The 576,716-nt window shown below is 48.5% G+C and overlaps 1 protein-coding gene across 1 annotated transcript; it reads right to left on the bottom strand.

Annotated features, from left to right (window-relative positions):
• Nucleotides 1-899: 899 nt before the first annotated feature.
• Nucleotides 900-358,788, bottom strand: NAV2 (neuron navigator 2). The gene is made up of 38 exons (XM_081100068.1): nt 357,712-358,788; nt 242,436-242,553; nt 234,268-234,320; nt 213,419-213,491; nt 204,751-205,009; nt 193,624-193,784; nt 154,003-155,104; nt 148,934-149,046; nt 143,657-143,765; nt 141,408-141,797; nt 112,136-112,258; nt 67,978-68,116; nt 60,333-60,624; nt 58,644-59,346; nt 55,638-56,096; nt 54,951-55,016; nt 53,496-53,540; nt 50,868-51,028; nt 49,148-49,336; nt 43,565-43,617; nt 40,494-40,517; nt 40,305-40,379; nt 35,675-35,758; nt 34,955-35,066; nt 33,565-33,710; nt 30,723-30,895; nt 24,060-24,213; nt 22,881-23,043; nt 22,060-22,160; nt 19,790-19,885; nt 17,644-17,812; nt 15,296-15,531; nt 12,961-13,115; nt 12,690-12,761; nt 10,905-11,101; nt 9,860-9,978; nt 5,224-5,427; nt 900-2,563 (listed from the first exon to the last, which is right to left on the bottom strand). Exons 1-38 carry the CDS (start codon nt 357,967-357,969, stop codon nt 2,438-2,440), a joined length of 7,272 nt encoding a protein of 2,423 aa, XP_080956194.1. The 5' UTR covers nt 357,970-358,788; the 3' UTR covers nt 900-2,437.
• Nucleotides 358,789-576,716: the final 217,928 nt, after the last annotated feature.

Below are 576,716 nucleotides of genomic sequence, written 5' to 3' on the forward strand. Positions count from 1 at the left end.
ATCACTTTCACTAGTCAGGCAGCACCAGGGACGGAGGTCTCGGTTCTGAGCCTGGACCCAGTGGGAGGGAAGTCTGTGGGACAGGGGAGAAGAAAAGAGGTGTCAGAGAGAGAGAGAGAGAGAGAGAGAGAGAGAGAGAGAGAGAGAGAGAGAGAGAGAGAGAGAGGGAATCTCAAACAATACTGGCAGGTGTCTACTCACAAGGTGACTGGGAAAACTGCCCATGAGGAACAGTCAATTCTACCTCTTCCCAAATTCACAGTATGAGCGTAAGGTCATCACTGGGAGATACATTGAGAAGGACCACTCTTCGGTTGCCCAGAAGGCTCAGGGTTTGGCCTGTGGTCACAGGCTAACTATATGGTTTAAGGGTTTTATGAAAAACAGAACAGAACAAGACACACTCACACACCCAGATGATTGATGAAAGCTTAGCAGACGAGAGTCCGAGTTTGCTGAGATTAAAACCGGGACAGTGTTGAGAGGTTTGTCCATGCACCAGTTAGTGGGAAAAATTCCCCTTTTCCTTTCGAGGAGGGAGAAAATGGTTCTCCAATGCAGTGTGAGCAGTGTCAGGTCAAGCTCTTGTGGTAAAATGAAAACACAGAGAGATGGACCTTCAGAAATAGAAATCTAAAGATGGAATAAAAACCCTGATCATTGACAGAGATGCCCCCACTGGGGTGGAATATTGATTCTCCTTATAAAACAGAAACAAACAACTGAAAGGTTTACCACACTCTGTAAGGAAGATACCAGTATGTTGAAGACACGTACTAGCATGGCATGTACCCAGCAACATCACGTAGACCTGGAGGAACTTCTGCCTACGTGTTAGCTGGAGACTGTTAAGAACCTAAAAAAATGGATCTTTTTTTTTCTTTTTTCTTTTCTTTTTTCCCATAGTCACACACCCATACAAATGAGTCTTTTGGATGAGATAAAAGTCACAGCAACGTGAGTTCTCCTACTGAGTGGGATGACTTGTTAGCCCTGTTTGCTCTGATGGGGAAAATAAAAAAACGGACCCCAGGCAGGCACGACACTCACCCATGAACACGGTTAGTACAAAACCAGTAAGGCATCGCTTTGGGAAGGTCAGCACCGAAGGTCAGGCAAGGCCGTCCGACGAAGCCCGAGGCTGGGGCACCCAGGAGGGAGGGGCCGGGCTGCCAGTCCCTCGTTGAGTTGCATCACGTTTGTTCTGAGAAAAGTGCAAGTCTTTCGAGAGGTGACCTCACCACCCACCTGAGGTTGGAGCTGGCACGCTGGAGGGGTCGACGTGCGTTCCGAAGCCTCGAGGACAAGAAGGAAAGGCAAGGTCCCGGCTCCCCCACGTGCTGAGGATGGGGTCCCGGTCCACTCCACAGGACGTGGTGACCCAGGCCCCAGTGGGAGGCGAGTGTGTGGAACTGTGAGGATGGGCAACTGAAAACCAAGACTCAACTCCAGCGGTTCTCACGTTCACCAAAGGACTGATTCTGACGACGGGTGGACGGGGTGGGGGGTGGGGTGAGAGGGTGGAGAAGGGAAGGAGACAAATCTTCAAAATCAAAGAGTCAGAAAGGGAGAAACTCAACCTCATTCTCAAAGGGGTCATCAGTTCTCCAAAGGAGACCAATTCTCACCGGACACAGTGTTTGCAGAAAAGAAACCTGATTCATTTCTAAGGAGACAGACACATGCTGTCTGCCCTGGCAGGTCCGCTCGGGCACATTCTCACTCCTGCACGCACACGCGTGGGCTCACCGGAGGTGACGGGGGGAGGTGTGGCTGGACTGGGACAGGCAAAATACCTCTCGGGGAAGGAGAGCACCATTTAGGAAACAGAACAGAGCAGAGAGCACGAGGTGTTTTCTCCTAAGGTTTCCCTGTGCGTAGCTCTGACGTTTGTTGTGTGACAAAGCAAGTGCCTCGTTAGCACCAGTTCTCTGTGGCCGGTTGGGTGAGTTGGCATGGACATGAGGGTGCTGGCGGCCAGACCCACTTGGCAGGGTCTGAGTGAGGGGAAGCCGTGCTGTCGGGGTTTCAAGATTTGCTCCAGTCTCTCTGTCTCTGGGCAGCTCGTGGCAGGATGCTGTTTGGTTTCAGAACTTCAAGTGGGGTTCCCATGTTTAACCCTTTTCGTTTCAACGGTGATGGTCCTTTCCCGAGAAGTATCTTCAGTGACTTGGGGAGGTCACAGCAACAAGGCAAGAGCAATGATTTAAATGAAACCGAAGATAGTGCATTTCTCACTGTGGAAGGAAGCAGCCCCAGGGGGCTGGCCCGGGATGGCTGCACCCAGGTCTGGGCGGGAGGACCGGGGGGTTGGTGTTCCTGCAGCGCTCATGCCGGCCGGGCTGGCTCAGGAGGGCATCTTCAGGATGGTGCAGAGGAAGGAGGCGAAGTGGGGCGAGGCGAGGAGGAGGTGGGCAGGCGCCATGGCTGGACCCTGTCACAGAGTTGACTCCAGGGACGAGTCCAGGATGTCGTCGTGATGGCTGTTGCTGTTGGAGTCGCTGTCGTAGCTCTGGGGGCTGGAGTAGTTGGCTGCCTCCTGCAGCCTCATCAGCATGTTCATCTGAAAAAGGCAGAAAGCATGAGCAGCTTTCTGGCCAGTCCGCCACCACCCGCCCTGGCCTCCTGCGAGCTCACGCCTGCTCCGCTAGACTCACCTTGGGACTGCAGCCCACATGGGCTCTGGACCAGGCTTCCAGGGTTCAAATCCCGGTTGCACCACTTATAGCTGCGTGACCTTGGACAAGTACCTTAACCTCTTTTGTGTCTCGGTTTCTTTATTGGTCAAATGTGAGTAATAATCACACCTGCCCTTTAACGTTATGGTGTGGATTGAGTTAACATATGTAGAGCACTGAGAACAAAATGGAAAGTCCCCCATCAATCTGACACTTATTTTTATTTGGGAGGGGCACATCTTACTCAAGTCTGGGTAAAGGGGCCAGTCATGCATCCCTGCTTCTGGAACATGCTCATCAGTGCCGCTGACTTCCAAAGCATGGAATGCCCCCTTCGACGAGCCTCAAGCTCATCTGTGCCCCACCGGCTGTCACGGCCTTCACGGGGAGCGGGAGGGCAGCGCCAGGAACAAGCAGAGCCACGGAAAACAGAGAGACCTGGATTCCAATTCCGGAATCTTTGGACAAATTACCTCATCTATCTGAGCCACCAGTGCCTGGTCTATAGATTGGAGAGAACAGCAGCTCCTATCCCCAAGGACTCAAATAGGGAACAGAATGACATAATGTGATGGGGCCCTGAGACTAGGGCCTCGCACATAGTAAGTGCTCAATGAACGTGATATGCCGTCACCACCACCATCACCACCACCACCACCATCATCTTAAAGATAACAGTTTCAAGGTAGTGTTCTTAAATCTTCCCTGACAGATCGTCTTTATTGTTTTTTGTTTGGGAGTGGAGGTGTAGAGTGAACAACTACTTTTATTTTCCTTATAACTATAAATTGTGTGTGTGTGTATTTTACATTTTGCTTAGAAAGTAAGGTAGGAAGGCAGGGTTTCTCTGAGCTGAGGCCAAGACTTGGTGCTGCTGGGCATGACATCCAGTTGCCTCCAGCCAGCGGCCCCAGGATGCCTAGCAGTTTCCCTGGGTGAGTCTGGCCACAGACAAACCATGGGCTGGTGTCCACAGTCATCCCTGGGAGCAGGGAGTGGGGGTGGAGGTCAAATGCAGTCAACCACCCTTTGCAGCTGAGATTACTTATTCACTCATCACTTCTACCCACAGCACGTGGTCCCGCATACACACAGGTGTGGCCTGTGCTCTCGGAGGTCTCAGTCCCCTGAGAAGAGAGACTAGTAAACAAGATGGATAGCCTGGGCAGAGGGCATGGGCTTGGGAGGAACACCCATATCTAACTTGTCACTCTGGGAGCCTGGGGTTGGAGGGAGCCCTCAGGTGTCACCTAGACACCCTCTGTGTTCAATCAGTGATACAGAGAGTTCTGGCTGAGCAAAGGATGTCTGGGAGCGAGCCGCCATTCTTCCCTCCAGCCACCGCGCATTCTATTTTTACGTAAGACCTCATGAGCTCGCACCCACAAAAATGTCCCCGTGACTCTGGATTTGAGCAACGGTTAACGTTAGAAATGGCTTCTTAAAGTTTGATCTTTTTCTCTGTAAAACAGTTACATCCACTTAAAGTATAGTTCCTGTTAAAAAAAGCCTCAGCAGGACCAGAGCTCCACCCCTCCAGTCTGGAAGATGGCAGATGACCCAAAGCACCGTTCTTTTTTAAATCCAGCAAATCAATTAGTCAGCACTGGTTGTCTTTCCATCCTGCCGCATCACTTCTGAACATTTCCTTTCACTAGGTAATGCGAGCTATTTCTCTGATGTGCTTCTCCCTTTGCTTTAGCTGCCACAGGCGCGCAGGGCTCCCGGCAAGGCATGAGAACGGTATTTCACCAGGGCAGGCTCTGGCACATTTGCTTTCACCACATTTCATGGGGCAGTTGCTTCTTTAGGTCTCATTCTGCAGGATGACTATGCAGGCGTCTCATATTGGCAGAGTGACTACAGCAAGTCCTCGAATAACACCCTTTCCTTATGCTATAGATGAGAGGCCCCAGGACCCTGATTCTTACTTATATCAATTAGCCTGTGGTAACTGATAGACGTGGTTCTATTCCATGTGGTTTCACTTAAAGTCACAGGACCTACTGAGGAGGTTAAGTGAGAACTTAGCTGAACTGCAGCGTTACCACCAGGGGCCCAGGTTCTGCTTAAAGGATCTTTATGGCTTCAGCAATGACAGCGTCAATAAGCAGCTCAGACAGTGTTAAGACCTAACTCACCTCGCTGGCCACGGGGCCCATGGTCAGGCCTCCTGCCTGCGCGACTGCTGGCCTGGGCTTCTGCTCCTCACCCAGCTCTGCCCCTGCTGTTACTGGGGGGGAGGTCGCTGGAGCAGGACGGCACATGATAAAGGTGGCACTGAACCCAGAGGGCAGAGTGGCACAGGGACAAGTAAATTCTCACCTTTGACCTTCTGCCACAGACCATTTCAGAGGGGTTCAAGACATTAGCGAAAAGCTAAAACCATAGAAGAAAATCCTGGCAGACGTGTCCCTAATCTTGGGATGGGCCCAGTCACCCAAAGCAAGGCTGGGGCTCAGTCGCCTGTTTCCAGCGGGCCTTGCTCCCAGGAGACAGTAAGTGCTCGGTGACGGCTGAGCTGCTCCGGGAGCTGAGAACTCACCAGCGGGTCTCCTTCAGCGTCGCTGGGGGGCATCTGCTTGCTGGCCGAGCCCTCCCGAGGCATGGAGTAGCCGTCGAAGCCGACATCCTCGGGCCGGAGCTGCAGCAGGGGAGGCCACTCATGCTGCTGCGGGCTGGCTGCCCAGGGGTAGGTGTCCATCACCCACTTGGCAGGGTCCTCCCAGGGGGCCCGCCTTCCGTAGAGCTACGGGGAGGCCAGGAAGGAATGGTTAGGAGGGGCTCAGACCTCCTCTGCAGCCCTGTTTTTCAGCTTTCTGAAAAGTTCCCTGAATGCAGTGTTATGCCTCCCCTGACAGGGTAATTCTACTTCCAGAATGCTACTGTAAGGGAGTCATCCAAGGTGCAGAGTGGATGTGCTAGGACCGAAGGCAGCATGACTCCGGTGTCAGAAACACCGGCTCTGGAGTCAGGTTGACGGGCTCACGCCTCAGCTCTGCCACTGACTCACTGTTACCCTAACTGAGTCTGGCTGATCTACCTGAATGGTGGCCAGCTTCCGTGGTAGAAACAGTCCCAGCACAGCCAATGCCAGACTACCAACACGACCTCACTGAATGTGGAGCTGGAAAGAGGGGCCGGCTATCAGCTCCAGCGCCCTCCTGCGTTACTGCCAGATCTAGCACCCTACTGCGTTACCGCTAGCTCCAGCACCCCCCTGCATTACCACCAGCTCCAGCACCCCCCTGCATTACCACCAGCTCCAGCACCCTCCTGCATTACCACCAGCTCCAGCACCTCCCTGCATTACCACCAGCTCCAGCACCTCCCTGCATTACCACCAGCTCCAGCACCCCCCTGCATTACCACCAGCTCCAGCACCTCCCTGAATTACCACCAGCTCCAGCACCCTCCTGCATTACCTCCAGCTCCAGCACCCTCCTGCATTACCACCAGCTCCAGCACCCTCCTGCATTACCTCCAGCTCCAGCACCCTCCTGCATTACCACCAGCTCCAGCACCCTCCTGCATTACCACCAGCTCCAGCACCCCCCTGCATTACCACCAGCTCCAGCACCCTCCTGCATTACCACCAGCTCCAGCACCCCCCTGCATTACCACCAGCTCCAGCACCCCCCTGCATTACCACCAGCTCCAGCACCCCCCTGCATTACCACCAGCTCCAGCACCCTCCTGCATTATCACCAGCTCCAGCACCCCCTGCATTACCACCAGCTCCAGCACCCCCCTGCATTACCACCAGCTCCAGCACCCTCCTGCATTACCACCAGCTCCAGCACCCCCCTGCATTACCACCAGCTCCAGCACCCCCCTGCATTACCACCAGCTCCAGCACCCTCCTGCATTACCACCAGCTCCAGCACCCCCCTGCATTACCACCAGCTCCAGCACCCTCCTGCATACAACCACCTGGAGAATTCCTTCTGCTGGCCACCAACACCACAGGCAGAGGTCACAAATGACCCTGTTCTGGTAAAACCTCATTTCTTGAGGAGGGTCTGACTCTCATAGTCCCTCTGTAAACTTTCCAAACAGCAGACTGTTAACAGAGGTTACATGTGGGTGGTGCTTCTCCCCGCCCATATATTTCTCAATTTTTTCCATATTAACTAATTTGCTCTTAAAAGGGAAAACGATATTATCACTTAATTTTGTAAAACTGCTACCATGCCTCCACACTCCTTTCTTTAAGCTTTAATGATAACACGATTTCAGCGGTGAGTCTCAGACAGGATTCTGTGAAGGGGGCCTGTGCGAGTGCGTACGCATCTGTGTCAGAGAGAAAGGGAACACAAACATGTGGGGACATCTGGGATCGAAAAAGGCTGTTCCAGAGTAGGAACATTCCTGCAATTTTTAGAAACTTCCCCCTCCAAGGGCCTTCGCCGTGGAACTGGCCTGCTTTGCCCGGGCCAGACTTCACGTGGGTGAGGCTGCACCCAAGCCCCATTTCTGACCGCTCCTGCTTCTGTCTCCGCCCTCCCGCCTGGAGGAGACGCTCAGGGCGGCAGGACCACAGAGGCTGGAAGGGGGAGGTCAGCCAGTCCTCAGAGGGGTCTGGCCTGGTGGTTTTCAAATATGTGCCCTTCTCCCCTGACCCCATCACTGAAGAATCTGAGGAACTTTTGGGCTCCACAGAAGACAGCCTGAAAAACACTCTTTGGGCCCAAACTTTTCAGAGCACAGATGGGTACCCTAGAGAAGGGAGACTTGCCCCGGTCTCAGAGCAACCGGTAATCTGATAAAGCGCCCGCGACTCCCTCCGGGAGGTGGGGGGAGACAATGACGACACAAAGACCTTTCGAGTTACTCTGTAGACGAGACACTTTGGCAAGTGTTTACAGTGACAACTCCAGAGGGGAACAGGGCCGGGGCCTGACTCATCGGACAAATGTGCAGCTGGCAAATGCGAGCAGCATCGGCAAGAACAGGAAGTATTTTACAAGCCTCCCCACTTGCCGCTGGACATGTTCCAGTCCGGGTGGTGAATGGCTGGGTAAGGACCGTGGCAAGTACAGGAAACACTGTGAAGCGTCTTGGCCCCCGTGCAGAGCCTGTGGCAGCGCTAAGCAGCAGCAGAGACAGTGGATAGACAGGCAGGCAAATAGGACATTTGCTTTCACCACGGCACACATTCGGGAAGAGCCTCCAGGCAGTTACACACTCACACCCCACTGGGAAAAGACTCCCGAGTCAAGACTTGCAAAGGTGTCTGGTATCCACTAGGGGGCGATGCCACAATTCCTCTGGGAGAGGATGTGTCTGGTGGAGGGACTGTCTAGCGGTCAGTGGTGGGCCTGATCTCAGCAGGAGCTCTGGTCCCCCTCCCTCCACCACAGGCAGCCCTGCCAGAGTCCACCCTGGGGCCTCGACCTCTTCTTAGCTTATAACCTCGGCCAAGAGCTCACCTACTCTGAACCAATGTGCTGCCTTCATGGCCTCTCTACTCACCTAGCAGGGCCAGGTGAGGACTAAATGGTCCCGTCCGGTGCTCAGCACATAGTGAGCATGGAATCAAGGTGACACGGAGGAGAGTAAGGAATTTAAAACTTTTTAAAATAGAGGAATCCTTTTGTCAAGTGAAATCTGACGCAGAACTCCACTACCTGAACCACAGTACTTGGCTCCCCGAACCAACTGAGGCTTCTGGGAAGTTTGGACAGTACGCAAGTCAGGGAAGTAACCGAGGAGTCAGCTAGACTGGGCTCCAACGCTGGCTCATCACACCCCAGAGTCAACTTGGGGTAAAGCTCCCGGGGCCGTGGATTCCTCACCTGTCAGGTGCTCTGAGCTGTTAAAGCTACACGAGAGGCATGTCAGGCCGCCAGCAGCGTGCCCGGCAAGTAGCAAACCCTCAAAAAACAGTCAGCAAACTTTCCTTCCCAACTAGAGGCATAAGAACACACCAGGTTTCCCGTGAATCAGCAGGTTCCCTGGGGCCTCCAAGGCTCAGCAGGGAGATGAGGTCGGAGGGCTGAGACCAGGGGCTCATTTCTGAGCAGAATGGTAAAATGCTAACTCCAGCCGCCTCCCCTGGTGGCTCCCAGGCTCTGGAAAGATTGTTCTTCAAATGACCTCCCAGCACCAGGAAGGGATGACTTTTCCTGTCCGTATGTCTTATGAGATGGAGGCATGGCTCTGGTTTCCTGCCCTTTTCAAGTTCTTGTCTGAGTGCCTCTGAAGACCCTCAGTGTGGCTACATGTTACCGACAAGCAATCAGACACTCGCTAGGCTCAGCCAAATGCATGGAAATGACACACAGCCCTTGTACTGTCACACGCACGCGTGGGGCACGCACCCTCCGTGACCTCCACAGGCCTACGGCAGCGTCTTGTGTCTCCCAGGACCGAGGAACAGAGAAGCCCTGGGAACCGGCTGCTAAACTGGTTGCTGACTGTTCAGCTGTGCGTGACACATGCTCATCACGGAACCCTGGGGGCCAAGCCCAGAGCTTCTCAGGCTGCCTCCAGGCTCCACAGTAAAACTTCCATCTATGGCTGAGCTCCTGGAGCTGACCCTGGGCTGAGTGAGATGGGACGTGCTGCCTCATGAGCCCACGGTCACCGGGGAGGGGTCCCAGGCAGGGAGGGAGTGCCATGGCCGCCCGAGGGCGGAGAGTCTGGGATTCCAGCCAGAGGCATGGACTCAAATCCCAGATTTTTCAAGGTTGACTCTTATGACCCCTTGGCAAGTCACTTATTCTCCTTTGAGACTCAACTCTTCTCCTTTGAAAAATGGAGATAAAAATATCTCTATATTCCAGGACAAATGCAGGGCTTGAACCAAATAGCAGATATGAGAGGACTTCGTAAACCGTTTCTTTGCACTCACTATGCTGAGGGCATCACAGCCAGGATGAATTTACTCTTTGCAACAAGTCTTTGTGGCACAGGACTGTCATTCTCCTTTTCTATCCACGAGGGCACCGTGGCACAGAGAGGCTGAACGACTTGCGTGGGGTCACACAGCTTACAAGAGGCAGAGCCAGGACTTACAGCCAAGTGTGTCCCTGCACTGTGCCAGACTGCTGGCCTCACAGGTGAGGGAGGGGCTGTCACCTCATGTCAGTCAGAATCCCGGAGGGAGGAGATAAAGCCCCCTCATCCGGACACTAGAACAGTCCCCCTTCCTCCCCCCTCATTTTGCCGTGTCTCACCTGGAGTCCTTCCCTGACAGCTTCCAGGAGATAGGGGATAATTGAGTAGTTCCACAAGTCGGTGAACCACACCCTGGAGCCATCCACGTCGATGGGGCATGACAGGAAGAGCCGGGGGCCTGGGGACCAAACAAAAATCCATCAGAGCTGAGTTGGGGAGAAGCCAGGAGAAGCCATGATCTAAGCATCCCTCCCAATTTCTGAGTGACAGCAGAAATTCCACCTGCCGGTGGCGGGCACAGAGCAGGACACGTGGGCTCTCCAACACCCCTCCTCCCGACCCCCAGGATCTCTCTGCCCCAGGAAATCACCCAAAAGAGAGGAAAGGCTTTATGGAGAAAGATGTTCCTCGTGGTATTATTAGTCCTGAGCTTTGAAAATGCAAACACACTAAATGTCCAAGAAAACAGAAATGGTGCCGCGAGTGATGGCGTACCCGCACGTGAGTCTTTTCCAGCCTTTAAAAATAATTCTAAAACTGGAGCAGCAACTCAGGACGCTTACGAGACAATGTGAGGTGAAAAAGAAATGAACGTGCTGTAGGTATACTCTGATGGCAACTAAGTAAAATATCTATGTGTGGACAAGGGCAAAAAATCAGCTCAAATTAAAATAATCCTGTCAGGAGGGTGGGATGATCAATGACTTTTTCCCTCTGTTCTAAATTCTTAAGCTCCAGGAATGTTGGTAACGTTTTACTTTATTTTTAAAGCAAAGCCTTCGGGGTTGGGCACTTCACTGAGCTGGCAGTTTCCACATCGGCCCTGGCTGGACCATCTCTTGCTGCTGATCAGCCCTAGGGCATTGGGCAAGGCAAGAGGGGCAGAGACACAGCAAGGGATGTGGGCGAGGCAGTCGGGGTCTGCCTTGGGCTGGGACTGTCCCCTCGGCCTCCTTCTCTGTCCACATGAACAGAACAGAATCCAGCTGACTTGGGCCTGCAGGGTGCTGCCCTGGCCAGGGCCCCCGGACAGTCTCCGAGGAGCCGAGCTCAGCGCCGCCCTGAGCCAGCCCACCCACCGTTCTCGCCTGGCTGCCCACCTACCTATGGTGACGTCTGAGGAGCTGTGAGCCTCCAGGAAGCGGTTGAGGTGATGCCAGACCTTGGGAATCCAGTCGATGATTTTCACCAGCTCCACATTCCGCACCCGCCCACTGATCTCCGTCTCCATGAGCTTCCGCCTCAGGAACCGGCCAAGGAAACCCTTCACGGGCTCCGTGTGGTTGGCACAAAGCACCCACCTGGGGGACATCAGGTTTTCAATGATTACGACAGTGAAGAAACGAGGGCTAACCTCAAGACTCAACGTGCACAAGAACTAGACAGATGGTGTGTATGCTGACTCCCTGTGCAAACACTGCATGTATATTAATTCACCTTTCCTCACAGCAACCCCATGACACAGATATTATCGCCATCCCCATTTTACAGATGGAAATGTGAAGGCGCAGAGAGGTTATGTCCAAGATCAAAGAAGCAAGTTAATGAAGAGCTAAGGTTAGAACCAAGACAGTGCAGCTGCAAAGTCTGAGCTCTAACCACTGAGTCTGCTGCCTCTTGTGCTTGTGTCACTGTGCTGGGCCACAGAGCTGTAAGAATGACTGAGACACATTCGTCCCTGTTCCCAGGAGCTCACAGTCTTGTCGAGGAAGTAGATAAGCAAACAGAGGAATTGAGGCATGATGAAGCCCAGGGAATCAGGGAAGGCTTCTCAGAGGAGGGGCTGTCTGGGCTGGGACTGGGAGAATGGATGGAGCAGCCACATAAGCAAAGGCAGGAGCAGGGGGGAGGATGGCAGGTGGGAGAGCTCGCTGAAGCATTTGCAGAGACATGGGAAAAGGGGTGGGTATTTGGGGAAACTGCCAGAGGCCATGTAACCAGACTTTAGACTTGACCTGACAACCCAACGAACCTGGATGCATTCTGGAGGCGATGAGGAACCACTAAAGCACTTCAGGGGGGAGGATTTATGGTCAGATTTGAATACTAGGACGCTCATGCCACTGCCACTGGCACGGAGGATGAGGCCACTCTGCAGGCAGTAGTGCCCAGGGATATGATGTGGCGTGGCAGTGGCGGGGGAAGGAGGAGGAGGAAGGACTTGAAGCATCTTTAGGAGAAAGCGTGGACAAGACCGGGACAGCCTGGATGCGGAGGGGAGCCACGATCTCATGGGCCTGGAGGAGGTCACATTTCCCAGGGAATGACAATTGAGGCCCACTTCCCAGAGATCTCCCTTAGGGATGCCTGCAGAGTGGCCAGTGAGAATTGGCGAGGGTGCCATCCCAGGACACAATTCTCATCCTCATCTAAGGGCCAGCAGGAGGCGAGGAGCGCTGGGGTCACCAAGGGGTCAAAGTAGGGCAAAGGGCGTTTAGCGATGGCACCACAAGGCAAGTGGCAACCCACGTAGGCAGGACAGTGCAGCAGCTCTTCCCACACCCAGCAGGGAGCCCCGCGTGGTGCTGGGGCAGAGGGCACATGGCAGCTGGAGGCAAAGGCCCACAGACCCCCAGACAGCTCTTGGGGACAAAGCAAGGGCTTTCATTGCTCATGTTCACCTGGGCCCCCTAGAGACGTGCCCCTGATGTGCCGGGGAGGCGAGTGGCCTGCTGTCCCTGCCCGAAGCTGCCTCCCTGTCTCTGCTACCCCAGGACTTCGTGACCTCACACGAGTCATCTAATTCTCCCAGCCTCAGTCTCCCCATTTGCAAGCTGCGAATGAGAAATGTAACTACGTGGGGCTATCGTGAGAATGAAGAGTGAAGCTGGAAAAAATGCTCCACACGATGCCTGGCACAGATCTGGTACTCAGAGGGTGACACCTTACCTGAAGTTGTGATGGAGCTGCAGGTTGGGAGTAGAAGAGGTAGCCTGGTTCATTGTGCCGATTATGTAAGGGCTGTGGGGGACACAGAGGAAAGAAGAGGATTTTGTGAGGCAAGCCCAGCTCCGGACGGGCCTACAGGGTCCGTCCAGGAAGCTGGCTGGCTGCCTCCCAGCCCCCCACGCTGACCCCGGCCATGTATGGGCACAGGTCTGTGCAGCACGCCTCCCCTGTGGCCGTTCTCCCGGGGCCAGGGCCTGGAGCTGGCCTTTACCATCTGTGGTCCTTGCAGCTGAGCAGCCCATTGAAGATCTCGCCCAGGGAGCTGACATGGTGCAGGTTGTCCAGGATGATGACGAGAGGCATGTCCGCAGCGTTGTTCTCACTGGCGCACTGGTCGGCAAGGTTGGACAGGTACTGGCGCAATTCCTGCATGGGCCAGGGAAGGGCGGGATGCAGCCGATGAAGAGCACACGCTCAGAGCCTGCACGTCGCCCAGGCCAATGCAAGGGGCAGGCCCTCCATGGGCAGCATGCCTGCCTGCTGCAGGGGTCAGCTTGGGTGATGCGGGGAGGACAGAGTGGGGAAGGCCTGCGTCTTTCCTTCTGGCTTTCACTAGGTAACAGAACTCCTTCAGCTGAGGGCCAGAGCACAGCAGCGTGGAGGTGCCCAGGCCCGGTCTGTATCCCTGCTCTACCACTTCTCTATATGTGTCGCCATTTTTCTTGGGTAGTTCTGATTGTGCCAACCTCCCAGGAAGCTCCAAAGGGCTCCAGAGGTGCCTTACACACCTCTGTGTGAGCTGCATACGTTCCGTATAAGGTGCTCTTCCACGGCGCCTGCCTGAGGGCCATGTATGCAGAGCCCTCCATGAATAATATCACACAGCATCCCCGTAAGTGCCGCTGAGAAGCGCTGTAGCAGACAGACATCCAACAGTGCAGGGGGAGGTGGGTCTGCATGCACAGGGGCCTTGGGAGGCCTGGGTGAAAGGGTGAGATCTGAATTGAACTGTGAAGAATGGCTGGGGGATTGGCTGGAGCTGGGGCCAGAACACAGCTCAGTGTGCCCGGGGAAGGCCTGTGCTCTAAGAAGGAAGAGAAGAATAATGGTGCAGAAGAGGAAAGGGCTGAAATGGAGAGTTAAGGACCGGCCAGAGGACCCAGGATGACTGCCTGGTGATGTCACCATCATGCTGGCATGACCTAGAGCGGGGCACAGCTGAGGGCCTCACACAGCCGAACTTCTATAGCCCACAACCCTCTGGGGTGGGTACTATGCGTAGCTCCCGTTTACAGAGAGGGAAACTGAGGCACACCCAAGTCAGGTGACTGCCCTGAGATTGCAGAGAGGGCAAGCGGCGGGCTGGATTCAGACTCGGTGCCTGTTCAGTGTGCTCCTCACACCCGGCACTCCGGCATGCCAGCCGCCGCCTCCTACGAACACACACATGCCCACGTCTCCCTCATAAGTCACAATGCAGCTTCGGCCCAACTTTTTGAGTTACTAGTAATTTTTCCTTCTTTGAACTCCTTTCCATCTGGGTTCTTGGCCTCAGCCTTACAATGACAGGGCTCCTGGGCCTCCCACCCCTACTCAGGCCTTCGTGATACAGAGGGTGAGATGCCTTCTGCACGAGGTGCCCAGCCGGGGTCCTTCATTCACTGGTCCTCAGCTCACACCGAAGCTTTTGACTCGGAAGCTCGGACCACTTCTCTCCAGTCCTGTCCCCACATCCAAGTCACCTGGAAACCTGTGAATGGCCCAGGTTCCCGGCCCACACAACCTATTGGAACAGGGCACCAGGGAATGAGGGTGAGGAAGCCCCATCGGCAGGGATGCCAGGTGATTCCTAAGATGGAAGAGTCCTTTCCAGTTCACCTTGGACTCTGGCCCCTTTGCAGAGGGCCAGCCAGAGGGAACTATCATTAACTCCACTGTGCGAATAGCAAACAAGTGTGAGAAACCCCTTCCCAACCCGCGGCTGGGACTCAGTCAGACCGTCCAGTGTCTCCATTGCTCCCTGTGAGGCAGGGCCAAGCCTATTTGCTGGCTCTGGAGTCCAAGGCTTTGACTTGCGCTCCAGTCCACTTCTCAGTACCGCCTGAGTGACCTCAGACACATGACCACCTGCCTCAGGCCTCAGTTTCCTCCTCTGGGAAGTGGGGACAGCAGCAACTGGTCCCTTCATGGCGAACAGCTGTGAGCTGTGAGGCGGCCAGCTTGCGGTCACGGGGCAGTCTGTCAATAAGAACTATCATTCTTGTTCCAAAAAGGGTTTTGTTTTGGAAAAACAATAGCATCACCAGGCACATGATAAATTCTTGGTAAATTGAAGTGGACTTAAGGAACTATTAGCACTGAACATGTGGCTCATAGTGGGGAAGCAAGAAATGAACTAGATTGACTTACAGGTGAAATTTAGTGGGAAGTTTTGGGTCAAAGCCTTACTTCCTAGCCCCATCCTGACCTTCACTGGGCTCTCATAACCACCAAAGTGAGTGCACAGAAAATGCTGCTTTCCCATCAGGGTGGGGTGACATCAACAGTTCTGAAAGGGCCCAAAGGTGAGCCCTGGCTGGGCAGCAGCTTCGGAAAGCTCTCCTCACCTTGCTGGACTTGTGGTCCACGTTGAAGGTGGCGATGACCCCGTCTGTCAGCTCTCGTCCCTCCCGAAGCACCAGGTACTCGGACAGCCGGTTGGCCAGGTAGGTCTTCCCGGTGCCGCTGGGGCCGGAGAGAATGATGCGCCGGTGCTCCACCAGCAGGGAGACGTAGCGCTGCAGGATGGGCTTGGGGATCAGGGACTCGAACGCCAGCGAGTCCAGGCTGTTCTCCGCGAGCCCTGTGTGGGAGAGGAAGTGTCTCAAGTCCTGCAGAAAGGGGAGCTCTGTGTTTGCCCAGCTGGCCCTGCCATGACCGGAGGCCACCCCTTTCCTGGGCAGTCCACTCACTGAGGCCCTGGTGCAAACTGCCGCCGCCTCCTGCTCAGGAGCAGCCTGGGCGCGGGCTCTGGCCCTGGCTTGGCTGACTTTCGCTCACCTTTCAGACCTGGGCCCCTGGCCTTTGTCTGTTCTCTGCAGAATTCCTAAGACTCTGGGCTCGGCTTGTCTGTCTGGATTTGCCAATCGATGGCGTTTGCGTTTGCCCAAACCTTTGCCTCCCCTGTCTGCCAGCACCTTAGGGTTCCTTCCTCACCCTGCTCTCTCCTGAGTGCCAGGCGCCACTGCTTCCCACACTCAGGTGCACCATGAAGGTAACAACAGTTTTATTTTAAAAACAAGCAAATGCAAAGTAGGACCATCTGATTTGGGGATGTGAACCCTGGCTGTTCCGGTGTGTAATGGGGGCTGTTGTGTGTATGGGGGGGCTGTTCCGGTGTGTAGTGGGTGCTGTTGTGTGTGTAGTGGGGGCTGTTCTGTGTGTAGGGGCGGCTGTTCCAGTGTGTAGTGGGAGGGGTTTTGGTGTGCCTGGTACCCTTTCTACCTTCTCCTATAGAACTCTTTCCTCTTATGGGGAGCTCAGTAAGATGGTTTAAGTATGGCTTGCCCAGCCCCTGCACCCACACAGGTGTGGGCTTATGATTAAGTTGAACCAAAGCCTCTCCCGGTCACAAGGACGGATTCAGTGATGAGTGTCTGACTCACGGTGGGGCAGAACCACCCCGAAGAATTTTTTGTCTCACTATTCCAAAAAGACAACCGCTTTCTTCTAGGTTTCTAAGTTAGAAAAATGAATCAGGGCCATGGGGGCCATGCTATGTGCAGAGAGCTCAAAAAATACAAGAAACTGAGGCAGCGTGGTCCTGGTGCACTGTGGGAACACTGGAACCCAGCTGTGTGGGAAGTGTGCCCTGGGCTTTCCAGGTAAAGAGCCTTTACGTTTCCGTTTTTGCTAAAGCTGGTTTGAGTACGTCTCTGTCACTAGCAGCCCAAGCCCCGACTGTGGAATTCCACTCGCCAACAAGGTGAGGCTGCCTGTGAGGTTCAAGCAGTGCCTCACTGCTTGGCACCAGCAGGACCAGGTCTGCGCTCCCAGGTCTAGGATAAGCAATGCCGGGATACCTTAGGAAAACCTACTGATCGGGAAACAAAACTTGCACCAAACACCCCCGAAACTGCACTGTTAAACTACAGGCAAGGTCAACTGCCCTCGAGGGAAGCAAGAAACAGGACAACCTGCAGGTTGCACTTAGTACCGTGTTGATTGGTCTATTCTTTTAGGTGGGTCATCAAATATAGGAAAAAGGGGTTTTGCAGTCAGATACATTTGTGTCAGCCTGGATTAAACAGCCTTGTGAATGCCCAGAGATAGGACATGAAAGGATAGAGCCTTGAGTGTATCAGGACGCTCCTGTCCCCTGCCCCCCAGATCCAGATGGGGATAATGATGCAGTTTCCCAGAGTTATTTGGACATGAAATTCCCTCTCCTCCCCCCAAATACTCTGTGGGCCTGGAGTTCCATGGAACACTCTTTGGCTTGGGGCTCAACATCTCTGGGTGATGAGGCCATCGGAAGCCCCGGCAGCATCGTGCGTGGGCTCAGGGTGCCCAGAGCGAGTCCTCTCTAGCCTACAGCAATGCGTGGCTTCCCCATCTGTAGGATGGGACCCCATCCAAGGCTTGCTGGCAAGAGTAATTCCTTGGCGTTGGTGGAGCCCCATTTCCACAAGGTTATTAAGATTCCATCATCTCAGAGTCATCAGGCTAATGGGAACGTTTATTCTATAATTTCAGCAGTCAACTAAATTATTTGTTTCCGATGGTGGTTGAAAAAGCTAAGGACGGTTTAACTTGCTTAGGTAAGAATAACTGTGGTCAAAGGGAGAAAAAACACAGCAACCCACATCCATATGCACAAACAGCATTGTGGCCACAGTATGCCGAGCCAAGTCTCAAAATGAAGAGACACACACGCAATTCCTGAAAGCTCCGGCCCCTGCATCCGGGGAGTTACCTTTGACGGTCACGGAGATGGTGGTGTTCTCTCCCACCAGGTAGCCACAGGGCAGCAGCTCGGGCGTCTCGGAGGTGTTGCTGCGCTTGACTTCCCCGATGCTGTAGCCCAGCACACTGTCCGAATTCAGCCCGAGCTGACTCACTGGGTCGACGTGAATGATGTATTCCTGGAAAAAGTAAAACAAAGTCTCCATCAAAGATGTGGCTAAAAATCTGCCCATGACTCATGTTTTCATTGGGTGATTTACAATCATCTGCTCTTCTTTCTCAGCTGAAGCCTGAGTTGAAATGGGCTGTGGAGCGAGGGCAGAAGGGCTCACGTTCTACGGCGTCAGTGCCTCACTGTCACGGGCACTGTGAACGTTTAGTCTGGGTCAACCGAGCACGGAAAAGTCAGGCTGCTTTTCCTGAGCTCAAGTCTCAAAGGCATCGAGACCTGTGAATGGTGCTGGGAAATTTCTGACAAGAAATCTCTCCACCAGCCCCACCTTTTGGCTCAGAGCAAAGGCCATACTGATGACAAAGGGAGCAGAACCCAGGGCTGCTAGAAAAAAAGCAGCTCCTGGAGCTTTAAACAGGAAAATGTGTTCTTCATTGGGAGAATTCCCTCTTAGGTGAGTGACCCAAAGGTTTAATTTAGATCCACGAACTTGGAACGAAGAGCCATGGGCTGCGGGCTCTGAGATGGCCAGACGATGGCCAAGGTGGAAGCCCAATAACAGACCTCCACCTTCAATGGTCTCTTTCCTCACATGTGACACCCACACGTTCTTCTCAGCCCAATGTGTTGTATTTCTAACCAAGGATGTCTCACTGCCCGTCATCAGACATACGGTTTTGGCCCAGGTAACAGGATTGGGCTGCCCTTGGCCTTGAACACCTGCCTACTCACATTTCTATGGACTGGCCTGTGAAGAGGATATGCAATTTTTGGTCAAAGAACAGAGTTTTCTCTGTATGAAGTCACCTGACTAGATGCTAGAAAGAGGCCAGAGTGAACTAGTTAAGTCAGAAGCAAGACCAGCCGAAACCGGTTTGGCTCAGTGGATAGAGCGTCGGCCTCTGGACTGAAAGGTCCTAGGTTCGATTCCGGTCAAGGGCATGTACCTGGGTTGCGGGCACATCCCCAGTAGGAGATGTGCAGGAGGCGGCTGATTGATGTTTCTCTCTCATTGATGTTTCTAACTCTCTATCTCTCTCCCTTCCTCTCTGTAAAAAATCAATAAAATATATTTTTTTTAAAAAAAGAAGAAGCAAGACCAACTCAACTGGACCAACAGAATCTGATTTTAGATCCATGACTTTGGGCAAGTGACCCAACCTGAGCCCAACCTTCTTCGCCTTTAAATGGGAAAATAATAGAACCTTCTTTACAGGCCTGAAAATAAATCGGGGTGATGTAAGGAAAGTGCTTGGTAGGGTCTCAGGCACAGAAAACGTGGGTCATTAGTACTTCCCTGGGGAGATGACTAATGAACACTTATGGCTGTTGACTTGCTTCAGGACAATAGAAAGAAGTGTGCTGAAAGCTTCCTTCAAACCACACTGAATTTCAAGGCTCACTTCAGTACTCTTTGCTCATTTCTCTTGTGGTAAAACCCACTCCAATGATGTGATTGGAATAAATACAAAAATAACTATGCCAACATCCTTGACACTGGCCATTGACCAGATGTTAATGTCTGTGTAGCACTAATCACAGAATGAAGTGTAGGCAAGGACGTGGGCAAGTCGATCAAATAGCTGGAAATAAAGAATGGAAATCTGATGTTTTAGCCACAGCCAATGAACACACACTCCAAAGCAGATGCAATCGGACGAGTCTAAGGTGAAGGTAGATTTGGACAAGAGCAGTTCCCTGTCAGGGGTTCAAACAATTGCTCACTGCTGGAGAAATGACCCTCTGGCTCACCAGTGACGGCCAAGGGCCGTTGGAACAGTCTGGTACGTCAGCAGTCTATACTTACCATCTTCCTTCTGATCATTTGAGTGCCAGGGGACAAGTCCCAGCAACATAAGGATGTGGGAGAGGGGACAGGCCTGAGAAATGGCCGGGTTCAGGACATGAACCATCCTTCCCTCCCTAAGCCCAGGCCCCGCTTCAGGCAGACTGCCATAGCCGTCTGTCTCCTTGAAACACTTACTTTGAACAGCCGTCTAACCACCCCATCGAGCACATCCCACTTCGTCTTGCCACTCACTCCAATGCAGCCAATAAGAAAGATGTGTGGCCTGGAATCCTAAGGGTAAGAAAACGTATGCAGGTGAAAAACAGGTGGACCTTTTCTGACACGGGTTAGCAAGGACCCAGGCTGTCCCAGAGCTCCACCAAAGGTCCGAGAGGGGAATACCAGTCCTATTTGTTTTAACATCAGGTATAATTTAGACTGAATGCAATAGTCTTAACACCTTCCCCTGCTCTATTGCTAAAAATGCAATCTGTGGGGCAGGAAGGGAAGCTCTCCTTTCTGGAATCTAGAACCTTCTACTGAATGCAAACCTTGTCCAGTACGCAGGTCACATCCCTTGCTTGGCATGCTCTCCCCTCTCCTGTCTGCCATTTTTCCTTTCCCAAACATTGGTGATAAACTCACCTCTTCCAGGAAGCTTTCAATGATTGATTTACCGGGCTCAGAGCTCACATTACTTTAATGATTCTGTATACAACTTATATAATGGCATAGTCTGTATTGTTTATTTTTAGGTATTTCTGTCTCATTTGTAAATTAAGTTTGTTGTCTTGCTAGCTCTTAAACTCCCTCAGGATAGACTATGTTTCTATTTTTTTTGTTTGTTTGTTTCTTAAATAATGTGCATTGCCTTTCTTTTAATTAAAAGTGAAAACATAATTGAGAAAACTTTAATAAAACTCTGGGAAATTACAGAAAAATCATCTCTGCCCACAGGGCTCTGCATAGTGGAGGCTAAGTAATTATATTGATTACAAAGAAGCTAATAGAACATTCCATTCGGTTGGGTTTAAAAATATCTGACATGCTCATAAGGATGTAGAATTACGTGAGTGGCAGGGGGCAGGGACGGGTGTATCTGGCAGTTAAGCACAATCAGCAGAGAACAGAGCACCAGTCTGCAGCGAGATGACCTGGCCCCATCGCTTGCTTTGTAGCCTTCAGTAAGCGATGCTTGGGCCTCAGGATTCTCAATTATTAAATGGAGCTAATTACATCTGGTCAACCAACCTCATCTGGCTTCTGCGCTGATCCAGAGCCATACAATTTTTTAAAGTGACTCACAAACTTTTATAAAACATGAAATCTATATGTTCATGCCGGTAATCACTAGAATACAACACATTCGCAGCTATCACCTGCATGTGTTCTAAGAATGAACTCCCCCCGTTGGCAGTCCATCGCTCCACCAGTGAGGCTCTGAAACTGGAGTTCGCTATTGGAGCTTTCTGGGCTGAAATGATGTGAGAGCCGCTGGCAGCCCTCAAATTCCCTGAGACTAGAGAGCCAGCATCAAGTGGAACCCCTGGCGAAGGCAGGTCTGGCTGCAGACACTTTGCTTGGGTGGGAACGACAGGTTCCCCGGCTCTCAGAGACTAAAAGAGACACATTGGCTGGAATGCTAAGAACTAACACAAAAAAACTGAAGGGGACTCAGTGACTCATGCAGCCTCGGCCCACTTATCTGTGAGATGGTCATTCACAGCATGACTTGGATTTAATCAATGGGTGCTTTACGGTATCTTCCCTTCTTTTTCAGCCGAAGCCCAAGTTGAAATGGGCTGTGGAGCGAGGGGGAAAAGAGCTGACCTTCCTTGGGGTCTCTGCCTCACTGTCACAGGCCTGTGAACGATTAGCCTGGCTAAACACCAACGTTGATGTTCAACCCCACTTCTACCCCAGAATAGTCCCTGCTGGGGACATGGCCTCCTGAGGCTCTGGAAGAGAACGAAAGTACTCAGAAAACTCAGATTCCACATCCCAGCCTTGGTGAGTCCGGATATCCCACCCTTCACTCTTAGCCACCTGTGTGCTCCCTGCACTCGCCCTGTGTCCCTGGATGTCTGCTCCACTGCATAAACTGGTGCTCTCAGTCAGCTTACTTCTGTACCTTCTGTGCTAAGTGTGCTTAGCGGCCTTTGCCCAGCTTTGAAGACATATTACATCCAGGAAAGCCATTGCGGAGTGATGTTAGTGATTAGTGAGCTGCGTGAAAGTGAAGGTGGGACCACTCTTTATTAGGCTTTCCAAACGAGAGAGGGCAGGGCTATTCTCTCACGTCAATTGTGTCAATATGCTGCTGGGATTCTGGTTAGTTAAGGAAAGCATTAGTGTTTCCACATCCCCTTAGGTGCTGAGGTCATAGGGTTTGATGAAGAAATCGCTAAGCTAGGTAGTGCTACCTGGGGAAAGGCAGGCAGAGCGGGGAAAGGGATCCAACTAACCTCCTTCCACTTCATTTCCTCCTGAAAGCTGACAACTATCTTAACATGCCTGCCTCCTTCCTTCCGAGCCGAGCATTCACCAGTGTCATCCAGCAACATGTCTGCGAATGGAAAACATCAACAGCCTTAGGCACATGGGCAGCAAAGCCGGCCTCCCGACACCCCCGCTGCCTGTCGGCACAGCAGCGGGACAAACCAGGTGTCGGGGTGTGGGGGATGTAGGGGTGGCGAGGAGGGGAGGGGGCGCAATGAGAATGCAACCACAGAAACCAACGGTGGACCAACCAAGGAATCAGCGGGCTGACGATGTGCCTTGCCAAATGGAAGTGCGAGGGAGACTCAACCAAAAGAGCAACAGCAGCGTCATGGATAAGAAATCAAAGCGTCAGCCTCCATATGCTTACAGAGAAAACCCAGACCATGTCCAATAATTACTGCGCCAGCCTGGAATCCAGCCCGCAGGCCGGAAGATCACAGACCAAGCCATGCCCCAAGTGGGCGCTGCTGCCGTGGGGTTTGTATGCAGCGTTCAACTCGCAGGTCAGCCTCTTAAAATGGATCAAACAGAAGTCAGCATGGTGGGCGGGGGGAGCCAAGCTCATGGCTTGGAGCACTTGAGGTGCCGGAGCAAAGCATGACAGCAGTCTAACGGCTGGGCTCATGTTGGTAGCAGACGCACGCCTAGACACACACACACCCCGAGTGCACGCACGCCTGCTGCCTCCCCATTTGATCTGTTGAGCTGCTTATCTTGGGGCTCTGGCTTAGAGACCGGGTGCCGGCTGCAGGCCTGTCCTGCCCCAGCCCTGTGACCCACTCACCCAGGCTGGTTGACTCAGTGAGGTTCAGGCTGTGCTGGGAGAGGCCCATGGACTGCCTCGGGGAGGCCGAGAGGGACACCTGGGAGGGCGCTCGGCTGCAGCCGCTGCCTTGAGACTCTGACTTTAGCCGGTCATTCTCAGCTTTCAGCTTCTCTATTTCACTCTGCAAAGTGTAAAAGAGAAGCTCATTGACTGGGTGGAGAGAATGCGGGCAAGCCTTTTCTGGAGGAGGGGTTTGGAAGTCCCCTGCAGGGATTCAGTGGGTAGCTCGGCCGAGGCAGAGTCAGTTACACCATCAGGGAGATTCCGCAGTGTTTGCTGCCTTTGCTGCATACACAGACCTGTGGGCAGGGCAGGGTCCATCCTTTCAGAGAGCTGGCCTTTGAAAGGCCTCAGAAATGTTTCCCAAAGTCTGAGTGGTAAGTGAAAAGGAGTCATATCTAAGTTTGAGCAATTCTAGGTTTGACACATTTGCTCTCCGGGATGGCGGTGTGTGTGTGTGTGTGTGTGTGTGTGTGTGTGTGTGTCCCATTTAGAAGAACCCGCAGAGATCTTTCATTCTATGAATATTTATGAAGAACCTATTATGTGCTAAGCATTCCCAGAGAAAGGGATGCAAAAAAGAATAGCTCAGAAGACCCAAATGCCTTCAACCTGCGGCAGAAGATGAGAAGGTTGTAAGAACAGACCTACAGGACCTGGAATGGCTTTGCAGAGGAAGAGGCCTCAGGCTGAGCCTTAAGGGAAGGGTCCATGTGATTGTGCAGAAAGATATCCCGGTGGAGGGACACCATAAGACAGAACTTCCTGGCATGCAAAGGGGGCAGAGACTGGCTCCCTCTGGCTGGTGAGAAGAGTCTGGAGAGTAGAGCTGGTGATGGTGAGTGGGGGTTTGAGAGTGACAAGATGCTGTAGAAGGCCTTGAAGGCCAGGTGAAGGAGACTGCGACTCACCCAGGAGGCAACAGCAGAGCCACTGGAAGTCTCACACGAAGGAGGGATAGGGTTCTCTGATATTTTTTAGCAATATGTGGGAGGAACTGACTGTAAAGAGAAAGGGACTAGGAGAGCAGAGGGCTGCCTCCAGATGCTGATGTGGCTTTGGGGTGTCGCAGGAAGCAGACACCTGCCAATCCTTCCCAGATAGCCTTAGGCTCCGTCAGTGCTCCTGGGTGCTCACCTGCATCCTGTTCATGGCCTCCCGGAGCTGGTCGAGCTGGTGTGCAGAGCTGAGGGCTTCAAGGCGGATGTCCGTCAGTTTCATCTCCTTGTCTCTCAGCTCATTCCGGAGCTGCATGACCGTCTCCGCCTCACTATCCATGCACTCCGAAATGCTAGGGAAAGAAGGATGTTACTGACAAAGGTGCCCTGAGTTCACCTCCTTCCTGGCCTCCACTGACCCCTGGCCCATGCCCGTAACCAGCGGCCCCATGCTTCCTGGAGATGACAATACCAAAAGCCCCTGAAATTCACAGATTTTATGGCTTCTCTACTTTCTTATCTTTGTGGAGCTCTGGCAATCAGAACGGTTTTGTGTGTTTCTTTTAGCAAAATTCCAATAATCTAAGGATAAACAGAGCCAGCAAAGGGGAGTAGTAACCTTGCGAGTTTGACTCCCCACCCCTGCCAATATGTACACAGCTGGGCCCCTATAATGACACCACATGGCCCTTGAGATCTAAACCCACTCAGAGAAACGAGGTCAACTGTCTGTTTTAAAGATTAGATACTCCAGGGTCAGGCAGCTGACGGGTGATTTTTATTTGCCATAAAAAGGAAGAAACCGAAAGATACCGGTGGATGGAGTTAGTTCTTTTAGCCACTAAACCCCCCCACTATGTGTCTAGAGAGCAACATTCTTTCATTCCCCTGCCCCCAATGCTGCTTAACAAGCTCCTGGCAAGGAAGAGCAGCATCTCAGGGGGTTAGAGAGCAGAGAGGACCATGTGACATGGAAGTCAAAGCTGTATCTGAAACGTATGCAGCAGTGTGGCTGTCTTTCCCAGATACACCCCCTTCAAGGGAGGTGGGACCCTGTGGAGTCCCTCTTTTTTAAAAGGTGGTCCTTCTAGGCTGGGCTCCTTATTTGATTTAGTTAAGTTTGCTCTTCAGATACCTGGCAAGTCATCCCAGAGTGGAAGATCATAAAAGTCAAGAGGAATTGTAATGCTAGAAAAGATGGTTCTATTAAAAACAAGCTCTGTTGATTTCAAAGATCAGAGGGTTTGGAGTGAGGGGCGATCCAGAATAGAAAGCTTTGACTTTTTTGGACAGAAGAAGAAAACAAAACAAAACAAAAAACCCAACAAAACCAAACAACCCCAAGTTCATACAGTTACAAAGCTGAAGCTGATTATCTCTGAAAGGCATGGGGAACATGTGGTCTCTGCAGAAACAATCCCGCAGCCCGTCCATAAAACACAGGGAAGGGATCTGGGGCCAAGCAAAACCTGACCTGTAAGAGTGGTTGAGGGTGTGGAAATGCTAATTGCCAAAGAAAAACCATTTATAATCGTTAAAGAGATATAACTGTACTTCGGGGGCAGAAAGGCTAGAAGGAAAATTAACACCTGAACAGCCAAATCTTTTTGTTACTGGTTTCTTGGCCTGTCCCTGAACTATTTTGATTGGAGAGATACAAAGAGAGTAAAACCACCTCCCATTTTTAAGCGTTGTCAGCAGCCAAGGAAACTTCTCCGCTTCTAAATCTACTGAAACCTCCAAAGAACTCCTGAAAATGTTATAATTATTCCCTACGAGAGACTCAAGGCCAACAGATTTGGGACTAATGGGGCTAGAGAGACAAAAATATCTTTAGAATTCAGACCATCGCTTCCCACCTAAGCTCTGTGCTGTGAATAGCTGGGGTTTGTAAGTAAGACTTAACTATAGTCATGCTTTTTTTTTTTTTTTTGGTTTGGGAGTTTTGCAGGGGGAACTATAGTTTTCGATGCAAATGGAGTATAAAGTCTGAACTCAACTCCACTGGGACACTGGTCTCAGCCAGACCATGCACAGATCTCGAAGGCTCCCATTCACGGCAGAGAGCAGTCGGCCTTGGTTCACGCTGGGTCAGTCTGGTCCGCCTGTACCCACAGCCAGGCACTCTGCCCCAGTCTCCTCCACATGGTCTGTACCTTTTCCCTAGAAAGCTGTCCCAGCAAGAGAGACAGTCATTCCTCAGCACCCACCCGACTCTGTGGAATATAGAGCATGGGTAACTGCGAAGCTCGGACAACGATTCTGCAAAGGGCAGCAAACCAAAGTGAAGGTCTGCACAAGGCCCTCCCATGCTCCCTCCACAAGGGGCCGGTTCTCAGAAACACACACTGCACGGCCACAGGGAGCGATGGCCTGCAACACAGAGATGATGGTGAAAACAAGGTCTGCAGCAGCTCCGAGAGTGGCCCCTGTCCCCACTGCTCGAGGCGGAGCCCTGCCGCCTCGGTTCCTTCTCACACTAGCGCCGTGGGGTCACTCCCGGCACTCAGTACAAGTTTGTTCACTTCAGGAACCACTTCCTGAAGCTACCAGATGTATATCGTTTCCACACGTTGTTCCAGCACATTCCTGCTGTTGTCCGGAAGGCAGGCTGTTGGCAGGCCTAATTTTAAACGCCTCGAGTGTGGGAAACTGCCTTCCCACAGCGCCATTCCTGTCACCCACGGGGTAGGGCCTTTGCTGAGTGCCGACTCCTCCGCGTTTGGTTTCTTCTTTGAACCCCCTCTCATGCCTAGATTTGCACATTCTTACAAACCCTTCAAGGTTGGAGAAAGCATTTGTTTCTGCCCAGCCTTTGGAAAAGTAAACAAAACAAACAAACCTCTCCTTGTGCATGGATGCTGTGGGGTGTCCGAAAGCGCCGGAGAGCCGAGTCTGCCCCGCCCAATCCCCGTGGGAAAGTGGTTTGGAGCGCGAGTTCTCCAGATGGTCTGGGGGCCCTGCAGGGCCGAGGGCATCATTGCCACTCGCCTTCATCTTCTTGGCCGCCCAGCAGCACTGGACCCAGTTAGTGCTCCTGCTTCCAAACAGCTTCTTCTCTCTGCTCCTGGGTTTCCTCCCACCTCACTGGCTGCTCTACTTTCTCTTCTTCAAATGTCAGTGAGCCAGAGCTCAGCCCTGGTCCTGCTCTTCTCCATCTCCATTCAACCCCTTGGAGAACCCCTCCAGTTTCCCAGCTTTCAACACCAGCGAGGAGCCTACATCTCCGGAGTCTCTACCTCCACGAACTCTCAGCTGGTTGACATCTCCAGGTGACTGTCTCCTGGGCATCTCAAACATCTCCATGTGCTTCCAACTCCTCTTCCAGAATATATCCTAAATCCACCCAGGACTCCCACTAGCATCAGTCACTCATTCATTCCACCGAATATTTGAATGTCTGCAAAACCAACCATGGAGCTTAGCCTGTAGATTTTTGGGTGGTGGTGGAGGGATGGTGGGGGACAAAGCAATATAACCAAGAAGAATGTACATAACAGGTTGGTGATATTTGCAATGGTAATAAATGAAATGGGAGCGGGGAGAGAGGATGGCGGTGGGGGTGTTGTTTTTTGCAAGGTGCATAGGCAAGGCCTTATGATAACACTGAGCAGACACCTGCAGGAAAGGAGTCTCTTGGGGACAAGTGCACCAGCAGAGGGCACAGGAAGGGCACAGGCTAGCGGTGGGGAGGGTGACTGGAGAGTTCACAGGAGAGGAAGGGACGAGGGGGAGTGCACTCTCAGCCTCTTATGTGATCTCCCTTCCTCCACTCTTGCCCCCTATATATTCCTTATTCACAAAGCAGAGACTGATCTTTGCAAAACACTATTTCAGATCTCACGTTCTTGCTTAAAACTCTCCAACATCTACCCATCACATGAAATCAGATGCAAACTTCAAAGCCTCACATGCAAGAGGCCCCACCTACCTCTGTGGCCTTGGTTCCCTGCCCATCATGTGGCAGCCACGCTTGCCATCCCCCTGATTTTCAGACCTCCAGGCCTGTTTCCACCATAGGCTCCTTGTGCTACTTATTTATCAGGTCAGGAAGGCTGCCCTGCCCGTTCCCTCTCCCTCCCGGCACACCAGTTTCTCATCCTCCTTTGCAGGTGGCTGACCCCGAGCCCTGTCCAGTGGACTGTGGGACGAGGTGACATGTGTCTCTTCCAGACATGGCCCATAAAACCCTCCTGCACCCTCCTCCCCCTCCTGCACAGCTGGAAGCACACAGCACCCAGCCGAGGACTCCGGCCCCATGGGACAGCCAGCCCCAAGTGGAAGAGACCCGGTGCCTGCATTGCCTTGGCAGGCCACCTGCTGACTACGAACATTTGCACTGAGCTTGGAGGGAACCAGAGACAAACATTCAGATGTGCCCTCTGAGCTTTGGGACTGAGTCTGTTACAGCAGCTCGTGTTCCTGACCAGATTGCACCAGCGGTTGCTCCTGCCATGCAGGTCTCAGCTGAAATGCCATCTCTGCAGAGGCCCTCTCCTGACCACGCTGTCATGATGCTCTGTATCCCAACACACTGTTTTCATCCCAGCATTAACCCTCAGCACTGTCTGATTTTCCTAATTTGCTCAGAGTGATGTGTTGAATGTCTATCTCTCCCACTGGTACATGGATCCACCGGAGCAGGAATGTACCTGTCCTGTACATGGTTGTAACCGGAGCCAGGAAAAGTGCCAGGCGCAGACAGAAGCTCGGAAGTGAAGTGTACTGTGTCCTGTCCCTACTACCCCCTGATCCCCAGGGGTGGGAATCTGGTTAGCATCCGCCTTGGTCTCTGTGGAACATCTGGAGTAGTGCCCTGCTGACACAGGTTGTTCTATACAAAGTTTAAATCCAGAAAGAAAGCAGAGGTGAGGAGCTCCTTTCCTTTCTGCTCCGGAACGATGGCATATGTGGCAGCCAGACAAATGGTCCTTTACCTCTTAGGCACTCAGCAGCTCAGAAAGGACTGGCATTCTCAACCACTGGTCTCATCCTTCGCACAGGAGCACAGAGCCCTGGATGGTGGGGGTGGGGGGTGCTGGAGTCCAGGCCTCAGTGCCCCTCCCACGCCCCCTGCTCAGGTTTACCCTCACCCATGACAGAAGTGCATGTGTCTGCAGCCACCCTCAGACCAGGTGCTCCCCAGGGACAGGGCTACTAATCTACTTAAGTAAGATGAAGGCCCCTGAAGGGCCCTGCTTCACTGCTGGGCGGGCCCATGCGGAGTTTCCTCCTCCACGTGGTCTGTGCAGCTGGCGAGCTACAAAGCCTGGCCCATCCTCTTGCCCACATTTCCTGCACCCACCGGGGAAGCTGGCCTTGGGACCCTTGTGTAGTTGCTGTCTCCAGGGGGCTGGCTGGGTGAGGGGCCTCAGGGACGGCTCCACAAACCTGGCCTCCTCAGGTTGGAGGACGGAACAGGAAGAAGGAAGCCCTTCACGCACGGTGTCCGACTTGGCCCCCACAAGAATCCAGTGAGGTAGATGTAACGAATCCCATTTTCATCAATGAAGAATCTAAGGTGTCTCACTTCAGCTCAGTGGCCATTCGAACCCAGGTTCAGTGGCTCTCTTCTCGTAGGCACTGTCTCATCTTGTGGACAACTGTCTTTGCAGATGACCTGAGCTTCATTCAATTCTTTCTCTCCTAACCAGGTCTCTAACAAAAGTCAGCCCCCAGGGGCAAGGGCATCTTCCTCACTGCTGCAGGAAGCCAACTGCGCCACCTTCTAAGGGGATACCTCGGTCTCCCACCTGGCTCTGTCCCATGCCATTCCTGACCTGCTCTTGCCCTTAGCATCTGGGCTTATGCTTTTAGATGGGGCACAGGATGTTTTTAGATGGACTATGACCAGTGAGTGCTCAGTGGAAATCATGGGAGGCTGGTTGGGCGAGAGCAGCTGACTGGTCCCTTCTATGTAACCAGTCACCCAGTGGAGCAGTGCCTAAACCAAGGCTGAGCGAGCAAACACGCGTCTCACTTAACAGAACCAGCTGTGTTCCCAAAGAGCTCGGAACAAATGCACTCATTTTAAACTCACGAGGGGAGTTCAGGGTGATGAGTCATTTTACAAAATACAGGTCCTTTGGTAAAGAGAACTGCCACTGAACCTCTCCATTTTTTTAAACTTCCAATTTCTGAGTGCTGACCTCTGAGAGTCAACACCAAATTACGGTCAAAGAAGAAAAGGGTAGCCCTAACTGGTTTGGCTCAGTGGATAGAGCGTCGGCCTGGGGACTGAAAGGTCCCAGGTTTGATTCCAGTCAAGGGCATGTATCTTGGTTGTGGGTACATCCCCAGTGGGGGCTATGCAGGAAGCAGCTGGTTGATGTTTCTCTCTCATCGATGTTTCTAACTCTCTATCCCTCTCCCTTCCTCTCTGTAAAAATCAATAAAATATATTTTAAAAGAAAAAGAAGAAAAGGGTAATCACGCTAAGCCTTGTCACCCTAAAGAACCAGAACTTCAGCTAACACTGCCAATGCTTATAACACCATCTCCTCATCACAGCAAGATGGTTGTAGCTCTTTTATATCCATTTATCTTGTTCAATCCTTAGGGTGAGTAGACAACTATTTACCCCAATTTGATAAATAAATGGAAACAAAATGAGGTTAAGCAACTCGCCCAAGGCCAACCTACTAATTACCCACAGTGATGTGGCCACCAGAACAAAAACCCGTTTCTTTTCTCTTTCAGCCTCTCCAGTCTTAAATCACTGAAGGGACATGCCTAGTCCTATGAAGGCAAGACATCAAGGATCCCAAGGAGCAGAGGTATCACAGCCAGTCTGCCAGTCACTCCTATTTGAGAAGGTTCCGAAGGGCCAAAGACATCGTCTGACTCCGACAGACAGACTTACAGGGAGTTGGAGTGGGAGGTCCTGAGCAGTGGCGTGGAACCCGAGGAGCCGTTGTGCGGTAACTTTGGTGAGGAAGGCAAAGAAGAGTCCGTCATCTCCTCGATGTCTGAATGAGAGGACGCCGACTTGGGGGACTTCTTCTTCCCGAACGCTTGCTTGAAGGAGCTGCGTAACTGAATAGACAAGACCATCAGCCTGGCAGGGGCCGCGGCCAACACTCAGGCCTACGCAAAACGGGGACATGCAGACCAAAGAGCCATTCGTTCTCCCATGTTTTCCTCCCACTGTGAAAAAGGTCCCCAACAGCTCTCTCCAATCAGTGCATTAGGGGAAGAAGAGTTATCTGGTGTGGACAGCTCGAAGGACTGGCCCTGTGGGTAACATTCCATGCCTACTCTCAGGTCAAGACTAGATGCCAACAGCAAGACAGAGCCTGGCTCAGCAGGTGAGGTCGGGAGGATGAGGGTACACAGCAACGAAGCCGGATGCTCAGACAGGGTGACGGATGCGGATGAGGTTAGTCATATCAATGGATGGGTTAGCTTGGTATCTGGTATTAACAGTCTTGCTTACCTCATTGACCTGCCAGAGAAAATGCAAGCAAAAAATGGGGAAGGGGAAGGAAAAAAGACAATTTTTAACAGAGAAAGCCAGTGACAGGGAAAGCTTTGGACTTTTCAGACACGACATGGCTAATTATAAACACCACACACAGAGGAGGTTTCCAGTAAGATCACAGATCTTTCAAAGCATAAGGGGCACCTTCCTCCATTATGCAAGGAAAAGGATAGCGAGTCTGGAAGTCCCTACAATCCGAGTTCTTCCAGCTTCTCTGTCTGGTTGAAATGACTGCCCCCACCTTCTTGTGCTGATCATTGTTTTGCCTCTCATCAGTCATCTCTCTAATGCCTTAATTTTTCTGGGGGGGGGGGGGGGCATGTCTTGTCTTTTCCCTCAGCAACAAAGGGTGGTTGTACTACTGCACTGGTCCCAACATGGCTGTATATCTCTCTGATATATGTACTTAGGAGCTCCTGCTGTCCTTATATATACATGAGATAACATAATAGCTGGGAATTAGACATCCCACTGTGTTACTAAAAATGGATATTTTAACCATATTGGAAAAAAGAAGCTGGTATATCACAAATTCTCCAAACCATGAGGTGGATCTGAGAATTCTAATGGGAACATAAGGAATTAAAGTGCAATGTTTTCTCTGAGAGCCATGGTAAGCATGTAATTTTCTAGGCCCAAAATAAGATCTTTTAAAAAGTAATCTCCTTTTCAGAAAGTCCCCTTTCCTTCTGAAAACATAGTCTGGGGGCTTTCTTGGCCATTGAGAAATTCAGAAATGGGCCATTCTGAAACAATTAATGGAATTTTTCTTCCATTAATGTTTCATTTATAACAAACTATATGTCCAGGTTGGGGGTGAATCAACATCCCATTCCCCTCTTATTCTTACTTCTGGTCATATTTCCAGAGAGTAGTTATGGAAGCAGAAGGATTTGGCACATAAGCCATCAACCTAAGCCTTTGCCTCTACTTCTGGTGAAATGCCAGATGGAAGAGGAGATTACAAAATTTACACAGAGGTAAGCTCGGGGATTATCTGAGGATGCAAATTATCCATCCTCCTCAATGGCAAGGATAACCAAGAGTAATAACTTTTAAAGCAAAATAAGTAAGTTTTATTTCTTAAACTGAAGAAAACGAGTAGTCACGATTTTTCATAGAAAAGAATCCTCCCTCACCACTTTGATAATCAAATCAGACCATATTTCTCAATAGCATATTGGAAACAGCAACATGAACTACTTCTATTTGTTTAACTCATAACAAATGAGTTGACCAAAAGCCATTAGTAACTTAAAAAAAAATTCCATCAGAATGATGAGAGGGTCACACTAAACCAGCCTTTTAGCTTGGAGCACAAGTCATCAGTAACCAAAGTGATTATTAAATCTTTAACTATTCTATTCCTAGACCTTGCCAACCATCCAAGATGACACAAAATGAGTGAGAAGTGTATGGAGTGAATGAGGACACCAAAGCTACTGTGAAAACACGATGATGTCAGCATGGACAGATGGGGCCCTCTGAGTACTGGCCAATGTCAGGTCAACTTGGGCTGAAGACAGGAACTCTGCTGCCTCAACAGCAGAACTAAAGACTGAGTTGGGAGAGCAGAGTGGGACTTCCCCAGGAGAATGGGAGAAACTGTTCAAGATGCCTCTATACAGACAGTCAAGGAGCTCATTGGGACCGTGGAAACACGGAGAATCGCTGCATGGGGACCCTTCTATTATACTTGACATTTTGAGGTATAAACCCCAAGATCAGAACCATTCACTTACTGCTAACATCACTGTTATGCAACTTTCACTTACAGGCCATGGTCAAAATTTCTCAAAGAGAAGGGTGGTTTAAAGCTACCATGAGCAATTGTATAAATAAATAGATAAGGATTATGATTAACAATGGATAATTAGTGGTAACACTCCAAAAAATACATTGGAACTAAGAAACCACTTAAGAGTAAATTTGCTCTAGTACCTGCAGGTTTCTGGCCAACACGTGATGAGGAAGAAATGACACATATGAAATGAGAGGTGAGTACTTCACATAAAGTCTCATGAACACAGTAAGACTACAAGGTGGTGGTGATTTCGTAAATCCTAGTGTTTGGCTGAGCACAACACTGATTTTAGTAGAAACCTATCCACAAACCACTCCTTCGGATCTACTCCCAAAGGTCGACGTTCTGAAGTTAAGAGCAAGCCTGGGTTGAGACTGGCTCTGATAGTCAGTGCATGAGAGTCTTTGGATGTACACTCACCCAATTCTTTCTCTTCTTTTTCTTTGAATCACTTTCTATGTTGCTGCCCACGCTGGAGTGGCTGGTGGCGCTATTGATGCTGGACACGCTGTCGGAGGAGTGCTGCCTGCGGATGCGGAGGTCTGCAGACTGGGAGGTACCATTTCCTGCAGACCCAAGGTGGGATATCAGCAGCTGCTGCCTCGAGCCCATTCCATTTCCCAGGGAATAACCTCACACCGAAATCCACACACCTGAGGACCACTAGGTGATTCTGTTAGATATCACCTTCTTTTCCTCATGGATAGTATTAAGGCCCTTGAGCAGGTAGGTGCTATACCGTTTGGTCAATTGAGCGGGGGCATACTCTCTCTCCACTTTACCTAAATATGGGGAGGCTCAGAGAGAATCCCCCCAACACCAGCTCTATTAAGCTTTAGACAGGCATAGAAATGAGTTTGTGAATTGCAGCGGTAGTCACCTATGTTTTTAGCGCCCCTCTGCTCACTGCACTAGCCTCCTTTCCTCTCAGGGACATTCCATACGCAATTTCCTCTTCCTGGAATGCTCTTTTCCCTCCACTCTGCCTGGCCAGCTCCTCCTAACCTTCCCATATCAACTCTATCATCAAGTTCTCAGGAAGCCTGATGTCTGAAACACCAGTGGTACCAGGAATACCATTGCCTGAAGTGTCAGTGATTCCAAAATTAAGTCCGCAGACAGTTTTCCTCATGAGCACAGAACTACACATGCAGCCTGGTTTTTAAGAGCACCGTTTCAGAGTCAGACAGACGGGTCTAGTCCCACTTCTGCTTCTAACTACTCCAGGATCACCTCTCGCCTCTGAAACAGTGTTCCCATCAGCACCATATGGAGAGGACCAGGGTAGCACTCATGTGGGTTGTGGGAAAAAAATGAGATCATTCATTATATAACTGAAGCACTGAGCGCAACGCTCAGAACACAGTTCGCCTTCACTATGACTTCTACTATTACTGTTAATGCCATTACTGCAGGAGGGAACTCATCCTCACGTCCACATTGCCCTCCAACTAGGAGACACACAGACAAAGCAATTCACTCAGAAATATTTTCCTGGACAAACATGAGATGAACTCATTTCAGGTTGCCCCACATCAGTATGGAAATATCAAAGCATTAGTGAAGATAAGGGCTATGAAATATTGTGACACTTTGCCAAAAGAAATACATTTTCTCCCATTTTTGAGATATATCAGAGAATAGGATGAGATGGAACAGCTACCTCCCCAGAGGGCAAAAGTCACCTGATGAAGTATCTGCCTCCCAGGACCTGTCCATGGACAGGACACCCAGCCCCGGGTAGAGAGCTGCATCACTCACTGTTAGGGGAGGGCTCCTAGGGGCAGGCAGGCAGTGTTTCTGTACCTACCTTTGCAGTTGAGCTCCGGAGTGTTAATTACTCCATTAATGGCAGCCTGGGCAGCTGCATTCTGTTTCTTTAGCAACTCAATGGTTTTTCTTAACTCATTCAGTTCGGAATCCTGAGGAGCAGAGAAAAAAATACTGGTTGTTCTAAGATCATTCTCTGTAGCCTTAGCTGGTTTGGCTCAGTAGATAGAACATCGGCCTGCAGACTGAAGGTTCCCAGGTTTGATTCCGGTCAAGGGCACATGCCTGGGTTGCGGGCTCGATCCCCAGTGTGGGTTATGAAGGAGGCAGCCAATCGATAATTCTCTCTCTTCATTGATGTTTCTCTCTCTTTCTTCCCTCCCTTCCTCTCTGAAATCAATAAAAAATATATTAAAAAATCATTCACTGTATAGAGTTCAACTGAAGTGCAAGTTTCAACAGAGGATGATAAGGAATACAGGAGTTCTAAAAAAACCTTTGTCTCAAACAGGAGGTTGGGCCAGTTTTCAGCATAGGTATCTGAGCCAAGAAACCAGCAGGAATAGGACCATGACAATCTGCCCTGATACATGTACCACCTCTCCATCTAGGTCGTATTTTCACTCAACATGACTACTCTTTAACAACTAAAGAAGTACACTAAAATCTATACAATTATCCGGAATGAAAGAGAATACTATTTTTAGGTGTGTTGTTCACTCCAAGTAGGGAGGGGGGGAAAGCATCCTTTCTGCTTTACCTTCTGCTCAGCCGTCATGGTCAAACTCTGGAGCCTGATTGTCATGTTTCCAAGACTCTGTTCAAAGGCTGCCACGAGGTGAGCCTGGAGGGAGAGACACAGCCCTGTTACATTACCTTATAAGGTGAGCGTGCCTAAACAGTGCCAGCCTTACAGACTGAAACCCTCAGAGCACCACATGAGTTATCCCCTGCCCAATTCTTCAGCCTATTGAGCCCCACTGCCCAGTACCCTTTGGGATACAGTTATTCTAGCTTTTGTGTCTCAAACGCCTCATGGTTCTTCCCACCTCAGGGCCTTTTTCCATGCTTTGCCCTCTGCCTGGGATGCTCTAGCCCCACTGCCTCCTGTCTAACAAGTTTTGCATATCCTTCTCAAGAGATCTCAGCTCACGCTGTCATGACACCCCCGATGGGGTTGGTTCCTTCAGACTCAATCTCAAAGGCACAATGGACGGTAGTATCACAGTCAAAAATACACATGCTCTTGTGACTGCTGCTTCACGTCTCTACACAGCAGGACAACCTTCTGTTCATCAAACACCAAGCTCACCGCAGAGGCTCACACTGAGCATGTTTGCAGAACGAATGGACAAAGTGGTTGGCATATTTTGCCCGTTATAATCTTCGTTAATTAAAAGCCACAGAAAGGCCCATCTGCTACCTCCTTAGTTAGAGAGCCCTTCCCCTGCTCCCCCAGGGAATTATGCCCTTCTCCTGAGCTCCCCTGCACTCTTATATACCTCAATTAGAGGAATATAATGGCATCAGTTGCATCATTATTTTCTATATTACTAAGACAGTCTTAAAAATGCTACCAATTATAATTAAAATATGCATCCAATTTTCAAAGATGTTAAAATGTTTAAAAAAAAGTGTATGTTAGAATTGAGAAATGTGATGTTTTCCTATCTTCCCCCTTCTCCGCAACCCTCTTCAAGGGGAAGATGTGACTTTGTGTTCCAACACCAAACCTTCTTCCTTTTCCACAGGGCAGCAGGTGATACACTGACTGGCTGACTGAGGATCCTGATAATATTGTTAAAACAAAGAATAAAGAATGGACAAGTCATGTAATTCTATTGGCCTCAGTTTATTCATCCATAAAATGGGAGCTATAGCTTCTTCCCAGCGTTATTATGAGCATTAAATGAAACAATGTAAGTGAAAATGGTCTATAAACTATTAAGGAAGTGTGAAACACAGGAATAAATGGACCGGGGGGGGGGGAGGGGTGAGAAAGGAAGAGGCCTGGGAATGAGAAAACGGCAAAAAATGCTATCAGAATATAGGAATAGGGAGATCAAGAAAGGGTCCTCGGAGAGGGGTGGGTGGACACACAGAGGGACACAGAGGGTTACAGAAGGAATGAGAAGGATACTTGAGAGTCTTGGGAGAAGTTAATACTTGATCAGTTGGAAAATTCTAGAAGAAAAGATGGGTGATGCACACTGTGAAGAGTAAGAGCTGGATACAGCTTTGTGGGGGAGGAGTCATTGCCCTAGGCTGGGAAGAGGGCCTGTGGACACTGCAATTTAAGGAGGAGAGATTTGAGGAGTGAGTCAGAGGCCTCTATCACCAGACCTCATCAAGCGAAAACCATGGTGAGAGATAAGATCGTCTCTAAGATCACCGCTGAATCTTTTTTCCAACAGCCATAGGGTCTGGCAGGGAGCAGGGCTATTGGTAATAGAAATGCTAAGTGGACTAGCCAGTTTCTTTCTGATTATATGCTCTCTGTCTTAAAAACCAAGAAAATGCCTTTGCATTTTAAAATAAAGAGATGTACTTTAGTTTGCCCTGGAGAATGTGGCAAAACCAAAGCCAATTTAATTCAAGACAGTCACACAGTGGATGAAGGAAGCCGTCCAGGACATGGACGTACTAGTAAAAAGAAAATGAGTGTTATCCATGCATTTCAAAAGAATGTCAAGATCACATTTCAATGACTGGATTTCCATTTATTTCAAAACTTTGTTTGATTGCCACCCATGATTCTATTCATGGGCATTTATATCTTCTATCCAATAAAAACCAAAACCTGACCCCATGAAGACTGCCAGAGAGAAAGTGTTTCTGCAAAGCTCAGGAAGAAACCGCATTTGCTCTGAGGAACCAGAGGACTGTTTTGCTGGGGAACGGAAGGACCGACTTTGTGTCATGAATGCAACTATGAAAATACGGGCTGAGGTTGTTGCGAGCCTGGTTCAGCACCTTCTCATCCAGCACCGTCTCACATTCCCGGGAAAACAAACACAAGCGATATAAAAACACCCAAGAAGGTGGCTCTGAGTAGTTTGCCCTAGAAAAACAAACACAGTTTGGCCTGTGGGAGAGATGGCAGACAATAAAACACCCTGGTGGTGTGTGGTAAGGCTAAATATTTACTTTAAAACAATACTGGATTCACTGGCCTTGCGAGGAGCAACACACACTTTTAGAATAATAGTAATGTCAGGGCTCTCACGCTGACTCCTCTGAAACAGAGAGCAGGGTTTCAGTGGCCCAAAGCAAGGTCCCGTGGAGCATGAGGTCATTGGAAGAGTGAACCCAAGTTCATTATAAGTAAACTAGAGGCCTGGTGCACGAATTTGTGCACAGGTGGGGTCCAGCCAGCCCCACCCCCGATTGGGGTGGGGGAGGATCAGGGGTGTGGCCATCCATGGGAGGGGCCCTGGACGGTTGGTGGGCCGGCCCTGTCCCCTCTGGTCGAACTCCCAGTTGAGGGGACAATTTGCATATTACCCTTTTATTATATAGGATTACTATCTTTTGACGATTAAGGGTCAGTAATTGACAGCTGTAATTCTTACCTAAGGGAGCAGTTCTGAACTTAGGAGGGGGGCTGCTGTTAAATCTCACATATTTGGATTATACCAGGAGATCCTGGCTTGCTGGGTCAGAGGTCGGTTCTGGATTCAAATGGTGACCCACATAAAGAGTCCACCCTCAGAAAAAGACTTCTGCTGTTTTTCTGAATAGGATCTAAGCCTCAAAACCCAGATCTCACATCAATTTCCGAAGTTCTTTTGAAAGCATTACTCATGGTGGATGATGTAAAAAAGATAAAGAAGGATTACAAAGCACACAATGGCCTAGTATGTTAGGGTTTTGAAAGAAAATTGAAGATTTCTAGAAATGTAAGAGAGCTAAAAAAAAAAAAAAAAAAAAAGAGCATAAGTGACCACAATCACCAAATACTGAGCTTGTAATCAAGGCCCAGCACTGTGTGAGGCACCATGTGCAGACTTTAAAGAGCAATAGTTTCCTTGAGCAGCCTCAGGCTTGAGCCAGGAATTACCTGGGCTAAAACTCCAGCTAAATATTAATTCCGGGTACTGACTCAGCTTCTTGGTCCAAGGAAGACAACCTTTTGAAACTACTTTTTACTTAACGGCATGCCATGGGGTCATACAGGTTGCTTTCTGACCGGCGCGTACACATGTATTTGTGGTCTCAGGCTGGGCTGTGCATTCCTGGGTAGGAAGTACCTTCCAAACCTCAGGCTCTGCCTTCTGAGCTTCAGCCCTGCAGCAGGAGTCCTGTACAGACTGGTCTGATGGGGTAGGAGATCTCTGTGTCTATTCTAACTCCCATAATTCTATAACCCCATACAGGGAAGTTTTCTAGGAGTAAACCTGACCACCTCACAGCTCTGCTTAGAACTCACTGAGAAGGCTCCACTAACAGCTGAGAGCCTTTGTGATGTGCCCTGACCATTGCCTTTCATTGATGCCTCCTTTCTTCCCCCCTTTTCCTCCCCTCCACCTGCCTCTTACCCCTATCCAAGCCATAGATTCTAATTACACAAAACAACTTATATAATCTCCAAATGCACCAAGATCTTTCACCTTGGGCTTTTGCACAAATTATTCTTTCAGCATAATGGTTAGTATGCTGTCCTCCCCATGCACCCTCCCCTATACAGTATCCATCAGATGTCACCTCCTCCAGGAAGCCTTCCTGGATCTCCTCCTGCCCCATAGAGAATGCGTTATGTGCTTCTCCCACATATTCCCACAACCTTTTCTCTTTATCTCAATCATAACACTTATCATGTCATAGCAAAAGTGTTTTGTCTTTCTGCTGTACCAGACAAAGAACACTGAGATGACAGTGACTTGCTTGCTTTGCTGTTGAACCCACAGTGCTTGGGGCATAGTTGGCACTTAAACAATTGCTGAATTGAATGCCGGTTGGCAGTGCCCCCTGAACACGTAATTGTGTATGTTATAATTACAGAGCAGTCAGCTATTTACTTGGGAGCCTTAGATCCCTCCACCTTTTTTTCCTTAGATGAGAATTTTCAGAAAGAGGAAGGGAAGAAAATGAACATTTCTGACCACTTAATATATCCCAGGTACTGGTCACATGACAACCCTGAGAGGTATTATCATCACCCATCATTGAGAACAGCAAATCCAAGCGCAGAGGGTAAAGAATTTTCCCAAAGCACAGAGCCTGCAAGTGTCAGCGCCGACATTCACACTCATGATGCTAAAGTCTGCATCCTATTTATTACACCACACTGGTTCCATGGTTCTCCGGGGCAGGAGGCCTTGAGGTAATGCTCAGAAGCGGGCAGGGGCCACCTCCCCTCCCGATGGCTGCTGCCCTGGGTCTATACTCACATTTGCTGTCAGCTGGGTGGTCAAAGCTGAAACCTTTTCCTGGGAGGCATCCAGCTCCCGCCGCAGTTTGCGAATCTAAAGGGGACAGGGGACAGGGTTACTTGCTTTGGGAGTCCGTTTCCAGGTTGAGCTGGGTAAGAGAATTGATGGCAGTGAAAGTGGGAATCCAACCAGCAAACTGTTCCTTACCTCTGACTGGCATTTTTCTTCTGGCTGTAAAGAAAACACAGGGAGGTTAGAGGATCAAATCTAATCGGAGGAACAAAGAGCTGCGCAGTCCAGCCTGCGGGGACCGCATTTAGATGAGCCCAGCAGTCTGGAAGATTTATTCGTTGCTTTCCTGGGGTATTTTTCTGGCTAGACTGGTTCGATCAATTTGACTATCTGAAAAGGCCAAAAACAAACGGCATATTATTTTAAGAAATTAGGAAGAATTGGAACACGCTCATTGTTGTGAGGAGCCCCTGTCCCCGTGTGGAGACAGTGACAGGGTCAGGGGCTCAGGACAGGGTGTGGTGAGAAGGGGATGAGTCAGGGCAGGGTTTGCCGGATTTAACAAATAAAATATCGGACAACCAGTTAAATTCTATTACTATTATTATTGTTAATTATTATTATTTTTAGTTTAAGTATGCCTCATGTCATCTTGGGACATACTTATGCTAAAAAATTATTTGTTGTTCACCTGCATTTCAAATTTAACTGGGTGCTCTGTATTTTACCTGGCAAACCCCACCTGGGAGTAGGGAGGCCTGCACATAAGTTAACTCTGCCCCAGTTCATCCTCCCTCTCATCTCCCCAGGGCACTGCAGACAGGAAGACGCCTAGACTTAAGGGAGGCCAGGAGCCCCTGCCAGCCAGCCTGTGGACATCCCAGATTATAAGGATAAATGTGACCTTTACCTTCCTGCTGCCCCACCTCGAGTTCCCCAGTCACCTATGACCCTGAGGAGTAAAGGTGAAGCCTGTGGGTCCTCTTACTGGCAGAACCTTCCATGCTGGGCCCCATGTCTGAGGTGACACGGCTGTGCCAGTGGGAGAACAAAACAACCTCCCTCCTCCCGCCGGGGGACCCCGCTGCAGGTGGAACCTTCCTTTCCCTCTCCCTGGGTTCCCAAGGGGCCCAGGAAAGAAGCTCCCCTACCCCTTCCTGCCCTTCTCACCACCCCCACTCACACGTCTCCAGGGGAAGCAGGGACTTGGAAGCCAGGCAGGCGAGTGAGAATCACTAAGGATCCTATTTTGTCCTTGGGTCCTCCCTGTATGTCCTAATCCAAATTTATTAGTGATAAACCCATTATTTTTTCAAAAACAGCATCTGACTCTGGTGCCTACTTCTCTATTCAGAATACAAATGGGGAGGATTCATTAGACCCCGAAGACCCCACACCCATCAGCTGGGGCAGGTTCCTGTCAGTCTCCCTTCACTCCCTGCTCCCCACTGCCCTCGCCCCTGACCCTGCCCAAGAGCCCCCGCCCTCCCGGCTGGCTCCTACAACAGCAACTAATTTTTAGGCACCAAACTGTCTAATCCTTGCAGTAACTCCATAAAGTAGGTTAGTTTGTATTCCCTCTGGGGCTCAGATAGGTTTGGTATTCTGCCTACGTCACATAGCTCATCTTAGAAACACTTTCAGGAGAAGGTCTGGAGATGTCCTCAGGGTCCACTTTTTCCTCCCAGATAATATTTCCTTATCCTTCTTTGCCTGTCTGCCCATCCATCCATCCCCATCCTCCTGCCTAATGAATATTTATTGATTTCCTACATGCACCAGGCACTGTTTAAGAACCTAGGTAACAGCTGTGAGTGAACATGAACAAGTCCCCTACCTCATGTTACTTACTTTCTGGTACTAATAACTAGCATTTACTCATTAGTGCCACACGTCAGCAATTGTTCCAAGCACTTTATATTCAGTATTCATTTAACCCTCATAGCAACCCTTGGAGTAGGTAGTAATACTAGCACCTCCTGTTTGGCAGATGAGGAGAATTAGGCACAAAGAGGTTAAATAATCTACCCATGGTCACAGCTGGTAAGTGGTAGAGCTGGGATTAGACCCAAGAGTTTCATAGTAGAATGAAGTGTTTGCACTGCCTGGCAGTTGGAAGGCCATCCCTAGGCTTTCCTAGTAGATGATGGCTTAGACAACCCTTCCCAACGTTACTATACAGAAAGCCTTTAAATTGAAAGCCGGGACTCTGTGGTGAAACTTCAGACAAGACAATCAGCTGAAGAAAGAGGTACTTTGGAGTTGGAGGGGTGAGGTGGGTAGGAGCAGAAGAGAGTATCTCTAGTTCCTTCGAATCAAACCATGTCAACAACCACAGAAGTCTTTGCTTGCCATAGGCCTAAGAAAGAACAGTCAGGCCGTGGTCTCTTTAATTTGATTCTGAGATGGCCTTTTACTTACAAGGGGCTATATATAGTTTGTCTTGCTCTGTAGCCCAGAAATCTAGCCTTACCAAACATAGAATTATTAAGCAAACAAACAAACAAAAACCAGCACACCTGTCCTCCACAGAATTAAGGGCTAAAGAACTGTCAATTCTCAATTAAAGAAAATATTTTTTCCCTATAGGAATTCCCAAATATTTATGTGCATGGCTATAAAAAGTAAGCACCACAGAACAGAACCAATCTAGCACCATATTTGATTACATTTGGCTTCGGTCACTAACAGTCTCATTGATGGTGAACATGTAGGAGTGCTTACTCTGTGCTCTGTGCATTGTATTTATTGCTTTACATGCATTTTCTTATTTTATGGAAGCCTATTTTTATGAACACCTATTGGGCACCAGGAATAAAAACAGAAAAATTTCTTGTCCTCAAGGAATTTATATTGTAGCAAAATATAATCTTCAGAACATTTAATCCTCATTACAACTCCAGAAAGTAGGGACAGTTCTTCTTTCTATTTTACAGATAAAGAAACCGAGGCAGGTAGATTAATATACTGTTCAAGGACTTTCTTTTCAAATTCTACCAGCAGGTGGCTAAGGCTTTTCACACATTCTAACTCGTCACCACGCACAGCACAATGCCACTAACAAAGCAGCCGATTCCTGATTTATTGATTGGCACGTTATAGTCAATAGCTGTTTGTAAATTTCAAATCTTGTTCCCTAATTAATTGGTTCCCTTATAATGGAAATACTCTCTCCAGGAAAAATGCTGATATTTTATCCTTGACATATTTGATAAAGGAACCCCAGCTCGTATGATCATAGCTACACAGCATGGATTTATACTCACTGTTGAATAAATGGACGATGTGCTGGAAACCAAGGAGAGCGAGGATCCATGAACTATTTTTAAAAAAGGAAAGAAAAGATGAATTACATAGCTGGCTGCTATGAAACCAAAAAAGGGGGGAGGGAAGGAGAAACAGCATCATAGGGCACTACCAGGCTCAGAGCAACTTGACCTCACCTTGACCTGACCTTTCCTGGTTTGGCTATAGGTCAGCGTCAAATAAGGAATAGTTTGTTAGGAGACTCAGTCAATTTTCTGTTACCACATTTTTTCTACAACCTTCTAAATACTTTTGCCCCCTGACTATCAAAATAATACATGATTACTTCATGAAAATTTTCAAGGACAGAGAAGTGCTAAGAAACAAATCCAGTAGAGCAGGAGTTCTCAAACTATGGCCTGCGGGCCAGATGCAAATACAAATATTATATTTGTTCCCGTTTTGTTTTTTTACTTCAAAATAAGATATGTGCAGTGTGCATAGGAATTTGCTCATAGGTTGTTTTTTTCTGTTTTTTTTAAAAAAATATATTTTATTGATTTTTTACAGAGAGGAAGGGAGAGAGATAGTCAGAAACATCGATGAGAGAGAAACATCGATCAGCTGCCTCCTGCACATCTCCCACTGGGGATGTGCCCGCAACCCAGGTACATGCCCTTGACCGGAATCGAACCCGGGACCCTTCAGTCTGCAGGCCGACGCTCTATCCACTGAGCCAAACCGGTTTCAGCCATAGTTTTTTTTTAAACTATAGTCCGGCCCTCCAACAGTCTGAGGGACAGTGATCTGGCCCCCTGTTTAAAAAGTTTGAGGACCCCTGCACTAGAGTAACCAGCATGGTTCATAATTCTATTAGCCAGGGGCAACCTGTTACGATTCCTTTCTTTTTCTCATGTATTCATTTAGGGTTGAGATTGTGGTGCTTGTGTAGTTTATACCCTGCTAGCACCTGCTACTTGTATTTGAAGAAGAGGAGCTGATTATGGCCATAGCGAAACCATTCTAGAAGAATACTTGCTTACAAACATATGTCTAGAAAACACAATCCAGTGAAATATAGATTCTGTGTTAGATTTCTATCATGTCCACCAAGGGACAAGCAAGTGGTGTCGTCTTTTCCGTTTCTGACTGACACTTTTTGACGTAGGACCATCCTCATACCCCCTTAGCACCCTGCCTGCCCTCGGCCCAGGGGAGACATCCTAGTAGCCACTTTCATGACATTTTACAGCCTGGTCTTTTCTAGGACAAGGCATTCTGGCTGACGTCTCTGGTGGGAAACCAGTCTTTAATGACATTTTCTTGGTTCTCTCTCCACAACTTGTTTGAAAGAGAGAACTAGGCATGTGGCGACATCTCGGACCTTTTCATTGGGCGAAGCTTTCCTGGCCAGGGTGGAATGCTCTGCCACAGCGCCATCGCCTTCGGCCAGAGAGTGGGAGGCTCGGGAGTAACTTTCCACGTGTGCTCAGCGGCTTTCACGTACCAGGATTGAACTCAACTTGAATCAGCAGGTGCAGAAGCTACTTGCCCACAAGATACCCGAGGAACAGCTCAGGGTGCACTCAGGTGCCTCCTCCAAGTGGTTCGGAGACTCTGAGTCCTGCACGTGGCTCTCAGCATGCCCGGGAGAGTGCTTGGCCTCCTCAGAGGCTCTGCCCATACCTTCCCTTTGTTCAGGATGCACCTCATTTCTATCTGTCCAAACCTTCACGATCAGCGCAAACCCCTTCTCCATGAAGACTTTCCTTATTGCCCTGACTGCCACCTGGATGGGCCCTCTCCTTCTGAACCCACAATGCTCTGGGCTTGCCCTACCTGCCCCCTTCTCTCTTAGCAGGTGCCTTCACACTGAGGTTGCCCCTGCACCACCACTCACAGCCACCTTTCTTAGAGTTCTAGATCTTTGCCTCCGTTCTCCCTCCATCCAGGACTCATCTGACTCATACCCCATAAAAAATCAGTTAAGGTGTTAAAGGCCAATAATGGCTTTCAGTGTTAATACGTCCACACATTAACAGAAGTTTCTCATATCCTAATTTAGGGACCTAATTGTTCCAGAGGGTAACCTACTTCAGCCCCACGGCACAAGCAGCAGCAGTAGCAGCAGCAGCAGCAGCAGCGGGAGATTATACTGGAGGTCACGCTGGGGGCAGAGATGCAAGTAACATAACCCCTTAATCACACCTTTCAGTCACACTGCCCCGCCAGACACCTGCTCCAGAAGCCTGCACAGGGCTGCTGAATGGCCTCTGGCTGCTGGAAAATGGAAGTTTTCCTCTTATATTTCTCCACCTCATGGACTCGCTGACAGCCTGCAGCCATATCTCCATGGAAGCTGGGGCTACAGGCAGAGAAGAGCACATCTGGCAGGGTTCGGGCGGAGGTACTTACTTTCCTCTGTAATTAACCCCTCTCACTTGGTCAGACGCAACAGCAAAGCTGTGGTCGAGAGAAAGACTTTTGCCTTCCAGAGTCAACCACAAACTGAATGTGGCTGCCCTGGACCACTGCAGCTGGCCCTCCTCTAAGTGAACTGGGCCCACAAGTCGGAGCCCACATTGTGCGGCCTGGATACTCTGGGACAAAAGGCCTGTGAAAGTCACAAAGCCGAAACGGCAAAAGCAGGCCATGCATTTCCTCTCTAAACTTGTACCGCCAACATTTTAAAGCTACAGGGAACCTCAGGTCATCTCTGCCATTGTGCAATCTGAAACTGAGAGAGACTGTCAACTGCTCAAGGTCACACAGCATTCAGGGACAGGATCTGCTTGCATTGCCCTTAAGTGACCTGTTGTTTTTTTTCCACTCCAAAGACATCCATTTTCAAATGCCGCCCGCCTCTCCCTAAATGTAGGCTATTAAAGTTGACTTTATATGTGCACAATGCGTCTGATGGAAATGAATTTACCTGAAATAACTTTGAAAGGCTGTATGTGGGCCATACCTATATCTAATCCACAGGGTTATCATACCCACTTCCTTCAAAATGAATGATGGTTAGTAAATCCCACAAAATCATTGCACAAGTACTTGTGCTAATTCTTCCTAAATTTCTTTCCTGCTTTCTGGCATGTGATATACCTACTGACACTCTTATAATGAGGTTCTAAAGTGAGATGTGAATTTTTTTCCAACTGTTTCTGCAACACTGTTAAAAACTCAAAAGAGAGGAAAAAAGTCTCTCCCCAGTGAAATTCAAAACGTAATTGCACTCAGGTGGAATCTAAAAGTAAAAATAAATGAATAAACAAAAGAAAAAACATAGATATAGAGAACAAACTGATGGTTGCCAGGGGAAAGGGAGGTTGGGGGGCAAAGAGGTTAAGATGTACTCGTACAAATTGGCAACGGAATGTGACCTACAACATGGGGATTATAGTCAATATATTGACTTGGGGGGGGACACTTTGTAAGTTATATAAATGTCTAACCACTATGCGGTACACCTGAAACTAATATTAAATGCCAACAAATTAAAAATAAATTCTAAAAAAAGAGATATAAAGAAAAAAACACCATCTACTTGTACAAGTCTTATTTTGTTGTTGTTTTTTAACAACTGTGGAAGGGATAAAATCAATCTGGTGCCAAATTTCCCCAAAGATGGAAGTGCTATGTGTTTAAAGCACATCAACAGCAGTTTCTTCCTCTTCCTCACAACTTTGACTTTCCCCTCTGCATTCAGTTCCACGTCACCATGAATCATGGGATTTACAAAAGTCTAGACATTGCTCGTGGGCAAGCACCCGTTGTCAATGCCACTTTGCCATGCAGATGTTCCACAGTTCTGCTGTCTGACTCCAGATGGAATAAATAAAAGCGATCTGATGAGGATGCCGTAATGGTCCTAGACTTTTATGAGGCGACGTGTGCTTGTTTGGACAAGTTTCGGTGCTGCACACGCGTTCACTCAGGTACACACACAGCAGAGAAGATGAATACAGCACAGGACACACTCCACCTGCAAGTCGTCATCAGGAGGGCTGGGGATGCTCCGTGGCCACGTGTGGCCAGCACACTCAATATTATAGGAGTTCAAGACAAACTGCCTCCTCTACACCTTACGGTCAACATATCCTCCAGTATTGCTGCTCTGAGTGGTTACAGCACCCATTTCTAGCTCTTAAATCCAGCGAAACTCCCTCAGCCCCCCATCCTCTGTTCCAGTAGGTTCCCATGTATGATTTACAGACTTGCACCTGCTCAATGAATGTCCCTGGATGCAACCGATACATAAATGAGGGTGGGTGCATAAATGAGGGGTGAGAGAATTAAGTTGCTAAAGGGATTAATAGGCAAAACAGAAGCCAACATCTTGCATTTCCCTCTTGACCTGTTAGGGATTTCTGAAACAATCACAGGTTTGTTTGAGCTTTCCTACCAAGAGGATGCTGGGCACATATCCCTACTCTCATGGAACTGGGAGCAGAGGGAAGTGCCTATGGCTCTCCTCCCACATTCTGTTCTGTCACTGACAAGACAAAAAAGGGCACAACCAGAGACATAGCCCTCAGCTGGGGCTGGACTGCCAGCTGCCAGGACACTGGTGCAGAAGCCGAGTCTACAGGCTGTGACGTGCAATAACATCATTGGGTTAACATTTGTGTATATCATCTCATTAATCTCATAATTCTGTGGGCTGAGTACTATTAGTACTCCCACATTATCAGTGAAAAAACAGAGGCAAAGAGAGGTGAAGTAATTGCCCAAGATCATACACCTAATAAATAGTGAAACTGGAATTCAAACCCTGGTAGTCTTACTACACACTCTTAACCATTCATTAGTAGTGAGTCCTGCCTCCAGTGTCTGACCAGTTCACCCTGGGGAAGCATTGGGGGGAGTGGGTGATGCCCCCCCCCAAAGCATTTTGATAGCTGTTTCCCTAACTCACACCTTGAGTGAAGGAACAAAGGGAAAGAAATAGGAATCGCTGGCAAAGTTGCCCACAGTATTTTAATCTTAAAATTCTGATTTAAATGATTTTAAGATAAAAATCTAATCCAAAATATTCCCACTTGGCAAGCAAAGAATGAAAAAGGCATCACTGAATGCAATAAACTTGAACCACTGATGCCTGAATAACAAAGCAGAGAATTCTTGAGAGCAGCAGAGAGGCATAGCTGCCCGGAGCCCCCCAAAGTCATAAGGGTCGTTCGACCGCCAAAGGGGTCGCGACCTACAGGTTGAGAACCACTGTCATAAGGGGCCATCAGCTCTGGGAAACAAACTCTCCAGGAATGCGCTCCTCCAAGATGGGGAGCCAGTGGCTGAACCTCAAGATGAGGGTGCATGCCAAGAAGCTATGGCCCATGTCCAAGAACGAGAAACCTAGAGCAAAACTCAGTCAGCTCTAAGGTTCACAGTGATTTTTTAGTAGCATCTTCCCTCGAGTCCTGAGAGTTCAATTAAGAGTCAGACCCTACTATTCAGTTCTCCAGCACGAACCCCCCCAGTAAGTGGGGGAGCTGGAAGCACTCACAGGTGGACTCTTAGGCCAACGAAATGAACTTGACATAGAGGAGAATTAACTATACACCCCCTAACCTGGGAGACGGATGGCCAGTCTCCTTGCTTACCTTCTTCAAACCCATCCCGGAAGGAGCCTGAGCGGCTCATGGTTCTGCTCTTCTCATCCAGGGACATGGAGCTATTCCGGAAGCGGCTGTCGGTGTACGGGTCATACTGCCCATCGGCATTGGAGAGGCTGTGGGTCCTCAGCATGGTTGGGTTGGACAAGCTCATCTGGGTGACAGTGGTGGGACTCGCTGGAACAAAAGGAATGGAATCAAAAGGTTGGGAATTCATGTCTTTGTTCAAATCCTGGACGGGGATGACGAGGAGACTGCTCGTTATCAGCCATATCCGTCCCCGCCAACTTCTCTCTCTTGTCTATTTTCTAAAAGGTGGTCACATCAGCATTTGAGTTACACACCGAGAGCTAAAAATAAGGGAGGGGAGGTGGGTCAGTTCCAAAGCAGGGCTCTGGGCCTCAGCTTTCCAACTTGGCACGTTCAGACAGGCTCGTGTCACCTTCCAGGCATGAGCTAATTACTCCCTGGGCTCATCTGGAACAATTCTCTCCAAAGCCCAAAGCCCGAAATAGCCCCAGCGGGCTTTTGATCAGATGGGAAGCGTTTGTGCATGACAAGAAACTCCTGCCTCAAAGAGTTATGGCTGGGAAAGAACAGTATGAACACGGGTCTCGTCGCCTCGGATGGGGAACACTGAATAAGGGAGCCTCAAGAGCTTCGGTGCAGAGGCGGCACATTTACCTTAGCCGAAGATAGCTTTCTTATTAAAATCCAGTCATTTTAGTAATGTCCAATATTTCAGAAGTATCCCTTCAGTTAACTGAGAATGCAGAGTTAAATCAGACTTGATTCCAAGCCACACCTGTCCTTAAAGACTGAGTTTATTGCTCACAATAGTACTCAGGAAAGGCAGGGCGGCCTCTCAAAGGAAGGCCCCTCCTCCCTCCCATCAGCCTTCCAAGGCTCAGCTCCCATCCTGCCACCTTCATGCGACCTTCCCTGTAATTCCCGCCAGGACTGACCTTTCCTTTTCCTAACTGTAAGTGGTACTTGCTACCTGATCATATTCCGTTTCTACATGGTTTCCTATAAACAGAATCCCCTGACTTGTCAGCAGGGACCGTGTCACACATTCTTTTCCTTTCCCCACTGTGCCCGTCAAAGCATCATGTCAGGAGTGGGCACTTCCAAGAATACTTGTTCAATCAAAACATGGTTTTTATCTCTAGCTTAAGAAAGCATGAGGATGACCAAACATGGGACACGTTCTTTTGTTTTTTTAAAATATATATTTTTATTGATTTCAGAGAGGAAGGAAGGGAAATAGAAACATCAATGATGAGAGAATCATTGATTGGCTGCCTCCTGCACGCGCCACACTGGGGATCGAGCCCACAACCTGGGCATGTGCCCTTGACCAGAATCAAACATGGGACCCGTCAGTCCGCAGGCCGACGCTCTATCCACCAAGCCAAACTGGCTAGGGCTACAACCTACTTCTTTAGGTCTTAGAAATAGGGTACATATTTCTCAAAAATGGGATCAACCACAGAAAGACTATTACTGATTAGAGTATCAGAAACTTTTCCATTTCCTCTAGTTCCTTTGCTGTCAATCTCCTGTAATCAAACTGCATTGCGGAGGGCTGGCCAGACCCTGAGCGGGAGGAGATCACACGTCTATGATCAACAGCTCCCTTCCAAGCACAAGCTGACCTCTGCTCCAGGGAGCCGATCAACACAGCTAACGACAAGCGGCTACTCACCAAGCTGAGAGAAGTTGAACCTCGTTCCGGAGGGAGAAGTGACGCTGGAGCCGGAGGAGAAAGGGGAATTGGCAGCCGTGTCCTGCAGGCCTCCTGCAGAGTGGGACCGTAACCATTCTTTTGCGTCTTCTTGTGTGCGGAGCTGGGAGGTGGGGGTGTACCTGGACAGACGGAAATCAGGCTGGATTAACTATGAACGACGCTTATAGATAATGAACTCCGGGGAGCTGACGAGGAACACATATCCAAAGTTGATGTTTAAAAAAGTCCGATCACTATATATTCCCGAAACCTACCAAGTTTTTTTGCTACTTGGCCTCCTTTAGGGAAAATTGCAATTCCTGTCAGTTTGAAGGGAACACATAAAAGGAGCAAGGCCGGTGAACGCTCAGAAGAGCCGTCACGGGGCGTATCTGTAACATGTTGATTCATGACAGTGTCATGTCCAAGCCCCCACCCTGACGGCACCGAAGCAACCAAACAAGCTGCGGTTCGAGCTTGGAGGATTTTAGTTAGAGAGCTCAGGGCATCAGCCTTCTAGAGCACACACAGGTGGCCATGAATCACGGCACGTCAGAAACCAGACACGAAAAAGTGTGAGGACAGTGATGCCACCGCAATCTAGCATCAACACGTCTTCACAAAAGGAACCCCAGTCGTTGGGTTTCACACAGGGGAGGGGCTGCAGAAGTCCCGCAGTCCCCCTCCTCATTGACATTTTTGGTAATAGTTTATCAAATGTCTCCAATGGGCTGAGTGCCTTCACAGACGTGATCTAAAATCACAGAATTTCGCCCTAACCAGTTTGGCTCAGTGGATAGAGCGTCGGCCTGCGGACTGAAGGGTCCCAGGTTCGATTCTGGTCAAGGGCATGTACCTTGGTTGCGGGCACATCCCCAGTAGGGGGTGTGCAGGAGGCAGCTGATCGATGTTTCTCTCTCATCGATGTTTCTAACTCTGTATCCCTCTCCCTTCCTCTCTGTGAAAAATCAATAAAAATATATTTAAAAATAAATAAATAAAATCACAGAATTTCTAAATCACTCAAGTGGCCACAGAAACCTTAGATTTACAAACAGATTGCCATGAGGTAGCTACTGATTAAGTCAACCCCGGGATTCTTTTGGCTTACGAGAGGAGTTGTAGGTGTGTTGGGGTTGGATGTGTGTGAATGGAGGGAGGGAGCTAGAAAGGGAAAGTCAGAGTGAGAGGGAATATAAAATGTGTCTTCCTTCATGTTTTCACTCTAGTTGATGGACATGTAACTTTCTAGGTCCCATCAGTTGCTTGTAGACAGCCTGCCACATATCCCTATTCTAATTAAAAAAAAAACAAACACAATTTTAGAAATCCAGAGCTACATAATTTTCATAGGATAGGTCTGCTCTAGAAAGAAATATATCCAGCATTCTGAAATGTCAATATTTAGAGAGGTTGGCGTCCTCTGGGGGCAACAGTGGGGCATCAAATCCAACTCATATTAAAAGTGGCTGAAACGGAAGCATCTAGATCGGTTGCCAACAATCTGCCCCGCCCAGCATGATGCACCCTGTTAGGTACAAAAGGCCTTGCCAGCTCCCCTTTCTCAGGCCACACTGGTGAGCCCCCTCCCACAGGACGTCTGCTGGGGGATTTTCCAGTACTGTGATTTTTAGATTCCTAAAATTGGCTTTACTCGGAGCTCCTATAGAAAGGAAGCATTGATACCTACCTCACATTACTGTTCAAAATGCTCTCAGCCTTACGAGCTACAGGTTATCAACTACAGACAGACATGACAGTGTTGAAACATTTCATCTCACGTTCCATTTTTTGCAAAAGCACGTAATGCTCAGTGCAGGGTGAAGCTGATGCTACAAAGAAGGAGGCATTTAGAGAGCAGGAGAAATGACAGCTGCAACCACGAGATGTTTAGACCACGCGGCAGGCGTCAGAACTGAAGTTCCTTCGATTGGCAGAGTGAAGTAGATGGTGGAAGCCATGGTGACTTATAGCATCTTGTTTTATCAGGACTAGCATCCAACTGAGCCCAAGCCATGACTTACAATGAACGAGGGGACATTACTTCCTCATAGACTTTTCCTTCTCTCACCAAAAGCTGATCATACCGATGTCTTGTTGGGCACCGGAAACTGACGCGAATTTTGATTATTATTCAGATGAGTGCAAAGTATCCGTCCTTAGTAATTTTCTATGGGCCGAAAGCTAAATATTTTTAAGCTTGAGGGTGATATTTCCTTCCTCCTTGGCTCGCGTCCTGGCTAACAAATCAACATGCTACAAGTCAAGTCCTTTGTCTCAGAAGGCAGCCTGTGAACTGCATGGTCATGGTGACATGCTCAACGATTAGACCCCCTGGCCCCGGAAACAGCAGGAACTGCTCTCTGGGCTTCACGGGGATGTTGTTCATGACACGGTTTCACCACATTAAGCCCCCAAAAGCACAGCCTCTGCTCAAGCAAATAAACCAACGAATGGACAGATGAGAATGAGAGGGTGTGAGGGCAGCGTTCATCCAAGGTCTGACTGCGGTGGCCAAAGCGGGGACCCCAGCCCAGCCCGAACCCCCACCAGCCAAGCCCCAAAGCCACACCACATGGCATGGATGCAAGGAGGAAACACAGATACCTGAGTCCTTTCTTAGGCAAAGTGTTCCTATCAAGGTGCGGGTCACTGTAGGAAAGTTAAAACAAAAATGAGAACTTCAGAGAAGCACAGAAAAAGCAGGCGGTGTGAGGAGGGAAAGGCTGAGACGGGGCTGACGAGATCTGTGGAAAGAGACTCACTTCACCAGAGGCGCTCCCTTCTCCACTGGCCATGCAGCACCTCCACGGGAAACCAAAGAACCCCAGCCCTGGCCTGCGCTGACCCAGTGCAGACCTTACCCCCAGAGGCCTGAGGCACTCAACCCCACAGGTTCAAAGCCACACTCGGGGGCTGCCGCACCTTGAAGCAGAGCCCGTGCCTTCCGCCGCCCCGTCGCCCATCTCTGCACCATCACTACTGCTTCGCGGAGAGAGAGATGCCAGCTTCTCTGCGCCCCTAACTCGGGGCCACGCCCAGTGCCACCGGCAGTGACTTCAGTGAGAGAAGGGACTTGTAGGAGGGTTTCAAGAGGCCTGCCGTCTGCATATTTGGAATTCACTCATGAATTCCAGGTCCCTCTCCGTTCCTGCAGTCCTTATTGGACGTAGCTAGGAGCTGAGCCCTGGGCCCGAGTCGGGGCGTGTTACAACTTGCTGGCTGATAAAGTCAAGGCATTCAGATTTCCAAAGAACCAGGGTTTAAAGGCTTGGTCTGTGAGTCTGACAACAACAAAGTTTTTGCTGTTGATGGGGTGAAGGGGGTTTTCATTAATTTTTTTTTCCTAGCACGAAACAACATCTGTTTGTTATGTTTGGCTAAGCCATGCCTCCCCCACAAATTTCAGGTCAATATCCATCTCTGAGGCCCACCCACAGGGCAGCTGGGGGCAAACAAGCCTCTTCATTTATAAAGTCTCAGCGCGCCACAGATTCTTTTTCATTATCGTTACAGGAAATGGGCACAGGGAACACAGCAGCCTGCAAAACAGACGGAGCCAAACTGCAGCAAAGGACTTGGAAAGGGAGAAGAGCCAGCTGCGTGGGGAGCGAGGGGAGCGAGGGGAGCGAGGGGAGCGAGGGGGTGGGAGACAAAGGTGAGGGCCAAGCTGCGCGGTGGGTGGTAGATCATTTCTGGACTCGGAGGGGAGGGGAGGGGAGGGGAGGGGAGGGGAGGGGAGGGGAGGGAAGGGCGGGAAGCAGGAGCATGCCACAGGAAGGCTGAGATGCAAGTGAGAGCTTCTGCCGCCCCAGTTCAAGTGCAGGTTTGCGGTTCCTTCCCAAGCTGGGAAGGGAGGGGCCAGCCCAGCCCGCCTCTGGGGGCTTCAGTGGACAGCTGAACAGACCCTCACTGGCATGTCCGGGGGTCACGTACTACACCGGAGCCACGAGCACAAGCGGAAGCCTCAGGCCAACAGCCTCACACAAAACGTTTGGCTTAACACAGAGGGGCAGAGGGACCTGGAGGCTCGGTGGGGTCCCGGGCCTATGATGTCATTACCTGTCCTGTTTCCTGGGCAAAGTACTTCTGCAGAACTTAGGGCTAGCGGCAGGGGAGGAGAGAGGGCTAGAAGTCCAGGCAGGTAGAAAACAAGAGAAGGAGCATTAGACCGGAAGAAAGGGGAGGAGTCGTTATATACAGTGATTTTTCTCATACCCAGGGAGGCAATGGACACACCACGTGGCAGCGGGACCCGCAGCTCTGGGGCGCTTCTGGTTTCCTGATCTCCTCTCACTGGCCAGCAGCCCCTCAGTAGGAGGGTGTCTGCCATGAGGACCGCGAAATCGAGCCCACTGCCTAAAGAACATCCTGCCACACCCCCCGTGGCTGCAGCCGGCCACCCACTCTGCCTACACAATTACAGAGGGAGGAAAGAGAACAAACAGAATAGGATGGAAGGATTTCAAAGGTGGAATGCCATTTCGGATGGATGCATTAAATCTGCCCCCACGAGACTTCCAGTGGCTCCAAACACTGAGAATAACCACAATGAGAAAGGTAACAGGAAGCAGAGCCGAGTTTCATTCTACCCCAAACTGGCTTTCCTACAGGAAGACATCGGTGATAAGAAAGAGGGCCGTCTCCCAGGCAAAGGGGACTTGCCACTTGGGATTCCTGACATAATCCTTTGCCTCCTGAAAGGGTGTCTTTCTGAGAGATACAGGCAGCCAGACGCACGCCACCAACCTTTCGGACAGTGTGGTCTTCACACTGTTGGTTCGCACAAAGGGAGCCAGGGAGTCGTCCTTAGAGGAGGCGAGGAGGCCCGAGGAGGAGTTGTGGCTCGGCCCGCCTCCGCTGCTGAGGGAGATGTCGATGGACTCACAGCTGGTGTGCAGGCTGCTGACGGACTGGAAGCCCTTGCTAACTGCTGAGGAGCTGCTGGCGTTCGTGCCCCAGGTGAGGCTGTTGGAGGGGCCTGAGTGTGCTGAGCTGGGGCTGGAGGCTAGCGGAGACGGGTTGATGTCCACATTCTTACTGTAGAGCGGACTGCTGCTCCCGCTGCTCAGGGCGCCGCTGCCCGAGGGGGACTCTAAGTTACCTGGCTGGGTCAAGGTGGCATGAGGATTGGAGAGGACCACCGCGTTTTTCATGTTTTCAGCTGTGGCCATGGGCACTTGCTTGCTAGGCTTCCCACCAAAGAGTCTGTGAAGAGACAAAGGGTTGTTTGGGTTGAACACCCAGAGCCAAGGGGCTGCGAGCTACTGGAGTCGGGGGCACAGGGACAGGAGCCTGGGAGTCCCTGGGGGAGGGCACCGTCGTTTCTACTGAAATGGCTCCAGGCATCCAGGGGACAGGGCTCGGTGCATCACGTGAGTCTAGCCTCCAGTTCTACCTGCAGCTGAGACCTGGGGAACAGTTTTCTGCAGGACTATGCATGTTCATCCAAGATCTCGCTTCCCTTTCTTTCCAAGGGTAGCTAGAAAACTGCCCTGGCCCGGGAAACATCTAGAAGGAAAAGAGCTGCCTTCATCATCTTTGCATCCATGACCCCAGGGCAGTTTAACTCCGGGGATTTGGCCGATTAGATCTCTAAGCACAGCATGCAGAGTCAAGAACCTGAGTCTAGATCTGGATGGGGCCGGGGGAAAGCATCTTCACAGGCGAGCCCCGTCTGAAAGATGTGCTCTGAGGGCCCGAGTGCTAGCACCACAGAAACCTTGCCGAGTTCACAGGGCGCTAGACCAGACTCTGAGTGTGAACTGTGTCTCTGCGACAGACACACAGAAATGCCATTCCATGTCACGCCCCTGCTGGTGACCAAAACAGTGCTGTTAGAACACAGGCAATGGCACACACGTCTCCCTCTTCCATTGGCGGAGGGATACCTGGTAGAGGGGCAGAGTTGCTTTAAGTCAGGGGGACGGTACACGCTCCAGTAACGCAAGTAATTCCATCCACTCAAACTCTGCCTTTCCCCAAGCTCCTCAGTGCGGTGAGTTTGTTCTCTGTTTTCTCCAAACAGTTCTTACAATTCTCAATTATTGTGAAAACAAACAACCGACAGACCATGTAACCAGTCCTCCCTGCAATATCTGGTGACAGATGAGAAACACTTTGGCCTGGTGACCATCAGAGAATGAAATATCCGACTGCACAATCGTGGCTTTAGGATGCTTACACACTTCCAGCAATGGCGACCTCACTATGTCAAGGCGTGGCTCATCCCAGGGCCAAGCACTTCCAACAAGAAAACCAAAATAGGATCCATCTTCACGTTTGCTCATTGCTCCTCATCCTGCTCCGTGTAACTACACAGAAGAAGGCTGCGTTTTCCTTGAAGAGAGTTATCACACTCCACCTAAGGCCTACCTTCTCCAAACCAAGGCACAATGAGAGCCCTGAGAGCGCCTTCAGGAGTTAGTAAACAATGAAACTGCCAGGCATTGGCTGAAAGGTGTTCTGTGTTGAACCTAAGAAGCTGCTGCATTCTCAAGCATTCTATTACACTAGCCTAAGGGTCTAGTAAAATGCCTTTGTAGTCAGTCACTAAAGGAAATCTATAATACCAAAGAGCGAATATTACATAGAATACTTGAGGCAAGAAGCAGAGAAAAATTTCATTTACAAGGCAATCTGTTAAAAGAACAAAGAGCAGCCCAATAGAACCTTCCCCTGGAAAAAAAAAAAAAAGTAATCATTACTGAAATTCTAATAATCAAGTCTAGACAAAGAACTGAGCTGCCTCATTATACCTTTCATGTGGAATGCTGCTTCTGAAGTCTCTTCAAACATTCCGATCCATCCCCAAATATGTACATGTGCACATAATTTTTGTTTTTTTCACTGCTCGGTTTTCTGTCCTTGAGACTTACTCTTTCCTACGACAAGAAATTCCCTGGGAAGGTAGAATAAGCCCTGTCCTATGCATATGCAGTTTGAGGATGGTCCAGTGGACATGGATATTATAAGGAGATACTATGAACAGGCAACAACCGCACACATTTAAAAGAAAGTTTAAGAAAAAAACAGCAAATCATATTTTCATGCAAAAATTTCCATCCAGGGTGGAAATGTGAGAAAATGTCTTATTCCTATTACCTTAAAAGGCAATAGGAAACCAATTTCTCCTTTTTAGAAACACTTCTGCTTTAAGAGGCTTTTTATTTTAAGGAAACTAAAATTTCAGAGACTAATGCGGAATTATACATGCAGTTATAAATAAGTATGCGGAGAATATTGGACTATTTGAGTGAAGGATCTGGCCAAGATCACTGTCTAGCATAATGATGAGGAATCTCAGCCACAGAATTAACAAGACAAGAACTTTCTGCTTCCCTGAGCTACCCATCCAGATATGGATGGTAGCTAACTTTTATTGAGTACTTACTAGGGGCCAGTATTGCTACACAAGATTAATCTCCACAAGAACTCTCAGGTGGGTATTGGTACCCCCATTTTACAGATGAGAAAACTGAGGCATTAACTGCTAAGAAAGCTTACGTGGCGGCTAATTAAGGTGAACCCAAGATGTGAACCCAGGATGATTGATTGCAGGGGCTTATGATTTTCAACCTAACATAGAAAACTAGTTGACTGCAAAGCTGCTAGAAGCATCTGACCAAACAAGTTTATCCTAGGACTGATAAAGTGGAGAAAACAGAGGTTGCTTTAACTGAGAAACAGGAAATTATGAATCCAGGACACCATTCCATATATTCCAGTTCTGCTCAGGGCCACTTCCCCACCTACCTGCGGAGTGTGGGAGAGGCCACGTCAGGGTACTTGGCGCCCGGCTGGAGAGTGGCCTGAGCCGCACTGGACACAGGCTGGGCTGCTGGGTTCACCTTCACTGAGTTACAGGAAGCCACGCTCTCATTGTCAGATGAGATGCCTTTCTCTTTGTCCGTCTGGTTGACCAGACCCGGCAGAGAGCTGCCCAGGGCTGTTTTGCAAGGCTCCCTCAGCTTGGGCACCGGCAGGCCTGCGGACTTGCTGCTGATGTTGGAATCGATGCTGCTGGTACTAGACCTGTTCCCAGCCCCGTTGCGGCTGGTGGACTTACTGGGCCGCGGCAAACTCCGGTACTGCAAGTTTGTCCGGGAGCTTAGGGACAGGTACCCGTCGTCCTGGTTCTGAGCCCCGTCCATGCTCGTCTTCCGGCCAGTGGACCGACCCACAAGCGCCGATGACTTTGGGATTTTGCCCAGGGTGGCTGACCTGCTGGTGACAGTGGCTCCACTGGCTGTGATCATGGCCAGACCGGCGGCCGAGCCACTCTGCTTCTTGAACCCAAAGCTGTTGGCATTGGCAGTGGGCGTCCTGGCGCTGCCGGGGAGGGGCTTTTTGGATTCGTCCCCACTGCTGCGGCCGGCGTCGGACGGGGAGCGCTTCACCTGGGAGGCTTTGGGAGAGAGCCTTCCTTTCTCGGACACCTTCGCATCGTCAGTTTTTCCTGAGAGAGAAATTGGCAAAGTTAACCTGCAAACCGAGAAGCCAGCTCATCAGCTCAGTCTGTTTAAAATCCTCCCCTTCTTCAAAGAACTGGCTCACTTTCCTCTTGGGGAGAGCAGCGCCTTGGGAGGCAGAAGACAGCTTTTTAGAAAGACAATCTAGTCTACCACTGTCACTGGGAGCCTTTTAGGAGATGTCAGAGATTCTACTCACTTGCAAAGCATCTGAATTTACCCAGAGCAAAGCCAAGCCAGCCAATCACCGCTGTGTCTGGGGAAGAGACCCTGACTTTTACTGAACTTTCTCCCTCTGTCCATTAAAACGATGTTCCTAACACTTCCAGGAGGCACTCCTGACTTCCTGCAAAAACACTTCCCCCGTTTACACACACCCTTCAGTCATGGACAATATCAACTCCGCATACCAACTGTTTATAAACACTTGACCGTGTGCCCTTGAGGGTTAGCTCCTGCCCAGCACACGGTCACACTCGTTCACTGTGGCCTCAGCCAGGAAACCATTTGCAGACTTAAGCCCTCACACTCACATATTTCCATCTGGAAAGAGGAAGAGCTGTGAACCTGTTTGAAAGAGGATTATTAGCAGAGTCTACACCAGTGATGGCGAACCTATGACACGCGTGCCAGAGGTGACACGCGAACTCATTTTTTTGGTTGCTTTTTCTTTGTTAAATGGCATTTAAATATATAAAATAAATATCAAAAATATAAGTCTTTGTTTTACTATGGTTGCAAATATCAAAAAATTTCTATATGTGACACGGCACCAGAGTTAAATTAGGGTTTTTCAAAATGCTGACACGCCGAGCTCAAAAGGTTCGCCATCACTGGCCTACACCCAGAGAACAAATACCTGAGCATGTACAGGGACTTAAAACCACACACACAATTCCTTGCTAGAGTGACTGCGGTTTTGGTTTTCAAACTGACACCTGTGGATGCCAGACAGCGTCTGCCTCTCACTCACCGGTTCCCGGCGTCTTGAGCGTGCCCGCCGGGGCAGCCGGCTTTGTCCTCGGCATGGTGATGCCCACCTGGGCGGTCATGCCTCGCCGCCACGAGCCCGTCTGGGAAATGACGGGGTTCTTCTTGCCCGACGTGCTTTTGTCAGACTCATCAGACACGTCCGAGGGATTCCGCCGCCACTTGGACCCCGGCTCCATCTTTATGCCGCTATCTGACCCTCCGTCGGACTTCTTGACATCATCGCCCGACCAGAGGGAGTTCCTCTCCACCTGCGAGTGCTTCTCCGCGTCGGTCTGTGGGTGAGACTCCGAGTTAGTCCCTCCCAAGCCCCAGGTTAGAGTGACCCTCACCACAGAGCAGAGATGCCAGTACACAGGACTAATTAAGGGGAGAATAGTAACCCCTTGAAAATGATCGGGCCTTGGTACTCTGGCTATCTTATTAGAAAGCCTGATTTTTGGGGTCCAAGGAAAGTAAAGAATGTAAATGTCCTACAGGGATGTGAGGAAGGAGAGTACAAGGGGCCAGAAGATCACGAGGGAAAGAGCCCCATAGAGAGCCGTGAGCAGACGGAGATGTGGCGAGAATTCAGCCACCAACTCTGCCACTTTGGCGACAGACCTCCTCTCAGTGGGGCAGCCTGATCTCTAGCCAGCATCCAGCCTCCTGGCTGTTTCCCTTTGTTCTGCCGGCTCCCTATCACTCCCCTGGCAGCGAGAGCTTTGAAGCTCGCGAAGCGCCTGCCTGCCTAACGCTCTGAGCCAGTGAGCGAGCAGGCGAGCAGGCGAGTGTGGCTGCTACTTCTACAGGGAGGGAGAGGGGCTGAGAGGAAACACATCCTCCAAAGCCATTCCCCCCAAGCTCACAGCCGGCGGTGCTTGCTCCTATCCCAGCTCCATGTCTGTGCCCCATCGCCTTGCTCCTCCTGTGGGATTCTCAGACCGGGGATATGATTCGCCAGCTTTCTTTGGAAGAGCCCTGAACTGCTGGCATGGAACCCAGGAGCGGGCAGAAGTGTGATGTCAATGATTCACTGGGTGAAAAGGCAGGAGCTAAACAGATCGCCTTGGGGGCCTCCCTCAGGGTGGGGCCAGGCCAAGGAGATGCTGGTGGGAGAAGCCATGCAGAGAATGGGGACGGGAGGTCAGCCACACTTTAGGGGGGCCATACTAAGACAGAAGTCCCAGAGAGTGGGCACCATCAGCAAGGCAGGAAATCAAAATGATCACCTGGCCAGAATCTGGCCTAATGCCTGGGATCCAAGAGTACACCTTCCTCCACAAAATACACTGGCTGGGAGGGATAAAGTGTAAATACAGACGAGCAGCCCACACTCAATTGTCTCTCTGTCGCCACCACGGACTCCTCTCTCTCAACCCCTTCACTCCCTATGAATTCCACTCATCCATGACAGCCACATGACGAGTGCGTTCGGTCATTCCTCAGCACATACTGAGTTCCTGCTGCTGGCACCAGGCACCAGAGACATGAAGAGGGTGAAAACCTCTCCAACTGTGGGGAGCCCCGCTGTGGCGAGGGACAGAGGGAGACTTCCGCCCTGAGCACAGAGCAGGAGCTCCCAGGAGGCTGGGTGAGGAAAGGTGCGAACAGGCGAACACAGGCCTTCCAAGCCACTGCGCGCTGTAACAAAAAGATGTCATCTGATCCCGGCGATTACCTGGTGCAATAGGGTAAGTAGGTAAGGAGTGCTGTCTTCATCTCAGTTTTACAGGTGCGTGGAAACTAAAGCCACGCACGCCCTGTCCCCCCGCGCTCCTTCCTCGGAACAATTCCAGGATACCCATTCAACCAGGATCTCAGTGCCCGCTGCTTGCAGGCACCCACCGCACAGGGCCTGAGGATCTGTGGGTAAGACTGGTTCCACACTCCTGGAGCATACAATCCAGTGAAAGAGGCAGAGATTGCACAAATAACACAAGCAAATGACTAGTTGTGAATTATGAAGGCTGTTATAAGGATGAGGTGTCTGAGAGAGAAATACAGGCATTGTCGTAATTTAGATTATGAGAGCAGGGACAATGTTCAGGTAAGGCCTGTCTGAAGAAGTGCCCTAAAGAATGAAAAGAAACTTGCTAAGAGAAGTGTTTAGGGAAGAGCATGAGCAAAGGCCCTGGGCATGAAAGTGTGGCTCAGGAAGCATTCACCTAAAATGTTTGCCCGGGGCCACTCCCTCCCAGGCAAGCTCTGGGGCACTGGGAATACTACAATGACCAAGGTCAAGTAGAAATCATTGCTACCTTGTTCAGATACATTGTAACACTTTCCAATATATTCTAAGAGGTACCGAAAGCTTAGCATGTACCACATCCTGGGGTTCTGCATTTGTTCTTTTAATAGTCATTCCTATGCCTTATTTTCCCTAATAAAATTGTAGCAGTAACAGTAACAACACATTTTATTAAGCACGTACTGTGTGTTGGGCACTGGGCTAAGGTGCTTTACATGTGTCATTTAATTTAATCCTCACCAAAAATCTCTGAGGAAGTTACAGTTCGGTCTCAACTTGACATAAGACAATTGAGGCGCAGAGTGGAAACGTGTCCAAGATGACACAGTGAGGAAGTGGAGGTGCAAGGATTGATTCCACAGAGTCCACGTTTTATGCCTTTATGCCATGCTGCCTTCCTGGAGAATAAGCCCAAGGACACGAGGCATTTCTGCTTGCCCAGCGGCTCCTAACACCATCCCAGCACGCAGTGGATTCTCTTTCCATACTGGCTCGCTAGTTGTTCCCAGCCCCGCCTCCTGAGATGCTCCAGCCTAGCCTCTCGGGTGGGACCCCCCAGAACCCCGATTCCGCCAGTGGCACAGAGAGTGCTCGTAGCCCTGGCTCAGGGCTGTGGCTAGAGTCCCCCTCTGTAAAAAACGATCACCCCATCACCACACCCTCATAACTCGGGCCTGGCGGCAGCCTCCCCAACACTGCTCTGCACACTGGGCGTCTGCCTGGGACACTGCTGCCTTCAAGTTCCTATCTGCTTAGCAAGCCCTCCCTGAGCCACACGCCAGACCGTCTGGTGGCTCCACTAGGGATCAAAAGATGAAACGGTCCCAGCCTTTCTGTTCCCAAGGCTTCCAACACAAGCCAGCTGTATCCCCACCCCTAACCGCCCCCGCCCTCCAGCCCCGGCCCCAACCTCTCCATGCCTTTGTCAGCTGTTCCCATCTTGAGTGGCACCTAATGTTGGAAGGATTTTCCTATGGCCCCTACCTGGAAATCCATTTAGTCACTCAACATCCAGGTGGGGAAACAGCCATACAGGAGAGGGGAGAGGCCTGAAGACTGGAGAGTTCGTGACCCAGGGCCCACAGCGGGGAGGCCGATCCTCAGACTGACAGGGTGGAACCAAGGTGGGGCTGAGCAGTGAAGGTGGGGGGACGGGGTGTGGGGGGGAGGTGGGGGGGAGGCCCGGGGCACAGTCGGGGGGAGCACATGGGCTGGAGTCGGGCAGACTTGAGGTTCAAGGACTGGATGCTGCCACTCCTTTGCTGTGTGTGATCCTGCAGGAGGTGGCTTACCTTCCCCAAGATCATTACCTTGCATATAAAACAGGGGGCAAGTAATCCAGAGGAAATTAAGAAAGAAACAAGATAACTTTGAGCAGCTACCGAGAGCCAGGCACCGAGCGAGAGAGGTCAGGTAAAGCGTTTCCAGGGCACCCCCACTCTCGCCCTGCAGGATGGATCTATTTACTGTCATTTCATGGGAGAGGAGCAGAGGCTTGGAGAGGTTGGTTAGCTTGTCCAAGGATGTCCACACTTTTTCCCTGACCCACAACCTGGTCTGGCTGCCCAGCTCTCCCGGAGGAAGTCAGTCAAGGGGCTGTGGCATCTCGGAGGGGAGTGTCTGCCCAGGCGCTGAGAAGCAGCGCACGATGCCCGAGGCGGATACCTGGGCAGGAGTGCCTTGGCAGCGCACACTCAGGGCTCAACATCCTGGAGGAAAAGTCACTTAGACAGGGCCTCCACCTGCCAGGATCGCTCCTCCCCATGCGCCTCCTGTGCTTCCAGCAGCTAAATGAGGCCGATCTCAAGCTTTCCAGACCACACCGTCCTGTTCCTTAGATGTCCTTCCTCTTAGCTATTCCTCAGAGGCTTTTGAACCTGAAAACCTAGAGAAACCTGCTTTCCCTGGGACACGCTGAGCTGCTTCTCCCTGACTCTCCCCGCCTTGCCTGGGATACTGTGCTGCCCACCCACCCAGGGAACCAGTATGTGCAGAACCGGAGTGAGCCCTGGGGAAGGCCGGCCAGGCACATCTGCCCGCTGCCTGCTGCTGAGGGGGAGGAGTAATGGCCCTTCGCATCCCCCCGAGTGGTGCAGAGAGGATGGGGAGGCTGCATCTACATGGATTCAAATATTTGGAGATGCTCCCTGGGCAGGAACAAAGGGGTGCCACTAAAAATCCACTTACAGAGACCATTGCAATAGGAATCTTAGTAACTATTGGTGCTTTATTGGTGCAAGTCGGTGCTTTATTTCAATTCCTATTTGCTGGGCTTTTATTTAAATACTAGAGGCCTGGTGCACAAAATTTGTGCACAGCGGGGGAGGGGGGGTGCGGGCGTGTCTCAGCCCGGCCTGCACCCTCTCTAATCCAGGACCCTTTGGGCGACATCCTTCTCACAATCTGGGACCGCTGGCACCTAACCGCTCGCCTGCCTGCCTGCTTGATCGTCCCAAACCACCTCTGCCTGCCAGCCTGATGCCTCTAACTGCTTCCCTGCCAGCCTGATCACCCCTAACTGCCTCTGCCTCGGCCTCTGCCACTTTGGCTTTGTCCGGAAGGACATCCAGTCTAATTAGCATATTATCCTTTTATTAGTATAGATTTTAAACACAGGTCATTTTAAGCAAAAACAACCCAGTGGATATTAAACCCTTTATTTATTTATATTTTTAATTTTTTTATAAAAATATATTTTATTGATTTTTTACAGAGAGGAAGGGAGAGGGATAGAGAGTTAGAAACATCGATGAGAAAGAAACATCGATCAGCTGCCTCCTGCACACCCCCTACTGGGGATGTGCCTGCAACCAAGGTACATGCCCTTGGCCGAAATCGAACCCGGGACCCTTCAGTCTGCAGGTCAACACTCTATCCACTGAGCCAAACTGGTTAGGGCAAGGATATTAAACCCTTTAAGTCCCTTGTAATTAACTCTCTGATCATGATCAAGGGTCATGTATTTTTGAACCTGTTCTGATGTGACCTGAGCTCGATGAAAGCAAAAAGCCGGTCAAAGAGGGGAGAGGCCTGGCATGAACTGGATTCAAGTGCACCTGACAGGAAAGCATTTGTGGGTCCCAGATGCTAACTCTGTGTTGCTGTGGAAAATAGATTCCACCCCGGCTTTGTGCAGAGGGAACACAGACCAGGAGCTTCCTCCAACAGTTTTTTGTTGCTTAGTGTGCGTCTTAGGAGCAAGCCTGTTCCCAGCTGGCGAGTAAATAAAAGAGAAACTACTGATTTCCTGATCCTCCTTGCCTCTCTCCCTCCTTCAGTCCCCTCCTCTCTGCCTCCCTCCCTCTCTCCTCTCAAGTATCCCCCACAGCCTGCCTGCCCCTGAATGCAGACACCCGGGGGTCAATTCCTTGGTTCTCCATTTTAGTATCTAAGGATGCGTGGAAGCGGTTGTTATTTATGTTATGTATGTTATGAAATTAGGATGAATATCAAAGAAAAAACTGGTGTCCACAAGGAAAGGAGAACCAGGGGACACTGTGACGTTTGGCAAGTGGAGGCGGGAGGGACACAGGTGGTCTGGGAGCTTGTAACATGTCTAATCACTGATTGAACAGTGATCACTCTGAGGCAGTGTGACTTAGGGTTTTTTGGGGGGTTTTTTTGAGGTATAAGACTCATATAATGAAGTTTGAAATCATAAGTATACAGGTTGAATAAATTTTATCAGTTTAACTTACATAACTACGACTCAGAAATCAAGCTACAGAAAGAACATTATCAGCACCCCCAAATCTTTGTGCTTCTTTCATCTGGATAGTTCCCCCCACCCCTGCTAACAACCACTAAAACCCATCCTCACTCTCCAACAATAATTAGAAATTCTGGCTAAACTGAAAACTCAAGAAGTCACAGGCAAACTACTTAGAGCAGCGGTTCTCAACCTGTGGGTCACGACCCCTTCACAGGGGTCGCCTAAATACATCCTGCATATCAGATATTTACATTACGATTCCTAACAGTAGCAAAATTACAGTTATGAAGTAGCAACGAAAATAATTTTATGGTTGGGGGTCACCACAACATGAGGAACTGTATTAAAGGGCATTAGGAAGGTTGAGAACCACAGACTTAGAGGCTACACCTAATACATGGCATCAGGCAGTGAACACTCCTTTCTGTGGGGCCGAATTACTCCCACACTCTGACACATCTGCAAAGAAAAGATGCCTTTGAGAGCAAAGAGATTCCAAAGCAGTCCCTATCTGTACAGAGTGAGAAATGCCGAGAAAGAAAGCAGATGAGGAAGGGAGTGAACAGACACGGAAGGGAGTGAGCGGAGGGGGCAGGTCAGCTCTGCCCTCCCAAGGTCCCTCTGGGAGACTCTGTCTGGATCAGACCTTCCACGGGTTCCCCAGAAGCAGTGGCTGCGGGTGAGGAGACCCATCATGGAAAAGATTACAGCCCCCATATGCCAGGGCCATGACTGACCAGACCTTGTGCTGCTCAGGCCCACCTTGGGGACCAGGCGTGAGGATGGCACTTGGCTTCGCAGTAGTGAAATGGGCCGACTAGGCCCAAACCCTCCCTCCGACCACTCAGGAATGCGATGAGGGTGAGTGAATGGACCCCTGGGAAACTGCTTGCAAAGCAAAGACAAGGTGGCACTGTATTCAAAACAGAACAGCTGAGCGTGTCAGGTAGGGGTTGAAAACGCAAGTGTCTCAGGGTGAGGCAGCTGTGCACCCTGGGGCCTGGGTGCAGGGGCAGAGGGGGGCACACCTAGGCATCGCTGATGGTTGCCATTGGAGAACCTAGTTTCAAAGAGGTAATATCTTCTAATTTTTTTTTTCCAAGAGAAAAGTTGTGTTAAAATAACACAATTTATAAAATTTGACATGGAATTCAGTTTCAAAGAAAAATAATACCGTGGGCCCAATAAACCACATCATCAGGAGGATGTGACCTACACCCGGACAGTGCCCAAGCTCCGGTCGGGACGTCCTGGTCCTCCCATCCGGGGCTTTCAATCTTTGTTCCCACCTCATCATTCTCAAGGGATCAGACACATGCCTGTGGACGGCTAAGAGGGGACACACACTCCAGGTTAAGAATGGCCACTGAGTCAGCGTCCTATCGTTTTAAAAACAGATTATGAAACTGAGGTCCAGGAAGGAAACATGATTTTACCAAGGCCACCACAGTGAGAGTGGTGAGGTCTCCCCACTCCCATCTCCAGTGCCCTGAGCCTGACCCCCTCCCCTGCAGGCAGAGGCCACCGTTGGGGGACCAATACACAGGCAGTGAGCAGGAGATTGGGCCCTGTCTCATGAATCTGGGGATTCTGCTCACCCCTGATGGCCCCCTGGGCCCACAAGACCAAGGCTCTCTGCTGGCAGGGCCTTTGGGGGAGCTTGGGGGTGGGGAACCTGGTCCTTACCTGCACATCCAGGTTTTTGCGAGAAGAGGCAGGTGTGTTGGCATAGGAGCTGATGGAGGAGCTGGTGTTGATGTCATCAGTGCTGAGGTTGTCTATGGTGTCGCTGATCCCGCTGCTGACGGAGCTGCTGTCATCCCAGCTGCCAAGACAAACACATACTGAGCATCAGAACCTCCCGCTGCGCCAGCTCAGGCTGCCGGTGCCAACATACGCACACCATCCCCAGGCTCCCTTCGCCAGCTCAGGCTGCCGGTGCCAACATATGCACACCATCCCCGAGGCTCCATGTGTCATGAAGCCCCAGACAAAGCTCTTTGCTTCTGATGTGACTCATCTTCATGGGAGCCACCATTCTTGCTGTTTTGAATGGGCAGCTGGGTCCAGTGGCTGATACAGACCTTCCCCGAAGGGCTGGGTGCTTCCCTGAGCAGAGGTGGCTAAAGACAGTACCCAGTTCCTATCCTCAATTTCGTCTCGGGAACATTGTAAAAGCCAATGGCCACTTCCCAGGCCTCTCGGCGGAGCAGGAGCCGTGGCTTTGGAGACTAGAGCCGAGAGCGGTGCAGAGAAAGATGCAGTAGCAGCACTCTCTTTGGGCATCAGAGTCAGTACGAATACTCTGGACTCCACTCCTGCCTTTCACTCCAAGGCAACGAAAGGCAGCAGGAGCCTGAGAGCTCTACTTGTAGCTCTGCCTCTAATCATATCCCAGGGTACATCTAAAATAGAATCCTTCACTGCCTACCTCTCAAGTCCATCGAGACCACCCGCACCCCTGCCCAAGGCAAGTGTCTGGGAAACGATTCTTCTATTTCGTCCTTGCCATCTCCCACACCATCATGACATCTAATCCCCCGCCTGGTCCTGCCGTCTCGGCTGCAATGTGCACCTGCCACCCCACAGTTCAAGCTGCTACCGACTCTGCCTAGGTTACGGCCAACAGGTCGCTGGGCTCTGTGCCCACTTCTAAACACGCCATTCTCCCCATGGCAGCCAACTGAAACGTAAGTCAGGTCCTGCTGCCCCACTTTCGCATCCTCCAGTGGCTTCTTGGGCACTGAAAACCCACACGCCTGCTCCGGCCCTCAAGACCCTCTGCCTGCCTCCCTCTTTAGTCCTGCCCCCACCAGCCTCTCCATCACTCTCTGGCTCTGACCACATGGGCTCTACTCCCTCTAAGCCAACAGGGTTCTTGTATTCAGGGCTTTCCACTTGTTGTCCCTCTTCCTGGGCACTTGCTGCTGCCTCCTTCTCATCTGAAGTGTCACCCTCAGAAAGGCCTCTTTCCTGTCTGTCTAGGTACAGCCCCCCCCCATGTCCCCCAATCCACCAAGCCTGCTGCATTTTCTCCTCTGGTTGCAGGTGCATCGCAGGTGATTTAAACTCATGGGGCTATAAAAAAGCCTCCAACACTGCTCTACTTGATCTAGAGAAAATAAAAGCAAGCACTATGGTTTCCTATCGTACAGGTAGAGAACCTGAGGCTCAGAAAGGCCGGACCACTAGTCAGTGGCGGAGCAAGACCAGGATCTGGCCATTATGACTCTGAAGTCAACCTCTTTCCTGTGACACCAGGCAGCATTCCTTTTTTTTTTTTTTTTTTTTTTGAGAATTGTTCCTTAATTTATTTTTTATCCTCACCCAAGGATATTTTTCCATTGCCTATTTTTTTAGAGGGAGTGGAAGAGAGAGGGAAAGACAGAGAAAAACATCAATGTGAGAGAAACACATTGATTGGTTGCCTCCTGCACAAGCCCTGACCAGGGCCTGGGCCAGGAAGGAGCCTGCAACCGAGGTACGTGCCCTTGACCGGAACCGAACCTGGGACCCTTTGGTCTGCAGGCCGACGCTCTATCCACTGAGCCAAACCTGCTAGGCCAGGCAGCATTCCTTATGGTAATCTTCAGGGCACACAGGCACACGGCACGGCTCACTTCCCGGGAGGAAGCCAAGGCTTACGGGGTGAGGCACCAGGTTCACCTTCATACAGCAGGCATGGTGAGCCAGCAACTACTCCTGTTCTGTCTGATAGCAAAGCGCTGACTTAGCCACTGTACCCACCACTCAGGCCTCCACTCGTGTCTTGCCTCGGAAATGCCGGGTGGGTGAGGCCCACCCCCAATAACTCAGAAGTTCTAGTTCATTCCAGCAGCTTACTAGTACAAGGTGCCTCCCTGAGCTCTAAGGGGCAGGCAGGATGACAGAGGCTTAGTGAAAATCTCTTTTCATTGCCTTTCCCTCCAGCACTCCTATTTGGCTTCCAAAAGCCCACCCGGAGGGTCCCACAGAAATGAGGGGAAAATGTGTGCCTGGGCCCCAAGTAGAAGGATAAAGGTAGGAAGCCTGAGGGCTCAGAAGGCGCTGTATTGTGAAGTCACAGGGTCCAGGAGGTCCCAGGCTCCAGGGTCTTAGTAAATGCCACGCATGTGATTCCACTGCTTTGGTCTGGCCTCCATTTGGTTCCAAATCCTCCTTCGAGACCTTCTCCAAATCCCCAAGCCCACCCTCACTTCCCTGAACTCTGAATTCCCAATCTCACACATTTGGATTCATTTCTATACACTCACACCATTTTCTAGTTTTTTCCCTACGGAAAGGCCAGCCCTACCTTCCAAATCTGTGCAGAGGCTGCCCGGGGATGGCAGCTGAGTGCCTCTCAGGTGTCAGGCATAGCACAGGGCACTTTGCATATATTATACATCTCTCTCCAGTCCCCATATCATTCCTGCAAGGCACCTATTATCCTCCCCACTTAACAGATGAAGAAATCAAGGCTGAAAGAATAAGTATCCTGACCAGTGCTTTTCAGCCAATGTTGCTTTGGGTTTAAAATGCAGAACTGTCTATCGATTTCAGAACATGTGCTCCTCTGGCCTGGGTCACGCCTTTCACAACAAGGCCAATCACGGAGCACCTGCCATGTGCCAACCAGCCAACATTTGCACGAATTCTCGCCAACTCTCCTGTATACTCAGAGGTGGCCTTGCCTCATAATGAGGAAACTGAGGGTGTGAGAATCATCGTCCAAGGTCACTCTGCAAAGGTAGGGCAGGGCTGGGGGTGAAACGTTACCTGACCCCAGACCACCTCTTCCCCTGCCAGCACCTGCAGGGTGACGCTGCAGCGAGGTCAACCTCGCCTTGTGAGTCACCTCTCCTCCATCTCCAGGCACTAGTAGGTGCTTCTTAAATGCCTCTTTACTGAACTCATGTGCAGAGAAGAGATGGGGCACGTTCTGATGCAAACTCACCACCAGGACTGGATTGGGAGCCCAGGTCCCTCACCACTTCATTCTTTCACAAATCACAACTCTGTGCCTCAGTTTCCTTAGGGGTGACACGTGTATGATACCACCTAGGCTGGGGAAAGCATGACATAACAGATGGAAAAGGCCTCAAATCTGCTCTCACGATTAAATGAAAACCCCGAGTCTTTCACTGCACCGGCTCTGCAATTAGGAATCTAATGCATGAAAAATTCCTGTACTCTGATGAAGAAGGACTGGTGGGAGAGGTGTGTGGCTGGTGAGGAGGCAGGACAGAAGTTGGTAACAGGTGCCCATGAACCCATCCCCAGATTTTTTTGCTTTGAAATTGTACCTGCTCTTCCTCTGTGGCCTTTCAACACCAGGATATTATTCCAGTGGGGCCCGGGGCACTGATCACACACCTGACTCTTCCCCCTCAGGACCAGAGCATCATGAGGCTTATCCTTGTAACCGAGCTGGCCCTGAAAGGTAGATGTCAGTGATCTGCCCCACAGAAGAGTGGGAGAGGGGCGACTGCTGATGCGATGACGGGGCAGTGACACCCAGGGAAGCCCATGCTGGGCAGAGCGGCTTCAGTGTCCCCTGAGCTGCCCGCATGTCAGAAACCAGAGCCGTCCCCACCCTCGGAAAGCCAGCCATGTCTCCTTCACTTCTGGGTCTTTGGGACACTGCGAAGCCTGTCTAGATATAAAACCACTTAGTTTCAACTTGTCTTTCCGCCCCAAATTCAGGGTATAAATGGTCACGAGCCACCAAGGGTAGGTCAGTGAGTCCCGAGATGTATTTTAAGGAAAACTAGCTCCATGAGATGCTCTGTGGTGAGGATGCTGCCTTAACGAGGGGACGTGGGCACGCTGGCTCTTCTGTGCTCCTCGTAGAGATCCACATTGTACGTGTACCTCTTACTGGCTATGAAGTCCTGGAATGATCTCTTTAATGTCATCTACAATAGTATTGCCCAAACTTATATGACCACACAGGAGACGCTGAGAAGAATGAAAACACAACTCTGGAAAAAGTGCACTTATAGCCAAGAGCTGTCAGCCGTCAGACACTCCATCCTCAGCAGCCCGGAAGGCAGCGAGCAGAGGGAAGCAGCATCTAGAGGAATGGCGCCCGTGGGCTCCTGCGTCCAGCTGTACCTAAAGCAGGAGCACCCCTGGGAGACCAAGCTGTGAGAACTAGTCCTTTCTTTTGCTCAGAACTGGTTTGCTTAGTTTTTTTACCACTTGGTACACCCATGCCAACTAGTGGGGAATTGCAATTTGTTTGTAAAGTGGCTCCAGACGTGTGGCCAAGAGTCAGACAGGAAAAATGTGGAAGGCATGCAGAACCCATTCAGGCAGCAAAGACATTAGTGGAATCCAGTCAAGTGGCAAAGGAAATTAGGTGCAACCCAGAATGGGGAACGAAAGTCCATTGACCCAAGTCAGGCGATAAATGTTGAAAGAGGTACAAAAAACTGATTACAACTTCAACTTGAAAGAAACCCAGAGGGTGTGTGTTTACTGTGTGGTGAAATGAGACTCCAGCCCAGAGGCCGGAGGGACCCCAATGACACAGCAGAAACAATGGCTGTGTTTCCAGGTATGGCTCTCAAGCGGTCATTCTGGAATACGAGTTGGCCATTCCTGCCTCATGGTCTTCAATCTGACGGAGCAAAACCATAGGCCGGTCCTGGGCCCACCTGAGATGATAAACCTACTACTCTTAGTTAGGAGAAATGATGTTAAATCCTGGAAAGGTTTAAAAGGATGAAGAGAGATGATGAAGTAAACCACAACATTAATACTTAACTTTTGGATGAAAGTTTTCTGGTCATTGGGATAATCTCTGTATATTTATAATATTTAAAGGGGTATAAGACATACTAGAGAATTTGAAAAACAGTCTTGTGATGGCAATTTTAAATGAGTACTGATTTCTGATGAGATTTTTAAGATAAAAGATTTGAAATATGCATTCAGACTGTAAAAAGAATGGGAGTGTTTGAGATAATGTATGACATTTGTGACTGTGATGGATCTGTAAGAGTTGGCTAAGTGCTTAGAAAGATTTTGCTTGTTAGGCTGGTAAGTCCACTCTGTCAGACATATGAAGAGCCCGCGCAAACCAGGTTAGCTAAATTTGTGAACACAGCCTGAATTATTGAAGAAAACGATGCAAGTTTGCACACAGTACTAATTGTTTAGATTCAATTTGTTCAATCTGAATGGATAATCAAATAAGAAGTGGCCATCCTCTTAGTTTGTGCAAAACCACTGGATTTATAGGTGATATTTACAAGAGAGCATTGGTTTAAAAATTAAAACTTCAATAAACCATATAGTAAAACCTGATTAACTCTAAGAAGCTCTTTTTGAGCACCAAGCATTCCGCAAGACGTGTGGGAAGATGTTAAATGAGCTTTCACTTTCAAAATGGATGGCTTTTGCATGAAGGACCACAGGAATCGATGAACCCAAGAAAGCATCTCCCCTCTTCACTTCCCCCAACTCTGGCTCACCTTCGCTCTGCACTTGAAGACTGCCAAGGCTACTCCAAAGACCTTAGTGGAAAAAGCCTTGTGCTCCACAGCCTTGAGAAACAAGCAGAAGACCCCAGGGCCTGTGCCAGATCAGGCTCCATCAGAGGAGACTGAAAGGGCTGTGGGACACACAGCTGCTCTCCCTGTCTTCTTGTTCTTTTTTTAAATTTTGAGACAGCATGTCATGGATATGCCCTACAAATTCGTTGGCTGAGGTATTTGGAGAAACGGCAAGAAGATGCATCCACTGATTCCTCACAATCATCAACACAAGAGCACCATTTCCCAGGCAGGCAGATCACAGTCATGAACCTTTTTCTCTACTCAGTAAAGTGTCCTCCATCGGTCCAACAGACAACGGCACAAATGGAGTTATAAGCAATCAGATCTGAAAATGACGTCACCTCCCTTTAGCCAATGGTGGGAAGAAGGAATTCCATCAAATGTTTGCTATTTTTCCTCAAGACTCGGAAACTCAGTATTTTGGATCCTGAGGCAGGGTCCTTGAATGGAGGGATTGAGCCAGTAACCAAGGTACGTGCCCTTGACTGGAATCGAATCCGAAACCCTTCAGTCCAAGGACCAATACTTTAACCACTGAGCAAACCGGCTAGGGTGGACAAGTCAATGTTTTTTATTTATTATTTTAATAGACTTGTAGAGATTTCAGATAGGAAGGGAGATGGAGAGAGAGAGAGACTGAAACATCAATGAGAGAGAATCATTGATCTGCTGCACCTTGCACGCCCCCTACTGGGGATTGAGCCCACAACCTGGGCGTGTGCCCTGACTGGAATCCAACCTGGGACCCTTCAGTCCGCAGGTCTTCGCTCTATCCACTGAACCAAACCAGCCAGGGCGCAAGACAACATTTTAACCAGAAGCAAGGCTCTCAATTTGTCTACTCCTCTTGGAAAAATACAGATGAGAAGAGAAAAAAAAAAAAGTGACCAGGAAATCCATCCAAAACGGGAAAGGCCCATAAAACCAGGAGAACCAGTTTCAGAGTCTTCCAAGGGATGCTGACATCACTGCGTCAGGAATTCAAATGCCACTCAGAGGGCTTAAAGCACAACGGGAACAGTCCAAACACAAGCTAGCTGCTACGGAAGCACAGGTGAAAGAGTCATAAATTATTCCGGCTTCTCACACCACACTCCCTGTTTGCCTCACTGCTGCGGGAGCCAGCATTCCACAGAACTGAGCAGGGATTCCACAGGACTGAGCAGGGAAACGTGCTTTCGCCAGGCCCCCCGAAGCACCACCTTTTTTAAATCTCAAACTCTTCTGGGAGTAGGTGGATGCAGCAGGAATCCGTAATGGTCTTGAGTGAGTGTGGTATTACATTGATAATTTCATCTCCCATGAAGCAAAAAGGCAAAACAGAACCCCAAGGTTAGAGGGATGATTAAACGGATTTTTCCACTAGGATTTACACGCCCAGCCGCAAAGATTCTGGCTTTTCTGGGAACAGGAGTGAGTGAAGGTTCTGGAGGGTCATTACACTTCTCAGATGGACTCCCCGCGAGATAATGTTGTTTATTCAAAGGAAAAACACGCTAAACGATGTTGTAAAAAAGTCCGATGGCAGATATCGATTGGTTCTCTGCTCACTAATAAGCCGCAGCAGGTCAGTAGAGATGCAGTACTGTAACTATGGTTCTGAAAAGCAATCTTCACAAAGCAGAGCCCCCACACCCCCACCCCCACCCCCCTCTCCTGCTCCAAAGACTCCATGTGCTTCCAGGAGGCCCTAGTGTCCTCAGAAACAGTCTGGGCCACCCCGTCCCCTTTCTGCCTCTTTTCTGGCAACCAAACGCACTGCAGAGCCAAGGGCTGTGTCCAGGCCTTACCTGCTCACTTTCCCAGTTCTGCGCCAGAATCCCAGTAGAGCCCATTTACACCGCTGTCCGTGCCCCCTGCCAGACAGTTGTATTCAGCTGCAAAAGCCCAGACTGGTGGAACTTGTTTTCTGGCTATTGTTCAAGGCAATTGTTCCTTCCAAACCCCAGGGCCCAGGCTGGAATGAGATCCTTCAGTGTGGATGAGTGAGCAAGCCCAACCACAGGCTCAGCAGTAACCCAGAGGAAGGGAAAGGGTTTGGCTACCTACAGTTCCCACCAGACAGGTATGTTAACTATTTCCTCCCCAGAAGGTTCTCTCCAGAGCATCATCTCTAACCACTGCTGGGCCTATTAGGAAAACTCACTTTCAAAGAATGCAACAGGGCTCCTGCAGAGGCCCACCTTTCACTGTCTCTCTGGGAATGATAATCATATCATAGCCAACTTTAACTGAAGTTCAAAGTTGTGCCAGACTCTGCTAATTAGATGCCTTGCATTATTTCATTTAATCCTCACAACTCGATGATAAAAATAATGACGCTCAATGTGCCAGGCCCTGCCACTTTAGTTTCTCCCAGGTACTGTCAGGCTAATACTATATCCATTCTACAGATGAGATGGCTGAGGCTTGGAAAGACAGGCCCGAAGGCCACACAAGTAGGAAATGCTGAAGCTGGGACTCAAACATAAAACCAAGAGTATTCAACTGTTGGGGGCAGAAATAGAATGTTGGGACCAACTATAATTATAAGAAATATTAACCGTGATTGTTTTGTTCTGATAAAAAAAAAAAAAAAAAAAAAAAAAAAAAAAACCACATTCCAACCTGGCTGGGAGTTGCAAGCGGGACCTGGGAGCTAACCTGGAAATTTGGCAAAGATTAACAACCTTGTTGCAGAAACCAGAGGCCTCGGGCCTTTGCAAATCCCCAGCCCTTTGCCTTGCATATAAAGTGCCCATTTTGCATACCTATTCTTATTCCTGCAGCTGGCTTATGGTGGGGCAGAGCAGATTTTTGTGGATGACCTGCTGCTCTCCCATACTGCCAGCATTATCCGAATAAATGCTCATACAGGATTCAATCCTGTCTCTGCTGAATTGGCTCAAGTAGTGACAGGTAGACAATTGATAGTCTGGTTATTTATTCATTTGACATATTTTAATGAACACCAAAAGAAAAAAAGATACAGTTACTCAAATAAAGCCACCACTCTCCAGGGTTCACCTCTGGGATCAGCCTACATGACTTGCAGTTCTGGTGCAAAATGACTCAGGACCTGAGCTCAAATTAAACCATGGGCCAGAGGTAGACACTAATCCCAGTACATGGAGTCTCCTCTAGCAGGGCCAGGGTACCTCAGAGCCCCAGAGGCTCTGGATCAGTGGTTCTCAACCTTCCTAATGCCACGACCCTTTAATACAATTCCTCATGTTGTGGTGATCCCCAATTTCATTGTTACAAATTGAACATAATTAAAGCATAGTGATTAATCACAAAAACAATATGTAAGTATCTATGTGTTTTCCGATGGTCTTAGGCGACCCCTGTGAAAGGGTCATTCGACCCCCAAAGGGGTCGCGACCCACAGATTGAGAACCGCTGCTCTGGATGGAGGCGGCACAGGCTCTGGAGAGAAGAGTAAAGCAGATCTGTGTCTGAACTCTGGCTCTGTCACCTACTGTTATGACAACAGCCTCTCCTCCAGGCTCAGGGCTCCTTCTGGGTGATATGGTGCTAGTAACACCCAGCCCTCGTAGCCTTTTGTTGGGACCAAATCAGAATTCCAGGCACACAGGAGATAACCGGCTCCTGTCAGCTGCAGTCCAGGACCCAGGGGACCCACAGGGACTGCAGGAAGGAGACGCAGGCCACACTGTGAAATAGATGATATCGTTCAAGTGCAAAAACTTGCTTCTTTCTGCCATAAATGGACAATGTCCCAGGGGAGAGGCAGCTTCTACAGACGGTGCCAGGTGCAAGGCTGATCGTTTGGGGAGGAGAGAGGGACCCCCGGCCCCATAAAGAGGACTGGAAGGGGATTTAGCAGCACTCAGAACGCCTGGGTTGAGTTTCACCCCAAGGCACCTTTGTCCCATTTTGGTAACTCATTCCTTGAGCAAGTAGGTGGTCCCCTGAGTAAGCGTGAAATTCCTCCCTTTGGCTTGGTTGGGATGGAAACCCCAGCAGCGCTGGTCCAGATGCCTTAGACCCTCATTGTTACAATAGGCACCAGCCAGTCTGCTGACCTCAGTTACACAAAGCCCTCCTCCTCCCCGGCTCCTTGAGGGCTCTCCTCCGGAGAGGGCTGCTGACATTCGGGCCACTGCCTGACGCTTTTGCCAAAGATCTCCACAAACCCACCCTGGTGCCCTGTTTACCAGAAGATACACGGACCCTCGGCATCCACAGAATTCGTCGTATTTTATATAGCTAATGAAAATAACAGGCAACATTTACACAAGGTGAAACCTTTTAACAGGCACCTTGCTAAGTACATTACATACATAATCCCACACACTCCTCCTCTCCATGACCCCGTAAGGCATAAACTATGAATGTTCCCTTTTCATAGATGTGGAAACTGAGACTTACAGAGGCTAGGTGACCTGCCCAAGGTGTCAGAGCTAATAAATGGAGCTGGATTTGAACCTGGATCTGCCAGATTCCGAAACCCAAGCTCTTCTTAACCTCATTCATTCAACCTAAGAGCAGAGGGAACGATGCTTTTAAATAGATCCTGGTCATAAAAGAACGCAGAACTCCCACTTGTTATCCAAAAAGCCCAGGGTATTTTTTAATGCAATCATTATTCTTAAAACATCCCCAATTAGTTAAAAGGCAAGGGGTAGGGGAGAAGAATTCCAGACAGGGCACTGGCTGGCTGGCTTAGTCTGGACAGATGGAGGGGGGTGTGGAGCCCCAGCACTCCCATTAACTCTCTCCCCTGCCGCCCCTTACCCCCCAATACATTTTAGGGGGTCTGGTAACCTGAATGCACAAAACAAAATGCAACAGCCTCAGGGCAGCCGACAGAGGTGGCTGTACCCCAAAACCAATCTGGCCTCACTTTGCAGTTCGACAGGGGCCTGCCCCTTCTGGGGCAATGGGGTAGGGCAGTGGTCGGCAAGCCACGGCTCGTGAGCCACATGTGGCTCTTTGGCCCTTTGAGTGTGGCTCTTCCACAAAATACCACGTGCGGACGCACATGTACAGTGCGATTGAAACTTCGTGGCCCATGTGCAGAAGTCGGTATTTTGTGGAAAAGCCACACTCAAGGGGTCAAAGAGCCGCATGTGGCTCGTGAGCTGCAGTTTGCCGACCACGGGGTAGGGGAAGGAACTCAGATCAAGAAACAACCACTCAAACTTAGTGTCACAACCCGAGAGCAGCTCAGCCCTAGCTAATTAGCCACCCCCAGCACACGTGAGCAGCCGGTGCCAAGTGTGGGTCAGCATGAACATGCTGGGTGTACAACCTCTCCCTCCAGGACGCCTTAAGTCCAGTTTTTCAGGAGGCAGCCCCAGAGTCCAGGGCACAATCCCAGCCAGCCCCAAGGCTATGAACTTTCCCAGATTTGATTTCCGCTTTAGGCTTCCACCCCCTCTGAACTGGGTATAAGCACAAACCCAGCCACAGAGCTATCCATCTGCCCAGGAGCCTCAAAGAGCTCAGAGACACCCAGGTAGGTACTGTTGCCAGAGTAGAGTTGCTTCTTAATATACACCCGCCTCCCACCCAGAAACCAGCAGAGTCTGAGCAGCCGGGGCTGGTGAACTTTGGTGAGTTCTTCACAACAAATAGTGCCTTCACCCAGCTGACCCACATTTAAACTCGCAGATTAAACCATCCCAGCCAACTCCCATGCCCAACAAGGAAGGCAGAGTGGTGGAGGGGACCTGGGTTCAACCCCTGTGCCGCTTATTAGCTGTGTGACCTTGAGAAAGTTACTTAACCTCTCTTAGTTCCAACTGCCTCACCTCAAAATTAAGGATAATATTGCCGGTTGTGCAACAAAAATTAACTGAGACATTGTCTGTTGGATGCCTGGCAAGTAGTTAAGTGGTAAAGAACATTGTTTTCTCCTCCCCTTGTCTGGGCTAAAAATAAAGTTCCTCTTTGGGCAGTTTTATAGCAGCCCTAACAAACAAGTACTCATATTTAAATCTCCCATGCCATCTCTCCTGGAGCCTAGTTTCCAGAAAATACCCACCCAGTCATTTGTAGTATTAGTAAAATCAACCACAAGTTCTTAGAGTCCAAACAAAACCTCCAACTGCAAGTCATTTTAATCAGGGTACTGGGAACCACTAGCAGTTCTTGTGTGGCAGAGGGAGGGGGAATGTGGGGGCGGACAATGCCTCTGTCCAGCTCCCCCTCCCCCGAAAACCTGAAATAAGGACCTAAAACAGCTGGGTGATCAACACTCACTTTTTCTGTATCAGTAGCCTAAGTTGATAAGATGGTCTGGGAAATATTGGCGTCACCCAAGTGACCAGGTGGACCAAGGGCATTTGGGTCATGGTCCAGCTCCCTCTAAAACTATAAAGGTAAGAATGAAAGGGGATGGGGGTGGGGGAGAAGGGTGCTGAATTTCCTGACTTCCCCAGCACTGAGCCCCCGGGGACTTCAGCAGCTGCAGCCACTGACTGCTCTGCCCGGCTTTCTAATGCCCTTCGGCTTTCTAATACCATTCAAGGAGCGACAAGACAGGACATGCACCATACCCACCCTCAAGCCCCAGAGTTTAGGAAATCGTCCTACCTTGTAAGGTTCCTAGGCCAGAGCATTTCACTACATTGTGGTCCTTGGAGAAAGTGGACAAAGACGCTGAATGAATCTCAGGATGGCAGCTCGTCAGCGAGCTGAGCCAGCCCACTTCACGCCAGGGAGTCCCAGGCACCCAGCTACTCTGCTACGAAAGAACCAGCTAGGAGGGGGATCACCATTCTGCAGCCCAGGAAAGAAACCCGACCCACCAACAAAATTAACCCATAAAATGCTGAGGGATCCAGAGGTCAGGCCCCCGTGGTAGTATCAAGTCAGCTGTGAAAAGTTTCAGCAAAGCAAAAGCTAACACCAAGCTCTGAAACTGTTACCGTAAAGCACTGAGTACAAGGGCCCTCCATATGGTCCCAGGGAGTCTGCAAGGGCAGATCAAGTTGAATAAAATCTAAATGTGAGAAAATATTTTAAATCCCCTTGGACTGTACCAAAAGGTTGGAAAAGTCTTCTCAGTCAAAAGTGCTACTTTTAATAATGAGACAAACATCACTAATGACAACATTTCTTAGCTCATGACATCAACAACTGAATGCAAAGCATCTGATTGAAACGATTAGCCTACAGAGATGCCTTCTGGATCCCAAGGAGAAAGACACCTACTTGCACAGTTACGATGACATACGTTTCTTCCTGGTGATGTCAATTTTGATGCAGTGCCAACAAAAATGTGCATTAATTCCTCATGCTACTTATTCACTTTTTCTTTCTTCTTTTTTTTTAAAAAGAAGCTCAGTCTAGGCATAGCTACTTTAAACATTATGGTACAGAGGCTGAGAGGGGAGTTGGGACAGGACATAGTCCCAGTGCTGGGATGGGAAGGGGTTGCACCAACTAATCCCCTATTAAAACCTGTAATCAAGGAATTCAAAAGGAACTATGTAAACAGATGCCATGAACAATGAACAACTGTTTTACTACTGAGAACTCAGAAGCAAAATTATGTTATAGCCACAAGCTTTTATTTCAAAATGAAGAAGGATTAAGATGCTCTCCAACAAACCTATCCCTCTCTCCCAAAATCCTACCAGTTGGCTCCTGGCAGCTTTCAAAGACTTTCCCTGAGAAAGGCTCTCCCCCTGGCCTGGGCCACCTCTCTGGTAGGCTGGGGAGTAGGGTGTTGGGTGTGCATGAGTGTGTGCGAGTGTGTGTGTGTGAGTGCCTGTGTGACCTGTTTGGGGAGGGAAGCAATAACTGGTTCCAAGCAGGGTCTCTGTGTGGTCAGCGTTTGCTCAGCAAACAGAAGCCTCTCAAAGGGAATGTAGAGCCATTCCTCCCCCACCCAAAGGGGAGGAAGTAAAAGGTCAGCGGTCAGCTCAGAGAGGAAACAGGGTCGAGTGGTGTGGCGCTTCCCAGGTGAATGCAAAAGCAAACGTGTCCAGGAGCAGAGATTGTAATCTTAAAGGAGTCCCAAGGGAAGTTAATCATTCATATCTCGTCCCTGGGGCCCTCCCCTACTTGAAAAAAGTGCTGCAGCATCTGCAGTAGGGAGTGGGGGGCAGAGGCCAGGGGGTGAGGAGGGGTGAGTTCAGGGGAGGCAGGTACAGTCCAGATTTATTGAGATAAAAGAGTCAGGACAGACCCAAGTCTGGCTGACAAAGATGCTTTAAACCATTCCTCTTACCTTCTACATGTCTCTGGAACTGAATTTATTTTTGCAAAATGACTAGTTTGAGAATCTGACTGACCTCTGGGTCAATTTGGGTGGAACAGGATAGTAACTATGTATGTGAAGACATATATATAAACACACACATATACACAATATACATAGTAAAAAATTCCCACTGTTTGCTACAATTATTCCTTGGTTTAAGCAAATATCTATATATATGAAAGGCTAAGTGACCCTCTATCCATCCATCTGTCTGACTGACCGACCGGGTACATATGACACGCACTGGCAATTTAAAGATAAATGTTGACTCACGCATGCACGATACATACAAATTTCTCGCTGGCACCAACCGCATGCGTGTTTTAATTTTATATACACACTACAATATACATACTATTTTGACATGTAATTTTTAGCAGTAATGTAATTATCGCATGAATCTTTCTTCTAATTAATTTCCTTTTGATGTGCACAAATCCGTGCACTGGGCCCCTAGTAGTATATAACCATCCAGATTAATTGAGAATCTAAGAATTAATTAAAAGAGAATCTAAGAAATGTCTGTCCATTCATTTATTCATTCATTTAACTAACTGATGTTGACTGGGCACCTGCGATGTGCCAATCACTGTTCTCAGTGATGAGAATAGAGACATGAACAAAACAGACAAAAAATTCCCTACTCTAATCAAATTTATCATTTAGTGGTAGAATTATAAAATAAATGAGATGAAATGTCAATTATACAGTATGATAGTGATAAATGCTAAGGAGAAAAAATAATATAGGTAAGAGGATATGATTTGTCAAGGGTGGGGAGGTGGTGTCTGAAATTTTCCATAGGGTGACTTGGGAGCTGGTGTTTTGAATATGTGAGGTTCGAGCCTACCAAGAAAGGAACCAATCAGTGCAAAGGTCCTGAGACAGGATACAACTTGCACATTCAACCTGAGAACCCGGAGCCAAGTGTGGCTGGAGCAGAGTGAGCAGTGAAGCACAGGGGAGCCTAGGAGGTCAGGTCAGAGAGGCTGGGGGAGACAGGAAGATGCCTGAGGAGAGCCTGGCAAACCCCTGTAAGACTTTCAGAGAGGATGCACCTGGGTGAATACATGGAGTTTATTCTTGTATAAAAGTTCATGGAAACCTCCTACAACACTACATATATAATCTTTTTAATGCACATTTTTACAAGAGGGGGCTTGATTGCACAAGACAGTATACTTTGAAGGTCTCAGCCCTCTTGATGTGGTTAAAAGTAAGAGTCACACATCTGCAATGGGAAATGCTCTAAATTCTTTGAGCTACAGGTTCATGGCGCTGGGGCTTTTCCACGCTATGAAAGGTAACACTCAGTGTGACTAAGAGATGATGCAATGGGAGGAAAGAAGAAGGAAGGGAGGTCACCAGCTCTATGAGAGAAGATGCCCTTTGGCCCTTTTCAAAGAGCCAATCTTCACCTGTCCTTTAGGACCCTGGCTTCTACACAGGCTGAAGACTTTCTAGAACTCATAACATTTTTCTCCATAGAAGCAAAGTTATTGAGGATATTAAAAGTCCCAGGTTAACTCATAGAGCCATTTTTTAAAACCAAAAAGTAACTGATAGACTCTACCCAGGTATCAAAGAGTAGAAGAAAACTTTATAAACAGAAAACTACTGAAATTAGTCTAAGAAAATGTCCACTTATTTCTAATGAATACTTTTATCAGAACGACACTAATGAGGATACTTTGCTCCTTCTCCTCCAACACTACCAGCTTCTCCCTTTTTTATCAGCCAAAAACCACATCAACCCTTTCATAAAATAAAGTTGTATGTCCATGTTCTGCACGACCCTGCTGCTCTTTGCTCCATGTCACAGCAAAACACCGGAAAGTCCTGTGCCCCATTCTCACGTCAACCCACCAGACTTGGGTCCTCACTATTCCACTAAAACCACCTTTAATTTCTCCCAAGAACATCAGTGGCTTATTTCTTGCCCAGGCCAATGGTCAGTTCTCTATTCTTACTCTGAGTTTTCATCAGATGCAGTGCCCAGGGCTTCTTGCTTCTTGAATGGGTTCCTTCTTGGGCTTCCATGCCTTCATCTGTACTTGGTGTCTTCCTCCCCCCTGTTGGGCCTCTCGCGTTCCTTTGCTCACCTCCCCTCACCTCTCCTCTCCAGACCTCTAGGGTTCTGTCCCTAATCCCTTCTCGCCTCTACCTAGTCTTTTCCTAGGGGATCTCATCCATGGCTTCAAATACTAGATATAGACGAACAACTCTCAAGTTGGTTTCTCTGGCCTGGCCCCCATCATGTACTCAACACATCTAAAACGTAATATACCTTATACTAAACTACTGCTTCTGTCTACTGGTCTCTTCACATTTCATGGGCCCTGTGCTGTGGTTCCCTCTGCCTGGATACCCTTCCCCACATATCCTCACGGCTGCCTTCTTCTCATGCTTCAGGTCTGGTTGGAATGTCACCTCCTCAGGAATTTCTCCCTAGACTCTGGTCCAGTTACTTTCCATCACAGGATACTAACTTCAAGGTACTTACCAGTCAACACATTACCTTGTTTTTTAATTATTATTAGGGGAAGGAGGGTATTTATTGTATTTTCCCAAAACTAAGCAAGCTCCTTGAAGACAGGAGTGCTGTCTGCTTTTGTTCTGAGCAATCTCCTCCCAGTGCCCAGGGCCCCTCTGGCCGACTGGGCACAGCAGGACAGAACGGGGATGCGAACATCCTGCGCAGTCTCCCGGGGACTCTGGACTGAAGGACTTTAGCTCAATGGTCCTCAGGCTTTTTATTTGGGCACAGACCCATTTGAGAATCTAATACTTCCTGGCTTGGCCCAATTTAGATAGACTCTCGGGTCTGTCTCCCTATAAAAACAACGTGTACAGACAACATTTTGCACACAGTTTAGGGGGATCCTTGGTCTCCCTGAAGCCTGGTGAAGGGCAGCTGCTTCTGTCTTATGGCACTGACTTCACACAAGGGCTAGTTTCACTTTGATACTGAGATCCTTCGTTTCCTTAATTTGAGAGTCAGTCTTACACGCACATGGACGGCTTTCTCCTGGCTGGCTAACAACAGGCCAACGAGAAAAGAAGTGTGTGCCTGCGTCTCCTGCCCTTTCTCCGTCTCCTCAGCTCCTCCCTGGGCTCAGGACTGACAGCGGAAGTGAGAAGCCCATGCTCCTGTGAGGTGATGTGAAGACTCTCTGCTCCCCCTGGTCCTGCCCAGCTCATTCTTTGCACTGACACAGATCCCGGGGCCTGCCCAGCATTTCCAGGGAGGAGGTGGCACTGTCCTGGCCTGGATGGATGAAGAAGAAGGGGAAGGAGCTAAATGATGTGGGAAAATGAGAAGCATCGCACTGCGGGCTGTGGAGTTCTCCTGATCGTGGTCTGCAGGAGACAGTGGGAAGGGCAGAGATACTCCCGGACCTTTGGCAAAGTCTTCAAGTACAGGCATGAACACCAGGGAGTTTGTGTTTCTAACAATTGTTAGAAACTTGGCAGCTTCAGGGTAGAAAATGAATGAGATTCAACACAACAGCCACTTGGAGCCTGACCTGTGCTGGACATTGGCAAAAAGGGGGCAATGGAAGACCAGGCCCAGCCCCGGTGGAGCTGGGTCCTCAGAGGAGACGGGCGAGTAAGTCATGCTGGATGCTATGGTAACAGTGACGAAGGAAATAAGCGGCGCTAGGAAAGGTCTCGGGGGGCACTTCCTTTAGGGAGACTGGTCACAAGAGCACCCGAGGGAGTGGCATTTACGCTAAGAAGACAGAAAGAGATGCGTTTCAGCTCCGAGTGCTTTATCCTGGGAAGCTGCGGGTTCTGTTACCTTCAACGGGTCAATTCTTGGGATTGCCTGGAGCCCACACTTGTGGGTTCTCACGCGGGAAAGCACACACACTCCTCCACCTCTAAACAAAAGGCTTCATTCACCGCCAGGAGGAGTAGCCACGCTATTATCCATGTTGACTCCCCTCCCGTCCTGACCTGAAATCGGAGGCTTGTGAACAAAACCCTGGACAGAGGGGCTGGAGGCCGTGGCCACGTCTTCTGCCTAAACTCAGCTCCTCTGCCCCCAGCCCAGCACCAGACGCCTTTCCTCACAGGGTGCCAGTCGACGCCAACGTTTCCAACCAAGGACACGAGGCCAAAGTTACTTTCAACGATAACAATAATCCAGACGTAGAGGCTTTAATGCCTATAACTCTTATTTAATTCTCAGGCTGTGCTAATATCATCATTATTCTTAGGTTGTAGAAAACCAAATTGGAACCCAGAGAAGTGAGATGATATCCTCACGGTCACAGGACTGCCAAGGAACAGACCGAAGCCCATGCCTTCCGGGTCCCAGCCCCTGTTTTCCAGGAGCCCACAGGGCTTAGTAGCGAACAGCTCCAGGTCCCTGTGCCAGCAGATGACCCGGAGACATTAAGGGGGCCTGGGGCCATGAAGAGGTTATCCCCACACCCTGCAGCTACTTCTACTGCTTCTGGGCGTGGTCCAATTTAGATCTACCCTTTTACCAAATGCCAGGATATTATGGCCTCTCCTAGATTTGCAGTGACTGTTTTCTTTAAAACACTGGCTGGGTGTTGACTTTTGTGTGCCAGGCATTGTGCTGGGGAAACAGTGATGGGCAAAAGAGAAAAGGTCTCTCTGTCCCCTCAAGGTGTGTATGTGGGGGGAGATGAGTAGGGGGGAGGGGGAAGTGGGGAGAGTAACAGGCAGTCAAATGAAAACAAACGCATTTCATTCCAGACCATGATACACACCATGAGAGAAAAGGATGGTGAGCTGTGGAGCACACTGCAGGGGAGAAGAGAAGATGACTGTCCGTGCAGTGAGAACAATCTGTGCCCCGCGGCCTGTGCAGGAACGCTGTGCAGGGCTGAGAGTTGGTAATCTGGTGAGAATGTACAACTTTGTGCCGAGATGTAGCTTTTTACACAGTGAGAGCTACATTATCTCATAAAACCCTATCTCAAACAGCTTTGGCTGACAATAGCAGCCGCAAAGATTCCCGTGTCATTGTCCCCATGGCCAGTTAGGAGTAACAGCAGATTAGAAAGTTCATCTGGTATTTAGGGAACAAGTGAGAGCTGGGCCTTCCTGCATCTTTGATCATGGTAACAAACCTGGTGATTTAGAAGAAAATAGAAAAAAAAAACCACAGAAAAACAAAAGAGGCAAATCCACATGGTAATCTGCTCTTTAAAAAAGCAAAAAAGAAAAGAAAAAGCAAATTGAAACTAACAGCATGGATATCAGGAGCTCTATTTTTGTAATGGTGTCATGTGTGCATAGGGAGAATCATAGAGTTCAAATATTTATTTCCGAAGCTGGAGTATTATCTCTATTGAGATGGGTGGGTAATGAATAAAATATTTCTAAGACATTCTTTGGTTTCTTCTAAATGTGGCTCTAGCTGCAAGTGTCCTGGGCAGGGTGAGATAATGGAGGCGGGGGAGGCGGGGCGGGGTGGGGAGGGGAAGCATGTACTAGTAGGTGCTACTCACGGGCAGCCTTGAGCAGATGTGACCTAAGCCAGCAGTCTGGGGACTCCGGTCTCCCATGGGCCCCGGTCAGCAGCTCTCATGCCCTCTCACGCCGTTGAGCATGCCGCAGAGCACTGACAGGGCGTCGGTTTGGCCAAGTCACTTCCAAAGTCTGGCTCTCAGATTGCCTGCCTGCGCAACGAGTGCCAGCCCAGAGGTTCTCTAAGACCCCTCCAAGCATGCAGGTTTTAAACCCTTCCCACTGAAGTCCTTTTTCAAGAGGAAATTCATTTGCCCTATGAATGTGACTCCTGGTCCATGAGTCCCCTGCTGGGGGCTGCCCTTGAGTTTACTGTGGACTTTCTAGGTGTCAGGTGTTGTGTCAGATCTTGTAATGCCTCCTCCCACAGAACTCTTCCTACAACCCTACGAGGCTCAAAATCTGTTCTGTACCGTAGCTTTGATATTTCAGTGTTTCCCTTCTGAGTCTAAAGGGACTATAAAATAGGTTCGCAAAACCTTCCACAATCTCTAAACCTCAATCTTGTCTAAGTCAAAAGAAAAGAACTGTTAGTTTGGCAAAGAGCCCACCAACTCTGTTTGCCTAGTGGGGAGGGTAGCTGCAAAGTTACAGACTCGTTAAGAATTAAACTCCTTCCAAAAAACAGAATTCAAGTCCTTCCACTTGACCATTAGTCTCTAAGAGAAACCTGTTTTGAATGGAGGAAGAAATGTTGCTCTGGGTATTGAAAACCAATTGTGTGCCAGAATGTACAATCAAAACTCATAATACCCCAGTAAAATAGATTTTATTATTCCCAACTCACAGGTGACCTACAACTCTGAGAGGTTATGTAAATTGCTCAAGGTCACATGGCTAATGAGTGCTAAAGAATAAGTCTGCCTGATTTACAAATCAGAATCCTTCTTGGGTTTTTTTAAGCTCTCATTTTTAAAATATATATTTAAAATGTTTTTATTGCTTTCAGGGAGAGAAAAGGAGAAGGAAAGAGAGAGAGAAACATCAATGACGAAAGAGAATCATTGATCAGCTGCCTTCTGCACGTCCCCTACTGTCATGGGCTCTGCTTCGTGAATCAAAACTCTGCAGGGATCAAATCTGCAACCCGGGCATGTGCCTTGACCAGGAATTGAACTGTGACCTCCTGGTTCATAGGTCGATACTCAATCAACCACTGAGCCACACTGGCCAGGGCAAGCTCTCATTTTTATTGAGTTTTTATCATGCCATCTTCTATGCTAAATTCTCCGATCTTATTTAATCCTCTGACAAGTCCTATGTAGTGGGTATTATTATCCCGATGCATATGAGAATATTAAGAAGCAGTGGGGTAAATAACTTGTCGAAGGCACACTGCTAGTGAGACCCCACGAAGTGGAATCCATGACTGAAACCAGCTGAAGCACCTCTGAATTTTTGCCTTGAGTCTGGTCCTTGGCACATGGAGGATAGTTTCCTTCACTTTGCCAATAGCCACCTGACCAGTCAAGTATTGAGAGTGCACTGGCAACCATCTTTACCTAGGGGCCCCTTTCTTCTTCCCTTCCCCTCTCCCTCTCTACAACAGTAGGTGACGCCATGGGTAGGTAACATCCTGGTAGTTCCTAGTTCTGTAAATTCATTTAAATGCAGAGAGAAAAACTCTCATTCAATTCACAGCACAGTACAAACAAACACTACATGTGTAGGTTCAGTTGCAGGCAGCTAGCTGGACCCAGACAGAATCTCCATTCTTCAGCCAACCTTCTCCCAAACGTGGCACCAGGAACAGTGCAGTATGGATTCAAAAGTGTGTGTATGGCGCCAGGCAGCCCCATCACCAGTAGTGAAATCATACTCAAGGCTCTGTGCTTCTACAGGGACTCAGGGCATCATCTGTACACACAGACGTCAGAATTAGAAGGAAAATGTAGAATACGGGCTTTGTGTGCAGCCCACACTAGTGTGCATGCATTTAGCTCCAAGAACGGTCTTTGCATTGCTGTTTATAAGCACAAAAGGGCTGGAATTCACGGAACATCCATCCATAGGGAAAAAGTTCATCAAATTGTGGCTCTTCTATAGAATGGAGTACTGTGTAGCCATTAAAAACGATGTTGATAAATCCTGTTATAAAAACCATGCTTGTGCTGTCGTGTCAAATTACAACAGTAGATTAGAAAACACTTCTCATTTTTTAGAGGGTGTATAACGTAGCAGCGAAAATTGGGGACTATCGGGTACACTCCCTGGCTCTGCCACGTCTAGGTGCCTGGCTCTGCACATGTGGCTTAACCAGTGTGCATCTGCTTCACCTTCTGAATAGTGGGTTCTTACTCCTAGAGTTATTGTAAAAATTAAATGAATCAATACACGTGAACAGCTTAGAACAGTACCTGGTTCATAGTGAATGGTCAAGAATTTGGGTCTTTCATTTTATTTATTTTTTAAATATCCATCCAAGGATTTGTTTCTACTGATTTGAGAGAGGGAGAGAGAGAGAAACATTGATTGGCTGCTTCCCATATGCATCCTGACTGGGGTTCGAACCTGCAACATGTGGGGTGCATGAGACAACACTCTAACCAAGGGAGCCACCAGCAAGGGCCCAAGAACATTTGGTCTTTTAGAAAATAAATTGTGCTTACACGAATAGGAAAAAGTCTAGCAGTCACCAAATTGTTAAGGGTTGTATGGCATCATAGCCTTTTACTTTCCCCCCTACTGTTTGCTTATCAGCATTTTCTAGTTTTCCATAAGAAAACAAATGTTTGGCTTTGTCTTTAATGAGGAAGAAAATCACAATTAATTAAAAAAAAAACACCCCTACGTTCTAATGAGAAACAGAAACCTCACCAGCCCTTGTTTATTAGAAAAGCAGTGGGTCAGGCCAGGTAGTTACAAACCGTATAGCGTTTCCTGGTCTTTTCTAGTTCAGTGCCCTAATAGCAAGAAAGAATCTGCACCCCAGCCCCGTGGTCCTGAAGATTCAGAGGCAGGGCTGGGGAGAGGAAGAGAGCAGAGAGATGGGAAAGCCTGATTTTATTCACAGCAATCCACTTGGTTTAAAATGTCAGGAAGTTTAGAGGATTAAGGGTATTACAGCCGCTATTCATAAAGGTGTTTTGTTAGAGCGTCCAAATAGCAATCTGGTGAAATAAGCCTTGCACAGCCTTAAATGAAAGCCTGCTACAGTACTTAAAGTTTCCTAGAGAAGGAAAAAGACCCCCAGGTATTCATTTACCTCAAGAGCAGCTGCCTGGAAGATACTGTAATGTATCCTTGTGCAGCCAATGCTACAAAACAGCTTACCCGTCGCCCAGTGAGGAAGTTCGAGCCCAGATCACCGCGGGGAGAGCTGCAATTAGCAGTAATGAGAGGCATGTCTGCATTCTGATAAGAGCCACAGCTGTACACATATTATAGGCTCGGGCCTCTTGCCACAGAATCCAAGGACACTTAAAACTGCTGGAGTCTAAGAGGCAGAAGGCATGTTCGATTTCAAAATTCACAAATTAAACAAGCAGGAGTGCCTGCTACACTTATCTCACAACACATCTGGGATGGGAAGGTCATGGGAAACTCTGGGGACCAGAGGGGAGTCGCTGTTACAGAGCTGGAATGAGCACACAGGCGCTGTGCCGTGTAAGTCCATGGACACGTGTTCCCATGTTCGCTCTCACACGCGGGGCAGACAGTCTTGTAAATGAGGCTCTAAATCAAATGTCTGAGGCACAGATTCCACTCCCCCCTCCCAGTTTCTCATGAGATCATGGAAAGTGTCTCAAGAGAGAAGACTTCTTCACCATTAGGGACGACGATGGGGTCAATGTGAGAAGTGTTAGGGTGGAGAACAGGTGGGGTTTGGAGATAGGCTGAGCGAATTCTGGTTCCTCGAACCGGCTGAGCTGTACGAACGGGGGCTCGTCTACCTGTCTGAGCAGTTTTCTCATTTGGTGGTGGTGACTACACAGGTCCTTTGCCCCTCAATATGTTTAGAGGGTAGAAACGGTGGCAGGTGTGTATAACGTGTGTGGTGCTCTGATAAAATTCAGGGTACTATGGAAGCAAACAGGAGGGTCAGCTGGCCTGGTCTTGGGGGTTGGGGCGGTTAGGGCAGGCCTCCTGGAGGAGGTGACACAATGAGACCTCTGAAGGATCTGAACCAAACTGCAGGTGGGATGGAGTCGAGATGGAGGGAACATCGTAGACACAGGAACCAGTCTCCGCAAAGGCTGTAAAGCGAGAGAGAGGATAGTTTCGGAGAAACGGCAAGGAGTTCAGTGCGGTTGCAGTGAGGGGGAAAAAGAGGTAGGAAATAATGAGGCCAGATTTCATAAGCCCAGTAACAGAGTTTGAACTTGACCCTGGGGGGCATCAGGGAGGTCAGATGCATTCACTGCTGCTGTGAAAGCCATGGGAAGCCAGGGTGCAGATCTGCCAAAGAAAAATCACCCCAGCTCTGTTCACTCCCAGGTCAGAATCTCCCTCTCTTGCTTGCATTTATCTAATTTCTCTGACAAACAGCATTTTGAAAATTATTTGCACCGCAGGGAAAGCTCCAGGTCACAGCAGGGTCTACCTCATGCTCGTCTGTGCAGGTTCTAGGGACTCTGTTCAGACACCACCGAGTTTCCCAGCACCCACCTCCATGCAGTTTACTTTCAGTAACCAAGTCCCAAATCTTACACACGGCTGGCTGGCTGGTGAACTGAGGTGCCCTTGAAATCTGATCTGAAAAGGAACTGAGGGGCCACATGGCTCAATCCCCTCATTTTATGGGTGAGCTCAGATGAAAAGCAAGTCCTTTGCATGAGGTCACAGAGTTTGCTGACAGGTGAGACCTCAGACCTCCAACCCCCAACCCATGCTTTTGCTTCACCCCCCCCACCCCCCGCCCCTCCGTTATGGGCCAGGACTTCCACATTCCCACCCCGCTGTCAGGATCTCACAGAGGCCTGTCCAGCCACGAGGGGACAGGGAGTCTCATTTGTCAGCAAACTCTGCAGGAAGGAAGGGAAGAGATGGTCCGAGAGGATGAATGTGATAAGAAGGGAAGTAGTGAGAGTGATCTTATCTATTAAAAAAATGCAGCAACATCACAGCAGGTCGAGGAAAAGAATCAACTCTATTTACGCGAGGTGCTTCAAGGTAATGAAAAGTGCTCCCAGCGTTACCCTATTTGGAAACAGTTATCAGATGCCAGGGGATGAAGCGTGTGCAGACACACACACACTATTCCGTGCAAATGGTCTAGCTAGCAAAATAACCAGAGGGGGAAAAAGATCTGAGCAACTTCAATTTTCCACTGCTACGTGGATCAAAGTCACGGCAGCAGCAGAAGAAACACACACGTCTAAATTTAGGCATCGCCCACTCCGGGGAATTTCTTCCCAGGGGCTGCTGTGTGGACACAGCCCCGGTGTGAATGATTTTCCTCTGAGCCTCTCTATCTGGGCCTGAGCAGGGCCTGAGGGTCAGGCGGGAGGTGCCGGCTGCCAGCCTGCTCTTGCTCATGTCCCTGAGGTCTCGCCTAGCTGTCAGGGGGCAGCGAAAGCTCTGGGAGTTTTTGGACCTCAAGAGGTAGCTGAGGAGAGGACAATGAAGATGAAAGGGGAAAAAAGACAGACACACATGAAGACAGAAAGATACACACACACACACACACATTTTAGTGGAAATGAAAACTCACTGTGAGAGCAAACAGAGAATTTCAGTGTAAATGTAAAGAAGGAGGCCTACACTTTGTAATAATCTATTAGTTTTGGTCGATTGGTTTCGTGTGTACCGTCCCCACTGTGATGTGAGCACACTGAGAGCGGAGACCACATCTGTCGTGCTCACCACTGTATCCTCAGCACCTTGTTAACTGCAACCCCACAGTAACTAGTGAATAAATATGAGAAAAGTAAATGAGGAGGCCTAGTAACGGAAAAGCAGACCGACCGACTTAAGCTTACAATACACAGGTTGCGAGTTCCGAACTCCTGTGCTGTTCCCTTGTCTCCGCTGACCGTCCCACAAGACTGGCAGCGCGGTAAAGCATAGTGATGCTCTCTCCCCATGCTGCAGACACGAAATATTCTGACAGATTCTGAACAGCAGAGTAAAACAAAGGGTCCAAGGTGAGGGGCGGGTGTGGCAGACAGTTGCTCTGGCCCAGGCTGATCTTGGAAGACCATCACAGCAGGAGCCCCAGCACCCTGGTGGCCACCACTCCAGGCACCTGTTACAGCTGCTGATCAGCGGGCTCTCACACCAGGCCCGATGTAGATAAGAACCAAATGTGCCTTACCTTTCAAAGGAGAACTGATTTCCCCAAGGACTGGCTTTTGTCGTCCAGCCAACCTGTCACACCTATCTCCTCCTGGTGACCGTGAATACACTCTGCTGGCTAAATTTAGACGCGGAGGGCCTTTTCTGAGCTGTCATGTCACTGCAGAGAAGGGCAGATCAGTTTCCTCGGTGCAAACAATACCACTCACCCGACCGATGCGGAGAGATGAGGCCGGGCGACAAGGGGCTCACAGGCGCTCTCATCATGGCCCTACCCCTCCAGGAAAACTTCCACATCCTGGGCATATGGGCAGCGGGTCTCAGTTATTTATTTATTTATTTAAATGTATTTTTCTATTGATTTTAGAGAGGAAAGGAGAGGAAGAGAGAGGAACAGAAACATCAATGATGAGAGAGAATCATTGATCAGCTGCCTCCAGCACGCCCCCTCCCGAGGATTGAGCCCACACCCCAGGCATGTACCCTTGACAGGAATCGAATTTGGTACCTTTCAGTCCACAGGTTGATGCTCTATCCACTGAGCCAAACCAGCCAGGGTGCGAGTCTGACTTTAAAGACTTCTAGGAAAGGATGTGCCAGCATGTCACTGAGTAACCTAGTTCCTCTGTTTCAGAAAGCTTGCTCCTACAGAGACCTTACCAACACTTCCTGTGAGACAAAAAGTAACTGCTCTTTGGAGACCAGGGTTCTAGTCTCAGAGGCACCTCCAAACACGTGCAAATTCTTTTAGGTTTTTGTAGCTCAAACCCCTCAGCTGTAAAATGAGGATGCCTGGCTGGGTTGTCATGAGGATTAAATGAGTACATTTTGATACAGTGCCTGGTCATAGTAAGTACTACATAGATCAGGGGTCCTCAAACCACGGCCCGCGGGCCACATGCAAATACAAATATTGTATTTGCTCCCGTTTTGTTTTTTTACTTCAAAATAAGATATGTGCAGTGTGCATAGGAATTTGTTCATAGTTTTTTTTTTAAACTATAGTCCGGCCCTCCAACGGTCTGAGGGACAGTGAACTGGCCCCCTGTTTAAAAAGTTTGAGGACCCCTGATAGATGTTAGTATTATTACATCAGCTCCTCCAGCTGTCTCACCTCCGGCAAGTGCACTTCTCCAAGCCTCACTTTAGGTCCCTGATGTGAAACATAAAGCTCACACTGACTCCATTTACAGGAGTTTGTCAGGATGGACTGAGGCAAAATCCTTGGAGCGTTGAGCCCACTGCTGGGCACACAGGATGTGCTTTCCGTGCTCCTCTCTCCCTATTGAAAACCTGCCGCTCCGGGTGGGAATCCTTCCCCCTCGTTCCGTTGTTACAGAGCGAGTAAAAAGAAGCAAGCCACTTGAGACGGAAATCATTCCCAAATATTTACTGGGCTTCCAGTATGACAGTTCCTCCCCAGGTCCTGGCTGTGAAAGTGTTAAGGCAGACAGAGGGTCTCTGTTGTCTGAGAGCTCAGGGTCTAGAGAGAATGAACCAGAGGCACATCGGTTCCTGCCCTGCCTGGGAGTGGATTCTTCCTTCCGAATAACAGCTATCATTTATGGGGATTACCACAGGTGGGCCTCACACCGACTCCACCAGGCAGGGCCTCTTATTATCTGCATTTCCTTACTCTGGGCCATTTATTTGGTTGGTAAGTGGCTGAGCTGTGATCTGGCTCTCCCGGATTATTTAGGTAAGAGGGTATTCCACAGCCTCGGCTCTTCACCACGGCATCACAGTGCCTCGGGTTTAAGGTCTTACAGCAAAAGAAGCATGCGAAAGCCCTGGCTGATTTGTCTCAGTGGTTAGAGCGTCAGTCAAAACACACCATTGGACACCTAGGCTCACCATGACCGGGGAGAATTCTAGAGGATAAAAAAAAGCATGAGAGAAAAGAAAGGCAGATGAGAAACCCCGACTGCCTAAAGCCCATCTGGTGGCATCCAGAACAGAAGCCATGGCCAGTGCAGGCCAGGATGGGGGCTAATGCCCATAATTTGAAAGGCAACCTAGTGGATTTAGATGCTATCTTGTTACGGCACCACCTTAAGTTACACCGAGGCAGCGGCAGGGAGAGGGGATTTATGAGAACAGCAAGAGGGAGCCACTCTTGGAAGGAGGTTCTGAAAGAATTAACTGTAACCTGATCAGAACATCAAAACACCCAGCGTTTGAGCCCATTGTTTTATGTTCCATTAGCGCGGGTGGTCATTTCCTCGATGGCAGCCGGAGAGCCCTGGCCACGGTGCTGCCAGGCTGGGGTGGGGTGGGGGGGCGGGGGGGGGGGGTTGCAGCAAGCTTCATGGGAGGAAAGGCCAGGGCTTTACGTGTGTGAGTCACAGGAGGGAAACTGAAGCACAGAGAATGCTTAGGTGACACTGAAACATGGATTCTGAAACTCAAGGTTCCTCCTAAGAACACGTTAGCTGGGCAGGCTCATGCTTGGGCACCTAAAAAGAACAAATGCAGCCTAACCGGTTTGGCTCAGTGGATAGAGCGTCGGCCTGCGGACTCAAGGGTTCCAGGTTCGATTCCGGTCAAGGGCATGTACCTTGGTTGTGGGCACATCCCCAGTAGAGGGTGTGCAGGAGGCAGCTGATCGATGTTTCTCTCTCATCGATGTTTCTAACTCTCTGTCCCTCTCCCTTCCTCTCTGTAAAAAATCAATAAAATATATTTTAAAAAAAGAAAGAACAAATGCAGCCTTTCAGGTGCTTTGCAGGAGGATGTAGTGACAGCTGTTTCTGGGAGTTCCAGGGGAGCTTCTGGATGGGGCTCCCTCCCTGCAGTTCAAAGAGCCCTGGGGTTTGAGAACCACTTTTCAGGGTCCGGGAGGCCTGCCAGCGAGGAGGGCTAGAGGCTCACCATGACCGGGGAGAATTGTAGATGTCTTCTCTTCAAGCTCTCCCGACACCCCACGGGCCCTGCATGCCTTCTAGTAGCTATTAGATGTTATTAACAATAGGACAAAACCAGAAGCTAGAAAGCCCAGATCCAATAAATTGAACGGTTGTTTTTCTCACTGAAGAATGGAAGCAGTGGATCCTAATCATTCAAGATGGTCGGTGACAATCGAGAGCTCTGATCGCCTCCCTGGCCCTCGGAGGCGAGTGCGGAGCCACTTTCCACCACAGCCCTGGCGCGTCCCTCCACCAGGAGGAGCGTGTGCGGGCAGGTGGGGATGAGCCCCTCGCCTCTCCCACCAGGAGGGCCCAGCTGCCTCCTCCTTGGAGAGGCACAGGCAGAAACAGGTGTGATTCTTTTCCCGGTTGGACTCACGTGGAGCTACTGCAGAGATGGAGGGGGATGGCTCAGGTAGAACAGGAGAGGCCGTGTCCCACACCTGGCCCCGTGTGTCACTAGGGAGGAATGCAGTCATTTAAGAATATGGAGAGGGCTTGAGTGGGGGCCAGAGGAGCTGGGTTCTAGTCCTGCTTGCTGTGTGACTCCGGACAAACGATCCAGCTGCTTTCTGGCAGCCGCATCATCCAACATGAGGGGGAGGTGCGAGTTTCCCCTCACAGGTGGGCATCATGTGATATGAAACATCAATACGGGTCTCGTTTGAATCTAGTCCCATCAATGACCAGCTGTTCCCCCAGCTGTGATACTAACCTCACCGGGTGATGGATGGTGTGGACGGATGCACAGCACACGAGAGCACGGGGCACAGGGAGGCCAGGGCTTGTCCTTGTCCACTCTGGGTGACCTCAGAACCCTCTCTCCCGGTGGCAGTCAACATCTGGGCCTGCTCTCTTGGTGCCTACTGGAGGGCTGGTTGCTTAGGGCAGAAGGCATTTCCCAGCTCACTTCCTCCCAGCTGCCCTCCAGTTTACAGCCCATCTATGGGGACACCCGGGCCCCTGGGTGTTTGTGTAGTGTTTAATCATTAGGAGGTGGCCTGTTCTAATACCATGAGCCCAGGGCATCGACAAATAAGTCAGCTATTTGCCTCAGTCTATCAGAGTCTGTTTTCAGAAGGCTTTTCTCCAAGGACATAGGGGTGACCCCTGACGTGGCTGGGAGCCGGGAGCCGGTGACTTCCTAAGGGTGAGGTGTTAAGTATCAGAGTGAAACATCTGCCAGCCTGGAAAACACACCCTGGGCCTTCAGAGAGCACCCCCATCTGGCCCCCGCTTTCCTCCTTCCCTCCCTGCCAAACCCGGGCTACGCATTCTCCTCACCACTGAAATCCCACTTGTTTTCCAAGATCCATGGACAGTGCCCTCCTTCAGGAATCCTTCCCAGACTACCCTGTGCCAGACTCTCTGACCTCTGGACCCAGGGCACTGATATCCCGGCCCGCACTGCCCTTTCCCTCAGCTACTCGTGACCTGGTGAGGACACCAGTGTCTATGAAGAAGGCTCTACTCTAGGTCCCTAGGTCCCCAGAGCACGACCACAGTACCCACAAGTCCCCCGTGGGTGCTATGCCGAACCACAGGTCACCTCAGGCAGGCCTGCCTCTTATCTTTATTGAAGAGCTACCGTGCTAAGGGTGGAACCAGTGCTGAGAGTGAGAAAAACCAGTGTTCACAGTGAGAAATCCAAGGCCTTGCCTGGGGAAACATAACTGAAACTGAAGTTTAGCTCAACAAGTCTTAACTGCTCATTGATAAATAAGATAACCCACGCCTTCAACTTAACATAGAGAAAAGAGTCACGGTTTTGTTAGGAGTTAAAATAAAGGCTCGCACAGGGTCCTTCCGGAGCTCCAAGGAAGGAAACTTACTGAGATGCCTTGCAAGGTGGCATTGGAGCTGAATGCTGGGCGGTGTGTGTTGGCCTCGCAAAACAAGGCCAGGGGCGGGCATCCCACGGGTAAAGCAAGCAGACCCGGAACACGGCAGCACGTGCGGGAGAGTGAGACGAGTTAGGTGCTGTGGCTAATGAAGAGGAAGGTGGGGCTGGTGTGGCAGCAGGGGCCAAGCCTGGGCGGGCGACGCCAGAGGTTTGCACTTTATCCTGCCTCTGACTGGGGTCACGGGATTTTAAGCAGGAAAGCGATGCCCAGGGTCGGAGCGATATTTGGGGAGGGTCACTGTGGCTGTGCTGGAGATGACATGTGGGGGGAGCAACAGGAGAGTGGCAGCGAGAGCAGGGGACCAGTGCCAGGATCATGGGCCGTGAAGCAGATGGATGGAGAGAGAAAGGAACAGCTCTGGGCTCCAGGGGAGCTCCAATCTGTAAGGGGGGACTGACCTCCTGGGCACCAGAGTGGCTGGGTCATTAGCATGACAAGTGCTGCCTGTGGACGCAGGGCTCCCCTGCAGACTTCCTGCAGGGACATTCAAGGCCAGGGCCCACATTAGCTCTACCAGCTTCGGCTTTGCTCTCTAGCCCTTTATTCCAGATCATTAAGAGCACAGCCCTTTGTTTAAAGTGCGAGGCAAGGCCATTTAATTGTCCTAGCTAGACACCCTGCTTTACTCCCCTCTGTGCACCCCTCCGCACCCCGGCACAACCCCTGCAAGGTCAGTACCCCAGGCCCTCCCACGGCAGCTTCTTCATCCCAGAGCATGAAACATAATCAGTGCACGCTCTGCGGCCCCCTCCAATTATGCCTCTGATCTTGACTTCCAAAAGCAGAGCTGAAATTATAGCCTGGCTCAGAGAGACCTACGAATCCACAGGGTCATAAACCCTTTCAAGTCCCTTTTCAGGACCTCTGCGGGGGATTTTAACAGGTTTGCACCTCTGAGGCTGTTACAGGAGGTTTGCTGGCCAATTCCAAAGAGTGGGACCTCCTGCCAAGACGCGGACTGTGTTGACTATCCCAGCTTTTGCCAGTTACTCACTGGGGTCTCAGGACTTGAATGATATTGTCTACTTCTTCTCCCACCAGAGTTCCCCAGGAACTGGAGAAGCAGAGGTACAAGAGCTAATGAGACCCCCCCCCTCCCCCCCGCAAAGCAGAATCACAAAGAGAAGGGTACCTTGAGGCATGGAAACGATGCAGGAAGTGGCCACAGCGCCTGACCTGGGCTGAAAGGACCCAGCCTTACATCCAGGCTCCCCAGGCCTCCCTTCCCATCTGCAACCAGCATTCTAACCACTCACAAATAAAACTTGCTGCCACTAACAGGGTATTCAGGGGGCCCAGGCACTGAGCTAACAGGGTCCGTACACTGTCCTCATTCACTGTCACAGCAGCTCTATGAAGTGGGCTCATTTTTACGTTACAGATGAAGACATGGGGAGAGTATGGGGGTCAGAGATTTGAAATAATTTCCCCCCAAAAGGTAGTGGGCTGGGTCAAACCATTCAGTCTCCCACAGGAAAAGCTCCTGGATACCGCCAATCCCATATCTGAAGGCAGGCTGGGGTCACAGTTAACTTACTTTGAGGACTTTATGAGGACTGAGTGCGATGGTTCGCCATAAACCACGGCACCAGGGTTGGTCTGTGTCAGCCATAGGAGTTGTTGATTGCCACAGACGCCCCATTCTGATTGGTCAGTGTGCTGTTCTGATCGCTAAGTGCCCTGTTCTGGTTGGTTGGGGCCTGCATTGCAGAGCGGGACAGTCATTCCTCATTCATGGTGTATGTAGTGCGTACCCCTCAAAGCCAGGCACAGTCTAGAAAGGAGATTCACCTGTTTTACTGATACTGATAGTCCAGTGGGGAGACATAACAAAAAATAAATAAAATAAAAAATAAACACAAATGCAAACAAGGATGTGAAATAAACAGACTAAATGCTCTAAAAGACACCACGGGGAGAACTTCGTTAGTCAGAGTGGTCAGGGAAGGCGGCTCTGAGCGGTGGCAGATGTTTGAATTGAGACCCGAAGGAGGAGGGGTGGGAAGAACATCCCTGGCAGGCGGAATAGCGAAGGAGTTTCCTGTGGGAGACTGAATGGTTTGACCCAGCCCACTACCCTTTTTGGGGAAAACGGTTCTGAAGGGAGACAGGGTCTGGCAGGTTCAAGAGACTGAAGGGAAGCATGAGTCGGGGTGGATAGGGATTAGGACATGCCCTGCCTTGGAGGCCATGGCAAGGAGCCTGCATTTCAGTCTATAAACAGTGGGAATCCACTGGGGTGAAGGGTTAGGCAGGGGGCAGGGGATCAGATACCCGGGGAGAGATGGGGAGAAGATCACAGGGGCTGCTGGGCGGAGAATGTACACATGATGCCACGGAGGGGACCGTGGGCCCAGTCAGGAGGCCACAGTGGGATCTCAACAAGAGACAGCGCGGCCTGGGCCCCATGATGGCAGGTGAGAGAGCAAAAAGGGAAGAGGCTGGAGAGAGCATTCGAAGGAACTATGCCCGAGACTTCCTAATGGACTGGAAAAGGAGAAAAAACCTAAATATCCAGTATGTCTCATTAAACATTCTTAGGATAATAATAATAATAATAATAATAATAATAATAAATTATTATGCTATCAGCCATAGCTGGTTTGGCTCAGTGGATAGAGCGTGGGCCTTCGGACCGACCGACGGGTACTGGGTTTGATTCTGGTCAAGGGCACATACCTCAGTTGCAGGCTCAATCCCCAGCCTTGGTCAGGGCGCATGTGGGAGACAACCAATGTGTCTCTCTTACATTGATGTTTCTCTCTGCCTCTCCCCCTCCCTTCCACTCTCTAAAAATCAATGGAAAAATACCCTTGAGTAAGGATTAACAACAACAACAAAAACGCAACCAGAGAACAAAGCAGAAGTTAAAGGGAAACCCTGGAGGGATGAGAGGCCCCCAGCCCCCAGGACCCAGTCTGGGGTAGGGCCGGAGGGAGCAGGGCAGGGAGGTTTCCCAGAAAAGGCAGGGCAGGGGCCTGTCCTGGAGCTGAGTGGGCGTCACTCAGATAAGGAGAGCCAGGAGGTTATTCCTGCTTGTTCCTAGAGAGAGCTAGATCCGTGGACTATTCACCACGGACTTACCTGCCCTTTAGGAGACAGGCAGCACGTGTCCTGGAGAGAATGCTGGCTCTGGAGTCAGACAGACCTGGTTGAAACTGGAGCTCTGCCACTCACTGCCTGTGCCCCCAGCAAGCAATGTGGACTCCCTGGCCCAGGGCTCCTGCCTGGCTGAGTCCTTTGGGAGGTTAAAGCCAATATGCAGAGTATCCAGGAGAATCCTGGGACACAGCAGGTGCTCACGAAGTCAGAACTGTTGTTGCTGACGATGAGTGAGTCTCAGACTGGGACCCCAGATGGCAAACTGCCCAAAGTCCGGGAGGACTGCCGGCAGCCTCCCAAGCGACCGCATCTCTGGTGCACCCAGGGCCCTCAGGAGTTGCTCCCACACGATAAGAAAACATGGACCCCTGCAGCAGAAGGCAGGGCAAACCTGGAGATCCACCCTCATCTCCCCACAGAGTGCTCCGCCAGCAAAGCCAGCTCTGGCTGACCAGACAGCACCCAATGTGCTCCCACACTCCCCTTCTTGAGTCCACCCGCGCCCCCGTAAAAGGTGCCGTGACCGACTCCCACCCCAACCCAGATGCCCTGTGGTTCTGCAGCCCATCTCTCCAGGCCTTCCCCACATCCACGTCCCAACACCCCAAAGCAGCAGCCAGGGAGGATGCTTTTTAAGCCTCATTTTGCCACTGGGGAAACCGGAGGGCTGTGCGTCCCTCTCCCCCAAACTCAGGGCAAGCTAACGGAGAGGCAGCGATAGAAGTCCTGGAGCCATGCAACCCGTTTAATCTCTCCCACACAGTCTTGCACCATCCCTCAGAACATCCGTCTCCCTTCAGATCTCCCTTCAGGCAATTTCACAGGACTGAGCACCGTGGGGTAATGAGGAAGATAAATCAAAGCGCACAGCACAGCAGACGAGGAGAAACAAGGAGAAACAACGGGGCAGCAGCCCAGCAGACAAAGCCGTCTCCTAAAGCCGCCTCCTCTGGGATGGTACAGAGACGGAGAAATGCCAGGGGCCGCCAGGGAGGCCACTCCTCACTCCCCCGGGGGAAGGGGGCTGGAGGGGGAGCCTGCAGGTCACCAGGTGTGATCAGTGTGACAAAGGCAACTCCTAGCCTTTCCTGAAGGCTGTGGCACTGAAGTAGTTAAATGTTCTTAAGAGAAAAACATGACACTCCTTGCTTCAAGCTTCCCTACTCTTCTCCTAAGTCAGGGTTCCCTCAACAACGCAGGGCCTGGCTGGAGCCGGAGCCTGGGGAGTCAGACCTGAGAAGAGGGGTCTTACGGGTCAGTGGTCCTGATGCCATCGCCTGTGTAAGCGAGGTTCCCATCTAGAAGGATGGCACCCATCGAGCCCTGAAGACAAGGAAGGCAAGCGCAATGGTGGAGGGCAAAGGCTGTGTCCAGAGAGAGGCAAATTCAAATCCTAACTTCACACGGAAGCTTTGGGGAAGGGATGTCACCTTTCAGAGTCTGTTCCTTTATACGTATCACTCATGGTTTCCTTGTATAAACCCAAGTGCTGTTTTGTGGTGCAGAAGTCTGGTGTTGCCAACTGCATGAAAAATCGCAGGACAGGGAAGTCCCTCCAAGCCCCCCACCGCTGCCCGGTCCCCAGGCTGACCGCCCTGTCCCGGGACAGGCTGTACTGATTTAAGAAGCGATGTATATCCAAGTCCAATTAAATCCTGAGTCAAAACACCCACCCGAATAAATGCAATTCACTGCTCATCAGTCACTTGGAATTTTATCTTGATGCAAATGAGACCACAATTGCACGTGCTTCCACTCCTAGTATAGTTATGGTGACACTCCACGTTAGAGCAAGAGCCTCTGCAGTGAATGAAGGAAGACCTCCTGCCAGGCATCGGAGGGTCCCGGCCCCGCACTCTCATTCGCGGCTCTGTCCGCCTGGGACTCCCCCTTTTGGAAGATTTCATCTGGTCCTTCAGCTCTGGGCATTCTCAGCCCCTGCCCCAGCACCCTCCTTTCTCGCCCTCCTCTGGGGGCAGTGAGGCTGAGAGCAGGCTTAGCTCCGAGGTGCAACGAGGATGGACACCCATGTCTCAGAGAGGTCTGCCACGCGCAGTAGTGGGGGCCCTTGGTCTGGGTCTGCACACACCAGAGGTCTTGGGTGAGAACACCACTCCTGACAGAACCAGCACAGGGTGCCACCTGTCACTGCACATACCAGAGGCAAAAGTTCCTGGGGTCCCTGCGCTGCATGGATGAGCTACATTTGTGAGCCACTCCGTTTACTCTGCCCTCCAGTGTCAGACAAGACCACTGACTCACCAGAACTCAGGGACCTTAGGATCAGCTGGTCTGACCCCACAGATGAAGAAATGAGGGGAGGGGGGACATCGAAACCAAGATGTTCGATGGGGCAGAGCCAGATCTAGGACAAGGTCTCTTGGGTCCCAGAGCACTGCCTCCCTTATTACATGGGCTGCATCCATAATAATCACCAAAGAGATCACGTGTGCTCTTATGCAAGCTACTGGGCTTCATGCTTTCCAAACACTGCGATGACCTTGCTCCCCGAAGCCTGGAGGACAGCGAGTGGTCCCTGGGCCACTAGCTATCTCCTGGGCCTTGATGTCCTCATTGGCAAAGTGAGAAGGCTGCCCCTCATGATTCTGAAGGCCTCTCCCCCCGCCTTGCATCCTCAGCTTCCCACCGGACTGCCTTGGGAGAGGCCGCCTTGGGAAAACACTCTCCCAGGCGCGGTGACCTTGAACAGAAACTTCGGCTGGCATAGCTGTGCAGCAGGACAATCTTCTAAAGGTTACACTGTAACCAGGACACCTCTCCACAGGCCCGTGTGAGGGCCGCCTTACACACCGGGCTCATTTCAATCAGCTCTTACATTTCAGCAACAGAAATCCGGGCTAGGCTGCTCTTCAGAAGTGACAAAGGATATTAAAGGAAACAAAAGAAAATCCCAAAGGGATGATGAGATAAGCAGGCCTATTTGGACACTTGGGTAATGTTTCCAAAGGATCTTTCAAATCATCACCGACAGGAAAGGAAACCGCCTGCGTTTTATTATGACAACAGGTTCCCAATGTAGGGCTGCAGTTAGCCCCCAGGGGTACTCCCCGTCCTTCCGGCTCTCAGGGCACCGGTGAAAGTCTCCAGAGAGCTGGCACCTCGAGTTGTGAGGGCTTATTTAGGGCTTCTCTCCCCTCTATTTGACTTCAAGTTTCTTGAGAGCAGGGAGCAGGGACTACTTCCTATTCATCTTTGGATCCCCAGAGCCTACGCATAGTAGGTGCTCAGTAAATATCGGCATTTTCTATTTCTGTCACATATCAACTCTCAGTCCAAATGTTGAAATAAAACTGACCCATAGGACTGTTTAAAAATTCCTTAACCTATTCAGTCACTATCTGCTCACTCTCCCCCCAGAGGAGCTACTAGAGCCCATCAGTCAGATTGGGTGGCACAGCTCCTGGCATCCGAGAGGTATATAGGAAATATGTAATAAATTACATGATACAGAGTTGGCTAAATAATGGGGGCTTGGCATTAAGTATGTCATAAAATGATAGTCACTAATGCAATTCATATATTTTCTGCTGTCATACCATACGGGCATATGGTAGAATTGTATATACTTCTCTTCAGTTTTGAATTTAAGTGTAGCCATGGGACTTCCTTTGGCCAATGACAAACAGATGGAAGTTACAGGGGCCATTCCAGCAGGAGCTTTAGGAGACAGTGTGTGGCTGACCATTCACCCTTTCTCTTTGCCATGGGGATTGTCAATGCTTTAAACAGAAGCCCCTCTGACACCTGGGTCCTAGAGTGAAAATGATGAACATACAACACTGCCTTCTACTAGTCTGCAGTGGACATTCATGGTGGGTTTTTTTTTTTTTTTTGGAATGTTTGTTACACAGCACAACGTATTCTACCCTGACTGAAGCAAAGACTTGCCCAGGTACCTGGATTGAAACACATGATGTTCTTTTCTGTTGCAGGGCACAGGTGCAGTCAGAGTCTGACTTGGGCGTGGGAGCCTATGGTTTGGGTTGCTGGGGGAGAAGCACCCCATTTTGGCTTTCTTCTTTGACCTCTCATTCTTGCTTTCATACTGCTAGACATCTTCTCACCCATACTTTGAACAGCCACCAAGCCTACAGATTACTTTGAAACAATTATTGAAAAGGCTACATTTTTTGGAAAATGTACTTTGGAGAGTTGGGGGAGTGGCTGTGCTCCCTGCCCCCCAACTGACCACCCCCCTCTCTCCTCTGCGTATCCCAGCAGGGGCTCTGCCAAAAAAAAAAAAAAATAACTGGGTTAGGGACCTGCTGCCTCAGCTGTGGCTCTAGAGCAGCGGTTCTCAACCTGTGGGTCGCGATCCCTTCGGGGAGGGGGGGGGGGTCAAACGACCCTTTCACAGGGGTCGCCTAAATGCACCTTGCATATCAGATATTTACATTACTATTCATAACAGTAGCAAAATTACAGTTATGAAGTAGCAACGAAAATAATTTTATGGTTTGGGGTCACCACAACATGAGGAACTGTATTAAAGGGTCGCGGCATTAGGAAGGTTGAGAACCACTGCTCCAGAGTGTAACCTGGAACAAAGTTATCAAGTTGGGCAACATTAGGAAGTGGACGCTCCTGATCCTCGTGGGGCCACTACACTGCTTTCTTTCTTTCTTTTCTTTTTTTAAGTGAAAACACTGAATGGACAAGAAAGGAGACTCCACCGACTGTTCTTTCTCTTTTCTTTACAAGCCCCTAGGAGAATTCCTTTGTGGCTGAAGGTGCAGCTGGTTTGCTTCCTGTCAGCACCGGCCCTCTGTTCAGCACAGGTGGCCCCTGCCCACCCAGTCCACAGGAAGCAGCTCTTACTTTAAAAGGAAGCCAGCAATTCCAGCAGAAAAGAGGCCCCTGGGAAAGGCCAATGCAGTAATTATTACCCTGTTACCTCGGAAATAGAGATTTGCCTCTAAGGTTCCTTTTATGAGCTTTAAATGAAAGGGACGTTCACTCCCGCCTGCTTTGCTCCACACAAGCAGGAGGGGAAAGAGAAAAGGTGGGGAAAGAAAACAGAATGGAGATCACTGGTGCTGGGTACCATGCTAGAGGCATTTCTCTGTCCCCAGAAAATGAGTATAACCCTTGAGTGCAGGACTAAGAAAATGCAAATGCAAGGAGAATGAGAGAGGAAGGACCCAAGCAAGGAAAGATGAAGACAAAATAGTGTGGGAGAGATCAGGACGGGGTGGGGGAAATAAGGCAAAGTTCATTTTCACTTAGGTCAGTAGGAAGCTCAATGCTCAAATATCCAACCATGTAGCACCTATGGCTAGTTTATCTGTATTCTCAGTTTCCTCCCTTTTCTACATGTCATATTCTAACTCACACTTCCCCGGGTTCTTGTGCTTTCCTTTAATACACAATTATTCTTTCATTACATGTGGTTACTCTAAGCTGTTATGGAAAGGAGAGGGCTTGTTAATTAATTGACTGTAAAGAAAAGAGAGGCCAGGGGATCGAACCCAGGGAGCCCTGGATGACTTGCAGGTCCGAGGAATCATCAGAATGTTTTATTTTTATTCAGTACTTTACAGAATAGGCTCACCACCTTCACCTCGTGCACATCTCACTGTGGTCCCGTGTCCCCCTGGCCAGGTAGCAGAGTGTATCCACGGGTTTTGGAGACCAAGCCATGGACATTCAGGGGGGGTGGGGGGTGGGTCATTATTCTGCCCACCACAGGTTTGGCAGGGAGGCGAGGGGAGAGGTCATTCCCCCTGGGGTTCCATCCCGCCTGTACATTCCAGCAGGGGCTCTGCCTAAGAAATGACCGGACTGGGGACGTACTACCTGGTAGGGGAGTGAGCTCCACCTGCAGCCCGGGAACTCTGGCCTGGATTCATCTCCTCTCTGCGGGTCGGGCCTGAATCTGTGGCTGCACTGCTTGGTGCCAGGAGGCCGCCTTGTTCCACACAAATCACAGTCCTGGCTAGGAAGGAGGGCTCAGCTTGGCAGGCTGGCCAAATACCAGGCTGCATAGTTACATCCTCACACCGTGGGACTCCTGATTCGAGCTGAAAGTGGGACAGCTCTGGGTGCCATTGCCAGGGCTCCACATGCCAACAGAAAGGCAGTGCGGTGACTCCTACTGTGAGCACAGTCTCTACACCTAGAACGTTCAGGGTTTGGGGGCAAGGAAACCCAGTAACAAGAGGGAAAAACAGTTTCTCCGTCCCGCATGGCATCATGGGTGTCTTGGCATCATGGAGGGCAATTTATATTTTTTAAATTTTTGGTTATTTTTTGTTAATCCTCACAGGAGGATTTTTTTTTTTTTTTTTTTTTTTTTTTTAAGAGAGAGAGAATGGAAGGGAGGGGGAGAGGCAGAGAAAGAGCAACATCCATTTGTTGCCTCCCGCATGTACCCGGACCAGGACCTGGGATGGAGCCTGTAACTGAGGTACTTGCCCTTGGATCGGAATTGAACCTGGGACCTTCAGTTGTGGGTCGACGCTCTAGCCACTGAGTCAAACCAGCTAGGGCACAATTTACATTTTGTTCAGGTCTCAGGTTGAAGCTTCACCATGCAGCACTAGTTATTTTGTTATTTTTATCATTACCCAAAGTCAATAGAAGCCACTGGCTTTCAGTAAGAGTTCTCACGGTTCAGGAGGAAGGTACCAAGCAATTCCAAAGTGCCCCTGCTCCAGCGCATGCGACAGCCTAGTTTCTGGCTTTCTAGTGCTTTCAATGACAGTTCCATGACCCAGGGGTGCCATTTAGGGGGAGCGTCTAGCTGCCTGTGCCCACTGCAGGCGGAAGCAGGAGGGGATGACAGAAAGGGCGTGAGCACAGCCATGACTTGCAAGAACAAAGGAAGAGACCGGAAGTGGAAACTTCCCCAAGGCTGTGCTTGAAGCTGTGAAAGTACCAACTCGCTGGAGTTCAAGAACTTCTGAGGGTGCTGAGGGGACAGACAGCGGTGCATGTAGGAGCTGGCAGGAGTCCAACAACGCTTTTGCTTGTCTGGGATCCCAGCCCTTCGGTGTTCCTGGGGTGTATTTCTTCTTCTTGCCAGGCTGCCTGGCCAGAGACCTCCACACCCAAGTTCTCTTTGCTTGTTATCTAGGGCCCCTGACGTGTAATAAGCCACCTCTATGGGTCCCCTTTGATCCTCCCTTCTCAGCTGCTGGCTCTTGTTGGCTGGAAGTAGCCACTGATGACTGTCGGGTGAAAAGTGGAGCCCCGGGTGGCAGCCCTGAGGGAGTGACAGGAGATCAAGGGCAGACGGGCCTTCCGCCATTCGAGTTTACTTTCGTCCTTTGCTGTTTCTCAGAAGCTGCTGGTGACATCGAGACTCAGAGACTCACAGCTGACCTGGTCTCTATCTCCCAGGCACCGAAGGTACACACTGCTATCAGTTACTTTTAATAACCCTGAAGGTACCCCGGCCACATCCTACTGCAAACAGCTGAGGTCAGGGGGGTAGGTCAGCGCCCTTCAGGCTGTTCTGCAGAGCAGCGCGGCTCAGGTTAATGGTTTTCCTGTTCCACGGGAGGTGACCTGCCCTTCGGATGCTTGTCTTCCCTTGGCTCAAGTCTAACTGGGCCTCATCGCCAGTACTTTTCCTACTTCCTCTGTAGAAGCAATCTGTTGCTTGTGTGTGAATCCTTAAGGACTGGGCTCTTTTTATAAATAACTTCCTGGAAATCTCTCAGCTCTGGGACCTTCTTGTTTCAGGTTAAAAGGAAAGGATTCTGGAAAGGTGCTGGGTTCTCTGCATTTTCCCACTCATCTAATTTATTTAAATAACATATTTCCAATTGCGGGGACAAGAATAGGCTTGCCTAATCTGCAGCCAGCCATTTCCATACGACCTTTTAAAAGAATAATATATCTGCACACCATCTGTGATAGTCTACCTTGATATTTCACATGAAATAGCCCACACTATCCTTACCCTAAGCAATATTTGTAAAATCATGGTTTGATGTGATAGGTATAAGTTTGTTTTTTTAATCCTCACCTGAGGATATGTTTTTATTGATTTTATTCTACTACTAGAGGCCGGAAGGATGTCCGGTCTAATTAGCATATTATGCTTTTATTATTGTAGTTTTTTTTGTTGTTGTTGATTTGAGAGGGAGGGAGGGAAGGAGGGAAGGAGGGAGAAAGGTAAAAAGGGAGAGAGAGCACGAGAGTGAGAGGGAGGGAGGGAGAGAGTGAGAGGGAGGGAGGGAGAGAGAGAGAGAGAGAGAGAGAGAGAGAGAGAGAGAGCGGAACATCGATTGGTTGCCTCCCAACAGGTATCAAGCCTGAAACCTTTGAACCACCCGACCAGGGCATAGTGATAAGTGTAATTATTAAAAATACTTCCCTGTCTGCCATCTACAATTATTTCCTATCCTACCAATGTGAGCCTCCCATGTTGGGGGACACTCATCTAGAATACAGTTTGGGGAAGAGATTTACATGAAGAACTTTGCAGAAACAAATCTAACACCATTTCAACTGAGCCAAAGGTGAAATAATAATTTATCATTATTCTGTTCACAATAATTTTGGAGAGTAAGGAAACTTAACTTATTCTAGAATAATGCAAAATATTTCAGTGCCTAAAGGTCAATACTTATATGAGACAGAAAATTTATAAGCATTATTAAATTCCATTTTTTAAAAGCCACCTGAGTTCTTTCTTTAAAAGTTGGTCAGTTAGCCACTTAGTCTCACATCTGGGGAGAACCAGAAGACATTGCTGTCCGCATGGTCCCAGCACATAGAGGTTGGACTAGAAAAACATAACAGGCGCTATCATCTTTCCAGCCCCCACCCAAACCCTCCACTCCAAAAGCAGAACCAAGCTCAGCTGTGATCTGTGATAATTCCATTAGCCCTGCAATGAAGCATTAAATTAAACTGCCTAGTGCAGATTCTTCTTTTGCTACAAGGGGAGACGTACCTTGTAAGGCCTGCACTTCATGCTAATGGATTTACTAACCAATTGCGTGTTTACAGCAGAGCACAAACAAGCAAAATAATTTGGCGAGATTGTGAAATCTCCAGTGGGAGTGTCACAACAGCTGATTTCCCCGCCGATAATATTTACTCTAAAGATTTTATTTCTAGAGAGCTTTACCTTTAGAAAGAACCCTCCCATGGTTCATCTTTCTGTGGAATCTCCAAACCACTCCTTAAAAAAAAAGTAATTACAGGAACACAACTGACTCGAGCTGGCACTGGCGTGGAAAGCCTTTTGTCATCTCTGGTACAAATCACCACCCTGGACCCTTGGGGATGGGGTGGAGGGGGGGCCGTTAGACTCTGAGAAGCACAGACTCCAGTCAGCGGCAGAGCGCGGGCCAAGTCCCCATTCCCCACACTAATGCAGCGCTCTCTCCATCAGCCGAAGCTTCCCAGCCTTCCCGAGAGAATGTGAGGACTTTCCTTCAGCAGATCCCCTTTCTGGGGGTGCCTTCGGTGTCTGCCTCTTTAGTTCGCTGCCCTAGTCCTCTGAAGCCAGAGAACCACAAAGTCCCCTTGCAAACAGTATGCTCTGCTAAGAGAATGACAAGAAGCTGGGCTTGTGCTGCAAATACTTGGCTTTCCAACACCTGGGGGTTAGCACCCCTCACATCTAAATTCCACGGTATGTCTCACCAGCCCAGGTGTGGAAAGAGGTTGAGTACGCCAGAAAAATCCTGGCACAGACAGGTCACTGAAGGTGCTGACATCTAGAGGTACAGCACAGCGGCCCTCGAAGGGGTCTTGGGAATCACAACGGCCCAAACCTCTTCTTTAATAATTGCTCACGGTCACAGAATAGGTTTGCGTCAGAGTAAGGACTAGAAACTTGGATGCCAAATATCCCTCTTTCTCTTTTCTAGTGTTTTCTGAAGCTCTTTTCGTCTCTGACGGTAGCAGCAATGAAGACCGGTGACGCCCTATAACCTCAACTGCTCAGGCTCTAACCTCAGGGCAGGTGTGTAAATCTGAACACTTAAGCCTTACCTCCCATTACCAGACAACAGGAGACTGACGGTGAGGCCAGCTCAGCCGAGGCCGAAGCTCCCGTCTGCACACACACCTGTGCATCCCGAGGGACCCTGTTCCAAGCTGCAATGCCTAGAAAGCTGCCAAACAGAGGAAGGAAAGCAGATCCCGGGGGCCTGCTGAGCTGACAAAGAGGCATAGCAACAGTCAAAACAACAACGAAGGACTCCAGCCTGAACTCCCTGCGCTCTCGCTCTCAGAAGCACCATCTGATGCAGAGCAGAGCTGGAGCACCCGTCAGCCCTCTCCTTCCTGCTGTGCCCGCTGCTCACCCCAGGCACGGCTTCGGGCCTCCAACCTCCACGTGGGTGAAGCAGTACCCATTCGCTCTTGATGTCACCACCCTCATTTCTCGGGCCGCTGTGGAAGGACCCCTGCACCTGGCCAACCCCAAGTGGAGCCGCTTACCTGTCAGCGTCTCCGAGGCCCAGGGAGGTGTTTCTTTGCAGGGTCTCCCGCACTACAGCCATCCCATCCGGGAGCCGGTTCAGGCGGCGGGTGTAGAGGCCAAGTCCGCCATCGGTCATGTACCTTTAAAAGAAGAGGAGGATGCAAACGTATGGTCAAAAGCAAGTCTCGTACAGTCTCATCGCTCATATCCAGGGAAGGCACTGAGGCTTCATTGAGGCTCCGTCACTGATTGCAGCCCAGGGCTCACGCGGCCGCCGAGTCAGCCCAAAGGATCACCAGCTCGCTCGCAAAAATAGAACTCAGCTTAATTAACCCAGACTCACAGGAATCCATGAAGCAGAAGGGAACTAGTGAATAAAATTAACTGCCAGATGTGTTCATGACATTCTTTTTAATGTCAGCTATTATACAAGCAGGTTTTATTTTTTTACCCAAGTACTGTGAATGAAACTGACAAGTCATAAGTACATCATAGGAAACAGTACAGAACAGGGCCCTGGAGAATGCAGGCAAGCTTTTGAGAGAGGCGGAAAGAAAGGATAGAGGATAAGAGAGGCACCTCTGCCATCACAGGCAAATCGCTTCTCTGGGATTTTCCTTTAAAGGATGGGGGATATCACAGCCTTCCCGCCTCACAAGGCAAAGGTGGGGATTAGTGAGATGAGGCCTATGAAAGTGCTCTGTAATGTGCAGTGGAACCTACAAAGGAAAGACATCATCAGGGTTCTCATCATCTGGAAGTATCTACGATGGTGCATTCACCTTTGACGCTGATGTCTTCAGGTGATTGTCACAAAGCTCTCTGAATAACACGAATGCTAATGGACTGCTCTCCAGATCTCTCGGTGATGCCACAACACTATCTTCTGATGAAATCGGTGTTGTCCAGGGAAGGAGGGTGACCCCTGGGACTTTCTGTATAGATGGATGACTGTCCATAGACTAGACCAGTTCCTGAGTCATCAGTAGGAGGTGGTTCAGGTCCGAAGCAGCTTTACACCTCTACCTTGGCTCCCTCACAGAATCTAACACACACACACACACACACACACACATTTTGTTGTTGTTAATCCTCACCTGAGGATATCTTTCCATTGATTTTTAGGGAGAGAGGGAGAGCGAGGGAAAGACAGAGTAACATCAATGTGAGAGAAACACATCTATTGGTTGCCTCCTGCACATGCCAGACCAGGGCCCGGGCTGGGGAGGAGCCTGCAACCAAGGTACATGCCCTTGACAGGAATTGAACCCGAAGGCCCACGCTCTATCCACTGAGCCAAACTGGTTAAGGCCACAACATCTAATATTTTAGCTTTAGAATATACAGGTTAGATCAGCCATGGGCAAACTACGGCCCGCGGGCCTGATCCGGCCCGTTTGAAATGAATAAAACTAAAAAAAAAAAAAAAAAAAAAAAAAGACCATACCCTTTTATGTAATGATGTTTACTTTGAATTTATATTAGTTCACACAAACACTCCATCCACGCTTTTGTTCCGGCCCTCTGGTCCAGTTTAAGAACCCATTATGGCCCTCGAGTCAAAAAGTTTGCCCATCCCTGGGTTAGATCCTAATGGTTTTCAATTCGTGTTTGGGAACTTCTTGTGACATATTCTTAGAAAACGGAATTATAAGGTGCTACGGGGGTTGCCCAGAACCAGGAAGTTCAAGTTAGGGGCAGAGAAGAGAGTGCTCAAGGGAGCCATCTGGGGCGAGAAGGAACTCCCAGGACAGGACAGAGAACTTCCCGTAGCGCAGCGTCCACAACACCCTGCCTGAATTGAACTCCGATGTCTCCCCTTGCCCCCAGTTATGACATTAAAGACCACAGACAATGCAACGCCAACGTAATGGAAACTGTAGGAGTCAGTCAAACCAATCGTTTGTGGTTGTGCCAACCACACAACAGGACAGACTGAGCTTTTCATTCAACTGTTTCATATTAACGACAAACAGCACTCTGTGAATAGACTAAAAACCACCGAAACTGCCCTCCCAGTCCACTGTCCTCCTAATTTTGTTCTTCTCAGGGAGGGTGAGAGGGCCATGAATCTTGACTAGTCTAAGCCAATCATAGGCCTTCTATACGCCTTGCCACTGACTAGTTTAGAAATGGGTTGTATGATATAAATTTGGCTAGTGAAGTCATGTCTGCTGGAGACTTCTGGGAAAGTTTTTCCACTCTTAAAAATGACATAAGAGCCCAGGTGGATGGCTCAGTTGGTTGAGCATCATCCTGTGCACCAAATGGTCACCGGTTCACTTCCCAGTCAGGGCACATACCTGGGTTGTGGGTTTGGTCCCTGGTCGGGTGTGTAAGGAAGGCAACTGATCAACTTTTCTCTCTCACATCGATGTTTCTCTCTCTCTCCCCCCTCTCTCCTTCTATCTCTCTCTCCCTCTCTCCCGAGGAAATAGCAAAAAGATGGCTGTCTGCAAGCCAGGAGGGCGCCCTCACCATGAATCGAATCTTCAGACACCTTGATTTGTAAACTTCCCAGATGCCAATAGTGTCTGAAATAAATGTTTGTTGTTTAAGCCTAAATAAACAAATACCACTTAATTTTGTACTTTAAATGGTGAATTTTATAGTATATAAATTATATGTTAATTTTAAAAAAGTGATGACAGCTAGAATTAACTAATTCTTTGTGTAATTACTTTTTAATGCTTGCCTCTCCCATACAAGATAGTAACTTCCTTGAAGTCAGGGACTATTCTTATTTTGTTCAACTCTGTATCCCATGTGCCTAGCACATCCTCAGTGCCTATTAAATACTGTTTTTGTTGAATGAGTGAAGCCCCAAAACATAGTCATTGGGTGGGGTTTAGCAAGAACTTGTTGGAAGGACACCAGGTTTTCCTTCTTAAATGTCAGCAAACTTGATATCTAAGACACATGGCAAGGCAAAGTAAATGACCTGTCAGTCTGTCCACCTGTCTGTCCATCCTTCCACCCACCCATCCAACAGAGGTAGTGACTCGTGGTCCAGCGGTGGGCTACATGCACACATCCTACAACTCGCACATGCAGAGAAAACCACCTACACCCAGATGCAGTAACTTTGCCAGAGGCTAGACTTGCTAGGGCAAATGTCCTTTCAAGGACAATTCAGTGGAAGCTCTTCAAAACACAATCTTGCACCATTAAGCAAGGCAGTTAATTTGATGTCAGTAAAATCCTTTCAAGCATATAGATAAACAAAAAATTTTCAACTGGGGAGATCTTGTCAAAGGACAAGCTAACTTTAGCATTCACTTCCCTGCCGGATTTTTATTGCCGGTGAAACAACACACACAGTTGGGCAATTACACGTACCCGGGCATGTAGACGAGGCCCACACACAACACCCCTGGCTTTCTGTGAAGGGCAGAGCACAGAGCCTGGTCAGCATTTCCGAGATGGGACATGGAGACGTGCTGCAGCCCAGCCCGGCAACACCCAGTTGCAATATAGTTTGGTTGAAAAATGACCACCAATGACAGTGGGAGGGCCCTGGAGGGTGGGACTGATGTGATAACTTGGCTTGTCAACTGAGGCTGGGAATTCCAATTTTGTTTAGACAGAGATGAAGGGAAATGGAAGGCTAAATCCAGATCCTCTACCTTCTTAAATGCACCTGAAAGCTAGGGAGCTGAATGCAACTCATCTGATAATAATTCAGTTTTACTGCAAATCTATTTCATTCATTCATGAATGTGTGTGTGTGTGTGTGTGTGTGTGAGAGAGAGAGAGAGAGAGAGAGAGAGAGAGAGAGAGAGAAGAGAGAGAGAGACAGAGAGAGAGAGAGGAAGAGAGAATTTACTTCCAGAGGTTTGTAGAAATATATTCAATATATTAAATCCTATATTTTTTATAATACTATTCAAAATAAATTCTGTTGAGTGTTCTCATTAGCAGACGGCATAGCACTGGGGATAGCTGTCACTAGAACCAGCCTCACATTCAATAATCTAATTAGACATACTTATTTCTAAGTTATTATCCACCGATTACAACAGTCTGATTCACAAAAAAGCTTGGAACATATTTTTCAGTAACCCTCCAGCCTCAATACAAAGATACATTTTTTTGTTCAACCCAAGTTTGCATAGGAATTGTCTACAGAACAATGTAAACTGTGTTAATATAAACTGCCGTGATCAAGTTAATCATAATTTACAGGGGAAAGAAAGCATAATTTACAAGGGAAGCCATCACTGGCATGTTCCTCTGAAACACCAGCCCTTGCCCAGCAGTTAGAAAGGCTGGTGTTTCTGAAGGCTGAGGGGGAGAGGAGGGCGGGAGTGATGGCTGCACCCCATCTTGGGGAGCTTTTGGGAGGCGCACGTAGAGTGGAGATGAAATAACTTGCCTGAGATCACAAGGAAAAGAACCAGCCGATCCAGGGACTGAATCCTGAGCCCTGTGCTGGCTTCCTTCTCTTTGGGGGAAATAAATAACTAGTGCTGGAGCCTAACGAGGTGCTGGTAACATCCTAGAATTTGCTCGACAGGGTCCTGCCTGAGCGGCCAAGCAACTGAAGGATTCCATATTCTCCTCCGGATTTCGGCAGCGATGGACGGAGGGGGCTCGCTGCCTTGCCTTCCACCGCTTCCACCAGGGCTGGGATGGAGAGCAGGAGCTTCTGCTAAAGACACAAGGTGTCTGTGGGGTGTTTCCCTTGCTGCTCGAGGCTGGGGTGCTCCGGGTTGGCCAACGAACATCAGAGCTAGAAACGGGGCTCTGTGGTCAGACAGACCTGGGTTCCACGTCTCCTCTGCTCCTTGCCAGCAACGTGACCTCACACAGGTCACTACGACCATGAACTAATGGATACTGACGCTTGCTGGGCACTGAGCAAAGGGCTTCTCGTAAATCATGGTATTTGAGCTTCAAAAGAATCCTCTCAAGTGTATTATTCTCTCTAGTTTTCTGATGAGGAAAATGAAACTGGGGTCAAGATCACAGGGCAAGCAGGTGGGTTCAAATCTCAGCTCTGTCACTTTCTGGGTATATTTTCTTTGAATTCCAGTTTCCACATCTGCAAGATGGGTGGAACTACAGACTGGCCTCACAGGGCTGTGGTGGGGGAAAGACACAGTGCGCAGACAGCCCAGTGCCGGGCACGTCGGGAACGCTTATCACAGGGCAGGGACTGCATTCCCGTCTCCCTCTTTAGTTCCATCAACACCAGGCTCTGCGCCAGGTACAGGGATGGAAAGACCCGGTTCTAGCCCTGCTCTGGCATAGCTCAAAGCCTACAAGGGGCTCAATCACAGAACAGGTAACCACTCCTAGGTGAAGAGCAGTATTAGAGATGATGTACACCAGGCCCTGAGCACATGGGGAAGGTGCCACAGAGGGGTTCGCCAGCCAGAGGAGAAGCATCCATCTAGGTACCTGGATAAGATGGACAAAAGCAAAGAGAAAGGGAGGGGAGGGTAAGTTGGGGGAAGGGTAAGCAGTTCACCGTGGCTGGAACATCAGGAGCAAAGACACAGCTGGGCTGCGTGGGGACTGGGGCACAGTCAGGAAGGGCTTGCATGCCAGCTGGGGTGGAGACCTCTGCCTGCAAACCTGGGGCACGATGAAGGTACTAAGCCAATGAGTAGCAGGATCTGGCTTCTGTTTCAAAGGGAACCCTCACTCATGTCTCCATTTTTGGTGAGCATCTTCTCACTGCTCTTCCCTTCTACAGATTTTTCAGGATGTACCATCTGCCCGAGTCCTCCCTGAGTCACCCCAGGCCTCTGGGGAATGATCAGACTTGCAGGGTAGACCTCACCATCCCTCCAGCCAAGAGAGGTCTGTGGGGGTGACGTACCTATGACAAGACATTTCTCAACAAAATAGGTGCCTCCCCTGTGACTGACACTCGCTACAAAGGAGTTCTCGCATCTCATAGGACCTGTTAGAACAAATGCACTAGATTCTGAGTCCAACGTTCAGTTCATAGATCTCTCCTCTTCTTTAAATTTAATGGGGCAACAATGAGAAACCAGTGGGGCTGGCCTTGTGCCTCACCTTGGGAAGGAGGGACAGGCGGCTCCTTGTTTTCAGGGTTCACAGTTCAACACGGCCTGCGAAGGTGACAAATGGACCTTCACTGACCTCAAAAGAAACCACCTTCCTTCAGTCGGGAACTGGGAAGGTGAGAGGGGACGGGAGGGTGAGAAACACGTACTGCCCTGATCTAGTTCAGCGCATTGCTAACAGAGCATGACCTTAAAAAAATCTAAGAATCCCTCGGATGCGAGAAATGAAAGCAGTGCAAACAGGAGAAAGAAAAACATCAAGCCTAGACGAATGCTTTTCTTTAAAGACACGTCAGCCTGTCTATGTTTTCTGGACACACTTTTGGTTCAACTGTGAACATTGTAAAGAAAATAGAATGAAAGAAATATGTAAAATTTCCCTTGCCAATATCAATATAAAAAGTGAACACTTATATCAACACATACTTTGTGACGCGAGGTTGAAAGAAACAATGTGGGCTGACGAAAGCCTTGAAGTTGAGCCTCTCACCAACATCCAAGTCCCCAAACAACACCAGCTCTCACAGTGCTGCCCTCTACTCCTCACAATGCGGCCTGACATTCATTCTCCAAGTTCATTAGGATGTAAATTGAGTTTCCAGACAAACCTGTAAAAGGATCCCTTTGGTTTAGGGCCTCTTGGAAGTCAGATGAGCAAACTTCACTCTGGGTCACAGAAGGACAAATGGACAAGCTAGTCTAACAAAGCCGCCTGAATCTTTGTGAAGAAAGCAGATCTTTATGACGGAAAAGAAGCTGCTATGTTTGACTCAAGGGTAGAAGAGAATGCATTTAAAATGCAAAAGATGATCGGGGCAAAACTGGACTTGATTTGTCAGTGCTAATTATAGAACCACCACACTCCAATTTAGGTGAACACTTAAAATTTTATCAAGGAAACACTTGGGAAAACCTCAACATTTTTAGGCACAAGAACTTGTGCAAATATGGCATATTTCATTTACCCCTGTCCACTGCCTCCACCCCCAATGACAAGGACAGAGACCCATTGCAGAGTGATTCTCATACCCTCCTCTAGGATATACTTAATATTTTTAATCCAAATAAAGGTGAATTGTGATCAGAGAACATGGTGCTGCTTCTCTGCGATGGGTCATCCCAAACGTATACACAATGAAACAAAACCAACAGCAGCCTTTGGAGAGAAAGCCCAAGTTGGCAGGTCTTTCCCTGTAACAACAGGACTTTAACATAAATAACCTGGGATGGACAATACAGATACTCGAGAAACATTTGTTTTCACGTCTCTGGGGACTCCGCCGGCAGAGGGGAGACGGGCCTAGCGAACCTGAGCAGTTTCCTACCTTTCTGCTGGATGCAGAGCTGGGGCGCCTGGCAGCCCTGCTGGCTCTTCAGTTCATCACCACGCTGGGATCTACTCCTTTTAGGAGGATGTGGGAGCTCAATTCTCATCTCTAGCAGGCGCTTCCCTTATTTGCTCAAGCCTGGAACTTCCCCCCGTGGCCATGCCAGGAGCCACCTTGGCCCAAAGCACAGACCAGGACCATGGCAAACGCTGTCACTGCAGGGGAGCTCCTCCAATGGCCCTGAGCCACCAACCGGGAATATCCACAGCTCAGGGGACAGCGGCCCCTGCCCTGGCTGGTCTGCACCTCCTTTCCATCTCACGGAGTCCTGGCTGGAAGCAACCAGGTGGCAGGGAAAACCCGGAGTGTTCGCTGATCCCGGTGTGGCAGGAAGTCAAGCTGCCACAGAAGGGACCGGGCTCAGGAGGTCTGGAGCCTACTCCAGCCAGCCAGTGACAGAGCACACAGAGCACGCCTCCCAGGGGAGCACTGCACCGACTGACTGTTGCTAAGCTAGTCAGACAAGAGCCCAGCTCCGGCAGGCCATGGGGACAGAGGCAGCTGCAGGAGAAGGCAAGCCTGAGTGAAGGAGGTGTCACAGTGTCTCAGGGCCTCCTTGATGCCTCACTGGGAGGTGGGATGTGTGCCACAGACTTCATTTCCTAAAGGTAAGTGCTGCAAAGGTACACTGCTGGGGTCACGTGCCTGGCCCTCTACCTGCCACTCAAAATCTGGACCAGGGGCCAGCAGCTTCAGCATCGCCTGGCAACCTTGGAGAAGTGCAGTATCCCGACCTCCTGAATCAGATGCTTCAGTGCAACAAGCTCTGAGTACACGCAGAAAGTGGGAAGCGCTGGGCTCTGTATGGGGAGCAGATGACCCACAGGGGAAACTGAAGTTCTTCTGTGTAAACTTACCGTGTCCCCTTTCATTCCTATGTTTTATGTAGATGTCATAGTTTACACAATATTTCCGTAGCATGGCAGGTCTTGTATTTAAAAACACGTCCAATAGAGGAACAAGCTCCTTATACGACCCAAACTGTTTTGTGACCGTTATCTAAAGCAGAAATTCTAAATCTTAAGGTAGGGGCCCTTTTGGGAAACCCCTGAAAGCGATGGAAACCATCTCACATATTGTCTGAAACATGCATCCAGTGTGAGTCAGGTTCACAGACCCCTCCCCAAACTCCATACTCGGGGGACCCTCTCCTGAGCTAGGGCAGATGGTAGTCCTGGCTGAGATGGGCCTTTCAACACTTTCTGTGAGTTTCCACACCCCAAGGCTCTGGGCTGTTTGCTCTGAGCTGACTCAGCCGTGCCCAGGGCATTGCTGTAACTCACACGTCACCCTGAATTTTTGCACACAGGCTCAACCTCACCACCCAACCTCACCACCGCTTTGGGTTTGGGCTTGCTCTCTCGCCAAACTGCTTGCGGAGGAGGGATTGAGCAAGTGGGGAAATTCCTGCCTGGTGATGAAACACGCTGCCAGGGTCTGTGTGACTTCCACAAAATACCAGGTGGAATTTCACACGTTTAACAAAATCCCACATGGCACTCATTTCCATAGCATTTCGGTTTATCCTCCTTAAGTGTCTATGCACCTATCAACTCCAAAAGTGTTTTAATGTAAAAAAAATCCACCATGTTTACTAATAAAACACACAATCACACAGAGAGCCAGGGATTATAACAAGAGTGGATTGATCATTCCTATTTGGATCGATACACACGCACACTTTTCAGACGAGTCTGTCACTACGCCTGCTTGAAATGGGAGCGACAGAGGCTGCACACGCGGGGAATCTGACAGCCCCGCGTCTGGAATGTGGTCTGGCCCCGATTTTCTTTATTGTGGCTCCACTGTCAGCGTGGCGTTGCAGCCGCGCCTCTCGCACCAGCACAGGAAGCTTTTTGTCCACCCACTGAAAGATGAAACACATGCTAACACACAGGAGACAGTTCTCCAGACAAAGCCCCTTTAAGCTCCTTCCTGGAATGAAATAGATGGTGAAAGGAGGCTGATGGCCGGCCAGGAATTCCCAAACCTCTGGAACACACCTGAGTCACCTGGGGAACCCGAGGAAGAGAGGGCACACTTCCAGGCCCCAGCTTCACAGAGGCCGGATGTTATTAGGGCGCCCAGACCCTGCTCTATTTTTTTTTTTTAGAGCTTTTGAGGTTTATAGAGAAATTGCCCAGAAAGTAGAGCTCCCTTATACTCCCTCTCTCCTACCACCAGTCTCCCCTATTAACATCTTGCATTAGTGTGATGCATTTGCTAAAATTGATGAACTGATATTGATGCATTATTTGATATGAATGACTACATTAATTATTAGTAATGTCATTAATAATATTCATACCTTATTATCAACCAAAGTCCATGGTTTAGATTAGGGTTCACTGTGTGTTGTATGCGTTTTGGCAAATGCATATTATGTATCCACCATCACGGTATCATACAGATAGAATTTTATTACCCTAAAAATGCCATCCTCCCCCTATTCATCCCTTCCCCCAAACCTGCATTTTCCCTCCACTGATTTTTAGAGCAAGTTGAAGAGAGGGAGGGAAGGAAAGAGCGAGAGCGAGAGAGAGAGAGAGAAAGAGAGAAAGAGAGAAACATCACTGTGAGAGAGACACATTGATTGGTTGCCCCCCCCCCCCCCACATCCATGGGGTGTGGATTAAACCTGCAGGCCAGGTACGTGCCCTTGACCTGAAATCTAAACTGTGACCCTTCGGTTACTGACACTCTTAACCACTGAGCACCACCGGCCAGGGCCAAACCAGCATTTTGACAGACGTGCAAATAATTCCTTGCAGGTAGTGAGGATCAGAAATGCTGACTTAAATCTTGAGACCTGGATGGAGGAACTGTGAGCCAGACTGGCCTCAGTTTCCCTAACAGCCAAATAGTCACCATAACATAATTTTAAATTTCAAATCCTCACCATGACTAGTCTTGGCCCTCTATTTAAGGGGACAATGTGCATGTTAACAGCACCTGATCTCTGAGGGCCCCTCCATTTCACATTAAGGCTTGAGAAGCATTGTGAGGATTCCAAGGTTTGTTCTAAAATATCAATGAATTCATGGTCTCACACATACAAGCCTACAGGCCTCAGAAGAGTGCAGCTGTGGACGCCCAGATGAGGAAGCATGAGTGGGCAGCGCCCGGCACGCTGAATGCAGAGACTGGGCAATGTGTGGGCGGCGCAGCAGGGGCGTCATGAGATGCCAGTCCCCTGGAAAAGCCCCCCCCCCCCACTTTGTCAAAATATCCTTCCTTTCAGGCACTTCTCATCCACGGAGACGTGCTCACCGGCCGGCCGGACGCTGCTGCACCTTATCATTCCTGTGACTCCAGACGCGCCTTCCCAACCCCAAAGTGCTCTAGGACACAAGTCCACGTTCCCCATGAGGTCAGCGGAATTTATGATGGTTTTTAGGATTGTGTGTTACCTTTCATGGATGACAAGCACCCCAGGGGCGGGAGCCAGACACCCAGTGTCTCCTCGTCTGGTTTCATGGAGACACCCCCAGGTCACAACCATAGTCACGACCCGACTGGCGAGAAGCCAGCTGGCGCTCCGGTTTGGGCCCCTGCAAGTTCCGCCTTGTCCTCTCAGGGCTGCGGCTGAAGGAACCGTCAAGATGCACGGAGAACATTGGGCAGGAAGGTGACTAACCCCTTCTGCAAACTGAGGTGCAGAGCGGCCTCGGGGGCATCTCCCAACCCCAGCCCGGGTTTCTGGAAGCAGCCGAGGGGCTGCACTAGCGCCACATGCAGGCTGTTGCCCTCCAGATGGTGCCTGTTTTGAGGCATTTGTTCAGTAAACATTTATGCAGCCCCTACTGTGAGGCAGGCCCTGACTCTGTGCTGGGAATGAGAATCAGACTAAGTCCTTGACCTCGAGGCGGGCTCAGTGTCTGGGTGTGGGAAACAGGCCTGCAGATGTTGCATGGGGTTCAGCAAGGGGCAGAGCAGGGCGAGGCCAGAAAGGGCTGCTTCGAGGAAGGAACCCTCAAGTGGCACCTGGAAGGGTGAGCAGGTGCCCCTGGGGTCGGGGCAAGGAAATTAGAGAGGTCACACAAACATGCCAATGCAGAGGACCTACAATGCACAGTGAATTCACCGTGTGGCCTTAGATGCTAAATTTCTGCCAGGTAACATTTTCATTAAGAATATCATTATTCTGAAAAAAAAAAAATGAGTATCATTATGCAGGACACTCATTCTAAATGGGATTCAATGCACCTACTACTAAAGATACTAAAGAAATATATAGGCCTCTGCCTTCAAGCATGGGGGCTAAGCAAAATTGGGTGACCCCAGGATGCTCAAATTCCCTGCCACTAAATGCACAGACACAACAGCTGACGACACAGGAGGCCTGACCCTGCGCGCTTTCCCACGTGTTCACGTGCCCGGGGCTCAGAAACAGAACCCAGGGGCCTGGGGCCTTGGCTCTCCGCGGGAGTGGGCCCAGCTCCAGGGTGGAGCTGGAGTTTGAAAGAGCACATTTGATGTTATAAATTTACCTTTTAAACCAAAGGTAAAAACTGTTTCCTCCTAGAATCCCAACATGTATGGGCCTGGATGGTGCCACTGGCGTTTTTGAAACAGGGGCAGGCGCAGCGCCGACTGCGAGGACGAGCATGTCCCTCCTCACAGCACGACGGCTGCTGGAGGTGACTTGGGCATGAGACACCCAGAAGCCACGTGGCCAAGCACCCAGGCCCAACAGCTCACTTGTGCACAAAGAGCAGCACAGGGTGGTGTCACCGGGAGCGACAGGGCCCCCCCCCTCCCCCCGCACCCCCCACCCCCCTCCTGGCGGCAGCTGCCCCACTCTGGTGGGAAGGGCAGGTTAACGGGGACCTGAGCACAGGCCAGTGGCCTCGAGAGCAGGAAGGAAGAAACCGGTTGCCTACAGGCTACTCAAATTACCTTCCACCAGTGCAGTAGGAACTGCAGTCACAACAGCTGTCTGGTGTTCACAGACAAAAAGAACAGGGTTCCTGACACGTTTCCTCACTGTTCAACTTATTCAAATGCTTGTACTTGCACAAGGATGGGATTCCGGGCAGCTGACGTCGTCCTTCAAATGGGGCTGGGCACAGCTGGATTTCCCAGACCCTGCACAGCTGGAGTGAGCACATGCAATACTGTAACGCTTTTACTCTTTAAATAACTACCGTTTGCACTACACGACCTACAGAGTGTGACTTCCACGAACAGCCTGGGTGGTGTGCAGATGCTGAGCTCATAGCGATTCTCAATTGCCACAGTCCACTCTGCCTCCCACTCCTGTACCTTCCACGTCAGAACCTGCAGCAGGGAAAGGAGGTGTGCACAATTTCTGTGTTTATTTTTTAATTGATTCTAATTTTTATTTATTTTTGTATTAATCCTCACCCAAGGATATTTTTCTCCCCATTGGTTTTTTGAGAGAGTGGAAGGGAGGGAGAGAGACACACAGAGAGAAACATTGATGTGAGAGAGACACACTAATTGGTTGCCTCCTGCACGCGCCCCAACTGGGGCCGGGGATCGAGCCTGCAACCGAGGTACATGCCCTTGACCAGAATCACACCTCAACCCTTCAGTCCACAGGCTGACGCTCCAACCACGGAGCCAAACTGACTAGGGCAGGTTTTTGTGTTTTTAAAAAGGGGATGTGGGTGAGATAATTTTCAGAATGAACAGCTTTGATGCCCTGCGACCACACCCAGCCTGGCGCGACCTAGGAAAGCCTGACTTGTCCAAGAGACCTCTTTCTCCTGAACACAACACCCAGCTCTGCTCCATCAGCGTCGGAGCCTCGGTGGTTCCTATGGGAACCTGGATACCCTGAATCTTAGACCAGGAAGAACTTTTAAAGGTCAAGACTCAGCCTTGCACCTCACACAGAAATCGCTTCTGCAACATGTGGACACAGGTTCCCAGATTCTACTTGATTACTCTCAGGAACAGGAGGCTCATGCCCTTGCAAGAACAGCCCAGCCTGCTTTGGACAGGTCTGCTTTTCAGCATGTTTTCCTTTCACTGGTTAACGGTCATCCCTGTGTTTAGGAAATGAAAAACTGAAGTCTAACCTCCACCTGCTGTTCAGGTTTGGCCTCTGGGATCTGCCCTCTTCTAAGAGTTTTCCACATCAAGCAGACTTGTTTCTACAAATATTTCTATTATGTTTTGGGTTTTGAACCCTTCACCTTCCTTGTTCCCTTTCCTCAAACAAACCTCTGCCTGACTCTGCTCCCCTTAAAACCTGGCACAGAGAACAAAACAGACTTTGTCTAACTTGTAGATAGTCTGTTGTTTCCCACATTATTATCCATTAATCCGGTTAAAGGTTAGGATTTCTAGAGCTCTCTAGGACCTAGCTACAGTACATCTTTGGGTCTCAGAACCTAAAACCCAGCAGGGGGCAGCACCCAAAGGAAAGGAGCTTGGACCTCAATGGCTGAGTCCTCAAGTTTCCCCAAACTGGCTGCACCCTGCAGCAGCTGTATGACCTTGGACAAGTGACTTCTCTCATCCTCAGTGTCTACGTCTGTACAGTGGGGGTGATAACATGTTATAGGCCTCCTAGGGTTTCTGTAAGGATTCAGTGAGATAATACTTGAAGGTACCTGCCATGTGAAAAGCCCTCGACAAATACTGGCTGCCATTATGGCTATGAAACACTACTCTCCCTCTCCCTTCATTCTACACTCTCTACAGAGCATACGCAGTACATCTGGCAGGAGTTAGAAATGCAGGGGTAAATTACACCATCCCCCTGCTCAAGGGTATCTTGGTCTCGGGGACTGTTATACAAACAGACAAGGCCAAAAAGAACTGGGAGTATGAGCAGGTGTTTGGGAACCCAGAGGAGGGAGCCCCATGTCTGCTGGGGTCGCCCGGGAAGGCTTCCTAGCCTCGGCAGATCCTTAAAGGACTGTGACAGGTGGATGGCAACTGAGTGCAGAGTGGTTGATAGAGAACAGATGCATGTACAGGCACAGAGTTATAAGAACATGGTTCTGCATCAAGGAAGATGTCAGTGGTCCAGAGTGGCAGGACTAGGATGCCGGGGGGAGGGGGGGGTTCTGGGCCGTGAGGGGAGGAGGAGATAAACAGAAATGAGCCTTGGCAAGTGGATCCATCACTCATTAGTCCCTCAAATAAAAGGGAGGGCCTACTTTGTGCTGGGCACAGGAGATAGTGGTCAGAAGACAGACAAGGTCTGTGCCTCCATGGAGCTTTCACACCAACGTGGCCTTGTATGTCATGCTGAGCAACAGAGGGTTAGGACATAGCAGGCTGTATGTTCCAAAGATGACCACAGCAATATCTCCTGCTCCATCCACATGATCTTCAAGGTGACCTTGCCACCCTCCCATTGAGAAAGAGGATCTGTGTCCCCTCCTCCTGAATCTGGAGAGCTGACTGCTTTGATGAACCCAGTCTGGTGATAGTGACACTTGGTGAGGTCTGAGGGTGGGTGATAAAAGGTGATGGAGCTTCACTTTGCTCACTGTAACACTCACCTTTGGGAGCTCTGAGGTCCCAGGTAAGAAATCTACCCTTCCTAGGGCCTCCATGCTGTGAAGAAGCCACGTGGAGAGGTCATGAGTGTCCTAGCTTTAATTTGTCTCAGGCCAAGGGTCAGTTATGTGAGTTGACAAGCTCTGGAATGACCTGGACCCCCAGGCATCAAGCCAGCACCAGCCCTGGTGGCTCCCAGCTGAGGCTCTAGATGAGGTAGAGCAGAGACCAGCCCTCTCATTGTACCTGTCCTAATTCCTGATGCAAAGACCCCATGAGCATGCGAACATGGTGGATTCAAGCAGCTAGGTTTTGGAGTCATTTGTTAATCAGCAATAGAAAATAAAACAGAGTTTATACGGAGAAGGCAATGTGGAGCCAGGTGATAATGTGATCAGGTCTACACTCTAGAAAGAATTTTCTCACCGAAAGGTGGGACAGATCTGTTGGATGGGCATTGATATCAGAGGCAAGGAAAGCAAGGAAGGCTTGACTGCAGTCCTATGGGGAGAAATATGGGACTAGAAAACATGGCAGGAAACGCCAAACAGACAGGATCAGCCAACTTAGTGCCGGCCTTCCAGGGACAAGGGAATGAAAGGTCTGAGAGCCTTCCAGGTTCCGGCTGTGGAAGAGAAAAGGATGTGGAAACACAGGAGGAGAAACGAGTTTGGGGGTAAGACGAGGAGCAGATTTTTAACATGATTACACAGCTTTAGTGAGAACCCTGAAACACGGTGGCTACGCTCCTGTGTGGTGGTCAGCCTGCTGCCTAACCCACCCGCTCCATGACCTCGGGCGGGTTACTGCCCTCTGGCGGTGTCCTTGTCCGGAGAACAGATGGAAGACCACACAGGTTAGTTAGCGAGGCTGAACTGAGACAATGCATACAAAGTGCTGCAGACAGGGTTTGGCATTCAGAAATGCCCAGAAACGGTAGCTGTTCCTATTCCTCCGATCACAATGATCGTGATTACTAACTAGCTTGCAGATGTGGTCAGAGGCTAGGCAGGTTCTTTGAATCCAGAGGGCCCGGCTGCAGGATATTAATGAAAGCTGTTCCCACGGAACCACACACGTATCCCTGGTGAATGGTTTATTCAACCGTAAAGTCTGTGTCAACTTCCACAATAGCTGCACCAGCTTGCAGAGGCGTGAGGGAAGCCAATCTGTGAGCGGTCCTCAATTTCGTTCTCCCTCCCTCTCTCCCAACGCCATGGCTGAGTGGTTTTAATTAACAACTCCCACAGAGTTAAAGCAAAAGTCACTCGATTAATAAAGCTCTCACTCGCCACGCATGGTTCTCAGGTCTCCAGGTGGCGCTGAGCTTGTAATTGTGTGTTTTGTTTGGGTTCGCAGTGGGTGGGGGGCTCTTGAGAGTAGAATTTCCTCGGAGAAGTTCAGGTTCCCCATCTGCAGAGGCTGGAAGCGCAGGTGGCGGACACACCCAGCTCCACGAGCTTTAACAGCAAAAGCCGTGCTGTGTGTGTGTGGGGGGGGGGCGGGGGGGGCGGCGGGGGGGGGAGGCTCCTTGGTCAGGCACCATGCGAAACGGGCTCCAGAGCAGAACCTTCCTGCCTCCGACCACATCACTGGTTCTCATTTCCGACATCCAAGGAACCGGTTTTGCCCCCATTTACTTTCTGCACAGGCACCCAGGGAATGTTGACACAAGTGTTTCTCAGGCTGCAGTAGAGACCTGGGGTGTTTAATTGAAATGAAACACATAATAATGCTTTCGAGGCAAAGAAAAGTATCCGCCTTGGCCGCGGCCCCGCCAGCCTGGCCATCCTGTGGTCCTTGTGCAAGCATTTCCCAAGCATTTTCAAGCTGCCATGCGACGCAGCCCTCTGCGCCTCACCCTTCGGAGCGCCTCCTTTTAGCTCTCGTTACGGCTCCTTAAGATGGCACGGGGTTTAGCCAGGGCCTCCGACGTCCAGAAGGCGCCCATTCTTCCTTTCTGGCCTTGCCTCCCACCCATCAGAGCATGGGGTCTAGCTACAGTGAAAAGCCGCACTGCAGAGTTCTTGGAGCAAGGGCTATGAATTCTGCCCGGTTGAACACGTGGTTCTAGCACAAGGGTGGGCAAACTTTTTGACTCGAGGGCCACAATGGGTTCTTAAACTGGAACGGAGGGCCGGAACAAAAGCATGGATGGAGTGTTTGTGTGAACTAATATAAATTCAAAGTAAACATCATTACATAAAAGGGTACGGTCTTTTTTTTGTTTGTTTTATTCATTTCAAACAGGCCGGATCCAGCCCGCGGGCTGTAGTTTGCCCACGGCTGCTAGCAGTTACTACCTGTGTGACCTGTTCAAGCAACGTAACCTCTCTGATCTTGGTCTCCCAACTGCAGAAGGAGAACGAAAAACTGCCCCTCTCTCAAAGAGCTGGTCTGAAGAATGAGTGAGACATTACACGTGAAGAGTTCAGGCCGGGGCCTAGCATATAACAGGGACTGCAATGCAGTTTCGCTGCCAGGAATCACAGGACGGCTGCTGCGGGCCAGGCCGAAGGGAGGGCCTGTGTTAGCAGGCACTGCTGGGCCACTTCTTCCTTCAGAGCCAACACCACATTTATTCTCATCCCGTGTCTCTGACAACTTCACCCTTTAAACTTCGCTGCTCAAGTATGCGAGATTTCTGGTTTCAAAACTGATGACCGGGCGATTACAAGCACAAGGCTCTGGGGCCTGGGACCCGGATTCCGACGACACAGCAGAGGGAAACACAGACCCCCGTCTCCCACGCGTCCCAAGATCAAGAAATGAATGGGGGCTTGATTTACAGCTAGAAGACTCTGGGGACAGACGTGGGCCTCTCCTTAGACTGGGACTCTCATTTCACTTGGGGTCTCGAAAATCCTCAGCCCTCCAGAGCTGTCCATGCCGGGGTGTCTGTCTCATTCCTTAGCTAATTCGGGATTAAGAGGAAAGCTGGAAACCTCCATTTCTCAGGGAGATTTCTTATCAGGACCCTGGGGATTCTGGAAGGGATGCCATGGTTCCTGCAAGGCTGCACAGAGTTTTGCTTTGTGGTCACAGCCCAGGCAGGATGCGGCAGCTGCAGCCCTCGCAGATGTTTCTAGGGGCTGATGTGCTGCTCTTCGTCTCTGGGCCGCAGGTCAGCTCCCTCCTGACCCAGATGACTCATCCCCACCGATCATCCTGTAAGGCCTGCTTGCAGACGGTGATGGTTGATTTTATGTGTCAGTGTGCTAGGCCATGGTACTGGATATTTGGGCAAACACTAGTCTAGATGTCTCTGTGAAGGTACTTTTTAGAGGAGATGAACCTTTAATTCAATAGACTTTAAGGAAAACAGATTATCCTCTACCAAGTGGGTGGGCCACATCCAATCACTTGAAGGAAAGAATATCAGTTGATATTCCCCAGGGAAGAGGGAATTCTACCTCCAGGCTGCCTTTGGACTCAAGTTGTAAAATTTCCCTCTGGAGAACCCCAATACACAGACCAATTCGGGCCCAGTTGGCAGACTTGTGGTCACTGTACTCAGGACTAAGAAATAGCATGAGATCATCTCAGTGAATATTCTAAGTACAGTGAAGGATTGGGAAGGCAAGTGGATGCAATAACTCTGAGAAGCTGAAGGGACTACCATTCTCTGTGTCAAACTATCTCCTTTCTTCCTCACCACACACCTGAGGAGAAGGTTACCATTTAACAGGTGGAAAACAGGCTCAGAAAAGGCAGCGACTTCCCCAGGACACACAGATGGCAAGCAAGGACGGCAAGGCCAGGTCTTCTGACTCCACTTCTGTCTTCCATGACCCCACGACCCCCGAGCAGCATCATGGGAGGATCTTGAGTGCTCAACAAAACTGCAGTTTCTTATCTTGATCTGAGCACAGGCACATATGGCCTATTATTATTTTTTTTGAGTCTTTCAACATGGGCTTACTGTCCCAGGGCCAAATCCTCCCAACCTCATCCAAATGTTTCTTCTCATATTCACCTCAACTCGAACTTGGTATCCTCCAACCTTGCCATCATAAATCTGTTGAGCGGCTCTGTAGCTGCTGCCCCTTGAAAAATAACTGGGAAGGGTATTTTTTCCCAGTGATTTATATGCTTATGATAAAAATTGATATATATGGACTGGGAACTACAGGAAAACTTAACAAAACTGTGCAAAAGCTTCCCAGGGCAAGGGGACCTCAGGGTCCCACCGTGACACCTCGGTTCTCCCCATTCCTGGCACATCTGCGAAGCACTGGGCAGAGAAAGAGGAGCCTGCAGACAACAACAGGTCTGCAAGGGGTTGGTCCTGAAGGAGGCGACAGACTAGCCAATTAATGTCCAGCAAAGTGACAGAGGCACCGAGTCACACTGAAATTCCAGGGCGCCAAGAGAAAGCAGCAACAGAATGCCAGAGCACCTTCTTCATCTCTTCCATGGGCTTAAAACCATTACGTAACAATTTTCCTTATTCGTAAAGTGTAAACAATGTCATGAAAAGCTAGGGTCTGGGGGTTACGATGCTCAGCGTACGGAAGGGGTGCCATACGCCCCCGCCACCCACCGAGAGCTACAGAGCTGGAGGATGTTTCTCCTGTCTGTGCAACTACTTCTCAATAAATGCGAGCTCACAGGTCCCAAGTTTATCTTGAGGAGAACCTGTAAGGACCAAAAGTGAACCCCCAAAATAACGAGAACCAGATGGGGCAGCCCTAAGAACAAGTTTCGTCTGTCCTACCCCAGAGCACAGCCTGGGGCCAAGGAGATATTCGTTAAATGTTTGTTGATTTGAAATAACTAAAATACAGAGTCTCTCCATAGCGTTGATTAATGAACCCAAGGTGGAATCTCCCTGTTAAACACCCAGGGCCAGCCTGAGTCATGCCCACATGTCCCCATGTTGACGTTGCTTACCAATGAAGAGCCCTGCGAAGGGCAGGAAGTCTACCTCGACAGGCAGCAGGCAGTCCAGAGGGTGGGAAGGAAAGGAAGGAGTGCCTTGCTCAGTCTGACTCAGCACAGCAGGGTTTGCAAACCCAGCGCAGCGACTGTCTGTCGTCTGTCTGTCTGTCGGCTGGAGTGTTTAGGGGTATTCGTATTTGTCATGTGAGTGTCAGTTACAGTCTCATCTCAAACCCCATCCACTGTAAGGACAGGGTGCCCCGGGGCTGGCAATGAGAAAGGGTGGAAGAGAATGAAATACACCGAGTGCTCTCACTCGCACCTGGCACTGAACTAGGTTGTATGCGTACGCCGTGTCCCATTTAATCTTGGCGGCATCATCTTATCATGAGGATGAGTGGAAGGAGCTATAACACCCAGGCACGGTACCAGCACTTCGCATGTGTTCGTTATCTCATGATAGCAACTCCAGGCATGTTATTCTCATGTGCAGATCGGGGAAGCTGGCTTTCCAGAAGGAGGAAGTGAGGACATAAAAGGCCCCCGCTGGCTTGCTCTATTCTCAGGTCCCCCCTGGACCCCCCACATCATGCCTCTCAATGCTAACATTTATTGCCACCCACCTTGTGTTAGAATTAAGTGCTGACGCACAGGGAGCCTCCCCCACTGGGCCCCATGCTCCTCCGGGGCAAGTCTAGGAAGGCTGTGGGATTGGGGTTTTCCCCAAACCCCCGGAATTACAGTCCACAGGCTGCTCTGCTTAAACATTCAGCCAGCCCTGGTCTGGGGCTGGGCTGGGCGGTCCCTGAGGCCTGAGACAGTCAGAGGGACTGGGTGGGTGTCAACAGGCAAGAGGGAACACCGGAAACGGACTGAGGGTGCTGAGGACAAAGGTCAACTACTTCCCAGCTGGTTTCAGCAGAGGCTGCAACCCGGGAATTGTCCTTGTCTCTCTGACACCTTCATGCTCCTTGTCAAATGACCCCATGTCAGGCTGAATCAATGTGAAAAGTCCCTCGAACCCTCTGTTCCCAGGGCCTTGGCCTTACATAGAGCCACGTCCCCGCTCTGTGGACCCTGATAGCTGCTGACTGAGCTCACCGGCTCCCGTCGTGATTCTCCAATCCTTCCCAGGCACCATTCTCGGGAAAACATGCCCCATGTCCACATGTTCTCACGCCCTTGCTCTTGACCTTGGTCAGCCTGGCCACTTGTTCACCTTTCAAGATGCTGTTGCTGCTAGTGGACCTTATGGTAGTGACATCCACCGAGGGCTCCATCCAGGCACAATCTCACAGGAGCCCCACAATGCCCTGTGAGAGGGGCCCGGGGTATTTAATAGCTTGCTCCCGCACACAGGCTAGGAGTGGTGTTGCCAGCCCCAGAATCCAGCTTGGGCTCCACAACCACACTCTTCCCACTGCCCCTACCACACATTAGGCTCTTTATTTTCTGTCAGTTCTCCCTACAGAATTCACTGATTTCCCCACTGATCCCTGCAGCTCAGCACTCCTGTCGTGAAAGACATACTTCCTTTCCATGAGCTCCTGTCCAAGGTATTAGAACTTGGGGACTGGGTCTTGTTCATTCCCCTTGGGCTCAGTGCCTTTGGCATAGTCTCTAGTACACAACAAACTCAATAAATACTTTCAGATGGAATTTTACTGCCTTTTGCCTGGAGCCTCCTCGGAAGGCAGGCCAAAGGAATGGCTGCCAGGTCCCAGGAGAGCCCACGCTTTGGAGAGCTTTAGGACCAGGAGGGTGTTGGCAAGGATCGGAGGGTGAGCAGCCCCTTCAGGGCCCACTTCATTTCTCCATGGGGCTGTTGGCCAATAAGTCTTTTTCTCAGCCCCAGTCTCTGCCTGCTGAATCCACAGTCACCACCAGCGGTGAGGGCAAGTGAGAGAATGCTGGACACTCTCTCCACTTTCAGGCATGTTGTTAGTTCCGTTGCTCTTTCTCCTCTGATAGAAGTGCCTCTCCAGCTGCCGATAAAGGCCAATAGATTCCTCACACTCTGTAAGTCACGGGGGCCCACTGTGGACGCAAGAAGAAGCGGACCACTGATGCCTCCCCAGCCGTCGGGGACGACCGAGAACTGGTAGCCGGAGCCATTACTCTGCCACACTGCCCATGTCTCACGACATCACAACCACGCAGGGAGAGCTGCCACTGGCTGGGCAACACTTGGAGAAATCAATCCTGCCCCATGCATGACTCCCTATTCTTGCTTACTCTCCCCCCAGAGCTGTCTGTGAAAACAGGGCTCATTGTATTTGCCTGGGATATTTAACACCAAGGAAAATATCGGACAGGAAGTGGTGTTTATGGTTTCTGTGAATTCGCACATTGGTAAGACCTGTCAGTGAGAAACCACTGAGGAGAGAAGAGGGAAATAGAAAGACCCCTTGACTAGGGCCTGGCCCAACCCCATCTCCAAAGTACTGGGCTACTCTGGGCCTAGAGGCTTCTTATTGGAGAGAGAGAGAAAAAGAGAGAGGGAGAGAGAGAGAGAGAAAGAGAGAGAAGGAGAGACTTTGAAGAGGATGGCAGTGCATTAGGGCCAAGTGACTTGCCCAAGGCCCTAAAGATGTGTCTTCAGTGCTGAGTCTTTACCCTCCCACATCAGGTAAACCTTTCTAACCCCAGAGGCCCACCCGGCAGTTGGCTGACTGGCAACCTGGAGTTCATAAGCCTTCCCAGAGCTGCACAAGCCAAGACCACTTCAGAGGAAACCACCCAGAGAAACAAGAGCCCCTTCTGTCAAATCCCAGAGCTGCCCGCCACGCCCTGCGGAACCCGCCGTGACCTGACGCCTTCCAGGACGGCCTTGCCTAAAATCATTTGTCTTGGCTCCCGGGTGCATTTTTGGCTGTTAAGGAGTTTCTGGCTTCCTCTCCTTCCTATCAATTTGCCAGGAACAACAGACTGTCAAGGTCGTTTCAGGTCTGGCCTGGGAAGGCCATGAGAAACAGTCACCAGATAAGAAAGCCTTTCGTGCTAGCGGTGCCGCACGTTTGATTCACAGGCTGCCTGCTGTGTGCTCTGCTGAGTTGGTGACAAACACCTCGCACATCTGTCCCATCGCAGTCAACGGATGAAGAACAGAGGCACTTCCGTCTCCATGACCCCATGGAACATGGTCCACTCTCCGAGCTGCCTCTTTTCTCCTGTACTGTCACTGTCGGGCTCATTGGGACTGAGGTGGTCCAAGGTCTGGAATAATGGGACAGTATAAGACAGGGCCAAGGAGAGGAAGAGTATGTGGCTGGGCCCCAAGCTCAAGGGGCTTCCACCTTAGGCACATATTCATCCAGAGGCAGGCGACTGGTCTTGGTCTGCTGAAGGCCAGGTGTAGCGTTCATTCAGCAAATATCTGTTGACTACTAATTAAGGAACAGGCAGGCACTGGGCCAGCCAATGATGATACGCAAGCATCTAAGATAGATTTGACTTAACCTTTAAGAGTTTGTAATGGGTATGGGCTCCTTTCCTCATAATCAGTGCACTGAGACCGTCTGAAAATGCTGTATGGGTGCCTTGTTTGATTTTAAACACACACACACACACACACACACACACACACAGATGTTTATAATAATGCTGAGATAGTGCTACCAGTGCTAATGATGGGCATGTTAAGTGCCACAGGAGCCCAGAGGAAAAAATCGCTGCCTCTACTTGGACAGAATGAGGAAAGGCCTCCGCAAGGAGGTGACCTGATAGGCAGTCATGAAAAGGCAACCCAAGCACAGAGTGCTGCACATGTAAGTGATGTCTGGAAGCATGAAACGCCTTGCTATGGATTAAGCATCATGTGTTGAAGCCCCAACCTCCAATATGATGGTTTTAGGAGGTGGGGTTTCTGGGAGGTGATTGGGTTTGATGATGTCATGATGGGATTGGTGCCCTCATAAGAAGAGGAAGACACACCAGAGCCCCTCTCTCCGCCACGTGAGGACAGAGCAGGCCGGGAAGGAGGCTCTCTGTGGAGCCCCACCGTGCTGCATGGCGATCCTGGACTTCCCGCCTCTAGAATTGTGAGAAATGAGTCTGCTCTGAGCCCGCAGGCTATGGTACGTATTTCGCTAGGGCAGCCCAAGCTGATAAAGACATACCCTGACATGTTTATGAGCTACCAGAACTTCAGCAAGGATGGGTTCCTCAGCTGCTAAGGCACTGAGTCTCCCAGCAGGCACCAGTGTACACACGGTCCCCGTTGACACAGGAATCCCTGCCATGCGGCAGGGACGACGTCAGCCATTACAATGTCAGCATTGAAGCCCAACTTGTTCAAAACCCCACTTTCTCTCCCACACCAGACTACTCAGCAGGCTACGTTCGGAAGACAAGCCAACTATTACAATGTCCATTTCCTCGGCCCGCAGTCGTAAACCGATGTAAGGACTCTTAGAGTTAAAAGCAATCAAAACCACAGCGTCACATCCTATATTGGCCACTAGGTGGAGCTATGTGTCGAACCAAAAGACACCAGAGGTGAAGCTGATTTCCCCAAGAGTTCTGCAAATAGAACCATTGGGTGTCACAGCTGGTGGTGGCAAGTGATGTAAGCCCAAGGTCCTGTGAGGGTAGGGCTGCAGAACAGAGCATTCACAAAATAATTATTAGACACCCATTTGTTCTAGTCTCTGAGTTTAGAAAAATAATGGGTACTGTTTGCCTTCTAGGACCTACATGTTTGGAGTAGGAAACATACGTGCACCCACATGTGTGCACACACACTGCACATTTCTTGAGCATCTCAGGCTCTGTCAGGTGCTTTTCAGGTCTTATCTCTAATTCCCAAAGATTAAGAACTTGTTCCAGTTCGGGTGGCAGAGCCAGGACTAAAACTCAAACCTGTTTGCCTCTAAGGCCACGCTCTTTCCTCAACACCATCCAGCCCCTCTCAAACAGTTTCCCACACAAAGTGAAAGGCTCACCCACAGGGTTGGCTGTAAACCAAAGCCACCAGGAACGCACGAGGCAGAGCTAACTCTGACTGGAAAAGTCAGGAGGCCATCACAGAGGTGGTGTTTATTTTAGGGTTAATCCGATGGGCTTGATGGGAAAGGAATTCCAGGAAGGAAGTGGCATGTCCTGATGGCACAGAGCTTTGCAAATGCAGGGAAGAGCCTTCTGTGATGGATAGCAGGCAGCCTAGAGCAGTGGGGCGTGTGGGGGTGTGAAGAGGGATGTGGCCAGGGCTAAGGCAGAGAGGGTGGCTGAGGGAAGGATCATAAAGAGCCTCCCGCGTTCCGTTAAGACGTTGAGATGTGTTCTCACAGGCAATGGGAAGCCATCAAAGGGGCTTGGACAATTATCTGGTGCTAAATGTAAATGGTCATTTTTTTCCCAGGAGGGGATGTATATTCATACTTTAGAAGATTATACAGCTCAGTGCCTCCTTGGAAAAGAAAAACAATCATCTCTCCAAACATATGGGTGCTAAGTCTGTCCCCTTCATTTTATTCTGCACCATATGTCACCCTGAATGCTTAGAAGATGAGTAGATGGGTTGACTTCACAGATCAAAACTTAGTAAGAAATATCTTCATCTGTTATTTTAAACTTTTTCCCACTCACTACAGCCAAAGCCCAATTTACTGATCTAATAAAGGTGGCAACTTGTAAAGTACTTAGACACGACTGGCACACACCGGGAGTTAATTTACACACACGTGCACACATTCCGCACTAGGTTCTTATTAATGTCATTTCAGCCCCACCACTGGTAGACCTGAATGATACAGACAGACATACGTGCGTACTGTACAGTGGAGACAATGCACTACAAAAAATAGCTGTTACCCCAAGTGGAAGTATGGTACTATTTTAAAAACAAAGGTCATAGGTTTTCAGAAACTAGAATTTACTTCCACACCAGGCTTTCTAAATAAACTTGCTGTAAACTTTTACAAGAACTCCTTTCAAAGACCCTCCTCAGGGGTTTATATATTACTCATACATCAAGGCTGTCTCCACTAAGCCAAACACATATCTGGATGAAGACTTGAATCATTTCATTGTTTCCAAGTGCCTGGCTGTTTGAGGTTGATAAGATACCTAGACCCTGTCTGAGACTCTGTGGCTTTATCAGATTCTATAGGCCTGGTGCACGAAATTTGAGCATGGGGGTGGGAGGGTGTATGTGTTGGGGGGTAGCGGGGTCCCTCAGCCTGGCCTGCACCCTCTCTAATCCGGGACCCCTCGGGGGATGTCGGTGTAGGCCCGATCCCTGTGGGATCTCTCTCGCAATCTGGGACTGCTGGCTCCTAACCACTCACAGGCCTGCCTGCCTGATCACCCCTAACCCCTCTGCCTGCCTGCCTGCCTGATCACCCCTAACTGCCTCTGCCTGCCTGCCTGATGCCCCTAACTGCTCCCCTGCCGGCCAGATCACGCCTAACTGCTCTGCCTGCCTGCCTGATTGTCCCTAACCACCTCTGCCTCGGCCCTGCCACCATGGCTTTGTCCAGAAGGATTTAAGGAAGGACGTCTAGAAGACATCCAGTCTATCTGGTCTAATTAGCATATTACCCTTTTATTTGTATAGATTTGCCATTAATCAGATGCAACCTCACAGAGAAACCTAACTATAGAAGGTTAAGGACCTTGTTAATGACAGTGCTTCCGGGCACAGTGAAGCGAATGGTGTGCCCCGGGCCACAGAGCTCACAAGGGGCTGAGCGGGCTTTAAGCTCTCAGTGTCTGACATCTCAGGCTGTTTTCTTTCCACTACACTGATTGCCTAGGTCAGCGGTTCTCAACCTGTGGGTCGCGACCCCTTTGACGGCCGAACGACCCTTTCACAGGGGTCGCCTAAGACCATCCTGCATATCAGATATTTACATTACGATTCATAACAGTAGCAACATTACAGTTATGAAGAGGCAATGAAAATAATTTTATGGTTGGGTCACAACATGAGGAACTGTACTTAAAGGTCCAGAAGGTTGAGAACCACTGGCCTACGTACTATGACTTATTTCGCAGATTCTGAAGCAGAGTCTAAATGACCAGTCCCTCAATATCTACAACCCTGTCATAGTTATCAAAGGAAAAAGGAATGAGTCCAAAGGACATTCAATGACTTGCCCTGGACTCAGCATGTGAAGCAAACTGATAACGTAGCCCCCAGAGCAAACACTAGCATGCATTCCCGCAGAGTGGAGTCATGCTTAGCTCACATTCTGGAAGGTTACAACCAGGAGGAGCTTTAAGTGCCATCTGGGCCATCTCTCCTCCTTTGGGCGGTAAATTTCCACATTAAGAGAATGCGAGAGGAAAAACCAGACCGGAGTTCTCTAGTTTCAGTAATCGGGTGGTTTGCTTACATGTCCGCACTGTTATCTACGCTTGCTCTGAGAGCTAGCTCACTTGGTGAAAAAATGTAAGCTTCCCAGAGCAGGAGCTGAAAGGTAAACATCCCTGCCTGTTAGCAGGAGTGAAGGCTCTGGTTTGAGTAGCCAAGGAAACTAGGACTTTCTCACCAAGGGTCAAGCTTTGCGTGCTTCAATGTCGCCACCTTGTGGAAACTGTCAATACTACATCAAAATCAACACTGACCATCTATTGGAGCGTCAGAGACAGATCCAACAGTAAAATAAACTCTATTACAGGATACAAAAATCGCAAAGTAACCTGAAAACTCCTTGGTCATATATGACAGTGAGATGTGATAATGATAACCTTGAGGCCATGCTGTATTCCAAAAGTCTTCTAATTATAATGAAAAGATTAAATCACAGGCAGCTTAATTTTAGTAATAGGCATAGGTTATTGTTGGTTTACAAAAAACTAGAAACACAAAACGATGCTCTACAGTTAACGCGATCATTTCATAGAAGTCCATCAACCTTCCCAGCCATTCTAGATGGCAGAAACTTGTTAGGTTATAAGGGTTTGGTGGCTCCTGTCATCCAAATTTTCACTACAGGATGGTTCTAAAGTAACAGGCAGAAAGCCAAAGCACCTCTATGTCTAAACTTTTAATTAACTCAAAGAACATTTCTAGTCAGATCAGTAGAGCTAAGCAAAAGTAAATTAATTTTGAAATAAATTCCAGTTGTGCTATTTCAATACAGCAATGAGATACTGGGCACGATGGTGCGGCACAGTGGCTAAGGAGCAGGACCTGGGCTCTGCCTCTGAACTACTACAGGGCCTTGGGCAAGTTAATTAACTTTCCCGAGTCTCAGTTTACTCATCTATAAAATGGGGATTGTGATATCACCTACCTCAAAGGATTGCTGTGAAGACAGAAGAAGGTAATATACATAAAGCACCTAGCACAGGGCTTGGTACATAGTGGGAGAATGAACTATTATTCAATTATGCAACTACTGACTCAACCATGGGTTCTTGATCACTGTTCATGGAAATCAGTGGCACAAGTGTTATGCCTGATTTTTACTGTCAATCATTTTGGCTGCTAGAATGCTAGAAGAGGGAAAGATCTTGGAAAACTTCCGTGCAAGTGAGGGGGACAGATTAAGTCTCAGGCGAGTGGAATACACAGATGCATCTTCGGTTCACACAGCGATCGGGGAGTAGAGCCAAGAACAAGGGGAGGCCTAGGACTGCACATGGTCATAGCGCGGCTCAGGCAGCAAGCAGCTCATTACAGAGAGGCTGGGTCTGTTCTGTCGCCCATGAATCCATGTGCTCTTCAACTCAGCAATATCTATAAGCTCCCAGATGTACAATGCACTGTGCATTTGGCAGTGCACAGGCCAGACAATGTCCTTGCTTCCTGGAGCTTATTATTGCAAGCAGGAGGGGATGGGGAGACCATAAAATCTAAACAAATAATCAGGATAATTTGGAACAGTGATAAGGTTTCAGAGGAACATAAGACGGGGTGATGGAGAGGACAGGGTAAGGGGCAAAGCTACATAAACTACTTCAAGTTGAATGGTCCAGGTGGGCTCCTGCAAAGAGATGCCCGTTGAGCAACAAGAAGGAACCGGCCATGCAAAGATGTGGGGAACCGAATCCAGGCAGAGAAAGAGAGGGTGCAAAGGCACTGTGGCAGGAAAGAGCTTGATGAGACTGAGGACTGGGAGGAACAGCTACAGCAGGGGAAGCAGCGGGTGGGGAGGGTGGAGAACCGTGCGATCTAAGAGTCAGGTAAGAGCCAGATCCCGTAGGACCAGGTAGGCCATGCTGAGGAGGCTGGACTCCACCCTGAGTGCCAGGTTTTGATTAAAGAACTGACACCGTGTGGTTTGTTGTCAAGTGTCACTCTGGCTACAGGTGGAGCCTTGCTAGAGCCTCCCAGTGAGGACTGCCAAGCCTGGACCACGGCCCAAGTCACGTGATTCTTCCCAGAAGGTTCCCCTCTGCACCACACAGCCTTGGACGTGGACCGCAGAAAGTGAAGTAGGCAGTTTGATGGGCTCCAGAGAACTTAAAGTGCTGCCAACACAAATAAACAAACACACACTAGGTGCCAAGCCTTCTCCCGCTCTGTGAAGAGAGAAACCCCAAGGACTCACCCGCTGGTGATGTCATCCGTCCGGATGTTCTTGCTCAGGACGTCCCCATCGCTCATGTAGCCGGGGGCGTCCACGCTGAGGCCTTCCAGGTCCATCTCGTCTCCGGCCTTGTCGGAGATGTCCACGTGGCACACGCTGCTGCCCCTGGACGCCAGCTGCCTCCTCAGAGGGGCAGGGTACACGTAGCGGCCCGACTCGGTGTTGATGAACCGGCTGGCGTTGGCTCGAGGCGGGTACCCGTTGCCCATGGAGGGGGCATCTCCTGCTTGGAGCCGAGGGCTGGACTGGCCGAGTCTCCAGGACAGAGGCGTGGGCCTGCCCGTCAAGCTGAGGATACTGCGCCCGCTGACCTCCGTGGTGACGTTGGTGTCAAATGTGGTTTCTAATGTGCTGAACACATAAAAGCCGCCTTGGGTTAGACCCACTGCGCCTAGAATCCTTTGCAGTTTATATGCTCTTTAATGTTTTTAAAATCACGAACGATCCCCCGTACACAAGACAGGATCAAACACCAGGTGCCCGTGGACCACACTCTGTGAGAACGGAACAGCGGAAGAGGTGCACCCACACCGCATTCGGGAAAGCCCGGTGTAGGCTGTTCCCACCAAAACACGGCACAAGGCACTCATGACCATGACCTTGGTTCAGTTACCGTAGCTACTGGAATCGTCTTTCTAACCCAGGAAGGGACATGGAAAATGCTGCCCTGACAGCAATGGGCACAGAGGTCCCCCGCTGGGATGCCGCCTCACAGCTCCCCCTTCCAAGGGCAGGACGCACCTGCCCCCGTGCAGCTCCTAACACCAGACCTCCTTCCGTCAGCCCCTCCTGACCGAGCAGGCAGGGGCAGCCTTGACCTTCTAACTCTCTCAGGTTCATTTCCCCACACATTGGCTTCTACATTTTGCCCCAAATGACAACTGAACCTGGGGCAAAAGGCTGGAAAGAGTGGTACGTGCTTAGGCTTGAGATCACATCACTTGGGGAATATACCAAAGTGCAAGGGTCCCTGGCACCGGGAAGACTCTTTTGCAGTCCCCTGTGCTTCAGCCCCAACACGGTCAAGGCAGGCGGGGCACCTCCTCAGAGCTGCGTGGGGTCTCCCACTGCGCAGAGCGAGCGGGAGTCTTGCCGGCAGGAGAAACCACCGAGCCGTCCCTTCTGTCATCATCATCCTAGTCCACGCCAAGGAACCCACAGTCAGTCTGTTTCAGTGATTATGGTGGAAACTTAGGGGCGTTTCGTATCTAATCACAGAGTCCCAGGGTCCAATGCGTGGCCCCATGCAATCAGAAAGCTAAAGGCTTAAGGGGCCCCCCACCAACGCCAAGTTCACTCTCCTCTGGAAGAATCAAGTTGTTTGGTGTCTCCGCTGCATTTGTTTCCCTCCGATCCTGCCCTGCAAGCAGCCTCACTATTTGTAGGCTGGGGTCCCCCTAAAGATTGGGCCCTGGTCTTACTTAAGATGGAACCCACGGTGCTTCATCTCGAGCTGCCAAAACAGCGGGCAGCAGGGAAGCCCTGCTGTCTCCTTGCTAGTTCACTTATCAAAGCGACTGAAGCTGAGAAGCAAAGGAGAGCCTGGGAGATGAGGCGGCAGTGGGGCGGCAGTGGGGCGGGGGGGCGTTACCTAGGACATGGCCTTGATTACCAAAGCCAGACACAGGCCGTAAATCGCCATCCTGCCAAAAGCTTGAAGGGTGTCCTAGGGTTGCATCCTTTTCAGCTTCTTGCTCAGCAATGAAAGCAACCTGATAAATGTTTCCAAGGTAATGCTAGATTTCATCCAACAAAATCACTGTTCAAACACGACCATGCATTTTTATAAAGGTGACCTTACATGTCTTATACGCGTGCATGACTAACAACATTACAGAGTAACGACTATCAGAAGACGGGGCAGGAATTCGAGTTATTCACTTTATCGCTCAGGTCAAATGCAGTTCACCTGCTCGTTTCGACAGCACAGCGTAGTTTTGGGAAATGCACGCAAAGTGGAATTTAAATGGAGCTGGCTGAATGGACTTAGCAGCCTCCTACTTTGGGGAGGAATCTGTCCATACTAATTCTTGCTACTTACACTTCCCTTCTGCCCGCTGCATGGCATTCTTTGTCAATTCCAGCACATCTGGCAATCAACGTTATTTATTCCGTTATTAGCCAACTCAGTGGCACGAACAAACACAGGAGAAACCGTGTGACCATCAAATTACCAGCTAGTTCAGTAAAGCAATTCACACTTCAGATACCTGTGTGTAACCTGAGTTCCCCGTAAACTGGACATGGTCTCCTCCAAATTCTGCCGCAGATCGGCGATGTTCTTCACTGTCCGCAGTCGCCGTGCCTCGGGGTCTTCCCCTGGAAAGATGAGGGTTAGGACTGCTTTAATTCCCCGCTAGATGGTGAACGTCATGGGAGCAGGAATTGTGTCCATGATGTAACCGTGGCCCACGCTCAGGGCCTGGCTCACCACGGGTGCTTCAGAAGGATTTGAGAAAGAAAGAAAGAATGAATGAATGAATGCACGCATGCCCAAAGGAGAGTGTTAAATCCAAGGAGAGAAGTGCTGCTTCTCCCTCTAAATCCCTCCTAAAATAAGTGATGTCTAGCTCGTGGGAGAAGCATAGAAACTAGTCTGAGACGTAAATACACTGCCACACTGATTCCCATACAGACCCGCGCACATGAGGCCCGATTCCCAGGAGCGTTTTCAGCCCAGGTGAAAGTGGGTGAGACATTTTGTTTTCTCGTCCATCGGTGACACACACTGCTGTCTACCGGCCCTACATGACAAAGGGACTTGGCGAGGCTAAGAGATCTGTGCTTATTCATCCCATGTCTACCGAGAGATGTCTGTCTTTTCTTTATTATGTCGTCTTAAATTCTGGCTCTTCTACTCACCGGCTGTGGTATCATGGGGAAGGTGCCGACCCTCTGCATCCTCCTGATGCCGCCACCCTACAGTGAGGACAGTAACAGAACTGACTTTGAAGGACCACTGTGGGGACTAAATGGCACAGGGCTGGGGATCCCAGGGCACAGTGCCCACCACCAGCTTCAACTCATGCCCATGCCCATTGGTGCTGCAGAGCAGGCAGCCACCAGGTAGACTCAGGGCCTCGCTTTGGGAGACAAGGGACTTCCGTTCTCTGGGCACGATTTTCCACAAAGTACGTGGCCCCGGAGGGGTCAAGCTGGCACGGATGTCCCAGGAGATGCAGGCCACACAAGGCAGAAGCCATGTGCTCTCTCACAGTAAGCAGCCTTGCTTCGGCGCTCTGGCTGTTATAATTTGTTTGGGAAAGAGGAACAGGGGAATGACCACATAACAACGAGAGGGACCAAACATCTTTCCCCCAGAGAAACCTCAGGGGCCGCTGAGAAGACGGAAGAGCCACGATCAAGGGTCTTTAAACACCTGTGACCATTTCAAGTGTGAAGCAACATTTTTAAAGAAATCTCCATAGAGAACATGATCTACAGGGGCAGCAGCAAGTGGAATCTACATCAGATGCTAAGTAGGACTTCCAGCGTTGTCATTAGCAGAACAATAGGCAGCTAAGAAATGTCATAGGATTAACCTTCTTTCTGAGACAGATGACAAACTCCTTCAGTTGTTCTTAGCACGGTGGTGCCCGGAGGCTGGGGAATGGATTAAATAACAGTTATGTGACTTTTTGGAGGAAATTTGCTTTAGCAAACTCTGTATACTTGGATATGCAAGTGTTTTCAATTTTCTCCCTCTTTTTAACCAAGAAAAATTTGGAAGGCATTTTTTTCCCTACTCTTATCTGAAAAGTGGTCAGACGTATACTTCCCACCCAATTCTTTAAAATACATCTATGTAGGTATGTGTTTTTGAATGAAAGCAGTGATGGAATGGCCCTGGAGGAATGTAATTGCATCGATCTCCCGGGCCATAGTGAAACATCTGCTGCTGCCGGCGTGGCCACATTTCATCTAAGCAAGGCTGCCAACAAAGGTAAGATCCTACGGACAGCTCTAGGCCCTGCAGCCAACATTTATTATGAAACTAATGACCTTCATTAATTAGCTTAATCACACACAATAAGTCTAATAATTATTGATCCATGTCCCTATTAATGACATGGTTACTTGTGCTAACTCTCCTTCAGAAATTCAAAGATCTTTGAGATGGGATGGCATTTCCCCTTTGCATTCAGTAGCCCCCACACATATCTATTGATGCCCAAGAAATATTTATTGTCCAAAAGATGTTTGGCCAGTGCAGGGCTGAAGAAAGAGCGTGGGCTTTGCATTCCAAGAGATAAAGGTCTGAACCGTGGCATGGCTGCAGATTAGCCACTTGACCTTGGACAAGTCACCTATTCTCTCCAAAGGACATCTGTGAAATGGAGATAAAATCCTTCCTTTCGAAGGGTAGGAGGGGGATCAGATGAGATGACACATAAGATATGCCTGGCACAAAATGAGGGCTTGTTGGATTCTACTGTCCTGTCAATTCTGCCTCCTTGTGTGTATAGGCAAATGAGACAGAAGACAAACTCCTTCGATTGTTCTCAGCATGGTGGTGCCCGGAGACTGGGGAATGGATTAAATAACAGTTATTTTATAACTGTTTATAACTGTTACTTTATAACTCGCACATTTGCATCCTGGGAAGATGCCTGAGTGTAAGATTCTCCCCAGCTCTCAGACCAAACAAAGTAATAATACACCTGGTAGCCATGCTCTAGTGTAGAGAGCAGGATCCTTTCAGCTCACGTAAAGAGATCATACAAATTAAGCTATTCCACGTCTACCTGTGCCTTTCGCGTCTGCCAAGGGCAGCCCTCCCTCCAGCCATTGGCCATGATGGAGAGAACACCGCACATTCTGACCCAATAGGGCTGTGGTTAGAGATGTCGGGTGAGGGTGTTGAACATGGAAGGAACCTGGGATTCTTACTTGGAAGAGGAAGGCTTAAGGGACAAGCTGCTACATGGCAAAGATCGTCATTGTCTGTGGGCTTTAGGAAGCTGGATTCTATCCAGGGATTAGAAATGTAAGAATAAAGAACCCTGTTACCCATTAAAGCCACAAAATATGGAAAGGCTGCTTTAGGAAGGAATAATCTTCCCGTCACAGGAAATACCCAAGCAGAACCTGAAAGAGGAGTCATCAGTGAGTGACAGAAGGGATTCACAGGCTGGATAGTAAACAAACAGGAGCGTGTGGTTCCTCCAAACTCTGCAATCCAAGATGCGGTCTTAACTGTAAGGCTATGTACCTGACAAAGCACCTCGGGAAAATCCACCCATTTGCATAAGCATGGGGAAGGACTAAGCAACTGATCAAACAGCCTCATAAAAGTCCATTCCTAAATAAACGCACCGTTCGTTTTCATTTCAAAGGATCAGTTATGGAAAAGTTAAGTTCAACCCTGTTGCCACCATGCAGCGTCTCCACAAAATAATTCACCCCATAGTCACACACGCGAGGAGTCCTACTGCTTGGATGTAAAGACCCATGAAGAACTGTTCATTAGCCACCAGCACCATTTCACTGAACGGGGGAGAGGCTTGCTCAGGCCCGACTGGCTGCACAGGGCTGTTCCCCGAAGCAGCCGACAGCACTCAGGATCTCTGAGCTCTCGGCTGGTTTCACAGGCCCGAGGCAGCGGAGCCCTGGGCAGAATAAAAGCTAGTGATCACAGGCTGCTATTGGATCACATGCTCCAGAATGTGTTATGCAGAATGTTCTCTGGTGGCTGCTTTTCCAAATGTGACTTTTGCTGAACCGCATGCCTGACACGCATCCACACTGCTCCTCGGGACACACATCTGATCCACGCGGGGCTCTGAAGCCTGGCCTCGCTCTCTTGATGTGTGCACATAAGAACACGAGCTGGGATGTGTGTGGAGACCTGAGCAGGCATCTGAGCTCCACACCTTCCCTTGGTCCTTTTCCTGGGCTATCTGTGCTCACCCGTGCATGCAAGGGAGCTACAAACCCCAGAGAAAAGCAAGCAGAATCCATCCCGCATGTGGGGCCCCAAATGATTGGAGGATGGATCGCTCACAAACGGCTTGAGCACTCTCTGCCCCATTGCTGTGCCCAGCTGGCAAAACCAGAAGGAAATAGTTACATCATTCAGATGATCGCTGGAAATTAATCCTCGGAGCTACTGGTGAGATGGGTAAGATTCGATCATATGGGCTGCAGACCAATGCTGCAGCTGGAGTGGCTATTTAAATGATGTGGTCAGGACAATGAGTCTAATAAATGGATTTCAAACACAGATTCAATAACACAGATTGAATAACACAGATTCAATTTTCAGTGCAACTCTGGAAGTGGTAAGATAGGAGAATAACAGTCCCTGCTAAAAGTGTTTACCACTCATTTCCCTGGTTAGAAGTGGCTGGAACCCAGCGCACAGTGGTCGGGAAGAGAGACAGAGGTGGACACCCAGAATGCACTGCAGCAGGCATTCTAACTCAGATGCTAACTTTTCTCCTTTAAATGAAGACTGAAGGTGTAGCGTTAATGTTTGTGGAATTAATTCCATGACAACTGTGGATTCTATGTTTTTATAGAATGCCCCTTTAATCATCATGGCCCGTGGTCGGCAAACTGCGGCTCGCGAGCCCCATGCGGCTCTTTGGCCCCTTGAGTGTGGCTCTTTCTAAGCCTTAGGAGTACCCTAATTAAGTTAATAACAATGTACCTACCTATATAGTTTAAGTTTAAAAAATTTGGCTCTCAAAAGAAATTTCAATCGTTGTACTGTTGATATTTGGCTCTGTTGACTAATGAGTTTGCTGACCACTGGTCTAGGCTATAGTTAAATAATTTTTTTTTTTGGTTTTGGTAAAAGCAGCATACTGTAATCTTTCCAGTTAATAGAGGATGCTGAGAACAATGTTCAATCGGTGTTTCCATACAGGAAAGAAAAAAAAGGGCAGTATTTTGAGTCCCAACTTTTGTTGGAAAGAGATTTTCAGAGTAAACAAGGTGCTTCAGAGTTCAGTGTCAGAGCAGCCCAGTGCCCCCACACGCATGAAATGGGACGTATCTTAAAAGATGCTTTGCCAACAGGTAAGAGACTTATGTGCAGTTCTAAGGAGGAGGGAACAGACTGTGTGAGAGACAGAACTGGAAAGAAAGAGAAGAAAAATAATAATAAAAATTATAAATTTGTTTAGCTCCGTGGTCAGCAAACCACGGCTCACGAGCCACATGCGGCTCTTTGGCCCCTTGACTGTGGCTCTTCCACAAAATACCACGTGCGGGCGCGCACGTACAGTGCGATGGAAACTTCGTGGCCCATGCGCAGAAATCGGTATTTTGTGGAAGAGCCACACTCAAGGGGCCAAAGAGCCGCATGTGGCTTGCGAGCCGCGGTTTGCCAAGCGGCAGTTTGCGGACCACTGGTTTAGCTCATCGATCAATGCCACAGCAAACCAACTTCGAACCATGCTGGGTTCATGCCCTCCCAGCAGGCGGTCCCACAGGAGGCCGCGCCGCCGAGGGACACAGAGTTTCTGGGGCTCCACACTCACCGGTGAGTTCTTCCAGGGCAGGCTGTCCACTCTTGGAGTAGTGGCTGGGCTCCGTGCTCACCCCCGCGGAGCTGGACTCGGCGGTGACATTCCCTTCGGTGTCTGTCTGGGACCTTCACATGCAAACCAAAGCAGAGATGCTTGTCACGAGCGGTAACTCCCAGGTCTGGACCCCTGCGCTCTTTCCACAGCCCCTCCCCTCCTCCCCAGCCCCTCCTGCAGCAAGAAGCGTTAGGATGGAGCAGACCAGCAGACTGACGCTAAATAATTCATTTGCGCATGTGGAGCAATGTCCTAGAAACAGAGAGAGCCACCAAACTGGAAAAGATGAAATATTCATCGCCCAAATGGAGGGTCTGCTCTCCTGCACTGGGGAACACTCCTCTGTGTCCCCATCGGGGCGCTGGGTCTGGCAGGGAAAACGCTGGAGAGTACTGGGTGGTTCGGACCATTTAGTCAAAGCCAGACAGCGACTTCCACGTCACCAGCAACACCAGCAAGTCAAGCATAAGATGACTCCACCGGCAGCCCCCTTCCTCACCCCACCCCACCCCACCCCACTCCTCCTGGCATGGGCTCTCTGGAAAGGTGACGGTGACACACCAGTCAGGACTTCGTGCCAAGCAGGTGTGTTTGCCCTCCAGGTGCCTGATTCACAGCTCTGATCTGCTGACATGAAAGGTCTCATTGATCATTCTTTCAACATTTGACTGAAATGTGTACTTCCCCAAACCTTCTCCAGGCCCTTATTTGTCAAGACAATTGAGGCAACGGCTTCATGCAATGTGTGCTTGCCCTGACTGCCCCTGTTCATTTAGGGCATGCAAATGTATAGCGGCACTCAGATGCATAACCCCGGGTGTAACATTATTAATTCATTAGCACCCTGAGCTAATTCACAACCAGGCTTCACTGTCTATGAAGAAAGCGTTTGCCAAGAACGAGAACTGTCTTAAATGTGGGGGACGTGCTGATAACCCTCAAGTCATCTATCTAGTCCTCCTCCCTTTGGCCTGGAGCCATCGGTTCCCAGTTCTGGTCATCTCTACCTTTAAAGAGTTTTCATATTCCCAGCGTTCCTCTCCATCCGCTGGCCAGAGTCCCAGCTCTCTTCATCTCTGCCTCGGCCCCATGAGGGCTTTGTAAACAGGTACGCTGCCTCCAGCCTGGGGGCTGTACATGGCAGCCAGGTGTAGAAACCAACCCACAGATTATGTTCTCATTGGTATGCACACTATTTGAAAGCTTTTGAATTAGTTTCAACATTAAAAAATTGGGAGATTTCACAAGAAATAGCTGGAATTCTGCCTTCTCCAGTAGAAATAAGGAACTCTGGATTGAATGAGCTCCCCCTGCCGGTGACACGTGGTGGCTGCTCCATCCAGAGGCCTGGAGTTCCCTCCGCCACAGCCCGGCTCATCCGGAGACTCCCGTCTTTTTATACTGCCTTTGGGGCCCAAGCAGGAGACTGGCTCTCTCCTAGGCTGTCCCTAGGCCTGCTCCTCTCCCACACCATCTCCACTGTTCTCTGTGGTCCTGATGTGACCACATCACCCTCTGATCAAAGGCCACCAATGGTTCCCGTTTCCCACAGAATAAGGTCTACACTCCTTACTGCGGCAGAAGGTGCCCTACGCCATGGAAGTCTTCCTTCACTCCCAGCCCCATCTCCTGCCACTCCTGCCCTGTGCACACGGGCCTGCCCTCTGCCCCACCCACCCGTGGCTCCTCTCCGTCCCCAGATCCTGCCATGTCTTTGGCGGTGTTGCCTCTGTAGTTGTTGTGAGCTCTGCCTAAAGGCCCCGCTCCTCTTTCTTCTTTAGTTTGCTCCTAATCTGCCTTTAAGATGTAGTCCCGAGTCATCTTGAGCTGGAAGCCCTCCCTGGCTTAGCCATCAGCCAGATGATCACGCCACCCCGTGTGCGTGCCTACAGCACGCCTTATTCTCCTGAGGCCTGCTCGTTACACTCTGATGTAATTAATAAATCTTTCCTCAACTAGATGGACAGCTCTGCAGGCGAAGACTGGCTCTTTGACATGTGCCCATAAGAACACCACTTGTTAAGTTCACACTCTGAGCAGGCACTCAAGGCAGGACAAATGCATTGACTGAATGAATGAGAAACGTTTAAGTCTAGGACGGTGCTGGGCAGCGGGAAGAACATCACACTTGGGGCCTGACCCTGTAGCTGGCTTCAGGTCTGGAGTCCGTAACTTGACAGCCATGCACAGGGGAGTAAGTCACTTCACCTCTGAATCCCCGGGCCTGCATCCGTATAGTGGGAACAACGGCAACCTCTCCTGGCTACTACAAAAACCACATGTGGGACGACATAGAAGTGATAGAGGCGTTCACTGTTGCTTCTACATTGATAAACCAAATTCATTCTGAGTGATTCCTAAAATGATTTATCTTCCTTTCATCCCCTGGTAAAATCACTAACATGGAGAGGATATGGGGAGAGCCCTGTAGGTTACATACAGCGAGCCATCAAGTGCAGAGAAGGATTTAACACATAAAGGAAGTCTGCACCATTTTAAAAACCTCCTTGATCGAGTCTCTCACTCTAGAGATGGAGACAATCAGTCGCAGAGATGCGTGATCTGCAGAGCGGAGACAGTGCAGTGGCCAGCAATGTTCTCTCTCACTGAGCTGAGGAGTTAAACACTAGCTCCCCTGGCTACTAGCTCTGTAACTGAGGGCAAGTTATCTAATTCCTCTAAGCCTCCGCTTGTTCAGCTATAGAACGGGGATTTCAAAAAAAGGTAGGCAGCTCATAGAAACGTGGGGATGAAGAAATGAGCCGAGGCATGAAGAGCTCTTAGCTGGGTCTCTGCGCACACGTGGTGCTCGCTCAGCGGTGGTTCCTGCGGCCAGTCCCAGGACCACACAGGGTGCTGCAGGAGGGACAGAGGCCAGGGGTCCTGGTTCCATCTCAGCGCTTTCCTTCCCAGCCTCTGCCTGGCTCACCTAAAGAGCAAAGGCACCTCGAGGGGCAGAGGGACATCAGACAGGGGAAGCTTAACGTGAGGCTTGACAGATACACAAGGAACACAAGGAATTTTCTCCTTCCTCCTACTTTTCAGACGCTTGCTCTTTACCATTAAGAGTGTTTCCTCTCATAAAAAAGCTTGAAATGTTTGCCCTGGACAGTGTTCTCAGTGGTGAGAGTGCCAGCCTGTGCACTGCAGGGTAAAGGGTTCGATTCTTGGTCAAGGGCACGTGCCTCGGTTGCAGGTTCAATCCCTGGCCCCAGTCGGGTGCATGCAGGGAACAATCAATTGATGTGACTCTCTCATGTCGGTATTTCTTTCCCTCTTTCTCTCTCTCCTGCCCTCCTCCCCGCCCATCTCTCCTTCCCTTCCACTCTAAAACCCAATGGGAAAAATATCCTCAGGTGAGAATTAACAAAAACAAAACAAAAAAGCTTTACATTTTTAAAGAAAGGTTAGCTATTTTATAAACTTGTAAATGATTCCAGACCCAAAAACAGGGGGGATAGGACTGATGGTGATCAAAGACTGCCATATATTTTAATTTTGAAAACTGTTCAGAGAACAACTGTATTAAAAGCTGTGCGTGCAGACGAGTGCTGAGTCGTTATCTAAGCCTTGGCCCTCTTCTCTGGACTGTTAGCTGAGCTGATGACGTGATTTAATAAAAAGATGACTAGCTCCCAGTTACAAGGTTCGGGCGTGACCCTCAGGCCTGACATTGCCTCACTGGCTGGACCCAGCTGGCTTTACTCTGAAACCACTCCAGGCAGTCTTGCCAGCAGCTATTGGCAGGAGTGCTAACAATCTCCTAGGACACCACTCAGGCAGGGAGACGGGAATGGGCACGAGTCTAAGCCTATGAACGGCCATGTACACACGTGTGCATCTGTGCACTGGCATTTTATATACAAATATGTGCCTGTGCTCACACTTACATGTGACTGTTGATGTACTTCCACATACCTATGGGCGTATGAGTGTGTGTGTACAGCGGTGTATGTGTATGTACTTAGGGTGGAAACTATAAAATGAGAGCCTAGGATATGGCATTCAATCATTCAATCCTTAGTCCCCTTTGGTATGTAGAGGTATCGGTTATCATCCAGCTGTGCAGTGTGGTCAAGGACACGACACGTCCGAAGCTCAAGATCGATCAACTGACTACTGTGAGCACAGCTCTGGAGCTTCCTTAGGATCAGGGCTAGGGGAGCTGCCAGCCGCTGGAGAGGACTCCTCCACATGCACCAAGTAGTGCCTGGCCAGTGTCTGCATCGCGCAAAGGCGTGTGGTGGAGCTGGGCAGCCAGAGGCTCTCACGGGGCCAGAGCCACACAGAGCAGAGCGAGCAGCGCCTGGCTCCACGCATGTTTCTATGGGTGTGTTGCCATCAGAGTCAGAGACCGAGGGACAGATAACAGACAGAAGGACGGTCGGATGCAAACACCCAGGCTTGTCTCCTCAGTACACCCTGGTTCTTTCCTTCCAGAATTGGCCCCGCTCGCCGCTCCCCGTCTCCCTCTTCCTGCTCTCTCCCCCGACACCCCAGCACACAGCAGGGACCGGAAACGTGCGTACTCTGTGTGCTGTGGTGAGAAACGGCATCCAGGACCACACCTCTGTGAGGAGAAGCCTCAGCTACTCAGCAGGGTGGCTTCTGGGTTTTTCATTTTTAAAGTACATTCAGGATGAGCTGATGTTGAAGCCTGCTGCATGACACCAAACCACCCCTCACGCATCTGCTCATGCTGCTCCTGCTTCTGAAATGCACCCCCACACACACACCCCTATCCCCACTCTCCATCCCCACAGGCCTGGTGCACTCCTACTCATCCTGGGTCAGCTCAAATTTGACCTCCTCTCTTTAGCTTTCTCTGACCCTCCCCAAGCCCTGCTGTATTCATTGTTCGCTCAAGCGCACTGCCTGTACCTCTGTGAGAGCTTATCCCTGGTACCTCAGCTGTGGACCTAAATGTTCCCAGAGGGCAGTCCTGGTTCCTGCCCTCGGTCACCTAGAAGCCACCAGAAAGGCCCCCTTTGTCCATGGCCCGGGGAGGGCGTGGCGGCTGCTCCTACCTGTACAGGAACGGCGCGACCGTGGCAGTGTTGGGGTGGCTGTACTGCTGCTGGGGCTGAGGTAGCTGAACACTGACGGTGTTGCTTCCTGTGGTCTGGGTGGTCCCGACGGAGCCGCTGACAGTCTGGCTGCTGATGCTGTGGTTCAGGGTGGTCCCGCCGGGGCCTTTGCCTTCCGAGGACGCCAGGCTGGAGGAGGAGCTGGAGTGTCTGCCGTCCAGCTGGGGCTTCTGCTGGGGCAGCCCCGAGCTCGGCTTCCCACCCCGGCTCCGCTCCCCGTCCTTGGAAGGGGCAGGGGCACTTGGGGACTTCCCGGGCATGCTCTTCATCCCTGGTTTTGGTATTCCACTGAGGGAAGGGGCCGCGGCCTCCTTCTTGGCACTGCTGAGCTTGCCCCCTTTGGGGATGAAGCTGGCGATCTTGGAGGACTTTTTTGGCATCTCGGTCGCGGCTGCCCCGCTGGGGTCTTCTCTGGGCCCCTCTTTGAGCTCCGGCCTCTCCGTCACAGAGGCTCTCTTGGCAAGGTCCTTGCTTTTCTCCTTGTCCTTCTCCCGCTGCTGTTTCTCCTTCTCCTTCTCGTTGCCTTTCGGGGAACTCTTCTTGGCGGTCAGCGCCCGGCTGAACGTTCTCTGGGCAATGCCCTTGAGTGCGATCTTGGGGCTGCTGGACGCGGGGCCCGCCGTGGAGGGCGTGCGGCCGGTGGTCTCCATCTCTTCGCTCTCTTCGACGCTGGACAGAACCTCCAGCCGCTCACAGCTCGTGTCCCGAGACCCTGGGCCCTCCCCTGCCTTGGAGCCCCCTTTGCTGTTGAAGAGTTTCAGCTTTTCCAGCATGGACTTCTGGGTGTTGGGCGCTGGCTTCAAGGCTTCGGGGCTGGGCCTGGGGGCCTCGGGCACGGGCTGCTTGACCGAGAGCATGGACGACGTGGCGCTGTGCTTCACGCTGATGGACTTGCTGCGCCAGGGCTTGGTGGCCGCGCCGGGCTGGGGGATGGCCGAGGAGACACCGCAGTTAGCAAGGGTGGAGCTGCTGCCACTCTCGAAAGAAGCAGGTGCACTTTCGCTCATCCCGGGGTGGGAGGAGGCGGGGCTGGCCAAGGGCTCTGCGGAGATGGGAGAGAGAAGGGAGACTGAGTTACACTGGTGGGCCTGCCTCACTGACGGCGCGGAGGGTCGGCCATGGTGCCTCAGCCGCTCACTCCCGGCCCAAGTGCCTCAGAGCCCCACTCCCTGCTCTGTGCGTTACCTGAGGCTAATTTCAAATCCTTCCTCGACTTCCTCCTGCTCTCCATCACTCACAGTTCACATTTCCGCACGTGCTGTGCAAAGGCACGCTGATCTTAACATCAAATGTGCATGCACAAAGCACAATTAACACTTATATTTATGGACAAAGAAACAAACTCACACCTGCACCCCCACTGTGGTGTTGTAGGAAGGATGCAGGAAATGTCTACCGCTTTGGAGTTATTCAGCCCACAGCACCATTTCCCAGTTACGAGAAACAATTGAGCATTATCTAACCCAACTTTAAGAAAACAATATAGCAGATACATTAACACAGAACAGGCAAAAAAAGAAGAAAAAGAAAAGCCCTGGCCAGTGTGGCTAGTTGGTTAGGCACCCTCCTGTCCTACACATCAAAGGGCTGCCGGTTTGATTCTGGGTCAGGGCAAATGGCCAATACACAGGGGGCATGCAGGAGGCACTCAATTGATGTTTCACTCTCACATCAATGTTTCTCTCTCCCTCTCCCTTCCTCTCTCTGAAAATCAATCAAAAAAATAAAAATATTTTTTTGGAGGGAAAAAAGGAGTAGAAGAAAACCAAGCATCATCTTCACAGAAGGATGATTACCCACAGAAGTTGCTAAGTCCCATGACAGCAGATCCGTTTTCCCTATGTTTGGCACTTTTAAAGAGTTACAAACACGATTCAGACTAGACTTAAAATAGGAAAGACTTTTCAGCTTAGCGTATAAGCTGTGCACAGGGCTTCATTGTCGCGGGTTATCTGAAAGTCAAGGCTTCCCCCTTGGCGCTCAGGGGGGATGTCCCCAGCCAGACTCTGCTCAGAAAAGCCTCAGCATATTTCCAAACTGGAACTGGAATTTATTCTGGGAAGGGCGGGTTCCCAACTGGAGTCCTGCTCACCACCAAGGGGGCCCATATCACGGACATGAGCAGCGCCCTCCTCAGGAACAGCCAGCACCACGCAGCCCTGGCTGTGAGCAAGGGGGGCGTCAGAGCCAAGGCAGCAGGAAGGTTCGTGGCAGCTGAACCCCGTGCCCACCCGCACCCGCTGCGCCTGCCCGCCCGCCTGCCCGGTGCACGGAGCAGATGGATGCGGCACTTCAGACCCCAGAGCGCACATCCCTGTTTGCAGTCAGAGTGACAGGACTTACCGAGCGGCAGCCACTTTCTCCCGAAACAACTCCCTGTGAAAAGCTCTCCTACCAGAGAAGCTGTCCTTCCAATTGTCACAAGTGTTTTTGGTTAAACTGCTCATGTTTCTAATTAGCTTTTGTCATCCGTAACTGCTCCGGTGCCCAGAAGCCGGCGGGATTAACGGCTGCTTCTTCTGCTCTTTCTTTCCTTCTTTTCTTTCTCTCTCTCTCTCTCTCTCTCTCTCTCTCTCTCTCTCTCTCTCTCTAATACCTATCTTCCGCTGCCTTCTAGCAACAGAGTAAACTGTGTACAGAGCGGCTTTTTATGATTTAAAAGTCAACGGCCGCCCAAGAGGAGTGAAGGCAGCCCCTGTGTGGGACACGCGCAGTGCGGGGGGGTGAGGGGGGGGTGTGGGGGTGTGTGTGTGGGGGGGGAGTGCTGGGGCAGGGGAACGGCTTCCCTCGCTCTCAGCTGCTCAGGGAAGCCACAGCCCAGGGTGATCCAAAGCAGACCTCCCAATGTTTTAAAACACATACATCTTCCTGACTTACTGGGGATTTGGGTTGGGATGGGGAGTGGGGGTGGGGTGCTGCACAATCCTCCCTAAGAAAACTCACGGGGCGGTGCTGGATCTTTTCCTGGGGAGGCCGGAGACTGGCTCAGAGACAGGCTCATGGCACCCACCCACACTGCCTGCCTTCCGAGCTCTCGCAGCCTGGCGCTGCTTCCAGAGGGCCTCGGGGTGTCGGGACACAGTGTTTGGCACACAAGCGCGCGGTGAAGAGGGGGTAACTGCCCAACTTTAGGGATGAGGAGACTGAGGCTCAGGGAGGGCTAACGACAGACCCTAACTCATGCAGCTGGAAGCGAACGTCCCAGGAATGGGAGCCCAGGGCTCCTGACACAGTGCTCCTGTGGGACCATATCACGGCGACCTCCTTTGAGGAAGAATACATTTCAACAACAGCACGTGAAGGACGAGAGTGCTTTCCAGGCACCGCCTTTTCTATTGCTTAGGTGTGTTTATGACATCTGAGGTGAGGCCTGAGCCAGCCCAGACACTGGAAAGGAGGCAGCCTGTACCCCAGAGGCCGGCTCTCTGGAGGAAATCCTAATGCCCTTCCAATGCCCAATTCTATTTCTCTTAGGACAGCTGTTCTACCTTTATCAGGGGAGGCTGAGACCTGGGCAGAGCATTCATTCATTCATTCATTCATTCATTCATTCAATATATCCATTCATATCAATAGTTACTCATTCAATGAGCACCTTAGTATGTGCAGACACGGTTCTAGGCACTTGGGATACAACGATGACAAACAAAGATCCCTGCCCTCCTGGAGCATACATCCTAGCGGGAGGAACAAATGACAGTCAACGCCATTCATGAATCCATTGTATCATCTGTTAGGAAATAAGTGCTCAGGAGAAGGGCACTTTGGGAGCAGGTTGCAACAGTCTTACAGGAATGACGACGTCACATCTAGAGGCACACCGCTCTTCCCCAAAGAAGTTTTAGGCATATTCCCCGCCGACCATGCACTGACCATACACACATGAATCACTGGGCCGTCTCTGCTCCCACGCATTCCTTGGAACTCATAAGGCTCGTTGGAAATGGTTTCGATGAGAAATGCCCTGACCTAGCATCTCTGTGTATTTTTTAAAAAATGTTTTTATTGATTTTTAGAGAAGAGGAAAGGAGAGGGAGAGAGGGGAGGGGAGAGAAACATCGTTGAGAGAGAAACATTCATAGGCTGCCTCCTGCACGCCATCTACTGGGGATTAAGCCCAAAACTTGGGCATGTGCCCTGAATGGGAGTCGAAACAATGACCTCTCAGTGCATGAGGCGATGCTCAACCAAATGAGCCACACCAGCGGGGCAACATATCCATCTGGAAATTAGCCAATAACTAACTAGCTAAGGACTGACCCAGAGTTAAACAGACCCCGGGTTTGTCTAAGTGAAATGTGCAAACTAACTGAAGATGCTCGTCTCCCTCAGGAAAGATGTGTGATGGAGGGAAAGGGCTCACACAATGTAGGCGGGACAGGCACTCACAGAGTCACTTCTCAGGCCCTGGTGAGACAGCTCCCAGAAACTCCTACTTGTCTTTCAGACCCCAGCTCAGTGCCTTCTCCTCTGCCACTGTCTGAGACCCTCCAGCTGAAGGAACTGTCTGGCTTGCATCACATGGAACTGCTCCCTACTCTGTGTTTTCCTAGGAGACTGCCCATACCTCCCCATAAAAGGATTCTGGAGGGCCACCTACTTACACCAGGCACTGGAAATACAGAGTTGCACAAAGTGCAGCTGCTGCCCTCTACGAATTCACTGTCCAAAGGGGCAACAGACCTCAAAACAGAACACAGCAATCACATAAAGGGCTGTGAGGGCTGTACAAGACCCAAGGACCGGGATCCACCAATTCTTCCTGGAGGGTTTGGGAACCCCTCACAGAGGAGGTGACTCGAGTTTGTCATGCTATGGGCTGGTTTCTTATTCCACTGGTCTGTGAGTTCCTCCAGGACAGACACCCCCGCCCCCTTCCCGATTCATCTTTGTGTCCCAACACCTGCCAGAGCCCCGGAAATGGTTATACAGTTAACCCTAGAAAAACAGCTGAATTTCATGTATAATTTTGACTCCCCCAAAACGTAACTACTAACAACCTACTACTGAGGGGAAGCCTTACCAACAATGTAAAGTCCATGAACACATATTCTGTATGTTTTATGTATTATATACTGTGTTTTTACAATAAAATAAGCTAGAGAAAAGAAAATGTTATTAAGAAAATCACAAGGAAGAGAAAATACGTTTATAGTATTTATTGGGGGAAATCTATGTATCAGTGGGCCTGCACAGTTCAAATCCGGATTGTTCAAGGGTCAACTATACATGGTTTCTGAATTATTGGTTGGTAGTTTTGACATTTGCAAGTTATAGTTAACGCAATGGGAGACACAAGATTTGTGATTAGTCATTAGGGTTTTATTAAAACTTCTCAGTCTAAACTCAGAAAAAAAACAAAACCCCACACCCCAGGATCAGGGCTTGGAGCTTCAGAACCCCCCCTTCCTCCCCCCATTGGCCTTTAGCCTGGGCTCCCCTGGTTGTGAGATCCTGGGGGCATCTGAAGGACACTCATTACTGCTATAAAGGGAAGCACCTGGAGATGCCTGTGCACTTGCTTTCCAGAAGTTCCCTAAGCAGGACGACAAGGCAGCTGAGGTTCAGATCAATACTGTCGCTTGTGTCATGGCCTAAATCGCCGTAATCGTGAAGGGGGCTCGGGGTCCTGTGTGGTCTGCCCAGGTTTACTTGACACGACTCTGTCACTCACTTTAGATGCTGGTGAAGTGGCTGGTGGGGCCTGCTCCTCTACCTTTGGAAAGCAGCCATCTTTAATACCAGGTGCTGAGATTCTGAGCACAAGTTTTCTTACCAAGCTTCAGAGTTTGTCATCAACAAAGGGTGTGACCCTAGATATGCCATTTTGCCCCTCTGTGCCCCAATCGCCCCACTAGTAAGAAAGAGGATGAGCTGTTTCCCTAGAGTCCTTTCAGCTCTATTTCTATCCCATCTCAGCAGGTCTCCACGCGGCTCTGTGCGGCGGGGCCACAGCCAGGCCTGTCCCTCTGGCCCATGAACGCAGACCACTCACCAAGTTCTACCATCACCCTGAGCTGTGACACACAGGGCTTCTCCACCTCCAAACAGTCCCCTCCACAGTCCTCTCAGGATGTTTACTATAAATGGAGAAACCTGGTCCAGGTATAGTCAACCTTGGAGGAATTGCTAGTGAATTCAGAAATGCTAGTATTGTATGAAAGCAAGCATGGAAAAGAGAGGGTGGGATGAGTCCTTTAAAATTAAGAGCACTTCTCTCTCTAATGATGGAAAGCTCATTTCTTTTCTCATGTCTGGGAACCTTTGTTAAAGCAAAGGCATCGAAGAGGGAGGAAGGAGAAAAGCCTGAAAGAACATCAGTATTTCCCCAACACTGCCATGTGGGCCTCTGACGGAGGTGACCTTGTTTTACAGGGCACATGGGTGAGCACTTTTAGATTTTAAAAGTTACATATTTATCTTATTGCATATTAGGAAAGATAAATAGCCATCTATAAAGTTGCAGTTTCATGAATATTAAATGTAGATTAAATTTGAGTTGATTTAAGGAAAATAGGAAACAAACAAATACAAGTGGTTCACAGATTTGGCAAAAATTACATGGAAGGTTTGTGAAAGACTAAAGTTGGGGAAGCACTTTTCCATTAAACAAGAAATATTTATGTTATATTAAATCTTTTTAAATGTAATCAACCAAATAGAAATCAAATCAGGAGGCCCAAATAAAGGAGAGGTACAAAACTAATCTAAGATGGCTACTTTTAGAACTTTATACATATTTAAGCATGACATTTTGCTGAGAATGGCCAGATAAGGCAACATGACTGGGCTTTATTTAGCCAAAGGTAATTTTTAAAATAATTCCTTTCACAAGTTTTTGATTACTAAACATAGTAAGAATGACAGTTTACATCACACCCAACAAGTCTCAAAATACCATAAGACAAACTGATAAATACCAAGACACCCTCTTAGGATGTACAATGAACTCTGATAGGTGCTGATCACAGGGCCCCAGACAGACTTTAAGTCCCATTAACGGACCTGCAGGCTGCACATCTCGGCCTGAAAAGACCAGCTTACAAGATCCACCCACCACCAACTGACAAACCACAGCAAGAAGAAAAAGTCTCATTTGAAATATTACAGACAGGATGCCTTTGAAGAAAGGCTTTTATTTTGCTAATTTTTTAAGGGTTTAGGGAGAGCGTGAATCCTCCTTTAGGAAGGGGAACAGCTTGGTTTTTCTGGCAACCAGCCTTCACCTTCCCAGACAGTAACCGAAATACTTTGCAAATGAAAATACTGTCCACCACAGATAAACAAGCGTGTCTTCCTCTCTCCCTCCACGAGGGCCAACACTGGCCCTGGATCCCTCTGTCCCCAGCATCTTAGTTCAGATCTGAGTTAGGGAGATGTTGGTGGTCTGGTCCCAATGCCAGCAGGTACTAAGGAGGGGTACTCTAAACCTGCGGATCCCACCTCCCATCACCCTACTGTGATTGCAAACCTGCCTGGGGAGGTTTCCCTGCCTAAGTCTTCCCTGTAATCTTCAGGAAAAGGCCTGATAATTGGGCCTTGGAAAATGTTTGCAATTTCCTATAATTTGTTAAGGTGTCAATCTTGAGCATTCGAATGTGTTAGGGTAATTGAAACCAGTTGTGTGTGTGTGCGCACACGTGTGTGTGTGTATGTGTGTGTGTGTGTGTGTGTGTATAAGTACATAGACTCCAGGCACATAGACTAGAGACTGTTTTCAGAGCTGCTTAAGTCAATTTCTTTCCAACCCTGTTAGCCACCAGACCACAGAGCCTCCCTCGATCCACTCAGTGGTGCTGCAGGATGCCCTGAGCCTGGTTGGAGAAGCTTTCTCAGAGCTGTTGTGACCAATGTCTACTATTAAGGGCACAGGCTTCAACACAGTCTTCTCTCCAATTCCTTCTTGGAGAGAACCCTTGGAGGTAGGAAGAGAGAGAAGGAAGGCATGAGAATCACAAGGACAGTGAGAGGGCATGGAGTGAGAAGAAGCTGGGCTCTGGGTCCATATGCTCCGAATCTTCTTGTGTCTACAATTCCACAAGCTCCTGGAACAACCGAGTTAGAATAAAGATAGTGATTTATACAACCAAATCTTTTCTTTGTAAGTTGTTGTTAATTCAACCCCTGCCAAAATCCCAATGATTGTGGGTTGTTTTGTGTGTGTGTTTTTGCAGAAATAGAAAAATCCACCCTAAAATTCATACAGAATTTCAAGTGACTCCAAATAACCAAAACAATCTTGAAAAAGAACAAAATTGGAGATCGCATAAGTCCAGATTTCAAACGTACTACAAAACTACAATAATCAAGTTTGTGTGATACTGGCATAAAGACAGACATATAGACCAATGGAGTAGACTAGAGAGCCCAGAAATAAACCTTTGCATATATGGTCAAATGATTTTCAAGACTATTCAATGGGGTAAGGAGAGTATATTCAGGAAGTGGTGCTGGGAAAACTGGATATTCACAGGCAAAAAAAAATGAAGTTGGATTAATACCTTATACCACATAAAAAATAACTCAAAATGGATCACAGACTTAAAGAGCTAAAAGTATAACGCTTTTAGAAGAAAAGAGAGGACAAAAGCTTCATGACACTGGACTTGGCAGTGATTTCTTGGACATGACTCCAAAAGCAGAGGCAACAAAAGAAAAATAGATAAGTTAAACTTCCAAAAATTAAAAACATTTGTGCATCAAAGGGCACTATGAACAGAGTGAAAAGGCAACCTATGAAATGGGAGAAAATACTTGCAAATCACATATATAATAAGGAATTGATATCCAGAATACAAAAAGAGCCCCTGTAACTCAACAACACAACAAACTGATTAAAAATGGGCAAAGGACTTGAATAGACTTTTCTCCAAAGACGATATCCAAACAGCCAATATACACATGGCAAGATATTCACATCGTCAATCATCAGGGAACGCAAAACAAAACCACTATGATATACCACTTCATACCCATTAAGATGGCTATTAAAAAAACAAAAACAGAAAATAAGTGTTACTGTGGGAATATAAGGTGGCACAGCCATTGTGGAAAACACAATGGCAGTTCCTGAAAAAAATTAAACAGAATATGATTCAGCAATTTCAATCCTGGGTAAATACCCTAAACAAAGTAAAAGCAGGGACTTGAACAGATATTTGTACACCTACGTTCACAGCAGCATTACGCACCACAGCCAAAAGGTAAAAGCAACCCAAGTGTCCATCAATGGATAAACAATAAATATTGTTTGGATAAATGAATGGATAAACTAAATGTGGTATGTACATACAATGCAATGTTAATTCAGCCTTCAAAAGGAGGGAAGTTCTGACATGTGCTATATCATGGATGAACTTCAAAGACATGCAAACTGAAATGGACCAATCATGAAAGGACAAATACTACGTAATTCCACTGGTAAGAGGTACCTAAAGTAGTCAAATTCATAGAGACAGAAAGTAGAATGGTGGTTGCCAGGGACTGGGGGAGGATGGAATGGGGAGTTATTGTTCAATGGGTACAGAGTTTCAGTTGGAGAACAACAAGTTTGGGAGATAGATGGTGTAATGTTGTACTACAGTGTGAATGTACTTAATGTTTCTAATGATTCTGAGAGAGAGAAACATTGATGTGAGAGAGGAACATCGATTAGTTGCCTCTCATATGTGCCCCAATCGGAATCAAACCCGCACACAACCTTTTGGTGTACGGGACGATGCTCCAACCAACTGAGCCACCTGGCCGGGGCCAGGACATTGTATTTTTAAATGGCTAACATGGACAATATTATATGAGATATATTTTATTACAATAAAAAATAAGAGTTGTATTTGGCTGCAGGTAACAGAATTCTGACCACCATGGCCTACACAGGTGAAGGGTTCACTACTTTATGTCCAGTGTTTAGCATGGGTGTTGCATATACAAAGGGCTCAATAAATGCTGGTTAATTCTTTTTAAAGTTTCTCTGTTAGTTTGATGGTTAATGAATCACATGAAATTGTAAAGTTTTCAGTGCTATTTCATTCTAGCTTGAAAAACAATTGCATTAACGGACTAGTAGTCCTCTAATAAATCCTGGCAGGCACATAAATTACACCACTTGGCTTTTTCTCCATAACTTGGCTGTCATTAACTCTTTGGTAGAGCTCTTTCCTCGATTGGGATGCCTCACTGCCCCCCTCATCGCTTCACACCCATATCCAACCTTTGCCCCCAGCCCCCCTTCCCTGCTATTTCCTCTGGGAAACCAGAAGCCATGCCTTTTCATCTAAAGAGCCACAAGGCCCTGTGGGGCTTCTCTGGGGTCCCTGACCCTTGCTGCCCCGCACAGTGGTTAGCAGTTGCACTCAGCTTACTTACAAGAAGGGCTAATGCACTAATAGGTGCCCAGAAATGGCTGTTGAAAAAAAAATCAAACAACTAAAATCTATTACTCACACTGGACTCCTCCATATGGTTCAAAATTAAAATCAGGTGTGCCTGGCTTTCCCCTCTTGGCTAACCGTGCCAGCTGTTCTCTTTAAAGCTAAATGAACTCAGAAGACTAGAAACCTTGGTGATGTTTGTGATGCTTTCAATGATCTTTTTTTTTTTCTATGTATGGTGGAAATCTTGCTACACCGGCCACTGCAAATGTCATGTACGAGTACTCCAGTGTCTGTGCAGGTGTGACCCATATCAATGTGCAGGTTGTAGAAGCGTGTTATCATAACAATGAAGCTGCCTCTTTCTGCACAACCGCAAATTTCCCTGCTCTCCTGGCGACTTTCACCCAGGAGGCAGTGGGAAAGAGGCCCTCGACAGCTGGGGCCATGGTGGTGGTATTTCTTTTTAATACATGACAAGGTAATTCTTTTCCTTCAGTGGCTTATTTTGGAGAAAACCAAGGGAAACGAGGGGTAATGAGGTCACTCGCTTCCCTGTTGGTAACCAAAGAGCCGTAAAAGAACATAAGGAAGTATCATTTTCCTACACAATTTCCACTGCCTTTCCTCCAGTTTCACGGGGCACGTTTTCAAACCCCTCTAACTGGCATAAAGAACCGGTAAAGTTGAGCAAAGGCTAGACTTGCTGGAAGCATTCGTACACAGCCGGGCTTATGTTTCACCTTGCAATAGCAGCTTAGAAAGAGAATACATTCTTAAAATCTCCCCCTCCCTCCCACACACCCTGTACCTCAAAAGGTGCCCTACACATATTTTTGAAATCTTCCCACTCAGCTGGATAAGGAGACATTGTCCAACTGCTGACATTTCAAGGAAGATAACTTAAAAAAAGTGTTCCTGTTCTTTATCTTTCATTTCTTGAAGCCAGATCACCCATGAAACACCTCCTTCCTCTCTTTTGAACTTATTTGCTCAAAATCCCAAGCAATGTTTCAGGAGAAAGCTTTTGTTCTAATTGGTCGAGCCATTTCTCTATCTTGTACCATATATGGCTGTGAAAAAGTACAAAACTGGCTGCAGAAAACCTTCTCCCTTTTTTCAAGGGTATATGAAATTTCAGAGATTACAAACACTTTTCAGGGGGCCGGGCTCATTCTTGCAGGAGGTCACTGTCCACGCTAACAGCTCTTTGGCAGGGCGCAGCGGTTGCACACTATTGCCAATCCATCCCTCTAAGACACAGTGAGCTAAGGAGTTCTGCAGGCCCCTCATCTCAGATCCCAGCCCAACCTTCCTGCTTTCTCCTGGGGCAAAGGCCTGACGCTGCGAGATAGGAGCCTCCAAACCAATGTTAAACCAAAATGCTTTCCACTGAACAACACAAGTAATAGAGAGAAGGGACTCTAGGGTCATACATGTTTGGAAGACAGAGAGCTAAATAGAGGCGTACCTTGTTTTATTGTGCTTCACAGATTTTGCTTTTTTATTTTTTTCCAAGTTGAAGGTAATACCCTCTCCTCCCCATCAAAAGAATTATGATTGCCTTATTGCAGTACTCTCTCTACTGCAGTGGTCTGGAAGGGAACCCACAGTATCTCCACGATAGGTCTGTAGTAGTCAAACAGTGTCCTTGCCTGCAGGACTTCTCAGAGTCTTTAATGTGCTTGCTTACACTGGAAATATCCAAGATGAGAATGGGATGGTGTGATTCCTTAAGTGTATTTTTGCTGCCATAGAACTGATGTTATGGAAGAGCTTAAGGAAATAGCCTATTATGGGACGCAATTTGGTAAACATGGTCCTAATGGAGAAAATGGGCACAAAACTCAAATGAGAGAAGACAGCTGTTCAACAGGCTACAGCCACTAACCAGGAGAGCTATGCACGGGAGAAGGAAGAGGACCATCCCCTGTTACTTCCCGAGAAGTTACAATCTAATAGACTGTGGAAGGATTTCATGATATGCACTCTGGGCATTAAACATCCTTAATGTGTACCTGTTCTCTTTTATTTCAAAAGCATTCATGGGAGGCTCTTCACTGAAGCCCATGACTGCATGAAAACAGGAAGCAGGCGTCTGGCTGCACCATGATATGCCCAAAGAAGAGATTTCTATCAACAGTTAGGCTCACTGCGACTCAGCCCTGGGACATGGCAGCCACAAACACTGATGTGTTCTTGGCCTGTATTAATAGAAGAATCACATTCGGAACAAGGGAAGTGAGCTCTTACCCAGCTGTGCACAGCTCGGATATGGGCTGGAATAGTGAAATCTTCAGAATTTTGGACATGGGAAGGCTTCTTAGAGATCTGCTATAAACTCACTCATTTCCCAAAACAGGGACAGAGCCTTAGGCAGGTAATGCCTTCTCTGGGGTCTTGCAGTTTGTAAATGGCATAGCTGTTGTTGAACTTGGGACTCTGCAGCTGGTTAAAGAAAGTAGCTTTGCTGGTCCTACTCCCCAACTCACCAATTCAGAGTGTCTGGGAGGGACCCAAGTGGCTGGAGTGCTAGCTGATCCCCAGGGGACTGTCGTCCCTGTGGAAGTGCAAAAACCAGGTATTTAAGAATTTCAGTCTTCCTACAACACTGAGAAATGGTAGCTTGCCCAGGACCAGAACTAGAATCTGAGCATGACCCTAATCACTCTCAATAAGGAGCAGCCAAAATGATTGAGACATTCAGTGTGGAGAAGAGAACTTAGGATAAGGCAAGTGTTCCAGGAACTCATATCACCAAGGTGGCTTTCCTGTCTCTTTGATTTTTCTGCCCGCTGACCCTGAACAGAAGTAAAAAAAAAAATGGGCCCATGGTTCATGTCGGCTCTGAACAAGCGTTTGTGGATAGTGAGAGGCCAGGGATCCATGACAGCAATGGGGGTGGGGGTCGAGGGTTCCACGGAGAGACGCAGGGACAGCCAAGGAGGAGCCAGAGCTGGGGAAGGCAGTGTTCATAGCAACTGTGGAAAAGGGGAGCAGGGCCAATCTGTTTTTATATGTTCTCTGCTTCACTTCTACCAGAGCAGCTCTCTTTACATGCAAGATTTTATTTGACATAAGGTTTCCATAGGAAAAAACCTATAACAATATTAATAATTATATGTTAATAAGAATAATAGCCAACATATATGGAGCCTGCACTTTGTGCCAGACACTGTGCTAGAAAGCATTTTCAAAAATATGTTTTTATTGATTTTTAGAGAGAGCAAAAGGGAGAGGGAGGGAGTGAAGGAGGGAGAGAGAGAGAAACATTGATGGGCTGCTTCCCACACGCACCCTGACCAGGGATGGAACTTGCAACCTGGGCATGTGCCCTGACTTGGAATCAAACCGATGACCTTTAGGTGCACAGATGGTACTCAATCAACTGAGCCACAGCAGCCAGGGCTAGAAAGCATTTTTATTGTATTGACTTTTCATCAGCAAGATAAATCCAGTGAGGGAGGTAATAATGATGGTTCCATTTCACCAATGAGGAAACTGAGTCATGGGGCTTTAGCAGGTTACCCAAGATCAAACAGATTAGGGCCAGCCAACTTTAATTCAAGTCCACACTCTAGCTGCTCTCCTAGTCTGCTCTGCCTTCAGAGGAGACAATGAACTGGACTCTCAATGCATGGGCTCCTCTCTTGGTACAAGATACAGCATTTTCATCAAGTCTTCTGTCAATGGTTTTCAGAGACTCGACAGCAAAGTTCTCTGACCTTTAACTCCATCCCTGAGGAAAAAGAGAATTTTTCCCTCCAGGAGGTTCTTTTAAAAAATGGGGCTGTCAAACACTAAGCAATAATTTAAGTATGGTTTTTGTTCTTCAAAATGTAGAATGCTGGCAAAATGTAATCTTTCTGCTATTATTTTTTCTGCCAATCAAAATCAGAAGCCAACCAAAGACCTAACTTACTAGATTTCTCGGGGGGAATCAATGCAGAAACTGAGAGTTGAATTGGACTATTATTCACTATCTGTGATTGTATTATGCCAAATGTGCAGAAACAGAAAGAAAAAGAACAGTCATTTATCTGGATTCTGCCAAGAGTGCAGACACTCAGTATCAGATAGATCAAATGATTTCGGGCCTTCGTGGATGTCACTGATCCACACAGCGCTCTCCCAGACTTCTGAGCCTTTTCACCTGACAGTTGTCTTCTTAATGAAAAAACAGAATTTTTCTTCTGAAGAAACAAAATACAGCGAGGTAGAAAGTGCCCCTGGAGACTGCTCACAGGCTTGATTCACCCAAATCGGGAAGCAATTTCCTCCAGGTGTCTGCTTTGTTTTATGCAACAGGCCTGGCTGTGACAAGCTGAGGGTAGACTGTGATTCCGTAAATGGCGCACTCATCCTAGTAACTCTTCTGTGAGGCTAAGACATCTTTTAAAAACGAGACAATTGTGATGAGGCGGGAAGCACGCCAAGGTCACTGCCATATTTTGCATGGTGCTCCTCGCACCACCTGGAGAAGTATGCAACAGCAGCACTTTGTGGATGAGTTCAAGTCCAACTGAATAGCTTGGTACCCTGGAGTGGGTTACCTGGGCTAGCTGAGCTCAGTTTATTCATAAGTGAAAATAAAACTAACACCAGTGACGATCACTTACTGAGTGCTGATCAGGTGGCAGGTACTACTGTACTGTGCTAAGTGCTTTAAATTATTTCATTTAACGAATTCATTTAATTAGTGATTTCATTCATTCAAACATAAGCAAGCTATGAAATGGATTTATTGCAGCTCAGACACGTTAGCAGCTTGCCTGATGCCATGACTAGCGATTGGTAGAGCGAGGCTTTAAACACGAAGGCCTGTGCTCCTCATCCATGGACTGCACTGCGGGGCGATGGTGACCAGAGCGTTCTGCCTTCCCCATGAGGAGCAGAGCAGCAATGATGGGAGAGCACCCTGCAGAAAGCCTACACACAGATCTTCAATCCCCTACAAACATTGAGCTTTCTCAGAGTGAGGTACAGCTGTGGCAAATGTTGGTGGAATTGTCTCCCATAAGCAGAGGGGGACCAGGGGACCCCCTAAAAGCCCTCTCTGACCCAACTCTATAGAGGAAGAGACAAGTGTCCTTTCCATGGCCCCGTGCAGTCTAAACTCCCCAAATTTTGCAAGGAGCTCCCCACAGCACTGCCCAGGCAAACTGCAATCACTGGCAAGCTCCCTGCTCCTCTCCCCAACAGGGCCCCGTGTGCCTCGTCCACCTCACCAGGCTCGCTGGAGGCAGCCCAGTTCACACACAGCTCCGCTGTCTGCCGTGATGACTCAGACACTCCTGGCAACATCTGCTCTGTTTCCGTAAGACTCAAAGGGCTCTTCACATGAGTGCGGGTGAAAGGGATTCAAGGGGCTTCTCACCCATGCGCAGGGCTCTGAGACGTAATGTGGAAACCAGGCTCGCTCGAGAACCAGCTTGGAGGATTTAATGTGCACTTACTCATGCCAAAGCTCATTACACGCTGTACCAGGGGATCTCTGTCATCTTGAATAAAAAATTCTGGAGGTACAGTAACCAAGGGTATGATTCGGGCTCAAAGTGATTTGGAGATGTTTCTCCTCGGAATCTTAAAAGAACCACAACATGCAGTGTTTGTTCCTCCATCCATCCTACCCCATCCCAGCCCTCCAACATTGTGGACACGTCCATTCCAGGAACTTTCCCAGATGCTGGAGATACAGCAAAGAATGCATGGTCTACGCCTTTAAGGGGTTCTAAGTCTTGGAGGTGAGAGAGACCATCAAGCAGAAGTAACAGCGAAGTGTGAAACTGTTGTGATGGGGGATGTTCATGGAGCTGTGGATCACAAAGTGGTGACTTAACCCTGGGAGTCAAGAAAGCCATTTGAGCCAGGGTTTCCCACCTCTGCATAGAACATTTAGAATGTAATTCTTCACAAAGCATTAAAAGGAAATGAAGTGTCTAGAGACCCAAAACTAGTGATTCCAATCAAACTCCGAAGGACAAAATCCCCAGATTCTCCACTTGATCAGGGTAAAATCTGGTCAGCCAAATGCTTCCCTGGTACTAATCACAATCAGTAACTTCAGGGGCATATCCACGGTACCCAGGCACAATGAAAAACGGGACACACATGCAGTCAGAATGTTGTTCCTCCTGCTCACCCAGCATACACATACTCTCTTCATTCAGCACCCTAACTGAATTTATCTCCACACTGAAGGATCAATACTTACAGTCCCAGTCCAGGCTGGAGAAAACGGGACTACAGACTTGACTCTCATTCTTTCCCAACTCTAGCTGACAAGCCAAAAGCAATGTTGATGATTTCAAATAATATCACTGACTACTGATCTAGTCTCTCCCTGCTATCAATCCAGACAACACAAGTTCAGGGCAAATGGCTAAACTTCCTCTATCAAGAGACACATATCGCCGTGACAAAGATGAGAATGAGTGACAGAGACCCCAATGCAATTTTATACTCTCAATTTGGGACTTAAAGGAGGAAATGAAGGCAGGAAAAAACTAATATGAGCTCCACACTGGCCAGGACTGAGCTTGGTATCTGGTTTCTGTCCTTAATCTTCACAACCGCCTCCTGAGGAGGGCAGCATCAAGCCTGTTTCACAGAACAGTGAACTCAGGCTCAGGAAGGTTAAGTCACTGGCCTGACAGCACACAGCTGGTGAGGGCCAAGGTGAGATTCAAGCTGAGTTCTGTGCAACATGGAGGCTAACAGTTCGTTGCCCTAACCGGTTTGGCTCAGTGGATAGAGCGTTGGCCTTCGGACTGAAGGGTCCCAGGTTCGATTCCAGGGCATGTACCTTGGTTGTGGGCACATCCCCAGTAGAGGGTGTGCAGGAGGCAGCTGATCCATGTTTCTCTCTCATCGATGTTTCTAACTCTCTATCCCTCTCCCTTCCTCTCTGTAAAAAATCAATAAAATATATTTTTTAAAAATAGGAACTGAGTGCTATAAATGGCCATTCCTTGGAAACTAACAAGAAAGTAGGCTTCTGTGTTTGGGGTATCGGGGTGGAATGGAGAAAACCTTCACAGAGAGCAGCTGGGGAAACAGTTCATGGATCTCCCAGAAATCCTGAGCGAGGTTACAGGCAGACATCGATCAGATCTCCCAAGAGCAGGAAGGTCTTTGCAAGGACCACTTACCTCTCAGTTACCCAGGCATTGCCTCTGTCTGCATCAAGGGCAGCCCTGCATCTGCTCCTCCCTGCCTTAGTCTGCTCTCCTTTACCTCACATCACCCCGACTTCCCTCCCCAACTTCTCCCTGTGAGGGTCGCAGCCCAGCTCATCCTCCTCTCATCTCCTCATCCTCTGCCCTTACAGGTATTAGCCCTCTGTGCCCACCACAAGCCTGAAACAGACTCAGCTTACCGTAAATGATTTTCTTCTCTAGGACAGAGGTCAACAAACCAGGGCCCAAAGGCCAAATCTGGCCCACCATTAATTTTTGTAAATACAGTTTTATTGGAACACAGCCATGCTCATTCATTTACATATTGCTTATAGTTGCTTTCTCACTATAATGGTAGAACTGAGCAGTTGCAACAGAGGCCCTATGACCCGCAAAGCCCAAAATATTTATCATCTGGTTATTTAAGAGAATGTTTGCTAAGCCTGGCTCAAGAATATGAATTCCTTCAGGCCAGAGATCCTGTTTCATTCATCCTTTTATCTCCAGCACCTGATAAGAATAAATGTTACTTAAGTGGGTGAATGTATGCATGAGGGTTAGAGGAGCGTCATTAGGTCAGGAACCTAATACAGTGATTATTGCAAAAAGGATAATCAGAAATGCTCTCAACAACCAAGAAGAGAGAAGCTAGCTAACTGTGTTTTCTAGTTAAGCCAGTTAACAGCAATAACAAAAGCCTTTTATGTTTTAATGTTCATTGATTTGTTTTGTTTATTTTCCCTCAAAAGCATGTTATTCCATTTGCCTTCCTCAGTAAACTTGGATCTAATTGAAAACTCCATGTGATGCTTCAGGCTGCATTTCTGAACATCAGTGTCCATTACTGAAAATCAAAGATGTAGCTTTTAGATGTACGGTGATCCATCTTCCAGTTAAATGCAGAGTTATTGTTTTTTTATATATATTCCAAAAATATAAACTTATTTCTCCATCATTTTAATTAGTAATAACAGCTCAATAACTTATTGAGCATATATTGTGTAAAACTCACTGTGCTAAGTACTTTACTTGGATTGCCTAATTTGCTCCTCACAATATCAAAGAAGTAGATACTGCTACATCCCCAATTTATAGATGGGAAAATGGAGGCCTGGAAAGATTAAGTAGCTTGTCCAGTGTCAAAGGTCAGGTACACATCTTCTGGCTTTAGTGTCTGAGCTTAAATAATCACTCTATAGCTCATTCACTCATTCATTCACTCTACCAACAAATGTTGATTTGAAGTCTCTACATACCAAGTTCTGTGATGGCAATAGAGAGAGGAGAACAAGGCCCAGTCCTCGCTCTCAAGGAGCTCACCTGCTTATGGAGGACAGACAAGATAACGATAAGGCATGGGGAGGATGACTGGGGATTAAGGTCAGGGTGCCATGGGAACTCAGAGAAGGAGTTTCACACCCAGTCCCAGGGGTCAGGAAAAGCTTTCTAGAGGAAACAGTCTAACCTGGAACACAGGAGAGGAATTAGAAACTTGGTGGGAAGAATGAGGAATGAGGAGAGCAGAGTACATTTCCAACAGAGAGCAGATATGTGAGATATGTGAGAGCATACGTGCCCTGCACGAAACTGTTCACTGCTCCACGTGGCGGAAACTTCACATGAGAAGGCAGGCCAGCTCACAGGGGCTTTGTAGGCCAAGGTGGCAAGTCTCCACCCTCCAAATGGTCAAACAGAGAGGAGAATGGTAATAGAGTGTTCCAAGGTCCCTTCTAGAGCAGGATAGGGAGCATCCGGCCCGTGGGCTGTATCATTTGGTCTGACCCTGCCAAGGCAGCCACAGGCGTGTCTCAAAATTCAATAAATCTAGCAGCTTTTTTCATAGAAACATAATTTTTAAGTTGACAATTTTGTATGGCCAGCGAATAATGTTATAAATATCCAAAAGGCCCTTGGCAGAAAAAAGGTTCCCCACCCCTGCTCTAGAGGTTCTCTTGACTACAATTTTTCCCCTCTCAAGAAAAATCATTTTCTTCTTTATGAAAATAAGACAATTTCTTATTTGGGATTTCCCCCTACCTGTACCCTGCCAAAAACTAACCCTTGAGGGACTCCATGAAACCATTAGACTAGTTGTGCCCCAAATTTAAAGCACTGAATTGGTGCAGCAAATCTGTGTCCTATCTTTGAGTTAAATTAAATTATTCACTGGAGGGACTCAGCTACCAAGCTTTGGAGAGGGAGGAATGTGAAAAAAAAATATGATTTTAACAGCTGGTACCAGAGTTCCTCTTAGAAGCTTTGTTTGGGAAATACCTTGGATCTAGGCCACTCCAACTGTAGAAGATGAGGCGGTCGGGGTGGGGTTTGGAAGGAGACAAGAAGACAGAGATAAATTGCTCTGTATAAGGAAGGGGAGGGAGAGATGGACACTGAACAATGCAGTAGGTCCAATATTCCATTATAATCTGTTTGTATTGCAGCACTGTAACCCCTCCATGGCCCTAAACCTCCAGGAAAAATCTACTATGCGCCCAAAGCTTTATGTCATTCTTTTGAGGATCGAGTGAGTTGGGTTGGTTCCAATGGGCAAGAGAGGGATATTGTACATGGAATGGTAAGATACATGATCTACAAGCTCAAGTATTTCAGCAAAATAGGAACTAGGAACAGATACTAACCAATAGCGTGCTTACTGCTCAAGATCATTCTTCAAATTAGGAGCAGACCTGGGACCAGAGCTGGGGGTGCGTGCCTCCCTCCCTCATGCCTCCAAGTCCTTCTCTCAGGGAAGGACAGGCACAGACTCGGCTGGCACTGGGCATGGGCTCCCACAGGCAGCTCTGGCTAAACATTCACATCTGACCAGCTTACCATTTGGAGAGATTCTGACTCTCCCTGCAAGAAAGGGAAGAGCTCCACCAGGATGTGTGTGAGCGTGAGAAAGCCAGTCACAGACCCAGCCAACAAGAGAAGATTCACCTGGGGTGGTCAGCAGCAAAGCAACAAGAGGAGGAACAGAATTCTCCAAGAATTGCCAAGGACATGGATGGAAACAGCATGCTGATGGCATATTCCTAACTGAAAGGAGCCCCCACACCCACGTTGATGGGCAGAGAATAAGAAGAGCAGAGAAAGGAGGCCCTTTTAGGTTCTTAATACATCTCCAAACACAAAAATACAAAGTGTACAAAAGTGATGCTTCCTTTCATTGCAATAAAGATCAAATTAGGCATCCAGGGCAGGGTGATTCAAACCTGCTGTCCATAACAGAGGGAAGGAGAGAAATGCCAGTGATTCTGCAGCTGCCTGGCCGGAGTCCTGGAGAAGCCACTGTCGCAGCAATGCTGATGCGGAAACAAGCCAACTTCCAGAGCAGGACTTAAACCAAATAAACCCGAAGGCTATCGATTTAGGAGGTGAGCCTTAAAATAGCAGTCAGGAATGCGTGGGTTCCATGGGACAACTCAGATGACATGCCCCATCCCCGCCTTTAGTAAAACTGTGCACTGAAAGTGTCTGTTTAGTTGAGTTTCTGAGTTGCCAATATGTTTTCAGGTCAAGGAAGTCCATCTGGATGCAAACATACTTGGTGAGCAAATGCACAAAGGGATGCACTTGGAGGGGCAGGTAGGGTACCCAGAGAAGTCAGACAAAATTTGGGTCCCCAGGAAAACCATTCCAGAGTTAGGAAGAGGAGTACCCACAGTATCATGCCCCCAAGGTGAGGATTTCCAGTGAAACTAATGGGATGGTCTTCATGAAGATGGGTATTTGAAATGGACTCTGAAGGATGCATTTTCTTTTAAAAATATATATTTTTTTATTGATTTCAGGGAGAGGGAGAGAGGATAGAAACATCAATGATGAGAGAATCATTGATTGGCTGCCTCCTGCATGCCCCCTACTGGGGATCGAGCCAACAACCATGGCATGCACTCTCCTTACTGGGAATCAAAGGAACCGTGATCTCCTGGTTCAAAGGTCGACACTCAACCACTGAGCCATGCCAGCTGGGCCTTTATTTTAAGGAGTGTCTATTCGGTGACGGGTTATGGGACACAGCCATGAGCAGTGACCAGTCTCATGGGGGGATAAGGAGAGTCAGGCATTCTGAAATATTACAGTTAAACGCTGTTTTGTTTTGTTTTCTGTTTCGTTTAATTAACATTTTAGTAACCAGCAGCACAGACGGTAAAGTCCAAATGTGATTGATTAGGTGGAATGTAAATATTTGCTCAAAGCTGCGGGTATTTGAAAGCAGAGCAGCCCTTCTCAAGAGATACAGAAATGCATGAAAATCACTTTTTTTTCCCCCCTTTTTGCAGTTCTTCCCTCTACACGTTAAGAGGGGGGGGAAACATCCTAGGGTCCAGATCTCAATTTCATTTCCATTCTTTTTTTTTTAATTACAAAACCAATTGACCCTAGCCCAACTTGCCCTTGAGAGTTCACTAATCAAAACACACACACACACACACACACACACACACACAGTTCACTAATCTTTATTTAATGAGATAAAATTCAGAATCACTGCCAAATGGACATTTTGTTTAAAAATTAGAATGTAAGCACCAAAACAAGTTCCTCAGTGGAGCTCTACCTTGGCAGAGGCTCAGTGATGAAGACTCTGCAGCCCACCATCTCACCAAGGAGATCTGGCTGCCACAGTGGCTGCAGGAGTCATCACGTGCTCACGAAGGCAGAGCTGCCTTTTGCTAAGAGCCATTGAAACTCCCTGGGGTGCAGCTGGTCCAGGTCTACGTCACCAGAGCTCCATCAGGGCCCTTGTGTCCACAAGTACACTTGTCACTGGATCCTGGTGGGCCTTCCCTTCTACTGTGAGCCCACCACCATGTCAGCAAAGCTCCTTGGGCAGAACTGTGTGTATCTCTCCTATCCCAGGCTGGGATTTCTCACTCCACAGTGCTGGGAAAATGTATTTCTACCCTGACTGGCCTGTGTGGGTCCACTGGGTCATTAAAAAGATTCTAGTACCAATTCCCATGTGTGAGTGTATGTGTGGGGGAGATGTTCTCCACCTATCTAAGCAATTCTCCATCATCAACTGGGTATCCTACAATTCAACTCAATTCTGACACTATCTGCCTGGAGATAGCATCAGATCCCACAGGTGAAGGGCTCCCACAAGACTGCCCCTTCCCTCAACCTCAGACACCAGCTGCCAACCCAGATTGCCACCTGTGCTTCTGACTGACTGGCAATAGATTGCAAGTTCCCATGATCCTCTTTCTTGGATTTAATTAATTTGCTAGAGCAGCTCACGGAACTCAGAGAAACATTTTACTCACTAGGTTACCAATCTACATATATAAAAGCCTAACATGCAAAGTGTCCCCTCGGGAGTTCAACCGACTGGGAGTTTGATTGCTTGCTCTGATGTGTGCTGACCACCAGGGAGTGATGCAGAATGAAGAAAGGCCCCGGCTGGCAGCTGGCAGCTGCTAGGGACCGTACCCTTGCACGAATTTCGTTCACTGGGCCTCTAGTTTATTATAACAGGAACAGCCAGATGGAACAGATGTGTATGGCAAGCTCTCTAAACCAAACGCTCCATTACATAGGCATGACTGATTAAGTCATTGGCCATTGGTGATCGAACACAACGTCTAGCCCCCCACGTCCCTTTGAAGCCAGGGGGTAGGACTTAAAGTTATAACCCTCTAATCACAAGGTTGGCTCCACTGGCAACCAGTCCCGTCCTTAAGGGCCTTCTCAAAGTCATTAACCCAATAAGACTCCTCTATGCCACTCATCACTTAGGACATTCCAAGGGTTTTAGAACCACTATGCCAGAAAAGGGAATACAGACCAAATATATACCCATTATAGATCACAATATCACAAACATCCACTGTCCAAGACAGATTTGGAATTGTCCAGGAGTTTGCACAGTGAGATGACAGTGCAGAGCACTAAATAGACTGAGGAAACCTGGGTCCTAATCCCATTCCAGCCACCATCTATTTTTTCAATAAGGATTTATTGAACATGGCAAAATGTTACCTCCCCTCAGAGAACTCAGAGTCTAGCACTGATTTGCTGGGTGGAACTGAGAAAGTCATTTTGGCTGCTTCAGACAGACACATGCCCACACTCATCTTTCATTTCCTTGACCACGCCATGCTCTCTCTCACACCCTAGTCACTGGGCCTGTTCTCTCAGTCTGGATACTCTCCCTCTATGCAGTTAAGTCGCCATACATCTAGTGTCTGCTGGTTCTGGCCAGAGCTGCCCCTCCAGCGATTAGTACAACCCCTCACCCACAAGAGGGGCTCAGTGAGGGGTGAACTTACTCAAAAGTAGCTTCTATGCTAGTATGCCGGTTAAAACCAAAACACCAACTTTGGAATCAGATATCCTAGTTGAAATCGGAAATCTGGCCCTTGCCAGCTCTATGATGTAGGCGACTTGTTTAATCACACTGAGCCTGTTTTTGCATCTGTAAAATGGAGAAGATACCTCTGACACCTCCTGGTAATGGTAGGAAGGATTCAGTGAAGCTATGTATGCGAAGTACCTAACACATAAGAATTCCTCAAAACCAGCCGCTCCCGTCACCATGATCTTCATTATTATTGTAGCAATGACTTCCTGGTCACAGTCTGTGGCCTCACCTACACTAAAAGCAGGTCCTCAATCATTCACAAGGCAGACATTTATAACATCTGCTTGTTGACACACATAGGGCTTTATGACCGTGATAAAGAGTGGGAAGAAGAAGGTGATGGTAGCAATTACTTCCTCTGATGCCATGATCTGTGACCCTTTGATGGAAACCCATAGAGGAGCCGGAGAGGGGGATACCCGCTCAAGCCTGCTCCTGAAGGAATGCACTTCCCAGAGGCTCCACGGGATCCCCTGACCACAAACCACCAAGACCTGCAAGACATTTTACAGCCAAGAACCTCCGCCCTGCCCCCCGGGAACCCGCTGGCTGAGGGGATGGAGAGCCGCTCCTGTGCATTATATCCACTGGCAACTCAGAGTCACAATTGGTTTTTATCTGGATCAAAGGCAAAAAGATACACATCTCAGCTGTCATTTGAAATTCCCAAACCTGCACCAAAGGCTCTCTCCACTGAGGTTCCTGCCTCAAAGCTGCTGGCTGCCTGGGGCTCTCCTGGAACTGGGGCAGCTTCTGATTTTGGGTTCCCAGAAAGAGGCGGCTCATTCTCCACCCCAGGGACCATCCCATCGGAACTGGATGGAAGTAAAGGGAGAGGAGGACCAGAAATTCTCTTCTCTGCTGCCTTTGCCGCAAAGGCAACACCTTCATTTTAATCGAGGGGAAACTGAGGCCCAGGGAGAGGGAGGCACGTGACCAGGAGCACTGGGCAGGGGCGGGGCTGAGGTCAGCACACTGGCTTGACTATGGCATGAAAGCGGCGGTTTGTTTCAACCACTTTAAGATATAATCCACATGCCCTAACCCTCACCCACTCACAGTGTATGATTCCATGGTTTTGGTACAAACCAGCACCACCATCTAATTCTTAAAAATTACAGAAGAAAAAAAAAAACAACACAAAACCTTCGTACTCATTAGCAGTCACCTCTTCCGCACACATACCCAGCCCAACTGCTACCCCTGGCAACCACACATCATCTACTTTCTGTTGACATAGATTTGCCTTTTCTGGACATTTCATATAAATGGATTCAAAATAATTGGTCTTTTGTGACTAGAAAGCCACTCTTAATATATTCATTCTTATTGATTTCAGAGAGGGAGGGAGAGGAACATCAATGATGAGAAAGAATCATTGATCGACTGCCTCCTACACACCCCACAGTGGGGATTGAGCCCACAACCCTGGCATGTGCCCTGACAGAAATTGAACTGTGCCCTCCTGGTTCATAGCTCGATGCTCAATCACTGAGCCACATCAACTGGGCTAGGAAGCCACTTTTTAATGGCAGACTCAACAGCAGACCCTCTGGTTGCTCACTAAACTACTACCCAGAGCTGTGCTGTCAGATACTGTAGCCACTACCTGTGTGTGACCATTTACATGAATTAACATAGCATATATTAAACGTCTGTTATCAGTTCCTCCTGTCACCAGCCACATGTCAAGTGCTTAAGAGCCACCCAGAGCTAGTGGCGGTCACATTAGACAGCACAGATATGGGATACTGCCTTCCCTGCAGACAGTACCTAAGTCCAGATGTGCTCCCTGCTCCTCCTGGAGTTGGGAAGTTACCCTCACAGGAGAGAGTGAGAGCCAGGAACAGCTCTTGGGAGGGGGAGGGAGAGAAGAAGGGAGGGAGTTAGAGCTAACCCCTCCTCCTGCCCTGGCCACCCCCACCTCAGTGCTGCTCTCAGTGCCAGGGAGCTCCCCCCAACTCTCCCCTCCAGGCCTGAAAAGCGCTCTGTTTAGTTAAGCTCATCCAAAAGGCAGATATGCCAAAGCCTTTGGACGCACTTCAAGGAATCCAGCCTCTACCTCAGCCCTTTGATGATTTCTGGAGCGTTTCATGCCAGAAGGTGATCTGAGGGGCTCCTTAATGAGGCTGAACAGTCCTAACCAGTTTCCGGCCAGCAGTGGCTACTTCATGTGCCAAGACATGACCACTAAGGCTGACGACACCCCAAGGCCAGAGCCGTGGCACCCTGGCATGCTCAGGCAGAAGGGGACGCAGAAACCGCCACCCCCGCATCACTCCAGGCCTTTCCTGGGGTTGTTCGTCGGTTCAGCTGCCGTGCCTTTCCTCTATTGACCAAAGATGCTTCAGTCACCAGCTCCCACAAACCGGGCAGCAGGTTGTTTTAAATTGTGGGTTTGGGTGGATTAAGATGATCAGAGAGCCCAGACTAAAAGATGACTGACGGACAAACAACAAAAAAAGGAATTACATTCAGAAAAAAAAAACCCTTCACTAATCAAAGGGCCTTTTGTTCCAAAAACACTGTGCAAAAGTCATCAATCATGACCTTTTAAAGTTGTTTTAAAGGAATATAATTAAGTTGGCTAATATCCTTTGGTTTAAAACTCTGCTGAACGGTATATCTGCTTTCTTCTACTTTAGTAGCCAATTTATTTAAAAAGAAAGACAACCTAACAAATGCTTCTTCCGATATGTTTGCTTGTCTAAATCAATGCTTTTGTCTTGAACTCCCCCTTCTCAATGAGTGGCAATAGGGGGATTTCAAGAATCAATAGGCTACATTTCTAAGATACAGGAACAAAAGATAACCAGGTGGATGGATATTTACTAAACTCTGATAAATGTTCACTTGCTAACAAGCTGTTCTTTTAGTGAGGGTCACTGTGTTTTTCGGTCCCTTGGTTTTCAAAACCATCCTTCAACCAACATTGCCCAGAAGAGATGCAGCAAAGCAAGATGTGGTTAGGTGGTTGCTTTAGACATTTGATCTGAGGCAACACACCAGGAGTGGAGAAGTGGCTCTTTGGGGTTCCCAGTTCAGCTGTTCATATGTTCTATCTCATGTCATCCTCACGATAGCTTTATGAGGTTGGTGCTATTCTCATGTCTATTTTGGAGCGGAGGAACTGGAAGTTGAGAGATGTCAAATAATTCATCAAATTTACATGGCCATCAAGCGGAATTGCTGGGACTAGACCCCTGGGGTCCTGACCATTTTCATCACATGACAACTTGTGCCAGTTGGTATGAAAAAAAAAAGTAAAAGAGCCTGGGTATCTGAGGGTCAATGATCCCAAAGGCCTGAGAACAGGCTTAAGCAGAGCCGGGCCTGTTTTGCAAGATGTTACTTTCATAGGTAGTTCCTACCTTGGCCAAAGGGACCTCATAAAGCAAGCAGAGGTTGTGTCCCCTCGATGAATGGATTATATTTGCTAGTCAGAGAGACCTTCTGTGAGACTAGAGTAGCCAAGGATGTTTCAGCCACTCTCCTACTGAGAGCTCTCAGAGCCACACACCCTCATATTTGTAGGGAACTATAAGTGTGTCTTAGCTTATCTTTTACGAGCTTAGAGTATTCCCATTTTCATGCGACCGCAGTGACTACAGACTATTAGTTTGATAAGTGAAATCAATCCATAATATATATTTATTGGCCCCAACTTAAATACGGTATAGTGGTAGATTGACTGCAAAACCAGCCCAAGTCTCTGTCCCTCTCTGCCTCACATATGCTTTGTAATGCGACTTTGCAGCACCTCCCTCAATAGGCAGAATTTTTGCCACCCCTATGCATCTGGGCAGGCCATGCGACGTGCCTTGGCCAGCAGAATAAAGCAACAAGAACTGAAGCCCCTTTTCAGAGCTTAGACCTCAGGGCCTTGTACACTTTAACCCTCTACCTTGGAACTTATCCACCACCAAGAGAAGAGCCTCGACTAGAGTACTGGAGGATGAAAGATCAGGTAGAAAAAACTGGGTTATCTCAGTACAGACCAGCCAGCATCCAGTCAACCACCCAGACAACCTCTGACGCGTGAGCAAGGCCAACCAAGATCACCGGAGCCTGGCACACCTCGGCAGAGCTGTCCCGTCAACCTATAGCCTTTCAAGAACTAACAAATGGCTACTATTTTTTAAACTATATTTTAATTGATTTCAGAGAGGAAAGGAGAAAGTGAGATAGAAACATCAATGATGAGAGAGAATCATTGATCAGTGCCTTCTGCACACCCCACACTGGGGATCGAGCCCATAATGCAGGCATGTGTCCTGCCTGGGAATCGAACCATGACCTCCTGGTTCATAGGTCGATGTTCAACTATGGAGCTATGCTGGCTGGGCCAAATGAATACCTGAAACCATAATGTTTAGGGCCTGGGGAGATAGGTGTCAACAAGCCAACTGTATCAAGGTTGGAGGGTCCAAAAAAAGATTAACTACCACAAGCTTCACTATTACTTACCGTTTCCTAGGCAGTAACAGGTTCCATGATGCACTTGGGAAAATAATCGCTATTTCTGAAGAAAGGGCTTGAGACAGAAATGGCTCAGAATCGGCTAACAGAGCAACAGCTTGGAGGCAGGCGGCCCTGGTTACAACCCTGGTCCCAGCATGTATGTCTACATGGAAAAGTCACTCTCCTTCACAGGTACCCACTGGTATTGACTCAGAACCAGATGCATTTAATATTAGGCCCCTGGTTCCCTAAGCAGGTTTATTACAAAAGTGCCAGAGCCTGGTTTCTTCCCTGTAAGGTGGGCTCTCTCCCTGGTTTTCCCTAATGAAGGAATGCTGCCCCCTTCAGCATGTATGTGAAATAGGTTTTTGGGAAAAAAAATCCTGCATGGAGAACTGCCTGTAGTTATTTATAGCTGGCTCTTCTTAGGAGAGGGCAAGGAAATGAATCCAAGTGTTAAATGGCTGCAACCAGCCATGAATAACTCCTCCCTCAGTAGTCATGGCTGCTTCCACATGGCGGGGATCCTAGCCGGTGGCCTTTCTGATGGTCTCGGAGCATAAGCTTGGCAAATTCAAGACAACTTATCTGAAATTAAGGGAGAAGTCTTCCCTAAGTGCGTACATGGAGTCAAAGAAGTCACCACAAACTGTACACAGCCCACTATCTGCATGAACTGCAGCACAATCAAGAATCAAGGGCATTTTTGGAATGAATGAAGACCTTCAAAGGAGCCAATCCGAAGGCAGAGCGTTGGGAACTTTAATAAACTGTGGGGGATACAGGCCAGTATCAGGCCTTCCCAGGACCTACGAAGACCACACAAACTCTATCCTGTGCTTGAGACCATCAATCCTCTATGTGCAAGGGATCTTAGAGTCTATTTACTCTGACATACCTACTGATATAAAACTTTACCTCTAGTAACCTCAGCAAGTGATGAGCTAGCCTCTGCTCGGTTCCTCTGGGCTCAGGGAACTCCCTACTCCCACAACAGCCTGTTCAGCTGTGAGGAAGGTGAAATGGTTACTATTACCATCATCATTATTATTATTGATGGAGCCAATGTTTGTCTCCTTGTAATTTTTTTTAGTTCTACCCTCTGAGGCCAGAGACCAAAAAACACTGGCCCAGGATACAGACCTTCATTTGAAAAGGAAATTGTTTTTTCTCCATAAAACTGTTCCAAAGACATCCTTTGTTTCTAACCACTGGGTGGGAGAGTGGTGTTCTGAGCACCGAGGACCCCTGCAAACTTGGTCCCTGGGTCTCACTTGATGAGGTTCTACCTAATCCAGACAATCGAGTCCATCCCTCCTTTACCCTCCCTCAGGGCACCTAACCTTCCTGCTAAGCAGTTACCACAAAGCGTAATGAGACTATCTGCGTTTTGTCTAATATCTGTCTCTCCCACCAGACTGTAAGTCCCACGAGGACAGAGACCATTATCTCGTTTTCATTTTTGAATATTTAGTGACTAGTATGATGCCTGAGACATAGAAGGCCCCCAAAGTGTGCTGAATAGATGACAGATTGAGTCTGGAGGACACGATGCATAATCAAGAGGGGAGACTCATTGACTGCATGCCATTCAGTCTGGTTGAAATGAGGTGCCTCTTGAAAATGAAGCCAAGTGTGTGTAGCTTTCCTCACAGCAAAACTCTCCCAGTTTAAAAGAAAAAACTCTCCCAGTACCTCCAAGGACCCTCCTCCTCCGAGCCAGACCCGATTCTTGAATCCCCCAGCTGGCAGCGCTGAGGGGAGGGGTGGGAGCCTTGTGAAGACCACACGTAGCTCTGGCTTCCTCACCACCCGGAAGTTTTCCACCATGCCACAAGAACCTGACCACGCCCACAGTGTGGGCTTCTTCAGGCCACAGGCATTGTGACAAACTGAGGAAACAAATGTGGGGAAGGCCCTGTCTGGAAGAAAAATATTTAGAGTGTGAAGTCTTTTATTTTCTGAAACAGAGTGCCCTGAGAAAGCCGGGTTGGACACCAAGGCTCTGGTCAGAGGTGTGATACAAAACCTGGGCAGTAGAGGGCAGCAGAGACTCACAACGTGGACACGCTGTGACCACTCACTCTCTTGGTGATGAATATTCTCTTACCCCTCCTCTGACATCCTCATCAGAAGATGGGTCCCTGGTACATGAGTTAGAATTCCTGGTATTGGATTCCTAATGAATGGCACATATTGAGAGAATCATAGAGGCACGCGGCAGCTGAAAACCTGGCATTTTATCATTTAAAGGTTCATTTAAGCCCGAGGAGCCATGTCCTCAGCACAGAGGCAGCCATGTATGTGCTCACAGGAAACTCCTCACTGAGTTGTTGCAGCTACAGACCTGTTCGGCTGTGTGGTTCTGGAGTCTCTCTAGTTCTGACCAGCATCCTGTTCTTGTACTTTGCATTGTGAAAAGGTAATTCCTAAAACATGTTTACCTTCTCATGCTGATGAACACTGTCACATACCTCACTTGGAAAAGAAAATTACTTTTTAAAAAGAACATTTAAATCAATGACTAAACTCAGCCCAGACTGCAGATGACACCTGGATAAAAATGACTAGGAGAGCATGCAGAGATGTAAATACTTCCCCTACCAATGGGCCTTGAAATTAAACTGAATCCGTGTATCTGTGACGCTTCTCATAGCAGACGGAAGCAAATGAAATGCTCTATCAGATTTATCACCTGGAGATCGGAGGAGCATCAACTAGTCATCTTCCTGACACAAGACAAATCAAAATAGATTTCATCTTCCTAAATGATGTATTTTCTCTCTTTCTCCCTAACATAAAAAGCCAGAGAAAGAATATATGGCAGAACCACAGCTCGCACATTGGCTGGGAAACACACCTGTAGTTACAGAAAGGCAACCATGGTTATATCCTTCTCATCCGGAGCTAAGGATGGCATTGCTATACAGGTTATTAATTTCACACATTAAAGGGATTGATGAGTCTCCTCTCACGGCTCTTCTGAATTACACAGGAGATCAAGAAAATGGTTTTCAAAGGTGCCCAGAGAGACTGTCCCAGATACAACTGCTTTTGCCTTCATGGACTTTAGTGTAATGGTAGAGGTTAAGGACAAGGTCTAGGATGGAGTATCGGAAGAAGGGTGCACCCCTCGGGCTCCTCTCTAGGTACTTTCCTAGGGCTCACCCTTCCTCTGAATGAGAGAGTCTTCTCATACCGAGTTAACACCAAGCTCTTCAAGGGATAAGTAGGGCAAGAGCCAGAAGACGACTGTCCAATCAGGGGAAAGTGAGCTGACCCTCTCCCTGGGAGCACCCCCTTGCATTGTATTCCTTCTGCTACCGTCTCTAAACCCCACAAGGATACTCTCTTTTCTGTATTTTCGGCATGGAATCAAAATCCTTTTCCTTATTTACTATCACCTCAACAAAAACAAGGCAGCCTTGACATTTTAAAAAACTAAAATCAGAACTTCACTAAAGATTCGTGAGGCAAGAGGACAAAACCACATGAAGACATGAAGACCTATGGAAGTCAAGTTCAGTTTACAGTAGAAGTTGCTAGTTCTGAGGGTGAATTTAAATACACGTACAGAAAAATTTACATGCAAATATAAATGGTTTCCTATTTACTCAGCTCCTGCTATATACCAGGTAGTAGTCTGGGTGTCTTCCATTCCCCAACACAACACACTGCATGGGAGAGCTGAGGACCGAAGGGCAGTTAGAAGGCGGCCAAGCAGCCCTTCCCAGGAGAGGGGTTCTCAACCTTCAGTGCTTTGAGAATGACAGGGGTGTGAGAGCAGCCTGCGGGCTCTCACTCAGAAATCTGAATTAGGACAATGTTTGCAAAGCCTCAGGATTTGGGATTTTAGCAATGACCTCAAGAGAAGATGGTGTCGATGGTCCATCAGTCATACTTTGAGAAACAACAGTCTAGAATCCCAAATTGACTGTCGCCCCAGGTCATAGGACTGGAGCTTCAGACTTAACAGAGACCTACCACTCTGGACCTGTTCCCTCTGAGGTCACATGTAGGCAGACTGCATATACTGTGGGAGTGGGAAAACGCGACTGTTGAGGCATTATTTTGGAGAGCGGGGCCGTGTGTTTTGGGTCTTTTCATCTATTCAGCCAGACAAAGTGAATAATTTATTACAAAAGGAAAATGGTATGACATGCAAACTAGAACAATGAAACCTGCCTTTACTCAGGAGGCATTGAGCTCCACCCACTCAGTGAAAGGGCGCCATCCACAGAAAGCAAACGAAGTGAGGATACAACATCTCAAAAGATCAGAACTTGGCAACTTTTTCATGCCACGCCAAGGAAACCCACAATGTCATCAACTCCAGCTATCAGCAAAAAGTTACCCCCTTCATGGAAATGTCTATGAGCAACAGAGGTGACAGATACAGAAAACTTGAATTGGGCTATAAAAAAAATTAGAAAGCATCACATCTAATTTTCTCCCATCACATGGACTACATCAGCCTGTTGCCACTTCACAGGGAAATGCACTGAATCTGAGAAGTGAGCTGACTCGTGTTGGAAAAGGATGAACAGAAAGAAGCTTTTCCCCTTCTGCATGAGAATTTGACCTTGGGCTAACCTGGCAACACTGTTCCTCTGGAAACTTGATAAAGACAGAATGCCTGCTGTTACTAAGCAACATTGCTCCTGGAGAGTGAAACCCATCTGGACTTGGGAGAGCTATAACTGAAGTCTAAGTCCTTCTTGGGGAACACATCATCATTTGTGACTCTACTAATCGGGCTAGGCCTTTGGGAAACCCTGGAAGCTATGCATATGGAGCTGTTATAAGAGGTCCTGGCTCCTGTGGGCATGTGGGTTTTAAGCTAAAGTGACTCCTGCACCTGCCCTATGACAGTCTGGTACCCTCACACCTGAGCTGTCACCTGAGGTGGGAGGGGGCAGCAATATCACCTGGACGGCGGTGCGGGCTGCTGCAAGGACCACTCCAGTGGAACAGAAACACCTGCCCTGCCCTGCCAGCTACCTATGATTCCTACCTATGTCCTCTGGTGGAACAGAGCTGTGTGTAGCCTGGAATGCTCTTCCCGGGTGACTGAGCAGATGTCCTGGTGAGCATTACATTTGCCCAAAGCCACACCCCTGGGAAATGGCAGGGCCAGAACTCACTCAGTTAGTTGTCTGCCTACAAGCTAAATACTTTTTTTTTAACTAAAGGACCATAAACCTTTTCTCCCTGGATAACTATTCTGGCTCAAAAGATGGGTGCAACTTCTCACACATACTAGGCTTTTTTTCCCTCCTATGTCATGTGAGGTCCCTAAGTTTGGTAGCTTCTAATTCATCCTGCCTGCCTGGCCTCAACAGCTTGCCTAGTGGTTCACTGAGTTCCATTTCCAGACAATCCCCCAGAGACTTCTTCAGGTTCAACGCTACCCCCTAGCTCAAACGTCTAGGCTGGCTTTCTAAGTCCTCAGGCTCCAAGGGCCTCTGGTTGGAGGGTATGGTGACTCCACAGCTGATACCTACAGAGATGATCACCTGCTGAGCTCTGACGGGCACCATGCTCTCCCTGGCCTGGTGCACAGCTCTGGAATGGCAGAGGTCTCCTGATGACCAAGGGAGGCCCTACCCCAACAATGAAATGATCTTGCAGAAGTTTCCCCTTGACAGGCCCTGCATAGGACAAGAGTTTATTAATAGAGTGACCTCAGCAGATGTCCTCTCAGATTAGCTCCTGGACCAGAGCAGCAGGATGAGTCATTCCTCCCAGCCTTCCCTTCCTTTTCTATCATCAAAACTCTGGAGAGAGAAATCATCGCAAATGACATCACTTCTCTGAAGCCCTCCCCAAGCCTTCCGGTCTATGTTCATCTCTTTCCTCGCAACTTTGAGCGTGTCCCTATTACAGAGCACCACCACCCCCTCCTCCCTCCCACCCCCTGAGGCTATGAGACCCTGAAAAGCAGTCTCAGTTCTCTCTGTCACTACAACAAGCAAAATGCTGGACATAAAGAGTGACAAAATGAACAGATGAAACAACAAGAAACAGAGGCACCCCAACCCATAGTCTTTTCTGTATGATTCGGACCACTGAATTCATTCCATCTCATCTAAATTTATGTCAGGATCCTGGCTAATGGCAGGGCAAGGCAGCTTAGTCATGGTTACATCTCCCGATCACTAACTCAGATAAATCACTTGGTTCACCAACCACAAAGTGACAAGTTTATAGAGATTCTAGATCAGTGGGCCTAATGTGGCTCGGACATGACATCGTGCTGAAGGCTGTAAAACTCCGTCTCCAGCCATGTCTGACTCTCCCCTTCCCAGTGACAGGCCAGAGTGAGCAAAGAGGAAGGGAGGGCACAGAATGAAGACCGGAGGAAGAAACCTACCAGGAAGCACCAAAGGGGTGCACATCTGACAAGGCTTTGTGGCCAGTGAAACCTGAAGACGTCACTCACACTTCACAGTGACATGGTGACGGATAACCCCAGGCTCACTTTACAGAAGGAGAAACCAAGGCCGGAGAAGGAGAAGGTGAGTGCCTTGAGTGAGGCCATGGTAGCCAGCAGAGAGAGAGCTTGATCTCAAGTTCAAGAGCTTTCGTGCCCTGCCAAGGTCACTGGTTGTAACTCATAGCACAGGTCAGTAAAAATGGCCAGTGATCTTGTCTGAAATTCAAATAGCTTCTTAAAATAATTTACTTCATTTCAAGGAGTATTTTCTGCCCAAGGGAACGAAAATAAAAGTGGTGTCAAGTGTGTACAGAAACAAGTCCCCTCATACACTGTTGATGGGAATTAAAAATAGATATAACCTTTTGGGAGGGAAATTTGGCAATGTTAAAACAACTGTAAAATGTGCATATCCTTTAATGCAGCAATTCCACTAAAACTGTTGTATACATGCAAAAGAAATCTACAAGGATGTTAATTTTAGTACTATTTACAATATCAAAAAAATAGAAGCGACCTAAACCAAGTACTACAAATATTAAGGTAAATTCATATGGTTGAGCACCATGCAACTATTATGAAGAAAGAATGACCTGTGAAAAGCTTATCCTTGATTTGTTGATTTTACTTATAAGATTTTAAAAGTCATATGCACATGTGTGTGAGAGTATGTATGTATGCAAGTGTATATTACTCCTGTAATAATTAAAGAAACTGTTACTTATAATGCACTTAGAATAGTACCTGGCAAATAGTTAACATTAGGAAAAATTTAACTACCAAAAGATGATAATATAGACATGAAGAAATACATGTCTATAGACATGTATATATGTCTATAGACATGAAGAAGCTACAGTGGCTATTTCTGAAAGGTGGGATTATGTAGGTTTCTTTTTCTTTTAATAAATTTGCGGTTTGAATATTATTAAATAATTTTTATAACGAAAATATAATATATAATAAAGATACACTTTCTATAAGATGAAGAAAACCATATTCTTCAGAAGAAAACATCTTCCACATGCACAGAATTCAGTCTAGGAAGACGATACATTTCAAACCCACCTGGCGGACCACCTAGTTCCGCAACGTATTTGCTATCTGGCAGCGTTAAACCATTCAGAGGATGTGAGGAAAGAAGAGGAAGAGAAAACAGATAACATCACAAATACTGAAAAAGACAGGTAATTCCTCTCCCCTGAAAATCTGCGATTCTGGTCTGAAGCCCAGAGCCACTCGGAGCCAACAGAGGAAGAGAACGGCCACCGGGCGTCCGGCATTCCTCGACCTGCTCTGCAGCGCGACCCGCTGACACCTCCCCAGGCCAGGCAAGGCTGAGCCTGCTCGTGCCTGCGGGAGCGAGGGGTGGAAACCACCGGGGGGCCTCACCGGGAGACCCAAAATGACAACCAGGGAAATTGCCGGGCTGTCGTGCTATACAGGAACATTTCTGGTTTTTATGTCTCGGCTGTGTGCTTGGTCACTTCATGGAACGAGCTAAGGAATTTTGGGTGAAGTATGGCTTTTCTTCCATCTCCCATTTCAGGTGACAGTTTGCTGTAATCAGAACTAAATTTATAGATGATGACAAGAGGGGGACTTACATGTCTGGACAAGAAGTCTTGGGGAATCCTTTAACATTTCCCCACAAAGTATAAAGCACTCCAGGGCTTTAAAAAATTGCCTGTTACAATGTCCTTTTATTCCTCTCAGTTCCTTTTAAAAAATGTGACTGTGTGTTGAAATATTTTTGTCATTTATTAACAGAATATTTGAAATTCTCACTTGACTTACTTATGCGATTAGATCAACTGGTAGGCGTGGAATTCCCGGGTCAATGGGTTACATATAAAATCTGTGAGTTGGTTCACCTAGGAGTGGAATGCCAGAACAATGCACCCAGGGCCTGACTGACTCACATGAGGGACAGGTGAAGAGATTATATCACAAACCTCATCTGAAAGTGGTCCGGACCTCAACTGCAGCACCAGCCACAATGAAACGCAATTTCTCTGCTCACAAGTGTGTGTCTCTCTCCAAGTGAAGGATGCTCTCTTATGGCCAGGTGGCTGAGTTATTTCTGTTCCCTCGTCATGCACTATATTTTGTGTGTATGCTGGCTACCTCATAAGCTGTGATCAAGATCGGATTCAAGGGAGAACAGGGGACCATGAAGAAAGGAGGAGGAAATACAACAATCACACTGACTTTTCACCCCAGGATGGTGAAAAAGTTTCAGTATAAAAATATCCAGATCGTCCCTAAGCCTGCTTTATCCCAGATCCCTCACACCTGGAACCATGGTCAATTGTTTTTATCCTTCGGAATCCTTAAAAGGACTTTGTGAGCGTCAAAGCTCACCAAACTTTCTCACATGAATTACCCCACTGCATCCTCATTACAGAGATCCAAGGGCTCGGGTCAGAGCCAGAGGTCAAATCAGAGTTGAACCTGGATATGAATTCTAGGGCTCAATGACCAGGAAAGACAAGTTACTAAATTAGTCTTTTATCTGTAAAATTGGATGAGTGATATTTACGTCACAGCATGTTTATGATGACCAAGTAAGAAAGTGAACATCCAAGTCCCTGGGAAATAGTATGTGCTCAATAATTAGGTATGACTTCTGACACCAAAGTCCACCCCTCGGGCAATGCCTAGTCACAGCCACAGTCCTTTAAGGGGCCTCCCGGCTCTCTGGCTTGGTGCATACATGGCAACCCCTGCCCAGGACAGAGGTAGGTTGGTGGCTGTCTCATCACTGATGGATAGCAACTGGGCGGGCTGCCTCAGTGGCCCTGGGTATGTGGTAGGGACTGGGACACGGTTCCAGCCACCAACTCTGCATCCTCCCACACCTGTTCCATCCACAGGACTTTCTCTTTATTTCCTCCATTTCTTGGACTATGGTTTCACAACCATCCTTCATATTTTTACATGACAGTTTCTCCTTAAATGATCATGAGACAAGGGTAGGTTGGCCCAACAAAGGGTACAGGTTTCCCTAACATCTTCCCAACTCTCCCTCTAGCTCAACCTGAACTTCTCAAACTAAACTTTACTGGGTCAGGCCTCCAGCCTTTCCTTTCTGCTTCCATGAAAAGCACAGTATTGATCATGATTCTGGAATCAAAGTGCCTGGGCTCACTTCCCACTACACCTCTCACTATCTCTGGGTGACCTCAGCAAGTACTTAACTTCTCTCTGCCTTGGTTTCATCCTTTGTAAAATAGGAATCAACTTAGCTGGTTTGGGGGGAATTCAGTGAGGCACATAGTAGGTACTCATAAAATGCAGCTATTTATTTATATATAAAAACCAAAACCTTTCTATATATTTTATATGTGTGTACACACACCGAGACATAATATATGGTGAGCATTCTGAAGGGTACGCATAGGGCGGTTTATATTAGAATCCCTCAGGGAGCGTATAAAGGAGAACTTTTATTTGATACATACTTGTACCAGTTTAAAAGCATATATTATTTTTGTAATTTAAACACACTTTTAAAAAGAACACACTTTTAAAAAGAACACTCTTGGGCATTGTGAAGAAAGGAGGGAGGGGAGGGGAGGAGAGGTTGCGGGGAAGAGAGAAAAGAAGAAAAATGGTTTGCTTGCGGCAGAAGCCAAGGGCTGGATCACAGCCTTGACTGGGTGAGACAAGACTGGTTATAGCTTCACTGCTAGTTGCAGATTTCCCAATGCCGTGTCTGGGAAACTCCTGCCGTGTGTCCCTGTCAGCCTTAGAGAAATTCCCTGTGCATTCTCTCGGGTGTTCTGGGAGGAGGGACACCCAGCTCCACTAACCAAGTCATCCTGACTGGAGGGGGGCGGGGGGTGAGGATGTTCTGATTTCATCCACAGTCGGAGGGCTGCCCAGGCACCAGGGGCACTTCAGGCAGTGGGAGGAAGCTCTCCTGGGTCTCAGGAGAAGAGGGGCACATCCTGGACAAACCGTAGGAAGCAACCATGAGGTAGGAAATGCTTGTAAGAGCCCTGAGCATGTCCTCCCAGCGAGTCTAGACCATGCTGCCTGGGAGAAATGAAGGAGAGCCCTGCCTAGTGAGAAAAATCTTCTAAGCTGCCTCAGTTTCTCTGTTTCTCCCATGCCTAACGAGACACACACTGAAGCAAGCAAAACTTTGTTTCCCTGGCTCTGTGCAAGAGCCCCCACCGGGCCACTCACGTTTTATCTCCATTCTACAAGCTCAGTGCTATGTATAGTAAAAATCATCCCCTTTTTTGGTAAACGTTCCATCATCAGAACACTAAGAGCAATGCTGCCTACTCCTTATATGTAGTCAAGATCTTCATTAAGCCAATCCACATTTCTGACTTTTCTCAAAGGGTGAAAACTCCTTGCAACTCCCCTCACATCACTCCTGACGGGTAAAAAGCTTTATTAGCTCACAAAATGCACAGCCCAAGAAGCTTGCCCTTCTGTACAACCACCAACTCTACAGAGCATGCTCTAGGAAACTTTATTTTTAAGTTGCAAATCTGCATTGCTTTTATCTGTAGCCAGGTTTCTTAAGGGCCCCACCCAGACCAATACAGCTATTCTCGCTGGCAGTGATGTCTCTTAATGTCTTTGCTAACAAAGTTCCTGCCAGGCAAATATGCCCTATGACCTGTGCCCACCACCCTATCAGCAACCCTGCCCCAACTCAACTCCCCCAAAGGAACTGGATCTGCTCTAAGAAAGATGACAAAAAGGACCCCAAAGAAGGTGACTCACCTTTCTCATGGCTGCTTGGCAGTGGGGGTGGGGAGGTGACTGGCTTGGACTTGTCATAGTTGTTAAAGCTCTGACTGCGTCGGTTGTTAGCAGCGGCCGCCCCTCCACGTGTTTTGGCGTCGCTGCCTGCAGCGGATACCCTTGTGGTAGGACCTGGAAGTCTAAAATGCAAAAGCAACAGAGTCACAGGTTCAGTCTCAGAAGAACAGAAGTGTCCCAGGAGAAGGAACCGCAACCATGCGGGAGGCAGAAGAAACTATTCAAGATGCGCGGGTCTGTGGAAGTTTGCCGATCAAAGGATTTAGCGGAACCACTACAAATCAACAACGAGGCCAATAGGGACCCCAGGAAACTCCAACAGCAAAACGAGAGCAGTTTTCCTTTTTCCTTGAAGCAAAGGGAGACAATTTGAAGGGGAAAAAATAACTACACGAATATACTTGCTGATTAAAAGTACAAAGCTCATCTTCCCTTTTTTCTTGAATGCATATTTGTACTTTATAATGGGGCCAATCCATGCCCTCTCTAATTCTATCAAGCGTGGAACGCAAAGGCCCATGAAGGCTCCAAACTGTTGGCCTTGCGTGTGTATCGCTTCTGGGAGGTGCTGAAAAGGGTGTTTGCCATAATCCAGACATATATTAAGCAAAATATAATTTATAATAATTAGAAAGGAAACTGCTACCACTCAGAACCCAACACGTCTGCAATGAAAATGTACAGCCTGGCTGGGAACACTGTTCAGACACACATTTTCCTTCAACACCTGACGACCTGTCTCCATTGGCATTACTCTGGGGCTGAGGCCCGGCTTCTCTGTGCAGTGGATGGAGCAAATCATATGTTCTTTCTGTGAAACCAGGAGGAATCTGTTAGTCTAAAGACGCACACACACACTTTCCCTTTAAATAAAACACCTCATTTTGGGAGGTTCGGGGAATAAACTCAGCAGGCCTTTCTGCAGTGTGTTTAAAGATATTGTGGCCCATTCCCCAAAGAGTTAAGGGTAAGACCCCACGTCAGAATTTTGGTTGAGGGACCACTAAACAGGCTGTTTCCAATCATCAAAGCTGAAAGATGAATAAATGGTGAAATATTTAGTTCTATCTTTCTGGTAAAGCCCACTTAGCTGTGTCTAAAAGCCACTGGAACCCCAGCCGACTAGCATTAGATCTAGTGATAAGTCTGAATTTTCAACTCATAAAACTTTCAGCTTTCTCTTTCCATGCAAGTCTGCAAGCACCAAAGAAGTCTGCAGTCTGGAAGCATTTTAGATAGAAGCAGGCAATCACTTGAAACTTTTCCTTGTTGGCCAAGCAAGAAAGATGGTTGGGGGCAAATGGAGAACATGAGCTGGTGTGAGAGGACTATAAATCTGTACAGTTAAGAAGCTGGCCCAGTGCCCTGCCTGGGAGCTGGGAGAGAAGGAAGGGGCTGAGCTCTTCCCCCAGACGCATCACTTCCCACTGCACTAGGAGGGCTTGCCCCTCTGTTCATTTCCCCTCTCTTGTTTGGAGAAGATATTCACCCATAAAGACAGGCCTGGAGTGGGCTGCAAGACCAGCAGTGCCAGTGCCTGTGCTTGGGAACCAGATGTGGCCAGCACAACTGATCGAGGCCTTGGTAGCTCTTGGTTCTGCTTCCAATGCAAGCAGCATCCTGCAAGTCCTCCACGTCAGTGCAGAGTAGACACAGCCGAAGGTAGAGCTTCTGTAGGTACAGACGTGGGCTCCTTTGGGCTGGACTCTGGAGGAGTCTTTATGCCCAGATAGGCCATCACTTGTTCCAGGAGGATGACACAGCAACGGTATTAAGTGGCGCTGGGTACCACGGGTCACAGCATTCTACTCCAGTGTGGAATTTGCAAAGAGCGGGGAAGCAAGAAGCAGCGAGGAGGGAAAAGGTGCTTTCCTTTCAGAATTGTTGGGGAGTCCCCACTGCCCTAACCTGGGGCTGAACTGCAGGTTTTTCATGGCAGCACAGGGCCTTTGGAGAGGCAGGAAATCAAAGTATTGGATGGGATGGGTACAACCTAGAGTTAGGTAGGCAGTCTGGTCCTCTGTGAGGCAGCATGGAGAATAGATAGAACATGGGCTTCTGACATCGGACCAGTCTTTTAACCTCTCTGAGATCTGTGTTTCGTGTCTGTAACTTTGGAATGATAATAAACTACCTGATGGGAATAGTTGTAAACTTGAAATGGGATTTACTGTCCAGCCTGTTGTCAGGACTCAATGCATGTTGGTTCCCCGAGACCCATCTTTCCAGCCGAGCATCCAGATTCATAAAGGAATTGGGCATTGCCATAAAGGACACATGCTATGGTACAAAAAAGGATCAGACAAATTAAGGAAATAGAGGAGTCTGGGTTAAAGTATCAGAAGAGAGCTAGACAAAAATCATCGTAAAGAGTCCGAGATCAACATTTCCAACGAGCAGGATAGGCTTGGGCAGGCAGGACTTGCCATCTCCCTAGGGGACATTCCAGAAGAGAATCTGCTTCATCAAATGTCCGTGACTGACTGAGACCTTATACTTGGGATATCTCTGACCCATCTGTGGGCCCCACTCCCCAGAGCGAAGCATTCCTGGCTTTGGATAACAAATACAGCTTTGGTAAGGGGAAGAGATCAACCGAAGGACTTGTATACATGTATATAAGCCAAACCAATGGACATGGACAACAGGGGGATGGGAGCATGAGTTTGTGTGTGGGGGGGAGGTTGGGGGTTAATGGGGGGGGTGAGGACACATTTGTAATACCTTAACTAATAATAATAATAATAATAATAATAATAATAATAATAAAAAAGTTAACCCAGAAAAACAAAAAAAACAAATACAGCTTTGGTTTTTCCATGGGACAGGGGTGGGTGGTGGTCATCACCAGGTGCTCTTCACTGAGTCAGGGCTTACAGGCACCCCTTTGATGGGAGCTGCATACCCTTTGAATGGCTGCAGAGTTGTGCTAAGGGTACTGAGACATGGAGAAGGAGGTTTTGAAGGCCTCGAGGGCAGCTGATATAGCAAATCAAGGATGGTTGGCACATATTTAGCCATAGAAAGCCACAAAGCTCAGGCCAATGTGTCACCGTCTGCCCCCATCACCACTGCACCCTAGTCAGGACAGCTCCCTGAGCTTCACCAACTGGAAAACTGCGATGAAGACCTAGTAATTTCTTCCACGTTTCAGAGGAAATCGATGTCAACAATGAGCTTAACAACTCGGGTTCGGCTGTGAATGGGTTTGGACAGTTGCTGCTCCAAAATAAGCCTCCTCCACCTCTGAAATGTTTAGTAACGTCCACCTCACACACACAAGCCACGAATGAAGGTGTGGTGAATGGAAAGTACAGAAAAGGGCTTAGATGGATTACCCCCGAGGGAACCTAAACATTCTTTGGGTTTGAGTCCATTTACAAACCAAATTAACTCAGACTGAATTATCAGTCCACGACTTCAAATACAGGCTTTTAAAGCCAAAGGTGACCGTGAGAACCTAAGATACCTGAGCAATCACAGGGAGGGTACTAGACTTTCTACAAATTGAAGAATGGGTTTGCTATGGTCTGATTGTTTGTGTTCCCCAAAACTCATCTGTTGAAATCTACTGACCAATGTGATGCTATTAGGACCTGGGGCCTTTGGGAGGAGGTGATTAGGTCATTAGGTGGAGCCCTCATGAATGATATCATGCCTTTATGAAAGAGGATCCAGAGAACTAACTTGCCCCTTTCACTACATGAGGACACAGGGAGAAGTCAGCAGTCTGCAACCCGGGAGAGGGCTTTCACCAGAATCCACCTTGCTGGTGTCCTGCTCTCGGATGTCCAGATGCCAGTACTGTGAGCAATGCATTTCTGTTGTCTATAAGCTACTCAGTCTGTGGCATTTTGTTATAGTAGCCCAACAGACTAAGACAGGGTTCTGGCTCCATCTTGTCCAGACCTTAAGGAGTTAATTGGCCACAGCTGACATCTAAATTACATGCATATTGATAAAAGAATATACAAAGTTCAGAAGCAACTTCAAAGGAAAATGATAACCTTGGAGGTTGGTGGATGGCTAGGAAAGGTTCCAAACAAAAGCAACCCGAGAGAAGATGTGGCACCTGGACTGGGAATGTGAGTAGAGGGCAAGAATGTAGGGAGTCAAGGTGAGACGCAGTGGTGTTATGCAGAGAGACGCCTGTAAAAGGGAGAGGAAAGAAAGGTCGGGTCCTAGCCAGTTTGGCTCAGTGGATAGAGCGTTGGCCTGTGGACTGAAGGGTCCCAGGTTCGATTCTGGTCAAGGGCACATGCCCAGGTTATGGGCTCGATCCCCAGTAGGGGGTGTGCAAGAGAGAGCCAATCAATGATTCTCTCTCATCATTGATGTTTCTATCTCTCTCTTCCTCTTCCTTCCTCTCTGAAATCAATAAAAATATGTTAAAAAAAAGAAAAGAAAAAAAAGAAAGGTCTGCTGTGTGTTGGGGCTTGGGGAACAGAGTGGGAGGAAGTGAGGCTGGAGAAGCAGGCGGGGCCAGAGTATGTCAGTAGGAATCCTGGACTTTGTCCTGCCCCCCAGCAATGAGGCATTAATTATGGAGTCTGAGAGTGGAGTGGAATCACTGTCTTCTAGTTCACAGTGACGGGAGCCTGAGCCTCTGGCTAGCATTTTGAAATTCATTACTGTGAGCATCCTTATGCGCCAGGAGAACTCCTACCAAGCCCCAGCCCGGAAGCAGCCGCTGTCTGCACGTTAGATTCCCTCTGTGCTGAAGAGCTGGGTCCCGCTCCTGTGGAACAGCTGCAGGTACCCCAGCAGATGCTGCCAGGGTGCCCGCCTGGCTGACGCGAAGCAGAGAGAGAGGAGCATGGCCAGCCAACCCTGTGTCATTTACTCCCCGCAGCGGTGATAGTGCCAGCAGGTTCCAGTGGCTCCTCGGGAAGAGCAACTCCAAACCTCATGATCATTCCATGTCCAAACACAGGTCCAAAGTGACAGAGGATACAGATGGGTTCTTTCAAACATACACATGTGGCTTTTTTAGAAAAAAATTAAGTGTAAAGGAAGTGGTGGAACAAAGAGGCGGAAGAAAGACCCTGCTGCTATCGGAGCCGTGGTCAATTTCTGCAACATGTGCAGAGCCCAGCAGGCAGGGCGGTAAAGCCAGGGTTCCTGGCACGTAACCTGCGAGTGCATCCCGGCTCCTCGCGCTGTACGTGCCGATGAGAAGAAAGCTGTTCTTCCCCCCAAAACCACTTCAAAGGCCGGGAGCAGAAGATGGCCCTCCCAGGAAGGATGGCAGCTTGTGTGCACATGCTCGGGGCCGTGGGGGAACTGGGGGTCATAATCAGAGATGCTTTGTGCTAGACAAGATGATTAAATGCTAAATCTCTCATCTCCATGGCATCTGCTTTTCAGCAGCCAGGCCGAACTTCTAGCAGCCCAGATTCCTCTCTGTAAGACTGTCGTGTAGAGATCAGCTCCATGGGACTTGCTGGAAGTGGCCTGGTTGCCTTACCTACCCCAGGTCGACCCCAAACACCAGCATCAACACATCTGCTAGCTATGGTGCACTGACTGCATCCAAATGTTAAAGGTTAGAAATGACTCTGTAAACCACAGTGCAGCGTGAGGCAGGATTATCCCACGTCACCAATAAGGAAACACGGGTCATGGAGAGTCAATGATCGGCCTGGGCACCGCAGGCAGTGGTGAGCATGAGCTTTCTCTCAGTTGAAATGAAAAGGTGCACTCAAGCCACTATGCTTCTCTGCCTCCCACAGGTAGAATGAGCCCAAATATCTGATGCTCACCAGGGGTGCCGAGAGACGGTAACAGTGGTCAAAGGCAGGACTACATGGAAACCCTTCCCTCCTGAACCAGTTCCCTCCCTAGGCCCTTCCCTGCATCCAGATTTAAGGATGCAATGATAGGACAGCAAGCACTGAGTCCAGAGAACTAGCTAATGAGCAAGCCCCCTTGTTATTTCAGAAGAACGAGGTGCTATCTCCATGGTACACAGGGCATCTAGAATCAAAAATGAGATACAGCTGCCTTATTGCTTTGTCTCCTCTGACCAGTTGGAGTCATGCTTCAGGTCTTTGTAACTCAAGAGAAAACCAATTGCACATTAGTAGTTTTAACAACAACAAAAAGCACAACACACATAAATGAGATGCAGGTCAGGTGGGATCAGGGTGAGGACAGAGCAGGGAGCCAAACTCATCATAAAACCACTGCAAAAACCACCTAGACACTTGCCTCTCCCTAAGTCAGAATGGATTTTGATGATCAAGCAATCAGCCCAAACCAATGAAATGCAGAAACATTACACACTCAACCTCATTTACACTCTGTCCCTCCCCACCCCACCCCTTCACACACATACACACATACACACACACACCCCAATGACCCCGCACCCACTCTCAGAACTCTCCCAACATTAGCCAAAGCATGTTTGGTTTTCTTGAACTGCAAACATGAAGTGGGGAGAGGGGCCAACAGGAAACATAGCAGGAACAAAGGAAACAGTGGGTTGGGTTGAAACCATGCTTTGCAGGACACAGAGGAAGTCTAACCTAGAGATCTTTTTCTGACCCAGAGTGAAGCGGATGATTTTGCTTTGAGATGAATCCTTGGATGATGCACTGCATGATGGGAAAAGAAAAAAGTGGAAGAGCTGAGTGAGGGGAGAGAAGATACATTAGACACACAAATAAAGGACGGCAGTCTTAGAATAATGCAATGCTCTGGGTTTTTCCACTGCCCGCCTTTCCCACAATATGCAACTTTCTTTCTAGGTCTAACTTTCCTGATTCCATGAATTTCCAATGTGAAGAAACTGCTACCAAAATTACCAAAAAACTTTTGAGGTTTTCTTTCTTCTTCTTTTCTCTTTTAAACACCAAATACCTTTTTCTGCTACCAGTCATGATAAGGCACTTTTCTCACAATGAGATGCTAAAGCAAGGGGTCTCTGACAGGTAAAAAACAAACAAAACAAAAAAAACCAAAACAAACTTTTCACTTTTCTAAAGTGGTTAGATGCTTCTACTTCACAGGCTTTTCTGGGGGCTTTTCTGATGAATGTCCTGAATGTCCCATAAAGTTGACCCCCCCCCCCCGCGAAAAAAAAAAAAAGGGTATAGATGTTTGCAAGTTTTGCCAATCTTGAAAACTTTTGCTCTCATTGGCGTAAAAATGATCATTTAAAGTATTATGAGTGTACGAAGTTTTGGGCTATGGGCCATATATTTGTACATCTGAAGAATCTTGGTTGGGATTAGTAAAAGGAAAAGTTAAACTTATGTACTACCTTATGAAAGATGGAAATACTTACCTTTTTTGAATTCATGTTCCTAAAAGGATCTGAGGTGAGAAATACAATGTTGGTGCCATTAGAAATACAATGTTGGCTCTATCAATTAAGGAGAGTTCTGTGGCCAAGTTTGAAGAATACTTTCTAGACTCCCTTCTGAAGTGAAGGGAGAGACAGAAGAGAATAGACAAAAATGAAGGAAGGAAGGGAGGGTGGGAGGGATTTTCTGGATTTTCCCTGAACAGCTGAATACTGATACTATGCAAGGTAGACACAGATGGAGAGAGAAGCAAGTCCTGGGTACTAGGCTCCTCTCCTGGCCTCTAGACTATAGAGGAGCTTTGACAGGTAGAATGTGGATCAAGTCCTCAGCCACCACATAGAGTAATGAGAAGAGCTGTGGTAGACAGGCAAAAGTGTCTCCATGTGGCCATCATTGAAACTTTGCTCTGATTCCTTCCTGCTAATGTTGCATATGTCCCTGGCCAGCTAAAACAACTCCTCTTCGCAAACATCATAGTAAAGTTGCCTAGTTTTAGTATTTCTTATCCAAAGAGGTACAGTATGTAGGCATGTTCATATGTGGCAAAATTCGAACACGGGACCAATAGAAACCTAGCATTGGGGGCTCACATATGACATTGATGATCAGGGACTCAAGCCATTACCCCTGGGATTTTGGTTACTACAGGCAGAATTTGGGGAGAGTAAGACAATGGAACTGAGCCAATGAAGCAATTTTACTATTTTTTACACTTATAGCCAGAGGGCTCGCATGGGCTGCCATGTCCCTAGGACTAGAAAAGAAGATTAGAGGAATGATCAGTATATAACGATGAAACCAGTCATATGCAGAAGTAACTCAATTGGGACAGGACAAAGGATGAGCGAGGAAGGATAGCAACTCCAAGACCAGCCCCTGTCACCACCATGATGGCAGGAACCCTCTGCAATAAATGGATATGAAAACCTGGCTTCAGTGAGTTTGGCTCGTCATTAGGTAAAGCATTTATTAATAGTAGGATGTTTTTCCTTCCTGGGAGGTGGGTGACCTAACTGGAACATCTGGTTCTTTTAAGAAAACAAACGCCTACCATGGAAATGGCTGCCTCAGGCTGGCCAGGTGACACAAGCCCAGTGTTTCTCCAGCCGTGTGCCTTGTAACCCTAGGCTGTGAGATGCATTATGAAATAAGAGTTCTGTGGCCACGTTTGAGGAATGCTTCCTATGCCCTCTTCTGAAGATTCACAGAGCACACATGTCCCTCTCTCCAGCTACCTCATCTCAATCAGTGCCACCATTTCCCTTGATGCTCAAGCCAGAAATCTAGGCTTTATCTGTGAATCTTCCCTCATTCGCTCCATAGTCACTCTATCTGTGGTCCCATTGGCTCAGCCTCCAAAATATGACGAGTTGGTTCATCTCTTTATGTGTCCCAACACCTTGACCCCAGCCACTATTCTTACTCCCCATGATGGGTGGCCTCCCCCACTTCTTCCCCCTGCAGCCTCACTCTCCAAAGATAAGCAAGGTGGCTTTTTTAAACACTGCGAATGAAGTCAAGTCTCTCTCCTGCTCAAGACTCTCCCGTGGCTTCCTGCCCCCTTTAGAATGAAGTACAGACTTCTTGCCCAGCTTAGCCAGCACTGTGTGACCCGTCCTCGGGGCCATAGCACTGCTCAACTCCAGGGGCCACCACTCACACGTCCTCCACATGAACAGTGGCAGGCCTCTGCCACCTGTAACTTCCCACCTCCCGGCACCCATTGCACTCCAGCCACACCAGCCTCCTTTCTGCTCCTCCACCTGCCAAGCTTCTATCACAGGGCCTTTGTGCCAGCTGCTCCCTCTGCCTGATCTATTCTACACCCATGCTCTGCGAGGCTCACTCCTTGCCAGTCATATTTCAACTTCGGTGTCATGTCCTCAGAGAGACCCTCCTATCAACCTAACCAAAGTTACCGACCCAGTCCGTCTGAATCCAATCATCTCGTTGTAACACCACCATCTGATATTTTTCTTCCCCCATTTATGTGCCTGCTTCCTCCCATAGAATGTAGAGAGCAGGCACCCTGGCTATCTCACTCACCCTTGACCTCCCAAGTGCCTGGAACAGTGGCTGGCACACAGAAGTCATTCAAATACTAACTAAATAAAGGTATGTTCCACATTCAAGGATCTGAGAACCTCAATAACAGTTACAACAACTTAACCCAAATTATTTCCCAATTTCTTCTCCCATAGGACCCTTCCCCCAGCAAGTCATCACCCAGGTAATAAGCACCCTGCAGAATCAGTCCTGCTTATGCGGTCATCCAGCTCAGCTGGGAATCTCTGATCTGAGAATGGTCCCCAGGGCAGGGTGCAGAGGCTGGCTGCCTGGCTGGCTAGTCTTCCTTGGGAGTCTAGGCATCTCTGCTAGCTCACAAATCCCCATAACATGAATTGGACACAATTAGATAATTCATGAGGGGGTCTGATGTCCATCACATCCCGCACTGCTGGTTTTAACAGCACAATCGGGAACCAGCACTTCTCATGGGAGCATGAAACCGTCTGTGAGGTACCTGTTGTGTGTGAACTGCTCTGTGCTCTGCCTAACTTCAATGGGCAGCTGAGGGTGTGAAGGTGCGGGAAGCCCTGCGCTTATGAATGCTAGTACTGGGGCCTGGAAGCAAAGGCCTATGCTCTTTAGCACAAATTAAATGAGATCAAGTAATCAATTTGATTGGTGACACTGAGGTTTGATAAAGGTTTACGACTTAAAAACAATCATTAAAGGACTTTTCTCTAACTTTACTATGAGTTAAAAAAACTTTCTAACTCCTAATCTCCTCTTTTTTTTTTTTTTTGCCATTAAAACAAATGCTCCACAAGGTGATTTGCAGAACTGTTTAGGAATACGCTTTCCCACTGTAACACCCTATACGGAAACTCCCCTGACCCTCAGCTTGTACGTCACTCTATGGTGAGTTTCACCGGCAAGCATCAGTCCCTAAAATCCGGGACCTAGTCCTACAGAGCAAAGGGCCACAGCCGACATGAGTACTACCACTCTAGGGTCAACAAAACCCAGCACATTCTATGGGAACTGCTCCCAGCGGGGATGCTGGTCCCCAGGAAAGGGCTGTTGCTGAGGACCACTTGCCATCTTTCTTCTTCGTTCCTGACATGTCTCTCCTGGCAAAGCAGAGCTATCTGCTGGAGAACTATGGCCTCCAACAGGGAATATTACTTATACATATAACACCGAACACCCAGCGTGTAGGGCAGCCATGGGCAAACTACCGCCCACGGGCCGGATCTGGCCCATTTGAAATGAATGAAACTAAAAAAAAAAAAAAAAAAAAGACCGTACCCTTTTATGTAATGATGTTTCCTTTGAATTTATATTAGTTCACACAAACACTCCATCCATGCTTTTGTTCCGGCCCTCCGGTCCAGTTTAAGAACCCATTGTGGCCCTCGAGTCAAAAAGTTTGCCCACCCCTGGTGTAGGCAAACACGCAAGAGAAGTTTGAAGTCTATTTTAGGGGCTGTTTACTGCAGACAAGCGAGTGTGTCACAGGCCAGAGTGAAGGCAGGAGCAGCTACTTAGCTTTGGCTGCTGGCGATTCTGACTTTAAAACAGTACACGTCACCGCCAGGCCCAGGAGGCCGCCTCCGTCTCAAGGTCGTGCTAACTCCTCACTAACTATCAGTAGTTCTCAGCAGGAAGAAGCTCACATAAATACTATGTGCAGCACAGGCTAGAATTTGGTCGGTGGGAAGGAGGAGCCCTGGAAAAACAGAATTATCAGTTGGCAAGGAGCCCCCACCTGGACTGCATTTCGGCTTGTGCTTTTGACTGCTGATGTGGTGCTGGCTGGTGAGGCTGGCACAGGGCTTGGGGAGTGGCTGGCACCTGTTGCTGAGGAGTGCCAGCCTGGCACTGGAAGGGGGCCCCGGCCGCCTGGGACACAGCTGGAGGCAGTGGCGAGGAGAGGTGCTGCTTCTGGGGCTGCTGCTGCTGCTGCTTGTACCGGGAGAGGCTGAAGAAGAGGCCTAGGATGGCCTTGAGGTTCCCATTCCTGATTTCTGCGGGACAACAGAGAGAGCGGTTAGAGGAGGAGTCCTTTCTTACTCCGACCCAGTGGGCTGCCTCAGCCCTCACCTGAGTGGCATTCCTCTAGGTCTAGGATATGACAGATTTCCTGAACACTTGTGTCATTGGCATCAAAGTCAATTAAAACCAGGCCTAAACCACAAAGAAATTAGCTTATTTTCCTGCTGGCATTAGAGTGGATACATGAGGCAAGTTGCAACTGGATGCCTGCAAGTGCCAGGCGGAAACTCTCAGTAAGGGCGGAGCCTAAAAGGTAAGCGTCCCCAGCAAGCCTATGCTTGTTCCAGGGGCTGGGCGATGATCGGGGACACAGAAGCCCTCCGGCAGTGGGGAAAACTCACTGGTCTTTGCAGGGCACTGCCAAGTCCGTGTTCTGCACTTTGAGCCGGTGCTGAGCTGCCAAGTGGCTGCTGCCTCACTCCCAAGTCCTCCCACTGCTCTACCTGGTCACCCTGCCCTCCAACACATGGCTCTGGGTCTCTCTTGTCCACCGAATAAACAACTTCAATTTGGGATGAATGGGGGGGATAGGCTACAGGACATACTTCTATGAAGAACTCGTGCAAAAACACTCCTCTATTAAAAGAAATTAGAGCGCAGTGTGGAGATAAGACAATTTTTATTCCAGATGGAGTTTTTCAGATGTTAAAATGCATTTGACTCAAGACATGAATAAAGAGCTGCAGAGAAGGAATGACATACTTATTCACAGGCAGAGGCTGTGGGTGTGAGGGTGTTTCTCCCAGGGCAATCTCTTCTTGTATGCAGGGCCTTTAACACCAGATGCAACAGCCAGGGTCTAAACGGACACTGAGGGAGAAGGAAGAACTCTGGGGGCTCCCTCTGCTTTGCTTTGACCCTAAGCTGAGGGAGTGGGGCTGGAGGAAGGGAAGCCTCACCGCATAGGGAACGCCTTCCCCCCAGGTTAGCGGCAGGCTGGGGAAGTGGCTGCTGATAGAGAAATAGAGTTTCCTCCAAGGACCAGTTGAAGAGCAGTTGAAGAGGCCTCCCATCCCACTGAGCCAAACCGGCTAGGGCCAAAACTTATTTATGACAAGAACTACTACTAATTAGCATGTCTTGGGTTAAGCTTTCTGGGAGCAATCTCATTCAACCCCTACAACCTGGGAAGTGAGTATTACCACTCCTCTCTTACTTAAGGGACGCAGCTCAGGGAGGTTTTATGATCTCCCGAGGTAATAACTGCTGGAGCTGGGATTTGAATCCAGGTTTTTCTGCCTTGAAGCGTGGACTCCTAACACTGCAGAACTTGGCTTGCTTGTATACTCATCATGTGTGGTGAATTGAAAGGCACGCCAGACAATGTTTTAGTAAGCTAGCTGGTGGTCATGTAAGTACTCTTTATTCTTCTTCTGTAAGTATTCTTTTGTTATGGAATGTGTCAAACATTCCATAATACATTTTTTAAACCCTACAAGCAAAACAAAGAAGAGAGGAACTTGCAAATCAGCATATCCAGGGCTCAGAGGTTGTTCGCTGCAAAAGGTTGGCGTGTCCACGTCAGCATCCTCATAACCTACCAACCCAGCCCATGGTGGACCAGGGGCCAGCTTTGTCACATTCTCCGCCTGCCGTGGTCCTTAAGGCATTTATTCTGCATAATGGTTTGTTGCATTATTCCCTAAAACATCTTTTTACTTGTCGAAGAGCACAATGGCCCATAAACACACTGTTTTGGGGAGTCAGAAAGACCTGGGTTTAAATCCCCACAGTCTCGCATTTATAGACTGACTGACTATTCACAAGATTCAACTCTGAGCCCCAGTTTCATCTTTAAAATGGGCGGATGGGTGCTGCACCTCTCGCACCAGGTTGTTAGGAGAAATAAATGAAGAATAAATAAGGAAATGAGGGCACAGCACCCAGGACACTGCCTGGCTCATCCTTCCCTCTTTGGCTCAGAAAACAGAGTCACTCTACCTGCAGCCTCCTCAGAACTCAGCACAGGAGCCACTGAAGGAAGCCGGGACCGCTGCCCATCCCCCTGTGCCACGCACAGGGGCCAAGAAGGAAGCCAGCCACGAATAACCTCATGTTAGAGAAAACTCAATGGGGAGCTTCTATCTGCTTTTTTTTTTTTTAAACAGTCTTTTCATTGAGGTATAATTCACATCCAAAAAATAAAATAGACAATGACTTTTAGTAACATTCTAGTTTTAAACTATATCCATTACCCTGCAAAGAGTCCTCATGCTCATACACATCTCACTCCTGCACTGTCCCCAGGCAACCGCTCATCTGCTTTCTGTTTCCACAGATTTGCCTTCTCTGGACATTTAAATAAATGGAATCATGAATGATGTAGTCCTTTACAACTTCACTTAGCATAATGTATTTAAGGCTCATCCATGTTAGAGCACGTATCATTGGTTTCTTTATATTGCCGACGACTATCCCATCATATGGATGTACCACAGTGTTTATCCATTCTCCAGTTGATGGGCATTTGGACTGTTTAATTTTCTTTTCAGAACACGAAACTCAAAGAGTGGTGAAGGATCTGTTTGGGGTTGAAAGCCACCCAGTTTATGCTATGGGTGGTCATGAACAGACAGTATCCAAAATAGCTAGAATTGTGTTCCTCCCAGAGTTCTAAATGTCATCTGTCTGTTTCCTGGGGCCTGGGACACTGGCTCCGCTGGAAGCCTAAAAACAAAACGTCGTTCTGCCAGCCCACAAAAATGTTTCCCTCGTGACATTTCCCAAGGCTTTGGAAAAAGTATTGCTTTGCATCTGATCAACTATCCTCACACTCGCTGAAATAATATAGACCTAGAGAGAGTTGACTTATCCAAGGAGACAGTGGCTAGCTTGTGTCTAAACCAACACAGGAATCCTGCTCTCTTTTCTCCTCTGGTGGCCGCCCCATGTAAACTGAAGAACAAAGTACCCAGCTGTATTCCAGTTTCCATCAGAAACCGGATTGCCTTGACTCTCTGGGTTCCGACTGATCTCTTTGTTCCCATTAGCTGGGACTAATCTGCATAGATGCTATAGGGAATGTGGCACAAAGGGTAGAATAAATAGGAGAGTTATTTTCTTTCAACATTATTTAAGAGAAACCACAGGCCTGATTTACAAAGGCACAAGCACTGGAATAATCTAACACAAAGAAACCTGCTTTGTAGGGAGGAAGGGACTTGGAGCCAAAGGGAGCGTTGCCTCTGACCGCAGAGTTGCAGGATCCCTATTCAATCGCCTTAAGGCACGGTGGGTGGTGTAAGGCTCGCCCAACTGATTGGGGACTGTGGGTTGTGTGGCATTATTCCTCCAGCTGGGCCCTCTCCACAACCTACATTCACCATGTAACTTTCCACCTGACTCTTGCAGCCCTGCTGTGTACTGTCAATGACTCTCTCCACAGGGGAGTGGCTCAAGCGGGTGGGAGCAGAGCCCACAGGCCCCTTCTGGTGAGGGGCAGCAGCAGTCCCACGTGCACGGCCACTCAGGTGATGTGGGTAGGAAGAAACAGAAAAGATCCACTTGTTGCTTTTATGCGAAAGGTCCAGAAAGACCTCCTTTCTGGCTCAGGATGAAAGAAACTCAGCATCTACATCTGTGGACATCAGAGCAGGAAACCCAGGTCTGAGCTCATCAAGTCAGCAACCGATTTCACTTTAAAAGCATACACTCCTTCCCAGAGGCATCTGGAAGGGTTTTCCTGCCTCTGTTTCTCCAATCTGCAAGATTTGTCCCCATTATATTACCTATGCCCCATCTCATGTCTAGATTTCTCTGCACCTTCCTTTGGTCTGCTGAATGCCTCTGCATTCTGTAAAACCCAGGGGAAACATCACTGCCTCTCTGAAGCCCCCTTGACTGCCCCAGGCAGAGCTGATCACTGCCTTTCTTTGGGGACCATTGGACTCTGTACATACCATTAGCACAGCTCTCTTATTAATAGGAATAAAGGCTAGTTTTGTATGACTGGCTGGACTCTCTGTGCACTCCAGTGCCTAGTGCTGTGTCTGGCATATAGCATGTGCCCAGCAAACATTTGGTGAACGAGATAGGATAAGCCATAGCTCCGGACTTCTGCTTCTCCAGTACAGGAAGATGGGCTCATGGCCAGGTATTCTTAAACTCCCAGGGATAAAGGCCTTACTTCCTCACAGGGACAGGTTTACAGATGGCCTTGACAGGTGGTGTGTGGGTTGGGGAGGGGTTGAAGGGATCTTGAAAAGCACCCAGGGCAGGGTAAGGCCCAAGCTCACAGGACTCTGGCAAGTCTCCAGGAGCAAACGGATGGGTCCAACTTTTGGGAGCACCAAGGGGGCAAGGAGGCCTAGTCCAGGGTCTGTGCTTCACACCAGCAGCATCTCCACCTGGCTCACTCGGGCCTGTAGCCTCCACCCGCAGGCATCTGCTGTCTGTGCCCTGGAACAAAGGCTCTCTGTGGTTCCCTAAGAGGCAGGTCAGGGCAGGACCTGAGCTGCTGAAATGCTTTGAGGACAGGTGCATACACCCTCCTGGGTCCAAAACCAGCTTTAGTCACTGGGAAGGGGTGGAGATGCACCTACGGGGCTTTCCAACTGCTGATGTTATTTTTCATCGGGAGGAGCCTTAAGGCACTCAATCGTCTTCAAAAGGAAAAGAAAAAGCATTAAAACGACATTATTTCTTTAAACACTATAATGCTTTCTAGTACTTAAGCAGGTGGTTAGAAGTGTGGGCAACAGTGAGCAGTAGGAAAGCAGGAGGCCTTCAAATCAGCAGACTGAGAGGCTTGTCCACGGCTGACCTTGGGGCCTCCCTTTCCCCACTGGAACTTAACCTCTTTGGGCCGCGCTTCCGCATCTGTGCGAATGGGATAATGTGAATACTGACCTCATAAGGTTGCTGGGGACACTACATAAGATAAAATGTTGTGGCACTTATCTCAGTGACTGACACAGGGTGAGTTCTCAATCAATGGGGTCTATTCCTATGATTTAACAGTATGTCATGTGAGATTCCTGTAACCCTAAAATTGTGAATAAAAGGCTCTAAGTACCCTTGATTATAAGTTCAAGGACTTGACAAAGGTTGGGCCCAGTCATTATCCCTTCAGACCGTACAAGTTCAGAATCGGTCTTACCACCAAATACCATCATCATGATCCTTTACTTCCCCCCCCCCCAAATCAATATAAATAGATCTAGATGGGAGAATGTCATGAAGGGTACGGGAGGTTGGCAATGGGAGACAGTCACAGAGACAGGGTATTTCCTCCTTCACCAAGGAGCAAGAAGGTGGGGTCCCTGTACTCCATGCAAAGGCAAGGAGGCTCTAAAAGAATCACTGCAAGTGGGAGTTCTGGCTTTCTAGTCCCCAGTTGGACACCTGCTTAGCAGAGACTTGGCAGATCTGCCCCTTGGCCACCTGAGTGAGGGGAAGCTGAAAAGAGAGATCATATGGTGGGGGATTTCCCGATGACAGGAGGCCTGTGCTACCTAGTGCAAGTGGGAGACTGAGCCCACACATTCCTGCTGGTTCTATGGTGGAGCATGGAAGGATCATGAGCCCAAGGTCTAGAGCAGGGGTCCTCAAACTTTTTAAACAGGGGGCCAGTTCACTGTCCCTCAGACCATTGGAGGGCCAGACTATAGTTTAAAAAAAAAAAACAACTATGAACAAATTCCTATGCACACTGCACAAATCTTATTTTGAAGTAAAAACACAAAACGGGAACAAATACAATATTTGTATTTGCATGTGGCCCGTGGGCCATAGTTTGAGGACCCCTGGGTCTAGAGCCTTACCAGAACCAGTGTAGTGTGGAGACAAAAGTGGCCTGAATCAGGAGGGTGGTACCTGAATGCTACCAGCTGGAAATGAGCTGCAAGAGCTGGTCAAATCTCACACACACCACCAGGCCCTGGGAGCAGCATGGGAGGGAGTGTCTGGTCAGCAGGGAGTGCAGAGACTCCCAGCAGGGACAGTAGCAATTATCCAGGAGGGGACAGCACCTTCGCCACCAGCCCAATTCTGCTTCTCTGTGCTCTCCCAGTCCTGGAGGCCTGGCCTGGGAACCAGGGAAGGGAAAGAAAGTCACTTTATTATGCCCCACCCCCTTCAACCTCCAAAGCCACCTGCACTGGTGGGGGAAAGAGCTTTGAGGTTGAAGTTTAAAACTGAACAGGACTGAGTCATAAGTATTGACATAGGACTGTTCTAATAATGAGCGTGACTGAAGGGTTATAAATTCAGCCAAAATATCATTACGTGAGTCTCGACTTGGCAGGAAAGATGGGGAACAACACAGAACAGTTGGGGCAATTACCAAAATACCATAAACCCAATAACTGATACCTCAACACACTGGTTATAACTATGCCTCTCTATGCCCAGACTCACAGGGTACATTCCAACATCGACGAGGGGCGGAGGGCAGAGTGCCTCTGCATGACATGCCGCCATGGTCCAGCAGAGTTCTCAAACTTTTCTGTTTTTTTGCACCTGTGCATGGCATAGATTTTATCCATCTGCTGTCCCAACAGACACCGTGAACATGAGCTCTGAAATCACACAGACCTGGGTTCTGATTTTGACACTAACTAGCTACAGGGCTTAGGGATGCCACTCATAATCCCTTTAAGACAAAGTATCCTCATCTGTACACTCAGCTTATTATAAATTCCAACTTCAGTTGTGAGAGCTGGAGCCAACACACATAAGAGTCTTAAAGGCGCAGTTGGTATTATTCATTCAACAAATACTTATTGAGTAGATTCTCTATGCTTTAAGATATAGAGAGGATGAGGCAGGTGGCAGGCAGGTAGGTAGGTGTGTGTTTGTGTGTGTGTGTGTGTGTGTGTGTGTGTGTGTGTAGATGAATGAGGCAGAAGGCAGGGCAATGGGTAGATAGATGGCAGAATGGCCAGGGGTTCACACTCCGAAGAGCCCTTTCTGCTGAGCAAGACTCAGTAAAGTCCCTGCTGATGCTCTGCTGGACGGGCTCAGGCCTGTGGTCCAAACACTCCCAGAAACTGGGAGGAGCATGTGCCTGCCATCTACTGGCCAGGACAAGGACTCTCTACCAGGAGGGAACAGGTTCCTCAGAATGGGAATTTGCATCTCCCAACCTATCCATGGAAACACCAACAATCAATCACCCCATACCCCAGCCATGTGCACGCCACGTGTCATTCCACCTGCATCTCAACCCGGGGGAAGAGGGCTCACATCCCAGAGACAGGGAAACCCACCAAGAACCCTCCTCTCAGAGCTGGGAATAGTCCTCACACTCTACAGCTGCTTCAGAGGCCTCTGGCAGCAGTGTGACCATGCCTGACCCGGGACAGGTGAGGCACACTTGAGTTCCCACGGGGGTATTCCAACAGCCCCACTCAGAGACACGAAACACCCACGAGGCACCAGTGGTAGCCAACCCCTCCCCAACACTGGAGGAGTCTGCAGCTCAGAAACACAGCCAGGAAAAGCAAGCTTTCACTGCAGAGCAGAGCAGAGGCAAGAAACAGGTCCCAAACGGAATCCATCAGCAAACTTACCTGCTCCATTGGACTGCTTCCTTCCTCATGCTCCCCCCTCCCCGCCCTGACCACTGGAGCGGATGCCAACCTTGCTAAAGAAAAGTGGTGTCATCTGAAGCCCAAACTGCTTTACCTGTTCTGGGAAAAGTGGAGGCAGGTGCAGCCTAATGAGTTTGGGAGGATGCCGGGGCCTATGGCAGCTTTGGAGCTGGCAGCTGCTTGTGTTTACAAATAGGAGAGAGAGCGAACGTTTCCAGAGCAAGATGTTGCCCGAGGAGGCTGAGAATTCAGACCAGCCACCTCCAGACCAATAGCAAACCACCAGCAAACACGAATGTGCTAATTAGCCACCACATTTGAGTTAATTAAAAACTAATCAGGATGTCAAAATGTAGCGTCTCATTAATACATCAAACACTTTTATTTTTTTAACCTGGGAAAAGTACTGCTTCTTCTCATACAACTAAGAGATAAGGATTCGGCCTTTCTCCCTGGGAACTGTGCAGTTTAAATATGTTCTGTGGTTAAGTGTTCTCTCTCCCACAGATAAGGCCCGGCTTGATAATTAACTGACCTGCTCGTCAGGTGACTAAAATCAGCACTGGTTGAGCCCTTCCCCGAGAAGCCGCTGTCTTCACTACTCCCCGCCGTGCCTTGCAGACATGGCCAGTGTGGTAGAATTTGCATTCTTGGAGGGATTCTTTAGGATTTCAGAAAGTTGGCACCCTCAGGCCTAGACATGCACTGAGATGCCTCCAAACCAGAAGGAAAACAAAACCAGAAGAGCCCACCAGCGTCTCTTGTCTTTAGTGCATTCATGTTGTCAATAAGAAACAGGTGGGTATTTCTAATGGGGAAAAGACAGACTCGTGACAAGCGCTGACTCACCTTCTGCAGACAGCCCCTGAATGTTTATTCCCTTAGCTGCCAGGAAATTCAAGCAGGCATCTATGTTTTCAATCTAGGAGGAAAAAAACACAGTAGACACTCAATCAGTGCTCAGCCTTCTCCAGAGCCATCTCTTAACTAGAAATGAAGTGCTATGTCAGAGCGAGGGTTCAACAGGCATCGCTGAAGTTCTCGACAAGGAAACACAGGAGGACATGAATGGATGCAGGTCAGGACTCTACTTTGTCTGTACTTGCACAGGAAAAGGTTACCTAATATCCCAACCGCCCAGAGCCAAAAGTCGAGGTCTTGGATTGCTCACGGCTGCCAAAAATAACCAGGGTGGAATTGGAGCTCTTCTGTTGATCACTGTCACCAGTGCAATCCTGAAAACTTGAGCAGCTGCCCGAAAAACGGAGGTGGGGACGAGGTTAGCAGACCCACCCGTCTGCCAGCAGCTGGGAGAAATTTCTAGCCACCAAGGCGGCCAGCAGTCCAATGCACAGTGAATGGGAGTTTCAGCTGGAATCTGGGTAGTGTTTACTCACAAAATTCTCAGGATGGCAGGCATTGCAAGATGACCAGGGAGGGCAGCGACCTTGCTGAACCCCTCTGACCTTTGTGTTTTCTGTGACATAAAGGGGCACACCCCAAAGCCACCTTTGCCAGGGCTGATGCCACGGCCAAGGGCAAGCCAATGTCCAGCTCTCACAAAAGACCCATTAGGTCATCTCCAAAGGTCTGATTTGACTTCAGTTGTCAGGTCTAATTATTTTTTGGTCTACAGGAAAATGTTCGGGCTTGATTAATATCAATGGTGACCATAAGTAAAGGCAATTGCTTTTGACTTGGCACAGGGATCTTTGAATTTCACGAAATTTTTATGTCACAATGGAGATCCCCCTCACCTCCACAACTACCCACAGCCTACCTGACCTCCTCAAAACTCTACACATTCTTATGAACTCAAACAAGTATTTAACCCATGGAATTAATTTTTCATTAATAAATGGCTGTCTTTCACAGTGTACATGTAACCATCTGCCTTCCCTCTCCCCAAGCAATATCCTGATGATTCCTTCATAGCCACTGAGGGTGAAGCGTCTGCATGTTAAGGGCTCTAATTGAAGTAGAATCTGTTCCAGGCTTCCAGCAGTCTTCCTGAAAGTCATGTCCACCCTCCCCCTGATGTCAGCATCCTCCTTCTCTACCCTCCGTCTTCACATCTTCCAATGCTTTAAATTAAGCGTTGAGACACCTGAATAAAACTGCGCCCATTTCAGAAGAATCCATCAACCATGAGTCTGAGGAGTGACACCAAATTAAAAGAGACCCACCAACATATTTAAGAGAAGCACTGCTTTGCTACCACACTGTAATTCCATAGATATTTTCTTCCAATGAGCATAAGAGCATTTACTTGTCCCATTCACAGAGTATTCAATGCATACACTATCATTTAAAGTAAGTAGTAACTTCTTGCAAGGCTAGCTGTGGTATGCTTCAATTCAGCCACCTACTGGGCTTTCTTTTAATGTTAAAATCTATTAAAGGAATGAATAATTATAAATAGGTTACTTAGAATATTTTTTCGTCCTGTCAATTTTTTAAAGCCCTGTTACTCTTTTAATGCATTCCATAATTTAGATGGGTAGTTCTCCACTGGGCGGGGGAGAAAGGGAGAGAAGGAGCAAGGATTTGGTTCCTCAGGGCACATGTGACAATGTCTAAGAATTTTGTCCCTCAGGGGACATGTGACAATGTCTGAGAATTTTGTCCCTCAGGGGACACGTGACAATGTCTGGCAGCATTTTGGGTTGTCACAATGGGGGTAGGGGGCATCCTGGTATCTAGTCCTGAACACACTACACTGCATGGGACAGCCCCACAACAAAGGATTATCCAATGCAAATGTCAATAGAGCCATGATGGATAAACCTGAGTGACATGATCTTTTCAGTCACTCATCCAGCCAACATATTGCTGGGATGTCTGCTCTGGGCCAGGCACTACGCTTGACTCTCCTGACAGAGGCGGTCAGAGTCCTCCTCCCTGTCCAGCAGCCCACATTTCTATGTTTCTCTTTAAGGTCCACAGAGACATTCCACACACCCCTACATCCCTCCATTTCAGGGAGAGTCAGAGCATATCCACAAGGGAAGCATTAGGAGCTTCCCTCATTAGGTGAAGAGAGTAGGCTAAGGGCACTGAGGGTGTTTTCTCCTAAGAGGTGAAGCAGGGAGCAATATCCGATGGCCAGATTGCACTCCCTGAAAATGTTAAAACCAAAAATAAGAACTTGGGTCATCATTTAAAAGACGATTCATAAGCCCATCTAATGCCCTGAAAATTTCCCCCCTCCATTATGAATTCTCTGCTCACGAAGGAGCTCAAAAAACATTCCTGAGCCTCAAATCCACACTTTAATAATGTTTCATTGAGGTTAGAAATCACTCCTGACAAGGCAGCCGAGACCCACACGCTTTTCATCTGCACCCCGGGAAGAGAGCGGAGCCGGGCAGCAGAGCAGGGTCAGCCCTGGATTCCAACCTCCTGGCTGCGCTTGGAATGAGATCAGAAGGGGAGAAAGCTTCTTTGATCCAGGCTCTTGTGATTAAATTTCACCTTAACGTTTTCTTCCAAATACTGCCCAGGTAAACAACCCATCTTCATATGCCATGAGAATGCAAACTGCCACCAAACCCCGAGAGGGGACCGGCCTGGTGGCAGGAGCCCAGCTCTCATACAGTACGAGGGCGGCCGCGGACTCGTCTTTAACGAGGCTCATGTGTGATCCAGACACGCAGTGCGAGATGAGGACCCGGTTCAAGTTGGGAGGCAGAGCAAAGGAAAAGGCTCTTAACCAGCAAGTATGTAAATACAGCCAAGGCTGTTCATTAACACATAGCGGCCAATATAAACTACTTTCCAAAATTAGCTGAAGAAATGTGTGCTAAGTTTGACATTCCAGTGATGTTGAGGGGGCAGGCTGAGGAGGCTGTTGTTCTTGTTGCCATAGCTCTGGGATGGAGATCCTGGGGTTTACAGCATTAGCTGGGGCGGAGGCTGGAAGCCTGAAGGTGGAACCACGATGTGGCTCAGAGACCCTGGGAGCAGAAAGATGCTGGATGAATGAGGAGGTTTAGACCAAGATGCACTTCCAAAGGCTTCCCTTTGTTTGGTGCCATATGTGGCCTCCACCCCGTGTGGTCCATGAACACCCAAGAGAAAAGGGCTGCAATGAAGCCTTTCTCCCTGTCTCAGCCAGAATCTCCATCCCGAAGTTGAATAGTTTCTCAACAGTCTCTGAACTTTAGACTTGGCAGGGCAACTTCCATGAACTATGTATGTTGCAGCCTTTGTCTCTCACATCCAGATGTAGATCTCCACCCAAGATAGCCAGAGAGCAAGGAAAACCAAAACAAATGCCAAATAACTGGAAAGAGAAGGAAGGATAAGAGGCAAATGGAAAACTCAACATTTCAATCATGATTAAGGCTGGACTGGGTCTCACGATAGCATAAAATATGCAAGTCTCAGAAGCGCGGCTGTATAGCTCCTTGGTAACTTAGAGACTGATCAAATACCATCTGTTGTGGCAGTTGTCATGGCAGCATTTTTCTCTGAATACCAGCGTAGCTGAGTGCAAAGCACATGAAAATGATGGATGCAAATGAAGACCATGGGCACCACCACAGCCCAGGGGAAGAGAGGGCTGCGGGCACACTGAGTAAATGGGGTGCTAGTTTGTATGAGTTAAGAGTGTCTCCTGTCACCAGGGAGTCCCTTGGAGATCTCCATCCAGGGAGGGTGAAACTGGGAGGGTAGGCAAACAGCTGCTGGCTGAAGTCAGGCATGGTCACAGCCGTTTTTAAAAATCATGAAATGCCTAAAGCTTAGGCAATGGGAGATCCAGACCCGACAAGGATGAGTGAGAAACTTGTAAGTTCTGGGACTGAAAGCACAGTGCAGTTTCTTCATGAGCCTCATAGATCAACAGAAACTTCCTTTCAGATGTATGTGGTCCTCACACCTGATTTTGCTACTTGCCAACAATATATATCTTCATCACTCATCCATTCGTTTACCCATTTCTTCGCCCACATATACCGAGCACCTACTGGGAGTCAGACAATGTGCTGGTACTGGGTATATAGTGGTGAATAATAGATGTAATCCCCACTTTGTAGAACTTACGGTCTAATGTAGGGGCACTGGCATTTAATAAATAGTGCACAAGTAACATCTGTCATATATTAGAAGACTTGCCTGGGGGATGGGGGGCAGGGAGAACTTCTCAAGGAAGAGATAGCAAGTGGGTCCACAGAAACAGGGCTTTTTGTCTGTTCTGTTCAATGATATGGCCCCAAGCACCTCAAGTGGCATGGGACAGGTTGTAGGTGCTCAAGAATATTTGTTGACAGAGGGGAATTTGAGCTAAGACATTGGAGTTCGCTGGGTATCCAGAAAAGGTTGTACCTACCATAGGAAACCTAATGTTTGAAAGTTTCCAGGCAGCAGGCAATGTACCACTTTGGAGAACCAAAAAAATGTCGAAATGGCTGAAGACCAGTGGGCAAAGGAGAGCAATAGAGAGGACGCTGAGTGCGAGCAGAGGGCCAGCCACATGGGGCTGCACCCAGAAGCTGTCTTGGTGAAGGAGAGAAAGCAGGGGTCCTTCCAGTTCTTAGGGAAGCCTTGTCACTGCCCCCATCACCATGGCAACAGCAGGGATGCCAGGGATGGCTCAAGCAGTGTCCAGAGACATGTGGGCTGGTAACAGAGACAAGGAGGAACAGAAAAGGAATGTCAGCATCTGTGGTCACAGGTACTAACCAGGAAGGTCTGTTTCATATCTAACCTTTCTGACACTCCTTCCTCTGCGCTCTCCAAAAATAAATATAGAAAATAAATCCAATCATGAAACCAAACCAAAAAGCAAAATGCACTTTGGGGGAACACCTTCCTAAATGCCTGTCTTACCTGTTGTCTGTCTCTTTCCTCTGCATTCCTGGGGGCCACCACCTGAGGCATAATTTGCTCAGCTTCATTTTTATTGTGTGTGTGTGTCCACCTATGTCAGGGTTGGGGCCCAGCATCATCATAGGATCACACGGCTCATGGACCACAATGTGGTCCTGGAGCTGCACGACCCCACAGGATAGAGCTGGTGGAGTCTGACACGATAGTTGTGATCTTAGAAGGGAACCCCAGAATAAAGGCAATGTATGGTGGCATTTCAAATTCTCTAGGTGGGAGAATATTCAATAATATCTCCTCTTGTAAGCCCCACAGACTGCCACTTGCTTGGCTGATGCTTAAAGCCAACATTGTCCAGCAGTATGGGGGGGGGGGGGGGGTTCCATACCTTCTGTCCCAGCTTGGGCCACTGAAGCATCAAAGCTTCCAGCAAATCAGCTCTAGCACTCTTGGTGGCTTTGAAGCAGAAAGCTTAAGAACATGGGACTTGGGCTGGATGGGGCTTGAGTCCTGCTGTCGGGTCTGCTTAAATTTGGCAATATTATCCACCGTACCTTTTATAGTACTTATAACTTCAGCTTTCCAACAATGTTGTCAAGAATCCCTTTAAAAGACATTGTAGGAGTCTCTCTGCTGTTATAGCAAATGGGTAAGTCCATATGGATACAAAAATTCTCTCTAGAGGAGAAAAAATATTGATAACAAGAATCTAAAATTCTTCCAGTGACTGTCTTTCCAACTGCCTAGGATAGTTCATGTTCTTACTGTTTTCTGACTTCTCAATTTTTCCCTTGAAGCAAAGAGAGAAGCCTAGGAATGGAGTTATAACTAAAGGTGCAAACATCAGTCCTTATTCTGGAGGCTCCCATAATACGCCCTCATGGTTGAGCTCTGCAGAGTATCCCCTTGAAGAGATGGCAGTTATTAAGAGGAGGAAACTCCACTGGGGATCGTCATTGTCAGAGGGCTAAATGAATGCCTTTGTGTGAGAACATAACACAGGCTTTGAGGTCAGACAAACCTGGATTCAAATCCTGATCCTGCCATTTACTAAATTATGATCTTCAGCAAAGTGGGCTAATCTGTAAAATGGGCATTATAACAACCAATACATAGAGTAGTGGTTGTCACTAACTGAGGATATAAGTGTGATGCTTAGAAAGATCCAATCACCGGCAGTTTTTGTACTGTATTGTCATTTTTGATGAGAATGTCTCTGAGGAATAGTTCTAAGGTCATGACATGCCCAAAGCTGTGTCTGGGGCTGAACCCTTGGAAAACAGAGAATTAGACCAGCTCCTCTGGGCTGCCTTCCTTTCCTGCTCCTGGCTTTCCTCTCAAGCCCTGCTGTCCAGGACTCCTGGGCCTCTCCATCATCCGATGTCATACCTGCCCCTCACCAACCTCTCTCTTGAAAAGATACTGATTCATTCTCAACAAGGCAGCTCTAGGAGGAGGGGAAACAGCGGTGAGAAAAAAGCGTGGTCCTTCTCTCATGGAGCAGCCAGCCTCCAGGGCAGGGAGCACTGTAAACAAGTATCGCTCCACCAAACATAGCTCACAAACATGATAAGCGCCAACTTACACCTATCGAGTTGTAGGTGTAAGCCTGACAAGCCTGACACTGACTCACTATGCTCTTTTTAGAAGGCCCAGGCTCTTTTTGAGTCATTGCCATGTGTACATGCTGAAACCCATAAGCCATCACAAAGAGGCAGCAGAATATAAATGCAAAGTAAAACGAAACAGCAGATCCTGGATATTCCCCACAGTGCAGTGAATCCTCAGTTTTGGAAATATCACTAGAACATATCATTTCACCCACAAAACAAATACTCAGAAAGGAACAGGGGAATGGGGTAATTTGTAGATGAAGGCCAAGAGCTAGACGTGCTCACCAGCTTGGTGACTAGTTCCCACACACAAGCTGTGCAATTCAGTTTTGTGACTCAGCCAGTTTGCTGTCCGTAGCTCATGGGTCTTCTGAGTTGCTCATGGTTTTCTACTCTGCAGTTCCAGGGATAGCAGGTACGGAAGTGCAAGGCACGTCCCAGAAGCATGGATTATCAGGAAAGCAAAGCCAAGCAGGTAAGTTTGAATGTTCAATACTCAATTCAGAATCCTGCAAGACTTTGCCCCCCCCCCCCAATGTGGTGACAGCCGGAATGAAGGCGACAGCTCCAATGAAGAAGATGACAGCTCCATCATCCTCTGCCTGTGTTTGTCACGCCATAGTGTTCATTTCCACAGAAGATGTAATCCATATTGCCCTTCCCTTCTCTCTCCAATTCCTGATGTCCTAGCAATGAGTAGGTGATTATTATATGCCAGGCACCTCTAGGACTTTTCACACACATTATCTGTATCTGTTTTGTGTGTTGTTCTTTTTTTGTTTTTGTATCTCAAAAGCTGTTTGTGGGTATGGCTAAAGAGCTGAACCCCAATTCTAGACCACTGTTGACCATTAATATATAATTTGGGAGATTTTTGCAAGTAGTAAACAAAATACTTTACACCAAGAAACTAGATTTGGCAAATAGTTTCATATTCTAAAATCTCTGATGAAGGCAAAGAGCTACATTCTAACTAATCCAGAATTATACAAGATTAAAGAGAATTAAGAATGTGATTAATATTAAAATCATTCTCATCTCTGTTTACTGCCATAGCTGGAATGTCAGAGGCATGGCAAAATCCACCGGAAGAGAAGAAGCTAGACAAGGAAGGTTTCTATTACAGGATATACTGAGCTTCCCAAGATACAAGGTATCTGATGCACCTGTGAGGAAATGGTGACAATTTCTCACTTGTCACATAATGCTAAGCTCTGTTACTCTTTCCATCTTTGTCAAATATTCAGTTGAATCAGATAAAATGGCAATTGTTATGTGTAAAGCATGGCTAAACGTTGGCTATTTCATACGGTTCTACCTATATATCGATGTGTTAGGAAGACACCCTCTTCTTAAAGGCTACAAGTAAACTGCTGGGTGATTATAAAAATGGAGTCATTTATAGACAAAGCATCAGTAAATTCTGAAACTCAGAAGAAAATCTCTGCAAGGCTCTCTCAAAGGAGTCTCGCAAGCCTGATGATGACATACAGAAGAAAGGATCAAGTTAGAAGAAACACCCCATTGCCCTGGCCGAGTGGCTCCACTGGTTGGAGCATTGTCCTGTACACCAAAAGGTTGTGAGTTTGATCCCTGGTCAGGGTGCATGCAGGAGACAATCCCAGTCAGGAGGGGACATGCAGGAGACAACCAGTTGATGTTTCTCTCTCACAATACAATACGTTTCTCTTTCTCTCTTTTTCTCTTAAAAAATCCATAAAAACATATCTTCGAGGGAGGATTACAAAAAAAATTTTTTTTTAAAGAAACCCTCTTTGGCAGGCTAACTACAAGCCTTTTGCTTTAGCTTCAGTTAGGGGACCAGGTAAGGTTTAATTCCAAGTTGACTCAGCTTAAAACCTCCATGAAAGGTAGCAGGTTATCCTTACAATATTGAAGGAAACCCAGGTTGCATGCCTTTCTCCACAGGCCTTCCTGTTCCTACAGGGGAAAGTGGGAGAACGATGAGATTTGGTTCTGGTTTGGCCACCCCATCCAACCCTACATGACTGCTACCATGCTCACGCCAATGTGGGAATCCCTGTCACCCATCAAATCTACTCCATAGGAAAAACCAACTCATGTCAAAGTGCTATCATTTGCATTGTGAGTGGAGGAGAAGAGATTCCTGGCTATCTTTGGGCAAGGTACTTTATTCCCTGGAGTCTCAGTTTTCCTTTCAGTAAAATGGGTATACTGATTTCCTTCTTGAAGGCCTCTAAAGGCCTCTAAAGACACTAGTATTTGCACTCTTAAAAAACCACAAAGCACTGGGCTAGATTATTTTCCATACATTATTATTTCAGTTCATTTTCACCACTAGAGATGGGGAAATGGAGGCACAGAGTGTCTTCCTGAAATCGCAGTTGTAAAGTGGCAGAATTGGACTTTGAACACTTAATGGAAAACGTTTTAAAGTTATAAACATGGAGATTGAACAACCAAAAAGCAAGAGCTTCACTAATGCTGGAGAAAAATAACCACTGTTTGGTCACTGTCCTTGCCCTTGTCCTTCAGCAGTGTGACAAGGCAAGTAACCAATACATCCAAACCAAATCCAGTCTTTACATCAAAAGGACAAAGGACACTTCACAGAGGAAGAAGTCGCTCCTCGAACATCCTTTTGGACATGTTTTGTGGAAGATATTTATGTTCTTTACAGTGTTTTAAATCGTCCGGTGCAGGAGGAGATATTTAAGGCAATATAAACACAGGCATTATTTCAAACTCAAAATGTTCCCAAAACAGGTATCTTTCAAGCCAACATGACAGTGCTTATGATTTCTGAGGAAATTCATGACACTTATAAAAACAGAATAGCTTGGGGCTGAAAAACCTCAAATGTGTGCAGAGGGCAGGGAAGTAACAAATGACTGAAATGGTCTGGGTATAAGGCAATAGGGAATGGTGGGGAGCATGACAAAGACACCCCATACCTACCTCAAGGGGCAGCTGCTACCTATTTTTCACCAACTTTTGCCTGGGGAGTGACAACCCAGGGTTGCCAAGTTATCAGATCTTTTCTTTAAAAAGCTAGAAGAACCATTTTTATGAGGTATATGGATCTTCATCTAACTATTGGCATCTGTTTTGTTGTTGTTGTTTTTTTAAACTAAGGGACCCGAACTAAGCTTGTTGGCCACCACTCTCTAACTTTTTGCTTAAGTGGAAACCTTGGCTCACACATTCACCTACTGATCAGCTTCCAACATGCAGACGCCATAGGCTAACCATACCTTAACAAAGTGCAAACAGGAATTCATTGCTAATTCTGTTTCATGAAAAATAAATTAAAATAAACACACATACAGAAGACACCCCTTTGATGCTAGGCTGAACCCTCAGAATTCCATCAAGACATATGCAGGGAGGTGGATCCCAGCATGAGGCCCAGATGGCTTAGATATTAAACCATAATCTACAGGGTTCTAAATCACCATCCAATTTTCTCTTTCAGCTCAAGATTTGTAGCTATTCTCCCCCTGCCCATCCTCACATTTGCTAAGCTCTTTAACCTTATTGACACCATGTTGCCACTCACAACACCTCAGTCCCAAGGTAAGTGTGATGGGAATATCTGGGAGCATCTACCAGGTGCCAGGTGGTGTGGGCAGATGGACAGATGCGATCCCACCCTCAAAGAAGTTCATGTCTAGTGGGATGCAGACAGTTAAGTACATACAATGTGCTGAGCTAAAGGATTGTCACTGCAGTTTTTCAATGGAGGACCCAGGGTCACAGAGGTTAAGGGAGCTGGAAAGGGTCGAGGGGCCCATGCAAACTCTCAGACAAAAGCACGTGCACAGTTCAGACCGATCAACTTAGATCTTCCTACAGTTCCAGGCCAGAGGATGTCCAAAGCATCCTAACCTTTCCAAAAAGCAACTGATGGGCTCATTCAAAATATTTAGTTAAATTTAAACAATCCCTCTAGCAACCTTGTTAAATTAAAAACATTTTAAACAACTTTGCAAACTAACATAAGTTTAAATGCATGTTTTTGCAGGCATGTCTCAGAAGAGGCTTTTTGTACTTGGCTCTAAGACAACGTTGGCAAAATGTGGTCACCAGACCAACAGCATCAGCCTCACTCAAGAGCCTGTTAAAAAACACATTTGTAATACCTTAACCAATAAAGAAATTTTTAAAAACTGCAAATTCTCCGGCTCTTCCCCAGAGTTACCGAATCAGCAGGGACGCAGCAACCTCTTAGCGAGCTCTCCACACTAAAGCTGAAGAAGCATAGCTGGAGGCTTTGCCAAACCAAACACTTGTTAATGAAAATAATGTCATTTTGGTATCTTTTCCAGACACCTTGGTGACTAAGTTAAAATATAAAATTGTGAGAGAAGAGATAGTTTGAGAGAATTTCTTGGCTTAGGATGACTCAAGTTTCTCTAAAGTATTTAAAAAGTAAATAGTGTATTTGACATTAAAATTTGATACGTAACATCACCCGCACTCTCTAAGAAGCTCTTGGGTAGCTGGACCCTTAACTGTTTAGCTCATTCATCAAAGAAGCATTAGCTTAGCACTTCCCCTGTATTTAGCACCAGGTGCTGGGAAGATGGAAATTTTTATTGAACTAAGAGATGAAAAAACCACTTATATGTATTTCAAAAATTTGATACTATTAAACAGTATAGATGATAAATCTTTCACAAAATTTATTCATATATCATATTAATTACAAGACAAACACATTCTCAGGAAACATAGTACCCACATGTGAGTTTACATTTGCATCAAAGAGGTCAGGAATACCTGTTATTTACTTCTAATTACCAGATGAAACGGCACTTGCCACTCACATGACAGCTCAGTGCCACTCACATGACAGCTCAGTGCCACTCACATGACCGCTCAGTGCCACTCACACTACAGGCAAAGCTGGGCCTCTGTCCTTCCTGCTTCTCTACAATGGCTCTTCTCTGAAGAGTTCTAACAATGGAGACAACCTGCAGTCAGCTTAGAAACCCAAAGGCCTCACAGTAGCAAGATGAACCTCTGCTATAAACCCAGATAGCTTACCATCTAATATAGTAAAAGTTACTTTGCTTGAATCCTAGAGCGTATGAGTTTCCTACTACTGCTGTAACAAAATGCACTTCGTGGCTTAAAACAACATACATTTATTATCTTACAGTTCTGGAGATCAGAGGTCCAAAATCAGTTCACTGGGCTGACATCAAGGAGTTGGCAGGCTGCATCCATTCTGAAGGCTCCAGAGGGATCTTTCTAGAGGCCACCTGCATCCTGCATCCTTGGCTTGTGGTCCCTTTCTCTATCTTTAAAGCCAGCCAGCCAAATAGCATGCATTCATTCTCTCTCTCTCTCTCTCTCTCTCTCTCTCTCTCTCTCTCCATAATCACATCTTCTCTCTCACTCTCCTATCTCCCTCTTACAATATCTTTGTGATCACATTGAGCCCACCCAGAGAATCCAGGATGGTCATCCCATCTCAAAATCCTTAATTATAACTAAAAAGTCTCTGTTATCATATACAGTAACATACACAGGTTCCTGTAGGGAATAGGAGGTGAACATTCCGGGAGTGGGATTGCAGCACATTGTTTAGCCTATCCCACTGAATGCATACTTTCTGGGCATGAAAAAAAACCTTCTAATGCACAAGTCAATAGAGTATATGTGACTTGTAAGCAGGGAAGGGAACAACCATGGAGAGGACACTCATCATGAGCAAGGTTTATGCCAGGTGCCTTTTGTGCCATCTCTCATTCATCCCTCCAACAACCCCAGGAGGCATCTGCCATTATTATCCCCCTCTTACAGCTGAGGAAAAGGACTCCTCGATTCAGTCACTTGCCAGCACACATGCCCAGTATGTGAGGTCCAGATCTGCCTGATTCCAGAGCCTATGCTTATTCTTCACCCCAAATCTGCTTCCCATGATGTAATGAATTATCTCAAGGCTCAGCCCACACCTATATGAGGGGCTAGTATAACAAATGTAATTTTTGTACCTCCACATCACAGTCAGCATTTTTTCCTTCTTCAGCTGATTTCCTTACATGTGGAATAGCCTAACCGTTAAGGGAATGGACCCTAGAGCCAGGCTTCCAGGGTTCAAACCTTGCTTGTCACTTAGTAGCTGTGTGACCTCAGACAAGTTACTCAACCTTTTTCTGCCTCAATTTCCTCATTTGTGAAATAGAATAATGGTTTTATGAAGATAAAATCAGTTAATGCAGGTCAAATGTCTAAAACAGAAACAGTGCCCAGCTATAAGTGTATATGATAACTGTTTGCCATTATTATTATCATTATCTATAATAATAAAAGCATAATATGCTAATTAGACTGGACATCCTTCCAGGCGACCTTCCAGATGACCTTCTGGACAAAGCTGGGGCTGAGTGGGAAGCCCGGGTCCCAGGTACCAGAGGGAAGGCAGTGCCGGCAGCCAAGGGAAGGAAGGCCTACTCTTGCAAGAAATTTGTGCATCAGGCCTCTAGTTATTATATAAAAACATGGACAGAACTGGGGCCAATGACAATAACCCTAGGCTCTCCAGCAGAAGGGGAAAAGATACGATGTTGTTTAGCATGACTCACAGCCCCTGGCAGAGTACAGAGCACAGAGCACAGCAGAGACATCAGGGTCTAAGTTCTCCAGACCCTTTAATGGAATGAACAGAATATATTTCTCATTCCACAGGGTTGTTATGAGAATAAAATGAGTTAAAACACATAAAACACTTAGAAGAGTGCTTTGCCATTTTTATTATTAATATTAATTTCTGGAAACTATAAAAATGTCTAAAAATACTTACCTCAAGCAACAGAAAAAAGTCAATAAACTGAAAATTAACTGAAATGTCCTATTTGGGTCCTCTGGATAAACCAAGGAAGAAAGGAATTAAAAGAACGGAAGATACTTTCAGAACAGTGCTCAATACCCACTGCTTAAAGGCCATACAGAACTACCAAGCTAATACCCACTGCTCAAATCACTGCTCAGCTATAGATAATGATGTGAGAACAATGGTATGTTTCAGTCCTCTAGCCACATGGCCAAGTCCAGGCAGCTCCCTCCGTGGTCTTTCTAGCCACCCATCTACCCATCCAACATTTGTTAAATACCTACCATACGCCAGTCATGCAAGCCATGGGTGCTTACTCAGGACATCCAGGTGAAAGACATGGTGTCTCCTTCAAGAATGTAAGTACACAGACAACCACAAGAGAATGTGTTATGAGAAATGCAGGCACAGGACACCAGGGGACACGAAAGACAAGCGGCACCTAAGTATCTCAAGTACTTCAAGTAACAATTGACCTGAATATTAAAGGTTACGATATCTAGGTGGGACAATTGTAAGGTCTTCCTGGCAGACTGGACAGCATGCCACAAAGTACAAAGGCATGAACGCACACAGCCTTCTTGGGGCACCCAAGTTCTAGTATGTCTGCGGTATAGAATCCGAATGGCCAAGTGGCAAGAGATTATAGTAACTGGATCATGAAGGCCCTTCCCTCTCTTGTGTGGTCAAGTATTTGGAGAAGGAAATGGGGAATCAGTGATGGGGTTAAATAGAGGTGTGACCAGGGAGGCAGAGAGACAGATGTGGAGGCTGTCACCATCTTTGAAAGGCAGTGATGGTGGATATATCACCTTGAGTAGGAAATAGTGGGTGCTTCCTGCTGATCTCGGCCCTGGACACTTTCCACTTTGCTTTAAATTCAAAGTGGCCTGTGGGCTTTACCTCATGCCTTCCTGGAGCTGTAACATATGTGCACCCTTAGGGTCATGTAAAAATAGGCCTAGGGGCCCAGGGCAGAAGCACCTCAGCTGCCCAAGGATCTCATGCACTGCCCAGGCATGTGGCTGGCTTTCTGGCAGCTGTTGGGAGGGCTCAAGGTCACGGGGCCCAGAAACCTGATCGTGTTGCAGACGGCCTTCCCTTGGCCCAGGAGGCTCCGTGGAGATACTTAGGTGCCACTTGTCTTTTGTGTCCCCTGGTGTCCTAGCGCTGGGCTCTTCACGGCCATCTCAATAAGCTGCCTTTCACTAAGGGCCACCTGCCCTTTTTCTTGAGTTCCTATCAACAGGCCAACTTGGGTCCCTTCCATAAATAATCAATTTCCCCCCTTCTTGCCAACTCCTGGCTAAACCCAGCTGATTCTGCTGCATCCACAAATGAAAAGTAAAGAGAACAGGGATTTGTGAGGCGAAGATTATTCTTATTTCACCCTCTCTCTGTCACTCAGTGAACACCACATACTCTTAAGCTAGACAGACTTGGGTTCCAGCTCCAACTCTGCTTCCTAGGTGAGTAATCTGGGGCAAAAAGTAACCTTTTAAAGCCTCCATCTCCACGTGCAAAATATAGACAATAATTGCATCTACTTCAGAGGACTGCTTTGGGGAATAACTAATAATTAGGTAAAGCTCTTAACATGTTCCGTGCATTGTGAGTGCTCAGAAATATAAGTTTTCTCACTGAGACCTCACAACAGCCCTGTGAGGCAGGTACTATTACTATTCCCATTATAGAAACTGGTACCCTGAGAGCCTAAGGAGTTGCTCCAGACCATAGGCAGTCAGTCGTCAGAGCCCATGCTCTAGCCATCATGCCCTGCAGCACCCAGAGGTCAGAGGTGAAAGGAAGACCTAGACCAGTGGTCGGCAAACTCATTAGTCAACAGAGCCAAATATCAACAGAACAACGACTGAAATTTCTTTTGAGAGCCAAATTTTTTAAACTTAAACTATATGGGTAGGTACATTGTTATTAACTTATTTAGGGTACTCCTAAGGCTTAGGAAGAGCCACACTCAAGTGGCCAAAGAGCCGCATGTGGCTCATGAGCCACAGTTTGCCGACCACGGACCTAGTCTGTCTTTTCACAGAGGAGACTCTGGACCGGAGAAACGGCTGGATCCAGGAGCAGCGCTGGGACCTGAGGGCTGGAGCGCCCATGCTCCTTCCCAGCTTCATCGCACTGTGTCTTCCCAGGTGCCGGCCTTCTGATAGGGGACTTCAGGGGCACCTGTGACAGTGAGGAGGGGTGGGCAGGACAAAGGGAGAGGCTAAGATGGCTCTGCCCTGAGCCACTTACTCCTGTTCATAGTAGCAATTCCTCTTTTCTCACGTTCACATATGGGCTCCACACATGCTTTTATTTGTTGGGGGGGGGGGGGGCGGGTGGCGGGTGACAGGAAGAGACTCTGCTCATGGAATAGAAGTTTGCAAACCACAGACATGTCCTTCTCTGTGTTGAAGTGCAAACTCCTATTGTCTTGAGAACTTGGGTGCTGGCATTTTCCACAGGAGCCCCTGAAAAGACAGGGTGGTGAGCAGAGCCATGCCTTCAGCAGAGGGAGCCCTGAACTTAGGGGTCTATGGAGCCCCGGGGGACACATGGGCTGGCCTCTGGAATCCGTGATCTGCCCAGGCTGTGTGCAAAATTCTGGGGTATGTGCCACATGGGGAGGAGAGGGCTGGTGACTCTTCTCAAATTTTCAAGAGGTTCCATGTCCCCAAACAAACGAATGACTACTAAGACCATCGTTACCATGGAAACTACCATGGGCTGAGTGCTGACCCTATGCTAGGAAAATGGGGATAATAAGGACACTTACCTCAAAGGGCTGTTGGGAGGATGAACCAAGAGGGTATATGTAAAGCACTTAGAATGGCACCTGCCACAGAACCAACACTCTACAGGCTTTAGTTATATTGTAGCGTTGTAATCATTACTAACCATTATTATCATTTTCATTGCCTCATTAGTCCTCACAAAACCTTTATGAGCTACATATTATTATCAATCCCACATATAGGGCAGGAAATAGAGGCTTCAAAAGGTTAAATAATTAGCTCAAGGCACAGACTAGCAGAGAAGGGACTCCCACTTGGCCTGCCTGGCTCTCAAGCCCAGGCTGGCCCCCAATCTGGATGCACTGAGGGAAGGCGGCAGGAGGACTCCCTGAGAGCCCAGGAGGAAGCAGGTGGGCAGGAGGCCCCAGATGACCCCAGGCCTGAGGTCAGCCAGCCAGAGGGGAAAACAGGCCTGGGGCTTTCCACAGAAAGGGCCAGCAGGCCTTGCTAACGTTGCACCTCTCCCAATCAACAGCAGAAAGCCAAGCCACTCAGAATAATAGTGACTTAAAAAGAAAACCACCCCCTGCAGTGGCCATCCCTGATCCAAAGTGAGCCCATGTCCCGGAGCTCCACGGGTTCCAGGAGCAAGGCAGGCCGCCCCAGCACTGGCTGGCCGAGAGTCAAGCAATGTTTCTCCTTCCAAACGAACACATAACTCTGCTGAACACACCACTGGAAAGCCAAAAGGATGCCCCTAGGTTGCCACGGCAACGCTAAACAGACAAAACAGTTAACCAGCTCTGACGCACACACAAACTTATTAAAGGCCAAAAGGACTGATTTGGAGCAGGGAAGGGGCAGGAGAGGGGAGTGTTGTTTCTGCAGTTCCATCTCCAAGAACTTGGCACCCAAAGAATCTAGGTCAGATTGAAACAGGGCAAAGGACTCAAACATAAGCTGAGACCAAGCTTGCTGGGGAAAGGGAAGTCACTGCACGCCTCTGCCCTTCGGTCAGGGTCACAGTCCTGGCTGGGAGGTGGGCGCTCGAGAGTTACAGATGCCAATGATCCCAGCTCTGCCTCTGCACAGGGTAGCGGAGGGGGCAGCGCTCCGCTACCTGGCATTCCGATCTTCTCACCCCAAAGTGGGGAGTGCCATGCCGGCCACAGCAGAGTTGGGAGGATCCAGTGGGTAAACCTGAATGCACTGTGTGGAGGCACATTCGAGCTGATGTTAAAAATATTAACCACCATTTCCCACCAGGTAGGGGTTTCCTTTTCCAGATCCCCTGGTTCACTCCTACCCACAGGAGTCGATGATGGTTATTTTCCTTTTGGAAACTTTGCTCCCGGGTCCAGTGGGGGTTGCTCTGTGAGCTGTGGCAATTTGGGGAGCAGGGATGAACACAGGCTTGTGCTGGGTCTGAAAAGACCACCATGCCTGTGGGGTCTGTTGTACTCTGGGCTCGTCCATGCCTCAGCCCTCACCTTGGATGCAACATGACAAAGGGTTGATGTTGCTGGGAGGCAGGGAGAATGTCACCAGACACAGCTCACAACACTCGGGGAGGATCGTTAAAAAGATATTGCAAAACCTTCTTCAGCAGGGTCTGTGACACCCTCAGGGAAATTGATTCTCCAGAAATGGGAATGCTTGTCCACCCATCACCCCGCTGTGGCAAACCCTCTTGCCTTTGAGACTCGCCCCTTAGAAGTTATGCTAAAACCTCCCCAGAGCCTGCAGTGGAATGGGCCCCAGTGCCCCGCACAGGAGCCTGTGGGAACAGCTGCACTGTCCCGTTGTTCTCGTTGTCCTCTGGTCTCCTGCCTACTCATCACTGAGTTTCCTGAGGGCAGGAATCACATGTTGTTTCCAAGGGTATTCCCTTGGCCTAGCCCAGTGCCTGGCATTCGTTGGCACTCTGTGAATGTTGGTCAATTGACTGGCTAAAAGCATGCAATGTCATGCCCAGGGTTGTGCACTGAGACCCCTGGAATCTAGTCCACATGCCACAACTTTCTGCTTTTACGTCCCCATGGTCTGGATACAGAGCAGGACTCGAAGCAGAGCCTGGAGTGCAGGAGTCAGACCAGGGAACAGAGCCTGGGCTCTGGTGCGTCAGGAGGAGGAGGGTAAGTGAGAGGGTTGGAGCCAGAGGTGAAGGCTTGTGCCTCCCACCACAAAATCAAAGCCCCCATTCCTCCCCACCGGTAAGCTGATGAAGTGAACTTCCCCTTTTGTAACTGGAATAACACCCATTTTTCCTGCTCTGGGATGAAATTGCTTTTCTTTGGCTCCATTATTAAAGGGCACTGAAGATGCTCTGTTTTCTTAGAGAGTGAGCACATTAATTCCATGCTGGTTATTTTCAAGTGACTGACAGTTACCCTCCCAACAGGTACACTCCCCACCTTCTTAACTCATTGTGCGTCATCTTCCTTTTATCGGCATGATGCTCTCCACATACCTTTTCCTCTGGACTCCTCCAACCAAGCAACATTCAGCAAACAACACGTCTCTATCATTAGCCACCCTAAACAAGGCCTAAGTTAACCTAGGAATCTAGAAACGGTGGCCCATCCTCTATGCTATATTCTCAAATTGTGCTTCCCAAGAATAGAAATGCTCCACTCTATATGCTCTCTCTCTCTCTCTCTCTCTCTCTCTCTCTCTCTCACACACACACACACACACACACACATACACACACGTGTCCTATTAGCCAGAACAACACCAGGCTTGTCTATAAGAACTTCCCGTGTGCCCCAGGCCAGTTCTGCCTTATGAATTTGTCACTGTTTTGTAATATAGGGGAAAGGACAATGGCCCTGTTGTCCTTATCATCATCCTTCTCATTTCCTACAGAGTGGAATGACTGTGGTGGGGGTTCTTACATCTTCCTGGACTCGCATCCTGTAGCTGAACTGTGTTCTCTGCTACATTTGCCATCAGATCACGTCTGCCTCCCTGCCCCTAAGCTGGAACTCATCACCACAGGCAATTATATAATTTTTATATCCTTGCATTCTAAAAAAAGGTCCATAAAACAAAACAGTACTTCCACAGCTGAAAGAGTTATGGAGAAACCACAAAATTGCACTGGTACTAGGATAGTTTAAAAATAAGATATTAACATATACAACTGAATTTTCACAAAAGAACCTGAGGTGAGAATCTTATTTTCTAAGTTTGAAAGTGGACTTTAACAACAGACAACACCTCCAGTAGAAGGTGCGGAAAATACAAATGTTCCCAATAGAATAAAAGGTTCACCACCTTCAAATGTCAGTTCTACCTACGCATTAGCCTGAGCTGGGATGCAGGCATTGACATCTATCCCAGGGGGAAATACTGCATCTCTTCCATGTGAAGATATAACTGCATGCGTAAAATGCCTGCACTAAAATTAAGTCTTCTATCCTCCAAATTTTCTCAATTATTAATACACTAGACAGCTGCAGTAGCTCTAGCAAAAATAGCAGCCACGCTTTTCCAAAAGTCAAAGCAGCCACACTTTCCGATGTAAGGACTGGTTGCTCTCTGGATCAAAAGAAAAGAAACAATCTCCAACGGGACAATAAAACAAAGAAACATGTTTCAGAATGTACACTGAAAAGCGACTTCCCCTCACCACACACACACACACACACACACACACACACACTCACCCTCTCTATTATGAAAAGTTGACTGAACAGGCTATCTGTCCAACTTATTGGGACAACAATTCAGAAAATTAGATAGTGCACCCAAGTCATTTTAGTGCATTCTGGAATGAGACTATCAAACTGTGCCTACTCAACTGGAGTGAGGTGAGGTTAGAAAAAAAATTATCCTTTTTTTTTTTGTTTTTTTTTTTTAGATTTCTAGAAGCAAATTAATGTAGGGGGGGTGGGAGGGTGGGGGGAGGAGTTGTCCTTAAGTTGCTACCTTCATATTAAACAGGCATTAACATTATTAACAGACTCTGATAATATACATCCTTTGCGTAAATATCCATGTCTGAGGGAAAAGCTAAGCACTCAGAGCATCACAATTTAATGCTTTCTCAACTCAACAGTGATCATGGATTTTAATTCAATGGTTACATGCAGAACATGCAACAAGCAAAAAATAGATTTTAAAAGATTCTTTTAATAAAAGCTTTAATATCAGCGCTTAAGCAAGCACATCACAGCAGAGGGAATATCACTTGTCGAGGTTACGTTGAGAATGATCTGCATATAATTCATTTCCCGTCACAGTTCTGATTTCACATTGTTCTAACCTTTAAAGAGAATCAGACCACATGCCTTCATTTCTGAGTAGGGAGCTACCACCACCTCATCCAGGCCTCAGCTTCATACACAAATAGAAATTGCTGTGGGTCTTTAAGGAAGCAGAACAAGTCAGAACAGTCCAAGTTCTAAACAAGCATATGTTTGCACCAGTTCTGCACAATTTGTTCCTAAGAGCAAGCACCATATTTCGTTGCTGCTGTCTCACCATCTACATAAAAATCACAGCCATTTTGCAGTAAATGCCAACAAATGTCAGAAGAGCAGACCGTGGCTACTTGGAAATGGCTGTTAGTTTATTAATATAATCCCCCAGAGTAAAGCTTATGGCGTGAATGTTTTCAAGATGGTCAATATCATTCAGAGGCAGGGCTAACACGACACCAGCACTCTCTACCCCTGTACCACTTACCATTTGCGATCTGTTCTTCGGACAGCCATTGATGTCTTCAATCTTCTCATTTGCTGAAAAAGGAAACACAAGTCAGAAAAATAAATCACCACCACAGACACTTGAAATCGTGATGTTCAGGACCCTTGAGGCCAACCAAGTCCTAAGGCCTACACTGGGTTTGTCCAATCAGCACAGGCATGTGAAATACTGAGAGGCATCTAGCAAGCTTTAGGACTTACTCATCGAGCCGCCGTCCTCCAGGGACAGCTGGGCCAAGGTCATCATCTAAAGCAGAGACAACTGCATTGACGACAGTTTTGGAGCAACGGGGCGTCGTGGAAATTAAGACTGGGACCGTGCTTTAGGCTTTCAGACAGGCAAGAGCAACTTCCCCACAAAAGACGGGCTGGTTCAAAGTGGATCAGTCTAGCTACGACTCAGCTCCAGGGCACAATAGCTATAGATGATATCATGTCACCCCATCTTTAGGCAGAAATACGAACATTGCTTTATACTAACAGGATTACTAATAATCCTATTCCCAACTGGTGGCAAACAGGGAAAATGAGAGAGTGAGACTTAAAAACAGCTCATCCAAGGTGCCATGGTAAGTCCAAACTAGATCTGGGATACTCTTGAAGTCATAGTAGCTTTTACCTAGTAAGAGAAGTGAAAGCAAGTGGGTGCACTGAATTAACTGGAAATCAAATACCAATAACAGGGAAGAATGGGCCAGTCTCCCATGGTGAAGTGTGGAGGACGCCCTGCAGAATGAGCCCAGGATATCTCTGAGGGTGGAGTTTGTGATTGTAGCTGCCCCAAAACAACAGTACATGTGGAGGTCAGGACACTGGCTCTTGGGGAAGATACTCCAGTCTGAATTCCACCTCTACAGATCCTCAGCTGTGTGACCTTGGCCATGTCACTCTACCTCTCTGGGCTAAAGTTTCCACACCTATGAGATAGAGCTCATGCTACCTATGTCACAGGAGGAGCTATGAGAAATAGATTACATAATGCCAGTAAAATGCTTAGCACAGTGCCTAGCACACAGTGTGTTCTATAAAGGTGGGCTTATGACCCACCTGGGGAGATCTTCAAGGACCCAATGAGTTTTCTCAAGAGAACACTGGATTAGGCATTTTAGAAAGTCTCTTCCACCATTGCTTCTCCTACTCCCAAAAGAGGTGTCACAGAGCATTTAAAAGCACATAAGCCCTGGTCAGTGTGGTTCAATTGATTGAAGCATCATCCTGTCCACTAAAAGGTTGTGGGTTCGATCCCTGGTGGGAGCATGTGCATTCTCTCTCTCTCTCTCTCTCTCTCTCTCTCTCTCTCTCTCTCTCTCCCTCATTCCCTCCCTCCCTCTCTTTCTTCCTCTGTCCAAAATCAGTTAAAAATAAAAAGCATGTAAAAGATGCACAATGAACGGGATTTAAATGAATGGATATTGGTTCTTAAGTTCACCAGGAAACACAGCCAGAATATAACATTCCTATGTAAACTCCACAAGAACAAGGACTTCCATCTCCTTTGTTTCCTACTGTAACCCCAGAGCTCTGGGCCGTGAGACACACAGTGACCACTCAGTAAATATTTGTTGAGTGGCACTAAGGAATGAATACTCTGACCATTTCAAACAATCAAAAGTGATACTGCCTGTTTTGTCCTCTCACTTGTAAATATAGATGTGCATATTGAAAATTAAAAAAAAAAATGATCCTTGACGAATGTCACTCCTGCATCCATGAGAAACAATGGCAGCCCTGCACTGTGACTGTAGATTTTGATATACCACACTCGAGAATAAATTGTGGCTTTGGGGCATCAATGACACTCAAGATATCTTCCAACTGGATACTCATGATGGCCAAAGTCACTGGATTCTGCCCAGATCAGCATTAGGTCATTAGTGTCCATTAAAGCGAAGGATGGATAACTGACATCTAAGAAATCATTTTAAAGATTCTTTATGTATCTTCTGGATAAATGAAACCAAAAGCTTGATCTAATTACTTCTCTGATTCCTTTTCATGGTCTGTCCCCTAAACCATAGTCAAGTACTCCTTGAATTCAAATGATCACGTCTTATGAGCCTAATTCTGCCATTTACAACATTAAAATAAAACAGTGGGATGAAGCCTATTCCTGACCACGTTAAAGGGTGCATGGGAAGAGATCAAACGACTAAGCCCAAACTCAAAATAAACACTGAATAAAAATGCAAAGCGAGTCTTGGACATCCTGGCTTCCAATTTCATGTAATTTAAAGACTTCTCCTTTAAATTCTCAAGTGTGTCCAAGGTTGTCATAAATACTTAGAGTGATAATAGCAGTTCTGATTCTGCTAGTAAAAAGGAAGAAGAACTTGGTCTTCAGAGCCAAATTTATTAAATCTTGTAGGGGGTCTTTGGCTATAGCCCCAAAGCAGATAACCAGATGCAAAGGCATTGGTCCCCAAAGTCCTCAACTGTGGTTACAACCAGCATTCAATGGTAATTTATTCATCCCAGCATGCTCAATACATTCTTAGCCCATTAATGTAGTAACTTATCAGCACACAAGGCAACACTTTAGTAACTGGAAAGCATTAGTGCACTTTTTAAATAAGAAAAGTGGCATCAAACTCATTACTTTTCCAAAGATCTCCTCTGAGAAGTTCAGAGCAATTCACCAGCCCATGCATCCATTCATGGTCCTATGTATGTGGGAAAAGAGAGAAACTGGCTGCCCAGGAAGGCAGGTGACTTACCCAAGATCACTCAATGCTAGTAGGTTATCAAGAGAAAGAAGGTGCACTCCTGCGTGTTCCAATTTCCTAGGTGTGCTCAGAGGCAGCCCAGATGGTGATAGAAAATAAGCTATCAGCTCTCTTCACCTCTAACAGGAAAGCTGCTCCTCTAGGTCTTGGCTTCCTCCTTCTCTCCAATCCTCTCGGTTCATCCTGTTTCCCTCCTTCTCTCTCACCTCTTTCTTGTTGTTCTCCTGCCTCCGCCCCTTTCCTGAATCCAGCCCCTTCTGGTATCCTCCCTGAGTGACAGAAATGTAAGCAGGAAAGGGGAGCTGTCTCTCCCTCTTGATTCGTGCTAGTTATCCTGGCCTCGTAAACCTTTCTACTAACTCATGGAGATGGCACCGCGATGGCAACTGCTGGCTTTGGGCAGCTCATGACTCAAGAGGGTAATCACACTAATAAGAGGTTGAACTCAGAGAGACCCAGCCCTCGGTCACTAAAGGAAGGACGCAAAGAGGCAGCAAAGGTCCATTTCTGCCCCACGGGCGGATGGCAATGATGAAAAAATGGAGACCCAAATAACCCCCCTAACTAGGAAGCCCACCTCCAGGTGGAATAGATGAAGACTTAGATAGGAGCAGTGTCCGTGAAAAGCATTTAGCTTTTCCTTCAAGTCATTCCCCAACCTGAAAATCAGCTCTTTCAACCATTGGCTCTTGTACTGAAGCTAAAGCTCAGAACTCACTGCCTGGTACTGGGTAGCCCTGCCTGACTTTGCCTTGTTGACCCTCTGACTCTATGCTCCAGCTGTTTTACACATAGTTTCCTCCGCCAGGAATGCCCTTCCTGACTGCTTCACCTAGTAACTCCACCCTAACTGACTCCATGTTTAGCTTATAGGAAATTCTTTATAGGTAAATTCCCTGGTTCCCCGCCCCCCTCTCCCCACACACACACTCAAAATCATGGGTCAGGCTTCATAGCACCACAAGTCCTTAATCATTATGCACAATACTCCTCCAGGGTCTAGCGAGAGGCTGTCCCTTAAAGGGACAATCTCCCTTCCTGCAAGTATTGATGGGCCTTTATTGAGATACTTTCTTTTTAACTTTTTATTTTGAAATAACTTCAAACTTGCAGAAAAGTGACAGGAATAGTACAGAGAACTCCTTCATCCCTTCTCATTTTCTCTCCCCCACCCCCGCCTCCCAAATCCCTTTTTCTGTATAGGGCACACTCTTTTGCTGAATTATTTTTCTGTAGGCTACATATATCATGTCCTTTGCCCCTTATACTTAGCATGTATTTTCAAAGGACAAGAATATTATCTAACAGCGGAGTTAGAAAATTCAGAAAATTTAGCATTGATATAATTCCAATGTTCCAATTCTGCCAATTGACATTAAAAAAAAAAATGTCCTTTATAGCATTTTATTCCAGGCCAGGACCACAAAGTACATTCAGCTGTCATGTCTCATTAGTCTTGAACGATCTCTCAGCTTCCTTTGTCTTTCACAGCACTGACGTTCTGGAACAATACAGGCCAGCTTTGTTTTTAATAGAATGTTCCACAATTTGGGTTTGCCTGAGATTCCTCAGGATTAGTTTCAGGTTTTCCACCCCTGACTGGATTCAGCATCAGTGCTATGTTCTCTCGGTTATGACACAAGGAGCACATTGACATCCATCTGTCCCTTACCAGTAATGTCATCTTGACCCCCTGGCCATGATGTCTGGATTCTCCCCTGTGTGGTTACTATATTTCCCTGGGAACTAATAAGCAATTAGTGAGAGACACTGAGACCATGCAAATAGTCTGCTCCTCATCAAACTTCCTTCTCTCGATTTCTGTAACCATTGGTATTTCTCACCTTAACTAATCTTTACCGAAAGGTTGTGCTTCCCTCCACATTTATCGGTCAGCATTCTCCTGGACAGTGGGGCCCTCTCTGCTCCATTGATGTATCTATCTGTCTGTCATATAGACTTACAGAGTTCCATTTTGTTCCATAGTTATAATCCATGACCATCCTCAACTATTTTGATGCTCTCATTGTCCCTGATTAGATTGTTTTTTTTGTCGCCCTGGAGGAAAGAACTAGTACTTGTATAGAGATACCACCAAGGGGGTAGATTTCCACCTAATCAAAGAGCTTTTGAAGGATTCCAATTCTCCATGTTAGATCTAGTTTCCTGAGCAGGTAGTAAGCTGCCCATCATATTATTTAACAGAGTCTATTAACTGCATACATGCATCAGGTTGGGGCTTTTAAAGGTCCCTTCCTAAACTTGGAGCTAAGAGTTGCAGCAGAGTCCTAGAAAGGAAGAGGGTATGACATACAGTTTAGAAGAATGTTCAGAAGAATACCGAATGCTGAGAAGGGGAAACCTCCCGGCCACCTGTTGGGAAAAATTCGACCCAGACTTGCAGAAGCAGGGGCCGCAGTGCATAAAATTCTCATCCTTAATCCTTGCTAAATTCTGTGAACCCAGAAAAGAAGATGACGCAGACCCAGGGCCAGGACAGCAGCCGGTGGAATGATAGAGGTCCCTCCAGCCTCTCCTGCAGGGCTGCTGGCCTGAGGGGCAGCCTGGTCACGGGCACTCACTTGAGCCTCTGACGCCTACTCCAGTAGCTCCAGGCCCAGAGGAGTAACAGTCTAGCAACGCTGATGTCGTCTGAGTAGATTCAGGGAAACAACCTCCTGAGTAACAGGAAGAACCATGTTGGCCTACATTTCTATAGCACTATGTTTACTGAATTCACAACATACATACTACCATTCACCACTTCTGGGCCCCCGACAGACATCACTAATCTATCATGACACACTGACACTGCTACCAAAGCCTCATCATCCTTCTCCACAAACCTTTCTAGGCAGCACCTACCAGGTGCTATCCAGGAACACTTCACAGTTTTTAAACATATTTCATATTTGATACCTACCTTGCATTTCATAAAACTGCCACAAAAGCAGACAAAGCAGGCATGGCTGTGCCCATTGTGAAGAAGGGGAAACAGAGATAGCAGAAGTTAAGCGACTCTTCGGAGGTCCCACAGTGGGGAGGGATGAAGCCAGGATGAGGGCAAGGCCTCTGGGCACGGTCCTCTCCCACTTTCTGTCTTTCTGTCTGGGCTGAAAGCAGAGAGGACTCCTGGTAGAAACACTCTGCATGGCCCAAGACTCAGTCAGAGTTGGTCCATTACATGATGTGACCCTGCTGAGATGGGGAACCAAACCCAGTTCAGGTGCAAGTCATCTCTTACAGGCAGGCCTTTCCAAGGAGATACTACTCCTTGCAAGGTTACAAGCCTTGCACACATGCCTCCAGTCCCAGGAAGGAGCAGAATGCTGGCCACAGTCAGTGCTCCATGACTGCCTACTGAACTGAAGGGAAGAGAGGAAGAACCTTGTACTGGGTTCAGTGTCTCTGAATTAACAGGGGGGTATAATGCCGCCAAGCACAGAACAGAGGTTTCTGAAGCAGACTCATCCAGCTTAGATTTCCCTTGCCCACTAGTGATGTGATATTGGGCTACTGGTTCATGGACCTCAGTTTCTGCATTTGTAAAATGGGGAGAATACTGCCTACTTCATAGAGATGTAGAGGAAATTAAATGAGAGAAACATTCAAAAGAGCTTGGTAGGAGTGATGATAAAGAGGAGGAGGAAGAGGATGAAAAGAAGAAAGGAGTGTGGCAGATCCAAGAATCCTCTCACCTAAGTTTAAACCCTTATACAATATTCTCCTGTTGAGTGTGGTGGGACCAAGGGTTTATTTATTTTTTTATTATTTTTTAAATATATTTTATTGATTTTTCAGAGAGGAAGGGAGAGGGATAGAGAGCTAGAAACATCGATGAGAGAGAAACATCAATCAGCCACCTCCTGCGCACCCCCCACTGGGGACATGCCCGCAACCAAGGCACATGCCCCTGACCGGAATCGAACCCAGGACCCTTCAGTTTGCAGGCCGACGCTCTATCCACTGAGCCAAACCGGTTACGGCTCAAGGGTTTATTTTTAACCAACAGGATATGGCAAAGGTGATAGGATGGTACATTATATAAGGTTCTTTCTCCCAACAAAAACCTTTTTTCTCTTGCTGATACTGAAGACGTTGACCAAAGTGGCCATGTTGGAAGACCCATATGGCCAGAAGCTGAGAGGGGCTTCTAGGACCTGAGAGGGGCCTCTAGTGAACAACCAGCAAGAAGTCAGACTCACCTCCTATACCTGCAAGGAGATAAATTCCACCAACTCTCTGAGTGACCTGGACCCCTCCCTGTTCAAGCCTCCAGATGAGAACGCAACCCTGGCCGACACCTGGACTACAACCTTGCACAGGCGCCCCGCTAAGTCATGCCTGCACCCCCAGTACACAGACACTGCGAGATCATAGATATTTATTGTGTCAAGCTGCTAAGTTTGTGGCAATTTGTTTACAGTAACAGAAACTAATCCAGGGAGAAGAGGAGAAAGGAGAGATGGAAAAGGAGGACCAAAGGAAGCTAGTCTGAAGAACCCCATCTCAGGACAGCAGGGAAGCTTCTTTCGCCTTGAGTGGCAGCCACAGTCCAAAAGTTTTAGCTAAGGGCTGACATGCCTGTGTTTTCAGGCACAGCCCCCACAGATGTGAGCAGAGTTACAACTAAACAAGGCTACTTCTCACACTTGAAGGGTAAGTAACTTTCCCAATAATACAACATCCAAGGGGTTGTCCTTTCTCTGTGCCTTCTCTCTTGGCATGAGTTGGCCGTTGCCAGCAACAACACTCAGCCTAATGCCATATATCTGACCCCCTGCCTCCTCAGTCTGCTGAGCTCCCGGGCAGGACCCCTGGGCACATCCCTTAAAGCCCAAGGCAAAGCTGCCCTCCTGGACCAACCCTCTCCTCCCAGCACATGGCCATGGCATTAACAACCCCACCACCCAGTTCCCTTCCCCTAGTGCTAAAACCAGAACCAGCCCTCTCCAGAGTCTGATCCTTTGACTTCTCAAGCCCAATTAGAGTTGGCAGGATGAAACCAACCTCATGTTGCTTTTTAAAATCTTTTTTATTTTTTGGAAATATTTCCAGAGGAATCCACACAAAAGGTACCAACAGAGAAGGGGCAAGAATGAGAGAATGTGAGAGCCAGAAAGACAGTAGGAGGTCCGAAGCGGGGCAAAGAGCCCCTCCCAAACCACCAGCATCTTCTAGCCTTGGCCAGAGTAAGTCTTTCTTTTCAGAGGATCAAGATGAGATTGCTATGTGGGTGATCTTATCAGGAAAAGGGAGCTGGTACCCACACTCCCTGAGCACCAGCCAAATAAATTCTCAACATATGGGACAGAAATATCATATTTCTCTTAGAGATTACAGTGTTCCATTCCCCTTGCTCTACTCGACCCTGCCTGGGTCTCCACGGTGACTCATCCATCCCCGGAGTAAAATCTGCTCTTACCCACAACCTGGATGATCTGAGCCAGGAGGACACCGTCCGTCACATCTTGCTGGAGATCCTTGATGAGACGTTTGTGGCCTGATTTGGCTAGATAGTGATTGGCCCAGTCCGTGTAGATCTGCAAAAGAGCAAAGAAGCAACTTTAGGAAGCCAGTCGGACCCCATCTGGTCTGAGGCAGCTGCTTGGGCCTGTGCAGCAGCCCCCTTCCCGCAGGCAAGCTGTCTAGGGCCAGCCAGCACCATTAACATTCAGGGCATTGTGCCGAGGGGGCATTCAGCAGCCATAGCTGGGCTTTCGCCTATTGAGAGATCTGCCGTCAAGGCTCAGGGAAAAGCTAAAGAAAGCTTCAAAACATGCAGAGGCCTGAATGGGCCAGGGGACACGGAACTAAACAGTCTGCGCCAGATGCTTTGAGAGGTTGAGGCTCTAAATGCAAGAGAGGCCTCCCCCACCCCACCGCCGCCACCCCGCCCCGTCCAATCTTTTTCTCTTTATTGAGAAAACGTATGGGGAGGTTACCACCCAATAGGCATCTTTTAATGGGCCATTTCTGGGTATGAAGGGCTATTGAGTTAACCGAGTTCTCAGGAGCCTGGGTCCCTTGTAAAAAAAAAAAAAAAAAAAAAGCCAAGTACGAAAACACAGAGCCCCTCAATTACTCTTGTGTGAGTGGAGTTATTGATGGCCTCGCAGTAATCTCAAATTTAATCGGTGTAATTGAAAAGCCAGGATCATGTTCACTGTTGGGATTCTGTGAACAAAACCCAGCAAATTCCAACATATCTGAATGCAGCATTGGTGTACACCGCACTCCGAAAGGCAGAGGCTGGGTCGCCCATGAGATCAGGAGCGCAGACCCCTTTGCAGCCATACACAGACCTGCTCCTCTCACACAATCAGCACAAAACGATGTTTTCTCCCAAACAGGCCAACAAGCATGAAAAAGCTCTCATTGAAAACTTTCCTAACTGACATAAGCCAAATGAAAACACAATTTAAAACCTCCTCACCAATTTTGAGTGCTAAGCTCCATGCATGGATTTCTGAGCTAATGGAGGGACATGTAGACCCCATCTGTCAGCACTTTTTCTCCCCCAGAGTGGTACAAGCAAATGACTACTCAAAAAAGATAACTATCCTACCTCAACTGGGCATTTATTAGCACCAACAGTTCACAGACTAACCCATATGGTGTCTGCATCCAAATGATAAAGGTTATCATGGTATCTTCAGCAGTCGGCCTGTAGACCTCCTGTGACTAAAGAGCAGCGGGAGCCCTGCCCTCACCGGGACTCTCGCCCTCCATCCTATTCTTCAGAACATCCTGCCCAGAGTACTCTCACACAATGGGGCCCTCCTTGCCTCTCAGGGCCCTGGGATAGGGTCTGACGGTCAGGGCCTGATCTTGCAAAGCAGAGAGGGGGCACCTCTGACTACTCCACCTGGGACTGTGAGGGTATCATTCCCAAAAGGGAAAGGCAGGACTGCACTTTCTATCTCCTTAAGACCTGAGAACAGATTAGCCCTGCCCACCCCACCCCTACCCGGAAGCCCAGTCTTCCAGCGCAGAGACCCACAAGTGCACTGCGCACTGCAGCGTGCTGCTCTTTCACACCTGGGACCACCCTTAAATCCTCCTCACTTTCCTTCCCTGTGACTTCCAAGTTGTCAGAGATTAAAAATCTAATAGAGCTAAAGATCATTTTCAACTTTGTAAGCACCGAGAAAGCTAAGGAAATGGTGTGCCATCTTGGTCATCACAGTGGCCAATCTGAAAAGTCAAGGATCATTAAATGAAATTGTTAACAGGGTGAGAGGGGGGGAGATAAACATCGAAAGGCAAAGGGCCAGATCTGTGTCCAAGTCATGTAAGTAGCTGGTACACCAGGGAGAACTTTTAATGTTACACAGCAGTCAGAAATGGCTCTGCCAAAGAAATGAATCTCTCTACATCAGGCTGTTTAAAACAAGAGCTCTTCTTCTCTGAGCTTTAATCCACCAACACACCGCTGCCAACTTAATCTCCCAGAGCACAGCTCTCATCTGATCGCCTGCTCAAAAGATCATCAATGATTCCCCACTTCCCATTGAATTAAAGTTCTCAGCGATCACACTGAGATTCAAGGACGTCGTATTATCCCCTGCTCTTCCCCAGACCATGTCTGATCCTTCTGCAGAGGAGGCAGTGCGTGTGGAAGTTAAGCGCATGGGTTTTAGAATCGACCAAGTCAAGTAGGCCCCTGGCTCTGGGCAAATGAATTTCTATTAGCTTTGCTCAGACCTCAGTTTTATCCTCCATACAATGGAGAGTATGCCAAATATATTAGAAACAGGGAGTGGCACATTGGGAGCCGGCCAAACCCATCTGACATGTGTTTATAAACAAAGTTCTACTGGTACGGTCACACCGTTGCTGTGCATGGCTGCTTTCACTCTACAATGCAGAGTTGAGTAGTGGTGACAGAGAGACCTTTCGGCCCACAAAGCCTCAAATATTTACTACCCAACTTTTTACAGAAAAAAATAAAATTGCCACTCACTCTGTGTTACAGCGACTGAAGGAGATATGTCTACACATACCAAGTGCTCAGTGGTAATGATTATGCTGACCCTTAGGAAAATGACAAACCTCACACTTCCCAGTCTCCAAACGCATGCCGGCCCTCCCACCTGAGTGCCTCCACCTAGGGCCACCCTGCGAGGCCCAACCCAATGCCAGTCCCCAGCCTCCCTCCCATGAAGACCCTTGTGAGTCCCTGATTGCATCCCGAGCTGCATATGATGCAGAGTGTAGAGAACTTGAACACTGGAACCACTTTCGCACCCTCACCATCATATTTCGGCAGAGACCGTGTCTTGCCCATCGTTGCTGCCTCACAGGGAGGGGGCACATGGCAGCAGGTCGGTGAGTGATTGCCCCGTTGAGCTGAACAGAAAGAAAAAAGGGCGAATCCTTGGGAAACTGATTACATTTGAGACTTAAATAATGTGTTCTCGCAGTGAATCCTCCTCAAACCATGATCTCAAGTTTCTTTATCGATTGAAAAGAGCAAGGAAGAGAGAAAATAAATCACTCTATAGCTCAGGCTCATCAATCAGGATCCATCCAACAAGAATCATTAATTATCTGGAGTTTCCCCTCCCCTCCCTCGTCTCCAGCTCTCAACTTTTTGCATAAGTGAGTCACAAGAAAACACCCAGGTTTATTTTAAAAACCAGTTTCACAGGCCATGCTAAGAAGCCCTGACATGAGTCAGCCCCATCTACGTCACTTGCTGTCTCAGTAGTTCATGCAGTGAATACCATTCTCCCAAGGGGCACCCTTGCAAAATAAACCCACAATATCCCCAGGCATCAAAACAGACTCCCTCAGGGGATTGCACAACTCAGCAAAACTGGAGCTGGGTACGCGTGAAAGATTTTAGGCAGCGGCTAAGCTAAAGCATGCAGGCTTCCTGTCTAAGCCTCAGACACTCAGAATCCGCTTCTCCAGAGCTGTCTCTTTCCCAGAGTTCTGGAGCCTTGAGGGCTGCTATTACTTTAACCCTGAGTCCACTGATCCATGATCTGTGAACGTTCAGAAGAAATGAACAGCAAAAAGAACCACACAAGAAGAAAGAATAAAACCACCGTCCCCACCCCCAGCTCCAAAGAAACGAGTCTAGAGAAAAGCTCTAGAATCATTTCACCCTAGCATCTGAGGTGACTTTCCCATTGCTTCCCCACTCTGATCCCTCCACCTCCCTGAGCTTAGCTCTCTCTCCACCCCCAGGCTGCTGTCAAAGGCTCAAAGAAATAAAAGGGAGAAGGTGATGGCAGCTGAAGAGTGACTTTGTTTTGATTCACTTATTACCCCTGACAGAATTTCAAGGAGCATGCCAGTCATTTGTTTGCTTATAATGCCACATCCTTCCATATCACGCAGGCTGAAATCAAAGGGGGAACATTTTGACAGATCGACTGAAGTAAAGAACCTGATTATTAGCTGTAACAAGAAAATATAATAATCACACTGTGTTAAACCAATGAGGATAATAAGTTTATACTGCAATTAGCCTTCAAGTGAAGTGTGTGTGTGGGGGGGGGTGGGGGGGAGAAGGGGTGACATTCTAAGTAAGGAACCCAAGAAAAATGCCACAAAACAAATGCACCTATGGACTCAACTATAAATCCAGACCCATATGCCGGACAGCCTGATGGGGCCGGAAGGCAGTGGTAGCATTAGGATAGTGGCTCCGGGAGAAGGGTGAAATGTATCTCTTGGAAGGAAATGCCAGTGTGAAGAGAAAGTGAGCCAGTCATTTAGCATCAGAGGTGCTTTCCGGTCGAGCAGTTGTAAAGGGAACACTACTGTTTGGCCTCCATTCAAGAGGTCTCGCTCTAACTATGGCCACGTCATCAACATACTGTTTCCATGACTGAGCAGTATGTGATTAAATGGTTTAGATCTGCTTGTTCTGAAGTACAAAAATAATACTGCAACAATAGCATAGAGTGTTTACCCAGAACCTGAATACCACTAAGAGTGATTATCTAATTATTCACAGTTTTATGAAAATCAAAATGAGCCATTTGTTATCAAGGGTAAAGCTGGTAACACGTTCACGTCTGCATCCCCAGCATCTAGCAAGGAGTAGGCTACCTACCCCACAGGTGCAGCCACATAACCTTTAAACTGCATGGGGTGGTGGGTGGGGCCTGAAATCAGCTGGTGGCTTTTCCCCTGCTCCCTGGTCTCTCAGAAGAGTCCCATTCTGCCTGATGTCCTTGGTGCCACCACATGCCCACCCGGAGGGCAATGACTCTCCCTCCATCCCACCTTTGCCATCTCCCGATGCATGACTTCAGACATTTGTGCTTTTTCATAAATCCCAGTAAGCATAAGGGCAGTGTGTTTGGAGTCTTGGGAGCTGGTGTGGACAAGGACTGAGACCTGGCTCTGCCTCTTACCAGCTGGGGGAGTCATGTTCTGGCTGGGGGTTGGGGTCGCTCACTTATGTGACAGTGATGAACAGAGTTGTTTTATGGATTAAATGAGAGCATATGTGTCTGGCACACAGGGTTAAATAAATGGTGCTTATTCATGTGCCAATTAATAAACTCTAGGCTATCTAAATTCTGGGGAATAAGTTATTCTAGACTGTGGAGAGTTTACACTTCTGAGAGCCACACATTTTTATTCCATTGGAAATCTTTCCCAAATGGGTTATCATGATCCCTACTTTTTAAACGAACCCAGTTTCACTTTTTCCTTGATGGCCCACAGACATCGCTATGAGTAATAGTGTTTGATGCCCTTAGGGCCTGCTGAGTTGCTGGGCCTTCTGTAAAAGAGCCAGTTCCTTTCAAACTGGGTGTAAAGTAAGAGAAAGTACTGTTCAAGTAAGAGGCTTGATGGGACATTGTGGCACCCCTCTGAGCTGCCTACAGGTTCAGGAGAGAAGGCTTTTGGCTCTCAGCTGGTCTCCAGGCAGGTAAGGCTGCTGGGAAGCTGAGCTCCAGAAGCCCCAAGGTGTGACTGGGTTGTGTGTTCCTACCTGAGCACATGTGGAATGGTACCACCAGCCTTCCCTCTCGGCTTTACGTTTTGTAGTACGGTTAAGGTTTGCAATACGGCCAATGTGAACTTATTTATACCAAGGAGTATACATCTCTGCCTGGGCCCAGAAGACAGTACGTAGCAGCGGGAAGGGAGGAACCCACTGCTGCTTCCTCCCTTGTCATCTGAAGTAATCTACTTATCCACAACCGCCAGAGATACACCCTGACACCTGCCCACTTGTGTGTGTACATAGCAAGTGGCTAGAGAGAAGGGCAGGGCTTATCGCTAACCTGGATTTCCAGCTTGCTCCACATCCTGGCACCATCCTTACTCCTGCTTTACCCATGAATATCAAGCCAAGATCCACTGCTTAGAGCCGCATGCTCACCCGGTGCTTTACGCAAGCACTGCCTGAGCAGCTGCCTGCACTGGGTTCTGCTCTCGCTGCAGTCTTATGTAGTGACTTCAAATGTCTAGTCAGACCACTTAGGTTCCAATCATGCCACAAGCACTTCCTGGCAGAGTTATCCTAGACAAATGACCTAAACTGCCTGAGCCTCAGCGTCCTCATCCATAAAATGGATCAACTGCCTATTCAGGTTATTGTGAGACAGTAATCTAACAGTGCAGGGCTATGTGAGCTATGATGATTCCCAAGAAGAAGAACACATTCAATGCAAGCACTTTGCAAACAATGGATTCCTTTAGTTCTTGCTACTCTATTGGGAAAAAGATATTATTTCTTCCTTTTAACAAATGAGGAAATTGAGGCTCTGATGGGTGACATGACTCTCCCAATGTCACATGACAAGTATGCCGGGTTGGGAAGAAGTAACTAGCTCCTAATGATGCTACACTGCTGCTGAGAAGCCGGCACGGGAACACCAGCCATCGAAGGTCAAGTGCCACAGCAGTGTGGGAAAAGCAGCAGGAGAGGGCAAGGCTTATTGCACAATAGCCAATACAGTGTCACCCTGTCCTGTCCCTGGGAACAGAGCGGCCGCTTGTCACTCAGGGCTAACAGATCCAAGAGGGGAGCTGACACTTTCCCATGTCACCAAAGCACAAAGCAAACATAACTTCACAACAGTGTCACAAAACTAAAAATGCCAATAGGACATGGGTGCAGGACTGTATCCAAACAGGGAAACACTCAGGAGTAAAGTCCCCCAGTTCCAGTCTGAAGTGGGGCAAGGCCAGCCTGAGACCCTAGCATTGAATGCCGGGCTGGGCCTGGCAACGGCCCAGAGCCACACAATGGCGGCATTGTCTGCCAGGGACAGGAACAAGCAGCAGGTGGGCGTGCACAACAACTCCAGAGGTTTTGAAACTGTGCCTTTAGGAAAATAAACCAGGCTGGTGAACGTGTTGGGGAGGGACTGGTGAGATCTTAAGGATGAGCATGTAGGCGCTTGCTTACTACACACGTTGGGTTAACCCACTTTCAGTGCCTATGATCCCCCCTTTTATGCACTCGGTTCTCTTGGGACAGGCATCGTTCTGCACCACATTCATAGTAAACACAACACTTTCCCATTCACTTCCTCACTTGGTCACCATCACCTATGCATGAGGGGTAGGTGCTTCTGTAGAGAGCCTACTGTGTACCAGGAGTTTACACCTGTGACCTCATCTATAATCTCTCCCTGCTGGAGTGACAGCTCCAGGAAGACAGGAATTTTTATCTGTTTTATTCACTGAATTTTTCCAAATATCCAATACAGTGCCTGGCACGTAGTAGGTGCTGACTAAATATCGGTTAAATAAGTGAATGATCATCCCCATTTTATATACTGGAAAACAATGGCTCTGAAAGGTGCACAGGGTCTCAGAGCTAAGAGCAGGGGCTACTCCCTTGGCCCCAGGCAGCCTGCCAGGAGCTCTCACAATGGCAGAGTTGCAGCCAGTTCTCCTGGGGCCTCCCTGGAGAATCAAAAAAGGGCAGGCGAGGATGAAGACGAAATTGCTCCTGCTTGTTTCCGAATAAAATGGGGCCCCTCAGCAGTGCTTCCTCTCACCCCCTCCAACCTGAGAAGTGAGACCGTAACAACTTTCAACCGCAGGTCTAACAGCTCCAAGAAAACCAAGTGTCAGAGCCCACTTGGAATTTTTCAAGTATTTCCTGGCCCTTCCCGTGTTCATTGGTCACTAATCCGGCATGCTCTCCTTCCAAGTGCTTCCTCTACGGCTGTGGTGGGGGTCGGGCCCTTCCTTGCAGGTCTGGGGGCAGCTGCTGAGCACTTTCACAGTAATCATCCCAAAACCCACAGGAGCTTCTCAGCGCTGCCTGGCAGGGCGGCCACACCTGAGGGGATGGTGACAACCTGGGCAATAATACAGGCCTCTTTCCAGTCTGCTTCTTAACTGACCTTTTACGTACTGGCCTCTATTTGGTCTTGCAAATCTCCACAGCTCCTTTCATCTGCACACTGACTCTGGGTAAAGAGATGCCAGCCACCGTGCCTCTCGGTCACTCCCATCCAGCCCAACTGCACCGGCTTAGCTTTCCAGGCACAGGCTCTTCCCCAGCCAGGACCCTGGAGTCCTGGGTGACCTCGGGCAGGTTGCTTAACCTCTCTGAGTCTCAGCTTCCTCTCCAGGGGATTTTGGACAGACAGAGGGAAATACTAGAGCTAAAGAACTTCACACATATTTGGGCACAGAGTATGCCAAGGTTTGTAACCTTGGGAAAACCATCCTTATGAGTCTCAGCTTCTACATCTTTAAAATGGAATGATGATCTATTATTCCATTGTCTATTGAGGGCTATTGTGTCTAATGTTTGCAAAGCTGCTTAACACAGTGCCCAGCACGTGTTTAATGTTAAATGTTAGTTCCCTTTCCTCCATGTCCCCAACCCATGAATCTCTCAGGCCCACCTCTCATACCATGGGCTCCAGGCTGCATTAAGCTTCAGCCCCACTGGTGGGTTTTCTGGCCTGGCATGTCCTCCCTCATCTCGTCCACTTAGCAGGACATTGCCTTCTCCTAGAAACCAACCTGGACTGCCAGGCTTCTTTCCCTTCTCTGAAACCCTACTGTACTTACGATTAAGCAACCCTGTGTGTCTGGCTCCCCAGCCGCTGTGCCTTTGCCCACGCTGTCTTCTCTGCAACCAGTACCCTCTACCCCACCACCTGGGAAACGCCTACTCAGTGTCTTAAAACCTAGTCAAGTGTCAATCCCTGCAAAGCCATTCCCAACCCACCTTCTCATTCCCAACACAGAATTATTTGTTCCTTCTTCTTGGCTCCAAACGCACTTTGCACATGCCTTTATCACGGCTATTATACCTACCTACTCACATCTCTCTCAATGAGGGCTTCTTAAGAGTAGAGAACAAGTTTTATACATCTCTGAAACAGTAAGATGGAGAACATTAGAAGCATTAGAAAGGTGAAGAAAGGTGCACAAGGTCACAGAGCAATGTCTGACTCATGGCAGGGGCTCAATAAACAAACACTTGCAACCCTATGCTCATAGCAGCGGAATTTACAAACAGCTAACATCTGGAAACAGCCCAAGTGCCCTTCAGTAGATCAGGGGATAAAAAAGCTGTGGTACATTTACACCATGGAATACTATGCAGCAGTAAAAAAAGAAAGATGTCTTACCCTTTGAGACAGCATGGAGGGACCTGGAGACTATTATGCTAAGTGAAATAAGCCAGTCAGAGAAAGACAAGTATCACATTACCTTGTGGAATCTAATGAACACAATTAGCTGATGAACAAAATAGATGCAGAGACATAGACACATGGAACAGACTGTCAAATATCAGAGGGAAGGTGGGGGAGGGTGGGTGGGAGAGAAGAGATTAACCAAAGAACTACGCTAAAGCTGAACTTAGCAAATTGAATATTCTAAAAAATAAAATATTTGCTTTCAAATTGTTTAAAATTTTCCCAATTCATTAAAATTTAATTGACACATAATGACCTGCATATATTTAAAATGTATAATTTGATGAATTCTAACCTAGATATGCCCTTGCAGTCATCACTACAATCAAAATAAACATTTCTACCAGCCCCAAGCACTTCCCCCGCAACCTTTATAACCCATCCCTCACATTACTGCTGTTGCAAGGCTAACACTGATTTGCTGTCATTATACCCCCTGGCCAGAAAGCCAGTTGCTAAAGCACTAGGCAAACACAGGTGAAACAGGAAATATTATGTTATTTCTTCCCTCATGGGGACGTGTATGAATATGCAAATTTAGGGGAGCAGGCTGAGCTAAAATGCTTTAAATGAGAAAAAGAGAATCCTGGGAGTGAAAGAGATGAGGTTTAGAGCTGGGAAGCAGGGAGTCTGTGGGGTGAGGTGGGAGGAGGGAGAAGCCCTGGAGACAAAAATCTAGGGGCATTTCATGAAGTGGTCCATGATCTGAACTGGCCCCTTTCAATAAAACCGATATTCTTACGGGTGCTTCCTAGGGCAAATGAAATCCTCAGGCAAACCAAGAGGTGCCAAGTCCTGCTTCCCAGTGGGTGCCTGTGCACCATGGATTTTAACCTTCCGAGTATCTAGCATAAACTTATACTAAGGATTAAGTGAGAAAAAGCAAGCACCTGTGAGCACACACACATAGGTATTTCATGAAGGGAATGATTATTCAGGAAGGCCCAGGTGCTCCAAGTCATTGGGCCTGGGGGACCTTAGAAAGCTTGACATCCTCATAAATGGTCAGAGAGCGCCATCCCATCGGGCAGAGAGGCACAGGGCCTGGTCAAGGCAGCGCTGGGCCACTTGTGGGAAAGTTGTGTGGCAAAGCCTTAAAAATCTCTGGAGGGCAGGCAGTTCCCAGCAGTGGCTGGCACTGCCCTGCCTGTTCCCCAGTTGGGAGCCTCCTTCCTTTCTCAGCAACAACTCGGCCAAGGGACTTGGCCTCGGTGGAGGTGGCCGTTGTGCCCTGGGCCCCTCTCCAGGCCAGATGTCAGAACTCTCAGGCCTCGGCATGTAGGGCTTTTTTGCGTTTTGTATTTTTGGAATAGGCTTTTCCTAGGAAGACTAAACGATACCAAGCTGGCACCCAGGAAAGAAGAAGCGGCTCCCCTACCCTGGGGACAACCTGGCCCAGAGCACAAAAGAACGGTTTGCACAAAGATACTATTTATTTTACAAAGTCCTGGAAGCAAGCCCCGATTGATTCATCTCCAGAGAAGAATAAAGTCCTAACTGCAGCTCAGCCTCCCATCTGCAGTGGCCACAATTTATAAAGCTATGTGATAGACATGATGGAATCTGAGCCTCACCGTGATCTGGGGAAAAAGGGAGGTGGCACATGCTCCCCATTTCATAGATGAGGAGGAGAGAGCTGAGCTGGACAGATCAGCATCAGCATGGCAGCCCCATATTCTAGCTCAGTCTGGCCACCCAGGTGTCGCAGGGCAGTTACAAAAATCAGGCCCAGCCATTAGATGGCCACGATGGGGAGAGATTTCTAGGACGAAACTGAGGGGAGTCTTGTCTTGTGAGAAAACGGGAGTTGGGATTCTGTGTCTACTCAGCCAGGGTCAGCAGGAGGTGGAAATCCCCGTGCAGTAAGAGAATGCTCATCGAAGCTCAGAGCCACATGCTATGGCCTCATTCTACTGAAATATCTATTTTTAACAACCTTCCTCAGAAAGAAATCTCTTCCACAGGGCAGTGAGCCTAGATCCCGGAGCTGAAAAGTAATAATAACCCAAAGACACCCCCGTTCCTCGCGCTTCGCCTGGGGTGGGGTTAGACATCTAAAGCAAAGGACACAGCAGTGCCCAGAACCCCAGCAGCCTTCCCCCTCTAATGAGCCAACACGCCCGGAGGACGGAGGCAAGGAGGAGATGGAAAATACTCAGAGGGCTCCATAGAGCTGCTCACATGGAAAACAGCCTCAAACTGCATCAAAAGGTACCTGTGGGGGGAGTTTTTTCCTACAGCATTTCATACCAGCATCAGTCATGTCCTTGCCGATACAGAATACCTACTCACCCGAGCAAATGTTTTGGGGGCTTAAACGCTTTACAATCCATCATTCCAAGGTCAGTTATGCACAGTCATCACTAAGCAAATAAGAGCAGCACACTCTTCCGGGGAAAATAAGCTCTTCCTAAAGCTTACAAGGTTCCTGTCACCTAGGGAGGGGGACTTGGGGGAGGGGCAGGGAGACATATGGGGAGGAGGAGGATACACTGCATCATTTTTTTTTTGCAAGTTAAACAGACCACATTCAAGTGACCATTCTGATTGTCAAACCAGAACGCTACTCTGCCAGGAGCCTCAGGACCGCCTTCAACCTCAGGGTTGCACTAACAAGCAGGCAGAAGGTTAAGGAGGCATAAAGAAAAGAAACACATCTTGCCTTTTTGCTCGGTGTTGCAAGCTTCCACATGGTCTCCCCACAGGAAGCAGAAAGCCAGGGAGGTAGCTGCTGCGTGGCTGGAAAGATCCCATCCATGTTGTCTGGCCAGGGGTGGGAGAGGTCAGGATGGGAAATCACTTCAAGTTGCCCCCAGACAAACCCCCTCTGCTGGGAGGCCCTCTGAGTACTGCCTTATGGCTGTCAAACCCTCAGCAGAGGTCAATCTTCCTCCCCGGTTGGAGACCTGCCACACCTGTTGGCATCCTCCACCTTCCTGATCATGGCCTTTGGTGTTTGCAATTGTATTTTTTTCAGGCCATTTACAACTTCCAAACACATCCTCTCTACCTGCTCTAAAAATACACCCCTGGGCCCGCACGCAGCTTTGAGGACACAGGAAACAAAAAGCAACAAGGAGGTGGCAGTTAATACCAAGAAGCGTTCTGCAGATGGAAGATTGGCTTGGAGCCCTCGCGTTCCCACCTAGCAGAGAAGACAGACAGCAGCCATCTCTAAACACAGTCCCAATCCAAGCAGACTTCATCCTCTCTCCCCACAGGCACTGCCAGAGTCCCTCGAGGCTGCTTACCACTTTATAATGGTCACAGGAATCCCAGCTTTGGCCCCGGGTGGGAACCCACAAGTTGATGCTTATGGGCATGGCTTGACCCACAGCACGGTCCCGGCAGTCCACGGCCTGCACCCTCTCGGGGTGTCCAGTTCAAAGGACTGTGGAGGCGTGTGAAGCCTCGAAGGTTAATTTTAGCTGAAGTCACGCTCCCGCCGCGGTCAGATTTTCTTACACAGGCCACCTCCTGAATAGCGGCAGCTTATGTTACCCCAGCCCGCTGGGCGGCCCTCTGGCCCTGGGCCCTGACTGCAGACAGCTACAATTCTTCCCTCTCCATATCCCCACCAAACTCCCTTTGCCCTCCAAAATAACCTGACTCCCCGGGCTTACATTAAAGAAAATAAATCACAATTCCTTTGCTGCCCCAGGCAAACAAGCTTGGGGATGGCACCCCACCCCCTTCTCTCCCTCGCCCACACATCGGAGAGGCTGAGAGGCTGGGCAAGGAAGCTCCAGGCCAAGGGGCTGCACAGACTTCACTTGAACTAGGCAGCGGCTGCTGAGGCCACACAAGCGCAGAAGCCCGGTGTGCTTTAATTTTCTGCAGTGAGGTTTTGACCGCCTTTGTCTGTGCTGCTGGTAGTGTGGTGCCCACACGTGTCTCATCTCTTTCCTGTCACTCACTCTGTCAAAAGGAAAGATCGCACTGCCGCCCTTCCATTTCTCTAAAAGGCTGACGAAGGAAAGGAATCTGCGTGTTTCCACCCAAAGATCTCACTCCGGCAAAGGAAGAGAGTGTGGGCCCTCATTCAGCTCAGCAGAGGTTTGAAAAAGCTATCTGGGCCTTTGCGTGGCAGCCGGACCCCAGATCTCAGCACTCACTGGGCGAGTGTAGATGCAGGAGGAAGGTCACCAGGAACAGCCCATTTCAGGCCCCACTTCTCGCCAAAATCAGTGATTGGGACCCAGGAGCTGACGGAACCAGTTTGTGCAGGAGTTGCTGGCCAGATGGAAGTCTGTTATGCTCTTGAGATGGCCTCCTCTCAATGTGGACAGGGCCATGGAAACGCTATGGAAAAATTAAACAAATCCAGAGTGGCCTACTGAACCTCCAAACAAACGCTATAGCCGATAACCTTGCAGCATTTGAATAGGCGTGAAGACCACACCCAAAACTGCTCCCTGTGGGATGCCATGCCTTGCCTTTGCCCCACTGAGGTCTACCTGCTACACTCCCATGCGGCCTAGGCTTCTCCTTCATAAGACTCATCATGCCAGTAATTATTTCCTGCACTCAGGTATTTATGGAGCATGTGCTCCATGGCACATACTCTTCTAGGCTCAGAGGAGTCAACAGTGAATAAGAAAAGTGCTCTCCTGGGGTTTTAATCTATTGAGGATGAGGGGTGGCAGAGAGAGATAAAATGGTGATAAACTAATGAGCAAGCTGGAATCAGAGAATGATAAATGCGATGATAAAAATGTAACAGAGAATGAATGGTGAGGAGTGGAGGGCTAATACTATGGGATGGAAGTCAAGAATGGCCGCTCTAGTCTGGCCTATATAGCTCAGTGGTTGAGCGTCAAACTAGGAACCAGGAGGTCACCAGTTGATTTCCAGTCAGGGCACATGCCCAGGTTGTGGGCTTGATCCCCGATGGAGGCGTGTAGGAGGCAGAACGATGATGTTCCTCTGTCATTGATGTTTTATCCCTCTCCCTTTCTCTCTCTCTAAAAATCAATAAAAACAAATAAAATAAAATAAAAGAATGGCCTCCCCAATGAGGTGATGGTTAGAGACCTAACTAATAAGAAAGAGACAACCAAAGTCTCAGGGGAGTGGTTCTCCCAGACCAGCAGTAACAGCATCACCTGGGAAGGTATTAGAAATGCAGATTCTTAGGGCCGCTCCAGACCTCCTGGATCAGAAACACTGGGGAGAACCCCAGCAACCTGGCTTGAACAAGCTCTCCAGGTGACTCTCAGGCACACTACAGTTTGGGACCCACTGATCTTGGGGAAGAACATTCCAGAGGGAGGAGTCTTTAAATAATAGGAACCCCCCAGCCATCAGCCCTGTGCCTAGCTGACAGCCGTGGGCAAACTATGGCCCGCGGGCCGGATCCGGCCCCTTTGAAACAAATAAAACTATTGAAAAAAAAGACTGTACCCTTTTATGTAATGATGTTTACTTTGAATTTATATTAGTTCACACAAACACTCCATCCATGCTTTTGTTCTGGCCCTCCAGTCCAGTTTAAGAATCCATTGTGGCCCTCGAGTCAAAAAGTTTGCCCACCCCTGGTAGCACATGGTAGGAATCCAATAAATATTTTTTTCACTGCTTGCCCAACTTAAAGTCCCAGTTCCCTGGAACCCAGGTGAAAATGACAGAAAGATATAAATCACAAGTGTTATGTCCTAAAACTCCAGCAAAAGCACCCACAAAGGAAGAGAAGGAGGTCATTTAGAATTTCCAGGTGGCCAGTGTGAAGCTTTATTTAGTGCCTGAAACAGCCAGCCGCTAAGATCGACTCTTCCCAATCTAATAAAACTTGGCATCACCAAGTTGGCAATTAGATTTCCTGTAAAAGGCTAAATGCGGTGGCCGTCTGCTTCCTGGTTCTGAAACTCAGTAAGAAAGGCATTAGTGTGTGGCAGCTGGGATAATCACTTAATTGATCTTCTCCAACCATAGAAGCCTCCTTTCCCCGATACAACCCACTGAATTGTAAATCAGTGTCACCTTCAATGAAGGCAGGAAAAAGCACCCTCCTCCCCAAACCAAATTGGAGTCAATTTCCTAATGAGGCCTCAGTGAGACTATAAATGGGTGCTGCCACTTCCCCCCTCTGACCCCCTCCCCGGCCACCCACACAGCCCCATCCAGGCCAGTGGGAGCTCCAGTGACATGCAAAGCAGGAAACAAGGGGCTTCCCATGGTAGGGGCACCACAACAGAAAGGACATGGTTTCCCATGTCAACCAGACCCGACTGAAAGCCCCAAATTGGATGCTATTTCAAAAGCATCTGGAAAGGCATCTGGCATAAAGGAAGGGTTCAATAAATCATATTTGTTTTTCTCCTCCTCATTAATGCTATATGTAATTTCACTCTTTATGCAACAAGTATTTATTGAGTACCTACTATGAATCCTTAGTAGAGAGAGAAAGATGGAGCTTGCTGTCTTAAGAGAGTGACAACGTTAATCAAACAAGTATGTCCAATAAAAATACTATAAAAAGGTGTCAGAAGGAAAAAGTGGTAAATGCTATAAAGATGAATACGTACTTATTCACCTAAGCCTATACAGAAAAAATTCCAATTTAGAGCTTATTAAAATACAGATTTCCAGGCCTCGGGTAGGCATCTAACTCAGCTCAGGGCATGGACCCTGGCACAGAGGTATGTTTAATAAGCTTTGGGGGCTGGGGTGGGGGTTCCTTCCTTGTAGGAGTGGAATGTCACAGACAAGCTAGGGGGGAAGGTTAGAATAATCCATATGATAGTTGATTAGAGTAAATGATTACAAATTAAGTTCATAAACTAAGTGATACTACAGTTTATCATTATAAATTATATACTGATCTACATAGTAGATCAGTATCTATAAACTAATGTTTAGCTTATTCTAGATACAATATTTGTAGGTATGTGTATATACATGGGTTAGTATACACAATTTTCTTATTCTGTGAACTAAAAATGTCTACAAACAATAACACCCTGGCAACAACATAGTCACTGCCGGTATCTGGGTTTCTAATACGATTTCCCAGTACAAGGAACCAGGGATCCTTGGAGAAATTGCTGATTCTTGGACTGAGATGGAAAATATTCAAGACAGGCCTGGAGCATGTTACAGTGCAGAAGGTAAGGCTGTGTCCCCACACCAAAGCACACTGATGGGGGTATGTCAAAGGGACACAGGAGCTGATGGACAGAGCACCCGGCAGTCAAAGTTGAAACAATTTGAGCAACAAAATTAATAAAGTAGGATTGGATTAAAACCCAATCTGAAACAAATATTCATTATTCCATGCTTCTATAAATAACTGAATAACTAACTAACTAGGGAGAATAGAAAAACCTCCCATGTAGAAAGAATTTTAGGTAATTCACATAGTTACTCTACTCTCAAAGAGGCGGAGATGCACGGCCCCTTCTGAAGCGTGGGCTGCACAGAGAACTGTATGGAAAGGAGGGAAGAGTAACCCTACAGCGAGAACCTGACCAGCACCACCTCAGCCAGGTGACCAAGATTAACTTCAACATCATCAAGTCACGTTGACGGCATGTACCCTTAATAACATGTGGTGAAAATGGCACTTTACCTCTGGGGTCTTTCTCTCCAAAACCACGGCACAGTCCAATCATGACAAAAAGCATCAGACAAGTCTCAACAGGGCCAGAGACATTATGCAAAATACCTGACCAGTACTCCTCAGAATTATCAAGGTCATCAAAAACAAGGCACATTCAAGGAACTGTCACGGCCAAGTGGAGCCTAAGGAGACATGACATCTTAATGTAACAGGGTGGGATCCTGGAACAGGTAAAGGACAGTAGATCAATAAGTAAGGAAATCTGAATAAGGTATAGACTTTAGTTAATGATACTGTTTTCTTTTTTATTGATCGATCGATTGATTTGAGAGAGGGGGGAAGGGGGGCAGGGAGGGAGAGAGGGAAGGAGAGAGAGACACATTGATTTGCTGTTCTACTTATTTATGCATTCATTGGTTGCTTCTTGTAAGTGCCCTGATGTGGAATAGAACCCACAACCTTAGGGTATTAGGAGGATGCTCTAACCCAGTGGTCACCAACCGGTGGTCCGTGGACCACTGGTGGTCCATGAGGTCCGAAAGGGTGGCGACCGCTGGTTTAAGGAAACCTTTAGAGCAGCGGTCGCCAACTGGTGGTCCATGGACCACTGATGGTCCGTGAGGTCCGAAAGGTTGGTGACCGCTGCTCTAACCAATTGAGCTACCCGGCCAGGACATCAGTGATACTGTTTTAATACTAGTTCATTAACTTCATATGAGTTAACAATAGGGAAAACGGAGTGTTTGATACATGGGAACTCACTGTACAATCTTCACCACTTTTCTGTAAATTTAAATCCAGTCTAAAGTAAAAAGTTTATTTTAAAAAAATACAAAGCTCCATAGCCTGTTCAAAAAGCCAATTCTTAAACTTCAGTGGATAGCACATGGATAGCCATTTCAAGGGCAGAATGCTTTGCCTGATGTTAGATTTGGGACAAAATTTCAGAAACATCATTTACTTGGACACACACACACCATACATAGGTATACTATAAAGTTTATAGCCTAGTTACTATATACAATAAACTCTTCCTGCAGGGTTGAATTTCCTAGGATGCTCATTAGTAACCTTAAGGATAAAAGAACTTAACAAAAAAAGAAGGCATTCAAAACTCCAGGTTTTGCTTTGATCCTTTCAAAAGGACCATGAAAGAACTATTTGTGCCCAAAGAATAAGGCTGGGACTCTCCCAGTTAACAACCCTAGGCCCTCACTCAAAAGATCCCAATTGTCCTTAAAGATTCCACAATTGATTCTTCCTTACCTTTCAAAGAAGGAAATAGAAATGCCTGAGGTTCCCCCAAGTGAACCAGATCAAAACGTGTTGTGAGGCATTGTAATTAATAATGTACGTCAGGGAACACCAGGTCCTAAGGACTTCAGTAGAGCAAAAACGTCTCCAAGATGAATTTAATACTCAGTGGCCCATGTTCTGAAAATGTTTAAGAGGAATAAAATAACCACCATATGATTGGTAGCATAAGCCAGCTTTTTACCAGCAATAGGTGGCAGCATTTCTGTTCTCTGGGCCACATTCTAAACAGTTGTACAAGCTATTAATAGACAATTAGAAGACACGGGTTTTTCAAGGTCCTGCCACATCCCTGTTTTCCATTAAAGGATAAACTCTTTCTACAAATCACTTTTGCCAGAGATAACAAAATCACATCTCTCTTATTCACAACAACAAAAGAAAAAAATAATAAAGTGACAAATTAATTTCCCCAAACATAATAAAACTAATTTAATCACTGCATCCTGGCCATCTGCTTCATAGATGTAAATCTAACTGCATTTTCTGCTGCCTGATAACTTGCTTAATTTAGTTAGCTCGTGTGACCCTGCTTCTGTGAGCAGTTCTCAATGAGACCGCCTCTTGTTGGCTTCTGGACACAGAACTGGCTGAGCCAGAATGTTTCTCCGTGGAGCAGTGATGGGGCAGGGCAGCCCCTCTCCAGCTGGCTGCCCATCCACAAATAAAATTTTAAAGAAGACAGCTAAGATGGCTAGAATTTCAGCTGACCTGAGCTGGATAGTGGGTACCACTGGGCACTTCCTAGGTGTCAGGCATTAAGTAAGCCCTTTATATACACTTGTCACATTTAATCCCACAATCTTCGAGTTAGTTTCTATGACTAGTCCTATTTTCTTCACGAGGAATCTGAGGTCTGGAGAGGTTAAAACGCTCGCTTAAGGTCTTAAAACCAAGCCAGTCTGACCTGTCAGCTCAAGCCATTGGCCCCCATGCATGTGAGCCACTTAGGGCTGCTTCTACAAAGCCTGGGCTTAAACAGAGGCCCCGCAGAGGAAGAATGGGGCAAACATGCAAATTGCAGGATTCAAAGGAAAATCAGAGTGCCAGTTTCTAGATTTTTCCTCTCCATTGGATGGGGGATGTAAAAAGAGATGAAAGTGTGGAGAGAGGGGACTCTTTGATAGGAGCGTATCCTTGGAGAACCATGTGCTATGAGCACATCTTCTATCCACCCACTCAAACCTGGGGGTGGGGTGGGTATGAGCTTCAGTGGGGTTGCTGGGGAGTCCGGCACGAATGTTCCGCAGTGAGGGATGCTGTGGTCTGAGATCTAACCCCTGCCCTGAGAATCTGGAGGGAGAGAGCGGGTGCAGAGTCAGGAGACCAGTACAGGCTGGGATTGTATGCTTGGAGAACCATTAGGGCAAAGGGATTGAGTGTCACTTTGGAGAGAGTGCACACCAGCATCCATCTTAGGTCCTAGGAAGGAGCCCTTGAATGCCCCACAAAAGAAAGACACGGGATTTCAACAGAGTAGGACACCAACCTAGGCAGGCACCATCCAAGGAAGCGTCTTTCCTCTGCACAGTCCCCTGGGTATGGAGGAGGGCCGACTGCTTCCCTCTGCAGGGTCCTGACCCGAGTTCAAGTGTGCGGCTTGGATTAGTCTTGTAAGGGGACATTCTAATATCTCATCTGAGACTATCTTTGCAAATTATTGTGACCACAGGACTGTCTATGAGAGAGAGAGAGGAAAGACCATGGCCAGCCAGAGCTGTCATCCATGGTAGGGATAACACTCAATGAGCTTTGTCCACAGTCTACATATTCCACTGGCCCAATATGCTGGTGACGTAAAGTCTCCATTCCAGCTTCATGTTTGAGTTCCCTGGGGAGCTTTTAAAAAACACAGATGCCCAGGCCCACCCTCAAAGGGTATGATTCAGCAGGTTTGCATGACCCACACAGTTGCCTTTCTTTTCAAAGGTCTAGGGCAGTGGTCGGCAAACCGCGGCTTGAGAGCCACATGCGGCTCTTTGGCCCCTTGAGTGTGGCTCTTCAACAAAATACCACGTGCGGGCGTGCACGTACAGTGTGATTGAAACTTCGTGGCCCATGCGCAGAAGTCGGTTTTCGGAAAGGAGATAGACGAAACAAGTATACAAGATGAGTGTGGATGGGAGAGTTGGAAGGGGTCGACCTCAGCGAAAGTACCTGAATAGATTGAGGACGTTTTTAGCAAAGGCCAGCTTAGGAGTACCCTAATTAAGTTAATAACAATGTACCTACCTATATAGTTAAGTTTAAAAAATTTGGCTCTCAAAAGAAATTTCAATCGTTGTACTGTTGATATTTGGCTCTGTTGACTAATGAGTTTGCCGACCACTGGTCTAGGGAATCCCAATGCCCAGTCAGGGTTCAGAACTCTCAGCTCACAATCTACATATAGACACATGGATAATGATCTTTGAAAGGGGAAAGGAGGAGCATTTCATCAGCACCCAAGGTACTTCTTAATATTTAGAAAATCTGTACTATACAGTGGGAAGGGCATCACAGTCATGGAATATGTCCCACGAGGGCAAATATGTCCCACTCCGGCGGGGCTCCAGCATTACCTTTTCTAATCTATCAAAGTATTGGCGTATGGTTGCAGACAAGAAGTACGAGAATGTTAAAATCAATTCTCCACTCACTCCAGAAGGAATCTCAGCTTAAAGATAAGAGAACTGAGGTTCAGACATGTTCTATTTGCCTCATGTCCAGCAGTTAAGAAGGAAGGTTGACATTTGACCTGGACCTTCTGCTTTGAAAAACCAGGTTCTTAAGACTCCTGTCCTTCTTCCTAAGACTCCACATGGACGCAGAGATCAAGACGTACTTTCCCCAGCCCCAGGCCCGCTCGAGTGCCAAAGTTTAAGTTGAAGAAGTGCAGGTAATTGAGATGAAAGGGATCTGATGACAGCAGAGGTGACGAATGCAAGATCATTTCCTACCCAGAACATCAATGTCAAGGCCACTGAAAAATAGTTGTCACATACCAACCACGTGGTATCCCTTTGATGGAGAAACAGAACTCAGGAAAAGAGTATTTTCCAGTAAGAAGTTCACGGAGAATTCAGCCATGTATAAAATACATTAGCTTAGAAAGCCAGAAGGAATTTTGCGTGACATTTTAGGGCCTTGTTTATTTTCATCTAAGAGTGTGGGAAAGAAATTCTATAAAGACGGAACACTGTGGCTACTAAGGCAAACTCAGCATGAATGAACTTTTAAAAAGTGCATGTTCGATCAGCCCCAAGTGAATGAACTATCAGGTGACGAAATAAATAAACAAAACCCTCCGTAGTGACATTCCAGGTTCAGAAATCAGACACGCATGGCTTCATGGAAATTGTCCAGGCTTTGATTCCAGGAAGAAGTTGGTTTGCATTCTGGCTCTGTCACTAACCCACTGCCCTGGGAACTCTGGGCAAGCCATTAAGCCTTTTGGCACCCAGTGTTCTCTTCTGTGAGATGGAGATGTGAACCCCTGGTTTAGAGGGATGCTGGCGAGGGGGCGGTTGAGGGGTGCCAGGGACAATTCCAGCAGCCAGACACAGGAGACCCTTCAGATTTCACAGCTCATCTTTTTGAAGAAGCTAGACCAACACCGTGAGATATTTCAAATAAATAGAAAGAGACAGCCCGATAAAAGGTGGCTTCATGGCACATGAAATTTTAATGTCAGTGACAGTTCAGGTTTGGCCCTGGTCAATAGGAACCATAAATAGCTGTCACCTAATGGCCGTGTCCTCTTGAAAATGGGTTATTCGTCTGAGTCCATCTCCCAGAGGACAGCTGCAAATACCATCAATACTGGCACTAAGCAACAGCCTTATTTATAGCCAAGGGACAGATTCCAAAGATAGAAGAGGTCACGGAGGCTGAGTCCTCCCGTTATCCAAACTCCCAAATTCCTAGAGGGCTGCGAGGTGAGGCAGGAGAGCAGGTCTTACAGGACAGTCTCCAGGCAGTGGGAAAACTGTAGATAAAAGTGAGAAAAACTACAATGTAAGGAGAGATTTGAAAAGAAAGAAGCCGTGAAAGGAGAAAATGTGGGTGATGCCACATATGCCCAGTGCAGCTGAGTTAACCACCAACATCAATGAGACTGCCCCATCTCTCAGCTAATCCCTCACCTTTAACAAGTGGAGAACTCTCGAAATCGACCAGCATGCCTCTACATTCAAGCAAGGGCCAGGAAGTCCTCGCTGGCCACACTTGCTGTGAAAGCATTCTCTAGGACCTGCAGAATCAAGTCCCAAAACCTCAACTTGCCTTTCAAGAACTGCTACCTAAGCTGGTGCCCGATCTCCCACTCCTCCCCTCCACTTCAGCCCAATGCAACTACCGGCAATCCCTCACAGACAACCACCGCTTGCCACCCTCTGGGCATTTACTCCTGAGGTGGGAGTGCCAAGTTTTCACAACTTGGGATCCTGTGTATTTCTCAAAGAGCAGTTGGTGCAAAGACCACCCTTTTTCTCAAAAAATTTCCTTGGGCTGTTCATGCAGGTACTCCAGTGTCTTGGCCCTATTTCACATTTTGTGGTCTCCGAGGGCAGGATCCAGGATCATTTTCTCCCTATTCCCTTGCAAGTTCAGGGCCAACTCAAGTGCCAATAAGTGTGTATAGGATGAATGGTGAATGGATGCATGGAAAGATGGAAGGAAGGAAGAAAGGCAGGACAGAAGGAAGAATAGATGGATGTGATGGATTGTAAAGAAACCAGCAAGAAACACATTATCCACTGTGTCATTTGTCATCCAGTACAGCCAGGAAATGGAATGTTCTGGTTATCACAATATTCTGATTAATAGAGTGCTCCTCCCCAATACCATTCACAGATTTGACCACTGACCACCTCAAGATTGGAATAAAATCCACCTTGCCTTTCACATGAAATAAACAAGACTGTCTTTTGTTGAGAATTCACAACACACTTAGATGTCTTGCAAGAATCAAGCTTAGGAATTGCAGGATCGCCACTGTACTGTGCTGTGTGAGAAGGATGGTTTGCAAAACACCGACTAAAAGAGTCCTAGATAACTAGATGTATGTTTGGTAAAAACCATAATTGAAAATAAGTAATTTTTCTAGATTTCTTCTTCAGTGGAGGCCTACAAAATAAAAAAAAAAGACTACAAAGTCCCATAAACTTCGTATGAACAGTATATACTTTCACCAGACGACCCTACAAATCAGTAGAGACACAAAGAAAACACACGGAACCCCATGAGGTCTGGCTCTTTCCACTCTGACTCAATGAGCAAACCTGAATTTAGAAAGTCAGTAGAAGAAGTCACTAAGTACGGTGGCCACAGATAACATTATAACCTCTCGCTCGTGTCTTGACCTTAATCCCAGCCCTCCCCTGCCTCCAAGCCCTCCTTACCCTCGCCAAATGTTCCTCGACAAGGCCCACACTTGACCACTCCCCAATCCCACCAGCCTCCGATGGGGTGAGGCAGAGGAAACAGGGGTCCAAGGAGCCAGGTGCTATAATTTTTAACCTGACACCTTCCAGGCTCGCAGGTAGCAGAACCGGTTCTGCGTACACAGTTTCCTCATCACAGAGCAGAGAGAGAAGAGTGAGGGCTTCCTGGCCTGTGCATTTTCCTGCACCTCTGGGGAGTCCCAAGTATTTATCTCATAGGTCTCTTTCGCCAGCTCTTCCTGGTGCCAGGCTCTCTGCTCTCTATCAATGAATTATATGCAGTATCTCAGTTCATCCTCACAACATCTTTTGAGGCAGAAATGACTGCCCCATTGTACAGATGAGGAAACGGACACTCCAGATGGGCAAGTGACTCTCCCAAACTGCACAGGATTTGAACCCACATCTGTCCCACAAATGCTCTCTTGTCCTCTGCCCTTGTCCCCCTGTGCCAAACTGAGTAGCTATGGCAGCTTCTGAAGCTAGAGAGGGCCAGCAGAGGGTGGGCTGAAATGTTTCCCCTGCCTGGGTCCCGAGGCAAAGCCGACACCGTGAGCTCAGAGGCCCCATCTGAGTTGAACAGATGCACTGGCGATTCCATTGTATAGTTTTGATCTATGGCACCAGCACCGTGTGCCCACCTGGGAGTGTTTTGGTGCCAAGAATGAACAGAAGGGAACGTATTGCAGAAATATTAACCTTGGCAGTCTCTTGCCACGGGAAACCGCTGGCTGAGCTTTAATGAAATCTTGTACATGAGCAGAAACATCTGTATCTTTGGTAAAAATGAACCCCAGCCTGAACACACAACCATCTTTGCAAAAAAACACGACACACCTAGAGAGGGATGGAAAGGAAGCCTTTCTCTGTGATCAACATGACTGTTTATAACAGTCAGGGAGGGGCTCACCTCTGTCTGTGTTCTCTAGTCAGGCTTCTTAGCTTCTTGAGAACGAAGACATCTTCTAAATCTGTGTAACTTTCCTAGTGGGCAAGCAAAAGTCCTGCAAACTGCTTGTCCCCACTGACTCCTTCTTGTCCCCACGAAACCGTTCCCTGGGATGAATAAATACTGACATACTGCTTTGAGCCTCGCCAGAATAATGAAGCCTAATTGCTTTAAGTGTCCTGAATTAATCATTCATTCAAGCCAAAACTAAGAGCATGGCCATTGTCTTATTTAAAAGTGGCATGGCTTGGTGGTGAGCGTCCTCCTATGAACCAGGAAGTCATGGTTCAATTCTTGGTCAGGGCACCTATCCAGGTTGTGGACTCAATCCCTAGTAGGGGGCGTGCAGGAGGCAGTTGATCAATGATTCTCTCTCTCTCTCTTTCTCTCTCTTTCTCTCTCTCTCTCTCTCTCTCTCTCTCTCTCTCTCTCTCTCTCTCTCTCCTTTCTCTCTGAAATCAATAAAAAAATATATATTTTTAAAAAGGTGTAGCAATAAGCCAGTCCACAGACCACAGGCCTCAGAGGCCACTGTATAACTAGGAAGCATGGCATCTCCTGCTAGGGGGCCTTTCCTGAAAAAACAAGCAGCAGGAGACCTCCTGAACCCCAGAACCAGACAGTCCTCTCCCCATCTCCCTCCTCCCGGTGCACAAATCCCCTGTACCAGCCCCAGCTAAGTGTCTGCAGGGATGAGGACCTCTCTGACCCTAAAGAAGCCATTCGACAATGCCTCAGAAAGCTCTTCCTGCACTAAATTAAATTTTGGTTTTAGTTTGGTGGAGAGATCCCCAGAGATTAATTCTTCCAGCCCTTCAGAGATAGAAGGTGGCATAATGTGTCTCCCATGAGTCTTTATATAGTAAAAGAGTCTCCCATAGACACTCTTCATAGAGCAGGGCTTTGGTTCTCCCACACCCTGGCTGCTATCCAGAGAGTGGGTAGCGATGGATAATGATGACAGTGATGATTATAAAAATATAAGCCATGATCTCAACTCTTATTAATTAAGCACACAGTATGTGGCACACACTATTCTCTGCACTTTAGAGGCACTTTTGGGTCCCCAGGTAACCACCCTGGGGGTTCAGGCCTATTACTCTGTTCATTTTATATTTTGAAGAACAGAAGCTCACAGGTGACATAACCTGTCCAGGGTCACAGAGCTAGTAAGTGAGGGTGTCAGGATTCGAACTCAGGCAGACTCCCTCCAGAGGCAGCCCTCGTTGTCACCATGTCAGAAGAGCCACATTCCAGCTCAGCCTCATCCTCAATGTGGTCGGCCTGGCTCATGGTATTCAGAGCCACTGATGTCCGTGTGCCTGACATCAAACTTCCCCTGGTGGAGACCTGGAGCCCAAAACCGCCTTCCACTGCTGGGAAGTCAAAGATCCCAAACAGGGCGGCACCTTTGCCTGCAGAGAAGTAACCATTAAAGAGGGCACAAGGACAGGAAGGGGGGAGGCGGTGGAGACAACCTGCTTATCGTTAACAATCTGGAGGCATGTGGGGCCTGGGAAGACATGACAAAGGGTGAGGTGCCAGAGGGCGACAGCGTGGGCCTCATCCCACAGCAGCACGGGGCTGCAAGGAAGCTGCTTTCCAGGAGCAGGAGGAGGGGCTGCTGGTCCTAGTCAGAGGTAGGCTGCCTTCTCACAGGCTGACTGTGTGTCCACCACTTTCCACTCCCCACGCCAGGATGGGACTCCGCCTGCCAAACGGGTTGGACTAAGTCACAGACAGTAAAAATGACCTGTCTGGCTGCCATGGCCCTGATCAAAGCTGACTCGTTTCAAAGGCCAACTGTCAGCAGCTTTGGAGATTGCAATCAGACAAGGCAAAATAAACTATAAAGTTACTTCAGGGGTTAAAAAAAAAACAACAAACCCTGAAAAAATAAAGTTTTCTTTTGTGCTTCTGAAATTCTGAGCTCCTAATAACTGCACGAGGGGACTTAGACACTAATTAAGGAATATGTTTGGGTCCCGGGGTAAGACCCTAATGTTCATGTGACCTCATGCTTGTCTAAGATGGGGAATTTTCTGAAGCTGTGAGCTTAAATAAATTACCCAAGGCAAGAGATCAGGCTTGGATCCCAGGTGTTTGGAGACTTCAACTTCGCTTCCACACACACTCACGTTTTAATCACAGTGCAATGGAAGCACAGAGGGGTTCCAATAGACACACACAAATGCACCTGTACATATATGCACACACGTGTGAGCACAAACACAAGTACGTGTGTGCGCACACGTGTATACACACACGTGTGTATACACACAAATGCGCACACACAGACACACACAGACCTCCATAATCCTTCCTTTTCACTCTTTCTTGAAAAAGACAGGAAACCTCCACGCTACTGAGCTAGAATCACACTAAGCTTAGACCCCAGAGTAATATGATTTAAAACAAGATCAGGGCCTGCATCTTTAGAGTACAGTTTGGTCAAAAGAGAAATTCACTGAGCAGGTCTTGGTTGTCTACGTAGAAATTGAATGAATTAACTTACATGGGATATGTTGGGGAAATTGGAAAATTTCCTTGCTTCCCAATCCTGTGAACTACGAATCCTACAGATATGCCTAGGAGGGGGCAGCCTTGCCTGGAGACTAACCGAGGTCCTCTCTTCCCCTGTGTGAGGCTGTGAGCCACCCCCAAGCACTGGAATGTCCAGAGGACCCACAACACCTGGGCTGGTCAGAGGTGGGCCAGTCCACTCTCTGTCTAGAACTGCCAGTGAGGACAGCATGCTTGATTGATTCTGCCCCGGGGGTGAGGGGGGGGGACAGAGGTGCCGCAGGGGCAATGGGTGGGGTGTTGGAGGGAAGCATGGTGAAACCATCCCTAATGTCACACCTGCATAAACAAACAAATGTGTCAATTTGGTAAAAGATGAGGGGCTCCCTTGGCTCCGGGATGCTGCCAAGATATGTTCTTCTATCCAAGTCTGAGGCCCTGGGCTGACGCCCAGGGACAGGCAGTTAAAACCATTTCTCCATTAAATTACTCTCCTGAAAAGGAGTGTGTTCCAGCCTCCTCTAGATTGCTGAAAGTCACACCAGGTGGGTCCACACCAGGTAGAGTCGCTCGGGGCTCTGGTGCCCTGGCCAATACACGCGGAATAAGGCAAGGGGGAGACAAAGGAAGGGGTCGGACAGCACCCACACACCTGTTGTCTTCTTGCTACTGCTGCTGCTTCTGGGACTCTGTACTCCTAAGAGATTGCAGATGCTCTGCAGGCAAAAGAAGCAAATGCTGGACTATCCTGGCAAAGGCAGGTGACAGACTTCCGGAAGCTCAAGGTGACAGCAGATGCCCTGGCCAGCACCCAAGTTGTCCAGTTTCAGTTTAGGAGATACCAGATTCATTGTACATAGCGGGCAACTGATTCCCAACCGCATACTGCCTGTCTACCCTGAGACTCACTGGGTGGGTCCCTATAATTTGCTGCTGCTTAGCAGTTTAGGTGACAGGGACACAACAATGAGAATTTACAGAATTGACTCAGTGAAGATCTGCAACCTACAACACCCTCTCTTCTGCACTTTTCTAAATCCTATATACGTTTTCTCTCCTGGGAGTCCCCCACCAGGGAGCCTAGGATCTCTGGGGTCTTCACCAGTGTACTGGGGTCTCTGAAGTTCACAGTGGCATAAGAATGCTTCCAATTAACCAACAGGAAAAGGACGGCTGTACATGGCCACAGAGTGGGCCTTCAATAACTGGTGATGCGTGGATTTGGCCACTCCCTGTTGAAACTTTCAATATCACCCCCTATCTTCAGGGTGAAGTCCCAACTCCTTTGACCTTAGAAAAGCCTTTTAGGGCCCAGCCTGGGCTCACCTCTCCTACCTCACCTCCTTACTCCACTCCCTGAGCAGAGTGAAGGAGGTGGGTGCTGGAGGGGTTAGAAGAATGCCAGCTAGGGTAGTCTCAGTGTTTCAGATGTATAGGGGATTTTGCTTTCAAGGACCCAGAGATGAATGAGGCAGTCAGACACACTGGAAAAGCTACAGATTCTGAAGTCAGTTAAACCTAGACTTAACACCTCCAGCCCCCGATCTTCCACTTGGCAACCTCAGGGAAGTTACCTAATATATCTGAACCTCAGATTTTCTGTGTATGAACGAGTATCAATGCGAAGGGACCTACAAGATATTGTATGTAAAGTACTTGGAACAGTGAGAATTCTGAACCCCAAAGCCCTAACTCAGGCTTCCAAAGTCAAATTCCAACTAGAGCAGTGCTTGGTCCACAACAGGAAATAAGCGCCAACCCCCATCCTCAGCCTCCTTTCCAACAACACCCCCTGTACTTTCTAGTCATCCCCACACATGCACGAACCACCCTCTCCCCACATCTTTTAAAAGCCATTTTCCCACAACCAATGAGATTGGCAGTGAAGATTTCAATCCAGATTTATGAAAAACCATAACTGGAAGATTAAAATTCCAAATGTCATCTGGATAAGACGGGCCAGATGCTTGAAGAATTGCAAAAGCCTCGAACTCTTTGCACTGGCAGAGAAGTGGGAGTTGTCAAGAAGCTCACGTCAGAGGGTTTACTCTGTTGAGAAGGGAGCGTACTTCCTCTGTGAGAGAAAATATCACTTGCAGTGGGCTGAGTGGGCATGCTGCATCTCTAGGGGGACTTAACACCAACCACTGGCATTTGACATGGGCTTGTACTCACTGGGAGGCACCAGGACACAGGGTTGGCTCATGGGCCCTTCTCCTGGGTGGGTCTGGAATGTGTCTGTCTATCTGAGGGACCAGGGACTAGAGGGAAGGGAACCGCCAGAAGAGGAAAGCCTCAGAGGCCAAATCATTAGGACCAGATTCACACCAACCGACTTTGGCTGGCAGAACCGCCTCCCATAGATCCCAAAATACTAAAAAGGGAAGGTGACAAACATTTCCAGAACCCCTACCATACATGCATCCCCACCATGAGGAACACTCCACACAAAACTTCATTGCGTCCTGACAACAACCCGTTGAGGGTCATTGGTGCCATCCCTGCTCTGGACAGGAGGAGACTGGTACTCAAGGAGGCCAAGTGATTTCCCCAAGTCCTCTGAGCCCCAAAGACAAAGTAGCAGAGGAGGGATTTGAACCAGGTATTTCTGATTCGAAAATTCATACCCTATCCCAGAACTGGCTCCTTTTAACCAGAAATGCCACAACTCACTATCTGTTTCCGCAGAGATTGGCCCACTCCCACTGACTACCATGATGAGAACAGCTCAGGGAGGAAGATAAATCAACAACGTCATGGTCAAAGCATGAAAAAATAGGACAAAGAAGAGAGAAAATGATTTGTGTTAGAAAGTTGACCTTGACCACAGTCTAAGATCAAAACTACCAGTAGGTTAAGGAAAAAATGCTTTTCGGAAGGAATCTGCTTCACTGACCAAACTGAGAGCCTAGAATCACCTGGGATTCAGGAATGGTTAGGAAGGAGCTCATCCTCTTGGGAAAAACCAATGAAGAAAAATGAGGGGGGGGGGGGGGAGAGGAAAACCTGAAGGAACAAAGTACTATCAACTTCTCTTATCTTTAACTAGTGGCCTGGTGCACAAAATTCATGCACATTAAAGGGGGATTCATTAGAGGAAATATTTTAATATTGCTATTTGCCCTTTCTCTATAATAGAAGTGACAGAGAAGAAAGAAAATTAGTAAAATGTATATGAAAATCTTCCTCCTGTCAGAGTCTGGGGCACACCACAGGACCCAGAGTCAAGTCCCCGCCCACCCATGTGCGCCTCAAAATCACATGAGACCCAGACCCGGCCGCCCCGCCCCCCCATTGGGTTAGATCCAGATCCAGCCAGTCCCACCCTTGTCAAGCCCTGCCAGGCAGGGGGTGCAGCCTCAGGTCCCCTGGCCTGGTTCTGGGGCCAGGGGTGTGACCTAAGGTCCCCCAGTCCAGGCTGGGGCGGGGGGTGCACCTTAAGGTCCCCTGTCAAGCCCTGCTGGGCAGGGCGTGAGCCTTAAGGTCCCCCATCAAGCCCTGCCGGGAGCGGGGTGCAGCCTCAGGTCCTCCTTCAAGCCCCGCTGGGCAGGGGGCGCAGCCTGAGGTCCCCTGGCCCAGGGCAAGAAGAGCATCCTGAGGTCCCCTAGCCCATCACTGGGGCAGGGGGGTGCACCTTGAGGTCCCCCATCAAGCCCTACCAGGCAGGGAGCACAGCCTGAGGTCCCCTGGCCTCGCGCCAGGGCAGGGGGAGCGGCCTGAGGTCCCTCGGCTCAGCACCAGAGCAGGGGATGCACTCTGAGGTCCCCCATCAAGCCCTGCTGGGCGGGGAGCACAGTCTGAGGTCCCCTGGCCTGGTGCCAAGGTGGGGGGCATGGCCTGAAATTCCCCGGCCTAGCATCGGGGCAGGGGGCGTGGCCTGAGGTCCCCTGTCCCCTGGGCGCAGCCTCAGTACCCTGCTGATTGCTCGTTAAGGCTCATTATGGGAACTTGGCCTTCGCTGTGGGTGCAGCCATCTTGTGTTACGGAAACCCCGCCTCTGCTGTGGGCATCGCCATCTTTGTGGCTGACAGTCAATTTGCATATTCTGTCTTTGTATATAGGATGCTCTCTGGCCCTGGACTTTTCACATGTCAATCAAGCCACATTCTCCTACTAGATCTACCTGCATGCCTCCATCTAGTGTCACTCTTCTGCTCTCAAATCTCCAATGACCCCTTTTATCATTTGAGATCAAATCCAGAATCCTTAGCCCAGCATTTATGGCTAATTAAAGCCTGCCAGAGTCTCACCTCCACCCTTCCTTCCCTCCACCAAGAGGCAATGCGGCTTAGTAACTGGCCTAAGTATCAGGCTAACCTGGGTTTAGCATCACAGTTCAGCTGTCCAATAACTGTGTGACCTTGGGTGGGTAACTTGGGCTCTCTATGGCTAAAATGAGGAGAACTAACATTCAGAGGAAGAATGGTGCACTGCATGTAAAACATTTTCAGTATAATGTAATAGAACCTAGTAAGTGATCAAGAAAAGAGATTGGAGATTTGTAAGCCTTCATACTAAAAGATACGTCGGTAACATTGCATTACTCCACCTCTTTCTCTGATCAAAATCCTCCTACACACTCTGACCAAAATTCTGCAAGGATCAGATCAAGCCAATACTGTTTTCTTCTTATTGTGACCTCACTGGTACTCACTGCTTGTTACCATGTAGATGAGATTTGAACACTTACCCTGCACTTACTCTGCCTTATCTCTTCATGGTTATGTTGTCTATTGGCACTCAGTATCCATTTCTATCCCCTCCTATATTCTCCTCCACTTGTATATTGCAATCAGGAAGCATATCCTCGACTCCCTTGCAGCTAGGGTTCTGGGTATGATTTAGGTTCTGCCAATTAGTTGCATCTGCATGAGTTCTGGAAGACAGAAATGAGTAGAGGGGCCTGGCAAGCAAATTCCAACATATGAGAGTGACTGTGGAAACTAGACTCCAGGTTTTAACGCCTGGTCATCAGCTTCCTGGGAGTCATAGGTAGGTGAGTGGAGGCAACAGGATAGTATAAGAATTTCCGCCCAACAGGCCTTCTAGATCTCAGCTATGGTGAGTTGACCTTAAAGCCAAGAGTACAACTGTACCCTCCTAACTCTGTCCTTCCTACAGTTTTGCATGTTACCCATTTCTTGTATTAAATCCCTTCTTGTTTGAGTTCCCTAGAATGATCCCCAGGTTCTAGACTGACATTAACTGGTCAAGTCCCTAATTTGCTCTTCAACTTCTCAAGCTTAGTAACTATGTACCATATTATTTATATGCAGTTTAACAAATAGTCTTGGTCACAGGAGCTGCTCACTATATCAGTCCATCAGGAATCCACATTTATTTCCACCCTTGCAGCCATCTCAACTTAAATAGGCACCTTCCCACAGCACCTCCCAAAGCCATTACAGTCTGTGCAATTGACAGATAAAGAGTGTATATTACCCAATAGTGCCCATGGCCAAGGAGACCTCAAAGTCTGTACAAAATCTTATGCTGGGAAAAGAAGGAACCACCTACATTTGTCACAGAGCAAAACCTGGATGACAAAATCATATCTGTCCTTGGGACAAATGTTCCCTATACTTTTCAATCAATCTGAAGTCGCAAACTCAGAACTAAGAGTTAGACCAAGACTTTCTGACCATTCTGTGACATTCAGTAGCTTCTCCTTTCCAGGGTCTGCCTTCCTGTCTCTCTGGTCAGTAAAAGTTAGACTTCTTTTGTGAATCCGCTTTTCACAGAGTGGAGGAGACCAGCCACTGGTGGCATGTTTGACAAGATTATGGATTGCACACAGCCGAATATCTCATTTTAATACTATGGATTTATTTTTATGATTAATTTCCATTATACTCAACGATGCTGCTTTTGCATTTATAGTAGAAATATAGTTTCCTCTTTAAATAAATTTCTCCAAATTAAGTAGTCCATTTCAAGAAAACTAATAAATAAGCAACACAAGTGGTGGACAAATATGGCAAAAGTTATGAATACGGTATAAGAGTGAGTAAGCTTGGGTAACACTGACAAGTCAAATTTTACAACTGTTTTGTGAGGAATTTCAAATATCTAATCTAGTTGGCTTATCAGGATAGTATCAGATGACTGAGAATGTTCATAATTCATTTTAAATAACTTTCTGACCCACTTCTCTTCTCAGACTCTTGGGAATAATTTGGCCTTACAGGGAGGCTGTTGGATGGAGTCCGGAATTCTAGCCTTTTGCAGACTGGGGCACAGGGCAGGTGACTCAACCTCACTGGCTTCACTCTGTGCCTGGGAAAGGAAGCTAGGGAACCTGCCTGCTACTACACAGGTGCTGAGCAAGGTAGAAAGATGCAGTGACATCTTCTAGATGAAATTATTAATTTCAATGATTGTCTTTAGTTTAATATATTTATCTAAATGCAGTTTTCAATACATATGATCCTAGTGGTGGGGGAGAAGACGTTTGCCAGGAATCATTCAAATAAATGAATGTCAACTGGGAAAAATGTTAGTATCTGAACATATTCTTTAAAAAATACTTGCTTATTTTGGGTCCTTGTGAATATTTATGAAGATAAACGATACTGAAACTGGAATGAGCAATCCATCTCCCCTCCTTCCTGCCAGTGTAGAGTTTTTGGGCAATTCTCAGAGTCATGGGCTCCTCCTCTTCCAACCAGACATGACAGGGCAGAGGGCAGACTCCCCGCTGAAGCTGGAGCAGGGAGCGGCCGCACAGGGCCAAGTGCCTACACTCCAGGTGCCCACTGGGATGCACAGGCACTTGCTCCCTGCTGAGGAACTGGCTAAGGAAGTCAGGAACCAACAGCTGTGGTGGCATACAGTTGGCACCAAATAAAAGTAGCTGACTCCCTCAGCCACAGAGCCAAGCCAACTCCAGGACACAGATTCACAATTACCTGAGGGAGAGGAGGTAGGTGATTTTCTCTCCAGCTATCCTATAAAAATGCTACTGGCACCCAGAGTACCCCCCCACCCCCCAAAAAAAACCCCAGCATAAGAGAAAAGGCTGGGAACAATGCCAAGAAAGTATCTCACTACTAACAGTACAGGAGGAGGCCAAAGTCCCAGTGGACCTACCACAGTCATTTTCAGCTCAGATGTCACAAAGCACATCCTAGAATAGGTCTGATAAGGGAAAATGTCTCCGGGGAAATGAATGTTTTAGTTACAGTAAATAACACATTGGCTCACAGTGTTTTGTGAAGGGTGGGGCCATATCTACTGCATAAGGCAGCTTGAGTTGGGTTCTCAGCTGCTCCAGGGCCTGTCCACAATTCTAGGATTTCAGAGAGGATGCGAGAAACACAATGTAAGACACCGCAGTGCAACATAACAACTGCTAAGGGCAAGAGAAACGCCTGCTGGCTTAGGTGAGTTGCAAGGAAGTCTCCTTACAACTCCAAGTTCATATTCAGAGGACCCTGCTCAAGTATACTGCCTGTTTGTTGGGTCATTCATTCATTTGACAAATATTTATTGCCCCCTACCTTTGAACCAGATGTTGTGCTAGGTACCAGGATTCAGGAAACATCAGACAGACATGTTCCTGAAGTTACGGAACTTACATACAAACCTGGTGAAATGGATGATAAACAAGTTAATACATTTATAAGGAAGACAATTCCGGTGCCTGTGGTGTGATATCAGGGAAGTGCAGAGAGTGACTGAATGGTTGGGGGTCAGGGAGCAGCCTACTCTGATGATAAAATGAGAAGGAAGCTGCATGTGAAGAGCCACGTAAGAATGTTCTGGGCAACACAACAAACAAGACAAAGACCCAGAGGTGGGGAAAAGCTCAAAATTATAAGAACAGAAAAGCAACCCCAGTGCCTGCCACCAAAGGGAAAATGGTGGTGTGAGATGCTGGCAGGAGGCAGGCAGGGCCAGTGATGCAGGACCTCCCACGGCATGGCAGGGGTGTCTGGGTTTTCTCCATGCAGGGGGAAGCGTGGAAGGTTGTAAACAGGGAGCAACATGGTCTATGTTTTCAAAACTTAGTCAGAAGAACGGATGGAGGGGTAAGGTCAGGAGTGGTAACAGGGAGGCAGTTACTTGGCAACTGGAACAGTCCAGGTGCAAGAGGCGTGGGCCAGGTGATCACAGTGGAGACTGAAGGCCATGAGGAAAAGCAGTTGAAAAGGACGGGCCCACTTCGGCGCTGAATCAAAGCTTCCTCAATAAGTAGGTTATAACTTGGCTGGAATTTTACTTGAATTGATTGGCTTTTCTAAACTCAATCATCATAAAAGTGAGACTGATGATATGAACAAAATAAACTGAGGAACAAAATAGAAACACAGGCATGGATACATGGAACAGACACAGCTGTCAGAGGGGAGAGGTGCTGGGAAATGGATGAAAGAAGGTGAAGGGATGAACCAGAAACATGTATACACAGACACACAGACACAGACACAGACACAGATAACAGTGTGGTGACAACCAGAAGGAAAGGGGGTGGGGGTAGGTGCAGGTGGGCAAAGGGTGGTTTGCTGTGCCGATACAGTGTGCTGATGTTGTTTTGTTTGTGAGTTGTACACTTGAAACCTGTATAGTTTTGCAAACCAATGTAACCCCAAAACAGTCAATTAAAACAAAAAGAGATGCAGTAAACACGAAATGTAAAAATAAAAGTGAGATTGATTATATACACAGCCATTAGTTCTAAAGCAGAGATGGGCAACGAATTTAACAGCAGTAATGTTGTGTGAGGTGTGCACTGAGACAGGCTCAGCGCAGTATCTCCATTCTTATTGAAGACAACTGGCTCCCTCAAAACTGGGCTGTCAGGGGCTCCCCATCTTCCTCTGCCTCCCCTACCCCACCCCCAGAGCCCGTTCTTACTTTGTAGTTTCAAAGTTAAGGGCCCGGAACCTCCCCAGAAAGCACTGTAACTTCAAGGAAGAATGTGCTCTGGCATACCTTTCGGTAAACCCAGAAGGCATGCAGAGATAAGAGTATTAAGGGTACCTTTTAATGAAGCGGGAAGTCTCAAATAGAGAAGAGATGTCCCAGAGGGAGACATAAACCAGAGTCGAATCTCAGCAGAGGCTGTTTCGTAATTGCTGGTTTGCAGAGAAGACCTTGGCGCACAATACCCTCCTGCTGCAGACCATGATTGGGCCTGGAACCAAGAGGGGGCCACGCTCTCCACGGCCTAGATCGGAATCCCCCTGGCAGTGAGGATTCTGACTTCCAGAAGAACTCATCGGGGCGCAGCGGGAGGCTAAGGGACCCGTGAGAGGCAGGAATGTCACTGGCATGGAAATTCCTAAAGACCTGGACCTAGGTATGTATTTATTATGGAGACAGGCAGGGGGGAGGGTCATCCTTCAGTTGCTGAATTTAATCACCTCCCACTACCACTTTGGTATGTAAGTTAGCTATGCATGTGAAGAGCAGGCACCCCCACCACCCATGCCCAAGGCAGACCCTTCCGGATGCAGGGGCTGTGCAGGGATGGCAGAAGAAGGTGGACATTTGGAAAGCATCTGCTAGGGGCCGGCACCATGTTAACACCTCTGTTCACAGAGATCCACACTGTAACCCACTAGAAATCCTCTTAGGTGGGAAGGAATGACGAGGCGGGTAAATGAGGCCCAGAGCCTATAACTGGTGCGCAGCAGAGCTGAAATCTGACAGAGCCCATCCCAAGTCCCATGTGCTTTCCACGCCTACTGACCACCTCTCCTCTAGGAGGGCTGCCTGCCCACTCTCTGGATGGGCACAGCCAGTATTCCAACCGCTCTGCTTGCCCAAGCTCTTACCTAGCTTAAGACAAGCGATCAGTCACGGGTGTTCTCGCCTGGGAGCTCTTTCTAAGGGAAGAACGCTGCAGCACCCCAACTCTGCTACAGTGTGCCACAGCAATGGGACTGCGGCTCTCTCCTCTGTCCATTAAGATGCTCCTCTGATCAGCTCTCGGCCCAGCTTCTTCCTGCCCCGCGCCAGGCCTGGAGACCGGCCACGCATGCCAGTGTCTGCTCCCCATGGGCTCTGTACCTGCCCAGGAAGGGAACTTGGCGGGCTTGGCGTGCTCAAAGGCTGGAGCAGATTGGTGTATGCAGCGTGTGGGGCGGGGTGGGAGCACGAGGGGAGGGTTTCCAGGATGCAGTTCTCCTGCCTTGGCCTCCAGTCACCTGACAGCTGTGAGTTGGTAATGGTTAACCCGGGAGGGTGTCCATCCTCCTCTGGTGTCCTCGGTGTGAGCAATGCCAACCCCCATGGGTCTCACCTGCAACCAGCACCTGGCACAGTTCCTAGCAAGTGAGTGCTTAAGAGTATAGATTTTCAAGCCAGATTGATTTGGATTCAACAGTGTGGCTAATCCTCTCACTGGCTCAGGGTAGGTTATTATCTTCTGAAACTTAGTTTCCTTATCAATAAAATGGGGGTGTTAATAGCACTTATGTCATAGGACGATTATGCAGATTAAATGAACTAATGCATGTGAAGGCACAGAACAGAGCTTGTCACGTCAGTAAATGCTAACTAATAAAAAATACAAGCAATATTCTAAGTGAATGTCATTAAAGCTGGCAGCAGATACAGCCCTGACAGTCCTCCTTTTTACAAACAGAAAGAGAAAGGAACGACTTAGCACCAACTTGGCGGCAGAAGCTGTGCCACCTGCCTCACAAACACAACATTCTCACACCTTTGGAGGCAATAAAAGATCCGGCCATTTACTCAGCACCTACTACACAGGCAGGGGCTTCATATGTACAATCTCTAATCTATTCAACAATTCTGCTGGGCCAGAATTATTCCCACAGAGGAGGAACCCAAGGTTCAGAGAAGTCAAGTAACTTACCCAGGGTCACACAGCCAGTGCAAAGCAATAATAATGAGAGCGACATCTGTGTAGTCTGTACACTGTGCGAGGTACTGTGCTGAGAACTATACACATATTAATCCACTTAATTTGCAGCACACCCCAGATGGGGAGGTATTGTGACTATCCCTACTTCACAGATGAGAATAACTGAGGCCCAGACTAGTTAAGCAAGGTCACATGGGGCTGGAATGGGAACCAAGGCAGGCTGGCTCCAGAGCCTTGCTTTAACCATTGCCCTAACTACCTTTCCAAAAATAAAAAGCAAAAAAGCCCCTGCACTGCTCACTGATCTGTCCTGCCTCTAAGAAATGAATCCTGTGGGTGCTGAAGACACATTTCTAATGAGTGACAACTGTGTTGGAAACAAAAAGGCACGGGGCTCAAAGTAGACTTTGGGCTGTGATCTTAAGCAAATCATCTTCCCTCTCTGGATGTCAGTTGGCCCAAGTACAAAAGGGTTGGCTTGGTCTAGAACTTTGCACTGAAATCTAACAGTGTTTGGTTCTCTGAAACTTGCCCCTTCCCGAAGAGACCATGGAGTCCCTGCAAATGTGGGCTGAAGCTGCTGACAGGCCCTTCGCAGAGCAGCCAAAGCACGTCTAATGGAAGGAGACGGCCTGTGGCCGGGCACTTGAGAGCCGCCCGGGAGTGAGCCTCCGAGGGCGGGAGATCCTGGGCAATGGACCAGGCCCTTGGTTTTTCCCTTTTGGCAATGAGAGGGAAATAACTTGCCTTAGTGGGTTGCTTTGAGGTCATAAAAATGGTCATAAAGCATTTTCCCAGATTCAAAGTCCGAGTTTGCAAAATGCTCTTGAACTCAGCCATGAGAAGAGTAATCAGAGAAGAAGTCGGGAGTTTGCAGGATTCCCAGAAAGCAGTCTGAGAATGCAAAGAATCTTCATTACTTCTCCATGCTTCTAACAGCAGAGAGTCTGGTCCAGAGAGAGGGAAAAATCCCCAAGACTAATTCAAAGCAACTCAGAACATATTCAAAAAAAAACAGTACCATGTTGTTCAGTATAATTATATGCTATTCTGTTCCTCAAAGTCTTCATCTCTCCCACTGGAGAATAAATTCTCAGAGGCTATAAATTTGTCTGTCTCTAAATTTGTCTGTCTGTCGACTCACTGATTCATTTCCAAGATGAGACCTGAGCATCCTTCCCTGTATACCAAACTGCCTAATTCTCATCTCTTTTTCTTAAGTGTCTTGATTCATGTCAATGCACATGTATTGGACACTTACTACAGGGCAGGCAGCATGACATCTACATTTTCTGGTTACTTCTAAAAGCTACATATCAAAAATGGCTGAAAATAACATCAGTGTTTTACACTTGAGCTAGGGATAGTGGATCAAATCCTCCCCCTAAAGGTTTCAGAAGGTCAAAGAATGATCTTTGGATTTCAGCTACTTGCTTAAAACCTATTTAATTTAATCAGTATGCATTCATATTCCATCTATTACATGAATTCTTACTACATAAAAATGACCCATTCATCCATTCAGCAATTATTTCATCGTCTGCGAAGCTTCATTAGCAAGTGTGCTAATAGTCCTGAGGGGTTCAAAGAAGAAAACTGGCATATTACTTATTTTATTGGAAGTTTAATTCCAGAGTTCTGCTGTTACCAATTTTAAACTAAAGTAATGGCATCTCTCTTCCTTAAGAAGGATGATAAGCTTATTTCATTTATTTACTTATTCAATATAGTTACTGAGCATCTATCTTGTACCTGGTAGTGAAGATATGTTTAAAAGCAGTCAAATTGTGGAGCTCCAGTTGCGCAATCGGTTAGCGCACGGTACTTATAAAAGCAGTCAAATTGTGGTACATTTACACAATAGAATACTATGCAGCTGTAAAAAAAGAAGGATCCCTTAACCTTTGAGACAGCATGGAGGGACCTGGAGAATATTATGCTAAGTGAAATAAGCCAGTCAGAGAAAGACAAGCATCACATTATCTCACTCATATGTGGAATCTAATCAACAAAATAAACTGACCAAGAAAAAAGATCCAGAGACACTGAAGCATGCAATAGGCTGACGTATTTCAGAGAGAACGGGGGAGGGGGCAGGAAGAGATTAACCAATGAATTTATATGCATAGCCCAATGGACAGACAATAGTGGGGGGAAGACCTTGGGAGGGAGTGGGAGTGGGATGGAGGGGGCAATGGGGGGGGGGGGCGGAGAGTAAAGGGACATCTGTACTACTTTCAACAATAAAGATAAATTTTTAAAAAATAAATTTTTAAAAAGCAGTCAAAGCATGATTCCTGCCTTCACGGAGGCCAGCAATCTGTCTTAAGGAGATAGCCCCTAATGGAGACAGGTGTTATAAAAGAAAAAAACAAGGGACTAAGGTTTTGAAGGAAAGACCTACATGAGATAAATGGAATAGGGAAGGTCTCGATAAAAGCTCCATTTCGGTGAGTCCTAAAGGATGAGAAAGAGCTGGTCATGTAAAAAGTGGGGAGCAGAGCATTCAGGTCAAGGGAAACCATAGGCAAACTCCCCTTGGTGAGCTCAAGACAGATGGTACAACTGTTGCCTAGTGAGCAACCGAAGGAGATGCATATGAAACAGGGGAATTGGCAGAGCAAACGGTGAGGGGTCTTTTAAGCCATGGCAAGGAGTTGGGATTTTATTCCTCATTCAAGAAGCCACTAAAATGTACTTGAAACAGGAGAGTGAAGTGACACCATTTCTATTTTGACACCAACTGGTGCCGTATGGAAGTGGACAAGAGTGAAACGATGGAGACCAGTTAGCGGATGACTGCAGCTCTGAGTGCAAGGTGATGGTGCCTTAACCATGAGTAAATGAGAAGTGGTCAGAGTTCGGATCTATTGGGAGGTTCAGGCAGAAGCTCTTCCGATTGGAATGAAGAAGTGTAGAAGAAGGAGGGATCTAGGATGGTGCCTCAAGCTCTGGGTAGAGCAACTGGTAAATGGCAAAACAGTTTACTTCAGTGAAACTCAACAGCAGTGATTTTGCCCCCTAGGGGACATCTGGAAATTTATGGAGACATTTTTGATTATCACAGCTGCTACTAAACATTCTACATGGGTAGAAGCCAGGGATGCAGCTAAACATCCTGCAAGGCACGGAACAGTCCCCACAACAAATCATGATGGGCCCCCACCAAATGTCAACAGTGCCGAGGTTAAGAGAGCCTGGCTTCCAGAAGTGGGCAGAGTGTGGAAGGGAGACAGTTTGAGGGGTTACTTAGCACCACATCTGGGACATATTACTTTTGAAGCATTCATGTTAAATTGTCCTTGGAACCACACTACTCAGAATGGAGAAACAAAAAGCAGGCCGGCATCCAGGCTCCTGGGAAGAGTCAGTCCTCTCTGAGCTAGAACCCAGTGGTCCTACCCAAAATCTCCCTTGGCAGCTAAATTATGAGAGAAATTTCAGCAAATCAAGAATGTGAGTTTTTACCATCCACCTGATTTGCAACCCTTCCTTTCTCCTGCCCCAAATTCTGCCTATTCGGAAGCCCAGCCCCAAGCCCTAGATTTGTGAGGCTTCCATAAGGAAGCTGTGTCTACATTCAGGAGAGTGTGCCACTGTGGGCGGCAGCCGCTCTAGGTGTGCCACCACCCCGTCACATGCCTATCTCTGTAAGGTTTCTGACATCCCCGGCAGGAAAAGCGTCCACCAGTCTTCCAGATATAGAAACCGAAGCTCAGAGAAGTTAAGTAACTTGCCCAAGGTCACAATGACTTGGACCAAATTCTTTCTGTTTCCAAAATCAATGCGCTGTGCAGGCTGCCCTCCTCGGATCTCCCGCCGCCCTTCACCTACCGTCTGTGCAGGGTTCCTAGGTCCTGCTTCAGACCGCAGCTCCCAGCACACGGTTCTCCTGTGTACACAAGTGACTGCCACAGAGCTCTTGCTCGATAATTTGTAAAAGCGTGTCCCCATGTTCCCTCAGATTAGTCTGGCCTCCCCAGTGGGTCTGTTAAGAGCTGGGTGACAGCGAAGCATGTGAAGGAGGAACAAAAACTGCCCCCCTCCCTTACCCTCTTTCCCAAGATCCCACTTGGATTCCCCGAAGAAGGAAGTACCATGAGTATTTCTGGCTTCCCTCTCGGTACCCACGGGAGATGCTGTGCCTAATCTGACCTGGCAGAGATCAGCACTCTGAGGCCCTCGCTCCCCACCTCCCCCTTTACTGGCGGGTGGTGTGACTGTGTTTAAGGGCAGGAATTGGGCTCCATGAAGTCTCTTTTGCTGCTGGGGTGCAAACACATCTGACTCTTTTTTTAAATTTAGCATCTCCACCTGGGAGTCCAGGGGGTCAGTTATGTTAGGTCGGCTCTGTGGCCAGTTCATGAGAGAGAAGGCAAGCAGCCTTCCTTTGCACTCAGGCCTTACTCATGTTCTTCCCACTTTATCAGAAGTCTGAGATCTGGGGAGCTGATAGGTGTTTACCAGCAAGGTGCTTACACAGGTGAACAAAGGCCACCTGTCTTTGTCCCTAGGAAGGGAGGATGAGTGAGGGCACAGTGCTGATTTATGTTACATTCACAGAACCCTTGCATAGTTTGGGCCACAGTTTAGATAAGTATTCAATAAAACTTGAAAAAAATGATATAAATAACCTTCAACGTGACACTACCAAACCAATCCATCATGTCTTGTTCCCCTCTCTCTCCAGCCTGCTAGTCCTGCTGATGTTCTGATTTTGCTCAGGGGCAGTGCTATAGCCCAGGTTTCCCAGGTCAAAAGCCTCAGGAATCTTTAAACTCCCCTTCTTTGTTGCTGGCCACTGACAGGCGGCTGGTCAGCCCTGTCAACTCCCCTCCAAAGCAGCACAGCTCCCCACAGGATGCCTTTCCCAGGCCGCGACCTTAGTTTCACTTACTCTACCGAGAGAAGCCCGCCAAAGCGTAAGCCCTGGGAGGAAAGCTGACATCTCCATCATCCTTGCATTACCCAGAACCCACCAGAATACCTGAGACACACACCATGTTCGGAACCTGGGGTAACTGCGAAACCACCCTTCCAGCTGACAGTCTTGGGCCAGGGGAAGTCGAAGGGACTGCTAGTAGGGGCTGCAGTGTGCCTTCTCCCACATGTGACACTATATATCTGAACTAAAAGGTCTTCATCAGACCCCCACTGCTCCCAAAGCACAGCCGCACCTCACCTATAGTACAAGGTAAATAAACTCTGCCTTCAAGAAGCTGAGCCCCAGAACCCACCCACCAACTCCCAGCCTGGAACATGCAGCACAACCCTGAGTCAGCTGATTTCATTGAATTCCAACATCAAGGGCCTGGTGATTTGCTCTCAACCTCAGTATAGACCTCCATTCTCCAATAAGGGTAGGAAGAGTTCTTAACTTGTGTGTGTGTGTGTGTGTGTGTGTGCGCGCGCGCAGGAGGGTAGAGCGGGAGGAAGGAGAGATGAGGAAATGACCGTCCCCTTAGGAGGTACAGAGTGGCGCTCCACATGCCTTGCATTCCCCTAGCCCAGGGTGCCTGACTTCACTGCCTTGGCTATCCCAAGCAGCTACAAAATCTCGAAACACTCCAGCAATATTAAACCTGCAGTGGACCTCTACTGCAGCCGGAACCAAGACTGATTTGGAGCTCACAGAGAACCCAGGACCCCCTGCCAGCTACTGCTCAGATTCACTCCAGTGATTTTATTCACTTACAATAAACAACCTACATTCTATGTGATGTAACTGTGCATTAGGTTGAAAAATCAGAATGACTGAACACATAGCATGTTCCAGGTACTGGGTTGGTTCTGGGGAATGCGAAGATGATGGAGCCTCGACTGCTACCCAGGGCTCATGCTGTAGCAGGCACTGCTCCGTCAAAGCAAGCCAAAAGCACGGTGGTGGCATGGGAAAGGGGGCTGTTTATCCACAATGTCCACTGTGGAGACATAATCAAGAGTACTTAGCAGCTGAAACATCTTGGAAATGCACCATATGTAGCCTTGAAACTCCACCTGTCTCCCTGAAGAAGTCTTATTTTATTTCTTGTAATATAGAACACTTTCAGGAACCAGGTGAAAAGAACAATGCGCCAAATTCCACATTAGCGTTATCTGATTGTCATCTTTTTCATCTCATGGCACACCAACTAATTGCTAAAGTTCTGTGGCACAAAACTTTTTTTCTTACCAAAACAAACAAATAAACAACCCACGCATCGGTATAATTTTGATTCATTCACACCTGACGGCTATTGTCATTTTTTATTTGACAACTTCAGGGAAAAGAGGTCAGTGCCCCTGACTAGAGTCAAGTATTGCATGTTTTAAAAATTCTTGCAGCACACCGGTTGAAAACTGTCGGATTATATATATGCTCTTTTTCTTTTGTGAGCAACTTGCTATCCAAGAAGGTCCATGAATAGCACTTTTCTCCTCCCTACCTGGTGTGAGCGAGGTGTGCAACCAGCCTTTACCGAGTGATAAGCATCTTGGGAAGGAGAGAGGCAGAGAGCGTGTACCAGGTGCTCAGGAAATAAAATGTAAGATAAACCTAGTTGTCCTCAAATTGCTCTGGGTCAGAAATCTATTCACTCAAGCAGGGGCCCCCTTAACCCAAAATATAGCTCAATCTGGAACAGTACCTAACAAAAGAGACAGTGAGACAACTCCCGAGGATGGAAAACTACCTTGGCTATAGCAACCTGCTCCCCGTACAGCAGCCCGACATTACTTTTTAGAGAGAACATTTACTACTGCTGTTAGCACTTAAAAAAACACAATGCAATAAACTCACTTCATTTCATTTCAAAACATGAACTCACAGCTATCTCAGGAAATATCACCTTACTCTCTAGATTAAATGTTAGCTGGAGTCTAGGAAGCATTCAACAATGAGAAAGCAATATACTTTAGTTGGCTTCTCTAGGCTCAAGTTTCACCAAAACAAGTTTTGTACAAAGATTAGCCAAGTACCGGGTAATGGGATAGGGCAGGGTTACGTCATCCGAGGCCCATTTCCAAAGAAACATGGCTTTTCCAGGTGGAATGCTAAGTGCTCTCTCCTTGCTCTTTATAATCTTTGTTACACCAACTTGCAGGATGAGTCATGGCAGATGCATTACAGCTGGAGAAAGGCCACAAGGCCTTGGGCAGGTCATTTCATCCCTCTGGGTCTCTGCTTCCTCCACTGTGGATTGTTGGGGCCACTAGTCCAGGGGCCCTTTCCTCAACTAACATTCCAAAATTGTTAGTCCCAATTCTACTGTCCAGCTCTTGCTGTGGCTGCACCAGCATGAAGTCCCCCTTCCAACCTTTGAGTCCAGCATTCAAACACAGGGTGACTCTTACATCCTATGCTTATGGATGGATGCAACTACTTGGCAGAGCCAGACAACTCATTTCCCAAGTTCACTGCTCAGCTAAATGTCCAACCCTAAACGTTTATGAATGCACCTTAAACCCCTCTCTTGACCCCTTCCCAGGGAGAGGCATGAAAAAGAACAATATTGGCCTTTGATCTGATGATGAAGGCAATGCATTTTTATTGACTGCAAATGAGGTGTCAGGTCCTGTGCTGAAAGCTTTACTTGCAGTATCTCATTTAAGTCCCACAAAATCCCTATTAGGTGTGCATGACAGACACTGGAACTGAGGAGCAAAGAGGTTAAATGATTCGCCCAAGATCTCATAGATAGAAGGTGGCAAAACCCAGGATTTGAATTCAGGTCACTATGCTATGTTTTAGCCAATCTCTATCCTTGAAATATTCAAGTGTAAATATAAAGGCATCTGGCCTTGCCCGGGACAGACTGGTTTATACCTCCAGCGGTTCTCAACCTGTGGGTCGCGACCATCGGAAAACACATATAGCATATTAGATATTCACATTATGATTCATAACAGTAGCAAAATTACAGTTATGAAGTAGCAACGAAAATAATTTTATGGTTGGGGGTCACCACAACATGAGGAACTGTATTAAAGGGTCGCGGCATTAGGAAGGTTGAGAACCAATGGAATCCCATGTGATTATTAACAGCACCTTTTTCACTCTCAGAAGTGTCCTGGGTTGAATAATGAATTATACAGTCACTTACCTACAATGCCTCCCTGAGGGGTGATGATGATGATTATTATTATACAACGATGTCACATTTGCAGCGAAGCCTTTCTTAACCTCTCTATATGAAAGCTTCCTCTCCCAGCCTCCCTAGCCTTCTTACCCTGCTGTATTTTCCAACATAGCATTCATCTTCATTAAAAAGGAACATACATCTTGCTTATCCTCTGTCCCCTTCACTAAAATATAAATTGCATGCAGGCAAAATTTTTTTTGTTTACTAGTGACTCCCCTGTAAATAGTAAATGTTTCATAAATATTTGTTGAATGAATGCACCATCATCTTTGTAACAATAGCTGATATTTATTAAGCATTTACTATGTGCTGGATGTTGCTCAGAATACATCTATTTTATCAAAAAAATGATTAAAAAAAGTTTGGAACAGTTACCATCATCATCATTTTACAAACGAAGAAACAGAGCCTCAGAGAGATGGTACACTCCCCAGGACACACAGCTGGAGGCAGAGTCCAGAGGGTTAGAGGGTGACCTCTAACCACGACTCTGGGTCTGGCAAAAGAAACACCGCATACACACCAGCGGTGCAGGATTAGGGGGCAATGGGATTCAAGCTGCTGCCTGTGAAGAGATCCCAGGAGGTGGTGCCGTCAGGTGGGTTCTTAGAGGAAGGGGACTTGAACTGTGCTTTGGGAGATGGGGTGAATATAGACAGAGTGAAGACGCATTCAGTCCCAGGGAGCAGTGGACAGGAGGAATCACAGAGCTGACCATGCTGATTGACACAAGCAGCTTCTTTGTGGCAGCCTGCAGAGGGAGATTTAAAACACTGCTGTCGCCTGGCCAGTATGGCTCTGTGTAGGTCATGGTTTGATTCCCCATCTGGGCACATGCCGGGGTTTTGGGCTCGATCCCCAGTGTGGGGTGTGCAGGAGGCAGCCAATCAATGATTCTTTCGGATCATTAATGTTTCTATCTCTCTCTCTCCCTCTCCCTTCCTCTCTGAAACCAATAAAAATATTTTTAAATAAACTGGAGCTATCTATAAATAAATGAATGGATGGATAGATAGATAAACAGATAAATAAATGATAAATACATACATACATACATACATAAAACACTGCTGTCACCTAGTGAGCAGGATTCCACAAAAGGTTTCTGACTAGGAATGACGCAGTCTGCTTCTTGAAACTTCACACCAGTTACCTGCCAGAGAAGTTGGCCGGAGCGGAGACTGTGGACTGAGGCTCACTTCCCAGGCCTCTGCAGGCCTACATCCTCCTGAGCCCCAGGCACATATTGTGCTTGTAAATCCCTGTTTAAAGTACCTCCCTTCCCACAGATCTGTTTGTGTTTCAGGTCTTATCATATTCCCTGTGAGCACACAGCCCTTCTCTGACCAGGACAAAGATAATGTATAATGCAGGTACGTACCCTTGTCCGACAGCACAGTGTTAAGACCAGAAGTAGTTAATATCTTTGGTAGCTAGGAAAATCCTTTCCTACCTCCCAGCCCTCCCAAATATCTCCATCACACCTTCTTATTACTCTGTTTAAACAATATCTTTCAACGCATTCTAACCTCTCACCCTATTACTCATTCTCAGTGGTAGGGCAGGTTCTTTTCACAGCATCTCCACCTCCGCCTGCTACTCCTACAACATCAGCACCAACACATTTGTGACATCTGAGTCAAACAGCCCTCGGGAACAGCCCCTGTGTCCCCCAGCCAGGAGCCCTATGCCTGAAGCTGGCAGTCTAGCCCACACATATCAGAGAGGCGAGAGACCCTGAAGAAAAGCCTAGCAACATGCCTTCTGGGTGGTTGGCAGAAGCCAGAAACAAAACAAAACAAGAAAAAAAAATTTTTTCTGGCTTCATACAGAAACAATTGCATAAGTAATGTGAGCACTGCTAAGCCACCAGAGGGACCAATTACCAAATCTCTATGTCTATTAACACGAAAATGAAGGAATATAAATGCCTCGAGTCATCCAAAGGAAGTCACTTACTAATTTCTGGGGTTTTCCTTCCTCCCCTCCCAATATTCTAGTCTTTATTTTCCCACTAATTAACCAGAGTCAAAACCTTCCTTACATGCTTTGGGTTCAATTCTGAAAAGCATATCAAGACTATGATGGCTCATTACCCACAAGATAAATGCATATGGTAACATTCCTATATATTTCATCCTGGTTTCTCCAAAAAAAGAATGGAATTCTTGCCCTGAGATTTTTAGATTGGACAGGAAATAAACATGATCATTTCAGTACCTGGGAAATGGTAACATCTATGCCAATTATAATGAGTAGAAAGCAGGAGAGCCCCGGCCTGTGTGGCTCAGTTGGTTGGAGTGTCATCCCGTACACCAAAAGGCTGATTTGATTCCTGGTCTGGGCATAGATCCAGGTTGCGAGTTTGACTGCAAGATCGATTCCCAGTTGGGGTGCTTATGCAAGACAACCGACTAATGTTTCTCTCCCACACTGATCTTTTTCTTTTCTCTTCTCTCTCTCTCTCTCTCTCTCTCTCTCTCTCTCTCTCTCTCTCTCTCTCTCATCTCCCTCTCTATCTCTAAAATCAATAAAAACATATCCTCAGGTGAGGAGTAAAAAAAAAAAAAAGAGAGAGAGAGAAAATTCTAGAAGTCCTTGAGACTGGAAATGACTGATATCTTCCAACAGAAGAGGGGAGTACCTTTAGTGAATGATCAATGAGCTTTATTCAGAAAAAAAAGTAGAAACTTAAGAATCAGTGTATGTACAGAAAGATGAGTAAGAGGTGAAGGACCATTGTATTTTAAACCCAGGACCTGAGTCTTCAGGATCTGTGCAGTGCCCACAGCTTCCTTGCCTTGGGAGGGCATAATATAACTGCAAGAAGGCAGACAGGGCCCTTTAACCCACCAACCTCTTTTAATCTGCTTGTTAGCCTGGCTGAAGACAGGCCCAGGGGGTCTTTGACCAATGCTTCTCTGGGGAAAGGTCAAGGGTCAGAGGCACATTCCCTCATCATCATTATTCTCAATTATTCTTCATTCAGAGCCACTCTCCCCTTCACTTTGAGAAAGGGCCTCATTTGTGTTTTCCAGGACACTGAAGAGTGATGACCCAACCCAGCCCTGATCCCTGTGTTCTCTTTCCTCTCCACCTCACTCCGCATCTCCCTGACCAAAGGGGATGACAGGGGGTAGCAACTCACAGAGGCCCCTCACAGAAGGAACACGAGCAGTGAGCACAAACCTGTGCATCGCACACTCACACATACAAGGCACCCAGGGCTTATAATACAATAGTTCAAAGCACAGTGTTTCCCATCAGATAAAACAGAGGTTCTATGAGTTACTAGCCCTGGAATCTCAGGCACATCACAACTCTCTGAGCCTTAATGTCCACATCTGAATAATTGGGATAATAATAGTTTCTACTTCATAGGGTTATGGCAGTGAGGATGAAGTGGAATAAAGCTCAAAGTACATAGGCTTAATACATGTTAGATATAATACGATTAATATTATATTACTTTAGGAGTAATATTTTTTTATCTTTTCTTGATGATAAATATAATATATGGTCATTGTAGAAAATTTGGAATATAAGGAAAAGTATAGACAAAAAGGAAAAAAAAGTCCCTGCTTCTCTGCCAGAGCTCAGCATGGTTAACAGTGGCAGTGTTTCTGCTGTCTTCTCTCCTAACAGAGACATGCACACACCACTGCTCTGTATTATAATCACAAGAGCTACCATTCGCTGAGCTCAAAGCCTGATGCACAGTTTTGAAAAAAGTTTCACTTATTGATTTTAGAGAGAGAAGGAAGTGGAGATGTGTGTGTGTGTGTGTGTGTGTGTGTGTGTGTGTGTGTGAGAGAGAGAGAGAGATAGAGAGAGAGAGAGAGAGAGAGAGAGAGACATTGATCCACTGCTCCACCTATCTCCTGACTCGGGATCGAACCCAGAACCTTGGTGTATTATGAAGATGCTCTAACCAACTTAGCTACCCGGCCAAGGCCTTATGCACGCTTCTTTTCTAATTCTCTATGTCACCCTGTGAGGTGTGGCGGTACTCATTTACAGGCGAGGAAACCAACGCTGGAAGAGACTGTGCAGCCGGCCCCGTGTCAAGGAACTACCAGTTCCTACAGAGCTGTGACTGCGGGTCTCTGACTGGACGGCCTAACTCTGCATCCAAGGATGGGCTGCAAGGGTGGCTTCTCTGGGTGCCTTTTCTCCCCCTATTGTTTGTCTCTGCCAGTTCTCAGAGGATACGAGCTGCTCCAGAAGTGGCTTCATTGCCCCTCCTTGTCTTCTCTAAGCTGAAAGAATCTAAAAGAAGGAAACTGGGCGTGATAAGGATGTCAGAACCACCCACATCAGGCGCTGGAGCTGTGCCCCAGGCTTACCCCTGCCCAGTGGGCACTTAGGTCTGAGCAGTCACCTCTTCTCACTTTCATCAAAGGCCCCGTGACCCTCTCGGAGGGATTTGGACAGAAATAGGATCTACCAGCTACCGCCTTCCAACCTAGGTGGGCAGGTGCGTTTCTCACATTCCCCTGCAGAGATAAGGCATAAAGTTTTGCTTCTAATTACTTTTGGCCTTATTTTGATCCAATTAGCCTTAAAATAGAACATGAAACAAAGCCTTTCGTTCCACTATTCAATCAGAGCAGGGACTTTTCAAGCCGTGGGTTAAATGACTTCATGTTTCGTGAACTGCATCAGTGATAAAAGTTCAGACACCCACCTCTGGGTCAGTTATTCACACACAATTGACTTCCAAGATGTGCCCAGCAAGCTCTTTCCTACTGAGGGCCACTAATGATTCAAAGGTTAGAAAGGTTGGTTTCCCCCGAGCTCATTAGGAGAAGAAACCATTCACCACCCAACAGCACAGTGGAGAGCGGGACAGAGACGGAGTCTCATTTACCTTTAAAGAAAATACTATCGACAACTGTCGTTCCCATAAATAGACACCCATATTTCAGAATCCGAACTGGATCCTGTTTCTATATTCTCATCTCATCTGTTCACAACCTGGGAAAGAGGACTGTAAAGACCTCTTTTACAGAAAAGGGAACCTGACTCAGAGGTTAGCAACTGGCAAGGCTGGGATTCAAACCAAGAGTCACCTTAGAGCAAAGCCTTTCACAGCCAGCATAGCCTCCCACCAGGACTGGGTCCCTCATGGAGTAAGTACACACAAATAACTGGTAAATCATCCAATGGGTAAATGAAGAAACAAAAAGCAAACTAATGATGCCCCAGCTAATCGGTGGTTTCTAGGAGCCTGTAGAACAGCTAAGGCCCATCCTGGAGCATAGCTGAGGCTATCGGAATGTCAAGACGCAGCCATCACCTCTTTCTGCCTGAGGCCTGGGGCAGAGGGGTGCAGGAGCCCGTAAGTGCTGCTCCCCCGTGCTTCCAGGTTGTTTGAGCTCCTCCAGCCCCTCCCTCACCCGGGAGAGGGGTACTTTGGTGGACCACCACTACCTTGGGTGGTCCTCACAGTTAAGTTGAAAAGTTAGACTCGGGTCTAAAGACCCAGACAGATCCTATAAAGGCTGACCTTTGACCCACATTGGGGAAGCTCCCTTCATAAGCTAAAAGGGCACCAATATTGGAGCAGTGAGGACATCCCAGCCCTTACCATGGCCACTTGACACCAAGCTCCAGAAACTGTCCCCAGGGATGCTCCACCTTTTCTCTCCCTGGGCAATAATTCTTTCTTTCCTTTTGTCCTCCTTTTTCCCCTGATGCTTTCCAGTCCAGACCAGGACCCAACTTCCCGGTGCTGCTTCTCAGAGTGGCGACTCAGGTGTAGCTTGAAGAGAAAAAGTGTGAAACTCTGGGCTCTCCCACACAGTCTGGTTGGCGAAAGATTCCAGGAAAGGATTAGGGAGCTGGAGTCCTGACATAGTGCAGCAAAGGTGCATGCCGGCTGCTCACGTTACAGCACATTAAACGGAGTTGTAAAATAGTAGCTTAAAGTTAGACAGGCCAAACATAACACAAGAAGTATGAAAAGCAAGGTGCCATTTTTCCAACAAATAAGCTCATTATATGAAGAGGCAGCTGAGGTTGATTTAGCATCTTAGACTACGATGCAACTGCTATGACTTTGTTTTCTGCATCTTTAAAGAGTTCACCCCAATAACTATGAACTCCAGTTTATTAGTAAAAGCCATTTTTAAAAAAATGTATTTTTATTGATTTCAGAGAGGAAGGAAGAGGGAGCAAGAGATAGAAACAACAATGATGAGAGAGAGTCATTGATTGGTTGCCTCCTGCATGCTCCACACTGGGGATGGAGCCTGCAACCCGGGCATATGCCCTGACCAGGAATTGAACCATGACCTCCTGGTTCACAGGTTGATGTTCCACTACTGAGCCATGCCAGGCAGGCACTATAACAGCCATTCTTTATTGTATCCTTATGTGCCAAGAAACCTACAAATATTGTTTCTTATCCTCGCACCAGCAACAGGGTGAGACCTTGCCCCATTTTACCAGGAAGGAAACTGACAGCCAAAGGGGTAAAGGACTTGGCCACAGCTCAGGCTGACTTCGATGGGGAGTTAGGGTCCTCTCAGTTGACACCACCAAGTAAAACACAAATAACAAAAGAAAAACCCAGAAAAGAGCTTCCCATCGCATTTTCCTCCTGGGATGGGGAAACAGCCGAGCTTCCTGGGCAGAGGAAAAGGCTCCTCTCCTCAGCCCTCCCAGGAGCGATGGGCGGTTATTTTTGAAAACAGAGAGGGAAAAAGTACCTGCAGCCGAAATGGTTCTCCCAAGCTTGACAGAAAGCTAAGCCGTTGTGGGAGGCGGGAGAAGAGGACCCCCTTGCTCATTCAGCTGAGCTCATGTCCTCCCCGCCCCGCCCCCCTCCCCCCCCCCCCCCACAACCCCAACAAGCCAAACCGCAATAGAGATCAACACCCGCGTGCATCCCCAAAGTATCAAAACACAAAGGGGGCGGGTAGGAAGGTAAGACCACGATGATCAGGGACGCCCCGAGAAGGCAGATCTGCTCGCAGGAGACTAACCCCAGTGTGTGCAGCCCAAGCTCCAGGGATTCCTAGGTGGAAGGGGCCGGGAGATAATGCAGCCTTTTCCCACCCCCCCTGCAGCCGCTCACACACACACACACACACACACACACACACACACACACACACATATATACACACATCGACTTTCCTGGTTTAAAAAACAAAACACCAAACCTGAAATCCACCTTCAAAACAATAAGGGAAATACCGAGTACGGAATGCATTTCAGGGGCTTTCCAGCCTTGGAGACAATCCCTAATGGGGATGGGGGTGGGGGTGGGGGTAAAAGTAGAGCGGTGCCCCAGGGTCTGAGCCACCTTACCAGCTTCATGGTGGTGTTATTCTGTTCCCAGCGCCACAGCATCACGCTCATCTTACTTCAGGGCGAGGAGGGAAGGAGAGGGCAAAGGGGACAAGGGGGCGAAGGGGGGCCGAAGCACCTGCCCGCGCGCCCGGCAGGTCCCGCCTTCTCGTCCGGAGTTGTCCTCTGGGCCCAGCCGCTCCAGGCATCCCGGGCGCCCGCAGCCGGCCGGCTCGCCCCCGCCCCGGGCGCTGTGCGCGCGGGGACCCTACCGGGGCCGGCGCCCGCGCTGCCCGCTCCCAGCCGCCTCCCGCCGCGGCCAAACCAAACAACTCCCTCCGTGTCCGAGCGCCCGCGCCTCGCAGCGCGGAGGCCGCTGGGGCCGGCGGAGGGAAGGTCGGGTGGCCGGCTCCCCGCCCCCTGGTCCCGCAGGCCGCCCCGCGTGGTCCCCAGCGCTTCAATGGGCAGGCGAATCCCTGCGGAGGGCAGGGGATTGGGGAGAAAAGGTTGGAGGGGAGAGGTTCTTAACCCTTTCGGGGGAGGGTGCGGGTAGGCGGCGCAGCTGGGGGCATAAATGGGGGAGGGGGGTGTATTAAGGGCGGGGGCTGGGTCACCGGGGTCCTGAGCCCAGGCACAACTCGCGCCTCTCCGCACGCGTGCTCAGCATCCTCTGCATTTTCTTTCTGCACCAAACTCACCCAAGTTGCCCAGAGCAGCTGGGATTTTGACTTCAGGATCTATGCACCATCACCACCATCTCTACACCGCCCCGCCCCCGCCCCCGCCACCCACACCCCGCTCCCCCAGCAACATTCACTAATATTACTGCTAAGGGAAGGACACGGCTCCAGTGTTGTCAAACACACCCCCACAGAAAACAAAACAAAACAAAACAAAACAAAACAAAACAAAACATGGTGACCCTCCAGGACGGGGAACAGGTGGCCACAGCGGAGGAGGACAGGGGAAGAGGCTGTGTGGCCTTCATGTCCTCTTCTGCCACCCCCACCTGCCGCAGGCTCGTTCTAGGGACCTGCAGCCCCCACCTACGCTTTTCTCTGAGACTTTGGGAGGCTGGGCATCTCCTGCCCAAACCTGGGTCTAGGTCCAGCATCCCCTAATGGAGCAGTGACCCTGCAGGGGTCCCCAGCTACTTTCAGGGCCCTGTAAAGGCTCAGGAACCCTTCAGCTCCCCAGGCAAGATGGCACTGGCCACCCAGACCTGACTGATTTGCGCTGCTGCGATACCTCGGGATGGAAACCCTGGCCCTCCCCTGCTGACAGACACCTGTGGCACCTCATGGAAATGCCTTATTGCACATTAATTTCAGGGGTCCAAACGGTTCAACATGAGAGGTGATCAAGTGGGCCCTAAACCTTTTAAAAGTGATCTTTAAAAATGCCAATTGGATCAAAATGTTATCCCACCTAAACCTTTCAGGGTTTGGCTCTCCTTCACAGTTGAAAAATCCCAGGTCTCTGGCCTACAGCTTCCTCTCCCACCCTCTCCCCCTAATCTGGCAGCGACCTTCCAGAGATCCCCAACAACGGTAGCTTTCTTTCTTTTCTTCAATCACATCTCAGTCCTTCCCACCTCAGGAACTTGGCACCTGACAGTCCCTCTCCCTGGACCACTGTTCCCCCTACTACCTGCCTACAGGCATATTTCTAATGTCACCTATTCAGAGAGACTGGTGATTTTTAATGCAGCGACTTTCTCTTTCCCACATTCTCCTAACCCATTACTGCTGTCTTTCCTTCCTTTTTCAGTGTGTGAACTTAGCTAACTTGCATTCTTCTTTATTTTCTGCCGCGTCCCAATGGGCTAGAAACTCCACAGAAACAGGGACCTTGCCTGTTCTGTTTCCCCACGGTGCCCCCAAGTGCCTGGGACAGTGTGTGGTGCCTGGTGGGAGCTCAGTAAATGTTTCCCAAACCAAAGCCCGTTGACAATGTCCTCCTCTAAGTTCCTGCAGCTCCCTCTGCAGTGAGGACTGAGCCAGATCCAGCAGCACATCCCACATCCTGCCTGGGGTCCTGACCTGCCCCGCATGACTGCAGGAGGCCCTGTTATGTACATCAATACACACATTTCTGGAGAATGAAACACAAGCAGTAATATTTGCTGCCTCACGGAGAGGGGCACATCCTAGGGGAACAGAGAAAGAGAACATCTGAAAACTTATGTCATTTGAAAAAGCATATTCCACCTTAAAATATCTTATGTATTTGAAAAACAGATTCTAAAACTTTTTTTTTTCCTGAAAATAAAGTTTGGCAAAATCTTATTGGCCAAGAGAGTAAAACACAATCTCTCGATTGCAGCTGTTTTAAGCAGGGGTCTTTGAAGCTGGGTGGGAAGACGTAGAGTCCAGAAACCTGTGAAAATGCTGTGAGACTGGGTATTGGTGCATTTTCTGGGGAAGATCTACAGGCTTATTACATTTTCTAGGATATCCAAAACATTAAAAACTACACATCTCCAGGAAGTCACTGAATGAACAATTACTGGTAGTTCCCCATCAAAATCTTTCCTGGTCAGAGATGGAAACCACTATTCCTGGTGCATGGAGGAAGGGTGGGGTTGGGTAGAGAGGGCATGGCAATAGATCCTGTGGCCTTGCCTTTCAGACATCAAACCTTCAGACCATATGTGTGCTAGCTCATTTAACAAACACTCCTGGAGCGTCTGCCATGATGCACTCAGCTGGCTCTGCTGAATCCTGAAAATCAGAAAGAAGCCTCTCTCTCGTGTGTGTGTGTGTGTGTGTGTGTACGTATGTGTGTGTGTGTGGGGGGGTGCCCCTACCATGCACACACACATACAGTCTGTTAAAAGATGGACACATACACCAACAGGTTCAATTTAATGGACAGGTGCTACAAAAGAGGGGCCATAAAGAGAAAAGATATGACTATGACAGGGAAGCATGGAAGAGCTTCACAGAAGTAACACTGAGCTGCATCTGGAAGGATGAAGGCAGGTTCCGCGGGAGGAGGGATGCATCCCAGAAAAGTGGCATAGCAGGTGCAAGGGTGTGCCGGAGTGAGAAAGCATGGCAGGTTCTGTGTGGTCAGAATGTGAAGATCACGTGGCAGGAAATGGGGCTATTTGTTAGGCTAGAGCAGGCCAAATCCCTGAAAAGGGGGGTCCACCCTTAATTCATATAAACCAAGGGAGTGCTTTGATTAGAAGGATCTCTCTAGCAACAGCAAGAGGATAGCTTTGAAAGGTGGAGGTTGGAGGGAGAGAGATGAGTTAGAAGGCTGTTGAAATCCTGAAGAAGACAGAGAATGAGGAGAGGTATATGGAAAGGGGGGCTGCTATCACCAGCAATCCACTGATGCAGTGGGTGTCCCCTAAGGGTAATGGCTGGGAGTTCACCCCGGCAGGCGTTTGGACCCTGCAGATTTTCAGAAGTCGCTCTGAAAGCCTCCTACACCTTGGAAAGGTTTTCATCATTCACCAAGCTGCCTCTCCCAGGGCCTTTCTTCTCCTTCCTCCCTTTTCTGTAATCTTCCACCAAGGCTTTTGATGTGAATCAAGGAAAAGAGATCAGCCTGTGTTAACCACATGAGACGAAGCAGTGGAAACAATGCTCGTGAAGGTCTGCCCTGAAGGGTGGTCTGGTTCCTCCCAGCTGTCGGCCTCTTTTTCCCCTCATGGCTTTTGGGCCCATCCCCTGGGCCTGACAATGCAGCACTGACCCCTACAGGCAATGACCCCCCACCCCACCGCCAGCTTAGCCCAGATCCCTGAGTGTGACCTCCCCTATACTCCCACGGTAGCCACAAGGTAGGGCCCTAGATCCTGGTATTGTGCAACCCCTGTTGGCACTGACACCCCAGAGACTGGCTCTGCCCTTTGCTGAAGTATCTTATGTTTCAGACCTTTCCACCCCCAGCATGAAGAGTTCTGTCCCACATCGGTCAGCATTTGCTTATTCCCTTGCCTGTCAGACTTCTCTGAATTTTCGACACTTGCCCAGCTCTGGGAGGCACGTGATCAATATCTCCTGAATGAACATTGGAGTGCCTCTCTTGCTCTGCAAAGCAGAACAAAGCGGGGAGGAGATTCGGGCCAGAAAGCAGGGTTTGAGGCCTGGCATCGCAAAGATCTGCTCATCCAAGGACCCTCTTCCCCTGGCCTGTAAACCCATGCTCTGCAAAGTCCCCTCTCACCCCTCACTTCTGCAAGGCCAGCCCCCGTCTGATAAACTAATTTGAGTCCAGCTGGTATTGCCTTAATGTGTTTCCCAGATAACACACTTCAGTTTAACAGGGGTCCTCCAATCTTTCAGCCAAAGCGGTGACTAATGGGGAGAGCTCAGACGCGGTGGGGAACGCCTGACATAATGGGGCTCTCTAGACTGCCCCAATGTGGGATGATGTCTTTCCACCCACACGAGGCTGATCATGGGGAAAGTCAGCCTTTCCGTGATCCGAGCATGACAAAGGGAAGAGCAGAAGCTGTGTGCCACCCCAGTAGGTACAAATGAGCGAGATAGCTTAACATAGGGAGTCTGTTACTTTTTTCCCCCCCAGGTGACAGGGCTTGACCAGTAAAACCACAGAAGAGTTTAGCATCACTTGTCAAATGAAAACTCCAGCCATATTAGTCGCTACTTATTAAGCATAGTACAGGGCATCTTTCACTCATGCATCACAGCAATGCTAAGAAAATTTTCCCCATTTTGCAGTTACAGACTCAGAGAGGGACAGTGCTTGGCTATATTCAACCAGCTCAGAAACCACCAAACAGAAGTGTCGCTCAGGCCACCTGCCTAACCCCCTCTCTCTGCAGTGGCCGTCTTACTGTTATACTACATGTAGGAAATGAAACCCCAGAAATGCCATCCCTGGGAGCAGTTTTGCAAATGACCTTAAGACTTACTTTAAATCTCCTTCAACTCTGGGAGGGCCCAGAGGTCTTGGAGATGGAGGAAGAAGATGTATAAACATTAAAATAAAAGGCTCGTAGAAGTACACAGCTGACAGGCTTCTCAGAACGTGAGAGTCAAACTTTTAAAAACACTAATCCTTCCTGGAGAAGAAAGGACTCTTGTCGGCACACCAGTGGCCACGAAGGCCTGAGCACAGGACGTGCCATCTCCCCTCCACCAGCCTCGGAGGGGAGTGAGCCCCCCGCCAAAAGGTCAGCCTGCGAACACTGGGGTCTCCAGGGGGACCAAGGCCATTGGAGGGTTTGAAAGTAAGATGTATGGCTTTCGGCAGGGCAGACACAATGTCACACTGACAAGCCCACAAATGAATGAATGCGCCTCTGAAAAGGGTTGGGCTGGGCCAGCAAAGGATTTCTGTCTCCCCCCTGCCCCTTGTCTTTATTTCTGAGATAAACAATTATGTAAAGGCATCTCCTAGTGCACATACTAAAGGCCACTGCTTTTAGCATGTTCCCTGAACAGGGTTTAATTTGTTATTTCTTGGTTCCCACACCATTTACCTTCTTCCTTCCAATGACAGGGGTCAGGTGGTGGTACAGAGTTTCTGGGTAGAGCAGTGCGTCCCGTGGGCCCTCCCAATGTCCCTGTGGGCTGCTCTCTCTCCTGGACTGGGCCACCACAGTCACACTCCACACCTTCGCCTAGGCTGTTCCCTCAGCATGGAGTGCCTTTCCTTCCATTCTCTGCCAGACGATAACCTGTTGATCTTTGGACCCAGAGTAAAATTAACGGTGCTGATGAACTTCTCTTAGATTCTCCCTTCCCCTATCCACCCCGATCCAAACTTTTTATACCCTCCTCTGTGGTCCCCGGTACTTTGTTTCCATCTTCTCAATGGCCCAGTCCACCTCCTCTCCCAGTTGCGGGTAAACACATCTCATTTGCTGTTATGGGTGTTAGTACTGATGATAATATTACTAGCACTGGCTTATAAGTTGCTTAAGAACAGGTGCTCTACATTGCTCCTCTTTGCACACCCAGAATAATGCTTGGCTAACGCTGGCATCATTAAACAGAATTAACACAGTCCAAATTCTGGGACCATAGGGGGTTTCAAGGTCATGCAGTCCCTCGCTCATTTTCCAGACAAATCCCGGTCCCCAGTACAGAGCTCCTTCTTCCACTGCACTGTGCAAAATGCACTGAAAATAAACCCAACTTGCTAGACTAAAGATTCACTTGTCTCCTGGGAATTGGGATACTTGACATTTCCTTTTAAATATGACCAGAAGGAGAGCTTTTGGGAGAGTGAGGATTATGTCTTACGTCTCTTCCCTCCACCCCCCTCCACCAAACACTGCCAAACACAGAAGAGGCTTAAGGTAAAAAATGAGTTTCAGGATGAATGAATGAAGAATGAAAGACTGACTTTAAAACTCCTGGGCAAGAGATTTTAGACTTATGGGAGGCCGTCAAACTGGTCCCAAGCAATCCAGGACACATCTCCAAAGAGCAGGTTTGCTTTTCCCTCAACTGGGAGGGTTGCCAGGTGCCCCTGGTATTTATTTGTTCCCTTCAACATCCCAGGCTTGGGGGCTCCTCCTCCAGACCCTTCTCCTCCCACCACCTCAATGAGGCAGATAAGGGTTGGAATTGTGCAATCATTGGGTGACCTCTGACCCCCTTTGAAGAGCCTCCATGCTTCCAGTCCCCCCTCTGCACTCCTCCCCCCAACCTCTAAGGGCCTGCTCCTCCAGCTCTGACCCCATGAGGTGTCAGGGGGTGGGGACCTGCAGACTTTTTTTGGAAGTGGCTTAAAAGACTTATTTTAGGCTTATCTAGCCCCATTCAGTTGGGCCAGGGGTTCATGTAAGGTGAAATACAACTGTTTAGGGCAAAACCAAAACGTTTTTAAAAATTCTACCACAGGACTGTGGGCACAGAAATATAGACAGCTATTGTTGGAATACTTAGAAAAGTTAAATGGTTCCTAATTTGTGTCCTCTGTTCTGGTTTTGCGTCTGAATGATTCAGAGAAACAGTTTGGAACGGAGTTGCCCTCAGACTCTCACTGGGTTGTGTTGGTTTGTTGAGCTTCGCTTTGTTTTGTTTTCAGTGGTTGTGGTTTGATGGAAGGGAGCATGGTGTAGTTCTGTTTATTTGATTTTCCCTGTGGGACCAGCCCTTTCATTGTGGGCCAGTTCTGGTCACCAGGGATTAAGGTTAGCAATTTAAGAGGCAGCGACTTTCCCAAGGGGCTGTGGGCTATACCGCCTGGGAACCATTCAGAAACTGCACACCTCCCTAACAAGCTTGCTATGAGGAATGCAGTTGCTTTTCTCATTGCAATGTTACGTGATTGAGCAATTAAAAGAACACAAATACCCTCGAAATGGGTAAAAAGATTATTCCCCAATGGGATCTTCAGAGACTTTTCCTTTGGAACAAAAGCAGTTGGTAAACTGATTCCACTTTTGTTAGGCATCCTGGCCCTCACAGGAGATTGCTTTACACACACACACACACACACACACACACATACACACACACACACACAGTAGTGTATGCAATGTACTCTGAGGGCCTCCTTCTCCCAGTCCAGGAGGTGTCCGTGCTCAGTGCTATTGGGATGAGGCTGGGGCTGGCACTCTGGGTTCAGTGAACAGGGAGTGGGATGAGGGGAAACAGGAGGAAACAGATGTCTGAGATGCACCAGCCGAGACAGTGTGTGTACACAATCACCCTCTATTCCAAAGTCAACAGATGACAAGCCGGGGAATCCCAGAATGAGGGTGCCATTGTTTAGTAAAGGAAAACTCCCAACACTGCTAATGACTCCCTTTTGGCTTCTGTGCAGGCCCATGAGATGACACTGGTCGTCCTGACCGCTCCTGCAGATGAAATAGCCTCAGCAGTTCTGGGCATTTCTCAGAGCCTGGAGCCCAAGTCCCGGGGAGGTTCTCCAGCACCAGCCCCACCCACAGCCTCCTCCCACATGATGTCCATGTGTGACTGTCATGCTGCAGTCACACATGGACATCAGGAACTCATAGGGACCTTGCATTATGTTTGTCAAAACACTCTACATCACTTACCCAGGTAGTTATCCTTCAAACTAGTCTGTGAGCTATAAGCTGGATGGCTGGCACGCTCCCATTTTTCTAAGGAGAACCCTGAGGCTCAGAGAAGTTAAGTGAGCTATTCAAAGCACAGCTGCTTCATGAGAGGGCCAAAGCTAGATATTATCCAAATACTCTCTCCTTGGCTTCTCAAGACAAGTGGACTTTATACGTTATTATTAGTAGTAACAAATATAATAGCACAAACAATAATACTTTCATAAATAAATCTACAATGCTCTACAGGCACCATTCTGAGACTTCTGCATGGAATATCTCATTGAATCATCATATTAACCTTATGATATAGGTTTGAGAATTATATGTTATAAAGGGAGGTGGGGGGAAACAGGCATAGAAAAATCAAATAACTTGCTCAAGGTCATTGAGCTAGTAAGTGGTATCACTAGGATTTAAACTCTGCTTAGCTACAGAATCTACATTTTTAAAAAATGTTTTTATTGATTTTTATAGAGAGAGGAAAGAAGAGGGATAGAAACATGGGTGAGAGAGAAACTTCATTCGTCGGCTGCTTCCTGCATGCCCACTACTAAGGATCAAGCAACCTGGATCAAGTCAGCCCCAGCATGTGCCCTGACCAGGAATCAAACCAGTGACCTCTTGGTTCTTGGGTCGATGCTCAACCACTGAGCCTCACTGGTCTGGCCAGAATAAACATTTTTAACCTGTGCTGTTCTCTCTCTCTCTCTCTCATTCTCTCTCTCTCTCTGTGGGTGTGTATGATAACATCATAATCATAATGTGAACCTAAGATCAATAAATTACATAAATGCACTACACTAAAAGGGTTTTGACAAATAATAGGTACCATTCCCACTTAGTGGGTGTTTTTTTTGCTTATTTTTGTTTTTGCTTGTTTTTAATAATTGCTGCTACTACAAATAAAATTCCATCAAATGCACCAAATTCTTTCTCAGATCATGAAATCATAGATAAAGTTTTATTTTGTGTGTTTTTTTTATTGATTTCAGAGAAGAGAGAGGGAGAGAGAAGTAGAAATATCAATGATAAGAGCAAATTATTGATCAGCTGACTCCTGCAAGACCCACACTGGGGATCAAGCCTGCAGCCTGCACATGTGCCCTTGACCAGAATCGAACCTGGGACCCTTAAGTTCACAGGCCGATGCTCTATCCACTGAGCCAAACCAGCTAGGGCCATAGATAATGTTTTACATAGCTCTGTGATCTGGGGCAAATCATAAACCTTTCTGTATCTCAGACTTCTTTTCTGTAAAATGGGTATGATCATATCTCTGAGGATATTTTGAAAATCAAGTGAGATACTATATATGAAGGCAATTGGACAATTATAAATTCCTAGAACTAGTTTCCCAAAATTAATTGATGGGAAACAAATTTTAGTATGTTCAACATTACACATGTGTTTGAACTATAGGACTCCTGGGAAAATCTTGGAGAATTACTTGGAAACAGAGTACTGCTTCCCAAATTTATCTGACTAGAGAACCCTTTGGGTGGAACATTTCGTAAGCTACTACTCTAAGGAGCCCACTTGAGGATATGTCTCCCATAAGGTAGAATCTGGTATGGATTTTCCCAGAGGATTCCCCCTTTTCTTTCTTTTGTTGTTGTTGTTGTTGTTGTTGTTAATCCTCACCTGAGAATATTTTTCCATTGATTTTTAGAGAGAGTGGAAGGGAGGGGGGAGAGACAGAGAGAGAGGAACATTGATGTAAGAGAGACACATTGATTGGTTGCTTTCCACATGCACCCTGACCAGGGCCACGGATGGAGCCTGTAACCGAGGTACGTGCTCTTAACCGGAATCAAACCCAGGACCCTTCAGTCTACAGGCCAACACTCTATCCACTGAGCCAAACCAGCTAGGAACAGAGTGTCCCCCTTTTCAGCAATGTTTAGAGTAGCCCAAGGTCATCTGAAATCACCCCTAGATTTTCTCACTTAACTTTGAGACTCTTCTACAGAAGACCTAAGCCTGTACTTCCATCATTATAACTGTCAGTCGAGGCACCACAGGACATAAAAAGACTGAGGGGCTCTGGGGCTCCAACAGTAATGTGACAAGAGCCTTAATATTACCTCACTCTGTGTGTCCTACACACAAGCTGGCTCCTATGAGAGTCACACCAAAAGCCAGTCACTCAGAATGTGTGGCTGGCCCCAGAGAGAAGACTAAGATTGTAAGGATGGCCCTATTGCTGATGGATCCCCATCCTTCCAGCATGGAGCCGCTGGGTAAGGAGTGACAATGGGATTGCCCCTGCACGTGGAGCACACCTGGAGGAGAATGCGTACCCTTCTCTGCCCGGGCACCACTATCCTATGGAGGGGGACAAGGGGTGTCTGAAATGCCCATCCTTTACTATGATAATGAAAATTGCTAATATTTGAATATTTGCATACTTAACTTGTCCCAGACACTGTCTAAGCTCTTTATATAAATCATCGCATCATCAATTTCAATTCTCACAATACCCTTTTAAAATAGTACCATTACCATTTTACAGAACAGGTAACGAAAGCGCAGAGGTGTTAGGTACACTGCCAGTCATCACACAGCTCACAAGTGGGGCAGCTGGAATTCTAACATGGATTTGTCACACAGCTCACAAGTGGGGCAGCTGGGATTCTAACATGGATAGCCTTGGACTTAGGTCTTCTAGAGCAGTGGTTTTCAAAGCGTGGTCCTTGTACCAACATCATCACTAATACCTGAGAACTTGTTAGATGTGCAAAATCTCAGACACCACCCCAGACCTACTGAGTGAGAAACTTCGGCGGTGGGTCCCACTAGTCTGCGTTTTTACAAGCCCTGCAGCTCATGCTGAGAACCACATGCCAACTAAAGACTGAGAACCACTGCTCTGGGGGCAAAGCTTTGTACACAGATGTTACCTGAGAAAGGTAACACAGTCAGCCCCAGCCTAAGTCATCTGGCCCATTGTCTACTAGTGTCACCCAGCAACCAGCAGGCACAAAGGGCAGTTATTCTGGGAAGTAGGAATAACAGTGAGGCTGATGGTCCCAGGGCATTAGGACCACGACATAACAGGGAGGGCGACCTGAGGTCCAGCGTGGGGGTGGAGAGATGGCAGCTCGGCCCAGGCCTGCATTGAATCCGCCACGCCATTTCCACCCCCTTCCATCCCATTCTCCACCCACCCTCTTCACACAACCACAGACTCTCGGGGCTGGGCAGGCCATACTGAGCCCCAAGTTCTCTTCCTTCCAGAAACAGGTCCCCACCTGAGCAAGGCCCCAGTCAAGAGGGTCACCCGATCTGTTTGATGGCCAGCTTACTGTCCCCAAGGCAGTCTTTCCCCTTCTAAAAGCTCCCGGATCTTACACTGAATTTCTGTGAGTTCTCTGTTTTCTTACACCATCCCCTGCCATTCCTCCCCCCACCTCCTGGAGGCCTCAGTGAGCCAGTCCTTCAGATACTTGCCAGTGCCCAGGCTTCTCTTGTTTAGGGCAAAAGCCACAGTTCTTTCAATAATTCCTCTTCTACCTGTTTTCATATCTTTTTGCCAACAGGGACCATCTGAAAAGGCTCCTGAGATATCCTCAGAGAGGGGCACCCCAGAGCCCTTTCAAACTCACCAAACTCCACGTAAGGGGGTAATATTACGCAGGCCACGCCGAGCAAACAGGCCTGGGCTGCAGGCCCAAGTGCTGCCCTGAAGAAGGGGCGGGCGGTCAGGAGGGAGTGCCCGCTGCTGTTCCTCTTCTTCCGGATGCAAAGAGGGAAAACGACAGCCTGCCCTTCCGAGACTGCCTCCCTGCCTCTGCTTCCTCAAGGAAATGTTTTTCCAAGACCCACTCAGCTGCTGCGAGGGCGGGCCGTCCTGGAGAGAAATGTTCCACCTCACGTGCCTGCTCTCCACAGTGTGCAGGAGCTCTTACTCCAGGCCTCTCTGCTTCCCCAATTGGTGGGGGGGTCATCGTCCCCATGGGAACCGCTGGCTCTTGGACTTGGTGAAGAGCAGGCAGAGTCAAGGCCCCACAGCCTCCCTGCAGTCAGCGGGGACTGAACCTGTCTGCAGGGGAGAGAGAGTGCTGAGTCTGTTTGCCGAGTGTGTGTGACCTGGGTCAAGTTATTTCACTTCTTTGGGCCCTACAACATCGTCTGCTCATGGGGATTATGAGAGTGCCTCTCTCACTAGGTTGCTCCGAGGCCCACGTGAGACCCACATACAAGCACTGGTCATGGCGTCTGGCACACGGGCAGTGCTCATGCATGCTTATCGTTCCTGTCTGTATCACTGTTTTATACGAGTTGATTAGGGATCAAGTTACACATGACTAGAGGCTTTTTAACTCTGCAAAGACTTCCTTTATTCTGTCATTTGGTCCTAAGAACTCAATGAGAGGAAAAAGTCAAGATTTCCCACTAGCACTGTATAAGTAAAAACACTAAAGCAGCAAAGGTCAGGTGACCAGTCCAAAGTCACACAGCTGACCCACTGTCCGATCCCAAATCACCCGAGTGCCTGTCTTGGGCTCCTGGAGCAAGGCTCCAAAGACAGTTTGATTGATACTATCACTGTATTTTTCCCTCATGTTACATAGCTGTCTTATTTTCTAAACTCAAGAGCTAGACTCATGATCTTGGAGATAATATTCCCCAATCTGAAGTGTACAGGCTCCCCTGTTGTGTGCCCACCAGTTTCTATCCTAAGTGGCATTCAATGAAGAGATTCCTTTAGCCTTCCACTCCCTGACCTGGCTCCTGAGTCTGGGCTGATCCAGTCCCTGCTGGTGTATGAGTCAGTCTACAACTAGGCTCACTGCCCAATCCAAGGCTCACTGTCTGACCCGGAGCCAGAACTCTGGGTATATGGTGCTAAGTCCTCCTGGAGTCCTCCACAGGAACCCCCCCCCCCTTTCAGCCCACCCCCAAGTAGCCTCCTACAATGGCCCCAAGAAAGGGCTCAGCCTGTCTCGCAGGACCCAGATCCAAGTCCATTTATCCCGAGGCTTCTGGAGCAAGACAGAGTGGGAGGAGGACATACCTGACTGCTCCGGATGCACCCCTCTAGCTTGCCATTCCCAAGAGGCCTGAAGACTCAGATTCTGGGGGTTTGTCCCTGGGGCTGGGAGTCACAGTGGCTCCAGAAATGCCAGATTTTTCCATCCTATCCCCTCTAGGCCTGATAAGCATTCTCCCTTCAACGTCTGCACTAACTGCTTTGCAGGCTGGCTTGGCTTGCGTTCCGGGGAAGGACACTTTATCTCAGTGCTCTTCCTCTGGCTCTGAGAGATGCTTCTCTGTCCCCAAGAGGCATCAGGCATTGGCTCTGCTGAGCACTTATCATCCAGGGATGCTCTAGTGACATCAGCTTCCTGAGAGCTGGACAGTTCCCTTCACTTCAAAGCCTGGCTTTGGCCCTCCTCCCACCACTCCTCTCCACCCCCATGTTCTCCCCCGGATTCATCCTTCAGACCCGACAGCACATGGAAGTGGATTCTCACAGTCATCACTGTCACCCAGAACACAGCTTGGCGCCTACATCCAATCCCTGTTTCTGAGACAGAGCCAACAGGCTGAGCATTTAAAAAGAGGGCCACCTTGTTGCAAACGAGTGATACTGCAGGGGTTGAAAGCTATCTAGCGACAGGATAGAACAGTTCTTACATTCATTAATTTATGCAACAAATATTTTTTGAATGACCGCTAAGTATCAGATTCTTTTCTGAATGCTGGGGAGAAAGAGAGAGAGAGAGAGAGCTGAACAAACAGACAAAGCCTGCCGCCAAGGAGCTTACATTCTAGGGCAGCAGAACTGACAAACAAAGATATAATCCAAACCACAGAAAGAAGTACAGCCAGGTGAGGGCAGAGTGTGCCTTGGAGGGAGGGGACAAGCTCTCTAGAGGGACTGATGGGAGAGGCTCCTCCAAGGAGGCAGCAGCAAGCAGAGACTCAAAGAAGGAAGAGAGCCAGGAAACAGACCGGAGGGAACAGTGTTAGGACAGAGGGACAGGAGTGCACAGGCCCTGAGCAGAAGGTGGCCAGTGTGCTCAAGGACAGCCAGAAGGCCCCTGAGGCTAGAGCAGAGTGGGCAAGATGGGTGGGGGTGGGGGTGAGAGATGGGCTGGAGAGAGAGGTCAAGGCCAGCTCTTGTAGAGCGAGGATGGGCAAACTCCAGCCCTGCCGGTCTTTGTAAGCCCATGAGCAAGAATAGTTATTACAGTCTTAAAGGGTTAGAAGGAGGAGGAAACGGGGATAGAGATAGAAACAGAGACAGAGATAAAAGCGAAGGAGAAGAAGGTGACGGACCCCTATGTGGCCCACCACGCCTAAAACTGTTACAGAAGAAGCTTGCTTGTCCCCTGGCAGAGAGATCTGAACGAAGGCCAGTAAGCCATTTGGGTTTATTCTCAGTATTACAGGAAGCCGAGGAGGGTGAGGTAAGTTCTGAGCAAGGAAGTGGCCCGACCTGGGGCACACTTGTCCTCTATTACTCTGGCTCCACGGGGAAATGGATGTAGGGTCCAGGGTGGCGCCGGGAGGTGAGCTGGCGCTATTACATTCACACGGGAGTGAGGATGGTGGATGGATCTGGGATGGTGGACATGCTGTGGTGAAAGAGACTGATTGTGAGACACATCAGCTGATTTGTCAAGTGGAATGTGGGATGTGAAGCAAAGAGAGGAAGGAGGGACCTAAGGCTTTCTGCTTAAACAAGTGGGTGAATATGGATGCCACTTATGAAAATGCAGGAGACTAAAGGGGCAGCAGATGGCGAGATGGTTTAAGAAATCAAAAGTTCTGGTTTGGCTATGATCAGTCTGCTTAATTAAACATCAAATCAAAGACATTTCTATACACATACATGCAAAATGCACATATGTGTAATGTAAAGGATGGTGATGTCACCAATGCTATATGAAAAGAAAAAGAAAAGAGAACACATTGAAGACTCACTCTTACAAGTGAAGTATTTGATAGTCATTCCCACAGCAATCTATAAGAAAATATTTCTCCATGGGTCTCTTCCATTTTACTGATGAGAAAGCTGAGGCTTAAAGAGGTGGAGCAGTTTACCCAAAGTTACCTATGAGGCTGGATAGTGGTAGAGCTTGGACACAAAGCCAGCAGTTCAAGTTCTCAACCCTGCATCTACTAAACTGAACAACACACCCGTGTCTGCTCAGGAAAGCACCCCTGCTTTCTTAGTGCTTGTGTTCGGGCATTTTTATTTGGAAAGCATAGTGGACAAATTAAGTTCTCGAGCTGATTCTACAGACCAGAGACAATAAAATATTCTTGTTTTCCACCTCTAAATTTTGTAAAATTGAATAAGCACATTTTAATGATAACATTCTTTCTTATACAGCACTTTTTACATTTGAAAGTACTATTTGCTTATTAATTAAAATTAAAATATGGAAAAACAGAAAGGGGGAAGATTAGTAGTATTTCCAACCCTTAAACACAGCCACGATTGATATTCTGCAACTTTGAAAAGGCTACACTTTACCTGCTGTATCAAGAGCAACAACTAGTTTCTGAGGTTCAGAACTATGGGATCCGAAAGTGAAGAGGACCCCAAAGGAACCAATAAACCTTCGGCAGAGGAGCCAGATGATTATAAAAATGACTGACACTTATTAAAACCACACGCAGTTGTGTGTCAACTAAGTGCTTTAACTTCGTGACTTTATTTAATTCTCACACCCATTCTACAGTTTTCATCACTCCCGGCCAGCAGAACCGAGACTCCACCCAGGGGCCATGAGCCCCAGAGCATCTGCAGTCTCACATCACTCTATGCCTAGAGAACAATTAGGACCCACCAGGGCTGGGGGATACGCAAATAAATATTTCTTGAACAAATAAATCAGAACTAAGTCATCTGATAAATTCAGAACGAAGTAAAGGAGAGGAAGACAGAATGAACTGGGGCAACCTAGGAATGACTCATTCATTCAGTCAACAAGTACTTATTGAGCATGTACTAAGTGCCAACCAGGAGTAGACAGACACTGGGGACCAGTGGTGAACATGACAGTACAACCCTGGCCTGCTAGTGCTCACCTTTTAGTGGATGGATCCCCATGGGACGCTAAACCCCAGGAGATGCTCAGAGTGGCTTCCCCTTAGGCCCCAGAGTTCTGCCTTATTTCACTCTGGTGCACATGATCACCCTGTGCCAACGAACCTGTTCTAAAAAGTGAAGAACTTCAGGAATAAAAAAAAAAAAGAAACTAATTACAAAGCACTTCTATTTTACTAGAGGCCCAGTGCACGAAATTCGTGCCTGGGAAGGATCCTTAGCAGCTGCTGACCAGGACTCCCCTTTCCTGTCTGCCAGCTGCCGGCCAGGGCCTTCCTTCGTTCCGCACTGCCCTCTGGTGGTCAGCGCACATCATAGTGAACATTCAAACTCCTGGTCAGTCAAACTCCCGAGGGGACACTTTGCATATTAGAATTTTATATATATAGATTCTTTAGACTGAACATTATCTAACTTGTGCTTCCTTGTCACCTCTTATAGCTTATTTCTGTTCAGTTTCCAATCAGACCCACTAACTGGAATTTTTAACTGGAGGCTATGCCCCTTCAGGGATCCCCATGGGTGGGAAAATGTTACATGAATATGCATTTTGCAGATGGAGAAGGGGCACAGAGCGGGGAAAGGGTCCATTGCTTTTGTCGGATTTTCAAAAGGGTATGTAACCTCAGAAAAGCAAAAATCCATGGCTGTAATCTTTTTCCACTCCGGGGATATTTCCCATAGTCTGTGAATGTTGACTCTTTTTTCCCCTGTAACAGTCTCTCGTAGAGCTGAGACTGAGTGGCATTTGGGGTTTGCTTTCAGAAACGATGCGAGTACGGCATTGGTATTTTTCCAGGCACGGCATAAAACGGAGCTTAATTCATTCACTTCCACATTGACACAAGGGGAAATGTTCCAGTTCCTCGGCTGCTGAGAAAGGCAATGTCCCCCTCCAGGCTTCACACAACCCTCTTTCACTTGATTATTATTTGAGTCTCACCCCTGACCCCGACTCCACACCGTGGGTCTATACCATTTCCCTGAGTACACACAGTCTTCGACTCCTTAGAGCCAAAGAAAATAACACTGTTCTGATAGTCCGAGGCAAGAACAGACTTCCTAAGCAGGTTGTTCATCTGCCAGAATTCCAGCTCACTCTGCTTACTCTTGAACTCCAGATATCAATCACCGTCTCTATAGGGTAGAGAAATGGAACAGAAAATACAGACGGTCTCCTGTGTTTCCTTTTTGTTGAAAGCAAGTAGCACATTCAAGTGGAACATTTAAGATTCAAGGTCGTTGTGAGCATTCATTGCTTCCACACATACATATCAAGTGTCTACTGTGCTCCAGACACTTTCCGAGGGCTGAGGACACAGTAATAAGCAAGACAGCCGTGGTTCCTGCCTCTGGAGCTCATGGACTAGTGCAGCAAGGACACATCATGGTGACTTCCCCTCAGGCCCCAGAGGTCTGCCTTATTTCACCAACTGTTCTAAAAAGTGGAGAACTCCAGGAATGAAAAAACTCATTACAAAGCACTTCTATTTTATTCTTTAATCCTCACCCCAGGATATTTTTTTCCCACTGATTTTCAGATAGAGTGGAAGGGAGGGAAGAGGGGGGAGAGAAAGAGAAACATCGATATCGGAGAGACACGCCAATTGGTTGCCTCCTGCACAAGCCCTACCCCAGGCTGGGGATCGAACCTGCAACAGAGGTATGTGCCTTTGACTGGGAATCAAACACAAGACCCTTTGGTGCGCAGGCTGACGCTCCAACCACTGAGCCAAACCAGCCAGGGGTCCATTTTATTCTTTAGACCGAACATAGTCTAACGGGTGCTTCCTTGTCATCTCTGATTAGCTTATTTCTGCTCAATTGTTCTGAGAGGTATGAAAAAAAATATGAAGCAGTATTGGGAAATAAAAATCCCTTTATAGTACTATAGAGTTGAAGAATGAGAAAGATATCCCTGGGAAAGTAACAGCTGTGTTGAGACCTGAGTAGAAGTTTCCAAGGCCAAGGTACATGGAAAGAGAACAGATTGGGAGCCACTGAGGATGTGCAAAGGCCCTGGGGCCAGAACTAGTTCAGAACATTGGAGGAACTGGAAAAAAAAAAAATCCTGGGTAGCCAGAGCATAGAAAGTGAAAACACAAATGGCTAGGAACAAGGCGAGAAAAGAAATAGGGGGTCTGTCTAGATACAGCTTTATATGTCATTGTAGGGATTTGGGTCCTTATCCTGAGAGCAATGGGGAATCATGGGAAAGCACTGAGAGTCTGTGTGAGACATGATCAGATTTGAGGTTTTAAAGATTATTCTGAACACAGTGTGAGGAATGGACTAGAGATGAGCAGGTCATGTGGGAGAAATCTGGTTCAGAGCTGGGGAGAGATGCTGGTAGCTTTGACCAGGGTGAAGGTAAGGGACATGAAGAGTAGTAGACTCCCCTAGAGAAAACAGGAAGATAACAGAGCTTGACAAGGAGATACCAAACAGAGTTTGATGTGGAGGTGAGAAGGAGGGTAGCATTAGTCCTCTAATCAGTTATTTCTGCTTGTCTCCAAAGCAGTTCTAGACACGCCTTCCTACCCTATGTCCAGGAGATGACCATCTGAACCAGCTGGGGTTAGAGAACGTCAGGTATGAAGCTGAAAGGAGTCACTAATTCAGAGGCTCCAGTGACAACAGCCATTGCTGTTCATTGAATGAGCCAAGGCTGTCCCCACCCGGAGTCTTCGAGTTGGCAATACCGCTGCCCGGCTCAGGCACCCACCCCTGCTCTTCATGTGGTTGGTGCTGCCTCCTCAGAGCAATCTTCATTAAGCTCCTCATCTAACGCCGCCCCCAGCCATTCTCAAACACATCACCCCCTTTGCTTTCTTCATAGCACCTGCCAGTCTCTGAAATAAATGTATGAATGCATTTGTTTGCTGGTGTTTTATCTGCAGTATCTTCCCACAAGAAGGTAAATTCCATGACAACAGACACCTTGCTATTCTTATTTCACAGGGGTTAAAACAGTGCCCGGTGTATAGTAGACACTCAATAAAAAGATAAATGAATAAATGACTCCCCAAAGACCGAATGCCCCCTGGACTTCCCTCCCCTTGGGAAATCTGAATAGAGACACCAGCTTTGGCTCTGGGCTTTGACACAGATGGAGCAGCTCCCCCGGCTCAGTTTCTCCACAAGCCCTTTCAGACTCAGCCTCCATCTGAACACAGGGCTCAGGTGAGCAGCAGGTTTCCAAGAAATAGTTCTCCCAAGGGGGTTTCCTTTCCTTAACTCCCCAAAGCGGAAGAACCACAAGCACTGGCATGTTTCCAAACTCCACACCTTGGGGCACGAAGCAAACATGATAGGGTCCTGAGACGGAATTACTCATGTTCATACATGACTGGAAGAGCTCCCGAGCAGACATTGCTTGTACTGCTGATTTGTTACTATTCTCCCCTTCCCCTAGTTTTCCCTGTAGATCGCAGGGCCAAAGTCAACTGCACTGTAGTTCATAACTGGTTCTTTTTAACCCGGGATATTGGGCAGGATTTGGTTCCTTCTTGGAAAGGTCTCTCAATTCTTCTCCCAGAATCCTCCAATTTTATTTTGAAAAGATGCTGTTTTCATAACATGAACATGAGGACTGCATTCTGAGAGGGCAAAGAAACAGGATGTGGCCAGGCCCTTGCAGAACCCACCAAATAGACGAGTCAAAGCTTAGTCACCAGTGGACGGTCAGTTCTCAGAGCATGTGAGTCAATAACTTCTGTGCATGGGTCTTTGATCTCTTCCAGGATCCTGCATGTCCCCAGGCCAGGAGGGAAGAGACTCATAACAGCACCGTCCAATGATGATTTCAGCTGAAGCCATCAGTGGTGCTGGTGGGATAAGATGAGCTGTCATAGCACAAATCTACTGCATTGCCCTGGGATGGGACAAAGGATGGGCCCTCGCACAGCTGGCTTAGGCTGGGTTCCCTTCTCCAGCCTGTCTCCCCGAGGAGCCGTGCCTGGGCTCACACACTGGTGGATGTGCTGGGGCTGCTTGTGAAATGAAATACAGGCAAAACTCTGTTCTAAAACTCTAATTCGTATACTGGAATTCTCACTTTATAGGGCAGTGATGGCAAACCTATGACACGCGTGTCAGAGGTGACATGCGAATTCATTTTTTTGGTTGATTTTTCTTTGTTCAATGGCATTTAAATATATAAAATAAATATCAAAAATATAAATCTTTGTTCTACTGTGGTTGCAAATATTAAAAAAATTTCTATATGTGACACGGCACCAGAGTTAAGTTAGGGTTTTTCAAAATGCTGACACGCCACGCTCAAAAGGTTCGCCATTGCTGTTATAGGGAATGTTTTCCTCCTAGATATTACCTTTCAGGCCATTGAGACAAGTGAGAAGATCACAGACTTTTTATCCGCTGCCCCCACCCCTTGGGAGGGTAGAAGAGGATGAATAAAAGCAACTCTGGGGAATGTTATGTTTTGGAGGCCTGAGCTCAGGGCAACACTGGTAGACCACCTTGCCACCACTGTGCATTCTGTCACACTCTACATCACTGCTCATCTGTAACCTCTGCATCTGTACCCCCTGAATAGTAGCAGCAGGCACCCTTTATTCAATACTCACTGTGTGGTGAGCACTTTATAGATACGATTTTATTCTGTCTGCTCCCATGAGGTAGGTAACCATTATTATCTACATTTTACAAAGCAGGAAACAGGAATCAGACACGTTTATTGACTTGCCCCAAAACACAGCCAGTCAGTACCCAAGGTGGGAACCAGCCCCTTCCCCGACCCCGGAAGCTCCTCTCTGCTCGGGGGCCAGACTCTGCAATCAGAGTCCATTTACTCTGCTTACCAAGTCAGGAAAAGTGTGGGTTTTTGTTTTTGTTTTCTTTTTCCCCAGGAAGATCTTCACTAACCATTGTTGTAACACTAAGTTAAAATAATACCCAAGTGTAGCCCCCTCTTATCCATGAGAGTGCTGGACAGGCTTGTCTCTAAGGCGTCTTCCAGGTTCAGGGTTCTATGGTTTCATTCTGACCAACTGCACAAGAGCCCCTTCTTCCTCTCAAGAGGGGAAAAGCTTATTAGGTTCATTCACCAGCAATGCTCTGTAGATGGTGGGGTCCTGACAAAACCCCCACGTGGGTAATAAATTAAAGCCAGTCTCCTGGGCGCACGCGAGAGTGGGCAGATGAGGCCGCTCTGCCTCCCTGGGGAGGCCTTGGCTCCCACCGTGGCAGCCTCGGGCCTGGTCACGGGGTGATTACCACGCCAATCCCTGGTGTACCAGACGGTGACGACCAGCCCCTGTGGGTGCGGAGGGCACCCCGAAACCCCCAGGTCGCTGCCTGCTTTCCCTGCAGCAAAATGGGACAGGGCTTCACAGGCTCCAAGCCTGAGCCCACCCATCAAGGAGGCCACCCACCAGCCCACCCTGCCCTGCCCTGTCCTGCCTGAGCCTTTCCTCCACCTTCATTCCTCACTAGACACCAATGTCACAACCAATGACACAGCAGCACAGTCACCCCAGGAATCGGCCTCAGCCAGAATGGTCCCTGTCCCACACTGTCTCTTACAACAGTCACCCCCTTTTCACCACGGCTACTGTCTCCTACCCCCCTACCCCCCGACCCTGTACCACCCTTCCTCGCACTGCCTGAGCTCCCCTCGATCCAGCTCCTCCCGCCCCTCTCTATTCCTCAGAGACCTCTGCTGCTCCCCACCTGAGAAAGCGCCTCCTCAGGCATTTCACACAACTGCCTCCTTTTTACCACTCAAATCGCAGCTCCCAGGGCCCCTCCTCCGAGAGGCCTTCCCTGACCACCTGTCACTCTGTCACTTCACCCGGTTTATTTCCTCCATCGCCCTCACAATGATTTGAAATTATTGTGTTTATGTATTTCAACACCTGTCTCTCTGGCACTAAAATATAAATTATATTAAAGCAGGAAACACCTTTCCCCCATCTTGTTCACTGTTATGTCCCCACAGCCTTGAACAGAATAGTAGATGCTCAATAAATAGTAGATACTCAATAAATAAAATAATAGGTGCTCAAATAATCTAAACTTCATTTTTCATAAAGTTGAGGTGGTAATGTTACGAAAAAAAAGGCTGCTATGAGGATTACAGACAATATATATATTGAGGCTTTGTCAAAGACTGAAGTTTTAAATTATTATTATTGCATTGAGAGGTAGTGTAGACTGGGGAGTAAGTCTGCAAGCTCTAAAGTCTGAATATAGCCTTCACAGCCCATGTGCTGTTAGAGCTTTAGCAAAATATTTAAATTCTTCTTTTTTTAAATATGTTTTTATTTATTGACTTTGAGAGAAAGAGAGGAAGGGAGAGGACTATAGAGATAGAAACATTGATGGGAAACATTGATTGGCTGCCTTCTGCATGCCCATGAGGTAGGTATCCACAACCTGGGCGTGTGCCCTGACCAGGAATCCAACCAGTGACCTCTTGGTTCATGGATTGACACTCAACCACTGAGCCATACCGGCCAGGCAAATTACTTAAAATCTGTAAGCCACAGTTTCCTCATCTATGAAATAGAGATAACAACAATGTCAACTCCTAGGGCTACTGCGCAGGTTAAATAAGACAACCCATGAAAAGTATTCAGAACAATGACTAACACATACCACACCTCCAATAAATGTAAACTATTACTGTGTTTACACATTTTTTTCATGATACCTTCCCATTACACACCACAGCCTACAAAGCACTTTTTCACAAATCCTCTCAGTTCATGCTTAACCCTCTAAGGGCCAGGAATTACCTACTTTATTTTATAGCTGAAAAAAAATGAAGGTTCAGGGTGGTCAAGCAGCTTACCTGAGATCACACAGCCAACAAGCAGAGGAGGTAAACCCTCCGATTCAGGAATTCAAGCTCTCTTCTTGTCACCCAACCTACAGCCCCAGAATCTGAAGACATCACGCCGGGCCCAGTACGGAGACATCCTGCTGGGCTGCTTGACTATCCCTGTTCCAAATAAATAGAAGCCCTGGGCCTCCACGCACTCACTGAAGCCAAGTGTGTCTCTCCAAAAACCGCTCCCTTGGAGGCTAGTCAAGGGTTTGGCAAAACCACAAAGGCCGATGGAGCCTGTGGCTTCCGCCCCCTGAGCAGGCCCAGAGTTCCAGTGCTCTCCCAGCTTCAAAGCAACATCAAAATAGCCCAGTGTTTGCTGGAGGTGGGTGAGAGGGGGGCGCTGAGGTGGTCACCCAGGACTTTTTCACTGCTTCCAGCTGGTGCAGAGTGTTCGCTGGGCATCAGGGTCTTGCCCGTGGAGCAGCCTGGCCCAGAGGCCCCTCCCAGTCTGACCGTCTATCCTCCCTCAGCCCCTGGCCCCTGTCCTCGCCAGGACTTGGCAGCTCTTCCTACACCAGGGACAATTCAGGAAAGGGACTCTGGGCATGAGTCCGAGGCAGGGGCCAAGTGTAAATGACGTGAGGGGAGAGCAAACTGCGCTCACCAAAGAGAAACTGGTGCCCTGTCTGTCTTCTAGAATCCCAGCGGGAGCAGATTTGTTGTGACTAATGCATCAGGCTTTACATGCGGCATACTGATCAGCCCAAGGCGCAATGGAGGCGAGTGCAGTTTCCAAAGTTTCCGAAAGGAAGAAAAGGCTGCTACCCTCAGAAAACACTGATGGAAGCCCATGCTGTTCCATTCCCTAATGGAGAAATGAGGACAGGGAGCTGTGGCCAGAAAGAAAGCACAGGGAAGCAGTCAGAATTGAGGAGGCATTTCGGTTGGATCCTACTATCCTACTCCTAAAAGCCCTACATGTGGTTCCTTGACCAAAATTCAAATTCCTTGGCACTACCTTCATGAGCTGATCCAGTCCTGGGTTGAATGGTGTCTCCTCAAAAATTCATGTCCTCCTGGGGCCTCGGAATGTGACTTTATTTGGAAATGGGGTCTTTGCAGATGTGTTTAGTTAAGATGAGTTTGTAATAGATGAGGGTGCATCCTAAATCCAATGACTGGTGTTCTTGTAATTAGGCCACGTGAAGACTCATAGACACACAGTGAAGAACACTGCATGAAAATGACGACGAAGATTAAAGTAATGGGTCTACAGCCAAGCAATGTCAGGAACTGCCAGCAACCACCAGAAGGGAGGAGAGAGGCAAGAGGCATGAGATAGATTCTCCCTCAAACCCTCCGGAAGGAACCAACCCTGCTGGCATCTGGATTTTGGACCCTTATCCTCCAGAACTATGAGAGAATAAATTCCTATTGTTTTACACCACCCACTTAGAGTGTTTTTGTTTTTCTTTCTAATGGCAGCCCTAGAAAACTAATATACATCCCAATCTACATGTCTAGATCAAAATTACCCTCCTCGCACTCCATGCATGGGAGGCGGCTCTTAACACATTTTTAAAACAGTGACAGAGTTCAGGTCTTATGTCTGCCATCCTAGCTGCTGTGTGACTTGGGCAAACCTCTCTTATTTTCAGTTGTCTAATCTATAAAATGAAGATAATAGAAGAGCTGTTGTGAGGGTCTAAATGAGAAAATATACATGTAACAAGAAAGAGAGGCTGTATCAGCCACTAGAATTGCTCTTGGGGAGGTATTGCATTTGTTTGGAAATATAGCGAAATAAACCACTTGCAGGAGGGTACATCCCAAGGGCTAAGATCAAGAAAATGCTGGGGGCTGGAGAGCTGGTGATTAAGATTATGGATTTGTATTATGTAAGATGAATGGTAAGAGTTGGCTGATTAAGGGTGAGGAACATAAAGTCCACAGGACCCAGCCGGCCTGGCTCGGTGGTTGAGCATCTACCTATGAAAAAAGGAGGTCACAGTTCAATTCCCAGTAGGGGCACATGCCTGAGTTGTAGGCTCCATCCCCAGTATGCGGTGTGTAGGAGGCAGCTGATCAATGATTTTCATTGCTGATGTTTCTAATTCTCTATCCCTCTCCCTTCCTCTTTGAAATCAATAAAAATATTTAAAAAAATAAAGTCCACAGGGATGAATCCAAGAGATAAAAAAAAGGGCCAGCAAGAGAGTGAGGAAAGGAGGAAGCAATACCTCTTCATACCATAGTGTGGCTAATGAAGACTTTGGGGGGAAATGTCTAATGGATATTTTCAGTTGTTTGTGATGAAGTATACAAGATAGGTAAGTTCATTATCCCATCTCCCCTACAAAATATCCAGTGAAGTCTAACTTGGGTACCAACATCTTTATGATTATGGATTCTTTTTCTTTGCTCTTGGAGAGGTATTGAGTTTGAAGACTGGGTTTTCTTAGGGGTAAAAGTAAGAAGAGCCCACATAGACATATGAGCTAGAAAACCAGAGACCTGGGGGACAATTGGTTTACCCTCATTACAAGTGGCCACATATTGCAGGTACTTTATAAATTTTATACATAAATGTTTGCTTCAGCCTCAGTCCTCACCTTCCTGACCATGTCTTATTCTTCTTAAGCTTGTAATGACTTCCTTTCCTCTACCTCTTCTTCAATATCTCAATCCTACCCATCCTTCAAGAATCAGCTGCCTCCCACGTGAAGGCCCTAGCCAAAAAGGGACTATCTTCCTTTTCCCAAGTTTGTGCAGTATGTGTTCCCATGTGACAAGGACTGTATTCTTTCTGGAGTTAGAGTTAGTGAAAAACAAGGCCAAAAAGTCATGCAGAAGCAGATAAGGGAAGATGAACTCAGAACAAAGACAAAGGCCCAGAAGGGAGTGGAGGTGGGGGGAGAAATTAGGAGGTGGGGGCACTGCAAAGCTCAAAGGGCCAACTTCGTTCATGATCACTGTGTCTGGCTGGGTGAGAGGGACAGAGGGAAAAGGTGACCACTCTAGCAGGCCCTTTTGTGGAGCTGAAATTCAAGCATTTCCCCTGACTCTTGAGTGTCACTCTGAAGCACAGTGAAAACAATTCGTATGCTGGTAATGTGGTTTCCTGGAAGCTCTCTACAACCACGTGGGCACAAATTACCCTCCTCCTCCTGCCAAGCTTTCTCCCAGCCCTCCCTCAAAGCAAATAAATACATCTACCAGGGCCTGGAATAGGCATTAACCTCAAAGGTAGGGCAGGTGAAAGGCTCAACCCACTTACAGGGCTCTGTAAAGGAGACCAACATGGGCCTGGAATAAAAAATAACTCCATTTACCTGTTCAATGAGAACAGGCAACAACCAGGGACAGCTCCCCACCTATCACCTGCCCTCGGCACCTGTCCTGGAGCCCAGGCTACTGAGCTGCTGAGAGCTGGAGATGCAGGAAAAAAAGTACATTCTTGCTGTTCTCTAGGAGGTCCTTGTGCAGCAGGAGACAAATAAGCAGGCAGGGTGTGTGACCAGCTGCAAACAACCATCATCCCCTGACCCAGGCTAGCCAGGCACCCCAGTGGGGACCCCCACCCTGATCCAGGACACCCTTCAGGGCAAATCAGCCGGCACCCACCCATGCACCAGGCCTCTACCCTATATAGTAAAAGGGTAATATGCCTTCCAGCACCAGGATCAGCAGAACCGCAAGGCCTCCTGGCAACGGGATCAGTGTGACGGGGCAGCGCCCAAACCCCCTGATCGCCCTGCGGCTCTGTGTGTGACAGGGTGGGGCGCCCCAACCCCCTGATCGTCCCTGCTCTGTGTGTGACAGGGTGCGGCACCCCAACACTCCCCCCCCCACCACACACACACACACACAGGCCCTGCTCTGTGTGTGACGGGGTAGAGCCATAACCTCGCCATGGTCTTAGGCGACCCCTGTGAAAGGGTTGTTCGACCCCCAAAGGGGTCAGGACCCACAGGTTGAGAACCGCTGCTCTAAAGAGAAAGACTAAAAAGCAAATGCATGCGTGCTATGTAGGCCGGAGTGATAAGTACTATGAAAATAAACTGAAGGAAGTATAGAGACTGTGGAGCTGCTATTTAGATAGGTTAGTCAAGGAAGAGCAGACAAGAAAGAAGTGAGGGAGCAAGCTCTGGGCTTATCTGTGGGAAAGCATTTCAGACTATAGGAACAGCAACAACAAAGGCCCTGAGTTGGGGATGTGATTGGAAAATGCAGAAACAGCAAGGAAGCCTACGGGGTTGGGGCAGAGTAAGGTCTGGGAAATGCTCTAGGGACATCCCTCTCTAGCAAACCAGGTGCCCCTCACACCCTGCCACCATCCAATGAATCAGACCCAAGGAAGCTGCTTTCTCCTACCACCATCTCCAGCTAAGAAGGAATGAGTCATTGAAAACTTGACTTTAGTGACTAGCAGTATAGGGTGATGATTAGAAGCTCAGGCTTTATTGACTATATTGCCTATGCTATACTCTATACCTGAAACTAATATAATAATGTATATTAATTATGTCGTATTTTTAATTATATGACAACTGTAATTTTAAAACTTTAAAAATGATTTAAAAGAAAGCTCCGGCTTTGAAGGCATACACTTCTCAGTAAAAGTCCCAGCTCTGTTACATACCCCCTGTGTGCCCTTGGTCAAACTACCTAGGTTCCATGAAGAAGGAATCACTGAACATAGAATTAGGAGGAGACACATATATCTGGCTCTCCAGAGCCAGTACCAGTGAGCTCTAGCAAACCATTGCCTCAGTTTTTTGTTTGCTTTTTCACCTATAAAATGAATTTCACCTCAAAAAGTACTTGGTAAGAATGAGATGAGGCACCTATAAAAAGCACACAGCATAATGCATGATGCATAGTTGATACTCCATGATTGAGCACTGCAATTCTTATTCAGTAAGGATGTTGAATTTTGGCACTTGAATGTAGAAATTAATTTTCAGAGGACAGATGGCAAAGGGCCATCAGGAGGGCTGTGGCCTTATGTGACTGTCTCTGCCTCTTGTGTGATTTGGGGCCAGTTGGTTTCCCTCTCTGGGCTTCAGTTACTCTACCTGAAGTGAGGAATATTTACAAAGTCCCTTCCAGATTGGACAGTCTGAAACTTCCCACTTTGGGGACTGTTCTAGAATACCATTAGAAAGAATGAGCTGTTGTGAGCTACCAAGGCAGCGGTAATGGTGGGATGGAAGTCACTAGATTCTCACCAATATTAAAAGCTACACAGAGGTGACAAATGTGTACAGAGTCTGGGACAGCAAGCCTGAGTGAGTTCTTCCCTGGCAAAGGTCTAAGAATTGTTTGAAAGGTTGAGGGAAGTGAGGAAACACACCTAAAAAAAAAAAAAACGCCACATAAAACACCAAGACATATGGCAGGAGTGAGAGAGAAAGAGCTGTATGAGTGAATAGGTTCACGACTGATAGGTTTTCAGAAAAAGTCTTTAGTAAACATTATAGAAAGGACGGCTATTTAGAATTCAGAAAGGAGTCACTGGTGAAACGTTGGGTGAGATGGGCACACCAGAGGCAGGCAGGGAAATGAAGGCGAGAATAATGAGGCCTCTGACATGATCTTCACTAGGCACAGGCAAGGAAGAGCAGGAGAGAGAGACATTCGTCAGAGACCAAGTAATGCCAAACTTGGTGGAACTGAACACTGAATCTGCCAAGCTGAGTTCCTTGAGCCTCCAATGTCCTCATTAGAATCCCTTTGAAGTACAGCAGACTATAATTTCGGAGAGCCAAGAACAAAGCTCCATCCAGCCTTTGGCTCACATGGCCCATCAGTAGGGACCAAGTATCTGCCACGGCTCCTCTAAGCCACAGGCAAGAGGCAGGCAGCCATCCCTCCCCACCCACCAGCTCCCGCAGACCACAGCCTGCACGGAAAGGTTTTGTGGACTTTGCACTTTCTTCCTAAAAGTCTCTGGACTGGCCTGCGTTTCTCTTTGGGGACAAACCTATCACGTCTGAATGCTGTGATCCCAGAAATTGCTTCCCTGGCTATTCCGGTTTGGAACTCTGATTTCCTCACAAATGAGTAGTCTTCTCAAGCAGCCTGAGAACCCACAGCTCTTCTAAGTCGTGACAAGTAGGTGACTTAGCTGAATTTCCACCTCGATAATCCCTGTTCTAACACTTTGGGGTCAGATATTGTTCCCATAAGGAGCTTAACTTGGAGGCCTTGACATCCGGGGAAATGAAAGGGGAAGCGAGAGAATGTATTGCATTCCAACTGGAGCTCAAATCTGACAGGTGAGCTTAATTACTGGCGTCCTCCAGCTCCCAATCAACCAGCTTATGACCAAGAGAAGGAAGCTGTAATAAAATGTAATGACACTCTAGTCAAGCTTGGGGACTGAGCCACAGCGGTGACTGGAGTGGTGAAGCAGATGCTGAAAGAGGTGAGGACAGACCTGTGACAGAGACGCCCCACCGACTCTCACATCTCGGTCTCATCATGAGTTCAGGCCCGTGGAGTCAAAGCTATTAAATGCCGAATTAAATGTGTCTCCAAATGATTGTCAACTATAGCCTTTAAGCTTCTTTAAAATAAACCAAGAAACGAATCAGTCATTGTCAAATGCTCAGTGTGAAGTTGCCTCCAAAAATAAGGGTCCATCTGAAATTCTAAGAGCATCTTATGGTGATGCTTGCACAATCTGTTCATAAAATGTAAAAGACGACTTACTATAAGACCTCTGAACACCCCAGAAATGATGCTAGCTGAGAGTCACAATCTCTGGGTTTCAATACTGTCTTTGGCCAGTTACCAGTATTGCGGTTTCGTCAAAGTCTCCCCCATCTCCGCCTGTCAGTATCCTTGAGGATGCTCACTCACCTCTTTGTCTTTCAGCATCATGATCCACCTTGGAAGCCTGGCTGAGAGATGCCGTCATTCTCCCTCCAAGCCTGCTACCTCCTGGTCTGGTGGACAATGAGGCAGACATAGCCCTCCTCCCAAGGAGCGCATGGTGTATAATTTTAATTCTATCCGATGCACAGGTGAGGAAACGAGACTCAGAAAAGGCAAAATAGTGGAAGCAGCAGAGGTGGGATTCAAACTCCAGATACATTTATTTTTCCCTCTCCCAGACTCCCAGAAGGAGATGGATCCACGTCTCTGTGTCTTACCATCCTTCTCACAGATGCTGAGTAACTAAGGCTGGCTTCGCTGAACTCTACAATCCTTGGTCACCTGAAGATGTGGGTCAGGAGGTCTGCCTCACTGTCTCCTGGCACTGATGGGAAGGGCACATGCAGGCATCCGTAGGGCCTCTGACCAAGTTGAGGGAACCATATTCAATCGGGAGGCATTTTGCTCCTCAGGAAATAGTCTTGATGGCTCTGCCTTAGGCATCAGAGCCTTCACCACAAAACCTCCAGAGGGCCTAGCATATCCTTCAAATGCTGGGCTAAATGGCCATGTGCTTAGGTCTCCTGGGCTGTGCATAATCCCTCTACCACTTGCGAGTGGGGCCCTGGGGGCAAGGGCCCTGGCACCCTGACCCAGTCTTCTAGGCCCTTCCAGGTCTCTACATGGGCACAGAGTTCATGGTTTCCAGATGGGATCACTGTGAGGAGGGAAGGTGACACTGGCTCTTTCCCAGAAGAGAAATACTAACTGCTAAGGAAAAGTATTAAGTGAGTAATAGTCTACCCCAACTCAGCCTGAGTTTTATTTTTTAAAAACGAAAGCTTGAAAACAGTCAATACCACTGCCTAGACACAGTCAGGGAGCAGCAAAGGGGAGCAGGAATGGGACAATAGTTGATTTGCCTCTCCACAAGAGCACAGTGTAGACACTGGATGGTCTGAGCATGTAGGTTCAGCCCCAGTCCCATGTCCCACATTCCCCGCCCCCCCACACACACACCCCTGGTATCCAGTGAGCCTGCTGTATTCAGCCCTCTTTGATTGTCCTCCTGTGTAAGAATGACACAGTCAGTGTGATGGAAGGTGATAATTTGGATCTTGTCTGTGCCGTGTGACCTCTAACTACCGACTCAACCTCTCTGAGCCTCAAGTCTTACAGCTATAAATTGATATAATTATTCCTACTCCAAAGTATTATCAGGAGGTAAAAATAATATGAGTGGTGACAAAATAAAAGGTAGACAACAATCATGATCGCTTTTTTTCAAGCAGGGGTTTTATTTTATTTATTTACTAGAGGCCCAGTGGACAAAATTTGTGCACTGGGGGGGGGGTGTCCCCTCAGCTTGACCTGCACCCTCTCCCAGTCTGGGAGCCCCCAGGTGATGTTCATCCTTAGTGCTGCCACCGCTGCTGCACTCGCCAGCCATGAGCTCAGTTCAGGGCTTCTGGTTGAGCCATGCTCCCCCTGTGGGAGTGCATTGGCCACCAGGGGGAAGCTCCTGCATTGTGCGTCTGCCCCCTGGTGGTCAGTGCACATCATAGCGACCGGTTGTTCTGCCGTTCTTTCAATTTGCATATTAGCCTTTTATTATATAGGATTTTTAATCCTCACCTGAGGATATTTTTCCATTGATTTTTAGAGAGAGTGGAAAGGAGGGGGAGAGAAACAGAGAGAGAAACACATCAATTGTTGCCTCCTGCACACACCAGGGCCAGGGAGAGGTATGTGTTCTTGACCAGAATTGAACCCAAGACCCGTGAGTCCACAGGCCCATGCTTTATCCACTGAGCCAAACTGGCTAGGGCCATGGATGGCTTTTTAAGAAGGGAGGGACACAATAAGAGCCGAGCTTCATAAACTTAATTTTGTGGACCTTCATCAGGAGTACAGATGGTGGGGCCCATCTAGAACGGGGACATGACTAACTGATACTTTGGATAGGAAAACAGGAAGGAATGGAAGCGGGTTCCTAAAAGAGACATGGGGTGGGGTAAGGGGGGCCGGGATGAGGTGAAGAGGTTAGATGTAACAGAAGAATGTAGAAATCAGATAAAATTTAAGTAAAAAAGAAAGAAATCCGTTTCTAATTTTGCTATCCACAAAGACTTATTAAATCCACCTTCTTTTGATTAATCCTCCTTCCATGCCCTTCCAGCACTCTCCGAGTTAATGACAGTAAACATGCTCCATAAATAAAAAGTATAATAGAGAGGTAATTGATGCTGAGCCATCTAATTCTGAATTTCTAATCATGCTCTGCTGACATTAAAATCAGATTTCAGGCATGTGTGACAATCAATTTTACTCTAGTTTAAAATAACATTCACACACACTGAAGTCAGTGAGGGAGAGCCTCACTACGCACGGCTGCCATCGGCTTCCATATGTCACCCCAATATGTGGAGCTCCACTTATGTGCCTGCCAGGCTGTGGCACTGTCATTGCCTTGTCTTCTGTAAAGTCACACAATCAAAGATGTTCAAAGAACAGAGATGGACCGTAAGGTCTGGGTTGAGCCAGGCCAGCAGCACTGGCCATGCGGGAGGGCATGAAGGGGACCACGGCTATAGTTGAGCCTACATTTCTGTTTCTTACTAGCTGTATGTCTTGGACAAGTCACTTCTCTTTTCTCCTTCAGCCTCTCCATTTCCTAATCTGTAAAATGGGCATAATATTTTCAGATCACTATGTTGGTGAAAACTGTAGTTTCCGATGCTGCTGGTGATGGTCAGCCCTGAGTGGGTCCAAATGTTGCCCAGCGCTTTTGGCGATGGCTGACTAAACCAACATGGCCTGAATTTCACACCCTTCCAGTGTCAAAAGCCAAGGTGAGGGAAGGTGACAACAGGTAGGGAAGCAGGTATGTGGAAAGCTAACCTGGGGACCAAGTCCAGGGCCAACTAACACATTAAGGCAGAGGGCTTAGGGTCCACGATACTTGCAGGGTCCTACGGAAAGGTTTTAAATATATATATATTTTAAATCAGAAGAAAAACTGAATACAATCCAGCCTGGATAATATTTGTTGTATACCAATGGAGTCATAAAATATATTTTTAAATATCCTTTTCTTTTTTAGTGGAAGAAGTGGCTCCCAAAGGCAAAAATGCTGGGAGCCCATGAAAGTCATGATGCAGCCCTGACCAAGACCATGGTCCACTGCTAATGAATGCAAATGAGCCTCCCTCGTTACCTTCCCAAAGCCCAGGTTCGTTCCTCTGGGACAGATATCTCTTCCTAGACAATAGGCTCTTCTAGAGACAATGACCAGGTAAAGGTGAGATTTCCAGTCACCATGGCAGGCTGGAAGGGCAGACTCCTCAGGTAGGTGGGGTGGTAAGCAATTCCATGTTGCCTCTAGAACCATGCCTTCTGATTGGTGGGAATATAATCTGGTGCAAACTTTCTGGAGAGCCATTTGGCAGTATTTAGCAAAATCTAAAAAATATGTACTTTGACCAAACAATTTTGCTTTCAAGAATCTATCTTAGCACGGCCAGTGTGGCTCACTGGTTGAGCATTGACCTATGAACCAGGAGGTCACAGTTCAATTCCCGGTCAGGGCACATGCCCAGGTTGCAAGCTTGATTCCCAGTAGGGGGTGTGCAGGAGGCAGTTGACCCATGATTCTCTCTTATCATTGTTACTTCTATCTCTCCCTCCATCTCCCTTCCTCTCTCTGAAATCAATAAAAACATAATAGTTTTTTTAAAAAAGAATCCCTCATAAAGTCCTTTGTGTGCAACTGTGCAAAGATAAAGGTATAACGAACACGCCATTTATAATGGCAAAAAAACAGAACAGCCAAATGTCCATGAGGAGGGCAATAGCCAGTAACTGTGCAGAGCCACCAGCCATAGCAATAAGGCAGGTAAAGAGAAGCTATTTGGCCTCCATGCCAGGAGATGTGAGGAGTGAAAGAAGACCTCTGCAAGATGGTGAGTATGGGAGGTCCCACCTGGGAGAGGAAAAGATAGATCTATTTGAGTATGTTTGTTTTTGTACAGATACTTCTGGAATGATGCACAAGAAACTTTTCAGAGAGGAGATTGCTATGAGAGTGAGACGGAACTTGGTTGAGAGAAAAATGAATGTTTTCTGCTCATTGTATACCCATGTAGCTAAATCTTTTTTTAAAAAAAAAAAACTATCTGCATATTTTCTTTTTAAATGAAAGGTACTAATTGAAACCATAAAAATGAAAACTGTGACTTCTGAAGAAGCCCGGTGCTCCTCCACCCCCACGGCTCTGTTCTAACTCACTACCTCCAAATGGGCCCCAATGTGAGTGATGTCAGAAGTAAACATTCTGGAAGCATTTGGTACAGAGGGACTAAGTGAGAGCCAACACCTGGGACAGGGAGAGAAGGGCAGGAGAGCATTTTCCTGGGTCTCTGGCAAAGTGTGTCATTGGGTCCTCCCTTCTGCTCAGTGAAGTGTGGGACTCTCCCCGGGATGGGCCTTCATTCCAGGTCTCTTTCTGGAAGGTCTCCACCTTAGACTGCACAAGAACAAGGAGGCAGAAAGCTTCGGCTTAGCATGAACCTTCCATTTCACTGAGTGATAACCTCTGTAAGCCTCGATTTTTCCATCTGTAATATGGGAACAATAGCCCCACCCTCAAAGGGCTGCTTTGAGGAAGAAACAAGACAATCCCTATGAAAACATCCAACCCATGTCTAGGTGCTCAACTGCATGTGAAGCCAGTGGAAGGGAAGGGATGCTTTGAGTCGGATAGCACATCATAACCTGAAGAGACCCTTTAGGGCCTGAAGATGGCCCCAATCTATGAAAGGGGTGGAGTGTGTGTGGAGGGGGGAAGCAGACACTCCAGGCCCTTTGGCTGGACCTGTCCAAAGAGCTGCCCCAGAAGGATGGCGAGTAGCCCGTTGTCCATCAGCGGGAAGGGATGAGCTAATGCTTCCTGTGCAGGTTCAGATACCATCGCATTCCTGGGGCTAGAGAAGCAGGTCCGGGTTGAATCCAGCTCATCTATGTGGCCTCATCTTAGAATACTGTGTCTTTTCCCTCCTTCAGACCCTGAATTTATCCTTGCAGAAAACCCAGACACAAGTGCCCTTCCCATAACTGAGAACTGCAGACACCAGGCATTCTCCACCTGACACTACCTTTGGGTGAGGAGGTCATAGGCAAGACTCAGGAGGGAGAAAGGGCCTGGGATGCACAGCCTGGGTTGTAGACCCCAATGCTTCACGCCCTGAATATATCCTGTGCCAGCGAAGAGGGAGGACCCACGTCCATTCTTGCTCCTGTCTCTGCACTGGGTTTGGATGGCCCAACAAGGCCAGATCAAACCCCTGACTCACAAGACCAGAAGCGTTAACCTCGCTTTGCTGCTGCAACCTTCCAACCACCACCTCTCCCACTGGTAGAATCCTCTGCAGTTTAGTAAGCCCTCATGGGAGCCTCATGATGGCCAAGTTCATGTGGTCAATTTTCATTACATTTTAAATAAGAAACAGGCTCATCGGAGTTCAGCTGTTTGTCCCAAATCCCAGTTAGGGGAGTGCAACTTGAACCCAGACCTCGCTGTTTCTCCTCCCTTGATCTCCGTTTTGCCCTCTGTACCATGTGCAGGTTGAGTCAGACCTTCAATTCTCAGGACGCTGTGAGCTCACTCCCTCTAATGATACTGCACATCTCCATGCATGTGTTGCTGCAAAACGCCACCAGATGGCAATAGCAACCATGGCAGCGGCCAAGGTAGACAGGAAGGTGAGCCTGTCTGGCACCAGGTTCAGACCTCCAGAGCTGCAGCTTCTAATCCATGTAGATATTCATCTGGACAAGGACAGGGACTGCTTCTTGATTCCCTGCCTGTCTGGGGTACCAGGGCCAAAGGATGCCTGCTCCCACTATCTAGAGATAGGCAAGGTTGACAGCAGGCCAGGCCCCAGTGGAAGGCAACCAACTCCAATAACCTACCTGGCAGCAATGCCCCATCTACCCCATACCAGGCATGCAGGAGAGCAAGGTTGCAACCACACCAGGTCTGACCTGGAGCATCTCATGCAGAGGGTGGCAGGTGGTCCATGGGTCTTCACTGCAAACCACACCCACATCTTTGCCCATCCCAGACCTATGTGATGATCACATGGGAAATAAATTCTATACTCAAAGCGGCTGCTTATCAGGCCCTGACTATTAGCCAAACCCATGGTAAGGGTCTTGCACTTCCTTCCTTCAGTTCTCACAACAAGCCTATATGGCAGGTACTATTAGCACTCCTGTTTTACAGATGAGAAAACGGAGGCAAAAAGAGGCTCAGTAACTTGCCAATGTCACCAGAGGTAGAAAGTGGCAAACCAGAATCTGACCCTAAATCCAAATGACTTCCAAGCTCATGCTCTTCCAAAAAGAGTTTGTCTTGGCTGGAATATAAGGGGCTTGAGAGGGGTAAGTGGGAGGAGACACACTGTAAGTGGAGCCTGAGGCCATTCAGGAAAGGGCTTTAATTCCAGTCTTTGAAAATGGTGTCATTAGAGGGTCTAAACTTCTCTCTTGATCTCTTTCCACAGTCTCACATCCCGCCTACCGGGGCTGCTGGCTGCTGCTGAAAACAGCACAAGGCAAAGGTCTGGAGCATGAGCTCTGGGGCCAGACTTGTTGGGTTACTTACTAGCTGGGTGACCTTGAATGCAACCCTGAGCTCTTTGCACCAGTTTCCTAATTTGTAACTGTGATGATAAAAAAATATATATATTTTCTACTTCATGGGCTTTCTGTGATGATCAAAGATGATGGTATTTGTAGTGTGCTTTTAACATGCTCTGGACATAGTAAATGCTCAATAAATGCTTGCTACTGTTACCAACTGGGCTAATACCGAAGCCAGTATTGTCTATAGTTTGGTTCTCTCTTCATGTTCCTTCCCTCTGCATCTTGCAAAACATCAATAAATCTCTTTCCCTGACTATGTCTCCATGTTTTCCAACCTCCACGCCTTTGCCCATGATGTTTCCTCTACATGGAATGTCACTTACCCTACTTCTGTTGAACAAACCCCTCCAAACTTCAAGGCCCACCCAGCACTTCACACAGTCCTATGTGCAGGCAGTCATCCATCCCAGCACTTCACACACCTCTGTTCATAGCAGGTGCCTGCAGAGGTGCACAGGCAAATGACTCCTCACCAGGATTGGAATGGCTGCCCTGCAGGTGTGCTAGGTTGGAGTACAATAACTACAGGAGAACTTTCTTTATCTTCTCCAAGAACAGGATAATGCATTTCAATCTCCACTGTCCTCTTTAAATTCATGAAGCTGAATTTCAAGCACAAAAGCAAAGCCAGGGCTTCAGAAGTCCCTCAGCCCAGCTTGGCCAAGTCTGAAGATGCCAGCTCTTCCTCCCTCATAAGTAGAAAGATGAGGGCATTTCCCCCACCTCAGGCCACTGTCAATACATCTGACTCAGTCGCTGACTCAGGCAAAGGAAATGTTTGGCCAAGAATCGTAAACTCATATTCCTAAAGTGGCCATGCAGCTGGCCAGGTGTAAGACCACTGGGAGTGGTGGGGACTGTGGTCAACAGGGAACACTGTCTAAAGGCATTAAACATTTTTTAAAAACACTGTGCAAACAAATGTATCCACAGATCTAATTCAGCCTGAAGGCCCCCAGTTTGCAACCCATACTCTTACCTTAAAAATTTGCTACTGACCCTCAAAAGAGGGGAATGCAGGGTGTGAATGCAATATGACCTCTGAAGTAATAATTAAGGGGACAGACCTGAGTTTGTATCCCAACTCTATCATTTCCTCTCTGACCTTGGACACCTTACTCTCCCTTTACCCATTTTCTCATCATTATAATGGCACTAAAATGAGAATCTGCCTCCTAGGGTTGCTATGATGAATAAATGAGAAAAGGTACATGAAGAGACTAACAAAGAATCTGATATATGTTAACAACTCAATAAATGATTTTAAGGGGAGGAGTATAAGGGAAGAGGCTATGATTTGGATGTGCCTCTAATAGCACTAACTTTTGCCATTGGCTGTCTTCTCCCGGCTACTGCCTCTTCTCCCAACAGGAACCACTGTGTGGCCCAGGGGACAACACCTAACTTGCCGAGCTCCACGGTGGCCCTGAGCCCCAGCACACAGCTCTGCACTGCTGGCGGCAGTTTGGGAGAGGCAGCCAAACATCCCATCTGCAGTTACTAAAACACCTTCAAAGAGCTGTCACAAAGCCCAGGCACTGACAGCGATATGACTTCCTCTACAGGGGAGAGCCTCAGAGCCCTCCTCACAGGGGCCAGGCACTGCCCTCCCTCCTCTCCCTAACCAACAAGTGTCACCTGCAACCTCACCCACCATGCCAGTGGGCAGGAGCCCAGGCTTAGGTGTCTACGTTGTCTAGAAACATGGCCTTCCCCCCTTGAACACTCACCCATAAATTTCTTTACTAGGAAAAGCCACCATCCACTCACTGGGCTCCCCATTCTTTCTCCGGAACCACACAGATGGAGTTGTCTTTTCATCTCCTGGATGTGCTTCCCCACATCTGTCACCCACATTTAAGATCGGCATCTAGAATACTGGAACTCCAGCCCCGGCAAGGCAGATGGGCTCTGAGTGGATCCTCAGCAGATATCTGTCTTGGGGCCTTGCTCTGCCTGGGCTCGGGCCACACAGAGTGGAGAGCTGAACCCCTACCCAACATGTCAGCCCTTTTATCCCCATGAATTCTCTTACACGGTCTCATCTTCTCAAAAATAAGAATCCAACAAACAGAAAGCCACCTTTTCTTCATGGCCCAGGAAGCATCATAACCAGCATTACTTGCTGTGGGGCTGACGAGAGTGGATTTTTTGGTCCCTCTGTTTGCTGTCAGGCTGTCAGTAGTTTTGAAAATTCATTGAGCTATCAGAGCGCCAACCTACCGCAGCCCCTAATCAGCTGCTTTGAATCTGCTTAGGTCTGAGAAATCAGATACTAACCAGCAATAGCCGCCATTCATTGGATACTGTATGGGCACTGGATTTCCTGTTAAGTGCGTTCTTTCCATATGTGATTTCATGGAATCCTCTCAAGCACCCTGGGAAGTACAAACTCTTATCCCCATATTTCAGATGAGGAAACTGAGCTGGAAGCATACGTGCCTTGCATAGAAGCATAGAGCTAGGAAGAAGCAAGGATGGTTCTTAAATCCAGTCTCTTTGACCCAAAATCTGTGATGCTCATATACTACCTTCCACTATGTTACCCTGGCTTGGGATTATCTATTCAACAGACAAGCCCCTTTCCTCACTCCTCTTTCTGTCCCTCCTCCTTGTAATGACTCCCTCCTGTGGAGTAAAGTAGCACTTAAGACACAGGAGCTTTGTGACAGTTTTCTCAAGGTACCCAAGTCTTTCCAAGTTACTTGCATTTTGTGGTCCCACTCCAGGTGGGTGGGAAAGAGAGGCTGGCAAGGGGATTAGGAGAATGGACACCTGGTCCAAATCCAGCCCTGCCACTAATTACTTTTTAGCAAATCAATTATATAGAGTAATCCTCAGTTATCCCTTCTGTAAAATAGACACAATTATAATTTCCTTATAAACTTATTATGAGCAAGACATGGAAAAATACAAAAAACATCTTAGCCCACAGTAGGCATTCAACAAATGATGGTCATTCAATTTGAAACTGACCTCCAAATCAATCAGTCTATTTGTTTAGCAAAGATGCTAGATGCCTAGCAGAGATCCTAGATGCCCCAGGAGACCTAAGCCTAAAGAACAGACGCTCCCTGAGAAGAACCAGAATTTTCCGCAGGGTTTTTAATGCTGACAAGAGTTCTCACTGAAGTTTAGCAGATCAAGTTCTGTTCCATTAAACATGCCTATGAAGACACTCTTGTCTTTTCCCTTCTGCTTCAGCAAAGCTGCAGAGCCTGGGACAGCCAAGGACACCCTCATAACTGTGCCTGGTGCCCAGCCCACCATCCCTGGACCCCAACCAGAAGTGGCTTAGAAGGCAGGCTGTTAGTGAGTAGCTCCAGTTTGCCTAAAAGGAAGCTATTTTTAATCCTAGCAGCAGTGGAAATTGCATAAATTAACATAATCTCAAACTCACCAACTACTTCCAGTTTTTCATTTTTTAAAAAGACATTTCATGATCAAAAGCCATGCCCGGTCTGTGTCTGGAGCTGGGTGATAGGAGAGGGAGAGATACATGGTCACTGCTGCATCCTATGAATGAGCCATATGTTTGGAACTGCCACCACCCCCCATGGACCTCTCTCTGCAACTTGAGCTGCCTTGAGCCAAAGGCTCTTTGGAAAGCTCTTCTGTTTCTGAAGGCTGATGCTGGTGGCCAGACAGGCCCTGGCAGGCCAGGCTGAGGTTGCCCCCAAATTGGGCAGATGGCAGCAGATGGCACCCAGGTGGGCAGCCGCCAGCACTGCAGCTCCTTCCTCACCACCATGTCAGCCTTCCAACCTCCGTTTGTTCTTCCCATCCCTGCAGGTTATTTTTATCATGAGGGGAAAAAAGTGATGCTATTTCTCTGCATTTTATCCTGAAACAAGTCACACCAGCTCCCTCAAAAAAAGCACCCAACAGATGGCTCTGGTCCCTTGTGCTCAGAAAAACAGCAAAGCTCCGGGCTGTCAGCAGGTTGTTAAAATTTCATGCAATGTGCAGAAGGCATGGCTTCAAACTCCTTTGTTCAGAATGGCATAGAGGTTAGGAGTTCAAGTCCCACCTCTGATTTGGCTGTATCATTTCAAGCACAAGCAAGTGACCTAGCCTTCCTATGCCTGTTTCCTCCTGGGAGTGATAACAGTGTTTACTTGATGGAATGAATGGATGTGAAGATTAAATTAATTAATACAGTACCTGGCAGTTCTATAAGTACTGGTTAAAACTGTTACTGCCTCTGATGTAAATTAAACCTTTGTGGGTCCAGCAAGGAATGCGACAGGGCTCTGTCTAGGATGCCAAGGGAGAGGGCTGTGCCAAGGGTAACACTAACACCCAGTACCACCCATGTATCTGGCTGAGAGAGCCAGGGAGAGCGGACAGGGGCCCAGGTTGAGTTCACTGCCACCCTGAAACCAGTGGCACTGAGCTGCATGGCACTAGGTTTAGTAACAACCCCCACGGAGGAAGTTTGAGGTCTCCTAGGGGAGTTCAGAGTGGGGATGGGGCAACCACTGCAGCTTCTATTTAGTGAGCACTTCCTATGCGCCAAGTCCTGGGCTAAGCTCGTTCGAGGCCTTCTCTGATTGACTCCGCTCACACTGTCAGGATGGTACTATCATTATCCCCATTTTACAAATGATCTAAGGTTGTAGGCAAGTCGGCCAATACCTCCCTCTGGCCTGGCTGACTAGAGAGCGGTGCTTGTCATGACTATGTACCACTGAGGTGGGGGCTGAGGGCTGCTTTCCACCCTCCCAGATTGAGAGGGGCTCCCTGGCCTGACCCAGCCCTCCATGGCAGACCAGCCAAGAGAGTGTGCGGTTCATGACCCTTGTGGGATGCGGGTCCAAGGCCTCTGGGTTTCAGGCACTGCTGGGGCGAAGCACAGGCAGGACCCCAGCCCTCTCACTGTACATTTTTTGGGGGTAGGATGCGTGAACTTCTCCTGTCCCTGCCCAGTCCACAGGGAATACTCACATTCCCCACCTCCATCAGCCAGTTATTGAGTCTGTTAACATGCCAGCGGGGGACCTGGAAGGGGAACACCTCACCCAGCGCTGGCCATGAATGCTGAGTGTGAATTGCTCTGTGTCAGAATGAGTGTGAGTTGGAAGGAAGGGCCAGGGGTTCGAGAGAAAGGGACCCTGGGCACGTTTTTGAGGCAGCGCACCCTCATGCAAGGGACTGGCCGGCAGGAGCCTTCTCAGAACTGAGCCATCCAGGGTCCCCTTCTCTCAAGCCGTCCTCCCTTCACTGAAGCCGATGATCTCACGCACACTGAGGTGTCTGTGTCTGACACGGGCTTATTACGTTCTTCCTTTCAAACAGCACATTTACATTTTCACACAGGCATTTAGGAAATTGCTACCTTGCCTTTGCTGGCCAAGTGGTGGCTTCGCCAATAACTACCGCTGGGACGCGGGCTCCTATAAAGGAGCACTGGCTCACCTGGGAGGATTGCAGAGCCTCCACCCCCTCATTCCTTCCTGACTTGGGCACCTCGCCCCACACTCACTCTTCCTTCAGTGGCTCTTAGCTCGACATGTTTCTCTCCAGCCTCAATGTCCACCCCCATGCCAGGCTCTTATGGCCCCTCTGTGCCACAGTTTCCTCATCTGTAAAACAGGCCTAATAATAGCACCTTCTTTATAAGACTGCCACAATCGTTAAACAAGTCAGTGCATGTAAAATTCTCAGAATAGTACCAGTACATAGTAAGCCCTCAGTAAACATTAGTCATCATCACCATCACCAACAGTAACAGCAGCACCAAGATTTCCGACGATCCCTGGTCATGCCTCAGTCTCTGTCCTTTCCAGCGTCCTGAGATAAATCCCTTACCCATGATTTTCAGCTTGCCCTCCCTTACTCAGAATCCCATCATAGCTCCCACTTTCTGGGATTGAGACCAAAACACCTCTGACTGGTCGGCCTCCAAGGCCCTCATTCTCCAGCCTCAGGCCTGCCTTGCAACATCAGCTTCAGTATGTAGTTGATCCAAGCGGGGCTCCTCACTGTCATCTCTCACTGCTCAATCGCCATGTTCGTTCCTGCCTCTTGGCTTTGCACAGGCTCGGCCTGTCCTTGGAAAACCCTCTTTCATCCCTCCATGTAACCAAAATCCTTTGTCCTCTTTAAGGAAAGAGGCGAGGTCAGACACCGGCTCTGGTCCTGTCTCTCCTAGGAGCCTCAGTCCTCTGGTCTGAAGTCAGGCACTAATGGTGCTCAGTGGCTTAATGCCTACCACTGTGGTAGGCAGAGCATCTTGTGTCTTCAGCTGGACCTTGAAGGCAGGCACATGCCTTCTGCTGTTTGGGTCTCCCCTGAAGCATGCAGACCTAGGTGCTTGGGTGATAGCAAGGCATGGGCTCCAGAGCCAAACACTTTTGAGCTCAAAACCCCAGCCCCAGCCAGGTTGCTCACTTGGCTAGAATATCGTCCCGATACGCCAAGGTTGCAGGTTTGATCTCCGGTCAGGGCACATACAAGAAGCAACCAATAAGTGCATAACTAAGTGGAACAACAAACTGATCTCTCTCTCTCTTCTTCCCTCCCTCCTACCTTTCCCTCCTCCCTCTCTCTTCTTCTTTGCCCTGGTGCTACTATTGACTGCTCACGTGACCTAGGACAAATCAGCCAGCCTCCCCAGCTCATTTTGCTCATCTGTAAAATGGGTTGAAGACCTAACCCCCAGAGAGTGGTCAGGAACTAACCTGATGCTATGCAAGAAGCCCCACACAGTGCTGCACACACAACAAGTGCGCCATAAAGGTTAGCTCGCTGCCCTTTCCCTTCAACAAACAATCATGGTTATTGGTTATTATTCTGCTAGAAACCAGAGTGCTGCCTAAAAGAGCAATTTAATCCACCTGCTTCCACAGGATTGGTCAGCTGAAGTCTGCCTTTTCCTATGAGAGGCCATCCCAGCCTTTCCACAGAAATGCCCCCTCTTTTCAAAGCTGCTTTTGTGTTCAAGACAATGCAACTAGCATCCATGCCAACAGCATAATTGTGCGGGCATGGGTTAACAAAAAGGTTTAAGAGGATCATAAAATCGCCCACATCTCAGACTCCAAGCCCAGCAAAGGAAGAATGGGTTTTGTGAGGCGTATAAATCCTCAGATTCCTAAAGGATGCTCTTTCTCCCCGCCTCCTGCTGGCTGAGGGGGCTGGGATTGGCATAAACAGGCATACCGAGATCTCCGGGAGACACCCAGGTATCTGGACAGACCACAACCGGTCAAGGAGAGCCCAGCACCAACTAATCCCCAAAAATCCAGAGGGATGTTGGCTCAAAGCAGAGCCCTCAGAAGGCTGGTGACCAAAGGCCTCCCGGGAAGCAGAATGTATGTACATTCACCACAGCGCCCCCTCTGGCTATGCCTCTTTGGGCTGGTTACCGACCACTCTGCAGTTCATTCTCCACCTGATACCCACTACTTCACCAGGTAGTTATGAAACTCAAACAAGGCCTCTTAATAGCTGCTCACACTCGCTATGTGCCAGGCTTCATGCTGTATATGACTTGGTCTCGTCTCATTCTCTCAACCATGCCTATGAGGTTCCATTTTACAAAGGAGGAAACTAAGGCACAGAGTAGAGATAGAACTTGAGCCCAGGCCTGTTGAAATCCACAGCCCATGTGCTTATTATGCTTTGCAAACAGTAAAACACTATCCAAACATCTGGTGTCACTGTTACTCACTTGAAAATACTACAAAAAGACCGACAATCATGCCCAGAGATGTAACTAGAGGCAGTGTGCTGAGGGGGGTAGTATGGAGGGGCCTGGATCCCAAACGTTCCTGCCCCCTATACTTCCCCTCTCGTTCAAACCCATACCCCCTACACACTTACCATCTAGAACCATATATTGGTAGTACATGTTCACATTCATTTTACTTAGAATCTTCCGCTGGTGCCTCTAGGCAAGGAATATTGTTCCCATTGTATAGATGAGAAAAAGTGAGGCCCAGAGAGGGTAAATGACTGGCCCAGGGTCACATAGCTAGTCAGCTCAGTGATACCACCCTGACCTCAAGACCCCTTTTCTTTGTGTTTCTCTGTCCCCGTAGCTGTGGGATACCCTCTTGAGATTCAGCAAGCCCCTCTGTGATTCCCCACCCACCCACAGTGCTTATGGTTTGCTGGATCCTGGTTGCTCCTTTGTTGATTGCGTATCTGGCCTATGGGCTCCTCTGAGGGCAGGTATCACATCTGGCTCATTCACCATTAAATCACCAGGGCTCAGCCCAACGTGATCTGCAGTAAGTGCATAGTCACCAACTGGAACTGCACCTCAAAGCTTCCCTTCCCATGTGGGGGTTTGGGGAGAAAGATGCAGGTCCTGAAAGGGGTGGGGTCAATATCAACAATGGGACTATGGCTGCCTATTAGTAAGTGACTATTAATTCAATATCCAGAATCCTATGTATGGGAGGTAGAGGAGGTGGAGAGTGGGCCCAGCAGAGGCCTCCCACTCCCCATGCCCCACCTTGGCGGCATCAAGAAAAACCTAGCATATCCTGTGACGCCACATGTGTGCTCATCATGGCTCCCGTAGCTAGGGTTTTCAGATTGAGCAACTGAAAACAGCGGGTTCCCAGTTAAATTTGAATTTCAGATAAGCAACCAATAACTTTTAAATTTCAGTGTGCCCCATGACACACCCAATGGGCCCATATCTTGGCTCAGTCCTTATCATTTATTAGTGTCTGTTCAATACTTAAATATAATTTTTAAATTATTTGTTATTTATGTAAAATTCAACTTTAACTGGGCACTCTTCTTTTTATCTGGCAAACCCACTGTAGGTGCCCTAAATTGTTGGGGGTGGGGGACTTATTTCTCCAAATGGGTTGAAAAGAATGTCCCTGAGGACCAAGGGGACACTGGAAAGGGCCAACCATAGTGCCGGTGAGCAGAAAGTCCTCCAAGGAGCCAGACGGAGCCTCAGGCTGGAAGAGCCGCCTGTGGCCTGGGGAACAGGTTCATGCTGCTTCCTGGCGTGGGGAGGAATGTGGAGCTGGCCCAGCTGCTCCCATGAAGTAGAGCTGGCATAGCAGAGCACGTCAGAGGCACTGGCTCCCAGCCCTGGAAGTCGGCGTCTGGCCTCCCAGCCAGTACTGCCTGCCCAGCCGTGGGCCTCTCTCCTCGGTGGACCAGACCCAGGACCCCAACAGGCCCATTGTCATCCTGCCCAGGGCCTCAATGGGGCCATTCAGGGGCTTTGGGACAGACCCCTCTGGAGGGCACTTCCTCCTCCCCCTCCAGGGTGCCCTTGGCCACAGCCTTTGCCTGTGTGGGTGGGGGGTCTGGCTGTGGTGAAAGCAGCCAGCAGCCAGGCCAAGATTACTGAAGGCTGGATTGTTGACAGAGGGCACGGAAATGCCCCACACGTCACGGGACTCCAGAGCATTCGGCCCACACTGTGCCCCTCCCCGCCCCACCTGGGACAGCTGGGCTTCCAAGGGGCCTGCACTTGAGGGCGGAGCAGCAAGGCCTCCCCTGCATTCACTGAGGAACTGAGGGTGATTGTCAGAGCCAGAGTGAGTTCAAATGCAGGCTTTGCCAAGTCCTCGCTGTGTGGATTATACAAGTTGCTTTATCTCTCTGGGCCTCTCTTTCTCCATCTGTAAAATGAGACTAATGATGTCTACTTCCTCAGGTGGAGGCTAAATGAGATAAATCAGGTAAGCATGGAGTGTGGAACTTGGGTGCTGAATGAATGTTCCCTTATCCTTTACCCCTTCTTATCTATAGCTCTTTCCAGTGCACTGGGGACCCCAGAAAATGGTCTCTCCAGGACCAATGATCCCAAGGCCACTGCTTGGGAATATCTTGGTTCGGGTTTTATCCTGGGGACACTGGGCCCTTTGCAGACCTGGGACTCTGGCTGAGGCCCCTTTCAGCTCGCACAGCCCATAATAAGTAACATTCAAATACACACCTCCTCATTTTATCTCTGGCCCTCTTTCTGCCACTCCACTCTGGGGTCCTGAGTGCCTCAGATCTACTTCACACTCCCAGATCTCCTACCCCAGGTTGCTCCTAAGCCCTGATTTCTGAATGATGCTGAACTCTAGGGCCACTGTCAGGAAGCTAAAGGCAGCCAGCTCAGACCCTAAACCGAGAACAAAGGGGCACATACTCAGGGTTCATTACCCCTCACCAAGAATCCTGGGTAACCCTTTTTTGTGGCTGATATCCTGGTGTGATGCCCACCAGACATGGCAACCTTCACCCTTGGCAGCAGGGAGAGAGCCAGGGCTTCCTGTCCACCAGACCCCTCTACCATCTGCTCATCATACCGAATCCAAAATACGCTGCCCTATGTTCTCTCATGCATTCAAACCTCAGCCCATCTTACTTTACCTAGGATCTCATTCTTGCCTGCCCAACTCACCTAGCTCCCTCCTCCTCTTAATCCCCCAATTTGATTTTTCACTGTGGGCCAGATTATTCACTTGGTCATACTTGTCAAAAATATGCATTCTTGGCCTCACCCAGATCTGCAAAATCAGAGACTCTGAGGCTGGAGCCCAGGGTTCTGCATATTTACCAAGCCGCCCAGGTAATGCTGATGCACAATGAAGCTTAAACACCACTGCTGTGGAGGAAGAGATGCATGCTTGGAAGCTCTCTCTGGCCCCATAGGACCTTTCTCTGCACACTCCCTTTCCTGTTATTAACTGTCTGAAAGAATGAATTAATTGGTTTCCCTATTGCCAAATTACACTAATATAATTGAGCACTGCCATCTCATTTCTTGCCTTGGCTTTGCTTAGGAGGTTTCTACCCAGATATTAGGGCACAGCAGATAATACACACATGCACACACGCACACGTGTGCACACCTGAGACCTAACATTTGTGAAGGATGCGTCACAATGCCAGGCACTCTGCTTCATGCACAGTACCGTGTTTGGTGCTCGGAGCAGCCCCATGAGGACACTCTCATGCCTCTAGAGCAGGTGAAGATGCATGGGCAAGTTTGGCAACTTGCTTAAGGCCTCACCTCCAGTGGGCAGAGCTAAATCCAAACCCTGGTCTGCGTGGCTGTGACCACTTGTACTACCCTGACTTCTCTGAGGGGGGCTGGTCTCAAGTCCCCCAGGAGATCTCCACCAAGTTTGCATCAGAATCCCCTCAGAGCCCTAAGAAATACAGATGCTGAAGCCTCCCCCCTGGCCTGTATCTGTCAGGGAGACAGCTGGGCATGTGTACTGTTTTGACAATTCCACAGGCTCCTGGCAAAGGACCACTGGACATGTGCCCAGGTCATGCCACTGGTGAAAGCAGTGTCTGGAAAGAGAACTCACATTTCTTGATTCCAGGAACAGTGCTCTTTCAACCTCCCCACACTGCCTCACATGTTGCAGTGCTCCCAGTGGTCAAAATGGGTTTTCTACAGCCTCTCGAGGTGCATCTGGGCACGCGCGCGTGCACACACACACGTGCTCACACAGAGGTCCACATGTATGCATACACACACAAACGACTCCTTGGTATCAGGCTAATCATCTTTCAGTCACAGGGCAGCTTTCCTGTCCCCACTTAGGGCCAAGGCTGAACTTGAGTGTGGCTGAGGAGGTCCCTCCTCCAGGTGGCTTGGATGGGGTTAAATGAGGCAAGTCTAGGGGAGCTGGGGGAGGTGGCAGAAAACCCCTTTCCACTCCCTCTGCCACCTTTCTTCTTCCTCCAACAGACTCCTCAGTGAGGCCACCAAGGCCCCTCCCTCCACCTGTGATGGCCCATACCTGACTGAGACACGGGTGTGCACAGGACAGGAGCTTTCCATGGCACCAGTGATCATGGGAGTAGCTTTTAAATAGCCCTGGTTTACACAGAATAAGGTGAAAAGGCGCTGGCATCAGCCTGAGACAATAATTTCACCAAAAGCCTGATTCAGGGGCTTAGTCTGCCGCAGTTTTATCAAGGGGCTTTCCCCAAATCAACACACGACTGCAGCATGATTGAAAGGAATGCCTCCGCAGACAGACTGATTAGACTTGCACAGCACCTGCCTCCCGAGGGGGCTTCCCTAGGCAGGATGGAGAGCCCAGCACCGCCACTTAATGAGTGCCTCCTCTCGGTGCTCCAGGATGCATCCTGCCTCCTTCACAATGACGAGCTGGAATCAGGCGATGCAATTTCCAATTGCAATTCAAGGAGAAATGGAAGGAGACTTCCCAAAAGCAAAGGATCATGGGAGTTGGGCTCTGTTCAGACTGTGGGAAGCACGGTCCTGCCTCTGCTACAGGGGCCAGAAAGGATTTCACAGCCGTCTGTGAGAAAGGCTAGGGTGAAACTGCCCCTAGCTCCCGAAAGATGCTGTCTCCACCAGCCAAGAGCACACCCAGCAGAGCAGAGAGCTGAGGTCCGATAATCCTAAGCTCCCAGGTTAAAGACTAGATTTCTCTTCCTTTTGCAGTTAGCAAAGTGTGGCCTCCCATCAGGCTGACCAAACATTAGCTACAAAGCCAAGTGAACAGGTGAATGAGACAGAACAGTGTAAGAAATGGAGTGGCCATGTATTCTAGATGTTTCTTTTATGATACCCTCTTCTGCAGGTGCTCTTCCATCCCTCCCATGCAATAAGGTCCATGCCAGGGGTCCTCAAACTTTTTAAACAGGGGGCCAGTTCACTGCCCCTCAGACCGTTGGAGGGCCGGACTATAGTTTAAAAAAAAACTATGAACAAATTCCTGTGCACACTGCACATATCTTATTTTGAAGTAAAAAAACAAAACGGGAACAAATATAATATTTGTATTTGCATGTGGCCCGCGGGCCATAGTTTGAGGATCCCTGCCTCCAGACAGAGGTAGCCACTGAGTACTTTGTAGGAAGGGGGTTTCTCTTAAATACTTCTTTTGAAGGGGTGAGGGCATAAAAGCTCCTTCATTTCTTAAATTTTAATTTGCCTATGAATTGTCTGTGGGGTCTTTTTAAAATGCAAATTTTAATCTTACCTGTAGCCGGGTGGCTCAAAGGGTCACGGGTTCAATTTCTGGTCAGGGCTCATACCAGGTTGTGGGTTCCATCCCCAGTCAGGGAGCATACTGGAAGCAATGGATCAATATTTCTCTCTCACCTCTCTCTCTTTCTCTTTCTCTCTCTCAAATCAATAAAAGCATATCCTCAGGTGAAGATAAAAAAATATGCAAATTCTGATTCAGAAGGTTGGGGCTAGGCCTATGGTTCTGCATTCCTAACAAACTTCCATGTGATGCCATTAATGCTGGGCCACAGACCATACTCTTATTCACAAGGGTTTAAAGCACAAAAAGTGACCAGGAGAAAGATCAAAGAAGAAGGAAAGGGAAAAAGAGAAGGAAGGAAGGAAGGAAGGGAGGGAGGGAGAGAGAGAGAGAGAGAGAGAGAGAGAGAGAGAGAGAGAGAGAGAGAAAGAAAGAAAGAAAGAAAGAAAGAAAGAAAGAAAGAAAGAAAGAAAGAAAGGAAGGAAGGAAGAAAGAAAGAAAAATGGAACCAGTGAATGTCGGCAAATCCAATTCTCAACTCCACATCCTACTGTGAGCATCTCAGAGCCAGCCCTAAACTCAGACAAAATAAGAGTCTGCTCATAGGGTAAGTCCCCACCCCGAGGGGAAAAAAAGAAAAAAGATACGTTACCTTTTCCCAGCCAACCTGACTCATTCACTTTGCACTAAGACACTCACCCACCCTTTGCACTAGAAGCTCCCATGAAAGAAACAAAACTAAGGGTATGACATTTTGACCCATTAGCATCTTAAGGGACATATGGTATATTCCTTAGTAGGGTCTGGAGAAAGAGTATAAGTAGGAGCCCTGACTTGAACTCAGACCTGGATGCTAGTCCCAGCTCTGCCTGGAATATTGCACAAGTCCCTGTCATTTACTCACTTCCTATTTAGTAAACATTGACTATGTGCTGGGCCCCGAGGCTGCCAGTCAAGAGTCTGAGAAGCTTTGGAGGCTGGGAGAAATGACCTGGTTTATGTGACTGGGCCAGGGTGATGAAACAAAAGGCCACCTTTACAGCCCTCTCCTTTTCCCAGTCTAATGCATCTCTCTTTCCAACTCTGTTTCGAGGAGCAAAGTACCAGTTATTTTTAAGAAACAAAAATAATCTGTCCTATTAAGGGAGAGATATTTTAAAACCACTGAATGGATTTTTCCTTCCCTGCTTTTATTGATACATCTCTTCTCCTTCCAGTTCTAAAATAAGCGCCCTGTCTGCCCATATACTAATCCAAAGGCAACACACTGCAGATGGCGGGGGCCTGGGCGAGCCAGGCAGAGGTCGCTTGGAAGGCACCAGACCTGGAGCACACAACAGGCAGCCTGGCCAGCTTGGCCTCGCCCGTGGCTGGCTTCCTCCGAATCCAGGTGACGAGCCGGTCTTCAAAACAGCCGTGGAATGTGGCGAGAGTTGGCTTTTGCAAAAGACACATTTCTGACCAAATTCCAGTTCTTTGGAATGGAAAACCAGCAGCTTCCTGTTACAAAATGTACCAACAGTTCATGCGGAATACACAAGTGTGGGCAATTCATATACTTTGAATCTAAATGTGGCTAAAAATATAATGAAGCTGGCATATTTTTAGCCAGGTAAACATTTTTAGGGACTAGGTCAAATTTATATTGGTCTTTGCTCTGGGACGCAGAGAAGAAATGATTCCAAATGAGTGAGAAGCAGGAACCAAAGGGGAAGGCACACAGTCCACCAGGCAGTTGGGAGTCCCTGATTCCTGGTGACCATCTCCAGCATGGGGGTCCTCTCTCAGTAGAGAGGCAGCACCTCACACAGGACAGAGCCCAGGCTGCGTGGGAGGCAAGTCTCAGCTGGGTTTTAGTACCTCTCAGGCAGAAGAACTTTAAACAAGATTTCCTCTGTGCCTTCAGTTGTCTCTCTCTCTCTCCTCTCCACCCTCAACTAGATCAGGGTTCAATTAGAAGCAGCAGAGGGCAGACCACACAGTGGGCAAGGAGGCAGGCTCTGCAGGCTCTGCCCGAGTGTCAGGCCTGTCTCCTACACTTACAGGTGGGTGACCTTAGACAAACTGTTATGCTCGTCATGCCTTGCTTTACCTGTAAAATGGAGACTGTAACAAACATGCCTACCTCAAAGGTGACTGCTTTTGTGATCACGAGATGGGAAAATCCATACAAAGTGCTTAAAAGAGTACTCAGCGCATAATAAGTGCTCAGTAAGCAATGGTGATTGTATCTATCCCACGCCAGGCACATTTATACACACTAAGTGCTTTAATCCACATGACCCAATGAAATGCTATACTCTCCCTGGGGAAAATGAGGCTTAGCAGGGCTGACTTATCCAAGCTGCAGCCCAACAACTCTTTATTGAGTGCCTACCGTGTTCCAGGCCCTACACTAGCACTGGGGAAGTTAGCAAATGAATGAGGAGGTAGGAGTTTAATCTGAGTCTCTCTGACTTCCTGAGTGCAGGGTGTCTAAGAGGCTGGGCAGAAAAAGCATGAACATGAAATCAAAGAGTTCCAGTACTGACCATGCGGTCTTGGTCACGTTTCTGACCTTCTTGGGGCCTCATGTCTAAAATGGATGGAATGCCACCAGTCCCATCACCTTGTTGTGAGGCTTAAATGAGACACATGTGCCAAGTGTCTGGCCCATGGGAGGTATTCCATGGTGATCTGTTGTCACAATTACACCAGCCACAAAGAGGTTCTGGCTTTCTGACTCATTGAGCCAAATGTAAAAGCTGTCCAATAAGAAGGAATCAAGAATACTTAACTACTTGGTAGAAGGAAGAGAAAAAGAACATAGCTCAAGGCTGCTTCCAATTCTGCAAACCATCAGGGCCGTCAGAGCAGAACATCTGATCCCCATGATTGAGCTGGAAAGAACACTGGGCCAGGAGTCTGGAGGCCTGGGTTCCAGTTTTTGCTCTGCCTTCCAAGCTGAGTGACAGTGGGCAAGTCGTGCCCCTCCCTGGGCCATGTTTTCCCCATCCGTACAAAGAATCTGTGGGAATAGATGGCCTCCAAGGTCTACACTGGCTCAGTTGCCCCAAGTCTTTGAGGCATAGATCATATAGACGTCCCAAGTAAGCCTGGTTATTCTAAATCTAGTTTTGTCACCTAAATGACACTTTTCTCTCCAGGGCTTGCCTTTCTCCGTCAGGAGACAATTAACAAGCAAAGTTAGCACACCGGAAGGTCTGACAGCTCTGGGACACTTGCAGCCCACACATTTTGACATAAACATGCGTCACTCGCAGGTCTGAAAAGAATCAAAGCAAACCAGCGTGAAACGGGGCCTGTCTGCAGAGCTGTAGCCCAGCAGCCTGTGGCAAGACAGGAAAGAGGTCCTGCCAGCTGTTCCGCACATGGATCCCGCCAGGCCCAGCAGCACAGGGGTGACCTGGGGGACAGCAGCCACAGCAGTGAGAGAAGGAGATGGTGCCAGATTGCAGCAGACTGGGGCTCCTCATTCTATCAACGCGCAGCCTCTGAACACAGGCTGGGGCAGGCACAGAAGGCCCCGACTAGAAGGAACAGGGAGAGGGCAAGCCCAGGAAACGGGGAGCAGGCTCCCAGGAGAAGAGCATTGGGAGGCTTCATAGTCTTCAGCAACATCTCTGTATAGGACTTGGGCCTCTTCCAATTACTGGCAGAAGAAGGCGGCGGTTAGGAGCATAGATTTTAGAATCAGGAACACCCAGGTTCAAATCCTGCCACTGTCCATACAAGCTGTGTGACCTGAACAAGTTCCATGACCTCTTTCAGGCTAGCCCTCACTGATTCTTCATTTTCTCCTTACTGGTAAAACAGCGTCAATATCGGCTCAGAAAGTTCATGTAAGGATTACATGAGATTAAGTATGGAAATGGCACAGAAGTGGTTGCTGTGTTCATTATTCCTAGAAGGCTTGCCCCATCTGAGGACTCTCTAATGACCCCGCCCCCCCCCCCCCCCCCCCCCCCCGCCCACACACTTTCTGTAACGAACTAAAATCTTTCAGAACCCTTCTCAGGTGCCCCTTCCAAAGTTCTGGGGGCACCAAAGCCCATGGTGTTCTCTCCCCTTCCCAGTCTGCAGTACCACCATTATCACACCCTGACAGATCTTCTTCCACTGAGCAGCCAGTTTGGACGTTGTAAACATCCTTGTGTAAAGGAGCCTGCCCATTGCCTCCACCCAGCCAGAGCAGGCGGGTTTCCCTAAGACCCACCACTGGGGAGTTTTGATGCTGACCTCAGCCAGTGCTCAGGTTGCCCATTCTGTGTCTCCTATGCTTGGCCACCCACCCTCACTTCTCAGTTCACCCCCAAGTGGGAGTTCTGCAGGTTCCATATGGCTGAGCCACAGCTTTATGAACACAGCTGGTGCTCACTATCCACATACTCCTGTTTCTCAATTCTTCCTTTTATTTTCCCACGCCCATCCTTCTTTCCTCCTGCAAATATTAACTAAGAATCCACTTGGACCAGGAGGGATCAGAACACTTAGTGAAACTTGAGGCCGCAGAGAACTTGGAGTTTCACACATCCCAGATTGGGTTAACTGATATTATTAAGCAGCTAGCATTTTTTTTAATACTGAAAGAATATTTTCAATATTCCCAAATTCTGGGGCACAGAGGAGGAGCCAAGTGGCATATGGATCCAGCCAATGGAAATTTTACAGCAATTTACTTTGATTCAGTATTAATAGTATCTTTTCAAATATTTTCATCAAAGTGCTATCACATTTGCTATTTAAGAACCTTGACTTTGGGGTCAAACAGATATGAATTCAATGCCTGGGTTGGCCACTTTGCTAGCTCTGCTAGATGTAAAAGTAGCCAAAGCTCTCTCAGCCTTGGTTTCCTTAGGGTGTGAGATGCTTAAACCAGTGCCTCGTTCATAATAACTGCCTCTATTAAGCTTCACAATAACTCTTCAAAAGAGGCAGAGTAGGTATTATCCTGTCTCTTTTATAGATGAGGTAACTGAAGCTCAAAAGACAATGTGACTTCTTGAAGGTTACACAGCAAAGTGTCAAAAGAGACTAGAGCCCTAGCCAGTTTCTCTCAGTGGATAGAGCGTCGGCCCAGAGACTGAAGGGTCTTAGGTTCGATTGCAGTCAAGGGCACATACTTTAGTTGCAAAACGAGAGAGAGAGAGAGAGAGAGAGAGAGAGAGAGAGAGAGAGAGAGAGAGAGAGAGAGAAGAGAGACACTAGAATCAAAGTCACTGACTTCCAGAGCTGTCACTTCTATTTCTTTTCAGGAAGTAGCATCTACCTCTTGGGATGTTGTGAGGATTAAATGAAATTATATATTTCTGTTGTTATGCCTTATGCTTATGCTGAGACTGAGGTTATGTTCAGTGTCAGTGACCATTATGATAATTATTTTTATTGTGTCATATTGCCATGAGTAACTGATTTTGTTCAAAGGCCCCCAAAGATCTTTGGTAGGTAGGCTCATAATTATTTTGACCAAACCCCCATTTCTATCTTCTGTCTCACCAAGACGAAGGGGTTGGAACAACCTAAAATTCCCTAAAGGTATTAAGGTTTCACTTGGAAGGGGAGACAGTATATTCGGAGGCTGTGGGGCCATTGTTTGCAAAAACAAGAGAGGGTCTGTTTTCCTTGGGAAAGGAAGCACTAAACCATGAGTCATTCTTTAGGTTCTGAGTGGGAGACATAGGGTTCCTGAGAAAACGTATGTGTCACCACAATTGTCTTATGTGGATTGAAGCACAAAGCCTGACCCAGTTTTGTTCTCAAAATCACATGGCCCATTCTGCCCAAGACATTCTAGAAACACACTGTCCATCTCCTTAAACAATGTGGCCGAGTCACTATTGAAAAAGAAAAGACAGAGTTGCCATTGAAATTGACCCTATGGCTATTGGTAAAACCACTGGGCAGCTGGCCATGTCTTCGGGCACCTTAATAACCAAACTGACCACAAGGTCTAGCTCCCACCACAATCAGGCCAGGCATGAAAAAAGAGGGCTTCCCTTCTGCCCTCAGAATAAGGAACCATTCAACAGTCCAGTCAGTGGGACTGTTCCACTCTTGGTCTTGGGCAGGGTCATTGGTGTGATCACCTCCACTGTGCCAGCTCAGCCTGGGTGTACACAAGGAGCCTTCCCATACATTTGGTTTGCAGCAGATCCCTCAATGTGGTTAGTGCTGTAGAGATGGCTTTTCTGGGACCAAAATATAGAGGCTGCAGTTCACAACTCTGGATATGACTCCATTGGAGGAGATTGCCCTTAATTTACTCTCACTCCCCACTCATCTAACCAAAGCCCTGCTATGCTCTCTGCTTTCACAGTGCAAGCCATCTGTCCTTTTGTGTAATCAACCGTGCACTTGGGAGGCAGAGAAGTAGGGTGGAAAGAACATGAACTTGGAATGAGGAATAGTTTCCAAACTTGGCAGTGACCTTGGGTAACAGAAATAGGCAATACCTATTCCATGCTTAGTACATGGCAGGCATGGTGCTCAGCAGCCTACTTGTATTGTCTCACAGAACCCTCATAGCCAATCGATGAGCATCAATATTTCCGCTTTATAGGTGAAGACACTGACATTTAGGTGTTAAATATCTTGCCCAAAGCTTGGCTTCCTCATCTAAAATCTATAGACTGCTTTCCATTTTACCTAGTTTCTGTGTCTCAAATTGAATTATATAAACGCCACAGATTACCAAGCACACAGCAGATGCTCCACAAAGGCTCCCTTCCCTGCTGCTGAGGCTGATTCTAAGAAATAAGAAATCTCTGACCTTAAGCAAAATCTCACTGGGTGCTTTGGCTTTTTCAAGACTGGCTTCAGGAGTGTCGCCAAGGCCTAATTAAAACACTTCTCTCAAGGCTATGTCTCTTATGTCTTATAAGTAAATGAAATGGGACACCAATATTTGGTGCTTCCATCTTGGTCACTGAGAAAAAGAGTGTGAGAAGTGGGAAGCAAATCTAACTCTTCTGAGAGTTGGAAATCGGGCTATAATTCCTCCAGCCTGGTCTTTGATGTGTGTGTGCTTACATGTGCTTATTACTTTAAGCTGTTCCATGTGTATATATTTGTATATGTGTGTGTGTGTATGTGTGTATACACACATATCCAGAAGTAGATATAAAATGGTACACTAAATATATATAAAATGGTACACTAAATAAGCCACCAGTTCCACCCTTAAAGTGTCTTCAGAAAATTAACCCAGGGAATAAGCAATAATATGTGAACTATAAACATTCTTGCATGTTGGCAGATAACCATGCTACACATTCCCCTCCAAGAACTGAGAAAGAGAAGAAAGGGAATAACACAATAGCAAAAAAATGCACTAATCAAATCCATAATCAACTTTGATGATGGAGCACGGATTCTAATCAAAACACAATGGGGTAAAGTTGCAACAGGTTGTAAGCTTGGAGCTGAGTGCTCTTCCCAGGGGCCTTGCCTGTACTTTCTTTTTAAACATCTAAGACACCCACAGAGGATTTCAATCACTTCTAATTACTTTTTTAAAGAAATGAGATGCAAGTTGAGCACCAGGCTCCTAAAAACAGGAAATATCAAAGTATTATACACATAATATATTTTCCCCCTGCAACTGCTTCTTAAAAATAGGCTAACCTCTCCTCAAATACCTCATGAGCATTCCCTACCTGAAGGTTGGTCGGACAGGGTTTCTGAACCCACACAGAGCCAATCTCTAAAACAATTCTTTGTAAATGATCATAATTTATACACCATGTTAAAGAGCAAATGCTATAAAATGTTCATTCTTGGGGGAAGGCCCAGGTATCCCAGCACCAGGAAGGGAACTTGGGAGGATGTGCTGCTGCAGAGCACAGTTACCCAGCTGCAGGTTGTGGGAGAGATTCAAGGTGAGGGGCTTGCGGAGTTGACAGTGGGGCTGCACCTTGGAGCTATTTTCTGGTTTGCTGGGGGAAATGGGCTGTCACTGGCTGAGGTGAGCTGCTGAATAATAAAAGAAGCCGTGAGAATGGCCTCCTTTCCCCTATAACTACCATGTTGAATATTCTGAACCCCAAGCTAATAATAATAATCACTATCATTTCCCAAGGGTCTGTTATGAACTGGGTATTTTATGGACACCATCACCGCAGTTTCTCATAACCATCTTGCATGCTCAGAATTACTATCCACCAGGAAACCAGCATGCAAATCTAATTCTTCAGCTGTGAGAAGACTTTATTCTTTTCTCATCACCTTTTAAAAAGAAGATACTAGGCCTGGTCAGTGTGGTTCAGTGGTTGAGCGTGGACCTATGAACCAAGCGGTTGGGGTTCGATTCCAGGTCAGGGTACATGCCCGATTATGGGCTCGATCCCCCGTGTGGGTTATGCAGGAGGCAGACAATTAATGATTCTCTCTCATCATTGATGTTTCTATCTCTCTTTCCCTCTCCCTTCATCTCTGAAATCAATAAATATATATATATATATATATATATATATATATATATATATTTTTTTTTTTAAAGAAGATACTAGATACGGAGCAATTGCCTACTGCGTGAAGGTGCAGCTTCCCTGTGGTGACATCAACTCCTGCTCTGCACCACTGGGTGGCTCTGCTCCTCATCCTCCCCTGTCATGCCCTCCTCACCTCACCCCTTCCCCACCCAGCCATCCCATTCCTGCCTGTCACTGAAGCCCAGCCACCTTCTGCCTCCTCCAAGAGGCCCTCTGGACTTCTCTAGCCATCAGGGTCCTTCTCTTCCTCTGAAGCCCAAACATACCTCTCAGCCCTGTCTGTGATTTTTCCTGTTGCCCTTGGTACATCAGTTATGTCTCCCAATTAGACTATAACAGGGGTCCTCAAACTTTTTAAACAGGGGGCCAGTTCACTGTCCCTCAGACCGTTGGAGGGCCGGACTATAGTTTAAAAAAAAACTATGAACAAATTCCTATGCACACTGCACATACCTTATTTTGAAGTAAAAAAAACAAATGTTTTCGGCGGGCCACATGTGGCCCACAAGCCGTAGTTTGAGGAGCCCTGGACTATAAAATCCCCAAGGCCCAGCCATGTTTTATTTACCCTGTTCCTCTGCCGAACAGCTGAAGGAGGCAGCTCTAGAGAGTGGAAAGACCACTGGCCTTGAAGCCAGAACAACCTGAGCTGGAATCCCTGCTGTACCACCTGGGGCAGGATGACCCTAAGCAAGTGACTCCACCTCGCTGAGTCTCACTTACTCTTGTGCCCAATGGTTAGAGCAGTGGTCTTATAAATCAGGCCCTGAAAGAAATCAGGAAGTCTCTGTGGTTATCTCTATGTAGCATCATGGATAAGGGCATGGAGGTCACAGACAAAGTCTCCTGATTCAACTTCTGCTACTCACAGGGTCATTAACCCAGACTTCGCCTCAGTTTTCTCATGAGTGAAATAAAAGCAATAACACTGATCTCGTTGGATTTGTGTAAGAATCAAATGAGATATTTCATGTAATACCTTTAGAACAATTCCTGACACTAGGCAATGCTACATAATGATTTGCCATTATTATATTCCTAGAGGCCCGGTGCACAACAATTTGTGCACTTGGGGGGGGGGGGGGTTCCCTCAGCCTGGCCTGTGCCCTCTCGCAGTCTGGGACCCCTCGAGGGATGACTACCTGCTGGCTTAGGCCTGCTCCCCGGGGCATTGGGCCTAAGCTGGCAGTCAGACATCCCTCTGGCAGCCCGGGAGCTCTCGAAGGATGTCCACTTGCCAGCGGAGAGCAGGCCCAAGCTGCCGTCGGACATCCTTAGCACTGCTGAGGAGAGGGGAGAGGCTCCCACCACCACCGCTGCACTGGCAGCCACCAGCCTTTTATTATTATAGATTATTGTTATAGGAAATTATTGTTATAGAAAAGGCCATATCTGCTGTAAATGTTACTGTAAGGATGAAATGAGATCATATTAAAGAGCCTGGCACATCAGGCCCTCAATAAGTGGTTCTGCCCTTCCTTCATCTTCCTATTGCGTTTGTTGTACTAGGCAGGTGATTGATGCTCTGAAAAATCCTTGTGAACCAATTGATACCTTCTCACGGGCTTAAGAGAATAAGCTATGCCCACATGCCCTATCTCTTAAATAACTAATTTTATTGTGTTCCTTATTTGCCAGACACTGGGCTAAACACTTCACGTATGTTATTTTTCTTAATTCTCACCATTTGTGTGGTTGTTTATGCCCATTGTTACAGATGGGAACACTGAGGGAGGCCCAGAGAGGTTAATCGACTAGGTCACCAGCTCTTATTACATGGTAGAGATAGGAACCATGGATAGCTACCTGTCTTTAAAACCTGTGCTATTGACCACTGCACAAACCAGCCTCTGCCCCAAATCCCCTAAATAAAATGGGACTCAGAGGCCCCAAGATATCATTTAACTTATCATTTTATGAGTATCTTCCAGTGATAACTATTGCACTGGGGACTACCAGATGTCAAGCCAGACGCAGCCCTTTAGCCATAATGGAGAGGCTTTCCCACATGGTGAACAGGCACCGTATCAGGCAGACTGGGCGGTAGCTGGGTCCAAAGAAGGGAAAATCCCTTCTGCCAAGGTCATTGTTGCCAGGGTGGTGCAGTGAGAACCAGGATCTTCCACTTGCCACAGAGAAGAGCCCCCAGGAATCCCAGACATGCAAGGAAAGGGCAGGCTGGTAAAAGCAGGATAGCCTACCGGGAAGTGGCCAATGTCCTCAGCAGTCCATCTAAACCTTCCTCATGGTCAGTGAACAAGATCCCACTGAGGGAAGGCAAGGGGGAATGGGGCATTCTGGAAACTGTGCACCAAAGAGGAGGGAGGGAAGCAAAACCTTGAGGGATGAGACCGTGCCAGCTGCAGAACCTTTTTTCAGGAAAGAGGGTGATGAATCACCTTTCCAGAGCCTTCCCAGTGCAAGTCCTCCAACAGTGTTCAACAAAGGGTCAAATGGGTGAAGCAGAACAGCTGCCTGGGTGTGAACAATCAACCCCAGCATCTACTTTCCCTCTCATTCCTCAGGTCCCATCATCAGGCTGGATGTGTCACATCCCAGAGTTACTGCTCTGGCCTCCCACGTACAGCCCACTACACATCACAAGCCCCACCTCCAAGGATGAAGGGGTGGGGGGGGGGGGGGGGACTCTGACAGAATGTGCCCATGAGTCCATTCCCATTTCAGAGCTCGCTGGACAAATCTCGTGGCCAACAACAGAAAAACAGAGCAGAACACAAAACCTGAGCAGAGACAGGCCGCAGGAGCACTGGGGGAAATCTTGCCTTCCTCCCACACGCCATCACTCAAACCTGTCAGCTTCCAAAAACGTTTAGCAAGTGCAGCAGCAAGGGTCATGCTTATCAGCCTGGTGTGGGAGCTTAATCTGCTTTGAGGGCCTTCTCCAGCCCAGAGCTCCAAAAGTCTGCTTACAATTAGCTTCCAGCTCCAGTTCCTCCATCAGAAAGGCTAGGAATGTGTTGAGTTCTAGCCTCTGATCAGAGAAAGCTCAGGAGAAGGTGGAGACAGTGTCAGCAGAGACTTGAGTGCCAATAAGGTCAGCTGGTCTGTTGCCACTTCCCTGACACCAGCCCCACACTGCCTCCCCCTCTGGCTTCCTGTCTCTCCTGACCAGGACAGTCATATCCGTCAAGTAGGCCTGTCCCCAAAAGTCCCTGATGACTGACTGCCAAGAAAATACAGCGTGCCCCTGCTCCCTCCTACCAGAAGAGGGAAGAAAAAACAGCAGGGAGGGCTGGAGGCCAAGAGAACCGGATTGGCCCCTGCTGATTGCCTTAAAAGAGATTGAATGGCCAGGGCCTGTCACCCAGCCGAATTGGGTGATGTGAGCTCAGTCTGGAAAGGTAGAAGTCATCACTTCTCCTCCAGCCACCCCTCACCCCTACCCCCAGTTACCCGGGCTATCAGCGCCAGGATCAAGTACCCAGGAAGGAGGGGCTTAGCTTTGGGCCGCCATTCTGAGCAGCCACCCCCACCTCCACCGCCACAGCCAGCCAAGATGCTACGAGTCTCCAGCTGGCTGCCTCAGCCCGGGCACCGGCCACTCCTACTGCAGTCCCAGCACCAAACCCGGACTCCTGTCAGTCCAAAAGATGCAGCAGGGCGGGTCATCTTCAAGACCAGGGAACAGGTTCACTGCCACACTCAGACTTTGCAACTAGGGGGCCATGGAGCCCAGCGAGGCCTCTGGTCATTCCTTGTCAGTGATAGAAATCTCTACAAAACTGACAGAGAGACGATGCTGCTTTTGAGGGCCAAGCCCTCAACATGCAGGACCTGACATTTCCAGGGCTGCATAGGTTTTTTAAAGAACACCTGGCCGGGCCTCCCCGCCCCCACCCCACCCCCGGCAAAGGAAACCTCAGGAGGGCCCGCCTGGTCTGATATAGATCCTTAAGGCAAACCCGGGCCACACCCACCAGCCAGCCCACTCTTCTCCCGCATCCCCCAACCTGCCGGCCTTAATGGAATGGTTCCCTTCTCCGCCCACAGAGTAGCCCTTTCCCCCATCCAGCCATGCCAACCCCCCAAAAAAGTATCCACCCACTCCCCCCCCCCACCCACCCACCCCCGAACATTGCCCCGGCACACAGCCTCTCACCTGGGTATCAAACCCGTTCTCCACCGAGCCGCTCTTCCGCAGCGGCAGCCCCTCCCCCGCCAGCTCCTGCAGCCCGTGAGCTTTCAGCGGGATCTGGCTGGGAAAGACGGTCTTGCTCACCTCCACCTTGCTTCCCAACTTGAGGTAGCAGGGCTGGGGGCCGGCCCGGGCCGGGGGCACGTGCAGAATGGGCGCGGCGCTGTGCACGGGTTTGGGCAGTCCCGACTTCATTTTGGAGGCGACCAGAATGGCCGGCATCTTCTCCCGGGGCTTCGGTTTTCCCAGCACGTCCCTGGCAGCGGCAGCGGAGGCAACCGCTAAAGGCAGCGCGGGCAGCAGAGCAGGCGCCGGGCTCGGCCCGCGAGGCGCCCACCACCAGTGGAAATGGGAAGAAAAAAAAAAAAAGCCGAGGTCGGGGAGCTTGGAGCAACCCGGCGAGCGCACCTTCGGGGTGCGGGAATGCTGCAGAGGATGGGTCGAGGCGCTCAACTGGTCCGGCTGGATGGATGCTGGATGGATGCTGCAGTCGGGTCCTAACGCCCCTTCGGGGTGGCCTATTCAAGAGCTCTGGGAGGTCAGGGACTGTTGCCTCTTGCGATTCTTCTCCTGGGAACCGGAGGCTTGGAATCCCATATTAATTTGTCACTGCATCTCCGAAGTGAGGAGGCCCCTTTGGAAGAGAAGCAGCGGGCACGCACGCCTCCGCTCCGGGAGGCTGCGGGTGTGAGCGGCGAGGGAAGGCGCGAATCGCGGAGGAAGGAGAGGGAGGGTGCACGGAGCTCAAGGAGTCTCAAGACCACCGAGAGGAAGCTGCCTCCCTGATGGCGAGCACCGCAGTGTCCCCCGCGACGCAGAGGCGCGGCGAGAGCCCCCGAAAGGTCTCTCTAGGCGTGACAGTCACCACTGCCCGAAGCCCCCCGGACAGATAGCACCTGAACGCCTGCGGGTCTGCACATGCTCCGTGAGCTATAGTGCAGCAAGACTATGGCCGTGGGGCGCGGGCACCGGGACGCGCGGCTGGGCAGGGCTGCGTTTGCGAGCGGCTGCCGCAGTTCCCGGGAACGCTGCGCTGGCTGCGGGGCTCCGCGCGGGGGAAGACAGGCTGCTTCCCCGCGGCTGCGGCGCGGGCTGACAGCCGGGGCCGCCCCGACGCGCCCATTGGTCCGAGGCGCGCCAATCAGCGGCCGCGGCTCTCACTGCAAAGGGGGCGTGGCCTCAACTCCGGGGCCGCGGCCGAAACTCTGGGGCGCGCTTGGCCGCAAGTACAAAGCGGGCCGCGGCCGCTCTGCGGCACTGCGCTGGCGGCGCGCCTCCCGCGGGCCCACACCCCGCGGCCTGAAACCTATTTTTGAAAAATGCCCTTTCGAACGCAAACGTCCGCCTCCGTCCCCTCCGGCGGGCACGGCTCGGGGGAAGTTTTGTTTCCTTTTTCAAATTATTCTGGCCCCCTTAACGGTTTAAGTCTTCCGGAGTCGCGCCCGAGGCCCCGCGGCCCCCCAGCTGGCTGCTCCCCGTCTCCCGCGTTAACGAGGAGCCAACCATTTCTCTTCTTTTCTCCCTGGCGGCCAGGGGGGCCTCCCTATAGCTTCCTCTTCAGTTTTCAAAGGCCGCACATTTCACTTAACTATTTGAAGTATTTATGGGCAAATACAATACCCAGGGAAGCTTCCCGCCCCGAAACAGCTCCTCCTTGCAAGCTGCCGGGACTCTGTAATTAGTGTCCGGAGGAAGCCAGCGAGGCTCCTGGCTCAGGCTGATCCCTGCTGCACTTCGTGCAGGAGCCCCTCCCTGTCCGTGCCTTGGACACACTGGCCCCACAGGTTCCTCGACTTTCATTCCCCCAGGATTTCTTCCCTCCCCTCAGTCGCAGTTTGGGTTCCTCGCTGACTCAAAGGATGGGAGCATTGAAAGGGATGATCCAGGCAGCCAGAACCCTCGCGGCTCATGGCTGAGGAGCACTGCCTGAATTTAAATTGGACACATTCTTCAATCTTACATGCATCCTTAGAAAGCTGCGGTTTTCGCTTGGAGTGAGGGGGAGGTTTGACTGTATTTATATAATGCGCTGCTGTTTGGATTAAATGAGACAGTGCATGACAGTCCTTGAGCATAAGTACCTGGCGATGTCAAGGGCTAATAGAAGTTGAGTATTCTTATTCTTATTGATGATTGCTACACGCCCCTCCCCCAGTCACCTCTGCATATAAGCTGCTTGTCTTTCTTCTCTGTCTCCGAGATACATTTTCTCTGTATGCCCACCCTGTAGGCTGATTTACAATACTGATGGCATTGATTTATCATTTTCCAGACCAGAGGAAACAAGTTTAAACCAAAGAAAAATAAAACTCTTAAAACAGCACCAAGAAATGAGAAGGTGCTTTCTTATCCTGGTCTGTTCCCTCTCCCACCTTATGTTCCACCTATTCTGTATTATAAATAGCAACTTCTGGTCTAGCTAGGCCTGTGGTCGGCAAACTGCGGCTCGCAAGCCACATGCGGCTCTTTGGCCCCTTGACTGTGGCTCTTCCTAAGCCTTAGGAGTACCCTAATTAAGTTAATAACAATGTACCTACCTATGTAGTTTAAGTTTAAAAAATTTGGCTCTCAAAAGAAATTTTAATCGTTGTACTGTTGATATTTGGCTCTGTTGACTAATGAGTTTGCCAACCACTGATAGGCTGAAATGCACACAGTCTCATATATAATGTCAAGTATCCTCCCTCCCTCTGAAATTAAATCACACATGGTCTGTGCCATTTACTGAGCACTCTGCCTTTTGCCATCTGATGCCACCTTGTTATCGATCATTTCATGTGTTTATTTTCTTCTTAAAGAGAGACTGGAAGTTAGAAACTGCATTTAAACTATTATTAGGTTTTCTCGGCATCAAGTATCATGCTGTAGACAGAATAGTCAATGAAATGATCAAATGAATGAATGCTAGCAGCAATTCTCCAGGAGGAGAGCCCTTTAGATTCCTATGCATAATTCTGGTTTTGACGGTGTACCAAGAGTTATGGAAAGATACCACAGTTTTCGACTTTAAAGATCCTGGAGCTATTCCAAAGTATTTCCATGGCCCTAATGCTGTGGTTCTCAAAGTATGGTCCCCAGACCAGCAGCAGCCCCTGGACACTGGTTGGAAAACCCCCACCTCACTAGGCTGTACACCTGAAACTACTATAAAATTATATAGAATGTCCAGTGTAATTGACAAAATAAAAAATAATGGTTTAAAAAAACACACCCCAAACCCACCCCAGACCTACTGAACCAAAAAGCTCAGGAAGTGGACCCAGCAATCTGTTTAACAAGTGTTTAGCCCAGTGATTTTGATGCATTCTAATGCCTGAGGACTTCCTCCAGCCTCAATGAATATGTCGTGCATTCAGTGCTCTTCCTGGGCTTCTTAAGCCTAATATACATAAGAATTACAGGAAATCTTGCTAAAATGCAGATTCTGATTCAGTAGGTCTGGAAGGGGCCTGAGGTTCTGCTTCGGGGTAAGTTTCCCTGTGATGCCCATGCTGGTGGGCTGGAGCTTTTGAGTAACAACAAGGCTAAACCAGAGGTAGCAAAGGGTTTCATCTCAAGAGTCATCTACAGCTAAGCGACTTTCTGCCACACGGTGCTGAAAAGAATTCTGAGGGTGCATCTATGTAGTTTAGTTGTAAACAGCAGTCTGATCAATTAATAATGTGTGTTGTGGGTACAGAAATAGAAATAATGGCATACATGCTACGTGTTTGCCATCTTTTATCTCCCGTTTAACTCCTATTTGCTGCCAAGGTCATTTGTTAATGTGTACCCGCAAATGTGTACTAATAGGAAAAACATTGCATTCTTTTTTCTTTCTTTCTTTTTTTGGTATTAAAAGTACCTGTTACGAATTAATACTGTAGAATTTGATCAACATATGAGCATTCACTTTAACCCTGTGGGATTTAAATAACTGAAGTCTGATCATTTCTCATCTTTCTTGCCAGAAAACATGAATTTTTTTCAAGTGTATTTCCAAATTTCTTTCCCTGCCTCCTCATCCCTTCAATGATTTTATTTGCTCTTTCCTGGAACATTTTTATTTCCCTTTATAGCTTTCCTATAAGTCACCGTTTCTTAAAGCAAAATGTTTTATCAAAATAAGCAGATAAGTGTGTGGCGGGGGGGTGGGGAGGGGAGAAGCTACATTTCCCCTGCAGCAAAAAAGATAATTGCAAGATTCCTCCTTAAATAAGATCATCTCAAATTATTAAATAAACTATAAAGTTACTCCTTTCACACAGATTCTATGTTCACATGAAAAGTCATTTTAAATCAATATCTTTGGTGAGCATTGTTAGCTAAAGAAGTCATTAGTTCAGAGAATGGCAAACTACTTTGAAAACAACACACAATCCAGACTTTTTAAAGGTTACATTTTAAAATATATGCACTATGGACAGCCCACAATTTTAAATCTCAACTTTGACAACCCTTCTCTCCTTTTGTTCTGTCTGACTCTAAGCTTTCAAAATGGCCCACATGTCAGTGCTGGGGAAATTTGAAACTTACTTTCAAAGCTCTCTGGACTACTGAATCATCCTGAGTCCGGACAGTTCCCTGGTTGTACGAAGAGCCAAACTCAGATCAGGATGGGCCAGCTGCATCCCTTTCTGATCCTGACATCAGTCTCTGGTGATTAGTTGAGTGTGAATGGGGCTTCAGAGCTGACCTGCAAGTGACCAGTCCCATCAACCCATCCTTCATTAGGGTTAAAGGCCCCTGGCTGCACCTGACCTCCCAAGAAGACAGTCCTGTGAAGATCCTGAAACATCCAAGTCCCAGCCTATCACAAAAATGCAGGGATGGGGGCGGGGTAGTCAACAGCCTCTTGGAGACTCCTGACTATAACAGATGAAGGGACATGTTGCAAGTCTCTGGAATAAAAAAAAAAGTGAAACATTCAGTTTATTTGGGAGTAAGATCACATTAGCTTATTTTCCAAAGCTCACTTTTCCTTAATTTTCTGTGATATGGTTGACAACTATAACACATAGCTCAGAGATGGCAATTTAGAAAGTCTGCTCACCTTGCCCCCAACGACTCCTAATCTGCCTTCTTCCAGCTGGGTTCTCTGGGTCTGCATGCAGATCAATATGCACAATGGTGATTTCTGGAAGACTGTGGTTCTGCCACCTGAAGATTTTGGAGTGTGAGGAGTCTATGTGAAGGTGTGTGTGTGTGTGTGTGTGTGTGTGTGTGTGTGTGTGTGTGTTTATGAGCATTGAGGCAATGACCCTGACTAAATGCTATATAATAAACTATTGATTAATCAGTTATGGGGTGGCTCAATCATTAACTCAATGAATAAATTGTTGAGTGCCATCTATGTGCCAGGCAGTGGGCAATATGATAGGGAGAAAATACTAAGCTCTTGTTCTCTTCTCTCAAGGTTTCAAGAATCATGCAACTGCTGTTTCCGAGCCTGAGGCTTGCCCTTTTTCACAACTGAAAAATGGAGAACTCACCATGTAGTCAGGGAAGCAAATAGAGAGATGAATGGCAAACAGTATAACTAATACTCTAACAGAAGCAGTGCATAATATACAGTGATAAACAAGGCACAAAAGAGTGTCAGCTATTCATGGGATTAGCAGCTAATTGATTAAATTAATGTTCTGATTAATAAAAAACTGAAAAGGAATGGAGAGAAATCTTTCCTTTCCACCCTTAGTGTTGTAACTCTTTGAGGATAACCTAGCCTCAATAAACCATTGGCTAAATACTAATAAGAATAAATGTAATAGAAAGAAATTTAAAACTTAGACTGTGACTATTTTGCCTTCTGCAGGTGAGGGAAGATGTGTAAATAAATCACATCAGTGGGAATATAAATCACATATCACTTCCTCCCACATTCAGGCACTTGGTAAATAGGCCAGTCAAAATTTCAAAGTCAGCCAGCTCTGGGCTGGTTTAGAGAGAGTCTCTGAGACCTTAGGTTATCTTAGAGATAACATTAAGGAGTATTTGGATATCAGAAGGCCAGCCCAGGGCATAGAGGTCAAGCTATATCGTTGTCCATAATAAGTGAAAAAAATTCAGTTTCCAGGGAGAGGTTTAATGTGAAGGGCCCCCAAAATGGAGTAGCCAGAGTGATGTGAAGGAACTCCTGAGGAGGGACAGAAGCAGAGCAAGGTGGCAAAGTAAAACAGTTTCCTTTCCCCAGAATTGCAATAAAGCCTGCTATGCCACCACATGCTTTGAGAGACTCCATTCTGCTTTTGATGGGGGGAATTTGTTGTTGTTAATCCTCACCCAATGATTTTTTTTCCATTGATTTTTTTGGAGAGAAAAGGAGGGAGGGGGAGAGACAGAGAAACATCCATTGGTTACCTCCTGCATGCACCGCAACCGGAGCTGGGGATCAAGCCTGCAACTGAGATATGTGCCCTTGACCAGAATTTAACCCAAGATCTTTCAGTCCATGGGCTGACATTCTAACCATTGAGCCAAATCGGTGAGTGTGAGTATTATTTTTTAAATGACCTGGGTTTTGAATCTGGACTCATTTTGGAGAAGGAAGAGAACAGAGAATAGAGTGAGATCCTGGGTTTTATGGGAGCAGAAATTCAGAGTCAGGGATGGCCATGAGAAGGAAAATTGCCTCCTCTCCACCACCTTAATTCCTCCAATTCCTCCCAGCCCAACTCAGAGGTTTGCAGAACCCCTGGAGAGAATTAGTTCCCCATTTGAGATAGGAGTGTACGCAAATTTAAATAAGAATGTCTCCTGACAAAAGGGATGGGAGCAGGGGAAATGTATATAGAAGATGAATACCAAGATTGTCTACAGGCAAAGAGGTAAAGTAGAAGAGGAAAGTAACCTTGGATTCTCTAGCCTATGCAGGTGGCTATAGCCGGATCAGTCCTGGTGATGTGGTGAAGCTCCCTCAGTATTTTGTGCTGAGCACCATCTAGGCCTGTACCTGCGGGGAGTAAAGGTGAAGGGGACTGAGCTGACTACATCTAGATTCTTGGCTGAATCTTACCTGCAAGCTTTTTTCTTTCTTTGTTTTTTTGCTTGTTATTTTTAATGCCCTACCCACTTTTTTACTATTGCAGATGAAGAAGAAATTGTATCAATCGAGAAGTCTAGCTAATTGAGTTTCAAACTGATCTTTTTAAAAATTAGATTCCTTGTTTTGTATCATCCATTCTTCTTTGCACACATTGGACCTGACAATCCCAGTAATCATGATGATGCTGGTAAGAACCATAATTTACGAAGCTATTCTTACTGTGTGCCAGGAGCTACAGTGAACATCATACATACCTCATCTTTAATTCTCACAACAATCCCATGACGTGTATGAATACTGTTATTTTCATTTTGCAGAAGAGAAAATGGAGGCCCAGAGAAGTTTTAGTGTTTTACCTAAGCCACACAGCTAAGTAAATAGAAAAGCAGGATTCGAACCCAAGCACTCCAACTCCAGAGCCTGAACCCTGAACACTGGGCACTAGTGTTCACTATATACTATTAAAGGTATAACATCACAATAACAGGAGAAACGATGACGATGGCTTCCTGTTGAGATGTGCCTTTGTACACGTCATTGCCGTGACCCGCAGAGCACTCCTGTGTGGTGGCACAATTGCTCCGTTTTCACAATTGAGGAAATGGGCAGAAAGGCTCCGTAAGCACCCAGGTTGTGAATGATAGTGGTCTTAATAGTGAGGCAAGGAATGGGCGCAGGCCAAGTTATGGGGGCCTGTTTGCCTAATGCTCAGGCTCTGAGACAGAGCTACCTGCTTGCTGGTGTCCACTGGGAGGCAAAGGTGGGCCAGTGGTCCTTATATAAGAAGTTTAAGAATCACAGGGGTGCTTGTTACTGGGGGTGCTTGTTGAAAGAACAGTTTCTTAAAACCCCCTCAACCCCCAAGAGACCTAGAATTCTGAACCTGGGAGTTTGCATTTTAAACTGAAAGGGCGAGGACTACGCCCTCCATCTTGCCCCAGGGTAAGGGCTATGCCCTTCATCTTAACTTGGCCATGTGCTCAGCAAGCTTCTTCCTGGAAGATAGTCAAGGGAAGTGCACGCCATCACTATGCCCAATCAGCAGGGCCCACAGTCCTTTCTCCTCCCCTTACCCCAAACCCCTATAAAACCTCTCTCCACACAGAGTTTTCTCTCTCTCGGCCACTGGAGCTTACCGTTGCATCGGTGAGTGTGGCAGGGGAGCCAAACCTAGGTTTGAAATGAATGACTCTTTGCTTTTGCATCGGACTCGCTGGCTCCCTGTGGGTTCTTGGGAATCATGAAATCTGGGCACAACAAAACCAGCACTTGGTGACTCTGAATCAGTTGGTCCTCATGCTTTGCTTGCAGCCTTGGCTGTCCATCGGAGTCACCCATGGAATTAATAAACTAAGGCTGCCAGGCCCCACCCTGGACCAATCAAATCAGACTCCCTGGGAGTGGGGCCCAGGCATTGGTACATTAGTAGAGCTCTCTGGGTGCAGGCAGATTGAAAAGCACTTCTTTAAGAAATGCTACAAAGGCTTTGCTCTCTCAACCCTTTAGCATGGAGGACTATAATGGCAATAACCTGGGTAATTTTAATCAATTGACAGCCAATCTGGAAAAACTCAGGCCTTCTTTTACTTTCTGAGCGAGATTTTCTCCTTGAGAGATACCCTCAGCTAGTCTAGCTGCCCCTGCAGCCCAAACACAGCCACATAATTGCCCGAATGGTGCCTCTAAGTCAGCACTGCCAACGGCATTAAACAGCCTGACCATGGCTTCGCGTGGGCCTCTAGGCACTAAGCGACATGTCCCCTGCCGCCCTCTGCTGCGCTTCCTCTTTTGGTTGCTGCCCTCATCCTGAGAGCCTCATGCCTATGCTCTGTCTCTGCCCCCAGCGTGGAGCCTGCAAGCATCCACTGGGAGAGGCAAGGAGAGGGGCTGCTGGCCTATGTCTGCCTGCGGGAGGGAAGCCAATGGTGCCCAGAGCTCGGGCTCTCAGAGGAGGGCTTGGAACAGTTAACTCTTAGAGGTCTGTGCTCATAAAAGGGTGTACTGGCACCCCTTTAAGTTATCAACAGCGGATAACTTAAAAAAAGAAATCATTTAGCCCTGACCAGGTAGTTCAGTTGTTTAGAGCAGTGGTCGGCAAACTCATTAGTCAACAGAGCCAAATATCAACAGTACAACGATTGAAATTTCTTTTGAGAGCCAAATTTTTTAAACTTAAGCTATATAGGTAGGTACATTGTTTTTAACTTAATTAGGGTACTCCTAAGCTGGCCTTTGCTAAAAAACGTTCTCAGTCTGATTGAGGTACGTTCGCTGAGGTCAACCCCTTCCAACTCTCCCATCCACACTCGTCTTGTATACTTGTTTTGTCTATCGCTTTTCGTTCATCTTCTCTATATGTCCACCCCCCACTTCTTCTAACGCCACTTCTTCAAAATAGACTCGCCCAGGCGGAAAAGTGACTTCTGCGCATGGGCCATGAAGTTTCAATCGCACCGTACGTGCGCGCCCGCACGTGGTATTTTGTGGAAGAACCACACTCAAGGGGCCAAAGAGCCGCATGTAGCTCATGAGCCGCGGCCACTGGGTTAGGGCGTTGTCCTGATACACCAAGGTTGCGGGTGTGACGTCTGGTTAGGCCCATATAAGAATCAACCAATGAAATCATATATTTATGTTTTTACATATGTATAAATAAATCCCTCAGGGAAGACAAGGAATAGGAAGGAGGGAATCACACCAAACCGTTAACAGCAGTTACTTCTGAGGGGCAAGATAGTAGATGAGTAATTTCTTCTTATTCTATATCATTGTTTTAAAGGGTTGGAAGTATGGGTGGTTTTAAATTACTTTCCCATAGGATTTTCTGTATTTTTCCACCTTTATTAAAAGGGAGCACTTATTAAGCCCTATAGTGAACCAAGCTCTGTGACAAGTATCAGGGACCTGGAAGTTGGCCTGCTTATATCCATCTCTGCCCTCCGCCTTTACAGGCAGGAGAGGTGAGCCCTCTCCCAAACAAACAGATAAACACTGTGTTAGCTAACAAAGATGAAAATCCAGTTTTACCTGCATATATACAACAAAGTCACCGACCACAGGGTTCTCTCCTAAGAGGAGCAGGAACTGTCACTCCCGAGGTCCCGCCTGTCTTCCCTACCTTCCCCGGAAGCAGCTCCTCCCAGAATCATTCTCTGCACAAGTGCCAAGACCACCCCTGAGCAGCGGGAATAGGAAATCAATTCTCTTCTGACTGATCTCTGAAGCTATCTCTATAGCCAGTGATGCTGGCCTGGAGACAGAGTCCCCCTCCTGCAGAAAGAGAGGAGATAGACGAGAGAGGGCCCCAGTATGCCTGAAATGAACCCAGCCGCGTATGTGTGAAAGGCAATTCTAGTTCACACTACCCCTTGGCTGGGCTCAGAGCTGGTCTAAAAACTGTCAACAAAGCAGAGACACCCATGAGGATCTTTTGTGCCCTGAGATCATTCGAAGCCACTAAGCATAAACAGCTGTGTTGCTTTCCGCCCATTCTCCAAACCCAGGGCAAATAAAACCTCAGAGCTTGAAAAGAACAACATATACAGGGATTTTCTTTTCTTTTTTGGCTTAGAAAGATATTGTTTTACAAACAGTGGAGCAAGACACCATTAATTTTTTTTAATTGCCTGGCAAGTTTCTTGAAGCTCCACATTGTACAAGAATGTTAGACATTCGCTGATAAACGTATCAGGGTTTTCTCCACAGGGCAGTCTGAGCATGTGTCAATGTAAATCTGACAAAGCCAGTCTCCCTAAGGCTGCACCAAAGACTGTCAAGCATCGTCATCCTGGCTTCTTCGATTCCTCAAAGACCACCTTCTCGAACTTTGGGATGTGGAATGAACTCCCATTTGGAATCGGTTGCTTGTTAGGGTTTTATCTTTCCCAAGGGGGGACCATGAAGGGTTGGGTTCGGAGATGGAGAACCCAGTCTTCAAAGGCGTCTGGCCTGCAAGGCTGACTTCCTGCTGAGTTATCAAAGACAGCTTTCTAAAATACTCTCATGGCCATTTTAGCTCCTTCCTTGCCTTTGATCCTTTATTCTTAACATTCAATCCTGTCCGGTCTCCACAACCCCATTTTTTTTCTGTTTTTCCCAAAAAGGAACAAGTTGGCAGAGCCCTTTGTCACTATTCCTTGTGCCTAGGTTCCTTTCTGACAAAGTAGAGTGAAGGAGAGAGAAGACTGGGGCTGGAGTCAGGCAGCTCAGGGTGAAACTCCTGAATTCACCTCTGATTGACTGAGGAAGTGAGGGCCACTTCACTTCTCTGACCCTCAGTTTATTCATCAGTAAAATGGAAATGACGATAACTATTTCACAGGGTTGTTGCGAGGATTTCAGATAATGGAAACTGAGGGCCTATACTCACTGGTGTGAGTCTAGAACCTTATAGGTGTTATACTCATTCATTTAAATAATATGTTAGTGCTACCGAGTGCCAGACAACGTGCTAATCACTGGTGATATAATGTTTGCAAAACCAAGTCCTTTTCTCATGGAGCTTACAATGTAATCAGGGGAATGGACAATAATTACATAATCACATCAGCGAACCTATAACTAACTACTAACTGAGGTACCCGTTATGATAGCAGATAAAGAACCTAGATCCCCTTTAGACTGTTGGGCAGCCAAAGCTTCCAGAGAAGTGATGTTTGTGATGATGTTGGGGTAAAATCTGGATGGCAAAGAGGGTAACCAGGCAAGGATGGAACCAGGGTGCTGGGGGTGGAGATTTAGGCAGTAAGCAAGAGCTGAGTCCCCCCACATTCTCCTCCCTCTTACCCACGGGGGGTCAGAGACAATGTCAAGGTTCATTGAAGTGGAAAGAGTCCCACAGACATGCATAGACACAGATCCTTTCCCCGGATGCTGGATGATGCCCTGGAGTGTCAAATGCACGTATCTCCCCACCACCACCACCACCACCACAGCCTTATCCCAAACCTCCTGCAGTGCCTGAGGCTGTCATCTGCAAGGGAGATACCTCTTCCTGAGAGAGGCTTTGTTTTCAGAAACTAAAACAAATTCATACTGGAATCTTCCTGACTTTTCCAAATCCACAATTAAAGTCCACACTTTGTGGCCCAGGTACCAGTTCCCATGCAGGTGCAGAAAGCCCCTGGGATGGTGATAGGGTTGGGGGTGGGAATGAAGCAGTTATGCGCCAGAATCTTCATTTCATTTAATGTCTCCAAATAATGCTAGGAAGTAATATTTTCTCCCTTTCACAGGTGAAGAAACTGAGGCACAGATAGGTAGAGTAGTAATTTCCCCAAAGTCACACAACTAGAAATCAGTAGAACCAGGATTAAATCCTAAATTGTCTGCTCCCAAATTTCACACTTTTTCCATGACACCCTATTTTACATCAGTCACCTGGCCTGAGCCCCGGATCCTGCTGCTTGTGTTCTGAAGGTTTGGCAAATCACTGCCCCTCAGCAACATGGCACTGATTCCCTGTGGGCCACAGTGTGGGGCCCTGGGCCAGCTGCCCGTGCCCACACCTTCCTACAGCAGCTGGCTGACAGCAGGACGCAGAGACCTGGGCAGGAAGACAGCGCTTCTGTCTGCGTCTAGGGCAGGGGGCTAAGCCACAGTGCATTAGAGTTCAGGTATAGAAATAGTCTCTGGGAAATTTGAATCTTCTATGTGCTCCTCTCTTTCCTCTTCCCTTTCCATGACACACACACACACACACACACACACACACACACACACACACACACACACGCCTCATGCAGCTTGCATCTGGCGGGAAGGCATGCCAGCCGAGGTGTTGAAATCCATGGAGAGTCATGATTTGGCACCTGCGGAGTACTTTTCAGCACTTTGGAATGACAGCTTATTCGTCCACACAACCCTTCCAGAAAGGTTGTATGTGTGCCATCGTGGAGAGAGGGAATCAGAGCAGAGACTGGGAGTCGTCAGGCCAAGCTGGAGTTGAACTTCTCACCCCTGCTCCACGCTGGGGGCCACGGGGCTCTCACAGGTGCCTCCTACTCCTGGTTCTGCTGTTCAGTTCCCAGACGACCTTGGGAAAGCCACCAGTCCCCTTGGCCTCTTTCTCATCTGGAGGTTGTTCAGTGGCTGTCAGCCCGGGCTCTCTAGACCCATAGGATCTTAGGACACAGTAACAGCAGATCATGAGGCATAATAACAGCTGCCATTTACCGAGAGCCTGAAGCACACTTCCTAGGTGTCTTATGAATAACATCCCAATTCTTAAGACAAACCTACCAAGTAGGAATGCTCACCCTATTTTATAGATGAGAAAACAGATCTTCCTACAGGTCAAGGGACTCACTCAATACCCTGTAGTAAGTGGTAGAGCTGGGATTGGAACCCAGGCTCATGTGTGTAACTGTTCCAGCCCACTGCTTCGGAGAGGTAGCCTCTCCCCTGGCTTAGCTAATGGATAATGTGTTTCCAGCCCCTCCATGGCCGCCCTGTCACAGCCCAGCCTGCGCCCTGTGATGAGCCAGCACTGGGCAGCAGCCTGGGAAGGTTCTGGTGGCTTGATGAACAGTGGGCACAGGCGCTGGGTAGGCAACGCAGCTTCCAGGGAAGGGAGGCACCGAGCCAGCTGCTCTGGGGCTGACCCCACAAGGCCTGATAAGATGTCGAAGCAAGAGTTCAGTGGGGAAAAGGAGTAGAAGGCCCTTCTCATATTCCTCCCCACTCAGCACGGAGCTGCTGTCAGAGCTGATTGCCATCACAGAACCTCTGCACCTCAGCGCTCTCTCCCAGAGACGCTGACCTACTTTCTGTTGTGTAGGCATGTATCCGGAGCCCCCAGCTAATACCTTCGTACTCTAGTTGGTCTAGGTGAGAGCTATTCCAATCATCTACTGAATAAGATCCAGTCTTCTCGTTCGGGCTCCCAGGGGCCTCCCTGCCCTGCCCTTGCCCACCTCTCCAGCTTCCTCTCCCTAGTTTTGTTTGTTTGTTTGTCTGTCACATTCTCTAGTCATTTCCAGACACACCACCCATCCTACACGTCTACACTCGAAGAGGCAGGACAGTTCAAAGGTCAGCGCAGCTCTCTGCAGGCAGACCGCCTGTGGTGCTATTCTTTTCCTGCAATGCTGGATAACCAAGTGAGTCAACCAACCCGTGCCTCAGTTTCCCCATCTTCAAAATGAGTACATTAGTGGTATCTATTTTATAGGATTATTGTGAGGGTTAAAGAAGAAAATACATGTAAAGAATACTTTTTAAAAAGCTCCTGGCCCAGCTAGTGTTGCTCAGTGGTTGAACATTGATCTATGAACCAGGAGGTCATGGTTAGATTCCAGGTTGGGGCACATGCCTGGGTTTCGGGCTCAATCTCCAGTGGGGCACCTGCAGGAGGCAGCTGATCGATGGTTGTCTCTCATCATTGATGTTTCTATCTCTCTCCCTTTCTTTTTCCTCTCTGAAATAAATAAAAATGTATTTTTTAAAAATGCTCCTCGATTATCCTACTGTGCAGCCAGGGTTAACGGGTCCCTGGTGTCTCTGTGATCCCAAGAGAGTGAGGAGGCACCTTACTGTGCGTGCTTCAAGGCCTCAAGGCTCAGGTGGCACAGTGACTGGCATAAGCCGCCATGCTCGAAATAGATTTTGAATGAATATATGATTCTTTGATTTGGAAGATTAAAAGGTAAACAACCCTTTCCCCAAAGACAGACATTTAATCATTCCCAAACCCAATGTAAGCTCCAAACCAGCAAACCATGATGCTGGTCACTGATAGGTCCTGCAGGTTGAGGACTCCACTGTGAGATGCTGAGCGGACGGGGCCTGTCTGAGTAGATAACGTCCATATTGAAACTGACCCCTGGACAAGCTAGGAAGAACAGAGTAAATGAGTCCACACAACTCACAAAAGGGAAGGAGACTTTCAACATGAGACAGATTTTCCAGTGTTTGGATGTTGACCTGAGGTTTCTTGCTTGTTTGTTTGTTTTTGGTCAGGCTTCCAAGTTTCAGGGCCTGTGCCAGTTTCAGACTTGAAATGGACAAATGCGCTTTCTGAGTCCTCACACCTAATTCCAGATGGAAACACTGGGCCCTGCTTCTGACCAGCTCCACTGCTGGAACAGAAGTTATTCTTAGCACAATGGTGTGGGTGGCAAGCCAGGCTTTTCTCTTCTGTGATTGATGTTCAATTAGGCTGCTGAAAACTAGGACAGCATTTCTATGGATGGGGGATAAGGTTGGAGCAGGGCGTGACCCAGCATCTCTGGGTCATGTAGCATTTTGTTTTTTCTCTGGTGGTGTGCTGCCAGAGAGGGACTCATCTGAGGAACTATTAGCATATGAAGCATAATGGAATTCAATGCAGAGGACCAGGTGCTGCCTTTGTATTAGCCAAAATCCATTGGGGTGGGTGTGTGTGTGGGGGGGGGGGGGGAGAGACCAGCCAGTGTTCTTTGACAGAATTTATGTGGTAACTCAGAAAGGACAAAACCTTTAAAAAAATATGACAATAAAGGACACATTTCTAGCTTGCACCTGTATGGAATCGATGCAGCTTGGCTGAATTAAAATGTACACAGCGACCCAAAGACAGGTAATGTGACAGAAAGTCATGCCAGCAAAGCCTAGAACAAAGGGCTGGGACCAACCATTTCTCAGATGCCTGTTCTGGCTAGGCACTTACAGGTAACATCTCATTTGTTCTCAGGGTAGAGTATTGTCATTTCCTTTTTATAGACTACAGCACCGAGGTACAAAGAAGGTAAATAATCACTTCAGGTAGTGAGTGGCAGAACTGGGTCGTGAATTTCCATCCCAGCCTCCTATGTCTGTGGTGTGTCCTGAGCTCTGACTCAGCCCACTCAGGAAGCCTTGGGCTGCCCACTAAGGGCAAGTGACTGCACCTGCCTGGAGGAGTGAGTGAGGAGGCAGCAGCTGGAGGTGATTCCCTCACCAAGTGCTCTGGTGCCAATGTGTCCCTTGGCCTGGCTTGGCTGGAGTGAGCTCTTATTTTTTTTTTTAATCCACACCCAAGGATATCTTCTTATTGATTTTAGAGAGAGGAAGGGAGAAAGAAAGAGAGGGGGGGGGTGGGGGGGGGGGAGAGAGAGAGAGAGAGAGAGAGAGAGAGAGAGAGAGAAAGAGAGAGAGAGGTGAGATTGCCTCCCGTACGAGCCCTGACTAGGGATTGAACCCACCACCTAGGTATGTACCCTGACCAGGAACTGAACCTGCCAGTTGGGGTGTATGGGACAATGTTCCAACCAACTGAGCCACCAAGCCAGGGCTGGAGTGAGCTCTTGATCAAAGCAGCAATAGCCACCTCAGGGAGTGGCACAGATAGTGCTTTGCTGTTGGCCATGGCCAAGGGGAGCAGCAGGGGACTCTTGAATGGGAGGACAGGCTCCAGAGACCCTGGAGGAACATGTGAGCAGATCACACCAAGCTGGGGGAAGAAAGGGCCCCCTTTTCAACCTAGAGAAGTACAAGGAAGACCTAACATGACAGAGTCCAGCTCTCTGCTACATGGACTTAGACAAGTTATGGCTAATGGTCACTGAGTATGCCCCCAAATCTGTCTGCATGAGCCAAGTAATCTCTACTATCCCATTCAAAGGAAAGGGGGAGCCAGGCACCCCCAGGTTGACACCAGAGACCAAGGATATTGGAAGTGACATCGAGAGGATGGCTTAGTGGCCAATTCAGGAGGACTGAGTTCTGGCCCTACCTCTCTGTGACCAGAGCTGAGTTACTCTTACCCTTCTGAATCTCAGCTGCTTCATGTGGAAAATAGCAATAAAACTACCCTCTACCTCCAGTGGACTTTGGAGATGCTCTGCCTGCCCTCAACTCCCTCATACCATTTCCATGGCCTTCTCCTCCCCCAGCTTCTAATGGCCAGCACCCATGACCTTGCCCAGGGGCCTGCCTTGGGGCTACTGGAGCCTCTTTACCCAAGTACAGAGACTTGCAAGTATCTAAGCCTTTACTGTCCATTCCCACAGAGGGAGCCTGTGGCCAATGATGGGCTGTGGGTATGAAAGCCCAGCTCACTTGTCTTCAGATGGGACAAACTCTGAGGTGTAACTGAACCTTCAGAACTCCCCACAGAATGATTTTGCCTCAAATCACATGTCCTCATTGTCCCTGTCCTCCTGCTTCCCCCTCCCAGACTGGTTTGTCCCATTTCCTGTCTTTAATAAATCACGAATCCTTAAATTCTACTCCTCGAGAACCCAACCTAAGACACCACTCTGTTGGGTTATTATGAAGATTAAATGACATGATTCATTGATTCATGAAGAGTGCTTAGTTCAATGCCTGGCACACAGGCAGTAATCAATATATGGTAGCTGTTTATTTCTAGATGGAACCAGATGATATTGTCAATAATGAATATTTTTTATTAAAAAATGATAATTTCATATGGCTCAACCTAATGTTATTTTATAGTCCAATCTCCCAACATTCCCCTGCCTTGTTCTAATGTAGACCATAGCCTGTCCTGGTGGGTCCTCAACTCAGTGTCTTTTCCCCTGGTCCGTCCTCCTAGAAAAATGCTGGCTTCAAATGAGCCCCGGTTGCCGGCGTTTGGGTTTTGCTGGCTGGGGCTGGGCACAGAGCACTTGTTATTTAACCAGAAAGCCCTGTGAACTAGGGCCCCACCTAAAATGGGAGAAAGGGCAGGGGTGAGGGCGGGGGAGATCAATCACTACTTGTCAGGTGGAAAGAACCAGATCACAAATAGGAAAAATGTTTTCAACTTCACCCAAGAGCAGTGTTTTGTAAATACATTTTTGTTTTACTTTCCTGAAAAGATGACTTTGGTGGCCTCTTCAAGCAGGCTGCTGTGAACCAGCTCTTTGAAGGGCCATGTGTTTTTATGGCACATTTCAGCATCAAACCCTGAGTAAATGAATACTGTGTTTGTGTCGGCATGGCACTTCTGGCTGACAGTCATAAAAACTGCATGGAAAATTGCTGTTTATATTTCCTCCAGCTATCACTGCTCCAACCTCATGACACTGGGGAAAGTTTACGGTACAAACAACCCGTCTGCTATCTCACTGAAAACACAGCATCCCCTCCCCTCCCATCAGGAGGGGACCCTGTGGAGGGTGAGAGTCACGCGCAGTCATCGCTTCAAACACAGAGGAAACCGAGGGGCCAGGCAGAGACAGTGGTGGCAGAAAAGTGAGAGACAGTGAATGTGAAAATATGGGGGCAGGAGGCACCGAATGACCTGCTGCAGTGGCAAGTCCCAGCCATAGGCAGCCAGGGAGCTACTGAGCTTGGAGAGCAGGTTTTGGTCAGGTCGTCATGTAGCAAGGAATCTGGACAAGTAGCAAAATCTGTTCTGGGGTTAGGTGTGGAGGCAGCCTACTGCCTGGGAACCTTGGCTGCTCTGTGACCTCAGCTTGGAGCCCATCAGGTGTGCAACAGCACAAAGAACACTTATTGCCTGGTATAATTATTATCTTATTTGCTTATTTATTGTCTCCCCCCACTGCTCCCCTCATCTCAACACACATGCACATATTTGAATACAAGCGCCATCAAAGCAGGGATTTTTTTTTTTCCTGATGCATTCCTAGAGCCTAGAACAACACCTGGCACATGACAGGTACTCAATAGATATTTGTTGATTGATTGAATGAAATACGATTGCCTATATGGTCAATATGCAAAAATGCGTACAAGGATCAATAATGATATTGAAGCATTAAGTAAAATTTGATTTTGCTCATTCTATTCTACTTACAAAGGCAGGAGAAAATCCAGTAAAACTTAGAAGGATTTGCAACAAGAAGGAGCAAAACAAGAAAGAGTTTTTGCTTTATCAGAAAACACCATTAATCAGAACATCCCTAATGATGATGTTTTGTCTGTAGTGCACAGAGTATTTAGATGTTTCCAGATATTCATATGTTTAGCATTAGGTAGCACCAAGCCATGAGCTTTCTCAGACAAAAGCAAGCTAAAGCAAACATTTGGTTGAGGAGCCAAATGACCCAATTTCTCAGACATTGGTTTCTAGGGGGGTACCTGTGAACAGAAGTGCCTGGTGAGTCACCTGCAAGTCACAGATGGGGGAAGAAGTGGTAGCATTCGTTCCGGTTCAGACAAGACTCAAAATTCTTACAGGGAGACCTTGAACTCCTGTGGGATTTCTCTCAGTGAGTCTGCGAGCACGGCCGGAGCTGTCAGATGATCCCATTGATGTCTCTTTGGCAGGAGAAGAGCCGCACCCAAAGTCACAGAGGGCCCACAGATGTCATGCTGGCGCTCCGCCATGGAATCACAGCCTGTGTCTCTCACTGTCATGGTCGGCCCCACACAGAACCCTTCAAACCACCAGGCCAGACAGTGGCAGGATCTGAGCCGTGTGGAAAGTATTCTCAGCCCCACTTTAATTGAGAGCAGAGTGCACACGCTTTCAAGTATTTCACTGTCTATTCTGACACCAGAGTGCCAGTCAGATAGATGGAAGTCTTTAGAACTAGATAAACCCAGTGTTAGTGAGAAATGGAGGAAGAAGGTGGGTTTTGGCCTTCTCAGCCTTGTCTCTAGCTAGGCTACTGTATTCACAGGGTGCTGGGTTGAGTGGGAGTAAGGGCTGCTGTCCCTCCTCATAGTTAGGACTGGAGCAGACCTCTCCCATGACAAGGGTGCAAGAGTAGGCCTGGCAAGATGGGAAAAGTCAGAGGAAGACTCCAAAAGATGGTCTCATTCAACTGGTGGGCAGGGTGGGGGTGGAGCTGGGATCCATTGAGTGATCGCTTGGGACTGCCTCGTAGCCTCTAGCCACATGAGGCAACTTCATCCTTGATGTGGCAAGTCCGAACTGAGATGTACTCTAAGTGTAAAACACACACTGAATTTTCAAGATTTTTGTATGAAAAAAAGAATGTAACTATCTCATTCATTTTTATAGCAATTATATGTTGAAATGAGAATATTTTGGTTATAATGGATGAAAGGAAATATATTAAAATGAATGTCATCTGTTTCTTTTTAATGTTGCTACTAGAAAAACAGAAGGCAGCAGGAAAACAGGAAGACCAAATATAAGATGGATTGACTCCATAAAAGAAGCCAGAGGCATGAGTCCCCAGGAGCTGAGCACGCTGTGGAGGGCAAGACACTGTGGACATTGCTCATTCACAGGCTCGGAGCTGACTCAGTGGCACATAACACACACACACTAGAAAATCTAACATCACAGATTCGGCTTAGAACATATGATATTCCTACTAGACCAGTGGTTCTCAACCTTCCTAATGCCGCGACCCTTTAATACAGTTCCTCATGTTGTGGTGACCCCCAATTTCATTGTTACAAATTGAACATAATTAAAGCATAGTGATTAATCACAAAAACAATATGTAATTATATATGTGTTTTCCAATGGTCTTAGGCGACCCCTGTGAAAAGGTCGTTAGACCCCCAAAGGGGTCGCGACCCACAGGTTGAGGACCGCTGTGCTAGACAGTGATTGTCAAGAGCCTCGTTCTTCTAAGTGTGATTCCCAGAGCAGTGGTGACCTCACCAGGAGCCTATGAAAATTCAGATTCTCAGGCCCTGCATTTTTAATAAGATCCCCAGGTAATTCATTTGCATATTGAAGTTTGAGAAGCACCAGCATTGGTCCTTCCCTAGGACTCTGCTTCACTGTGGGTGGCCAGGCCAGCTTTGAGGTCTAGGGCAGAACAGACCCCAGGGGAGAGAAACCCCTGTGCATTGTCATGGCACTAGTGTGGAAGTCACAGGATCTCAGTTCTATTCCTGCCTCTGCCTTGAAATTTCTGTGTGACCTTGGTTGAGTCACTGCACCTCTCTGGGGCCAGTTCCTCATTCTGCAGATGAAGAAACTGGACTGAAGACCTTCGAAGGTCCTGCAAGAGCTTTCCCTGTACCAACTGGTATGACTGGAAGCTGCTCCTTTTGCAAAGGTTCCTAGGCAAATCCTAGGGAGGGTTTTGTTTTCAGGTTGCTCTTGTATCAGAATGCTCATGACCTTCAGAATGGTGACATGCAGTGGGGAACTTGCTACATGTGCTGGTATGTCCTCCTTTGGGTCCTGAAAAGTTTACAGGCATACGTGGGAGATACTGTGGGTTTGGTTCTAGCCCACTGTAATAAAGTGAGTATGGCAATAAAGAGAGTCATAATCTTTTTGTTTGGTGGAGGATCTTGCCTTCGGTCTGTAAAAATTGCAACCTCTGTGGAACACAGTAAAGTGATGTGCAATGAAAGGAGGTATGCCTGTACCTTCATTAACTAATACTTGTGTTACAATATGTTGAGCACTTGCTATGTGCTGGGACTGTGTCTAAATGCTTTACACATGTTATCTCTTTTAACACACGCAATGACCCCAAGAGATAAGGTTCACTATAACTTTAAAAAAATATGAAGCAATTAAAGAACAGAGAGGTTAATTAAGTTGCTCAAGATTAGATAACTGGTGAGTGGTCGAGTTTGGATTTTTTTCCCAAGTAAGCCCAACTCTTCATTCTTAACCAAAACAATAAATTCCCTCGGGGCTGTTCCGAAACTCCTTTCACATGTGCCCCCAATCTGCCAGCGATGCCTATTCTCCACTTGCCTATTCTCCACTTGCCTATTCTCCACTTGCCTATTCTCCACTTGCCTATTCTCCACTTGCCTATTCTCCACTTGCCTATTCTCCACTTGCCTATTCTCCACTTGCCTATTCTCCACTTGCCTATTCTCCACTTGCCTATTCTCCACTTGCTTATACTCCACTTGCCTATTCTCCACTTGCTTATACTCCACTTGCCTATTCTCCACTTGCCTATTCTCCACTTGCCTATTCTCCACTTGCCTATTCTCCACTTGCTTATACTCCACTTGCCTATTCTCCACTTGCTTATTCTCCACTTGCCTATTCTCCACTTGCATATACTCCACTTGCCTATTCTCCACTTGCCTATTCTCCACTTGCTTATTCTCCACTTGCCTATTCTCCACTTGCATATTCTCCACTTGCCTATTCTCCACTTGCCTATTCTCCACTTGCCTATTCTCCACTTGCTTATTCTCCACTTGCCTATTCTCCACTTGCTTATTCTCCACTTGCCTATTCTCCACTTGCCTATTCTCCACTTGCATATTCTCCACTTGCCTATTCTCCACTTGCATATTCTCCACTTGCCTATTCTCCACTTGCATATTCTCCACTTGCTTATTCTCCACTTGCCTATTCTCCACTTGCATATTCTCCACTTGCTTATACTCCACTTGCCTATTCTCCACTTGCCGATTCTCCGCTTGCCTATTCTCCACTTGCCTATTCTCCACTTGCTTATACTCCACTTGCCTATTCTCCACTTGCTTATTCTCCACTTGCCTATTCTCCACTTGCTTATACTCCACTTGCCTATTCTCCACTTGCTTATTCTCCACTTGCCTATTCTCCACTTGCTTTTGCTTACTGGGCCCCCAAATATTTCCTTGACTGCTGACATCACAACCCCAGAGGACATCACCCTTACTCATTGTCCCTTCAGCCTCCCAGCTTGTATTTGTGGACACAGCAGCCAGGGGGCCACGTTCTCACTTGGTCCAGGGAGCAAACACGCAATACAGGTATGTCGACTGCTGACCCAGGCCCTCCAGACTGTGGCAAAGTCATGACTACTAGCAAGGAGAGGAGTGGCCTAGAGGAGTAGCCTGAGACTGTGAGATGGCAAAAAATAGGATTAAAAATAGTATCAAAATAAATAAATAAATAAAAATAGTATCAAAATAGATATAAATGGCACAAGACTACAGTCTTTTTTTTTTTTCTGCAACATTTGTTTGAGTCACACAGGTGGTTAATATCATGCATCTGGCAATCATGACAGTCTCTGTCAGCTCAGCACCCACTTGCTGGAAGTCTCACAGGTGGGATACTCAGTCCAGTTGCTACACTGATGTCACTGCCCAGTGCACACATATCTGGCAAGGCTGGTTTCCATGATCGGTGCTGGCTGATAAATTTATCCCCAAGGAAATACTCTGAAAAGCATTAATACTAAAATAAATCTTTTTCTTTTTAAAGATCCCTCTCTTCTCTCATGATTACATTTTTATGTAAAAATAACAACTCCTAAAGTAATGCAATCAGAGCCAGGAAATCAAAAGGCAGTTCAGTTGGCTGACAGTGAACGCAGTCTGGGGAGGGCTTGTCCTGCCTGGCCGATGCCTCCTGCCCAGCCAGGCTGCCCCATTCTTGTGTCAGCCCTCAGTCACGAGTGTCACCACAGCCTCTGCCCCAGCCGTTTCCAGTGACCCCCTGCCCTACCACCTTGCACCCCTCTTCCCAAACCTTTCCTCCCATTCCTGGGTCCAGGCTTTTTGCCTCATCTGCTGCTGATGTCTCTTGTACTTATCTCTTGAAACTGACACATTACTTTCACTTTGGCAGCCAACCTCCCTGAGTGTCATTTGTATTGTTCCCATAGACTATCCCTCTCTGGCTGCTCCAGGGACCGACTGAGGCTGGCTCAGCCTGGCCTCCTCAACTCTGTCCTGGCACTGTCACATGACCTTGGTCCAGAGCAAGTTTGCTTTGACCGAGAGGGCCAAGACTGGGCCACCTAGAGTGGCCACAGCAGGGTTCTCCCTCCTCTTAGATCCCCAAAGCCTCCAAGAGCTCCTCCCGGGCCACACAAGGCTCTCCCTCCGAGTTACTACTAGCAAGGGAATGCGCTCCGAGGCCTCCTTTAATCTTGCTGGGTTTTCAGAGCTAGAGCTAACGTATGATTTTTCATCTAAATTGGGCTCTTCTGGTATTGGAAGGAGATGCTATTAATAATGATGCTTGGGTAGCAAGCACACATTGGGACTGTCCCCGGCTAAATGGAGTATTTGGTACCCTTACTCATAGCCCAACTTCCTTCTCAGCGATAAAGTTTGATAATAGGTAACTATATCCCTATGTTGTGTAATAGACACCGATTACTTGTCTGCTCAGCATCACTCAGACTTGTCCACAGAAGTACCCACCTATATAGCAGAGGGGAACAGGTGTGTCTACCCCTGGGGACAGGTGCAGAGTGTGAAGGGACCACCTAGAACCTCTTGACAGCAGAACTTTTCTTTGAAATCTCAAAAGGGCACATGAATTTTGCCATTCTACTTAATAATATACCCTTGTTTTTTAAAACATACCTGCATATTTTTTTCTGAAAATTGAAAGTAAAATAGATGCCCAGGAAGATACTTGCTGCAGGGTCACCCTGGTTTTGTGTCCTCCTGGTTCTCTAATATCACCTGAGAAATCTGACATTACAACAGCCTCTCACCAATGAGGGGTTGGGGAGGGCGAACAGAAAACCACTCATGCTCACTGTGTCCAAGTTGTTTGTTAAAATGAATAATAATGCCACAGATCCAGGGCTAGCTGGGGGCCTGGGATTGCTTCAGCATTTGGCTTTCCCTCTACCCCATCTTCTGTTCCTCTGTGTGTGGCAAATGGAGGCCCATAAACCCCCATGCAAGTGTCTCAGGGAGCAGAGGCTTCACCGTTATGCAACTCAAGGCCGTCACTAGGATTCTTAGCCCCTTATGTAGAGACTTTTGTGCTTGGCAAGAGGCCACCTCTACAAGAGATCCTCCCCAAATGACAGGCGTCCCTGTGAGCCCCCAGGCCCTCGTTCATCCCACTCCATGGTTTCTGAGGAAGTCAGAAGGCAGTTCCCCAGCAGGCATGCATGGAGTGTTGGAGTCTGCAGCAGTTTCCTCTGGGTGGAGGATGGGAGGCAGGTTGGGCATTAAGACTCTAGGTTGAATCCCCGAGACCCAGCTAAGTGTGAGCTCCTCAGTGAGGCCTGACCTAACCATGCAGTTGGGGCCAAGCACTCATTCCACAGTGTCCCTGTGCCTTCATCCGACTCAGCAATGCCCTACACCACTCAAACACACACACACACACACACACACACACACACACACACACACACACATTCCACAACACCAAGACACACTTCAGCCATTTGCTATATTGAGGGCTTAATACATCTTGCATTGGATTCCTCCCCTCCTCCACCTCCTTCCTGCAGATGTAGAATTTCCCTGGAGATGAAAGGATAATTTGAAAATTAACTTCTTATTTCAGCTTTTCTTCATAGCTCCAGATCAAAATGCACAGGGCCTGGAAAGTAATGATTAGGAGAGGGGCTGCCGGGGACTCGGGGTTGCTGGTAGTACTCTGTGTGTTGACCTGGGTGCTGGTTACCCAGTGTCCTCACTTGGATGAGTCATTTGGCTGCATGTGTACAGTGTGTGATCTTCTCTGAATGCAGGTAACGAACATTTAGATTTGAAACGAGCACAGAAGCTGGTTGTAGCTGAGAGGGAAGGAAGGCTGTAACCCGCTCTCTGGATAAGACATTTCTCAAGCTCTTTTCTGATTCTCACGTGTTCACGCAGCTGAGAGCTACTGTAGGGCTGTGGGGCTGCCAAAGATTCAAGATGACAGGCTGAAGGTCTGTGCCATCTCCCTGTCTCAGGGAGAAGGCTGCATTGAGAACATGCTTGTTTTATGTCTCATGCTGCCCTGCTAGGCTCTGGGCAGGCTCACTGCTAGAAGAACAAGGCAGAAGTGGTTAAGAGCCGAGTGTCTCAGACCAACAAACCTGCATACAAACCCTGACTCTGCCACTTTCCAACGCTTGACCTTGGGAAAGATATACTGGTATAAACTTTCTAATCTTCAGTTTCCCCATCTGTAAAATAGGCTAATAACAGTGCCTGCCCCATGTAAGTGCTGTGGGGAATACCCTGTACTGAAAATAAAGGGGTTATCCCAGTGCCTGGCAAAAATGTAAGTGCCCATTAAAGACTAAATGTTTTAATTGAGTGCAACCCCTCACTTTATATGAGGAAACCAAGACCCAGAGAAAGGAGTATCTCTTTGAAGGTCACGGAGCCCGGATGTGACCATGACAAGGACCAGCAAGCTGCTTTTCCCACAGTGGAGGCCCTGGGCAGGACCATGCTGCCATGCTACACTCAGGCAGGCTGAGTGGATTGCAATGGGTGACTTACAACTTGCAGAGAGGGGACTGTGGTGAGGCCAACTCCCAGGTGGAGGAGAGCTAGAGGGCACACCATGACCAGGAGTGCTTCCCAGTGAGCCACTGCCTGACACAAAGCAGCACGGAAGCCGAGGGGCAAGAAAGACTCTCATCCAATAAACACCAAGTGCCAGCCTCATTGGCCAGGCCAGGTGCTAGGGCCAACATGGGGAGCAAGAAGGGCCCTGCCTTCCTGGAGCTCACAGTCTGGGAGGCGGCGGGTGGAGAGATTTCCAATCATGCTGATGACAAGAGATGGGTTATTCAAAGGTTAAGCAAGGGGCACATATCACAGGGAATCTAAGGGGAATGAAGAGGGCAGAGAATGTGCAGGGAGGTGCTGGGGTGGGGTATGGGCACAGGAAATTGTAGAATGAGGGGGCCGTTGTTGCTGGAATGCAGAGAGCCAAGGGGGCCATGCAAGACCTCCTGAGCCACGCTGGGAATGCTGGACTTTATCCTGAGGGATGTGTGAAGCCTCTGCAGAATTCTAAGTTGGGAAGTGACATGACTGAGATCTGCTGTCACTTTTCACAAAATCCTGAGCCCTTGAGAGTCAGCCCAGATCCAAAGGCACCGACTGGTACAGCGAGTGGGAGGCTCCTGCAGCCTTGCCCAATTCCCAGCGCCACAGTAGGTGCCCTAGGGATGGATGCATCTGCATTTGACAGATATGGAAACTGAGGACCAAAGAGAGAGAGAGTGACATACCCAAGGTCACGGGGCACTTAGAGGCAGAGCCAGATCTGCTCCCCCCGTCTCCAGGCAGTCTCTGTGGCTGCTCTTGCAGCCATCACCTTGCTCTGCAAGGCTGCCTCACTAGTTTGTGTGAAAATCTTTCAACTCCAAAGGGACTGATATGCTCTTTATGGACAGGAACAGGACTTATGTCCAGAGGCACTAAATGCATGTTTGCAGAATGAAAGAATGTAAGTGCACAGCCCAAATGAGGACCCTGGATCTGCTCCCCTCCCCTGTGTTCTTCCTTCGCAGTACCTTGGCGCCTGTAGAACTTACCCTCATCCCGGCCACACCTGCAGGTCTGCTCCAGTGGAGACTAGGATGGAGTGTGGCCACAGGGCCCATCCACAGGGCTGCGGGGAGCCTGTTTCTTCCACCTACTGCGGGGTCTGGAAACTCCCAAGGCCTCTTCCTCAACTGGTTCCCACCAGACGGATGATATCATGGGCCTTTGAAATAAGAGGAAAGCTCCCGCTGGGCTGGAAATTAAGGTGATTTAAAGCCAGATGGCAGAGCTTCTGAGCAGAGAGGGCACAGCAAGTCATCCAAACACACCACGCTGGAGGTCGGCTGGGGCTCTGGCATGAAGGTGCTGGCTGTTGTGGAGTCAGGGCCCAGGGGGCTCCACGGCTGGGGCCTCCACTGAGGGCAGGACAGGGGTTCAGATTTGGGTCTTGCTCCCGTCCTGGCCCAACCCCACATTAACTACAGGTAGAGTCTTTGGCTTTTCCTGAGAGAAGGGTTCCAGGTCTGAGCTCTATCTGAAGGAACCTGTGCTCCTGTGGAGAAGGACTGAGGCTGGACAATGAGACTCACCAACACCTGCGATGAGTCAGGCACTGTGCTGGGGGCAGGGGATTGTAATGACCTAACCAGTGGCAATGTCCCCACCAGTAGCTCTTTAGGCACAGGAACAGGACCAGCCCTGCAACACGGAGGGAGGGATGCTCTGCCCTCAAAGGGAATTGGTGCTCCCCTATCCGATCATCAGGGTGCAGGAAATGAGGTGAGCATTGGGACTAGAGGAAGGAGACATGCCCTCCTGACTATTATGCCCATAGGGCCCGCAGTATGGAGAGGCCATGGACAGTTCAGGATCAGTGAGCTGCCCTTGGCCACTGTTTACCATGGCGGAAGCAGCAGCAGCTAAAGAGCAGCAGGTTTGGGTGTGTCTGAGTGCCTACCCTCTTCTGAGAGGTGAGAGCATTCAGGGCTGACCAAGCCTCTGGGGTCTCAGAGATAGCCACTGGTGGTGACACCTGGGCAAGCCAAGCAGTGACTTCACCTGGGGCATTAAAAACCCTGACTGTGGTGTGGGGACGAGAGGGACCCATGGAACAGAAGCACCCCCGCAACTCTCTCTGCAGCACAGGTGAGCAAAGCCCTGGCAAAAGCCCCTTAGAAATGATGGGCAGACATGGGGACAAGGCTAACGTCCAGTAAGTAGATTAGGCTGTGACAGTTGGCATGAAAAGGAAGTATAAATCTATTTTCAACTGAGTTCAGGGAATACAGACTAGCTATTATCTTAATTTCCACCATAATTACCCTTCAAGGGAAATAGAACTAATTATGATCCCTACTTTACAGATGAAGAAATGCTATGTCAGTGAATTGCAGTTTTTAAAGCTCACAAATGAGCAGATTAAAAAAAAAAATGGGGGAGTATACATGGGTTACTAACTTTTATTGAATTTTCCTAAGTAAGGAAGTTAAACAAATATTTTTTGCTATATCTATATATTCACTATCACTTCTTGATAAAAGAAAGAATACATTAATGTTGAAAATGTAGAAAATAAGCTAGTTGGCATAAAGGCTGGTCTTTTAAACTCAACCAAGTTATATTGTTGAAGGCCTAGTTGGATATCCTTATTTTTTTCACCTCCCTGGGTACCTGTGAGATGTGGCACTGGTTTGTGGAGCTGGGACCCAGGAGCTGAGTGACTCTCCCAGCTTGAAAGGGGCAGAGCCAGCTCACCCCAGACCTGACTCAAAGCCAGGCCTTTCCAGATGCCCCACACAGCTGTGTCCGCTGTGGCCAGGGCAGAGGACACCCGCAGAGCCATCCACATGCTCTCCAGGGAGCGTCGGTACCTGCTCTGACTGCCCTAGCCACAGGCCTCTTGGATGGGTTGAGTCCCTTGGCTGAGAAAATGACCAGTGACACCAGCACAAAGGACTTGGCAGGGCATAGCACTGTATGTTTTTCTCTGCACCAAATTATGGCCCCAAAGAATTCAGCCCTTGTGGGGACACAAGCAGTTAAACCGAAGGGCCACCCAACTCACCCTTTTCTCTTTCAGAAAAACACATCCAGTCCCAAGCTGCTGCCCTGAGGAACCACAAAATGGTTCTCTCTCCCCGGCTGCCCCCATTCATCAGGCTTAGAAGGGTCCCAGAACGAGCCACTGATGGCTTCCCAAACTCCAGGGCACTCTTGCTTCCTCTGAGAATCACAACATATAGAGATACAAGGAGCCTAAAGGGTCATAGAATCCAACTTCCCCATTTTATATATGAGGCAAAGCAGCCACCAACACCTAGGCCTTCTAACTTCTAGCCAGAGCCAGATAAATTCAGGTTGGTCCTCCCTCATCCTAGCTGCCTGACCTTGCCTGATCTTGGCAAACCTTCACTTCTCCGAACCTCAGCGCTTTTCTCTGAAAAACGTGCAAAATATATGCCAGCCTCCCAGGGATCAATTGGGCCATGTACACAGAACACTCCACACAGTGCTGGGCACCTCGTCCATAAAGTGCTCAGGACATATTTCCTTCTGGACCGTTTACTAACTTCTCTTAATGGAAATAGTGGGAATGATAATAGGCTCTCAGAGATAACACATGGATGTAAAAGGCTTAGCCCAGTGCTTGGTTCATAGCAAGCACATGGAATCAACTAGTATTAACATATGATCATTATCAGCCCTTTTTTTCTATATTCCTTTCTTCCCTCCCAAGTCTTCCACTCCTGGATGTAGGTAAGAGAAAAGTGCAAAGTACAAGGTGTCCCAGGGGGAGTGTCTTGTAGGTGGGATTAAGGTGGATTGAGGCTCTGGTGGTGGTCAGCAGCCCTGGAGCCAGCCCTGCGGGTAAAGTCTACTCCATGGCATGCCCCTCCCTGAGGTGCTCCATCAGGGTCATGTGGCCAACTCAAGCTTTCTCAACCATCTGGACACCTTTCCAATTCCCTTCTCGGCATATTCCATCAGGCATGGTGTCCTAAGTCCTATGTGAAACCACCATGCAGCCTCCTGAGGCTGCCAGCCACCTGACACATGCCATCCCCCAGGAATCCCACTTGGATGTGTGGATCCGCGGTAGCTTCCTGACCATCTGGCTGCAGGAAATGCTCCCAAGGCTTTAATGAGAAGCTCCAGACACTAGACAGGTGCTGGGCACATGGACTTCCTGGGCCTCACCCCTCACTGGCCAGGGGCTGGCCAGGTCCTCCCACAGCCACAGACCACTGGCCTGAAGGACCCAGGAACTCTCCCCCAGGGAGGAAGCTGTTGCTACACCTCATTAAACTGGTCTCCTGTTCAGGAGGATGTAGGCGGACCAGAGGGCCACTACTGACAAATAACCGGGTCAATAAGCTTCAAAAAGACAAAGCTGACCTGCTCTCAGCTCAGCCCACCATTGCACAAGGAGTGCCAAAATGACACCAGGCTTTGGGAAGGAGGCCCTGGCTTCCAAGGCTGAGTCAGCCGCTAACTGACTTCGAGCTTCCTCATCACTTGAACCCTCAGTTTCTTCATCTGTGAAACAAGGCAATCCTTTTCGGCGGCTGTAAAGCTTGTGAGATCCAGCTGGGCTGAGGGCGTGAGATCTCATTGTCCTCCCAGTTTCAACCCTTCCCAGAAGGCCCTCAATAAAATAGATTGTTCCTACAAAAGCAAACAAACAACAACAACAACAACAGAAAACGAGGGCAAAGCACCCTATCTGTTATGAATGCTGGGAAATGAAACTGAACGTTGATGATGCTTAGTTCAGCACCTGGCATGTCATTACTTAATGATGGCCCAGTTAGGGCAAAGCCTAAGAGAAAGGATACCCACTGGGTTGCCTGACATCATCTCCTGAAACTAGATCGTTTGTACTCAAGCCCTGGCTCTGCCTCTCTCTAGCAAGTTAATTAACCTTTCTGTGCCTCAGTTTCGCTATCTGTAAGTGGGGATAATGATAAGACCTACCTCAAGTGGGCTCATGATGATTAAATTAATTTTGAAAAATGCTTAGAACAGTACATGGCACATAGTACGTGCTCAGTAAAGGTTGGATGTTAAGAACAGAACTAAATGATTCACCAGCAGCCTGAAATAAACTCCTCAACTATGAGTTTCAGGAAGCCCGTTATCGTTCAGCCTCGCTGAAATGACAGGTGGGCAGAAGGCATGAGACCCACACCTTTCTCCGACAGAGCTCATTCCTAAGCAGAGGAGCCCTGTTTGATGATAACAATGATCATTTCTAGGATGCCTGCCATGTGCCAGATGCTTTATGGATTTTACCTTCAATCCTCACAGTAACCTCTGAAAGTGGCATTATTATGCCTTTTTTACAGATAAGGAAACTGAGGTTCAGAGAGGTGAAGTGACTTGCTCAAGGGAGCACAGCGGGCAGGGATAGAGGCAGGATTCAAACACAAGTCTATCTGGCCTGATAACCACGCTGCCTTGCTTCCCTAAACAGAAGGGAACCCTGTCCCTTTCGTGTGTGGGTGTGTGTCCACCAGTCCCTTAGCACTCATTCAGCTCCACTGGCCCAGCTGAGGTGGTTGATATTCAAAAACTGAAGGGTGTGGGGGGCGGGCAGGGATCTAAAAACAATAAGCAGTGATTCAGGCTGAGTCCTTACTCAGGCAGTTACGGGAAACGGGCGGGAAGCAACAGCCTTAGTCACTGGGGAATGGCTGAGCCCCTGACTCATGGGCAGCAGGTCACGCTGCTCAGGACAGAAGCCAGCACTGCTTTCAGTGCCAAACAGCAGGGAAAGCTCTGGTGAAGGGGAGCAGGAGATGAAAGTAACGATGAACCGAGGCGAGAGCTGCTTCTGTGAGTAGGAGGCCAGGCTTGCCCTGGTCCCAGGAACAGCATCCAAGCTCCGGTGTCTGGCATCCCAGTCTCTATCTGTGGTCGCCCCCAGCCTTTTCCACCCGACTCCTCTCTGTTCTCATTGAAACACCTTGCACTCCAGCCAAATGGGATGAGTCACCACGCCCTGGTTCTCTTAACTGCCTGGAATGTCCCTGTCCCCAGTTCCAGGTGCCCCAGCCACCCCCATCCCCTGGCCCTTGGACCCACATGCGTGGCTCTCCTCAGTGGGACCCGCCCTCTTGCCTTCAGCTCTAAATTCAGTCCTTCATTCCTCAACTATTTATGGAGCACATATGATGTGCTAAGTTCCATGGTAGTTGCTGGAAATTCACAGATGGACCAGACAGGGTCCCCACTCTCAGGAAACTCCTATCTAGTGTTCATGGAGTGAGGGACCCAGGTGTACACAGCTAACTGGATAACAACCTCCACCAGGGAAGGGCTCTCGTGTGGGAAGCACAGGGCAGTTCTGGGGGGCCCTATCCCACTCAATGAACAAGAGGAGGCTTCGTAGAGCAGGTGATGTTTGAGTTGAATCTCAAAGAGTAGAAATTAGTCAGGAGATGGCCGATTGGGAAAGAATATAAAATAATCACTCTTCTAAAAGCTTAAAAACAAAAACTTAGGCAAACATTGTAAGTTTATCATACAAAAAAAGGAAAACATGAAGAAAAAAACAGATAAGCAAAATAACAGCCAAATTTTGGAGTAATTCCTTCCAGCTCTTTCTCTGAATATTCCTATATGTATAGATATATACATTAAACACACACACACACACACACACACACACACACACACACACACACAACACCAAACATGTTTATCTGTTTTGTGCCTGCTTTAAAAAGTATATGTTTTTATTGCTTTTAGAGGGAGAGGGAGAGAAGGAGAAACTTCTATTGGCTGCCTCCTGCATGCACCCCTACTGGGGGTTCAGCCCACAACCTGGGCATGTGCCCTGACCAGGAATCGAACCAGTGACCTTTTGGTACATGGGACGATGCTCACCCAAGTGAGCCACACCATCTGTCACCCTGGGCTGGGCCCATGTTCCACTACACACTGTGATGGAGCCAGGCTGCTCTTGCCCAAATGGCTTGCCTGGACATCACTCCACAGGCAGACTGCCACAATTCACGTTTGGTGACACCAGGCACAACTCCTCAGCAGAGTGTGAGGAGGCAGGGCAGTCTGGGTGTGGTGTCAGCATGGCCTGGATCAGACTGCTGCATGCCAGGGAGGCCAGTAGAGACGTTGAATTCCCCGCTCCACAAAGCTGACCTTCGAGCCTTTTCGTGGCTGGCAGCCTTTACTAGTATTCTGCCCTTCAGAGGCACTGCCTTCCCTCCTGGCACATTTAATATGCACTAACACACGCACCCATGATCACAGGGTGCTCCTGTGGCCTTTGTGTCCTAGAAATGTCTTAAAGATCTGAGGGGAGTCAGGAAGCTCTCCAGACCCAACCAAATGCTTCTTTTATCCCCATAAAAAAAGGCGGCCAGCTGCTGTGGCCTGACCCTCAACGAGCCAGGCCTTAGAAGCCGAATCGAGTCACCATTGGGAAACCACAGCATCCTTGTGGCCTGACCACTGAGGGACAGGACTGGGACAGCCTCAGCACACTGGGAGCTGAGGTGCCACTGACCACGACACCACCATCAGCCTGGGCAGTTCTACCTGACAGATGCCTCCACCCCACAGACCACGTGACTTTCACATCTCCCCTGGGGCATGGGGATAACAAAGGCTGTCCTAGCACTATTGTACAGCTGAGAAGGCCAGAAACCAAGCTACAGGAAACTGGTTGCTATGGTTTCCTTGAGTGCAATGCCATAGAAATCGCTTTCTAAAAAAAAAAAAAATTGAAAGATTTATGTTGTTTTTATCAGAGAGTGGTAAGGAGGGAAACATTTATTTTAATATTTACTATAAGCCAGGCATTGATCTAGGTTCTGAATTCTCCTAGCAAACCACTATGTTTGGTAATTTATCTCCATTTTGCAAATGAAAATATGGAAGCACAGAGAGGCTAAGATACCTGCCCACAGACACACAGCTGGAAGGTGGCAGAGCCAGTTTTGAACTCAAGATTGTCATGCTCCAGTGCCTGCTTCCTTTAAAATATATACGCTGGGATTCAGGAGATTCCGCAACCCAGATTATTCTTAGCATGAGGCCTGGCTCTAGAGCAGGGAGTGGGACAGGGGAGCCAGGGAAGAGGGAAGGAGCTAAATCAGAAATTAGAGAATTATGGAATGAGTATCCTGGTAGCTTCTGATGCACTAGCACCAAGCTCTCAAGGTGGGTGTAAGTATCATGGGATTTGGCATCCAAGGGCCTGAGGATAAGGTCCACTTTCCCCACTCTCAGTCTGAGCCTCAGTTCCCACATCTCTAAAATGGGTGTAGCAATCATACCTGCCTCATAGGGCTGTTCTGAGAATTAAGTGAAATATTGAATGTGAAAAACATGACACAGTAAGCATTCTGGAAATGTTAGCACTCTGGCCCTTGTTACCATTATTAATTATACTATTTGTGAAAATCAACATGTACATTATGAGTTGCTGTGCAAACATCAATTAATGTAAGGAGGATTTGGGCAACTTTGGGGCTAAATCGGTGGAGGGACCCTGGGAATGGCCATGTAGGTGGTGCACTCCACACCCTGAAGGACTGTACCTAGAGGCCCCGATTTACTGAGGGATGAAAAAAATGTCCTATCACCCACCCCCTAGTGAGAACTGTGCAGGCTTTAGTCCCACCAGTACTTACTGAACAACCAGTACGTGCCCTGCCCTGTGCCAAGAGGAATACAGGTATACAGCATGGCCCCTGCTCTGCAGGAGCTCACAGGCTGAACGAGACAGGAAAGGCACGCACACTGACCATTCCCTTACAGAGTGGTGCCTGATACGGGGGCATGTGCAGCGGGTGTCCAGAGAGAGGGAGCTGGTCCCTGCAGGGTGGGTAGATGTGTGTATGTCTGTGCATTGCGTGCAATGGTGGACAGGTAAGACTTATCCAAGCAGGGGACATTTAAATTAAGCCTTAAACGATAAGTAGGAGTTTATCAAGTGAGAAGTGGGAGAGGACAGGCTGGGAGGAAGGAACAACACCTACAAAGATACAGGGGCATTCTGGGACCATGTGGTTAGAGATTCCAGGGTTTCGCATGGTGTGGAGTTGGGGAAGTCAAGAGGTGCAGGCAAGATGGGAGATGAAATAAAAAGAAGGCCAGGGCCTTTAATACTTTGTGTAGGGCCTTTAATACTTTGCTCTAAGGATCCGGAGGCTTCCCACTGTCAAGGCAAGAGAAGGAAGCTGCTGTATGTGGAGGATGTGACCAGGAGGCCCTGGGGGAGAGGCGGGAGGGGCAGAGCCATGAGGCTGGAGGAGGAGCTACCCTTGATCTCAGGCTCTTACTGTCAGGCAGACACTCTTTGCATAGATTTTCTCCTTTAATCCTCACCCACAGTCCACAAGGTGCTCCAACTATTCCCCATTTTGCAGACGAGGAAACTGAAGCCTGGCAAGGTCCTACATCAGATTGTAGCCTGGGTGGGCCTGTTCTCTCCCCTCACAGGGACTGCTCCATCTTCCCGTGGGCAGGGAGGGCATTTCGGGGAGGCCAGAAGAGAGGTGTGATTCAGAAGTGGGCCTGTGGGTGGCCGGGGTTTAAAGCCTGATGTCTCAGGCAGAGACGTGAAGAAATACCCAGGAAGCCCGAAGCTCCGGAAAACCTGCTCTCTGGGTGACCTCACTCACAGCAACTCCCAGCTGTCACCACGTGTCCACTGAGATTCCTTTCTGGGCTGCCCCCACCTTTTCCTGGCCCAGGACAAACTCCCCACTCCAAAGCTTGGAGAAAGGAGAGGGGAATTCATTTGTTTTCCCCAGGGGAATTCGACCTTCAGGGTTGGTGGCTTGTAACTTTCCATTGAGAAAAATTGCTGGCTGGGAGCTGATGCCATTCCTGTCTGTCATGGGCACACTCGGGGCCCCAAGGCTGGCACCCAGAGCGGCTGTCTCCCCAGAAGGAAGATGCATGTATGTGCTTTGTCTGAGAGCTCAGCCTTATGTCCCTCCTGTGCAAAAATCACCCCAGGGTGCAAATAGAAATGACATCTGGGCCTGGTGATCATCAGGCCAGGGTCAGGAGGTTTCTGGTAGCTCAGGGAAGAGGTGGCTTCAAGGGCTCCTGACCAGAGGGAGCAGAGAAGTGAGTGGGGACCAGGAGAGAGGGCCAAGGATGAGCCTGATTCTCAGCCAACAGCTCATTCCACATTCTGGGCTGCAGGCACTTGGCTGTGAGGCCCAGGCCTGACGGGGACCAGAGCTGCTCTCCAAGTGCCCCTGAGTTGCTGCTACTTAATTAGCTCCATGGCCATAAAAGGCTGGCTCAGCTGGGAGGAGGCGCCTGGCCGAAGCAGCAGCAAGCTGAAGTGTCATGAAAGCACAGCCCCTAGAAGGAGAAAGGGAAGGGCAGGGTGGTAAATTCAAATCATCCTGGATCTGTTGTTTCTAGCGATGCTGGGGTTCTGCCTCTGAGCGCTGGCGTGCCCAGGCTCAGCCCGTCACGGAGGGAGGGAACACCTCTGAGGAGGAGAAGGATGCAAACCAAGGGCTTCGGTGCACGTGTTGCTTAATCAAAACCAAAAGCAATGCACAGAAACATTCAACCCTCCCAACCTCATTTCTGGCTATTGTGTCACTCCGTGTCCCCATCTCCTCCAGTTAAGACTCTGTGAGAAATTCATTACAGAATCTAGTGCCAAGCAACCTGTTCTCAAAGAAGTTGGGTTATCAGGGTGGTGAGAAGAGAAGTTTGGATTCAAACTCGTCTGGGTTTGCAGGTTGGTTTGGGCACTTGCTAGCTGTGCGACCTTGAGGAAGGTCTGATCTTGGTTGTTAAATGAGGAAGATGAGATCTTCTGAGAGTTTTTAGAAGAATTAAGATTCTGTGTGTAAGGCATCCAGCACAGTGCCTACCACAGACCAAATACTCAATAAACATGGGCACATACGAATATATTTATAGAATGCAGGGTAGCCTCTCTGCCTGGTCCTGTGAGTGGAGATGCTATTTATCAGCTTGGGCTGCTGTGTGGAAATGATAATGGTGCTCACCACCGGCACAGTGTTAGTCCCTCTCCCTTTCTCTCCCTTGCCGCTGCTTATGCTTATCTAGGCTGCTCGAAGGCTCAGAGCCAGATTTAGTGTTAAACCCAGCTTCTGGGCCGTGGCTGTTACTGATTTTCTCTTTCTATCAACCCTCTTGTATGCATGTAGTTTGTGGCAACCTGTCTCACATTCCTTTTGGAGAAAGGCCAGGAGCAAATAAACAAACATATAAACATTCACAAATCTACATTCTGTGTTCCAGAAACCCTTTCCTCGTCCTCTGTCTGATTCTCTCAGATCTAAACCATCTCGTTCAGAAAGGCCCCTGGCTCCGGACCCTCACTGACCCTCAGAAGAGGCACGTGGCTTGCCCAGGACCCATCCCCAGCCTGAGCTGATCAGTGTAGGACATGCCAGCTCTCAGCTTCTCTTAGGCTCCTTCCCTACAGTCTCCCTCTGCCATTAGGTATGTGCCAATTACCCTCAGGGCATCCCTCCTGCCCTCTGTCCCCTGGGTCCAGCAGGTGGGAACAAATTCTTACTGGCCACCATTTGTCAGGGACATTTGCCAGGGACACCTTGACTCATGAAGACACCTCCAAGAGGCAGGTCCCATCAGTATGCCCACCTACGGGTAGGTTAACACTTGGAGAGGTGAAATCGTGTGCTCCATTGAGGTCAGTTAGTGGCAGAGCCAGGAAGGGAACCCAGGTCAAGGAAAAACGTGCCAAGGGTGCCACCATGGCTAGTCCTGGTATCCAAGAGGACCTGCCTCGCTGCTGGGGGTCAGGGGTAGATTCAGGTTCTGGGCCTTTTTGAGAATAAAAAAATACTGAGAAGAAGTTAAACAACCACACAAACCCCAAATGCTTCTTGACTCAGGACCTGGCATGGGGCTGGGGCCTGTGGTGGGGGCCGCTCAATGCTCTGTACTTTTATTGAACACTCACTATGTGCCAGCTATGAGCTAAGTGCCCTCCACTTGGAGTCCCCAGACATGCAACACTGGTCCACCCCTCCAAACTCTTGCCTTGCTGTTCCCTCTGACTTGTTCCCTCTCCCCTTTCCTCCCTCATTCCTAGATGTTCAGGCTCAGCTCAAAAATTATCCCCAGGAAGTCTACATTCCCACTGTGCTCTTGAGGCGGCCATCACTCTATTGCAATGGCCCGTTTGTAAATGTCTCTCCCTCGAGACAGGGCATTCTGTGGACATGGATTGTGCTTTGCACACCGTTCATTTCCCACATAGAGAAGCATGCTAAGTGCACAGCAGGAGCACTCAGAGGTTTGTTTATCTAAGTCAGGAGTGGGCAAACCATGACCCAAGGGCCAAATTCAGCCTTTGGCCTGTTTTTCTATGGCCCCTGGGCTAAGAATGATTTTTGCATTTTTAAAGGGTTGTGAAGAGACAAAATAAAAATGAAAATATGAGACAGAGATCGTATGTGTCCCTGCAAAGCCTGAAATATTTACTATCTGGCCCTTTACAGAAAAAGTCTGCCAACCCCTGGTCTAAGCTGTTGAAATGAAGTCCTGAGGGGCAGGTGGGGCAGTGGAACTACTGGGGTGAGTGGGGTTTGGTCTGAGCTCAAGGAACTTATTTGGCTGCAGGAGAAGACGGGGCCATCAGGAGCAGAGGAGAGGGTGAATGATGCCTGTGTGCACTTGGCCCAGGGGATGCAAGAGAGAGGAGGGTTCATGGAGGGAGCTGAGTTCACGGGTGAGTAGGATTTCCAGTCTCCATAAATAAATAAGAGACAGTCCCAGATGATGGACAGGACAGAAAAGCTAACTGAAAGAAGAGGCCCTGTATAAAGGAGATGGGGCCTGAGAAATCACACCATCAATGATGCAGGGTACGTGCACAAATGCCTGCATGTGTGCTAGAGATGGTCCATTATTTGTAATTTTTTAAGCACGTACATGTTGTTGGTGAGACAAGAGCAAGAGTCTAAAAGAGACAAATGGCAAGAATAAAATCAGAGATACATAGCAAACAGCACTAATTGATCTCCACCTTCTTTTACAGTAGACTTAGGTATAGCTTCAAAACTCCTCTCAATCAACCTCCATCCCCTTCTGCCACTTGGAGCTGAAGCAGGAGATGTAACATATGTGCCACCTTTAGACTAGATGGAGTCCCAGACTCTTGGGCTTGGAGGACAGGGGCCACGAGGCCTGGCCTAGCCAGGTGGGCTGCCCTGGAGTGTGGGTAGGGGCTGGAAGGACACATAGGGTCCGCCACTGGCAGTCCAAGGGGGCTGGATGAACCAGATTGTGGCTGGAAAGTTCTTAGGCCAGACTGTCAGGGAAGACAGGGTGTCATTATTTATCCACACAAAGTGCTTGGCGATTGTTATTTTATTAATAATTTCCTGTGGGCTCAGAGGTGCCCACAGCCACGGCATCACTGCACTGGCCACTCCCACTGCTCTATAGCCCAGCTGCAGCTTCAAAGGCTGGGCATTCCTTTAGGTGCGGAGGGACCAGGCAATTAGCACCCGCCTCCTCCCTCCTCTGCCCAGTGAGTCAGAGAGATGCTTGGTCAGCAGCCCCTTTCTGCTGGCCTGGCCCCTGAGGACTGCAGACACCCTCAGTGCGAGGCGGCAGGCGGATTGAATGAGACAGAAGAGGCTGTCTCCTTTCCACAGCACTCCCTGTGGAAGGTGCCTCACTCCACAGGCACTTAATGAGCTCCTGTTGTATGGAGACCCAGTGGAGACCCTGGGGACACAGCAATGGAGGGGAGAGGTCTGTGCCTTCCTCCGGGAGCCTTCATGGAGTCCAGCAAGGCCAAGACTGCCCAGCAAGTTTGGGCTGAGGCCTAAGCAGAGAGACAATGGGTCAAGGGGTGTTACTGGAGGTGAGGGCAGAGAACATTCCAGGCAGAGGCCAGACAGAGTGTGTGTGCATATTTGAGAAACAGAGGCTCAGAAAGTGCAAGATGGGCTTGGTGAGGAGGGGCCTGCAGTGCCTGGTCTATGTGGGCAGACGCCAGATCATCAGGGACTTTGTGGCCAGCTGCACATTTAGAACTTCTCCTGAATGCATGGGTGGTCACATGCAACAAGTGGTGTGATTAAATTAGGATTTTAGAGACACTTGAAATCTGGAGGCAAGTAGGATACCAGGTCTGACCCATTGGGCCTCACCCAGGAAAAGGAGGAAGGAGTCCCATCCACTGTGGGCCATCATGTGGGCAAGCTGGGTCCACAGTGGACACCAGCATAAAAAGGGTGTTGGAAGACCTGGAATTTTCTAAGAGAAAAGGAAACAGGATAAGGTAGGGCCCATCAATCAAGCTCAAACCACTCAGTCAAATGCTTTTGGCTCAAAGCACCTGCTCACAAGAACTGAGCTCCATCAGAGCCAGGACATCACCAGTGGAGGAAGAAGAGGAAGGATGTGAGCTGCATGGCACCCAATGCCTGGCACTTAGTAGGTGGCTTATATAGTTAGCACTTACATAGAGCACACTGTGAACCAGGCATTGCGTTTTACATATATGTACTCCATTCTGGTATCCCAAGACTCCATGAGACAGGTGCCACTGTTATCCACATTTCATAGATACTAACTTTGAGGCCCAGAGTGGGAAAGTAACTTGCCCAAGGCTGTACAGCAAGTAAGTGGTGGAGCCATGGAGCCATTGTAAGTGAATGAGTGAAGAAAGGAAGAAAGGAATGAGGAAGGTCACCAGAGGAATAGGAAAGGGAGATGAAATGGAGCTGATGAGACCCAAGGGATGACAGTAATGCAGGGCTCTGACACACCTGGAGCCCATGGGAGATGGGCAGTGGCGCTCACTCTGCACATGTCTAGTGCAATTAAATGACTTTGTGCACAGAAAAGCCCAGTTCAGCTTTTGACACCAACAAATAGCTCCATAAATTGTGGCTGGTGCAGCTTCTGGAGCTCTCCACCTCTCTAGTTGCTGAGTGTGGTGGTCAATTGTCCATCCCTCGGTTTATCCATTTGCTCATACTCCAGTTTACTGGCACCCCAAGACAATGGACAATAGATAAATTCCCCAGGGTTCCTAATTGTGTCCCATAGGCCTGCAGTGTGGAGGGAAATTGCTTGATTAGAATGAAGCGAGACATCCTTCTCAGTTACACAGGTTCTTCCTCCACAGAAACTTATTTAATGCCCCAGGGGAGAGAGAGCCAGAGAGCCGGCAGTCTCACCTCTCATTCTCCAAGCGGATGATGAGTCAATGGGAAAGAGCCAATGACTCAATTCTGGGCAGCTATTGACTGGACACCAGAGCAAGGTGGCTCTAGTCCCCTCCTCAAGCCAGCTTAGAAATAGGGTGAGTCAGGGCCCTGGATGAGGAGGGACAGAGAGAGAGCCATCCCACCGTGGACTGTGATGGTTCATCATCATTGAGCTATAAACACACTTCACATCACTGGACTGTAGAACCCAAGACTACTTCTTAAGGCAATTGATGGACACAGCATTTCATATGGGAAGTGCAGATCTTATTTATATGTGGTAAAAAGTGTTCTCTTTCATACATTCCGGAACATTTCCCTTCCTGCGCTGCCTGCTCGGATTCCCTCCTTTCTTTGTCCTCTCTCCTCCCCAGAGGTGACCTCCTGGACCTCGGAGGGCAGGGAGAGATGTTCAGTGGGTCTGGGGGCCCAGGCTGGGGGATTTAGGACACTTTGGCTAAACCAGGCTCCAAAGAAACGGAGAGGGGTAAGGGCAGTGGATGAGAGTGTGGAGAAAACAAGCAAACAAGTGGAGATGCTGGTCTGGATCTGAGTCCCTTTCCCAGGGTTTGAGAAATACAAATAAAGGACTTCCTTTTGTTGAACTTCCTTTTGGCTTCGGATCTGTGTTCTTTTAAGCATGACACTGCTCCACGCCTGAAGTTGAAGGTCACTGCTTTCCAGACTGTGTGCTTTCAGCCAATCTCATGACAAAAAAATATATATAGAACACAAACATTGATACTTGTCCAGTGAGTTCCCCAGTGCCTCAGAGATTAGGCATTGATTTGCCTCATTCAATCATTTATTCATCAATTCACTCAACAAGCTCGTATGCACCAAGCATGTTCTAGTACGTGTGGTGGGCACAGGGGGTCCAGGATGGTTCTGCCCCTAATTCCTCAGGCCCAGTCCTAGGCCCTATGACCCATCTATTGAATTGCCTCCTTATTGTCACTCTCTTCCCCTGCCTCCGGTGCCCCCAGAGCACAACCATGGGTATTGGCTATCCCCACTGGTGTCCTCCAGCCTGAAGAAGTTGTCAAACTTCCACCCATGCCCCTAGTCAGACACCACATTGCAATTTCTTTCTCATGTTTGACTTCCCTGCCTGACAATGACTAACTCAAGGTCAAGGGCCATGTCTTACTGTATAAGCTCCAGAACCCAGCACTTTCCCAGATACTAATGAAAGGAATCTGGCTTCCCTGGTATGTGCTGCCTCCCTCCCTGCCCCACACCAGACCAACGGAATCGTAATCCTGACAGGTGGAGCCAGTGGCAACACCATGTGACGTACTGGAATTTGGCAGATACAGTGGGCCTGGGGTTAGCTCTCCCCCGCTAGCCGCCCCTCCCCTCGCCCACCCTGGGAAACATAGCACAGGTGACATGCTCCTTGGCTTTCAAGCTTCACAACACCTAAGCCTGGATTCCAGTTCTGTTATTCACTAGCTATGTGACTTCAGCAAGTTACTTAATTTCTCTTGAGTTCTGGGTTTTTCTTCTGTGAGGTGGAGATCATCTATTCCCTCATACAACTAACTGCTCTGAGGCTAAACATGAGAATGGATATAAATATGTCTCGCGCATTGCAAGCACATATAGGTGCTCAATGGATGCTTATCCATTCCCTCTCTTCCCTTGAGCAAGAGGGGCTCAGCACTCTCCTCATGGCAAGCGCTGCCTGGCCTCTTGAAACCCTCGGAATGTAGCTACTGTTTCAACTGAAGCAGGCTGAGGCTCAAGGTTTGGGTGACGTCAGCTCTCAGTGTCTACTGAGATTCCGAGTTCCGTAACCCGCCCCTTTGCAAAGCTTGCCAGAAGCTCCACGGATGGCAGCCTCATTTCTCCTGCTCTGGGAGGAAGACTCATTTCTCTGGTCAACCTTGTAACTGTCACATTGGCTTCAGGGCGGAAGTGCTTCACTAACTGGCTCTCAATGAAGCTTGGACTCATGACCTCTCCATTAATATCCTGCAGATCAGTCATGACTGGGCCGAGACATGCAACGTGACTACTGAAGGCTGGGGGACGGCAACAGGGAAACACAGGCAGTGCCAAGAGACTGGCAAATCTGGTTTGTTTTCAGTTTGGAGTCCCCAATAGCGGTCTCCATGCCCAGCTGTGGGACCCATATCCATGTGACAAAGCATCAACTTTCTCCTCTCACTTGAAAGACCTTCCTTCCTTCCTTCCTTCCTTCCTTCCTTCCTTCCTTCCTTCCTTCCTTTCTTTCTTTCTTTCTTTCTTTCTTTCTTTCTTTCTTCCTTTCTTTCTTTTTTTTAAAATCCTCATCCAAGGGTATTTTTTCATTAATTTTCCAAGAGAGTGGAAGAGAGAGGGAAAGACAGAGAGAAATATCGATGAGAGAGAAATACATCAATTGGTTGCTTCCTGCACGCACCCCAACCAGGGCCTGGGCCAGGGAGGAGCCTGCAACCTAGGGACGTGCCCTTTACTGGAATCAAACTCGGGACCCTTCGGTCTGCAGGCCGATGCTCTATCCACTGAGCCAAACCAGCCAGGGCTCAAAAGAATTTTCAACCAAAAGAGTCCAGGCTGAAAGAATGAGGCCTGCAGAAGGAGCCAAGGGCCAGTCTCGTCTCCTACAGTCATTGAGTTCGGGGTTAACCTTCCTCCTTGAAGGGTGGTCTGGTCCTGTTCCTGCACAGTCATAGCCTTACCCTGTGGGAGGGAAGGAAGGTTTCATTTCATGCAACAGACCAGATCAGTTGGCACCAGATCTGGAGCTCTGTGCTGTGGAAACTGAAGCTGCATCTGGGCTCTGTCATTAATACCATGGGCATGGGTGTGGGGGTGGCAGCCACATGCCACACACCTGTCATACCTGCCCTCCAGTAGAAAGCACGATATTATAAGTTGAGTCCAAACGCCTCACATCAAAGGTGCGTGGATGTTATTATATCTCGAGGCCTTTTGTTCTGCTGAGAACTTGGATGGAATCTGAGATACAAGAGGAGGTTGGGAGCAAAGAGTTGAGGACATTTGAGTTGTTTTGAATAACAGAGGGAGAAAATGCTGGATTTTCCACACTCATCTGGAAGGAGAGATTTAAGAATAAGAAACAACAGTGTGGAGAAAGAGAACATGTTAATAGGATGGTGTGGGGCTGGGGCACGATTTGGTGAATTCAATCAAACATGGAAACCAATCGAGAGTAGGAGGCAGGGGACACTGGCATGGTTTGGGTGACAGGCTCTGCAGTCACGTGCCTGAGTGCAGTTCCTTAGCTCTGCTGCTTCCCATGTGTAACCCTGACATGTTTCTTACCCTCTCAAAGCCTCACTCTTATTTGTAAATTGGGCTTATCAACAGTGTCTAATTCATAGGCTTGTGGGGACAATCAAATCAAATAATATATATAAAATGCTTAGCACAATGCCTCCCATATAATGAGCACCCCATAAACATCAGCTTTTGCTATTTTTATTTATCACAGAATCTAATATTCAATATGAAAATACATGTATTTCTGAAATACATATCCCCTCTTTGTCTTGCCAGCAAGCTTTATTATACTCCACACATATACACATTGTCTTGTGTGAAAGAGATTGGGTTTCCAACGCAGAGAATGTGACACAGGGTCAACATGAGCAGGGTGGAAAGTGAATAATATGTGATTTGCTCTTTGACCCCCCTCACCTGATAGCCAGGAGACGTGGGTTCCGATCTGACTGTTGCCATTAATTCATTGAGTGCCTTAGTCTTCTTATCCATTTATAGGAAACGAATGTCATGAGTCCTACCTCACCACAGATCCTCATTTGAATCAGATGGATGTAATAAAGTAACACAAAATTAACAATAAAATCCATTGTGTACTAAGTTTCAGATTCTGCTCAACATTTTCACACTTGTTCTCATTTTTTAGTATCATAATCACTGTCCATACTGGGCGACATGTCCTCACTTCTCACCTATGGACAATGAGACACAGTACATTTAAGGGACTTATCCCAAATCATACAACTAGTGAGGGAACAAAGCCAAGATTACAATCCAGGCCTATCTGGCCTTCAAACTCCTGTCCTTACCTTCACACCTTAGTTTCAAAAGTCCTCCGACAAGTTAAATACATCTTACAAACAGAAGGTACCCATGCCTCTTATTATTATGCCGATTTTGACTTTGAATCATTTCATCAAACCTAGTACCAATAGCAACACTGCAGCAGAAAGAGTGGAAGCAATCCAAGTGTTCATAAATGGATGGATCAACAAAATCTGCTCTAACCATATATTGGGATATCATTCAGCCTTAAAAAGAAATGCAATTCTGAGACATTCTACCACATGAATAAACCTTAAAGACATTGTGCTAAGTGAAATAAGCCAGACACAAAAGGACAAATACTGTCTGATTGCACTTATATGAGGTGTCTAGTATATTTGAATCAATAGAGACAGAAAATAGAAGGATGGTTGCCAAGGGCTGGGGTGGGGTGGGGTGGGGTAGAAAGTTTATTGTTTAATGGACACAGGGTGTCAGTTTGGGAAGACAAAAAAATTCTGAAGATGGATGGTGCTGAAGGTTGCATAAAAAAGTGAAGATGATACTTAATGCCTCAGAAGTGTACACTTAAAAATGGTTAAAATGGTAAGGTTCATGTTATGCATATTGTACCACAATTTAAAAAAGAGTGACAAAGCACAAAAGCTCCATTTCCCCTCAATTGTTAGAATGTTTATACAGAAAAAGGCTATTATTATTATTACTACTCCTATAATTAGAAGGGCAGTTCTCCATCCTGGACTGGGGCCACACCACCCTCATGCTCATGTCAGAGTCTTAGAGTGGCAGACGTATGTGGTTTAGAAATTAGATTCAGTATTGTAGTTTTAGATTTGGAAATAAAGCAGTTACCTATTACTTTTATAATATACCTTGTCCAGATCCTCCAGGCTGGTGGGACATGGGGTCAGAAGGGCTGAGACACCCTGAGTCCAGCAGTCTAAACTTCGTGGTGGTTGGGCATCTCTGGCTTCTGTTAGGATCTGCTTGCCTTCCCCTCCAACGCGCCCGCCCCCTCCCCCCGCCCCCCTGCCAGTGCCCTGCAGGCCTCCAATTACTCTGGACAAAGCTAGGATTAGTCTCTCACTGCCCACCTGCCTCCTTCCGGACCCCACCTCTTGTTGCCGCCTGGATGTCAAGTTCACAAGCCTGTGAATCATAACATCCAGACCAGGAAGTGATGAGTGATAGTGGTGACTCATCCCAAGCCACACCAGCAAAGGGACCAGACAGCACAGGTGATGGGCTCCCAGATGGAGGCCCCACCCGGGGGGAGGTCCAGCCCTGCCCAGGCAGCCCATGCGACGCAGTGGCCTGGTGAGGTCGGCAGAAAGCAAGCCTGTTTCCTTCTGTCCAGCAGTGGTGTTTGTCTAGCCTGTGCTGTGCTGCCTAACCTCACATTTTCTGGGGCCGTGAACCTGTGTTTACTCTGAACAGCTCCGCTCGCCAAGCTCCTGCTGGGGAAGGGAACACAAACAGAGAAAATGGGACGCCTGCGGTACTTCTCTCCGGAACATTTTCTTTCCAAACAAAAGTTGTTTGCCTTGAAAGGCTCAATTTCTCAATGGCAGGCAGAGAAATAATCCACAGACTAACAACAACAACAACAATAATAATAATAATTAATAATTCTTTTTAATGTAGGGCTCGCCATACTCAGGTATTACACTTTAAGCACGTTATGCAGAATAACTCACTGAAGCCTCACAAGAAAGAACCCTGTGGAGTAAGAACTCCATTTACTGATGGGGAAACTGAGGCCCTCAGGGACCAAGCCTCTGGCTCAGGGCTCCCACTGCTAGGAAGTGGTAGTAGGATCACGATTTGAACTCGGGAAGTCTGGCTTGAGCATCTGTCTTCAACGTCTCAAAAACACTGAGCTCTACACTAGGGAGCCATCCTCGACTCCACCCTCTCTCTTGCCCTTCAGCTCAGATCAACCCATCAGCCTTGTCTTGAGGATTCTACTTGCTAAATACAACTCAAATGTGTCTCCGTAGAGTCCAGGCCACCGTCATCTCTTGCTTGAATTCCTGCAATTTCCACTTCAGAGATCTCCCTGCTTCTGTTCTGACCTCTTTCCTCCCAAGTGCACTTTGCACACACAAGCTGAAGGCATCTTTCATTATCAGAAATTGGAACATGTCACCTCCCCTCTGCCAAGTCCCACTTAAAACCCTTCCCCAGTAGCTTCCCACTGCACCAGCCCCTTCCCACAGCCCACAAGGCCTGACACTGTCTGGCCATATCTGTACTTCCTTGCTCACCGTTCAGTCCACCTGAACTGGCCTCCAACATTTGCCAAGCCCCTCCCAGCACTTGGCCTTCACACACAAGTTCATCCACCTGGGTCTTGCAGGCTCCTTTTCACCCAGAGGTCTCTGGTTTGAATGCCAACTCTTTCCAGTCACCGTCCTTGACTCTTTATACGTTTAGGTTCTCCTGTTACCTTCACAACATCACCACTTGAAATCGTACCCTTACATTTCTTTATTTTTCTTTTTGCTGGCCATCTTCCCCCCTGAACTACAAGCGTCACAAGATCAGGGACATGTCTATTGAAGTCACTGATGCGGCCTAATGTTAGGACAACAGAGCACACTTGAGCAGCTAAGTATGCATTTGTAGGATGTTTTTGCTGATTTCCATCTCCCCCAGGAGTAGGGGAGAAATAAATGCGCCAGGTTTCCTGACTCTACAACCCTCCTCTGGCCCCAGCGAAGCACACTTGGTTCTGAACATCAACTCAAGTCTAACCAGTGGAGTATTTGCACAGCAGCTCTCTGGAAAAAAAAAACAATCCCTGATGTGCAGCACTTGCTGATTTCCATGGTGTGAACACTCCCACTGCAGCTGATTTCAAGCAATTGGTGTGGTGTTAGTGAATGCAGAGTTGGGAAGACTCTGCATGCAGTTAGCTATTGTCAGCTAGCAAGGGCACTGCTGGGCTCATCCAGGTCTAGAGCCCATATAACCCTCAGTAAGGGGATCTAAGGGAAGTCACACTCAAAGGGCTCGGCACGAAGCACCCTCTTTGCCAGCTCCACCTTTGACCAGGTGGCATGGATCTGGTGCTATGGCTGGTGGTTCCAAGTTTGGACTTTGGTGTCTGTAACGCAGCTGTCCCTGCCATCCAGCTATGTGATCTTGACTAAATCATACAGCCTTCTAAGACTCACCTTCCTCATCTGCAAAATAGAGACAATAATGGAGATAATATGGTTGTTAAGATGATTAAATGAGTTTCTATGTGTAAAGTACTCACTATAGAATAATAGCCTAAACTCTGGAGTAAGACAGCCTGGGTTCAAATACTGGTTCTGCCACTTATTAGCTGTGTGACCTCAGGCAAGTTACTTAACCTCTCTGTGCTTCGGTTGCTTACGTTGTACAATGGAATAATAATAGCACCTGTCTCACAGAGTTGTTGTGAAAATTAAGTGACTTCCTAAATGCAGAAAGCCTAGCTCAGAAGAAAAGTTATTATTTTGGGGGAGTAAATGTCAGTAGTACACATAAAAGCCCTTAGTGCAGGGTCTGCTACACAGAGAGGAGTGGATAAATAGTAGCTTTCATTATTAATACCTGACCTTGCACTGTGGTCCCCAGCCAAGTTTCCACCTGTGTCCCAGATCTAACACTGCATCTCTATCACCCGGCCCCTGTCCCTAGTCTGATGGTATGTCCAGAAACTGGCTTCCCTCCATCCCACCAGGCTCCCCTTCCCGGTGAGGTCTTACTGCTTGGGCCTATTACTGGTCTCATTCTCTCGGGACACCTAGATCTTCTTCTAGCCATCCCTCCCCCCGACCTACTTACTGCCTGCACAGGGCTCTGGAGCCCCAGGACGTCAGACGAGCTTTGCTTTGTGGGTGAGGGGCATTGGCACCATCTTTCACTCAAGGCCCTCCCGTCTGACCCTCCCTGCTTTCACTAGCCCATGAGTTCCTGGCCTTCTCAGGATACAGGGCTGGAGTGCTTTCAGAGAGTCTAGGAAGTAGGCAGCACAAGGATGATGAGAAGTGGGCAATAACTCAGATATACGCACATTTCCCTAATATACAGAACCCACGTGACAATGAGCCCCAGGATGTGCCATAAGCAAAAGCACATAGACACTGAAAGTTGTCTTGATTCAAATCATCAGCTGTATATACCTACCCTTTATGAACCACAGACTTTTAAAAAATGTATTAAATACACAAATTAAATCCTACCTGCTCAGTGGTGCTGAGAAGTACAAACAAAACAACTTCCGTGTGTACCTGCCATAAATTAGATGCTCAAAAAAGAGTGGCCATCATGGTGGCCTTCCTAATCTACCCTAGACTCTCCTGCTTTCTCCAACTCTACACATTGGAGAAACTTTGGCCTTATGTTCTCTATTCATACTCGCTAGAAATTCCCATGGATTTTTATACTCAGATTCATATCCCAGCCCAGTCCTCTCCCCTCAACTCTGATCTGTAGAGCTAACGTCCCCTCAACAGCACCACTTCGATGTCTAGAAGGTGTCTCCCCTCCCCGCAACAGGCTTTCCCGCCCTGGTGTTCTCCATCTGAGCAAATGCCATCAACATTCACCTAGCTGCTCAGGCTGAGAGCCCACGGGAGAGCCCTGATTCTTCTGTCTCTCACACCCCACATCCAAACCCGGTCAGCCCTACCCTTACAATATGTCCTGGACCTGATCACTCCTCAGCTCCTCCACCACCGCCGCCTCAGTCAAACGACCGTCACCGCTCTCGATCCTGGATGCAGATTCTGAGTCCGTGGTATGGAACGAAGCTGGAGGATCTGCATCTCTAGGGTGTCCCAGGTGACGTGGGTGTCATTGGGTCCCCAGGCCACATTGAGGAGCCTCTAACAAGTGTCCACACTTGCCCACTCACTCTTCAGCGGCAGGAGGGATATAAACTATAAATCAGATCAAATCACTCCCCTACTCAAAACCCTCCCAGCATCTTCCCTTCAAACATGGAGTGAAGCCAGAGTTTAGCCTGGCCTGCACCTCTCCGTGTGACCTGGCTCTGGGGCCCCTCCTCAGCCTCACGCCTGTGTGCTTCCCTTGCTCATGGTACTTCGCCACAGTGACCTTTCTGTCCCTCAGACGCACCCGGCTGTCTCCAGTCTCAGGGTTTTTGCATGTGCTGGTCCCGCTGCCAGATGAACGCTGAGCTGCAGAGTCCAGTGCAGCCAGAAGCTCCATGAAGACAAGTGGGATGGATTCCCTCTGGGACGGGGATGGGCCTGCACCTCTGAGAAGTGACCCTGGAGCCCTCCTACAGCCATTCTCCCTGGAAATGGAGGTCGCCATGCACTGTCAGCATGCTGTGTTTTGTCATTTCTCTTTGCTATTTAAAGAGAAACTTAGCTTGAAGCTGTGGTGTGAGATCATCTTAGTGCAGCAAAGCCAAGTGAAGCTGCCGTGCCCCTGCACGAACAGGTCCCAAGACGAATGCCCAGCATCTGGCACCCCTGCCCCCAGTAGGATCCCGGCTCCTTGGCAAACAAGGAAGCAGCTGGCAATCTTCCTTCTCCAACCAGGGCCCAGAGGCGTGCCCGGCTGCTGCTTCGTCTTTGCCGTCAACCCTAACGGTCCATCCTGTCAGGTCATCCAGGCGAGAGGTGGCAAACAGAGTGGCTCTGCCAAGCGAGAGGCTCTGAAGTCTGTGCTCGGGTCCACGCCCCAGCTCCTCCAGCGAGGACTGCTACCCCTTAGGCTCTCTAAGCCGTGTGCTCCTCGCCAGTGAGTTGGGCAGAACAGTGGTTTGCTACCTCACAGGATTATAAATATGAATATGCATCATGAGCTGAGCACGGTGCCTGGCACATGGTAAGCACCCAGGAAGTCTTAGCTACTTGTTATGGCCATGCCTCTTTATCTCCTGTCTTCCCAAAACCCAGCAACCAGGGCACAGAGTTGCATGGAAAGAACATGAGTTATGATGCCAGGCACGTCTGGGTTGGAATCCCAGCCCTGCCTGTCTGCATGCCTTTGGGCAAGTGGCTTCACCTCATTTTTCTCATCTGCAAAATAAGGGTATTAATAGCCACACCCCGGGAGCGTGAGGACCACTCAGGAGTGCACGAATGAAAAATGCCTGGCACTGAGCAGTGGGCTAGTAAATGTTGGTCTCTCTCCCTCCTATCCTCCTCTACCTCCCTCTGAAGCTTGCCCTTGCATCCACGGTGCCTCTTTCTCCCTGTACAGTCACACTGAATAAATGAATACATTAAGTTAGTGCGAGCAGATACTTTCAGAATCCTGGCTGGTACTTCACCGCCATCCATCATGAAACATTAACAAGAGCACTTAAAGGAACACAGCGCATCAGAGACAGAGTGCAGCTCGTCCATGGCTCTGTGGTTCCTGTGCCAAGTGTCACATGTTGTTAAAGCCGAGGGCAAGATGAGGGGAAGCCCTAAGGGGAGCAGGGAAGATGGGTAGTGACTGAGAACCTGCCTGTGCAGAGCTAGGGTTCAAGGCTGGGCAGCCTCCTGCCTTCCCCAGAGCTTTGCAAATAAAAACCAACGCCTTGGCCCAGCCGGTGTGGCTGAGGATCAACCTATGAACCAGGAGGTCACAGTTTGATTCCCAGTCAGGGCACATGTCAGGGTTGCAGGCTTGATCCCCAGTGTGGGGCATGCAGGAGGCAGCCAGTCAATGATTCTCTCTCATCATTGATGTTTCTATCTCTCTACCCCTCTCCCTTTCTCTCTGAAATCAATAAAAAAATATATAAAAATAAAATAAAATAAAACCAATGCCTTGTAGTCTCAAAAAAGGTGGAAACAACCTAAATATCCATCAACAGGGACCTAATTATGGAAACCACTAGTGGGATGGTGCACAGATTCATGCACATTGAAAGGAAATTAATTAGAAAAAAATATTTTAATATCACTATTCACCCTTTCTCTATAATAGAAGTGTCAACCAAATTTATGATCAACAATGACAGATGGAAACACATGCGCACGATTGGCGCCAGCGAGAACTTTATATGTATCGTGCATGTGCGAGTCAACTTAGCCTTTTATATATAAAGAATAAACTTGCTTAATTAGACCTGCTTTCTGATTTAGCTAAACTTTTTCCAGCCCAGTGAAGCACCCTAACTTCTCTTTCAGGCAATTGTCAGCAACACAGCAGTAAATATCAACATGAAATAGATTATTATTGTAAATCATGTAGGAAGAACAAAGGGTAAAATATTTAACTGCAGCAGTGTTTGACTATACTCTGCGCAGTGAGAAAACCTGAAGTCATTTTTAAGGTCCACCATTTCTTACTTCTTTTCAGTCGGGTCAAGTTTCTAAGCTTCCTAAATCTCCGTTTTCTGGCTAATGGAAAGAAAATAGGACTCCACTGAGTCTCCTATCTACCTAGTCCAGGACTTCTGTGAGGATCAAATGAGATGAGGCACGGGAAAACACTTCACAGACTATTTGGTTAAAGTGCAAATGTTTCCACCTGGCTATAGAGCAAGTCGTGTTCCTGGGCCGATAAAAACTGCAAGGTTAGTCACTTGGGAGAGGAAGCCAGGAGTTGCTAAGTGAACGTTTCTGGGTTGGGCTGTGGGTTGCATTTTGTACCATGGGGTCTTGGCAGCATCGGCTGTAATTTGGTGGGCTGTTGTTCCAGGGTGGTTGTGGGACCCGTGTACCACTTGGGGGAAGCCGCGTGTTGCTTTGTGGGTGCCAGGTCCGAGGTGCCGTTTTTCTGTAAATGGCCAGTGAGCATCATGGCAGCTCCTGCATCGAGCATTTGCCCCCTGTTGGTGAGAGTGCATCATAGCGACCAGTTGGATGGGCAGAGGGACACTTAGCATATTAGCCTTTTTAATATATAGGTAGGCCCTGTGAAGTATTCCATACTCTGCATGCATTAGAAGGAAAGGAGTGAATTTATATGTGCTGCCTTGGAAAGCTGCCAAGTGGGAAAGCAAGGTGGAGAATGCTATGTATGGGATGCTTCCATTTACACTAAGAAAGCTCTGTAGTCGTATAGGGACATAACATGTAAATGCAGGAGCTGTGGGCCACTGTTACCTCCAGGCAGGGGAGGGGCATTTGGGGCAGGCATGGAGGCTGACCCACACTTTTGCTTCATACCAAATCTATTTCTATGCTATTGATTGTTTTCACACATATTACTTGGGATGTTAAGAGAGAAAAATAAAGGATGGGAAAATCAATATTTTTCCACAAACCCAAGCCCATCCACCCAAAGACGCTCCAGGTCTAGGGGAAGCCTTGCTTTCTCTCTGCATATCACAGTTGATTCTGAGAAACGTCCAGACACACTCTCCCACTGCCAGTCCTTGACCTGCTTTGTCAGCACCTCTGCAGCCATTTCACTGGGTAATATCCTAGATTCATCTTTGTCAGCTCACTCCTTGCTCCAGGATATACTGTGGTCTGCTGTTACAAGACAATGCATAGAATACAACGCAAACTCCTCACCCTGACACTCGAGGTCCTCAAGGATCTGGCTAACTAGAGACTCACCCTTCCAGGTCAGAAAGAAACATATCCTGTTACACTTTCTGATTCAGCTTGCCAGAAATGGTCTTTAGAAACAGATGCCATCTGTCAAGGCTGCCATCTGCCCTGGCTTGGCTATGAAGGCCAAAGGGGATGACCAGCTGCTCCACCCGCCTCCATTTTTCACTTGGATTATCTGCAGGCTCTTCAGTGAAGCAGGATTGGTGGTAATAATTCAATTGATAAAACCAATTCCCATGCATTGAGTGTTTGCCTCGTGCCCCACAGTGCTGAGTGCGTCCCATACAGTGTGTTACTGATTTCTCGCAACGCACTTTCAAAGTGAGCATTGTGTGCTCACTCCCTTTACAGATGAGGAAACTGAGGCCCAGCAAGTGTAGGTGAAAGGGGGTTCCTGACCTCCAGGCAGTACTGCCTCCCCCAGGCACTCTCTGTAGCAGGAGCTCACGGATGTGTGGGCACCTCTGTAGTCACAGTGGCCTGTTGGGGTGTGGGGGGAAGGACATGCCTTGAGTGTGTCCTGTGCATGTGCCACATTATGGGTCCCCTTGTGCATCACAGGTCCCAGAGTGCCCGGTCCCTCCCTCCCACGGGGAGTTGCACCTGGGCTTTCTCTTCTTCCCATGGGGCCTGGCAGGTTGAAAATGCTTGAGTCAAGCTCTTACTTAACCTGTGTGCTCTTATAGGACCCTTGAGAAAAGACGTTCTCCATAGAGATGAGCTGTGAAGAATGCCTCCAGAGGAAGACTCTTTAAGTGTGTCAAGAGCATCTGTACAGCACACCTAACGGCTTTGAACAGCAAACCTGGTGCCTGGCTTTTCTTCTCCCAAGAGCCTCCTTGAACTAAGACTCAAACAACGGGATTCAGGTCTGCCTTGGCCATCAGAACTGGGTGATCCTGAGGAAATACTGCTCCCTCTTTAGGCCAGCTTTATTGAGGAATAATTTCTGTGGGATAAAATGCACCCTTTTTAATTGCTCAGTTCTATAAATTTTATAAACGTGACCCTTCTGTAACCACTTCCAGAGTCAAGATATAGACGTTTCCATCAATTCAAAAGCTCCACATGCTGCTTCTGGTAACTAAAGATTTAATGTGTCCTTTTCAGCATTTTATACAGATGGAATCATTCTGTATGTAGCCATTTGTTTGTCTCTTATCACTCAACATGATGCTTCTTGAGACTCATTCATACATGTATCAGTAGTTCATTCCTCTTCATTACTGGGTAGTATTCTATTGTCTGACAATACCACAATTTGCATATGCATTTACTTGCTGTGGGACATTGGATTGTTTCTAGTTTGGGGGTATCACAAAACTAGCTGCTAGGATCACATAGGAACAAGTCTTTTGTGGAAACTCCATGTTTTCATTTCTCTTGGTTAAATACCTAGGCATGGACATTCTGGTTCATCTGGGTGCTGCACAAAGGGTACCTTAAAACAACAGATATTTGCTGTCACACAGCTTTGTAGGTTGAAGTCTGAAATCAAGGTGTTGGCAGGGCCATGCTCCCCTCAGCAGATCCTTCAGGGATTCTGGAGGCTGGGTGTGGAGAGTCTGTGGCACCTGAAGAGATGTGGGCTGTAGAGTAAGTAAGACCTGAGTTCAAGTCCTGGCTCTGCCACACTCAGGTCTGGGGGGAAGATTTTGTGCAAGTTATTTAACCTCTTTGGGCCTCATCATTTATATCTGTAAATTGGGGAAATCAATAATTTCTACCTCACAGAGTTGTTAAGATGAAGAATTTTCTATTTAAACAATTTCTGGCATCACAGAAAAGTGTTGTATGATTCCCTCTAATATGTGTCCATTAGCAGCTGTCTCTGGCCTGCACCCTCACCCTAAAATACATCATAACCCCACACTCTGGGAAGCTCTCCAGGCTCCGCACCCTAACTCCTCTGAGCGCATCCTCCCTTCTGACCTCTGACCTCCAGCAGTTTGGGGCACGTGGCCCATACCACTGCAGAGCCTCAGCTCAGACGCAGCTGTAAATCCACATCACTGCCTGCCATGCATGGCTGCCCAACGCTTGTCTGCACAAAAGACAAAAAGCAGGGGGAAGCCAGCCTGCCAGGCCTGTCCTGCCCCCTTTCAAACAGCCCTGATGTGCTGATTAGAATATCTGTATTAAAAGAAACAGAGCTCCCACCCTCACCTCTAGTTTTCTTTAGCCAGCTTCACTCTGCAGCCCAGCAATGTCGATAATGCAAGACGATTGGAATGCCAACCACGTTTGCATAAAGTCACACTCAGAGATGTTGGGCATGCATTTTCTGACATTTGCCAGGGAGGCCATTAGCATTTCTGCTGATGGGGCTGAAGCCCCCAGCCCTGGCCTCTCACCCAACCTCACTTGCAAAGCCAGGGGATAATCCGCAGGACGGGCACGGCTCCAGAGAAAAGCTCTGTGTCAGGTGCTGTCATCGATCCAGTGCGGCTCTGCTGCCCTGGCAGCCAACTCGACTCTAAAGGACATTGAGGACGTGTCAGAGGCGTCCCCTGTTCTCTGCCTCAGCCATGGTGTCACTTTGGATTGGACTTGGTTTTGAATTCCTACCTGTCTTTTAGCATCTGGGTGACTTGGGAGGAATCCCATACATAACATATCTGGGCTGCAGTTTTCTTCAACATAAAATACCAGTAACTTTTTCACCCAAAGAGCTGTGGGGATGATGAAGTGAGCTATGTCTTTAGGTCATACAGCAAGTGCCTTGCTCATAATAAAGGCTCAATAAATGTTAGTTTCCTTTCTTCTCATCTGTCCCCAGCCTGTGCATGTCCCTTATCTAACTCTTCCTGTCGTTAGCTGCCAGACTAGGGATGGTGAACATCTGGCGCTTAGCACCCCAAACTCTCACCAGGGCCATGGCGGGCATTGCTAATCTACCCTAATCTGTCCCTACTGTGGTATGGTAGGCAGAATGATGGCCCCCTAAAGTTGTCCACACCCTATACTTCGAAATCGTACATATGTTATGTGCCATGGTAAAAGGACTTTGCAGATGTGATTAACTTAAGATTAACTTAAGGGTCTTGCAATAGGGACATGATGCTGGGTTATCTGGGGGAGGGGTGCCCAGTGTAACTGCAGAGGTCCCTAAGTTGCGAGAGGAAAGCAGGGGAGCCGGTGTTGGAGAGATGCAGGGGGAGGAGGCCTGGCCTGGCCACCGCTGGCTTTGGAGATGGAGGAAGGGGCCACCCACAAGGAATATGATCGGCTTCTAGAATCGGAAAAGGGCAAGGAAATGGGTTCTCCCCAGAGCCTCCAGAAGGATTGCAGCCTCCCTGACATCTCTGTTGTAGCCCAGTGAGACCTGTGTTGGACTTTTGACCCCCAGAGTGGGAAGAGAATAAATTTATGGTGTTTTGAGCCATCAAACTTCTGTAATTTATTAAAGCAGCAATAGGACACTAATACACCCATCATATTTCCCCATCATAATGTACTTGGCCTGAGAATTCTTTTCAATATAGTGCTCTAGGCAGTCACCATGGGGGAATACCAGATGTGACCTTTAGTCAAGGCCCCACCTGGGCCATACAGTGGCTCATCTCGAGGTGCTCTGGGCAGAGCCTGCCCTTGCCCGATGGCCATCTGTCCTGATTTGGGGTATTTCAGGTCCTGCCTCTGCTGCCTACTTTCACCATAGCTTGAAACCCAACAAGCTGAGGTCCACAGCCCAGCCGGCTCTAGGCCTCTTCCTGCATGCTCAGACCCCTTGTTGGCCCTAGAAACCAGACCACCCTTTTCCAGGGCTTCATTCTCAGAGTTCCAGCAAGGGACTGGCTTCTGCAGTTGCCCCAGGACCCACAGCTGGAGGATCCCCTGAGCCAAAGAGCCCACATGAATGGCTGGATCAGAAGGAATGGAAGCCCACAGCCTGCCTCCCAGCTCCCACTTCCCTCAGCTTCAGTACAAAGGCCTTCACCACAAGGGGTGATATGAGATGCATAAATTCATATCCACTGGCCTGTGGCCACTGTGAGAACAAAGGCTTCTTACAGCAACACCCATCACCGAGGAATGCTTCCTATGGAGGAACAAAGAGAAAATAGAGACGTTTTCCTTCTGCTTGGGAATGTGGAGGAGCTACAGACAAGGACAAGGCTCCCAGGGGATGGGCACCAAAGGGGACAAAATAATGACTTATAATTCAAAATGCCATGCGGTCAAACATCTTTACCCCAGCATCCATTTCCGGAGTTCACCCCCGCTTCCACACACATCCTTCTGCTGTGTGCAAACACCACCCCGTCTAGGACAATCCAACCCACAGAGAGACAGCCATGTGTACGTGTGTGTGTGTGTGCACCACCCAATACACCAATTCATGGGTATATGTGCACGCCTGCAACCCCAGGCATCAACATGCTCATCCCATATACGGAGGCATCACAGTGCATACACACATGGTACCAATCTACCAACACTTAGACACGTAAGTGTTTAACTCCATGGAGGTGGCTAAACACCAACTTCATGGAAAGCCTGTGACTAAATATAACCAGTTGCCTAAATATAACATGCATAGTTAGAAGCACTGACACGGGCATCCTGTGGCATACATATAAGTGCATGTAGAGTCAACATCTCAAAACCATGGTGATCCCCACTTCATGCACACACCCAAGGCCCACACCGATTGGGCAGCCAAGCAGAATGCAACCTGGCACACAGTCTCCAAATGTCTTCACGAAAAGAAGCAAAAGCCAAGTAAATAGAAGCAGAGGCCTTTGGTGGTTTTGTTTCTGCTACAGGACTGCCACCTGACTCGAGGGGCTGAGTGCTGTAAGCTGCCCCCTCTCGCAGCAGGCAGCCCTGCGAGTGAACATAGGGTGCGTGCACGCTGACAGCGTTGTAATCATTTCCCAGGGCCTTAGGTGCCCACATTAGCGCGTGTATGCGCGCGCACACACACGCACCCCTGACTGTTTGCAGCTGCCTTTTCTTTTAAAATCTCTCAAATGATACACTTTGCAATCCAGCCCCCCTCCTGTTTGGCTGGGCTAAACTATTTTGGGAATTGGCACAGATGCTGAGAGCAAAGATATTATTCGGAGATGCTCAACAGAGATCAAAGCTGCTTAATCAAAGCTGTGGACTCAGTGCACAGCGCCTTGGCGCAACCGCAGCCCAGGTGGAGAGGAAGAAAGCGAAATAGATGATGTAGGAGACAGGCAGAACCCAGTAGTGCAACCCCACATCCAGCAAGAATGGAGCCATCAGACTCAGGGAGGAACTCCTGAGGTCATCTAAGTCCCAAGCTTCCCTCACGCTCCATGGAAGTCTGTTCAAAACAGCCCAGAAAGAGAATCTCTCTGCTGAAAATGCCCCTCAGGGAGGAAGATTTCCTAACATTGTGTTGAGCAATTCTTACACTTAGGAAAGGATTTTGCCTCCTGGTGCAGGTCTGATGAAACACTCTAGGACTCACATGGACTACGGCTCCCTCCCTGGAGTGTTACTGGGTGGGGCTGGCTGACACATGAAGGGTAGGTGCAGATGGGGAAGTCATTGTGGGCCCAACCCAGTGTGAACGTGGGGACAGGGGGAGCTCAGAGGAATTCCTTGTGGCTAACATTCCTCACCAAAGGTATTCCACTGAAAGAACCCCATTTCCTGACCACCCCGCATAATCAGAAAGCGGCCATTCATTAATTTATGAATTCAACAATGTTTGTTAGTACCTACTATTTGCCAAGCTCTGCTCTAGCTGGGTAAACAGCATGAGCAAGACAACGTCTGTGCCCCTAGGGAGCTTACAATTCTAGATGGAAATGGGAGGGATGAATAGGGGATGCAGGTCAGGTTATAGGTAATTAAAAACTATATTTCAAGTTGTTCTAAGTGCTGGGAAGAAAATAGACAACGTGCTATAAAAGACAGAGAGAGTAAGGAGAGGCTGTGGGGACTGGGGACGGAAGGCTTGTGTTCATCTAGATAGGGTGACCACAGAAGCCTCTTGAGGAGTGACATTTGGGGCGAAACCTGAAGGATGAGAATGAATCAGCCATGTGAAGAGTGTTCCAGACAGAGGGGACAGCAAGTGCAGACAATGGAAGGTGGTGAGAACTCGCTGTGGGTGAGGCAGGCCAGTGTGGCTGCACATCTCAAGCAAAAGGGGATGGAAGGAAGTGAGACCGGCCAGTGGGCTCAGGCCAGCTCAGGATAGACCTTGTAGGTCATATACCCTTCTTCCAAGAGTCTTAACTCATGGACCACTGTTTAAAAAAAAAAAAAAAAGGACAAGATAAGCAGAGAGAGCAAAGAGTACAGCAGGTGCTGGGTTGGAAATAATGGTCACTTGGACTAGGGTAGTGGCAGTGGAGGTGAAGAGAAGTGAGTGGATTTGAGATTCATTTGTAAGTAGAAGGATGGATTTGCTGATGGATTGAATGTGGAGGGTGAGGGGACTGGAAAATGCCATCATCAGCCAACACAAAAGCAAACTGCCTAGAATCAAAAGTCCCAGCCTGAGAGGGACCTTTGAAGTCACTTCTCATCCAGAGTTGAAATTTACCTTTGTCCCTACCAGGAGGTCATCAGCCCCTGTGTCCATGGACAGCTTCAGGACCGGCTTACCCATGGCCTGATAGATACCAATGATCCCTGGAGAGCCTTCCTATTGTGGTGCTGGATTCTGCCTCTCCAAAACACCCATCTCTTGGTCCTTGTGATGGTCCTTTCTTGGGACCATGAGGAAATCATGAGCTTCCTTCCATAGAGGGGACTTTGGATGACTGTGGACAGTGCTAATGGTATCCTGGTCATCTTTTCTCCAGGCCAAATATCCCTGGTGTCTTCCCAATTGCTCAGGGCCACTCCTGGCTTGACATCAGTGCCACAATGTCCCTTCACAATGTGATGCTCAGGTGTGGCTCTTGGACTTCAACATACGAGGTTCAGAGAATCCCCAAAGGACCAGAAGCCAAGATATCATCTTTGCCGAGCCCTACATTTGCATCCCTTAGCTCATGACCCAGCCATTTTGCCCAGAAAACTGGGCTGGCTTACCCCTGTTCCTCTAGCATTACCTTTCTGCTCACAGAACTACCTTTTTGTCCTAAAATGTTCTCTTAGGCCCAGGGGTGGGATAACACAATCCAGAGCTGTGTTTCTCAAAGCAGGCCCTGACATGATAGTCCCATAAGATACTGCATGAGAAAAGGGATCTTCAGGTGCATAAGTCCTGGCAATGCTGTGTATTATAAAATATCTACACTAATAAAAGAGAAAAATGGTAATTGGCATACGGCGATACCGTTTTCATTGGCTAATCAGGGCTATATGCAAATTAACTGCCAACTAAGATTGGCAGTTAACTGCCAACAAGATGGCGGCTAATTTGCATATGTAGGCACAATGCAGGGAGGCGAAAGGGAAAGCAGGAAGAAGCCCCCTGCCACTGACAGTGATCTGAAACCCAGGGGGGAGCTAAGAGCTGGGGGGCAGGGCAAAGGCAGCCCTGGGGCCGCCTTTGCCCTGCCCCCCAGCCATGATCAGAGAATCAGGCACCTTTGCCGCCCTGGCCAGTGATAGCAGGAAGTAGGGGTGGAGCCAGCGATGGGAGCTGGGCACGGTCGAAGCTGGCAGTCCCAGGAGCTAGGGGTCCCTTGCCTGGGCCTAAAGCGAAGCCCACGATCGCGACACCCCCCGCTGCCACTGCAGGTCCCCGCTGCCCGGGCCGGACGCCTAGGCCAGAGGCGTTAGGCCTGGGCAGGGGCGGAGCCTGCAACCGCGGGGAGCTGGGGGTCCCCTGCCCAGGCATGACACCTCTGCCGGAGGCCTCAGGCCTGGTCAAGGGGCCGATCCGGTGATTGGTGATCGGAGGGTGATGAGGGTCAACTCCTCTGGCCAAGGCATCAGGCCTGGGCGGGGGGCGGAGCCGGGGATTGGGGGGATATGATGGTCCTCTTGCCCAGGCCTGAAGCCTGGGTCAGAGGCGTCAGGCTTGGGGGGGGGGTGGAGCAAGCGATCAGAGGGAGATGGGGGTCCCCTGCCCAGGCATGATTCCTGGGCCAGAGGCCTCAGGCCTGGGCGGGGGCCAGAGCCAGTGATCGGGGGGAGATGGAGGTCCCCTGTCCAAGCCTGACACCTCTGGCGGAGGCGTCAGGCCTGGGCAAGGGGCCGATCAGGCGATCGGAGGGTGATGGGGGTCAACGCCTGAGGGCTCCCAGTATGTGAGAGGGGGCAGGCTGGGCTGAGGGACACTCTTCCCCGCCCCCCCCCCCCCCCCCGCCCCACACACACCCAGTGCACGAATTTTGTGCACCGGGCCCCTAGTATATTTATAAAAAAGAATTGTTCATGAAACTTGTGTCTGTTATGAATGTTATGTGTGCACGAGGTTATGATAAGATGGTTGAGTACTAGATTATGATGAAAAATAAATTTATTACTGTGGATTGTGGTGCAAAAGTTTGAAAATAACTAGCCTAGTACTATTATATGCATTTATTTAGATACACATTACAGATAGATATATAATGCATATGTACATGTGTGTATATTCTATACTATACTATGACCTTCTCTTGGAGTTTCACAATGGACATGAGCAAGCTCTGACGGTCCTGCAGGAAAGACACCATTCAGCCTGGCTGACTAATACATTACCTAAACTTATGGACCGAAGCAACCTTTCTTCCTGGAACTCCTACAGTAGCTCTGCTTTGGGAAATGCCATTCCAGTTGACCAAGTTACGAGAAGGGTAACTGAAGCCCCAAGTCCCATTTTGCTTGAACCATTTAGAAGTTTTAAAGCCCAAATGGTGTTTTTGAATTCAATTACCTGCTTAATGGGTTCTTTCTTTCCTTATTGGCACTTACAGCCTGGCTTCATTTACCTGCACACACAGATTATGTCTAGTGAGCCGGAGACCATTCGTTGTCTCTCCTCCTTCCCCGCAAGCAGCCCGGCTGAATTCAAATAAGTCATCCCATGGCTGTCAACCAGGTCTTAGGTGGGACTGAATGTTTGCTTCCTGTTGCCTAGTCATAGGAGGGAATTCCGACAGTTGGGGACTTTTCCCACGATTTCACCACTTCTGGCTCCATCTCCCTGATCACACACAAGGCTGGTCAGTGCGGGGTCACCTGGCACCCCTGGGACAGGTGGAGGAGGGTGGCAGTGGGAGAACACTCTGCCATGGGCCCGTGATACACCCAGGAAGTCGCTGTCCTCTGAGCCTCCATTTCCCTACTGGAGACACTGAGATCCCTGTCCTGTGATGGGTTCACTTTTGCCGCCTTCACGTCAACAGGCCTGAGGTGGTCAGTTTCCCAGAGAATCAACCTAAAAATACAGCAACGGAAAATGTCCTCCCCACACATATCCTTATTCAAAACTGGAAAACTTCTTGAAATAAGTACTTCCTTTGTTGATAAAATATCTAGGAATATTTTGCCATTCTACGTAGGATGCCAGTCCTAATGTGCACTGTGGAAGGGCTGGTTACAAATAGCAATGGTGGTGAAGGAAGGACTTCAGGGGCCTCACGTGGCACTGAGCATGTGGTGCCCTCATGTGGGGCCACTCGCAAAGGCTCTGGCCATTTCATAGAACACTCGGTGACCAAACCCTCCACAAAGCAGTGAATCTACTTTATCTTCTATTTCGTGCAACAATGCTGAACGGGGGCTGCGTCAGGGCATACTGTTTGCACAACATTCTAGGCCAGTGGTCAGCAAACTCATTAGTCAACAGAGCCAAATATCAACGGTACAACGATTGAAATTTCTTTTGAGAGCCAAATTTTTTAAACTTAAACTATATAGGTAGGTACATTGTTTTTAACTTAATTAGGGTACTCCTAAGGCTTAGGAAGAGCCACACTCAAGGGGCCAAAGAGCCGCATGTGGCTCGCGAGCCGCAGTTTGCTGACCACGGTTCTAGGCAGAGTGAGCCATCCTTCTCCGGGAGTAGTGGGCTCTTCCAGAAACCCACCCGATCAGGCCGGCCTTGTAAGCAGGCCTTTCTAAGGGCAGCAGCCTCAGCCAGTTATGTTAATGCTTTTCTGCACAAGGGCTGATGCTCTCTCTACTTTCAGGTGAGCAACTCAGAGCTCAGAGATGCTCTCAACCACCTGTGTACATTTGGGCACATTGTTAATTTTGCTGGGCCCTCGTGAGTGTCCTTGTGGGTAAAAAGTAGGGATGATCATGGAAACTACCCTCAGTTTGTGAGGACAAATATATAATTGTATAGGCCTGCATATAAAGCATCTGGAACAGTGCCTAGTACAGAGTAAGGACTCAGTGAATGTTAGATACTATTTTATAGTATTAATGGTCCAAACCACATGGCTAGTAATTGGCAAAGTGAGGCTTCAAACTCTAGTCTGTCTTATTCTACAATATATGTCTTATTGCTTCCAGAAATTTCTGCTTTCTCAAGCCGAAAGCTTGCTGTTTTGGTTCACGTGGTGGAACACATGGCTGTGAAGGCCCCTGTATTTTACTTACTACTGTTCAGACACTGAGAGAGAAGCTGGTCTCCTCCTTTCAGAACCACCAGTGATAACTTCCCAGGGAAGAGAATGATTGGCCCAAGCTTTGTCAGGTGCTCACCCCTGGATCAATCATGTGGGCCCAAGGTATGAGATCACATAGAATTCTAGTAGCTTCTGCTGAAACCATATGGATTTGTGGAAGAGATTTCTGAAAAAGGGGGTTTGAGGCAAACAATCCTGTACATGTCCATTACTAGTTGTTTAACAATAGGCACCTCACAGGGTTATTCTGGGGATTTAATAAGATAACATATGTAGAATGTTTAGCATATAGTAAGTGTTCAATAAATGATAGCTGAGCTTACATAGTCAGAAATCTGAAATAAAAGCCAATATACTAGTCCAGGGGTGGGCAAACTTTTTGACTCGAGGACCACAATGGGTTCTTAAACTGGGCCGGAACAAAAGCATGGATGGAGTGTTTGTGTGAACTAATAGAAATTCAAAGTAAACATCATTACATGAAAGGGTACGGTCTTTTTTTTTTTTTTAGTTTTATTCATTTCAAACGGGCCGGATCCGGCCCGCGGGCCGTAGTTTGCCCACGGCTGTACTAGTCTATCCTGAGAAGGCACCTGGAAACTCACAAAACTCCCTGTAGCTACAAATGACCCCATTCGACCTTGGGGGGGTCAGCACTGGCAGGATGGGTTGGGAGGGAAAGTTGTCAGGGGTTCCCAAACATGGAGGCAAACTGTGGGTGAAGAGAGCTGTGCAGAGGCTGAAAGTGGAAGCAAGCCCAGTAGCCAGGGGACACAGAGACTAGAGGTTGGGCCAGGTAGAAGTTTCTGGCCCTTCATGTGACTAGGACACCAAACCCCAACTCATGAATGGAGCAGGAAAAAAAGGGAGGGGGGCAGAGGTGCTTTGACTGGCTGCTTCATAGAAGCCTTCACTTAGAACGAATGGGCTACACTGTGGCCCAGCTAAACACACTCAGCTTCCAGCATTGAAGCTCCCTTCATTTAAGAAGAAGCTCATTATCACATTTTATGAGGTGTGGGTCTATACTAAGTGGATCTGAACCGATCGGGTCTTGTATATTAACCTAGAAGGTGTGAGGCAGCCTGACGTCCCAGCACCTTAAGAGTAAGTGAAAGACAACATAAAGAGTGCAGAACTCAGTACCTCAGAGTCCAAGAAAAGAACTGCCTGCAGGGACTTGAATCTCTTCTCTCTTCTAGTGTGAAGCAAGTTGGCAGCTTTCTGGGCTCAAGACCTGTGGCCAGCAGCCCCTTCCTGGGTGATCTGCCCCTGAGTTACAGGTGGGACCTTCTGGAAGGTGGTGAGCATAGAGAGCCACACACCCAGAGCCCCTTTCCAAGGGTAGGGGAACCTCCAGCTTCCCACTGATGCTCAGGGGCAAGTCCTTGCTTCTCTAGGGCAAGAAAATGGTACCAAGAAACAGACGTGGAAAATAAAGTAGGACAAAAAAAAAAAAGACACAGTTGTTCAAAGAACATCACAAACATCTCTGATTTCTCCAAAAGCTAGCAAATGCACTGACCATGCCTGCTGACCAGCTCCCTCACAGATGAGAGTCGGGCTTGTGGAAACAGTGCTTAAATTAGCTGCTCGGGTATTGACTGTCCTTTCAGGGGCATGAGTTTCAATTAGCCATTGAACTAGACATGGACCCAAAGGCTATAATAGGTTTGCTGCAATGCAGACCCCAAATAATGACCCAAACTGCCTCATCAGACCACTTTCAATGCCCCCTCCCTTTCAATCTCCAATGCTCACCTGTCCTTAAAGTAAAATGGTCTGGGTTAGAAGAATACTTTTCTGACTGGTTCCACCGCCTCCCGTCTCTCACCCTCAAATCCATCCTCCACACTGCAGCTGGAGTAATTGGTCTGAAAAGCAAATCTGATTGTCACGTCCCCGCTTCAAATTTTCTGGTGATTCTGCACTACTTTCAGGATGAAATCCAGAAAGTGTGGCTTATTTCAGCTGGATGCTCCGCTCTTGCCTACCAGTACAACCACATGAATCACCCTCCATCGCATCACTTTGGTCCCAACTTTCCCCACCTCATAGAAATTTTTCACACAGGTCGACGGAAATACTGCTATGTACTCACCAAAAGCCACTTCACTTTCCTCCGGGGGACCTGGCAGAAGTGTCAGATTTGGAGGCTCTACAGGATGGCAGTCATAAATGGGAGGTGCCTGGGGCCCCGAGTCACTGCATGGAAGAGAACCACCCAGGTGGGAACACCAGTGCTGGACCATCGCATGAGCAAGAAACATACTTTTATTGTTCAGAATCACTGATACTTTGGGGACATTTGTTAGAGAAGTTGGCGAATTCTAACCAACACATGGGTGTGTTCTCTTAGCCAACAGGCCTGTGCAATGTGCTCTCTCTCCCTACATCTTTCCCTTTATTTTATGCTTAGAAAATACCTAATTATCCTTCAGTACTCTGACATCACCTCTTCTGAGAAGCCCACCTTGGTTCTCCAGACTGAGTTAGGAAGGAGCCTCATCTCTAGAGTGTCCCAGAATCCTGTACTTTTCTTCTGTCAACGTACCTCTCTCCATTTGCCCACCTCTTCCAGTTACTAGACTGTGTGGACAGGGACTGTCCCATTCATCTCTGCACTCCCAAGGTCAGAATAGGGCTTTCCCATAGTAGAAGTTGAATAAATGTTTTTTGAATGAATAAATGGATGAATATGGATGAATAAATAGAATAAGTTAACACATAGATTTGCAAGTGGGCTATTTCTTGATAATAACCTATACATTGACCTAATGACACCTTCTACACATTGGGTGCTGGGGACAATGTTGGGGAATCTAGGGCCTGCAGCCCAGGCTATTGAGAAACCTATGTAGCAAATTTGTTGGACAGTGGATGGCATAAAAGCCAGAGCTGTGGGTTCTCTGCGTGTTATGGGTGTAGGTGAGAGAGCAAGAAAAAGTTTGGAAACCTTAGCAGGGTGAGAAAGGAACATACTTTTATTAAGCATCTACTATGTGCTAGGTGATTTAAATTTATTATTTCAGTGAGTCTATCTTTATAACAACCCTATAAGTTATCCCTATTATCCCCACTTGGCAAATAAAGAAGCAGGCTCAGAGAAGTTAAGTGACTAGCCCAAGGCCACACAGCTGGTAAGCAGCAGAGCTAGAATCCAAACCAGGCCTGGCTGTCTTCTGAGTGGGGGCTCCTCCCAATGCACCTCAGAGGACAAAGGCCAAACATACCTGGATTCTCCATGACACCCTAGACTTGCACAGCTCTGAGGCCCTCCCATCAGTCCTGGCCCCGGCAGAACGCTCAGAATGCTTCCCTGGGCAGCGGTCCGTGAACTGGGACTGAGGGGGAGGGTGAAGGGACAGGCTGCTTCCCCCTTTTTCCTCTCCCCCCGCCCCCAGCCGGGGTTCTTTCAGGCAGGCCTGATTTGCACAGCTGCCCCAGACACTGAGGAAACAAACACTGGGCTGTTGGGTCAGGTTCCCCTGATTTCTCAGACGAAGGAGCCAGACTGGAGCCAGCACATTTCTCAACGCCCAGGCAACCGCTGACCAGGCCTCCTGGGCTCTGTCTCCACTGGCAGCCATGACTGGTGCAGCCTCTTGGCAGGCTGAGCAGCCAGGCCCTGCTGGCAGGTAAGGGCCCAGGGTCCTGGATGCCAGGGACCACCCCCTCTGTCTGGGCAGACAGGGCCAGGAGCTTGGCCAGGAGCCCCAGGCCCCGGTCTAGCCTTCACTTGCCTCAACATCCTGGCAGTGGAGCAGAGGCCCCTGGATTGCTGGCAGGGAGGTCAGGAAGGGAAAAGTCCTTCTGGGATGTGGCTAGAAGGGGAGGTTAATGGGGGAGAGACTGGGAGGAGTTTGAGACCCAAAATGAGCTATCTTAGTGGCCAGCACCTTTAGAGGGGCCTCTGCTAGTCACTGATAAACAGACATAGCACATGTCCCCAAGGAGCTTGGAGTCTAGAGAGGAAGGTGGACACGGGAAACATAATCTTCTCACAGTGTCAAAGCTTCTTCGGGCTGCACTGCTTACTGCTGTGTGGCTTTGGACAAATGACAAACTCTCTGGGCCTCAGTTTCCTCATCTGTGAAGTGGGACTAATTATACCCATGTAAAGGGTTTGGATGAGAAGCATATGGGATAAAAGTGCTTAGCAAAGCACCTTGCTCATTAAAATGGTGCTTTCTAAAGGCTGTGTGGATGTGTGTCCTCCCAGTTAGAGGGAGTCTGTGCAAGTCAGGAGCTGGGCTTATCTTTCTTTTATAGCACCATGGTTTCTAGCCTGGAGCTCAGCAGTTAGTGTCCTAAGTAAGAAAGAGGTTGAATGCATATCCTGATGGGACAGAAGCAACCGCCCTCTATAATAACTCCCGTATGTCAGTCTCTCCCTATTGGGCTTCTTCTAGGAATCAGCCTCTTTGAACTGACCACGATGAAAACCACAAAAGAGGCAACGGCAGGCAGGACGAGGTTGGCCAGCGTAATAATCTCCTAATAACGAGCCTGGGTAATCTAAACTTGATAAGAGTTCCTTGAATAATCAAGGACAGACGGCAATTGTGAGAATAACTCCTATCTTGGTTTGCAAAGCTCTACCGCACACATTATTTCATCCGGGGAGCCCAATAAATATGTGTTGATGGAATCTTACACCCGCCTCGTGATACAAGGTATTGGGGTCCTAATTTAACTGATAAGGAAGCCGAGCCTCAGAGAGGTACGTGACATTGCTGGGAAAAGATGGGTCCTGTTTGAGGCTACCTGTAGTGTCCTTTGCACCACACATCTTTTCTATAATAGATGGTAAATGGGGGTATTCAGTCACTGACACCCTCCCCGCATAACCACCCCGAGCCAGAAAGGAAATCCAACCAACCCAGCTGCTCTCAGTGTGCTGGTCTGGGAGATGGGTCTTTGAAGAAACAAGTAAAAGCTATCCCTGCACCCAGTGCCCTGCCCACCAACAGGCATGTTCCCTGGTGGGTGTGGAAAGATGAGAAGGGGGCAATTGGCATGCCTGGAATGCAAACAAACAATGAAGCTGGTGAGAGATTGGCTCAGGTCTCTCTTGCTGATGATGGAGGGTGTGTATAATATGGAAATAAAAATTACACAACTGAGCTGTCTCCTGGGAAGGCAATGGCTAATTAGATGTCTCACAGCACACAGGCTCCTAATCACAGAGCAATCCTCACCCTCGGATTGCAAACCTCAGCCATGAGCTAGGCATGACGCCCGGAGAGGCAGCCGTCTCCTGGGACTCGGGCAGTCACCACCGCCAGCACTCAGAGGGCGCCTTCCAGGTGGCAGGCTCTGGGCTGAGGGTTTGCATTCTCAGTCCTTGAATACAAGTCTCCCCTTAAACCCTGAGAGTGGAGTGCTGAGTGTCCTCATTACTAGATGTGGGAGCAGAGGTAAAGGGACCACCCTAGTCTTGATGGGGAGGTGAAAGGTGGTCGGTGACTCTAGAAAAAACAAACAAACAAAAAAGGCAGCCCTAAATCCATAGAGAAATAATTGTTTTTGCTTTCTCCTCACCTGGGAATTTTATGGAGTGAAACAGAAGACCAATCCTTGCTTCTTAGAGCTAAAAAGGCCCTCAGACAAGATCCAGGCCAGCGTTTTGCAAACATTTTCTTTTTTAAGCAACAGGACCCTTTGTTGAAATGGAATCTTGTGTGAAACCATGGTAGATAAAATGGAGCCAGGAGGAGCTGTCCTGGTAGGTGTGGGCACCCCATCCATCAGCCTTCTTCCTTTCTTGCTCTCACCACCACATCCTCCTGGAACCCTAGGGTTCCTTGGAACCCAGTTTGAAAACCACTGTCTGTATTCTACTTGCACATGAAGAAACAGAGAACTAGAGAAGCTCAATGATCTGTCCACCTGTTTGAAAAAGCCAATGAAGGGGAGAGGCAGACCACAAATCAGGCTTCCTATTATTATTATTTTTTATCTGTATTATTTGTTTGTTTGTTAAAAATATATTTTATATTAATTTCAGAGAAGAAGAGAGAGGGAGAGAGAGATAGAAACACCAACCATGAGAGAGAATTGATCAGCTGCCTCCTGCACGCCCCCCACTGGGGATTGAGCCCACAACTTGGGCATGTGCCCTTGACCGGAATCAAACCTGGGACCCTTCAGTCCGCAGGCCAGCACTCTATCCAGTGAGCCAAACTGGCTAGGGCCTATTATTTGTTTATTAAAAAATAATTTGCCCAAGGATTTTTGGCTAGACCAGGCAGCCTTCACTGCTCTAAACTATGTAGATACATATAGATATAGAGGACATAGATACTAATGCTATATAGATACAGAGATAAAGATAAAATATGAAATTTATTGAGCATTCTTTGTGCCATGCTATGTAGATATATCAGGGGCCCAAATTTGGGGGAACTTGGGCCTCATTCCTCAGGCTGGGGAGACTGACAGGGGCCCCCAGGGTTGCCTCACAAACCACCGGATGGAGAATTTCAGTGAAAGTGCCCGTAACAGCGCAGGAGGAGAATAGGGTAGAAGAGTTGCCCTGGACTGGCAGGGGGGAAGGCTTAGGGGAGGGGAGGACTTGAACCACCAGAGTTAGGAGGGTTGGTGGGCCCATAACAGGGGAGGCATTGCGAGCAAAGGCTGAGAGGCAGGCAAGGGCAGGGTCAGACTTGGTGAATACACTGGAGCCTTCAGAAACTGAGGTCAGGTCAGTCTCTCACCCGGCTCCTTTCCTAACTGGATCTGTCCGTCCCACCCTATCCCCCTCCACAGCCCCACAGCCTCCAGGATCTATATGGGGGCCCAGCCTCTTCCTTTTTAGCAACTGTCCTGAAGATAGGAGGGGAGAGTGGGAGAGAGCAGGAAACAGGAAATTAATTTTCCAAGGCTGTGTGTGTGTGTGTGTGTGTGTGTGTGTGTGTGTGTGTGTGAGAGAGAGAGAGAGAGAGAGAGAGAGAGAGAGAGAGAGAGAGAGAAAGAGAGAGGGAGAGTTATGTAAGAAAAAATACCATTGACATCAAACACTGTCTGAACCTAGTTCTCTCTTTTAACGAAGGGGTATAATTCACCTCGGGGGAATTGTTTGACATAACTTTATTATTATTATTATTATTGGAAAATGCTTTATGGGCCTCTTTGGTCCCTGGTCTGGAAGGGGAAGGAGAAATAGAATGAAATTGCTCTGCCTAATTGACATTTGGGCTTTGTTCCCTGGGACCTCCAGAGGCTTGATTGGTGAAAGCTGGGGGTACACTTGGAGAAAGGGCTCCGAAATGGAGGAGGAGGAGGAGGAGGAGGAGGAGGAGGAGGAGGAGGAGGAGGAGGAGGAGGAGGAAGAGGAGGAGGAGGAGGAAGAGGAGGAGAAGGAGGAGGAGGAGGAGGAGGAGGAGGAGGAGGAGGAGGAGGAAGAGGAGGAGAAGGAGGAGGAGGAGGAGGAGGAGGAGGAGGAGGAGGAGGAGGAGGAGGAGGAAGAGGAAGAGGAGCAGGCAGAGGAGCAGGAAGAGCAGGAGGAAGAAGAGGAGGAAGATGCAACCTGAACAGAGCGGGAGGTGCACTCTATGGAGAGAGGGAGTGGCCACCCCATTTCTCGGAACACAGAGTTATTTTCTGCCTACTCATCTTTCAGCAAAAGCCTGGTGGCCTCAGAACCTGTGTCAGTGGCATTTTGGGTGAAGGTGGGCACAGGAGAGAGGACTATGGTCTCAGGTGCTTAGAGCAAGAGCAGGTCAACACTTTGGGGCGTCCACCTGGCGAGGGGGTGTTTCTCAGAGTAGCAGGGAGAGGGCATGAGCTGTCTTATTTGGATAGTATAGTAATGGATGCTGCCAAAAGGCTAAAAGGCGGGGGACTTTGTGTATAATTAAATGTATAATTACATGTGTGCACATGTTTGTGATACCCACAATTATGTGTGCGTTCATCAGTGTCAATGCCTGAGTGACTGCGGGTAAATGTGTGTGTATCTGTGAGTGTGAGTAAGGGTATGGGAAAACCGACTATCCTGGGAGTGCGTGTGCGTGTATGGGTCCCAGAATTCAGAACCTGTGGGCACATGTGCACAAATAAACAGACAAATGGTTCCTTTCCTAACGGGAATGTGTGTGGGGATATGTGAGTGTGTTCCTGAGAACACTTAGGAGTGTGTATGTGTGCCACTGAGTGTGCACAGGGCTGTGTGGATACTTGTGAATGTGTGCTACCCTATAATATGTGTGTGGACAGATGTGCCAGGGGGCGGAGGCAGACCTGGCCACCTCTGTAAGGTGTCCTCCACCCCAAGGGCCCAGCGCGGCAGGCGAGGCTCTGGGCAATGGAGAAGGGGAGTGGATGTTCCAGGTGTGCTTGTCCCAGAGCTCTGCTCCTTGCCCAGGACATTCCCACTTTCCATTCCTGCAAAGGAACATAATGTCCACTGGCTCCTCTCCTGCCTGGTGAGTCCAACTCCCCTGCTGCCTGGGGCTGCGAGGCACTTCCTGACCAGGACAAGGAGCATCCAGGGAGACAAACCCTGGGGGCAGAGTGGGAGGGAGCCAGGTCCCACAGCGACAGTGTCAGCAACAGGAGAGCCGCCCCAGGAGTGGTTCAAGTAGCCAGCATTTATCAGCATTTGCCATGCCCCGGTCCCATGCAGAGCATTTCACATACACTCACTTAAGCCTCCCTACAGCCTCGGTTGCTAGGGCTTACCATGATCTCCTTTTGGCAGACGAGGACACTGGGACTCAGATTAAGGAACTTGTTCAAGATGGCACAGTGAGTGGCAGCCTCCAGCGCCTCCCATGTAGCCCATCACCCTCAGTGCGCAGAAGCCTCCTGGGTCTCTTGGCCCCCAAATGATCGTACACAGCCCAGCCATCTTCACCTTCTTCAAACACCCCTTTGGCACCTGATGGTCTACATTGTGCCAATGTAGACTGTGCTGAACCTTTTCATGTTATATGTGGCACGTATTTTGCTTTCTACTTATTACCACAGTTCATCTCCATAACTGTATTATAAGTTATACGGTTGATGTAACTTCCATTTTACAGTCAAGGAAACTAAGAATCAGAGAGGTTAAGTCACTTTCCCAAAGATACACAGCTCATAAAGGTTGGAACCAGAATTTGAACTTTGGTCTGACTCTAAAGCCTCTGTTTTTTAATGATTGCATCATCATATTTCAGCCCTGAAATACTCCTGTGAGGGAGGAAATATTTAGCCTAGGTTCTGAGACAGGGCACAGAATTGGTAAGTAATAATTACATATGGTGTCAGATGGGTACCAGACTTATTGGGGTGAGCCTAGTTATATAACTGTCTAATCACTATGTTGTACACCTGAAACTAATGTAAAATTGTATGTCACCTTTAATTAAAAAATGAAAAAGTAATTTTCCCAAGAACACATACTAAGTAAGGAGCAGAGGCAGGATATGAACTCAGGTCTATGGGAACTTCAGTGTGCTCCTGCAGACGCACACCTGAGACTGCGTCATAAAGTGTGTGTGTGTGGAGGGGGGCGGGGTTCTATACTTTTTCTATACTTTTTCTGCAACCTCAACCTGTCAGCTCTAGCCAAAATCAGTCTCTCTCCTCCCAGTCCCAGGGAAGCCACCCTCCTCACTTAGCCCAACTCTCCCCTTCTCAGATTTCTCATGGTCCCAGAGGGCACCCAGGTACCTCCCTCAGAGCCTTATTCTCCCCAACCTGACTGGGTTTTTCAGCTCATTCTTCTTTGTGTGGCCCCATCTCCATGCCAAATCTGGGGCTCCCCATTACCACAGCTTTTCACAGGGATAGGCCCTTGTGAAAAGTAGGGACTCAGACTGTCCCCATTTCTCACCCTGATGATGAGGGTGTGTCTTGAGTGATCAGGAGCCTGACCATCTATCCATTCATCCAAAAAAATATGTATTAAACACCTACTATGTTCTAGGTACCATTCTAGGTACAAAGAATAAAACCAGACAAATGTACCTGCCCTTATGGGTCTTATCACCTAGGGGGGAGAGAAAGATAATAAATAATAAACAATATGTAAATGCAGAGTATGTTAGATGATGACTAAAAGGAAAAAACAGCATAGTTCTAAAGCCGATTGAGAGGTGACTTTCAAGCAAGACTTGAAGGAGGGAGTGAGGGAGCCATGTGGATGTCTGTGGGAAGGAAGAGTGCTCTGGGTGGGAAAATCAGCAAGTGCAAAGGCCCTGGGGTAGATGTGTGCCAGTGTGGCTGGAGTGGAGTGAGCTGGGGGAGAGTAACAGGGGAGCAGTCAGATCATGTGGAGACTTGATGGCCATTGTAAGGACTTGGACTCGGACTCGGAAGCAGTGGTTCTCAACCTTCCTAATGCCGCGACCCTTTAATACAGTTCCTCATGTTGTGGTGACCCCCAACCATAAAATTATTTTCGTTGCTACTTCATAACTGTAATTTTGCTGCTTTTATGAATTGTAATGTAAATATCTGATATGCAGGATGTATTTTCATTGTTCGCCACCCACAGGTTGGGAATTGCTGCGGGGTCTTCTTCCTCCCCTCTTCCACCCCAGATCCTTGCTTTGCTGTCTTCTTATTATTCAAATGTGGACCAAAACTGTCTCCTCAGGGAGGCCTTCCCTAGGACCACCTTGTCTAAGTGGTATTTTACACCTCACCATGCACTCTTCATCACGACCGCCACATCTCACCTTCCCATAGCACTCACTGTTCTGGAAATGAGCTAATATGGATTTTTCTGGGTTCCAATGTTTATTTTGTGCCTTCACTCATCAGGGTAGAAGTTCTTTGAGAGCATGGGGGTCTGTGTCTTTCTCATTTGGTGTGGAATCCCCTCTGCCTAGAATAGCATAGAGCATTATACAGCGAGGTGGCAAGCAGCCTGTGATACCCCCAAATGCCAGCCTGTTAACACTGTGATATACTCCAGCTCATAAGCTGTGGTCCTGTTGGGAAGGCAGGTGCCCACTTTCTGCAGAAATCCCATCCTGCCCCTCCGCCAGCTGCCACCATCCTCCTAAAATGCCTTCCTAATACCTATTAAAATTGAATATGAGGTTTAAACTCAAGTTACAAGCTAAAAGAGACCACTTGCAAACCTGAGCCCTCGTCTTCGCCCTCAACGAGATCATCAAAAAATAACTAGCTCTTTTCCTGGAAACTCATGGTATTGCCCTGCCAGTCCAGCCATAAAGCTGTTGCCTAGAGAATTCCATGGAAGAAAAGGAAACAAAAAGTAACCAAGAACCTACCAGGTGCATTACATAGATCTTTTCACCCAGGCTCACAAGCAAGTCTGCAATGTAAGGTTATTACACCTACTTTACAGAAAGGAGGCTGAGGCTCAGAAGTCTGGTAGCTGTCCCTGTCTCAGTATTACATGGTGAGCTATGGCAAAGCCAGGATTCAGACTTAGGTCTGACTGACGCCACATCCCTGTGCTAACCGGCTCCAATTCAGCACAAACATTCTTTTTTTTGGAGGACTTAGAAGAACCAAGAATTGGAAAACAAGAAAAATAAGGAATCTGTTTCAGCGGAGCTGAGGTTGGTGAGAGCAGCTCATCACTTGTGCCAGAGGAGCCTTCCTGAGCCCCACGCTGCCCAAGCAGGAACACCCAGCACCTTGGGTCCTGGCGCGGGGACAGCCCAGTCCTCCCCACCAGCCAGGGCACTTGGAGCAGCCCTGGCGTCCCACTCACCCGCCTGAGTGCCCCACAGGGAGTCTCGGGCTGCCTGCCTGCCTTCCAGACTAAACATTCCCTTCTCCCAGCTCTCCCTGCTCCACGGGGCCAGAGTGTCCTAGGAGAGTCTCAACAAGACAAGTGAAGGATAGTTTACACGTGTCTGTGGACACCCTTGGGAGAGAGGTGGGCATGTGCCCAGGCTTACAAACACACATGCACAGGGGAGTGAGCCTTTGCACACTGCTTGGGGGAGCAGGCCAGCCCAGAGATTCACAAATACCACACACACGCACCACCACCACCACCTCCACCACCACCAAAGGCAGACATTGCTATCTTTGAATCCTGGTGAGGAGAGGTGGGCCACATTATAATACTCACACACAGTACCCAGACACCACGTGCCCTGGGCTTTGGGCACAGACACGGACACCCGAATGTGGACACGTACACAGTGTGCAGGGCTGTATTTTGGAAAAATTGAAAAAATAAAAAAAATACAACCTGCCAATGTTTCCGCTATGTGCCGCTTGTAAAACTCGTGCAGCCTGGAGAGAGGCCTGCGCCCTTAGCTGTGTGTGGGCTGTCAGATAACGCGGGGAACAGTGAAAACAAACTGCTGGAAAACGGGGAGGGAGAGAGGTGCTTTGCTGACAGGGTTGGGTGGGGGCTGCATGGAGGGTGGGGTGTCCCAGCACCTGATACAGAGTCTCCAGCTGATGGGCTACAGACTCAGTTTTCTGGGAGGGAAAGCAAGCCTGCCCTGATGGTCACTTTGCTAGGAGTCCATGAAGTGAAATTTAAGCCGAATGCCTACCACTGGCACTGGCTGTGTGACAGCTGTTAGGACAAGCTCACACCCCCACACTGCCACAGGCAATGGACTCGAGTCAGCGCATTGCGGCCTTCAGTGCGGCCCCTGTTAGAGCCGATTCATTAGAGCGCTGCTTATGTCAACTATATTATTGAATATTATATATATATATATATATATATATATATATATATACATATATATATATATAAAATTATTTATAATAACAGTAACTGCAAAAATAACAACTAACACTTATTGACTATTCACCTGGTGGCAGGCACTGTCCTAAGCACTTCACATATGTTATCATATTTGATTTTTACAACAACCAATCTTACAAACGAGGAAATAGAGACACAGAGATGCTAAGCAAGTTTCCCCATATGGAATTCAAATATGAATATAAATCTACTTAGGTGATGAAAAACTATAGTTATTTTGTATCTCTCTCTCTCTCTCTCTCTCTCTCTATATATATATATATATATATAATATATAAATACATATGTAGCTATACCTATATCATATTTTTTATCTATCTACCTATCTATCTATTATCTATCTATTTTTTGTTGAGGGAAGTCAGCCAAACAGTCCAGTGGGCACCAGTGACCCTAGCTTCTCAGGGGATGAATATAAATAACCCATCCCACCCCTCAGCTTGGGGCCGGCAGCCATCTGGTGGGGCCATTGTGGCTTCTCTTTTGGTCATTATTCTGAATGTGAAGGATTGGTACAGAAGGTGGTGTAAAAGTCACCAAGGAGAGGACCGTGTTAAATGTTAAAAGTGAACATTTTTTGGTGGTCAGAGGAGTCTTTAAGCAAAAGGTCCAGAAAACAGTGAAAGTCACAGCTATGGAGCAGGCCCCTCCACTCAGCTTTTCCTCTGTACCTGGCCAGGGAGCTGGGTGCCTGGCCCCCAGCATCCAGACACGCACCCAGCATACTGAGGAGATGCGTGTTTAAAAGAGGCTAAGGTGTCAAGAGTGACCCCCAATGTAAACTATGGACTTTGGGTGATAATGTTGTGTCAATGTAGGTTTATCAGTTGTAGCAAATATGCTCCTCTGACATTGGACATTGATAGTGGGGAGGCTGTGAGCATGTGGGGACATGAAGTATATGGGAACTTTCTATACTTTCCCCTCATTTTGCTGTGAACATAAAACTGCTCTAAAAATTATTAAAGTTTATTAATGAGAGAGAGAAAAGAGGAAGAAGGAGGAGGAGGAGGAAGAGGCAGAGGAGGCAGAGGAGGAAGAGAAGGAGGAGAAGGAGGAGGAGGAGGAGGAGGAGGAGGAGCGGGGGGGGAGGGTACAAGCCACCTCCAGGTCAAGGGTTTCATCTGTGTTCTGAGCAGCCACGAGATTTCTGGGAGGTGCCTCCAGGGCCATGAGGGGCTGGGGCTGGGGCTGGAGAACAGAGGAGCAGACAGCAGGACTAGCAGGATCAAGCCCCCCGCCGCACCCCCCATCCACCCAGCCAGAGCTGTCCTGATTTTATTTACTTTATCAATCAGAATTCTGCACAAACTCCATCTGAACAAGGTTGTGCTGCCGGCCATGTTGTAAGGACCTCTGTCTCAGAGGCTCACATGTGGCAAAACCACCACCCTCCCTCTTACCTCGACAGCCCTGCGGTTTGCAAAGCCCTTTCACAAAAGGGCCCTAAAGGCAGGCAGCTCGCCTTCAGGCCACCTACACCAGGCTGGGCATGTAGAAAGTGCTCAATAATTATGTATTGCATGAACTATGACTCATTTGGGTTTTACAGCAAATCTAAGAGGTGGGCAAGGCAATTTTGGTTTTACTCATTTTACATTTATTAAGTTGCTTACAATGGGCCAGGCACTGTGCTAATCACCCTACATAAATTAACTTATTTAATCCTCATTACAAACCTTTGAGGTAAGTAATAGTATTATTAATGAAACTGGAGCCCAGGGAAGTTAACTAATTTGCTGAAGGTCATACAGCTGCAGCAGAGATTCCAAATCTGGCAGCTTGGCTCTTACCCATCATGCAAAGTTCTTTTATACCCAGTGACACCTGGGCTGGGAGAGTTGCAGGGACCCCTTCAAGTCCTGGGAAGGGTTAGTGGTGGGGCCAGGCTCAGATCCCAGGAACAGTCAGATCTCCTCCCACCTCATCCACACATGGTTACTACAGCCTGGGCAGGGCACGGGGTGGCTGGCTCCCCACCACCTAGTGAACAACAGGACACTCCCTGCCTGGGAGGCCAAGGGCAGCACTGCCCAGGAGATCCACCCACAGCCAAGGCCTATCTGATGCAGAGGTGAGGGCAGGGAGAGGAAACAGGAAGACATATTCAGAACAATAACAAAAAAGCAAGATAACAGCACCATCTCTTTTCCTAAAGCTTCCCATCTGGTCCATATGTTCAGCTCAGACACTGGATGGACCCCAGCCAGTTGTGGAATTTTGCCAGCTGGGTCCCTGTGATCTGGGAAGGGTCTGGCCTAATTCCAGAGGGAGAATCCATCTATCCCCCCATCTTCTAGAACTACAAGGAAGTGCCCATGTCCAGGAATGGTGACAGACAGACCCAGGCTTTTACCACTATATCCATCCATCCATCCATCCATCCACCCATCCTTCATCCATCCATCCATCCATCCATCCATCCATCCATCCTTCATCCATCCATCAACCCTTTTATCCATCATCTATCTATCCATCCATCCATCCAGCCATCATCCAATAATCCATCCTCCATTCATCCATCCAACCATCATCCATCCACCCATCTACCTATTCTCCTATCTGCCGGAACTACAAAGAATAAGTGCCCCCACTATTCCGTGCTTAAGCTGATGGGCCTCAGGGCTTCCTTCCTAAGGTTAAAGGCTATGTGAGAACTGGAGGTGGGTAGGCTGTGACCAAGCTCTCCAGGCTATGAGGCACTTCACTGTGAGAAGTTGTTCATGTGATGTACGTATTAGAAAGCAATAAGAGATTTCTGAGGCTTCAAAGGGAGTTTGTTTTACAGAAAGCTCAGAGCCAAAGTTGTAGACCACATCAATGTGGCATATCTGAGCCAAGGCAGGCCCCCCCACCCCTCTTTATTTTCCTCTTTACTCTAACTTCCTCGTCTACATATAGGTTATGATCTTATATTAGCTCTTATATTTTAAACCTTCTCAAATCCCTTTTGGAAGCATGTTGAATCATGAAGGGAAACAAATGATTGAGTTGAACTAATGCAGATGGAATAAAGGGATATTCACTTCAGGAACTGAGAGTTCAACTTTCTGTTACCCTTACTCATGTTCCTGGGCATGAGGCTGCTGTCAAATCGAAGGATTGACTCTTGCTGGCCAAGTGCTGGCAGCCCTTCAGGAAGCAACTCTCCAACCCGTTTAGGGGCATCTGAGGTGGGGGCCCCAGCTTCAGTGTTCTCACCTTGAGATGGGGGTTATATTAGTTCCTGGCCTACAATAACGACAGGAAGAGGCCTGGTAAGAGCTCAGTAAGGGTTAGCTGTTTATTGCTGGTGGGCTTCAGTTACCCATGACTTAAGCCAAGGGACCAGCCCACTCAGCGCCTTCTCCCTCCCTCTCAGGCTTTGAGGATAGAGAGGGAGCAGAATCTTTCAGAACACAGAGCCTCACGTGGCCAAGACAATTGTTCAACTGCACCTAGATCCTGAATGGTAACATCCCCCTAGTTAAGGCAGGGTGAGGCCTGCAGGGGTCAGGTCCTCTGCTAAACGCTCAGGGTGCACGGAAATGAAGACAGGCGCCCCGCTCCCAAAGGGCTCAGTGTCTAGCAAGGGAGACTCACCTGCAAGCCCCCAACTACAGCACCAGGAGGGACGGGCTCTCCTTTAGGCCTTTGCCGTGCTGCCCCCTCCATGGTAACACCTTTCCTTCCCTCCAGCCTCCCTTCATATTCCTCTCCTCCCCCACCTCCCCTGCAAGTCTCCCTTCACTTGTATTTCCACACACTTGTATTTCGATATCAAGTATTCTGCATTCTCCGCCTCTCCCTCCCCTCCTTTCCCTTTTCTCAGCTTTCAACTTCAACTCTAGTTCTAATTTTTATATTTGGAATTGGTTACTGTCTTTTGGCAGTAATATAAATGACTTAAAACATGCCTGCATCTTATTTTTAATTAATAAATGTCATGGTATTATCTGCTTTTATTATTATTATCATTACTAATTAGTATTATTTTTAATCCTCACCCAAGATCATACTTAAAGACATGCTTAAACAGAGAGACAGAGATAGAGACAGAGAGAAACATCGTTGTCTTCCATATGTGACCAGGTATGTGCCATGACCAGGAATGGAACTGGCAACCTTCTGGTGCATGGGATGACATGACGCTCACCAACTGAGCCATTCTGGCCTGGCAGTGTTAACTGCCTTTAAATAGGAGAACAATGGGCCTCTAGAGATGTCCACAACCTAATTCCCTGAGCCTGAGAAGATGTTACTTTACATGACAAAAGTAATTCTGCAGATTCGATTAAGTTAAGGATCTGAACATAGGGAGATTGTCCTGGATTATCCAGGTGGACCCAATGCAATCACAGGGCCTTTGGAGCTGGAAGAGAAAAGCGGAAGAGCAGGAGGAGGGAGTGTGCCGATGAAAACCAAGGTCGCAATGATGGGACTGATTGCTGGTGGGAGCGGGGTGCGTTGGGGGGCGGTAAGACGTGGGCTGTGGGAAGCCTCTAGAAACTGAAAGGACAAGCCTACAGCCTCTGGAAGCCCTACGGACACCCTGAGTTTGGACTCTGACCTCCAGAAAATAAATTTGTGTTGTTTCAAGTCACAAAGTTAGTGGTAATTTGTTACAGTAGCAGCAGGAAAAGAGAGAGAGGAAACACTTTGCCACAGGAGAGATGGTAGTTCCTAGAGTGTGCAACCGGGTTTCGTGGGAGGGAGGGTGTGTGTGTGTGTGTGTGTGTGTGTGTGTGTGTGTGATGAGACTTGCCCATATGGCAAATGGATGTCTTTTCTCCCCCAGATCATAGCTGGCACAGGACAGATTTCCTCAAAATAAATGGAGCTCTCATTTCGATGGAGCCTTTGTGTGGAGACAAGCTCGCATGTGAAGGGGGCTTGGCCGGGGCACCCCTTCCTCTGAAACACATCCGGGGCATCACTGTGTGCACGCGCTAGTAAGCCCTGCAGGGCAGTTGGCTTTGCTTTTCCTGTGCTTTCTTTTCACAGTGAATCGGCTCGTCTTCAGCTGGTGTCCTGGGTTTTGTGCAAGAGGGGGCATGAGGCAAATACGATGGGGGAGTGGAGGCCCAAGAAAGCGTCCCTATGGCATTTTACTATTTATAAACACACCTACCTTTTACAGTTCCATGTGAGTCCTACGAGAAGGACCCCATAACAGAGCCCATTTGCACTGCTGGAAGGTGGTGGGTCATAGTGGTGTGGAAAGCTGGACTGGAATCCTGGCTCCTAGCACTGTGGTCCCTAGATCTGTCGCTGTTCTTTTCCTCATCTGTAACATGAGAGGATGGGGTGGCTCTCAGTGCACAATGAGATAATGCTTTTATGTGCATGGCACAGTCCACGAAGAGAAGTAAGCCCTCGATACATGGTAGCCCTTGCATGTAGCCTCCTGATCTGGAATAAAAATAAAGGCCCTAACTGGTTTGGCTCAGGGGATAGAGCATTGGCCTGTGAGCCAAAGGGTCCCAGGTTTGATTCTGGTCAAGAGCATGTACCTTGGTTGCAGGCTCCACCCAGGCCTAGGTCCTGGTTGGGGCTCGTGCAGAAGGCAACCAATCGGTGTGTCTCTCTCACATCGATGTTTCTCTCTCTTTCCATCTCTCTTCCACTCTCTCTAAAAATCAATGGAAAATATATCCTCGGGTGAAAAAAAATAATAAAGAAATAAAGGATAATAAAGAAATAAGACAAGGTTCTGTGTTCGCTTGTCTTGTTAGAGGAATCTCTGCTGAAAGGTTTCCAAAAGGGACGAAATATTTGTTTCCTTGGTTCCCTACATGCGAGAGCTTCTCCTACCTGCTGTGGTTAAGAAGCCTGTGAACTGAGTTTCCATCCTGCTTAATGGACCTGTTTCCTTCCCATCAGTCGAGCCACACTCATTCATTACAGGCTCCGAGGCTGCTAAGGAAAAGGGCTGAGCAGTGAGTGGGGAGGTCAGCCTGCAAGGAGAAGTGCCTGTGCGTGGGCAAGTACAATCCTGTGACGGGGTAGGAAGCCGGCAGTGCTGGCTCAAGCAGCGGCCAAATACATCTAAATGTAGCCCCAGCCGTCTTCCGGCTGCAGCCTCAGATGACAGCTGCCCCAGCTCTGCTTGGAAAGGCAGTGCCTCTTCAGCTGCCCTGCCCAATGCTCATGATGGCAAAGTGAGCAGAGCCCGTCCCCATGTCTGGCCGGTCCCTGCCCTCACCTCTGCATCTGTTCCTGTGGGGACAGGCACACTGAAAGGATTCATCCCATCTGCTCTGGGCCAAGATGGCTCCCAGTTCCAAGGGTAAACACCAGGGAACTGGGAGGGAAGTCAGGACTGGGGTCACACAACCCACCCCCAGGGCCTAGCTGAGCAGAAGCTGAAGGGCTAACTGTGAAGCCAGGTCTCCTATCGAATGCAGGAGGGAGCACCACTCTCCACGGTGCCTCACCAGACCCGGAGGAACACAAGCCGAGAGGGGGCCGCTAGCCAGTGAGGAGGCAGAATGGAGCACAGCCTTGGGCAAACTCCCCGCTCCCTTCCCAGTCCTGGGACCTGGGCTGTGGTGTGAAGGGTGCACACCAGCTAGAGCCGCGCACCTCCAACGTCAGGACACAGGCTCTGAGTCCCTGGGGGATCTTGTTAAAATGCAGATCCTGAGTCAGCCGAGATTCTGGTCAAGGGCATGTACCTTGGTTAAGGGCATGGATTAGGGCCCGAGATTCTACATTTCTGTCAAGATCTCAGGCCAGGCCCACCTTTGGGATAGCAGTTAGCCTGAGAAAACATACAATAAAGGATGATAGAGAAACAAGAAGAGGGACTTGCAGGAGACCTCTCTCTGGACTCCCATGATGCTCGGGTGCTGTATCTCTAGGCAGAGGTCATTTAGTGTGTCCTTGCACCCTCATGGCCTTTGGGGTTCACACTCTGTGCTCTTCTGGAGAATGGACAGGGGCCAGGGCAGGGCTTGGAGATCTGGATTTGACTGACTCTAGGTGCCTGCTTGCAGCAGCCCTGGGAACAAAGAGGTGGAGTTGGGGCTGAGCAGAGCAGGAAGCAGTGGGGAGGGGTGGGGTGGGGAGGGGAGGGGAGGTGGGCAATGAGGAGAAAGGTGGGAGACAGAGGTGGGGTCAGAGAGGAGCTTTGGGGCCCTGACCCTGTCAGCTGTGACATCTGGGGCCAGCTGACCGCTCTGAGCCTCAGCGTCCTAATCTATAAGTAAGTATTATAACATTTTGACTTTAGAATTAGGGTGAGGATTAATAATGCAACACATGTGAAAGCATCCAGCAAATTACCTGGCCCACAATAGTAGCCAACGTCTAATACGTTTTGAAATAAATAGCAAGTAAGCAAGGTCAGCCCATGCCGGATCTTGACAGCCAAACAAAGAACGTGGCTTGTGTGGCAAGAAGCCAATCGCAAATTATTCCCAACTCTGCAATAAAGCAAGGGCCCCCGTGGCCCCCGAGAGAGAGCTGCGTAACTGCCTCTACATAATTCTGAGTGCATAAATGGAACTCAAACGGATAAAATTATAGCATTCAACCCAGTCCCGAAGGCAGACCTCTCACGAATTCCCATTAATCTGTTGCCTCTGAATGGGTGTGATTGCACAGGCCCCCGGATTTTCTGGAATAATGGGCCAGCTCTCACTCACAGACTCAGGATGAGCGGCAGGTTGGGTGGGACTGCACATTAACAGGGCTGCCCTGGGAGACAGCACAGCCCGGCCCCGGGCCTTGAACCCCCAAGGCCCCCTAAGTCTGAAATCTGATGAGGCTAAGCAAAGAAATGACCCGTTTTGCAGGGTCCTTGCTGGAAGGAAGCCTTTTGAAAGAAGCCTTGCCAGGAAGCCTGGGAGGCGGCCCCACCCTCCTCCTCCCGCCTCCCCGTCCTCACACGCTCTCTCGGACAGGCCTTCTCAGCTGAGCAGGACCTGGGCCATTTTTCATTATTTTTTTCCTTTTTAAAAATAATATTTGGAAATGGTTTGTGGCCCGGATATTTAAACATTTCCACCGAGTCACTATTTTCCCCGCCGTGTATTATTTTAAGTAGATAGAAACAAAGCCAGCACTCCACAAACAGAACCAGAGGAATTGGTAAATGCCCTTAAAGTCAGCCTAGAGGACGGATGGTCCTGTGGCCCTTGGGAGAGAGCTCCCCCTAAAAGCCAAAAGCTGCAGATGAGAGTAGGGGCTGCGGGGAGGCACAGCAGCATCTCCTCTGGGTGTTTTGTTCCTCGGGAAACACCCCCTGCCCTGTCCGCTCCCAGACCTCTCAAAATGCTAGTGGCCAGCCCGGCCGGCTGGCAGGGCTCCGTGGTTGAGTGTCGACCTATAACCAGGAGGTCACGGTTCATTTCCTGGTCAGGGAACATGCCCAGCTTGTGGACTCGATCCCCAGTCGGGGGCGTGCAGGAGGCAGCTGATTGGTGATTCTCTCTCATCACTGATGTTTCTATCTCTCTCTCCCTCTCCCTTTCTCTCTCTGAAATAAATAAAAAGATTAAAATTTAAAAAGCCAGTGATCGGCCTGCGTAGTGGTCAGGAACATGTCTGAGCTCACTCCTGGGTCTGCAACTCAGGCGCTAGAACTTGAGTAAGTCCATTCACTTCTTAGTACCTTAGTTTCAAAGGTTGTTATACCTCTGAGGTGTTTAGAACATAGCCCGGCACAAAATGAGGTTCAACAACTTCTTATGTACCAAGCCACCAATAACTAGCATGTCCCCAAACTCCGACCTCACCCGGCCCACCCCTGACCTTCCACGGTTCCTTATCTCCGTAAATGACAGCCCCATTCTTCCAGTGGCTCAGGCCCCAGACCCTGGAGTCGGGTTTTGACTCCCCTTTCTCTCTCATACTCCACAGGTAACTCATTCACAAATGCTGTCCGTTCTATGTCTAAAATATATTCGGAAGCCAGTCACTTCTCACCCCCACCACTACCGCCCAACTCTAACCAGGGCCTTTTTTTCTTGCTGGCTTTTGGAGTAGTCTCCTACTCTCCCCTCCTGGCCCCCCTCATCTCTCCTCGTCCGCCAGAGAAATCCCTTTAAAACATTTAAGTCTGATTATGTTTCTCTGCTTAAAACCTTCCAAAGGCTCTTCAACTTACTCAGAGTAGAAATCGGGTTTTCCCTGGGCCTACAAGGCCCTGCGAGCAGGCCCCACGCCCTCTCTGATGCCGTCTCATCCACTTCTCCCCCCGCGCTCACTGTTCCCCCAGCCACACTCTCCTCTTTGCTGTTCCTTGAACGTGCTGAGAACGCTCCTGCCTCAGAGCCCTTGCACTTATCTTTCCCTCTGCCTAGAACAGTGATGGTGAACCTATGACACGCATGTCAGAGGAGACACACGAACTCATTTTTTTGGTTGATTTTTCTTTGTTAAATGGCATTTAAATATATAAAATAAATATCAAAAATATAAGTCTTTGTTTTACTATGGTTGCAAATATCAAAAAAATTCTATATGTGACACGGCGCCAGAGTTAAGTTAGGGTTTTTCAAAATGCTGACACGCCGAGCTCAAAAGGTTCGCCATCACTGGCCTAGAACATTGTTCTGTAGAAATCTTAGGACTCCCTCCTTCACTTCTTCAGGCTCTGCTCAGATGTCACCTCTCCTCAGAGAGGCCTTCCTTGAACCTCAGATATAAACCTTCTCTCCCTCGTGACACCCCTTTCTCTGCTTTATTTCCATTTTTAGCTCTTACCGCCAGTTATAGTATAAATCTTTGTTTCTTCATGTTTCTTCTCTCTCTTCCTTTTAGATGTGAGCCCTACTCTAGCAGCAGCTCTGTCCCTTTTCTCCACTGCTATACTTCCAGTCTCTAGACGCATGCCTGGCACATAGTAGGAGTCCCAAGGTGTGGGCTGTGATGGGCAGGGTCAGTGGGGCCATCCAGGGGCCTTTGATAACTCGTCCACTTAGCTGACATCCAACCAGGCACTGTGCCCAGTGCCAGCTATACAGCAATGACAGATAGCAGAATTCAAAGACCAGACTAGAGCTCTTAAGAGAACAAGAATGTACTGCTGTTACAAGGACCAGGAAATAGCACATAACCAAAGAATTTGTGGAGCACTTTACAGTTTATAAAGTGCTTTCCCACAGAGCAATGATTACAAAGTCATGTGGTACAGTAGAGACATGGTGATGGCGGCTGCAGAAAGCCCGAGTGAAGGTCCCCCACCTGCCGTGGCTGCACCACCTTCAGCTCGGGACAACCGCCCTGAGCTTCCATCTCCTCGTCTATAGAATGGTGCCATGGCGAGTGCGCACTGAATACCTTATGCATGCCAGCTACTCTTGTGCTTTTATGTGTATTGACTATTTTGATCTTCAAAGCAACCCTATAAAATGAGTATGATCATTACCCCCGTTTTGCAGATGTGAAAAGAGGCGAAGTTGCCTGAGTCACACAACTGCTCAGCAGAAGAGCTGAGATTTGAACCCAGTCACTCCGGCTCCAGAGTCCGTGTTCTCAGCTGCAATGCTGTACTGCAGACAATGACCCCCCCTCAAAGGTTTGGGGAGACCAATGGCGTTAATATACCTGTCCCTGTTAGAGGTAAGTAGTAACCATTCCAGTCCACGCTCCCACACATGGTGTTAGAACAGTTGCTTTAACAGATACTGTGGCTGACCTGGCCTGACTGCTGGCCTAGCTGAGGGGTCACTCACAGACAGTGGCAGCGCCCCTCTGCCTGGGGGGCATTCTCACTCTGAGAGAAACGCTTGATCATCAAACAGGTCAGGCCAGGTGCTGGGTGCTCACTCCCAGGAGCACCCCTCAACCAACGAGGCATGTGAGCTGGTGGACAATAACCCCATCAGCGGGACAATTGTGCGGTGTGTCCCACACAGTCCCTCAGAGGGTCCCCAACGGGATCGAACCCCGCTCCCACAGTTACCCAGCCACGGGTGCACCTTTTATCGGCTTTCTCCTTGCTCTGTCTCATTCCCCACTCTTGCATAAGACTCCCTGGAATCACTCCCCAAAAAATGCTTGCATGAAACCCTCCCCTCGGGGTCTGTTCCGGAGGAGCCAAGCCAACACAGGGATGCAGATCAGTTTGGAGGGAGAGGAAAAGAAGAGATAGCAGCCGTTGAGGCTTGAGATTTTTCTAGACAGATACTAGAGGGAGAAAGCTGGAGAGAGGAGGGGCCTCCTTCCACCCCACACAGAAAGGAGGGCCCCGGTAACTGGGAAAAGGGACCAGGTCTTTCTCCTGCTGGTTCTCAAATAAGATAGCACCTCACACTTCACCTGGCACTTCAAGAACACTGGTCATCATGGGATCTGGCAAGAGCCCCCGTGGCCCTGGAGGAGATTACAGGGCATTCCTGGGACATGCCTATAGAATGAACACAAGTAAGCCCCCCTCGTCTAAATAAACTGAGGCGCAGGTTTATGAAGCAGTTTGTTTGCCCTCCCAGCCCTCCCACACGCCTCTCCTCAAAGGCCAGGCCTGTTTGCTTATTTCCTTAATCCCAAACCCTCTGCACCCTCAGAGAGCCCCTTTGTGTCCGGGATGAAATGGAGCATTTTGCCTTGTAGACACGATTCTCCCAATGAACCTGCAAACGCAGATTCACAATAACACAGCATCGTGGTTGGGGATTCAGTGAACAGGAGGTAAGAAGACCACGGGAAAGGATGAATTGAGGTCAGCAGGTTCCTGGGGCCACTTTGCAATTTCATTGGAAAGAATTCTCAGTGGGAAAGAGACCAAAGACTGCGGTGGGAGAAAGCAAATGCCTGGCTCAGCAATGTGGCTTCTTCCCTGGACAGGTGGGTCATGCGGGAAGAGGGACAGGACACATTAAGGAGGGCTGATTGCTGGCTGGTGATGAGGAAGAGAGCTTTGCCACCTCAAAATGACAGTGGCCTGAGTTGCAGCCCGTGGGCCAGGTCCAGAAGGTTTCCTGTCCATTTCATTAATCACTGAAGCTGCAGAAACACCAAGAGCCGAGGGCACCTGGGGGGAGCTGCCTCGGAGGGTCCACATGGGGAGACCCTTTGGGAAAATACCGTGGAATAGAAACTCAACACAATAATTTGAAAAAGACAATAACAAAATCTGTCCACGAAAGAATATATTAATCAGAGCAGACCTGGTTCCCTCAGAAGCAGGATTACCTTGTGGTCAAAAGCTTGGCCGTGGAGACTGAGTACCTGGGAAGGAAACCCCAGCCCTGCCACTTGGGGGCTGGGTGACCTTGAACAAAGTAGTTAACCTTTCTGTGTGCCTCAGTTTCCTCCTCTGTAAATCAGGGCTGATGATGCTAATTATATTTACTCCAGAGAGTTACCTATGAGGATTAAATGAGTAAATACAGTGGGGCCTTGACTTACGAGTTTAATTTGTTCAGAGACTGAGCTCGTTAAGGAGCTCGTTAACTGAAATTACTCTATCAACTCAATGCAAAAAATCGGCTGAGAGATAGCTGGTATCTCAAAAAACTCGTTAGTCAGGACACTCGTAAGTCAAGGCCCCACTGTACACCTGAAGCACTTAGAAAAATGTCGCCACATAAGTACCTAATACATGCTAGCTGTAATCGCTACACGGCTTCAATAGACAATAGCTCCGCCCGGCCAGCATGGCTCAGTGGTTGAATGTCGACTTATGAACCAGGTCACAGTGTGATTCCCAATCAGGGCACATGCCCGGGTTGCAGGCTTGATCCCCAGTGTGGGGTGTTCAGAAGGCAGCCGATCAATGATTCTCTCTCATCATTGATGTTTCCATCTCTCTCTCCCACTTCCTTCCCCTCTAAAATCAATAAAAATATATTAACCAAATTAGACGGTAGCTCCACGGTGCTACCATATTCTTACAGGTGTGATAGAATAAAAGTTAAAGAGGCACAGCAGCAGGAAAGCAGGTCAGACTGAAGACGAATGCCAAAGCTTGGAGACTCAGCCTGGAATAAAGCCACGGAGGGCCTTACCTGTGCACAGCTCTGCCAGAGCACAGGGGCCACTCCCTGCACCTGCCACAGTGCAGTGCGACCTCCGAGGTCCCTCTGGTGTCCCCAAGGCCTCTTCAGCGAAGTCGAAAGGCCCCATTAGGCTACACGTCAGAAGTGTGGCTGAGACTGGGGCTCTGCTCCCACAGAAGAAACGGCACACCCCCTCCTCACACCCAAACACAGCTCTGACATCTGGCTGTGCCTGTGGCTGCCATGGTCAGTGACTGAGGCCTGGAACCAGGGTACACGGAGGAGCATGCTCCTGGCACGGCTCACAACTGGAGGCCAGCAGCTCAGAGGTCTGAGTGGTGGGTGGTGTGTTTCAGACCCACTTATCTTGATAGCAGAACCCCATCCTCATCCTTTGCTCAAGACAAAGGGCCCAGGTTTTCTCTGCAGAGATGTTTTCCGGGGAGAAATAGTCATTGCCACCCCTCCGCTCATCTCATGCAGACACACTCGCCCCAGCTGAACCCACAGTTCTGTTTAAACATCCCTCCAGCACCCCAGAACTCCCACTTTTTCAGCGAAAAAATGCCCAACTCAATTCAGACTCCTGCAGCTTGGGAATGAAGCAGGAATTAAAACAAAGGCAAAGGGGCCCAATCAGTAATTATTTCTGAAGCAACAAGCACCTAATTGAGACGTAGTTATTAAAACCAATACTGTAGGCAGTAATTAAACTGCAGCTAACGAGGAATTCAGCACCGGGCTCTGCAGCCGCCACACTCAACTCCGGTATTCCCCTCCTCCCGGGTGGAGGGGAGAAAATAAATGCCTTCTTCATAGTCCTATGAGATATTCGTTATTCTGGAGATTTTTGCCCGGGGAAGTCAGTGTGGCCGGGCAGGGACCAGACAAGGCACAAGTGTGAGGAGCCTGGGACCCCGGAGGGGTGGGGGCGGGGTTCCAGATCGGCTGCTATCCCCCTCAGGTCGGTGACATCATGGGAACTGGCTGGGGGGTAGCCTAGTCAGTGGGAGAAGAGCTGAATTGGCTCTTTTATACATAGATTTATTGAGTGCCTCTAATGTGTTAGGAGCTCTAGAGATGCCTTTGTACACATTATTTCATTAGCAAGATGTGCCATTAGGAACTGCTTTATGGATGGGGCCAACTTGGCTCAGAGAAGAAACGTCACCTGTTGGAAGTCACCTGGCCACTGTACAGAGTGAAGCCAGGGCTGGAACACGGAGGGGGAACTGGAGGCCACTTCCTTGCAGGCAAGCTGGCTATGCGAGGCAGGTATGGAGTCAGCGGGAGCAGTGGGTATGGCTGCCTGATGAGCTTGCCAAGTTACCAAAATATTCCATGCCTCACTTTCTGCATCTGTAGAGTGGGCACAATTATGCCTATCTCGTGGGTTTGCTGTAAGGACTTCTCACCATGTTGCACATAAGCATTAAGCAGTGTTTAGTGCAATAAATATAAACATTCAATAAATGCCAGTTACAGTGATAGATGCCGCTTTGATGCTTTTGGAAGAGGCCGGAATGTTGATGAAACTCATCGTCTGAGCATGGCAGAGTTGTTGCAACAGTGGAAGTGGTGGAAGTCTCAGCAGAGTGTCTGTCCGCCTGTGTCCCTTGGGACAAACAAAGCCAGTGGGCCTGCTCTTCTCTGAGGCCACTGCCCTGGAGTCTGGGGCAGCGGGGGACTGGCCGGGCTCCCAGACAGCCTGTCTCGGGCCTGGAGCACAGAGCCGTTGCCTCACCAGCTTGTAATGAGCTGCGTCTCCATCCTGATTAGAGGCACAATCCTCACTCAGAAAGACTCAGGGGAAAGAAGTGACAGCGTCGTGGGGACAGGGCACAACCTCGCCTTCCAAGGAGGGGCTGGCCTCTGGAGAGCTGGTGACTTGCAGGTCACAGTCCAAGATGGTGTTCCTCCCCAGAGAGGAGGCTGGGCAGACCCCATGGAGCAAGTCTGGGTCAGAGCAGGAGACGGATTGGGACCCGCCCAGGCCTCTGTCTGCAAATCTGGGAGGCAGCTGCTCGGAAGCTCTGGTTTGCCAAGAAGGACAAGCAAAGGAAACCAACATTCGCTGGGCACCTTCTGGGCACCAGGCCTGATGCCAGACCTATGACATCATCACCGTCATCAACATTGTCCTGTTAAATAGAATGTGAGGGCACCATCTTTTCCAAAACTGGATTGCAGCCCATTACTGGGTTTTGAAAACAATTTAGTGGGTGAAAAATAGCATTTTAAAAATTATGCAATTTTAAAACAACCGGAAAATTTCAGAGAGCACTGCACAGAACTCAGATGAGTACCGCTCTGTAGGAGTTTCATTTCTTTAATATGTGTGTGTGAGTATTTGGGAGCTCGGTTGTCATGGGGATAGAAATCGTGCTCATTTCATAGAGTTGTTGCAGGGATAGAATGAGTTAATAGGTTAAGTGCTTAAAGTAGTGCTGCAGAGGCTGCCAGCACTTGCCCAAGTCCCTTGAAGATAGTTCCGTTTGCCTGTACCTGCCAGCAGCTTCCCAGGTCTACCTCCCTCACCCCTCTCACTCCCCCACACACTCTCTGCACGGGAATATGCTTAGCTCAAGCAGCAGCGCAGGTGAAGGGTGGCAGAATTAATGCCCCAGACACTCCTATCAGCCAATCAGAACTGGGAGATGGTGGATAAACACCACAGCCTTGAGGCTGCTCAGTGCAACTATTGGATTCAGAGACATGTCTCTCACAGCCTCTCAGAGGGTGCCCAGGGGGTTTGAGCCCCATGTGTCCATAGAAGCAGGTCCCTTCCCCATTTCTTCCCCTCTCTCACTATTTCCTGGGATCTTCTCCCAGCTACATGTCTTGTACCATATCCTTGTCTTGGTGCCTAATCTTATTTTGGAGGGATTCAACTTAAGACAAGCAGATTCTTGGCCTGGCTGGCATGGCTTAGTGGTTGAGCAACGACCTACGAACCAGGAGGTCATGGTTCAATTCCTGGTCAGGCCATATGCCCAGATTGGAGGCTGGATCCCCAGTGTGGAGCATGCAGGAGGCAGCCGATCAATGATTCTATCTCATCATTGATGTTTGTATCTCTCTCTCCCTCTCCCTTCTTCTCTGAAATCAACTAAAAAAAGAAAAAAGAAAAAAAAAGAAAAAAGAAAAGCAGATTCTGGCATAAAGTGCTCAGTAAATTATTATTTCCTGCACATTGGCTGAGTACCAGGCATAGTGCTAACACTCAGTGCCTCAACTTCCTCATCTAGTATATTGAAATAATTTTAGTTTTCTCTTCATAGGTTGGCATGAAGATTAAATGACTAATTGTGCAAACCACATATCTGACAAATCACTCATTTCTAGCATATATAAACAACTCCACATTAAAAACAATAATACTACAGGTACAGCCACTATGGAAAACAGTATTAAAGTTCCACTCTAAAGAAAATGAAGACCTAACTTGAAAGATAGCTGCACCTCCATGTTGATTCCAGCTTTATTTACGATAACCAAGATATGGAAACAACCTAAATGTCTATCGTTAAAGAAAATGTGGTACACATATACATGGAATACTACTCAGCCATAAAAAAAGAAGGGAATCTTTCCATTTGCAACAACATGAATGGACCTTCACAGGCATTATGCTGAGAAAAGTCAGAGAAAGATATATACGTATAATTTCTGTATAATTTCACTTTATATATGGAATCTAAACAAAAACAAAAATAAAAACAAAACAAAAACCAAGCTCACAGATACAGAGAACAGTTTGATGGTTGCCAGAAGTGGGGGTGGGGGATGGGTGAAATGGATGAAGGTACAAACTTCCAGTTATAAAATAAATAAGCCGCGAAGATGTAATGTATAGCATGGTGACTATCCTATATAATAAAAGGCTAATATGCAAATAGACCAAACGGCGGAATGACTGGTCGCTATGATGCTGACCACCAGGGGGCAAACGCTTGATGCAGGAGCTGTCCCCTGGTGGTCAGTGTGCTCCCAGAGGGGATGCGCTGCTCAGCCAGAAGCCGAGCTCGCGGCAGGTGAGCCCAATGGTGGTGGCGGGAGCCTCTCCCACCTCTGCGGCAGCACTAAGGATGTCCAACTGACAGTTTAGGCCCACTCCCTGTGGACATCCCCCTAGAGCTCCCAGACTGTGAGAGGGTGCAGGCCGGGCTGAAGGACCGCCCCCCCCCCCCAGTGCATGAATTTTGTGCACCAGGCCTCTATTAGTTAATAATATTGTGCTGCATATTTAAAAGTTGTTAAGAGACCATGTTTTAAAAGTTCTTATCACAAGAAAAAAAAAACATTCTGTAATTCTGCATGTTGATGGATGTTAACTAGTCTTATTATGATGATCATTTCACAATATATACAAATATTGAATCATTATGTTGTATACCTGAAACTAATGTTTTATGTTAATTATACCTCAATTAAAAAACCAAACAAAATATCCAATTAGAAAGTGGACAAATGACATGAAGAGACATTTTAACCAAGAGATTATACAGATGGCAAACAAGCATGTGAAAAGATGTTCAACATCACCAGCTATTAGGAACATGCAAAATAAGACCATGATGAGATGTCACTACACACCTATTAAAACAGATAAAATAAACAATAGTGATAACACCAAATGCTGGCGACGATGTGGAGAAACTGAATTATTCACACATTGCCCATGGGAATGTAAAGTGGTATAGCCAATGTGGAAAATAGTTGGCTCTTTCTTTAAAAAAACTAAACATGAACTAACCATCTAAATCAACAATTGCAGCCCTGGGCATTTATCTCAGAGAAATGAAGACATGTTCACATTAAAACTATACATGAATGTTTCTAGCAGCTTTATTTGCAATAGCCTCAAGCTGGAAATAACTTGGATGTCCTTCAATGGATAAACCATGATACATCCGTTCCATGGAATCTTAGTCAGCAACAACAAGTGGACAAACTCTTGACACACACAACAGCTTGAATGGATTATGCTGAGTGAAAAAATTCCAATCTTACAAGGTCACATACTGTGCCATCCCATTTAGATAACACTGTTGAAATAAAATTATGCAGATGGAAAACACATTAATGGTAGCCAGGAATTAAGGGTGGTAGAAGAGAAAGGGGTGCGTGCAACTATAAAGGGATGGCATTAGGGAGATCTTTGGGGAGATAAAATAGATCTGTATCTTGATTGTGGTGGCGGTTACACAAATCTAAACAAGTGATAAAACTATACAGAACTATATTCAGACGTCATCATGCCAGTGTCAATTTCCTGGTTTTGATACTGTACCATAACTACGTAAATGTAACCATTGGAGAAAACTGGATGTAGGCTACAAGAGATCTCTATTACTGTATAACTTCCTGCAAAACTATGATTTAAATGAGCTACTTGTAAAGAGTTTAGATCAGTGCCTAAGTGAGCAATTAATCAATGTTAGCTCTCATTATTATGATTCTATTGTCATTATTACTTCATACAAGTCATCTTCTTTAATGCTCACAATAAGCTTGTGAAAAAAGGGATTTTTTTTTTTACCTCCATTTTATAGACTGGAATACTAAGACTCAGACACATTAGATAACTTATCTAAGTTCACATATCCAGAAAGACCTAATAGTTGAAGCCAAAATCCATGAACTTCTCACATACATGCAGGTAAGAAGGCCAGTAAGATGATAATAATTATATATTATTACCAATTATAATATATAACTTGACCTCATTGAGTTTCTAACATAGTGAGGAAAGTAAGAGATTTAACTCAAATCCAAGCAGAATGTCATACATATATAAGTTCTATGCGAGCAAAGGTGAGAGAAGAGTAAAAATATTCCAACTGAGGAGACCTAGCTAGGTTTCCTGGAGGAGGTGGCATTTGGGATTGTTTTGAAGTAGGAGCTCAGTAGGAGTAAGAAGGGGTACAAGGGGGTGCAAGAAAAGGCATTCCAAGTGCAGAGAACCTGGTCATTCAGGAATGGGAGTACTTGGAGAACAGTGACAAGCCCAAGGTGGGTGAAGCAACTGTATGTGACTAAAGGCAGACACAAATGAAGGAAAAGCCAAGGGCAGTCGATGAAGATGGGCTCCGGATGACAGACTGGGGATTGAGTTCATTCTCCCAGCTTTGGTTCACTGTGTCCCCCAAAGCCAAGGAAGCCGAAAGGCCAATGTCTAAGTTAGTGATCGGCAAACTGCGGCTCACCAGCCACATGCGGCTCTTTGGCCCCTTGAGTGTGGCTCTTCCACAAAATACCGACTTCTGCACATGGTCCACAAAGTTTCAATCGCACTCGCGCCTGCCCATGGTATTTTGCGCAATGAAACTAGACATAACAAGGGGCCAGCCTTCTGTTTATACCAAAAAAGCTGGGCAGCGCTCCACCGTGGGCTCTGAGGTCCCAGGAAGCAAGGAGCTCTTCCATTTCAGGACCCCAAGGTAATGTTTTCCAGGATCCTCTCCAGGCCCAGTGCTAGCAGATCCTGGAGGCAAAACCCCTGCCTCATGTGGGGTTAGGACCTGCAACAGTTATACTGGACTTTGGGATTTTACCTGTCAATAGTAAGTCATGAACCCCATCACACTTGTACTTATCTTTCCTCCCTCTTTGCGGTCAGGATCCAGGTCTGTCTGGGTCATCGCTGAATCAGCCCCATAGAGGTGCCCATATTTAATTCCATCTGATTGATCCCATATCAATTTATTGGGCACCTCTGCTAGGGTTTGGAGGGGAAAGACCAAGATGCAGTCCCTTAGTGGAGGAGAGAGACATCCACTCATAGTGAGATGGCAGTGCAGACCATGTAGAGGCAAAAGGATGCGAAACTACCCTGGACTGTGACTGGTGGAGGCTGTCACATTTGCATAACTTACCATAACGCATGTGGAGGTGAAGCCTTCTTGATGAGACTGGGCACCTTTGATCATGGTGTCCAGAGATGGTTAATGGGGCTAAACTGAGGCACAGCTAAGCTTCCATCACAGAAAATGGATCTCAGGGCGACAGTGAGACCTGTAACATTTTGCTAATGTCTTGAGTGATCACGGAATGCAACACAACCACAACATTAGCAATGTACTAAGGAATAATACATTTCAGATCCTTGGCCAAGAGAGCAAGGCACTTTCTGCTGTCCAGCCTCCGGAGCCCTAAAGTGAATTAGTTGAAGAAACTAGATTGCAAAGATGCTAGTAGGATACTTTATGAAGTATGTCACCAGGATGTCTGTATGTAAGTGGAGATAAAAGCAGCCCCACTGAGAAAATTGTGACAAGGCTGACAGGCAGAACAACTGTGGATTAGACATGGGGTCTTAGGGAAAGGCCTATGTTGAAAATAAGTCTTGACTCAAGTTGTGGAGTAAGGAAGGTGACTTTGATGGGCAGTGGAATGAATCATCACATGTAAATTTCCTTGAACAGGAATTTCCCGACGTCACATGTGGAGGTGGTATTGGTCGACTTCGGGTCTTTGCAGTCAGGGCTGTTGCCGGAATAACTTCCTCAGCTCTCCATGCCGAACTCGGTTCCCCTTGACCAGACTGTCCCTGGGGGCCTAGCTCAGCTGATGCTTTTGGTCCTTTGGGACAACTGCTTTCAAGCTGGGTTATTAGAGCCTAGGGATTCTGTGGAGGTACCTGGGGGTCTGGGAGGGGGGTTCTGAGGGCCTGGGCTCAGGGTCCCCACCTGCTTCAGCCAGAAGAGCTCAATGTGACCTTTCTTACACATCGAAGTTCTAAATATGTTGGAAGAAAGGCTCCGTGGTTTTAGGTTTACAACCCACTAAGCTAGTTCAACACAATCAGTGTCATCATTACAATTTTTTACCCTGTGCTTTGCATGTGCCAGATACTGTTAAATCCTCACAGCAACGCTAAAAGTTAGGTACTATTATCACCCCCACTTCACATAGAAGACTTAGGGCCAGAGGTTGAGGAATTTGACCAAAGCACACAGATCATTGGTGATGAAGCTTGGCTTTAAGCCCATGCTCCTGGCTCCTGAGCCCACACAATTTTCCATTGGGAGGTACTGAGGAAGGTGAGTACCAGGGAGAGGCAGGGACTTGCCACAAGCCCCACCGTGAGCTCAGGGCTTCTCCCTCCTGACAAGCTCCTCCCACCTCTCCTTCTCCGTCCTCATATGCCTTCTAGAACCGATTTGGAGTGGCTTTAAATAGACCATCCCTTGGTTACCAAGCATCTGTGCACCCACGCTGGGAGCCGCACAGAAGGAGCTGCGATGGCTGATCGGCTTCGGGGACACCTGTTCTGAACAGAGCTATGGCTCTCTCTCAGCCTGCAGTCTCAACCCCACCCTCTGATCTAGATGATGTTGAGTGCTTTTGGCATGACATTTCAGGCCCTTCAGAGTCTGCACTCGGTCTGTCTGTCCAGCCTCACCTCACTTGCTCCTTTACTTACACTCTTGCTGTTGCAGATACACATATACCCTATTCCTTTGCCCATGATGTTCGCTCTGCTAGAATACCACTCCTGCCTTGTTAGCCTGGCATAGTCCTCTTCTGATGTCCCCTCTCTAGGGTCCTGACCTCCCTCCCAAGGCAGAATCAATCACACCCTCCCCAGACCCTCCTCCTCATAGCACACACTGCCCGGTGTTCTAACCATCGATTTCACTTCCTTGATTCAAAGACATGCCGGGGCCCCATTTTACTTTCCCCAAATCAGGACAGTTCTTACAGTCCATGCTTCTCAGTATTTCCTGTCTCCTGAAACACTGTTTTTGAATTGATAAAGTATTTGGTAATCAATGTCTTCATAGGATCCAGGAAATACAGGACTTCTCTGTCTCCCTCCAGACTGAGCCCACCGGGGTTGGGGGCCATGACCACGTGTCTGTGGACCTTCAGTGGCCAGCATAGGGATGCACGGTACTCATGGGCTGGATAGCACCCTTTGTGTCCAGGTTACCAGGGGGGCCTACAGGGCTCCAAGTTCAGGGTATCCTAGAAGCCCAGGAGATCCGCCAGCCATTGCCTGCTGCCCATTGAGTTCATGCCCTGGAGAGAAACATGGGCAAGAATAGCAGACTTCATTTCCCCATTGTGTTCGTCTACTAGGGCTGCCATAGCAAGGTACCAGAGCTGGGTGGCTGAAACAACAGAAATTTATTTTCTCACAATTCTGGAGGCTGGAAATCCAAAATCAAGGTGTCAGCTGGGTTAGTTTCTTCTGAGGCCTCTCTGCTTGGCTTGTAGGTGGCCACCTATTCCCTGTGTCCTCACACGGTCTTTCTTTTGTGTGTACATCTGTGTCCTAATCTCCTCTTCGTATAAGGGCACCTGAGTCATAATAGATTAGTGCCCACTCCAATGACCTCATTCATTTTAACTTGGTCACCTCTTTAAAGAACCTATCTCCACATACGGTCACATTCTGAGGCACTGGGAGCTAGGCCTTCAGCATATACATTTTAGGGAGAAACAATTTGGCTCATAACACCCCTTAAATATTGACCAGGCTCAGTGGGAAGCATGTCAACCTCAGATTCCAAACCACTCCACACCCCATGCTTTTCCCTCTCAGAAGAGCCACAGTAGCTGACCAGCCCCTCGCTCTTAACTTTCTTGATCTCCAAGAGAGGTTTCCAGCATTCCTCTTCTGACTGGTCTACCTCTTTCTGTCCTCACTTATTTAGTTTCCAGGTCTGATCACTTCCTTATCCAGACCTTCCAAACCAAATCTCCAATGGCAGTTTCCCACCTCTTCTCCTCTTAGAGCCTCACCCATATATAGGAAATACAGGAATCTTAGACTTGACAAGATCTCTCAAAAACATGCTCAGCACTGCTCTAAGGGCTGGGGATTCAGAGACAAAAGCAGTGATAGCCTGTGTGGTCCTAGATGTAATAGCACCCTAACTATTTAATCCTTAAAGGCTTCAGTTTTGGTACATTTCCCTTTCTGTAGCAAATACTACTAATTATCCATCAAAATTCACGTTCTCCCTTCCATAGTTTGTGGTTTTCCATGTGAATGGGCTTCCCAGCAAACTACTATAGTTCCCACCCCACTTTGCATCTGGGTGTGACCATGTGACCCTACAAAGGGAATGTAAGAAGTGATGAGAGCCATTTCTGAGCTCAAGCTTTTAAGAACGGGGTGAGCCTTTGCCACATTCTTTTTCACCTTCCATTGGCTGGATGGCAGGTTAGTTCAAGGATCTAGAGAGGATGGTGAAGGAGCCTGGGTTCCAAAATCTTTGGGTGGAAGGAAGCCACTCACAACCAGAAATGTCAACCTTGGACTAATTTGTGAATGAGAAATAAATTTCTATTGTGTCTCAGATAGTAGGGGGGTTGAGGGCATGTGCTGCGGGGTGGGAATGTTTGGGGAGAGATCAATGGGGGGGGGAAAGGAGACATTATGTAATACTTTAAACAATAAAGAATTTAAATTAAAATTAAAAAATTAAAAATAAAAGCAAAAAAAAAGAAAGAAAGGAAAATTTCTATTGTGTCTAAGACTTTGTACATTTTGGGGTCTTTTCGTTATAGAAGCCCTATGTTACCCTAATACAATTTTTAAGTAAAGTTCAGACATGTCTTTGTAGCTCTGCTGCTTCCCTTCAAAAGAGCTCTGTGATCAGGCCTCCCTCAAAGCCAGATGACTTTAGTGCAAACCATCAGAGTTTTCTATAAAAGGACTTTAAAATCCTGGTAAAATAAGCTTTCAAAATTTAAGAGAAAACTGTAAAGCTTCCCTGAGAAATTCTCAAGCACCATCTTCCTTCGCCTGGGAAATCAATCTGGGTCCAGGGCAATTTTTTAAGCAGCCAGAAACCCTTTTCTGGGTTCCAGCACCCCTGGCTGTGTCTCATGGAGGGAGCTGGCAGAGCAAGGACCACCTGGCCAAGAGAAATGAACAAGTAATGGAATCCCGGCCCCCCAGTTGGGTCAGCAGCATGAGTCAGAGTGCTGCAGAAATAAAGAAATCCCATTCATAAATTTTCCCTCACCCCAGCTTAAGAGCTTTCAAAGTCATGAAGTCTACATAAAGCCAGAAAACCTACAATTGTCCAATTAGAGGTTTTATCCAGGAAAACACACATTTTCAAAGTCACCGTTTGGTCCCCATGCCAGGACTATAGCTGGGCTGGCTTGGCGTGCTGAGAACTCTGGGTTTTATAGACTTGCCAGTTCAATGAGACAGGACAGAGGCCTTCTCAGAGCCTCTAACCCCATGGTATGGTCCTTGAGGGGCCTGGAGACACCCAAAGCTAACCATTCCTAACGTGAGAATTCAAGAAAAGCTGGAATTGGCTTACACTAGCTCACCTGGGAGGAAGTAACAACTAAGCGCTTACTATTTACTATTCTTGAGTTCCAGGTCCTGTTCTAAATACATAGCACACGTTACTGCCTTTAATCTTTAATCCTACCCTTCAAGGAAGGGCCTATTCATCCCCATCTCCCAGATGAAGAAAGTGAGGCCGGGAGAGGTCAAGCAATATGTTCAAGGTCGTATGGCTCAGCAAGTAGCAAGGTTCAAATTTGAACTCAGGCCCAGTGATTCTAAAATACTTCAACTCTACATTCTGTTGCCACTCATGACCCCAGGGCCTCCCCCTCTCTGTCTAGCCAGGCAGCTGCATTGGGAAGGACATTCAGAAGGAGGCTGCAGTCATACGTCAAGATTAGTGGGGGCTCAGCTGAAAAGTAAGGCCAATGAGAGAAGCCAGGTCTAGCGAGAGCCCGGGATGAGCCAGACACGGTGCTAGTGTTTTACTTGGATTGTCATACTATCGCCTCATCACAGTCCTGCAAAATAAATATTATTATGCCTATTTTATTAACAGGCAACTGAGGCTCAGAGAAGTGAAGACATTGCCCCAGCAGTGGCTCGAAGTGGTGGAGAGTCTGCCTGGACAGGGTCCTTGAGGCCTCCACACTCGTATGACCTTTAGGCCACCTCCTAGCTGGAGAATCATGAGTGTCCCTAAACCTCTCAGAACGGACATGGTTTCTGCAATCCTGGGGTCCACTGCTAGACCAGGAGTTGATAAATTTTTCCTGGAAAGAGCTAGAGAGTAAATATTTTAGGTTTAGGGGTCCATCCAATCTCTGCATGGCAACTGCTCAGCTCTGCAATTGTATTGTGAAAGCACGATATTGCATTCCATTCAATACTACCCTACAAGGAAGGGTCTACTTCCCCCTCATAGAAGACACATAAATGCATGCATGTGGCCAGACTTGGCCCATGGGCCCAAGTATACAGACCCATAAATCTAGGTGGTCAAAATATTCAACAAGTAAGTTCCCCTTGTGTAAGTGCTCTAAGCAAGAGGCATGGCAGGTACTCTGAGAGTTTCTTCCCCTGGAACTGGTGGTCTCAGGGGGATGGTGACTTGGACAAGGTCACGTGTTGGGGCAGGGCTATGACTAGGGTCCAGATCTCCTGAACTTCTCTGGGGGCCACCCTCTGGCACACACTGTCTCCCTGGCCATCAGGTGACCCCCAGAAGCTGAGGCCGGTCCTGCAGCCTTGCTTAGAGGTATGCAATGACACAGACCACACTCAGAGAGCCGCCCAGGGATTCTGCAAAGGCCTGGCTTAACCTCTGACTGGAGCCAAGAGGCATCCACTAGTCAATCATGGGCTCTTTCTCTGCAGCAGGGCCTGCCTCACACAGCACCTCTTAAAGAGCTGGCACAGCAGCTGCTGCAGCACGCGCGCGGCGTTAATTTATGAAAATCCCAACTTGTAAAAGCTGAGCTCGCAGGCAGAGCCAGCGGAGGCTGAGGCACGCTGCACCGGGACGCTGTGTTGCAGCCACAAAAGGAAATGTTGGCGAGGTCTTCAGAGAAGGGGTGGTTGGTGGGGCAGCGACGCTGCTGGGTTTAATAGCAGGAATAGGAGTCATTTGTCTTATTGTAAAAGAGATGTGTGTCTGGACGCAGAAAATGCTCTGGATCCTTTCTTTCCTCTCCTTGCAGGCTTGAAAAGCCCGAAGCAAAACAAAATGCTGCTGATTTCAGGCTATTTCGGGAGCCTGTCACTGATTGTTTCCGCACAGGCTGCCTTTGCAAAGAATGGTTTTAGCAAATTGAAATGGGGAATGAATGAGCATCTTGCTGCTGCTGCTACCCGCTGCCATCAGAACAGAAAGCAACTCCCAAAGACCAGGCACAGCCCGTGGTGCCAATTCTTCCCTCTCCTCAGATACCCATCCACCCCACACCTCCGGCCCACATGGTGCAGGCTGGCGCCTGGGCTAAGCTGCCCACCCTGTGCCAGGAAGCTATTTACCGAAGGAAATAACTCTGATAAAGGGATAAAAATAGCCAGCAATGATGGAAAACATTTTGCTGAGAGATCTGTTGACAAGAGAGGAAATAGAGCTGTGAAAAAGATAGGTGGTGAAGGACAGAGAGAGAAGTGGGCCGGCTGTGACCATCCTGGAGTCCAGAAGTAGCTGGTATAGAGCCCAGAGGCCAAGACAACCACATGGACAGCGAGGCCCAAATGGTCCATCTTCCCTCTCTGACGGCGGCCCCAATCCTGTGCTATGTTACCCAGCCTCAAGGCATTGAAGAGGGTGAGCCAGCAGGTCCCTCCGTGTAGGATGGGTATCTGGATGGGTTTCTGAAATTAATCGCATGAAGGAAGCAGGAGAGTGCCAGGTGGAGGCTAGCCAAGAACGTGGCTTTGGAGTTCTGCCACTTACAAACGCAGCGACCTTGGACAAGCCACTGACCCTCTCTGAGCCTCAGTGTCCTTGTGTGACGAATAAAGACTGTGTTAGACCCATGTCGTGGGGTCATAGTGATAATACCTGCATCTTATTTACCAAAGTGGAATTATTCGGGCCATTTGGCCTTTTATAAGCATAGAGTGAGGGCATTCTGTGGGCTGCGCACTGCCTGGGAACCCAGGATACCTTGAGCCTTGAAGAGCCCTCCTTGGAAATAAAGGACCAGTCCTGCTCACTCTGAAACAGCAGAAGTGAAGGGCCCAGAACACCTTTCCTGGGCCACAGGGACATTTCATCCCACTCCATGTGCCTACTATGCACTGTGTCCTGGAGAGGGAATGATAGAAAGGCTCCATCTGCCCTTTGGAAACACACCAGGCAGACAAACAGATGTATGTCATTCAACACAAACGACAGAGTGAGGTTTAAGAGGGAACCAAGGACGCTGCTGTGGGAGCATCAGGGAAGGCCTCACGGAGGAGGTGACATGAGCCAAGTCTTGGAGGATGTGCAGGAGCTGGTCAGGCAGAGAGGACAGAAAGGCATTCCCACGAGAAGGAATAAACAGCATCGTGCTTGTGAGAAAAACGACCACAGTTGGAAATGGCTGGTGCGTAAGACACAAGGGCTGATGCCATTCAACCCATTTAATAATTGGTAATGGCAAGGGACCAGTCAACAGATGCTGGCCACAGTGCTGGAGAACAGGGTCCTAGAGCCCCTCTCTGTGCCAGGACCTGCCCTATTCGCTGCTGGGCTGCTGGGAGGCCTGGGGAGCTGTGGCTGGATGGTGGGGGGCTGTGGGACAGGGGAACGTAGAGGACTAGGGGAAGCGGTACTCACCCACTGGTTAAGAGGTTCTATCAAAGTGTGCCAGCTAATGTCTGCCCCAAATGGAGGGAAGAGGGAAGGAAAATAATCCTGAGAAGGGGTCAGGGACTCCAGGGCCCACTGGACGGTGATGGGTCATTCCCGTGGGCAGAGATGCCTTTTGCCAAAACCCCTCTGTTTGTAGTCTGTTTATATGTGGATCTCCCAATCAAGATTCCATCAGGAGGAAGCATCTGAATGTGAAAAAGATGATCCCTGCCACACAGGGTCCTGATCCTCCACCCGGGTATTGCACATCTGAATTTTGCCCCCCTGACCTCTGTATTTGCCACCACACAGTGGGCGGATAGATCTTAAAGGGTTCTGAAAGCTATCCTTTCTTCTTCAATCCCATGACAACCGCTCCAGTTCTGGCTCAGCATCTCTCCCCTGGACTAGCACATCATCTCTTCACAATGAGCCATCCTCCTTCCTGTCCTGCCTCTTTCAATACATTTCCCAAGTGATGGGCACAGTGAGTTTTCAAAAATGCACATCTGATCGTGCCACTGCCCTCCTGGGTTTCAGGAGAAACTACAACTTCCTAGTATGACGCGCAAGGTCCTTCAGGACCCGCTATCTCTCTGAAATTTATCACACGTTAGCCTTCCCTGCCCTGTAAGGCAGGATGGTCCATCCAGGCAAGAGTGTGTCCAAGTCAGTGACATTAAGCAGACTCTGTACCCAGAGGCACTGGGCATTGTTATGGGCTAACTCAGATGCCCTCAAAACTCATATGTTGAAGCCTTAACTCTCAGAATGTGATTGCATAGAGATAGGTAAGTAAGTCAAAATGAGGCCCTTAGAGTGATCCCTAAGCCAATATAACTAGTGTCCTTATAAGAAGAGGAAATTAGGACACACAGAAAGACACCAGAGGCACCAGGTGAAGTGGGAGGAAGAGGGTGGCCACCTGCAAGCCAAGGAGGGAGGCCCCCGAGGAAACCTACCCTGCTGGCACCTTCATTGTGGACTTCCAGCCTCCACAATTGTGAGAAAATAAATTTCTGCTATTTAAGCCATTCAGTCTCTGGCATTCTGTTATGGCAGCCCTGGCAAACTAATGCAGGTGACAGTAAAAGCCCAGAGTGAGAGCAGTCAGCTTGTCACTTTGTCAGACTACTTTAGCCTGAGTTGTTCAGAATGTGGATTGTATACCCCCTGTGCTCTGAGTCCACTCTAAGCCAGCCGCCTTCTGCAGCAGGTAGATTTCCCCTGTGCGACAGACATGGAGATGCATGGCTCAAATCCTCCTTCACAGAAGGACCTAGTGCCCAGCTGCAAGAAGTGTGGGGCCTGCAGGCATGCTTTTCTCAGGGCAGCCCCAGCCAGTGACTGCGAAGGCAGCAGATCAGGGCCCAGCCATCTCTGTCCAGTGTGGGACCCTTCAGATGACAATCTCTGCTCGGGCCACCGTTCTCCCCTGGGCTGGCAAAGGCTCTGTCCCGACTGCCTCGCAATCAGGTGGCTCCCCCTGCACAAACTCACTCTCTGTCCTATTCTTTTTAAGGTGTTACTTCCTGGGAGACTGTTTACACCACTCACCCCATCTCAGCCTGGAGAATCCAGCCTGTAACACCCTGTGAAGCAATGCCTTTCTCTCTGGAGTGTAGACTGCTTTCTGGGAGTCAATGGGCTTGAGTTAGCTTCTAAGCCCCGTCAGTTGAGGTCAGGCTTTGGCTGCTGTAATCATGACAAGGGATATATGGAGGAGGCCTTATGGCAGCCAGTCAGGCAGGGGTATCTCCCGGGGACCCCACAACCTCAGACCCTATTTTTTTCTATCCAATGCAGCACCTGCCCCAGCACTTAGCTGATCCTCTGAGGCCCTTTCCAAACTCCTCTGAGGGTTGAGGTCTCACAGCAAAACCAGGGCAGTGTCCTCCGTACAGAGATAGGCCTGCTCCTGGTGAGTCCTCCCTGCAGCTGGCCCAGGGCTGGGCCCATCAGAGGGCTTGACAAAGAAATGATGGTGGTGCCCAGTGGGCGGCCATCAGCCAGCTCATGAGGCCATGGAAACTTTGTGATGTGCAAAAGGAAGATGCCCTTTGAAAGCAGGACAGACCAGGAGTTCAATCTACTGCATCCTAGCTCTGTGCTCTTGGTTGCAGGATTTACTGCTCTTGCCTCATCTCCCCCCTGCCCCCGTAAAAATGCAACTAAGAACCACAACCATCTGATGAGTCATCATCAGGATAAATGAAATGATTATTTCATCATATGAGTTTGGTTCTTGCATTATCAATAGGAAAAGTGTTCATTACAGTCAGGCACATAGGAGGTTCTCAATAAAAGCTAGTTCTTTCCCACTCCTCTCTTTCTTTTTCTGAGATTTCCAGGCATTGGATGTGCAAGTCTTTGCAGCAAGATAAACATATACAAGTTCATCATATTCATGTATTTACATAAATTAATAAGCAGTAATTATCTATTCAAGCAATTATCTATTGCAGCAGTTTCTAAATAATATCCCCAAAGAATCATCTCAACACATCAAAATGTTAACAATGGTTATTTCTGGGTAGCAGAATATGGATGATTTGTATTTTCTCCCCAAGTTTTCTACAATTACTACACATTATTTCTGGGCTAGGAAAATGAAAAGCAACCATGAGCAAGAAGAAAGCTGACCTACAGCACCCTGCGAAGGGAAGTCTGTCCAGTGGCCTCGGGTTCCACTGACACTCTCTTTGGTTCCAAGGGCTTGTTGAATCATCAAATTTTGGTCCCTTGGAAATAAAAGATTTTGGAGCAGACTGTGGCCAGGCTACCCAGGCTCTGTCCCAGGGTCTGATCCTTTTCCTCCTTGCTCTGTGAGGCAGGACCAGAAAGGCTGTGCTAACTTGGGGGCGGGGGGTGTAGATGCAGGGGGACCCACTCCACAAACCTCCTGGATTTGAGAGTGCGAGTGCACTCTGCCATATACTGGATGTGAAATCTGGGGCCAGCTATATAATCCTCTGAGCCTCAGCGTCATTCATCATTCCCCACATCTCAGTTGTCACTGCCTCTGAGAAGCCCTCGGGACCACCCCAGATTCACATGGACACCCTTCAGTAGAGGTCACAGCCCTGTCTCTCAGCGCGATGTGTTGCAATGTTCTCCACGTGGCCTGTCCCCTGCACTAGGCTGAGGGCAACTGAAGAACTGGGAAGGACCATGCCTTGCCCACAGCCATACCCTTTGCCTCTCATGGAGCAGGGCACAGAGCGGCCCTCAGTGAGCATTTGCTGAATGAATGGCAGGCATGCTCTGGAGCCTGGTCCTCTGCCCTGGAGGAAGCCATACTGTAGTTGGAACTAGGTCTCCTCAACACAATGTACACTTGGATGCCTTAAAAGGCTGAAGAGAAATTAGGACAATAAGGAAGGAGGGAAGCATTCCCCCAGGGAGTGTCTGAGAAGTCCTCCTAGAGGAGGTAGAATTTGAGCAGATCCTGAAATGAGTAGAAGCTCCCTTTGGGGACAGAAGGAAAGGCAGGCAAGTTAGCCAGGAGCGTGTGCACGAAGGAGAAGAGGCAGGAGCAAACCCGGGCCACACACAGAGCACCTCGAATGGGAGACCAGTTGGTCTGGTTTGCATTCTGGCTGAGCAGGGGGCTAGCCAGGTTCAGGAGGAAGGGTCTGAGTTGCTTCTCACTGGGCTGGCAGGACCAGGCATGTCCCACCTGTGCTAGCCTAGCCTAGCCCAGCATTCTTTCACCTGCCCATCTGGAGGACTCAGAAATAGGGCCCTTTTGCAATTAATCACTGCCAAATCTAGTCTTCAGCAAATAATCCCCCTAATTAATTTTTTAAATATAGTTTTATTGATTTCAGAGAGGAAGGGAGAGGGAGAGAGAGATAGAAACATCAATGATGACAGAGAATCATTGATCGGCTGCCTCCTGCACACTCCCTGCTGGGGATTGAGCCCACAATCTGGGCATGTGCCCTTGACCGGAATCCACCGGGTACCCTTCAGTCCGAAGGCGGATGCTCTATTCACTGAGCCAAACCAGCTATGGCTAATCCCCCTAATTTAAACCAGCATCTGTAGGAAAGGCTGGCTTTGGCAGTGGTCCTGAGGAATATGGACATGAATAACTTACGCCAGTTATAGCAAAGGAGCTGCAGAAAAGATATCCTGGGAGCACCCAGGACCTAAAGTGCAGCCAACACTTAAAAATGAAGCCTGCTTTCCTTGTCTGGGCTGGAGCGGCAGAGCTGTGGCTTCGCTTTGGGGCCCACAGTTCCCACTAAAAACGCCAGGGACCCTAGTCCAGCTCCACTCCACCACAGGGCCTTTGCATGTGCTGCTCTTGCAGCCTGAAGCCCCTTTCCCAGTATTGGACATGGCTGGCCTCTCCTCATCTTTCAGGTCTTGGTTCAAATACTGCTTCTCTGGTGATGCTTTTCTTGGCTCCCCATTTAAAGTAATTGTACTACCCCCTCCATCACCTGCTGTTCTCTGATCCTATTTTCTGCTTTCATAGTGCTTCTTTTTCCTTATATACTTGTTTACTTCCTTTCTCCCCACCGGACTCCAGCTAGATTTAAGCTCCCTGGTAGCAGGGACCTTGTCTTGCTCACAGCTGTATTCACGGTGCCCAGCACAGTGCCTGACACTTAATAGGTACTCAATAAAAATGAATTGAAGAAAGGAAGACAAGAGAGAAGGAGGGAGGGAAGAAGGCAAGGAGAAAAGGAGAGAAGGAGACAGGCAGGGGGCTTCTGACACAATGACCACTCCAGCCACCAGGCCTACTGCCCCGGGAAGATGGCTCACTAACCATGAGCCCATAGGAAACATCCAAGGCTGGAGCATCCCCAGGGACAATGTAGGCCTGGAACTTGGTGCTTAGGGAAGGGTAGGGGGGAGGAAGGGGCCTAAGCTTTATTCAGCCAGTATAATGTGCCAGGCTTCTGCCTACTCTCCTTTTGGAGATAAGGAAACTGTCGTTCATGATGAATAAACATAAAATAGCTAACATGTATTTTATACCTGGGGTTTTACATGTTGCATATATTGTCTCATTAGTCACAGGCACAAGTTTGGGAGGCAGGCATTGATTGCTGCTAAGATTTTGCAAGCAAGAGGATTCAGGAATGTTCGGGAAACTTTCTCGATTTCACAGTGGCAGAGCCAGGATCGGAACCCAGGTCTTTCCAGCTCTTATCTAATATCTTTCTTTGACAGACAATGCCCTCCCCAGGACTGAGATGGCTGCCTTGGCCCTCCCTGCGCCCCCATCTCTCAGGGAAAGGGGTGGAGGGAGCCCTGTTCCTGGCCATGGCTCTGGGCAGACGTTTCAGACAATCCCCATCACATCCCAGGCCGCCTCTGGGGCCGGTAATGAGCCTGCCACCTCCAAGTGCTGAGAGCTGCTTGGGCCGCCCGACGCAGCGTGCATGCCAAAAGCCACCTACGCACATGGGTAGGGGAGGAGGGATGAGCCTTCTGGCCCGCAAAGCAGCCAGCCTAGAAAGAAACCACCCAGGGAGGCCTCCCCCGCAGGCCAGGGCACAGGGGAGGACCGGGGCGTCACTTTCTGTCCAGGGGGCGGGCACATCCTTGGCTCTGTCACCCGTAGGCTGTGTGACAGGTACAAGTTTCTTTGTCTCTCCGAGTCCAACTTTCCCATCCACACAGCCATCATGGAGACGGAATGAAATGACACACGTCAAGCACTGCCCCAGGCTCGTCCTGAGGGGCAGCTTGGGAACCACTGGTGTCCTGTGCTGAGCACACCTGGACCAGGTGGGTTGGAAATTCTGAGCCCAGCAAACCTCCCTCCCTCCCGCCTGTGTATTCATATGCCACAGACCTTCCCAGAGCCCGTGCCTGACCGGGTGTGCTCTGGGCACTGGAGAAAAGGCAGTGAGCAAAATGGCCCACGTCCTGACCTCAACGCCCATCCCTTTCTAGTTGGGGGGCTGGGAGGGGAGGGGCCAATCACCAAATAAAGAAATAAATAATACTGTCTGTCAGGTGAATGTGCTAAGAAGAGAAGCAAAGGTGGGAAGGAGCAGGGTGGCTGGGTTTGGGATAGGTGCCCAGGGACAAGCTCGCTGGGAAGGGACTTCTTGAGAAGAGAGGGGAAGGGAGTGATGAAGGCAGCTCCATGGTGTTGGGGGCGGGGGGGGGGGGGGGGCGGCAGGGAGGGGAGGACATCTCAGGGAGAGGAAAGGGCACTTCCCCCTGGCACCCAGGGGCGTGCCTCGGAGGGCAGAAGCCAAGGCAGAGCCCTCGCTCAATTCAAAGACCAAGCATTTCCCAAACAAGGACTCCGTAAGAAAATTAGATTTTCTAAAAATGCAATTTGTGGCCAGTTTTTCAAAAGGAACAATGTTGTCCCTGTTGGTTTGGTGGTTTGCTGTTTCTGGGAAGTTATCCTTGGCAAGGGATGCCAACATGGGTTTCCCCAGGTGATTGCACTAAATTAATATCAGCAATAAGAATAATATAATATACCGTAATAAGAACATAATACAATCCCTGTGACTTATGACGTCCCCACCATGTGCCTGGCACAGCTCTGGGAGCTTTGATGTACACTGTCACCATTTTACAGATGAGGAAACTGCGGCACAGAGCGATTGAGCCTATTAACCAAATTCACTGAGCTCATAAGTGGAAGGGCCGGGGCGGGGCGGTGGGGGGTGGGGGGGAGTCATGGCTCTGGCATGTATGTGCTGAGCAGCATGCAACTGCCTCAAGCTTTCCTGCTGTTTCCCATGAGCCATGTTGCTTCCCCGAAATGAACACTTCAGAGCTTCCTGTGTAATCTCTTGACCTGGATCAAGGCCTTTTGTTAAAGTTATAAAATCTTAAAAGGCAAATATGTTGCAGATAGACTACTACAGCAAGGGGTGACCCCAAATTCCAGTGGAGACACTAAGCAAGGAGTGTGACACGCTGGTGCCACATCCCCGAGCCTTGGTTTTTCTAGAGCTTAATCTGCAGGACTCCCCCTGTCTGCACCCCAGAAGTCGGCGAGTGTGGCTGGAAGTCCAACCCTCTGACCAGTTGGGACCAGCCCCATCATCCTGAGGCTCCCTAGGGGCCCCACGCATCAGCATAAGCCAGGTGTGCTCCAAAGGGTCGCCTCATGAACACCGACTGACACTCCTGTCACTCAGGAAAATCCATGGGTTTTAGGAGCTTTGTGCCACGAACTAGGACCAAGACCAAATGCAGTTCTTATTGTAACGCAAAAGGGGAGAGCACTCCAGGCTGAGAGCAATGCCCGAGCCACGGCAGGGGCCAGGACAGCTCCTGCATCTTGCAGGTTTATTGCCTATTTATTTATGATTTAAAATGTTTTCCTTGATTATAATACTTCACTCACAAATTTTTAAAGGGGGGGGGGGAGAGAGAGAGAGAGAGAGAGAGAGAGAGAGAGAGAGAGAGAAGAGAAATCACCCATAATTGCACCACGCAGGAATAACCATTCATTTTATGACCACACAGAGGCTGAAACCATTTGTGTTCTCTGAACCACGGGCCCAAGGATGCCTTCTTGGCATCTGAACAGCATGTGAACCAGAGCCTTGCTCCCCCCAGTGTTGCTTGTTCAACAGAAGACACGCGGGGGACCCCAGGCAGTGCATCTGAGGTGAAAGTCAATGACTCTGGCTCAACTCCATTTCTCCATAGTTCCTCTCCTTAGACTGGAATAGGACAGGGGCCTCTCCTTTGCGTTCCCAGAGTGTGTCTGGGTGGGAGGCCATGCTGGGAGGAGGCTGCAAGCCACACACTGACTTGGGCTCTGAGACCTGGCTCTGCCTGATGTGCCCCTGACCTCGGGCAAGTGCTCACCTCTCTGCCCCTCTGTTTCCCATCGGGTGACACAGGAACAGGGACCAGGCCTATCAGGGCGGCATTTCCATAAAAAGAAGTAAATGAGATCAACCATGTAGTGCTTAGCAGGTTCTGACACACAATCAATGTCCAACAAAAGATCCGATTAGGCTATGGGTCAAGTTCTGGGTCAAGTTCGCTATTGCTGCTTTACAGATCCATCCCTGCAATTCAGGCACCAGGACTCACAAACCCAATCCAGAGCTGGGCCCTGGATGCACCCACACTCCTTCCAACCCTGCCTGCTCCAACTGCCCCTCCAGTCCCCGCTCTGCCCTCCTGTCCCCTCCATGGCCCCAGACTGGCCCATGTCTAGAGTTCTCTCCAGGGTCCTGGCACTGGAGCACACTCCTACTGACCCTCTAAAGGGGGGTCTCTGGCTGAGCCCAGAGAACTTTCCGCCCCCAAGGACAGATCTCATGGCCTCCTGACTTCAGAGACTGATGCTGGAAGAAAGAGCATTGCTGTGACGTGTGCTGGCACGTGGAGGAGGGTGGGTCCAGCCAGGGAACCACGGGTGCCTGTTCTCGAGTTCACTCATTCACACTTTCATCCTCTCGAGGAGTTTATTGAGCATCTACTACGAGTCTGGCATTACATCAGTCACTGGGGTTGCTGCTAAGAAAGAGCTATTGCCCTCAGGGCTCTTGGCCGGGGTGGGAAGAGACAGAAAATGGAATAGGTAACACTATAGTGCGATCAGCGTTAGCATGGGGGGTGCAGGGAGCCCTAGCCAGGTGTGAGGTGGGGGCAGGGTGTGTGCACCGGTGTGCACAGGGATCAGCGATGGGTTTTTCAAAAGAGAGAACTTCAAGCTGAGCGTGACTGCAAGTAGGTTTCCTGAGGGTGGGTATATTTATTTTTATTTAGAGAAATAAAGTGAATAAAAGAGTCCCAGGCAGCAGGAACAGCCCATGCAAAGGCCTAAAAACAAGGAGAGTGTGGTACTTTAGAGGGGCTGAGATAATGGCAGGGCGCAGTGCAAAGGGCCACAGTTAGGTGCCTGCAATGAGCCTGGGGACTAAGTACCCCCCCCACGCCCCCCACCCCCCGCCGCTCCTGCTCACAAAGGGCCTTACAATTACAGAGAAGTGGCGAGCCCTCAACTGGGTGGCAAAAAGCTGGAACCTACATGACTTTGGGCAAGTTGTTCAACCTCCCTGAGACGTGCTGGTGGGAAAAGAGAAAAGGCGACAGAGGGGAGAACATTATAAAAATAAGTCTGCAAAGCAACGTCAGGGAACCAGGCCTTTCTTTGTCCAAACTCCATGGGGAAAGCCCCAGCTTTGCTCTCCCCAGATCACCTCGTGGGGCCCAACCTGACTCTGCCCCCCGCAGCCCTAACCTCCAGTCCTCGCCCTGGCGGGTCCCTCGCCAGCCTTACTTCTTTGCTGCAAGAAGTCCACCATCCAAAGTGAAAGGAACCAGTGGTGCTGGTTACCCTGACCCCGGCCATGGCTACAAGAAAGAGAGTAACTACGAGGCTGCCAACAGGGACATTCTGGCCTGTGACGGAGACAGAAATATTTACTCTGCTGGGATAAATATTACAGGAACAACCTTCTGTGGTCCAGTCTCTGGTCTGACGCACTTTCTGTCGCCGGAGCGGTGCTCTCGCTGTCCGCACAAAGGACAGCGGCAGAGAGTGCAGAACCCTTTCACAACACAAATAAAGGCACCTGAGTGACGCCTGGGCAATTCCGAACCACAGACCGGAGTGGACATGCATGGGTTTGAGTTAGCCCTACCTGGCCGTGCTCCCAGACCTGTCTGTGCTACTCGGGAGACCATGGACCAGTTCCCACCCCTCTCCAAGCCTCAGTTTCCCTGCATCCTAGACATAGTCAGAGCTTAGGCACATATCTGCACCATTGACTGTACAGATGAGCCCAGGATAATGCCTGGTGCTCGGTAAACATGGATGCTCTTTTTCCTGCTCTTCTTCCTCTCTACCCATGTGAACTTCCCACATGACCAGCAGCTCTGAAATGCTAGCAGCACCAAGACTGGGCCATTTGTCGCAAGCTGCCTGGTCTCCGTGTCTCCCAGGCACCGGGGGGCTGCCACCATGGCAGGAAGGAGCACGTCACTGCACCGAAAGGTGCTCACAGAACTCCTCAAGTTGATGGGTCAACGTGAGGCTTGGCCATGGTCCGCTTTTGATGAGAGAGCTCTTTACAGACCACAGCCCACTGTCCTGCTTGTAACCACTGGGAACTGAAGCGATCGCCTTAGTCAGCCCTTAGCTGGGGAGGCAGCCAGAGTCCTGAGGGATCTCAGAGCAGCAACCGCAGAGCAGCTACATCAGAATCCCCCAGAGAGGACTGGGCAAGGCCCGCCCCGCGCTCGGCACAAACGGAAGCCATGAGTTCTTTCCCTCCAGCTGCCATTGGACACGGGTCAGGCATTTGGTTAGTAGATGGACAGACATCCAGAAGGACACCGAGAGGCCTTCATAGTGCCGTGTGTGTCACACTATAGCACCTTCGAAAAGCACATCTCATTGGGGGTGCCCAAGGGTGTGTGTGCATGTGTGTGTGTGTGTGTGTGTGTGAGTGTGTGTGTGTACACAGACAGCTTATCTTAATAGTGTGTTGAAAGCAGTGAGTGCACTGAGGTAGTCACTTTAATGGCATTAATTTCTGTGAGAAAAAAAGGAAGACTGTCCGTTTATCACAGGAGTTAATATAAACTCAATTTCCGCCTATGTTGGAAAACTACAAAAGGGGTGGGCCAGGGATGGGCATCTCCAGTGATGAGAGCGGACCCTCTTCACTGTGTTCTGACTTATGGGCTCCTGGGGCAGAGCTTAGCAAGGAATCGGTGCTTTCAAGACAGGAATCCCATGCACAGCGAACATTGGGAATATGATGCATCTCTCACTAAGTGATCTTGGATTATAAGAGAAGAGGAACTTTTTCTTGTGGGACATACGGGAATTTAATAATCTGAATGACTGGGGATCAGGGGAGAGTTAATTGAAGCATTTGGAGGCTGGGTGGAATCAAGGGAAAGCATAGAGTTTGGGGTCAGACACTGGGGTTTACAAGTTTGGTTGTTGTGGGATTGAATATATGGGATATGCCTGCCATCAAGCCTGGCAATGTACTAGGCTCTCAACTGGTGGCACAGGGCATTACTATCTTTGCTCGTGAGCTGTGTGGCTCTGGGCAAGTTACCTGACCTCTCTGAGCCTCATTTCCACCTCTGCAGAATGCTCATGAGGTACAGAATAGAACACAGTAGGTGCTCAAGCAATGCTGGTGCTTTCCTTGAGTCATAGGAAATGACAACAAGGAAACTGACTCCTGAGGCAGGACCAGGGGGCGGGTTCGTGTACCCTTCTGCCCCCTCCCAACTCTCACCCTGCTCTGAGGTGAAGAGAGTTTGCTAAGTATGGTGAGCCGCCCCACACAGCTCTCCCTGGGATAGAAACAGAACACCAGGCTAGATCACAGCCTGCAGCCCTGCCAAGAGTCCCCTCAGAAAGGCACCGCAGCCGGCAGCTGCAGAGGGCCCGCGGGGGGCCAGGCTGGGTGGCGAAAATAAAACCTCCAGCTAATGAGGCGCTTTCTGAGGCCTCGGGGGACAGACGCAGCGTCATGCCAGCTCAGGTTCTCACTTTTCCATCAGCGAGAGGAAAAGCTGCACCCTGTCTTGTGAACATCCCCAGATATTCCCCTCCACAGTGGGAGGAAGATTCCAGAACAAGTGCTGATCTCAGCCTCCACCCATTCCCGAAGAGAGCCCCCTCCCTCCAGGGTGGCAGCTGACTGTGCTCTGAATGTGTGCATGCCTCCCTCTGCAGGCGGCCACTGTCACTGCACCCACCAAGACCGCTGCCACAGTGGGTGGGCCAGACTTTTCACACAAGCACATCCTCCCAGAGAGCAGCCCTGCAGGGCTGGGGACCAGCTCCTGGGGAGCCCAGGGCCCCCACCTGCCCTCTATGTGGACAGCTGCAAACAGGGACTGTCTTCAAAGAATGATGTCACAGTAGCAGCTAATGTTCATTAAGCACTTGCAAAGTGCTGAGCACCTTACCTGCCTTACCTCCCTTATTATCTCCCGATACCCTGTGAGAGAGTTATTATTCCACTAGAGGCCCAGTGCACGAATTCATCTTTCTGTCCCATGTTTCCATGCCTGTGCATTGAGCATCTGCCCCCTGGTGGTCAGTGCATGCCATAGCTACTGGTCAAATGCCAAACGGTCTAATGGTCGCTTAGGCTTTTATATATATAGATGCTACAGCCAAAAAAAAAGCGCCCAGGTGTGCAAAGTTCATACATTTGGTAACTGGCAGAGCTGGGGTTCGAACCCAGGGCAGCTTGACTCCAGAGAGCTGGGTTCCATTGCAGTGATGATTCTCAAATTTCAGGCTGCATGTGAATGACCTGGCATGCATTTCAAAGCGCAGGTACCAGGGCCTCATCCCCACAGATCTGGATTCAGTGGATACTGGGCAAAGCCCAGGCATCTGCATGTTAACAAGCCCATTGGTGAGTTCTGAGTAGTTGATCTATGGATCCTATTTCAAGATATCCTGCTGGACAGGGTCTGCATCCCCCTCCCAGAGCTCAAATACCAACCAAGGTGGTCATTTTAATTTATGGTTGTTACAGGCAGGAAAACGGACTCTGGTCTGTAAAGACCACTCTGTGTTAAGAGAGGACAAGGACTGAATTCCACCTCCAGCCTCGTGTTTCTCTGTCATATATACACAGGCGTGGATGGGGTTCCTTTCCCCTCTCTGTAAATGAGGCACTGGACTTTGTTTACACGGTCCCTTCCTTCCTAGATTCTGAGATTTTTTAGATCAAACAGTTCTGGTCAGACCGAATCCCTAGTAAAACATCTTAGAATTCCACGTTGTTGCTGATTCCACTCTGATTGTTTACCAACATCCAAGAAGGGATCTATCTGAGTTTGGGGTTGGGCATAATTTGGTTGCTGTCATGAAAAGTCTCCCCACAAAGAGGCGCTGTACTTCCTATAACGGGATGTGAGGATACATGAGACAAGAGATAACGTTTGGCACACAGCCAGAGCTTCATACATTTCAGCGGCTATGGCAATTGGCTATTTCATCTCTACAAGGATATCTGAAAAATGGGTATAATATTACCACTGCCAGGAAAAGGGTTGGAATTGTGAATGAAACGAAGCAAGAAGGCACGAGGCCATGCCCTTTGGAGGCTGGAAGCCTGCATCTCTGGGTGAGGGCAGGAGGGAAGGGGTGATTGGACTGGAGGCAAGTCAGAGACCTCAGCTCCTGTCTCCAGGAGCCACCCCCCCCCCCCCCACAGTTCCCCAGGGGTAGCAGCCTAGGGCAGTGGAGATGGCCTCTGATTAGGACATAGGAGCTTGGCCAACATGCTGAAACTCTCCTAGATCCAACAGGGTTTAGAAGGTTCAGGGCAGTGATCCCGCTGAAGGAACCAGGGCCCAAGGGGTGCAGGAAGGGCTTTAGCTACTCACAGGCTATGGAATTCAGGTTCAGGGCAAGTTAACTGAGGTCACAGGGACTCCCTCCGTTTATACCTAAATTAAACAACTTGATGAAGATGACTAAGGCATTGATGGATGCCTGGAAAAAGTAGGTGCTCATAAAATGGTCTCTGATTTTACCTTTTCCCTCCACCGAAGGGGAGACATTCTAAAGCATGAGAGCTGAGGACAGCAAAGGCAGCTTAATGGCCTTTGCTGCCGGCCTTCGTTTTCTGTGTCATGCCAAGATTCAGCCCAACGAATTCTAGGTCCAAAGGACTTCCTGATTTCCTCCAAGCAACAGATGGGCCGGGGCTAATCCCCTCTCCAGCCCCTCCCCCAGGGCCCCCCATTACTGTTTAATATACGTTTAGCTTGGGTGGGAGCTTGTACACCCAGACATGAGTTTCATGGTCAGCTGACCATGCTGAGCTATATACTGTCATATGAGGAGAATTACTTGTAATTTGGGTGAAAATCAACAAATACAGGGAAAAGACACGCTTTCTGTCTTTTACGATCTATCAGAAATTCCTCTTTCCAACCACAGAGACCCAAGGTGAGTCTAAGGCTGGATTTCATCATTAGAAGGCGCTGATTTAGTGCCCAAGGCCTGCCCCAGCTCCAGGCCACCAAAACTGGAAACAAAACAAACCAAAACAAAAACACCTCAGCAAGGACCAAAGAGGCTAAGTGAAGACCCAGCCCATGTCTCAAAGAGGGTGGTTTTGTCCAGTCCTACAGGATACCTGGGGTCCCACAAATGTCCTGTGGGGAGCCCCACAGGGCCCACTCTGACCATCTGCCGTCAATTTGCCAGGTGCATATAGAACAGGAGTTAGGAAAGCAGTCTGTGGTGAGAGAATTTTGGACAGACTACCCGCACATGCTCTCCTTCCCTTAGAAATTTGCCGTGCAGGTGGGCATTTTAAAGGCTCTGAGGAGTCCTGCATAAAGAGACCAGCTCAGTTTTAACCCAGAGTTTCCCAACGTATGTAACTTTGGACCCTTTCCCTCGATGCATTTTTAAAACCATAATACCTATAGATAACATTTCTTCTATTGGGTCTACTCTACCCTTTTCCAGTACATCCCTGGCTCCTCAAGGCATCTCAGTTTGCAACATATTACCTAATCCAGGTATCCAGAAAGACGAAGTAACTTACTCAAGGCCATACAGCTAATTATTCTTAACTAGGAGCCCAGCGCGCGAAATCACACGGCGCTGCCCACCCTCGAGTCGCCTCGGGCTGGTCCCGTCTTCTCTGGGCACCTCCCCACTTCCGCCCCATGTCCGGAGCAACACGGTGGCTCCGCCCCATCATGGCACCAGAGGAGAGTGTGGAAGCCTACCGCCTGCTGCACTGCGCTCCTTCCCCTGGCAGGTGGGCGGCGGGGCGCTCTGAGTGCAAGCAGTGGGTGGGTGGCGAAGGAGTGGTGAGGGAGGGTGCTACAGGCTCTCACCCCCACCCTCCCCAGCATGGGATAGTTCCGCCTTCTCCGGGTGCCTCCCCACTTCCACCCTGTATCCAGAGCAATGCCCAGCGGCACACAGGCAGCCTCCTGCTGATAGGAGCTAATAAAGAGCTAATATGCTAATAGTCCAGTTGTGACACGTTATGGCATCTCAGCTAATTTGCATATTACCTCTTTTTATATATACTAGAGGCCCGATGCACGAAGATTCATGCAAGAATAGGCCTTCCTTCCCCTGGCTTCTGGCACCAGCTTCCCTTGGGCACCTGGGATCTGGGACCCGAAGCCACCTCCCACCTTCACTCCAGGACCAGAGCCACCTCCTGCCTTCACTTCAGCCCAGCCACCACCATCTTTGTCGCATCAATTTGCATATTCCCTCCTTATTGGCTGTGGGCTCCACCATCTTTGTTGCGAAGTGATGGACAATTTGGATATTCTGTCTTTATTAGATAGGATAGATAGCAATAAAAAACAGTATCTGTAAAGCACCTCAGAGACTGCTACCCCTATGCAGTACCCCCTTACACAGCGTCGTCCTCAGAATATAGCAACAGCTGTTGATGGCACTGAGGACGTCACAGGGCTTGTAGGGTGACCACAGTGGAGCCCACAGCAGACCCCTGAAGCACATACTTACTTTTCTCATTGCAAAGATGTAAAGTGAGGCTCAGAGAACCTGCTTAACATGCCCAAGATCACACAGCTGGCAAATAGCAGGGCCGAGGTTTGAATGCAGAAAGTCAGACTCCAAAGCCCACCCACTCAGCTGCCCTGGCCCAAGGAAGGTGGTTTTCCTGCAGGCAACCTGGGGGTCTCAGGGCTTTCCTAAAGCTTGTGGTTAGTTATCAGATGTCTCAGGAAGCATATTCTCTCTCTCTCTCTCTCTCTCTCTCTCTCTCTCTCTCTCCCTCTCTCCCTCTCTCTCTCTCTCCTCTATCTTTTTTAAGTGGGGAAATAACCAGAGGAAGCCAAACGATCAAAAAGGGGGGGCTATTTTACCACTAATTCTGAGTGAAGCAATGAAAAGCAGCTTCAGCAAAGAGCTAATTAGAAAGTCATAACTTGGAAACCCACCAAATGCAATTCTGGTGAGGATCAGATTTAATAAAAGCACAGCTTCTGGCCCCCTCAGCTAGAGCAGAGCAGGCACGTGAGGGGAATGGCTGGCAGAGAGGCTATTCAAGGGCAGACCCAGGTGGAGGGCAGGCCCGAGGCTGTCTATCTGCCCGCCCAAGGGCAGGACTCAGGACACAGCACTGTTTACTGAGAAGGGGGCCCTGGAGACTCTTGGCGGGGGGGGGGGGGGGGGGACAGTATAAAACGCAGACTGGCCCTGGGAAGGGAGAGGGCCAGAGGCTTTGAAAGAAAGCAGATGTCCTGTCCCCAGATTCATCTTTCATATAAAAAGCTTCTTGGGAGTTTCCGTATTAAACAAATAAGAGCAGTTTGTAATTAACATTCACGTCAATGGCTGCTTCCCAAAGACTTGGCAATGGCTGTTGCTTGTGGGTTAAGCACTGTATGCCCCCTCCTGTCATCCATCCTTAGCCACCTAGTGCCCCTGCTCGTGCCAAGGAAGGCAAACTTGAATCCGGATTCCACCAGCAGGAGACAAATCCTGAATGAATGACGTTCAAATTAATATCTCAGAATAACTCAGGCTCACACAAGGCTTCATAGGTCATGGGATGCTTCTCTGGGCATCTCCTTATTCAGCCTGCACGATAATTCTATGAATTAAATATCTTTATCATACCCATCTGATTACCACCTGCGGAAAACAAGGCTCAGAGAGGCTACATGACATGGCTAAGGGCACACAGCTTATCATCATGATGTGATACGTGAATGGGATCCAGAAAGACCTGGGTTTAAATTCCAGCTCTGTCTCACCCTTATGAACTGTGTGATCTTGGGAAAATCTCTATAGTGTCTCAGCCTCATCCTGCTCAGCCGTGATGGTGGCTACCATTTATGAAGGGGTTCCTCTGTGCCAGGCACTGTTTTAAGTAGCGGTGGTGATTTTTCCACCACCAATAATTCCTCCAGTGGCTGTGGTGCTGATCACTGCCCCCATCAAGAAGAGAAGCTTTTCTCTCTTGTCCTTGCATCTGGGCTGGCCTGACTCATAGGCTGTGGTAGAGGTAACACTGTGCCAGCTCCCACACTAGGTCTTAAGAGGCTGGTATCTTCTACACTCATCCTTTCGCATCCTGGGCCACACTCCAACTGCCCTGCTGGAGAGAGAGGCCCAGGCAGCCCCCAGCTGAGGCGCCAGACACCTGAGGAAGGTCTCTTGGGTCATCCAGCCCCATGTGAACTGTTCCAGCCAACATCACCCGGACAAGACAATTGTTCCCATGGATCCCTGCCCTTACTGTTGAATTGTGAGCATGCTTCCATAATCCTGACTCAATGCCGCCCTCCAGTGGGCACGCCTCTTACTGGTCTATGGCACCCCCCCAAGGCTGCATGAAGGCAGTTGGGGAATCTGATATCACTCCAGGAACCCTCTTGAACCCACCCCATGCTTCCCAACTGGAATTGCAGCTTCTCTCTCTACTGTTTGGGCCCCACTTTAGCAAGGGCTAAAGAAAAAGAAGGAAAGAATTGAAGAAAGATTGATACAGGGGGTTTAAAATCAGGGTTCATGAATCCCCTAGGGGGCAACCATCCAGAGGGTACATGAACTTAACTAGGAAAATGATACATTTATTTTATCAGGTTCTAAATAAAATGCAGCATTTCCAGCTATCGTGAACAGGCATCAAATCCCAGCGGTCTTAGCTAAACAAGCAACTTCGTCACTGATGTTTTGCAGGGACTTTGAAATACTATTTGCATTCATCTCTTCTTCATAAGAATAGTGGTCATTCAACCTGCTCCTAGATCTTGTTATGTAAGGTGTTTAAAAGAAGCATACACACTATTATATTGCTATATTTGTTTTAATATTTTGATGCCTGTATTTCAATATCATTGGTTTCATTTGAAATTCTACGTTTTGTATTTTACACATTTAGAAACATGATGAGAAGGGGCCCACAGGCTCACCAAGTAGCCAAACAGGAGTTTTGTTGCACAAAAAGGGTGAAGACAGGCCTGCTGTGCTGCCTTCGGCCACGCCCAGTCTTTAACTGTTTACTTATTTCATATTGTTGCAATCAAGTTGTATAATGTAATTTTGTAGCCTTCCTTGTTAACTAACCATAAACATGCATTCATATTTCTTGCACACATAATTTCTAATTGTGGCGTAATAGCCCATTTCGTTGATGCACCATAATTCACCATTCCCCTATATGGTTTGCCATTTAGAATAATTTGAATCTGTCACTTTTACAAATGACATTGGATGAGCATCTTCTTGCATAAAGAATCTCCCATATTTTAGAGTACCTCCTTAGGCAAGATTCCCAGCAGTGGCCGAGTGAACATTTTCAAAGCTATGACACCCTCCATGGCTCCTGGGGAGGTGAGAACACAGGCAACCAGAAAGGGGGTGGGGGAGAGAAGGCTCTGAAAGGGGAAAAGGGCCTTCTCTACCTGCTCAAGGGCGGCTGACCCAGGTGAGCAGCGTGGGCTGAACTGCAGTCCGGCTCTGTTCCCACACCATGCACTCTGCCTGGAGTTGGGGGCCCGGGGAAGGCTCCTTCGCCCAAAGGTGCCTGGGGGCAGAAGCAGGCTTGCTCCATCTCCTTGGGGCTTCCAGGCTGTAAACCACACCCCCAGAGAATGCTAGAAAGGAGGGACCACATTTTCAACCTGGAGCCCTGGACCTCTAGGATCTTGGAAGACAAAAATGAGGCCACATGAGCAAGTTTTACTTCTAAAACAACTAATAAAAATTAACACGTGCTCTCGGGAAGGCCTCACATGTGTACCTTCTACAGGCTGAAGGTCACAGCTGCCTACGGCTCCTCAGGGGCGCACAGTCATTGCAGTGGATGCAGCCTGTGTTGTGCTGCCCAGACCCCCTCGGGACCGAGGCCCTGGTGCCCCTGCTCTGGGAGTGTGGGCTGTTGCTCATCCCCAAGACCTGCACTGTCTGAAGGGAGCTGCCTCACCTGCGGACGTGGGCTAGCCCAGGCCTGACCCCATCTCTCATGGAGACGGTTCTATGTACAGCTCATCGCCAGCACTGCCCGGGGAATGGCAGGGGCATTTGTGGGAAATGCATTGCAGTCTGCTCACGCCCACACCCCTGTCTCCCTCGCAGAGGGCTTGCCAGAGCACCCCAAAACTTCCTACACACTCGGCACAGCTCAGAATCCATTTCTCAGGGGATCCAGTCTAAGATGGTGACATATCTTTCTTTAATCAAAAATGAGAGGAAGAATGAATTATTACAATGTAAGTTGGCAGATGAAAATTTTCTTCCCCACAACATGGTATTCATGAGGTAGAAAATCATTTATAAAAGCATCCTTGCTGGTTAAAACAACGACCAATCCTAATCCTCACCTACCCCCTCATTATAAGACGAGCACACGGCATCCCAGAGGATAAGTTACCTGAAAGTCACCTGAGCTGGAATTCAAAGCCTGACTGATTATCCAGGACTACTACTATCTCCACCCCACAAGACAGCCCTTACTGGCTTTGGGTTCCAGGTAACCCATTCTCCAGGCCAACGTTTATTCTGTTAGTGGGAGAAGCAGGGCCCTAAAGCCTGGTGTCTCCCCCAGAGGCTTATGTATTTCCATTGACCCCCCCTCTAATATCCGAAAAGAAACCCTAAATTGTAGGGTGATCCCAGTGTGAGCATTGGCATCAGACAGCCCGAGTTCAAGCCTGACCCTGCAGCTTGCTGTTGTGTGGCTTTAGGTCAGTTTATTTACCTCTCTGAGCTACACTTTATTCATCTGTAAAAATAAAATTTTAAAACCTAATTTCTCATAGCCATTTTCTGACTAAAATAAAAAACCTATAGTTTGATTTGTAACACTGTCAGGCCATAGTAAACTAGCCATACTAACCTCTGGCCACCCTGGGCACAGAACACAGTATTTCCAAACAAGGAAAACTCCCACAGCTTTTCAGAATGAAATCAGGTCAGTTCCCTTCTCTCACTGCCAGGGTCCCCAAAGCCAGCCTCTTTCTCCTGGGTGCAAGGTCCTGTGGGCCTGGCAGGGGGTGCCTGAGAATCTGTGCTGTCCAGTGGCTTAGTCCAGTCCTGCCAGCAGAGGGCAGCACTGCTCTGCTAAACGCCCTCGAGGGTTTGCCGCCCATTCAGGGCCACCACCCTCTGATGACTTCCTGGGCTCCCCCAGAGAGCCCTGCCCTGTCTCCTAACCACTCTGCCCCTGGTGCCCAGCAGCTGGGCAAGCCTCCCCAGGAATGAAATGGCCAGACCTTTGGCTCCGCGGCAGCCAGGGCTGGACTCAATTCGCAAAGCCAAAGCATGTTTGAATGTGCTCTTCTGTTAAGTGCATCTGTTTGCTGCAAACAATGCAACCCAGAGGTGGAGATTCAAACCAGACTGAGCCCACCAGCAGCTCCAGCTCACCATTTCCTGGGTGTCTGACCATCTGGTGGCCAAGGTCTTCCCTCACTCATCCTGGGGGTGAGGGGAAGGGGGTGGGGGAGACAGGCCATGTGTGAGTGTGTGAGTGTGTGTGTGAGTGTGTATGTGTGTGTCTGTGTGAGCACACTTTGTCTGCATTTGTGTATTGGCTCTGAAGGCCCTGCACCCTGGGTGGGGGCACGGGGAAGGGGGGAGGAGAGATGGAGTGAAGCAGGGTGGGGCCCACTCTCTCGTCTTCCTTCCGCAAGGAATTTGGACAAACCCTGGAGCAGAGCCCTCGCATTCCCCCTGACATCTGAGAGTCCTGCTCAGATAGTGACATTAACCAGTGAGGAGCCAAAGCTGGGGAATAGAGAATCCTGAATCCCTGCATCTCACAGTCTAGGGATGGAGCAGAGGTGTCCAGGAACCTCCGGGCCTTATAGAAAGTTGGCGGAGGGGCCTCCTGGGTGAGAGCCAGGACCAGGCGTCAAAAGAGTGCTCCCTCCTCAAGAGTCCATCTGACAGGGCTTTCCGAGGGGCAGGGACAGCCTCCGCCCATCAGGTGACGTTTTCCAGAACAAATGTGTCCGTGGGGAGCATGCCGCTCAGCCACACTGAGGACATGAGGGCAGAGGACATGGTTGCAGAGGACAAAAAGAATTTCTGCTTACACACATGTATCACTGCTGAATGGATCTCTCTTCCTCTCTCTCTCCCTCTCTCTCTTCCTCTCTCTCTCTCTCTCTCTCTCTCTCTCTCTCTCTCTCTCTCTCACACACACACACACACACACACACACTGCAATGTTAATGCTAAGGGAGTAAGCGAATTCTTCCACGGACAGAACTGCTGCCCAGGAAACAGCCCCTCAGAGAAGCTACTTCAAGGCAGAAAATCCTCCCGCGCTGGCCAATGCATGCGGGGTTTGCAAATCATCTTTCTTCCCACTCTCTCTCCAGAATGCCTCTAACATCTGTGAGACTGAATCAGTCACAGTTGTGCCTGTCCTTCATGCACAGCGCGGGTCCACTTCATGTTGTTCCGTTGCCTTGGGACGGATCAAGCCTTCCCCCTGTTCTTTGATTCAAATGGGATTCTGCTGGGGAGGTTCTGCCTAGGGCGGGTGGCACAGGAAGGGCGGTGGGGGTGCTGCCGAGAGCTGCTGCCCAGCCCACGGGGCAGGCCCTGGTGGGGAGGCCCCTGGCCGTGCGGGTGCTGCCCTGGGTTTTTGGAATCAATTCAGAGATGCCGAAGAGGGGCAGAGTGAGGAGGCTGAACACTGGCTGTAAACTATGAACCCCCAGACGCCTCATACACACAGCTCCCTCACCGGCTCCATCTGTCCGCGGATTCCCAGTTACCCCAGCTCTGGCTCTTCCCAGCCCCAGGTGGGCACAGAGGCAAAAGACAGGACACAAGCACTTGCCCCTCCTGCCATCTGCACCCCACAGGGCTCCCCAACTGACCCGTCTGCCTCACAGACACTGGGCCACCCCAGGCTCAGCCCTGGGCCTCCACAGAGGGCAGTGCCTCATCAATAATTCACCAGCCTCCCTCTGCTCCATAGACAAAGGGAAAAGGGGGTGCGGGTCTCAGAAGCCAGGGAACCCAGGGGCTGCAGAGTTGGGCATCAGGGGTGACCTCTAGAGAGGACGAGAGGTGGGGAGAGAGGGCAGAGGAGAGAGGACAGGAGAGCCAGGGGCAGACTGGGGCAAGGGGTGGAGAAGAGGAAAGAGGAGGAACAGGCTGACAAAGGAAGGAGACTAAATCTGACCCCAGATAACAATTCTAGAAGTATGTGCGCTTCCCGAGTGTATGACCTCTTCTGACAGAGCTGAAAACATCCTTTGCACTGCTACTTTACCCCCGAAATGAGAGGAAGCAGCACGTGGCTGGGCTTCACAGACTATTTCTTCACAGTTTCTTATTCTGTTTTGACAAGACATCTGCTTAAGCTTCTATTCTGAACCACACCGTGTGGAGCCTCCGCCAGCCTTGCCAGTTCGGATGTTCTGTAACATTCGCACAGGAAGCTGAGAGGCAGCACCTGGCCGGCTGTGAGGCGGGTGGGGGGGAGGCGGGCCAGTGAGAGGAGCCCCGGGAGGGGTTCTGCCCCAGGACCTGCTGGGCAACCTGGGGCGAGTCTCTTGACCTCTCTGAGGCTCAGCACTGCCTCCCACCTCCTCCTCATGGGGTAACCTGAGGTCCCTCCTCCTCATGCAATTTACAGCCTGGAAATTCATCACAAGAATACCTCAGCCTGCTAACCCGGTGCCTTCTTGTGCAAATTGCAGAACGAAATTGAGGGGAGTGGGCTGGTATCAGTCCCCAGAGGAGCCGTGGGGTTCGTGGGAAGAGCTAAGCTTGGCTGTAGGCAGTCATTCATTCAGCAATTACTCACCGAGCACTTTTATGTGCCAAGCCCCGAAGACAGCCCGGCCCTGGTGCAGCTCACAGTCTCCTCAGTTCTAATCTCTGCTTCAGATTCCACGTGCCCCTGCCCTTGAGCAAGTCGCTGGCCCGTGTGGGTCTTAGTTTCCTCATGTATGAAACAGAAATTGTTAATCCCAAATGCATGGGATCGTTGGGAGGGTTTAGCGACGTTTTAGGACCCAGGGTAGTAGCACAAAGCCGCACACAGTAAGTGCTTACTGAATGTGCATCCTCTTTTCTTAGGAGAAGAGGGGGCGTGGAGGGGCTCAGGAAGGAAATTCTAGAGTTTCTCAGCCATTGATGTTCTTCATGTGGCCAGTTTATTAGATGAGCATCAACAATAGCTTTATTCTTCTCCTCCTTCAGATGCTGTCCCGTCAAATTTCCCTTCCTCGTCCCTAGACAAGGTCTCAAGCAGCTCCCAGAGCTTTTCTGGCGCCTCTGGGTAGTAGCATGATCTCGTTTTCAGGTGATAAAAAGTCCAGTGCAAACTCACTCAAAAGTTGTCTCCGTTTTCCAACTCCACGTGTGTCCTGTCATCTCTCCCCGGCTGAGAGGTGAGCTGTGGCACAGACAGGGGAGAGGGGAGGGGGTCTACTGTGTGTTTTCCTTGCTGCATCTACCCCCTCCCTCCACTCAATCTGCTCTTCTGGTCCCTCCAGAGCTGAGGGAGGGGCTGGGACACCGTAGGGAAAGGGCAGGCTCTGGCATGTCTAATGGCACTGTCATCTGGCAAACGGTGCCCTTGGCAGGCAGATGACCTAATGCTCAGGGGGCAGTTTGGGTTCCTGGAGCCTCTATGTTGTGTCCTTAATGACACGGGGAGTCCCTGTGGGTGACCTTCCCTCCTCCTCCTCGGAGCCTGCCCTGCAGGGGACGCTGTCTTTCAGTCCTGAGGGACAGCACGGGGGGGGGGGGGGGGGGAGGGGAGGAAGGAGCTATGTTCGTAGGAGGACCCGCAAACACCCAGCTGGAAATAGGATGCCATCTGCCATCGGAGAGTGGCCTTGGTCCCTGAGTGCCTGCAGAAGGACCCCTCTAACCCACCCAGGCGCCCTGTAGTCACCTGGAGGTAGGAGCCCCACAGCTGGCCTTGGTCACCTCCCAGCCAGTGTGATGAGAACCACCCAGTCTCTGCCTTTGCAAAGTGTGGACCCGCGGCCTCAGCTCGGAGCCTCAGCCACAACTCCCAGACAACCAGAAATGTCCCTCTTAAATCCCGTCACGTTCAGAAAAGGACAATGACTGTGGGTCCCCAAGGCTGAGACATTCTCCTGCTGAGGGGCCCAGGTGACCTCTGAGGCCTCCTCGGGCTGGGAAGCAGCCCTTTGGAAAAGGTGGCATCTTGCCCTGGCTGGTGTTGCTCAATGGATAGAGCATCAGCCTAGGGACTGAAGAGTCCCAGGTTCGATTCTGGTCAGGGCACATGCCTGGGCTGTGGGCTCCATCCCTAGTGTGGGGCATGCAGGAGGCAGCCAATCAATGATTTTTTCTCATCCTTGATGTTTCTCTCTCTCTCTCCCTTCCTCTCTGAAATCAATAAAAAATATTGAAAGGAAGGAAGGAAGGAAGGAAGGAAGGAAGGAAGGAAGGAAGGAAGGAAGGGAGGGAGGGAGGGAGGGAGGGAGGAAGGAAGGAAGGAAGGAAGGAAGGAAGGAAATGTGACATCTTATCTTCCTTGTTCATAATCCTGGCTCAGACGGGGTTCATAGGGAACCAGTCACCTCTAGTGAATGCCAATCACCTTATCTTTGAGGGAGTCACATGTTTAACACTCACCTTCAGAATGTTTTAAAACTTCCTACTACACCTGGTTGGCAGGGTACCGATGAAGGGCAGGCGCTCTGGTTACAAAGGCAATGGTAGACCTAGACAATGCGGGTTCCTAAATCCCCACTCTCACTGTCGGTGTGGCCTTGGCAATGGCTTGGCCTCTCTCCGCCTCAGGTGCTGCATCTGCAAAATGGAGGCAGGAAGAAGGTCCCACCTCCTAGGACATAGCAGGCCCTAGTTCACAGCACGTGCTGCTACAATGGGTGCTTTTGGGAGTGAACAGTAGTAACTGAATTCCCCCTTCATCCAGTTTCCCTTTGATTATGCACATCTTTGCTCTCATGGGATTTCACTTTATTGTTATGCCCTTTCCGTGCTTTCCACTTTGTTCAGCTGTGCATTGCTCTGGGAAGTACTCATTACTGATGTCCACACGACTGTCAATAACCACAGTCAGGACACGGTCCGTAGTGGGCGTTATGACTAAACTCAGCCCATAAACAGATACTTGGGGAAAGACGGTGGCCACAGAGCTGGGCTCCCTGTGTCCGAATTCAACTCTATTGCTTAGGTCCTACGTGATGGCGAACCTATGACACGCGTGTCAGAGGTGACACGTGAACTCATTTTTTGGGTTGATTTTTCTTTGTTAAATGGCATTTAAATATATAAAATAAATAAATCTTTGTTTTACTATGGTTGCAAATATCAAAACATTTCTATATGTGATACGGCACCAGAGTTAAGGTTTTTCAAAATGCTGACACGCCGAGCTCAAAAGGTTCGCCATCACTGGCTTAGGAGCTGGGGGACTACCCCTCTCAGAGGCTGGGCCTCCCCACTTGGAAAGCAGATGATGCTCCGATTTATTCCACCTTAGCCATCCTCCAACCGTTGTGTTGAGGCCCACCATGTTCCAGACACTGAGAATTTACTATCCAGGTTACAATTGCTGTTTTAATTAGCAGAGAATAGGACTCCAGAGACATCTGGAAAAGCCAGCCCATTCCTTGTAGTGAACGTGTACGAATCCCTTTGCTATTATAATTGCTATTAGCATCATTATTATTGAGGCTACTGTGAATGTGAGGACGGGCTGGCCTTGGACCTCAGGAGCACGTGTGGGGCGGGGTCCCCACCTTTTCCTTTGTAAAGGGCCTGGAGCAAAGGGAAGAGGACAGAAACATCTGGGAGGTGGAAAGAAGAGCCAGAGGATGAGACTGCAGCCAGAGCCAGCAGCTCCCCTCGGTGCCTGATGTGGGCAGAGGGAGAACGCCCTTCCGGCACCTACATCCAAGGAGGGCACTGAAAGTCGTGGTGGGAGAAGGAAAAAGGGGAAGCAGCTTCCGTGACTTCCCCAGAGGCTGCAATGAGAAAACCAGAAAGAAGCGACTGAGTGTCAGTGGTTTGGGTTTCGTGGGGAAGTGCTGCTCCTCTTTAGCGTTACATTTGGGGGTGGGTGAGAACAACCCAATGCTTCCAGCATCTTTCAAGCTCTCCATCTGCTGGGCCGGCTTCCGACCTCCGCTGGGCCCTGCAGATGGCTTCACAGCCCCGTTACCTTAATTAACAACTGCTTTCCAACCTGGAGAGTTGGCCTCCAAAGTGACAGGAGGGTCATTAGCCTCTGAGCAGCAGCAGTGCCCGCATGCAGGGCCCCGTTGAAAGTGGGTGTGCAGGGACCCCTCCCCCTATGTCAACGTCAGGCACCGCCATGGCAGCATGTATGACACAGTCCCTGCTTCTACACCTGCCACTTAAAAGGCCGGGCCGGGCCGGGGGGGGGGGGGCAGGGGGAGGAGAAGGGGATAAGAAGGGTACAAGGCTACAGCTGAGCATCTGGAATCCGGGTGGTAACTATGCCCTGAACTTCAAGTGATCTTCTCCCAACTGACCTTCAAAGCGTCAGAGGCGGCGTGGCTGGGCGGATCCTGGAAGCCCCCCACTGTATAGATGGGGAGACGCTTGCACCTGGGGGCCGAAAGGTGATCTGTGTTAGGCATGTAGCTTCCTGTCTCAGGGAATCAAGTGGAGAAAAAGAATCTGCAGTGGTGACATTTACTTTAGAGAGACTTTTAAAAGACAGAGCGCAAGCTCCAACCCTGGGAAATAAAATCTTTTCTACATTCCCCAGGCAATGCAAATGATAGAAAACACCTCCAAAAAGCCTGGAGTGATTAACCCGGGAGTTTAGACAACAGAGGGTGGTTACCATGGTAACAGGCCCCCTCCTTCTGTACACAATCCTCCATTCTCCATGAATTCACCCCACCCTGCAGGTGGCTTTGGGGAGCTAGGGATTCTGAGAAGAGGCAGGCCAGCCGGCTCCACTGCCCAGCTGCCCGGCTGTTTTCCTATCTACCCCCGGCGGCTCAGCCTTTGCCATCCAGGCCCACACCCAGAGCCCCAGCATGGCCCACCACGGGGCCTCCATTAGTCACAGCAGCTGCCCTGCAAGGGCCTGTCAGTGGTGCCTCGGCTACAGAACAGCCGGGAGTGAAACAGGAGGAAGTCTCGGGTCCAGCCTCCCCTGTCATCTGCTCTTGAGAATCAAGAGACGCGCAGTCAAGACCAAATGGAGATGAGATTTCTTGTCAAGAAAACATCTCATTGTCTTCCATGCCTGCTTGGACTGTTGGTGTGGTTTCCTAAAGAATCACTGGCTGTGATTTTTAAGCAGAGCTCCATGGGAGTCTAGGGTTTCTGGGATGGAAACTTCCTCCATGGGAGGGAAGGAGTCCCTCACCCACGTGGAGCACAGACTCACAGTGAGAGCACAGACTCGCAGACCAGCACTGCATCATCCTTTGAAGAGAAGCAACAAAGGAGTTCTGCTTAAGGAAGGCTGAAACTAGTAGATCATTTCCCCCAAATTATTTGCACCAAACTTCTCTGACTGATTCCTTCTGGGCTAAATTGTCTGAAGTGAAACCGACTCCCAGCCCTTCAATGCCAGGTGCTCAAGTGTGTGAGGCCTCCGGGCAGAGCCTCCATGTCCAAGGCATTGCCTCAGCCAGGACCTTCTTCCCCTGACCAGCCAGCATCCCACAGGAAGGGGATCTGCGCCTGGGGGGCCACGTTCAGCACGTGCGTCAGTCTTTAAACCCAAGAAGAGGCTCCAAGGAGAGAGATGGAGACAGAGCGCACGTGTGGTGAATAACTCAGTTGGCTGCCATGACTGAACCAAGCTCCCTGGAGGTGGCGCTGGGACACACATCTTCTCACCTTACAAAACCTCCAAGCAGTTGCCAGGAGGTCTGTCTGAGCACCCAATGATACATGCTCATCCTGGCATGAAGGGCTCTGGCACGCAGTAGGTGCACAAGAAAGGAATGAGCAGATGGTTGAGAGCCAGGAGGCTCGGAGCAGCTTCCTGGAAGGGAGAGGGTCCTTGACTGCCTCTGGTGATGAAAGCGGGTGGAGAGGTGGAGGATCTAACTTTTATTATAGTTGAAGCTGGTGCTGGGTGTTCCACCCACGTGGACCCAAGTCGTCCTTGTAACCATTCCAGGAGGCAGGTGTTGTGATTCACATTCCCATCCCTTTGCTTTAAGTCACTTGCAAGGATTTAGCTGAGGGAGAATTTGGAAGATTTGTTTGGGGCTCTACAGCTAGCAAGGGGCAGAGGCAGGCTCACTCCAGCCCTGCCCAGCTCCAAACCAGGGCTCATTCTGCTGCCCTACAAATTGCCCCCGTACTATCCCATGCCTTTTTGTTGTTGTTGTTCATCCTCAACAGAAGATATTTTCCCACTGAGTTTTAGAGAGAGTGGAAGGGAGGGGGCGAGAGAGAGAGAAACATCGATGTGAGAGGGACACATCAATTGGTTGCCTCCCACACGAGCCCTGGTCAGGGCCAGGGACAAGCCTGCAACAGAGCTACGTGCCCTTGACTGGAATTGAACGTGGGACCCTTCAGTCTAAGGGCTGACACTCTAGCCCAGCCGTGAGCAAACTACGGCCTGCGGGCCGGATCCGGCCCATTTGAAATGAATAAAACTAAAAAAAAAAAAAGACCGTACCCTTTTATGTAATGATGTTTACTTTGAATTTATATTAGTTCACACAAACACTCCATCCATGCTTTTGTTCCGGCCCTCCGGTCCAGTTTAAGAACCCATTGTGGCCCTCGAGTCAAAAAGTTTGCCCACCCCTGCTCTAGCCAGTCAGCCAAGCCGGCTAGGGCAACATCCTATGCTTTCTGTTCACTGTCTCCAGGAGAGTGAGGTGCCCTGGTGGCAGTCAGAGGGTGAGGAACTGGGAAGACGCTGCATAGTAAGTCTAAGGTCTTCCAAAGAGTGGATTCTCTCCCCAGCTCCAAGCCACCAACAGGGACATGAGCCCTTGAGTGAAACGTGGCCACCGAGCCCTTGCCTGGCTCCAGTTTCCTGTGTGTGGAATGTGGACTCCAGGGAGGCAGATCCCAGCTCAGGTTTTGGAAGCCACTCATCACATTAGTTTCTGGCTCTGCCTGACCAGGGCCCTTGGACCAGTGAGCCTTGGGAATGAAATATCTGAGCCTGGTCTTTGTGGCCGCCTCTGTCCACACTGTCACTCCTGAAACCCCTGGCTGGCTTACAGCATGGATCCCATCCTGCTCATATTGGAGAGAGACTCATAGTGGAAAGAATGCAAGGGTTAGAGTCAGAGGGCTTATCTGATGCCTCACGACCCGTAAATCACTGGTTTAGGTGGCAGCCAGCTGTGCTCATGTCACTGCTGCCTTGAAGAAGTACTCATCCATTCAGCCATTCTTGCAGTCATTTATCAATCAAACATTTACTGAGCACTTACTATATGCCAGGCACTACAGTAAGCATTACACACCTACACGATGCTCAGTAGATATTATTTGCAAGAATGAATACAGTGCAAATCATATCTTCAGGCCAATGCTCTCAGTTTGAGCTGGAGGATAACTTATCAACTATTATAATGGACATGAATATATTTTATAGCCATATACAAAGTATTATTCCAATGTAAAATGCTTCTTTTGTTTTAGATCATAGTTGCTAAATTATTCTCCAGCTCAAGCTGAGAGCATTGGCCTGGAAATACAAAGAGGAGAAGACAAAGAGCATGTGATACTGCCAAGAGGTTAGTCTCAGAGTTGACCAAAGTGAGAGAAAAGGGCGAGGAGTAGAAAGAGAAACAACGTTTGAACACCTCTAACAAGTATCTCATGTAACCTGCACCCTATAGTGGGGAGACAGGTATTTTCATTCCCTTTTTATAAACAAGAGAAGCCAGGTTCAACCAGACTAACACGTATTAAGACCACACAACCCAAATGGCAAAACAGTTGGCTCTAAAACCCATGGATTTTAACTCCTACACCAGCCTGAACCTCTCTCAGAGGAGGAGGAGGAGTTGGAGAGACTGTATCAGCGGAGTTAGGGGAGGTTTGTTGTGAGGATCAAGAAAAGCGTTAGATGAGGGAGTGTGCAAGCATGACAGGCACCATGACATTCACTGGCCATAGCCATGATTGCTACTGTGCTGGTTGACAACTAACAGCTCAAGCCACAGTTCCTGGAACTTCAGAGATACATTTAGAAAGTAGTCCCAGGAGGAAGCCCACTCTTCTTAAAGAGGCAGATTGACAACCACACAAGGTAGTCACTTTCATCTCCATCCTGCAGACAAGGACACTGAGCCTCTGGGAGGTCCATGGGTTTGCTTTAAGTCACACAGCCAGGAATGGTAGAGGAGGGATTTGAACCCAGGTCTTTCTGACTTTCACATTTACAATGCTTTCCATGACCCCTTCTGACAGTGACCAAGGAGGAATGAAGGCATCTTCGAACTTCAGCATTTGGAAGAGACCATATCATTTCTCTAGTTGGGTGGTTCTCAAACTTCGGTGATTAGACCCACATGGAAAGCTTATTAAAGCTACTTGGGTTGGGGCATGGATGTGGGTTCACTCCTCACCAGAGGGCCTGCCTTGTCCTCTAGGGCCCAGGTAGCAGGCATGAAACCAGCAGTGGCAGAGTTAGGGTTGAGCAGGTGACAAAGGAAGACTTGAAACTGCGTCAGGTCAAACTCCAGGCTCTGCCATTTCTACCTTGAGACCTTGGCCAAACTCCTGAACTTCCTGCATCTCAATGTCTTCACCGATAAAATGGCAGCACTATAGCTTTGCTGGAGGATGTGCTCTGAGTCAAAAAGACCTGGATTAGAGTCACAGCTCTGCTGGGGACACTCCCTGAACCAACCACACAGCCTCTGGGCACTTCGGTCCTTATCTCTAACATGGGCATCTAAGAACACAGTAAGTCCTCACGTAATGTCACTTAAGGTTCTGTGACTTTAAGCAAAATAATGTATAACAAAACCAATTTTACCATCCATTTACCACTGGCTAATTGATATAAATAAGCATTAAGTTCCTATGGCATCGCATCAACTCCAACACTGAATGAAAGGACATCCTTCGTGGAGCTGTAGTTCTTCACAGCTGGTGACCGTGAATGAAATAGTAACACAAACCTCAGCACAGAGCTGGCTCCCAGGACACACTCCATGAACCCAACTTGAGAGAGCCAAGTGCTTAAAAGCTTATGGCTCCGAGGGGTCATTGTTGAATTTAGCTCCATCACTTTCTGCCTTTGGGACCTGAATAAGTTCCTTAACCCTCTGTGACTTGTTTCACACCTTCTGCAAATGGGGGTTATAAAGGTTAGACGGTTATTATGAAGAATAAATAAGACATGCATATGAAATACCTAGTGCAGGTGAGTGTTCCTTAAAGGGCACCTATTATTAGCTCCATGTGGGGCCAAACTTACTGAGCGTTGGCCATCGGCAGACAGGTCTGCACAGCGCGGAAGGGGGCTCCCTGTCTGTGGGGTGCTCAGCCAGAGGCTGAAAGACCATCTGCTAAGAGTGGGCAAAAGGGATTCCCACACGAGGCCAATGGCGGGCCTTGCTGACCGCTAAGGCCCGCCTGCCATTCCCAGGCTGTGACTCTCACAAAGCAGACCCTGGCCCATCCGTCCAACAATTCCGAAGTGGAGAACTCACTTCCCTGCTTAGTTTTAAACACAGAGCCTCTTTCCAGCCAAAGGCAATTACAGGCTCATCCACAGCATGGCAGAAGCATATTTCAATGGAAAAATGGCATCTTCCTAGCCGTTGCCATATGGAGCCAGGACACCAGGTGGCCCAGGACTGAGACCAATCACAGGGTCCAATTGGAACTAAATAAAACGATCCCCTGGAGGAAATGGCTCCAGTGAGGCCCACAAATCCCCATGACATGTCATTTGGGCATGTCCCATGTCAGGCTGGGCCTCATGCTCTGCCTGATGCCTGAGGCTCTGTCCCTTCCCTCCAGTGGGACAAAGAGAGGAGAGGCCTCAGCTGTGAGTGGGGGGCGGGGGGAGGGCAATGGCACAGTGGAGGAGCCCTGGCCTCAGCCTGCTGCTGTACCGTGCCCCGGGGACAGTCAGGCTCCTGTGGACACTCTGCCACGGACTGCCAGTCCCCAAAGAGGGACAACATGACCCAAAGCTTTCATCATTAGTCACACTCTTGCCCACTGAACTTCAGCTCCACCCCAGGGCAACAGTCAGCACAGCCACTCTCTCTCCTGCCTTAGTCTGGAATTATCTGCCTTTTCCTCCAGCCGCGGGAAAGCAGGTAACATTTTTGGTATAAAAGGTGGGACAGCAGACACTGGAAGATGGGGCTTTGTGCAGAGCCCCATAAGAAAGCTTGGCTAGGATTCCCTCATCAGCCTCCCCAAGATCCACAGCAATAGTCAGCAGCTGGCTCCACAGCTGGCTTCTGGGGCTGAGTACCAGAGCCAGTCACATGAGTAACTCCTGCCCCGCCCCCCCCACCCCCGCTCCCTCCCCTGCAGCCCATCATTCTACTATCGTTTAGCATTTACCAAAGTGCAATCTGCTTCATGCAAAAAAGAATGAATACTTGGGAAATAGTAGTTCAGCAAGTTAACACATTTCCTCCCTGCAGGACTTCTCAGAACTTTTAATAAATGAAAATACGTTGGGAATCTTCAAGAATGGTTTTGAGGCATGAAGGGTGGTGGGTGGTGGCGGGGAGGGGCGGGGGGTGGCGGGGGGGCAGGTACATTGTACAGCATTTCCCAAGCTTTGTCTCGGAGTGTCTTGAGGAAAACACACTTTGGAAAACACTGGCATAAATTGGAGCATGGGATTTAGAGACTCAGACGGCCCTGGGGGTCTGCATCCAGGTCCTGCAGCTTAACAGATGTGTAACTTACTTGAGGCTCTGTTTCGCTTTATTTAATGCAAGTGATCGTACTTATACTGCAGAGTTGCCATGAGGATTTGTAGCTGAAGGTACTGATGTATGCAAAATGCTCAGTGTCCAGGAAATAATAAGTGCTCAATAAATGGTGCATTCTTACTGTGGTTTCCTTGTGAAGGATGAGATAGAGAAGGGGCTCATTTTTAGAAGGAGTAGGGAGCAAGGAGAGACCCTGGGAAGACCCCCTGCCATCATGGCTGGGGACGTTGGGGATTGGTGGGGACTTGGTGGGCATTTGGAGGCCTTTTCATTGCAGCAGTCTTGGTGGGGACGTTGGGGATTGGTTGCAATGAAGGTGGGGATGGCGGTCACTGAAGGAGGAGAAGGCAGACAAGTCCTCCGGCTCTGCAGCCTCACAAAGAAAGAGCTTTGGGGGCACAGCCGGGTCCTTCATGGATGGCGGCTGGGAACGGGCAATCGTGTTTACCCCCTCAGTTGCTGGGAACAATTGTCCTTCTCAGGCAGCCTATTGTCTCCAGTAAAGCAGGAACACAGCTCCCATTGGCGCTGATGGGATTATGTGCTCCTATCGGGAGAGAAACAGAGCTTGAGCTTGGATAGGGGATGGGGAGCCGTGGGTGCCCCATGGTGACCTATCTCAGTGCAGCCATTTGTTTGTTTATCAGCTGAGCACAGTGAGGCCTCTTTCAAGAGAACTATTCAACCCTGAGTATTTGTGCCCTGGCTGCTTCGTGATAACTTTTCGGGGAGTAGACTGATTGCATTGAATGCCTGATGCAATGAAAAGGCCTCCAAAACCCATGACATTAGATCTTGAATCAAAATGGCACCGATAACAGCTTTCCACTGGCCCTGTGTCTCCATAGTCTTCAGCCTTTTTGCTCCCATCCCCCCAAAAGAATGTCGAAAACAGATTGCAGGTTGTTGAACCAATTATCTAAAAATTGTCATCATGTGTGTGTACATACATTTACTGTGTTAACAGGAAATAGAAAATAGTATACATTATATAAGTTGAAATAAAGTGAAAATGAGGTATAATTGGAATAAATATTTCATGATGTGACTGAAAAAATATTGGAACTACCTTAATGGAATAAAGTACATCAAATAGGAAAGAGATCACACATATGTTTTGTCCATCAGTTTTACCAATACAGCTTGAGAAACATCTGCAGCAGAGAACATAAGCATCGCCAACCTATCCTGCTTTGTCTATTCTGGATTCAGAGTAGACACAAGCCCAAGACCACATTCCCAGAGCCACGCTTAGCTAATGCAGGGAAACGCACAATTTAGGGAAAGACGGAAGGCTTACTGCAAACCAACATTTCAATCTATCCCTTCGTTTAACACCTAACAGGGTCCGAAAACCCAGGGCCAAACATCCCAGTAAGATCTGGGATAAAGGAGGGTCTATTTTTGTCAAGTGGGAGAAGGGTCTCAACCCTTCTTGGGTATAACATAACCCCTTCTTGGGGAGATCAGTTTTGGAAAATTGTAGAAAAACAAGTGGTGTAGCTGGAAATTGATCCCCTTCAAATTATTCATCCAGGGGGAAAGTCTCCATGTACCCCCAGATTGAGGATAGGATGAAAAATGACAGAAGGCTCTTACATTACATTTTTAACTCATATATTTAATAAACAATTATTAAGCACCTACTATATGCCAGGCACTGTTCTGGATGTTGGGCATATTTGTTGAACAGGACAAAGTCACTGATTTGGTGGCTCTTAGTTTCTAGTTGAAAGAAATATATACTTTTTTAAAAGACAGACAATGTCAGTATCCTGGTTGTGGTAGTCGCACTATGGTTTTGCAAGATGTTACCATCGGCACACAGGATTTCTCTGCATTGTTTCTTACAGCAGCATGTGAATCCACAATTATTCCAAAATAAAATGTTTAATTTAAAAAAGGTACACAAATAAAATCCAGCCCTAAATAGCACAAAAAAATAAAGAGTTAGAATTTGAAAATAAAACAAAGGAATGTTCTAGGATATGATTGGCGAGCTTCCAAAGATGGATTGATCAGGAAAGGCCTCTCAGAACGGGTCATGGCTGAGCTGGATGATGGATGAGAGCCATCTGGGCCAGACCGCTCTAGAGATGTCAGGGTTTGGCTGGGTTACTGGCCCTCACCACAGCCTCTCCAATGCCAATGAGGTTTAAAGATATGGGAACCAAAAAGCAAACTAGAAGGCTCTATTTGCCTGAGTTGCTTTCTGTGTGGCATTTCTTATCAAACCTACTGCAGAGCACAGGTGTTGCCAAAGGTGGACTGGGGTGAGGGGCCCACGTCTGGGTTCTGGCCCCTCCACTCAGCAGCCTTGTAACCTTGCCAAGTTGCTCTTTCCTCTGGGATTTGGCTGCTTTCCCTGGAAAACACGACCTCCAGGCTAATTCCTTCCCATACATTTCACCTCTCGATCCTCACCACATCCTATGACGGAGGTGCTATCTTATTTCCATCTGAGGGGAATAGAAACTGAAGCTGGGGAAAATTAAATAACTCTCCAAGGTCATACAGAATGTGGCAGAGGCAGGACTTGGATCCGGGCCTGTCGACTTTAAAAAGACACCCAGACCAGATCTGACATTCCTGTGAGCTTGTGTCCAGAACGTGGGCAAGCTGGCCTGGAAATGGACAGCAAAGGTGACCACATGCAGAAGTCACCCAGGAGTGGGAGGAAAGACCCCCTGGTGGCTGCAGACAGATGGTCCCTTCCAAAGCCCCGGCACTGAAATAAAGTGACACTGACTGTCAGCCTCCAAGGGACAGCAGGTAGAATCTACTAGTGGGAAGCAGGAGGGCGAGGTGCTTGAAAGGGGACTGGAGAGATACTGCATTCATTAGGCGGGAAGCCTTGGGCAAGTTCCTCAGCTGAAACACAAGAGTGAAATGAACAGGCCTTCCTCGTGAGGCTGTGGGGATGCTGAGAACAGCAGCCAGCAGGATGGGCAGTTTGCTCATGTTGGCTGCTACTGTTATTGTTGGCTGTTAGCGTTGCCATTATTGTTATTGCTACTACATTATCATATTTACGGTTGCTACGAATTATCTGAAACACTCATATGGCAGTGCCTCCACCAACATTCTCCTGCAGTTCCACTGGCTTTCTTTTTTTTTTAACTTGGCAAAATTTTATTTTATTTTTTTCCATATTTAGTGATATAATTGACATATAACCTTGGGTAAGTTTAAAGTATACAATGTAATAATTTGATATGCCTATATATTGCAAAATGATTACCACAACCAGGTGAGTTAACATATTCCTCACCCCAGTTACAATTCGTGTGTGTGGTGAGAACTTTAAAGATCTACTCTCTTGCCCAGCTGGCAGGGCTCCGTGGTTGAGCATCGACCTATGAACCAAGAGGTCACGGTTCAATCCCTTGTCAGGACACATGCCCAGGTTGCAGGCTAGATCCCCAGTGTGGAGGCAGATAATCTCTCTCATCATTGATGTTTTTTATCTCTCTCTCCCTCTCCCTTTCTCTCTGAGATCAATAAAAATATAATTATTTTTAAAAATCTACTCTCTCAGCAACTTCCAGCTATACAAAACAGTATTGCTAACCTATTCACCGTGCTGCACAGTACATCCCAGGACTTACTCATCTTATCACTAGAAGCCTGTGCCCTTTGACCACCTGTACCCATTTGCCTCACCCCCACCCTTCAACCCTGGCAACTACCAATCTGTTCTCTATCTCTATAAGTTAGGGTTTTTTGTTTGTTTGTTTTTTATTCCACATACAGGTGGGGCAAAAGTTCTGAGTACATGAAACACAGAGTTTATTCTTATATTATTATTTAATACTTATTGTATTATTTCCCATTTGAACAACTGTAAACTTACTTTTGCCTTACCCTGGATAAATGTCATCACATAGTATTTGTCTTTCTCAACCTATTTCACTTTACATTATGCCCTCAAGGTCCATCCATGATGTCGAAAATAGCAGGATTTTCTTCTTTTTCATGACAGAGTAATATTCCAGGTTGCTTCACCTTTCTGAGCCTGGGTTGAAGCCTATGAGCCAGCCCATTGGCTTCTCTGCTCCTGTTATGGTGCTGGGTCCTAATGTCTCCGTGTTTGCTGCCCCAGAATCAGGGCCTGTCTGCCTAATTCTAGGGGCCTCCACAAAGGGCCTGCCCCCAAGGGGCTCCACACTCTTGACCTTGGGAAGCATCTATGTTGTGTGCTCACCTGGGGCTCAGCAGGGCAGCAAGATGGCCCCCCACACTGTTGGGAGTTAATTAAGAACTCGCATTCTCAAACCTCCACACCAAGCCTGTTCGGGCCCACTGCACCCTAAATGTCAACGAGGAATGGAGTTTGGCTCAGGAATGATGAGACTCTACGATCAAAGGCTGGGGGCACGGGGGTGTGAACTGCTCACATATAATTTATTAATAAGGTATAAAGAGAATGCTAATTAGGGCAGCACTTGCAAGAAGGCAAATTCCCAACGTAAAACTTTAAGGAATGCTCAGATGATTACCATTTTAATTAAAAGTATATCACCCGATACAAATGCAAGCCGCCCCTTCCCATCCTGGGGGCTGTCTGAATGCAGAGTTGGCTGCGAGGCGAGGCTGTGAGCTGCTGAGGGAAGAAGTGTAGTCTTTGCCTGGTCCTGGTCTAGATCTCTATTACCCATCGGGCTTGAGGGCCTCCTCTAACCCCACATCCTTACTGTGAGGGGCAAAGTGTGGCCGTGCCTCCTGCCACTGCAGTTCACCATAGATGCTCCAGGTCCCAGGACCCACGCTCCCGCCTCTGACTCCCTTTCCATTCCAGCAGCCTCCTAACTGTTCTCCCTGGTTCCCGTCTCACCTGCTTTCCCAGGGCTACTGCCAAGCTACCCTCTACCCTGCCACCTGAGTGATCCTGCTACCTGCTCATCTATCACATCCCTCGTTTGTTTGGAAAACTTCCAGTGGTTTCCTGTGAACCACGTCACTAGGAATCGCAGTGATTTATTGAGTGCTTACCTTGTGCCAGGCACTGAGCTGAGCACTCCTTTTAGAAGCAAAATAAATGTCACCCCCAATTCCAAAATGAGAAAACGGAGATTCGGAGACAAAGACATAGAAGCATGGAGCAGACTGGTGAATGTCGGGGGGTCGGAAGAGATCAACCAAAGAACCTGTATGCAGATATGCATAACCTATGGTCACAGACAGCAGTGTGGTGTAGGCCTGGGGAGGGGTGATGGGTGCAGGGTGGAGGGGGACCAATGGGGAGAGATGGAGGACATCTGTAATACTTTCCACAATAAAGATAAATTTTAAAAAATAATAAAATGTTTTCTATTTTACTTTATCTGAATAAAAGAGAGAGAGAGAGAGAGAGAGAGAGAGAGAGAGAGAGAGAGAGAGAGAGACATGAAGTTGCTGGGCCAGTCACACAATTCAGAAATGTCACATAAGAATTTGAACCAAGATCTGAAATGAACTTCAAAACCTACGTTCTCAACCACTCCCCTGCACTGCCTCCAGGGCTCCTCTCTGCTGCAGGATAAGGTCAAAGTTTCCTCCTGTGGGACTCCAGGCCTCACAGAGTGGGCCTCATCTAGTCCACCACCCCCACCTCCAGCTACTTCAGATGTTGCACCTGTGCCCCTGCAGTGCCGAGATCTGTGCCATGCTCCTTCCCAGTCCCCTGGGCATCACCCAGTACACCCTGGATCTCCATACCTCTGCAGAGGCTGAGCATCCCCCTTCCTCTGCCCACCTCTTGGAGAGCTTCCCGCCCCTGCCAGGCAGGGACCCCTGCTCTTCCCTGCTCCCATGCTTCCCTGTCCTCACCTCCTCCTGTGCTCTCCTGCAAGGCACTGAGTTCCTAGGAGGCAGGGACCAGGGATCCTGCTGTTCACCTGGGCATTCTCAGCCCTTAGCACAGAGCCTGGCACAGAGTAGGTCTTCAACAAGTGCTCACCAAAGGCATTCAACCAGAGATTACCATGCACTGCAGCCGGCAATGTGACTAGAACAGGTTTCTGAATTTAAGAGCTTCCAATATAGTGGGGGAGACAAACAAGAAACAAATAAGCTGCTAAGTGAACAAGATGATACCAGAGGATGGAAAATGCTCCGAAGGAACTCAGCACAGAGATGCAAGGGGAGTCCCTGGAATGATCATCAAGCAGGGCCCATAAGATGGTGCCATGTGAATAGAGACCCAAAGGATGAGAAGATGCCCAGGGAGGGGGAACAGCAAGTGCAAACGTCCTGAGGTGGGAACAGGTTTAGTGTTTCTGAGGACCAAAGGCGCCCAGCAGAGCTAGACGGTAGTGAGACAGAGCACATGTGGCGGAGAGGGTTTCAGTGTGAGCTCTGCCGCTAGGGCAAGTATTGAAAGGCCGGGAGAACCTGGTTACAACCAGCTCCCACTTTCAGCCTGCCCTGCAGTCAGATGCCACAGGGAGGAGAACTCCCAGAAAGACCCCAGGACCTGCATAGGAGGAGTCAGCTGACAACCTTCACAGGAGCCGGAGCACTGTTTGTATCAATGGTTCTCAACCCTGAGGAAGGGGGAGGTGCAATTTCCCCCTCAGGCAACACTGACAATGCCTGGAAACGGTTTTGGTTGTCTCAGCTTGGGTGGCTGGCGAACAGGGATGCTGCTTAACATCCTACAAAGCATAGGACAGCCGCCCACGACAAAGCTTTACGTGGCCCAAAATGTCCATACTGCCGTGGTTAAGAGGCCCTGGTCTGCACTTACAGTCCTGCTGAAATGCTGACAGCAACTGACTGGGGTCCGCTCCATGACTGGGCCGTAGGCCAAGGGCCAGCTTTGCACCATCACTCAAACCCACTGCAATCCACTCTCCCCCCTCCACTTCCTGCTCAGGAAACTTTCTCCCGAGAACAGAGAGGGCCAAGTAGACTTCGACAGCTCCTCCCTGGCTAAGGGAAGCCATTCAGCACCATTCCCTGTAGACAACGGCCCTTGACGTGCAAAAACGTGGTCCAAGAGAACACTGGACGCCAAGGCCACAAGACTGAGTATGAGTTACCTCTACACCCAACATCGGTTTCCTCCCCATGAGCCTGTCTAGAAGCCACTCCATTTCCATGAGATCACGGGAGCCCCGAGACCAGTTACTTCACGCATTCATGTGGAGCAACACCCTGACGTTCCACTGTCCTATGGGAAGGGGTTGCCTGTGGGCTCTGGCTACGATGCTAAGTTTAGTTCAAGAACTACAGTCAGTCCCAGCAGTCAGGCAGCGGGCTTGCAGGGAGCTTGCTGGAATCCTGAGCTCTTGCTTTAGACGCCCTTCTGCACGACTGTGAGTTGCCTGCCTTCTTCTCAGTCTCAGTTGCTTCATCTGTGAAATGGGAATAAAAATAGTTACCTGAATGGTTGTTATGATGATTAACAATGATATGTCACCTAGGAGATGCTCAAAGTGCTGCGGCTAGTATAGTTATTATAATACCTGAAACAGAAGAGGGCACCGAGATCACCCTGCCCAACTTCTTCATTTTTAAAAAATATTCGTTATTGGTTTCAGAGATGAAGGGAGAGGAAGAGAGAGACAGAAACATCAATGATGAGAGAGAATCATTGATCGGTTGCCTCCTGCACGCCCCACACTGGGGATAGAGCCTGCAACCCATGTATGTGACCCAACGGAATAGAACCATGACCTCCTGGTCCATAGGTCAGTTGCTCAACCACTGAGCTACGCCAGCGGGGCCAACTAGCTAATTTTATAGATGCAGAAAAAGAAGAGGCTGGCTTGTTTTCTCAGTATTGAGGGGGGTAGAGAAGACATAACAAGCATATATTACTGACAACGAAACTGGGGTCAAGTTTGAATCCAGATAAGCCCAAAGATTCAGCCCTCGGGACAACACCCAGGTAGACAAAGCCAGCGGGATGCTGTGTGTTGCAACGCTGGCCGGCTACCTCTGAGCTCGGCATCTTCGGGCTGAGCCCCACAGGGAGGCATCACCGGGCACCTGCCTGCGTAGAAGACCTTTGGCGGCCTGACGTTGCACTTGGCTGGAACTGGACCATGAGTCCCTGCTTGACACTCTGCTGGAGTTCAGTCCTCACACTCCCCACCTACACACTGGACACTCCCAAACTCACTGCATCCCATTGATTCCAAGACACGTATTTTAATATCTCCGAAGTTGGCACGTGTCCTAGCTTCACTGGCAATGCTTTATCTCAGCGGTGCATGAAAGAACAGAGGTCTCACCGTCAACGGCATCCTAGGTTTGATGAAATGTGGTCCATACTTACTGCGAACACCCCTGGGATTCCAGACTCCCACATCATAACGGTTTTTCAATATCTCCCCTTGGACAGGGAGTAAATGTCTCAAACACAAATAATAAAATTAAATTCCTGACCTCCTAGTCTTCCCCTCTCAGCAATTGGCAATCCCATCCCTCTGGTTGTTCAGGACAAAATCTGGGAGTCACCCTTGACTCCTCCCTCTCTGTCTAGGTCTACATCCAATCTATCAACGCATCTTGCTGATCCACTTTAAAATAAATCCTGAATTCGATCACTTCCCACCCACCCACCCATGACCACCAACAGACCTCATCATCCTGTCTCTGACCTGGACTATTATGATCACCTCCTAACTGGTCCCCTTGCTGCTCCACCCACCTACAGTCTCTACTCAGTGCAGCACCGTGAGGGGAGTGGGGGGGGGCGGGGACGGGTCTGTGGTTAAGACAGGTCTTCCTGATCCCTCCCAGCTCCCATGGTCACTGCCTGCCTCATTACTCTGTTTCATGTTTTAAATAACTTACAATTCTTTCCTTCCATGTTTGCTGTCTGTTTTCTCCACCGGAATGCCAGTCCCATGAAGGCAAGAATTTTGTTTGGTGCCTACTCCCTACCCTCCAGCACAGTGCCTGGCATGTGTTAGGTGCTTCAAAAATACCTGTTGAAGCAGTCATTTCCCACAGGATGATGCTTTCGAGGGAGCGTTGAAGTCACTAAACCTGGGTTCAGATTCTCAATCTACCTGTTTGTGGCTGTGTGACTTGGGAGGTTCATTTCAACTCGGAGACTATCTCATCTGCATAATGAGAGTAAAAACACCCACCTTGCTGGGTTGTTGTGAGGATTAAATTCATTCACGTGCATAAAGCCCCTGCCCAGTGGCTAACACTTAGCAGGATCTCCGCTGTCATTTATTACTATTGTTCCAGCCTCTGGATTTGGGCGCATTTCAGTGGGAGGAGAGCTCAGAGCAGACGCGCAGAGGTATGCGGGCAGTGGAGCAGGCAGACTCGGATCAGGGTCCTTGCCATGTCAGACATCAGCAGTGTGACATGGGACCAGCAGCTAACCCTCTGAGCTTCAGCATTCTCATGTGAAGAGGAGATAATGACCACATCTATTTCACAGACTTTTAGGAACATCTCTGGTACACACACAGCACACGGTAAATTCTAAGCAAATATTAACTCGCATTATTGCCATCTGACCTGGCTTCTCCCCTAAAGGCAGAGCTCACTCCCTACCTCCCACTGCTCTGAGCTCCGCCCGCCTGCCGTCCTGCTGGTACACATGTGGGAGGAGCTCGCCACGGCTTTTCTGTCACTACAGTGACCTGAGAAACGACTACACAGCACGCAGCAGCAGTCCCCACACCTACCTCCTTGTGGAATGACTGTACCGCTAATGCAGGGCTCCCATCCTGCCCTCAACCTCCCCGGCCACTGTCCATGTGACCTGGCGAGGGACCGTGACCCTCCTGCTGCCACCAGCGTGCTTTGCTGGGTCCGCTGATTTCCATTAGGGAAGAGCTATGAGGAGCCTCCAGTTTTCCATTCTGAATATTCCACTTGACCTGCCAGCAACCCCCACGCTCTCCGTGAAGGAGGTAAATGCTAGAGAGAAAAATGTTTTTCCTTCTCTAAAGAAGCACTGTTGTTCCACACCAAGTTATCTTCCTGACATGGAACTCCATTAACTCAGAAGTCAGGACACTCACTCGCAGCAGGTGCCTCTGATGTGGACACGGGATCACTGAGTGATTTAGAGAGGTTCTGGGCAGTGTGAGAGGCCCAGGCAATGAGTGTCCACTCCCCGCCCCCACCTCAGGATCGCACCCCACCCCACTGCCCTGGGGAACCCCCTGGTCCTCTGTGTGGGAGCTCTGGTTATGAACAAGGCAGACGAGGTTCCTGACCTGAAAGAGAGAGAGAGAGAGAGAGAGAGAGACTGCTGCATGGAGAAAAAAAAAAGTCTCCCTCCAGCAGTGGGTAAGGAAGCATGAACCTCAGGGACCTGGGATTCCATAGGAACATGGGCCACAGGGGGCAAATTGGAACAAAAAAGAGTTTCTGCTGCCCTGGCCAGTGTGGCTCAGTTGGTTGGGTATGGTCTCATACACTGAAAAGTTGTAGGTTCGATTCCCAGTCAGGGCACATGCCCAGTTATGGGTTTAATCCCTGGCAGGGGATGTGCAGGAGGCAGCTGACATATGTTTCTCTCTCACATCAATGTTTTTCTCTCCCTCTTCCTCTCTCTTCCTCTCTCTCTAAAAATTAATTTTAAAAAAGTTTTTAAAGAAGAGTTTCTGCTGCCTTATTTGCAAGGTTTGTGGATCTAGCAATATAACAATGGCCTTTTGCAGATGTGTGCTCCCTCTAAAATGACAGCTGGCCCAGGGGAGTGATAGGGCCTCAGCAGAAAGAAAGCTTCGGGCTTTCTAAGGGGCTGCCAGGCCGGGGTGCCATCAGGATCAAGTGCAATCAGTCAGGCGGAGGAGCTGCAGGAGAGGCCCAGCGACACTGAGGTCGCTGAGAGCCTGTGAGAGCTGCCGTGGCGTCAGCAGGTAGCCCCATCCCAGGAGTACGGGGCTGGCTGTTAGAAAGAACTTTCTTTTTTACAGTCCCCTTCTCCTTGCCCAGTCTTGCAGCTTGCAGCCAGTAAACAGAGTGAAGGAAGAAGAGAGAAAGACGGAAGAAACCGATCCTACCCACTCCCTGAGACAAGCCTGGCCTCGAAGCCGGCCTTGGAAGGGGAAGTGAGATCTCTCTCAAAACCAAGTGCAGAAACAGGTGCTAACAGCAAGTGGATCTTGTCGCCTTTGGGGGCTGTTGCTGTGCCCCTCAAAGTGAATTGGAAGGTTCTATACTCCTGGAGGGAAAAATACAAAAAACCAAGTGCAGAGTTTGGGTTAATACACAGGACGGGACACTCTACCTACAGAACTGAGAGCTCTGTGACTCTGTGACATAAGGTATTACTAAGCGTAAACAGAAAGTAACGGGGCCTCTTTGAGTTCTTACTTGGGTGCAGGGGAAAATTTCAGTGAGAGACAAGAATGAAGTTCCGTTCACCCAAAGGTTGCGCTTGATTGAAATACCCAGGAACCAGGAGGAGCGTCCCCCTGGCCGGGTAGAGGCAGCGGAAGCCGTGTCCAGTGTCCACAGCAGCAGTGGCAGCGGTGCTGGTGGCTGTGGCGAGGTTGCCCGTGGGAGGCAGCCCTACAAGCTGTGGGGTTGGAGCAGCGGCGGCACGCTCGGCAGATTGGCAGGCACCTGGCCCGGTCCCTGGCTGCCCCCTAGCTTCCCTCCTGCCTGCCCATCCCTGAGCTGTGGCCTCAGCCTTCTCGGCAGTCCCAGCGCCACCTCCAATCCTGTCAATAACTTTGCTTCCTTACACAGCAGGAGTGCTTTCTCTTTCTTGTCATCAGGAACCCTGATCAATATGCCCTTCTCCCCCTGGTCCTTTAAACCAGTCTCGAAGCCAGCCTCAGGTCCTCCCCCCGCATCCCAGGCTGCTCTCCGCTTGCTTCCAGCTGCAGAAGCCAGATTCCCTCGTCAACCAGCGGAACATTTGGCTAGGGGACTCTGGCCGGGATCCCATCTCTGGTCCATCCAGTCTTGGTGACCGTGTTGCACGACAATTTGAGAAAGAGCATCTGAAGTCCTACCTGGGTTCTGCCATGTGCTGGCTACGGGACCTCGGGAGAATGACTTTTCCTCATCTGCAAAATGGGTACAATAATCCCCTCAAGGTATTGGCAGGATTAGAAGGAATTGTTGCATTTGAAGCACAGAGCACATTACCTGGCCATTAAAATACTTAATGAATGTTGTTAGCTGGTAACAATAATACTGGTGGTGGTAGTACTGGGAGCGGTGTGGTAATAGCACAGTTAGTAGTAGTGGTAATACTGGCAGTGATGTGGTAATAGTAGGCAGTGGTGGTGGTAGTATTGGCAGTGGTGTGGTATTAGTAGGCAGTGGTGGTGGTAGTATTGGCAGTGGTATGGTAATAGTAGGCAGTGGTGGTGGTAGTATTGGCAGTGGTGTGGTAATAGTAGGCAGTCGTGGTGATAGTACTGGCAGTGGTGTGGTAATAGTAGGCAGTGGTGGTGGTAGTACTGTGAGCGGTGTGGTAATAGTAGGCAGTGGTGGTGGTAGTACTGGGAGCAGTGTGGTATTAGTAGGCAGTGGTGGTGGTAGTATTGGCAGTGGTATGGTAATAGTAGGCAGTGGTGGTGGTAGTATTGGCAGTGGTGTGGTAATAGTAGGCAGTCGTGGTGATAGTACTGGCAGTGGTGTGGTAATAGTAGGCAGTGGTGGTGGTAGTACTGGGAGTGGTGTGGTAATAGTAGGCAGTCGTGGTGATAGTACTGGCAGTGGTGTGGTAATAGTAGGCAGTGGTGGTGATAGTACTGGCAGTGGTGTGGTAATAGTAGGCAGTGGTGGTGGTAGTACTGGGAGCGGTGTGGTAATAGTAGGCAGTGGTGGTGGTAGTACTGGCAGTGGTGTGGTAATAGTAGGCAGTCGTGGTGATAGTACTGGGAGCGGTGTGGTAATAGTAGGCAGTGGTGGTGGTAGTACTGGGAGCGGTGTGGTAATAGTAGGCAGTGGTGGTGGTAGTACTGGCAGTGGTGTGGTAATAGTAGGCAGTCATGGTGATAGTACTGGCAGTGGTGTGGTAACAGCACAGTAGTAGTTGTAGAGACAGAAACTTATCTCTGGATTCTCACATGAAAGGGGAATACACTTCTGTTTTGTTTAAACCACTGGTCTTCGGGTCTTTTTGTTACACAAAATAACACAGGCTTATTCTGAGCCCTAGTAGAGCATGCCAAACGAACATTCTGAATTTTAAAAATTAAAAAAAGTTACATTTATATTAAGGTTAGAATTATGTGTAAAATATATGCTCATGCAAATACTGGAAGAGGAAATCATTATGCTAAGGGGACGGGATTATAGGATAAGTACTTTTTCTCATTGAAATTTCCTTTTGCTATTTTCATATTTCCATAAACTGTCTTTCAAGAGGACAAGAAAACAATGTCCTTGAGAGTGGACAAATTCTGAACATGTTTATGTATAATAAGAGGAGAATGTATATGCCTGAACTCTCCTTCAGCTGAAGGGCCTGGGGCAATTTAGCAAATAAAAGACAAGACAGAAAGGACAGGTCTGCCCGAGTGACACCGTGAGAATGGGGCCTGAGAACTACCCTTCCTCCAGGGCAATGTGTGACAATGCCCACCTACCCCTTGGCTCCCCTGCCAGGACATGGGCAGCATTTCCAGGGGAGGTAGGACCAGCCCATGAGTCATCAAGACCTGGGTGTTAACTCTAAGACATTCATTCATCTCAGTATCCTCCCTTTTCTCCCTGGTGGCCAGCTCCCCATAAGCCTGAAGACTGTTGTTTTCTGGACCAAGGTTTCCCCTCACAGCAACTTCACCAGGTCACCAGATAAACACCTGGGGTTACAGACCAATGAGGGAGAAAGGTGAGACCTCCTGAAACAAGGTGGTTATCTCCAGGAGGCCTGTCCGCTGGCCAAGGAAATGCAGGTGGGGCAGGCCACTGCAGGGCACCACGTGAATTTCTCCAGCCATCATTTCACTGGGAACAAGGCCCTTCTCCCCGTCCTTCCCACAGCCCCCATCCAAGAGAAGTGCCCACGTCGCAAAGGTCCTACCATGGGGACTTCTCAACCTCTGCTGACATTCTCCTCTGGCGTGGCTCCTTGTCACCACCTCTCAGAACAAGACGTGTGGTTTTCCGTGTGGTTCTCCGCATGACTAACGCAGACCACAGGCCTCCTTCCTCAGCCGCACCCCCTCTGTTCCACTCAGGCTGAGTTTGTTGACAGGCGTGAAGGACGCACATCCCACACCACTTACAGGATTTCTGCTGGAGTGGTTTGGGGTTGGCACATGGCAAAGCCTGAATGTTTCTGATGATCTGAAATATGATGTAGGGAAGAGGTTTCGGCTTGGTCACCTGCTTGCTGTGTGTCCTGAGGCAAATCCGTGCACTTCTCTGGGCCCCAGATTTGCCATCTGTCAATGGTACGATTGGACAAGAGGATCCTTTCTAGCTCTGCTGGGCTCTAGCTCTGTGAAGTCCACTCTGGATTAAGGTGCTTCATTCTGGCTTGAATTTGTGACCTAGATGGCCATTTGAATGCCAATTCGATATTTATTTTATGGAGAAATTAACATATCATTCACAGGATAATAACCCATGAGCCAATTCAAACCAGGGATTACCAGGAAGGGGAAAAAATGCTCTCTACAAACTCACTTAAATAGAATTGTGTTTATACAAACACTGGTCTCACACAATTCTAAATACTAAACGCTAAGTGTCTGCTAGCTAAGGCTGAGGGGCTTGGTCATCCCAATTTTAAATAATAATTGTAGGGAGCCCAGAAACTCCTAAGGAATGAATAGGAAAAGGACAATGTCTCCCAGAGAATTCCCTAGAGCTTATGTGGCTTAAGAAAATGTGGGAGTGGTGTGCTGAGGCTTCCCAATACGAAATTCAGATCTTAAACATAAACAACATCTCAGCATTAGAATGGAAGCAGGACCCCTTTCCTAACCTTTCCAACTGCTGGTTCCAAGGACTGGCTCTTCTGCCCCAACCAGTGTCTGCGCTGACGTCAGCTCACCGTCTCCACAGCCCACAGCCCTGGGAGCTTGGACTTGCTAGATCAATGAAAACATCAACCGCGCCAGACGTGTCTGCCCCACTCTAAGCCCGCCGTGGAGCCAGGGGTCCAGGCACGCAGCCGACCATCTGTCATTTGGCGCTGCTGTTAATTGCTGTGCTAATGAACAAGGTTTGAAGGAAGGCACACATGCACATGCAGATTTAGACACAGTTCCTCAGTACCAGGTGCTGTCCCCTAACAGCCTGCATAGTCTGCAGGACATAAAGGTGGCCGAGTCACATCGTGGGCACAGACAGCACACAACCCTGTGGGCAGATGCTTCAAACAGCAAGTGTTGAGACTTTTCAGCCAACGCTCATTCATCCATCCATCCATCTATCCCCTCAACAACCAATGGCTTTATGGTGGACACTGTGTCAAATGCCAGGGCTCCAGAGATGACAGGGATGTACTCCCTGCCCCCAGGGGACCACAGGCTAGCAGGGGAGAAGGACATACATTGTGATAAGTGCTAAGAGAGAGGTCAGCCTAGGGACTGGGAGAACCCAGGGAAGGGGTTATCTAACAAGTCTGGAAAGATTTCCTGGAGGTGGAGAGAATGTCTGAGCCAAATTTTTAAAAAGGAGCAGAGGTTACCTAGGGAAAGAATGGAGGAGGGCATTGCAGACAGGACGAGGAGGTAAGAGAGACAGCAGACATCAGAGGAAGCACAGGGGGTTGGGTGTGTGATGAGGAGTGAAGGTGAAGACACTAGGGGTACAAGGTGAGTATGCTGGAGCGGGAGACGGGGGACAGATGGTGAGGAGCCCCGAAGAGCTATCACCCTGCAAACCTTGATGAAGCTCTTGCACTGTGCAAGGGATAGGACTAGGTCAATGTGGGCCCTGCCTTCAAGGACTGTGACAAGCAAGGGACACAAGTGATGGCACATATTGGCTTGGAAGGAGAAATGCCAACAGTCTAGATTAGTCAGAGAAGGTCTTGATGCAGAGGAAGCCAGAGCTGGGCCAATTTCAGGCAGAGCTTGGGCAGATGAGCCAGTGTTAGGGGACAGATGCTTTGAGTATGTAGATTCATCAAACCAATGAGGCCATCCCATCCTCCCATTTTCTAGGCAAGGAAACTGAGGCCCAGGGAGCTTAAATAGTTTGGCAGCTGGGAAGAGGTACAGCCAGGAGTCCGACCCCTAATATGCCCGTCTTCAGAGCCTGTGCCTTATGCATTATCCATGCTGCTTCCCAAAGCCTTCCCGGTAGAGGGAAGAGCATGAGCAAGGATGGTGGGGAGACGTGTGGAAGGCACTTAGGAGCCAGTCAGGAGGAGAGAGTGCGTGGAGGAGACTGAGGCCTGGGTATGTGGGTGATGGCCTCAGAGCCCAACAGTCCATGGACAAGTGGCTCACCCTCTCTTGTACTCCCTGGAAACTTCTTGTGGTTGTTATTAGAACTCAGTGGGATAACGCAAGGAGAGGGCTTAGGACAGTGGTTCTCAACCTTGGCTGCACATTAGAATCACCTGGGAATCTTTTTAAAATCGTGATTTCTGGGCCTCATCCTCCGGAAATTCTGTTTCTTTGTTACTAATGTTGTGGCCCCACCCCATAACAAAGAAACAGAATGTTTGGAGGATGAGGCCCAGAAATCAGGATTTTAAAAAGATTCCCAGGTGATTCTATGTTGGAGACCGGGTGTAAGCTGACGTGGTCCTTGCACCTGAAGGGGCTAGCAAGGCTGGGACCCTTACCCACACAGTTTTCCCAGACTTGTTTAGATGGCGGTTATCAGTAGAATGAGAGCAACTTTTGTAGATGAGAACAGCCTTTCATGGCTTATCAAGAAGTCTGTAACTATTTACTGAGATTTGCTGTACCAAGAATTTGTCCTTCTGCTCTGTCCCTCCCTTAGAGATTAAGAGGAACAAAGAATACATTCCTCTTGACAGACCTCCTATTCAGAGTCTTGTGTATAAAAAGCATTGTGTGGTTAATAAACTTCCTGCAGTTCCTCAATTGATCTGCAGTCCTCCCAATCCCGCTCTCCTGTCTTTCTTTTCTCAATTCCCACCTCCCTACTTCAGCCCGGTTCAACCTGTCAGGCTGGCCCTGACAATTCTAATGTGCAGCCAAGGTTGAGAACCACTGGCTTAGGACATGGCCTCACACTTATGAATCCTCAAACTCAGGTGAAGATTATGTTAATCACGGTGATCATTATTCCCAATAATGATAGTAACTCTCAGTAAGAACCCAGAGACAGGTTGGAGCCAGTAGGTGGAGAACTTTGAGCACCAGTATAGGCCCGTGGTCCTGATCTTGTCAACATTGGAGAACCGCAGGGAAAGCTTTGAAGCACAGACATGAAATGGCAGCTTAGAGCATTTTCCCCTCTTGTACAGAATAACACAGCAACTCCCTCTTCAACGTGCCACGGTTCTTCCTTCACAGTAACCCTGCTCCATGATGAAGAAAGGCCCTTTCAAGGCCTGCAAATGCTGGCCACGTGCTGACCGGGGTGTCAGAGTGGCTGTCTGGAGCTGGACACAGAGCACAAAGACCTGAGCAGGGTCTCGTGGGTCCTGCTGGGGCCAGGAGGGCTCTGATCCCACCCGCTGGTGAGGAAGAGAAGAAGGAGGAGTCATGGCTGCTGTCCCCTTACTGTGGGCTCTGGGCTCTGGGAGCCTCCTGAAGGTGTGAGGCAATATCCTCTCAGCTATTTATCACCAAATCAGAAGCCTCTGGAGGCCACACTCCTGTAACCATAGAAACGAGCACTCTTATTCCGAGGCTTGAGGGGGGTTTCCCTCCTCCAGCGATGGGTGATGGGCTGGAGATGACTGAGGGAGGAAGGCCTTTGTGCCCGCCCACTGTGGCTTCCTGTCCAGCCTGCCCCCACCCTCTTGCTGGTCTGCAGAAGGGGACTGGCATCTCCCTGGGACAAGCACACCCTCGAGCTCTTCTCCCTCATGACCTCTCTGTGAAGCAGACCTTATCACCACTTTAAAAACAGGTAAGTGTGGCCCAAAGTGGGGAAATGACTTGTCCAAGCCACACAGCCAGCAGGAGGCTGTGCTGGATCCAAATCCCTATCCGTCTGAATTCCAAACCCTGCCACATTCTGCCTCTCAGAGCAGGGGGCAGGAGAGATAATAGTTGGCTACAGCTCTTTGGAAAAGAGACCTAATAATAGTGTCCACAGATACTGTACCTAAGTGCTTAGCAGTAAAGGACGGCTCCCAAGAATGGGTTGTTAGGGAGGGAGAAGATTCTCACAACCTGCCAGCACACAATTCCATTCTTGGCTTATCTTGCGTGTTAGTGGGGTTATTTGAGGAGCCCCCAATCCTGTCTGCAGGATTATCCAGCTGACCCCTGGCCCAAGCCAGGCAGAGGAACAGTCTTCTGCGTGGCATCTTCCTGCGTGACCTTGCGTGGGTTGCATATCTTCCCTGATTTCTGCATCCTCATCTGGAAAGTGGATCATGGAGGACCTACCTGCACAGTGGTTGTAAAAATTAGAAATACGATATTCAAGCCCTGGTCTTCTACAAGTGCTCACTGAGCCCTGGCCAATATAGCTCACTTGGTTGGCGCATAGTCCCATACACTGAAAGGTCATGAGTTCAATTCCTGGTCAGGACACAAACCCAGGTTGTAGGTTCAGTCCCTGGTCAGGGAGTGTACGAGAGGCAACCCATAGATGTTTCTCTCTCACATCAATGTTTCCCTCTCTCTCTCTCCTTCCTCTCTCTAGATCAGTAAACACATCCTCAAGTGAGAATAAAAAGACCTAAGTGCTCACTGATGGCAGCTCTGATTGATGGTTATTAACACAGACTGCAGACAGGATTGGAGGCTCCTCAAATAACCCCACTAACATGCAAGATAAGCCAGGAATGGAATTGTGTGCTGGCAGGTGGTGAGAATCTTCTCCCGCCCTGACGGCCCGTTCTTGGGAGCTGTCCTTTACTGCTAAGCACTTAGGTACAGTATCTAATTCCATCTCCCCACGGCCCAGAGAGGTAAGCGTTCCTCTCCCACGGCACAGGTGAGGAAACTGAGACTCAGAGACTAAGCGACCTGTCACCTGGTCAGCCAGCTCCTGCTTGTCAGGCTGCAGAGCCCTCCCCCCACTCCTCTGGCTAGCTGCCCCTCCCCACGGCCACCCAGGACCTGGGCCTGGCCTCTGGATCCCTGATCTCCAGAACAAAGCCTCGTCTCTCCCCTCTGCCCTCACACCCTCCTCTCAGAGGGTCAGCCAGCAGCCACAGGAGACTCTGCCACTCTCCTGAGCCCACTGGTAACCACTGAACCCCGAGGTGAAAGCTAAATGCTGAGGATGTGGGAGAAATGGGGTGGGGCCCACCCACCACCCACCACCCACCACCCACAACCCACCACCCTGCCTCATCACCAAATGGTTGCAGGGTCCAAATCAACCAGCCGGGCAGGCACAGGGGCTCCTTGAAGGGATTCCCCGGCTGGCCTTCCTTTCCCCTCCATCACGGCACTGCCACGGCTCACAATGAGGGCCGGGGGAGCCGTAAAATCCCCATTTGCCACAATTAGCAGATGAGTAATGAAATGGCGTGGCAGCTGGCGGCTCTCCCAAGGCCCATGCCCCTGCCTCCTGTGAGGGTCAGATCGGGACAGAAGTCAGCAAAGGCCTGGTACCCAGAGACACCTGGAGACACACCACCGGGGGTCTCCTGCTCTTCCTCCCTAAAATCAAGACGGTCTTTGATGTTATGGGGAGCTCGTGGTCTCTGCAAGAAGCCTGCACTTAGAGTCTCCAAAGACAGGGCGAGGAGGAAGGAGAGAAGAGGAGGGAACAGCACTTGCAAGGACCCTGGGGCAGGAAGGAACTGTCACGGGAAGAGGAAGCAGGCTGTGTGGCGGAGCATGGTGAGGTGCAGACACATGGGACAGACAATGGCGGGGGGGAGGGGGGGCGCGATAGGCCATAGGGAGGATCCTTCCCTTCTGACCAGCAAGTTTCCCTAGATTTCAGGGCATTTTTGGATTCGTCTGTAGATAAACATACTGAACATGGGCTGGTGTTGGCTCTGGGCCATCGTCTGGTGAAATGCCCACGCGTTTGTTGACAGGCACATCACACATAAGAGGTGAGAGGCAGCCATGCCTCTCCAGGGGTCCCGGAGGCCAGAGGCGGCCTGAGCGTGGGGGAGAGTAGCTCCGGGCACCCTGCCAGGAGCCTCTGCCTCCTCTGGTCCAGCCAGGAAAGGGCCTCAGGACCCTGGGCCCAAAGAGAAGAGTTGAAGAAAGTCGTAGCCGGAAAGAAAGAGCTGTTCCATCCAAACGCTTCCATCCCGCCCAGTTCATCAAATCCGTCTCATGTAGCACTGAACAAACACAACCCTAATTAGCAGGTTCGTGCTGCAGCTGAATAATCAAAAGCACATCCCGATTCCAGCCTCAGCATCCCCAGAGAAGGCACGGCGTTTCCCCGAGAAACCCAGCTGGCGTCTGTGGCATCATCAGTCCTCTGGTGTTCTCACAGTTTGCTTCATTTCCTCCAAGGAGCTATTTGCTGAAGGACATTCTCCTCCAGGTCTGAGCTTCGATGAACTCCCACGCCCGGCAGGTCTGAGTAAATGAGGCGGGAGGGATATTATGATGCGCCCGACATGCTGGGCTGGATCACAGGCTAAGGCAGGTGCAGCCAGGGAAAGCCTTCCTGAATGCCAGAACTGCATTTCTTCACTCACTCGTCATATACTGACAGAATGCCCGCTCTCTGTTGGGTGGTGGGAGGCAGCAGGGGGTGGCAGTTATTGGTGGAGTTTCTAGTGGTCAGGATTCAAATCCTGGCCCTGCCTTCCAGTTATAACAAAATTGCTTTGACTCGCCGAAACCGGTTTGGCTCAGTGGATGGAGTGTCGGCCTGCGGACTGAAAGGTCCCAGGTTCGATTCGGGTCAAGGGCATGTACTTGGGTTGTGGGCACATCCCCACTGGGGGGTGTGCAGGAGTCAGCTGATCGATGTTTCTCTCTCGTCGATGTTTCTAACTCTCTATCTCTCTCTCTTTCTCTCTGTAAAAAATCAATATAATATATTTTAAAAAAAATTGCTTTGACTCAGTGATCTGAATTGGTTTTCTCACCCGTGAAGGACACTGGCACTCAAGGAAGAGGGCCACAGAACGCGCCTATGTCAGCTGTCTGGTGTGTCACTGGTTGCTGGTGCAACTTCTGGATAAGCCTGGTCGAGAGCCTCACCCCTCCATTGGCCTGATCTAGAATTCTGGAATGAGTCCTGACCTTTAGTGCTCACCTCCTGCTTGTAGGGCTAAAAGTAACTCAGCCACTTATTGGCAGAGCAGACAGATGTGGGTTTGGAGTGCAAGATACTGAACTAAGTGCCAGGCACGGGTGGGCAATGTGGGGGCACTGTTTTACTTCGTCCTCTCAACAATTCTACAAGGAGATATCATGATCCCCATTTAAAAGATGAAGACACTGAAACTTGAGATTAGGTGATGTGTCCAACGACAGGTGAGTGTCAGGATCAGGGCCAGAAAGTCTCGAATCGGGGAAGAGATTCCACAGAGGAGCCCCCAGACCAGGGCAGGCTCGCCCGCAAAGCCCTGCAGGCTGTGCCAGGGCAGCGAGTGTCTCAGTGACCATATAACAACCAGGGGCATCAGAGAGAGTGGACTGTGGGGGCCAGAGGAAGGGCATTAACAATGATTCCTTCAGTCACTGTCTCACCAATCCAAATTCACTCTCCTCTGCAAATATTCACTTGACATGTCCCCTTTAACACGTTGCTGATACTTTCACCTATCATCGTATCTTTCTTCTTTGGCCACTGACATTCCCAGCATTTATCTCCTAAATACCACAGTTAGCAGGTATACTTGGGGTGCTGTATGTGGTGACCTTGGTCTATTGCCCACCCTCTCTGAGCCTCAGGTCTGCATCTGGGTGAAAGCACCAAGCCAGCAGGGAGCCATTCAGCCTTATTTCCGACCCCATTTCTCCTGCTCTCTCTCTGTTGAGGTTGATGACCAATGATCACTGGGACCAAACCAGAGCCAGCCAAAACTGCAAGTAGATTCACCATCTTCTCCTAACCCTCCATCTCCACCCCATGACATCAGCTAGAGAAAAACACAACAGTGAAAGTAGACGTGTCTTGATTTGCTTTCAACACGGGGCTGAAGGGTGGTGGGGAAGGATGAACCCAGGTATGCAAATTAGCACAAGCCTAAGGCTGAACGAAGTCAGCCTGGAAAGCTTGCCAGGGTGGCCTCTTCCACCCACAGCTGAGGAAGATTTTCTGTCCAACCTGCTGTTAAGAGTGGCAATTCTGGACCTCGGGTGATGTTGGTAGTGAAGGTAGGAATGTTCGTTTGGTATTGTGGGGCGTTGGCTTAGGAGAAAGAAGGGCACATGTCCCTTTTCCCTGCAGCAGAAAGACAGAAGGTCCCCAGTGATGTGGTGGCAGCTAGTCTGAGTTCTGGGGGATCTGGGGTCCCTTATCCATCTCCTGTGATCTCAAGTCTTTAAATCCATGCACGCACTGATAACCTCCTACTTTATATCTCCAGCCAGGGCGCCTTCCCTGAATTCCATACTCATACATACAACTGCCATCTCCACTTGGAGGTCTAAAAGAACTCTTCAAGTTCATGTCTTACAGGCGAACACCTACGAGTCTTCCCCTCCAAGGGCAGCCTTCCGCCTCTCAGTCAATGCCAAGTCAATCCTTCTTGCTGCTCAGGCTGAAACCCTTGGAGCCACTGTTGATTACTTTCTCTTCCTCACATGTCTCATCCAATCAATCAGCTGATCCCGCTCCTCCACCTTCAAAACACAGCCCAATCCCACCACTTCTCACCCCTCCCTGGCTTCCTCCTGGCCCGAGCCTCCCAGCTCACTTACCCGAGTTAGTGCAATGACCTGCTAATAGTATCAAGAGGAAACTGAAAATTAATTTAGTGTCCAACAATATAAAGTTTATAGAATAATTTTCAAGATTTCCACACTCTGGACAGTCAAAGGGCTACTCAAGATGTGACTGAAACACAGGTAGTAATTGCCTGGTAAAAGTGCACATGAAATTGTACAATAAAAACAAAGGATGCATGTATACTGGAAAGTTATATTCAAAAATGTTCTTCAGGTTCCAAAGTTACAGTAATTGTATGTTTCTTTCCTCTATGTTTGTTTATATTTTCTAAAATTTAAAAAAATGAATTTTCATTATTAGTAAAAATTGCTACTTCAAAAAATAAAATGATGGATGGGGGAGGGGGAGGCAGAAAAAGGACAGAAGCAGAGACAATGTGCTGCTGATGAAGAGGAGAGAGAGGCTGCTGGCTCCCTCTCTGACACACAATGCCCAAGCTGCACAGAAGGAACCTTTTGTTCCTTTTATTCCCAATCCCTAGGCTGACTGCTCCCATTTCACAGGTGAAGAAAGAGAGGCCCAGAGATGCGTGGTGAGTTGTCCAGGATAAAACACCTGCTTTCATTTATTCCTGTGAGCCAGACACTGTGCTACATGCTTTATAAACAGATATTTGTCCTGCACACTAGCTGCCTCAGGCCCGGCATCGCCTCTCCCCAACTCTACCCCATTCCACAGCGGAGGCAACTGAACCTTAGGGAAGTTATATAACTTGTCCAGAGTCACATGGCGGGTCACATTCAGAGCTGGTATGGAAAATCCAAAGTCCATGCTCTTTATCATTATTATTTTTTTACTTTACAAAAATGTCAGTTTCGTTGGGAGTGGAGAACTAGGTTTCCAAACTCAGAACTAGATTTCCAAGCTCTCTAGTCAGTTTGCCCCATTTTAAAGTGGAAGGTGAAAGATCAGAGTTAAACAGCTCAGAGGCCCCCCCAACACTTCTCCTCTGGGCCCCGTCATCCCAGCACAGCCTGGGCCTGCCTGGGCCACAGCCACCTCCTTTGGTCCAACGCATAAGTTGGAAGCTTCACCTCATAAAAGGAACAGCTGCCCTGGGCAGGCTTTCAGAGCCTGGAGCGGCTGCTGGGATCACTAACCGGCCTGGAAGGTGGGCGTTTGCCAGGGAGGACTGACTGCCTACCCAGAATCCTCTCCTCCGTGATTCCCTCCTGGCAATAAATGTGTAATTGACTGAGGGAGCATCTCCTAGGGTTGAATGTCAGACACACCTTCAAATCAAACAACAGGGATAAGGCTAATGAGCTGGCCTCTGAGACACGGAGAAAGTGGACTATGGGCCCCTCCACAGCTTCTGGGCTTCCTGAGAAGGAGTCGTACCTGTGGGATCTCTGAGGCCTGAGGGGGAGAACTAGGCTGGGGGGTTGACAAATAGTTTTACCTAAAGTGTCTATAAAAATACAGCCAGAAGAACAGCAACGGTAAAGCTGTAAAGCATTGTTGAGAGGATGTGATGAGAGAATGTCCATTACACCCTGGATGAACTGAGTTGTGTCTAGTTCTCAGGACATCAGCCACACTCCTGAGCTTGGAAATGGACAAGCTACTGTAAGATTTTCCTGCTACCGGCACCCTCCAGACGAATGCGATATGGGCTGGAGCAGAGGGAGCCAGGGGCATCTGGAGGAGACAGAATGGCCCTCAGGCCTGTGGGACAAGTATTAGCATTTTTAAATAACAAATATAGATCAGGCTGAAATGGTGGGGCCAGGTGGAAGAAGGTGCATCAGTATTCTAGGGCTGTGGTAACAAACTGGGTGACTTAAAACAACAGACATTCCTTGTCTTCCAGGTCTGGAGGCTAGAAATCCGAAATCCAGGAGTCAGCAGGCGGTAGAATCCTTCCTTCCCAGCTTCTGAGAGTGGCCATCCCTGGCTTTCCTTGGCTGGCAGCCACATCCCTCCAATCTGCCTCCATCGTCACAGGGCGTGCCCCTCCACGTGTGCCTCTCCCTCAGCTTCTCATAAGGACACAAGTCCTATTGGGTTAAGGGCTCATTCTACTCCAAAATGACCTCGTTTTAATTAATTACATCTGCAATGGCCCTATTTCCAAATAAGATTGCATTCTGAGATACTGGAAGTTAGGACTTCAACATACCTTTGTTGGGGAATGCAATTCAACCCATAATGGTTGGCTACAAGGGAAACAGTACAATTGGGAGCATCAGAGAGGGGATGTATACAATGTGTTCAGCATCACTGTGGCCTGTGACTCATCCATGCCCTCCATGGAGACCTTCCGTTGCTGCTGCTCAGTGACAGGAGCATGGCAGCCACCCAGGGGCCACACTAGGGGATATAACTCGTCAATAGTGGCCTCGCTAGGGGACATTGGCCCCCACTGCACAGTGTTCCGTGCAAACAGCCACTGCAATCATTAGGGTCATTAGACATTCTGCTTGCTCTCCGACACCAGTGGATCTCACCATTTTTTAGGGGTTGAAATTAACACCCCTTCACGTACAAAAACCTGACACACTCCAAGGCATAAAAGATGAGAAATCCGATGAAATAGTGATAATCACATGGTTGCTGCAGCAGCAGAATGCAGTCTCACCCTTTCTGTAAAAGTGCCCGGTAATCGCACCTGTCACACAGGGTCTATAAAAGCACCTGCGGAAATGACACGGCACTGGCCTCCCCCCTCAACCCCCCATCTGGGCCCCACTCCAGCCTGGGTCGCTGTATGAGTTATTTATTGCACTTTCGATGCTGTTTTATGTATTTTTGAAGCAAAGTTCTCACCTCTTTCAGGTCAACTGTAAGCATTCACTTTTTACTTTTTATCCAGAGATCGTGTCCCCTCTTTGCAGCACCACTCACACCAGTGTAAACGGCACCTGTATCATGTTACTGCAGAAATGAGCCATACTGTGGCCCTGGTCACCGTTTGGCCACACGCCTGTGTAGGGACGTGTGGGACGTGGGCACTCAGGCACACTGCTGGGGAACCCCCTCGAGGCCAGAGGGCACCCAGGGCTTTCTGAACTTTTTCTCTGCAAAACTTGAAATAGAAAAATGCTTTCTGCTTAACTCTGAGTCATCTAGAATTCACAATAGCCACTTTGCTCCATTTTAGTGATTGAACTTCCACTCTGATAACCTCCTAAATGCTATGTGAATGCATCCCAGTTACCTTGTGACCTTAGCCCACTGTAAGGGGATGGACTCTTTCTTTTTCCCTCCACACATCTCTCCCTGGTACTCCATACACTGGGGCCACTTGGCAACTGGCACCTCTGTACCACTTCCCAGAGCTTCCTGCCCGTGACTCCTCTCTCATCTCCATCTCTAATAAGTCCCAGACCTAGGGCTCAGAGGCTGCATGAGAAAGTGAAAGTCAGAGGAGTCTTCCAACTGCCACCAGCCCCTCTGGCAGCCCCAGCTCTCAGGGTTGACCAGGCACCCTACCTCCTTCCCACCCCTTGGGAAAGGCACCGAAGGGTCCCAACAGAATCTGCTGAGTACAAAGCTCCCTGGAGAACTGGGTGGTTTCCCGATGGGGAGGAAACAGGGATTATGTATTTTCCTTGGAATCTGTCAAAAACGGGGCTGGGTATGAAAGGCATTTGTCAGGGACCACAGTGTGCAGAATTCTGGCCATCAGACCCCACAATGTGTTGCTCCTGGCTACGCCCATTCCTATTTGGCAAATGCAGGTTTGGGTAGGACTTTCTGTCAGGGCTGGAATTGTAAAGTGCCCTGGATCAGACACGAAAGGCCGGTGTCCATGCCAGATGGCAGGGCCTGAGGCTGGGGAGCGGCTGCACGCTCTCCAGAGCCCCAGCAGTGTCCCAGGCCCCGCAGGATGGTCACCAGGGCACTGAGACCGGGTGAGCAGGGCCGCGGTTCCCTCACTCTGGCCCTCCTCTGCGGTCCCTGCCTAATGCCCTTTGCACCCCAGCCCAATCTTTGCTGTTGATCAGAAGGATGAAGGAGACGGGCAGAGAAGCATTAGTGGTTATTGGTGAGAAGTCAACCGTGTCTGCTTTTAGAAGCTTTACACCCCGGAAAGGCTGTACGAAAAAGCTTGCACTCCCAGCCTGGCACATCTCACGTACTTGTCCTTCCTACTCCATGCCGCCAAATGCCTTCCTCGCCTCATTTTATTTCAATAAGAGCGGCTCTATTGATACATCAATCTCATACAATTCACCTATCAAAAGTATACAGTTCAGTGATTTTTAGTATAGTCACAGAATGGTGCAACCATCGCCGCAATCAATTGTCATTCCCACCCCCGATGAACTGTTTATCCATTCCTGAGAAGAGGCAGTGCATGGACCCCCTTCTGGCTACATCACCATCAGCTTAACCACTGCCTACACGGGTGCTCTGGTAGCTCTGGGCATTTGTGTATTTCAGAAGAGAACATGAACTAAAAGAGAAGAAGCAGTACAGCATCATCAAGAGACCTGGCCTGCTGTACAGGAAAACGACCACGAAGAAGAAAACCTAGTGAGTAGAGAGATTCTTCTCAATGAAGCCCATGACGAGCCAGCTCATGGTCAACCATCAACCGTAGTCACCGCTATCAGTATTGCCACGGTTGCCATTAGTACGCCTGCTATCAGAGGGGACACAGCATGAATGAAGAGCACAGGCCCCCTCCACGGGTTTTTTTTTTTTTTAAAGGGATGATGATACATCTTTAATCATTAAAAAAAAACAGGCTATAAAAAGTTCATTCTCCGGATTGGTTTTAGTAAACGCTTTGTGCTCCTTTGCGAGTGCGTAATAAAGTTCCATGGGTTTGCTCACTTTCCAGTATTTCTCACTGACCAATCCCAAAGAAAAAGAGCCACTTAATACAGTGAACTGCCCATTGGCTGATGCTATGCCCACCCCGGTTTAAGGCCAGGCTCCACCACCCCTCTGTGCCTCAGTTTCCTCATATTCCAAATGGACACAAAAATAGTACCAAACTCATAGTGTAACTGTGAGGGTCCATGAGTTCTTACGCAGAGTGGGCTTGGAGCGAGGCCTGGCACATGGAGCTATGAAAGGGTTTGTTACTAGCACTTTCTAAAAAGCTTTTCCCTGTTCGCTCACATACCCACAGCGGCTCCTGTGTATCTTCCTCTCACTTTCTCCCCTGTACACCCTCTCTTGGTCCCTGCTTTCCATCTAAAAGGTCCTTCTGGTAGGTCTCCAACTTGTAAAGTAGCCTCTGGTTTTCCAATTTCCTCTAACAGTCTGTTTGCACCCACAAAGTCAAAGAACTAAAATCACTAGACAGTTAGTTCCTCCTGAAAAACGCTAATGCCCAGCAGAAGAACACCCCCAGGAATGAGAAAAGGCCCTCAGATCCATTTCAGGGGGTGGGTCCCTGGCTGCAAGGTCCAGCTCATGACATTTCTTTATGGCTGGATGTTTTGGGTAAGATTACAGCAATTCCAGCACGTGCCCAGTCCCCAGAATAAAATTTCATTTCTTCTTTAGAGTTCTAGGGGCAGCAAATCTGTGGCTTAAGGGGGTACACTGATGAACTCAAAAGAGCCAGCAAAGAGAAGGTGGAGCAGCTGATTATCTTCCCCCTTTTCCCCTGCTGTTTGCATTATCATTTATCATGGCTCAGCAGGAAAAAGCTGGGCAAAGCATCTTGTGATCCTGGGTGGCATAAATATCTATCCCAACTGTCAGTGCTGGGAATACAAGCCCGATTCAGCCGACTCTTAAATGCATTTGCATCCAACCCCTTTATAGTCCTTCTTATAGGGTGGCATAAACATTAAAGACCACACTCCCGCCTTCCCAGGATGCACAGGGCACAGACACTCCTGTACAGAATCTGGGGATGCATCACCCGAAGCTGGGGGCTCCTCTGAGAGCTAGGAGCCCGGCACTCGAGCTAATGACAGTGGCCCTGTCCCAGTGACTCTGTGCACTGCACACACATGCACACACAGGGATGAACCACAGGGACTAAACCTCACCCCGAGCGGAAGATCCGAGTTGAAAGGGATCTTAAAGCGTCTCGGCCACCTAACCGTCCTCATTTTACAGAGAGAGCACAGATAGAAAGCAAGAATTAACTTGCCTTAATTAATGCTCTTTCCTTTCTCTTTTTTGTTTCATTTATCAGATGCAAATAATTTCCCCTACATTGCATTTCATTTCTTCATTTTCTGTTTCTTCATTTATCAGATGCAAATCATTTCCCCTGCATTGCAGGGCTTTTGAGGCCTACATGGGAAGCACGGGCAGGAAGTGTGGCCCATGCTTAATGATGTTACCCTCTTCCCTTCCTTCCCACTGCCCTGCTGTGTGATGAGTCTGCTTTGTTTGCTTTCTCCTGAACACTTGGTGGGACCACAGTGAATCTACCAAATACTGAGGAATCGAGGAAAGCCATGAAGTTCTCACCTTGCAAGGCCCAAGCTTTCCCCCAGTGCAGATGGTGGGACTCTGGAAGTTTTATTTATTCATCCATGTAGTCCACAAATTCAGTCAGCCATTGTCATAAGCGTTTTGGGAATATGGTAGTGAATAAAACAGGTGTAGAGAGAGACAGCTCTCAGACAAACCATTATGCCCCTAATTATTTAATTACAGTTCTGATGAGTGGTACAAAAGGCAGACAGGTGGCTGTAGGAATGTATTACAGGGCGATGTAACAGAGCCTGGGGTCAGGGCAGCGTCTGCTCTGAAGACTTCCTTGTAGACCTAAGGAAGGTGTCCCTGAGGAACACTGGCACTCACATATGAAGGATGAGTAGGAATTTGTCAAACAAGTGGGGCTAGAGTGAGGGCTGGGAAAAGCAGCCCCTGGAAGAGAGAGAGCAACATGTGTGCAGGCCCTGGGGAGAGAAGTTACTTGTCATATTTGAGGAACCAGATACAATTAGTGAGAAATACAAGGGGCTGCTTTTGGGCCTGTATGCTTGCTTGTTGTTTAGCTTGGGGGAGGACACAGGTCAGCAGCCCCAGAGCTCTGAGGAGAAAGGACCGTTGGAGGGGGAATCAATGAGCAAGTCCTTTGAGGCTGGCCTTGATCCTGACCCATGCATCAGACCAGGGAAGGAGTTGCTGTAACTCCAGTGGAATCAGTGGTATGGTCCTAGGAAGATACCTTTGACCCCTGGGCTGAACAAGGCTGGTCCACAGAGCAGCCCCCACCAGCAGGTACTTATTAAAATATCCTCTTACCCGCTCTCACCCCACCACTGCCTTTGCTAGAAAAGGAAATACACTCATTTCATCCAGGACCAATGTTTCAGATCCAACTTGAAATCTGGAAGTCTGTATATCTCCCCGAATTCACTCAGGGTTCATGTCATCATTAATCTTCATCCCAGGGTGTTGTATATAATAGTAAACACTTGGGTTCTGGTGTCAGATTACCGGGGTTTGAATCCCGACACTGTCATTTACCAGCTGTGTGACTTTAGGCAAGTCCTTTAACCTCTCTGTGTTATCTATGAGAATAACAATATGTTTACTTGATAAGGTTGTTATATAAAGATTAAATGGGATAATGTATGCAAACATAGGGACACACAGGTGAAAGTCCTGGATAAACAGAAGGTTTACTATTATTGTTGTTGTTATTATTTCAATAATATCATTATCGACATGTAGTACACATCACCACTGTTTCAAAAACTGAGTATTTCATCCACTTTATTTTTAATGCTTCCATAAGTTTGTTATAATGACCCCCATCTTCTAAATGAGGAAACTGAGGCTCAGAGGAATTAAGTGATTCAAACAGAGTCTCCAGAAGCAGTTCACTCTCTACATGTCTACCCCAAATTAGCTACCTCTCATCAAAGTGCTGTAAAATCCTCTTAATTACCACTAATGAGAATGAGGGCCTGTACACTACCTGTTCACTGATTTGCAGATTTTTAGCATCATTCCTTGCTCCAGGAGAACTCTCCAGGGACCATCATTACCATACAATTCTTTGGGGGAAGTGAAACAACAGCTGGCCCTGCCAGTCACCATGGCAACACTCATGTAAGTACATAGCATTGTATCAACAGAGAAAATTTATATAAACATATACATTCTATTTCTGCCCTTAATAGCTATGTTATACCTTGACTTTCTGGTGACACCATCTGGGCTCAGGTAGAGGTATTTTCAATCAGCTTCAAAAGGTCTCTTCCCCTCCCTGGCTGTTTCCCAGACCACATCAAGCCCAGCACAGGCAGGGAGAGAGGTTGCTAGGGAAAGGGAAACATGCCAAGCTCTGCCCACAGCAGCACGTGCTCCACTCTGGCAGCGAGCGTGTTGTGGGCGTGTGACCCATACAGTTGCATGGGACTTGCACTCAGAAGGGCCCCACAGTTGGTTTAATGCTCTGCTGACACCACCTTGTAATTCTTATTAATCTTTGAACAACGGGCCCCACATATCCATTTTGCAGGGAGCCCCACAAATGATGCAGCAGGTCCTGTGGGAGGAGGGAGTGATGGACAGGCACTTCATGCATTTCCCTCCTGGATGGCACGTCCTCTCTCTTTTCACCTCTTCTCAGATCTGCCAATCCATCTGACACTCTAGCTCAAGCACTTTTATCAAAAGCCAGTGGTCTTTCCCCAGGGAATGCAGCCATGACAATGTCATGAGAACTGAGTCACTCAAATAAATACCGGTGGCTCTGTACGTAGTGTCAGGCATCACACTCAACCAGAACTGTTATTATTTCTGATCTGGAAGGCAGGGAGGTACTATCAGCCTCATTTTACAGTTGAGGACACTGAGGCTCAGAGAAGTTCGGTGACTTTCCCTAAGTCACACAGCACTTGGCACACAAATCTTACGGCCCTTCCGCAAGGCCCTTCTCAGAGGCTGCTGCTGTGCCTGAGTTGAGCGAAGGTAGTCCTGCCGTTGGTGGCAGACCTCTCGCTAGTCCTAGGAGTGTGGGCCCTTCTCAGGCACAGGCCCAGAGTTTCGGCTCCTCTGAGCTCTCCCAGGCTTAGATAAGACACTATACAGTTTGCTGTGGGAACTGACATCCTGGGCTGCTGTGGGCAGGACTGGGTGATACAATCTTGAAGTGAAGCAGAGTTAATTCCCCATTGGGTACACTGACCAATGGGAAGGTGGGCACACCCATTCCCTCTCCATGCACGACTTCACGACAGTCTCTCCTTGCTGAGAAGTCCCGTGCAGTAAGGCAAGAGGCCTTATGCAGGAGACCATGAACACCTAAAACTCAGCAGCAGAGAACACTCAGCATTCACTTTCATTTCAGCTAAATAACATCATCTGGTCTTCCATAGCCTGGTGTCAGTAGAGGTCTTCGGCTCTCATCGAAGTGCTGCGTACCCATCTATCTCTTGAATCCTCGCAACAACCCTACGTGGGAGTGCTGTTATAATTGCTAATCTATTATCATAGGAAACTGAGGCACAAAACCATTAAGTCACTTGCCAAAGGTCATCCAGCTAGAGAGGAGCAAATCAGGATTTGAACCCAGATATTTCAGCTCCTGAGACCATGCACTTAACCACTGAACACACTGTCACTCAGAAGGGCCAGGGCACTAACACTAACCCTGGGGAAAAGCCAGGGCATCTTAGGTCAACTCAGGGGCAGACTGGCTTCCTCCACAGTTCTTTAGTCCTGCAAAGGTCTCCGGAAGCTTCCAGGAAACTTGAGACACCCCCCCCCCCCACCCCCCCGCAATTGTTCACTTACAACATGGAGCAAAGCTATAAAGAACATGAATGCTTTATATCCAGTTGGGTAAAGGGAAGCATCTTTGTGTCTGCCTGAAGCCCTGACAGAGGAGCCAGGCCACCCAACAAATGCCACAATTAATTTCCCAGTGTGCAACATCGCCTGTGGGGAGAGGAGGCGCCGGCTCATTTCTTATTCATGAAGTCACACTGCCAAGCCTCATTTGCATGAAGTAATTTCTGCGGCTGCTATCCCTGCCATAAAATAAATCCATTTCTCCTACAGAATCGGGTCTCTTTACACCAAGAGAGATGAGTAAGCAGTACTAGTATATGCTGAGGAACCACACCCTTTGGACAATTTTAGTAATCAGAAACATGTCTGCAGGTAACAATAAGTGATTTTATAGGAATGTAAAATATCTTGGACTCAGAGTACTCAAAGGCAAGGTCTGCCTCAAGGTCTGTTTTGAAAACTGCTTCTAGCATTTCTCTCTGCTTGGCCAAGCAGTGACGTTTTTACAACCTGTGGAGCTGTGGAAATAGGGCTACTGCACCCTCGCCGGGAAAAGAAGAGGGAGAAGGAAGAGGAGGGGGAGGAAGGAGGAAGAAGGAAGAAAAAGAAGAAGGAAGAAGAAGACAAAGATGAGGAGGAGGAAGAGGAGGAGGAGGAGGAGAAAAAGAAGAAGAAATGGGGGGGGGGGGCGGGGAGGTAACTTCCTGCCAAATCCTGATGAGATGAATTACTGGAAATGTAGATGACCCTTCATATGGCAGGCAACATAGTGGTCCTGCAAAGATGTCCACATCATAGTTGCTAGAACCTGTGAATACATTATGTGCAAAAAAGGACTTTTGCAACTGTGATTAAGGTTAAGGACTTTGGCAGAGAGAGAGAATTCTGCGTTATCCAGGTGAGCCCAATCTAGTCCTGTGAATCCTTAAAAATGGAGGAACTTCCCTGACTGTAGTCAGAGAGAGATGTGACCACAAATGATCAGAGAGGTGCAGTGTTGCTGGTTTTGAAGATGGAGAAAGACGCCATGAACCAAGGAACAGGGGCAGCCTCTAGGAGCCAAAAAAGTCAAAGAAATAGATTTACCCTTAGATCCTCCAAAAAATATTGAAGTCCTCCTTTCACCTTGATTTTGAAACCCTGTTAGACTTCTAACTACAGGATGTAAAATAATAAATTGGGTTGTTTAAAGTCACTGAGTTTGTGGTAATTTGTAATGGCGGTCATAAAAAATGAACTCACCTTGTATCAAGAGTTCTCTCTACCACCAGTAGCTGTGTGACCCTGTATTCTGGACGGAATCAGTAATTTAGATAAAACATCTGAAAGTTTTGTAAGTCTCAGAGTGCACTGTGGAGCTAAGAGTTTAATACCATTAATATTATTATTCCATCTGACTACACTCTGTGCAAGACAGACAGCCCAACAGGGACAGCTGTGACTTTCCAATTCATAATGCTTAAAATCATTTCAGCAATTAATGCCAGCTTCCTCCTGACCAAATATTTCCCATAGGATACATTTTTATTTTTGAAATGACAAGAAGTGCTTCATCATTGCCCCTGGCCACATTTTAAGATCCATCCCAGATATTAATCACGGAGGGGTACATCAGCTATTTATTTCCACAATAATTTCCACCAAAGTCTATTGCTGGGAACAATAAGTGTTTATTTTATGAATCTGTGGGGCTATGATTTCGGCTGGGCTTGTCTGGCTAGTGCTGGCTATGGCTCAGTAACTCTCATGACAGGTGGTCAGATGGCTGTTGGGTGACTCAGTTCTTCTTTACATGCCTTTCTCCATCCCCCAGGCTAGTATGGGCATCTTCTCCTGGCAATGAAATAGGAGCAGCAGCCTATTGGTCAAAACATGTCACATGACCAATCTTAGCACCAAATAAGTGGTTCTTTAGTGAAAGGAAATGCAGCTACATGGCAAGGGGCATGGAAACTTGTGAGAGAGAGGGAGAGAGAGAGAGAGAGAGAGAGAGAGCGAGAGAGAGAGAAGTGGAGAGAATATTAGAGTAGAAGAGAGACAAAATAAGTGAGAATGATAGAGAAATTGGAGGCATTGATATAGTTATTCTACCACAGGGAAGAAGAGCAAAGAAAACAGGGACATCCTTATTTGAGATTTATTAAGCACATACTATAAGCCAGAAACTCGTCTAGGAGAAATAGAGATAAACATATCTTACTCAGTGGACTTGTGTCCTAATAGAATGTCTAAAATGAGTGCTTATGAGGCAGAAGAATAACATTTGATGTGCTCCTACAAAGTGCCAGGCCCAGGCCAGTCACTGGGAATACAGCTGTGGACATTATGCTATCTCATTTATTCCACACAACAGCCCTGAAAGATGGGCACTATTTAACAGACAGGAAAACCACAGCTGAGCAAGGTCAAACTGTCCACATGCCCAAGTTCAAGATACCGAGCTACATCTCATTCAGAAACCCAGATTCATTCTACTCTGTTCTATAGTAGATGCAATAGACATGTAAGTGCCGATAATATCAGGCACTGCTCACATCTCCTTAGAAATGAATCTTGCCCTAGCCGGTTTGGTTCAGTGGATAGAGTGTCAGCCTGCAGTCCTGGGTTTGATTCCTGTCAAGGGCATGTACCTTGGTTACAAACTCCTCCCCGGCCCAAGCCCTGGTCGGGGCATGTGCAGGAGGCAACCAATTGATGTGTTTCTCTTACATTGATGTTTCTCTCTGTCTTTCCCTCTCTCTTCCATTCTCTCTAAAAAAAAAAAAAAAAAAAAAAATCAATGGAAAAAATACCCTTGGGGGAGGATTAAAAAAAAGAAAGAAATGACTCTTGACACTTCTCCCTCGCAGCAGCTATTAGGCATCACCAGAATCCCCACTCTCTCCCACCTCTACCCTGGTGTGGGGTTATCATGGTTGAGAGGTGCCAACCAGCTCCTTTAAAAAACACCACAGTAACAACAAAAACCCTCCAGGAGAAACAATCCATCATCATTACTGAAACCTCTGGTTCCCTTCCATCTTTGGCTCCTGGCCTTTTATTTATAGTGCCTTCAAAGAGGTTCCATGTCATTAATTGCTCACCATTTAGGCCAATTAGATGAGATTAGCAGTCCTGGAGAAATTCTCCCCACCCTGGTGGCAAAGGCAGCTGAGCAGGCCTGGGGTGCTGGCTCTGCCCTCTACGAAATACAACCACCCAGAGGTTATATGAGCAGGTTGGCCGGGCTGCGTGCCTCACATAAAACGAATGAGCTACAGATAGATGGTGAATGTGGATTTATTTCAACAAAACAGATTTGAACATAATGAGAGGTTAAACTAATGGTTTAACCATAGTACCTTGCCAGTGAGGAAAAACCCGGGGGAAAGGCTGCTTTAATAACAGAGCTGTCAACCGAGTGAATGAAATGGCTGAGCAAAGCTGTGTACACCTGATTGTGACGTGACACTCAACAGCGTATGTCGAACCCAGATTATGAGCACTTGAGAGAAGGGCCGTGGCTTCCCACCTTTGGAAGACAGCAGACAGTGGTACCTCAATCCGTATTTGAGTGAATGAATGTGTGGACGCGTGAACAGACAGACAGGCAGGCAGGAGGGTGAATGAATGTAATAGGATGAAATGGGGATGAACAGGTAGGAGTAAATGTGGAATAAATAAAGGGACTTGTGATTTTTAAAAATTAAGTTCCCCAATATTTATGGGCTTGAGTGGGAACAGGGACACAACATTTATTGAGCACCTTCTGTGTTTCCACGTGATTTATATACAGGGAGTCCACAAAAATGTATACAATGATTGTAGATTCCATTACTTTTTTGTTGTTGTTAATCCTCACTACGGGTTATTTTTCCATTGATTTTTAGAGAGAGTGGAAGGGGGAGAGAGAGAGAGAGAGACATCAATATAAGAGAGACACATCAATCAGTTGCCTTCCACCTGTGCCCCGACCAGGGCCTGGGATTGAGACTGAAGACCAAGACATGTGCCCCTGACTGGAATCAAACCCATGGCCCTTCAGTCCACAGGCTGATGCTCTAACCATTGAGCCAAATAGGATGATTTTATTACATTTTGAAAATGAAGTATATTTTATAAACACTGCCTTTATAATTATTCAGTGTTTTTCACATTTGGGGGGAACACCCTGTATTTTCTCATTTAGTTCTAAGTGCATATCTATGGAGTTGGCTCAATCATCCTGTTTATAGGAAAGGACACTGAGGCTTAGAGAGGTTACTTAGGAGACCTGGCCAAAGAAGCCAGGGTTCAAACCCAAGTCTGCCTATTTCCTAGAGCCTGTGCCCTCCCCACGGAGAGCTGTGAGGACTGTGGGGGACCTGGTTTTGTAGATGAGGAAGATGAGGCAGGAAGAAGTACAGTGATTTGACCTCAGGCATCAGCAGTGGGCCACATGTAAGAAGAACCAGGGAGCTGCCCAGATCTGCTGTCCTTTTCCCCGGAGGAGCCGCATGGTGAACGGGCATGACCCACAGAGACTGGAGCTATTGGGGCAGCATGTAGAGTGCTTGGAGCCCGGGGCCAGGCTGCCAGTGTTTGAATCCTGGCTCTATCGCTTCCCAAGGCCATGTTTTTATGCAAGTGACTTACCTTCCTCGCCTGTGAAGCTATAACACGGATAAGATGGTTGTGAGCACCAAATGTGCTCTGATAGTAGCTGGCTCAGAGTAAGCAGGCCATGGATAGAGTGACTGTGGTTAGAGTCAGCTGTTCCAAGCCCCTTTTTGTGGCTTGAGGCTCTAAACCCAGCAACTCCCCATTCAGCATGGCCCTTGAGCAGAAGGGCCTTGAGGAGGATTTTTGCCAATTGACGTTCAAGAGCAAGAGCTGGGCTAACGGAGACCATCTGAAAGGGAACTGCATTTTCTCTCAGTGGCTTTCAGGTCACAAGTTCAGGTGGCAGGCTCGCCTTTTGGTTAGTGAAATTCATTCACTCCCGTCTCATGATTAATGACTCCTAAAAGCTCAGAGCCACGTGGACCCTGGGGCTGCGGGCTACAGCTGTTTGTCTAACTGTGAAAAAGTAAGAACAAAACTTAAAAATAGGAAGAGAGCCTGGGTAATCTGAGGTCATGGTGCTCACCCACCAGAAGAATGAACCATTTCTTCCAGTATGTTCTGGTACCTTCCATCTCTGCCATGGGGCAAAAGCCTGGATGAAGGTGGGAGGGGTGGGGGGGAGAACTACCCATTATTGAACACCTGCTGTAAACCCAGACTGTGTTTTACTTCTCAGACACTTATACAACACTTAGAAAGTGCCAGGAACATGCTTAGCTCTCTGCAAAAACTAACTCATTCAACCCTCATAACAACCCCATGAAGCAGAGATTATTATTATTATTGTCACTTTACAGAAGCAAAAAGAGAGACACAGAGAACTGAAGAACTCCCAAAGTCTAATAGCTGCCCAGCCAGCGTGGCCCAATGGTTGACCGCCGACCTGTGAACCAGAAGGTTCCTGATCAAGGCACATGCTCACGTTGTTGGCTCAATCCCCAGTGTGGGGTGTGCAGGAGGCAGCTGATCAATTTTTCTCTCTCATCATTGATGTTTATATCTCTCTCTCTCTCCCTCTCCCTTCCTCTCTGAAATCAATTTTAAAAAAATCTAACAGCCAACATCTGGTAACACCAGGATTCAACCCCTAAACTTCTACACTTTGGAGTGGGTACCCACTGGGATGGATACTGTTTACCTTTAGTCCTAAGAGCAACAAGGAAGGTGGTTACTATGACTCCCCTCTTTACAGTGAGGGACCTCAGGCATCCGTAAAATTCTGCGTTAACCCCAGGTCTATATGAACTCAAAGCCTGGGCCTCCTCCTCTGTCATTGGGAGCTCACCTGGCCTTATGAGATCACTTACCATACATATCCTGGAATAATGCACATTTTGTGTCACTTTAAAAATAGATATTTTAAAATACATTTTTATTGATTTCAGAGAGGAAGGGAAAGGAAGAGAGATAGAAACATCAAGGATGAGAGAGAACCATTGATTGGCTGTCTCTTGCATGCCCCCAACTGAGGATTGAGCCCACAACCTGGGCATGTGCCCTTGATCGGTATCAAACCTGGAACCTTTAGTCCACAGGCTGACGCTCTATCCACTGAACCAAACCAGCTAGGACCATTAAAAAAAATACATTTTTCATTAGTTGTCTGTTTTGGTAGGCAGTCTCTAGGAATGTGCCCAGTGATCCTTGCCTCCTGGTACTCATGCCCATATGTAGGCCCCTCCCACACCTAACAGGACTGACCTGTATAACAAATAAGAGGCTTCAGACCTCACCTTGTACGGTTTTGCAGGCTGGATCATAACATACATTGGGGCTTCTGCCGTGCTCTTTGTTAAGTCACTTGCTTTGGGACGTCAACAGCCGTGTTGTCAGGGCACTCAAGCAGCACCGCGGAGAGGTCCACCTATGGACAGGCCCACCTGACCAGGACCTGAGGCTTCTCCAACCACCAGCCCTAACACGCCAGGCAGGTGAGTGAATCATCCCAGAAGTGGGCCCTCCAGCTCCGGTCAAACCTGCAGACGAACGCAGCCTTGACACCTTGACTGTAGCCTCCTGAGAGACCAGACCCTGAGCCAGAACCACAGCTGAGCAGCTCTCGGATTCCTGGCCCTCAGAAATTGTTTATAGTTTTAAGCCACTAAATTTGGGGGCACTTTATTACACAGCAGCAGATAACTAATCACATAGCTAAACATTATTTTTTTCAAACTTTCGAAGGCTTTCTAGTAAAATCATAAAAATCCTGAGAATGTGTCATCATTTTATTTTAAAAGACAATTGTACCAATTTTCACCCAATACCATAGCCTCCCAGTCTCTCTCTACCCCTCATTTATGGAGAAATTCCTTCTTTTCAGCTTTATATTCCTAAAAGGCCCCTCTATCTTTGGGTTTTAGATGAGGAGTGGGACAATGTAATCTCTAAATCCAACAGTAAACCGACCCCCCACATTCCCTGTTTTCTTCTCTCTCCTCCTTTTGTCTCCCTGCCCCTCCCTCGCCTCTGCTTAAACATCACCTTATCAGAGGAGCCCTGACAGCAACATCTGCCTTCCCTCCCCCAGCACTGACTCTTCTCCCTCCTGGTTCATTTTTTCTGTACAAGTCTTACTACCAACACATCCATGCATTTATCCTCTATGACAGTGATGGCGAACCTAAGACACGCGTGTCACCTCTGAACTCATTTTTTTGGTTGATTTTTCTTTGTTAAATGGCATTTAAATATATAAAATAAATATCAAAAATATAAATCTTTGTTTTACTATGGTTGCAAATACCAAAAAATTTCTATATGTGACACGGCACCAGAGTTAAGTTAGGGTTTTTCAAAATGCTGACACGCTGAGCTCAAAAGGTTCGCCATCACTGCTCTATGAGGACAGAGAGGCAACTCTTCCTAGAACATGGCTCCTTCCTCAGTAAATGCTTGCTGAATGAATAAACGAAAGACAGCTCATTCATGTTTAAGTATTTATGTATGTTCTAGTGTGTAATTCTATATATTTAACAATCTCTAGTCACCAGCCAGCATCAATCCCCCTCCCTCCCTCCACCCCCCCACAGGCAGCTTTCCCTTTGTCAGTCATAATTGTGGGCCCTGACTGTGCTCTCCCAGCGGTCCACTCCCAGCTCTCCCAGGGGGAAACACAGCACACGACAGGGGTCTGTTTACAGCCTGAATTCCCATCCCAGTCTGCACATCTGGACGCAGCTTCACTCTGGCTGCCCGGCTCCTCACGGAGAGCCGGTGCTCGCTTGATGAATTGAATGAAGGAAGCGGCCAAGGTGAGATAAGGAAAGAGCGAACACACAGAGAACAGCCTTCCCAAGGGAACTCTGCTGTCACAGGCGAGCAGACAGCTGAGTTCATGCTGTGGCCTGAGGGGCTGGTAAGTCTTCCCCTCCCAACTGCCTGGCTGCAGAGTTCCCCGGGGATCCTCTGGAGACCTGGGCCCTAGCAGGCCTGCCTGTCCCAAGTAGGCACGGTTCCCTGCTAGGTGGCCCCTGATCTGTTCCCATGCCTCCTCTGAGGGACAGAGATGCAGCCCAGCAGGGGCAGAGGGAAGAATGGGGTGCAGGCCCTGGCCAGTGTGGCTCAGTTGGTTGAGCATCATCCCATGCATCGAGAGGTCACTGGTTTGATCCCAGGTAGGGGTCTTGCAGGAGGCAGCCGGCTGATGTTTCACTCTCGCTCTCCCTTTCCCTTCCTCTCTCTCTAAAAAATCAATGAAAACATATATACTTTTAAAAAGAATGGGGTACAGTAGTCCTAGTCAGGATCCCCAGTACCACAGAGCCCAGGGATTAGCTCGGGTCTGTAGGAAACTAACCAGAGTCGGGGGAGGAGAACTGGAAAAAGGATGGCAGGGCCCCAGAGACCAGCCGCGCCATGTCCCCCACAAACAGCCACCATGGGTTCCCATGCTCTGCCCAGCAGCCCTGCTCCTGGAGGTCAGAGTAGGACAAGCCAGGATTCTGGGGTGTCAAGTGGTTTTCAACCAGGTCGCAACCTCCAAAGCATTTTACAGTGATTCAGGAAGCTGGGGGTGCTGGTAATTGTACAATTAACAAGTTCCAGGAGTGACTCTCGTATGTGACCTGGATTGTGTCCTTCTGCATTTAGAGCCTGAGCTTTGCAACCAGTCACATCTAGGTTCAAACCCTGGCTCAGCTACTAATGAACTGTGTGATATTAATTATCTGAGCCTTAATGTCCTCATCTGAGAAATGGGACAACTTTACAGGGAGGTATAAGAATTAGTGACATATAGACGTTGCTTAGCAAAGAGCACACATTTATTTAGTGTACAGTAAGTACTAGTAAATGGTAGCTCAAAGGAGAAAGGTTAGGGCCTAGGAAGAATATGAATCCATGGGCCAAATTGTTGCCACTTTTTTTTTTTTAAATATATTTTATTGATTTTTTACAGAGAGGAAGGGAGAGAGATAGAGAGTTAGAAACATCGATGAGAGAGAAACATCGACCAGCTGCCTCCTGCATATCCCCCACTGGGGATATGCCCGCAACCCAGGTACATGCCCCCGACCGGAATCGAACCCGGGACCCTTCAGTCCGCAGGCCGACGCTCCATCCACTGAGCCAAACCGGTCTCGGCTGTTGCCACTTTTGAGCCAAGATTTTAGAGAACCCAAGTGGTCCCTACCCCAGTCCCTGGATAATCAAATGAATAACTTACTTGTAACAGGAAGCCCCCAGCTGATGGTGCTCCTGCCTGTGGAAACCTAACTGGGCCCCTCTGCTGCCCTCCTCCCACCTGTCTCAGCTGCCTGTCTTCTGTACCAATGAGGACCGCCCCCTCTCCAGGACTCTCAAAGCCGGGACTTACATAACACAACACCTGGGTCGGCCACTCATCTGCCAGGGGCCTGTGTCCCAGCGGCCACTGCTTTGCAGAGCTCGGCCTGGTCTGCAGGGGCCAGCCAGTGTCTGTCAGCACCGCAGCTGCAGATCCAGCCAGAGGGGAGATAAAACAATGCTCTGCCAAGAGAATTTGCAAAATACACAGCACATGAACCAAGATATGCTGCCGCTGGGCTGGTGTCTTACTTTCTTTCCTAACCCCATTTCTTTGGAAGAAAAATAATTTTTCTTCCTCATAGGAATTAGAGACTTGAACCCCACTATCTCTCTGGCTGACATTCCTTAAGTCCAGGGGCTCTTCCTCCAGGTCAGAGAAGATGCTAGAAGGGAGTGCTCAGGAGGGGTGATGGCAAAGCAGCAGTTCTCCCAGGTAGCTCTAAATGGGGGCCTGTCTCTCCGAACCCTCCTGCCACCTGCCTCACCCTGCAGGCTGCATCTGGCCAGACAGGGCTGAGTCAGCTGGCCTTGGCTTCCTGTCCACAAGCTCCCTCCAGAACCAGCCCTCCCAAGGCTTGGCGGAGTTCCGGGGTGCCTCGCTTTTATACAAGAGGGAAATAAGTCAGGCTTAATTATAAATGATGATAGTATCTCATGTCCATTGCCATAATGTAGACATTACAGAGAGGCTTAAAGAAGCAAGTGAAATCACTAACATCCACGTCTGAGGGCTGAGCACTGCTAGTGTGTTGCCCTCCGGCCTTTTCTCGGGACACACACACACTCGTGGGATCCTGCTGTGCACACGTGTGTGCACTGTGCTTCTCCATTTCCACTAAGATCGTCTTTACTGTGTTAGTAGTAGTGATGGTGGTGAAGGTACCTTTAATTCCAGAATAGTATCCTATTGGAGAAGGGAAATGGAAGGAGGGCAGAAGGGAGAGGGGAGGAGGAAAGGAGGATTGCTAGCTGTCCCTCAGTGATTACGCTGAGCTAGAAACCGAGCTAAGTGTTTTATCTTATTTTTTTATTCTTATAGCAACATTGTAGACTTGCATTATTATTATCTGTCTGCCTTATGCATAAAGAAGCTACAGTTCAGAGAGATGAAGTAGAGGTGGCCCTGGTCACAGAGCTGGTAAGGGAACAAGGTGAGAAGTAGACCCAGGTCTCTAACTCCAGACCACATCCTGAACTCTCAACCACCATCTAGTAAGTACCACATTACCCCAAACCTCTTCTCTGTTTGTGGAAATGTAGGTTGTATCCTTTTTTTTTTTCAATAATAAAAAAAAATGTATATTCAATATCTTTGTCCACATCACTTTAAATTAAGCATTGTCTGGGTATATCTTCTGGGAAAACTCCTGGAAGACAAGGGTTTTAATTTTTTTGGAAAAGAGAGTCTTCCTATCTGCATCCATTAGGATGAGGTTTTGCTAAATATAGGGTGTCCCAAAACATGTGTACGCACACTTTGAATAATTATAAAGGCAGTGTTCATTAAAATACATTTCATTTTCAAAATTGAGCTATCAACTGTGAAAGTGTACATACATCTTTTGGGGACACCCTGTATAACAGAGAGAGTCAAAATAGCAGTGGTTTAAATGAGACAAAGGTTTATCCTATATAATAAAAGGCTAATATGCAAATCGACTGGACAGCAGAACAACTGGTAGCTATGATGTGCACTGACCACCAGGGGGCAGACGCTCAACACAGGAGCTGCCCCTGGTGGCCAGTGCACTTCCGGGTGTGGGGGGCGGGTGTGTGTGGGGGGGAGTGCCACTCAGCCAGAAGCTCTGAGCTGAGCTTATGGTTAAGACACACTGGTGAGTCCTGGGGTTTGGAGGATTTGCAGGTAAGGCTTCAACTGCAAGCTCTGGGGAAGGGAGGGGGGCCTTGGATCTTCAGTCCCAGGGACCCTCCCTCCCCTGAGATAGTCTCACCACCTCTCCCATTGGGGCAGGGATCCTCTGGACACCACCTGCCCTGCCCAGGGAAACGCAGCCCCTGGAGAGCAGAAGAGATGCTGGACTCTGGACCAGGACAGCATCGACTGCATGACAGGCTCCTGAGAGAAGACACTCCCAAATGTCCCCTGAAAGGGTATCCTGTCCAAGTGACCCAAAACATCCCAGAGGAAAACTGTCTGCTCTCCCCCAAAGAGATGGGGACAGTCTGAGCCACCCCTCACCTGGAGTTCCTTAGGGTGGAACCTGAAACACCGCGCCATGAGTTTGGCCCCAGGCCTTGAACAAGGCAAACACTCGATACATGGCAGCTATTTGTACATGAATATGTCAATAATAATGCAAAGATGAATGTGTGTTTATTAGAGTTTTTAGGTGTCATTGTTGAGCACTGGCCAGCTGCTAAGTATGTCCCATACATTATTGGATTTAATTCTTACAGCAACACTGTGGGGTGAGTGCTCTGATCCCCACTTCAGAGGTGAAGAAGGGCACACAGCTGGGAAGGAGCAGCCCTGGGATATGCACCCAAGACCTCTGACTCCAGCATCCCCACCCTAACCTTTGCCTCATCACCTGGGTATTTGCAGGATCCAAAATGGCCTGCCTTAATTGTTCTCAATGAGAACACCCTCTCTCCATAGCCAATTCCAGCCAGCAATGGTTGCAAATTCTCCAATGCATGGAAGTCCTGTTATGACTAATAAAGCTGGTTACAGCACCACTGTATTTAGGGTAGCTTTTGTTCTTTTGTGTCTTTTCAATCAATGGATATAGGAAGCAACATCATCACTAAGATGAAGGGAGGCAGTGGTCCCTAAAACCTTGAAGTTGCGGCTCACCAGTCATGGTGCTAACCCAAACCTATATTTTACACAGGGAGAAACTGAGGCAGGCAGAGGGGCGGTGCCGTGTCTGAGATCACCTAGTGACACCATGTGATGTTTCCCTGCTTCTTTGAAGGTGGAGGAGGCATTCCCTTTAGGCATTTTCCAGATAAAGACGCCCAGAAAGGGAAAGCACTTGCCCAGGCAGTGTGCCTGCACCCCATCTTTTGGTCTTTAAACCCAGAGCCCCCTGAGTAGAGTGGATCCAACCCAATCCTATCACCTTCTCAAGTCCAGGAGATAATTTCTCTCTCTCTCTCTCTCTCTCTCTCTCTCTCTCTCTCTCTCCTACCTGTGTGCTCCTTCAAGGATCTGCTCCATGAGAAGCAAATTTGATCCAATAGGAGTTAATGAGTGAGAATGAGTTTGTTCATTTTACTTCCCAGGTGCCATGTTTAAGTAGTCATGGGTGACTTCTGGGGACCATGTGTCCCCAAAGGAGTGACAGCAAAGTGAGGAGCCTGGACCTCTGAACACCCAGGCCTGTGATTTGCCTCCTGACCTCACTACTCTCCAGAGGGGGTCCATGGGAAGTGCCTGCGATAAGTTCTAGGTGAGGGCCGAGGTGGGGAATCAGCCAACGAGTCCGAATCCTGAGCCTCTAGTGCACAGGGCGAACTGACAGCATCCCAAGAAACAGGGATTTCTCCTGGCCTTGGGGACACACCTGTCCCATCACCCCATATGGAAGTCCGACCCCAGCCCCAGGTGGATGAGTGCTGGCTGGGGCGGGAGCATGGGCAGCAGAGCAGGCAGATGAAAGCCGGCCCCATGCCAGCTGCCAGAGGCTCCGCCTTGGATGTTTCCCTCACACCTGCTGGCCCATCCATCAGCCCTTTCCCTGCCTGACCCCAGCAGCTGGTGGCTATGAGAGTGGAGAGGAGGTGGGCTGGAGAGCCGACAGCTCAGGGGCTGGCAGACTGATGAGGGAGGGGGTGGGTCAGGTGGACAAAGCCTAGTGCCGCCTCCCTCTGGGGAACAAAGCCAGAAGCTGGAACTTCCCAAAAGGGGTCCAGTCCCGGGAACAGGGAGCAATCACCGCCCATGGTGTAGAAGGACAGACTTCAGGGCCCAGGCAAAGGCCCCTCAGGGTCAAGAGCTAAAGTGCCCTTCCCTGAGGCCGAAAGGCACCAGTTGGCTGAGCTGCTCTTCTGGGATTGTTCTGGTTCCCCAGGAGGAGGTGCTTTCTAACAGCCAGGGCTTTGCAATGATGGGACCAGCAGAGACCTCCCTGTCATCAGAGGGGCATAGGAAGTGGCTGAACCAGTATCTGAGGATGCTGCAGAAGAAAATGACCTCCCCTGCCCCCAGAGTACCTCCAGGCTCTCGAAGCAGGAGGCAGCGCAGTGCAAAAGAAAGAGCCAGCCTTTAATTAACATAGTTGTTTTCTGAGTGTGAGTGTATGTGTGTGTGTGTGTGTGTGCGCGCGCACACGTGCATGAATATGCATACACAGTGCACGCGTGTGTACTCGTCACAAATTCAAAGTCATGCAGGGCATGGAGGAGAGGGAGCCCAGCATACCAGACTCAAGAGGCAGTACTCTATTTAGCAACAAGGTGCTTCAGGCCCACCTCACAATGGTCTGTGACACCCAGAGGGATGGGATCCTGTGGATAAGACCTGTTGAGTAAAAAGTTTTGGGTTTAGAATCAAGAGACTGGTTTGAATTCTGGCCCTGCCCCGTCCTGGGGCAGTTACTTTGCCTTCCTGTATCTCCATCATATTTTCTGAAAAGCAAGTAGAATCATAGTATTCCCTTACCTACAACAGGCAACTGAGTGTGAATAAACCAGCAGCAGGCTAGAGGGCTTGCACAATGCCTAGAACAGGAACTTGGGCTCAATAAATGGAAGTTGGCATTTGTGTGAGGACAGGGGTGTGGAGCTAAGTAGTGGTGCACAGGGGCAGTGGGAGGTATGGTGGGAACATTAGTGCTGCTCTTGCCCCCACGCTCTCCAAGAAGGCCCAACACACACAAACGCACATGACTGCAGAGGCTGACAGCTCCTCAGCACACTGGAGGAGGTGTATCCCACCTGCTTTCAAGAGATGCCCATTTACTTCTGCAAACAGAATTCAGGTGACCATGCATTACTAGTATTCTCCTCCATGTCACTACCCACCTGGCTACTCCTGGCTGACTTATTAGCCTCTTGGGACCTTGGTTGGCCCATGTCAACAGCCCTGACTTGCAAAAGCTGCTTGGAGGGCAGTGCTGAGCAGTCAGGGTGGCTCACAGCAACTCCCCTTAAAGCCTGACCTTCCCATCATCAACATCAGCACGCCACCTCCATTTACCGCGCTTTTCCCAGGGCTCAAGCATTGTTTCGGCTATGGGACGACTGTGGAAAATTGCCTTCTTCTGATTCCACCGGCAGCAATAACCCTGGGGTACCTGCTGAATGTTCATTTTGGTCTGGGACAGTTGAGTTTAGGTGGTGAGGGCTCAGGTAACAGGACTAATTCAGCAACACATTCTTATTGCTGGAGGGTCAGCACAGGATATGGAGGCTAAACATGGGAGTAGCAGAGAATGCCTGGAGGAAATGCATCTGGGAGTTGATTCTGGAACAGCTGTCTTTCTCTTTCCAGTGGCTACATAGCTGGTACCTGCCTTCTTAGGTTGCTGTGAAATTTCATTTGATGACAATGAAAGTCAAGTTTTAGGCTTAGCGCTTCCACATAACAGGTTTTCAATAAATGGATAATAAATTTAAAATGATAAATGCCATTTGTAACTTTTTTTTCTTTTTCTCTTTCTCTGTGGAAAGCATTAAGAATGTCTTGCCTGAGACAGACCCTGTCTTCAACATTAACACTACAGAACATGCCATGAGAAATATGAAAGCCACCTGTCATTGGCCATTGACTATTAAAGTCCCTGGTATTCAGTAAGTGTTCAGCACGGGATAGCTTCCTTCTTGCCCCTCCCTACCTTTGTGAGCCATCCCTGAGACACACTGCAGCTACTCAATGGCCTTTAATCACCTTGGTACACATGTCACATCAATACACTCTACCCCAAGGTACAGTGGGGACTTGACTTACGAGTTTAATTCGTTCCATGATGGAGCTCATAACTCAAATTACTCGTATGTCAAATCACTGTGACGTTCGCTGCGCCAACTGGTGGTGGGGTATCTGAAGCTGGCTCGTAACCCAAATTTTTTTGAGCTTGCAACTCAAAGCAAAACATCGTCTGAGAGACGGCTAGTATCTCAAAAAAAACTCGTTAGTCGGGACACTTGTAAGTCAAGGCCCCACTGTATATCTTAAGACACAGCTGACATAGAATGAGAATTTAACAATAAAAAGAGCAGCCTCTATGTGTTCACCATTTGCTACATGCTGGGTACCGCTCCAGAGGTTTCACATGGATTATTTCATCCAATCTTCCAAACAACCTCATGGGCATGGCTATTACTATTACTCCCATTTTACAGATGGTAAAGCAGTGGTTTAGAGGGATTAAGTAATTTGCCCAAGATTGTCCAATTAATAGGAGGAAAAGTCAGAGCTCAAACCTAGGTCTTTCTGCCTCCAGAACCCCATCTATGAACCACTCCTCAGCTATTTAGCATGAAATAGGTATTAGACATAAGTGAAGCTTAAGGACTTTGCAGCGTGGTACAGATGTCCACGCGCTGGGGTCTCACTGAGTGACACAGCCTGTGTGTCAGACATAACTCTCCCAAGACCCCTGGGCTGGTCTTCAAGCCACAGTCCATAGGCCAGACCCAGGGCCAGGTTCCCCTTCTGGCTCTTCTACCAGCCAGAAGCCATCTCTGTCCTTATCCAGATAGTACAGACGCTGGGAGCTAGATATTCTCCAGGGCCCCTGGGGGACTAGGGGAGTATTTGAGAATGTAGGACTCTCAAGGATACTGGTGAATTGATTCAGTAGTAGAGCAAGAAGTGCAAATGACCCTGAGCTCATCCCTACAAACTACCCAGCCATCACCCATCCACACTGCAGGAGCTAGAGATCGCCATGGCTGAAGCCTCCAAATTCCACAAAGGCCGTCTGCCCAGCCCCCCATACCCTCCTATGCAGGCTCCATCTTCAGAAGGCATGAGCGACCAGTGAGCAGCCCCAAAGATGCAATTTAGAGAGGGAAAGCATGAGTGGGTAATGACAGACAGACAGACAAAGCATCCAGCAGCAGCTGGTCGGGGAGGCTGGATCCTCACCTCTAATCTGCTTCTGCAGATTACGCTTCATGCAGTCAATGGGGGAGAAATGCCACAATTTACATGACAAGGGCCAAAGGAGAGAATTATGGGCAAATCAATTCTGCATGAGGAGATAAAGTCCCATATTTAATGTATGCAGTGAAAGGTAGAAATTCAATTCTCACAGTGTCAGATGATGCTGATTACAACTGACATTTGTTATTAGTATGATGATTTTGCCTTCTCTTTTTGGACTTGAAGAACAAACAGGCCCCATAAAGACAGGGTTGTAGAACACCATTGTAAACGGGCAACTGAATACAGACAAGGCTGCTCTGGCCACCAGTGATGACCCCCTCAGGAGAAGGGTCTCCTGGCACTGCACCAATCACTCGTGCTGGAGCTGACAGTCTGAGAGTACAGCACTGCCTTGGAATTGGAATGAAGCCCTGGTGCAGCCATATGCAAGCTGCATGCCTTGGGCCAATCACTTTGCTGTCTGACCCTGCCTTCTCCTTGGCCAAATGAATGGAATTACACTCCAGCTGTGTTCCCCAAACTCACCTCAAGGATGACCCATAAAAGGGGGTCCTTCACAATGTACATTAGCAGATTAAAGGCTCTGAGAAGTTGTGCAGCAAAGAAACCTGTTTAATTTTGTTTCTCCCTGGGTTTCCTTAGTTCAAGGCTGGCAAACATTTTCTGTACGGGGTCAGACAGTAAATATTTTAGGCATGGTAGACCATATAGTCTGTTGCAACTACTCAACTCTAGTGTTACAGTGTGAAAGCAACCATAGACAATATGTAAATGAAAAGATGTGACTGTGTTTCAATAAAACTTTATTTCAAAATACAGTTGATGGGCCACCATTTGCCAGTCTTAGCCCTAGGCCAGGGGTGGGGAACATTTGGCCCAGGGACTGTAAGGCCCACAAAATCATTTGGTCTAGCCCTGCCAAGGCATTAGGGGTGAATTAATTAAATGTTTGACCAAAGATAGCAGGCTAATTTTTAAGTTGATAATTTTGTATGGCCTGTGAATGATGTTATAAACATCCAAATGGCCCTTGGCAGAAAAAAGGTTCCCCATCCCTGTCCTGTCCTAGACCATGAACTACCCCAGTTACAGACTTTTTTTCTATGCAAGACCAACTAACAGGTCAAATAACATAGCATGTAGGAAGTTAGGTCCAAATCCCAGTTCTGCCAGTTAGTGAGTCTGAATCTTTGGGTAAATGGCTTAAACTCTATTACAGCTCCTAGCACATACCTGACAGTCAACATGACAGTTTACTGATAGAGTGTGAATAACGCACTTGTCATGACACATAAGCACTCAAGACTGTTCAGGTTATGGATGACAGTTTAGTCATTATTATTAGTAATATTTCTATTCAGCAGTGGAGTGTTTTTTGAAATCCCCAGAAGAAACAATCTCCAAAAAGGCCCCTTTGATGCTGCATTCTGTTAGGAGCGGAAGACTAGCTACTAGAATGCCACCAAAGTCCTCTCGTGGAGTTTCCAGACTCTCATCATTAATTTCCCATCAGAGTTCACTCTCCCTGACCTCCCTGTCAGAGAAGTTTCTTTAGCTTCCTTTCAGCTCAGTTAATTAGACCCGACATAGTGACCGGGCCACCAAATGAACTGTGGCTCAACTCGCAGCCGCTCTCCAGACTCAACGCCATCCAGCTGGCTGGGGCGACCTGGGGAAGACATCCACCTACCTCTGCAGGCCTGGCTCAGACCACCAGCATCTTGGGAGACCTCCGGAAGCTGGGAGCTATGCAAAAAATGTGCACCTGTCTCGTATTGAAAAGCAGTTCCTTGGATGCCTGGCAAAGCCTTCTTTTTAATTATCTCATTATGGGGAAAGCCTTGTTTCTAAAGTAGACACTGAATTTGCATCAGAATTTCTGACCTGACAAGTAATGGGGACTCAGCTTGGGACAGAGGAGGAGGGCCACCTGGGAGTGTTTATGGAAGCCAGCCGGCACAGGAAATGGGGATGAGAAGCACATACATGTGTGCATGTGCATGTGAGTGCATGTGTGAGTGCATGCATGAGTATGTGTGCATGCACATGTGTGCATGCAAGAGGGTGCATGCACATGCATGTGCATAGACATATGTGAGTGCACGTATGCATGCAAACGCATAGCATAGGGTCTAGGGCTGCAGGTAAGACCATGGCTTTGTCTTGCTTAGACTGGGCCCTATCTTCTTATACATAGTACTTGCAGAAGCAAGCACCAAGCTCTATACACAGTGTGTGCTCAATAAATTTTTGTTAACTGATTGAAATATTTCATGAATGAATTAGTTAGTTAATAAAACCTCTCCTTTTGCATCTGCTTTGGTCTGCTGGGCTCTTGCTGTTTTCCTCCCTAATGACCTCTAAACTGGCCTGGTCAGTCCACTGCTTTGACACTGTCTCCAGCAAGCCTCCACACGCTACCCTCACACTGAAAGCCCTGCATCAGCAGTTCTTGCAGGCCCCTGGCTCTGGACCTGCCTGTCCATTTACCCCTCAAGACCGAATGACCGGACTCCCCTTAGCTTTGCTCATGTGGTGCTTTGCTCCTGCAGTAGTTTCCTCCACCCTTCCCTCCTGCTGTGCCCACATGTGTCCCACCTCCTTCACGCCTTCCAGAGGAAGCGCTGGTGCCCCTGCCCTGCTTCTCTTCCCCAACACCATGCACTTTCTCTAATTGATCCTGGCCATTTTCTACGTGATAAAACTCTTTTTAAAAATGAACAGAGCTTATTATCCTTCGAAGGGCTCTTTGAGGGCTCCAGAGCACCTTTCTAGGAAAGATTCTTGCTCATAACCATCAATGCTGAATGTGCCATAATAGCAACGCATTAGCCTTTGGATTGAATGGTGTTTGCATTCGGCAAAGCACTGTCACATGGGGTCTGGTGCTGTCCTGGAGGCCATCCAGGAAGTAGAATTCAAAACTCAGACTTCAAACCCTGGCTCCCTTCTTGGCTGAGAAACTTTGGGCAAGGCCCTCAACCTCTCTGAATTTGTTTCCCCTTTTATAAACTGCAGGTGGACTCTACCCAGCCTTACCTCGTTCAGGGAGAGGATGGGAGAATAAAATGAGATGAAGTACATGAAAGAAAGCCCTTAGTCAACCTTCAAATATCACAATAACAGTAATTTCCTGTAGCCTGCCATGTGCCAGGCCCCGTGCTGGGAATCCTCAGGAAGGCTGTGAGTTTCCCAGTGTGGTCCCCACTTTACAGATGAGAAATCCGAGGCTCAAGATTAGTAATGTGACCAAGGCTATACAGACAGACCATTTAGTCCCAGTCCCCTCCGACTGCAAAGTCTGCAGCTTTCCACTTTGCCACACGGTGGGCGTTTTGTTATTTATGACTCTAAGGTAGGAACCTGTACCTCAGGGGGCAGCAACCCACTCAATAAATCCTTCTTGATTAACTGTTTGAATGCATAAGATATAAATAATGCAACTAAAATCAATGCAGCTCCCTGCCCTCTAGGAGTGCTGGGTATAATGCAACTGGCAAACATTGCAGGAGACAGAGAACAACAGAGTCTGGCATTAAAGGGCCATAAACATGACAGGTGCTACAGAGCTGGCAGTTTTTTCTTAGCTGTGCCCTCAGCAGTGTTCCTCCACCCATACCAAAAGAGGGCTGTCGGAGATCTGATTCACCTTGAAAGGCATTTTGAATCCTTATCCAAAAGAGCACTTTGCCTGACCCAATCCTGGCCATGTTTACCGATCTGTGACCACGTTTGGGGGCAAAGAATCCCCTGGGAACATAATATTGGGGGCGGGGGGCGGGGGGGGGGGGCGGGGCGGGGACTGATGATTCCTCACCATCAAGCCTTCCCTGATGCCTTAGGGAGGCCTGGATAGGAGAGACAAACTGGGGAAGGAGAGAAGGAAGCTACACAGCAAGGTGGCAGTGACTTGGCCAAATCGTATTTCACTTTTCCAAATCTAAGCCAGAAACACCAGTATCCCAAGATGCTCTGTGAAAGTAGCCTTCCCTAGCAAATCCACAGACACGCGTCAGTGCCTTGGGGCTCTGGAAAGGCCTGCAGGGGAATGACTTAATTTTGTCTAACAATGCTTCCCAGTGTTTTGGATTATGGAACCTTCTTCAAGTCCCACAGAGCTAATGCTACCGGAACACAGCTTGGGAGGTAATGCCCTTTCATTTTACGTATGAGGACACTGGGACCCAGAGTAGGGGTAGTGGGGTTGATTGCATCTGATCAGTTGGAGGACTGAGACCAATATCTAGGGCTAGTGGTTTCAGCCGTAGGCCAGTGATGGGCAGCCCAGGTAGTCACGGGAGTAAAGCAGGTTGGCTATAAGAGAACAGCCCCTGGGTGCTCCAGCTCACATTCGCTCACATTGTAATATGTCATGGGTTTGGAGAAATAGTTGTGACTATAACATAAATAATAACAAAAGATTGATACACTCTTAATGGCAACTGACATTCAGCCTCAGGGTTGGGGAGCAAAAGGAAGTAGTGGGAATTGAGGCTAACATTCTCTGGCTAAAGGGGCAGCCACTTCATGGCTCCTGCAAGTTACTGCATGTCAGTGTGCAGGTCAAATGCTTGCTCTGGTTTCTAAAGAGAAGCAGAATAGACAGATGTGTATGATACAGCTCCCCAAAAGCAATTTCTTTGCAGGCTGAATTTTGTCTATGGGCCCTCAGTTAGTTTGTTCTAGTCCCTTCTCCCTCCATCCCTGCCCATTGCCTTCCACTAGCACTCTCTGCTAATCATGGGCAGAACCAGGCGGGCGGGCAGGAGGCAGCAGTTTCCCTCGCCCAGCCTGATTTGCTCTGGGGGATTCCCCGCCGAGATAAATTGGAACAACAGTGCTCAGCAAACAGCAGTTTCAACCTAAATATTGCCAGGCTTGAGCTGATGTGATATTAGCCCGGCCTGTAATCCAAACAAAATGGGCCATTGTCCTGTGATTATTTTTCCTCTAGACAAAAGGCTCTGAACACTTGGTTTCCCCTTTCTTAACCTCTGTATTTATGGGCCACGTTAATTTAATTCAGCAGATCCGCCTTCCACGCGGTTCAAAAGCAGCTGGTATTTGCATTTCATGATTTCAAAGCCTTTCTGGTCTGCTGGGCTTCCCTGACAGGGAGGCTTTCTCCTCTTCGTTCTGAGAGAGAGGACAGAAAAACCACCGAACCCCTGGACACAATGGAAACATCCCCACAGTTAGGCACGCTGCTGCTCATACCCCAGAAATGAGACCTAGTCCCAGAACACCTGGGATGTTCTGGAACAGTCCACCTGGGCCCCCACAGAAGCAGGCTGCCACCCAGGGAGTGGAGCCCTTCCCTCCCCGTGGCTGCTGACCCAGGCCCCAGCTGGGACAGCTGTTCATCTGACCACCTTGAGTCCCTGGCAATGGCAGAGGAGGCGTCTTCAAGTGCACCCACCACTCCTGCACAGAGCGCCCGGCTGGGCTAACAGCTGCGTAATCTTTACGTAAGTTCAACCTTGCAACGTACGCAATGGGGTGTGTGACAGTCATTTCACAGGTGGGGAAACTGAGGTTTAGAGAGGTAGACTGATTTGTCTGAGGCCTCGAGGCCTCCTGGAAATGAAGATTCTCTTTTGGAAGCAAAGCTGGATGCTTCCATCTGTTCTCAGGAGATGAGTTTGGTCTCGATCTCCATGGGTGAGGCTGGGTTTCCACTTTTCCTCTTTAATATAAATGTCTAACTGAACAGATAATCCATGAATATGTTCCAATATATTCTCTCAACAAAACATTAGATAAAGCTCAGAGCTCCTCACACTACCCTACTCCACCTCCTCACCCCACGCGACACTCACCCATCCCAAATCTCCCCTCCCAGCCCCAAAGGCCACCGCTAGGATCAGCTTCCATATAACGGTCCCCTGGTTTTCTAATTATGCATCTATGATCTATAATTATGGCCAGACATTTATGGGGTGTTTGTCACTTGTAATAAAATGGTAATCATACTGTACATCTGTCCGCAATTTACTTCTTATTCCCAATAAACTCTTGGAGAATATGGAAGGCAGCAAATCTGGAACTTTCTCCGTCTTTTCCGCATGCTCCATAGCCCAGCCTCACCGTGTTCATTGTTCACTGTTGTCATTCTCACCAACCACGCTGCAGGGATGGCCTGCTGCTTCCTGGGGCACATTGGCAGGTATTTTTTCAGAGCCGATGTGAGAGATGGGGTTGCAGCAGGCCCCAGGGATAGCGTGTTCCAGCATCCTTCCAGCTCTTCTCTGGTTCAGAACCCAGATTTCTAGTGTGGGTTCCCTGAAACTGTCTCTGGAGGAGAGAGCTGCAGGTAGGAGCTTGTGGGGAGTGCCCCATGGAAGGCCACCTGTAAGAAGTGGGGAGGACATGACCGGCCCTTGGTGCTCATTCAGCCAGGCCCCATTGGATCCCCCACAAGCACCTCCGGAGCTGAAATGACCCCTCAGAGTTGTTGCAAATTGAGGCCAGAGGGACAGGACTTTTTCTGCCTGCATAAGCCAGTTATTTGCAAAATGGCCTCCTCCCGCAAGGGGGTGCAATCTTGAGTGAGATGGGTCCCAGTGCCTCCGTGCAATGATCACAGAGAGACACACCTGTGTATTATCAGCTGCCAGTATTCCCAGCAGCTGAGGACAGGGACATCAGTCCTGAGGAAGGGGCACAGTGAGGCAGCCCCGCATCCGCTGCACCCACTTTCAGAGTAGCAGCTCCATTTCCCAGGCTCCGGCACAGCTGTGTGCACAGGACAAGGAGAACCAACAGCACCTGGCAGAAATGTGAGCAACTTCCAGGGTCGGCCATAAAGGGACTGCTTCAGGCTTTTGCAGGAAAGAAAAGTTAACTTGAGTGCTATTTAAATCCATTTTATTTGAGGTTTCTCTACAAAACAGCTGGAAGAAGATACTGACTCAGGCGCCAGGTCATTGGGTATGTACTTTTAAACATGCTTAACAGCGAGAGTACTGCCAAGCCTCTCCCGCTCCACTCATGACGGTGCCGATTTAGGCCCCCACCTGCAGAGAGGAGCATGTCTGTTTCATGGAGATGACTGCACCCTCCTACCTGGGCCCAATTCTGACCTATTTGCAAAGATTCTAGCAGCGACTAAGGATTCTGTCAGATGCATAGAACAAAGCAAGCCCAACTTGGCAGGAAATAGACCCAAATAGACCCCACTAAGCCACATTAGCTCCTGGGTTCAGCTGGCTCTGACCTAAAAAAAACCATCGCTGGGAGAATCAGGATCAGAGAAGCAGCGTGGGTCTGAGCCAGAACTCCACACTCCGAACCTGGCTCCAACCGCGGCGTGGCTGCTCTCTAGGGAGCTCTGGGAACCTTCCCATGGGTCCTCTGTCTTATCATTTGGAAAACCGGGCCTGCTGGCCTACAGCGCAAAGGTGGGCTCTTCACCCGACCAGAAGGAAAGGCCTCCAGTGCATCATGATGCTTCCGGGAGCCTCACAGCTGAGCTGCTGGGGGGTCCCACGTGGGCGGGTGAGCAGCACCAGGCGCGGCTGGCTCTGCTGAGTAAATGATGGTTTTACCATCGAAACTTCAGGCAGAGCTTCATCTTCCCAATGGGCACCACCGAGTTTATTAATGGCACTGCCTGAATCAACCAGAAAACAGCATTAAGGGAGGAAGGCAGCAGCACTTTCTGAGGGCTCAGCATGGGCCAGGAGCTTACAAATATCATCCTATTTAATCTTCCTGACAACCTGTGAGACCTAAGTCTGACTACAGATGAGGACATCAAGACCCAAAGCAACCAATGACTTTGTTTGGGCCGACAGAGGGAGGTTTCAAACAAGAACAACAGCGACATCACCTTTCACAGTATTAGTAGCTCCCATTTACATGTCACATCTATGCTGACGTATTGTTCTAAGCCCTTTACATATATCAGCTATTGAATTCTCAGGATAATTATCTAAGGTAAGTACTCGAGATTATCCCCACTGTGCAGATGAGGAAACTGAGGCACAGAGGGGTTAAACCACGAACCAAGGCCACACAGCCAGTAAAAGTGGGAGCTGGGATCTGAACCAGCAGCTTGGCTTTGGAATCCGTGTGCTTGTCCACTATGTCATCTGACCTCGCTGGCCCGTATTCCGCTCTACACTCCGAGCTTACCAGTGAATATCCAAGCTGAAAGAGGTTGCAGGGAACATAGTTTAATCTCCCCATTCTGTGATGGACAATCTGAGACCCAGAGATGAAAAGAGACGTGCCCAATGACACACAGACGAAAGCAAGAATGCTGGGAACAGAATCAAGGAAGTGCAAGAAAATCATAATTAAGTTTCAAAGCAAAGCACTCTTCACCCCTTGACCCCCATCCTTTATTTCAACAATCGGGGAGCTCGAGAATCCGGTGGGTCTAACTGAGGTGTTCAGTGCAGGCTTGGCGGGGGGAGGACCTGAGGACAGCAGCCATGAGAAGGGGAGCCAAGGGAAGGGGCCATGGCAGAGAGGGTTCTGGAGGCTCTGGAATCCAGAAGGGTGCCAGGGCATCTCCAGCCAGACACAGCAGGGCTGCAATCCTACCACATTCACTTCCTGGGTTAGGCAGTGACCTCTTCATGCCTAGTCTTCGTTAGTTGAACATCAGTGACTACGTAGGGAGGAGGGAGGCGGTACTGTGATCACTACTAGGCAGTAACCAAGGGTAGTGGTGATGAGAAGAGAGTCCTGGGTCAGCTCTCTCATTCACTCCCAGTGTGACCAGGGGCAGCTGCTGCATCCCTCTGCCCCCCAGGCCTTGCCCTGGCAAAATCGTGGAGTGCCGCATCCACCAGGGAGACCCAAATCCATAGACGTCCTAAAGTAAATCACACATGCCTGGCACAGAGGAATCACACAAGAAATGGTTATTGCTCCTGCTTATCACTGCATTTAGGCATTGACCACATGCGGGGCACTGGCTAAGGGCATTCTACATTATAAATGGTTTCTCATCTCAACCACCTGCTGTGGTGGGTATTGCCACCTCCAGGCTACCAATGAGCAAATGGAGACTCTGAAAGGCTCCTGGGAGTGAGTGCTTTACAGGGAGCCCCATCCTGCCCTTAGTACCATGTTCAAAAGGACACTGATGGTATAAGGATGTGGCCAGGGTGTTAGGAAAATCTCCCAGAAAAGGGAGATGAGGGAGAGGCGCAGAGGCAAATGCCAATGCAAGTGCGAATGACCTTCACTTAGGCAAGATAATTCGGGGTGGCTGATTTTCCCTAGGTCAGAGGCACTGACTGACCAGAGGAGGGGGAGGGGAGTGGCTGGGTGGTTATTCCCCAGCTCCCTCCCTGCCAAGCTGCCTCATTCTCTCCCCTGGACTCTCTCCCTTTGGCTCTGTTAGCCCAGCACATGCTTTAGTAAATAGTCCCTGGTTAAGCCTCTCCAATCCTCCTTTGCAGTGTGCCACCTGCTTCCTGCTGGAACCCACATCTAGGCGCACAGGCTGCAGGGAGCTGACAGGACAGGAGCGTTAGTACTGTCATTCTGACTCCTGGGGGCTGTCTAGGACACCTCCAGTGAGTCACCAGCTCTCTGAAGTCTCCTGGTTCAGCTGACACTGACTCACTGGCCTGGGTCTTTCACCTCTACCTCAGCCCCAGGGGCAGAAACCATGAGGGCTGCCTTGCTGGCCTAGGCTGACGCCCTGGCCAGGGGCAAGCTCAGTTTCAAGCTATCTCCCGGTCACCTGGCAATCCTCCTTCCTGTTAGTGTTCATAAAGAGGCCAAGGTGCAGACAAGGCATAGGAGCTGCCTATTTTGCATTCTTTCCTCCTTAATCTAAGTGGATCAAAGTGAAGCCTGGGCTTCAGTACAGCTGGCCAGAGTTGCCTAGTTGAAAAAAATCAATACAGCAAGGGAAAAAAAACCCAAAAAAAACCCACCACAACAACTGAAAGGAGTAAGTCAGGACGGCCAGAAACAAATGCAGCCAGGTCAGAAAAATAACTTCGGGAAATGGCTCCAGTCGACCAGATGGCGTCATTAGCAGGCTCCAGTGGAACTGGCTCTAGGAACGGTGGGTCTTTCCTGCCCATTCCAGCAGGAAAGCCATAGCCCAATCTCCTAAACCCCACACTGTGGAGTTGGCAAAGGCTGCAGATCATGGTCGGAAGGAATGGCTTCTCCATCTCTTCTGCCTCAGCTCATTCCTGACCCCCATTCAGGTGTGGGCATTCTCTGGGCCAGGGAGCAGCCACGATTCTTTGGGAGGCAGTGCGTTCCCTGAGAAAGGCGGGGACTTGGATATTGCACTTGCCTGGGGTTTCTCCCTAGCTCTGCCATTTTGGCAAAATGACTACAAGGTTTTTAGTACTTTCCACATGCCCGGTGTTAGTGTAGGTAGTTAGCTAGTTATTAACAAAGGAAGGGAGCAAAGGGAATCAGACATTAAGCCTAATCGACTAGGAAGCTGAATCAGATGTGAAGCCTGCTTCACTGGGAAGTGGCTGCATTCACAAACTCCCCAGGAGACTGCCACATTCTCAGCCTTTGGGTCCTAGTCCCCAAGGCAGGCAGGAAGAATTGCTTACCGGTCATTAGCCTGGATTACCGAGGGGGTGGCATAAAACAGCAAAACTCCTTTGCTGAGCGCAAGTGAAGTAGGAGCCAAGATGGCACAGGGGTGGTCCTTCTACTCCCCGCCCCCCGCCCCACCAGAGATTGAAACTTATTTATTTCACTTGGTAAGGAGAGGACACCATTACTTTAGATTTATCATGTAGATAATAATGAAATATAAAGCAGCTTTTTAAAAATTGCACAAGTTTTAATGTTTTTATTTTTTAAATCTTTATTGTTGAAAGTATTACCTATGTCCCCTTTTTTCTCCATTGACTCTTAGAACTCATCCCCAGGCCCCACCCCAGGACTTCGCTTATTTTGAGGCATGTGCAGCAGGAGCCAAAACAGTGACATAAAGGGGCAGAGCCTAGCCTGGGAAAAGGATCGGATTGAATGAGGACACAGAACCCCAGGAGGTCTAGGGAAGGGATTGATTAGGAGAAAATCCCAGGAAGTAAATTGGGTAATTTGAAAGAGAGCTCCCCTAAAACCAAGAAAATATAGGGAGGATTATCAAGACTCTCAGGGCAGTTGCTCTGCAGTTGCTCCTGCAGCCTGCCAGCCCTCTACATCTCTGAGGGTGAGTGTAGATGTTAAAATGTTAATTGAAAAAAATCAAGCTATAAATTGTACATACAATATGATTCCAACTTTGACTGTAGAAATAAAGAAAGGGAGGGAAGAAAGGAGGAAGAGATGGGGTGGGGAAGAGACACAGACATAGAGATAGAGATAGAGATAAAGATAGAGATAGAGATAGAGACAGAGATAGAGACAGAGATAGAGATAGAGAGGTGAGTGAGATTCTCAGATTTACAGGAAATACATAAAAATATCGTTTTCTTTTGAGTAGAAAGACTAGAAGTAAATTTCTTCTTTGTAACTTTCTGTACTTTCTAAGTTCTACAATAATTATTGATACAGTTTTACAACAGAAAGGGAGTCAGGGGATGAGGGCCCTCTCTGGCAATGAAATGTCCCGGGAGATTTCCCTTTCCCCTCTCTGCCCCAACTGACAGACTGCGGCGTCTGCCCAGGCTCATTCAGAGCCTCATGTGTGGTTCATTCCTGAGCCACGTGGAGCTATAGAATAAGCAAGCATCAGTGCATTCAAGAGTCAAAGAGTGGGCATAGTGAATGGACAATTTTCCGGTGCATCTCTCTGCACCACACAAGCAATTCATCGTCTGGGACTATTTCCAAGAAAGGCTCATCTGCTCTGAGCAGCAGCTGGTTCTGGCACCTGCACACCTATTACCTTGTTCCCAGACTTTCAGAAACAAAAGCTCAGAGAAGCTGCGGGCAAGCCCATTCACCCCCAAACTGGAAATGCTGTCCCAACCATGTCGCCGCCAGCCACGTCTCGGGGACAGGCGTGATAGGGGCATTTAGTGGATCAAACAAGGAATTGTGGACAGGTGCAAAAGGATTTTCCACAGCGAAGTCACAGAAGGAGAAATCCCACCAATAGAGATGAAATGAAACGTCTAACCCATTACTTTGGCCCATCACTCAGTGCAGCGACAAGGCTTTCATAAATGCTGTCTATCTTCCCCATCTGCATGTTGCTATAAAAATTAAAAAAAATACTGAACACACACATCACTAATATTATCATCATCATCACTCTCACGGAAACAAGAAATTCAACTAAATGAACTCTCAGCTGTGATCTGCATTTCAATGAAGCTCACATTTCATGTGTGTTTCTGGACCCCTGTGTCTCTCCATAGAGCATCATTCATTATAAGGACCACTTGGTGATCTCCCATCTAGAGCATTCACCGTTTAATTTCCTCTCTACTGATTACCTTTTGGGTGCATCCCTTAGGACAAAGAGCATTTTAATCCTCAGATATTAGGAAGAATAAAGAAGATGGACTGCAGGGTTTGAATTGCAGCTTCACCGCTAGTGACCTGACCCACAATTTCCTCAACTGTCAAAGACTTACAGCACAAGGCGGTTTTGAGGATCAACTGAGATGGGAAGTATGAACTGTGGCTCACCCATGGTTGAGTCTCAAATGAATTTTTCTACTATATTATCTTCCATTCTTAGGGTTCAGCTATAAACTTGGTTTGGTCACTTTCTCAAAAGCCCTAATCAGGGACTTTCTCTTAACGTCCTCTTTCTGCAACTTTCCAACACACAAAGCCCAGTTTCCTCCTCAGTCTTTCTTTCTTTTTTTTTTTTTTTAATATTTTATTGATTTTTCACACAGAGGAAGGGAGAGGGATAGAGAGCCAGAAACATCGATGAGAGAGAAACATTGATCAGCTGCCTCCTGCACACCCCCCACTGGGGAGGTGCCTGCAACCAAGGTACATGCCCTTGACCGGAATCGAACCTGTGACCCTTCAGTCCGCAGGCTGACGCTCTATCCACTGAGCCAAACCAGTTAGGGCCTCCTTAGTCTTTCATTATGAATCTGAAATGTTAGAGGTTTTTTAAAAGCTGGTTAATTAAATTTAATTTATTTAATAGCAATTATAATAATTAAAATATTTTGAAGAGATAATGGCTATTTAATAGGAAGACTTTTTTTATTTTTTAAAAATTAAGATTTTTTATTCTACTCTGCCTGTAGATACAGACAAATTTTGAAATAGAAATGTTGCCTTACTTAGGGCTATTACAGCAGGGCAGTTCTCCCTCCTGCAGGGGGCTCCCTTTCCTTTGGGCAATCAGAAGCACTCACATCTTCCTGCCTATGACCGACACACTTGCAGGAGAAAACACACTACCAGTGACCTCTTACCCTAAAATGCCTAAAAAGTGGAAAATGTTGTTCCACTGATGGTTTCCTGAACTCACCTATGTTAAGGTTAATAAACAGAAACCTTCTGTAAATTGCAGTTGGGAGGGCCTGTAGGGGAAACTCTCATGCTACCACTCATTATGGATTACCCCAAACAAAAGGAGTCCTGCTTTCATCTCCAAAGTCCTACCTTGCCACTCCGGCAGGGTGAAGGATGATCTTCTTCTCACCCTGCAATCACTCGGCAAATGAAGAGCCACTGCACTTGGAACTCCCACTTTCCTCCAATGAACTCTTTGCTTATGAGAGCCCCTCTGAACTCTTCCTTTTCTCTATCAAAGAATGATGCTCTCCTTTGTTTTCTGGGCTTACACATGGTTCACCCTTAGACTGCATTTCCAGAATTGCAATTCTTTGTTGTTCCAGAATAAACCCACTTTGCTAGAGAAAAACCTGGCTGTCTATTTGTTTAAGGTCAACACCAGTAAAATAGTTTCATTCTGAGTCAGCCCAGCAAAATCAACACTATTCCAAATCAATCCACAGGAATAAGACTATTCCATAGGAATGCCATCAAAACAGTTCCATTCCAGGCTAGCTCTAGAAAAAGCCCAACTCCAGGCTGCTCCATGGGACTACTATCAGCTTAGTCCCATAAAGCGAATATAACTTTAGTTCTGTTCAAGACTAAACAGGGTTTTTGTAGATTGGCCAAGAAAGTTACCTCCAAATTAAATATTCCCTGGAAAGTTCATTCTGACCAACACAGGGACCTGAAAGCCAACTATGGAAATTTAGCACATGTCTAAGTGGGGACCTGCCAGCAATGCCTAACCTTTCTTTGCACCAAACGGTGTTTTTCTGATCACAGCAGCAAATTCAGATGAAGCATGTTAGCAGTATGCATCCCTCTGATGGATGAGAACAGGCAGAACCTGGCAACTTTGCTCATTGAACTCCCTACGAACCAAATCTCCCAGGAGATTGCTGTCTAAACAAGGACCATTACAGCTGGAAAAATACTTAGATAGTATGATTCCAACATCTCCATTCTGCAGATGAGAAAACTGAGACCCGGAGAGGGGAAGGGTCTTGCTCAAGGCCACCCAGGTGTGAATATCAGACCCTCCCTCTGAGGGTGCTGCCTCTTTGCATCATTGTGCTCTAACCGGTGGGATATCTCCCTATATCCATTTTTATTTTCCATCTACTCCCTCAACTCTATAGCTTATTAACCGAAAGTTCTGCAGCCAAAATTCAAAGCCAATCACCCCTGAGAGTGGGGCCTTATCTATTTTTTCCAGATGACCCTCCCCCGCCCCACCCCCTCCACCCCCCCCCCCCCCCCCCGCCTTATAATAGCAACAGAGCTCTGGCTCCATGAGAAGGACATTCTTTTAAAGCAGGGATGGCATTTATTTTTTTCTTAACAAACAATCCCATTAGAGTGTAGCCTGCAGTCAGCTCGTGATGGAAACGGGTGCTCTGGGCTGCTTTGGCCCAGCACTAATCAGGTTCGGTGCTTGATCCTGAGGGACCCGGATTACTACCATATGAAACAGAAAAAATGCCTCCATTATCCCTTAAATCTTTTCACTGGATTCAAGGGTTTTCACACCGAGGGGGAACATGGCTTGGCTTCTTTTCTCAAGGTTAATCCACATCAGTTCAGCTTTCTCTCTGGGTGCATAGCAGCAGCAACTCAGCTCCCGCACAGGACACTCCCCTGCTGGGTCGCAGGGGCACACTGGTAGTCCCCTAACTTCAGCATGGCCGGAAGGCCTCTCATTACTGTTGCAGTCTCAACTACATCCCTTCCCCATAGTCTGTCCTCCTTACTGTTCCCCAAATACTCCCTGCTCCCTGGACCATAGGGGTGTGTGTGTGTGTGTGTGTGTGTGTGTGTGTGTGTGTGTGTGTGAGAGAGAGAGAGAGAGAGAGAGAGAGAGAGAGAGAGAGAGAGATCATCTGTTGGCTTGTCTGTCTGTGTTCTAAGTATATATGCATTCATGTTGTTCTCCTGTCTCTTTGATCACCATGATCACCACTCCTCCGTTACACCTAATTAACCCCTATTTGTCCTTCCAGACTCAGTTCCTTCTGGAAGCCTTACACATCATGCTTCCCCAGGGGACTTAGTAACCCTCATACAGCTCCTGAGAACCCCTATTTTCCAATACGTAGCATTTACACATATGACAGTAGTTGTCCATTTCTGAGGACACTAGCCTAGGGAAAGCAACAAAGTTAGCAGTCTTTGCTGACTCCCTCTGCCTGGTAGCACTGCCTAAATTGCCACGTGGAAAAGGATGCTAAAGTTGCATACTGAGCTCAGTGTGAAATGCTACAACGGTCAATTAATTGGGATTAAGAGGGGAAGCCGGTCTGTGTTTAGCAATAGATTGTGAGCTGACTAAAGGCAGGGGTGGGGCCATATTCAGCTTTGTAGCCTTACATAGCTCAGTGCCTGGAACAAAGAAGGTGCTCAATAAATATTTGTGAGTAGATAGATGAAGACTATGCTATCTACTCCTTACTGAGGGCTTGGTAAATACCAAGTGCCATGCTACGTGTTTTATATGTTATTTTACCTTCAAAACTTCCTATGAGGTTATGGTAGTTTTAGTCCTAGATAACAAATGACAAATGAAGACCCGGAGAGAGTTCAGTAGATGCTCAGCATCATACACCCCGGACTGGAGTCAGCTATTTACTCCTATAGCTTTTGCTCTTCCAACTCAGCTGTACTTAGAAAGAGAATAGTATCCTTAGAATACTGTACTTACTGCCCCAGTGTAGGAAGTGGCAAACTTTGGCCTCCATGAGGGCTCTTCTGAAAGCAGAGTTGAAATAGGAAACATTCCTAAACAGTAGGGCTTTCTCCTGGCTTTGGAGTCCTTATGAAACAAACCATACACATGTTAAGATTCCAGCTAACACCCAGGCATGGAGGAGTTGACAGAGGGAGGGAGAGTGGGCTTGCAAAAACTGATGAAGGCCAAGAATGCTGCCTGGCTTCTCATCCAGACTGTGCTATTCAAAAACATCATGCTCTTCAAATCCCTCCCCCATTCCTCATCTAAATGATAGAGGGGTCCGGCTTGCAAGCACCATGTTTCTTGTATTTCAGGCCATTTATATGGGACTTGAAGAGAAAATACAAAAACACACACCAAGCATACAGAGAGTAATTCTTGTCAGATCCTCACATTGAAGACAGATTATTTCCAAAACCAAAGGAAAGCCCAGCATGGTTTACAGTTTTGGGGTCAGACAAACTAGGTCTAAATCCTAGTTCTTAATTGTACCAACTGTGGGCCATGGGTGAGTTACTTTCTCTCTCTGAATCTCAGCTTCCTGACCTATGAGGTTGGAATAATTGGGCCAGTGATTTTCAAATGCGGTTTGGGAACTAGCAGCATCAGCAGCACCTGTAAGTTTGTAAGCAAAATTGTAGGCCCTACCCAGGCCTTCTGAGTCAGAAACTCTGGGGGCAGAGCCTAGCACCCCTCTTTAACAGGCTCTCTGGGTGACTGTTTTGCATCCTAAAGGTTGAGAACCATTGAATTAGGCTAGTTATTTTCAAACTTTTGCACCACAATCCACAGTAATAAATTTATTTTTCATCATAATCTAGTACTCAACCATCTTATCATAACCTCGTGCACACATAACATTCATAACAGACACAAGTTTCATGAACAATTCTTTTTTATAAATATATTTTTATTTATTTCAGAGAGGGAGTGGGAGAGATAGAAACATCAATGATGAGAGAGAATCACTGATCGGCTGCCTCCTGCATACCCAACATTGGGGATCACAATCTGGGCATATGCTCCAACCGAGAATCAAACTGCGACCTCCTGGCTCATAGGTCAACGCACAACCATTGAGCCATGCCAGCCGGGCTTATGAACAATTCTTACCCTTGCTATCTACAAAGCTCTCTGATATTTGCTATTCCTTTCCATATCATTTCATTCTATTTCATTTTTTAAATGCTGGTTCCAATTCTTTAAATTGATTTCATGACCCATTAATAGATCACAGGCAATGGTTTGAAAAGAAACAGTGGTCTGCATTGGGTTAATCGGGAGAGATCTTTGTAAAGCACCTGGCACACTACCTTTTGCACAGTAGGTTTTCAATTAATAGTAGCTTTCATCATCATCATCGTTACTAACAAATTATGCAATGGGTAGAAACTTATTAAGTATTTTTAAGTGAAATAAAGCTCATGTTTCATGTCTAAAAAACATAAAATGCACAAATCCCAAACCCCTTCTTTCACATATGTTTATGCATAAACCCAAGTTCATCTTTTCCTAGGAAATCCCTCTACAAGTTATAATTACTCTGATTCTTGGCAATAAAATAATCATAGTGCTAGAAAATCCCCACAGAGGAGTGTTGGCAATGGACCAACAAGGGGCAGGCAGGGTCGGAGATGATCATTCTATGGGGCTGGGAAGGGAATCTCCATGGTACACTGAGTTCTAATGGGTAAATTTCAACTTCCCCGTGGCATAGTTGCCAACAAAACAGATCTCCACTAAGGGGACCAGATGGCCGCAAAGGAGCCAAATGGGAAAGTGCTGGTTACAAATTATAGTCACAGCACCTGAACTCTGCTGCAGTGCCGATCGGCCTCTCCTGGAAAATCAGACCCGAATTTAATTCTAAGGACTCGACATTATGAATCTCATCTGAAGTATGCAGTCAGTCTCATCCCCCTCGGTTTCATGTGGAAGGAAATGAAATGTGAGAACTCTGCTCATCAAGGGAGGGGGACTGCCTCCTCCAGGGCGGCCCAGTGAGATATCCCCCCATGTGATAAGTTCATCTTTAACCACCACCCCACCCCCACCCAGGAATTTTTTTTAATGATGGTTTATAAAAACGACTATTTGTGGATCACCCACTATGTGCTGATCCTTATTTGTTAGGTAAACTGGGATTGTAAATGAAATTTTTCAGAAGAGAAAGGAGGCCCAGAGAGGTTAACTAACTTGTCAAAGGTCACAAAGCGGATAAAGAGCAAAGTTGAATTTGACCCAGGTCTCTGGCTTCAAAGGCCCCGTTCTTTCTACCTCAGCACCTACTTTCTCAAACTCTTCAGCTGTGGTCCTAGATCATAGGAAAAACGAAAAAGAAAATAAACTAGTCTTGTTGCATCCTGAGGATACACCAGGCAACACACCATGTCAGGTCCTTTATAGAAATTTTCTAAATCACAATAATTCTTTAAGATCAAGAGTTTTATCCCATTTTGCAGATGACAGAACTGAAGTAAAGAAAGGTGTAGTCTCTTGCGCAGGACCACTCGATTTAAAAGTGTAAGAGCCATACTTTAACCCTGCTCTCTCTGGATGTGAACCTCTTGCTTTCCCCACCACACCACGCTGATTAGAGAGCCTTGAAGGGCTTTTCCTCCTCACTCCCCATCCACCCTATAGGTTACTATCATCCTAAACCACAACTCAGGCGATAGTGCTCTTTTGCTCAAAAACATTCTCAGGGTGAAATAAATTAAAGAGAAAGCACTTAGAACAATGCTTGATACATAACAGTGCAACCTGTAGGAGGCTTGGGACCTGGGCGGTGTTTAGGGACATGTGCAGGGCTATCATGTTTTCACACAAATGTGTGGCTTTGACACAGGAAGGCTTTGGTGAATTCTGTGCACCTACGGTGCGGGTCCCCTCACCTAATGCTTCCTCTCCATTCAGACCAGACATTCATAGGAAGGGGCTCTGGGAGCAGCCACAGCTGGCTGGTCACCTTTGCATCCCCCTTGCTCTCCAGCACAAGCTCTGCCTGCTCCTAGCTGCTCCTCCACGAAAATCCATCCTTTCTGTGGCAACCCAAGTGACCTTTTAAAAATGCATATCAGAGGGTGTCATTTCCTGCTTCACTCTCTGGCTAACCTCTTGTCCACATGCTTCAGGAGCAGGGCATGAGCCACTCCTCAGATGGCAGCTATGGGCACCAGACCCAGAGGCCACATTAGGGCCTCCTCAGCCCATGATGCTGCTGCCTCCAGATGCTCTTATCTGGCTGGGCTTGCAGAGCGGGAAGGAGCCAGATACCTAGCACATAGATGCCAGGTCTGCCACTAAAGCATCAGTAGGATGTGCAGCCAGAGAAGAGGCAGAGAGTGGGTGAGTGGCCTGGAAGGGAGGACGTCTCTAATTCCTTCTGTACCCACAGACCATTTCATGCCCTCACAACCCCCTCCTGTGTCTCATTCTCTATAATTATTCCTTGGGTCTAAAAAGTGAGTTTGAAACTGCTCTGTAAGGTCCTTCTGGGAAGGGGCTTCCTCACACACATCTCTGTTCGCCCCTCTGCCCAGAAACGTGTTATAAAATCTGTCTGCTTTCCTCCGCTTTGCCTGCTACACCCCAGGCCAGTATCTCCTGCAGGGATGACTGCTCTTCCTGCAATCCATCCTTCATGTGGAAGCCCAAGTGACCTTTTAAAAATGCAAATCAGAGGGTGTCCTTCCCTCTTAAATCTCTTAAACAGCCTCCCATCCTAATTGAAAGGGAGCCTAAACTCCTAACCACAGCCAACCAGGCCCTCCATGAGCCTGCTCTGCCCATCTCCTCCCTCCTTCTCCCCAGTTCTCTTTCTCCTACTCACCAAGCAGGTCCTGCCTCAGAGCATCCACACTTGCTCTTCCCTCTGCCTGGCATGCCGGTCTCTGGGTCATTACACAAATGGATCATTTTTGCCTTCAAGCCACCTTTCCAAAGATACGTTTCTTAACTATGTGCAAATGCCCACTCCAGTTCTACTGAATCACAGCAGATCTGAACTGGCCTACCCAACCTACCTGATTTCCTACCACATTATTTTATTTAGGTTTCTTCATAGCATTTATCAATACTCCCCTAAAATGATGATGGTGATGTTGTTTTCCTTCTCTTCTGTCTTATTTAAATTTTGCTTATAGTTTTTCTTCTTCCATCAGAATATAAGCTATCAGAGTAGAGATGTTATCTGTTTCTTGTCTCACAAAAAGGGCCTAGTACATAGAAGAAGCTCAATAAATATTTGTGAATAAAGAAAAATACCTAATAAGTTACCTGATCCCTCCCTTGCCTCAGCTGAACTTTCCAGAAGAGCTGAGTCCTGGGGAGGTGAAAGGGCACAGCAGAGATGGGATACAGGGACTCCTAGTCTAAAAGGCCTTGAACTCCCCTCTGATTTACCTCCCATCCATCTCTCTCCCCACATCACAGGAGACATCAGCTGTCAAGTGGAGCCCAGTCCTGGGGAAAGACAAGCAACTGTTCCCAAGGGAGAGCACAGCGCGGGTCAGAGGGCCGGAGCTCTGGAGTCAGACTCACCTGGTTCCAGTCCCACCGCTGATACTTCCATCTGGGAAGTGAGCAAGTTATTAATTTGCTCTCCAAGCCCCAGTTATTTCATCTGTATATCAGCAACTTTACATATTGGTATCTCACAAACATGTCTGAGGATCATCTGGCTTGTCATAGGTACTCTTAGATGGCTGCGTGACTTGCAGATCACATTAGGGAATATCCCAGGAACTGGTTATCACAGGTACCTTTTAAAGGCACGTCTTTCCTTTCCATTTTCTATCTGTAAAAGCAGGGCCTTTTGATCATGTTTGTCAGAGCTGGGTCCTCCTCTGGCTGGGAGGAGCTGATGGCAGCCATCATTCACTTGGATGACACACCAACCTCCAAGGTGCTCAAACCTTGAACAGCGGGAGCAGTGGTGCTCGCTGGCTTGGCCTCTTTCCCCTCCCCCTTAGCAGGCTGGCCCCACCATGAATATGCACACTCAGGCCTCAGCCACAGCCAGGAGAGGCCTCCTTCTTCTATTGGTCAAACACCATGGCAACCAGGCAGGCCCCCAACTATCCCTAGCCGTTTGATGCAGTGAGTTCTGGTGCATTGCTCAAGGCTGCAAACCATTCTCCTCTCCGGGGACTGTTTCACCAGCACAGACATTTCCCTGAAATTCTACTGGTCGGGTTCCTTAAATAACATAAAAGTAACCATATAAAGGAGGGGGGTGGGGTAACATAGTCCAGAAGAGCTTGGGATCTGCTTGTAGCCCCCACACTTCCTGTCTCTGGCATCCTAAGAAAACTTATTTCATGTTTTGTGTCCTGTAAAATGGAACTAATAAGACTGTCCATTCATAGAGATGTTATAATGACATTCAATTATTCATGTGACACATATTCCTTGAAGCACTAAGTGGCAGGCACTGTGTGGAAATCACAGCAGAGTGGGAGACACACACCAGCAATTATGCACAATTGATTTAACTTCATGTAAGCAAATGCTACGGGCACCAGACGAACGAAATTTGAGGATGCCATGAGAACATATAATATTCTCAAATGTGATCATTCTTTCGATAAATATTTACTGAATACCTACTATGCACCTCTTGTGGTTGTTGGTGCTAGGGATATGGCAAGCAGCCTCCCAGCTGGTCGGTCTTCCATCATCCATTGTCCACCCGTATATAGCAGCCAGGAGCATTTTAAAGTTGAAAATCAGGTCATGTAACCCACGTGCTGAAAATCCCTTGGTGCCTTCCAATTGCACTTAAAATCCAAACTTGCTATTGCACCTTCCCTGGCCCTACCTAGCTCTATAGCTCATCTCAGGCAATCTAGTCCCTTGCTCACTGTGCTCAAGCCCAGTTGTTCTCAGACTCTAGGCCAGCCGTGGGCAAACTACGGCCCACGGGCTGGATCCGGCAGTTTGAAATGCATAAAACTAAAAAAAAAAAAAGACCGTACCCTTTTATGTAATGATGTTTACTTTGAATTTATATTAGTTCACACAAACACTCCATCCCTGCTTTTGTTCCGGCCCTCAGGTCCAGCTTAAGAACCCATTGTGGCCCTCCAGTCAAAAAGTTTGCCCACCCCTGCTCTAGGCCCATTAGAATCACCTGGATGAATGCTGAGCCCCCTCTCAGGGCCTGTGATTCAGTAGATAAGGGGTGGGCATTTGCATTTCTAGCTTGCCCTGGGGTGTTTCTGACACCACGGATCCTGAGATCCACTTTGAGAATTTCTGCTTTAGCCACAGAGCCTTCATGTTGGTCCCTGAAGACACTAAGGTTTATCTCATCTCAGGACCTTTGCACATGCTGTTCCCTATCTGGATTGTCCCAACTCTCCCCTGCCTGGCTCCTTCCCATGTCAATTGTCATTTCCTCAGAAATGCTATCCTGGGCTGTCAAACACCTTCATTGCCTTCTGTTACACTGATCTGTTAATTCACATTTATGTCCTGGTCTGTTCCCTTCACTATCCTGCCCATTCTTCTATAGTCTCTGAAAGAGCGAGAGAAAGAGAGATGGCTGGCCCTACCTGATTTGGCTCAGTGGATAGAGCATTGGCCTTTGGACTGTAAGGGTCCCAGGTTCAATTCCTGTCAAGGACACATGTCAAGGTTTCAAGCTCGATCCCCAGTAGGGGGCGTGCAGGAGGCAGCTGATCAATGATTCTCTCTCATCATTGATATTTCTATCTCTGTCTCCCTCTCCCTTCCTCTCTGAAATCAATAAAAACATGTTTAAAATATATATATTACTAAAAAAAAAAGGAAAAGAAGAAAAGAGAGGTGGCTGGCTCTGTTTTGCCTACCAGCTCAGCACAGCGCTGGCAAGTGGTGAGCAGTGCATAAGCACATGTGGGATGCATAAAGAACAGGATCCCTGCTCACAGGGACCTTCCAGTCTAGGATAGTCCATGTAAAGCCCTCAACACAGGGCCTAACACACAGTAAATGACAATGATCACTAACAAGCTCAAGCTTTGGGGTCACAGGCCGGAAGGAGCTGCCCATCCTCCTTAAATAGAAGCTGCAGAGAGGCTATGTCCTCAAAGCTCCCCGAGACCTACTTTCATGACCGGCACTGAGGCAGCTGTTTGCAGCTGGCCTTGGCCCCCTCCCTAGGAGGCCGGGTGGACTGCTTTCCCCCTACAGACACCCACTGGCTCCAGTGTAATCAAGTCAACCCCCAAGTAGTGAAGCTTAACCTTTGGAGACATGGCCCTTCCTCCAGCTCCTCCCATCCCCTCCCAAAGAAGCCCTGCATCTGACCCCAGCCCAAGCCCCCTCAGTGCTGTGGGGGCACTGCCTCCGTTAAGCCACCGAATCACAGTCCAGTACGCCTGATTCGCCGGAGCTAGCATCTGCCCATGAGAAGAATCTGTGTCCCAGGCGGCGGCAGACAGTGGTGTCCAAAATTGCCCATGAAGGCCATTCAGAGGCATGAATGGGTAGGCAATTAATAACAAAAATGATAGTAATGGCCTCTCCCCACATAAAGGGGTTCAATTAAGGCACAATAGTGACAGGAAGGAGGACGGATGGCTCCGAGTGGACTCTCCCTTCTTTTTCTAAAGGGCTGACTCTGGCCTTGAGCAGGAGGCAAAACCTTAAAGGAGTCATTTGAAAGGGATAAAAGATTTATCAGGGAAGGGTTTAGGTTTATAGCTGGAAGGATCTCAGGAAAAGGACAATGCAAAGAGCCCTGGCCTCTTCTGCAAGGCTGGCCAGATGCTCTCTGAGCCCCTGTGGGTTCAGGAGCAGCAGAAACTAGGGGGGCTGGTGGCCCAGTGGGGTCTCAGTCAAAGACAGACAAGCCCTCAGGGAAGTGCCTTCTCCTCTAGCCCCCTGCGCCCCTCCTCCACTGCACCCCGTCACCTGTAACCAGTTTAGTTTTTGCACCCTTGGTTGTTTCATCTTTCTGCCTCCAGACTGTGAGCTCACTGCTGGATGCTTAGAGCCCAGCACAGAGCTCTCTAGTATTAGGTGCTCAATAGGCACCTGTTGGAAGGAAGGAGGGGACCACGTGGGGGAGGGGAAAGAGAGAACATGTACCACTGGGGAGGGGTGTAGATGCACAACCAGAGGGCAGTATGCTTCCCTTTCATTGGTGTCACGGGGTCTGTACTGCTTGGGGGAGAGAAGATCTCTAGAAATATCTGTGAGTCATAAAAGAGGGAGGGACAGGGAAATGAGAGGAGACACACAGTACACAGCAGCCTTGGGACTCAGTTCCAAAGCAAGAGACACAGAGAGGGCTACAGATGTGAATGAGGGCAGACATGCTCAGTCCCTCTGTCCTCTCAGCTTCTTCCAGGTTAGCATTCGTTAGGAACGGCTAAGGCTCTTTATCCCTGTGTACTACGGGAGGCTAATTGGAGAAGTCCCTACCAGGCAGTCGTTTACTAAGGCCACTCCTATCAGAGGCCTCCAGGTTGTTCCATCATCTCTGTCCCTAGTCTATACCTTATTCAGAAATTGCTACAGATACAGACCTCCACTCCACCCACCAGGCCCAAACAAGCGCCCGCCAGTTGGCAACCACAGTGGGAAGCATCAGATCCACCGGGCACAGGCCATCACATGCATGACTCTGTTCTTGAGAGAGGGAATCAATGCCACTTGGTGGACACTGTATGTGACCGTGACCCTGCCCCAAACCAGACCCAGTGAGCCAATCCAGCGCATGAGTTCACTGTGAATGAGGAAGTTGCACAGGTTATGCAGACAACTCTTATTAATTCAAAAACTCAGGAGACCAGACATTAATTCAAAAGCCAAAACTAGACTACAAATGTGCCAGTTTCTAATTTTTTTATTAACGGGGCATGTTTTTCAGCTGGGAAATAGCAAAGGTTCTGAATTATGCACTGCTTTGAATAAGCCATTAACGGATTAGGAACGTTTTTTGCCATTTATGCTACAGGACTTAACACATGACCTCGGGGCTTAGAACCAGTAATTTGCTGGGGCCGGCTCTGGCCAGAAAATGACAGACCACGCCATTTTCTGGCTACCACATGGTTTTCCTCCCGTGCTCCGTGACTCGGAGGAGCTGGCTTCACTGATAAACAGGGAAATGAAAGGGGGAGGCGATGAGGGGACACTGCGGTTCTGAATGCTGCTGATTACAAGTGACCCTCCCCATCAGGGAGTCAAATCATGGTTTGATGTGCAAGGACCATCAGCTGCTGGGCGACTCCCGATGTGCCTGAGAAGGGGATGTTTTAGAAATCCGTACATTCCACGCTGCCACTCACCCTGCAGCTCCACTGTGTATCAGCAAACGGACTCCCAAGTTCCCTGCACAGACCTCACCGTCCTCGAAAAAGGTCTTTTCTCCTCCATTCCAAACGCTCAGGCCAGCGGTTCTCAACCTGTGGGTCGCAACCCCTTGGCGGTCGAACGACCCTTTCTGCATATCAGATATTTACATTACGATTCATAACAGTAGCAACATTACAGTTATGAAGTAGCAACAAAAATAATTTTATGGTTGGGCCACAACATGAGGAACTGTATTTAAAGGGCCAGAAGGTTGAGAACCACTGACTTTAGGCAGTTCTTTTTTTTTTTTTTTTTTTAATGAAGTCTCAGTGTGATCTGAAAATGAGATGATTGTCAGTTCAGCACCCCTTCCTGTCATGTTGGTCCCTAGAAAAGCAAAGAAGGCTCCTCGCTGCCCTCTGCTCTAGGTGACTGCTTGGCTCTCACCACAAATCTTCCGGGGTGAGGTTGACGCCAGGGAAGATTGAAGAAAGAAGGGGAGTCCCTGGAGCCCATGATTGTTTTCTTAGCACAACCACTGACTTGCTCTGGGCCGGACCCTGTGCCAGGCACTGGGAACACAGAAGGCACTGCTATGGCCCAGACCTGCCCTCAGGGATCACACAGCCTGACGGGAAGGCAGACATGGAAACAGACTATAATAATAAAAAAGTACCCACCCCATGTCCCCCACTCCCACCTCCCCCGCACCACCCGCCCCCCCCCCACACCACCCCAATTCTCTCTTTGCTCTCAGTCAAGAGAGAGGAGGATCCGGCTTGTAATCCGGCAGCCTTTGCCTGGGAAGATGGAGACAGATAGGCATCCAAGTGGTTTCCCTAGGGGATTGGGTACCCACACATTCTGCCTGTGGCTGTCACTTCTCATCTCCCACATTCCTCAGAAACCTCTCTTGGGGGCTGTTTCAAGAAGCCCCTACTCCACTTACACCACTGTGGACAGAGCTCTGTGTGTGTCTTTCCTCAGCACGGAGCCCACGGGGCCCAGCTCCCCACACTGGGGGCAAAGTCCGGGATGGCTTATCAGACCCAGGGGCTGGCGCAGGGAAGGAGCATGGGAGGAAGTAAAAATAATCGGTCGATTCCAGGTTTTCTCAAAGGCTAAGTGAATTTAATAATCCATAGATCATGTTATACAAATTGCAGTTCACAGCTGGAAAAAAATAACCACACACTGTGTACAATCTTGAGTGGTTTATTTTACAAATAAATAACCACAGTCTAAACAGCTCTATTTCCTCAGCCATCACTCTTAGGAAGCAGATTGTCTCTCTGGCTTCCTTCTCTCTCCTCCACAGACCTAATCTCATTGCAAAAGAGGTCTTATTTAGACAACTCATCACTGTGTGAACAAAATAGAAAACATGTGGTATCTACTGAGTGCTTACTATATGCTAGGTAATATGCAGCATGTTATACATGCATTATTGCATGTAGCACTCATAATATGAAGTAAGGACTGCTATGTCATTTTGCATGTGAAGAAACGGAGGATCGGGGAGGTTAGGCAACTGACTCAAGTTCACATAACTACGACTCATAGCCCAGAGCACAAAATAGAGTGTCCAACAAAACAAACTGTCCAACTAAATAGCAAATGGCCACCCCTAGCAGCACCATGTACCAGATGAAAGGATCCAGAACTCCCAGGGCATCCTGGCCCTGGGTGCGCTCTCTCTCTCTCTCTCTCTCTCTCTCTCTCTCTCTCCAGAGGAGGGAGATGGCTGCCACCTCTGAGGATATTGCTTGTAGTGTTCTAATCCATACAAATAGACAGCCAGGCTTGCTGGGGGCACTGAAGTAGCACCCGGGTCATATTGATTGCCTTTATTTTCCATCACTTGTGATGGGCAACAGCTCAGGCACCCAGGGTGGAGGAGAGGAGAGAAAAGAAAGGTGGGATGGTGTGGATTCCTGTGTTCCAAACTGTGTCTCAACTTTCATGTCTCACTGCGAGAATCCAGCAGGAGGACCAGTTCATGGACCATCGTGGACAAAGAAGTCAGAAGGAGCATTCTTCCAGGGACGTTTTCACAAATCAACCCAAGTTCCTAGTTGGTCCAGAAATTGACCTTCTGTGACTTACTCTAATAAGTCAAAGGAGATATGGTGTCTGACCATGAAGCCAGCTTAGCTTCTAAGTCAGGGATGCTTAATATTTTATCTGATAATTCACAGATTATTACCTCATAGCTCAGAATATGATAAGGATTATTAACAATGATGATAACAGCAGCTAACTAAATGCCAGACCCTGAGCCTAGGGCTTTAAACCTATCATCTCATTTCATCTTCCCCCAAACCCTTGTGAGGTAGGAATTACTATCTCCACTTTGCAGATCAGGAAGCCGAGGTTAAGCACTTTGTCCTGGTTTCTCAGCCAGAAATTGGTAGACCTGGGATTTGAACTTATTCTATCAAATTCCAGAGCCCAGACTCTGAACATCTGCCCCACACAAGCTACTCAAAGGAGGGTAAGTGGAAGTGCTCTGAAAACCATGAAGCAGGGTACAAATACATGTCAATGGTTATTTGGGCCGACAGAACAGTCTGATGGAGAATCTATCAGGTAAGCTTTGCAAAGAAATCATCGCACTCAATCCTAGGGAAGCCACAAGTGAGGAGACTGCCGGGGTCTTTTTTCCAAGGTTTGTCTACCTAGGAAAGGCTTTTGGGTCAGGATGAGAAGGAACATCACTCTCTCTCACCACAGGCCTCTGGGCAGCAGTGAGTCTCCATATCCCAGAGTGGATGCAAAGCTGCCTAGATTCTGGGGAAGGAGGACACAGAACTCCTTCCGACCCAACTGGCAGCCCCTAACCTCACTGCTCCATGTTGTGTTATTTTTCTCACTGCTGATTCCTTCTCCTTGGACAGAGACTGAATCACTGATGCCCGAAGCACTCTTACGACGGAGGCGCTGGGCTGACACTGGCTCTCTCTCTTCACTGGGCCCAGGATATGTAAACACCTGTTCCACGCAGCTGTCCACACAGATCCAGGTCTGAGAGTCGAGGAGCCTCCAGTCTGTAGATGTGGATGGACATATTCCAGGGGGTACCTGCCCTTACAATGACCTGGTTCTCTCTGGCTCCCTCGAACCTGAAGAGCCCTGAGCAGTTCAGCCGTTTGCATTAATGATGACAGTGGCGGGAGCGGCACTCTGAGATGCCATCCTCACTCTTATTATCAAATCCCCTAAAGCAATCGCTCACCCCCTGCTTTCCCCCGGCAGGCTGCAAGCAGCTCATTAGAAGCAGAAACCTCCCTCCACAAGTCCAAAAACTCCATTCCCTGGGGAGCTGCCCATTGAAGCAGATAAACCCTGAGTTGTGTCAACTTTCATTTAGACCCAAATAATCCCTGGCCCTGCTCTCTGTGATGGGTGAGCCTTGGTTAATGACACTGAACACACAGAAAAGCTGGAAGTCGAGGAAAAAAGGATGAAAAATTAGCATTTTGGGGAAGGGTGCCCTGACTAGGAATCTAACTGGAGGAAACCTTTTGATGCACAGGATGACACTCAACCAATGGAGCCATACCAGCCAGGGTGCAAAATTGGCATTTAAATTGCCCCTCCTTAAAACAAATAGAGAAAGCTAGGAGCTCACAGTTATGATGGGAGTGGGGGCAAGGGTGGGGGAAAGAGTTTCCCAGTCAGAAGAACCAATATCCCTGATCCTAAGCTGCAAATGGGACTACTTGGCTCCATTTCCATTATCTTAGGCCAAGAAAGAGGGTAGGTGGATAGAGCACTAGATATTCAAGTTGCCATTTTCCTTGCATTGTTTCCTGCAGAAATTCTACCGAAATGAGACTGAGTAAATTAAGAGCTGGAAGAAGTCTTAAAGATACCCAGTGTGGTGAATGAAGCACAGTGCCTTGGGACTTTACGCCACAAAAACATTGTTGATGCCCATACTGAGGAAGTTGGCTATGAACAGAGATTTGGGTCCAGTGAATTAATCTTTCTTTGTGCCTCAGATGGCCATAACATCACCTACCTTGTACATTGTTGGAAAGATAATGAGTTAGTTGTTCTATTGAAAGAATCCACTATGGTACCTGGCACATGTGGCTTCCCTTCATACCTTTTCCCCTCTCATTAAAGAAAAAGAAAGGATCAGAGACAATAAGTGACTTGCCAAAAGCCACACTGTCAGTTAATGGCAAGGGTCAAGCAAGTGCCACTCTTCTGACATTCTTTGCCTTTTCCCGGCTACATCTTGAAATTCTGCTGTCTTAGCCTGGTGAATGGATGTGGTTCAAGAGACAACAGAGTCTCTATCCAGTCCGGATTCAAATCTCAGCTCCATAACTTACTGTGTGGTTTGGGGCAAGTTCCATCGAGTCCCATGTGTCAGCTTCTTCTATAAAATGGACATCATAGCAACTTGATGAGGTTTGTGGTGAAGGTTAAATAAGTGATCACCCCTAGTCCCAGGCCCGGTGCATCCCTGGTGCTCAGGGTCCTCTCTCATCCCCTTTCTCTTCTTCGCTGCACCTCCCTGTGCCCATTGCAGTGCTCCACCCACATGAGGTTCTCAGAAGACACATATTGGCCAATAGGCCTGAAAACCGTCTTCCAGAAGACTGTGACCTATTTTGCACCAAATTGTGAGGTTGGCCCTGTCTTCAGAGCCACATCACCTCAGCTTCCCACTGCTCAACTGCTGTTCTCAAACCTAGGCACCCTGTTCTGAATCTTTTTCATGCCCCTCTTCAATGTGAGGCACACCACAGTTCCACCTCCCACCCACTCACTGTCCCATTCTCCATGACACATAATGATGACAGTGATGAAGATGATGGAGACTGTGGAGACTTTTACTGAGCTTATTCGGTGCCAGGCACTCTGCTATTCTTTACATAGGTTTTTTTACCCATATGATCCATCTTATAGCACGGAAGTCACACAGCTAGCAAGGTGACGGAGCTGGAATTCACATCCAGGCATTCTAACTCCAAAGTCCACATGCTTAACCACTTGAAAAGCCTAACAGAGCCTCCCAGGGAAGGTCTTACTCTGAATAACAATAAATTATAGCAACAATAGCAATAACAGTGTAATTATTAAGGTGACACTAGCTGCTATAACAGATAAAATCCAAAATCCATTTCTTGTTCATAAAAGGTCCAATGGTGCGGGGAGGGGAGGGACTGGTGAGCCGGGGCCTCTGCTCTGCAGCCATTCAGGCCCCAGGGTGATGGATGCTCAGCTGTCCCCAGCACATGGTTAAACTGCAGCCAGAACATTTTATGAGCCGGGCCTGGACGAGGCATTTTATCACTTCCACCCACATTCCGCTGGCCCGAACTTAGGTGCAACGCTTTCCCTAGATGCAAGGAACGTCTGAGGAATGAAGGCCCTGGCTGGCCACAGCAATCACTCTTCATTGTGGAAGAGGTGCACTAATATTTGATGGACAGCTAGCCATTTCTGTCACAAACAATAGTGACAGCAATAACAAAGATGATAAATGTTGAGCACTCACTCTGCATGTACATCAGGCTCTGTGCTAAGACCTTTATAGACATTATATCTACTTTTCACACTCTAAAAGGTAGTTATTATTATTCCTACTTTATAGTAAAGAAAGTGGACATGTTAAGAGATCTGAAGAATGTGCACAAGGTTACGCAGCTCATGAGTGGCAGATCCAAGTGCCGAACCGGATGTCTTAGTCTGGGTCATCTAGAGAGCAGAGCTTCCACAGGAATCCACGTGCAGCCTTGCTTTGGAAGGTGCCGTCCCAGGGCAGGGAGAGTGAGGGAAAAGGAAAGTAAGGCGAAGAAAGGGACACAAGGATGCAATGAGATGCCTCGCTGCCTCACAAGCTGCTATGGGACACAGCAGGCCAGGTGGCAGGTGTGTTTGCTCAGCATGTGAGACTTTCTCCAAAAGATTTGCAAGGACAAACCGGTGCGCTGCAGGGAGAAAGAGTGGGGAGGACTTGCCAGTCTCCCCCAAGCTTCTTCCTTCCCATTGGTTCAAGTCTGTGGAGAGTGGACTCCCTTTACTTCTACGTTGTATCATTCAGTCCCGTCCTTCTCCCCTGCCCCCACCCGGTGGGCACGGAGGAGGCCAGGAACTCCATCCTGCAGCGTGGCATTCCATCCAGGTCTCACAATTAGGAGAGACCCAACAAAGATAAGGGCTAGCATGTAGGGCAGGGGTGGGGAACCTTTTTCTGCAGGGGCCATTTGGATATTTATAACCTCATTTGCTTAATATAATTCACTTAATATAAGTGTATGCTGCTATGAAAAAAGACCCTGGATTTGTTGAATTTTGTGTCCTGCCTTCAGTTGCCTTGGCAGGGCCAGACTAAATGATTTCACAGGCCTTATACAGCCCGCAGGCCAGACGGTCCCCACCCCTGATGTAGGGGATGGAGGCTGTGCTGGCCTAGCATTTCCGCTTGGATTGTCCAGCAGGATGCTGCCATGTGGCAACAGGACTTGGAGGTGGCAGTGTCTTCAGAAAGTGTAATCTGGGAACGCCCAACATATGTCTCACCACCAAAGCTCATGCTTTCCCCACGACTTTACCTGGCCTCCCTCTCAAACAAGATGTGAGCGTGGGGATTGCAGGCACTTTGGCAGGGAGATGGGGAGACCTCTTTGGGCAGAAGTGAGTCTCAAATTTCACTCCATAAGGGATCACCTTTCTCCCTACAATGGAAGGAGCAGCAGAAATTAAAACTCTAGCCACACAGGGCAGTCCACCTGTGTGGCTTCTTTGGTCAAGGGAAATGAGCCACACACCTGAAGATGGTGCCTGAGAGGGAGAGGATGATACTGTGGATAGAGCCCATTGCCACACTCTGGGGCCAAGGCAGAAAAAGGGCATCTTGTCTAAGTTCATGCAGCCAGTGGCGTCAGGGTGGGGCCAGAGCCCTGGGCCCTTTCGATGATGCCACCGCCTCCCAACATCTCTGTGGGCCTCTGCAGACCACCTCTCCCCACACCTTCCAATGCCGGGGCACCCCCAGCAACAGAGAAAACAGTCATCTCCCCACCTTTGAGAAACGCACCTCTTTTCTAGCTACCCCACTACTGGCATGGAAGTCATTACTTTGGGGAAAGCCCTGCTCTGCGGTGAACCATTTCACCTTTGGTTTTGAGGAATCCAAACCCACAGACATAATGATCCTTGTTCATCCGCTGGCCTAAT

This window comes from Myotis nattereri (assembly GCF_964212035.1).
Source record: "Myotis nattereri genome assembly, chromosome: 9".
Lineage (NCBI taxonomy): Eukaryota > Metazoa > Chordata > Mammalia > Chiroptera > Vespertilionidae > Myotis > Myotis nattereri.

Excerpts from the sequence above, each read along its gene's own strand:
- NAV2 (XM_081100068.1), bottom strand. The coding sequence starts at position 357,969 with ATGCCGGCCATTCTGGTCGCCTCCAAAATGAAGTCGGGACTGCCCAAA. Across the intron at positions 56,097-58,643 it reads GCCTCTCCCACACTCCGCAG|ACTCTTTGGTGGGAAGCCTA; the intron begins GTAGGTGGGGAA and ends GTCTCTTCACAG. Across the intron at positions 40,518-43,564 it reads CATCGTCCATTTATTCAACA|CCAGAAGAAAAATGCCAGTC; the intron begins GTGAGTATAAAT and ends TTTTCTTTACAG.